The 576,716-nt window shown below is 41.8% G+C and overlaps 2 protein-coding genes and 1 pseudogene across 4 annotated transcripts; all 3 read right to left on the bottom strand.

Annotated features, from left to right (window-relative positions):
* Positions 1-110,222: 110,222 nt before the first annotated feature.
* LOC142840013 (caveolae-associated protein 2-like) lies at positions 110,223-124,858 on the bottom strand. The gene is made up of 2 exons (XM_075956497.1): positions 124,055-124,858; positions 110,223-112,553 (listed from the first exon to the last, which is right to left on the bottom strand). Exons 1-2 carry the CDS (start codon positions 124,535-124,537, stop codon positions 111,813-111,815), a joined length of 1,224 nt encoding a protein of 407 aa, XP_075812612.1. The 5' UTR covers positions 124,538-124,858; the 3' UTR covers positions 110,223-111,812.
* Positions 124,859-200,873: 76,015 nt separating this feature from the next.
* LOC142840012 (tomoregulin-2) lies at positions 200,874-468,976 on the bottom strand. 3 transcript variants are annotated; one of them, XM_075956493.1, is made up of 11 exons: positions 468,790-468,976; positions 466,215-467,194; positions 463,670-463,779; positions 455,863-455,992; positions 450,434-450,460; positions 333,294-333,390; positions 277,021-277,169; positions 276,223-276,282; positions 228,259-228,382; positions 226,698-226,856; positions 221,561-223,077 (listed from the first exon to the last, which is right to left on the bottom strand). In XM_075956493.1, exons 2-11 carry the CDS (start codon positions 466,384-466,386, stop codon positions 222,981-222,983), a joined length of 1,125 nt encoding a protein of 374 aa, XP_075812608.1. In that variant the 5' UTR covers positions 466,387-467,194; positions 468,790-468,976; the 3' UTR covers positions 221,561-222,980. The 3 variants fall into 3 exon arrangements, with proteins under 3 accessions (XP_075812611.1, XP_075812608.1, XP_075812609.1); XM_075956496.1 differs by lacking the exons at positions 221,561-223,077; positions 468,790-468,976 and adding an exon at positions 200,874-202,553 and having other exon boundaries at positions 466,215-468,048; XM_075956494.1 differs by lacking the exon at positions 468,790-468,976 and having other exon boundaries at positions 222,679-224,039; positions 466,215-468,048.
* Positions 468,977-485,541: 16,565 nt separating this feature from the next.
* Positions 485,542-485,639, bottom strand: LOC142840096 (U6 spliceosomal RNA; annotated as a pseudogene).
* Between the last annotated feature and the right edge of the window lie 91,077 nt (positions 485,640-576,716).

Genomic DNA, 576,716 nt, shown 5'->3' with positions numbered 1-576,716 from the left:
TGTTTTTTCGAGACAAGGTTTCTCTGTGGCTTTGGAGCCTGTCCTGGAACTAGCTCTTGTAGACCAGGCTGGTCTTGAACTCACAGAGATCTGCCTGCCTCTGCCTCCCGAGTGCTGGGATTAAAGGCGTGCGCCACCACCGCCCGGCTTCAGAAAAACCTTTTATATTTCCTGCTGTATATGGTTTCTTTGTTTTCCTGCTCCATCTTCCCTCCAGATGCCCAAAGATATCCTGAGCTCCTCATCAATATTTTCAGGGTCAAATCAGTACACGTGTAACAGGTCAGTTTAATGCTGTCTGTGAAATACATACAACAGAAAATTAATCCAGGCCCTAGCAAAGGACTGTGCGCAATAAAAAGGGAGAACAAGAGAGAGGGGATGGTAAAGGAAAGAAATGAAAGATGAGGACTGGAATAAAAAATATATGGAACTCTTGGGGCTGGAGAGATGGCTCAATGGTTAAGAGCATTGCCTGCTCTTCCAAAGGTCCTGAGTTCAATTCCCAGCAACCACATGGTGGCTCACAACCATTTGTAATGAGGTCTGGTGCCCTCTTCTGGTCTGCAGGCATACACGCAAAACAGAATATTGTATACATAATAAATAAATAAATATTTAAAAAAATATACAGAGCTCTAGAAGTACATAAAAATCCGTAATAATTAAAAATAGAGGAATGGGTGGAGATAAGTAATGGTTTGTAGTTTTTATGTGATTTGGATGCTTTTTTTTACAAGAGTATACATTACATAATTCGCATAACCTCTGTTTTAGAAGGGATGAAGAGATGCAAGGCCATTCATTTCCCGTAAGCACAATAGAGCTGGAATACATAACACGGTCTTTAAAGCAATGCTCCAAGGGCAGTATTTAAAACCTAGTATTTAAATACACTCACTTTGTGGTTCCAGAGGTAGAAATGCGGTTTCTTTACTTATTTCAGATAGTTAGTTTGAGCCAAATTCACATCAACCGTTTCTTGCAATCCGTGTGAGAAAATAACCATATAGGAATCGCTTATCCTGATTGTTTTACAAGCTGCAGTTTCAGCGGGAAAGTCAGACTGTAGCAGGCTTTTGGCATCCTTGAGAGGCAGAGCCTCACGCTGAGAGCCGCGGAGGCCCCTGCTGGGAAAATGGCGAGCTGCGCCTTTGCTTGGGTTGCTCCCGCTTGCTGGGCTCTCTGCATTTTGTGGTTCAAGCAATGAGCGGCAGAATACGTGAAATGAGGAACGGTATCTTGTAGCTTTCGGTGGCACGTGTTTAAACTGCGTACAAATAGGTCGTGCCTTCTGTCTTTTGCATGTGTTTAATCAGTTGCGAGGTGTCCTTCTGCTTTGTAAAAGCAATAATAACTCGAAGGTTGATCCTCGTGTTCCAATCCAAAAGGGGGCGGGGCACTCTCATCCACGGTTATAAGGAGCCTAATGCATATGGAACGATGTCTTGTGGGTGGGAAGAAACAGATCGGGAAAGGCTATTTCTTCCCAGCTGAAATCCTACAGTACGTTTAATTGCACGCTCTTAAGCAAAGGCCTCTCTGGTCCAGTTAGGCAGACAGAAGTTCCCTCAGAAAGTGACTGTGAGGGACCGCGGGTCTGCGTTCTCTCTGGGGGGAAAGGCTTCCGTGGTTCCCGTTCTGGGCTTCCCCTTTGAGGAGACTCATCCAGATGAAGTGGAGGAGCGTGAGCGGGAGACAGACAGGGTTCTCCGCCAATGGAAATTGTGCTCAACCTAGAATGCAAAGCTACTGCTAACCGCGTGGCCTCTTTCAGTAGGAATAAAACAACTTCTCGAACTAGCACTAGCGTAGAGAAACAGTATGTGCGCTGGCTCTAAAAGGTGTAATCAGGCAAAGCGGGTGCAACCTGGAAGAGTTTGGATGTTTGGATGGGAATCTGACTCCCTCCTTTATTTGATTATTTTGGGGAATAGCAAGTATTGCTTCTGTTTTCAGGCCCCCCGTAAACACTTACGGGCTTGTACTCTGCCACTGACAACACCCCGACAGAGTGTTTCTTTCCTCTTGGCTCCAAAAACCAATCTCAGGTGGATGTTTGTTCACCCAGACGGACAAACATCCATTCCTACCCTGACACCGACACAATTGCTCTCCTTAACGGAGCATAGGCTGTTACTCTTTCCTTCTCTCTTTCTCTCAACCCTTCTCACCCATGGTCTGAAGACCGCGTGGTGACTCTACGAACTCCAAGGAAACAGAAACAAGACCAGAAAACGGAAGGGAGTTGGAAGATAGTCTTTGTTCTTGGGTATAATGACTCAGTCTTACAGGAAAATAGCATATATTTTAAGAGTAGCCCAGTTCAAATGGCGTTGAATTTTCTCCTAGAGTATGACAAACTTAGTTTGAAGATAATTTCACAAAAAGGAACAAAACCCCCACCCCCAACAAAGAAAGAACAGCGTGGCCCTCAACTTTCCTAATGCTGCGACCCTTTAATACAGTTCCTCAGGTTGTGGGTGACCCCCAACCATAAAATTATTTCAGCACTATTTCATAACTATAATTTTGCTATCATAATGTAAATATCTGATATGCGCGATATCTGATATTTGACCTTAAAGGGGTTGAGACCCACAGGTGGAAAACCACCATGTTAAATGAAGAGCAATGAGAAAAACTGTACTTTATTCTGTTAATGGGTTCTATATTTTATGCATGAATTATAATATAGATATCTTAGTTATATGTATTCCTATAGATTTTTCTCTGGGATATTTCTTTAGGCAGGTGTGTAGATTTAGGATACACACATCTTCTAAACAGTTTCCTCTTATGTGCTTACGTGTGTATGTGTTTGTGTGTGTGTGTGTGTTTCGGCTTTTGTCCTAATCCTGTAGTCCACACTTCCATTTCACTTGTGGCAATTCCACTGCCTCAGTCTCCTATATGCAAAGATTATAGGTCGGAGCCACCCTGCCGGGATTTCTATTTTTTTAAATTTATTTTAAGTATTAAAAATATTTTAATTTTTTAAATATTAAAGGTCTAACATTTTAATTACAGTGTGATTTATTACATTTTTTTTCTGTATCAGTTCTTCCCAGTGCAGATTATCCAATTGTCAGAACCCACTCTGTAGAACTAGAGTCGCCTTTACTCAACAGTTCATGGAAGGCAAGTCTATGGCAAGCTTTGTAATGTTTGGGAATTGGCTGGGGAAGTCTGACGTCTCGTCCAGCTTCTGTCTTGTTAGGTCGTTCATTCTTTGCCCATGCTTTTCATTCTGTTTCTCCCATCTTTTTGGAATTGATAAAGTCCCTCTCTCTATCTCTTAATACTTAAAAAGTTCTCAGACTCTGAGTTTTCTTAAAATGTGCATTTTCTGTTTTAAGCATGTAGCACAGTGCTTGGCAAATAGAAGCCCTTCTGTTCCGCCGGAGTCCTCATCAATTATAGTTTATAGCTTTAACTAGCCCTGACCTTATTTGCATAGCTCCATGCAAAGTTCCATACTGCAGATTCTAATGTATGTTTGGAAATCGTATTGCCAGATGGTTCCCACAGAAATACCAGGATCATTCGAGAAAAAAGATGACCATAAGCCAAAAATACACTCGCCAGGAACAGTAGTTTGCGATGACCATCCATATTATATCTTACAATTCACATTAGATAGTTTTAAATCAAAATTTATTGTTTCAAGAGCATTCTCGTTTCCTTACTGAATACTACATTCAAAAGAGCATGAGCCGGGAGTTAACATCTCCTGAGCTGTGCTAATTGGTTTGTGTATTGATTACGACCGCCACTGACACCATGGAGTTACTTTGCAGTTCATTTTAGGATTCTTTCCCGAGACTTATGGAAGTCAAGACAGGGTTTTACAGCTGAATTTATATTTTCCAGTAAATTTTAATGTTCACCTATTTTTATATGTATGTTATCTACGAAATGAGTTGCTCCCGACTCCCAAGGCTTTAAAGCACAGTTAGCATGCGTTACCTCCCTGGCTGTTCATTTTATGAATCAGGAACGAGGCTTGGCAGCGATTCTGCACCAGGCTTCTCAGGCAGTCACTCGCCCGCCGGACCAGCAGCCACGGGAAGATTTACCCCGCCGGGCCAACCACCTGCAAGGTGACCCACTCACCACGTTCTGGACAATCCAATTAGGCAATTATCATTATCTAATTTGCAGATCAGAAACTGAACAGGAGTTTTCTGAGGTCATTACTCCGAGGGAGCTGAAGTCTGAATTGAAGCAGTTAACACTGGCGTGTATATTTTCTGTTTTTTGTGTTTGGGATGGGGGCTTGCTATGTTACATAGACTGAACTCACTATACTGAACCCACTATACTTCTGGTCTCAAATATCTGCTTAAGTCTGGGATTGCAGGTTAGTTTTAATTTTATTTACTATTTATTCAAATTCAATGCATTTCCCGAGTTTTACTTATATATAAAACACAAAAAGATTCTAGTCGTATGAGGATTTTATTTTAGTATTACTATTTTTAGGGATTAATTTTAGGGATCAGATGAGGTAAGAGGTCATTTTGACCTCGTTTCCCAGGGACTGAGTCAAAACATACGTGTGTGGGTAATTGTTCAGGAACCGAGTCAACATCCTAAAGGTTATCTTGCTCCAATTTCTGGAGAACATACGTGCATGTGTAGCTGTTAGGTCCTTGGTTTTCGGGGGGGGGGGGGGAAGGAGGGGAATTACTGCTGAGACGGAGAGGGCTCAGAATGGTCAGAAATGGCTTCAGAATTGTCTTAAAGTTCTACAGGGGAAGCCCCAGTCACTGTCTTAAAGGCCATGACTGACCCCCTTGGCTGACAAGCACCTCTGGCCATTCTCCAGGAGGGAGACCTCATTTCTCCACTATGGCTTCTCACCTCTCTCTGGTACCCATGTGTCTGTCTCTCAGACCCTCGCGTCCGGGTCCCTCGGGGTCAGCTCTAGCCCCTGCCCTGTGTTTGGCGAATCACTGAGCCACTTGTGCCTTCTCATTCCATCCTTGCTGAATTTCAGGGATGCTAGAAATTCCAAGCCGTTGGATCTTATTTCTCTGCCTCGCTCATGGGTAACTTGCCTAGCAACATGAACCCAATATCTCCTCTGGGATGTCCTTTAGACATAGAAAACCCCAGACCTCTACATTTAATGCCTGATTTAAAGGCTTCTAAACTCATCTGCCTTTGCACTCAGACATGACCCAAATACTTTTTAGATAACCGCTCAAAATGGCTGACTAATGGCAATTTAGACCCCAACATTTTACAGGTTCTTTCTGCTCTTTCAAAAGTATAGAGCTCAATAAAAACACTAACAAAAAAGTAGCATAAATATAAACAGAGCCGCCACCTCAAGCTTGATTTTGCCAGATTCCTGTGTGGTTTCTGTTTGCTTTTGCTTTGTAGTATATTCCGTGTCTTCCTATATTGGATTATCGTAACAGTGCAGACTCATTTTCAAAAATTAAAAGCTTAGATGTCTTTCAGTGGAAAAATGAAGTTGTAAGCCAAAATCGAGAAAGCAGAAAGTGAAGATATAAAAATGAAATAATTCCAAGCTAGTAATATACACACCATTGCTCTTCGTTTTTCATCTCCTCCTGTCTTCCATTCATCGTCTTCTGCTTTTCCTCCCCTCCTCCTCCTCTTCCCCATCCTTTTTAATCTGCAGTGGTACCAATCCATGTCTTCTCTTAAGCATCTCATTGGAGAAAATTACTATCAGGGCTCACAACATAATATTTCAAAACATGGCACTTGACATATTGAACATTTTAAGCTTGAAAGAAACAGAAGAAAAAAATCACAGAAGCAGGGGAGTTGCTCTCTGTTCTTCCTCTTTCTCCTTCTGCAGGAGAGGCCTCTGTGTGATAGGGGTCCTGCCCTGTTCCCAGATTAAATGAGTAAATATATCGAGAGGTGAAGAAGAATCCGAACAAATGAGCCTTGCTGTCTCCCGGTTTATCATCGGTAGGTCATGTCTCTTTCTTCATCTATATGTGGATGGATACTTGTCATTAAATGCCAGCATATGAATAACTGTTTTCTCTGGGTCTGTATCTTCATTTCTGAACTCTCTCATCAACACAAAGGTTACATGCCATGGATCTGTTGCATTCTCTCTCTCTCTCCCTTCTCCCCCCCCCCCCCCCCACATTTTCTTTTGTGTCTTTTTTTTTATTCTTGTTATACAGTGCCAGCTGAGAGCCTGAGGAAAAGGCATTACATTTATGTCTATATTGTTAATGGACAAAATTCCCTGTGGTCCTTAACTCTGTGTGTCTTACTACACAAGCTGTATTATGGCCAAGGACCACTCTCTGAGGGATTTGAGATCATTGATGCCCACGGACCAGAGATGCTTAATTGAAAATTTATACCTGATACAGCACCATATACTTTTTAAAATTTTAATCTGGAGCCAGGAGGCGGTGGCACATGCCTTTGATCCCAGCACTCAGGAGGCAGAGGCAGGCAGATCTCTGTGAGTTCGAGGCCAGCCTGGTCTACAAGAGCTAGTTCCAGGACAGGCGCCAAAGCTACAGAAAAACCCTGTCTTGAAACACCAAATAAGTAAATAAATAAATAAAATTTGCTTTTACTCTATCAAATTCAGTTTTGGACACACACTATGACCTTGAGTACATTAATCAGCCATCCTAAATTCCTTTTCATTCCATGGTTCTTCATTTAAATACTTTTCTTCTCTAAAACATCGTTGGTGGATGCATTCAATTCAGAATTTTCTGAATGAGGCTGAAACGTGGGGCCCATTCATTTCACCATTAATTCAGTGACCATGTCCTTGCTTTATGGAAGAAGTTGTCTAAGTAAAACAGTTCATTTGTAAAATGGACTGTAATGTAAAAGGATCTTAGGAAAGGAAAGGTTTCTCTTTCCAAAGAGACTAGACGCCTTTGAGTGTAATGACTAGAGTTTTTCCTATGGGCATCTCTCAAAGTCAAGAATTTTCTAATTCAGTTCTTTAAAAGTGCAAACCTGGCAGAGATGGCGGTGTGACCTTTCTGGGTCAAGCTGCAACGCTGCCTGTCACGATGTGGTGCTGAAGAGGTTTGAGTTCTTGGGCTCCTGATCTTTGGAAGGTGGTAGAGTGTTTGGGGGTGGGGCTGGGTGGCAGGCGAGAGGAATCGGATATTATAACTACCTCTGGTTCTTGTCTGTGCTTTCTGCTTCTTGACCCACTATGACATGACGGCCTTCATGACACACTTCCTACCATGGAAACTCTCCACAATGACAAGAGGGTCGTTCTTGGTCCATTCCCCACCGTGGAGCCGCTCCACCATGCTTCTCTCTGTTCCAGTGGACTGAAATCCTTTTAGACACCATGGACCAAAATCAACCCTATCTCCCTTTAATTGCACCTGCCAACTTTTTGGTCTAGAACAAAAGAAAAATGGCTAATAAATTGCCTAGTAAACCACCCCAAAATTGCTTCACTTGGGGGGCGGGATATCTTTGTTTAGGACTCTACAGAGTTTTTCCTGGTGGAGACACAAGTAGCTTTTGTTCAGTAGACAATATAACCCTCCAGGCTATGATTTTATTCTAGTAAAAAGCACTAACAGGTTTTGTGTCTAAGCTAACACTTCCCCTAGCATTTTTCCTTCGGTTCCCACAAGTCCTCACGTCTCCAAAGTCTCTGTGGCCTCCTTACCACGCTGCCTCCTCTCTTGATAGTGAGGGATGCAAATTCTCACAAGGGTCCGTTTTTTTCATTCTTCACACGCCAGCACCTGGAAGAGCTGAGGTTTCCCAGAGTCACTTCTTTCGATTGCCCCCTCTTCTGGGTCTTCCCCACCACAAGGTATCTGTTGTACTGATTGGAGTCTAATCACACCACATTATTGGAGTTTGAAGGTTAAACAAACGTTTGCGGTTCTGCCCGTTTCCCAGAGCCTTGATACGTAGCGGTTTGCAGTTTTGATGAGGAGTGGATCTCGTTACCCTCTTTGCCAGACTGGTTGTGCTGGAATTGACTAACAAGCAGGGAGGGGCAGCAGCAGCCTTTGAATGGAAACTTGCCTGTGTTGTTCTGTGCTCATTAGCATGCAAGCTGGCTCTCCCGAAAGTGATAAAAACTTTGCTTTTCTTATGTGTGTGTAAAATAGGCCATAAAAGAAATCGTCTATGAATGTTGCTAATGGTAGTAAAAAGAAAGTAAAAAGGGCTGAGAGGCAATGATTCCCTGCCACAAAGGCAGACGGTTTGGAGGCACAGAACACACCATCAAGTCACAGTTAATTCACCCAAGGAGTGTGGAAAATGTTTCTCTGTGCTAATAATCATTTGTTTAATTAAAATAATATACTGGGCTGGAGAGAGGTCTCAGCCGTTAAAGGCTAGGCTCACCACCAAAATTATAAAATCCTACACTTGGGCTGGAGAGATGGCTCAGTGGTTAAGAGCACTGGCTGCTCTTCCAGAGGTTCTGAGTTCAATTCCCAGCAACCACATGGTGGCTCACAGCCATCTGTAATGAGATCTGGCGCCCTCTTCTGGCCCGCAGGCATACATGGAGGCAGAATGTTGTATACATAATAAATAAATAAAATCTTTAAAAAAAAATCCTAACTTATTTTTAAGTTGAAAGAGTTAAAAGATACCATCCGTGTTTTGTGGATTTGCGGACAGGCTGTACTGTGTGGATGGTGGCTCAGTACAGCGAAACCATCATTGAGTCTGGGTTCCGAATGGAGGCGCTCAGAGGGTAGCTGCCTCTCCCACTGTTGGGCTAGGAAACCTGCGTTACTCCTGAAACGCATAGTTTGTAAAGTCAGGGAGAGAGTTATTAATGATTTATGGAACATGCTCTCTGTATCTGTAGGCTCGACGTAGATCAGTGGATAATAGAAATGTCTCTGCTCTTAAAGAGCTTTTTGTTTTTCTCTACATGAGGGGAAAGTAAAGGGAAGGGGAATACATAAATTATCCAGGAGTTTAGAAGAAGAGTAAGACGATATATAATAGAAAATAGGATGGAATGGAACTAAATAGGGCTTGGTTGTGTGTGTGTGTGTGCGCATGCGTGCACAGCTGTGATATTACAGCAAATGACGTGCTGAAGATTTGTTGGCATCTGAATAAAGTCTGAAAAATGTGAATTGATGAATATGGAAATAACATCCGGAAGAGGGATGCCCAGCGCCAGCTAAAGGGGTTATAGGTCTACTTAAATTGTTCTCCTGGTCTTGATTTAATTTTGGTATCAGTACCTATCCAGAAAAATTTCCATTTTCTTTAAATTGTGTGGTGTATAGGTTTTTGAAGTATGACCTGATGATTCTCTGGGTTTCCTCAGTGTCTGTTGTTACATCCCCTTTTCATTTCTGATTTTGTTAATTTGGATATACTCTCTCTGCTTTTTGGTTAGTTTGAATAAAGGTTTGCCAATCTTGTTGATTTTCTCAAAAAACCAACTCTCTGTATCCTTGATTCTTTGTATTGTTTTCTTTATTTATATTTTATCGATTTCAGCCCTCAATTTGACTATTTCTAGCTGTTTATTGCTTTTGGGTGAGTTTGCTTCTCTTTGTTCTAGAACTTTCAGGTATTCTGTTAATTCACTAGTTTGGGATTTTCCCAGCTCTAAAGGAAAGGTAGGGATTTTGTGCTATGAACTTTCCTCTTAGCATTGCTTTTATTGAGCCCCATAAGCTTGGGTCATTTTCATTAAGTTTTAGGAAGTCTTTAATTTCTTTCTTTATTTCTTGCTTGACACAGTGGTGATTCAGTTGTGTAGTGCACCATGCTGTGTGCGTTCTATGCACCACCATTCAATTCGTGAACCGGGCAAGGGGCTGCAGATTGAAACACACAAAGACTCACAGAGACACAGGTCATCCTTGATGCCAGAATGCCCCAAGAATGTTCCCTTTATTGTGTCCAGGGGCAGCTTATATAGGAATCCTTAACTGATAGCCATGCTCCAGCCAAAACCACCAGAAACCACTCTCCTGCCATCAGGAACTTCTGACGGTTTTGTGCTTAGAGCAGCTGCAAGCATTACAAGTTGTTTACCAGAAATTCAGGCTCTGGGGGGTTCACAGCTCCCAACAAGTTGAGCATTTATTTCCATGTATTAGTGGGATTTCTGAAATTAGTGTTGCTGTTGAATTCTAACTTTAAGCTGTGGTGATCCAATAAGATATATGGGGTTATTCTAATTTTTCTGTATCTGTTGAGGTTTGCTTTGTTAACAAGTATGTGTTCAATTTTTAAGAAGGTTCCTTGAGGTTCTGAGAAAGTACAATCTTTTGTGTTTGGGTGGAATGTTCTATAAGATGTCTGTTAAGTCCATTTGGGTCAAAATATATGCACGTTCCCTTATTTCTCTGTTAAGTTTCTGTCTGGCAGTCCTGTCCAGTGGTGAGAGTGGGGGGTTGAAATCGCCCACTGTTAGTGTATGGGGCTTAATATGTGATTTAAGCTTTAGAATGCTTATTTTATAAATGTGGTTGCCCTTGTACTTTGGGCATAGATGTTCAGAATCATCTTGGTGTATTTGTCCTATGACAAATACAAAATGTCCTTCTTTATCTCTGATGGATTTTAGTTTTAATTCTATTTTTTGTTAGATATTATGATAGCTATACCAGCTTGTTTCTTAGATCCATTTAATTGGAAAAATTCTTCCAACCCTTTACTCTTAGGTAATGTCTGTCTTTGAGGTTAAGGTGTGTTTCTTGTATGCAGCAAGAGGATGAATTCTGTTTTTGTTTTTAATATGTTAGCCTGTGTCTTTTAATAAGTGAATTGAGTTCATTTTTATTAAGGAATATTAAAGATCAGTGATTGCTAGTTCCTGGTGTTTTTTTTTTTTGGTTTTGTTGTTGTTAGTAACGTTATTGCATGTGTTTTTCTCTTCATTGGGATTTGCTGCTGTGAGATCATCTATTGTTATCAGGGAAGAGCAAATTAAAATGACTTTGAGATTCCAACATACCACAGATGACACCTTATGCTTGAGAGGATGTGGAGCAAAGGGAACACTCCTCCATTGCTAGTGAGAGTGCAAACTTGAACAGCTGCTTTGTAAATCAATATGGTGGTTTTTCCAGAAAATTAGGCATCAATCTACCTCAAGACCCAGCTATACCACTCTTGGGCATATACCCAAAGGATGCTCAATCATACCACAAGGACACTTGCTCAGCTATGTTCATAGAAGTTTTATTTGTCATAGCCAGAACCTGGAAACAATCTAGGGGCCCCTCAACCGAAGAATGGATGAAGAAAATGTGGTCCGTTTACACAACGGAGGACTACACATCTATAAGCATGACCTCAGCTAAGACTCTTCATTGCCTGCCTGGTCATCTCCTGTGATCAGACTGGCGACTCCCCCAATTGTCATCAGAGAGCCTTCATCCAGTAACTGATAGAGACAGATACAGAAACCAATGGCCAAACACTAAGGTGAGCTCTGGCAAGCCTGATGAAGAGAGGGAGGATGGATTGTAGAGAAATAGGGGTCAATGACATCATAAGAAAACCCATAGAAATAGCTAAGCTGGCTCATAGCAACTCAGACTCTGAGCTAATGACTGGGGAGCCTCCATGAGACTGACCTAGACGCTCTACATATATCTGACAATTGAGTAGCTTGGTCTGCTTGTGGGACTCCTAGCAACGGGAACAGGGGCTGTCCCTAAAGCTTTAGCTGGTTCTTGGGTGACTGTTCCTCAAGCTGGATTGCTTTGTCCAGACTTTATACAAGGGGAGATGCTTAGTCTTACGGCAACTTGATTTGTCATGTTTTGTTTATACCCATGATAAGCCCGCCCCTTTCTGAACAGAAACAGAGAAGGCATGGCTTGTGTGTGAAATGGGAGGTACATTGTACTTTGTGCAATGAATATATGATTTTTTTAAGGAAAAAAATTGGGAGCAGGAACCAGCTGCCAAGGTGTCGCCCAATGGTATACATGTGCCATTTGAGCTTCCTTCTAGCTCTGTTTACTGAACCACGGCTTGATAGAGAGCTGCAGAAGTGAGGACGTCTACTTTCTGAGAAAAGTTATGAAACGTTTCTGTCGCTTCTGCCTTGCTCTTTTAGGATGCTAGCTTTTGGCGAATCTGCTGCCAGGACAAGAAGACTGCCAGGCTATCCCACGGGGAGCAAGAGAAGCCTCCTCTCAACAGTCAGCTCTGAAGTATAGCCTGGGAGTGAACTGTGGTGGACATGGAGCCTTTATACTTAGTTAAAATGTCAATGCCTGCAACCCTGTTGACAGCTATCACCTCAATGGGGGACTGCTTGCCAATGTTATTCAGTGGAGCCTTATCCGCTTCTCAATTCCTTTCTTTCTTTCTTTCTTTCTTTCTTTCTTTCTTTCTTTCTTTCTTTCTTTCTTTCTTTCTTTCTTTTTTGTTTTTTGAGACAGGGTTTCTCTGTATCTTTGGAGCCTGTCCTGGAACTAGCTCTTATAGACCAGGCTGGTCTCGAACTCACAGAGATCCGCCTGCCTCTGCCCCCCCAAGTGCTGGGATTAAAGGCATGTGCCACCACCTCCCAGCTTCACCCCTCAATTTCTAAGAAAGCAAGGAAGGAAGGAAGAAAAGAAAAAAAGAAAAATGCTCTCTAATACACAAATGACTTTACGACATAGTGGTATTATTTGTTATGCTGCAAATCTGCTAACGACTGAAGAAACTTACTAATAGCTAAAGCCATAGATATTCGCAAATGCTGATGGATTTCAGAAGACACAGGAGCTGGCTTCAGGCCCAGTAGATGGAAAAGGTGGCAGAGTGATGTATGTGGTCCACTGTGGGGGAGGACATCAGGGAGAGATGCTTTGTGCTTGCTGGCCTTAGCAAGAATAAATGATAAAAAGAAACCATTGTCAAGTCAGGCAGTCAAATCGATGAGGAAGAGGAAAGAATTTCGTCACCTTTGATGACAGACGTTGAAGGTCGAGTTACGGTGACTTTGAGTGTTGGTCTACTGGCCAACTTTTGACATTCCTGTTCCTATGCTCATCTCACAATGGAAAACTACAGGCCTGAGTTTTTGGAATTAGTCTGAGGTTGTACCAACAGTACAGCCAAATCAGAATTTCATTCTGGATTCCTTGTCTTAAGATTCTGGTCTCATCCCAAAGTTTGCCTATAGACAGAAACATTTTGAAACCAAAGAATTGCCTTTTCCAGGGTATAGTATCAAAGTTCGTTATCTAAGACACAGATTTGTGCAGCATAGTCATAAATATCCTTTTATAATCCCTGGTAGGACCCCAGAATATAATAACATGGAAAGATCTAATACAGAGCTACTATTATCAGAAGAGAAAAAACAACGGGGAAATATCAGCGCATTAAGGAAAGAGACGGTAATTACAGGTGCAAAACCGACTCTAAATTCACTGCTTCATCCCCCCCCCCCCCCCCCCCCCCCGGTCAGGATGAACTTTGGCTCGTGCTGACACTTCATATGTGCTCCTAGGCATCAGGGTTTGTTCCGTGACTAAGGGAATACGGCTTAGCCGAGGGGAAGAGTTTCAGATGAAAACACCCTATGTTCAGTGTAAGAGAGGGGCTCAGGTCAAGGGCGCAGCGGTGACACTGAAGACATTCATCTTCGTGACACTTACTTCTCTGCTCTGCTTCGCTGACTCACGCTCCGGGGCATCTCCCGTCCAGGGTCATTTCTCTACATTCTCCTGTCTGCTTTCTCCTCTTTAAGGCTCTTTAGAGGCACAGAGAAATTTAGGGCTCTGTAGACAGATTACGTTGTTTGGAAATATCGAAATAAAAATTTAAAAATCTAACATAAATCCAACGGTGTGTGGCTTCCCTTTCCTGTAGACTCTTTTGGCTTGGGATGGGACCCAGGTATAGTTTTTCAGGCAACCTTACTATACAGGATTGAGAAGCTGCTAATACCAGGAAATGTTATTTTTGCTATAGAAACTTGAATGTCGAGAGAGCTTTTCTGCATGGGAGACTAATGCAGTTCTGATCAGCTCAGTTTGGGGCATCTTTGGGGAGGGGTTTCCTTAGAAATCACCCTCTGATTGTGATCATGATTATTGATACATGCATGAGACGTCCCGGTTGGTGCTCAGGAATTCCTGGGCGTGGGTAAGGAAACGAGACGGGTAAGCATGAGAGGAAGAAGAGATGCCCAGCGGAGGAGCAGCCAAGGAGGGGTTAACATGGTACCTGTGACATGAAAACAGAGAGGGTGCTGAAGAGGAGAAGTATGGGGGGGGGATCAGGATAGGGTGGGCGAGGCGGACAAAGGAGAATAATATACACGGGGAAATTCCTTAGTGAAGTCTCTTACGTGGTATGCTAATTTTAAAAGCAAACCGAAAGGAAAAAGGCCAAAGAGAGCTGGGCGTGGAGCCTCACAAGTTTGTGAGACAGGATCCAAATGCTAACCGCACCGGGGAAGCTGGGCTATGGCGACTTCAAGAGGCACCTCACAGGTTTGGGAGACAGGACCTAGATACTAACCTCCATACCTGGGAAGCTGGGCTCTGAAGACTTCTCAGGCAGTGAACTAGTCACCGGAGCCAAATGTTTTAGATCAGTTCTTTTCAACTTGTGAGTTCAGGGATGGAGGAGAAGTGCAGGAAGGATGACTGGGAACCCGTATGGAGACCCTAAGCTAGTATGTCTTGCATATGTTGTTTACTTTTTTAAAAAGTATACAATAATATTCTCATGCATGAAGTTTTCTTTTTAAGCATAGTATTGCAGTCCCGGTATCAAAGCCCAGAGTATTCCATTCTGTGAACGGTTTTGTGTTTTCTCCTTCAACAGAGCCCAAAGTGAGAATGATTGTCTTATGGGAACCTGGGTCCTTTAAAATAATTACAGCGAAGCTAGCCTTTTCTACTTAAAATATGCTGCGCTCTCATGTAACCTGAAGGAAAAAAAGTCCTGGCGACCTGAAGGGATGCGTGAAGATGAACAGGGTTAGTGGAGCTGTGGTCCGCGGGACTGACAATAAATCCAATTCTGTTTCATACGGGGAAAAGCTGGGGTTAATATGAACTCCCAGGGTGCAAGTCTGATGAGAAATAAAGCATCCTCATCCCAGCTTCTCAAAGGGTGGGCTCAACCCAATCTTAATTTAAATTAGCGTCAGAGAAGTTAGACTGAAGGGCTTGTTTGGTATTCCTAGAAGAGAAAGCTCACCAAACAAAACCGTAACCTCTGATTCCTAAAAAGAAGTGACTCTTTGTCATGAGAATTAATCAGAAAAACTGTTCATTTCTTATTGGCCCCGAGAAGAAATTGCAAGGGATAAGTAGCGGCCAGGCCTTAAGTGGATGAGTATAATGGCTAACCGCTTCTCTTTGCCACGATCCGCTGCTTCAAGCCGACCCCTGAACTGAGTCTGCGCGGTTCATACATTCTCCACCAAAGACTTGAGAAGTGACCAACTGCTGTCTTTGATGGCACCGACTACATTGAGAAGAAATTTGAGAGAGGTAAAGACGAGGCAGGCATGAAGCAACTATAAAGACACAAGAAGGAATGAATGTTTCTGCAGTGACATTCAGATGCGCTGTTCACCCCAAAACGGCGAGTGCCCTTTCCTGTGAGACTAATTCGAATGTAGGCCGAAGGAAAAGGCCACCATGAGATAGCCATGCGGTGAGTAGCTGCCTTGAAGTCACGTGCTCTGGTTCTGACATTTAAAATCTGTTGACCCTGGAGCAAGTCACCTACCCTCTCAGAGTCTCGTTTCTCTCACCTGCAAACAGTAAATTATAAGAATTTGTGCCTGGTTGTTTTTGAAAGTTGTGCTGGTTTAAATGAGACAAAGAGCATGAGACGCATTTCATAAACACGAGCCACCTTGTAGTAGTCGATTGCTCAAATTGCCACCATTGTTAATGGGCTCAGTTCCACTCTGAGCCGCTCATGGGAAGCCTGACTCTGAGCGTGAGCTTTCCAGAGCTTCATTAGCAAGACGTATTCTTTCTGTGGCTCTGCGGTTACTGGGTGACTTTGGGTTACTGATAATTGTGAATCCAATTCTATAGATGTCTATAAATATAAACAGATTGGAAAGAAAGAGCCAGACACTTATCCGGGTCTGTTGGTTAAGGTTGTCAACTTTACAGAATTTAGAATTACCCAGGACAGGCCTCTGGCCCTGCCTGGGTAATAGCATCTTGGTTACTTTCGTCAAGGTGGGGAGACCCACCCACTGGGAGTGGCAAAATTCCCTGTGTGGGATCCTGGACATTGGAGAGGAGAGTGGGAGCTTCGCTTCGCACACGTGTTCATGGTTCTCTGCTTTCTGGTTGCAATGTGATGACATCCAGCTGCTTCAAGTTCCTTCCATCTTGACCTTCCCACCATGACTGATCGCCCTTGAACTGTGAGCCAGAACAAACTCTCTCTCACTTGAGGGGCTTTTGTTAGAGTATTTTTACCTTAGCAGCAGGAGAAGAAACTAAAACTCTGGGGTAGAGTCAAGCCTCCTATTAACGTGCAAGTATTTACTTCCTGGTAGATTAATAGCGAAGAGGTCGGGAACATTATGGAGAAACGGAAGATGGTAGAGGCCTTGGAAGTGTCTCCAGGAGAGAAGAGCTGCCTAAGCTGTTGATGAACAGGGCAGCAGGGGCGCAGTGGCTGCAGGGCCACCAGGTACAGCAAGTTGTCAACTGTGGGGAGGGAGATCCTACCGTGCTTCCTGGAAAAGCCCAGCAGAAATGATTAAAAGCCTCAGAAAGGTGTGAAGACTCAGTGTTAGATGGAAGGCGTTTCCACCCTTAACGTCTTTAATTGCTTACAGAACACTCACTCACAGTGGGGGCTGTGACCTCCTGGGTGACTTTTGAGGACTCAAGTGCCTTCTATTTACTACTCACTGTCATTTACGCATGAAGCCTTTTGGTTCCCAGGTGTCAGTATTTGCATTTTGGTTTCCGGTACTCATATCTTAGACTCACATCTTAGACCCACATCCTAGACCAGCTTCCTAGGCTTACATCCTAGACCCAAATCCTAGACCAGCTTCCTAGGCTTACATCCTAGACCCACATCCTAGGCTTACATCCTAGACCCAAATCCTAGACCAGCATCCTAGATTTACAACCTACACCTGGCACAGCTTCCCTGAAGCCATCCCTGGGCTTCCTCACTGTGAAGTTTCAAGAGTCTGAAACTTCAGGTCCCATTCCTCAGCTTAGAACCCCCAGCCAAACAGTTGCTTCAACTGCCCCCCCCCCCCGCCCCATGTCCCGTACATCTGTGGAGAGAGACAATATAGAGAGATATAGGGTCAACAGTAAGTATCTTGTTCTCAGCTTCCCTACAAGCAAACGAAGAGGTAAACAACCTTGCTTTGTCTTGGGACCCCTGTGTGATCTTTGTGTGTGAGCATCTTGTTTGGGTTTGGATGTCTTTGCATCTCCTACAGTCTCCCTACCCCACACAATGTGCCTGGTCTGAGATTGTTCACTGACAAGAATCAAGGTTTGCTTTTTTTTGTTTGTTTACTGCTCTAACCCCAACCTCATAATTTAATTATTTTCTTGATAGAAGAGCCTGGAAAGTAAGTGCATATTCAGGTGAAAATTAAGAAAATTCGGTATTATCATTGTTTCTAAAAGGTTTAACAAGTGAAAGAAAAGGAATAACACAATGATGAGTTTTCTATTTTTTTTTTTAAATCAAAGAAACACACAGTCTGTTTAGCCTCTCCATCTTCTAAGATTGGTAAAGGATTCCAGCCACAGTGAAAGAAAGAAGATTGCTAACAGGGCTTCAGGCAATGGGATAGGAGCAGGTCAGATAACTGGGCAATTTCGCTGAAGTAAAATCTCAGGAAACCCAGAGCGTTTGTGCCTTTCCTTGATTCATCTGTTTAGAAGCGATAAGGCATCCATGGATCTTCCCTAGAGAGTCCCAAAGGGAAGGTCGCCGGGAAGCCATCTTTTCAATGATTTGGAAATCCCGGAGTGGAGCTCCAGAGGGTGCGCGCACACGTCCTGCAAAGGGACCACTAGGCAGGCTGGCGTCCGCGTGAAGTTCTGAGAGTGCTGGATTCAACCAGCTGGAATAGGGTAGTGAATGGGTTTGATGAATCAGACAGCGCGTCACCGGCATGCAGACAGGAAAGGTCACTCTTATGATATTGCAGACGGCAGCTGAGTCAGTGTACAGCGTGACTGATGGAACAAAATGGAGATTAAATAGGACAGAGTTCTATGAAAAATAAGAAAGCCTGAAAGGGTCATTAGTTTTTAAAATCTTTTTTTTTTCTCCCAGGTTTACTTAGAATTTCTACAATTCCTCAATGGGAAAGTGAGCTCAACTCTGATATATTATCTAATATTTGTAATATACAAAGTTAATATTTGGAATTTACATATTTGGCCCACTAACAAATTCCTTCTCTTAAATAGATGTGCAGGTCTGTGAAACAAACCTGATTATCCAGGAATACTCAGCAGACGGTAATTCCCGCTAGCGAAACCCAGTTCCCACTGCCCCTTTGGCCTCTGACACCACTGAGATTTTTTTTTTTTTTTGATCTGTGCACATTTCTGCTTGTTGCATCCTGGGTTTGGGATTTTTTGTGCAGAGTTTTCATGGTTCTCTGGTTCTTTGGTTTTAAAATAGATTAGTGTGTCACAGTGCTTCTTGTAAGTGGGAAAAAATTGGCTGCAAGAAGTGTCTAGCAAAAGTAAGGGCACGTCTCCTAAATAAAGCTTGTTTGTAAGGCTTTGGCGACTTCGGAGCGGTACCCTGCTGGCTCTTGTGGTGCCGTTTGCTGGCTGTGTATCTTGCTCTTCTGCCTGCTCGCCCCTGCCGTACCTGTCACTCTGAGCCGTCACCTGTACTGAAACTTGAATAGATCCATGTCTTCCATTTCTGTCAAACGGAAAAGAAACCCAGGAGCATTATATAATGCCTTAAAAATTCCTCCATACCTTTTCAGGGGTCCTGGAGACAGATGGCAAAGAGGGGTTACTGTGCACGAGACTGGTCCTCTCCTCATCTACACGGCTACAGAATTGCACTTCCTGGCTTTATAGTCTCTTCCCTAGAGAGCTAACACAGCCCCGCTCCACTTCCGGGTTTGTTAGCAACCCCACCCTCCCTCTGACCCCTCTGTTAGGTGGACATTTCTATTCCATTTCCTCGGCTGTAGCTTTATGACCCGTTTGCCAAGGATGCTAGGACAGCATAAGGAAGATTCTGGAAGTGAGCAGCAATGAGCCATCTCTTGAAGTTGGCAGAGGAAGATGGTGAATATGTAAATATTTTTAGCTGTCAAATAGACTCAGACTAAATATAATGCAGATTGAGAATATGGGGCTCACATAGGAAGAACTGGTTGCTACCAGTACCTCCCGGTTCTAACACTTGTTCTTTAATACTTCTTATTTCATATACTTTTCCATGAACAGATTCCTTGGGAGAAAGTACTAGTTCAGGGTTAGAGGTTGGGGGTAGGTATTGGCTAGCTCTCCAAAGGAAGAAGGCTCAGACCCACTCCCGTGGTGTGCAGAAACAGAAGGAATGTGTTCACTGTCATCCTAAGTAGAAGCCTAAGTTTGAAACACAATTCTAAGCCAGGAATTCACAAAGAATGTATGATGGGGTGGTGAATATTTATCTTAGTCACTGTTATATAGCTTTGAAGAGACACCATGACCAAGGTAACTTTTTTTTTTAAAGATTTATTTATTAAGTATACAGCATTCTCAGTATTCTGCCTGTATGTACACCTGCGGCCAGAAGAGGGCACCAGACCTCATTACAGATGGTTGCTGGGAATTGAACTCAGGACCTTTGGAAGGGCAGGCAGTGCTCTTAACCACTGAGTCATCTCTCCAGCCCGACCAAGGTAACTCTTATAGAGAGTATTTAAGGTTTATCCATTATCATCACGGCCAAGAACATGATAACACACACACACACACACACAGAGACAGAGAGAGAGAGAGAGAGAGAGAGAGAGAGAGAGAGAGAGAGAGAGGAGAGAGAGAGAGAGAGGACAGTCTGGGTTTGCAAAGCCCACCCTCACGACACACTTCCTCACACAAGACCACATCTTCTAGCCTTCTAATCCTTTCAAATAGCGTCATTTCCTGATGACTAAGCATTCAAATACAGGAACCTATAGGAACCGTTCACACTCAAACCACCACAGTGTGCATTTTTAGTTGGAAGCAGGAAAGAGGAATTTGTCAATGGGAACGGAGAAATAATGGGATAAAACTAGAAACGGTGTCTGCTGAATGCATTAAGATGCAGGAGGTCGTGAACACATCCATGCAGGGGAGGATGGGATCAAATATGGTAAAAAGGTCTTTAACTTCATAGAACCAGCGTTTTTCCCTTAAAAAAAAAGTCCCATATTGCTTTTATAGTTGTTATTTGTGATCATGGCTTCTTCTTCTTCTTCTTCTTCTTCTTCTTCTTCTTCTTCTTCTTCTTCTTCTTCTCCTCCTCCTCCTCCTCCTCCTCCTCCTCCTCCTCCTCCTCCTCCTCCTCCTCCTCCTCCTCCTCCTCCTCTTCTTCTTCTTCTTCTTCTTCTTCTTCTTCTTCTTCTTCTCCATCTCCTTCTTCTTATTTCTAACTTAATGATACTTAGGTCTGCTTTGTTCTTGTGGGAAATATGATAGGTTTTGGACATTTTCCAATTTCTGCTGAGACTTATACAGCACACACTGCAAATGAGTTAGCTATTTTTGCATGTATAAGAGGAGGCAAAAGCCCCCAGGACGAATGTGGAGAAAGTGAAAGACTTATTCGAGTCAGAAAAATTTTAATGGCGAGTCTAATTTCAGTTTTCCCATTTTCTGTTGACTTAAGAAAAATACATTTAAATGAAATTAACTGTGATAATCTTAACTACGATCATTACCTTTTTACCATACGGTAAAGCCACACGACATGCCATAGTTCACAAAACTGAACAACCATCAAACAAATAAGTACATAACAACTCTAATAGAAAGCTAGTCTTAGCCTGGTAGTGGTGGCGCACGCCTTTCATCCCAGCACTCGGGGAGCAGAGGCAGGTGGATCTCTGTGAGTTTCAAGCCAGCCTGGTCTACAAAGTAAGTTTCAGGGCATCCAAGGCTACACAGAGAAACCTTGTCTTGAAAAACCAAAAAATTAATCAAAAACAAAAAAAAATAAAGGGAAAAAGAAAGCTATTTTTACTGAGAGAAAAGTAGGAAATACAAGGAACAAAAGGATATATTTTTGATAAACCATTATTTAATAGCATGAGCATCTTTACATTAGATTTCAGTGAGGCATCAGCACAGGTGGCCCGAGAGAAAGATATATTTGAGTGATTCTGTATTTTGAGTCATTTATTTCCTAACTGGGAAATCAGGTGTTTGGAGCAAATGCTATCACAAATCCAGAAACGACCAAAACTTCCCCAAGAACGCACATGGTCATGAGACGTTGCAGCTCTTCACCGTAGACCTCAGAATAGGCAGAGTCACTCAGAGCAGGAAAATAGCATGGCTTCTTTGACATCATCTTGCTGTATTGTACCAAAAGTAATGATTTATGAATTAACATAAAGCATTTCATAAAATATTCATTTAAAGACGATATGCTGTGTTGTTCATAAAACTCAGTTTAGGGCATGATTCTGTCTTATGTTTTCAACAAAGGAGAAAAATACCCTTTAGGGTAGAAAATGTCTAATGTTGAGTCTAGTTCTGCTTTTAAGTTATTCTGCTCAAAAAGTAAGATATTCTACAAAGCGATTCGGTGTAAAAGTTACAACAGCTAGTTTATTAATCATAGCATAATTTTATTAAATACATTTTTTCAGCCTCATTATCATTTTTAAACTACTTAGCTCCAGTCAAAATGAAAATGCCCACTTCTTCATCTTTATTCATGCCTTCCTCACTCCAGTGCCCCAGAAAGAAGGCCCCGTTTCTCTGTCTCCAAATGAAAAATTCGGGCCGCTCATTATCTGTGAGAGATGGATGGGGGTCCTGGGAATGATGCTGACAAAGCTTCACCCCGCAGCTCTCGGTTCATAGCATAGGCTGGAGAATCTAGCTCGATTCGGGAAGTAACCAGGCCAGCTTAAAGATAAACAATTATATTTTTAATTGTTATAAGGGGAAACTCACGCCACAAGAATGGGAAGTCTGAGTTCCTCTCTGTCCAGAGGGAATCACCCAGAGAGCATGCACCTGGTCCGTCCAAGGTTTTCTTTCTGGGCTCCATGTAGCCACGCCTTAACTAGGCTCCACTTCTTAAAGGTGATTGGTTAACAGAGCTTCCCCCATCAATGGGGTCTCTAGCTCCTGTTTTGTGGTAGTGTTGGTTACTTTGTCGATGACACTTATGTTCCCAAACTTCCCTGGGGTCTAAGCATGTTGGTCACCTGAGCTTTGGGGACTAAATATTTTCCCTTGTGCATCATCATTAGGTCCCCCCATTAGCACTAAACTTAAAGTGAGGTTATTCCTAAGACAAGATATCAAAGGAATGTTTTCCTTCTAATGATAAGGATGGGAATGCAGTCTGTCTAATACATTCTGAGGAGACCTACGTGTGACTTGAAAATATATTTTCTTCCCAAACCATGCTTCCTGGAACACAGTTTCAAATAATAGAAATCACATCAAAACATGTGAAAGGCTCAGTTCTGTTTCATAGGTCTGTGTTATTAAAAATATTTATGTGGGGGCTGGAGAGATGGCTCAGCAGTTAAGAGCACTGATTACTCTTCTGAAGGTCCGGATTCAATTCCAAGCAGCCAAGTGGTGGCTCACAACCACCCATAATGAGATCTGGTGCCCTCTTCTGGCCTACAGGCAGGATACTGCATAAATAAATTAGTAAATAAATTAAAAAATATTTATGTGTTTCCTGATAAGATGTATTTGCTGTCTTTTCACACAGGTTTTATTTTATTTTCTTACTTGGCACAACAGAGAAGCCAACACCCTATTTTATAGATGCCATCTGTTTTTCGGTTGACCTCAATTTTCTGGATGACAGATTTTCTTCAAATATTTTAAGCCATAGCTAAATTTCATTTGGCAGAAATGTTTAGATTAGGTTATGAACAAGGAATCAGGAGTTCTGAATCCAAACACGGAATTACATTTCAGTAATTTAAATTTACTTAGTATTTTAACAAAATGCCTTGTAATTGTATTGTTGCTCCTAGGATAAATGCCTTTAAAAATTACACACACACACACACACACACACACACACACACACACACACACACACACACACCTTCACAGAGTGCACTTGTGTAGAGTTAAGACTTCAGAGGCTTCTGCCCATGTTTAGTTGGCTAATCACACCAGTGGCATACCAGAATATCATGGTGAAGGGCAGGGCCGAACAATCTACTCCCCTCATGATGGCTGTGAATCTTACTGAAGAATTCTGAGATCAAACCATAACAGCTGAATTTCAGCAACTAGAAACACTCTCAGTCCGTGGTCGAAATTCTTTCACGTGTTAAGAAACATCTGGTGAAACCAGGGTGTTGACTCATTCTAAGGAGACCCAGGTGTTTTGGAGAGGGCTGTCCTCAAGAAGCCAAGAGAGGTGACCATGTGAGCTGGCCGAAATGCCTCTGACTAGCAGCCTAGGCAGTCCTCACCTTGAGGACAATCAGTTTTTACTACCAGGGGTGCACAGGGTAGAGACATTCATTGGGAATAGCATGGATTAGAGGAATCCCCTCCCTTCACGTCATATTTTTCCATTGCTGGTCCTTACTAAAAACACGCCTTGGCTTGAGTTAATCTTGACCCAACTTCTCTTTTCTATATTTACTTCCCCTCCTGGTTATAAGCCACAGTTTAGCATAAATTCACCAATCTGAACCTGTCATTTCATTGTGTAACTATAATAGCATCTAGTATAAAGCCAACTACACTGTTGTGGTCAATTGATGCTTGGGAATAACAGATCCAGACTACGAAGATGATCAGGACATTTTAGCCCTGGATGAGTGGAATGCAAGACACAGAGGAGAGGAATATATGTCTAGGTGGTTTTCATTTGTGCCTTTTATAGAGAGAGTCAACCATGTTGAACATGCAGCTAGAGCAAATCTCAACTGTCAGAAAAGTTGGAAGGACTTGGAAGGACAAGTAGGATGTATAAAGAGGTAATTAAAGAGTTTCTGGAATAATGGTACAGGTATGTCACCCGAGCCAGGAACCTCTGCTGTGGGAAAATCTTCCTGTACACTGTAAAAATTTGCCACTCGTATTATTTTAATAAAACACTAATTGGCCAGTAGCCCAACAGGAAGTATAGGTGGGGCAACCAGACTAAGAGAATCCTGGGAAGAGAAAAGACAGAGTCCATCACCAGCAAGATAAAGAGGAAGCAAGATGAGAACGCTGCACTGAGAAAAGGGACCAAGTCACATGGCTAACCACAGACAAGAATTACGGGTTGATTTAAGCTGTAAGAGCTAGGTAATAATAAGCCTGAGCTAAGAGGCCAACCAGTTTGTAATTAATATAAGCCCCTGTGCGTTTCTTTGGGACTGTAAGGGTGCGGGACCAGTGGGACAGAAACTTCCATCTACCTACCAACATTGTGATGTAGTGGACAGAGGATTATGGAAGTGTTCAGAACACCCAGGCTTTACTCTCAGCTCAGTGTACATACTGAGTGACAGGCAGAGAAGGCTTCTGAGCCTTGCCCTCCAAAGCTGCCAAATGGGCACAGCTTAGCTTGCTCGGTAGGATTATTGTAAAGAACAAATGGACTGAATCACGCAGCACTGTTTGGCTCTGGAATTTGGGAATTGGAAATGTCACCGCACAGCTGCCAATCTTCAGCGCTGAGAAACCGGAAAGGGCATTTTCCTTTCACGGTACTGAGTCATGCTAACTTACAACTGTTCTGCTGGGAGCCATCAGAAGAAATGGTCAATCAATTAATTAGTGACAATTTAAAGAACCAAGAAATTGGGAAGCAATCCATATGGCTTGATGGCAAAGTTGTGCCTTAATGATTTTTTTTACCCCTATAATTGAGGAACAGCCCCCCCCACCCAGAAAAATCACAAGTGAACCCTGTATGACTGTAGCTATCAGTGTAAACTGAGTTGTTCAAAACTCCTAGTGTCATCATTTTTTTGGATAATGTATTTGATTGTCATCTATTAACTGGTAATAAGCTATACTGTATATCCCAGGTTACAGAACGATAATGGGAGAAGCAATCAGCTTAAGGACTTCATAAGAGTTTGATTAACGTATCGGAATTTATTACAAGTTGATTTGAACACACTGTAGACTAAGACGTAGTGGGATGTAAGCTATTTTTATAATCGGTTTCCTACGACAGAGAGAACGAGAGCAGCTGCTGAGTCATTTACAAAATGCCAATGTTTGGTAGAAAAACTTTTCCATATCTGGAGATGATCCACAGACCCAAGGGATGGAGAAGCGGAGTTTTTGCAAAGCCTGCCCACCTAATCCGCAGCAGACCCATGCAAAGAACTTGATAAACATGCAAACCCCTCATTGCAGGCTTCCTGAATTGGAGCTCCCCAACAGAGCTCAGGATGTGAATTTTATCAAATACTGTGGGGATTTTAATATGTGTTGAAGTTTAAACTCTGCAGAGAAGACAGTGTTATTCACTATGCAATAAACATTCCTGTAACTGTGTCTCGAAGAAATGAAGAATATCAATAAGCACATAGAAGAATCTAAATATGAAGACACGGTTAGTGTTATTCTTGTTTCTGCCTTTCTTGTCTGCGGGGTTAGAGAGTGGAGACATTACGCGAGACATACGGCGGTGCGGGGTTAGGAAGGAGACACGAACACGCGGCGGTCCCATGTGGGTGCACTTTAATGGGGGAGGGGTAACAACAAGTAAGGTACGGGTGTGCAGAGACGAAAGGAGAGGGGGGAAGAGAGAGGGGGCTCGTGGCGACCCCTGCTTTTAACGAGAAATGCAAGGGCGTCTGGGAGAAGTGTCCTGCGCGCGCATTATCCGTAGTCCAGGGGAATGTTGGGAGCTGTAGTTTTCATAAGGAACAACAGTTAGTATCTGGGAATGAAAGACACATCATCGATCTTGAAAAAAAGTGAGTGAGAGCAGAATGAATTTCATCGGTGAAGGCAAGGAGACGAAACCCAGTGCTCTCAAACAGTTCTTTCAAGAGCCCCTGACACGTCTCTTTAGGTTATCAGGAATCGATATATTGTTAAGTTCATAGCCTATAGTCTACATTAGACCCTACCAGAAATGTTTTAGAAAAGACACTGATTCCAAGGGATATCTTGAACAAAGATTTCTGCAGCTGGCTTCCAGGCCCTGCTATTAAAATAAATGTTTCTAAGTCATTCTAGGTTGAAGGGCAAGACTGAAACCCACTGTGTAGGTGAATGAAGGTCTGCAGGAGAGGGAAAGGAAAAACAGAGATGATCGCGTGTCCTACCGAATTGCAGTAGGAGGCCACTTGTTTGTTCCTGGTTGCCCAGATGCAAAATAATCACTTAGGAACTATATCGTTTGAATCACTGCTTGGCCAATAGCTTAAGTATATTTTTAGCTAGCTCTTACATATTAATTTACTCCATTTCTAACTCTGTGTATCACCATGTGGCTGTTGCTTACCAGGCAAAGTTCTGTCTCTGGCAGGGCTACGTGGCTTCTCCTGACTCCGCCTTCTTTCTCCCAGCGTTCAGTTCAGTTTTCCCCACCTACCTCTATTCTGCTCTCCTACACAAGGCCGCCTCTGACATTTGCAGGCTTGGGGCAAGGATACAAATGAGCGGCCACTTAGGACATATGTCAGTGTTTTAAAATAACCAAGCATGTTTACAAACCCGTTAAGTACAGTACGTTCCATCCTCCCACCTTGACAAATACATCGTCAAGATGAGCCAGGAGCTGGGCTCAAATTTAGGATTCTTACGATCCTCAGAATTTTGACCTACATAAACTGGTCCTTCGCAGCTTTTCTCCTTCGTGGGCTCTGTCTTCTCTCGCTGTGACAAGGGCTTTGTGTACAAACAGTGGCTTCGCAGCTAGACGCTCTGACCATTGCCCTCACCACACTCCTCCCACAGAACAGTTCATCCTCTTCCCCCCAAGACTGTGCACTGGTTTGGCTAGCACGTAGGAAGATAGAAAGGGGAAGAAGACCATGAAGGCCTCAGGTGTGGCTGAGACCTCTGGGACATGTAGTTCCAAGGTCCGTTACTCCTAGAGTATAGCCAACATGGCTGCTGCGTGCCTTTGGCTCCCGATAAAGGCAGCAGTAGAGGGTGTCAAAGTGAGACCCTTCTTCCATGTTGTAGCCTATAAACTTGGTATCTTTTTTCTTCTTCTTTTCCTGTGTAAGTGTGTGTGGAATGTATGCGTGTGTGTTCTCAGGTGGGTAGGCACAAGAGTGTGGGTTCATGGGTACCCATGTGAGTGTGACGTCAGGGATCATTCATGATCACTCTTCTACTTTGTTCAAGGTCTCTCTATGAGATTCACTGCTCGGTGATAGGGGTTCTCTTCTCAGCTAGCCAGCTGGCTCTGGGATCCTGGACCCACCTCCCAAGGCTGAAATTGCAGGTAGGTTGCCATGCCCACCCACCGTTATGTGGAATGTGGGTATCGGAATCCCAGTCCTCTTGTCTGAACTGCTGAGCCATCTTCCCCACACCCTGGATGCCTACTTAGTTTCATGGCTCTGTTTAGCTTGCTTGCTTTGCTTATTCAACATTACTGAATACCTTTTAAGTGTAAGACATAGCAGATGTGTGTGTTGATGTGGAAAAGGAGGAATTAGGGAAAATAAGACAGAAAGCCTTCCTTTTTCTGTTCTTGCTTGCTTTCTCCTTCTGTTTCCTTGGAGACTGAATACCTTTTAAGTGAACTTCCTTGGAGGTTTCCACTTCCACCCATTGTCATGAGCATGATAAAGGAAACAGGGAATAGCATCTCTTCCTGGCTAAGATTTTCTCACGCTTTAGGGCTTTATTGGCCAGAACCTGCTAACGTCAGACTGAGACCGATTCTGGCTGTGTGTGATTCATTGCTCATATTATTTGCACATAGGAGTTAGTCTGTAAATTTCATATATCTATCCATCTATCTATCTATCTATCTATCTATCTATCTATCTATCTATCTATATTTAATGTGAGTACTCTTTTTTTCCATCCATTTTCAGATTAAGATGAAATAGACAGCAATAAATGTGCTTGTGTCCAAATCCAATTTTATTTTGTTTTTCCTTTATGACAAGCAAAGGGAGTTCAAAGGCATTTAAACTGTGGACTTCCAGGTACAGTAATAAATATGCAAATGTACGCTAAAATAGAAATCCGATTTGAAATAATTCAAGTGAGATATCACGGGGAAGGTTGGCTGTGCTTTCGACTCGCCTGTCCGCATGTGAGGCTGTGCGGAGAGTAGAGAATGACAGGCACAGGATTGTAATTCACACTGCGTTGAAGGCACACAGATGCCTTACAAACAGACTCTTGGGGAGCTGTTGGGAGTCTACTGTGCTTCTTGTAGAAGGGAGTTACCTGACAGGGGACCCCGTAAGTAATGTGAAGTAGGAAAGATAATTCAGGAGAAAATACCAGGGAGTACTCCAGGAACAAGAGTATGTTGAGAACCGGGAGTGGGAGCTGGCCATGAAATCCTGTCTGGGCGAGAGAAAGAGAGAGAGAGAGGGAGAGAGAGAGAGAGAGAGAGGGAGGGAGGGAGGGAGAGAGGGAGGGAGGGAGAGAGAGAGAGAGAGAGAGAGAGAGAGAGAGAGAGAGAGTTACCTGGCAGTGGACCCCGTAAGCAATGTGAAGTAGGAAAGATAATTCAGGAGAAAATACCAGGGAGTACTCCAGGAACAAGAGTATGTTGAGAACCAGGAGTGGGAGCTGGCCATGAAAGCCTGTCTGGGAGAGAGAGAGAGAGAGAGAGAGAGAGAGAGAGAGAGAGAGAAAGAGAAAGAGAGAGAGAGAAGAGCACAAGCAGGAAGGAAGCAGACTTTTAGAAGCCAAGCCGCTCAGGGATTCCTGGGCCTTGATTGTTTAGCCTGGGTGTTTGTGGAGAGGGAAAACACTCCGTCTATCGTCATTGAATAACATAGTTTATCCTGCCGGTTGAGAAATATCTAAGAAAATACCAAATTGCCTCTAAACAGTGTCTATATGAAGGCCAACGAGAACTCTTTCTAAGTTGATTTGGGTTTCCTTTAAGTACATTTCGGCTCTTCTAGAAAATGGCTCATTTGACAATTAACTAAGGTAATTTGATTGAAATAAGTACCATTCCAAAAGAACAGCCAAACCAAACAAAACAACTTCACGGGATCATAAAAACCCTACTTGTACAGTTCAGTCCTTGGAGAGCATTAGCTAATGTTCTGATGATCCAGTAATAAATAATATACATGCTAAAGAAACAAATGTGAGCTCACCTAAACTAAATTTAGTTTAGATAAAAGTCCACACACACACACACACACACACACACACACACACACACACACACACTCACGCACTCACGCGCGCATGCACACATACATAATGTATTTGAATATTAAATTTTAGCAGCATAAACATTTTAGAGGGAAAACAGGAGCTGGAGAGTAAACAATGACTGAATTATAAATTAATTATGAGTTTCTCAGAAGACTCCCTGGGCACCTTCCTCTTTTGTCTTTTCTTGGGGCAGAATATTACATAAAAACAAGGCTTTAATCTTTCTCGTTCACTGTTTCTTTTAACATTTTTTTTTCTGCAACAGATAAAGTTCCTTTCGAATGTTCCCCCTACCTGCTGAGCCCCTTTCCTCCCGGCTCAGGTGGGAATGTTACAGGCAGTGAAGCCGTGAGTAGAAGTTCCATGTTTCTTTTATTCCAGGCTGCAAGGATCCAACTTCTCTAATTTTGTTTTAATTGCAACATATCAAACCTATAGTGAGGTACATCTACATCTGTAATAGAGGGCACATACATCACAGCACCATCAACACAGTATTGGAAAATCAATGTGGAAAGGAGAAGAAAGCCTGTCATTAATGTGGGTCAATGACATTGCAACACTGGTTTTGAAGTATGACATTTAACTATACTTTTCCAATTAGGTGAAGTTATGAACCTGGGCCTGCCTGTATATTTGGTCAAAACCCAGAATACTTTATTTAAAGTCTTTTGAAGGATTGCGTAAGAGAAGGCAACTTTTTGTTTAAAGGCAAGTGAACGAATGGTTTTGTGTTCGTTTTATTCTCACTGCCCACACTCAAATAAGATTGCCTTGTACCCGAAGGACAAGTTCTGTGTTCATTGAAAAGGATGCGGTTGGCCTGTGAGCAGAAATGCTTTTCTTCACCAGGCTCTTTCTATGTAGCTGCAAGACTCAAAATATTCATTTGAGTTAAGTTATCTGATATTAACTAGGTAGTATGGGATTGGTGATTAGAATAAAATACTCCCCAAATTCACGAAGCTCTCAAATCGCTCATGCAAATCAATGCCGTTTCTCAGTCTAGGAACTATGACCAAGTTGGCATTGCTGAATTTTTGTCATTGAAACCCACTGAAAATTGACATTCTGTTTTAAAACTTACACAGTCCCTTTGAGGCTAATAATGCAAGCGTGGCATCCAGTAGTGTTTCGAAAAGGCTCTGTTTTCCCTGGTGCTTCTCTGATCCCCAGACTCATCCCTCCTCATCCCTGAAGGCCACTCACCCCACAGCTAGTCCTGAGTGAGAGCTCTTCCGCATGGGGGCTACTCTGTAAAATGCCCTCCTGACCCGCAGGGATGCTACTCTCCTGGGAGAACATTAAAAGCCTGGGCAATGTTGGCAGCACAAGGACCCATCTGTCTTCAGGACCACTCTGTTCAACAGCAGCCTAATGACATCACTTACATCTCTGGTCTCCTCTCAGAACTTGGTCATTCCCCAGCTCAGGTTTATGAGTAATTCAAAAAAATAAAACTCTAGAAAAACCTCGATTTATCATCTTAATCATTTTTTTTCTTTAACAACAATAGGAGAAAATGATTGGGTTTTTCTATTTCTAGGGCATGCTCCCAGGGAAACAAAGAGGCGCAGAAATAATTTCTGTTCCTAACCTACACAATATAATAGAAAGAATGGATCACATGCACGGAAAGATGAGAAGCTGTTGAAAGGTAACAACGCACAAATGGCAAATCAATGAATTTATAATTTATGTCAACAGCAAACACATTCTAAACGCCCATTCTTGATCAGGCAGCATCATGAGGGAGCTCAAAAGGGGAATAAAATATTGTTAGACATGAACATAAACCAAATGTGTCGGCGTTAGCACAGTACCCACGATGGCAGAGCCTGCCATGGCACAGAGGAAAGCGCTAGGTCCTTAGAACAGTCCTGAGCAGAACAGGGATGGGCGCCTCTCCTGTGCCTGGTACATCTGTTGTGCTTTGGCAACTCCACAGGCCCTCAGTACTTTCTTGAGACCTCGTCCTCTCCTTGGGTCGGTTCCCCAGAGCCTCTGAACTCCGAGGGGTGTGATTTGGAAGCACTCCAAATACATCTTGCAACCACCCGTGTCGCCTAAAGACCTTTCCCCAAGTCTTCTCTCTCTCTCTCTCTCTCTCTCTCTCTCTCTCTCTCTCTCTCTCTCTCTCTCTCTCTCTTTCCTTTTTCCCTCCCCTCCCCTCCCTCCCTCCCTCCCTCCCTCCCTCCCTCCCTCCCTCCCTCCCTCCCTCCCTCTCTCTCTCTCTCTCTCTCTCTCTCAAACTAGTTTTCTCGGCTCAGACTCAGCGCCTCAGTCTTCAGAGAGCTTTTTGCTGAGTAAACTGTGAACCTCCTTCTGAATGCCAAACACGTTCCCACCCACAGTTTTGAAACAGCTGCGCTCGTTTCTTGACAAACTCTTCTCCCAGGTTTCTGAATGATCCCCTTCCTTCTTACGTTGTTGCTTAATTGCCACCTTTGCAGCAAGCCTGATTTGTTTTAAGTCGTTTTTCACCCCCGCCACACAGACTTCCCCATGCCCTGTCGCAAATGAAATTTTCTTTGCATCCTAATTGCTGATAAGCCTTTTCTATCTGCTTTTCTTTGACGGGAAATGAGCGTCGCTAGGGTGGGCGATCTTTGCGTCATTTACCGCTGTAATTTAAAAACTGCAAAGAAGCCTCGAACTTGTGTATTCTCAATACATATTTGTTGGATGAATTTTTGCATTCCTGCCCATTCGCGCATTCTTTTCAGCTAGGTAATAAAGGAGAAGCATTTCTTTCTGCTAACAATGAATTATCTTACCCCTGTTCACATCTACAGCCCATCCCCTCTAGAGTTTCAAAGATCCAGACCTGCCGACTAGCCAATCCCTTTATCTCTCAAACTCTGTTCCATCGAGATGCAACAGATTTTCCAATTTAGCATAAAAAGGAAAGCCAATTAGGTCTCCCCTCTATCTCGATGTTTCTGCCGGCCTCAGAGAGGCTGTTATTTCTTCATTCTTTCGCTTCCCCTTCACGCCCTGGCCCGGTTTAGTCTAACTTTTCCGAATGAGGGTAGGAAGAAGATGTTTCTGTAAGAGTCACTGGTCCAGTCTTTCCTTCCTTCTTTCCTTCTTTCCTTCTTTCTTTCCTTCCTTCCTTCCTTTCTTCCTTCCTTCATCTCTCTCTTTCTTTTTTTCAAAAAAGGGTTTCATGATGTAACCCTGACTGTCCTAGGACTCCCTATGTAGACCAGGATGACCTCATACTCATAGACACTCACCTGCCTCTGCCTCCCCAGTGCTGAGCTTAAAGGCGTGCTCCACCACGCCTGGCTGCAGATGTACTTTTTATGGTACATGTAACTTCTAAGAGGCGCGTACACTAAACCAAAATGTCAAGGAGCAACTCTAAAGTCAGAATTTCGTGGTTATCTTGAAGAAGACTTAGATGGCGCTGTGGTGGTACTTAGGGAATGGTACTCTGTGAGGAGAACTGGAGAAGGGGAGAAAAGGAGGAGTTAGCCACTCAGGGTCAGCACAGGGTCAGCAGGAACCAGAAGACATCTTGAGGTGGACCGGAGGATGGACGGTTTGAGGAGAGAAAGCTGGAGTTCGAGGTGAGGGGGAAACCAGCTGTGGAGACTGACGGCTGGAGTCAGCGGCTGGAAGACACAATGGTTTTAGGTTTAGGATTGCGGTTGTTGGTACGAAAGAATAACTGTATGAATGAAGAAGGTCGTATCTTATAACTTTCCTCCTAGGCCAAAGGGCTGGAACAACCTTTGAATCTTAGTAAATGTTTTTGAAATGAAGAAGAAAAAGAGGTACATTGGCTCTTAAAGATGGAACACTACTGGCCACGGAAAAGAGGTGGGAAGCATTCCTGCTGAGGGATCCGTGTTCAGAGAAACGTGGAGCCCTGTAAAAACAAACAAAACCCACTTTTCTTTGAATATAGAACAAGGAGTTTAATGTCATTGAATGGGTCTGGAAGGAAGAGGTCAGAGGTAACAAAAGAGCACATAGAGGGGCTGCCTGAGAGATTCTACAGGTCAAAGGAAGGAAGGTTAGAACACTGGGGGCAAGGCGTCCAGAAAACCACTGTGGAGCTGCGGCAGTCTGGAGGCCACACCGGCTCTGTGGCTGTTTGGGGACCACGCCGGATCTACATTTTGCCCGCTAGGCCAGTTGGAGTCTAGTGAAGCCGGGAGAGAAGGGACAGCACTCTCGGCATTGACAAGGAGATGAATTCGGACCTGGAGCTCAGACTAAACTGGAACACTTCCTGTGTTACCAAAAGCCATGCCTGCCTTGTCTTAAGCTCTCTGCATCTCTCAACCTTTTTTCCCCCTACTGATCATTTTCTAAAATGAACTATATGAGGAAAAAAACCCACCAGATTTTTTCCTCAATCTTCAATCAATCAATCAATCAATCAATCAATCAATAGAGCTTTTAAAAATCTTTGCTTGATATGTTTCTCGCCCCGCAGTAGCTTGGGGGAAGATGGGAAGATGACCACTTCTGATCCCAGCAGTGGTCCAGCAGCTACATCTAAAGCTGCGTGGTGTTTGTTTATTAAGATCCCTGTCAGCCTCTTTATTGCCAGCTGAAGTACAGTAATAGCGTTTTGTTCCAAATCTCACACGTTGCCAAAGGTCTGTTTCTCAGCTGCGTTTGGGGAACAGCTGTCAGCTTCCAAGCAATCTGATTGCCTTTCCTGAATGATAAATCACTTTCCTGTCCACTGATTTGCTTAGGCACAATAGGAGGAGGCGTCTTTCCGCCTAGCATGCTAACAGAGGAAATGGCAGGGTGGCCGAGAGGGGGAAGTGAGAAAGAGCTGGTGGGTGTTTCCGTGGTACTTAATGTTCAATTAATGTTAATTTTCATTTGAGTGAACACTGGAAAGAAACTCTTCATTAGCGGTTCTCAAAGCAGTCGGAGCAAGCCGTGGTCCCATCTCTAAGAGAAGCCATTATCAATTTACCATTAGATCTTCTGATAGATAAAACACCCATTCCCCGAGTCACACATTCTTCTGCTTAAGAAATTACCCATAAAAGTTGGAAGGGCTGAAATGGCGTTAGAAACGAAGAAGAGAATCTTCAAGTTTCATTAAAGTATCTAATTAGTGAGACTCAACAGCCCATGAAAATATTTTTCATATTCCAGTTAAGCAAAGACCTTATCTGCCCTCATTTTTTTTCCTTGTGTAGGATCACAGAAACCCACACTTCATGTCTCCCACTCTAAAAAATAGAAAAAAGCAAGAGAAAGCAATTCACTCACTAATGCTGTTTGCTACTTGAGTATAGTTTTGCTAAAATGAGGTAAGAACGAGTCTGAATCTCTTACCATTTGAGGCCTGCTTGGTCACGAGGCTGTTGTCCTTATCTCTGATTAGAGACCCTGGCAATTTATCTGCCCATATATCTTCCTTGGCTATGAGAAAAGTAATTTGTACATTACAGATTTTTCACTAAGCACCATAAGTGGCCTACAATGGCTTAATAGGGTGGTTTTGGCCCTCAATTTGTAAAAGCGTCTCCCTTCTGTGTAAGCAGAAATGGCCTCTCCACTCATCCTGTGCCCTCAATTTCTGTGGGTCCCTGGCCTCTGCAGGGGGTACTCAGGGTTGGGTGCCCCTATCTGAGCTGATTCCGTACAACCAGACAGCACCAAAATCCTATTGGCTTTGTTCCCCAGCTCCATGTCATTAGGCCAGACACTTTCTGCAGGATGCTCTTTTATTTTAATAAGTAATTTATTTAATGAGCTGAAAATGGCAACATGTCAGAGGCAGAGACTTCAAGGATGAGCAGCAAGATTACAAGGAACAGGGCATCCCGTGGCCTGGCAGCGCTTAGTGCCTCCGAGAAAGATGTTCCTTCAGCTCATATCCAGCTCAGTTGGCAACATATTTGGAAACGGATCTCCGAGGTCAGTTTTGAGGAAGGTATTGTTGCCCATATTGAGTTTTAGAGCTAGCAATATGAAACCAGCAGGTGTGAGGCACAGGGAATGGGATAGGCATAGGGATGGTTCATATTTTGCGAGAAGCCGCACAGCTGGCTCAATGAGACATGCATCCTTCTGCCAAATCAGTCACCTGGTAGCATCTGGCTCTTGCAGTCAGTGTTATGCTTTGAATTTTGATTTTTTTTTATCCTCCAAGGCCCATATGTTAAAGTCCTGGTCCTCAGTCTGGAACCCTACCCTTGGTGGTGGAACATTTAGTAGGTGGCTGACTAACGGAAGAATATTGAGTCACGTGTATGTGAGGGGTCCAATCTTCAAGGGGATGTTGAGATCGTTCCCGTCTCTTTCTGTTTCTTACTCGCCACGAGGTGAGTTAACTTCCATCATTTCATTAAAGCAGGAGGCCAAAGGGCTGTGAACTAAATCGAAGGAGCAGTGAGTCCAAACAAGGCTTCCCTTTATGTGGTGATTTAGGCTTGCGGTTACGGTAAAGCAAAACTAACACAACACAGGAAGCCTGGGGAGCAGATTCTGCCTTGACCTGGCTGTGACTTTAGCTCTGCTCTTGGTTCTAGATGTGTTCTTAAGCAACTGGATTTAGACTTGAGGATATTATTATTATTATTTTTTACGTTGTAAAGATAAAGTTTTCTGAGACAGTGCTTTCTCTAATGTAATATCTTTTTGAGCGTGAAGTCAAGTTCGTTGCTTCTGTTTACCGGGCTGTAATGGTGATTGAGAAATGCCTGACAGATTCGTCAAGCCCACCTCTGGGTGTGGCGTGACTGTGATGGCTTCTGTGGAGGTAATTAGACCCCAGGGCCCTGATATAATGGATGCATTAATCTCCTGATCATTTAGAACATGATGGAATCATTAAAAGGTGATGAGCGGTGGAACCCTGTTAGAGGAAGTGGGTCACAGGGCTGTGGGCTTAGGGTCATCAAGTTGCCTTGGCCTTCTCCTGTACTGGTTTCTGAGGTTTCTGTTTGCCATTAGAAGAGCATGTGTCCTCTGTCACATGTCTCTGCTGTCACCACACTTTGCCTTATAATGGATCTAAACTGTGGAGCCAAGCAGCCATGGGCCCAAGCTTCTGAAGCTGTGGGTGGAGAAAACCTTTCCCCCTTCAAGTTGCTTCTGCCAGGTCATTGGCTTGGTATCAAGAACATTTATGAAAAGGTGGTTGGGTTTGGCTGTAAGTTCAAGCTCTGAAAAACAGATGAGCCAAGAAGCCCAACGATAAAGGAAAGTGGGGGTGGCTCAGTTGACAGAGCGCTTGCTCTGAAAGAGTAAGGAAGAGAGTTCGGAGCCCCAGAGCCCATGTAAATGCCGGGTGGATGAAGTGACCCACCTGTAATTCCAGTGTTTGGAGGACCAAGACAGGGACTTCCCAGAATAAGCTGGCTAGTGACATTAGCCACATTGACAACATCAGGGCTCAACTGAGGGACCCTGACCTCATAAATACAGGAGAACTGTAGACAGAAGTTTCTGAGCCGCCTGGTCCCTCAGCCATTCAGTACCAAAGAAACCCGCATAGGCTTACATTTAATTATAAACTGGTGGGCCCTTTAGCTCAGGCTTATTATTAACTACCTTTTACAACTTAAATTAACCCATGATTCTTATCTACGTTTAGCCCTGTGGCTTGGTACCTTTTCTCAGTGAGGCAATCTCATCTTGCTTCCTTGTATCTGGCTGACAAACACATCTCTGCTCTTCCCCCTTCTCTGAATTCTCCTAGTCTGGTCGCCCTGCCTACACCTATTGCCTGGCTACTGATCAATGAGCGTTATATTAAACTGATATGAGTAACAAATCTTTACAGTGTACAGGAGCCTTATCCATAGCAGGACCACAGTGAAGAGACTCCTGCTGCCAGTCATAGGCTTCCGCCCACATGTGTGTACACGTCTGCATGTGTTGTTCCTTTGCAAAACTACAGCTCCCAGCGTTCTGCTGGACTACGAATGCCAGTGCAGGCAAGCGCAGGACACATTTCCCAGAAGCCTTTGCATTCCCTGTTAAAAAGCAAAGGCCGCCACGAGTTCCCCCCTTCTTCTCTCTCCCCGCCTTTCCCATCATGTTTGCACACCTTTTACCTGCCTGTTATCCCTTCCCCATTAAAAGTGCACCCACGTGGGACCGCCGCGTGTCTGTGTCTTCTTCCTCACGTAACGTCTTTACCCTCTAACCCGCAGACAAGAAAGCCAGTCTCAGAAATTAAGAACAACAGCATGTACCCACACCCATGTGAACACACATCCATCCATCCATGCACGCCAGATACACACACATGCTAAAAGCAAACCATACAGTAATTCTTTTGACCCAAAGTTATTCCGACAATTGGGTTTCTAGTAGGCACAGGCACTGCTTTAGGAATTACCACGAAGCAATAAAGACAACACAACAAACAACAGCAAACTAACAAAAACTCCATTATCGTAAAATTTTCTATGAATTCATTGAAGCCAAGTTGCCTCGCTGCGAACTGTGCCGTCTGATGTGGCTGTTTGGTACAGTCCCCCCCCCCCCCCCATTCTAATTGATTTCTTCTTCCTGTGGTAGAATTTAATTAAAACTTGTATTGTTCAGTTTTCCCCTCTGACTCTGGGAAGCTCAGTCACATGCTCGCAATCCTTTCCTGCTTTGCCTCTGAATGTGAGTTCTGGGCTCCGTCTTGCTGGGTCCAGCTCCTTCCTTGGCTTCCTGCGTGACTGATGATGTGTGTTGCACAGCACTTGCTAGCTTTGCTTCTGGGAGTGATCGTGCATGGCTAGTCTCCCACGGACATGTGGGAGCTGGGGTGTGGGGGTGTCCAGCGCTCTATTTTCTATGCTGCTTAGAATTCTAAAGCTCAATGGCCAACATCTGTCATCCTCGGCTTTGGAAACATTTTAATTACCCTTTTAAAAAATAATCGCAAGCGTAATAATATTTATTACGAAGATTTTAGAAAATATTAAAGTAGAATGAAGAAAATAAAAGTAACCGGTTCCTCTATGATTCTAAGTTAACCATTGCTGGTTTATTCGACCATATTTTTCTGTGTTTGTTCGTAATCATCCACAGTGTATAGGGAGAATAACCTTTAGTGCTAACAAGGTTGGAAGATCTAATTTTAATGACTGTGTAAGATACAATCATGCGCTTTTGTATAATTTTTTTTAAAATCAAGAATTTTATTGCTGGAAATAGTTTCTAATGTAATAGTCTTGGAAATACTGCTGAAAGGACCCATGCTACATATTCTGAATCTCTTTGTAACTAATTCCTTAAAAATTTTGAGGAATCCCATGCTTTTTCAGACCCAGGCCAGCTGGCCTTGGTGAGTTCCCGATAGAACATCCCCATTGTCTCAGTGTGTGGGTGCATCCCTCGCGGTCCTGAGTTCCTTGCTCGTGCTCTCTCTCCTTCTGCTCCTGGTTTGGACCTTGAGATTTCTGTCCGGTGCTCCAATGTGGGTCTCTGTCTCTGTCTCCTTTCATCGCCTGATGAAGGTTAATATTCAGGAGGATGCCTATATGTTTTTCTTTGGGTTCACCTTCTTATTTAGCTTCTCTAGGATCGCGAATTGTAGGCTCTATGTCCTTTATTTATGGCTACAAACCAAATATGAGTGAGTACATCCCATGTTCCTCTTTTTGGGTCTGAAAAAGCATGGGATAAAACCGGACTAGCTGAACATAGCGGACAATGAGGAATACTGAGAACTCAATGTCAATGGGTTTTTGATCCTACTGCACGGACTGGCTTTGGGGGAGCCTAGGCAGTTTGGATGCTCACCTTACTAGACCTGGATGGAGGTGGGTGGTCCTTGGGCTTCCCACAGGTCAGGGAACCCTGATTGCTCTTCGAGCTGATGAGGGAGGGTGACTTGATCGGGGGAGGGGGAGGGAAATGGGAGGCGGTGGTGGGGAGGAGGCAGAAATCCTTAATAAATAAATAAATAAATAAATAAATAAATAAATAAATATTTGAGGAATCAAGTCACTGGACTAAGTAGTCTAAAGTTCCTAAATCCGATGCTCTGTCATGGCCCTCAGCATGATTGACATGTTCTCTTGCTCAAATCAAGGTTCCCATTCTAGAGAATCTGTAACAACTCCCTAGGCAACACAAACATCTCACTATGGTTTTGTTTTGTGGTTGTTAGACTCCTACTGCCATTGAGTGCATCATTTTCTATAGCTTTGCTAAGACTTGAAAGCTTTGGTCTGGAGTCTTCAAGCGTTCGTTAGTGCAGGAGGTCGTGAAGATAGAGGCGGGGCCAGACTGGAACGGAAGATGCTGCGCTGCTGACTGCAGATCAGCCATGCAGCCAGGACTGCAGATCAGCCATGCAGCGAGGACTGCAGATCAGCCACGCAGCGAGGACTGCAGGTCAGCCACGCAGGAGGACTGCAGGTCAGCCACGCAGGAGGACTGCAGGTCAGCCACGCAGCCAGGACTGCAGATCAGCCACGCAGCGAGGACTGCAGATCAGCCACGCAGCGAGGACTGCAGGTCAGCCACGCAGCGAGGACTGCAGGTCAGCCACGCAGCGAGGACTGCAGGTCATCCACGCAGCGAGGACTGCAGGTCAGCCACGCAGCGAGGACTGCAGGTCAGCCACGCAGCGAGGACTGCAGGTCAGCCACGCAGCGAGGACTGCAGATCAGCCATGCAGCCAGGACTGCAGATCAGCCATGCAGCCAGGACTGCAGGTCAGCCACGCAGCGAGGACTGCAGGTCAGCCACGCAGGAGGACTGCAGGTCAGCCACACAGCCAGGACTGCAGGTCAGCCACGCAGCGAGGACTGCAGGTCAGCCACGCAGCGAGGACTGCAGGTCAGCCACGCAGCGAGGACTGCAGGTCAGCCACGCAGCGAGGACTGCAGGTCAGCCACGCAGCGAGGACTGCAGGTCAGCCACGCAGCGAGGACTGCAGGTCAGCCACGCAGCGAGGACTGCAGGTAGGTAATGCCTAGAAGTTTGGAGAGCTGAGGAGGTCATCTCTTTTAGAGCATCCAGAATTAAGAGAGAGGGGTTGGGTGTAGCACCGTAGTAGAGTAACATGCACAATGGTACCAGCTGTAATCTTCAGTTAGAAAAATGGGATGAGCCACCCTGTGTACATTTTGATTTTAACTCAGTCTTGACTTTCACTCACTGGAATTGATCCTTGAGTTTTGACCTCCAGAAAGGTAAAACAATAGCAAATAGTTTTAAGACGCACTGGACTTGTGGAATTGATAATTACAGACATAGTCTAAAACTAATGCATCATATTTTATGTTTTCATTTTTCTTACCGATATGTAAATAATCTTTTTTGTGGTCCTCACCTTGCCATATAGGTCAAAAATACATTTCCAAGTTCATAGCTTACTTTTAAATGTCATTTTTTTTGAGGGGAAAATGTTTCCTGGCAGAATTCTGTAGTTAGTTTTTGAAATATTATTTATGTTACATTAAAGTTTATTTCGATGACATACAAATTTTATGCAGTCAAATCTATGTCTTTTTTTTGGTGATGTATTTTTTTGCTTTTAAATCAGTTTTATATGCACCAATATTACTTCTGGCATTATTATGGCATGCAGTTTTTCATCTACCATTCTTCATTAAGCTTTTATACTTTTTAGTCCTATTTCAGGGCTATCTAGTTTGTACTATTAATCTGTCAAATTTTGTGCTATTATCGCACCATTAAATTATTATAGTTTCATAAAGGTTTTTATTTGTAGTAGGCCAAGTCCACATTCATTTTTTTTAAAAAGTTTTTCAAAGCTCGTGTTGGCATTTTATTTTGCTACATAAATCTTAGACTCGTTTAGATAAATTGAAAAAAAATTCATTTGTAATGGAATTTGAAATTTTACAGTTAATATGCACATTATTTAGAAAGAATGACGTCTTTCAATATGGACTTTTTTTAAGGGAACTATAATATATTATTATAAGTTTTAGTAGCATATGAAGTAATGAGTTTAATTTTGAATTACTCTTAAATATATGTCTTTATTTGCTCCCTCACTGTTTCCGCCAATTATTCTCCTCTCTTGCTGGCTCTTTTCCTCTCTCCAAGACAGACCTTCCTTCTGCTTTCGTGTTTATGTACTCTCTCGCCTTCTCTTGTTTTTCCATTTTTTTAGACTTCTTACTACCTTCTAATGGCCTCCTCCACTTTAATATCTTTCATTTATATGTGTAAATATAAATACAAATTTAGGTTTAGGGTCAGATGGATTCACTGCTAAATTCTATCAGACATTTAAGGAAGATCTAATGGTCTTTAAACTGTTCCATAAAACAGACCGAGAAGGAGCACTAGAAAGTCATGCTATGAAGACAATGCAACCCCAATACTAGACATGTGCATAACACAAAGAATGGACCAACTTCCACCGTGAACAAAGATGCCCAATAGATGTTGAGAATGAAATAATGGAAAAATCCCATTCAGAATAGATTAAAAAAATCCTCAACTGAGAATATGTCTTGGAAAACTGAACTGTAGGCCACCATGTAGAACATTTTTTCAATTATTTTTTATTATTTTTTAATTACTATAAACTCATTCTATGAATGTATCATTTTCCTGGTAGCAAAACTTCATAAGCACATCATTTATGTGGATGATGCCATTCCTGGGATGGTGGTCCTGCGTTCTATAAGAAAGCAGGCTAAACAAGTCATGGAGAGCAAGCCAGTAAGCAGCACGCCTCCATGGTCCCTGCATCAATTCCTGCCCTATTTGAGTCCCTGCCCTGACTCTGTGAATGATGGACTATGATACGGAAGTATAAGCTAAACAAACCCATTCCTCCCAAGTTGCTTTTGGTCATGGTGTTTCATCACATTAATAGAAACCCTCACTAAATCACTCATGGGCTGACATAATTAATACTTTAGAAATGATGCATTATAGACAGTGATGGACAGAATCAATGCTATACTCTTTATGACTCTAATGATATTATTCAATAGACTAGAAAATAAACCCAAAAATTCATACGAGACTGCAGAAGATCACTAAAGCTTCCTAAACAGAAAGAGCAACACTTTATGCACTGCGATACCCTACCTGAAATTATATTACAAAGCCATAGGAACAAGAGCAGTGTGGTACTAGTACAAAAATCCACACACAGTCCAATTGCATAGAAGAGAAAAAAACCCATATGGCTATAGTCACCTAATCTTTGTTAAAAGTATCAAAAGCATACATTGGAAAAAAGATAGTCTCTTTAACAAATGATGTTGGGAAACTGTGTAATGACATGGAAAAGAAAGAAACTAGAGTCATATCTCTTACCTTCTACAAAAATCACTTGAAAGTGGTTCAACGACCTTACCCTAAGACCTGAATCTTTGGAACTGCTAGGGGGTACAGTGTTTGTTTGCAACATTAAAATATGATACATTCTGAAAACTGGTCATCTCATTTATTCATGTAACTTTAGATGTTATTCAACGAGACTAATTTTAGGGATTTTATATTCTTTACTGTTATAGGATTAATTTTTATGATATTTACTAATTTTGAATGCTACATATCTTGGAAAGTTTTGAGGATTACTAGTCACGATTTTTTAAAACATATTCTCCTTTTCTTTTACTGCACAGTGACACTGCATGCAAATAGGAGATGTTTTATTTAGTGTCTCCTAGGAATTTATCTCTTCCCTTGACTTTGACTTTTTCAGGGTAGCTGTCCAGGACTCTGTTGAATATTAATAGTGATACGGTGCATCATATTCCCACTTTCTTTAGGTGTCATTTCTAAAGCTTTGCTTGTTCAGAGTGCTGCTTTCAGAGCTGTCCCATTTTTCCTGGGAAGGATGATATCACTTTCCAAATGCAAATCACTGATTAAAATATTTGAATTTCCTTTTAATATAGGAATGAATTGCTTTCTGAATATTAAACCAATTAATTTTTCTAGCACAAGCTCTATTTTGGTCATTAGACATGCTTTGCTATGTTATGTCATAGAGTGTTCTCTTTGTTTCAACTGTTTCGTGTTTTTAGGAGTTGTGGATGTACCCTCACAGATAAAACAATGACATGATTTTAGTAATATTCTCCCTTCACTATGGTTTGGCTGGCAGCATTGTTTGGCTTCTTGGTGTGAATATCAGGCAGCTTTATGCCCTTTTTCTATTCCTCAAGCTTCTGTTTCATGAAGACTTGAAAGGACTTCCCCCATAACCATCTGTCCAAAGATCAGCTTTGGAGTTATTCAGTTTCTTTTATGATTTTCTCTAAGCCAGTCTCCTGATTCCGAACCATGTTTAGTCATTTATTTATTTTTTAACAAAATAGTTTTATTGTCATTATGATCTCCAACAAATATTTGTGCAACTATGTTTTTAAGCCATTCCAAAGTGTCGTACAACCACCCTCATTCTGGACACATGGGGATGATGTCACTAATGGATGGCTTACAGGTTAAAGTTGGAGCTGTCTGGAAAGGGCTGATGAAGAGTTAAACATACTTGGATATAACCGCAAACACTTCCTTATCTGCTTTATAGTCTCTCTCCTTGTATTACTAACATGTGGCCTAATTTTTTCATTAGATTTGTCATAATTTTCCCAACTATCCAGTTGTTGGCTTTAATTTATAATTTTAATATGATTTTGTTTACTAATTTGATTATGTTACTTTCTATTTTTATTATTTCCTTCCTTCAGATTTTATTAAGTTTCTTCTGCTGAAGTCTTTCGGATTGCTTGAATACTGGATTTAATCCATTTCAAAGGGAATAATGGGAATGCCTAATATAGCGGATTGGTTCAAGTGAAGAAGGGCGACAGGGATAGTAAAATCAGCTTCAAAGGCTGTGTGGATAGGGTCAGGATAGGCTGGGAGTCCAGTAGCAGAAACTTGATTTACGTAGGAACCTCTGGGTTTTATCATCACCAGAGCCAGAAGTTGTACACAGTGCTGCACTCTGAAGCAATTTTGCATTATAGGGTACCTGAGGTCTAGCACTTTGGGAAAACAGTCAGTGCTAATTAACCCACACTTGGTTACCAAGTATTTGTGGAGGCTCTGTCATGAGTTCCATGAGGGGAACAATGTCCTTGCCTGGCCTAGGACATGGAAGAGGAACAGAAATGCTCTGAGTGTTCGTTTACCGATGATAATTTAGTTGAAGGGTCACAGGATCTGGAGTTAACGAACAACTTTCCTGAAAGGCAGCGTTTGGTTGGGTTCAAGCTGAAAGCAGGAAAACATGCAAGGCTCAGTAGCAATGAGACAGGTGTGGATGGCAATGTAGACAGAGCCTAACAGAGAGTAGGTGCACCCCAGGTGAGTAGACAATGGCTGAACATAGCCCCAGGGTAAGGGAAATCCCTAAAGGCTAGTAGAGCTGGTGCCTAGCACCACCAATGGTGGGAAGTCATTGAAGATTCATGGATATGGAATGGGTCAATGAAACCATTCTTCCCACATGCTGAGACTTGCAATACTATTATTAAGATACGGTACCTGAGCCAAAGGTCAGTTTGTATGTAAAGTGGTAAAGTGTGATCTTAGTGGTTACCCGGATAGAAATGAAATAATAGATCTGGGTGACAGACCAGAGTCTGTTGTAGGATGGCCGCTTGTTTGTTTTCCTGACTGCCCAGACTCCTGAAATAATCACACGGAAAACTATATTGTTTAAGTCACTGTTGGCCGATCACTTAAGTATATTGCTAGCTAGCTCTTACATCTTAATTTAACTCATTTCTATTATTTTATATTTTACCGTGAGGCTTGTGGCCTACACATCTTTCTCCTCTCATGGCTACATGGTGTCTCTCTGACTCTGCCTTCTTTCTCCCAGCATTCAGTTTAGTTTCCCCTGCCTAGCTCTACTCTACCCTATCACAGGCCAAGGCAGCTTCTTTATTCATTAACTAATATAAGCAACACATTTACAGAGGGACTTCCCATACTATTTCCCCTTTTCTGTTTAAATTAAAAGGAAGGTTTTTAACTTCAATACAGTAAAATTACATATAACAAAACAGGCATCAAGCAAAAATTTTAGCTTCTTATTGGCTAGCTCTTACATCTTAATTTAACCCATTTCCATTATTTTATATTTTACCAGGAGGCTTGTGGCCTACCAGCAAGGTTCAGGTGATGGCTTGCATCTTTCTCCTCTGGCAGCTCTGTGGCATCTCACTAAATCCACCTTCTTTCTCCCAGCATTCAGTATAGTTTTCCCCGCCTAGCTCTACTCTACCCTATCACAGGCTAAGACCGATTCTTCATTCATTAATGAATAAAAGCAACACATATACAGAAGGACCTCCCACACCAGCAGTCAGTGAAAGGCAGGGAAAGGTTAAAGCTGTCTTTCAGTGTTGTCTCTTAAATATTTCCAATCAAATGGGTAGAAAGGAATCCTATTTGGTATGACATTTGTTAAATTGTATTTGGGATCTGTTAGTTTGAAGTTGGGGCTGGATTTCCCTTGCAGAGTGTGGGATGAGATGCTAGTATTGGCTTAGGAGTAGAGGCTGGACCAGAAGCCACAGATGGAGAAGAGTTTGCCCAAGGAATAAATGAAAATGGATGGTGAGAGTACAGAGCACAGGAGCTAAAACACGGTTTCGGAGACCATTGGAGGTGGAGGTCGATGCACATAAGCTACCAAGGTGAGAGGAAATGCATGCAGATTGTAGCCAGACAGCATAAAATAGTGTGCTGACTTAATTGTGAAGTTAAAGTGGACATGTTGCCTGAAATAATGAAAGAGATGGGTGAAAAATAGCATTAGAAACAACAGTAACAATGCTAGTAACGTTTTCATAACATATAAGCATTAGCTTGTCACAGCATATAAGCCTATGTCATAGCATATGTAGGGCAAGGCAGGGAGGAGCTCCGTGAAGACTTAGCAGCACAGGTGTAAATTTCAAGCTCTCTGAAATGTGTCATCCTTGCTGAACTAAACCCATTCATCAAACGGAATCAGTTACCTTGCTAGAGGAATGAAGAGGACCTAAGAGAGAAATTTCAGGGTATGCTCGTATTCAATGTAAGTGAGCATTTGGTGCCTGAGAGCAAAGGAGCTGACTGTTAACAGTTAAACAGAATGAAGATCTTCCCAGCAAGCTGTAGGAGAGTTAAGATCCAGGGCTAATCTTTCTTTAAAAATACCTGGAAAGTTTTATCAGCAGTGCTGTCTGGGTGGCCCTCCCATAAGTGGAATTTCTATCCTTGAAGTCCCTAAATCAAAGTGACTTTGATATAAGGTTCTTTAGAATAATTGAAAAACCAGTGGCCCTGTTCATTTTTCTTTTCTCTTGAGTTGTTACTTGGAATTTGCATACATTTCTAGCATAATAAAATTTAATCCAAAGTTCAAGGTAGCTATTTATATTTTATTAAGCCCTTAAGTTTAAGATAATATTTCTTGGACTGGTGATTTATATATGGCCGAAGACAATAGCAGAAGAATCAGCTACATGGACCTTTTCTTTCTTTCTTTCTTTCTTTCTTTCTTTCTTTCTTTCTTTCTTTCTTTCTTTCTTTTTTTTCTTTCAATTAAAAAGTGGGAGGCTGGAAAGCCCTGGGAGAAACAAAGAAAAAAAGCCATGTTTTGTGTCTGATGTGTGGAGAGAGAAATAAGAATGTAGCTGTTGAGGTCTGATTTAAGAAGCCTTGCCCATGTTCTTGCTCAGGATGGGGGTGGGGGCGAGCTGGAGGATTGGAGTTAGAAAGAATGAGAGGATGCTTGGAAATCAGCTCACCCAGTGGGAGACCAGTGCAAAAATTAAAGTGTGTGGGTAGCTAGATGAAAATGAAGAAGAACAGACAGAAGAGAAAGAGCTGGGACCTAGGGAGAGTCTACGGGAGCCTGTGGAGTCGGAACAGTAGTGTTTGGTGCAGAAGAGCCTCTGAGGACCCCTCCACAGGGTGAAAGAGTCGCCACACTGAGTAGACACTGGAAGGTATAACAGAGTTTCCATAGCTGCTACAGAAGCACGCTTTTTTCCAGCACAAACTGTACTTTTCCTTTAAGTTAGCATGCTCTTCTTGTTCTAACATGCTTTCCCATTTCTCCAGTTTGCTGTTCATTTTGGACATAGTCTTTGCAGAAAAGAGTGATTGCATTGCATCTGTCCCGGCTTAGCGGGACACTGCCTGTGCTCCTGGGACTTGTTTAGGATGAGGCTGTAGGGGTATCTGCGGCAGGTGTACTGCTTCCCTGGTTTAGGGATGCTCTCAAGTAAACCACCATCCTGAGGTCCAGTGGAGGTCCTCAGGGTCGTGAATCAGAGGAGGGCTTTCAATCACGAGTGGAAATTTTTAGGGAACTTTCTTCTGTTGAACTAACAAATTCATTCTCCTTACTATGAGGTCAATTTTCTTTTAAAGAATTCTGCCTACCTTCAATAGTTCCCATGTTTTTGTCAAAAATTATCCTTTTTTTTTCATTTAAAATGACAATGATATTTTTCACTTTCCATCTGGATATTATGTTCCATACTTTTGTTCTTGTGCAAAGATAAAAATAAAGATCTTTGACTCACTGCTTCAGTACAGCTCATCCAACTCTGTTCAGCAAGTTCCTTTTGGGCAGTAACTTAACTGTACTGTAAGTTACTGCACAGAAGCAGCCCTATGGCGTTTTTCTTATTCTAATTATAATTCTATTATAATTAAAAAAATATATCAATTTCTAAACAAAGGAATTTAAAACTGGTAAATATGGAACACAAAACTTTCCGATTTATAGGGTATTCAAAATTATAAATAAAATATCTAATTCAGTGATAGAAAAGTCTGAAAGGTAAAAACAAAAAATGTTTAAAAATTGGGGAAAGGGACTTGCTTCCAAACCTACCTACCACCCCGCTCCACTACCTCAGAGGAACTCTGAAGCACAGGCTGTGACCGCACAGAGTGGACCAAGAGATGAGTGATTACCCACTCAGTGGGGCACCCCACTCTCTAAGGTCTCAGTATGGGGCAAAACCCCGGGCCCCTCCCTCACCTGCCACCGCTTCTCTAGCCAGTCAGCAGGAGAGTTTCCTGCAGGTAGGCTGCTCCAACACCCCATCCCATCAACTAGACCCTGTAAGCTACAAGTTCCATTCTATCCCCCAAATCCACGTATCCCCTGTGACCTCAAAGGAACTCTGAAGCACAGTCTGTGACCGCACAGAATGGACCAAGAGAGCAGATCAAGAGAGTGAACCAAGAGAGACCTCAGCAGCTCACTGAGTCACAGACCATAACAGCACAGAGCAGACCAAGAACATCTCCCAAAGACACAGAAAGCAACTGCAGGGATTGAACCAAGACGCAAAGATACTGCTGGCACCAAAATGGAGTTTGAGTTCTAGTGAGTTGAGAAGTTACCAACTGCCTATGACTCCAGCTCTGGGAATTCAACACCTGCTTCTGGTCGCGGAAGCCACCTGAACACAGAGGTGCATGGAGACACAGACACAGAGACAGACACACAGACACATACCTAGCCCCCTCCTCAACAAACAAACAAACGTAAATAAATACCTGAGAAGAGTCGTTTATATTTTTAGTCTTCCATAAAATTTGTGGGGAGTTTACATTTGCTTGAAGAAGACCCCGGAGGTTGCAAGTCTTTTTCATTTTTCACATATGAAATCATAGTAATGGCATTCGTCCCTTCAATTTGTTTTCCCCCAAAGCCTGTGTTGGGTGTCTGCTTGTGTAGGGCATTGAAGATGCAAATGACTGTACTGTGAAACCGCTTATCTGGGGTGGGAATCAGAAAATGTGGGTAGCTGACATTTGTGACATGACTCACTCAATTGTAAGACGTGTCTGCTGCTGCAGGTCCAAAGCACGGGGACATTGCCACTTAAGACCTCGAAATGAGGATGGTTGTGCTTTAACGAGTCTACACCAAAGTCAGCAGCAAAGCCCAAGGCAGTAGACTTATAAGGGTGCTGTGAGATATTGTTTAGAAATCTGGCAACAGTGAGCTACTAATGGTTTCCATATATTAGTCTTATCTTCCAAAATACAAGTAATTTTGAAAGTTGAAGAATTCGGTTGAGTATTCTGATGTCCACTAGACAGTTCAGTGTGGTGTTTTATGCACTGAGGGCATCCTCCAAATAAAAACAACACCGAGCTGAGAAGCAGGAAATCAAAGAAAGCCAAATACGCAGTTGATGTAAATTAAAAAAAAAACAGAAAACAAAACGAAAATTCATTGATTCTCCCTAATAAAGGATCATTGGATTGAGAATAGATTTTTTTCCCTCAAAACTGATGTCTTCAGTCCCTGTGCAGGTATGAGCTCTGTCTCATGGAGCTTTGAAACATCTCCACTGAAGGCCGAAGGTGGCGATAATTTGTAGCTTGGAATTTCACCACACCATTTAATTAGCAAGTATTCCAGAACTTTGCTGGTTTTTCCCCCAGCAGTCTCCTACCCACATGTGGTTATGACATGACCATTTGGACCAAAGACTCTTGGAGAAAGCCAGAAAAATCTTCAGTGACAAAGTACCAAGAAATAGGACATTGACTCCTCCAGTCCACACACTATGTTACTATTTAAAAGAAAACTGCCTTGCAGTTTAGTCAGGGAATATATATACAGAGAGAGAGAGAGAGAGAGAGAGAGAGAGAGAGAGAGAGAGAGGGAGGGAGGGAGGGAGGGAGGGAGGGAGGGAGGGAGAGAGAGAGAGAGAGAGAGAGAGAGAGAGAGAGAGAGAGAGAGAGAGAGAGAATACTGGATTTATTGGGAGCAATGAGACCCCAGATCCTGAATTTCTTGTAATCCCCTGATCTGAGTGCCTACAGCTGCTCTGAGCACAAGACCTTCAGGAGTTTCTGATGGCAGAGAGTGGTTTCTGGTGGGTTTGGCTGGGGTGTGGCTATCTCTATTTAATCTGCCCCTGAACATAAAAAAGGGGGTATTCTTGGGGAATTCAAGGATGACCCGTGTCGCTGTCTCTCTGTCTGTGTGTGTCTGTGTTTTTTAACCTCCAGCCCCCTTGCCCGAAGCTCGCGAACTGGGTGCCAGCGCACAGAGCGCAGACACGGGGGCCCGGTGCGCGGCAAGGATTAAATCTTGTGTCATACGAAACCATGATGGAGAATTTCTATGAAAAGAGGCAGCACACATGTTAGCTGTCGCTTTGCTAAGGTCCTGCGTAATGTCAATCCTATCTTTGGGATTTTCTGTGCATAGTAGTACGGGCACTTTGGGAGAGACAGTTCAGAGGGTAAGGGCTATAGCCATGTAAGCCTGCCAACCGGAGTCCACGTACAAAGCCAGATGTGGTGGTACCGTTTTGTAATACAGGCACTCCTGTGCCAGATGGTAGGCAGGTAAGAGGAGTCTCCGGTTAGCTTATAGTACTCAGTGCCTTAGCAGGCTCAAGAGAGCCTATCTCAGTAAGGATGGCGGAGGAGTTGACACTCAAGTTCTCTGTGACTTCCTAGGGAACTTGGTGGCTACACTTCCCTCTCTTCTCTCTTGCGCCTTCTCTCTCCCTCCCTCTCTCCACCCTGCCACTCGCAAAGTCTTTAGAGACTTCGGGGAAACCCAAAGATAAAATCAAAATGTATCATTTTTCCCCTTAAGGCTTTTGAAATTCAAGTGGATAAATGGTCCCTTAAACAAGTAGTAGTGTTACACATCTGGATAAAAATGCCATAGCATTAAAGTGAGGAAAAGAGGCCGGAGGAACCGGAGAGAATGATATGGAGATGTGGGATATGAGCAGAGTTAGATGGTTGGGGACCACGGGAAGGATGCAGAGACAGCTTCTAGAGAGGGGGTCAGATGAGCGAAGCTGCAGAGTAACAAAGGGGAAGGAGTGTTAAGGGTAGGGGACCGGCTTGAATGACTTCAGGAAAGGGTTTCTAGCTACTGTGCTTGGGAGCCAATGGGTGGCATATATTTGTGAAGTCAGGACCAATAGGATGACTAAACTCCTCTTTATTCTGTTTTCACGGTGCTCTGTGACTTAATGGTGTGGCCTGGCTGACTGGAGGTTGATGTGGGATTCCCCTCTGCATGCTGTGAATACCATTGGTTAATAAAGAAACTGCTTTGAGCCTATAGTGGAGCAGGGCAGAACAGAGCTAGGTGGGGGAAAACTAAACTGAATGCTGGGAGAAAGAAGGCAGAGTCAAGTGAGATGCCATGTAGCCCCGCAGGAGACAGACACCGGAACTTTATCGGGTGAGCCACAGCCTCTTGGTGATACACAGATTAATGGAGATGGGTTAATTTAAGATATGAGTTAGCCAGAAATACGCTTAAGATATTGGCCAAGGAATATCGCAAATAATATGGTTTCTGTGTGATTATTTCAAGGCTGAGTAGCCTGGAACAAACAAGCGGCCTCCTACAACATGAGGCCATGGCCCTCACAAGTCTGCCATCTGGTTTGATGAGTGCTCCTCTTGGGAAGAATTGCAATTCATTATTTTATTCCCTTAGTACCAAGAAATCCTTAGCATGCTTGCTACTTTCTGCAACCTTTGTGAACGCTTAGGAAGGGAAGCCTTTCGCAGATACTGAATGAGAGCAAGAGAGCCAGGGAGGCACAATTAGAAAGCCTGGTGAGGACGTGTGAGCTTGGGTTTGGACCCAAGAAGGGAGCCCTGAAACTCGGAGAAAGGGAATCATGTGATCAAAACTGTGTTTTCTGAAGATAACACAAACAGCTGTATGGAGGGAAAAGAAATTACAGAGAAGAAAAGCCCAAGACAGGAAGACCTGCCAGTGGCTGTCACAAACATCTAGATGAGTGGCCAGAGCGTGGGCTCAGGGCGCAGAGGCTGTGGGAGTGGAAGGGAGGAGTAAACTCAATTGTATCTGGCAACATCCAGATGCAGACAATGAAGAAAGAGCCTGGGGTCAGAGTTGCCTTTCAAACTCCGATTTCTTAAGAATCTTCCAGGTGATTTATCACCTTTAGATGATTAAATAGGGTTTCCTCCTGCTGTTGAGTTCTGATATAAAATGTGAATCTTCGGAAGCAAGAATTGGACAAAGCCAACAGCTTCACGTCACCCTCAAATTATTGCTGCTGTAGGGAAGGTTTCTGAACGTATGAGCCACACGTATGGGAAAAGAGAGGTTCCAGGGGGGAGCGGGAGAGTAGAATTCCTGAGCACAGCGGCTTCTGCCAAGTTGGTCGGAGAAGAAAAAAAGTGTCAGCTGCACCCCAGAGGTTTCTCTCAATGATTTGGAGCTACCTTGCTCGTGACAAGTTCAACAGCAAGATTCAATTGTGTCTTCAAAGCATCTCTGGTTGAGGACCTTGATGACGGACAGGGATGTGCTGTCTATGTTAAGCGCTCCCTGGCTTTTGTCTTGACTCACAAAGTCCTGTAGGAAATCAATACAACGCACTTCACGATAAATTGTTCTTTTTGTGAGGAAATATTTTGGCTGCTGTCATGAGCATTGGCTCTTCTGAGCTGAAACCCCACTCATAGTGAATGTCTATTGTAGCCTGTCAAGTTGAGAATGGTCTCCAAAACAGTGCCTATAAGGGAACCTGTGACTTAACCACGGGTTTTGCCGTTGTTCATGGAATGATAAAACTCTGAGAAAGCACCCTTTGACAGCCTGCGAAGGCTGTGCAGGATTTCACGGCACCCGCCCGTGAGCTTCCGCTGAAAGGAATTGCCCCGTACGCTCCACCTGTCAACACTGCAGCATCCAAACAATTCCAACCCTCACGGAGTGTCAGGATCGAGTGATGTCAGAGAGAAGCATGTCTTTCTCCAGTCCTGAAGTGCTTAAGGTGGGGAGGGGGAAGCTCAATGAAAGCCTGTTTGAGCAGCGTCATGGTGGACCCCAGCCTGACACAGCCTCTAGCAAAGGAGCAGAGAGAAGTCTCTATGTGTGATAGGAGGAGGTGTCTGGCATTGGGAGGGTTAAACCCTGAGGGACTGGGGCTCTCCTTTGCTCTGGCATATTGAGTAGACTGTGGAGAAGGAACTGGAATAAAAATCGTCAGAATAAATATTCATTAGCTAAAATATGTTTTATTATCAGCAAAGCAACAAGAATTAATTCATTCAAATGGCCTCTATTGAACATCTACTTTGTAAAACACAACAACAATACAAAGAGAGAATAAATTACTTTCTAAGAGTCACTGTAATGACTAAATCATTATTTAACCAGCGGCAGAGTTACCCTTTGGTAAAATTGGAATGGGATGGTTTTCAAAGTCCTTGATCTCTTGTCTTTTTTTTTTCCCTTCTGCTTCATTCTCGTCTTGTGGCTTTTAATTGGCATCACGCCTGCTTGTTCTTCTACCTGTTCTGTCTCTGGTGTGCAGAAGAGAAGGCGAAGCCACCCTCTGTGTGTCCTTCCGTCCTTAGTTCCAGCTGCAGGGGAGAGCCCTGTCCTGGCAGGGTGTTTGAGTTTTCCAGAGGCTCAGATTACGTTTCTCCTCCTGGGAGGCAGGCATTCATGGTTTAAATTCCTCAGACTCTCCATCCTCACCACTAACTTAAGATAGGTCCGAAAGATTCTCTTCCAGTTTGCACATTTTAATATTTTAAATTTAGGTATTTAGCCTCCCCCCCTCTGTGTGTATATTAGTGTGTGTGTGTGTGTGTGTGTGTGTGAGTGTGTGTGCATGTACGTGCGTATGAATATTTGTGTGTGCATGTCACAGTGCAAATATGGAGGTCAAAGGACAACTTTCTGGAGCTGGGTCCCTCCTTCCACCATGTAGATTATGAGAGAGGAGTGTTCAGGTCATTAGGCTGCCAGTACCTCCTTCTGGTAACCCTACCTTTCTGGCTCTCATTGCCCATGTTTTTATTTTATTTTATTATTTAAGAATTTCACATATGCATACAATATGTTTGGCTAAAATCTACCCCCATCCCTCTCTCCCAACTCCTCCTCTACCCTCCTTGTCACTACACTTGTCTATCAGATTTCTTGTGGTTCCCCCCCTCCACCCACTGTGTCCCCTTAGTGCTGCCTTCTGTGTATGGGCTACCTACTGGAGCAGGAGTTGCCTCAGGGAGCCACATACCTGAAGAAAACTGACTCTCCTTCTCCCAGCAGCACCTCACGGAGGGGCGGAACTTCCTGTTTCCCTTCCCCACCCGTGCCGGGATTGTGTCTGGCTTGATCTTGTGCAGGTCTTGTGCCTACAGTCATGGATGCTGAGTTCGTGCGTGTATTCTTTTCAACTACGTCGGAAGACCATTGCATTTTATGCGGAGAGCATATTTCAATGCGTGGAGCTGCATGAGAGCATATTGCAATGCGTGGAGCTGCATGAGAGCATATTTCAATGCGTGGAGCTGCATGAGAGCATATTTCAATGCGTGCAGCTGCATTTCAGAGGCTCCACAGCTGTCTCTGCTTGGTGGGTCTTGGACTTGGCAGTTAGGTGGCTGGAAAACTCAACGTAGTGTGTGCTCTAATGCTACGTTGAAGGTAAGCGAATGAGGTAATATATGCTTGTAACTATCGGACTTGGAAGGCAAAGGCAGGATTGTGAGTTCAAGACTAGCCTGGGCTACATGGTGAGAGGACGATCCATCCTCTCTTGAGAAAAAAAGAAAAACCAAACCAAACACATCACCATGCTGCAGAAGTGAAACCGGTTTAGAGGAAGCGATGCAAAATCAGTCATTTGCATTTTGAGCAACAGCCTCCTTGACCCCACCTCACACATTGTGTGAAATCTGGCACGTACCTGACGTTCTAATTAGCTGCTGATTTTTGCAGCGTGGGATCGCTTTTCGGCAAATGTGTCATGATATGGTACTTATCACACTCTTCAATTACAGTTGAAGTAGAATAATCAGGCCTATTTTTCATTAGGACTCTGATTTCTTCCAGCTGTTTATTAGTTGCATGAGCTCCCTCTAATCTGCAAAAATCAGTAATTTCAGACTTGAGGTCTGATTTTTGCTTCCCATCCCCATGACAACTCTTGTTCCCATTCCCATGCCTTTCTCTCTGTTGCTGCTTCCTGTTCACCATTAGGAGTCCCGTTCTATACCAGGCTACAGTGTGTCCGGGTCTAACTAGGCACACACAATCACTAGCCTCATCTGGGCATCGTGAAAGAGTTCTGCTTCCTGGGGACTAGGGCAGGAGCTTTCAAATTTAGCAGGTATCCGAGTCGCCTGGAGGTCCCGTTAAAATTCAGAATCCTGGACTCAGATTTTCTGAGGGAGCCTGGGGGTTTGCGTTTCTGTGAAATCCCAGGAGAGGGAGGAGGAGCTGTTGAGAGCCGCACTCTGAGAACTTTGAGGGTAGAGTGTGCCTTCAGAAGTTGCTTGGTCAATGAGCTCTAAGAGAAGACTTTCTGAGAAGGAACAGTGGATGTTGCTATCTCCCGTTTTGCTCAGTTTCCTTCCTTCCTACTTAGAAGGCTGTCTTGCTGGGTACAGCTACTGTTTCTGCAGGTACCTTGAGGCAATGTGAGGGCACCAAGAAAATCTCCGCTGTGGTTTTCTGACATGGAGCTTCTGTACCACCCAGCGCCATGGATCTTGTTATGTGAAATGATTTGGATTTTACAGTCTGGTCCCCATGTCTGGTTTTCTGCTGTTTGCCACCAAAGCACTCAGCACGCATCCAGTGATCACTCCTTTCAAACTACCTTGCTACATGACTGGTTAGGGACATTATCACAGAACTACGTCTCCCAAGTCATGATGCCGTCTCTTAATAGAATACAGGCTATTTTCTCCGAATAAATGCATCAGAACTTGGGATACATGACAGATCCTGCAGATGTAAGAGAGCCTGGCAGCAGCATTTGCCGTTCTGCTTTAGGACTGCGGACACAACATGAGCGAGCGGCTGCCTTCCCTTCCTGGCGCCACGGCTGCTCTTGCTGCCGTGTCTTCTCTGACAGGATGAGCTGCATCCTCAAACTGTGAGCTAAAAAACAAAAAAAACAAAAAAACCCAACCCTTTCTTTCTCAGGTGTGTTGTCCAACCCGAAGATCGTAGTGGGGAGAGTTGGTGTTCACTGAGCATTTGCCGAACAACCAGGTGCATGCGTATTCGTTGTAAATACTTAAACTAGTCTCTCGGGACAAAATGACGACCTCGTCTTTTAAACACAACCCAAATGGGGGCTTGATATACAGAAGGAAAAGGGAACTTCTACTGATAAGCCACATTTTGATGTCCCCCCACCCCCCCAATGTCTAGAAAAGATTAAAGCTGATGGAGATTTCAAGACACCAGGAGCAAGCGGCCATTGTTCCACTGTTCAGCCTTCACCACCAGCGGCCGTAGGAACAGGGGGACAATTGTGAGAGCTTGCAGGCTGGAAGCAAATTCTAGCTCCTTGGAGTGCCCTGAGGAAGGCAGAGCTATAGATTCAGACTACTTGGCGGCAAAACCCAATAACCAGGAGAAAAATGCATTAAAAGAAAACATAAAAGAAGGCGGAAGGCAGATTAGGTTGGCAACGGGGAGCTAGCTGTGTTATCACAGGTCCTCGGGAAACCAGCCAGCCCGGAAATAAGGCAGGCTGCAGGTGATCACAGACTGTCACTAAAGGCAGAAGTATGACCCCCAGCACTGTTGCTGTATTGCTTTAGGCTATAAAAGTGTCTCTCTGTCATTTGCGACACCGAGCACGGGACGGGACAGTCAGAGTCCTGTGCTATTTCTGTATGTCGTGACAAAAGCAGAACTCCATAAAATTTTGTGTAATTAAAACAGGAAAGCATGGACCGTTTTTCAGAGGAGAAGAAGGGACGCCAGGGGCACGGGATGCAGTTGGAACGTAGTATTCAAATGGCTGCTTCATAATTGCTGGGGGGGGGGAGCGTGTTGAGCGGTAACACAGTCAGCATCAAGAATGACGGTGCCTAACCAGCTCCTGGCATCTCCAAGTCAAGGAGTGCAGACAATAGACACTCTAAGTATTATAGCTGGCGAATTAAATAAAACTAGGAAGGGATTATGGTCAAGTAAACAACACTTCAAGTAGGTATTTAAAGGAAGGTGCTGAAAAACTTGCAACAATGGGAAGCTTTAGATGAGAGAAGATTGAATTCTGAACAAGAGCCCCGGGATTAAGCAAATGTCAAGAGGAGCATGTTGGTATGGATCCGTTCTTTGTGTAACAATTGAACCTCTCACTTCTCAGCGTGTTAGAGGGTAATTTAACTTAAGAGGGCTAAACGTGCTAAATAGAAATGGTTTGGTAAAGAAGAAAGGATTTTTTTTTTAATATCGAGGACAAAGCAACGTGTAATTTGATTTTTTTTTTTTAATCTGCAGACAGTAGGTAGCATCAAGTCATCAAACAGGGCAGAGAGGGGGCTGCTAATTGAAACAGAACGTGGAAACATTCGTGAATTGATTGGAAGTGACAAAGCAGCTGGATTTGTCAGCATTTTCGCAGATGGAATAGCTCTGATTGATGAAATGACAGGGCTTGGAAACAGAACTGGAAATTAAATGTACAGCCAGCTAGTCCTGGCACCGAGACTATACAATTGCATAAAATTGGAGGAACAGGCCAGGAAAGCATCTTGAGAGTGGTCCCGAGTGATGTCAGGGAGTCCAATTGTTCGTCACTTGGCTTGAACCTGCCACTTCTGATGGCGGTAGGAAACACTTGATATCACGGCTGGGGATTAGACGGCAAAAGCACAGAACGCAGGACCAGTTAGAATGATGGTCCCCGGGCGCCCATTTTCCAACCACTGCACCGTGGGCTTTATCATCTTAAACAAATGCGGCCCTTTCCAATCTGTGTTCCTTGAAGCACGCGAGCCCCCGCGAGATGCTAACAGACACTACGGATAGGTCCTTCGGTCAAATTAGTCTGGAGAATACACGTGATTCAGCTTGCTAACAGACAGTTCCAACACACATTACCATGGCAAAGTTCCAACCTAAAGTGAGGATTTCCCAAGCTTTTATATTTACTGAAATGAAATTTTAAAGAAAAGCTCTAATATTTCAGGGGGGTAATGGAGGCAGGTTTGGAACATGTTACCGTGGCCTACCTATCAAAAACTCTCCTGTATCAACTCTGCTCTTGCAAGCCCCTGCTGTCCTCTGGGAGAACGGCTTAATCCTGAGAAGAACCTGCCTCACTATGAAAAATTTTGCTCTATAGATTGGGTCTGTGTGTAAGGCGGTGCTTGCCTGCCCTTTCTGGCTGTAACCCTACGGGCTTACAGGTGCAGCTAGTCTCTCCTGGTGGTCATAGGCCAGTTGGGATTCTGTCATGCTGAGGGTATTTTTCTCATGTCAGGCGGCATTCTGGGTAAGAAAGCTAAGTCACTGGGGACGCGAAGTTGGGTGGGACACAGCTCGCCAAGTTCCTCTTTCTAATTGTCAGTACATCTGATTAGAATAAATATCCTTTCAATTTCTTATTTTCTTTTAAAATCCTCCCCCCCCTTTTTTGTGGTGCTGTAAATTGAACTAAGGACCATCTAGGCAACAGCTCTACCCCAAAATGATAGTCCTAGCCCTTGCTTGTTACGAGACAGAGTCTCACGAAGTAGCTCGTGCTGGTCTTGAAGTCCCCTATAGCCCAGGCAGGCCATCTGCTCTTAATCCTCCTAACTCGGTCTCACAGGTAGCTGGGATTATAAACCTGAGTAGTAAGCCTGGATATATATATATATATATTTTTAATTAAAGCAGTTGTCAGAAAGAGTCCTGTGACTATGTCCCAAAATTCATAGACTAAACTGAATTTTAAATGACTTTAAAAGTTACCAATGTGTGTGCCGTGTGATATTGAGGGCCATAGGCTGGTGATGCACTTAAACAACGATGATTTCCAACACAGTTTAAGACTCGGAATTCACTGAAAACCAGAGTGGTTCCCCAGAGAAGCAGCTCAGAACCGAGATGGGTATTTTATGAGTGAGCTAAGCCACTGCATTCCTTATCTCCTTAACTGTGACGCGTTTACAGAAGCCGATCGCGTGAAATCATCACATCGGGCCTTCTGGAGTACAGGTCTGCGGCTGCAGCTTCCCCAAATACTTCGTGGGCATTTTGGCGGTGACCGTGCAGACCTGTGGCTACCACCCCGCTGAAGACTGCAGCCAGCGTGCCTCCTAGGGGATTTCTCTGCACGGCCCGCCTACTTCAGCCTGATTCCCTGCGTGGGTCTCCAATTCGGTTAACAGAATCTTTCTGCAATGTCCGTCCCTTCCCCAATGCCGATGTGGGTGGAAGAGAGATGTCGGGAGTGGACCCAGGCCAAGACAGTTCCTAGAAAGCTTCGGTGCTGGTCTGGTGTGGGTTCTCATTTGATGCTCTAAAGCCACCGGGAAGATGGGGAGGTTAGCGAGAGCTTCCAGAAGCCCACATGGTCGTTAAGGGCAGCAACCCATTTTCTCAGCTATTCCTCTGGTCATTCTGTTTCAGGCAGTAAGTGAAGTCATGCATGGCAAATTCAGTATAAGCAGTGATTTAAGCAAATCACTAAACAGATCAATAAATCACTATCTAATAATTGCTCTTTTCTACCTTCCTCTACTTCATATTTCTCCGCAAACCCACTGGCCTACTTTCAGACATTTCAATGGCTAGCGAACATCATGTGTTTGAAATGAAAGTTTCTGTTGTCCTGATTTTCCCCAAGGCTTTAATCTTGACAATTAGAGTTGAGATTGGTATTAAAGCAATCAGAAGTTTACTCTCAAGAAGGTACCTCTTCTGAATGGGATGTAGTTAATGAAATTTTTTTTTTTTGTTTGAATTTTCCTATGAGGAGAGCGGTTTTTCTACAATTCCTCTGATCGGGACGAAGCCAGCCTTTCAAACGGGACTAGCTGTAGCCGACAGAACGTCAGGAGCCTTCATCATTGGCAGTTTGATTCATCGATTTACCAGGGAGAGTAGCACACACTGGACCTGTTTGAACCCCTTTTTTTGGAGAACAGTTTAGGGGGTTAGGAACACCAATGCTTAGGATAACAGTCCTAATGGTTGACTAATGCGTGTTTGCTCATTTATACTGTCTTTGAGCCCGAAAGGGAAAACATGGTTTGATCAGGATTAAAAGAAGAGAGTAAGGAGAGGGGAAGGGAGAGGAGAAAAGCAGGACTTTTACCATCAAAACACTTGTTTACATACATTTCCAACAGCTCCATTTCTGAAGCTGAGTTAAGACTAATATAAAAATCAAAGGTCAGAAAACACTGCTCGGCTCCAGCAAACACCCACGGGCACTGACTAATGTTACAGAAAAGAATCTAAGCTAGAATGTTCTCTGGTGGGCTGGCCACAACTGTCTCTCCCTGACGTTTACGCTGCTAGCCACAACCGGCTCTCCCCTGAGGTTTAGCCTGGCATTGTTCACTGAATCAGTGGATGGCGAGGGGTGCCCCCCGCTGGGGCCCAGCAACTGTAGCTTACCAGGCGTGACTGTGATGGTGAATCTTGATTGTCAACTTCATTGGGCTGAGAAGTGTCTGGGGGATTTGGAAAGTACTCTCCTGGGTGAGTTCATGGAGGCATTTCCAGAGAGAACTGAGTTTAACTAAGAGGTAGCCTTACTCTGAGTGTGGATGGTCCGCCATCTGGTCTGGAGAACAGGATAAAGCCTGAGAACGCCTGTTCCGTTTCTCGGCTTCCAGGTTGAACTAGTCTGTGTTTTTGGACCCTCCCTGCTATCATGGACTGAAAGCTTTGAAATCCTGAACGAAGTAAACAATTTATTCATTTGCATCATTTTCTCGGCCCTCTGAGGTAGTGGGGGCGTCCATTTTGATGCCCTACAGAGAAGAATGGTACTTAGCAGGTACTTAGCGTCTCAAAGATTTTGTTTTGGGAAACAGCACAAAACATTACCAGGATCACAATGGAACAGGCCTCTCCTGCAAATACAGTTTTCTAAAACTCCACGCTGATTGACGTGAGTTTCAGAGCGCATTAGGACAAAGTCAGCTTCTGGTGTCCTGAGACTGCCTAGGCGGAGACACTCCTCGCAGGAAGTGACAAGCTGTCACTCGAAGTGAGCCACTCTTCCTTACTGGTTTCTAAGAGTTTGGCCTTTTAGAGAGTTTCCCTATCGAGTTGAGCTCTGGGTGACATATCTTATTCTCTCAGGAACTTTCACAGGACGCGGAGCTCCCCTAACTAGGTCAGCTGGACCTTCTACGCACCGACTCTTACTTAACAAGCACTTCTGTCTTGGGGAGTCGCTGGGCCCTTGGCTCCTGGTTCTGCCTGCTGTGGATTGAGTGAGCGAGCACCTCGTGGGGACCATGGCCGCATCCTGGGACTAGAGTTGCCAGAAATCGTAGCTGAGTGACACGCCAGAGCTTGAGGCATAGTAAGGAACAGAGCTTGTAGAATATTTCTGGAAAGATCATTTTACTTCATTTCCCCACCAATATTTCTCACTTTGTGTAACTATGGAAACTACATCTTTTCAGACCCGAAAAGTCCTTGGATCGGCTTATCCAGTGAAGGCTTACCGTTGCTGAAAATTCCCTTCCCTTTTGCCTCACGCTTCAGCCAAGGGCACATAGGCGCCTGCCTCGATTCCCTTCCCTTCTGACTCTGAGACCATTCATTTTCCTATGTAAATTGTCTTAATTTTTTTTGTTAGAATTTAACTCTTTAAAGAACTGGGATTCTTTTTAGTGTCATGACAAAGAGAGTCCAAACAGTAGACGTGGGTAGGCTTTCATCTTGATGGGTGGATGAACATTGGGACTGGCAAGGAGGGTGAAGAACGAGCGTTTGGGCTTAACCCGGAAGAAAGATGGGGTAGCCAGCTGTACGGGTAGACTGAGAGTCTGTGTTGGGCTGTTTGTGACTGTCACCAAGAAAATCGGTCAAGGGGAGAAGCGTCTATTTTGGGTCACAGATCCAGAGACCTCATTGCATCGTGGTGAAAAGGGCGTGGCCGAGTAGAGTGGCTGTGAGCAAAGAGATGAGGATTCTGTGGGAATCGCCTCTCTCCTTGTCATCCCTTCGAAGTCCCTGACTCATGAGAAAGTGTTACCCGCATTCAGGGTGTGTCTTTCCCCTTGTTTCTCTCAGGAAACATCTTCACAGACACACCCGGAAGAATGCTTTGCTTTGCGTTCTAAGCTAATCAAAACGACAGTCAGGACTAACTGGCATAGAGTCAGATATGGTGTGGGAGGATGGGTTTGGGTCTTGGGGTTCCATTGAGTCAAGGGGAATCTGATAAGGAAGTCAAAAGAGCCTGAATGTAGGGCTTGGGTTTACAAAAACCAATGTGGGAAGTGTATTAGTGCCCTATTGCTTCTGTAAAAAATGATCACAAACTTAATAGCTTCAAACGAGAACATCCTATTCTCTTACCAGACCAGAGTTCATAAATCTGAAACAGGTTTCATGGGGGTCAAATTAAGTTGTCAGAAGGCCTTTTCTGGAACTCCAGGGAAACAGCCTCTTCACTTTTTCCATTTTCAGGGACCACCTGTGTTCCCTGACCTCTGGCTTCTCCTTCCATCTTCAAATTAGCAAAGTATTTTTATAGATTTCCCTCATTGTTATTCCCATGTTCTTCTGTTTATAAGGATCTTTTGGACCATATTGGTCCTACCTAGAGTTTTTCTATGTGCAAAACCCACTTAACCATTTGAGAAAAACTGCTCTTGCTTGGGCTCCAGGAGTGTGGATGCCTTTGGAGTGGGATCAGTCTCTCTATCACAAGAGACAGTTGCATGGAGGCACTGATTGGATTTATCATTTTGTGTACTCCAAGGGAACATGGGTAAGAAGAGCAGAACATTGAAAAATAAGGCCTTGGAACTTGACTTTCTGTTGTAGGGAGGCCACTTGTTTGCTCCCGGCTGCTCAACCCCAAAATAATCACACAGAAACTGTATTAATTAAATCATTGTTTGGCCTATTAGCTCTAACTTCTTATTGGATAGCTTTTACATCTTAATTTAACCCATTTCCACTAATTTATATTTTACCATGAGGCTTGTGGCCTACCAGCAAGCTTCTCCGTGACTCTGCCTCCTTTCTCCCAGCATCCGGTTTAGTTTTTCCCGCCTAGCTCTACTCTACCCTATCACAGGCCTAAGACAGTTTCTTTATTAACCAATGGTATGTATAGCATATAAAGGGGAATGAAATGCCACATCAACTTTCTATTGCCATCCTTTTCTATCACCTTTTCCCCTTCCTGTTAAGTGTCAGTGTTACTTCTCATGGTGTCTCTCCACGTCCCTATTCTCAGGCACGTTACCAACCACGGCTTTGTTAAGGTGGTACTTCCCAATGTAAAGTGACCTCTTCATTTCTTTCACTTCTTTACCTGTAGTCTTGGAACACACAAGAATTTTTTTCTTTCAAAGAAGAGAGAATCTTGTGCTTGTCTAGTCTTAGGCTAGCAACAAACCACGTCTACTTCGGTAGACTATTGTCAAAACCACTTTAGTTATGCAGCTGTTGAGTATGCAGCATCCTCTCCCTCTATTTCAACAACATAAAAAAAGTAATTGTGTTTTCAATACTAGAACTGAACTGCTGTGTTACTGACAAAGTCTTAATTGATTTGAAATATGAGGATGCTCATGCCTTGCTCTAAAATAATTGCCTTGGACCTGTGAGGACTCTCCCTGAACTGAACTATGAAAATGCTTGGTGAATGCTGAGTTTCTTCCAGGTCTCTTTTCAGTGCTTGACCTGAGCAGTGATTTGCTGTATGCCAGATCACAACTTAGCTCACAGAAGTAGGGCTTGCGGGCTTTAGAGTCTATGCCCCTTCGTTTGATCACCGGACGTGCTGTCCAGGGTTTTCTCTGATGTGCTAGGCATTATTAGACCCTGGGGATAGAACACTGACTAGATTAGATATCCTTAGTAACAAAGATAATTGCAGTCAGTTGTTAGAGGTGAGACTCCGAAGAAAGGCTTATGCATCTTAATCTTTGCTCCCCAACTAGCAGGACTGTTGGGGGAGGCTGTAGAACTCCTAGAAGGTACTACTTACAGAAGCGAGTTCCTGAGAGCAAGCCCTGATGTTTTAGAACCTGGCCCCCTCCTGTTCATTCTGTGCTTTCTGACCGCTGATGCCAAATGACCAGCTGCCTTCTACCCCGTTGGCTGTGCCTTCAATATGAAGACAAAGTAGGTCCCTTTGAACTCTAAGCCAAAATAAATCTTTTAAAAATTGTTTCTTGTTGGGTAGTTTACTAAAGAAATAGAAAAAAATAACCAATATAACAAACAACTCCATTACAGCATGTAAAATGTTGAAATGGGGTGGAATGCCTTGGGCGTTATGGTAACAAACTTAAGAGGGACTCGGTATCCGTTCAGGCAGAGGAATCCAGAAAAGGCTTGCTAGTGACAATAATATATAATCGAGGTCTGGAAGACTTGCAAGAACATTTAGGAAAACATAAATAGTCCCCTGATTTATGGTGGACAGACTTAAGATCTGGGGTTCTACATAAATAAAAAAATAATCTTTTTTTTGTAGAAATCTTATTTTGAAGCCTGGGACATGGCTAAGGGGTAGAGTACTTACATACATATATGAACCTAGTGTTGATCTTTGACACTGTAAACCACACACACACACACACACACACACACACACACACACACAGAGAGAGAGAGAGAGAGAGAGAGAGAGAGAGAGAGAGAGAGAGAAGCCATATTTTCCATACTTGCATTTTGGTCTCTTCCAGGGCTGGCTGCTGACCCTGTTATGGTGGACAAGGTACAGGGGTCACAGGGGTCTAGACCTCTTCTCCATACTGGTTTGAGGAATGCGATCAACCAACATAGCACGGGGTCACCAAGCTACGGCATCCACCAATTATTAAATTCATTTCTATTTAGGAGATTTCCTAGTTTGGACATGACCTCAGAGTGGGTCAGACATGTCTGCATAGAGATGGGGAGAGGACTCCGACCTTTTTAGGGAGGAGAGTTCCCGGGGTCAAGAGTTGACCTAAGAGAGAGCAGGGTCAGAATTCCCTGGAGTCTTTCAGGATCCCTGTTCCTTCAGCTGTGAAAGGAACTAACCAACGTCCCAGGGAATCATCCAGGAATTGAGGTAGGCTTTAAAATGCTATCTAGGAATGATAGGGGAAAGTCCATTTTCCTGTTAGGCAGGAATTAATAGGCAACCCTCCCCATTCATGAAAAAAAAACCAACCCCAAGTTAAAGAATGTAAACATGGCGCACAGCCTGCAAGTACTCTAGATAGCTTAGCTTGAATCAGAGTGAGCAGATACACTGGCAGCATGAGTTTAATTTGAATGATTAATGACTAACAATGATTTTCATTTACCAGTTGCAATTCCAATAGTACTTGTAGCAATCCAATTTACATCATTTTTAACTCTCCTTGTATTTTTCTTTGACTTTTTTTCCAAGACATTTTGGCGAATCACATGAGCACATGCCCATTTGATTTAAAATAGACTCTTCATGGTCCTAAAATTATAGCTTGTCTCTTCCCTGTTTTCTTTAATGAGTTTTCTTTTCTTTTCCTTTCTTTTCTTTCTTTCCTTTCCTTTTCTTTCTTTTCTTTTTCTTTCTTTTTTTTTATTGGTCTTCCAAGACAGAGTTTCTCTGTATAACAGACTTGGCTGTCCTGGACCTTGCTTTGTAGACCAGGCTGGCGTCAAACTCACAGAAATCCGCCTGCCTCTGCCTCCCAAGTGCTGGGACTAAAGGTGTGCACCACCATGCCCTACTTTGATGAGTTTTCAGAGGAGGTTTTCTTCTAGAGAGGCAGTAGACTAAGCTGGAGATTCTCCTGATGTGTGTAGCAACTTGGGACAATGGGCATGATGAAAGAAGACGGTAGGAAGCATTACATAGGAAAGAGCGTTTAATGACACTGACTGTGGTTGGGAACAATTGGCTACTTTTGCTCATTCTCATGACTGGGCATTCCACACGCTATAAATATGTTAAGGACACAGGGATGCTGGGTGCCATGCATTTGGGAAGTGCCTACTATTCATTCATTAAGTTAGTATCTCAGATACATAGAAAGTTGAGTGAAAGAGATAGGCAGAGTGAGCCTTGTAGTCTCAACAAGAAATTAAGAATGAGACTCACCTGCTCCTGGCAACACCAATCTACTTCAAGAGGAAGATGGGCGTCGAAGGGGCTCCTTATGGAGTTCATTAGCCATTTGGGCAAGAAACTGCTCTTGCCCAGACTGCTTGATACTGTATGAACTGGACATGCAGGACCCACAGAAAAATGACTGCTGAACTTCCCTAAAGGTGAGACAGTCCCTCAGGGTTCCTGCTTCATGAAAAAACTGCCAGACATTTTGCAGGACATGGGAAAAAAGTATCTGATAAACTTTACAAGATAAAATAGATCTTCAAATTTCCTGATTCATGGAAAAGTCTGCCAGATATTATGGGCCTATAGGTTGAATACTGGATGCCTCAACATTACAGAAGAACTTTGGGTGACTGTCCAGGCAGTGAGATATCTCTGTCAATTCCAGAGTTTTAGAAGTTGCTTACAATGCACTTCCTGTTTACTTAGGTAATATTATATCCTTTTGGAGTCTTTGATGGAGTTGAAGAATAGATAGCTATAATTATAGTTTTTCTTAGTTATGATAAAAGATAAATATTGTAACTGTAATTCTGGCTTGATACCTGTTTTCTTATATGTAATTTTACTACGTTAAAGTTAAAACCTTCCTTTTTATTTAGGCAGAAAAGGGGGGATGATGTGGGAATTCCCTCTGTATGCTATGAATATGTTTTATTACCTTTGGTTATTGAAAAAACTGTTTTGGCCAATGACTTTAGATTAAAGTTAGGCTGAAAATCTGAACAGAGATATAGAGAGAAAGTAGGTGGAGTCATAGAGACACCATGTAGCTGCCGAAGGAGGTAGACGCCATGTGGCTGCCCAAGAAGCAAGAGGTAACTAACCACAAGCCTCGTGGTGATGGGAAAGCTCAGCCAATCACATCTGGCTAGGGTGTGGCCGCCTGGAGCCCAGGTAGAAAAACAGGGGTAGGTAGGTGCGCGCTCTCTCTGTGCGGTGCTCACCTGACCATTTCAGATTTCGGACCTCCCACTCTGGTAGCACGAGTTTCCCCCTTTTTCAACTTTTAAAAATATAATGGTTGTTCTTGAGCTGGTCCGGTTATTTAATGTACCGACTGGATATGCCAACACTACATCGTGGTAAAATATAAAATAATAGAAATGGGTTAATTTAAGATGTAAAAGCTAGCTAGAAATATGCCTAAGTTATTGACCAACAGAAAAAATAAAATAAAAAAAAGAACAAGTCTTTTATGTCAGAGAGACACTGTTTTAATTCAAGCCCTGTTAGACATTAGATTGTTCTGGAAAATCATCATGAACTCTGTGCTTCAGCTTATTGATCTGTAAAATGGGGATATACACAGTATTTTCCTCTCAGGGCATCTCAAAGAATTAGATGAAATAATCCATTGACCATAAATCTGTCTGAAAAAACGCTTCCTGAAAGATCCATATTATTAGGTATCATTATCAAAGTGTTTTTCTGTTCAAGGTTAGTTTGTGTTTCATGATTGAAAGGCCCCTTTGACAGGAAGAGAGAGAGAGAGAGAGAGAGAGAGAGAGAGAGAGAGAGAGAGAGAGAGAGGAATAAATTCATTCCTTCAGTCATCTGGGGTCATGTCCAAACTGAGTGTGCAGTCAGGAGATAGGAATGAGTAGATATCTCAGAGGCCAGCCTTCTGTGAGAGTGAAAGCAGGCTGTGGCCCAGTGGGCAGTGTGAGCAGCCAGGGAGAGCAGGTGTCAATGCTTTCTGCCTGGCTTGGGGTCAGCTCTAATCTGTTTGCTGAATTCTACAGACCACGGCGTGTCAGCCCACCGAGTCGAGGAAGAATCGTGTTGCAGGGATACCATTATGAACGCCAGACCCTAAAGAATCCTCTAAGCTCTTGCCTTTTGAATACGATTGTAGCTTAATAAGCTAATTAAGTCTCGACGTGTGAAAGGGAGTCAGAATGTGTGCGTATCTTTGACTCCTGTCTTATTTCTTCACACCAGCCCAGGGCTTTCCACTTCTCTCTCTGGAGATGCACTTCTTAGCTAGCACACTTCAGAATAGATTGCTCCAGCCGCCTCCATTAACACGCCGTTCCTCCCCGCGCAGGTGCAGCCTGATCTATACACCTCTGGATTAATGGAGAGCCACTGCCAGCCACAGAGGCAACTTGCTAATCTCCCTCTCCCTTCCTCCCTCCCTCCCTTTAAGGACAGCACTGCTCACTCAATACTGGTGAGTGGGAGCATACTTAATTAAAGCGTGCGGCCCTTACTTTTAATAAGGTTCTATTTTTAATTCTGGGATGTCCTTCATTATGAGACAAACCCACTCTTTCGAAGGTCCTAGATAGAAGACTAGAAATGATTCATGGGAATTTATTAGGTGTTATTTAAACCAGCACTAATCTGTTTTTCCAACTCAGAAGCTATTGAACAGTTGCACAGAGGTACCCCGGGCAGGTACCACACCGGGTCTAAACAGATGGCTGCTTGGCTTTGTTTCTTTCCTATGCTTCCTGCTTTCAGGAGTGGGCTTGATTAGGAGATGTGACTTGGATCCACGTGGTGATCTGCTCCGTGGCCCATATCTAAAGCACTCTAGTTTTCCCCGAATAAAGGCTTTGCCATGCGTCATTGCAGCAAATCCTTTAGGGCTTTATAAGCCTAATTAGAAATTCATTAACTTAATCATAAATTACCCCTGGCACAGGTCGGCTTGTTACCTTTTCCCTCTCAGTGTGGATTTTGACCCCTGAGTTTTCTGTGGCAGCTGCTTAGATCTGTTAGGAAGGACGGGCTTGAGAAGCTCTCAGTCAAGAGGCTACCTTCTCCACTGTTTGAAGTGCACCTGGAATCTGTAGGCTTTGTGGGATCATGGGAAGCTCAGATGCTGCCCACACTGCAGTCTAAAGTGTGACGTGGGACCTGCTACAGGAGCACAGAGACACTGCCTCCACGCCTCTTCAAAATGTCAGATCGCATTTCAAAAGACTGTGTGCGGCTTCTTCCTCCTGATCTAAAGTTTTAGATTCACTTAGAGTTTAAGTCAAGAAACAGTCCAAAATCAAAGCTTAGAATGTCACGCTTACACTTCCCAGTTTCTGGAAATGGGACAGTATTGAGTGTGCAGTTGGAGCACTCCCCAGGAGCTGAGAGCCACGCTCTGCTCGGGGGCTTGAGTCCCAGGCCACTAAGACAACCTGAAAGTTCTACGTTTGACAGTTCACAGCACCTTGTATGTGCTCCTGGCCTCTAATACATGAAGGAGAACTGTAAGGGGAAAATCAGTGCAGCTGTTAGTGTCCATGTTGGTTGCCTAGGAGGGCGTGGCCATGCAGGCCGACTGGACCTGCGATGCTAACGGGGTTTCCAATGATAATGTTCTTCTAAATCACAGCATTGATTTGGTTAAAATCACAACTGTAAGCCGTAGTGGAGTTCTTTATTAGTGCTTTTGGATTGTTTTGCACTTCGGTAGGTTCATCATTTGTATTGTTAAGATGTTTCCACCCTGTCTTGTTTGATTTGATCTGGTATTCTTTGCGGGCTGGCAACAATTATTCATATGTAAGTCTTTGGAAGAGCCAGAAGTTTTTTAAAAAGTTATTGAGTTATGTAATTTTTCTTGTTCTTCAAAGAAAACTCCATACAGTGAAGTCCTTCAAAGATTTTTTTTGCTTTATTTTTCAAAGATTCATTTTAAGTGTATCAGTGTTTTGCTGCCCATATGCATGTGTGTATGTATGTATGTATGTATGTATATACACCACTTGCATGTATTCCCTGAGGAAGCCAGAAGGGGGCATCGGATCTCCAAGAACCGGAGTTACAGCAATTTGTGCTCCGCCATGTGGATGATGGGTTTGGAACCCCAGCATCTGCAGGAGCAACAGTGCTCTTAACTGATAAACCCGTGTTCCATCCCCTTAAGGATTTTAAAATTTCCTTTTAGTGTTCCTATGGCTTAATTGCCTTCTCTTTACCCACCTGGACCCGAGCCCAGAGTCTTTTTAAAAAAAGTTCTTACTCTTTATTTATGTGTGTGGAGGGGTGTGCAGAGGTGCCGGTACAGAGGTCAGAGGATGACCCCAGGAACTCTCCTTCCGCAACAAGGATCCTGGGGATCAAACTCAGGGCTTCAGGTTTGGTGCCAAGTGTCTCTACCCGCTGAGTCATCTCGCTAGTCTGCCAAGGCTTCTGAAGCTACTTAAGTGTTCTTGTCTTCAAAGACACTCCACATTCTTACACTGTTTTCTGATGAGATTGAGGGCATTAAATATGGGATTTTGCCTATATGAGGCAAGCAATCTACGTCGGAGAAATATCACCAGCCTTTTTTTTTTGTTTAAAATTTGGGGATCTCATTAAATTATCCAGATAGCCTGAAATTGATCTTGTGGTCCAGGGAGGCCTTGGCTTTGTCATCTGCCTGGGTTAGTTAGCCTTCTGGGAGAACGAAACTGTGCTCTAGAATCAACACATCCAGATAATGGGAAAAAAAGTGACTGCTTTTTAATTGGGGAGATAAGACAAGACACAAATTGGCATGCAAGTCTGAGCTCAGCCAATAAGGATGCTATTATTATATTTCCTTTTTCTTTTCAATTATGGGAGTGTATGAATGAAGGTTATGTGCCCACAGAAGATAAAGGCTTCTGATTCTTCTGGAACTGGAGTTATGGGGGATTCTAAGCCACCTGACACTGGTGCTGGGACTTGAACTCAGAACCTCCCTAGGAGCAGCAAGCCCCTTTAGCGACCGAGCCATCTCTCCAGCCCTCATTATTAGATTTTTCCAATTGGGAGATACGTTAGCCAGTGACTATTCCACTTAGTAGGGCGCTCATCTACTGAAGAGGAGAAAAGCTTTTTTTTAACAAAGGCTGGGGTGACACTATTCTATATGTCAGGAGTCAGGCTGTCTATGTGTCTGTCCCTTCAGCAAAACGACAGTCTAGGTTCCTCCCTAAGGCCTGTGCCCTACCTAGCCATAGGCTTTTGAGCATATCAAACCACAGCTTCTGAAGTATGCATGTTTTATGTTCAGAAACAAGTCTGCAGTGAAGGCGCACAGGGCAAAAGGAATTAATATCAGGGATTCATTCTGCATTAGAGTTTCTTTTGAGACAGGGTCTCAAGTAGCTGAGGCTGACCTTGAACTCCTGACTCCCCTGCTTCCACGTCCCGAGAAGGCTTGGGATGATAGGTATGTATTATCATGCCTGGCTTATGTGGCTTCATATATACTGTACTCTACCAAGTACAAGTCCTTATGAATTTGAGATTTTTGGGGGGGTCATTGTATGCGCAGTAATCTTGCACTTTGCCAAATTTTTTGCTACTCCCACATTTGGGTATGTCATATAGGGCTGTGACCCACAGTTTCAGGAGCTGGGTCTTTGGGCACCCAGCAGAATGGAGTCTTGCTGTCACCTCGATTTTACTTCTGAGGATGCATCTCGTTATTACCCCAGAACCGTGAAATAGTACATTTGCTTTACTCAAGTCAATAAAAAAAAACTATGTACATTATTTTATTGTAATTATGGAAAAGCCTCTTCTTTTTAAAGACTGGTTTTCTTTATGTGCATCTGTATGTCTGCACGTGTGTGTGTGCACATGCGTGTGGGTGCCCGTGGTGGGAGGCTTGAAGGAGGGCATCATATTCGTGGGAGCTAGAGTTGCCGCAAGTGTGTGCTGGGAACTGAAGTCTGGTCTTCCAGAAAAGCATCCATCATTCCTAATCTCCCCATCTTATCTTTAACGCCCAGACTTTTAAATCCACAAAAAGCATCATATATAGTCACATAGGCAAAACCTTGTGCAACTATAATTTGCAGCGGATGCCGGATGCCTAATTGCTTGCCTAATCGTTCTTTTATTGCTGGTTTTTTATAGCGCTTCTATTACATGGTAACCAGAAGGATCTTTGGGCATAAACCTTTTGTATGTTTCCTGCGATGTCCTCGGTACAGGCAGTCAGAGAGAACTACTGTGTGAGGCACGAGGTTTTTAGGGCACAAGAATTTAATGTAGGGCAGAAGAGAGATTAGAGAGAGATTTTTAACACACGGGGATGTGTTTTCAACTTCTACTAAGGTCATTCAAAATGACTGAGGTTTTTTTTTTATTTAAAAAAAAATCCTTCTTCCCTTTTCTCCTCACTCCTTAGGCTGCCTAGTGTGCTAGGATACAAGAAGAAGACAGCAATAAATTCTGAAGATGCAGGGGGAGTCTGTAGGTCCAGGTAGAGAACACTGCAGAATGATCTCATTAACCTCAAGAAGAAGTTCCCTGGCGGAGGCCCAGGATTTAGCAGAGCTCGTTAGAGAAAAACAATCCCTTTCCAATGCAGTTAAAGACATGCTGGACAGCGATTTGCCCAAGCTACTGAACGATTTGGGGTGGGGCCGCAGCACAGTCTTGAGCCTACGAGAGCAATTTCAGAACACGGGCCATGATGCTTCATTTGGTGTCAAGGGTTTGTAAATCCATGAGAGGGAGAATTTCAAATAAATATTGGAACAAAATATATCATTTTAAACATGTTATTTGCAACGAGCTGAGCTGCATTGGAACCAACCTACGAATCTTAACTTTGCAGGTGGTTCCTAATGAATCTTTTTTGCTTTTTTTTTTTCCCACCAAGGGTCATAAAGTGATCCTCTCTAGACTCTCTCCTAGTGAGATGTCTAACAAAGCTGTCACACGACTGTTGCGTGAGAAGGCTCGAGCCCAGCTTGTGCGCACCAGACAGTAAGGCCTGAAGCTTCTCTCGTCCTCATACCTATATGGAGTATTGGCGACAACCACGCACGCTGTTCAACTGTGTGATGTCTTGGATGTTGTGTGTGCAGAAGCCAGACCTTAGGGAGAGGCTAAAATAATACAACTAGTTTCGAGAAAACAAAGAATGTGGGAAGTCTTTCAATTAGCGCGTTCTGGACTCCCCTGGATAATTAGCAGAAGGGAACTTTTAAAATTCAAGCCAGTCCGTGAGATGAAGGAGCCATGACGCTTAGATATGTAGAAAAAGGTAGAACTGGGGAAAAGAAGTGAACTCGAAAGTCCCAGCCTTGTCTTAATTATTGCGTTTTAATTTTTCCACTTTCTTTAAAAAAAAAGTTCTTAGCCGCGAGTTCATTATCTCTTTTGCTTAGTTTCCAGATCATTTCATGTGACATTCCTGGAGACGGCGGATCCGGACAGGCAGCAATGCTTCTTCAGGGACTTTATGGAGTGAGAGGTGACCTCAAGGGAGACGTTCCGGTAGGAATGTTGCTCACCATTAAACAGCAAGACAGTTGCATAGACAATGTGTCATTCTGGGGCAGAGCCTGTCTTTACTCTGCTGTGAACTGGAAGAAAATTAGAAAGAGATGGCGTTAAGTGTTGGCCCAGAAACATCGAAGAAAGGCTATTATTTCATTAGGATGTATTTTCAGCATGGAGTAGGCTTTATATGGTACAATAAGGAGGATGGGACCCATTACCGATATTTATTTAAACTATCGGGGATAATCAGGAAGAATGCAGAATAAAATGGCAACAATTGCTTAGGAGTTAGCCAGCGGTAGCTCTCTTTTATATTCCCTGGGTGAGGACATTTTGCTTAGAGTGAAATGGATTTCTAAATAATCACTTCCATTCTGAATGAGCCTACCTAGGAGGGAAAAAGCTGTTAAACCATCCCTGCAGCCCCTCCCCCTTCCTTACCTGGCTCTTAGCAGAAAGTGTTTACCAATCCAAGACCCCATTTTCCAGGGAGGCCTGTAAATTAATAGCCCTCCTTCTCGAACCTCCATTTGCAAACACATAACTAAATATCTGCCTTCAAAACTAGTCCTTAAAATATCAATTGTTTGCAGATCAGATCTTGAGGGCCAGAGTGCTATGCAACGAAATATATTCTGAGGTTGCTTTGGAGATGGAAATCGGCAAAAACATAACGTCTGAATTTGCAGTTGTCTCAGCATTCCGTGTGTGAATAAATTAAGTGTTCTGAATCCTCATCCTTGCTTTGCATATGTAAATATGGTATTTTGTGCTGCGGAATGTTTAGATAATTAGAGAGCTAGGAGGAGAAAATCAAATCTTTCAAAGGCATACTTGGCTGAGAAAGCAGCAGGGTGTTTCTTTTCTTTCATCTTTGTGGGTCTTTTGGGTTATGAGAAAAGCAAAGTTTCCTCTGGTCAGTTTAAATGATGTGGCTGCCAACCTCGGGGGGGGGTAGGGAGGGGGACATGGCAGTTGGTGTGTGGAAAATAATGAGCCAGGGAGGAAAAATAAATGGTGATTAAGAAAGGAGAGTGGGATTGATGTGGGAAGACGTCAAGAGAGGCAGAGGTGCCAAACATTTCTTCTCCGGGGAAGTTTCAGGACGTTTGTGCTGCAGGGGAGGCTTAGGTAAAAGGTTGATTTATTCAATAAATATCTATTGAGTGCCTAATAGACGGCAGGTGGTTTGTTAGGCTCTGGAGTGAGGCAAACAGATGAAGCTCAGGCCCAGAGGGAAGAAGGGGAGGGGAGCTAAGGGAAGGGTCTGTAAAGCATGGAGGAGCAGCCACAGTGGAGATGGCAAGGGACACATTTGCTCCATTTCTACCTGGCTCCCTGTTACCCAGAGAACTGTTCTAAAAAGTCTTTGGAATCTCATGGACCTCATAGGTTCCCTAGACCTCCAGGGCAGGGCTTGGGGCTGCAGTCTGTGCTCAGAGAATGCTCCTTCTATGGCTGTTTGGGCTTGTGCTCCAGGGCTGGTATTTCACAGGCAGAGTTAGAACGCTCATACTGATAATGAAATCCCCCAGCTTCTGCCGGTTTCATGGAAGGACGCAGCGGGGATGGAAAGCTCTTGGATGGTGCCTGTCATAGGTCATCCACACTCGTGGAAGACACGGACGCCAACCAAATGAAGGGAGCGTGGATCTCACTAAAAACTGTGACCCGCGCAAGGCTTTGCCAGAGCACAGACCCTGTCTTCTCAGTCTGGGCTATTCTCTGTCCAGATGAGTAGGGTTTAATAGGGGAGTGATGGGGGAAGAAATGTTTCAGGAAGAGGCTGGTTTACGGGAAGCCCCGCGGATGGGAAGGAAGAAGGCCACTTATGGCTAGAATCCAGAATAGTGGGTCAAAATGATGAGTAAAGTCAGGAAGGTAGGTACCAAGACATGTCACCCTCTTCGTGCCAGCCGGGCTGCTGGGGACTTTGAAAAAGTGTAGCGATGCTCAGCTTCCCATGTAGAAAAGATGATGGGGTATGAGATTTATTTATTTATTTTGTGCTGTGTTAGATTTATTTATTAGTTTTAGTCAGTCCATTGGGCAAATTTATCCAATGGAAGTTGTTGTCTCAACATCCCATTGCAAACACAGTAAACTACCTATGAGTTCAGCCACGTCTGGTCCTTTGCACTATTTCATGGGCGCGAAGGAGCCATTTGATCCCAAATTTCCTACAGTGCAGCACAGTGCCTGCCCAGAGGATGAACCAAATCTTCTTGCTGGTTGATTAAACTTAATGAAATTACAGTAATTACTGCCCACTAGTCTACAATCTAATGAAAGCTTTTCTATACGTGATGGAAGTCCAAGGATGCTGGCTTAGTTGGGGTTACTATTACTATGATAAAACACCATGACCAAAAGCAAGTTGGGCGGTGGAAAGGGTTGATTTAGCTCACACTTCCACATTGATGAAAGCCAGGGCAGGAGCTCAACAGGGTAGGAACCTGGAGGCAGGAGCTGATGCAGAGGCCATAAAGGGGTGCTGCTTACTGGCTTGCTCCTCATGGCTTGCTCAGCCTGTTTCTTATATATCTTAGGACCACCTGTCCAGGGATAGTATCACCGCAATGGGCTGAGCCCTTCCCGCATCAATCACTAATCAACAAAATGCCCTACGGTCTTGTCTACAGCCCAATCTTATGAGGCATTTTCTCAGCCGAGGCTCCCTCTTCTCCAGTGATTGCAGCTTGTGTCAAGGTGACATTAAACCGGCCAGCACAGATGGGGGTGGAGAAATAGAAAAGGAGGTCATAACTGAATCATTTACATAGATATTTCAAAAAACCTAATTACCTTAATCTGAGAGAATTCATTTTTTAAATCATTGACCTAAGAGATAATTCAGTTATGCCTTGTCATGGAGAAACATTATAATCATAATCATTGCATGATTATGAGAATCTTATCCAGATTATCTGCCTTCAAAAGATGATCTTGTCTGAGAAGATACTTCAAACTCATCCAAAGAATTAACTGACCCTGTCTGTTATCGATAGTTTTGTAGTCTAAGTTTTGCTCTCAAGACTTGTGTGCTGACTTAATCCATTTCTAGCTTTGTTTGGGCAGAATGTTTTTCTTTATCTCGTGGATTTAAAGCAGCAGTGCCATTAATAATCTTATAGGAATTGAGCGCTCCATCCTCAGTGTGCATGCGTGTGGTAGTGGTGGTACATCTCCTTCAGGAAAGGTACCACAGGTGGCCTGGGTTAGGAGCTGATGCCATACCAGGTGATGAGGTCACCGGAGCCTCTCTCATCTGTGAATCCAAGTCTTTATACAAGGCTGGGTAAAACAGTTGGTCAGCTTGTCTTCACATCTTTGGCTCAGCGAGGAGATAGTACTTCTCCCTTCTGGGAGACCCAGCCTCGGTAGATAACCATGCCGTAGCTTTGAATTTGGACCCCCAGCTTCTGGAGACATGATGGCTGTGTTTGAGTCTTAGAAACCGCTTGCCCCTGGTGTTTGGTTGTAGCGACATGAATGGACTCAGACAACATGGGTGCCCTCCGCAAACTATTCTGCCAGAGAGAATGGCTATGGGGCTGTGGCTTCTTCCCTGTCCCCTTTACGACCACTTCTAATTTATGTAAGAAAGTCACACTCAGACTCACCCTCGCCCACTTTCATCTTAGGCTGTGCAGTGGCGGAATCCCAGGGGCAGAGAAAGCCTAGATAGAACTATAGAAGAATAATAAACTCATTATCATATCCTATCAGCAATAAACTCATGTCTCCTCCCACCCTTATCTAACAATGAATTTTGATTTGTAGATCAGGATGTACATGATTATATTTAACACGTTTATTTAAGCTAAACAAAGAGATTCTCCGTGAGAAAATTAGCCTGATTTGGTAATCGGTTTGACAGTGAAGGTAAGCTCTGCCAGTTAGTTCTCTGAGGGACCATTTCTGTAAATTTAATGAATGAGACCCCCCTCTCCCCCAGCTCCGGGTATTTGCCATGTTTGAAGTGTGCCTTAGCTTGGAGGATGTTGACAAACATGTCTTTTACAATAATTTGAGATTATAGTAAAATCTTGAGAAGGAATCCCAGAAGGTCAATTTATTTATTTCATTGTGTTTGAGGAGTTTGACTAAAAGCATGTATGACTGTGCACTGTGTGTATTTGTTACAGAGGTCAGGGAGGGCACTGGAGAGCCTGGAATTGGAGTTTCTGCTGGTACTGAGCCAACATCTGGGTGCTGGGAGCTGAACCCAAGTCCTCTGCAAGAACAAGTGCTCTTAACAACCAAGCCATCCACAGGAGACCACTTCCTCAATACAACCCCAGTAGCTCAGACGCTGAGAGAAGCAATTAATAAATGGGACCTTCTGAAACTGAAAAGCTTCTGTAAAGCAAAGGACATGGTCAACAAGACAAAACAACAGCCTCCACCCCCACAGCAGACAGAGGGCTGATCTCCAAAATGTATAAAGAACTCAAGAAATTGGTCATCAAAAGAATAAATAATCCAATAAAAACATGGGGTACAGACCTAAACAGAGAATTCTCAACAGATAAATCTAAAATGGCTGAAAGACACTTAAGGAAATGCTCAACATCCTTAGCCATCAGAGAAATGCAAATTAAGACAACTCTGAGATTCTATCTTACACCTGTCAGAATGGCCAAGATACAAAACACTGATGACAACTTATTCTGGAGAGGATGTGGGGTAAAGGAAAGGCTCCACCATTGCTGATGGGAATGCAAACTAGTACAGCCCCTTTGGATGTCAGTATAGTGATTTCTCAGAAAATTAGGAAACAACCTACCTCAAGACCAGCAATACTACTTTTGGGTATATACCACAAGGACATATGCTCAACTATGTTCATAGCAGCAATATTTGTCATAGCCAGAACCTCGAAACAACCTAAATGCCCCTCCGTTGAGGAATGGATAAGGAAAATGTGATTCATTTACAAGTGGAGGACTATGTAGCAGAACAAAACAGTGACATCTGGAAATTTGCAGGCAAATGGATGGAGCTGGAAAACATCATATTGAGTGAGGTAACCAAGACCCAGAAAGACAAATATCATATGTATTCACTCATAAGTGGCTTTTAGACACAAAACAAAGAAAAACCAGCCTACAATTCACAACCCCAGAGAACCTAGACAACAAAGAGGACCCTAAGAGAGGCATACATGGATCTAATCTACATGGGAAGGAGAAAAAGACAAGATCTTCTGAGTAAATTGGGAGCACGGGGACCATGGGAGAAGGTAGAGGAGGGGAGATGGGAGGGGAGAAAAATATCTAGCTCAATAAAAACAAATAAAAATAAAATTAAAAAAAAGGAAAACAAAAAACAAACCAACAAAAACAACCAAGCCATCTTTCCAGCTCTTGATCCGATAGTAAATATTTCTTTATTTTTCAGGTCACGGATTGCTAATGCTAGCTGACGGGAATATGAGGGAGCGTGGCATCCCAGGAAGGAAAAGCGTCTCTAACCTCACACTAGAAACATGACAGCAATAACTAAACAGTTTAAACAGTAGGAAACAGGTCTCCTGGAAGTCCTATGCACACGTGTGTATGAACACGCATGTGTTGTAGCTCTCCCACAGTTGTTCTGGGCACACACGATGGTTTCCATCCGTTGCTCTCACTGAATTTCTGTCGTTTTTACGGGTCTGTGTGCTATCTCGTTCTTAAAGGTTGTTTGTCGGAGGTCAGCAAGTAAATTGTTATCCTGAATTTTAAACATGCCCTGGAATCAGCACCAAGAAAGCCAGCATTTCGATCTCATTATTTATTACTCAAAGATCTATTTTTCTCACAATAAGGGAATATTTACCGTAAAAGCTTTTGAAAATGTCAAGAGGCACAAGAAAAAGAAACTCGCGACGCCTTAACATTTGTGTATGTTTCTATTCTTCCTCCATCATTGTTGGTATCCTACTGTAACGGCTTGTATGTTGTTTCAATTTGATCAGCATGTTGCTCTCCTGCCATTCTATTAAATATTTCCTGGGTTATTTCCTTGTGTGTGTGTGTTTCTCTGTGCATGTTTGCATACGTGCACGAGTCGGCATTTGTGCACTGCAGGGGCAGATCACATGAGGACTTTGACCTCTCCCCCGTCACTTTCTGCCAGAAGTTGGCTGTTTGGCTTGGGAGCGCCCCGGGATCTACGAGCACTCAGCTGTGAACACACGCTCGTACACTTGCCTTCAACACCCAGCACTCAGGCTGTGAGCACACGCACCTACACTTGCCTTCAACACCCAGCACTCAGCTGTGAGCACACGCACCTACACTTGCCTTCAACACCCAGTACTGGGGTAGCACATGCACCTACCCTTGCCTTTATATTAGTGCTGGGCCTGTGAACTGAGCTTCTCCTGCTTGCAGGAGAGATGCAACGCTCTCGCCCGTTGAGCCATCTCCCCGGCCTCTGCAACATGGCTTGCCACGATATGCTACTGCATGAGAAATAAGTTCTCAGACTAAATAAGTCCATATATTACAGGCTTGCGCAAATATCCAGCCTCGTTTCGGAGGGGTAAAACAAATTCCTCTGTTCTTTGCAGGGCTCATACAATGTCTTATTATGTTCTTACCTTTTTACCAATGATAGCACTGCTCAGGCTGATGTTGGGACCGCCGAGACCTTCTTTTGACACTACCGCCACCTCACACACAAACCTCCACACGGTGTCACTGAGGCAAGCCGTAGTCCAGAGGATCTGTGACCTCATTGTGTTGACATTTAAGAAACACTGCCATATAAAGAAAAGCATTCATTTCAAAATCTCAACAAAACAAAACAAAACAGCCCTCAGATCTTCAAGTGTAAGCTCTAGGATCCTTTATCACCCTTAAACTGGGGAGACTGATTATCTGGGTCTTGATATGCGGCCTAGCCTGCCCTATTGCTACGCTAATACGTTTTTATGTATTAGTAGCTTAAAAAGACACAAATTTATCTTTCATTCTGGAGGAGAGGAGGCCTAAAGTCAAGGTGTGGGCACGGCCACCATCCCTTGGGAGATACTTTCGGCTAGTCTGTTTCCCTTCCAGCCTTTAGGGCGGTGGTTCTCAACCTTCCTAAGACTGTGGCCCTTGAATACAGTTCCTCATGTTGTGGTGACCCCGGTCATAAAATTATCATCTTTGCTACTTCATACCTGTAACTTTGCTGCTGTTATGAGTTGTAAAGTAGATACTTTTAGGGAGAGAGGTTTGCCAAGGGGTGGCGACGCACAGGTTGAGAAGTGCGTCTAAAGAGGCCAGCGCCTGCATCCCTTGGCCCAGGGGCAATTCCGTTACTTTCCAGGTCTCACTTCACCCTGCTGTCTGGTCCCCTTCTAGGATTTCCAGCTGTCTGCTTTCCTCCTATGTGGACGTTCTGTGATTACTCTGGTCACATCCTGACAGGCATGGTAAAGCCCTCCATCTCAAGACCTTTAGCGAACAAATGCTCATCTGCAAAGACCCTCCTAGCCTACAAGGTCGCTTCCGGGTTCCAGGGTTAAGGCCAAAGGCGCGTTCAGGGAGCGCATGCTTGATTACTAAAGCTTTTGTTATGGTGGACAAGGTCGGATGATGGCATTTATCAGCAATTCCCTTTTTAAGATGAACGTCTAGCATTGGAAGGCACAAACTGAACACTCTTTACAAATTGTTTCTCTGAAAGGGCTGCTCTGAGTTGCCGTTGCGCCCGTGTGAGCAGCACATAGCAAAGCTTCCTTGCCCTAGGACCAAAATGCTATTACTCCCTGCTGAAACCCTTTGCTATTTGGTAAGACCGGTCATTCGTATTTTATTTCAGTGTAACTTCACGTTGGCTCTTCTAATGGCATTGGACGGCAAAGACATGCAGAAAGTGATTGTAAAATGCGTTTAGTACATTAACATAACTGAAATGGAAATTTTATTCGAGACTCTTGTTCGGTTAGTGTTTACTGGTGAGTTTATGAAGTTGTAGCGCAAAAGGGTGGTGCGGGGGTGGGGTGGAGGCAGAGTTCTCTAGACGATTCAGAACGTGAAATGGTGAGCTACCAGTTTAGGTAGCTGCAAGCGTGACCCTTTCCAGAAGGACATCAGTTTAGCCTCCTGGAATCATGACCGCCACGGGTGCGTACAGACCTGCAGCATGCAGCTTGTGGCTGCCATACCAGCCTGTACATCGCTCCCAGAGAAATACCACTACCAAACAAAACCGAGTTATTTTGCTTAACAACAGGTAGCTGTTGTCTCATTATGGGCATGAAGGTAGGAGTGACAGGGAGAGTTTTTAACTAAAAAAAAAAAAATTAAAGTCCTTTGTTAAATGTTCTATTACACAATTGTTACATGCGAATGGAGCAAAAAAAAAAAAAATTAAATTGTAGGCAATTAAAAAAAATCCCGAAGCCATGGTGAAGAAGGAAGGGCACCTTTATTCCCAGCGAGTTCGGCATCCTGAGGCCTGTGTTGATAGTAACTGGGAGCCTAAAATGGTAAGACTGAGCACATGCTATAAAGTGAGGAGGGTTTTATAGTGGCTGGATTTTATTTGCGTATAAAGCCTCTGTCCTTTCTGCCTCTAAGGAACACTTGTTGCCAACTTAGAGTATCCAGACACAAGGCAAGGTAAACCCCGAGGAAATCAGGCAAAACGCTGCCAGGAGGGTTTTGAAAGCCCATGGTTTCTTTTCTCACTTGGTACAACTGGGGTTTTGCTTTCCCTGGACACAGTGTTTGCCTCCCTAAGATCTGAAGGAGGAGGCTGCTTTTAGCTGAGCAATGCTGCTTTGCCTAACACTGAAGTGAGGTTGTAGATTGCCTGGGAGAGAAGGCAGCGGGAGAGGAGGAAGGTAGAAGGGCAATGCTCGGAGGGAGAACTCGGGGCTAACAAGGCAAAGCGCTAAGGATGCACTCGCCCAGCAAGGGCAGCTTGCAGCCAGGCTCATCGGGCTAAGGGGCTTTTGCCAATCTCTCGCCTCTTAGGTTCTTTCGTTTGTTTGATATTCTAGGAGCTATGACTTATTTGTACCATTCTAACGATGTTACGAGGTTAAAAATATGCTCCCGAGTGCCTAGCAATTAACAGCAGGCTCTACCGAGTGGAATATTCCAGGACTTAGCAGAATGCTAGACTTTTTATTGGCTCCGGCCGGCAGATGGCGGTAGTGTACTATAGAAGAGTGCAAGGCGAGCGCTTGGTGAAGCCCCGAGGTTCAGTTTTGTTTTGCTTTGTTTTTTAAGATTGACAATACCCATCTATATATCCTGTGGGCGCACAGTGTTTGAGCCTGGTCTAATCTTAAACTTGTTTTATGATGATATCATTATTTTTTACTGCTACAGATTAACTGTCGGTTTCAATCTACCCTATATTTCAGCTGCCTTGGGGGACCGTCTCGTCACTTGCGCGGCTTTCCAATTTTATGACTGAGATCAAGTCTGATTCCTTAAAGGCACAAGGGAAACAATGAAATGTGGGGCGGTGACAGTGAGCGCCATTCGGTGGCCACTCCCGGAGGTGATCGGGAATGGGAGGGACGAGCAAACCCCCGAAGCCCACAGTGCTTTTGAAAAGTGACTGCCTTTGACATTTACCCAGGTTCAGTCACTCATTCAGGAATGATCCTCGCTATCAATGGAGTGAAGCGGGGCTCCGTGAATCCTAATATTATCTTACAGAGTTATGTTCAAACACAGGAGAAAGTCAAGAGAGATTCTAGGACGCGAGCATCCTTGCGGATTCACAGGAAATTCTTTCTTCTTTCGCAGGGACACAAAGAGCCCGCGACCCGGCCACTATTTACTCTCCCTTGAGGCTGATGCTTTCTGGGCGCCTACTGGGTGCTTGCCCTTGTGTGGAAAGTCCTTGTGAACTCACAGCTCAGACGCTTCTGATTGCTCCCTAATCTTTCCTTGAAGCGTAAGGGCAAAAGAGATTAGGATCCTCTTGATAGAGTTGGCAGAGCACCATTGATTGATGATAAATTTGAAGGAGAAAGGGGTCATATTGCAGCTTGCCCCAGTCAAAGACTTCCGCCAGCAGGCACACTGTTGTGAATCTGTTGCCAGCCAGTGCACTGTCTCTGGATGTGTGGAGAGGCAGGGTCGAAGCCCAGGGGTCCTGAAAGGGCCAGGCTGCTCCCGAAATGCTGGGTGCGCAAGGAAATGTGGGTTCAGGCTTTCACCGAAGGCATCTGTTTTCTGCAGAGCGGCGAGTCTGGCTTCTGCAGCAGTCTGTGACCCGCTCATCGCTTCCCCTCCCGCCTCCTGCACATTCGGTTGCTTATGTAATTGTTAGCTCTGCTTCTCTAACCTAGAATTACTTGGAGGATTTTCTTTAAAATAGAATGCCTGTACCCCAGCTTCTAGAACTAGTTGGTTTTTTATTAGAATAAATAAAAATGGCTACCCCCAGAGCATGGCCTATATGATCAAGGTTCTTCTCAGGTTTTATTTTGCGTGCATGCATGTGTGTGTGCCTGTGTGTGTGTGTGTGTGTGTGTGTGTGTGTTTAGGCCAGACATCAGGTGTCTTTCTCAATTACTTTTCCACCTTAATTTTTGCAACGAGCTCTCACGGCCCCTAGAACTCCCTCTTCTGGTTAAACTAGCAGGCCAGAAAAAAACCCCAGGACTCCTCCTGCTTCTGCCTCCCAGGTGCCACCTCAGCCTCCCAGGTGCCGCCTCTGCCTCCCAGGTGCCGCCTCTGCCTCCCAGGTGCCACCTCAGCCTCTCAGGTGCCACCTCAGCCTCCCAGGTGCCACCTCGGCCTCCCAGGTGCCACCTTGGCCTCCCAGGTGCCGTCTTTGCTTCCCGGGGTCCACCTCAGCCTCCCAGGTGCCGCCTCTGCCTCCCAGGTGCCGCCTCTGCCTCCCTGGTGCTGGGATTCTGGTGGGCACTGCTTCTGCGCCCAGCTGTTTCACACATGCTGGGGAATCTGAACCCAGGCCCTTACATTTGCATGACAAGCATATACTTTTCAGGCTGAGCCATCTTCCCAGCCTCCGATTTTAATTTTATTACCCTCACTCAAGCTGAATATCGTTGTTCGTACTCTTTCTTCTATACCTGAGGTTCGGAGATGGATGAGTTTTCCTACTGAAGGCCAAACTGAAAACGAAAGCCGTAGCTGCCTGTGCTCCTCCCACTATGGTTACCCCCCTCTCTTTAAAAACCTGGCTTGCCGTGACACCACTTCATGGTCCCGGACAGGTGGAACAGACAGGGAAAGGCAGAAAGCCCAAGGTTTGTGCAGAGGAACTGACATCTGCAAGTGTATCAGGCCGAAAATTCACTACACAGAGGCTTCAGGTTTTCCAATGGCTGCATCTGCGGAGGTTTGGGATATGGGGAGACAAAAACCAGGAGACTCTCCCTGGGGATTTAGCCACCAGAGAGGGGCTGGCTTCTATTGAGCTAGTGTTTTTGAGCTCCATTGATTGTGGAATGAAAGGCACGGAGGAGAAGCACACTTAGACCTGCCGTGCCGGGAAAGTCTCTGCCTAGATGCAGGGTAGAAAGGAGGGAGGCTGATGCACTGGTCCTCTGGGCTCTCAGGCAAGGATAACAGCAGGACCAGCAGCAGCATCATATGACGGACGCGGACAGTCACAGGTATTTATACAGATGAGAAAACACACACAGTGAGCTAAGTGCACAGAAACACGCTGAATGCTGAGCACAGTGCAGACGGACCCACTGTTGGACCTTAGTGGATATGTTCGTTTCTGCCTCATGAGCAAACACTACTCCCGAGACCACCCTTAACAAATATCTGGTCCGACCTCTCCAGATCGTATTTACAAGCTCACCCCTCTCCTCTTTATATTTTAGCCTTCTCCCTGGGCAGCAGACTGGGGAGCAATCCCAGACTTCCTAGAAGACTCTCAGACAGTGTCTCTGCAGAGGGATGCTGGGACCGCGGAAGAGTGAGCTACTGTGGGGAGTTAGCCGGAAGGGGCGTGTAGCCCATTAGGTAGTGGCATCAGCTGCAGCGAGACTGTCCAGAAGCGGTGTTGTCAGGCCGCCGGTTGGCCCCCAGTGTAGCTTCCTCTCCATATGGAGATAATTCCGTCTGTTGTGGCTGTGGACACAGCCAAGTGTGGAGAACCACTTAGGGGCAGTTTAAGAATCCATTAGAATCATTAGATCTCCTCGGAGCTAGCCAGAATAATTAAATCTGTGTCCAAGTGGAGACTAGTTTAGCTGCCGATTTTTGATTTTACTTACCTTTCAAAAGGCTTGAGAGGAAATTCTCATGCACGACTCCCTTGCAAATGCCTTCTAATGGTTCTATAAAGACAGCCTGCCCATCTCCGCTCAAAAGGGGCTTCATCTTTATGCGGCTGAAGGCTGTTTGTGAAATGTATTGTGACTTTGTTTTAATAGTTGGTGAACTCAGGGCACTCTTAGGCTGGTTGGGAGTTGAGCGGTCTGGGATTACAATGTAAGTGATACTTCATGGACATCAGGCTACGTACTTATTTGATTGCTCCAAGTTCTCGGTGCATTGTCTAGATAGCCTGTCGATTTTTGTCTGTGTTAGTGTCAGAAGGTCTTCCATCGCAAGTCCCTGCAGGGTAGGGGTGACGTCATCTCCATGCTCACTTTGGAGCATTTCTTGAGTGGCCATTAGGAGACTCGGATTCTCAGCTGGCTGCGCGGGCCCCTTCATTCCAAGGACAGCGGAGATCTCTGTGTGACCATGTACGGGGCATGGAAGCAAGCTAGTTCCTCTCTCCCCAGGCTCTGTCTCTTTCTGTCTCTCTCCTCCCTTCTTTCCAGCTTGCTTTCCCCCACTCCTGACCCCAAGGGAGGAAGAAGAAACAAAGACACGTTGACATTGTTCCCTCTTGAGCGTTCTATTCCAAGCTAACCCTGAGTCAAGTGCAGATGGATCCGATGCTAGGGTACCTGCTGAGGTGTGGCAGACATTTTGGTTGCATTTAATTTTTTTCTTTTATCTCTCTATAGTCAGAGAGAAAAAAAAAACCACATTGCCTTCTTAATGACCACCCTTCTGTTTCTTTCCAGCCTCTTGTTCTCTTACCAAGAGCGCAGTGATATTTTGGTGCCACTAGCTGCCCATAGCCTGTAAACACATGTTTGTGATGTTCCCAATTTATCTGGGAGAGCTGGACTCAGAGGTGTCAATCAATCCCGCCAGCCTCGTGGGTTTATGTTAGAAAGTTGTCTCTGTAGAAATGTATTCCGTAAGGCTCTGTGGACATCTAGAATACTAGCGTGTAGATATCAAATATTTGTATATGTAGAAAAGATACTGGATTATTGGACTGTTTTGTGTGTGTGCACGCAGCGTGTGGGATGCATGTGCAAGAATGGATTATGTGTGCCTATGTGCACATGCACACGGTCCAGAGTGGGCCGCTGGATTTCATATTCTACTGCCCTCCTCCTTATTCTCTCGAGACAAGGTCTCTCACGGAATTGGAAGCTTGGCGTTTCTTCTGCTCTGCTACTGTGCTGGCTAGAGAGCTCTCAGGATCCTGGAGAGGCAAGAACATGAAGCCACGGCACGCTTTTATTGTGAGCACTGAATATTTGAACCCAGGTCTTCATGCACGCAGAGACATGTTCTTAACCACTGGGCCATCGGGATAGCTCCGATATTTTCTAGTCACTTCTTTGGGAAGTGTTACCAAAGGTCGGGGAAGAATTGTGACGCACACCTTGGAGAGCCAGGCTCACGAAGTTGCTTTAAAGTCTTTTAACTGGAGCAAGTCACTTTGTACCAGTCTCAGAATTTGCATCAGTTAAAGTAGGGCTGATCGTCCCATCTATAGGTTCTTTAGTCGTACAGAGTGCAAGACATGTGTAAGTGTTCGCAAACGGAGATTGTGTTAGGAGTGTGGCTAGTACGAGCAGCCATACTCAGAGTGGCCTCTGTGCGCCACAAACAGTGCTAAAGCAATCCTATTGCATGAGTAGGGGGCTTTGCCTAAATATCCATCACACAGGTCTCGCCTAAAATATAGCACCACAGTAAAAACGATAAGCCAATGTTTATTTCTTGGTTAGAACAAGGAATCAAGAAAATACGGGTTAAATTCTCCCTCTGCCATCTTGTTTGGAGAAGTATATGCACGTTCTTAACTAATCGCGCATTTTATACACACCCTGTGTCATTCATCCCATGGTACTGAATTTCCCTGAGCCCTTCCCATGCTTTTGTGAAGCCATCTTGTAACCCTCTCATCTAACTTTTGTAGGTCTTGTTTATAAAAGTTCTTCTTCACAAAAGCATGGGAAGGGCTCAGGGAAATTCAGTACCATGGGATGAATGACACAGGGTGTGTATAAAATGTGCGATTAGTTAAGAGGGGACAGGGGTGGGTGTCATTTGAGAAGCTAGTTTCGGGCAATAGTTTTCCCGGTGTCAAGCCTCCGCACCCAGGACTGGGGTCCTTTCAATACTAACACATGGCGCGGTCAGCTTTGCCGTAACCCGTATTTGTGTCCTTAATCTCGTGCTCAGCCACAAGCTGCTGACCAGGAAGAACTCACTGGCATCTGTTGCTTTGCAGTTCCTGCTATCTGGCCAGCTCTCGTCCAAGTCGTGGGGGCCACCAGGAGTCGGCGCCTCAGGCGTAAGGGTCTGCTGCTTATACCAGTGGGCTTTCAGGATGGACCACCTGAATTCAGATCCCAAATTTGCTCCTTATTCACATTGTGGCCTCAAGACGTTTACTAAACCTTTAGAAATCCATCCATCCTTTTCATCTTCTTCTTTTTTTTTTTTTTTTTGGTTTTTCGAGACAGGGTTTCTCTGTGGCTTTGGAGCCTGTCCTGGAACTAGCTCTGTAGACCAGGCTGGTCTCGAACTCACAGAGATCTGCCTGCCTCTGCCTCCCGAGTGCTGGGATTAAAGGCGTGCGCCACCATCACCCGGCCACCCTTTTCATCTTTAATAAGTAGATAACAGCATCGGTCTGCATCAATCAAGCTCCTTCCATTTGCCACAGTTAGCTTGATGTATTCATTCACATGGCCTCCAAACATCCTGTGAGGTGAGGACTTTTTTCTTTTAAAGTTTTATTTTCCTATCGATGCAGAATATTGGACATGAGATGTACCCTCTTGCTAAACTTCTAACTGTACGGTGCTGTCTTGTTGGCGACAGGCACACTGCTCTGCAGGTCTCAGGAGCTTCTTTAGTAGGGCAGAGTCTGTGCTGGCTGAAGCTTCACACCCCTTCTCGCCTTCCCTCAGCCTGTGACAGTCTTTGCTCGCCCTTCAGTTTCTGTGAGCTCAGAAGAAGGCTATTGAGAAACAACCCTGCGTTTGCCCGCCACGACTAGCTTATTTCGCTTAGCGGGATTTCTTAGCCTCATTCATTTTTATCATAACTAACAGAATTATTTTCTCCCACCTCGGGTGGAATAGTTTTCTTCAGTTTTCCTCCTCTCTACATTTGTATGCGTGTTGCGTTGTGTATGACAAGTACGGCTATAGAGTTCTATCTCTACATGTATGCGGGAACATATGCATGTGTGAGTGTGCCTGGGTGCTTGAGGTTGTTACTGGGGACCATTTTCTCTCACTCTTTTGCTTTGTTCTCTGAGACAGGGGCTCTCAGTCCAATGCCGAACTCACTAATGCTGTCAGCCTTGCCAGCTTGCCTGCGCTGGTCTCCTGTCTCTTGTTGTAAGGAGGGGGCCACTTGTTCGTCCCGGCCACCCGGAACCAAAATAACCACACAGAAACTGTATTATTTAAAATACTGCTTGACCCATTAGCTCTCACTTCTTATTGGCTAACTCTTACATCTTAATTTAACCCATTGCCAGTAATCTGTGTATCGTCATGTGGCTGTGACTTACCGGCAAGATTCCTACAGGCATCGGGCTTTGGGGAGGCTACGTGGCTTCTCCTGACTCCACCTTTTGTTCTCCCAGCATTCCATTTAGTTTCTCCTGCCCAGCTCTGTTCCCCTATAGCATTGTTATAGGCCCAAAGCAGTTCCTTTATTATTAATGGTAATCACAGCATACAGAGGGGAATTCCACATCAGTCTCTGATTTCTGCAGGTCGAATTATGTACAGGCTGCCATGCCTCCCCGTTATTTAAGTGGGGTTCTGAACACTGTTCCTTGTATTTACAAGGCAAATGCTTTAATGACTGAGCCATCTTCCCAGGCCCCAGGTTGAATAATTTCTCTTGATATGTGTGTACCACATACAAATATCTATTTATTTATCAATGACTATTTAAGTTGCTGCTACATTCTTTTTTTTTTTGGCTACTGTGTTTAAGGCTGCATTGAACATCAGACTGCATATATATCTTCTCTGGAATGGAACTGAGTTAGGGACTATGTTTCACACCCATTTGAAATGAGCAAATAAAAACACTGGAGGAGGTTTGAACATATTTAAGAAGTCACACACCAGTAAATATTCCAGCTGGGCTTCAATCCCACCTATGAGTTTGGAGCTCCTGTTCTGGAAGTGATAACTCTTGCATACTTGAAATCTTAACAGCGTCTGGCACCTGTAAAAACAAAACAAATGTCTGCTAATTCTATTAGCAAGGCTGCCATGCCTCTGGCTTTAGCCTCTTGTCTCCTTGCCTTTCATTTTGCTTGGTTTCTGCAGAGCACGAAATTTTCTGTTGTGAGACTGAACTCGGGCTCCCGCAAAGAAGTAAACGTCTATTCGGGTTGATTTTGAAAACTAGTCCTAACATTTTTTTTTGTGAACTCTTGCAATAGCTTAGTAGGAAGCTCCTCTCTCTTCTTCCCTTCCTCTTCTCCCTTATTTGTAGTTCATAAATCCATTCTTCAATCCCCTCCAACCAAATAAAAACAGTAAAAAAAATGAAGTATCATTTTTGTGTATCAATAAGAAAATAAAACAGCTATCGTTCATTTCATTCATGCTTCCAAACCAGAATTTGAACCTCCGGAGATCTTTAGTAATGATTAAGATGGTTGTGACCCTGAGACTCAGTGCTGAATCTTGCAGTGCCATAGTCCTCGGGGAACTCAGGATGTCGGCTGGAGGAGAAAACCAAATTGAGCTCGGTAAGAGCTCAGAGCTGTCCTGTGACCCAAAGTCAATCCAGCACTCTCCTCTCATCCCCCCTCTTCCCCAGTTGGCGATTTTTCACAGCAGCGAGCATGCCGTGCAGCTTCTTCCCTGTCACAGAAAGTGCCGCTTTTCTTATCTTTAAGGTGTCTCAATTTAGTGGAAAGTAGAATTGAACCCACTGCCCACTCCCTGTTCTGGGAATTTTTCTCAAAATAGGAAATATATAATGTGTAGGCTGTGTGGCTACAATTAGGTTGGATCAGTATGAGACAGGGAGATATCTCCCACTGCCTTAGGCTGGCTGCAGAATCCAGGACAAATCTCTGGTCTCTGAGCTGGAGAAATCAAGTTGTCCCCGTGGAAAATGGTGCTGGTGACCCTCTGCATGGACTCCCATGGCCTTTGAACGAAGCCTTTTGTGATCAAGCTGGCATTTCCGGTTAAGATTTAGAAACAGTTATATTTAATGCCTTCTCATTGATTAGGTCGGATGAGAAAGAAACAGACAAAGAAGTAAATCTTTCCTTTCCTTTTCTGTTTTTTTTTGTTTGTTTCTTTTTGTTCTCAATGAATTACACTATAAAATGAACTGCTTGCAAGATGTCCAAGTGAGGAAGAAAATCAGCAATCAGGAGTCTAAGGATTTCTTTTACTATATGTGCACATGTGTGTATGTATGTGTGCATATTGCATGCATGTATGTCATCTGGGTAAAGGGCTACCAAATCTGTTGTTCCCCAGCGTTTTGGGTTCTTCTTTCCTGTCTACCTGTTAGGTAATAAAGGCTCAGATTTGTTTTGATTGCCTCAGAATACCACAGAGCAACCATGAACAAGCAAATTACTCCAAATTTCCAGCACAAAGTCCGAGAGGAGAGAAGGGAAAAATCTCTAGTGTTGTGATTACAAATTCCAGTGCTCCCGGTTGAGAAGCAGGGAGGGTCACAACAGACACTCACATTTCCTGCTGGGTGGGCGATTTCCATAAAACAGAACTCACCAGATGCAAATACATCTTATACTTGAGAAAAGGGTACTTCCTTCTCCACCCCAAATCCCTCAGGGGGAAACTTTATTTTCCCATTGAAATAAAATGCTCTCTATGATTTGTGAAGCCCAATTCCTTGGCTTCAAGTCCAATGCTAGCATGCTGCCTTATGCCTTTAACTTAATGGCTATTCTCAAAACTGGCAGCTTTTTCCTCCATGCGGGAAGAAGGAATAATTCCGAATTAAGAGCACCAAAATAGGTTAAGGATGCATTATGTCATGGGCTGTAGATTGCTAACGAGCAAAGGAAGCACCAGTCGGAGGGCACAATTCGATTAGGGGCAACCGGCTACGGCTGCCAGCCAGCCACTTCATCTCAGTGACTTCACCTGTTGGTTGTCGAGGTGACCTCTTCAGAATGTCTCAGATCTGACTGCATTCTGCAGGGCTTGCTCGTGCGTGAGTGGGTTGTCATCAGCAAGCTGGTGGTACCATCCACCAGATGTAACTGTGCTGGATGCTGTGGGCATCATGAGTGGGTTCTTCAAGGCCCATTCACTCTTCACTGCGGGTATGGACCTTCCAAGGCCCTCGCTTTGTTCACCAGCTATGAATATTGACTTGTTAGTGACCCACAGCTGGCCTTTTCTAGAGACTATCTGACGGAATCTACAGCTTGTGGGAGCTGATCTTCACCCCCAAAGAAAGGCTCCCAATGATTAATGGGTAAGGAGGAACTTACCTCTGGCTCCCTGGATCAAGGGATCTCTTAATAATTTTATGGTGTTAACTCACATGTTAGGGCAAGAGTAGCTTTGGGTGGGGCTACATCCTTGCTCATCTTGTCCTCATTATTCTCCTTATACCTGCGCCTCTAACCTTGGTTGATTTTTCCCTAAAGAGCATCCTTTTAATGTGTTCATGTGCCAGCATTGTCTTAGGCTCTCATTTGTGTGTGCATGTACCTGCATATGTGCTTGTGTGCGTGTGTGTGTGTGCGCACGCGCGCGTGTGCCATGTGAGACCAGAGGTCAATGACAAGTACCTTCCTCAGTCACTTTCCACTTCATTTTTGGAGGCAGGGTCTCTCACCTAACTCCATCAAATCAGCTAGATGGGCCAGCCAGCAAGGCCGAGCGATCGTCCTGCACTGGAGTTTGGATTACACGTGCGCACTGTTGTGCTTGATTGTGTATGTAGCAGTGATCAAGCTCAGGTTCCAACGCCTCTACAGCGAGTATTTAACCAGCAGGAACATCTCCCTAGGGGCTGGAGAGATGGCTCAGCGGTTAAGAGCACTGGCTGCTCTTTCAGAGGTCCTGAGTTCAATTCCCAGCAACCACACGGTGACTCACAACCATCTGTAATGAGATCTGGCGCCGTCTTCTAGCATGTGGGCATACATGGAGGCAGAGTGTTGTATACATAATAAAAAAAATGGTCCTTTGGTCCATACATATGTGCTGTGGTACACACATACCACCCCCATCATTTTGGGGCTGGAGAGATGGCTCAGAGGTTAAGAGCACTGATGGTTCTTCCAGAGGTCCTGAGTTCAAATCCCAGCAACCACGTGGTGGCTCACAACCACCTGCAGTGAAATCTGGTGCCCTCTTCTGGCCTGCAGGCATACACACAGACAGAACACTGTAAACAAAATAAATAAATATTTTATTTTTTTTTAAAAAAGAAACATCTCCCCAACATCACTGGATTCTGATTTTAGGGGACTAAGATGCAAGATAGTGACTTACTTTTAATGAATTCCATTGTCCTAATGAATTCAGTAAGAGAAGATCACTATCAACCGGGGTTCAAGCAGAATACTGCATTCTATCTTTTCCAAATTGTTCAAGCCTATCCCACTGACCCCTAATAAACTCTTGAAAGAGAAAAGTTCCTTCGGTTGTCTGCTATCTCTGGGTGGCCTTTATCCAACAGCTGATGCAGAAAAGGCTGGCAGATAATCAAACTCACAAGGGCTGGGAATTCAAAACCTGATTGATTCCTACCCCTTTCCCCCTGGTTTTGTTAGTTTGCCTAAAACTCGGCTCTATTTATAGTAGTTTTCTTAAAAGCTTGGCTTTTCAAGTTAGAATGCTGCTCGGCGGCTACAATAGGACTAATTATTACGGCCCTGGTACATGGTAGTCATCTGGGCGACACAGTAAAAGACTGTCACTCGGGATCAAACAGTCCATCCGCAGCTGAAATAATATGTATTTTCTGGGCGCTCTGTAATTAGAAACGTGATGGTATCAATGTCTGCAACTCTGTTCTGTTCTAAGGAAACTGGCCTGGAGACTGTGCTACTCAGGACCCCAAATGTGCAGAACGCATGGTTTCCTTGCCTCGCCACCAGCTAGCGGTGTGAGGGTTTTCTGAGTCAGCATCTGGGAGCAGGTGATTGGAGCTGACAGAGGCGATCCTCCAGGAAATGTCAGGCTGAGCCCACTGTTTAGAAAATGCAGCATTATTTTATAATAATGAAAAAGGCATTATTATTTCTCTCCTCTCTCCCCCTCTCCCTCCCTCCCTCTCCCTCTCCCCTCCAGGTCTCTCCCTCTCCCTCTCCCTTTCTCTCCCTCTCCCCATCTCCCTCCCTCCCTCTGTATGGGGCTACATAGATGCATAGTAAAGGACTTGGAACCATTTCCACTGTCTAAAGCCAAGCTCTGCAGCCCGCATGATGTCCATCCATGAGGCGCTCAGTTGGGCATTACTGATTCTCAATACTATTTTTCAGTCTGAAGGAATTGGCTCTTCATTTCCACCATGTTATTGCTTATTTTTAATCAATACCTTCTAATTAATTCTGAAACAGCCTTTTAAAAGGAAGCAGGTGTTTTCTGTTTTCTATTTAGACATCTGATGTTCATCTCAGTTCCGTTTCTTTGCGTTTAGAAATGATTTTTGCTGGATTTGTAGGATGTGAAGACAGCATTTGAGCCTTGAATGAGATGCCTCCATTTGAGGGTCAGTGTTGAAAAGTCAGAAAATTGCTTTTAATTTGATGTAATTTGTGATTTATTTCGTGAGAGTCACAGGATCTCACATTCTAAGACTGTTTTCCCCGGGATTCTGTTTCTAGATGGCCTCCGCCTTTTAAGGGAAGATGAATACATTTTGTTGTTATTGAATTCCATACCAAAAAAAGCTTGAACCTTGTCATTTAGCTCTCCAAAAGCAGAGCTAATTTGTGTCTGTTGCTAACATCTTTGTTCAAAACTCTTCACACGTGGTCACATGATCGTTAGAACATTTCAGTAGGATAGTGTCTTAGCCACATTTCCCGCAGCTGACAGAGACCCAAGAAAAGCACCCAGAAGAGAGAAATTACTTATCTTGGGTCCTAGTTTCCGAGGTGGCAGGCCATCTTCCTTGGTGACATGGCTTCTGATGCAGTGATGTGGTAGAACAACTCAGTGAAAGGGACATTCGTCAGGGGATACTTACTTCTTGGAGGACAGTAAAGAGAGAGAAGGGGGGATATTGGGGGAAGAGCAGGAAATGGAGGAAGGGGGAAGGCGAAGGGAGGCAGGCAGATTAGTTCTAATGACCCATCCCCAACAGTCTCCTTCCTTTAGCTATATATCCCAGCTCCTAAAGAACCTTCTAAAATAATGCTACCAGCTAAGACTAAATCTTCAATGATGTACCCATCGATGGTATGTCATATTCAAACTATAACAGGCCCCTGATATTTGGATCCCTTCTCTCACTGTTTGGTATGAGGAAGGCAATACTTGGAGAACAATGTCTCCTCATCAAAAACACAAGCAACCATTAAGAAGCTCAAATTATTCTCCACTTGCTTTCCCTATGTTATCTCTATCTGAATAAAGACATCTGCTAAAGTTTTAGGAAGCAAGAGACATGACACCGTCAGCATGGTTATCTTTAAGTTTTACCACGATACGCACTTGGCAATATGTATTTTATTCTCAAATATACTATGATGTAATTAAAATATTTTGTTCTCTGCTAGAGAATTTCAAAGGCATTTGAAAGTTTTAAATTCCAGGAGAAGAGTTTTGAGTTTGATTAGCACAAGAATCTTTAAGTGTGTGTGTGTGTGTGTGTGTGTGTGTGTGTGTGGTATGTATGGGGCTGTGTACGCAAGTGGATAATTTTAGGCACTGTTCCTAGGAACCGCCCCCACCCCAAGCTGGCCAATACATTCAAGCAACCCACCTGCCTCTGCCTCTGTAGTGGTCGGGTTAAAAGTGTGCCCATGTACACGGATATTCCTACTTGAGTTCTAGGAATTAAACTTGGGGCCTTGAGGTTTCAAGGCAAACACATTATCAGTTGAGTGAGCTACGCAGTCCTCTAACAGCGTCTTGTAGGGTTAGAACCTGGCCAAATAAAATCAACAAACAAAAAGAAATCACTGGCTGAGACAAATCACAAGGGTATTTGTGTGATTGCACTTCCAGAGTCTTTATGTGGCTTTTTATTAAACTTCTCCGAGTTGGTTTAGAAATTTAATCATTTTCTTTGGCCTCCTTTCTCAATTTTTTGCTAATTTCTAGAGATAAATTATAGTTCTCTGAACAGGAAGTAGTTTTACTAATAACCCTGACTTATCTTAGTTGTTTGACTAAACAACTATACAATTAACCTAATAGTTTAAGTCATTAGGGAGGTTAATCACTTTTGAATAATTAACTACACACACACACTATATATATATGGGTGCTAAACAGAAGGAGCCCATTGGATGGCTGGATGTTTTTGCATACAGTTAAACTCTCACAGACCACCTAACAAAATTGTAGAGACAATCCATGGGTTACTTCAGCATTAACATATGTGTGTTTTTTTTTTTTTTTACCAGACATCTATATTATTTTAGAGAAGATTTTAAGGGTGGTTATCAAGCAAAATTCATTTTAATTCTCTGAGTTTCCAATCAATTGATGACATAGTAAGATAGCCAGAAATGCTCTATTATGTTAGCAATCAGTCTAGAAATATGATGATATTAGTTACTTGTCCTTAATTCAGTGAGTAAATCATACCTGGAGTGTTGTTCCCGTCTCCTCAGCCCTGAAATAATCACACAGATACCATATTATTTGCAATATTGTTTGGCCAATATCTTAAAAGTATTTCTGGATAACTCATATCTTAAATGAATCCATCTCCATTAATCTATGTATCACCATGAGGCTGTGGCTTACCAGGTAAAGTTCTGGTATCTGTCTCCGGTGGGGCTACATGACTTCTTTTGACTCCGCCTTCTTTCTCCCAGCATTCAGTTTGGTTTTACCCACCTAGCTCTGTTGTGCCCTGCTATAGGTCCGAGGCAGTTTCTTTATTAATCAATAGTAATCACAGCATACAGAGGGGAATCCCACATCACCTCTGCTTTTCTGTTTAAATATAAAGGAAAGTTTTAACTTTAAAATAGTAAAATTATATATAAAATAGTTATCAAGCAAGAATTAGTTACAATATTTATATCTTCTTTATCTTTTATTATAACTAAGAAAAACTGTAACTATATATTCTTCAACTCCATCAAAGACTCCAGAAGTAAACAGGAAGTGCATTGTAAGCTACTTTCAAAACTCATTGACGGAGACATCTCGCTGCCTGGACAGTCATCCAAAGTTTTTTTTTTTTTTTTTTTTGTACTGTTGGGGCATCCATCTTCAGCCTACTGGCCCATAGTATCCAGCAGCAGGAAATTTCAAAGACAGTTCTGCCTATATTGGCAGTTTGTCAGTCACTTTTTTCTGTGTCCTGCAGATATGTCTAGCAGAATCTTTCATGTAGCAGGAACCCTGAAGGACCGTCTCACCTTTTTTAGGCAGCTTCAACAGCCATTTTTCTGAGGATTTCAGACTCTTTTTAAAAGAGAAGAAAGTAGTAGATGATTACAACCTCAAAAACTAAGAGAGTCTCCCCAGAAAGTCTTTGCAAACATAGAATAGTAAATGGTTAATGTAAACATAGAGTATTTACTAAGTTAAGTCACAAAGTTTCCCAACGTAAGCAGTATGAGAAAGGCTTCAGCTTCATATACATGGAGAACTTGCTTGCTAACCTGGCTTGGGAGTTTTTCTGGGGCTCATCTCTAGGACACGCACACCCTGTAGGACATCGTTTCTGAGGACATCTAGACAAACAATCGGCTTTAACGCATGCTATAAAGCTTCTATACCTATGTGAGGTGTTGTAATTTTCTGTGTGGTGCTTGATAAAGTGGAGTTGTTCACATATTGGTACGTTTTTTTTATTGCTACAGGTGAGGTAGCTCCTCCTCCAACCTGGGTTCCTGGCTATTGTCGTATCTCCCACCGGTGAGAAAGAGGTGACCGTGCTGTCAGTATTCCAAATGCTGTGCTCCTCAGAGTCTATTTGTATCGAAACACTTTAGAGCTCCTCGCCTTCACCATTCTCTAATGTCGTTTATTTGATGCTGATTGTATCATTACTCATTAAACCGTGCCATTGACCACGCCACCCTAGAAATCCCAGCTGTTTGTGACTGTCTCCAGGGTTGTCCTAATGCTATGCTGACAATGACCACAAAGGCCAACTTTACTCAGCAGTAGCAGGTGTCCTTCATCTAAAGAGGTGTGAACCTCTTCCACAGGCTGCACAGAGTATGTCAGGCTACAACCAGTTACTGCTCCCCTTTGGGGCTCTAGACTTGAGGGGGACACTATAGTCTGGAGAGCTGATATTCTAGCCTGTGCATGCGACTCACGTCCAGGAACCACCAGCGCCCTGAATTTATAGAAATGGCAATCCTTCCAAATCAGCATATGAGCCTCATCCTAGGGACCCTCAGTCATCCAGTCTTTTACAGACTCTTGGAAGGATAGCTATGCTAGCAAGCAGACTTTCTCCCAGGGGGTTCTGTGGGGGGGTGTTTGCCTTACTCTCTGCATGGTGTAGGGGCTTAGAGGATGTTCTACAAAAAAGGGTGATGAAGGAACTGGTCAGGGGTGAGGCGTCCTGTCCAGATGGCATTCCTTGCCAGAGAGGCTACTTCCAGGCACCGAACAAGCACAGAGTTTATGTCTCGGAAGATGAGTCAAGGCACTGGGCCCTGAGGTACTTTTCCTGCTCTGTTCGTCTCCATAGCAATTGCCGCACACAATGCAGAGGCTTCTTGTTAAGCCATAGCTGATGCTGAGTCACTTTTAATGCTCCTTTCTCCATCCGTGTCCTAGCAGGTAACCTTCAGAGGCATGCTTTCAGGATCTCTGTAACACAGCGAGGAGTTCTTCAGTTTTAAGAGTGAGTGACCACATTGTTAAGGTGTTGGTATAATAACTTCATAAGCATTAATACCATGTACGGGAACTCTCACTATTTCCTAACAGCAGACATAGCCCTAAGGAAAAACTCATGGGTTCTACACTGACTAAACCCAGATGGAACTTGAACCCATTGTCATTGCTTACAGTGTTCATCGAAATGGCTGAAAGTGGTGCAGCTTGGCACTTCAGCAGAAAAATCGAATCTGGGAATTTGACCGTGCCATTAGGAACCGTGAGTTATGACTAGAAAGGCGTACCTATTTTTTAAAGTCTAGCCCTATTCAAAGAACAATGAAAATACTGGCTGTCACATTGCGCTTTTGTTCATACAAGAAACAGGTAAGAAACCATTGGTATTCTAAAGCCATAGATCAAAGACTGTAGGCTAAGACTGTTAGAAGGGCAATAATTGGAAAGCCATGCATTTCTTTTTGGAAGAGGTAATACTTATTATTTCTTCCATGTTGCTCTGGAGAGACATGCAATGATCATGGGGGCCGAACTTTGTTCCTGCTCTGAAGCAAAGATGAACTCCAGATTTTATTTCAACTTTAATCTGATTTATTTTGCTTGGATCTGCTCTTCCCCGTCTCTCTTCTTCTCCTTTTTCTCCACTTCCTTCTTTCCCTCCTTCTCTTGCTGGTTCCTTTCCAAATCCCTTTGAATCCTCACTGTGTCTAGATCACTTTTTGCAGGAGCTGCTACTCAAGCTTGCTCTTTGAAAGTGAAATGAACTGACTTTCTCCCAAAGCAGAGGCTCCTGGGGAATCCATCTATCCTAAGAGAAGCAGGTGTCGCAGGTAGAACAATAGATCTGATGCAAACTCTGGCCATGATTTTAAAAAGTCTCTGGAAATAATCATCTTCTTTGTTTCCGGGATGATTCATTGATGATGTCTTTGCAAATTCTTAGGCAGCTATTAAAGAAAATAAGCCTTGAATGTAGCCATCACAGTGCTACAGATTCAAACTGTCACTACAAAAAAGTCCAGGAGACTAAAACAAAAATATGATTTTATGATTGTTCACTTAAGTTCAAAGAGGAAATCTGGAGCTGAATATGCGTTTTTTATGTTTTTTTTTCTTGGACAAATATGTAAGAAAACTGTTAACTGGGGTTATCACTGAGATGCCTAGGTGTGTTGGGGTGGGGGAGATAGCTCAGTGGGTAAGAGCACTTGCTAATTCTGCAAGCAGGAGGACCAGAACACCTGGGTTTGCATCCCTAGCTCTCAGGTAGAAAGCCAGGTGTGGCTGTATGTGCCTATAACCCTAGCACTGGAGGGTGGGACAGAAAGAGCCCAGGAGCGCTCTGTCTATCATCCTAGCCCTTGCTTCAGTGAAAGAGCTTGGACCAGGGCAACAAGGCAAACAGCTACAGAGAAGGGCATCCAATGGCTTGATCAGGCACAGGTATCTGTACCCTCAAATGCCCCACACAACTATACATCACATGCATACGCGTGCACGTGCACACACACACACACACACACACACACACACACACACACACACACGCGGGTTCTACTTTGGCTTATAGTTTCACAAGTGTGAGTCCCTTATGGTGGGGAGGCTTGATAGAGGCATTCATATCATGGTGACTGAGAAACAGGGAAATGAGTGTGAGAGGAAGGGGAAGCTACAATTCCTTAGTGAGCACTTCTAGTTAGGCCACCCCTCCTACTTTTCAGAGCCCCTCAATAATACTGTCACGTTATCACGTTTTTAGGAGATGCTGTCGTACATTTGGTTTTCAGGATCTCTCCTTGGAAGCACCTCCATAGACACATTCAGGTGTGCTGAACTAACGTCCCAGGTGTGTCTCAAGCCAATCAGGTAGGCAGTTAAAGTAACGATAGGGTTGGGAGAGATGGGGGTATACGCAACTTAATCTCCCTCAACACATCCTTGGGTCATTTTATTGGGAACCTTTGTTGTGTTTCTTTATGGATTTGATAAAATTCACAGTTGACTCTCAAATTTCCCTGCATCTTAGAGGACACTCCCTGCATAATCGCTAGTCTGCGTCCATTCCATGCCACATTCTGTTCATTCTATTTTGACATGTAACGGTTTAAGAGAGTTGGTTTATGGGCCTGGCTTAGCCGTAGGAGACTTTCAAAGGCGGGTGCTCCCTCTTCTCCGGTCAATTGACGAAGCCCAGGTTAGCGATTCAAAGCATGGAATGGGCTGGGTGTGCCATTGTTTGCTGGCAGGTGGAGAGGGCTCCCTGGTCAGGAGTTTGGGCCACACTGCACCCAGGAGTAAAGAGTGGCCCTGATGACATTCGGCAAGGAAAGAGAGCAAGCAGCCCGCTCTTCTGGGATCTGAACAATGGCGAGATCTGAAGCTGATACCTTGTGTTCAGGCTCAGATGCGCTGCCTTCTGTCCTATGAAGTTATGAGCTAGTAAACCAGCCATGTAATGTCACTACGTTCATGTGACTTCTTACACAGAAATAGAAAACTAATAGTTTTCTGTAATATTTGTATTTAAGAGAATAAACACTTACAGGAGGACTTATCAGAGTAGTAAAATTATGTTTTTTTCTACTTACTCAATATCATTAAATTGAATTAAAAAACAATAAATATAATTTTAAAAGCTAACAAGGTAACTTACTGTAAGGAGAACTCAAACCCCATCGAAGTTGGATGTGAAGTTATCAAATCTAAATCTAAGGAAGTAGTATTTTCTCATTAATTTCCATTGAATAGTTCCGTGTACTCATTACCGTCATCCTAGCAAAAATATTACACAATATTGTAAACTAGCAGTGCCGTTTTCATGAGGGAAAATTCCAGAAGTTAAACACACACACACACACACACACACACACACACACACACACACACACACACATATTTAAAAACCTTTGGCATGAGAGCAAATGAGCCAAAGTTTATTTCAGGATTTCTGAGACCCAGAGCTGTTTGCTTTGTTCCTATCTGCCTGTGAACCCGGCACCTCCCTTGGGTCTTAGCATGTATAGTTTGTGCTCAATACTTACCTGTTGGCGGAGACAAATGAGTGTGTTTGCTGTCGGTGTTGCCTTTTAAAGGCCTTATATGTTCTTTCTGCTCAGTCCCCTTCTATCAAATGGTTCCACTATATTAGAGTGAACTTCTCATTCCTGTGCAGTTTGGCTTTGAAAGTCCAATCATCTCTATCTCCACAGCCCAGCTTCCTTCCCCTTCTGGCCTCTCTATTTACAGAACCTATTATCTTGCCGGTGTTCATGACCCTGGACCACACAATGTCTGAAGTGCACTAGGAGGTGTAGCTTTTGGGGGTGATTCGACCACGAAGGCTCCAGGCACCCATGTGGGAATAATGTCTTTAGGAAACAAGACTTAGCCACAGTAATGTCCTGGCCCAAGCTGCTGCCAAGAGCTGTGTCTGGGTCCAGGGTTCTGCTGCACTTGGGGTCTGTGATGATGTCTGTGGTCCGTGTTAGCACAGGGGGTCAATGGAACCATGCGATGCTGAGCCAGCCCTGCCTTTCAGTTGTCATGGGATAGCTGGCCTGTCCCTTGCTAGGTACTGCATCAGGAGAGCTGGTCCTACTACCCAGGGAAGAGCTGTCTCCCCTCCACGCACACTCTTGGGAAAGATGGCTCCACCCCTCACCACAAGTGTGCACTGTACCTAAGCAGCACATTAGAGCTGACTCTGTGGTCAAGGACCATAGTGTCCATGGTGAGGTAGGTGAGCCAATCCTGAGGGTATGAGAGAAGGGGATCTGACCCCGCCCCTTTCCTTTTCTGCCGTGTTGTGTTATGGGTGAGAGAAAGATGTCCTCCTCTCTTACCCATTACCACCTGCAACAGGTGAGGGAGCTGGCCCCAGGGTCATAAGAGTCAGGGACCTAGCCCTTCCCCTCACCAGCTACAGCATCTAGGAGAGCAGGTGGCATGGGAGGTCCTTCTGTCTATGTATTGCTTTCATTGGTTAATGAATAAAGAACTGGCTTGGCCTCTAGCATGGGAGGAGGAGGGTGGAGTCAGAGAGACGTCATGGAGCCGCTGGAGACAGATGCTGGGAATTTAAGCTGGTAAACTACATACACAGATTAATAGAAATGGCTTGAATTAATATAAGATTTAGCCATTAAGAAGCTAGAGCTAATGGGCCAAGCAGTGTTTTAATTAATAGAGTTTCCATGTGATTATTTCCGGTCTAAGCTAGTTGGGCACCCTGGAACCAAACAAGCGACTTCTCCAATAAGCAGGCTCTGCACCCCATCTAGATAGCTAACTAGAGATGACCCTGTTGTTGGGAATGCAGTTGAACTAGTCCTGAGGGCCTGAGAGCAGGAGAGCTGACAGCCCTCCCGTCCTCCCATAAGCACCCTAGAGCAATAGGGAGAGAGGGTCCTGCACCTCGCCTGGGCAAAGCAGTAGAGATGGCCTTGGTGGCGTGAATGTGGATGAGGACCTTAGAGCAGGAGAACAGGCTACAATGGGTAAGCCAACCAAGGCAGCACTGGAGAGCACGCCCAGCTAGTGATGGTGAGGCATAGCTGGCAGGCTGACCAACCCAGCTACTTACTACCCAGGCCCACACCTAGGGCTTTGAGTTGGGCCACCCCCCCATCCTCCTCATCTATGAACTGTTGGAGCATGTGAAGGGGACGAGCCTACAGATTCAAGACAGCAGGATCCCCATGACACAGGATGACAATGACAGATTATCCAAGAGGAGCCCCAGTGAGAGCTCATTATTGGAGATGTAGCAGAAGCCAGAGGCCTTGAGCCAGACTGATGACGGGCGGCAGTGAGCTCTTGCAAGTAAGGATGTACGCGCTCAAGGGTAAACTGTGGGACTCAATGGACCACACTACAGCTTCCACACTACTTTATTTCTTTTTTTTGTTTAGTTTGTTCTTTGGTTTTTCTTTCAAATTTTGTTTTGTTTTGGGGGAGGTTGGGAGGGCAGAGGGCACATGTGAGGAGATGGGGAGACAAGTGGGATCAGGATGCATGGCGTGAAATCCACAAAGAATCAGTAAAAGTGAAGAGAATTTCAAAGAAAAGAAAGCAGGCCTTAGATGTCTGTTGCTTCCATTGTAAACCAGAAAGCTAGGCCTTTACAAGATTCTAAATCTGCCGGTAACCCGTCCTTGGGTGTCTTTGCCTTTAATCCCGTGAGAAATACATTTCTGTTGTGTGAACGAACCACCTAGTTTCAGGAAGGTCTGGGACGTGCAGAGATGAGTTCCTGATCCTTCACTGAGTGATCTCGGCTCAGTATATGCACATTGTTTCCGTGAGACTGAGCATCCTCTCTCTCTTAAATTATAGCTTCCCTCTTGCTTTGCTACAGTTAAGTTCACATTCCTTTCCCAGGGACTTCTCGGCTCTTCATCTTCGTCTAGAGACAGGGAGTCTCCCCATGGCAAAAGTATGCTTTTGTTTTATATGCATGCTTAACACGGGGCTTCATACAAATGCCCAATAAATATAAACAATGTTAATAAATAAAATGAAATATGTATTGAGAAAACGCTTGGGGTAGAGAAATATTCTTTGGAGTTATTGTTTAATTCATGCTTAACTAATTTCATTTAATCTTTGCAAAGCCACGCTACAAGGTAGTTGGGAAGAAGACCTTAGGCTCCGAGAACACAGAATGATGGCAGAAGGAACTACACCCATGGATGTGTTAGCTTTCCATTGCTGAACCAAAATCCTTGATCTAGACAAGTAAAGAGTTACTTAGGTTCAGGGTTCCGGTGCCCCATGGTCCTTGGCTTTATTGGTATAAAAGTGCTGGTGAGACAGAACCTAATGGCTGTCTGAGATACCCACTTTATGAACAGTAAGTGAAACCCAATAAGGAACCAGGAACCAGGAACCAGGGAAGACCTCTAAGAGTATTTGTGCCCAGGGCCTCATTTACTCCAGAAAGAGGCCCCTTCCCAAAGTTTCTGCTCCCTCCCTAAATAGCACCACCATGAAGGATTCAGCCCTTCAACAAAGGAGACTTTGAGGTGCACTACATATTCAAACCCTGGCAGTGAGCTAAGCGGAGTACTAAATCATACTCAATAGACTTCATTTGCTTTCCGTGCGGAATTTCAAGGTCAATCCCTTACGTTGTGATACTGCAAATCTACATGCATCCTAGGGCGGGAATTGCTCTTTCTCTCTCGTTCTTTCTTTTCTTCTTCTTCTTCTTCTTCTTCTTCTTCTTCTTCTTCTTCTTCTTCTTCTTCTTCTTCTTCTTCTTCTTCTTCTTCTTCTTCTTCTTCTCCTCCTCCTCCTCCTCCTCCTCCTCCTCCTCCTCCTCCTCCCCCTCCTCCTCCCCCCTCCTCTTCCTCCTCCTCCTCCTCCCCCCTCCCCTTCCTCCTCCTCCCCCCTCCTCTTCCTCCTCCTCCTCCTCCCCCCTCCTCTTCCTCCTCCTCCTCCTCCTCCCCCCTCCTTCTTCTTCCTTTCTATTTAGGAACTTGAAATTATTGATTGAAAGATCCTAGGAAATGTAACTTGCTTATTCACCAGATGCTGCATGTTCCTCTGTGTCCTGAGGGTTGTGGAGATAGTTGCAATGCTAGTAGCCCTTAGAGACTCAGCTAATTCTTGCCCTTCCTCAGAACGACAAGTGGTTGCAAACATGAAAAGCTTCTCTTTAACAGAGGGCACCATGACCCTGTGCTAAATCTGTATCAGTGTCGTTCTCCAACTCTGAGTCCTGGAAGCTCAATTTAGCACCCCAAAACCCTGAGCCGTGTTCTTCCCCTTCTGTATCTCATTATCAACAGCGAGGAGTCGGAGAACAAGTCTTGGCTGGCAGTTTCACCAAGACACATGACAGAGCGGAACACACACTTGCTTTTTGTCATCTGTAAAGACTCTAAGTTATTGACCAAAGCAGATATTTTTTCGGCTCAAATGCAGATGGGAGAGAAAGTTCGCGTGTTTAGTGAACTAAGTCCACTCATCTGATATCTGGGGATGCTGCAGGTAACTCACATGCATAAATGCCGAGGGATGATGTCTTCTTCCTAAGGTGCATGTAGCCACTCCCCTGCAACTGGCTTTGGCTCCCTTATCCCACTAAGCACAGATCACATACAGTGGTCTTCTGAATCTTGTAGCATCAGCAAGAGAGAGGGAATGTTCTTAGAAGCTCCAGCAGGAGAGCTTCCACACTGTATGTCCCCTAGGAGTGTTTCTGTGCTCTTTAGGCAAATTGGATCCTCTTACTAGCATTCTATTCTGGTATTTATAGTCTGCAGAAAGGCAAGAAGAACCCCAGCACCTTCATCTCGAGAGATCAGGAGTTACAACCTGATGGTCTGTGCCTGGACCACATCCAGCCAACAAATATTGGCATTTGGCTTGCACAGTGTACAACTGCTCAAAACCGATCGAACTGCTTGCCAGAAATTAAAAGCCAGGAGGTTTTCACAGTACAAAGAAATCCAGATTTTAGCTCTCTCAACAAGAAGTCTAAATTTTGGCATCCCTGGCCTGGTTTTCCTCATGGTAACTGAAGTCACATAGCCCTTGTGGCTTCTCGAACACTCTCCCTTTGTGGGAGTTAGGAGAACACATGCCTTCAGGCATGTGAGTTGCAAACCTGCTTCACCAGAAAGCCCACAGGAGATAGCCTTGCCACAGCTGCCACCACCTGCTTAGGCTCTTTCACTTTTGTCTGAGCTCTTCCGGCATTTAAGTCAGTAGCCACTGCCAAAGCCTTTGAAGGGAGTTCCTGCCTGCAGCATCCACCTTAGTGCTGACCTAGAGGGCTTTCTTTGATTTCTTGCCCAGAGAGATGGGGGTTCAAGCATTTTTTTTTAAACCTAGCCTCTGTTTTTCCCAAGAAGAAAGTTTCCCAGTAGTATGGAAATTACAGCCACTGGAAGGGTCACATACCATGATGGGCCACGTCACCTCCCAACTCCTCCTTCCTACCTTGTGCTAATTTTTCTCTTGTTCCCAGCCTATGAGGCAAGGCATATCTGAGTAGATCATAGCAATTTCTCAAGAATGATGGAGGAATATGATTCCCGTAACATACAGAGGTTGAGGGGGGCCTCATGAGCCATCTTTGAAAGAGCAACTTGCAGGATCTCTCTGTCGACAGCTTGCTCTTATTAAACCCCATCTGAAAGAGGGGGCCCTGCAGCCCCTGATAATGACACCCAGGACCTAAAGAGCCCCTATTGTGTCTTAAAAAAAACCTGAGAATAGTTCTCCAAAATCCATCAGCTAGGTGTGTGTGTTTAAGGCCCTGAGATGACAATCACGAGGAGCATTTATGAAGTGCAGCTGTCTGTGATGCCGGAGAAATGAGAAAACGAAGTGAATGGGAGACCACCTAGCGCTTATAAAGCAATTCACAATAAACACAGTTATGCCATGGCCAGGAGTCTGTCTAGCAGAATGGATTTCAGATTGGGGTTGCACATTGGAACTCCTTACTAGTTATGCTAACTTGGGCAAGTCATATGCCCTCACACAAAAAGTAGTTGGTCCCTGTATCCATGGTTCTGCATTAGTGGGTTCAACCACAGATCAAAAATAACCAGAAAAAAAAAAGCAAACACGTAAGTGTTAAAATGTAAAGACCTTTTCTCTTGCCTTTACTTTCTAAACAATTTGGTATAAGAATTCTTGGGTGAAATGTGTGTATTATTTGGGCTGGAGAAATGGGCTTAGCAGTTCGGGGTGCTTGCTAATCCTGCAGAGGGTCCAGGTTCAGGTCCCAGCATCCACATCAGGCTTCTCCCAACCACATGTAACTCCAGTTCCAGGGGATGCGCTGCCCTTTGTCCTCCCAGACACTTGCAGACCTGTGGTGCCATCAACCAATACAGGACACACACATACATAAAAATATATAAAGAAATTGAAAAATGTGTGCGTTGTATTAGGGAATAGTAATCGAGAGAGAATTTGAAGCGTAGGAGGATTGCATAGATTATGTTCAGGCACTGTGCCTTCTTGTAACATTTTTGGATTCTGACAGCCACGAAACTGGGCTGTGCCGCACAGATCAGAGAGACACAGTTTCCATTCAAATGAGAATGCACTGAATGTTTAAAAATATCTGGAGTCCCTCCTCTTGACCTTACCACTTAGAGTAAGTTAACCGCAACATTTCAAGTTGTTACTCTATTCCCTAGTAGGATTCTGCATATGTGAGATCATCCTTGTTCTAGGTACATAGAATTGCTGGCCGTTGGGGTGCTCAACCTGAATCAAAGAAACTATAAAAGTTATTGGTTCTTTCCTTTCACTTTCTGTGTATTCTGCCCAAAGCACTTAAGAATTTCAGCAAATGAACTAGAGTAAAGGTTGCTTTGCTCTATAAATATTTAACAAATAGATTTTTACAGTGGAAAGTATATAAATATATGGACATCAAGCTGGATTCTAGAGGTGTGAGTTCTTAATTGGGCAGTTTGCGTGCAGAGTTAAAAATAATTTTAGGCAGCTGGGTGGTGGTGGCGCACGCCTTTAATCCCAGCACTCGGGAGGCAGAGGCAGGCGGATCTCTGTGAGTTCGAGACCAGCCTGGTCTACAAGAGCTAGTTCCAGGACAGTATCCAAAACCACAGAGAAACCCTGTCTCGAAAAACCAAAATAATAATAATAATAATAATAATAATAATAATTTTAGGCTTGCCAATACCGCAAGATAACGCGATGGTTAAAGTGAAGGATAAAGCGCCTTTAATGACATGAGTTTTCTGCCTGGTCCCTTTAGGAATGAGCTGCTGACTGCAGAACTCTTTATCTGGACACCTGGATCAAGCAACCCACAAAGGTCGCAATGCCAATTTCACTGACAGCGTGGTTTGCAGTCCCGGAGTCTTGGGTTGTAGGGAAGGACTTGTGGTTGCTATGGAACTGTTAATAATGATTGCTGCCCGCGCCTCCATTCTTCACACTCCCAATCTCCAATATAAAATCACTTAGATCTGGGCTGGAGGGCAGTAAACAGACTTTTCGAGCAGGAATTAACTGGGCTCAGGCATTAGTGTCTTAATGTAGGAAACGACTTTCATTGTAACCTTTACTTAACACCGGTGGCTTGGCTGTGCAGGAGCTCCAGTTTGCTCCTAGTGGATAGAATCATACAAAACCCAAACTTCGCAGGGGATGGGCGGTGCTAGAGCGGAGGCTGTCGGTGGGAAGCTAGGGCCGAGAAGGTGTGCATTGATGCAGGGCTAATTCTTATCATCAGTCTGGTTTTGCTTTCTCATATTCTAAAAACTGGATTCCTAAGCCAGAGGGAAAGATGCCCACTGAACTACCTGTAAGCTTAAAAGAAATGAATCCTGCAGAAAAATCATGTTTTGTTGCTTGTTTTTTTGTGATTTTTGTGATTCATATAAGAGAAGAATCTTACGGCTGGATTCCACTCCTAAATACAGCTCTCAGTCCTTATTAATGTGAAGCTGGTATTTGGGGGACACTAATTCAGTTCCTGAGTTCCAGGCACATAAAGTTAGGGGTGGTTTATTGGATGGGTGGGAAGAGGACATATCTAATCTGGGGACTTCCCAGCTTCACCAGTATGCAAATAATTCAACCATAATACAAAACCGATAGGTCCCATCGCCACAGAGGCTGCTTGCTCTCCTCCCTATGGTATGCGCTTCCCAACAATTATCTGGCCTAATTTTCTGTTTTATTGCTTAGGGTTTTAAAGCTTCGACTGTGGAACATTGAATACATGTGATTGCCAGTAAAACTTAGGATGTCTGCACGCAGTTTCGGCTGACAAGCGTCTCGTGTATAGGAATAAATAAAGCACTTTTGCAACGGGAGATAGAAGTGTGTCATGGACCCGCGGATTCCCCCAGCTCATCAGGCACATTAAGTGACAGTCACTCTACAGGAGGTGGAACAAGGCTGCTTCGGGTGCTGGGTCAAAGAGTCAGTCTACACAGTCCGCGGCCCCGCAGAAGACAAAAGTGTATCTGGGTGAACAAACTGGATGCGCAGCTCGACAGGTTCCGAAGCGGAGGGCTGCCTGGCGCAATCCTACCAAATGCAGGTGGAACTAGCAAATTCACCAAGCGGCTGCAATCAATTCACCTGCTATAGAGCTGGCAAGGCGGTGTCGAGAAAATCAAACTTGAAGAATGAGTGCTGAATTTCTAAATGTGATAGGGCGGGGAGCGGGGGGAGAAAGCAGAGTTAACAGGGGAACCAAGACACAAGCCATCGCCATCTCCGTTACACCCGGCAAACATTTTGCAATCAGCTCCTTCTGCCTGTAAGACGGTTTTTGTCAAACACACCGACACTGTTAGACACTTCTTATTTTTTGGTTTATTGGATCTTATTTCACACAGGCATTGTTAGTTCAACAAGTCAGTATTTGCGGGTTACATCCACCGCAGCATAGGAGCAGAGCTGAAGAGGTTACACCACCAACCCACGGTTTCTGTCTTGTCCCTTGCAATCAGAGGCAGCTTGTGACTGCTGCTTGGAGTCACCTCTTCCTGCCAGGTCGCCGGGGTCATCTTTAGCTGTCAGCCAGTCAGTCAGGTCAGCTGCACTGCAGACCCAGGGCAGAGAATTGAAGCCCCGGGCCTCCTATCTTTACAGTGTAACTTAGCAAAACGTTGGCATTTTTGTAATGAAAAATAGTTAAGGCAACTCTTTAGTATGTTATGCAGAATGAACAAACACATGACATAAAATACTAGCATGCTTTTAGAAGCTAAAACAACGCATTAGTATCCTGCAAAATTAATGTATAAATAAACTATTACCTGGAATGACATTACCATTATGTATATAAAAAGAAAGACTGGAATTTTCTCTTTCGACACATGCAGGTTTGAATACCTTATCAACCTATATCATATATGGGGTGGAAAGGTCACTTCAGAATGGAAAAAAATATTAAAGGATTAATTATGTGACTGGCCTCCCCGCAAAACAGCACATGTTACTTATTTCAGACTTGCGTTGTTCCGAAGAGACAGCATCCTTTTCAACTTCTTCACGGAGGATGTGCCCTGCCATTCACTTAGCAAGAAGAACCAGGACTTTTATACCAGAATATATGGTTATAGTTATAATACTAGACTATGAAAGGACTGAGAAGCTAAGACATATCCTTGCAAGATAGATGAGCCTCTTTAGTATTGTTATTAAAAGGAAAAATAGATATAAAATGTCAATACTTCATTTTTGAGTACATCCTTTTTTTTCTCTGCAGCATCCTTCCGTTTGGTCTCCTTTGTATTCCGTTTCTCCTGTTCCGACCGCGTCACCCTAGGTTCTTAGCTTACTGGTCCTCATGCCCTTACCTGACCATCACAGCGGTCCAATCCCTCCACGTGTAATGAATGAACAAGGTTCCTATAAGAGAATAATCAGCTGAGCGTTGCGCTCTATCTTTTGTAAATATTTTTTTTAAATACAGAGTTACATTTTCAGTGTACAGACTTACGTGTATTCTAGGTCACATATCTGAAGAATAATCTTTCATAGACCATGCTGAGAAATCACTATGTTACTGCTACTCAATTCAGCAAGCTGATAGAATGACCAAAAAAAAAAATCACATTTCATGACTACTGTCTTAAATCTACTTTAGTTTTCCTGACGAAGCCAAATAGATTGGTGTTTATTAATTGTTCTATCCCTTTCTTATTTCAAACTTGGAGAAATTCTACAGAAACAGAACTTAAAAGCAAATTAAATGTGGAACCCCTGGCGTTTTGCTTGTTGAATCCATGTGTGTCTGAGGGCATGACCAGTGATAACGGCCTGGACAGTCACAGCCGGGAGCAGGAAGAGATGGAGAGGTGCAGAGGGGGTTTGGGGGATGTGGATGCCCCTGAGCCAGCGCTGGGTTCTGCAGCTGGCCCCGTGTGCTGGCTGGGCGTGCACTCAGGCAGTCTGGTCCACCTGCAGCACGGCCGGCTGGACCTGTTTCTCACCGGATCCTTCCATCTCTTCGGAGTCGAGCGTGTAACCATTCTCATCATACCCCGGCTGCCCCTGCTGCAGATCCACCGACTGCTCCTCTTCGTCCTCCGCAATGGTCAGGTCAGCATTGCTGCCCACGCCGGAGCTGTTCCCCTTCAAGGCTGGCTTCTCACCATCTTCCGCGCTGCCACTGGGGAGGGAGGCTTCGGAAACACCCTCTGTGATGGAGCTCTGGTCATCCAACTTGGTCTCGTTTTCTGCAGAGCTTTCTCCCTCTCGGACTTTCTTCCTCCCGAAGGACAGGGGAGAAACTTTGAAAGAGGAGCTTATCCCTGAAGAGGCTTTCTGGTGGGTGGATGCGAGCGATTTCTTAATCTTTTCCCTCCTCTCAACAGATACGATCTTTGTGCCCAGCTTGTTCATCTTTTTCTCGATGTTCTGGCGAGAAAACGCCTTCTTGAGGCTATCCACTTTCTTCAGACCGGATCTCTTTATTTTCTCCGCCCTGCTTTCTTCCAGCTTCTCATCGGCGCTGTCTTCCAGGCCTTCCTCGTCACAGGGCAATTCGTCATCGGAGGAGAGTTCCACGTTGTGCAGCGTCTCCTCCAGGGACTTATTCTCCTCAGCAAGCTCATCCTTGCCTTCCACGGGAGCGGGAACCGGCTCCTTCACAAACACACTGGCAGGGATCTCACTTTCTTCCTGAAAAGAAGGGCAGGGAGGGTTTGGGATAATGGCACATTTTACAAATAGCCCTGAACGACTGTGATTTGGGTGTGATTCTGGGCAATGGAAAGGATAGAAATCAAGCATGGCTTCGTGTTTTAGAAGAGGAAGCACTCTTTCTCGTGTGGGTGCAGTCATTCCCCTCGGGCTGGATAAGGCCAGGCTGGCCCGTGGGGATACCACGAGCGGAGCTGGCAAAGGCTCTATCAGTGACAGGCAGACGGAAATGGCCTGACTCATATAGGCCAGGAAGCTGCCTAGATAAAGAGACTAAAGTAAGTGGCAGCCCTGAGAGCCCAAAGGCCTTCTCTCCTCCCTTCCGTCTGGTCAGGGGCACAGCTTCTGCCACAATTCCAGTACAAACATGGCCAGAGTTCACAGTGGAAAATGCAGACGGAGCCAAAGGGGAGTTAAGGAGTCCTTAAATGAAGAATAGCATAGAAGCCGTGAGCAGGTCCCTCCTCCTCCACTGGGCATTAGAAGAGACGGTTGTACAAATCAATATCAACACATATACACACACACGCACACACACACACAGATGCACATACACACACACGCATGCATCCACACATCACACACACGTACATATACACACATTCATGCACACAATGACACACACGTGTGCACATGCACACACAAACACCCCCCCATGCATCCACGCACACATATGCACACGCACATAATACACATTCATGCACACATTCACACAGGTGTACACACATGTACACACATACTCACACGCGCACATACATAGGCACACATACTTATACACACACACACATTATGGAGCGATGTAAGTGAGGATTCGCCTTCCCAGCTCCTGCTTGTAAAGCCATGTGGATCAGGATGTGTCCTGTGGGAATCAGGCAGGGACCGAGAGGAGGCAAACATGTGACCAGATAGGGTGTCAAGCCTCCAGTGTGCAGTGTGTCTTTGGGCAATGAAGCTCTGGGCTCACCACCAGCTAAGAGTGAGAAGTCGGAGAGCCAGCCCTCTTCAGGCTTCCCAGCATACCCTGCCTCCAGTCTCTGGCAGAGGCAACCGTGGCCTCCCATAGAGTCTCAGGGATTGGCAGAGCCAGAAAATCTTCAGGGTGCAAAGTTGCTCCCTGAGAGATCAGAATACAGACAGATTCAGGCCACATGGTATAAGAGCAACTTTGAGTTTTAAGTGTTTTTTTTTCACTGTTACACAAGAATCCATTCTCATGGTACCCTTGTGGTTTTGTACAAAATAATAGCACAAGGCGGAGAATTATGGCAGGAGGCCTGAGTGTGTCTTCACTGAACTGTTAAATGGCTGTGGAGCGTCAGCAAACAGCTTAATCTCCTTGGGTTCCCGCTCCTTCCAGATAGGAACCAGAGGATTTGACCTAGATTAGCAGCATTCAAAATGCAATCCCAGGACCACTGGGGGTTCTGCGGGAATGTAAGCAGGGCACGCATCCAGACTCCTTTCCACCTGCGCTGCGCCCAGAGCCTCCAGGTGACCTCATTGCATCTCAGCCGGTTCGGCACACTCGGAAGTAGGAAAACAAACTGCCCTCTGTGGACGTGAAGGTCTGCCTTCCCCGTGCACGACCTTCCAGGGTGCTGGCAGGTGTTCGGAAGGCTGCCGCGTGAGAGAAAACCCATCAGCGATCTTACACAGCACCAAACCCTGTGTCCTGTGTTACCAACCTGCCAGACAGGGCGTGGCCACGGGCACAGTAGTGGCATTGTTGTCGTGGGTGACTAACTGCTTTCAGATTGGGTTTGAGGCCTGCTTCACAGGTAATAATGGTACGGCTGTCGTGGGTGACTAACTAACTACTTTCTGATTGGATTTGAGGCCTGCTTCATAGGAAGGGGTTTTAGTTCTGGTACTGTAACCCTGGTTGAAGAACATGGCTGGGGAGATCACAGTCCTTAGGATATGTTCTGCTATTATTTAGACAAATGGTCATGATGTTAACGTAGCTTTTCAGTACCAAATGCTCTCATAGACCAGGCCTGCTCTGGTCCTTGATCAGAGAAGTTTTTCTTTGTAGTAAGTGCACAATTGGTCATGGTGCTGAGAGCAAGAGAGTGACCATTCAGCCCTCGGTGGGTCGCTATATCAGTCCCCTCCCCTCATGAAGGCTCAGGGAACATTGAGCGAGGGAGATGGAAAGAATTTAAGTACTGGGGGGGGGGGAGATAGGGAGAAGTTCCGTGAACGTCTATCTTCTGTACGTGACATAAGAATTACACCCATGAACTCAGAGAAGTTGGGGCTACCTGTACAAGACATGCAAAAGATGGTGTGCATGATGACCCAGGCCTCACCCCTTAACTGAGGAGCTATTGGCAGTGGCTAGTTCCCAGGGGTCCTTTTCAAGGTGGACTTTTGAAGCCAACAGCTTCAACTGAAGTTCAAGCTGAAGTTGCCTCTGCTTCACAGGCCCGTGCTTTCTGGAAGGGTTTTTATCTTTTCTTCCACACTGTGTCTCCCCATGTAAAGTTTAACAACTACTCACTAGGGGAGCACGTCGGGTAAGACGGCTTTCTGAGATGGTTGTGAAGGTGGCTGAGGTGTAGATTGCTCTATTTGGGGGCAGGCTGGAGGGCTGTAGGAACGGGCCCACTCAGCTCTGCCTCTAGAGGGTGGTCGGCTGAATGCTGGTGGCACTGGGGATACTAGAGAGGCCAAGACCTGAGGGGCACCGTGGTCTCCCTCTGAAAAAAGGGTTCTGTTTCCAGTGGAGGGATGAGCGGTACAGAACAGGTAGACTTACAGAAGCAGTCACGGCTCTGAAGTCTTGTCTGGAAGCTACGTTTCTCCCGGGCTTTGATTAAGAGGGCTGAGCGGGGTTGGCAGCTGTTGCTTGCAGGGAAGGATAAAACCAAGTGCTCAGTGAAATGCTATTAAAAGTCCTAAGTGAGGAAAGGCATTCAGGCAGAAAACCGCGGAAACTAAGCCTTAAGGTACACTGTCTATACCATAAGCTCTCGGGCCATCAAAAGTTACAGACCGGGTAACTTTCTGTTCTACAATGTTAACAAAAGGGTAGAATTAAAACGAGTCTCAGTTTTTCCTAAATGTAAAAATTTATCTTTACCAAAGTAGAGTCTGGTGGCTCTTTTGTCCCTCTTGTCGAGGACAGCTTTGAGGAGAGCGTATTAGGAAGTGAATTGTAATATCTGTGTTAGATCTTCCGATGGGGGGGTGGGGGAAGGGTGTCGAGGAAGGCGGAAACCCAGGTGAACTCTTTGGTGAAGTGTGAAAATAATTTACAGGTGAGCTCTTCGATGTCAATTATGGAATTAACTCAGCAGGGGCAGAGATAATCCAGAATGAGCTGGATGTGTCTTTATGCAGCTGGAAACTACGGAGCAACGTCTCCTTGCATCTCTGCTGCCCCTCGAGGTAGGCAGGCAATATTTTACGCTCTGTCTACCGGACAGTGTGTGCATTTTGTGACTTCTTATGACATCATCTTCGAAGGCAACCCTTTTCCCTTTATGTGGAAATTTGCAAGTTCCTAAGCACAGAGATCTCTTTCTTTTTCCAAAAACGTTTGTTTAGAATCCAGAAAAATACCAGTTCCCTTCCTTTGAAGTCACTGCCCTGCACAAAGCATACAGAGTATGGCGTTCCGCTGTTGGAGCAGTGGGAATTCAGCGTGGATAGGATCCATGGAGCTGTTCTCGCATCGGGGCATATGGTGTAGTATGTAGCCCTCTTACACACCTCACAGAAACACATTCTGTGTCACATGCCGACCAGGGAGGTGACACTTCTGTGTTCACGTAGCATGCTTTCTCTTACACATTCCCGGACTTACAGCTCTTTTCAGAGCGGGGCTTGAATGTATTAGCCCTAATTCCTCTGCTCCTTACTGAAGCTAGCTACTGACTTGTCTACCTGGGATTTGTGACTCCCTGAAATGGCACAGGGAACCCCTGTGGGTTATTTCCTGGGACAGGCCTACCTAGGAGAAACCCCTAGGAGCGGGTGGTTATTTGTCCTTCATTTTCACAAAGGTCCTCAGCCCCCACTGATGCAGGTGTCCCGGGCTCTGACCTTTAACAAGGACCCTTAGGAGGTTTTCCAAGGAAGGGAATATTAAGTAGTAAACTTCAAACACATATGACGGATACGCTTGTGGCATACGGGAGAAAGGAATGGAACAAACTCTCCAGAAGTAGCATTTTTCCACACGCCTCGGCTTGTTTGCTATTGTATTGATTCTTGTGAGCCAGAAGCCCCAGTTGTGCGTGTAAATATCAATGCAGAGGAAACTGCCAGCCTGTTGGGCACTGCTTGGTTTGAAGTTGACAATACACATCGTCTCCACACATATACCGACATACAAACTTAAAAACAAAAGATCCTGCGGCCAGCATTAGCCAAGGAAGTCAGTTTGAAGTCATTCAAACCACCCAGAATGGAGAGAGGGGCCAGGTATCTCTCCTCTCTCCCCCTTCTCATTCCTGTTGTTAGATAAAAATAACAGGAACAGGGTGCGATTTTGTCGGGGTGTGAAGAACATAAATGTGGGCCCATGGAATATTTTATCCAAGCATCTCTAAATACTCGCTTTTAAAATGAAGCTATGTCACCTGGCATTCTGATTTATAGGTCTCCTTTACACATCGAGATTTTCTCCAGTTTGTGTTTCTCAGGTATAGATCGCCAAGTGGATAAAGCCATTGATTAGAGCTATACCCCCAGGGTGGCTGTCGGTGGAATCAGCAAGTCATAAGAGTAAAATGCATTAGCTATAATCCCCAGGCAGACCTTCACATTCTGGAGGATTTAAAAGTCTCTCTCTCTCTCTTTTTTAGTGTTATCAAGGGTTCAATTTTATTTTTTAAAGATCACATTAGTTAGGTGTTCTTTGTTACACATGAAAGATACAAAAACAATACAAAACCACACTGAATGATTAAAAGGCTCATAAACATGAACTTGTTTATGTGATAAAAATTACCACGGTGAGATTATAGTTTTATGTTTACCTGCTCTACAATTCTATAGTTTCTTTTATCAATGAAATGAGACCTTGACAGTAATTTTGTTCCTCAGACCCTAAGTTCCTTTCATAGAAAATTGTGTTAAACTAAATGATTATTAAGGGGTTTCTACACCAAATGTATTTGATTATGTGATTTTAATCTACCCGCCACAAAAAGAAGTGACCGTTCACGGGAAAAATACCATGGTGCCCCATTCACACTCAATGTGTGTAGTCCCACACAGGAGTAAAAACTATAGGACCTGAACTGGAGTGAAGAGCATTTCAAAAGTCTAGAGGGGGCTGCATCTGACAGAGTGTGACACACGTGCGCGCGCGCACACACACACACACTGTGAATATATGTATGTATTCATGTGTCTATCTATGTAATCTATCTATCTATCTATCTATCTATCTATCTATCTATCTATCTATCTATCATCTATCTATCTATACATTTTTTTTTGAATTTTCGAGACAGGGTTTCTCCATAGCTTTTTGGTTCCTGTCCTGGAACTAGCTCTTGTAGACCAGGCTGGCCTTGAACTCACAGAGATCCACCTGTCTCTGCCTCCCGAGTGCTGGGATTAAAGGCGTGCGCCACCACCGCATCTATCTATCATCTATCTATCTATCTATCTATCTATCTATCTATCTATCTATCTATCTATCTATCTATTATCTATCTACCTATTATCTATCTATCATCTATTTATCTATCATCTATTTATCTATCATCTATCTATCTATCTATCTATCTACCTATCGTCTATCTATCTATCTATCTATCTATCTATCTATCTATCTATCTATCTATCGTCTATCTATCTATCAATCATCTATCTATCTATCTATCTATCATCTATCTATCTATCTATCTATCTACTATCTATCATCTATCTACTATCTATCATCTATCTACTATCTATCTATCTATCTATCTATTATCTATCTATCTATCTATCTATCTATCTATCTATCTATCTATCTATCTATCTATCGTCTATTTATCTATCTATCATCTATTTATCTATCATCTATTTATCTATCATCTATCTATCTATCTATCTATCTATCTATCTATCTATCTATCTATCTATCTATCGTCTATCTATCTATCTATCTATCTATCTATCTATCGTCTATCTATTATCTATCTATCTATCTTCTATCATCTATCTACTATCTATCATCTATCTATGATCTATCTATCTATCATCTACCTATCATCTATCTATCTATCTATCTATCTATCATCTATCCATCATCTATCTATCTATCTATCTATCTATCTATCTATCTATCTATCTATCTATCATCTATCTATCATCTATCTATCTACCTATCTATCATCTATCTATCTATCTATCCATCATCTATCTATCTATCTATCTATCTATCTATCTATCTATCATCTATCTATCCATCATCTATCTATCTATCTATCTATCTATCTATCTATCTATCTATCTATCTATCTATCATCTACCTATCTATCTGAATGCAATTTTCCCCCAGAGAAATAATAACTACAAGTTATTTACTTCTAGTGCCTGCATTTACTAAGTGTAAAAAATAACACTAAGAAATAATAATTTTTAATCTCATACACTAAAGGGGGACTGGATAAGCAACCTGACAAAGCCAGTATTCTTTATGGGAATCGGCCCGTGAAGCACGCATGGAGAGTTTCCACATAAAGGCATCTTTGGTTACACACATCCCCATTTCTTTCCAGTCTGTCCCAACTGAACAGCTTTTAGAGCAATGTTCTGGGGTAAAGTCCTCTTTTAAACCAATGGAGTTAAAAACCACATGGAGATTGTACTATTAGCACACTTCTAAAATTCTGATATTATTGAAGGAACCCAAAGGATGAATGGTTAAAGCACATTTACAGACTCAACTTTTCAGAAATGTCTCCGCTGAAAGTATGCAACCTTTCTCTTCTTTTTTTCCTCCAGTTTCACAACTCCATGCGAATGGAAGTGCAAGCCGTCCAGGCACACCCTCATTCGTTCCCTGGTTTTGAAATGATTCCCAGACTTCTTTTTCAAACAGTCATCACTAGAACCTTCTGAGGATGCCAGTGGCACCTCCTCTTCAGGGCCAGTTACTGGGCAGTGCCTGAAGCCTCCTCAGCCAGCAGAGAACACTTCTGCTCAACTCTCCACACAACTTCGACTGTGGGGAAAGGATAGGCAGGCTTCCGAGAAAAACGGTAAACTTGCTATTTCCTCGGCATTGATATTCTGATCATCAATGCTTTAAGCTTTATTTTATTTATTGTTTTTTTATGTCTCATTATTTTGAACTCAAATATTATATTAAACTTTTGCAGAGAAAATTAAAGAGAAGAAAATTTCTTTTTTTAACTGGAATTTCCAAATTTATCTTGGTGTTCAAAGGGGCAATGGTTGTTTCTCCAGCTGTCAGATCCTGATGGCTGCAATTGGAAGTATTCACTGACAACTGGATGCCCACGAGCTACAATGCTGTTGTGGAACACAGCAAAAACTTCAACAAATAAATGGCGTGTTTTAAGTAGATGTAAAACAAAGATAGGAATTAAAAGTCCAAATTATAAGTATCTCACAAATCATCCTACACACACACTAACACACACACATACACTCATACATAAACACTCTCAAACCCAGATATACTCACATAAAAATATACAAACACCACACATATATACACATAAACACATCTATACATACAAATACACAACACACACACACTCACACACTCATACCTACATATTCCCAAACACAGATATACTCACCTGTACTCACGTATACAGATACACACCACACAAACACACACACACACACACTCACACATACTCACATGCTCTCAAACACAGATATATTCTCATATAACTCACAAACACAGATACACATAGACACAATCGCATATATACAAACGTATACACACACTCGGAAAAAAGATTTGGGATGTGAAAGCATTTCACAAACTGCAGACCTTCTCAGATCGACATAGATCTATCTTCACAAACATGGATCTTCTCAACATTACAGTACCAAATATGCCCAAGTCAAGGGATAGCTTTTCTTTTTAAGCATCCTCCTATTTTCATTTTTTTTTTTGCCCTAAACCTGGAATGTAATTGTTTAATAAGGAGACTAAGGAGAATTGCACCATAGGCTTCTAGAACACTGCAAAATGACAGATCTTTTTCAAGGCACCAGTGGTCCCAGCACCGTGTTTGCTATCCACATTCTGCATTCTCTGCAGGTCTGGGATGGTCCCTTCCACCACTGTGTTAGAAAGGTCTGTTTAGAGTAGTATTTTGGGTAGCATCCTTTGTTTTCATGGGTTATAATATAATGCTGATTTTGAAAAGATGGCAGGCATGTAACGGGTATGTGTATGTTGTATGCTAGCAAATCTCAACTAAAAAGGGACCAGAAAAGCTATTTCTTTTTTAAAAATTATTTTAAAGAAAATCTTATTTTACGTACCAATCCCAGATCCCTATCCCTTGCATCCTCCAGTTCCTCACACTTCCTCCCCACCCGCACCCCCATTCACTCCTCAGAAAGGGTGAGACCTCCCTTGGAGAGTCAACAAAGTCTGTTACATCACTAAGGCCCTCCAGCCTGTATCTAGGCCAAGCAAGGTGTCCCTCCATAGGGAATGGGCTCCAAAGGGCCTGTTCATGCACTAGCGATAAATACTGGTCCCACTGCCAGTGGTCCCACCAAATGCCCACGCCACACAACTGTCACCCATTGAGAGGGCCTAGTTTGGTCCTATGCAGGTTCCCCAGCTGTCAGTCCAGAATCAGCAAGCTCCCGCTAGCTTGGGTCAGCTGTTTCTGCGGTTTTCCCCATCATGGTCTGCAAGGCTATTTCAGGGTCCTCAGAAGGGTGGGGTCAATTTTGGTCCAAGAGCTGTATCCCCAGTCTAGTAGAAGGGGAGCCTGCTGTCTCAGCCCTGCATTTTGGGCCCAGACAGCAATAGATTCTATGCAGCAAGCCCTTGCTCCATGCCAGTCTGCGTGAGTCATCTTAAATATGTGATCTCCTTTATTCCTCCTTCGTGGGAGAAGTATGCGCCAGGAAGCACTAGCGTTTGGAAGCCCATATTCTGGGATGGACTAAATGTGGCATCGAGTTACACCTTTGCCACCAGTGTGTTACACAACGGTAGACAAACTCGGCATCTTCATCTTTAACTCGGGGATAGACAAGAAGTAGGGAGGACGGTGTTGGGCAGTATATGCTGGGCTTGTTAAGAGCTCAACCATTTCCTGCTTTTATTGATGTCCTCTGTGCTTACAAAGGGGGGGGGGGTGGAAACAGAGGCCCACAGAGGGCACGTGTATCCACCGTCAACACAGTTGGCAAAGGATCAAAGTAGGAGGTGGGCCAGTGTCTGTGTTCCCGCCCCCTCTCCTGGATTCCGCTTTAATAAAAATTACTGTTTCTCTCATTAGCATAATTGGTACCCTACTCAAACCTCTACTTTCGAAAAGACTAAACGCTCCAGACAGCCACAGTTCCATTTGGTTTCTCAGATAACCATCCTGCGCCTTCGGAGCTGGGATTCTAATTCCCGTTAGCTAGTGGAGACCCTCCTATGGGAAGAGAAAGCTCTAGTCACTGGCCTGAAGCTCCCTGCCTTCTAAATGGCTCTCTCTCTGTGTGTGTGTGTGCTTGCTCATGGGTCCAGAATGATCTACACACTTTGCTTTGGATTCCCTTAGCTTCCACTTGGGTCTTGTGTGCTTCCCTTTCAATTCAGGTGCAATGCCACACCTGTTGGTCGAATGCAACACAGCAGGCGGCTTTGTCAGGGCCTCCTCAAGAGCACCTGCCTTTAAGTCACCCACGGCCAGATCCACGGCCAGATCCACGGCTCTCTCTGAATGCCTAGCCATTTCTTTCCTGTCCCTGCTTCTCATGCTGGTAGAACATTCATTATCAAAACAAACGCAAATCCTTAAAAATCCTTCTTTTCCTTTACTGGAGAAACCTTTTCCTCCCCTCCTTAATGGAAGGCAAGAGGTACCTATCTATCTCCAGTTCATGTTGAAGGAAGGGAAGTTTCTTTTGACGGGCCTGCCTGTGTTCCGTTTGGTTAGGAGATTGCTACTTAATTTAGAAATTCCTTGAGAGCTAAGGCCTCTAGGCCAGTAAAGGTAGAATCTCAGATGGTTGACCACATCTCTTTCCCGTTCAGCTGCTGCCTGAAAAGCTATGGCATCTGCATTAAAAGCCTAAAAGTTCCCCAAATGAGGAAGCCTGTGAGGTCCAGGAGCCTCAGCTGCCGGATCCTCCCAACCCTCAAGTGCAATTTGGGGAGGCTGCAAGGACAGCAAGAAGAGACTTTCCTTTTATGGTGACAGGCAAGCCCCGGGTTCTGACTTGGCAGAGAAGACTCATTAGGAAAAAAAAGAAGGCTCCTTCGGTTTCGATCCCAGTTTCTACTGTCTCCGGGGAGATAAAGGCTCTCCCTGTATGCGTTCACAATCTGTTGGTTATGGCCTCTCCCCTCCTTGGCTTTGAAAGTCTCTCCTTTCACATGGTCACAAGGAGCCAGCCCCGAGGCAGGATGGCTCTGCTTCCTGGGGTCGGGGTTGGCTCAGTGCCAGCCACAGAAGGGTTTCCAGCCTTAGGCAGGGCAGCCCGTGGATTAACAGATGCCCACCACTTGGCCGAACAACAGCCCATGCCATCTTCCTGTCCCCAAATAGCCTTTGCTACATTAATTGCATCACTGATGCATTAAAAAAAATATTAAGTGGCCCTTTCATGCTAAGGCAGCCATTTGAAGGAGAAGATATTGAAGGCTGGTCTTTGTGACCACCACCGATGACCCTTCTTTTATTTCACTGTAGAGTTTCATCCTTCTGAGCAATGTGGGCATATCTAATGGGTTTGTAAAGAGTTACCCTTTGCTTCCCACTTTTTCTAGGAAGAACTGGAGACTGTTTTGACAAAAGATGTCTTAAAGAACACGGCTTGTTCCAACCACCCATTCTGTTAGTTTCGAAAACCACCAGGAGCCTTTGGGAAAAAGGCATGGTTTAAAGGTTTTGTGTGGGCAGTCTTGGTTAGAACAAAAGAAAACAAATGCTTCGTGGAGTTGGCTTACTTCTACTAAGAGTTAATAAAAAGCCACCGAATTAACTTGCCCTGTCCAGCTAACAGCTGCAGCCACAGCCCCAACTTCCTAATGAGAAGAGACAAACGGATTTGTCTGCAGCCGGTGCGTGCACCTGCTCAGCTTTCCACCCTATGCCAAGTGTATCTAGGTGTTCCCTGACAAATGTTCCCAGTCCACCAGGCCCACGGGCGTTGCCTGAAGGACAGGGGGATTCCAACCCGTATGGGCACATTTTACAGTTGCCAGTAGCAGGTGGCTGGAGGATAATGTTTTGCGTGTGTGCTTGACTGGCCAGACGGATTGGATCTCAGGACTGAGATCACGCATGTGGTGGGGGTGCCCTGGGGACACTAACCTGGAAGATGAGCACTTTGAAGTGGTTGCGGCGGAGGAGCTGGGCGTGGTTGTTCTCCAATCTCTTCACCTGTACGCACTGCCTCTCCAGGCGCTCCCGGACGGCGCGCGTGTGAGCGCTGACCTTGCGAGACTTCTCCAGCAGCTTGTTCACGGTGTTGCTGGTGGAGGCCTGGTACTTGGAGAGCTTTGTGAGGTCGTTCTGGATGCCCTTCACGGAGCCCTCCAGGTTGATCTGCCGCTGTTCCATGTTGTGCTGGTTCTCCCTCACGGTGTCCAGCATGTTGACGAGCTTGTCCAGGAGTGTGTGCACGGTCACAGCGTTCACCTGCGAGTTGTCCCGGATGGCCTCATCTGTGGAGCCCAGGTTCAGGCTGGGGCTCGGTGTAGAGGAAGGCATTGGGCTGGGGCTGGATGGCTTCTCCTGGCGAGCGTCCACATTTGGGTGCTGGAACTTTTCGGCTTGTACAGCGTCCTCACCCATGGCTGCGCAGATGGGAGCCTACTTCCCCTGCTGCAAAGTGTCTCGCTCAGGCAAGAAGTGGGCTGTGGTGACTGCAGAGCGCGGGAGGTCCGTTGGTTTGAACCGGACGCTGTTCTCCAGGGCTAGCAGAGGTTCAAGCAGGGAATAACCGGCTAAGCTGATCAGGAGCAGTGCATTCCAGCTGCTCTTAAAGGCCCTACTCCACCCAGTGGGAGGCAAAGGTTACTGGACCCACTCCGGGTTCAGCCACAAGCAAACACTTCCTAACCACGTTCCCCACAAGCCAAAGCTCTTGACTGCGTTCGCTTTTCTTTCCTACACGCCTTCCCTTTTTAAAACAGATTCAATGCCATATTTCAATCATGAGTTCATTTAGAGGCGGGGAGAAACATGTTAACTTGGCTGGCCTTCCCAGCCTTTGATTGGCTAAAGCGAGTAAACTTTCCTCTGGCTGCTGTGTTACTGCGGGCTTCTTTTCCCCTCCCCTGGATACAAGTTATTGTAACCGAAAGTATTGTTTACTCTTGCGCCAGAGCTGACTGATAGGTTGCAGAACACCGAGTGCCCTTCTGGGAGGGGTAGGGCTGAAAGGGTCTGCGCAGCCAAGTTTATGGTGTTCCTTTCTTATTTGCAAAGGAATGGGAATTACACTGATAACTGACAAGAAAAACAGCCTGGTGCGTCCTTCTCTTGCAAGTGAGGAAGCAATCCAGCTTGAAAGAGCTTAGACTGCAGGGATGTTCAGACAAGCCGCCATGCCTGCTGTGGGACTGGTACATAAGAGGTGACAATCTTTCAAATGAATGCTGTTTTAGAATCACAAAACTTTAAAAAAATTTTTTTTTCACTTTTTAAAAGATGAAAAGAGGAACCCCTCTCCCCAGAATTTTAAAGAATTCTGAATTCTTTAAAAGGAGAAAGTGTGAATCTGTCTCCTCTCATTCTGAATTCATGCCAAGAATTTCTCTATTCCCATCCGCGCGAGGCCTTTACTGACACAGCCCAGCAGTCTGACTGCCGGGGCCAGGCTGAATTGGAGCGGTTCTAACGCTTGACGTTTCCAGATTCCTGCTCAGTGAAGGGGCACACCTGTTCTCACACGTGGCCCTGCTTAGCGGGGCCTTTGGGATGTGGGGCTTCTCGCCTAACACGACTTTACATGCTTGGGTTGGTCTTAAATGTACCCAGACTGTGAAAGTGCTTTTGGCAGGAAGTCCTGCTTTGAAGGATTTCAAGAACAAATGTCAGCCCACACAGGGTCAGGTACTGATCATGGGACAGCACTTTTCTCAATAGCAATATCTCCATGTAAACCAATGAAACAGTAGCTCTTTCATTAAAAACTGTTTTTAATTGAGCTATATTTTTCTCTCGTCCCCTTCCTTCATTCCCCTCCCCTTCTACCCTCTCGCATGATCCCCATGCTCCCAATTTACTCAAGAGATTTTGTCTTTTTCTACTTCCCATGTAGTTTAGATCCATGTATGCCTCTCTCAGGGTCCTCTTTGTTGTCTAGGTTCTCTGGGATTGTGAATTGTAGGATGTTTTTTCTTTGCTTTATGTCTAAAAGCCACTTATGAGTTACATATTATATTTGTCTTTCTGGGTCTGGGCTACCTCACTCAATATGATGTTTTCTAGATCCATCCATTTGCCCATGAATATCAAGATGTCATTATTTTCTCTGCTGTGTAGTACTCCATTGTGCAAATGTACCACATTTTCAAGCTCTTAGGGTGCTATAGCCATTGGTTCCCTTCTCCTTGGCTCTATGCAGTATGTAGGGAGCATTCGCAGAACGTGGGCCAGGATGCTGCTCCCAACCTGCTCATGAGGGAGATGCATTAAAGACATTCTAGAGGCCCACAGCTTCCTCAGATAATCGACAGCCCCCAGCCCACTTAAAGCGGAGCCTTTAGGAACAGAGAGTTACACATGCCAAAAGAAGATTTGATTGGAATTTTCCCCTTTAAAAATTAAGACATTTTCTTAAAAAAAAAAAACCCAAAAAACCAAAAACCAACCTTACATTTAGGACATTTTAGTTGAACAAAGATGTGTTAAATATTAAAACAAAAAAATGAATCTGGTGTAGATTTTCAAAAGCTAAATTTTCAAACCAGATTATATGGCTTCATGATATCGTGTGTGTCCTCAAACTCAGAAATCCCCTTTCTGCCCCCTGAGTGTGGGGATTAAAGGTGTGTGTCACTAGTGCCTGGCTTTGAGTTACTATTTAGGGGACATGGAAATTACTTCCAAATACTGCCCTCAGAGTTAGATGTATGATCAGAGAAGAACATCCCTAGACTTAGTGCTTTGACAAACAGAGAAGTCTTAGCATCAACCTCAGAATTCAGCTCTTGATGTAGGAGTATCTTTTATCTATCTGTTGCTTTCATTGGTTAATTAATAAAGAAAACTGCTTGGCCTGATAGGTCAGAATATAGGTGGGTGGAGTAGACAGAACAGAATGCTGGGAAGAAGGGAAGTGAGAGAGATGCCATAGCTCTCCTCTCCGAGATGACACAGGTTAGAATCTTCCCGGTAAGCCACCACTTCGTGGTGCTACACAGATTATTAGAAAAGGGTTATACAAGATGTGAGAGTTAGTTAATAAGAGGCTAGAACTAATGGGTCAGGCAGCGTTTAAACTAATACAGTTTCTGTGCAATAATTCTGGGGCTAAGCTAGCCATGTGGGAGCCGGACGGGACGAAAAGCAGGGCCGCTTGCCTCATCACTATAAGCTCTTTCTGACATTGTCTTGTCTTCCACCAGCAAGGACTGTTTCATGGTTGATTTTGTTTGTTTGTTTGTTTTGGCTTGCTTTTTTTTATTTTTCAAAGTTCTCTCAAGAATCTGATAGGATTCTCCTACAGAGAACAAATGTCTTCTGTCTCCTTCAACTCATATCCTCAATTGGAAATGATCAGTATTGAACAGGAAGAAAGACCGAGGTCTGCCAACACACCTGGACACTTTCTTGTCCACACCGTTTCCTTCTAGGGTCTCACAGGGAATCATTTTACAATCTATCATCTGTTTCGATGCCCCGCGGACTTCTTGTCGGGATATTTATTATATGTTTTCCAGGTCCACTGGGTTTTCCAAGAAACCATTTGTTACTTCCCTACACATTGTCTCCATTCTTTCTGTTTTCAGTTTCTGAGCCTTGTCCAGCAAGCCGAGACGCCTGCTCCTATCTTCCCCTTTGCATATTGATGAATCTGCATGCCTTTCCCTATATAATCTCTTTACCCTTGGCTCATTCAGCAAACCCTGAGGATTTTGGATTTTGCCCACACCACTCTCTAAAGCCATTAGGCAAGACTTTCTTTCGTCCATGTTTTTCTCAACAGATGGCAAGAGTTGACCTTGGACCCAGAAATAAAAACGTGTGCAGACTGAAGATGGTAACACTTTTTCCCCCCTACTCCAGTTTTTCCTCTCAGGAAACAGACTAACTAAGGTCGTGAACTCGCAAGCCCCACTTCCCAGGTCACATTCTGACCGGGTTGTATGTGTAACCCTGGACAACGAGTCTTCTTTTTGTGACCCTAGTTTCTCATTACACAATAAAAACAATATTGGTCCTCTTAGTTGTTATGAAGAATAAATTGTTTGTGAAATGTTTGGGCCAGGGCCTGGGGAGCAGCGTTTGAGTTAAACATGAAGATAATAAAAATGATCATACTAATTCAGTTGTCCAGTTCATTCTCTTTGCCTGGAAGAGGTGAATTTTCATATTTTGTAAACATGTGGTGTCTTGTTGCAGATGCAGAGCTAATATTTCTTCTTCTGTTGCTTTCCCCTGTGCTCACTCACACGTGTGTGGTAGATCTTAGGGAAGTACATGAGGGTGACCAGCTAGCTTACAGATAAATTAATCTGCTTTAAATGAGTTATTATACGCTCAGCAAAGCCTTGGACTCTTAGACCACAGGGAAGAAACATAAATCGAGACTATCGTCCCGAAGAAGTTCTGAATCTTTGGCTGGGAAAAACAAGATTTATGTACAAGAAGCAGTTAGAAGACAACACCAGGCCATACCTAAGGAAGGATGGAAGCTGTGCTTTTCAGCTTCAGGAAGCTGTTACCATCCCAATGACCTGGAGCTTTTACTTTCCTCTAGGCAGACCCTTGAAGCAAACAGGAAGTGTGGCAAAGAGCTTTAAATTAAAAGACTATCTTGATAATAAAAGCTTTCCTTATAATACCGTATTTGAATGGATGCTGTCCTGAAATAGTTTAAGACCTTGAAAAAAAAAAACAATACATCCAGGAAGCAGGCAGATATCTCAGTGTTTTCGGGACAGAGCTGATGCTTGCGGAAGTGGAGGGCTCTGGATGCGGATGCGCATGAGATGAGAATTTCCTCCCACCCTCTCAGTTGCTTCCCTCCCCTGCTGCAGTTTTAAGGCTCCAAAAGCTCCCCTGTGAAGGAAGCTTCGGGATTCCTGGGGTCATGCGTCTCAGACTTTAATAAAGCCTTATTTCAAAATCGCAGTTTCTCAAATATGTTTTGTGAAGTACGAGGAGCGGCGAAGAAATAGAATTTTGTACGGTATTTTAAACAAACAAGGAAACAAAACACACAAGCCAAATCCCAGGTTAACAACCCGGACTTCTTACAATGTCCTTAAAGGAAGTCATATTAACTTGAGAACCAGAGAAGGAAATTTCAAAGCCGTTTTGGTATCTGACCCTGGCACTTGTCAGGGAGCTAGCTCCTCTTTATAGATAATTCAAATCCTTATCATAGCGCTATAAAACCATTTCCTCTCATTCTGCTCTGTTTTCGAGTTAATGAACATTCCCATAATGGATTGCCATCAACTACATATAAATCACCCTCCTCGCAGTTTCTACATTTTCGTGTGGGAACTCAGGGCCTCTGGTTGGTTAAAGCAGAGCTACGTCTCTAGAGAAGTCGCAGCTACAAAGGTTCTTTATCAAAAGTATTTCGGGAGTGTACCACGTGCTAGCAACAAAATGCCTTTGGAGGGGTGGCGAGGGCCTCTGCCTGGTGCCTTACCCTTAGAGGTACTTGAAACATCTTAAATTATCTCTGAATGCCAAAAATGTGTGATTTTGAATTCCTCTCCCTGTCGGCTCACACTCTCTGGCTTCAAAGCACTGTTGTCTTAGTGGCAACTGTGGCGTTGTTCCAATAGGAAAAAGGATGTGTTTGGATCACATTTTGGACTGTGCCTAGTGCATGCAACTCATTGTAGCGGCTCCTTCAGAACCACGGTCTGTATGGTGATTAGGCATGTCCGTCTCTCACTGCTAATTCCATTCCTTTGTTACACACACACACACACACACACACACACACCCCATAATATTGAGCAAGTCAGAAACTCAGGCAACATGCACAAGGTGACGAAAATGGGCGTGAGGGGGCTGGTTAACTGTTCTCCAGTACATGACTGCTTTATCTCAATGTATTCTGAGCTCCTCTTTCTAAAATAATTGTGAGCTGTGGCATAGACACTACCACCATACCAGACCTGGCTGGTGACAGTCATGATGAAATGTATTAAGTGCAAAAGAAGCTTAGAGACTTTAGGTCTTCCCCCTTCATTATTTGTGAACCTAGTGAATTGTGTTTGTCAGGCCTTTTCTATTGTGACAAGTTTATAATTCAATGACTGCTTTGACATACTTCTACATAGTAATTATGTTAGTTTTGTCTCAAATTCTTGAAAAACAACTTGGGCAAACAAACAGCGAAGCGTTCATTGATCACGGAGTCTTACCACTTCTCCCTGCCTTGGTGGTTTGACACACTGCCATGTTCCAGAGAGCTTGAGAAATCAAAGGAGCTGGACCTTGGTTTTCCAGCTCAGACTCTATCTGGATGACACTAAGTCCTGGCCGTGAGCAGGCTGGGATTCCTCGTTTGTGACAAGAAGGTTTTTAATCGTATGCTTTAATCCAATTCCATAAACATTCCTGTTTCCTTTGTTTAAGACCTTCCAATAGAACATGAGTATGAAATTGAGAAAAACGCAAAGATACCTTAATGATGAGAAGGAACTCCCCAAGAGATTTAAGTCCAGTGGGGCAGGTGGACAGGATTAAGTACTACAAATAGAAAAGATTTCAAAAGCAAAGCCAAACAAAGCAACAGCGAGCCAGGGTCCTAGCGTTTCCAGAGACAAAGGATGGACGGCTGAGCGTTGGAGCATCCAGGAGGATGCCCACTGGTGTCTGAAGGACTTCTCAAGCAAGGATGTGCATGGACCACATTTTACACTCTGCCTAGTGCGCTGGTAGCAACTCCTTCGGAGATACGCTGCGGTCTGGATGGTGATTAGGCATGTCCATCTCTCCTTGCTAATTTCATTCCTCTGCGGGGAGTAAGGGAAATAAAAACATGGGAAGATGGAGTTTTTCCAGTTCAGGGATTGACCTTTAAAAGAATCAGGGCGGAGAGAGGGTAATAAAGCTAGTGGAAGAAACTAGTGTAAATGGCCCTGACGTAAGATGGAACTAATTTAACTTAAATGGAAGGAAGCCTGATTTAACTTAGAGAAAATATTGTGTCAATTATAAGGTCTTTATTTGAAGAGAAATGTAATTATAGTATTTCCAGGGGTGCATGGTAAGTTGAAATAATTGCCAGAGAAGCATTTCTTGGTTTAAGTGTTATAAAAATCCTCTTTTTAATGAATTGATGAGTTCTGGTTTGTGGGACTTTTTTTGATTATATAGCATATCCATTATGTGTTAACATATTTAAAGTGAGATGACTAATGAAATTTCTTTAATTTTGATCATTTTATTAACCTGTTTAGTGACCCCCCCTTTCTATAGGTAGCTCAGAAGTAAACAAGGTCACTCTGACTCTAGTTTTCAAGATCTACAAATTACTGGGGACCAAGGGATGGCTCACACTCTGGTACTAGACTATAAGATACCATGTGAGAGACCTCTGAGGACAGGGCACGAATCAGTGACCTCTGAGGCAGCAAGCCTAAGCCAGAGATCTCTGCTGGAGCAGACCTGAGGCAGAGACCGCCACAGGAGCAGGTATAAGGGAGCAGACGCAAGCCAGAGACCACTGTGGGACTGGGCCCAAGCTAGGAGCCTCTGCAGGATCAGGCCCAGGATAAGGGCATCTATGGGAACAGGCCTGAGCCAGCAACCTCAGCTGGAGCAGGCCTGAGTCAATGACCCTGCTGGAGCAGGCCCAAAGCAGCAACCTCAGCAGGAGCAGCCCCAAGCAAGCAACCTCCCTGGGAGTAGGCCTGAATGACCCCCAGTATTGCAGAGTGACCCCCAGGAGCACTGAGTGACCTCCAGGAACACCGAGTTATTTCTGGGGTGACTGGAACTGTGTCCCTGACTGCAACATGAGGCGCGGCAATCTGAACCTTGGATCCACTGGCACATGGAAGATTGATCAGCCAAAGACATAGACAGCCCCAACTACACCAATCGGAGGAAAAGATGGGTAGAGAAGGTAAGAACACACTCAACACCACAAAGAGCAATACAACACCAATGAAAACTAGTGCCCTACAACAGCAAGACTTGAACAACCAAATATAGATGAAGCAGAAGAAAAGGACCTAAAAAATAACTTTAGGAGAGTGTTTGAAGCCCTTAAAGAGGAAATGAAAAATTCCCTCGAAGAAATGGAGAAAAAAAATAGGAAGAAATCAACAAATCCCTTAAAGCAAACCAAAAAAAAAAAAAAAAAACCCGCAATCAAACAAAAGAAGCTGTTCGAGACTTGAAAATAGAGAGACAATAAAGAAAACACAAACTGAGGGAATTATAGAAATGGAAATTATGAGAAAATGATCCGGAACTACAAATACCTAGCCACAAACCCAGCCATACACAAAGTACTAGAAAGAAAACTCCAACCCAAGGAAGTTAGCTACATCAACAAAAACACAGGCAATAGATGATCTCACAGCAGCAAATCTCAAAGAAGGAAAAATCACACGATAATGTCTCCAACAACAAAAACTAAAATAACAGAAATTAGCAAACACTAATCATTAAGATCCCTTAATGTAAATGGACTCTACTCACCTATAAAAAGACATAGGTTAACACGTCAGATATGAAAACAGAATCCATCTTTCTGCTGCATACAAGAAACACACCTCAACCTCAAAGACAGACATCACCTCAGAGTAAAGGGTTGGGAAAAAATTTTCCAATCAAATGGACCTAAGAAACAAGCTGGTGTATCTATCCTAATATCTAACAAAATAAACTTTAAACTAAAATAGATCAAAATAAAAAAAGAAGGATGTTTCATATTAGTCACAGGAAAAATCCACCAAGAGGAAAGATGTTCAATACTGAACGTCTATGCCCCAAATACAAGGGCACCTTCCTATGTAAAAGAAACACTACTATAGCTTAAATCACACATTAAACCCTACACACTAGTAGTGGGAGACTTCAACACTCCACTTTCACCACTGGGCTGGTCTGTCAGACAGAAAATTAACAGAGAAATAAGGGAACTAACAGATGTTATGACTCAAATGGACTCGACAGACTTCTATAGAACATTATATCCAAAAAAAAAAAATACCTTCTTCTCAGCACCTCATGGAACCTTCTCAAAAATTGACCACATACTAGGTAATAAAGCAAACCTCAACAGATAAAAAAAAAATGGAATAACCCCATGTATCTTATCAGGTAACCATGGCTTAAAATTAGAATTCAACAACAACACTAATTTTAAAAAGCCCATAAACACATGGAAATTAAACAATGCTCACCTGACTCACCAATGGGTCAAGGAAGAAATAAAGGAAGAAATTAAAGACTTCCTAAAATTCAATGAAAATGATCACACCACACACCCAAATTTATGGGACACAATGAAAGTAGTTAAGAGGAAAGTTCATAGCACTAAATGGCTACAAGAAGAAGCTGGAAACATCCCACACTGGTGAGTTAAGAGATCATTTGAAAACTCTAGAACAAAAAGAAGCAAACTCACCCAGGAGGACTAGATGGCAGGAAATAATCAAATTGAGAGCTGAAATCAACAAAACAGAAACAAAGAAGACAATGCAAAGAACCAATGACACAAAGAGTTGATTCTTTGAGAAAATCAACGAAAAAGCCAAACCCTTATCCAAACTAACCAAAAGGCAGAGAGAGAATATCCAGATTAACAGAATCAGAAATGAAAAGGGGACATAACAACAGACATGGAGGAAATCCAGAGAATCATCAGGTCGTATTTTGAAAACCTGTACTCCACAAAATTGGAAAACGTAAAGGACATGGACAATTTTCTGAATAAATATCACTTACCAAAATGAAATCAACATGAGATAAGCAAATTAAATAGACTTATAATTGCTGAAGAAATAGAAACAGTCATCAAAAAAGTCTCCCAACCAAAAACAACTCAGGACCAAATGGTTTCAGTGCAGAATTCTACAAGATTTTCAAAGATGAACTAATACAATACTTCTGAGAGACTGAGTTTGCAGTTCTGGTGTCAGCGTTGGGAGACAGTCGCGTGGAATAAAAATACCATGAACCCTCATGACCTCCTTGTCAAAATTTCTCAGAATAACAGCCTCTATAATATTCAGTTCTTCAACTTGTGGATCCAGAAATTCCAGAACTATCATCTTATTCCCTCATGCTTTGGTGATGAAATCTCAGGAAAGCTGACCTACATTGTTTGGATTCCTCTGGGATCCATCGATGAGCCTGTGTGTTTCCCATATCAATCCACAGAGTCAGTGCTGCAGGACATCCCCAAGCCCAGGGGTTGTTCCCTCTATTCTAGCTTATGGCAGAGGCTGTATCTCCTCGGGAGCTGAGCTGGTGCCGCCATAGCAAAACACAGACATCCAAAGCAGCGCTTCTTTGAGGTGTCCCTCACTGTACATAGCGCTCATTGATTCGTTGGGCATATTTATGTTTGTTCTCCAATGCCTAGCTAAGGGGGCTTCATGAAAAGCTACAAACGCACCATAAAGCAAAACACGTTCATTTAAAAAAAAAAGTACTTTAGTATGTCATCATATTATTGTTCTTTTAAAAAATCACTTATATATTTTTTAGTTCTTTTTTTTTTTTTGGATTTTCGAGATAGGGTTTCTCTGTAGCTTTTTGGTTCCTGTCCTGGAACTAGCTCTTGTAGACCAGGCTGGCCTCGAACTCCCAGAGATCCGCCTGCCTCTGCCTCCCGAGTGCTGGGATTAAAGGTGTGCGCCACCACCGCCCGGCTTATTTTTTAGTTCTTAAGAGAAAGTCTCTATCCCGGGGTGACTTTGAACCTCTGATTACTGTCTCTCCTTCCTAAGTGTTGGAATCACATGTGAATGTAACCACACAAGTTTACTGTTGTTTTTATGTCAAAAGTTTTGACTTTGGGGGAATAAGAATCCTATGTTTTTCGTGATATTTTTGAGTTTGGCAGAGTAAAACCACTGTTTCTAGCTTTTCCCATTTTGAGGGTAATTTATGATACTCCAAAATACACACTTCTATGAGTTAGGACGCTTAAGATCAGTACATCAATGGCTTTAAAACAGACCCACAAAGGGAAACATTTCAGAAACCCTATGCTCACCAACTAGAACATAAATATATGTTTAGAAGTTGACAACAGAAATAAATATTGTGAAATGGTATTAAAACTTGCCTCATATAACAGACAGATCTGTCCTGTTGAAAATCTCAGCCAGAATCTAAAAGTTACACTTCCTGACCTGCTAATGGGTCATAACCCACAACTTGGAAAGCATTGAGGAAGACCCCAGGCCTCTCCTTCCGGACAGAGCTGAGTAAACACTGACGGGCGTTTCCTTTGGGGGAGTCTCTCCACAGTAGAGAGCACATCCTCTCTGTTTGCAGAGTGTGCCAAGGGTAGTTACACTGAACCCGATTCAGCTAGGAAGCTTCTTTATGTAGCCTAATCATGCCCTTCGGGTATAGTGCCTCCACCTTGCTGAGGCTGAGAAATATAGGCCTGTCTTTAGATGCCCAGGCCCTCCCCTGGTCTCGTTAGACTCACATTTACAAAATCCTGCTTTCAATAGGTTATTTTGCAGGCTAGTGAGCCACGCTGGGCTTTAATTGATTCTATTAACTTCAATTGTGAGGCATGACATTTGAGTTACAAGTCAGAGTTGAAATTCTGAGACAAATAGGAAGGCTCACCTTAACCCAATCCCCACCCCTAACACCAGCCTGAGAGGCGCAGAGCCCATAGGGAGGGGAGAAAGGCAACTCAAACTAATTAAAGAAGTTTATCATTAAGGATGAGTTAAAATTGTCCAAATAGAATTATTTGGCTGGCTCTGCCAACTCACCGCAGTTAAGAAGGAACAGAAAATATGTCAGGGACATTGGCAGCAATTTATGATTTCCTTTTGGGTCAAAGGGCCCAGCAGGGTTTTGTGATGGCTCACAGCGAGGGCCATGGTGCCAGACTGGCTGGGGTCAAATCCATGTACGGGTGTACCATTTTAGGACACAAGAACCGAACCTCCGAGAGGTTAAAAGTGACCTCAGGCAGGTTTCTTAACCTCTCTGAGAGTCTGCAAAAAAAAAAAAAAGAATCGCGAACTGCGAGCCAATAGTCGCTGCTGCACAGGATCACCTGTGGGTAAAATTTGCTCATCACGTGACATGCCCAATACCTGGCACGCTGCAGATACTCTATTCATTTTAGTGATTATTGTATTGTGTTGGAACTACCTGTTGACAGCCTGGGGCTTCAATTCTTTCACTTGGATTGAGTCCCGGCTCCCATCCTTACAACTGGTGTATTTCTGAGAAAATGTTAGCGTCTAAAGCCCGCCTTTCTTTATTGAAATAGTGATAACACTATCCTGTCGTTTCAAGGGCTTAGGGACACCATGCAGTGCGCTTTGCACGGAACCCAGTAAGTGCTGGACGCTAGCCCTCACTTGCCGAGGCTACTCCGGGCTTTCTTTGTTTTTGCTGCAGTTTGGTTCCCTGTCTAACGCAAATGCTAGCACATCCATCAGAGGTCTGGGCATGGCACAGGTGAGCTGTTCTTTATTCTGTCTTCCTCATGGAGAACAGCCTTCCACACCAGAAGAATCAGATGAACACCGGACTTTGAAGCCAGTGGAGACATGCCCAATTCATTAGCTGTCCTTTTGAGTTTGCCTTGTGCTAAGTACTGGGTTCTATAAGGAACATTTCCGCCGGGCAGAGGTTGAAGAAAAGGCGAATTTAAAAGGCTCCTATAATTAGAACTTTGGCTAATGGCACTTAAACTGATTAATGTCCAGTAGTGCCCACTCTACGGAAGCGTATGTTTGAAGCAGTTATACGTTTATATTAAATTAAGCCTTCATTAAATGAATGGACTTGTGGGTAGTGTCTCCATGTAGCTCTCGGAGTTAATTCTGTGATGATGTGGCCACCAGCATGGAAGGTCTTTTCCCTTGCCTTCCTCGTGCCTGGAAGGTTCTTCCCATTTATCTCCTGCGGCTGGCTTTTGAGTTTCAGTCAGTGTAGTCTTCCTTGGCCCCTCTCCCCATCCACCGTCTCTCTACTCTACCCACGGGGGGCAACTTTTCTGTTGCCCATGTCATGAGATGGAATACTGCTTCCATTTTACGAGCAAGTGTCCCTCATGAAGTCAAAGCCTCACAAAAGCAGGTACCTCGTCTATGTTATTCACTCTATTATTTTTTTTTTAATAAAGCATAAGAAATTTCTACAAACTCAGCAGTTTAAAATAACATACTCTTCCAGGCTGGACAGATGGCTCAGCAGATAAGAGCACAGCATCGCTGTCCTAGAGTGTCTGAGGTTGGTTCTCTGTACTCTGCCTGGTGGCTCACAGTTTGTCACTCCAGTTACCCTGGAATTGGACACCGATACCCTTCGCAGGCACTCACATTCCCTCACCACACCCGTCCCCAACACATACTTAAGAACCTTTCTAACAGAGTTTTAGCTCCCTGTCATGGCGAGTTCAGGCTTTCACCAGGCAGAAACCAAGGCGTGGGCCCGACTCCCGTCTCATCCGTGTTGTGGCGTCTTCCTCTAACAGCCTTTAAAGTCTCCTATGGGCGTGGCAGTGGGTTTATGGCTGGCGGTCAGCTAGGTGCTCTAAGCGTCCAGAGACCTCCCATGGTTTTACGCCTGAGTCTTGCTCCGCAACACAGCTGTTTGTGCCTTCTCAGTCGGAAACATCTTTCTTTGATCAAAGCGGTCATCTTTTAGGTCAAGCTCATCCAGCGTAATCTTCTGATGAACTAAAAATTAACGGAGGGGGTGGCCAACCACGGAAAGTCTTTTCGGTGTTGATTCATAATTAGTGGAATCGCAGGAGTCAGTGCCACGAGCTACCCCAGTCACGTGATGACATGCAAGGAGGGGGTTAATATAAAGGGAATGCCTTTGCCTATGAATGTGAGCATCCTGGAGGCTGCATTTAATTTTTCTTCAGGCTGTTAATATCTCTAAGACAACCTGGCACCGAGTGGATAAATGTTAGTGAAATAAGAATTGAAGAATCGGTAGGAAATGAAAATTATTATGATGTTTTGTGATTCTAGGTTCAGATGCCTGTTGGTCATCCTACGTTGAATTCAAAACCGTCCAGTGGTTGGCTTGCCTACTCAAGTCGTTGTCCCCACTGAGGGATCGATGCCTATTCAATGGTGTAAATGGGGATTGGGAAATATTTGTTGTACTAATTAGGCAAAATTTTTGCAGTGTGATCTTGGCGAATTATTCTGTCCCGCAGTCCATCTAGATAACAGCGTTAAGCCCAAGGTTCTTGCAGGGGAGTGTATACGGAAGTCCATCTCATCCTTGGAAAACCGGGACAAAATGAGGTTAGTACTCGAAAGGTTTTCTGCTTTGGAGTGGTTAATATTGCGTCCCCAAAGGCAGGAACGAAGAAGACATTTTGATTTCTAGGAAAGGTGAAGTAATGTCAGCCGGGTTCTGACCGTACCTACAGTTCTATCCGTGGGCTGATCCTCCTCAGAACACACAAGCAGTCCTGTTATTTGACATACAAGACAGTACGTGTTCCAGTGGCTGTCACAAAGCATTACAGACCGGGCGCATTAAACAACGCTTTGTAAGAATCCTGGAAGCTGAGAGCCGCAGTCAGGTGGCAGCAGACTCTGGTTTGGTTTGCTTGATTCTCATGCTTGCCTATAGCAGCCTCCTTCTTTCTCTGACTGCAGGACCCTTTCTTTCCAGGTGGACACACATGGAAAATGCCCCTCCTCTTCCCTGTTCTACGAGCTTGTTGATTCTGTTAGATTAGAGCCTCATTTCAGGGTAAATGACTCGGACCTCATTCTACAGCAATTATCGCTTAGAGGTTCAACCTCCAAATTCAACCACATTGAGTGAGGGTTGTGGGTTTTGAGGGGGACAGGATTTTGCCTGTCGCAGATTGCTCCAAGGAGAGGAGACCATGGGGAGTTTTCAAGAGACTCTCAGAAGGCTTCAGGCTTTGGGTTTAGGGTCCCCTGTGTTTGGATTGCAGCTCCACAAGGTGCCAGTATCAGGCAGACCTGATTTCTGTGGGTCTCAGAACTAAAGAAATTTTTTACAAGCTCTCCTTAAAATAGAAAATACGAAATAAGATATGGAGTCTTGACCGATTTCAAATAGTGACTCTCAAACTTAGCCATCGGTAATTTCACAAAAAGTCCCTCTCTCCTACTAAAGAAAGGCATGGATCTTTCCGGAGCCACAGTCTTCTCAGTTGTAAAATGCAGATGGCAATTTTTATACCTTAGGTCATGGCGGTATTAAAAAGTTAAACAAGATGAACTAATGCACCCTTCAAGCTATTTGTTTCTGCAACCTGTTGATCATGTCTTTCATGCTCATAATCACTTTCCAGATTGGGGAGCAGAGGAAGCTTAGCCCAGGGTGACATACCCCCAAGCCCTGCTCTATCCCCTCCTCGTGGCTCTCTGGAAGCAGCCAGTGCAGTCCTCCCAAGATGCAACTCTCCCTGTAGAGGGTGTTGGCACAAAGCTAACTCTCCATCCCAGCGCTCACTCCACAATATTTTGAAGCGCTACTTCAAAATAAAAGTGGCCTTCGCAGCAGGCATTTACTAGTTGAGTTTCATCTTCTTCTCCATTTTTATAGACATCCCAATGGGGTTCAGGTCTACGAAACAGAAAGCTACAGCTAGCAAAGCCAGAGAGTGCTGATATTGCAGGTATTTCTTATGGGAGGCTTGACTTCCTTCGTCCATCTGGGACAAGATGAGAGAGGGACTCAGAGACAAAGACAATTCAGTGGAATCGCCTTTGGGGCTGATTTCCAAGATCCCATCTGTGCTGATTCTGTTGGGGACTTTCAGCTTCCCTGGGAAAGGTCTGAGGAGTCAGTCCCAGGGCTCCAGCTTGCCCCTTGGAGAGGTTCACTGGGTGAGAGAAGCTGGCTCCGGTCCACTCGTTTTCAGCTGCACATGTGTGGAAACATCTCTCTTATCTTGCTCTGGAAGAACTCTGTGTCTCAGAGCTGATTTCAAACAATCCTTAAAAGAGGACGTTGCCTGCGGTGCACCTGAACTTCTCCCCTCATTGCCGCGCGCATTTCTCTGGAAATTTATTCACTGCGACTCGGTGGTCAAAAGATGGTTGGGACACTACCCCAACCTGTTATCCCTTCCGGTTAAGGCAGTATAAACGATAAAAAGTATTTCACTCAGGCCTCTACGTCTTTGATCTGTGAGCCTGTGTATGATGCCCAAGCTCCTAACAAGTATTTTCTCATTTCTCTAGTTTTTCAAATATGGTACAACGATAGGCTTATTGTGAACCCGTCAAATAAAGCAGTGTAGTAATCGGATCGGATCTCTGCACGTGTTGACTGTGCTCCTCACTTGCTACCCCCCCCATTACTTTACTGGTAGCTTTTAACGTATGAGCAAATAGTAAGGTCAAGCTTGGGATGTCCCTATTAGTGAGAAGAACACAATGCTTATTCGGGAGGGATGGGCACCTTCCAGCTATTGTTTGTATCCTACTATACTGTGATGTTATATATTGGCTGTCAGTTTGTGTGTATGTAGAATCGATGGAGGGACAAGCTGCTGGGTACATCTGGGAGAGGTTTTCTGCAGTAAATGTAAGAACTTCTCCTAGATGGGGGCAGGTCCATTTCCGTCGCACGCATCCCCTTCCCATTGCAGCCCAGATAAAAGATAGAGGAAGGGAGCTTTGCTTTCGCCTGCTTCCCTTCCTGGCCAGCTCATCTACCCCGCTGTTGCTGCTGCTGCATCTGCTGCCTTCCTTCTGTGATATCCGAAGCCAGTTTCTTCAGGCTTCCAGTGTAGACCAATGGCCAATGGCCCCCAAAGAATCCTCTAGACCCTCAACACTAGGTTGGGACTGTGGGTACACCCATTGTTGGACTACCCAGACGCATCTGGGAGACGGGGTGGTAGCAATGAAGAAGCTGCGGGCCTCCTCTGGGCTCTGCGCCTTTCCTCATTGCAGCCCGCGCTCTCTGGTGTTCTCTGCAGCTTGAGTCTCTTCTCCCTGGTTACGCTGGGGCCGCAGCCTTGCAGCTTTCCATCCAGAAAGGCAGATTTGCATCGGAGGCAGGACTCAACTCATTTGTCCCATCCTTTGAACTCCTCACCAACGCTGCTGGTGGTGCAGATAAAAGGCAGGCCACGCTGGACTTGACTCCTCTTCGTCCAAGCTAAGGTTATTAAGGTGTTAAATTCCTAGGGGATACAAAGAAGGATGCCACTGATGAGGAGCACAGCCCGTCTTTCTTCGTGAACTCCTTTGGCATAACGTGAAAAGACATGAAAAGGATTTCTCGGGTGGTAAAATGCCAACACGAGGTTTTGTACCTGCAGGAGTCTAAATATTATCTCCCACCCAGGCTGCTTCCTTGAGACCCGTCACTCCATTATTCTGAGGACTGGTGTCTGTCAGCTTGCTGCTGTTTATGTCCCACCGTTTCAACGCAGAATGGTGTCGGGAGTGTCTAGAATAATGCAGCCACAGAGCTGGGTGCGGCGGGAGCAGAGATTCCTGGCCTCATTATGTATTCAGCAAGTATATATTAAGCACTGTTAGGGAGAACTCAATGAACATGACAGGCAAAACTTAGATTAAAAAAAAATCCTTGCCCTCATGACCTGCAAGGCTCCATTGAGCATGTATCATAAAATGCAGGCAGGTTTACGTACGTCATCCGCACGCCGCTTCGTTCTTCGCCTTTGGTATCAGTTCCTCACGCCATACAGGGAGTAGGTTGCCTCCTGAGAGTGTAAGTTCTGCTGCAGGCTGGCTTGTCAGACAAGAGGAGTTTTGCTAGACCTCTCTTAAAACATGCCTGGGAGAAAGCGTCTACGCGTCGACAGAATCCGAAGGCGACACACCTTTCATCTGTAGCCGGGCTGCGTCGCTCAAGTCCTCCAGCCATCAAAATGCTGGTTCGCCTGAGCGATGTGTACACAGTGCCTGCCAGAGCCACCGTGACACGTGTTTGTTTACTTTTCTTAGGGCTCAAAAACAGCCAAGAAAATAAAGGGCGGCCAACAGATGAGCAGGGAGGAAGCACACTCCGCGGTCCCATTTCCAGGCGCAGCAAGCAGTTTATCACTGTACTCAACATTAAGAGTAAGGAGCTTAGGCATAGTCTTTAGACAAACTGGGGAGAATTGATTGCCATTGCTTAGGAGATCCAAAAGGAAATAATTAGGCTTAGATTTGAACTGACGAGTGTTAACACACACGTGATCTGAGTGTGTGCTACTCCCTGTCCTGCCTGTGTGCCTATCCGTGTCTTAGGAAGAGAAGGCTGCCAGCCATAGGTCGGGAGACTGTGAACTATTCCCTGGCTTCAGTACCTATAATCTCTCAGACACTTTATAAAGTGTTTTTCCAGTAGCCATGGGAGAATGTATTGAATCTGCCAAATGTGTTCTTGATATCCTGTTACCCAAACCTGCCTGGATAACAAGCTCCTGCCCTTTCGTCTTCATTTCTCCATCTCAAGCCCATATTGGAGATTGGTGAAGCCCTCGGGACAGGAGCCTTGGGAGGCGGCTTTCACCGTAGGCTGCAGCAGCTGACCAAGCACATCTGGTCTCTGTTCCTCCTTGCAATCACCATGTACTGAGTCCTGACATCAGAACTGATTTCGGTCAGCTCTGATGTGCCCGAGAACCTTCTTTCAAGGCCGGTTCCTCTTCTAACAGGTCTCCAGGGAAGATCCCCTGGGGGCTGTGAGGCAACAGTAGGCTGGGACTATGATAAGGCATTTCCAGGCTGAAGAGTTTTTTCTAAAGAGCCAAGAGACGCATGTTGCTTCTGCTGTTTTCCTTATTTAGGGTTTACTTCACATGGAATCATGCTGGAACCCGACCCAGGACTCTGTCTTGACTCCCCGCAGTCTCCTGCTTCCTCCTCAATGACAGCGGATCCTGAAACGCTTAGTGACATATGGCGGCCTCTCTCTAAAGTGAGCTGAATGCCATGCGTTTGCTTTCTGGCCCGGGAGTGCTGTCTTTCACTTTGGGCATCAGATTTCTTAAAGGGATATTGACAATGTGGAACTCAGCCTCTGGAAATCCGTTCTGGAAGATTATCTTTATATATAAAGATAATTACCCTGTTCTCTGTGTAGCGAGTACCACCGCAGAAGAGGGTCAAAGTGGTGGGGATGTATCAGTCAAAGTTCCTTAGAAACCATTGAAAGACACTGGAGTTGTTCAACCTAGAAAAGTCAATTATTATTATTGGTGTTGTGCTTTGGAAGAAGGCTGTAGCTATAATTCAAATGCTTGGGAAGTTGCCAAATAAGAATGTAATTCTTTTTTCTTTTTCCATAGAGTTTCTGTCAACAGACCTAAAGTCAATATGTGGGACTTAGAGGTAAAAAGACTTTTATATTATACTAGGAAAATTGTTCTGCTGAATGCAGCTGTGTCTCGACAAAATGTATATACACGAGAAAAGAAAAAGCCATCTCTTGTAGAGTGGAGGATTCCTGTGCCGTGTGTGTGTGTATCCCCTGTCCCGACTCCCCATGTTCAGCCTAGGAACCAACTGAGGCCAGATATGCCTGGTTGTAAATCTACTACTGAGCTACAGTCATGGCCTCTATAATTTTCTGAATTTAAAATGGCTTGCTCAGACAGGCATCGCGGTGCACACCTTTAGTCCCAGGAAGCAGAGGCAGAGGCAGAGGCAGGCAGATCTCTGAGTATGAGGCCGGCTTCCTCTCCGAATGAAGTTCCAGTGCATTGAGAGCTACACTGAAAAACCTGTCTTGAAAAAAAAAATCAAAAAAGAAATTTTTTTGTTCAGTTTTCCTTTTGACACAGAATTGACAAAAATCTTTGGGGACTCTCTTATTTTCTATGGAGACCATTAAGTTATCCTGTGTCCTTAACAGTGGGGGCCTTACTGTCTTTAGGGCCGTAATCTTATATGTAGGAAAGCTCGTTACAGTGTCTAAGTGCCCCGCTCCTCTCTGTAACCCTGAACAACCAGTGAAGGTCTCCCTGAGCTCGGACGTTATGATGCTTACTTGCTTGCTTTCAAGCTAATCTCCCAATTTCCCTTGCCCAGAATGCATTGCTGTTTCCTCTGATAACAGTATCCGGCTGGCTTTCCCGTGGGGACTCCACCCCTCTCCTGCCTGTCCTCTTGTCAAGGATCCTCATCTCTCTGCCAGACACAAAGGAATGAGAAATACGGCCAATTCCCCCAGCCTTGGCATCTGAGTGTTGAGTGTTACCATAGGAGGAAGGAGAAAGAGTCGGGCTGAGGGTTTCTCTGCACCCATGGGAAGCAGATGCTGTTTAGCCCACGTTTCCTGAACTCACATGCAGACGGCGAGCTGATCACATGTGCGCATGTGCCATATGTCTGTCGCGGAGCTGTATTGCTCGATTGTTCCATGTGTTCGTATCAGGATCTAGACTGTGATCTTGTATGACCTGGGTGAGAAGAGAGTATTTTACGCATACACCACGCACCTTTTGGCAAGTGTTTCCCAGGGATTTGTTTTTACTAAGAGGCCCGAGGGTGTGAGAATTCCTGCTTCCTGAAGTGTAGGGAAGTGAAGGTCAAAAGCTGGATGTGTTTCAAGTTTGGAGACAATACCATACAAATTCAAAGCTGGGGTTGGCGTGTGCGTGCAAATGCGTGTGTGCAGAATCCAGAGGAGAGGCAGCCTCCAAACCGGCTTTGAAAGATGCGTGCACACGGAGCTGCAGATTCGCACGAGAACAATCTGAGTGTTGATGAACCTGTGTCTATAAACACAAAGCACAGAGGACCGGCATCCTCGTGACCTGCCGTTGAACTTTTGTTCACGTCAGCAGCTTCCCTCACCTTGACTGCTGAACTGCCCTCTGCAGTGAAACTCACAAGCGAACTGGCAAGAAACCACGGAAAGCAAGGGGGTGTTGGAGCGGACTGCATTTCCCCCCCCAACGCTCTGAAATATCAGGATGTATGGAACATGAGTCATCGTTTTCTGTTGGGAACTGTCATGACCTTTACAGAGTAGGCCAAATTCCTGCCAAGCTGTGCTTCTTCACACCCCAGCGCATGACAGTAAAGGGGCAAATCCGAGGGAGGCAGGAGCAGGAGCAGGTTCCTATTTTTTCTTGCAATCTGTTCCTTGTTATTGTTTCTTCTTCTTCTTCTTCTTCTTCTTCTTCTTCTTCTTCTTCTTCTTCTTCTTCTTCTTCTTCTTCTTCTTCTTCTTCTTCTTCTTCTTCTTCTTCTCCTTCTTCTCCTTCTTCTCCTCCTCCTCTTCTCCTTCTCCTCCTCTTCTTCTCCTTCTCCTCCTCCTTCTCCTCCTCCTCCTCTCCTCCTCCTCCTCCTCTCCTCCTCCTTCTCCTCCTCCTCGTCATTCTCCTCCTCCTCCTTCTCCTCCTCCTCCTCCTCCTCATTCTCCTCCTTCTCCTCCCTCTCCTTCTTCTCCTTCTTCTTTTGAAACACTGTGGTTCACAGGACAGGACAAACAAAAGACGCGTGAGAGGCTGTAGATCCAGCACCTGTTTGAACCCAGAGCCCTGCCAGAATCAGGACAGCAGGGTACAGGACAGGCTTTTGCCTCCAGGGAAGAAGGCCACCTTCAACATTGTATGATCCCTAGGCAATTGTCAAGCTGGGACTTGATGTGTTACCATATACAGCAGTGATCTGGCTGGGGCCACTTTATAGAGGGCCACAGAATCTCTGCAGGCACCATGGTTTTGACCAAAGTCAGAGAAGAGTTTGAACTCATTTTGCATATGCAGTTTTCCTCCTCCTCCTTTTCTTCTCTGTGTTGTTGTTGTGTGTATGTAGATTTAAGGGCAACTTTGTGAGGTCAGTTCTGCCCAGCCATCTTTACACGAGGTTCCATCACAGCCCCAGGCTTGGGATGCTAGTGATCTATGCTCTGAAACACGCCTGGTTTAGGGGACGTGAAGTAAAGGAGAGAGAGCGGAAAGTTTGCTGGGAAATCAATAACTTTGAGTTGAAGCACTCTGCCTTTGGAAACTTTGGATAGCCAGACATGATGATATGAGCTGCTTAACCACAGTCCTCTGGTGGGGGAGGCGGGAGGATTGTGGGCTTGAGGTGAGCATGGGGACATAGGAAGACTCTGCAAACCATGTAAATCGAGCGTTAGGGAGATAGGTGAGTGGTAGAAAGTACAAGGCCCCAGATTCAGTTCTAACACTTGCCTAACATTGTAGGAAGTTTCTGGAGGTGTCTTACCTGGTGAGGTAAGTGCCTACCTGTGTCAGACTCCACTATCTGCTACTGATATACATATACGTATACATATGCCAGTATATGCTGTCTAAGATCATCTAGAATTGAGAAGGTCTACACAGTGAATTTTTCTTGCTTAAAACTTACATAACGAACAACTCTGTTCATTTATTACTTCAATAGATGGTACTAGTATCCTTTCTAGAACAAGCGACCCATTCTTTGCCATTCTAAAAGATTTTGATGAGAAACTACACGGCCCACTTTTCTGTTTACTGTCAGAGGTTTCTCTGTCACCTCCCATGATCGCCGCCCACCTCCCAGCAGAATCTCTCTTGTGGAGTTTGCCAGCTCTAACCCAATGCCTAAATATTCAGTTTGGATAAGATTTGGAATCAGTTTGCATTGAGGAGTTGTGTCTTTGAAGGGGGCAGGAAATAGTCTGTCGACAAGCGCATGGGCAGGTGGCCAGGCATGGCAGGTAACACACAGTTCTGCTTGTTGGAGACCCTTGACAACATTCCTCTGAGGTTTGTTCTTGTCTGTCTTTGGCTCTCTGCGGTGTCCTGGACATTTGAAGCTATGAGGCAAGTGACCCTTAGGTAAGCAAAGAGTCATTGTGGCTGGCTGTTCTTCAAAGGTCAGAAAACAAATCGAATGTATCTATTGCTCAGTTGGGAGTTGTGGTCAGTGGCAGAGGTAGCTGAGGAAGACATTTACAGTCAGCACCTTAAATGCCATTTCAAAACTAAGTTTTTGCATACTGACAAGTCTTTCACAGGGAAGACGACATATCAACATAAGGAGGATCAGCAGATGGTTGCTGAGAGCCATTGCAGAGGCAGTGTTGGATGGAATAGACAAATGGGAGGAGCCATAGAGGGCAATGGGGGAACTCTGCCACCAAAGGTTGGCCCTCTGGAATTTTAACTGGGTTATCTGTAAAGTTCTGAATGAGAAGTTCTTTGTTATATATTTATAGAGGGCTCAAATGCCCTGCAAAACTTAGAACATCTTGGAAGAGGGAGGAGGCGTGCCCTGTCCCAAATACGTTTATTTTTTTAGAGTAAAAAAAATATAAACTGAACGCAAGATTTCATGTTTTTTGGGTGAGTTGGCACAGAAACCAGCCTGACTCTAAAGCTAATGTAGCCAATTCTATTTCTCCCAGACTGTAGTGCTTCTTAGTAAGGCAGAGGACAAGCGAAGATTTTCCGTTGGATGGAAAATCTTGATGTGGTAGATTACTTTCCCATATTTAAATATGGAAGCTGGCAAGTGGTCATCTATGCATAACGATAGTATGATTCAGAAAAGGTTTTTTTAAATATCATTTTTACCTATCAGTAGATGGCAGGAGATATCATCAAATCAAGTAGAAAAAGAGACACAAATGATGGAATTAAGTCATTGTCACCTGTATAAGAGAAATTAATACTCAGGTAGGGGATGTGCTATTATTTCTGTACCTGGGGAGAGAATGTTTTGGCATGTAGACTTCGATTCAATTATTTCTTGCATATTAAACTGGAAAGACTGTAGTTGGTTTAGAGAATGGTCCAAATGTTGGAACTAAATTTCATCCTTTTTAGGAGACACCTGGAGGAATGATTCATCACCCACTTGCTGAGACTAATTGAACATTAGAACTGTGTTAAGTGGATTCACACACCGTGTAGGAATCCAGGAGCTTTTCTTATTTGCTTTTGTTCTTTCTTTTTCTCTACGAGCGGAGAGGAGGAAAGAGCCAATGAACAGCAGTAGTAATTAGGGCAATCCCACATCATAAATGTCATGGCTCAAGACGAACGGGCATATAGCACTACAGTTCAAACAGTCCTAGATAAACTTAAGCGCACTTTCTATATGCCAACTTGGTGCTTACTCCATGAACTGTTATTTCCTTCTCCCAGTAGAGATCATTTTCAAGATGAAATTTGGTTTCCCTCTGGCATTCTGAAGTATAGGAGTCTCTTAGAAGCACTGGCTGCACATTTCCCTAATTCAGAGATTACAGGGAGGGGAAACAGCTGTGGAATTTTCAAGACTGAGTGTTTGGGAATCTTCAAATGTATGGATTCCTTTTGGCCACTGGTCAGCTCTTTTATGGCATGATTGTAATGAAACATGTAAAATAAAAACTTAAAATCAAACTTATCACTTGAATCTCAGGTTTGGAAGAATTTTTCAGGAAGTAATTTAATCAAAATACTGATAAATTTTTTCAGACTTAGACACCAGGCTACTAGAAACCATCCATGAGGTCAGAGGAACAAACGGCAAGTACAACAACAGAGTCCACATCTGATGCTGGTCTTGTTGATTATCAAGGCTCTTACACAGTATGACTGTGTAGCTCAGTGGGTGGAAGCCATGTGCTAGAACACAGGATTAATCCCTCAACGCAGAACACAACTGAAATGGTTTGCAGATCTATCCTCTAACCCTTCCTAAAAATTCTTTGCTGGGGGAGAATGCAACATTGTCTTCTAATTTTATTTTATTTATTTTTATTTATTTTTTATTAAAAAATTTCTGCCTTCTCCCCACCTCCCATTCCCTTCCCCCTCCCCCCATTCTCCTCCCCCTCCCTCTCCATTCCAAAGAGCAGTCAGGGTTCCAAAAATCTCCAAAACTATCATGAAACACCCTTTCAAAGAATATAAAAACAAACACATACACGCACATTTTTGCCAGGGTCTATGACCTGCCACCTGGAATTCCCAGAGCTGACAACCAGTTGGTGTGACCTATCATGTTGTCATGGAATTGCAAATGTTCTCTGGAGTCAGGTGCAGGACTTGCCTGGCCAGTTATAAGGATTTGACCATTTGCTGTATACTGTAGATAATTTTCCATTTATTGTATGATGGAGACAGGGTCTTCTGCAGCCATGGCTGGAAATGGCTATGTAGCCAAGCAAGACATTGCCCTTTTGGTCTTCTTGCTTTAGCCCTTCAAGTGCTGAGGTTACGAATGTATTGCCACCATGCCAAGTGTAGGTGGCAGAACCCTGTGCCTGCCACACAGGCAAGCCATCTGCCAACGAAGCTACATCCTATTCCTACAACGTTATTTGTTCTTGTTTCATGACAGCTTTTCCTACTCCAGGATGCTGACAAATCTCAGGGTGGTCCTATTCTGATTCTCCTGCTTTCCATTCCAGAAGACTCTGCCGTGCTGGCTTGTTTGGAGAGCTGTCTCCTAAGCTCAGCTGCTGAGAATAGAGGTTGGTATTCTTCCCACATCACCTCCCTCACTGTCTCAACTTGTTTATAACCAAGGATCTTATAATTCCATTATATACTAAGTTATAAATAATCGTTAAAGCCTAAGTTCTAGCTCTCCTAAGGGTATTTTTAATAGGAACACGTTTTACAGCCAAAGAGATGTGTCGGCAATCAGATAATTGTGGAGCATGGCAAAGGATTTGAGGCTTATCTTACTTGAAAGCTAGCATGTCACGACTTCATGGGGTTTTGCGGAGGGCAAGACTTCTGAATGAGAGACAAAGGAAGCTTTCCTACTTGATGTATCCACACACTGGTACTAATTCTCACAGGGTGCTGTGGTATATGGTCATGTGATGTTAGTACCCTCAGAGGATTGTGAACTTAGTCCACCCACATCTTCACCACTGGAAGTACCCGCGTCTGCCTGCCTGTTGTGTTGAAGGGAGACACTATTTATCACAAGGCTGTTCATGAGATTCAAACTCAGGTCTTCATGCTTGTAAAGACAACACAGTTTCAACTGACCCATACCCCATATTTCCAGCCTAGGTGATACAATATTTGAGGTCATTTTTCCTCTGTGTCTTCTTTGCAACTGAATGCTTTGGTTGTGAAAGTCCTTCAATAAGATAGTTGGGAAAATATTTCTGAAGTTTTTATTTGATTTTCAGTGAGATGAAGATCCTGATTTTCCTGACTGCATGACAGATCTGATTTCAGGATTCTGTGACGACCCAAATCTACCAGTGCTCACGTGTGGTCTATAGCATGGTGTAGTATTTGCATATGGCCCATGAAGATCTTCCTGTAAACTTTACATAATCTTTAGAGTTCTAATACTGCTAAATGCTATGTAAAAGCTCTTAAAGCCTTGTTATGTTTTGTGCTTTAAGGAATGATGACAAGGAAAAAGTCAGTACATATTGAATGTAAATATGAATTTTCAAAAACGGTATTTGACATACTAGATTTTATGAAATGTATCTCCAATATATTCTTAATTAAATCTATTCCACTTTTTAAATATTTTGAAGTTAAGAATCACCTCTTAAAACAGCAAGTAGCCATTATCCATGTGCCTTCTATTTATTAGAAACTCTTGCCCACAAAGAAAGCTAAATATTATTGCAATTTCCAGGATTTTTAACATTAACATTTTTAAATATTTCTTCACATCCAAGTAACTGAATATATTCTAATATATTCTATATGCGGTCCAGACAAGGACATTCACTTTCTAAGCAGCCAACTCCTTTGCAGTGAGTTGTTATTATTTACTTAGTTATGCTTTTTTGGTCATGTACTATTTTGAGTGTCTAAAATGTTAAGTGCATTATTCTTCACACATTTATTATTGACTGTCAGTCTCACCTTGGATACAGGCTGCAAGTACTGATGCTCATCTTTCAGGGCCTGGCTTAGAGACAGTAGAAATATTAAATTTTATGCATTGATAAGGGGGAGTAAAACAACAGAAGAGTATAATGCTTACTACAGTTCCAACATATGCTCTAGCATTTTGACAAGAAAAATATCCAAAATTTAAGAATACAATTAATGATGAAATATTCCCCGGCTTTTGCCAGTCTCTATCTTTAAAGGCTTTTTAACCTGTTGAATTTATAGGAGATACACACACACACACACACACACACACACACACACACACCACACACACACACACACACACACACACACACACACACACACACACTCTTCTATTGTGACATAATCGGCTTTCCAGAGAGTTGCAATCTTTTTGTGGAAAGCATGGCTCTCTGAGGAGCACATTGATTTTTTGCATGTGGCAGTGGCAAGGGGTTCTAAGGAGACCCTGTGTATCCTTTGGAAGTAGCGTCAGTGGGGAGGACAGACAGATCAGGACTGAAGGTTTTACTCTCGTCTCTCTTTCTGAGTTAATAAAGCCGGAACCTGGCTTCGTGCATCACCAATGGGTGTGGGTTTTTCTGACAGAGATTTACCATCCTTCACTGATTATGCAGTACTGCAGATAATAAATAGTTTAAACCAGAACGTTGCTGGTAATTTATTAGACAACATAAAATAGGGAAAACAATGCTGGGGGCTAGGGTGACGGAGGTCTCAGAAGCTAGCTAGATGGGGGTTTTACCATGGGTTACAGGCTTGAAGAGCCTAGTGCCAGGTGGAGTGCTATGTTCTTGTTTATTTTAACTAATAGTAGGAGACTTATATACCCCACTCTCAACCATCGGACAGGTCTGCCAGATAGAAACTTAACAGAGTAATAAGGGAACTAACAAATGTTACAATTAAAATGGACTTAATGCTCTTAATCCATAGACCATTCCATCCAAATATAAAAGAATATACCTTTTTCACAGCAACTCATGGAACCTTCTCAAAAATTGAACTCATACTAGGTAAGAAAACAAACCTCAACAACAACAGCAAAAAAATTGGAATAACATCATGTATCTTATCAGGTCACCATGGCTTAAAATCAGAATTCAAAGGCAGCACTAATTCCAGAAACCCACAAACACATGGAATTTAAACAATGCTCGCTTGAATCACCAATGGGTCAAGGAAGAAATTAAAAACTTCCTAAAATTCAATGAAAATGGTCACACAGCATACCCAAATTTATGGGACAAAGTGAAAGTAGTGTTAAGAGGAAGGTTCATAGCGCTAATGCCTACATAAAAAAGCTGGAAAAAATCCCAAACTAGTGAGTTAACAGAACACCTGAAAACTCTAGAACAAAATGAAGCAAACTCACCCAGGAGGACTAGACAGCAGAAAGTAATCAATTTAGAGCTGAAATCAACAAAATAAAAACAAAGAAAACAATACAAAGAATTAATGACACAAAAATTTGGTTCTTTGAGAAAATTAACAAAATAGGCAAACCTTTATCAAAACTAGTCAAAAGGCAGAGAGAGAATATCCAAACTAACAAAGTCAGAAATGAAAAGGGGACATAACAACAGTCAAGGAGGAAATTCAGAGGATCATCAGGTCATACTGTGGAAACCTGTACTCTCCAAAACAGGAAAACTTCAAGGAAATGGAGAATTTCTAGAAAATATCACCAAAATTAAATCAAGACGAGATAAGCAAATTAAATAGACCTATAACTGCTAAAGAAGTAGAAACAGTCATCAAAAGTCTCCTAACAAAAAAGAGCCCAGGACCAGATGGTTTCAGCATAGAATTCTGCAAGATTTTCAAATAACTAATACCAATACTCTTCAAATTTTTCCATACAATGGAAATAGAAGGAACATTGCCAAACTCTTTTTACGAGGCTAAAATTACCCTGATACCCAAACCACACAGAAACATTACTAGAAAAGAGAATTAGAGACCAATCTCCCTCATGAGCAAAAAATACTGAATAAAATACTGACAAACTTGAATACATCAGAAACATCATCCACCATGATCAAGTCGACTTCATCCCAGAGATGCAGGGATGGTTCAACATACAAAATTCTGTCAATGTAATCCACCATATAAACAAACTGAAAAAAAAAGCAACCACATGATTATCTCATTAGATGCTGAAAAAAACCTTCGAGAAAATACAGCATTCCTTGATGATAAAGGTCTTGGAGAGAGCAGGGATACAAGGAACATACCTAAACATAATAAAGGCAATATACAGTAAGTCAACAGCCAACATCAAACTAAAGGGAGAGAAAATCCAAGTGACCCCACTGAAATCAGAAACAAGACAAGGTTTTCCATTCTCTCCCAACAAAATTCTTAAAAACCCAACATAGCCAAAACTATCCTGAACATTAAAGGAGCTACTGAAGGCATTATGATCCCTGACTTCAAACTCTACTACAGAGCTACAGTACTGAAAACAGCCTGGTATTTTTGTCATTAAAACAGACAGGAGGACTAATGGGACCAAATCAAAGACCCAGATATCAATCTTCATATCTACAAACACCTGATTTTTGACAAAGAATCAAAAATGAAAAATGGAAAAAAAAGCATATTCAACAAATGATGCTGGCATAACTGGTTAGCAACATGTAAAGAATGAAAACAGACCCGTATCTGTCAGCATGAACAAAAGTCAAATCCAAGTGGATCAAAGACCTCAACATAAAACCAGTGAATGCTGGGAGGAAGAAGGGCGGAGTCAGAGAGAAGCCATGGAGCCACAGAAGACAGATGCTGGGAACTTTAGCTGGTATGCCACAGCCACAGCCATGTGGTGATACACAGATAATAGAAATGGGTTAAATTAATATGTAATAGTTAGCCAATAAGAAGCTAGAGCTAATGGGCCAAGCAGTGATTTAATTAATACAGTTTCTGTGTGAGCTTAGCGGCCGGGAACAAACTAGCGGCCTCCCTCCAACAGCTGACGTGATAACAGGTAGTGGCAGTGAACATTCTAATCTTCAGATACATGAAGCATGTTCACTGAGTGGCAGAGTCTGCCTTGGAACCCGGCATCAGGAATGTAGGGAACGTGCACCCAAGCCAGGAGGGTTTATTAACTCATTCATTTGAGAAACATACAGTACTCACATGTGGGCAGATACCAACATTAGTTACTCACGAGGTGCTGCTAAAACCCCACACCACAGTTACCATTATCCTTTTTCTTTTGCAAAACACACGAAGACACAGGAAGCTGTGTGACCTGTCCGAAGCCACACAGCTAGCAGGTGCACTCACAGTCAGGCAGACTGGCTGGCAGAGCAGGCCTTCCGACTACTGTGTTCTGCTCCATCTTCTCAGTGCTTCGTCACCTTCAGTAATGAGCCACGGTTCAACCAGCCAATTTGAAGTGGTCCTACCTCCTCCTGACAGCCTGGCCCTGGAGCATCTCTATGGCTTCAGGGGAAGCAGGGAGCATCTACACTCAACTGACTCTCCTCTGACCTTCCTCAGAGCGTTTATTCCTGAAGGCAAACTTCGAGATGCCACCGATTCTGTCCTTTGACCCCTAAATTCTTGCCTGTGGTTCTTTGTTCCAGACAGCATTCTTTCCTCGTGAAATACATCCTTTTTCTCATTATATCTCCCCATAAAGCTTGCATCAATTTGAAAATTGTAAAAGGCATTTCTTTTCATGCAGATGTTTAATTTATGTATGGTTAAATGACAATTGGGCCATATATCCTCCTGCGTAGCCAACTACCATTCCCAACTCTGCAATTTGAAAATAAATTGATGGTCTGAAACAGCATCTTTTCAATCTTGAGTTTAGGTGATGTTTATCTGTAAAGTAAACGGGCCTGATCAGTGGACCCTGCTTCAAAGCAATTTGCAGATAGCCCTACCGCCCTTGCCCATCTGAATCCAACTCCCCAGGGACACGATGGCCTGTGTGCTGCTCCCTGTGTGCACAGATAAGACAGAGCCCCCCAACCTCCCGGCGTCTCGCCAGTACACATCCAGAAACCACCGCCGTTTAGAATCTAAAGGTGTTGTTTTTGCTTCACACCCAAATGTCAGCGCAGTTCTGATTTTTTTCTTGATTGGCTCCAGGTGACGCTGAGGGGAATTCAGGAAATTATCAAAATCAATCTATCTTTAGAGGTTTCTCTGAAATGACAGAATCCGAATCAAAGTGCGGGGTATCATTATTTTTACTCGAAGCCTCCTTTCCTGATTTTCTGTAGCTCTCATTCTACCAAGCAGCAGGTAAAATAGCATGTTATTTTTCTTCCGGAAAAAAAAAAGGCGAGCTTTAATACTTTCCACAGAGCTAAGTCATAGCCAAAACAATCTAACTCCTGCTTACTGGGTTGCTTAAGGATTTAATTACTAACCTCCAGAAAGGTTAAGAAGGAAACCCATTTCAATGAGTGAGTCTCACGACTTGTACCTTCGTAAGTGAAGGATGGAACCGCTGTCCTTGGGCCCAGTGACACTTGGGTGTCCATAGACTTCAAAATAACCTTCAGCTGTCAATAGAAAAGCAAGATCTCTGACCAAATCCAAAACACATAGTCGTCTTCTCAGAAGTAAGGAAAAACAAGAGTGGCCACAAGTTTAACACGGGGGATATCATTTAATGTCTGACAATATAAAATGTGAGCAAAACCAGCATTGGCTTTCTCCTGGAAGCATGTTACAAGTGCTGAATTTTGGGGCATACCCTCAACTCTTAAAGCGCAAGTTTTTAAGCTACCTTTCAGCAAGATCACCAGGTATCTCTATGCATATTACAGGAGAAATACAGCTTCCTAACCTGGAAGCTTCAATCTTAGTGGCCAGCTGTCATAGTTCTGGAAGGTGCTAATGAGAATCCCAGAGGAGAAAAGTAAAAATTAGCTCTACTCCAAGGTGACTCTTGCCAGCATAAAGGTGGGCTTGGCAAGACATGCCCACGGGTGCAATAGTGGCACAAACATCATGAACACAACCAACCACTTTCTGATGGGATTTAAGCATCACCCCATGGGTTGAAACCCACGACAGAACAAGAACCCATTGCTAGACAAATCATAAAACCCGAGAAAAAAATCTGCTATTATTCTGTGAAATGGCCACATATTAAACTGACTCCAAATGACTTTTTGTTATACACATAGTTAAAGGCCTCTCTCTGCCTTTCTCCGAGAAACTTATACATGTAGGAGATGGTGATAGACACACAACTGGCCAAGGTTCAAAGAATAAGAGACCATAGATTTCTCAGCCCTAAGGGGAACATAGATGCTGTATCTCCGCATCCCAAGCTCAGAGATCATTGTGGAAGAGAGGCTAAAATGACTGCCAGTCCCAGAAGTTTTTTGAACACCTCAGGGGAAGTGCACATATAAACTCACGATGGTTGTGACTGCATGCACAAGACCTGTAGAAACTCAAGGCAGTCAAAAGAACAGCATGGAGAGGAAGGGTGGGCACGATGTCCCACCCCTAGCTGAGAAGTTGTTGGTAACCATTAGCTTCTGGGCGGGGGGGAGGGGAGTTGGTTTTCTTTAAGAGTGTAGCTCCTGGTAGGTTGGTCATGTTTCAGTGGAAAGTCATATATCCAAGTATATATATATGTGTGTGTGTGTGGGTGTGTGTGTGTGTGTAACATGCATTTATATATAATATATTATATAAAGTTATATATAATATACATTTATATGCGTGTGTGCATATTGGTCAGCACAAATTGGACTTAATACATTAAAGAAAGAGTACACACAATTGGGTAGGGTGGGAAGGGGGGTGAACCTGAGAAGAGTGGAGGGAGGGAGGTGAACATGTTCAATACACATCCCTAAAAGAACTAATAAAAAAGTTTGAGAAACACTACTTTAAAATATTTCTAAAGCGCCCTGTCGTGAATAATGGCTCTTTTCCAAAACCATTGTCACTTACCAAGAGTCACGGTCACTTTCAATTTGCCATGGGCCTGTCATCTCCCAGGGAGAAAAATGCTCCTGGACTGTTGCTCCGGGAAGATGATGGCTGACACGGAGTCATTTTGTCCTGGAGGAGCAGAAGCAGCCATAGAGCAAGGAAGAGCAGCTCGTCATTCTCAACGACAAGAAATGCCAGCTTGGCCTGCGTTGTCCTGTCTGCCACAGCCCCTTGCTTTCTCGTCACATTATGCTGGTGGACTTTTTTCTTACTTTTTTTCCCTTTTTTTTTTTTCAGATTTTATTTTTGGGCCGGACACGGCAGCTGACCTACAGGTAGCTGCAGGCATTTGGAAACATCATCTTCCTTCTTTTTTCCATTGGACACAGCTGTCTGCGGCCGGACAACTTACCCAGATGAGTTTTAAGAGTTTATCAGTCACGTGACTCTTGAGATGCCAGACGCATCAAGCGAGCTTCTCTCTCAGGACATGGTAGCTTGCGTGTCAAGTAAAATGGAGCTGTGATAGCAAATGGGAGGGGCTAGAACCCCGACTGGCACCCTGAAGGAGCGAGGGACAGGGTGAAGGTGAGGCAAGCTGCATCCTCACCCACAAGGACGCCGAGCAGATGCCTTTAGCCAGCACTCGTGTTGGGCAGGACACAAGCGCCAGTCACTCCTCCTCCCTTGAGGAACCCTGAAAACATAGGCAATGTCTGCTGCCACCTACTTCCCTGCAGAGTGTCCCAGAGAAGGTTTATGTTGAGTCTGTTAGGAAAGAACCCACAACATGGCTGTTACATACAAAGCCTTCTTGTCAGTGATTCGTAAGCGAACTAGCGTGCTACAGTTCTAAATTAAGAATTATTAGTCGACTGGAGAGGGAGGGGGAGAAAAGTGGGGGGAAGGGGAGAGGGGTAGGAGGAGGGGGAGAAGAATGGGAGGAGGGGGAGGGAAATGGGAGGCTGGGAGGAGGTGGAAATTTGTTTTTTTTTCTTTCTTTTCTTTATTCTCCTTTTATCAATAAAAAAAAAAATTATTAGTCGGCGAAAGGAGAGGACTGGAGGCCAAGAGCTGATAGAGGCTGTCAGTCAAGTTATTCTGTCTTGCATGGTAAGGTTGGTATTATAGCTAAAACTGCGGCCAGAGAGGATCTGAGGCTGCAGGGACGCAGTGACCATGTTCTCTGTATCTCCAGCAAAGAATGGAGCAAGACGCAGACTAGGCGTGCCAACTTAGAGATTCCTTACCCAGGAGAGTAGAGGCCTTATATACACTCCTTAAGATGGCAGAAGGCACAAGTCTCCCCCACCTTGTTCCATAGTTCTATACCTTCTTTGCAAAAGGGAGGGGAAATGGTGCCTGAAATGCATGGACCTCGGGCTGCCCAGGACACTGGTTCTTTGCTAGGCTGCAGTTGCAATGGTCCGGGCAATCCATGTGAGTCCTGCCATTAGCTGTCTACAGCTCGCAGTTGTGTGTCTGATCCTGCCGCCCTCCTCAGAATTTCTTCCTTTCCTGATTAACGTTATTACTTTCATGGTTTGAATATAATTGACATGGTGGGATCTAATTAACTGAAAACCATACACTCTTTTATTTTTGTAAATAAAGAGGGGGGATATTTGCCCAATTCAGAACAGGAAGAAGCTCCTTATTACAGAGACCTTTCAACTTGTCTTGCTCTCACTGAACAAGCCTCATTGTGTCTTCTCTTTACACTGCAGTGCTCTCTTTTCTGGAATATTCTGAATGTTCTCTTTTCTGGAATGTTCTGCCTGCTCTCTTTTTTTTGGAATGTTCTTCAGTGTTCTCTTCTGGAATGTTCTGCAGTGCTCTCTTTTTGGAATGTTCTTCAGTGTTCTTTTCTGGAATGTTCTTCAGTGCTCTCTTTTCTGGAATGTTCTGCAGTGCTCTCTTTTCTGGAATGTTTGCATTCTGTTTTTTTTTCCTGTAATATTCTGCATGCTCTCTTTTCTGGAATATTCTGCATGCTCTATTTCTGGAATGTTCTACAGTGTTCTCTTCTGGAATGTTCTGCATGCTCTGTTTCTGGAATGTTCTACAGTGTTCTCTCCTGGAATGTTCTGTGTGCTCTCATTTCTGGAGTGTTCTTCATGTCACTGGGATATTCTCCTTGGTCTCTTGCATTCCAGCCTTATCACCTTCTTTCTGTTCTCCATGCAGCAGCCATAGCTCTCATCCCAAAATGTAGTGAGGCCAGGTCTCTCCTGAACCCTCTAAGGTTTTCTCATGTCAAAGTTCTAACTTTAGCAGCCAAGCCCTGAATATGGTGGCTTGTACCCATCCTCCAAGCCCCAGTAACCCTGTATCTATCTCTTGCACCCATTTCTGCCAGGCCAACCTGACATCTTTGCTAAACCACTTTAGACACATCTCACCTCTCAGGTTTCTGCCTGGACTGTATCTCCTTAAGACAATTTAACTTACCCTGCATTTACTTAAATTTCTCCATAAAAGGTGCCCTATCAAACAATTGCCCTTAACTGCTTTCTCACGCTTCTGTGCACGGATACTTACATTCTTTAACACTATCTGACACACTAGTTTTTGTTCTTTTTAGTTAGAGCACAGCTTTGCGTGAGTTGAGGTTTTGTTTGTTTTAACTCCTGCCCCAGTACCTCAGACACTGCCAGAAATGTACTAAGAGTTTTCCTTAGGTGATATTTGTGGATAAATGGTTTTCAATACGTATTTGCATATTTTCCCACTCAGCTTAGCTTGTAAGCACTTTCCTGCCTTCCTGCTTTTGTGTGGCTCCTTTCTCGGACTGGTGTGCCTTTGCTGTTTTATGAGGACTTCATGTTCAAGTCCTTCCTTTTGCTAAGACTCTCATTCTCCAGGAAGCTTTGCATTGTTCTGTTCTCAAAGCTGAATGCGTCTCTTGACTTTCACGGTGCGGCTTGTGTCTTTCACGTTTCTGTCTTCACCACATGAATTATGCCGTGATTCATCTTCATGACTGGTAACCATCCGAGTTGGGATCCTGTCTGATTTATTTCCATCCCCCAGAGACCAAATGATACTCATTGCTTTACGTGGAGGCAGTGAGTGCTACAGGCAGATTTGTCTCACACATACAAAAAAATGACAGTGTTGTTTGGGTGTCAGTGTTGATTGGGTGGGGTGAGAAAGGGCTGCAGAGATCTTTACCATTCTGAAATTTCCCTTTCCAAAAGTTGTTCCTCATAACTCTTGATTTGGTGTTTTGTGCATAGTGGGAGGTGTAGAGAAACGCCCTTGAGTGTGATCATTCTGCTTTAATAATGCTAAAGAGATACAGAGAGAAGATAAGTTACCTAAGAAGAGTACCCATTGTCTTACTGAACTCCTCTTCCACGGTGAGTCGGTGACTGGGAGGAAGTTACATTTATTGAGAATTTGTTCAACACCTTTCACCACTCCGGAAAACACTCTCTCTACCTTTCTGTTGAAATACTCTCCTGTTGTCTAGCAGGAGAATCAAGACTGGGGAAGGACATTCCGAGGACATTCTGAAGGACACCTATTTAATACCGTGATGTTTCTCAGCATGGATTTTTCCAACTCCAGGCTGCTGGGACTCTGCCTGGAAGCTCACAGAATTCACGTGCAGCTGCTGGCCTAATTGGAAAGTTTGGCTCCGGTGACACCAAAGTTCATTAGGCTTCCTCTTATCAGGTGAAGAAGTTGTGAAATTTCCACCCAGCCGAGAGTTTAGATTTTAAATGAGAAATATAGATTAGCCTTTGACATAATAAAATAATGGGCTTCAGGGTTCCCTTCCTAGTGAAAAAAGCAGCAACTTGAGTCCACTGCAGGGTTCCTTGTTTAATCAATAAATAAAGGAGAGACAAGATTTATTTCTTCTGAGGCAACAGACACTATCATTTTTCTTAATTATCTTTATGTTTGCCTTTCTTACTTTTAGATTCTTTCCAAGTAAAAAGCCCTCTACATTAAAAAAACAATACCCCCCACTTTGTGTGTGTGTTTCTGTTTTTTTTCCACACATACAGTTCGACTTTTTTTTTTCTGCAATAGCTACAGTTCGTAATAAAAAATCTATTAAGGTCAAAGATTTTGCAAGGTGGTCCAGGCTACCTTAGGGGCCAGAGGTTCCAGCTGACAAGGAGAAATATCAAGGCAGCTGTAGGAGAGAAAACAAATAGTTTGAACTCTGGATCCACAGATGGTTGTGCCTGCCAACTGTTATGAGCCAATGAATATCTGGCCTATCATTTGTCATATTTATTGCGGTACACAATGCTGTAATTTCTCATGGCATGGCTATTTATCTTGCTGTGTTCTCTGAACAGCTGAAAGCGTCTCCATGTTGGAGCATATGTATAGCTTTTTGGCCTCCTCTTTAAATAGCAGCCCCGTGAATTGGCATGTCAGTCCCCTCCCAGAACTGGGATCCGGGATACTTCCGAAGCAGCTAAGAGGAAGACATTCGGAGGCTCCAACAAGGGAAATGGTGATCCTGGTCTGTTCCTGTGTGCTTAGTGGAGGGGTTTCAAGGCATCCGAGGTTTTCTGAGCAGTTTCTTCCTTTATAGGTGTGGTCAGGTATCTTCCTGGAGTGGTCGCCATTAGAGTGATGCTACCACGCCAAGAAGACCCTCGGGAGCCTGCTGACGTTCCCCCGAAGTGTACAGAAATGAAACTGACTCAGGGAGTGAGGACTTGAGAGTGGGAGGAAGAGGCATACCGCTGAGTTGCTGGTTTCAGACAGCGTTCCTGGGAACACTGGGATACTGGGAGGAGCAGCAGGAACACCTGTCTTTACTGGCACCTCCATGACTGGCGGTGGTGAGTCAGTGAACAGAGGCCACGTGATGCCTGACAACAGAAGGTCTGACTCATGGGTGGGCTGAAGAGAGCGCTTGGGGTACTGTTCATCGCTTGGCATACACATCTCAGAATCCACATCGGCTGAATCACTGGGTCCAATGAGGCTTGGATTTTGGGCAAACCGCAGTGTCCTTTGCAGCTTCCATGAGTGGCAGATGAGAAACTGGGACCTGCCGTTCATTCATCCCGGAGAAACTACACCCAGTTCCTTGGGCGTGAAGACTCACACTTTGTTTAGGTTGATCTACGAATTGCTGGAAAGCGGCTCCCAGCCGCCGAGTCCTGTTGAACACCAGCCCGCGTAAGTCTCCTCATGGAGACAGTGTGTTCAGCAGAAGAAAGAAAAGGCACCAATGCCAGCTGCATTATCACTGTGGTTAAACATCTGGATATTAAGACGGCCACATCAACCTCTGGCCTAGTCAGCCGAAGCTGTGGTAGGGAGACAGCGCGGCTCTCCTCTGGGTGGCCCTGCCTTTCCTTCCCTGCTCCCTCCATCCTAGACTACGCCTAAGGGAGAATGTTGAGAAGGCTCTGACTTGTAATTCCGGCCGGCCGCAGCATTCAGCATTGTTTTCTCTCCTTAGGGGAGAGAAGGATGATGATACCCATGGCGGCTCTGACGCTGAGTGAGACGGAGCACTTAGGCTGTCTGAAGTTGAAAAAGGCTGTATGCAGAGGCACAAAGAGCAGATGACCCGACAGACGTGTGAAATACACATAGAAAGCTGAGTGAGAAAGTCAGAAAGGTTAAGACGCAAAAAAATAAAAAATAAAAAAAAAAGAAGAGACTTTTGAAAAATACCAAAGGAGACATGGACTTTAAAGCTGCTGTCGGTACTTAGGGCTTGGAATGGTTCAAGGTCAGTGAATAGCAATAAAAAATGCCACTATTTTGAGCCCTCTTTTGCATCCATCTCCTCGATTAAGCTTTTAAGAGCTGGAAGCAAGATGTCTGAAATGACCACCAAAGAAGATGCTCAGATTTTCAGACACTGCTGCCCAGTTCTAAGGGACACAGGAACCACATGAGTAGAACGGAATAGGAGGGATTCAAGTGGCTTCAAGCTGCGCAGGCGTCCCCCATTTTCCAGCAGGGGGTTCTGATTCAGCCAATAGTTTGGGCGCATTTAACTGGGGAGAGAATCTGGCAGTAAGCACCCAGACCAAGGCAGAAGGTGGGAGGGCTAAGGAGACTAGTAGGGCGGTGAAGAGAAACTGACCCTAGTCAAGGATGCTGTTGAGAAGAGCAGAAGCTGTAATAGAAGACGCGCAAGCTTCCTCAGAGGCCACCTATGCACAAAGGACAAGGGTCCTCAAAACACAGCAGCGCTTGGGCTGTTGTTTTAAGCCCTGATGACGGATGGGAGGTGACTCCAAGGGAGTGCCCTCCTGTCTCTCAAAACCAGCCGTCTTTAGAAGGGGCTTCCTAGGATACGAGCAATCAGCCCTTTGGCCTTCTTCCCTTCATCGCTCACAGCCTGAGCTTCTGAGCCTGGAGGAAGGGCTGCTTGAGGTGGGATGCGTTTGAGAGGCGTATTCTGATGCCTCGCTGGAGAAAGAGCTGCAAGAAGAAATAAGCATTTGCTTCATGGCGATGCTGGACAAGTGGACGGCTCTAATCCTCCTTTCTCTGGCACTGGAATGAGAAGATTAGCCCTGGGGGAATCCATGATGCTCCCGTCTAGTGCTCCCCCCCTCCCGCCCACTGTTTTGATCTTATTGGTCTTCTTCAAGGCTTTCTGTGAATTTTCTTTTGGACCTATGACATAGCATTTTTTTAAATCAGATCTACAGGCCTTTTTTTTTTGACTACTTTAAATAAATAGCCAACACCCTTTAATCACTGAAATGTGACAAGGAATGAAACTTTCGCAGGGATTCACACAGTGCGTGAGGTTTAATTGTATTCTGTCCCTCCTGGCCTAAATAGCGTGAAGGTGCCCCCCAGCTCGCTGCTCTTCCTCGCAGCAGCCATGGCCCCGTGCAGTTCGGTTGAGACAGTGCCTGCAAAGGGACGCAGCTCGAAGCTTGCCGCTAATTAGCAATGTGACTTTGGACAAATCTCCTTCCATCTTGGCACGGGCTCCGGGTAAGTGGGTTGACCTGTATTATCTCCCAGGCCCTTTCCAACTTCAGCATGTTTTAAAGAGTCCGTGATTTCAAGCCAAAAACAGTATTACGGGATGAGCTGACGGCATGTATAAGTGCGAGCTGATTAGGGAAATGGCATGGAATTTAGTTTTTAAATGGGCTCTCACCATAATGAATCATGGGGCGACGCTAGGGGGAGGGGGGCTGCGTTCGACGCAAGCGTTCGAGAAAGCACGGCCTGATTTGAGCAATGGCTGGAAATAACCTCTCATTCTTTGCCCTTATATTTCTCCTAATGGATGACATGAGATGGGTACTCAGGCTGAGCAGTGGCTTTCCTTCCCTTTTAAGTCACCCAGTCACGTTGTGGACCGCTGCTTTCCGCATTAGCTGGCGTTGCGGGATGCAGCACTCAGCAGAATGAAGAGTCAGAGACACGACGCGGGTGTCAGAAACAATACCTACCGTCTACAGACCAGCTAGCATTTAGATGCTGGCATTTAGAGCATCCTTCGATAATTCGATATCTTGTCTCTAGCAGTGAGGATGTCAATCTGAGTTAATTTTTTTTTGTTTATCAGATATGTCAGGACAAGATGACATCAAAACATTTGAAGGCAGTAATTCTGAATGCATATTTTAAAAAAGTCAAGCAAACCTTTAGGGAGTTTAGGGAGCCCTAGCGTTGATCTCCAATAGCCATGGGACCCAAAGATAAAATGATAGTGGCCAATGGACATTTCACACCACTGTCCAGAATAAACCTAGCTCTCTCCTATCTTATCATTTCTCTTCTGGGGTACCGGTCTCCAGCTTAGATTGGAGAAGAGAACTATTTTATTTCTTCACTGAGTTGGCGTGGGGGAATTAGTATATGGGTGACACCTGCTTTAGATATAACCTATAGCCCAGAAATGAGAATTACAGGGACTCCTGAAAATTGAGAGGTGCCTGTTGGCTTCCCTGTGGCTGCTCTACTCTTCTAGATAGGCTGTGAAAGTTCCAGATGGGCACACAGGGGAGTGGAAAGGCAGTGAGATAAGCCTCTCACTTTGTTCTCTCTCTCTCTCTCTCTCTCTCTCTCTCTCTCTCTCTCTCTCTCTCTCTCTCTCTCTGTGTGTGTGTGTGTGTGTGTGTGCACGCTTGCTTCTGGACACTAATATCAAATATTGAGGGTCTTCTTCTATCTCTCTTACCTTTTGAGACAGGCCCTTTCACTGAACCAACTCCTCACTGATCAACTAGGTTGGTGGTGAACAAGCTACACAGGGAGTCCACCTACATCCCCTGCCTTATATACCCACTTGTCGATGCCTGCTAATGCATGTGCTGATAATCTGAACTCAAGTTCTCAGGCTTGAACGGAAGGTACTTTATGGATCGAGCCACCTGCCCAGCTCTGCACTGGGCTCTTTAGGTTGTATAACCAGTGTTCCAGGTTCTTCCATCCACAAGAAGTTATATGAAATAGTCTTTGGAAGCCCCCTCTTCATCTGGGGCCCCTTTGTCTTCATGGGATCCAGACAGTCATCCAGAGGGAAGGGTTGGAAACAGGTAAATGACAACCTAGGTCCTGTTTGGAAGGGATTTTTATTCTCAGGTTTTTTTTTTTTTAATTTCTTCTTCTCCTGCAAAGTTCTTCATCCCCTGAAGCAAATAAACTTCGGTCAAGTTTTCCTTGCTAGTCTGTCTGACATGTCCAGACCGAGTTTTCGGAAATATAGTGGCAGCAGAGGGTCCAGTTGGGGTCCCTGGAGCTGCTTGTTCAACAAATATTCCCTAAGCATAGCGTGTCTAGAATAGATGTTCCTCTTTATTCGCCCCTTTAAGAATTTCCTTCCCTCCATGGAAAACCGATTTGAATTGGAGGAATGACATTTAGGATTTCTCACCTCGGAGTTCAGAAGACTGTTTTCACATAAAACAATTAGCAGCGAAGAAATGCAGTTTCTTAAGCCCCCGAGACCTCGTTGGAAGTTGACCCATCTTTGTAGAGGAATAGAAGCACCTAGGAAAACCCAGAAACCACAGAAACTCCTTTCCAGAAACAGCCAATGACAGACGGTTGCAGTCCTTCTTCTTGGGGCTTTCCCAGATGGATGCTTCTTGAGGGAACGTATTCTCTGGCTGTGGTAGAATTATCTAGCCCTTTAATATTGATATTTATCTTAGAATCCTTACTATGACTTATTTTTCACATACACTTTGGTACAAACTGACTTTATTGGATTTTGCATGAGTCAGAGTTGGAGATGTGCTATTTATTCCTGTCTGTAGATTTCTACTGAATTTACCAGCACTGAAAAAGAGACTTTTTTTTTTTACTTGTGGTTCTCTCCACGTTGCATATTTATGCGACTGAACTATGAGTCTCATTTAGAAATGACTAAGTCGCCGGAGTGTTTTATGTAATTGTTCGCATAAAATTCTCAATTTCAATAAAATGCCTATTATTTCGTCCTTGTAATATATGGCAGCACTTATGGCAAATAGAAAAAAAATTGTCTCTCGTATCTGGAAAAGATATTCCTGACAAAGATGTGTAGGAATGTAGCTAAGGATCAATGTGTGATCAATAGTTCACTGCACACCAAGTGGGAAATACTATAGTGACTACTGATGGAATCTCACGTTGTCTGCGGATGTGTCTCGAAGTTGAGGATTGCATGTAGAAATCAGCATTTGGATTCAAGCAATCAATTAAGAGGGAGTCTAGTTGATACACGTGAACACACAGCACCTTGTCTTTCATCGGATCAGACCTTTAGGATGTCCTGCATTGACTGCTATGGACATCGTGGTAAACCTGAAGTGTGCTCGGCTCTTCCTCCTGCTCATTGCCTTTGGCGCTTTATCTGCTAAGGTTAACCTGGGGTCTCTCAGCATCTCCAGCTGAGTTAAGTTGTGTTGTCTTTCTAGATCCCTGTTTTCCCCTCTTAGGGTGATATACTGGGGTCAGGTGTTGGCATCATGGTGCACGCGCATCTACAGGGCACTGGGCTGAGGTCAGAAGTGAGGGAGTCTCTTGCCATCAATAAGGTATTCTGTAGAAGGCATCTCCCACATCCTGTAACCGCTGTCCGTGAAGTAATGACAGTTAACAACACAAAACGACTCAGAAAACAACATTTTTTTAGTTTCTCAATCTTTGCAAAAAGTCTATAAGATAGGCACTATTATTAGTTTCATTTTATGGACAAGAATTCTGAAGGCAAGAGAAGCTGGGAAACTCACTTATGTTCAAAGGTTCTTCTAGAACTCAGCTTCAGAGGCTATGTTCATTGCAACCACAACCTTAGCTCTGTTTTTTATTTGGGGGATACATCTCTACCTTAGTGAACATATTCACAACCGGATAATTATCCAAGATCAAGGGAAGGGCCCTTGGCCTAGGCTATAAAACTGAAGCATCTAGGGGAGAATCTTAAATAGAGGCTCCGGCAGGCTGGAAATATCTTGAGGTCATTCCTATGGTACCCTGAGACCCTGTCTAGTTGTTTGGGCTCAACACTGCTTGGTCAGTAGCCTTCTCTTCTATTTTATAAGCAGCCATATTTCTAAGAACTTTCTTTGGGTCATGAAAGCAATAGTTTATTCTGCCTTGTTGTCCATGAACTCTAATAAATGGTTCCAACAGGTGAAATAACATTACCCAGTAGTGAGGTCTCCATCAAAGGCCACACAAAGAGCGGTGACTATTTGGCTGTTAGAACAACGCCATTTAAAAGGGTTCTAGTAGGTTCAAGTTTACCGTCTCACCATATTTGGATCTATTATTTTTAAGTTTTTTTTTTTTTTTTTTAGGTTGGCTGTTAAATTTTTTTTTTGGCTCTCAGGAGGGAGATGGAAGAATATGATAAAGTCCCTTAGCAGCAAAGGCTTTATTTTTGTAATCTCTGTTTGGATTCAGGTATCTCAAATCGTTCCTGCTTTAGAGAAGAAAAAAAAGACACAAATTCTGAAGTGTTCAGTTCACTGACGACAGAACTGATCCTATCAATTACCCTTCCTTCTGACCTTATCCAACCTTGCTCCCTTTATCTTGACTGCACACGTATTTCAATGAGTGTCAAACTGCAAGTGTGAAATGTTAAGTTAAAAGTTATCTTTGTTTGCTTGGAAGCCAAGGAAGAATGGTAGGAGTTACCCTCTCTGTCAAGTCTAGGAATGCTTAGCTCTGATTTAGTTCAATAAAGAATGCCGAATTCTTTTTGCGTGAGAAAGCAACAAACTGAGAGGTGACTTCCTGAGCCCTCATCCGAAGAGTATTTACCAATGGCCTTAAATCCATCTCTGGATTATCACTAAAGCCTTATTGAATAATATTAATTAATCCCTCATATATGCATCAACCATCCACTAAAGACAGCGAACACCTGCCGTACACCAGCTGCCATCTTCATCGGGGCGTTATTGTAACTAACAGAGAACTCACTGTTCTTTAGGGAATTAGAGATGGGCGGGGTTTCCAGGAAATCCGTTGTCCGGACGGACTCAGCCGGAGGAGATGAGGGCCACTTGGGATGTAGCTCCGTCCGTGGAATGCTTACTCATACCTGGGTCAGGACCACAGCACTGTGTAAGCTCCATCGGCAGGGAACCCCGGTACTCAGGAGGCAGGAGAATTAGGGTTCAAGGTCATTCTCAGCTACGCGGGGAGTTCAGGGGCAGCCTGGGATAGGAACTCAAGGGGAGCAGCGAGGGAAGAAGGAAGGAAGAAATGGAGGTTAAGGATGAGGAGGTGGGAATCCATGAGACAGCAATGATCAGTCTGTGACCAACCGCAGTCCATGAGAGCAGCGCTGGGATTGCATGGGGCTAGTCTCACACATGTCTTATATGTTGTGGAATGCGAGGGGAGAATGGGAGGAGGAAGAATTTGGGACGCTAGGACAGCTGGACTAAATCTCAGAGGTGTTTTATAATGGCTAAGCTTACCTAATGCTCCAGCCGATTAGCTACCGGCTCTCAGCAACCCTGGGCTTGTGTGGTTTTGAAGCGAACGTGGTGGATCCAGGAGCTGGAAGCTGCCAGCTAACTGCACATTCATTTTCCTGATGGACAATCTAAACTTCATGCTGCCAGGGTTGTCCCAGTAAGGGGGGCAGTGATGACCAAGCTACGGTAGTAATGGACGCCATGGGGCCTTTCGGTGCTAGAATGCGGAAGGTGATCTGCATTCCCCGCTCCCGGGCGAAGTCTCAGCTCCAGGGCCCAAATAACACGGGAGGAGAAAATCAGCTCCACAGAATTGTCCTTTGACCACCGCACGCTTGCCGTGGCATGTCCACGCACACACACGCACGTCATGCACTTTCTCAATAGTAAATAAGTAAAATAGAAATCAATTATTCCCCAGTCTTTGGGGGGCAGATAGACGACATCTCAGATGCACTGTTGGTTGGTATAGAGCGTGTGCGATCGCCATTTATTGTGGATTATTGGTTCACCTTCAAAACAAACTGATCCTAAAATTACAGATGCTGGAGCCACAGGGTTGAGTTCAGGTCTTAATGTCTGTCATGTTTGCCGTCGGATCTCAGGCAGGATATGGAGTGGCTTGTGCTTCCACGTCGGCCCTTTCCTGAAGCAGGCATCAGGCTAGCTCTGTCCTCTACAGCGGTGAGGAGGGGTTGTCATGCACACGTGTGTGTGTGTGTGTGTGTCCTGTTACTCTATTTCATGCCTGCCAGCAGACTCTGCAGAAGCCTACCGTGCTAGGCGCTCCCGGGCCTTCAGGAGCATGGTGTTCCACATAGTCCATGATGCATTGTTGATGGAGGAAGGTCATTGGCTAATAAAGGAACTGCCTTGGCCCATTTTATTGATTAGAACAAAGGTAGGTGGAGTAAACGGAACAGAACGCTGGGAAGAAGAGGAAGTGAGCTCAGACTCTACAGCTCTCCTCTTGGGAGCAGATGCCTCAGAGAGATGCCATGCCCCAGCTCCCGGGAAGATGCACGCGATGAAGCAAGCCGCCAGGTCAGACATGCTGAATCTTTCCCGGTAAGACCGGTGCTCACAGTTTATTAGAGATGGGTTGATGGGGATATCAGAATTAGCCAGTAAGGGCTAGAGCTAAAGGGCCAAGCAGTGTTTAAATGAACACAGTTTGTGTGTAATTATTTCGGGGCATAAGCTAGCAGGCAGCTGGGGTGCTGGGGACGCAGCCCCGCCGCTCCATATTACCACACATTGTTCTCCTCCTAAATCTTCTGTAGGAAGGGAGAGAACTCAGAGCCACCTGCTGTCTTGGTTGCTTCTTCTAGGTCATTTTTCCTGCCCGGGCCCTTGTGGATTCCCTTTTCATGGGAGGAATTCAATATTTTATTAGGATCTAATTCAGGAGATTGGCCATTTTTGGTGTGTTTTGGTGTCTTAATTGATTTTCAATTTCGCTTATTTCTTCCTATTAAGAGGGTTTTTTTCTCTTCTATTAAATCACTGGCGGGTTTTTCCATCTCATTGTATGTCTAAGAAGGTCAGAACGTTTTCCCCAATCACCAGTTGACTTGATGCGTTCACTTGAGTTTTTTTGTGAAAAGCAGCAGGCCTAGCACTGCTTGGATTCAGGGTTTACTGTTTAAGAAATGCTAGGCTTTCTTCAGTAATTAAGACAGTCCAGACTATGGCCAACAACAGCTCACAGATTTGTGTACATTGCTGAAATGATAAAATCAGCTGCTCCAAGAGATTCCAGGTAGCCCCAAAGCCACCACCTCGGAATACTTGCTGTGGGTGAGCATTGCCATTCGGAGTTCTGTGCTCTTTCTGGGGACTTTGGGACTCCCTGCCACACGAAGATGACGGGAGAGGGGGAGTGTTAAAATTACGAATTCTGGAGAAAGATAAACCAGGCTGGAGTCTCCGTTCTCTGAATGGCCCGGGTCTTCCTTACTGGCGAGTGTACTGAGGACGATCCTCATGCCTCCTTAGAGGGTGGCTAGTGGTAGTTAAATTAGCTCATCTTCTGCACAGTTCCTGGGGCATAGAACATAGTATACACCTAGGTTGTTATTAGCCTTGCCGGTCAATCCCTATATCTGTTCTATAGATATTACATCCCTCTCCCCCATCTCTCTCTCTCTCTCTCTCTCTCTCTCTCTCTCTCTCTCTCTTTCTCTCTCTCTCTCTCTCTCTGACCTCTGCCCAATAAATATGCTTTTTCATTTTTGAAGATAAGGAATTCGAGTGGCTGCCCTCATATTTGGCTTCTGAGGAAAACAGCGCACCCTCTGGACGGCGAATCAATGAGTTGGATCTTTGAAGAGCCTCTCAGGTTTTCGCAAAAGTAAAGCGGAGAATGTGTTAAGTGTAAAAGCCCATTTCTTAACCGGCTTGGATGGGGCAATTCCATTTTCTCCTCCCGGAAGATCAATTATCCAGATGTCAGATTTCTGCCACTTGCTCTTCTTCTCGACCCCTCTCCTCCGACTTTTTCATTTCTTTTTCCTTTACTGCGGGGTTTGAAAGAGTGTGTCAAACTGTGTTCTATGTACCAGGCTTAACCCTCTACAAGGTCAATCAAGCTGGATCTTGCTTTGGGGGATATGTGAAATGCCATGACGATATTATTAGTTATTTAATATACTTAGTGGCCTCTTCCATTATATTATCCCCCTTTCAGAAATGCGTCTTATCTGCCCCCCCCTTTTTAAGTTACGAAAGCGGTCTTCTAAAATATTTGTCTTTTGGCACAAGACTTTGTAAAAAGATATTCGTCCAGCTTTTATCTTGCTATCTTGATTTCCTTGCCAGACTTTTTTCCAAAGGACTTTGCATGGTTTATTTTGTGTATTTCTCTTTGATGGAAGGCGGGTCTGTTTTGATCTTGAATAAAATTAATAAGGTGCATTCTCTTCGGGTCCATTTACTGTTTAACTTGCAATTTCTTCTCCTTTTTTGTTTTATGACAACGGTAGATGTTGTAGATTAATGTTGATACGTTCATTGCTTGGCAGACAGAAAGGGATGGAGGGAAAATTGTGACCCTGTGACTTGAGCTGTTCCAGAATGTTCAGCGCATCCTGGGAGGTTTGGCTGCTTTACCCAGGCTGGGCCCGGAGCCCTCTCCCAGAGAGATGGAAGTTTGCCATTGACTGCGCATGCCCAGGACATCCTGAGATGAGCGGCTGAGAAAGGCCTTAGGCAGTTCGCTCTTTGTAGTAGGTTTCTGGCCAAGCCTCGATACGCTTGCCTTATTTTTATAAAGATATAAGGGAGGTGTTTTGACCTTGCTTTCTTCCCTCGCCTTCTTGAGAAGTACCTCCTTTAATTTTTAAAAAAGTGTTGAGTAATAAAACCTAGAGGGAAGACAGACAGGAGGAAGGAAATAGTGCAACGTCTTTGTTCTATCTGTGTCTGCCGGTTTCTGCTCCACCTACTGAGACAGTAACCACTGTTTCCAGTGTGCTGTGCTTGCTTCTGTTATTCAGTTACTGTGCAGAACTGTACACACATCCTCTTATGTTGTTCCATATTTCCCTGTTATCCCTTAAGCGGAAGGACGCGTCAAAGAGCTCACTTTGAATTTTTGTTTTCACTCCTTGATATCTACAAGATATTTTCACATTTGGAGAACTCTTTGGTTGTTCTTTAATGCAGCTGCACGGATACCACCTCCGACCAGTCTACTTAAGGAAAATATCAGCCATGTTCTAGTCAGGGATTCTCCCAGAGAGCGCTGCAATGGGGAACCTTCTTCATTATTTTGTACGTAGGTAAATAGTCCCATGGGATAAATTCCTACAAGTACAAGAATGATATCAACTCATATTTGATTTTGTGGTAGTGTGAGATATTGGCAAATGCCATCCAAAAGCTGTCACTACCTTACTTTAACATCAATAAAGTTTGAAGATTTTTCCCATTTAACAACTTGTTAGAGTAGCATCTTGTGAGGGCTTAAGTTTCCCCTGTGGTCATTGGATCATACAGTGTCATGCTGATCTTTGTTCTCTTGCCATAAATGAGATTATTGCTGCTTTATAAGACTAGGAACTATTCACATTTCAATTCCATGAAGTCCACTTTGGTCCCTTGCTCGTTTCTTTGAATTAGTTGTCTTGAATTATTTAAATGAATTTAAAGACACCGTCTAGAATAGTATGCTTTTCTATGTCAAGTGGGATGTAACTACATTTTCGAGTATATTTGCCTTCTTTGTTTTATTTTATTTGGCTATGCAGAGATCTTTCTGATTATATTTTTTTCAATATAATAAAAAATAACCAGCCTCTGCTTTTAGAACCAGGTAATATTTTGAAAAAACTTGAAACCGTTTATCAAGAAATCCTCTCATTTCTTGTGATCTAACCATTTTGTTTATAAACACTGACTGATTTAAAATTTGTCTCAATATAACATAAAAATTATGAATAAAATTATAACGTTCAGTTGGCAACCCCTAGAAGCAAGAATATGGTGCATGGTCCTTTGATTGAGTCATTCAATTGAATTCAGGCTAGAGGATAGCCCAGGAAAAGAAAAAAAATAGAAGCATACCAATTTTAAATATGGCAAAATTTGTTATTTTTGATAATATGATTAAATATCTAGAAAACCTAAGAGGATGAACCAAAATCAATGAATGACCACAGAAAGGAAAGCTTTGAATGCTATTGAAAGACTCTAATAAAAGTAAAAGCATTAAAAGACTTGCTTTTACTAGGAACAGTCAATATGCTATCCTTGTCTCTAAGATAATGTTTAAACTGGCATCCCAATTTTAGAAATCAATATTATTTTTGGAATATCAATATTGATACAGAGGAATGCACGGGATAATAAAAAAAATCATAACTAGCAAAATTCTAAAATTCAGTATTAAAAGGAACTAAGATGACAGGTCCCACACTTATTTTTTATTGCTTTTATTGAGCTATACATTTTCTCCGCTCCCCTCCCTTCCTCCCCTCCCCTTGTGCTTCTCCCGTGACCCCCACACTCCCAATTTTCTCGGGAGATCTTTAATGCAGAATGGGACCAGAATATGAATAGATCAAAGGGATAGATGGGAAATTTGCAAATAGACTTGAAGCAATGGAATCTTGTGCACAATAAGGGCACAGTCTCTACCTAGTTCGGGAAAGGGCGATTTGGGAACAATGTGCTGATTTCAAGCTATCACCGTATAGACACAATGAAATTACTAGAACACATCCCATTGGCCCAGAATCTTAGAACCACTGGTCAGGGTAAAAGTACACAAGGCACTCTGACTGAATCCACATTTTCTGCAGAATATAGCTTGTCCTATGGCAATGGAGAAAGGGACTAAACTCCATCTGAACTGACCAGGTCAGAATTCATATCCCCATGCCCCCTTTCCATTTCACAGTGGATGGGAGCTATGGGAAGGGAGGAGAATTAACTCTTTGTGGAAAGTAAGCAAGATATGAACCCCTAGAAGCCACCCAATCATCTCCTGTGAGTATCAAGGGGACAGGTTGTCACAGAATGGCTGGCAAACACTACTTCACCGAGAGAACTCTAGGACCATAGGAAGGTTGCCTTACAGCCTTACAAATTGTCTGGCTTTACTCTAACAGCTCCGGGAAGAAGTGATGCTGGCCATTCTGAGTCCACCCGCATGGAGGATGTGGATGCAGGCTGAGCGAGCGCTAATTGCTTTCATTAGCACTCGGCAATGCTTAGGGAAAGAGCTTGACTTGCAGCCACTGCTCCACGTTTTCCATCTGCAGGTGTTTCTCTTCCGTGCTTGTTGTTTTTACTGCCTCCCTCCCTCATTCCGCTTTCGCCCATTTGCTAGGTTAAATAAAATCTCTTCAGAGCTTCCTGCAATTTGGGGGCAACAGAGCTGTGTTGTGTAGATGAACTAATTTGGGGGGTGTCCTAAAGTCGTTTGATTCAGGGTGCAGTATAAATGCAAAGCAGGGTGCCTCGGAAAGCAAAATGCTAATTATTGCAGGCAATGCAGATGTTCCTGCTAAAGGTCCCAGCTGTGCATCTCCTCTCACTATCGCGGGTTTGCTCCTGGAAAGGAATTGGGGACGTTGAGTGGTCTGAACTGAAGCAAACAAATAGCTCAGAGAATAAAAGCTACTGAGAAAATAGAGCTGTAATTATCATAAAAGCGTACAATTTTGAGGCTGGAGAGATGACTCAATGGGGAGAGTGCTTATAGGAAAAGCATTGGAATTTGAGTCGGATTCCCAACACCTACCTAAGAGTCAGGTTGAGGGGATATGGCCTTAATTGTAGTGCTGGGAGAACAGGCAGATCCCAGGACCTCACTGGCGTATCTAGCTGTGTTGCTGAGTTTCAGGTTCACTTAGAGTCTGTCGCATACAAACATAAGGTAACCAGTGATGGAGGAAGATGCTTAGTCTGTGGTCACCACCTGAGCATGCAGGGGTAACCACACAGGCCCACGAATATGCACACACCGCTCATAGGCACACAACAAACAGCAAAGGAGATCAAAGGGGGAGTCAATTGAGAATACCACTTTATTGAGGACCAGCCGAATCAGCAACAAAAGATGCGGCAGACACAGCGAGGTCTCCCCACTTCCCACAGGCCCAATGAATCACGCTCATGTTTATTTTCTTTACACAAGGATTTCAGGTGTAGTAAGAGTTTGGAATGACACAGTAGATTTAGAGATAATTCAGTCTGAATCATGAAGGCTTGTCAAGACTTTTTTTTTAATGTCAATTCAAGATTTTAAAGCGAAGTAGTATTTAATGCATACAGATTTATTACTCAATGTGAGAGCCGGGGAAATGCATTCATGGAGAAAGACAATTGTACTCAACTATCCATGAGGTCAAGCTGGACGTTTATTTAAATAATTTGTATCATATGTGCTCTAGTTACTATTCTATCACTGTGCAGCGATAGACACCATGACCAAGGTAACTCTTAGAAAAGAAAGCATTTAGTTGAGGACTCGCTTACAGTTTTAGATGGTTAGTCCATAGTCATGGCGGGAAGCATGGTGGCGCACACAGGTGGGAGTTTGCTGGAAAAGTAGCCAAAAAGCTTTATATCCTGATCCACAGACAGCAGGGAGAGAGAGAGAGAGAGAGAGAGAGAGAGAGAGAGAGAGAGAGAGAGAGAGAGAGAGAGAGAGAGAGAGAGAGACTGGGTCTAGTGTTGGCTTTTCAAACCTTAAAGTCCATTCCAGTGACACACCTCCTCCAACAAGGGCATACCTTCTTCAATAAGGCCACACCTCCAAACCCTTTCCAAACAGTTCTGCTGAGGACTAAGAACATAAAAATCTATGGGGAAGCCGGGCAGTGGTGGCGCACGTCTTTAATCCCAGCACTCGGGAGGCAGAGGCAGGCGGATCTCTGGGAGTTCGAGGCCAGCCTGGTCTACAAGAGCGAGTTCTGGGACAGGCACCAAAAGCTACAGAGAAACCCTGTCTCAAAAAAACAAAAATCGATGGAGAAGGTGTTCTCATTTAAACCATCACAATATACCTCAGAACGATCTAAGTAGAGGGTCTTGCTGATTTGAACTAATGGAGTAGGAGACTTACGTAGGATATACATACTTCCCGCAAAGCACATGAACTCGGTAGTTCCACTAAGGTGTAATATTCTCTCTGCAGTAGCACTGAAAGGAAGGGGAGGGCTAATAGGATGAATAGTAATCAGTATGAAGACATGTCAGTTCTTCAGATGAAACCATTTTGGATTTCATTCTGATTGAGATGTAATGTGTGAGATTTAATAAAGATTTAATAAAGAGATCATCGAGCAACACGATGCATTGTTTTCTATGGTGGTCTTCAACAAAAGAAGAAGATTTTAAAGAAAATAAGTCCATTCTGAAACTGAGAATATGCGAGATGAAAATGAATCTTCAATAGCATACATATTTGGGTCTAGATTTTCTTACTTTTTTGAAAGACTTCTCTGTTTATGTCACAGAGACTTTAAAGTCCAATGTGAATGCAAGCATAAACAATAGCAAATATTCCAGAAGATTCTAAAATCCATCTTATAGGCAAATGTACTATCATTTCAATGAAATGAATTTGATGTCAGAATATAGGTTGAAATTTCTCCGATGAGTCCCTACTTTTGTAACTCTGTTTTGTATGGCTTAATTAGATCCACGGCATTTAAGGTTTAACTAATTATTCCTTCTACAAACAAAATTAGGACATTCATGGAAAGATTCTATTAGCAACTTAGAAATTTCAGACACTAAGCTTAGTCTCGAGAAAGGTCTTCGTATAAAATAAAGGAGGTCACATCATGTTTATACTTAAACACCTTCACAGGCTGCCAGTTCTCTCGAAGAGATTCCAACTCCTGGATACGGTCCATCGGACCCTGAAAGGTCTCGTTTTCACTTGGCCTTTTTAGCCCCATTTTAAAAAGCAGACGCCAACCCCCAGCATCTTACTTCACTTCTTCAACATACGGGACAACGCGCATAGTTCGGGACAAAACATTTGTTTTATGTTACAGAGGTCCAAACCCTGGCTTTGTCGTGTGAGAACACTGAGAACGACTTAAGCTCAGCTTTTCCATGTGGGGGAACAATGGAATCGTTTTCAGAATTCACTGTATCCTCGACTGTAAAACCTTACAGAACATTGCTTGGGAATATCAGATAGCATCATTCGTGGGGCACACCAGTGGATCGCCATTGGCCCCACACTCTGGAAAGATAGTGAGACCCTCATGTTTCTGTCTCAAATCAAGACAATTCAGAACTACACAGTGAATTTTAAAAATAGGTCTAAGAAAGATGTGACCCTCCCAGTGATTGCTACGTTGATTTCTTTTTAAAAATAACACTTACGCAACAACAACAAGGAAATCTGCTCCTCCTGCTTTGTTGAATCTCCCCTTATGTACTATGAGTTTTTTTTTTTAATCCAGTAAATGGTTCTCTTCTTTCTTTTCCTCCCTCTCTCTTCTCCTTCCATTCCTCCCTTCCTCCTTGCTTCCCTCCCTGCTTTCCTTCCTTTCTTTATTTTCTCAAACATTCTTGCAATTATCACCATTGCTTTTTTGGCAAACTCTGCTCTTCACTTGGGTCTGGAGTTTCTGGAGTATTAGCACCTTACCTGAGCATGGTTTGCTACACTGTGTCCCCATCTCTCACCCCCATCCACAGCCTATTTCCTCTTTATCCATAGCCTGCCAGTTGCATGAAGGAAGAGACAGCTGCCGCCTTGTCCACGGCTTCTATTGTACCTTCTATACTTGGCCTAGTCTTCCCTCGATAAATTTCTGACTGACCCAGAGTAGGGACTTCATATTCTTATCTCAGGCACCATCTTCACAAAGGTAGCAACAGTAAAATTATACATCTTTAACATACCATGGATTTAAGGATGCCCCCGGAAAGGGAAGTAGATAAGAACTCCTGAGTTAATTTAATTGGAAGGGGATAGGAGGGAAGGGTGAATAAGAAGGGGGAGGAGAACATGAGGGATTGAGATGGTTGAGTTGGGTGAGGGACAGAGGGAGACCAAGGAAAGAGATATCTTGATAGATGGAGCTATTATGGGGTTAGGGAGAAACCTGGCACTAGGGAAACTCCCAGGCATCCACAAGGATGACCCCAGTTAAGACTCCTAGCGATAGTGGAGAGGGTGCCTGAACTGGCCTTCCCCTGTAATCAGATGGATGACCATTGCAATTTTCATTATAGAACCTTCATCTAGTAACAGATGGAAGCAGATACAGGGATCCACAGCTAAGTACTGGGCAGAACTCCCAGAGTCCAGAGAGAGGGAGGAGGGATTGATTATATGAGCAAAAGGGTCAAGATCATGATGGGGAAACCCACAGAGACAGCTGACCCGAGCTAGTGGGAGCTCGCTGACTCTGGACTGACAGCTGAGGAACTGCATAGGACCAGACTAGGGCCTCTCAATGGGAGTGACAGTTCTGTGGTTTGGGCAGCCTGTGGGGCCCCCGGCAGTGGGACCAGAATTTATCCCCAGTGCATGGACTGATTTTTTTTGAAGCCCATTTCCTATGGAGGGATACCTTGATCAGCCTAGATACAGGGGGAAGGATTTGGTACTGCCTCAACTTGATATGGCAGACTTTGTTGACTCCCCATGGGAGATCTTACCCTTTCTGAGCCGGGAGAGGGGATGGAGAGTGAGGTTAGGGGAAAGTAGGTTGAGGCTGGAGCTAGAGGAGGTGAGGGAGGAGAAACCGTGGCTGGCATCCAATATGAAAAAAAAAATAAGCCGGGCGGTGGTGGCGCACACCTTTAATCCCAGCACTCGGGAGGCAGAGGCAGGCGGATCTCTGTGAGTTCGAGGCCAGCCTGGTCTACAAGAGCTAGTTCCAGGACAGGCACCAAAGCTACAGAGAAACCCTGTCTCGAAAAACCAAAAAAAAAAAAAATAATAATAAAATAAAATAAATAAACTTTTAAATAAAAAATGAAAAAACAAACAAACAAACAACAGACCGTGGATCCATTTCTGCTTCTTCTTTTGACATTGTGATTAGTCTCTAAGTCTGTGACTCAAAACCAGAAGGATTCCTAGTGTGGTTTTGCTGTTCTCAAACTCAAAGACTAGAAATGAGGTGCAAAGTTAACCAATATTTCAAACCTTTCCACAGTGGGATGGAGTTCTCCCAGTGCTAGGGTCTGGATCAACCTTACGATGCCTACGGGTAGGGATCTCCACTTGGGGGGTATCTGGTGAAGAAGGAAGTTTTGATGGCAACCCTCCCCCCCAAACAAATCCTGGTCTTAGAGAAGTCACTCCATCCCTGTAAAGAGCAGGTTCCTATACTGCAGACTCAGAGGCCCCTGGGAGATGTCTGCTTTCATTCCACAGGCCTCAAGATTTCATCTCGCCATGTTAAATTATTTAGCAGATATTTATAAGTTCTTCCTGGGAGGCTGATATTGGCATCTGCAGAGGCATGGTGTGATACACAGAGGAAGAGAAGGGCCGCCCCCACAGAAGTGTGATCCAGATGTCCCTTGTTGCTCCCGAGAACGTTGCTCCTGTCTTCCTGGAAATGCCGGTCTTGTCCCAGGAGAGTTGCACGGGCAGGGGCTTGTGCTTCAGCTACTGATCTTTTGGGGCTTTCCCTGTGCTGGACTTTCCAGTTTTATTACTGTGTCACGTGACGGCTCAGGCTTTGACCCCAGCACAGGACACCATTATTTCTGTATGATTCTTTCCCTCATTCTCCCCAGACAGCATCCTTGGAATCAGCATTGTATAGCCGCATTTTACTGAGTAAAATGGGGACCAGCAAGGTAGGTTCCATGGCTTTCCAAAGTCAGATAGTCTCAGAAATGGAACCCTGGGCTCTTGAACATCCTCCTCGACATCTCTCCTATGGTAGATCCAGAAAGCTTGCCTTGATTTTTGCCCCCTCTGCTCCATCTCTCTGTGCTTCCTTTTAGCCATTTCATAATTAAAAGTAATATGTCCCATTATATATAGTGAACAATCACGTTTCCCCAGTCCCTGCTGCTAAACTCTGCTTGGATTGCACGGCACGCCTGTTATTCACTAATGGACTCTGCTAAATAATCGGCCACCTGCTCCATCTAGCCCCTTCCTGTTTCACGTTCCCTTCTCTCTCATGGGATTTGGATCGCTAACCACCATCACCATACCCTCATCCAAAGCCCAACATAGAGACAGCCACACGCCATTTAAATAATACTTTATCCACATCCCTTACAGAAATCTGAGACCACCCCTTGCCTCTTATTGAAGGTCTGCAATCCTAGCTACTCAGGAAACTGAGGCGGTCTGAGGATCACACGTTCTTAGGTGAGCCTAGAAAACTTAGCAAGACAAGGTCTCAAAAGAAAAGGGGTAAAAACAGCTGAGGACATTGCTCGGGGACAGAATTTCTGCCTAGCATTCAACAGACCCCAGTTTTGCCGTCAAGAATTTGGAGGTAGGGAAAGGAGGAAGGAGAAGGTTGTATTGATTGAGTTCTTTAGTTCAGCACTTGAAGAGCAGAGGCCAAGGCTTGTTCACCATTATATTTTTATCACCTCCACAGAGTACACACACTTCACAAATATTTATCATGCAAATGAGCTCGCAGCTTCCAGGAGAGCTCACCGAAGCTGAATGTGTCGATCTTCTCTTTAAATAGCCCAGCGCATCTAATGCTCTCGCTAGCCAGAGTATGCTGTGCGCGCTAGCTGTAACCTGAAAGCGGGCACAGCTCGCCCGGCCCGGCTGCCATTCTGCTGGCTGCTCTCTCTTCGGCATCTAAGCCAGAACAGCGAGAATCTGGCAAAGCGCTACAACTTTGTAGACTGTGGCGCTGTTCTCTTCGCTCGACTTGGCTGCTAATGTCACCAAGATGGAGTGAACTTTTGACTCTGGGCACTGCGCAAGGCCTCAAGCTGTTCCCCAGCGGAGCCAAGAGCTTGGAAGGCATTGAGGACCTTAGCGGCTGTTATTCGAGCTCTCAGGCAGCCTTACCTGTATTTGCATCTTTGAAAAGTCTGTAGCGCACAGAACAGCTAAAGATCATTGCTGGTTTTGAATAGGCCACCCAGATGCCCGGGAGTCCTGGTATGGAAACGTTGTCTGACAACTGCTCCCGCTCCTTCCTTTAAATAAGCCCCAGAAGTTTGGCCGCCCCCAGTTGTCTCCCGTGTGTGACAACACTGTGCCCTTGAAATGAAGGCCCCATCTCTGTACATGCCCTGTTTCTGTTCTAAGGTAGAATAATTTCATCTAAATGTTTAACTTAATGAAATTACCAGCCTGGAACAAAAAGCTTTGTCTTTGAATAGGCTGTGTCTTTTCTTCCCCAGTATCTTTTTGGTGAGAAAACTGATGGAGATGTGACCTGAAAAGATGGAACGTCTGCCTCTGCATGCTGTGTATTTTCTCGGGAGAAGGTTGTGCCCTTTTTCTGGTCCTACTGATAGATCCGATGGCCCCTGGCATGCGTCGAAATGCTTTGGGCTTTAGATCAACAATGCCACAGTTCTCTTTGCTCTCCTCTCCCGTCGCCTGCATTTTATTTGGGAGCGAGAACATAAGAGGTGGTGGCGCTGTGGGAGCAGATTTCTTTGTTGTGTTCTCTTCTCATTTTGAAAACTGCAAGAATTGCTACTCAATAAAAAAAAAAAAAACTAACAGTGGAGTTTCATTTTAGCGTAGGTATCGTAGCGCCAGCCGTGTGCTCTGCAGCGTGCTCCAGAGGGGCTTTTTGGAGCCGCCATAATTTCTTCCCGACCCCAGATGTTGATCAGTTTATGTCCTGATGCTCTCGGATGAATAGCCCTTATGATTCCCACCTTAGGGTGATGCATTCTGGCTTGCCATGATCGGAAAAGAAAACCTACAATGTGACAGTGTTTTGAAATGTTTCTCCCAGCGAGCAGGGCAGAGCAGCCCTCGCTCGGCTCAGTAACCTCTTGCTTACTGAGAGAGCGGGCACCCTGCCTATGGCATCCGGAGGCGAGCAACATTTCGCACCTATTTTAAAGTTTACTGTCTGTGTATGATTTTGTCCTCTCTCCTTTCTTTAAAATTTATTTTATTCAATCACTTAACGATCCTATCATCCTCGTATTTTTATTCATATATTCTTTTATTCAACACACACATAACATTAAGCATCTTTTATGCGCAAGATATTGTGTGTGATAATTGCTCCTGCGGTCCTAAGAAAAAGTTTTGATTTGTTTTTGACATCCGTGGTTTACAAGCTGATAGGGTAGATAATAACTGAATGCAGCCGTGTACAATACAGGATGATTAAAAAGACTTTCCTGTCTCAAACTTTAAAGAACCAATTTCCAAATTATTTCTCCCTCGGCTCTCTGATTAAAGGCACGCTCACACCGCTTGCATGGCTGGGATGAGAATTTGCATCATTTCGCTTCTTCCTCCCATGGCCGCAGCCACCCTGTCATCCATGTGCAAATCGTATTTCGTTAGCGCTAAAATCGCAGGATCCTTCGGCTTTGGAGCATGCGCAAACACATTCTCTTCCAAGGCTTACTCCCTCCGTCTTCAGCATCGGTCCCTGTGGGACCATTCTCTGCGGACCAGTTGGAAAGCGGGCGCATTGTAATTAGAACATTCTCTGGGAAGGGTTGAGGCCAGACTTGATTTCCGGTCAGGTATGGGCAGCAAGAGATACACAAAATATCTTAAAAGGTATCGGTAACTATCGTAAACAGTACGTTCAAGGGGAAATAATCCCTTTCTCTAAGAGTTGTGGTTAATTTCCTCTAATGACGGGACAGAGCAATCTGGAGCAGATTGCCTCGGCCGTTTAATCCACCAAAGGGGAAAATAAAGTTATATCTCTCAAATAAACTTTATTCTCAATTATGATCTCTGTGGTCTCCTCCTGCTCTAAAATTTGATGATGCTAATTATGGCTTTTTTTTTTCCCTTTCGCTGTGATTGCGTTTCAGTCTCTGTGAAATTCAAGTTGAAGGGGAGATCCCGAAGTTATGAGTTACGTTGACAAAGAGAGAGGGTGAAGCCGAAGGTTATTTGTTCTGCTGTCTACTGGAATCTGTCACTTTACACCGCCACATATGTGACTCCATGGTGACAGCTACAGAATGCCAGGCCATTACCAACAGATTAATCCCACGGGGGTTGGTACACACACTAGGCTACCTGAAGTTACCATCGTTACGAGAAGTTTTCCTTTTAAAGTATTTTGATGTGTGATACCCTCTTCATAAGACCTCTGTATGGAGGTGATGCGGCTATTAGCGGGACTACCACCGGAAGCTCCAGAAATATATGGCTTTTTATCCTCGTCGTAACATCTGAGTGTTCAGGATGGCCGTAGTTCTTCACAAGAGGGTTTCCCATCTCTCTGGGAAAGTCAGCTCCACTCTCAAACAAGAAGCATGCGCTCTCCAAACTCTTCCGGATGTAAGTGATTTCTATCGGATCTCGTTGAACAGCTGGGAGTTTAGAAGCGTTTGTCGAAGGAATTCAAGGGTCAGATTCTCTTCACAGCCTGAGTAGAGATGTCGGAGGTGGAAACACCAGGGCAATGTCACTCTGCAGCTGACGTGAGGGGTGACAGAGACGCCATGTGAGGGCACCAGGGAAGGAGAGCTGGAGAGTTCGGTGCCTCCTTTCTCCTGAAGAAACCGAATGTGTTTACTCGTCAGGAAAGGCTCGTGATGGCACGTGAATCCGCAGGGTGGTACATCTACAAGTTATCTTAACACACGCAAGCTGTGTCTCCTGGCTGTTGTGGTTATCGTCAACTTGACACAAATAAGCCTCATTTGGGGAAAGGGCTCGGCAGTTGAGAAAACGCTTCCCTAAGGCTAGCCCTCAGGCAAGCCTGTGGACCGTTTTCTTGACTAATGAATGATGTGGGAGTCCCAGCCCACTGTGAGCGGTGCCTACCCCCCAGTCCCGGGATGTACAAAACAGGAATCGGAGGCATCCATGGTGGGTGGGCGAGTCAACAAACAGTGCTCCTTCGCAATCTCTGCTTCAGTTCCTGCCTCCAGGTTCCTGCCTTGAGTTCCTTCCCTGATTTCCCTCAGTGATGGTGTGTGAGGCAAGAGTTGTAAGTGGAAGCAACCCTTTCCTCCCCAAGTTGCTTTTGTTCGTGGTGTTTCATCACAACGTCAGAACCCTAATTAGGACACTACGTTGTCTTACTTTTGAGATAAGAAATGCTGGAAAAACGTGAGGAATGTTAACTAAAGTTGACCTTGTAATAGTAATCTTTTCTTTAAAACATGTTTTATTTTTATTTATTTATTAGTGTGTATGTTTGTGCATGTATGCACGCCATGACATGCATGCAGAAGACAGAGGATAACTTGTGGGAATGGATTCTCCCACTCTACCGTGTGAATCTCAGAGATCTACTCAGGGCCACAGGCTTGGTGCCTGTTACCCTGAGTCCCCTCTCACAGGCTCACAATGATAGCTTCTCTTCAGATCGAAGAGTGCCTCTTGAAGAATAGAAAAGTCGAGTCATCATGAGGAATCTAAAAAGAAGAAATTTATAACTGAGACATTAGTTCATCCTAAGCTAAGAGAAGAGAGGGGTGAAAGGTAAAAGATTAAGGTAAGTGTGAGAGAAAAGAAACCACGCCTTTGCCACGTCACCGGTGGCGGTTGGTGCAAATCAATCCCGGTTTCCATGGAAACATGATGGTATGTTAGAGCAGGGTATGCTGAATCAACATTCATGATTTCCAAAGCTAATCTTAAACAATGTAAATAGCAATGTCGGATTAGGAGGATCTTTCAATCCTCTAGAAAAGTCCTAAGGGCAGAGGTGAGGCAGGCAGACTTTATCTGGAAGCGGCAATATGGAGGCACAGTAACTGGTTGTCTGTAAATTCAACCCAGACTGAAGAGAGTCGGGGATGAACTAAAGTAGCCAGTTGTGAGTATATACAATGTATTTTTCTGTTTAGTATTTGTGTTCTGTGCACAAAAACTGTTGAATTCATAATTTACTTTCTTAGTTAGAAAAATATGATAGTAACGATTAGAACAGAGATACACTGATTAGTGGTTTAGGACCAGGACCTTAAAAACAAGTCTATTTTTTCCTTTAAACAGAAGACAGTAATAGTTTTGGTTCTCCCCCAGCTCTGGCCATAAATTCCGGAAGTGTTTAAGGCGAGGCCGTAGTTTTCCAGTCTGGTTTTATCTATTATAATCTCAGTAGTGACAAAACTCATCCTTGGACCGTGTGTGCTCATTGCTGTCTTTATTTTGCCTCCTTCTATGTAAAGGTGACCCATGTTCATTTGGTCCTGCTGCAATCTAGCCCCAACTATCTGGGTCCCTTGAACGTCTTTTGAGTTCTGAAAGACAGCAAATTGTAGAGACTATAAATTCTTCAAATCCTCAGTCTCAGCCTAATTCTGAAATGATGCCAAGCTCTCAACTCTGTCTCTTTGTGTGTGTGTGTGCGTGTGTGTGTGTGCATGTGTGTGTGTGTGTGTGTGTGTGTGTGTGAATTTTACAAGCAGGCTGTCAAGGATGGATAAAGCCCTTCCCCACGGTAGGCTGTGAATCCAGCCTCCCATTTCCCTGGTAACTTTCACAATTTCTCCTTCTTAGGATTTAAATCATCACATGAGAAGTGGAGATTCACCTTTGCTTTGCTGAAGCTCTTTGAAGAAAAGCAGCTTCCTCTTGGCTGAAAGATTGACCTCTGCGTTATACCTCTGACCCTAGTGGAGACACGGTATCCTGGTCTCCTCCAAATTTCCACAGATCACAGATTATTGTCTTACCCTTTAAGAGTGAACCCACCTGGACACAGACTTGGGGAAAGAAATGGAACTAGACCTGACCTGGAAGCCTCTTCCCTGGGAATGAGCTCTCACTGTACCTGAAGGTGTTATACAAGCTGCCAAGGAAGAGAAACCGTCAATAGTTCTGAGCCAGGATAAAGCCCAAGAATCGCAGCATCGGGCAGCATGGTTAGACAACTTCAAGCGTGGACTTGGATCTTGAGGACAACCAGCAGCTGTCCAGCTGGACTTAAGGCTCTCTTAGTAGGTGGGAATTTGTGCCTGGGACTACAAGCCTAGCCAACTCCTTGTGCTGGTAAAGTCATGGACCTCACAGAGAACATACTGTTACGCTCCCAAATCAGTGTAATTCCAAATTGTACTCTAAATACTTATCCTTATTCCCACAAATAAGTAGCTCTCAACCATCATCAAAGAAGTGTATATATATATATACATAAGATGGAGACCATTTCAGAAATCTACGGCTGATCAAAATTCAGAGAACAACTGACCAGGGAGGGGCCGCCTAGCCCCAACTCATGTATCTACGACACAATTCATACACCTAAGGCTCAGGGAACAGCGAGCATATAAGAGTGGCAGAGCTCTTATAAGAACCAGAGGACCAGGATGTCTGCTATGAGTTGGTGCCTTCTATATAGTACACAAAATCTGTGCCCACAAAATCTCAAAGATATGGTTGCCTACACAAGACCTCCACAGTGACATCCTCATGACATCCCACTGTTGATGGGAGTACTATCAGAAGGGAATATGGGCAATTAATGCCTTCCGAGAGAAGGGCAATCAGACCTCTGGTCTGCAGGGACAAAACCCCAATCGGTAATCCAGTCCTAAGCGGGCATCCCTGCACAAATACTTGTAAGCGTGACACCAAATGAACTCAGCAGGCTGTATTTATGTATACACATGTGTGTGAATATATTTTTAACAATAGTTAAAGAAGACATTGGGAGAAATGGGAGGCACCAAATGGGGAAAAGTGTGGGCGATATAAATATAGTACTCATGTGTGAAATTCTTAACACCAATTAAAAAAAAAAAGTCAGAGTCAATCTACCTGGGTCTGTCAATTCCTTTTCCAGAAGACTATTCCTCAGACATGTTGAAGGGATGGGAAGAATAATTGCACTCTTTATGAGATAATGCATTTACACTTTGAGGAATCATATGTGCTGACCCTCTTCTGATACAGCTGTTACAGACTATCCACTCACCACTCAGCCCCGCTAAACCTGCCTCCTGGTCTTTGTTCTAGCTGGAAAAAAGTCCAACTTTTTCTCAATGTCTTCTTATCTCTTTTCCTTGACTTGCTGGCTAAAAGGCTGAGCTTGCGTTACTCCATACTTTGGACTTAGTCTCTTCCTCTGAAGCCCCCGACCTTCTGCATTTGCAGCAGCTGCTAACCTGCATGGATGGACATGTCGTGCTCCCTAGTTCGAAATGTGTGATCTTCTTTCTTCCTTTTCCTCATCTTCCCTCTCTTGTGGCTACTGAGATTTACAGCCTGTCTGTGTTGTTGCTTTTCTCTCAAACTCTGATAAAATGGTCCTCAAACTTCAGACTCTACTTCTGAAGTCACGTATTAAGGGATCTAAGATAGTCCGAGAGAGTCCAGGTTTCTCCTGGGCTCAGTGTAAGAGGCAGGAAAGACTTCGTATGCAAACTTTCCACCCCATGATGCCAGAAAAGGGGTGATTTCCAGGTTTTTTTTTCTAGATAAGTACCGAGATAATGACATAGTTCATGGGAACAGCGTCCCAGGAGGAGGAGTTCTGGACAAGTGGAATCTAAATCGGTGGCTGTGTGTCCATGTATATAGCTTGCCAGTTCAGGGTCCATCCTTAATGCTCTCCAACAGGCCCGTGAAAATGTGGGCCTGGAGCTGATAGCGAACAAATTCTACAGCAAAAATAGTTGAAATTAATAGTGGAACTAAATAAGCGACATTGCTAGGGAGTATAAATGGTGGCAGCCGTGGAGACGCAGTTTTCCATTAGGAGAGCAAGAAAAGATGTGGTGACTTTGAAAAAAAACCATGGGCTATATGTAGCTGATAATTGTATTGGATAATATTATCTGCACAAATAAAAATACACCACTGAAATATACAGCATCTCTGGAATCCTATGTGCATGTATGTGCATGCCTATGTAGGTGTATTTATGTGTGAGCATAAGTCTGTGTGTGTGCACATGCGTGTGTGTGTGTGTGTGTTGGGAGAAGACTATGGTCTAATATTGTCTTAAGGCCCACTTCTTAAGCCACACAGGACAAAGGCGACATCATTCGTGCATGTTCTCATTGTCAGTGGTCGTTCTCAGCAGAGGAAACTTCTCTTGGGAAGAAGAAGAGCAGACAACACAGGGTAAGCTCCAGGGTGGTAAGCAAGAAGAAACTCCACTGGCCTGTGACAGCCACACCCACGGTTTGTTTAGCCAGTGACCTCCAACTTGATTCAGAAGTATTTACCACCAAATGAGAAATGGCCCATTTCTGGTTCAACTTGAGGTCTGGCTCTGTTCTTCTTAAAGGATTGCTGGTGAGCTTGATTATATCCAGACACTTAAAGTCTCACCCTTCCAGAAAATGCCGCCTTAATCATTCTGTGTATGGCCGCAACTGGACTGAGCCAAGAGCCCCAGAGGGCTTCTCTGTTTTGTCAATGTCTTAAGGGATTTTACCGCTCCTTGGACATCTGTAGCTCTGTGGTGTCCTCCCCCCGCCCAGCTCTGTCATTTCCCTTATAGTATAAAAATTATGAAGAATACAGAGATTGACGGCTGCGAAGCAAGTGACTGAGCACGGCTCCCATCAGAGATTCTGGAAGACCCCCCTCCTGATGGCTGCTCTCTTGCAGGCTTCCTGCAGCCATGCCTAGCTCTGTCCCTACAGCTTCATTTCCTCCACAAACCTTCCCGGTGTCCCCTCCCTTCTGACAGCCTATTTAGTACTCTGCTTTCCCAAGTGGAGAGAGTTGCTCAGCCGAGTGTCATGCTGTAATGGAAACGGGGTCCCATGGGTGTCCCCTGCCTGTCCCTGAAAGCTTCTTCATCTTATCCCTTGCTACCCCCAGAGAATAATTACTTCAAAGGCCATTCCTAGTGCCTGGTCTTCTCACTCTATCTCATTACCTCCGTTTTTCTTTGCCAGGCCGACTGGTGATGCCAGAAATCAAATCAGGGTGGCTGGCAGCATTGCCTGCCTAGCGTGTTCAGCCTCTCCACCGCCCTAAACTCTAATGTTCCCTGATTGCAAACCCTGTCATCATCTTCTTTGAATTAGCTGCGCCTCCTGAAATGGCAATAATGGCTTTGCAGCGCGGGAGTGCCATGGCGGAGTCCTGTTTTAACTGTCTGTCAGAGCCCGGGCTAATGAATTTTATTAGCATATTAGCTTGCCAGCTTTGGGAGCCCAGAAGGAGCTGGGCAGCCAAACACAGTTGGCAGGCTACAGCCGCACTGCTTCAGAGGGCTCTCTGGCTGTCATGGCACCAGGGACTCCAACAGCGGGAATGTGCAGCCGTGGTGCTTACAGAATTAAAACGGTTATTTGTTATAACGCACTACAGCGGTGGGAGACGGGATGAGAGGTGACACTCTTGTGACTGCGGGGCCCACCTGAGGCATTTTAAAGAATAGGATAGTTTGGGGATGGCCCCCAAGGCACTCATAAGTTAATCTTATATTCTGTTGAAAATTATAATCTGTAGAGGCAAGCTAGACTTTGCCCGTGGCATTTTTACAGCTTGAGCTAGTTACCTGACATTAACATAACATGTGCCGTGATGGGCAGTGATTGGCATCATTGCTCTGATAACCAGGCATCCGTCTGAAGACTGCTTGTCAAAGTACTCACGGTTTAATGACCATGATGTCACCTTCCCGATTCGTTCCCTGAAATTTATCTCCTTTGAATAGCGAAATCGGAGTCATTAATACCAGAAAAAGTACAACCTGTCTTGTAAATAAGGCTTCCAAGTGGATAGTTATTCATCACCGGTCTTACAGGAGTGTGTAGGACAAACTTACTGTAAGTGCAGATACCCTGGTTGCTAGGCAACCACTGGTAATTGTTATGCCCAATATTTGGTCCTTAAAGGGAATGCTTAATGGGCCTAAGTTCCATCTAGTCTGAGATTAATTTGAAAGTGTATAGTTTGGCATGGTTCGCATTAATAAACTTTTAGAGTCTGCTGGTTGCGGCTGGAGAGATGGTTCAGTGGTCACAAAAACATAACTGCTCTTGCAGGTATCTGAGATTGGTTTAAGGCCGCCATGCCTGGCAGTTCACAATGCCTGAAACCATAGCTCCAGAAGAATTGAGGAGCGTGAGGGCACTTTTGCTCGTATACATATATTGTGCACCCAACATGATTAAAAGTAATAAAATTGCTATTATTATTATTTATTTATTGGCTTTTCGAGACAGGGTTTCTCTTTAGCTTTGGATCCTGTCCTGGAACTAGCTCTTGTAGACCAGGCTGGCCTCAAACTCACAGAGATCCGCCTGTCTCTGCTTCCCAAGTGCTGGGATTAAAGGTTTGCACCACCACTACATGGCAAAAGTAGTAAAATTATTTTTAAAAATAAATTTCCAACAAGTTATTAATGAGAAATACATGACAGATCTTGAATTCTAGAAATATTTCTCAAAAACTGCATTAACATTTAGAGCTATGTTATTCTGCCCATGAAAATAATCTTTGAATAAATTACCAAATTAGCCAGGCTTACCCTCGACGTCTTGGTGGAAGCCTGCATGTCTCTGTTGAAGGACAGTGCAAACACAGTAACTATAGTTACGAGGCCAGTAGCTGATGCTCAGTCTCGGGCTGTTTGCATTGGAATCTGTACTAAACAATGGCTCAGCTGAAAAAATGCTTGTCCAGAAAATAAGAGGACCTGAGTTCAGGTCCACAGCATCCGTGTAAAAAAGCTTATGTCACAGCCTATAATCCCCCAAATCAAGGAGAGCACAGTAGAGAAAGACCCCTGACATCAGCGTCTGCCTTCACACACACACACACACACACACACACACACACACACACACACACACACACACACAGAGAGAGAGAGAGAGAGAGAGAGAGAGAGAGAGAGAGAGGAAATACATAAGCAACATAGACATACTGCATTTGATGCAGCAGAGAAATTCCAATAACTATTTTGGAAAGACTCCATAATAATGGAATATTCTATTTTTCACTAAGAAATCACTGTTTTAATGTGATTTATGACATTATTATGTTAAGTTTTTTCCTTCTGTTTATTTATTTATTTTTTTTTTTATTTTTGGTGTCTTTATTTTTAATAGAGAATTTCTCTGGATAGCCGTGGTTGTTCTAGAACTCACTCTATACACCAGGCTGTCCTCGACCTCGGAGAGATCTGCCTGCCTCGGCCTCCTGAGTGCTATGATTAAAGGTGTGTACCACCGCTGCCTGGTTTTGTTTATTTTTTTATTCAAGTATTATCTGTTTTTTTTTTTTTTTAGTTTCTTAAAAATAGCTATTGGTGTGCTGTTCTTTGTATATTTGAACCAGGGAGATGAAAATAAACTGGTCCTTGACCATTGTAAACGTTGCCCTCACTCATTTCATGGCAGATCTTGCTGGGCCTCTGAACCACGAGTCTCCTGCTTCAGATCCCTTGCTTCAGTCAGGCTCCCGGGAAAGGCTCAAACCCTCAGTATCCGCACCCTAAGATGGGTCTTGATCAGCTTACAGCCGCACCACTTATATTAATTCCGACCCCACTGACTTAGGCCTAGTCATGTGATCCAGCGATGGCCAAAGAGATAGAAGAAAACAGGACGAAAGTATGAGCTACACTCTCCAGTGCAGCCTGGGAGTGTGACTTGATTATGTGAAACAGGTGAAAACCGCGCTGACAGCCCAGTCGTTGCTGAAGGACTGAATTATTCCACTCTGAAACTTTAAGCTTCTTAGGTGAGAAAATATATTTTCATATCACTTAGGCAATGAGCTGCAGTTTTGAAATTCGCATCACCTTGTCACTCTTGATTTTGTTAGATGTATGCAAAGAAGGATGTTTACGGATTCTTGTACGTTTCCGTCTCCTAGATCCTCAACATTGCAGATGGTGTACAATGTTTTCCTTTGCTTCAACTGGCTAGGTGTACAGCCCAGGCTTCCCTCTGCTTTCAAGGACACAATCAGATGAGCTGATTGATTGATTGTTCTGCTCATCAATCATCGGCAGGCAAGCCTTTCTGCCAGCTACCTAGGAACAGGGAGGATGACAACACAATCCCTATAATCAGAGGGTATTCAAACAGACCGAGCTGCGCAGTTGGGTACAAACCGAAAGCTGCCTTTCAGACAGAGGATGACAGATGGCAATGAGGGAACAAAGGAAGAACTTAGTTGATGTTTGCAGCATACGGCGTTTTAGTAATGGCATTTCCAAAAACTTGCATTAGCTTTCTCAGTGTCGGTTTTTCTTCAAGGGTTTGCAAGTAAGACGAGAAGATGGATTAGTGCCTAGAATGACCTGTGCACCTTATGTGTTAATGACCAAGAATGACAGCTATCCCATGAAAATTGGATAATAATTAGACCTTACATTTGCCCCATCACTTGGATTTGTATAAAGATCCCACCTGCTGCAAGTGGATAGACAGGATGTGCTCTCGGGGTGTGGGGATCTTAGCATGGCTCCCTTTCCACTACAGCCACGCCAAAAGGATTATAGCTTCCAACACAATATGTAGGCCATTCTCCTTTGCCTTCATATGTGCTACAGCCATTAGTGGACTTCCTGCCTCAATTTGGTATATTCTTCAAAAGCATTCAGCCACGGATACCTAGCTTCTAACCTCCGACGAGTCTCCTTTAGCTTCTTCACCCCCAAATCTTAATAATCTTTTGATGCACGTGTCTTCTGTTATACTGCACTTTCGTGCTACATGGCCATGACTGTGTTCTCCTTTCCACCAGTTGGCAGGGAGGGAGGCACAGTTTACAATACGTTCACCTCTGTTTCCAATGCTTAAACCAGCGGCAGGCATATCGCGGGCAGCCTTTACACGGTGACGTCATGGTATGATGCAATCGTGGTGCTGATGCTGAAGGAACTTGCTTTACTGTTGCTTAGCTACCCACACGTTCCTTCGGCACACTATTGGCCATTTACTTAAATCTATAGACGCAACGGACCCACCCCAGTGTATTTTATTGAGCTTATAGTTACTTATTTATGTATTTAGTTTCTATTCTTCCTGAGAATTATCTGGAAGCTTTAAGCACTAGTAAGGATAACTTTGGAATGGGACCAAAAGGGAAACTAAACAAAACAAAACAAAGACAAGGATGAAGCTAAGACACAGGCAAGTAGCGGTTGCTCCAAGTGCTGTGAGGGCAAAGGCGAAGTGAAATTTAGCAGTCAATTTGAGAGGTTTTGCTTTTCTCTGGGGCTGTGAGTCAAATCTCCATCTGGCCTTCTTAATTGTTATAATACACAAATGGGATTTAGGTCCACACTTGTAAATATTGGGCCCAAGGAATTTTGTTTTATTTTGTGGTTAGGCCACTCTCCTTCCCTAACACCCCCTCCCCCCCCCCCCCCCCGCGCCACATTTATTCTTATGATGACCCCAGAGTCTGCAGAGTCCGTTGCTAGCAATCACTTTGGAGATATCTGCTAACCGGAGCTGTGAGGGCTGAATGAGCTGAGAAATGAATAAGGGAATATTGATGTCCCGCTATTTAATTGCCTCCTAAATCCATGGTAAAATTTTCAGTGATTTTTGAACTCCGAAAGAATAGCAGACTCATTGATTTCTGTAATTCATTTATTTAGGGATTTCTATTATCAAGTGAGTTTGATTGATGGCTTCACGATGAGTAGTTGTGTGCTCAGCACACACCAGCTCTCTGGGAGCGCACTCAGCCATAAACAACGTGTGATAGAATTCCTGAGTCCGGCTGCTGACTCTGGACCTGCTATTTAGGGACCCACTGATTGCAGTTCCTTAAATGAATAAAGCGAAATGAAATTTCTACTTAGGTCCTTGAGGTTCACATCTGGATATACAAATAACTATACATCTATAGCCACTGTATTTGTATGTGGGCTCTGAGAAGTCTCGGAGTTCTCTTCTGAAATTCTGTGCTATTTTACTCGAAAATATAAATCCCTTTAGTGACTCAGACTACATAAGTCACTTGGATCCTGGAATAATGGTATTTCATGTGTGGTAAGAGCCTGTCTGCTTCTTTCAGACATAGGAGGTGGTAGGTAGTGCTGACATCCTCAACAAAGGTTAAGATGGAGCCCCGGGGATCTTTGTAGTCTGCTTTTCTTATAAAGGATTTTCATTCAAAAATTCCGTGTAAATTGAAATTAACTGCGTTTTCTATTTTCGAGAAAATCAGAAGTCGTTATACAAAACACAAAACTGAAAAAGGTTTTTTTTTTCTTCCTGATGAAATAGTGTCTTTGTTAAATTTTCCTTCCAGATTGTATTAATGGGAATTTGGGGTGTAAATTTAAAGTAATTTTGATGCTTTTGCTGGCTCTAAATAAATTAATCTACATTAAAGAAATAAGTGAAATCAGCAATAAAATCATTCAGCACGATTCACCTCTATTAGCATTGTAGCTAATTAAGCATTTTAATGGAATAGTTTCTTCCGGAAACACCCCACACGGAAACAATTGTAGACAAGGGTTAACGTTGGTCATAACCCCGAGGCTTTTGTGTTTTTGCTGTTACCTAAGATCCATCATGCAGTATAGAGACTGAGCCTGGAGCACAAGCGGGTCCACTGTGGCAAGTTGGCCATGTTGTGAGAGACTGCGCTGTCTAAGAGACGCCCCCCACAGACTGTGACCGGAAGGCAAACCGGCATCCTCATGTGCTCCAGAGAAACAAGGATTTCACACTCATCTCCCTTGCGAGTTCATAGTTCACCAGTTTAAAGTCCAAAGTTGCAGGGGTCTAAGATGTAACGCCCTGATGAGCAAGTGCCAAAGATGAGAACAAGACACAGTCTGTTCAGATGTTGGGGGTGGGTATTCATCTTCAGTGTGAAGACCTGGTTGTTGGGGGTGGGTATTCATCTTCAGTGTGAAGACCTGGCTGTTTGTTGAAGGTGGGAATTCAACTTCAGTGTGAAGACCTGGCTGTTGGGGGTGGGTATTCAACTTCAGTGTGAAGACCTGGCTATTTGTTGAAGGTGGGAATTCAACTTCAGTGTGAAGACCTGGCTGTTGGGGGTGGGAATTCAACTTCAGTGTGAAGACCTGGCTGTTGGGGGTGGGTATTCAGCTTCAGTGTGAAGACCTGGCTGTTGGGGGTGGGAATTCAACTTCAGTGTGAAGACCTGGCTGTTGGGGGTGGGTATTCAGCTTCAGTGTGAAGACCTGGCTGTTGAGGGTGGGTATTCAACTTCAGTGCGAAGACCTGGCTGTTGGAGGTGGGTATTCAGCTTCAGTGTGAAGACCTGGCTGTTGGAGGTGGGTATTCAACAATGAGAAGACTTGGCTATTGTGGGGAACAATCAATTTCAGTGTGAACCAGCACGGAGTCGAGCAGTACAGTGCTCATTTTCTGGGAGGTCAGAGAGGCAGGCACCTTGATAGACAACCTTCTTGCCGCTATCTCAACTCAATTACAGGTGAGTGTCCTTGACTGTAATGTACCCGCTCTTGGTTATTTGATGAAATCGACTGAGCTATCTGCGATTTAGCTTTCTTGGGATTTAGAAGAAAATACTCCCAACACATAGAAGTAAAATTTTTTTTATAGAAATATAATGTATGTTTCAGAATGAATAAAGGGTTCAGTCAAATAACATTTATGAAATTACCGAAGCTCTTCTGCAAAAAAGAAGAAAAGCAATCCACAAATGCTAATTTTCTAATCATTGCTGAATTAGACTTTACATGGAGATAATACAGCAAACCATAATGTAAATGTTTGCAGTTTTTGATGGGCAATGTTTTTGCATACGAGCTCTAGTCTCCCGTCTCCTCATAGTTAGGCTACGGGTCGTGATATTGAATTATGCAACTGAACGATTGGTCTCATTACAGTTAATGTTAAATTATAAGGAAGAAGGAGAGTGGCATCAACGCATTAAAGATAAAATTAATCCAATAAAACCCGTGTGGTTCTCCATGCGGTCTACTGCTTAGCCCAGAGACGGCACCAAAAGAGGCCGTAGCCATTTTTATTCTGTGTACTTCTTAACTCGTTTACAAGAGCCCCGGATGTGCTTCCTAAGAACCCATCAGTGAGCACCAGTAACTTGGAGTATATCTTGCTAATTGTATTTGTTGGATAGCAGAAACTGACCCATTCAAGTAACAGACCTTAGCTCTAGGAAACGGTGAATAAAGCCATCCATCCACTTAAATGCTTTTGTCCACTGGGCATTTACTATACTATGCCTCTCCAGTTTGATGTTTTTAAGTGGAGAAGTTTTAATGATTTGAGCTGAGCTGTTTTTCACAATGTAGTCAACCACTTAATGATAGTATGTGTTGTTGACTCGTTTCCATCCTTCCTGGTTAAGGGGGTCATTCAGTTGTGGTAGCCAGAAAGCTCTCTATTTTGCTGCACTGGAATGATCTGGAAACATGGTAGTTGTAGAAACCTTTCTCTAGTGGTGTGAGCCCTGGCTTTCTCTTTAGCCACAGCAGTGAGGCACACCGGTTCTCAGGATGAATGGCTTGCAGTTCTTCTTAAACTTTTTATAGAATCAGGTTATTGAAAAAGTTTTCTTTCTTGTATGTATCTTTCCATACTGAGTAATTGTTCTACTCTGCAACACATTAAAGATCATATATCATTGTTCTTCCCACCCGAGTAGGATTGGGAAGGGCTTTGGGGCATTTTTTTTTTACCCTGTAAGTTTGGCCAGTTCACTAGAGAAATAAGTTTCAATCACTTACACTTGATTTTTCTATTTGGTCGTTTTTCAAAAGATTATAGATAATTCTGTCTCATCAGGGACCGCTATTGGTACTTTGCCATCCAAGAAATCCTAACTCCTCCTTTGCTGAGTTCACAGGACGATTTTCTGTCTGTGAGGAAACCTCTTCATCACTGAAAATCTACTCTTCGTGTGAGTGAGTGTGTGGCGTGTACGTGGTGTAAACTGTTCGTGTGGCTTTTGTGACGATGTTTTTATTTTACGGCTTTTACACTGCTATACATTTTCCTTGATGAATATTTACTCTTATTATGTCAATGTTCAAATACATAAAAGCTGAAGTGAATAGCAAATGGTGCTCCCATTTTATGAAAAATTGTTTTCTCTTTTGTCACATCTTTCGCCGTTCCTCGTTTTTTTTCTTCTTGAGTATTTTAAATCAAATACAGCATGTCATGTAATTCTTAAGTATTTGTTCAACAATAGAAACTCTTAAAAAAACGCTTAAGAAAATCTTGACAAATTTTCAGTGTTTCTTAGTATTTTGCTCACGTTTCCCAAGCCACTGGGAAGTGACCCAACTTAGCCAAGACTGCAAAATCCTAACGTCCTAGATATTTCATCTTTAACCTTGACGCAGATGCCCGATCCAAGGTTAGATATCATGTTGGTGGAATAGTATTCCATAGGGCATAGCCAACATATTTTCTTTTCTTTTCTTTTTTTTCAGTTTTTCGAGACAGGGTTTCTCTGTAGCTTTGGTGCCTGTCCCGGAATTAGCTCTTGTAGACCAGGCTGGCCTCAAACTCCCAGAGATCCGCCTGCCTCTGCCTCCCTAGTGCTGGGATTAAAGGCGTGCGCCACCACCGCCCAGCTTGGCAACATCTTTTCTTTATCCATTCGTCAGTTGCTAGGTACTTAGCTTTGTCGCTTCTGTGCTACTATGTGTGCTACGGTCCTATAGCGCCTGTACTACGATTCTATGCCTGTAGCATACTGTCTGCACGACAGGACCTTTAGCGAGCCGGCAAGGGCCAAGAGATTGACGCACACAATCACACAGAGACAGAGACATGGGTCATTCTTGAGTTTCCCAAGAATGTCTCCTTTATTGTGTTCAGGGGCAGCGTACATAGTGCCCTGGCCACACCCCAGCTCTCAGAAATTTTCAGCTGCAGACTCATGAGAAACCATTCCCCTGCCATCAGGGTCTTGTGCTCAGAGCAGCTGCAGGCTGCTCAGAGCAGAGGAAAACAAGTTGTTTACTAGAAATTCAGGGTCTGGTGGTGCTCTGTCCCCAACCTAGTCTGTTTCCATTTTTTCAAATATGCAAAGAGTGCAGAATAAACATGGGGAGTAGAGGTTTCTTTTTGGAGGGTTTGATTTCATCTCTTGCACACACACATTCTTTTGCTTGTGACTGTTTAATTTCCCAGTATCATTCTCTGAAAATATTCTTTCTCCAGTGTATCTCTTTAGCATCTATTTGGAAATCAGTTTTCTGTTCTACTGGCCCCCGTGTCTCATTTTTGGCAGTGTAGTACTACCGATGTGTAGTATATTTGGAAGCCAGATGATATAATGCCTCCTGATCTGCTCTTTTGTGTTTATTTTTTAATGATTTAGTTCCATAAACATTTCAGGATTCTTTTTTCTATTTCTATAAACGATAGTACCAGTATTTTGGTGGATTTCTCATCAAACCTGTGTGTCACTGTTGGAAGTGTGGACATTTTAACAATATTGTTTTTCTGTACCTGTGAAGACAGCATGCCATTCCATTTCCTGTGTCCTCTTTTATTCTGTAATCAAGTTCATCCTTCGTTAAATTTATTTATACTTCTTTGTATAGCTAGTATAGGCATAGTGTTTTGAATTCTGTCTCAGATAACTCAGTGTTGGCATAGAACTTAAGTTTTGCATATTGATTCCGTTCCTTGAAACTTCACTGAATTTACTTATTGATTCCAACGGGTTTTCTGTAGAGTCTTTGAGGTTTTTAATTATTCTAGCAATGATAATGATCATAATAATATTTTGTGTGATTCTCATATGCAGGGTCGCATGTGTCACCGCTTCTGTGTAGAGGTCAGAAAACAGCTCCTGAGTGTCATTCTCTTTCCACCATGGGAGCCAGGGCTCCAGTCTTGGTCCTCAGGTTGCAAGGTAAGCACTGATACTTGCCAAGCCGTCCCTCCAGCCCGAGGGGTTCTGGTTATAAGAGCCTACCCTTTGTATGTGGTGACAATTTGGTTTGTTTTCTAATATCGATGTTCTTTATTTGTTTTTCTTGTCTAATTGCTTTGGTGAGAACTTCCAGTGCTCTGTTTAATAAAGAGTGAGAGTTGGTAGCTGTATATCTTTCAAGATTTTAGAGAGAAAGCTTTTAGTTTTTCTCCATGTGTTATTATGTTGGCTGTGGCCTTGTATAGGGCTTAGTTCTGTTATATCTTGTATCTAACTTGTCCAATGTATTTCTGTCGAAGGGATGTTGGAGTTCCTCAAACGCCTTTACCTGCACCTACCCCGGCAATCAGGCCTTTATTTATTTACCTTTTGTTGGGAATTGAACTCAGGACCTTTGGTAAAGCAGGCAGTGCTCTTAACCTCTGAGCCATCTCTCCGGCCCTTTATTTACCTTTTGTATCTCATTCTCTCGATCTGTCGCATCACGTTCCCTAGCTTTGCGAACTCATCCTTCCTTACATCCCTGGCATGAGTCCCACTTTATCACCGTGACTAGTTGTCATTTGCAGCACCATGACTAGGAACCGGCATTATTGTGTTAAGTCAGACACACCAGATACAAACAGACGGATCCTGTAGGACGTCATTCATGTGCAGAATTTAAAAATACTAATCTCACAGAAGCTGAGCGCAGAATCATGGTTATCAGAGGTTGAAAGTATGCACGTTGGATTAGGGATAGAAGTTGATCAATGGGTGTTCAGTTCTAGTTAGATATGAATAAGAAGTTTTGATGTACTATTGCATAGTAAACTGGCTAGAATAATGATGATAATAATTATATTGTATATTTCAAAATACTAGAAGATTTTTGCATGCTTCTAACACAGAGAAATGCTGAGGTTCATACATTGAACCCAATGTGAATGCCACACAATGTACACATGCATTTCAACATCACATGGACTCCCATGCTACGCACATTTTCTGTTATCTATCCTCAAAAATAAAATTTATTTAGTCAGGTATGGGGTTGCATGCCTGTAATCTTAGCGCTCAAAATTCTGAGCCCGCAGAAGAAGACTGTGGGTTTAAACTAGCCTAGGCTACACGGAAAGTTTGAAGCTAATCTGTGTAATATACTGAGACTAAAAATAATTTACATAGAAATAGAAAAGCAGAGTTTAAATTTAGAAAAAGTCAGACTGAGGACAACTTCTTTCTACCATCCTGAGCTGAATCCCCTGGCAGACTGCTCTTGAGGTGGTTAATAAGAGGGACATGTTTTGTTAATTCCCTATCTCACCATCTATCTTCCTAAGAAGTCTTTTTTCTTATTGAACTCTACATTTTTCTCTGCTCCCCTTCCTGCCTCTCCCCTCCTCCCTTCAACCCTCCCCAAGGTCACCATGCTCCCCCTCATTAGAAGTCTTGTTTGGAAATCATCTGTTCTGGGAATTTTTATTTACATTTGGTCTGTTGGTTAGACCCTGGGACCTCGGGTATTTTCTTCTGTTTGTTCTAACGCCTATGACCTGTGTCTTTTAACAAAAGATGGAAGCAGAAGTCTTCTCACATCTTCCGTAGAGACGGAAGCCCAGAATCCATGGATTCCCCCTTCATCTCCTTCGCATCCCTTTGCATAGCCTTTGCATTTTCTAGTTGGGTTTCTGGCTTTGCTGTAGGTAAAGGGGTTTGTGTCTTCTGCCTTGGCGTCCCTTCAAGGAATGTTACTGATTTCTTCATGGGCTATTTGTTTTCAGTTTGATTCTGTCCTGCTCTACATTTTTTTTTCTTTGACAATAACAAATTTCACCTTAAAAAAAAACAAAAAAACTTTGTGTGGTCTCATTACGTTATCAGTTTGGCGTTTCTGTATCTCATTTACGTGCTCTTTGTTGTGATTGGGGTACACACTTTTCCTGGCTCCCAAGCATTATGACCGTCTCTAGAGATGCTTGTTTATTTAAAAAATCAACTTCTACTTATCCATGGATGTACCTTCTCATTAACATTTCTTTTTCTCTTTTAAGATTGCAAATGCACAAGATGAAACTTCCACCTCATGGATGTCTAGATAGATCATGAGCATAGTTGATATTAAAGATTGATTCTCCAACTGAATCCTTCTGACTTCATTTCTCAGCCTGCACATGGGATGCCCACGATCCATGTTTTCTTTCGGGAGTCCGTGAACCGTTCTTTTCCGTGGCTACAGACCGGCCTCCTGGGCTGCAGCTTAGAAAGGCTTTTTCATTCTCTCATTTACTGATGGATCCCTGGGGGGAAAGCTTAGTTGGATTTGGGGAAACCCAGAAGGAGCTCACTTGTGATTTGTAATTTACATTTGCTACTAACCCATCAAATGTGATCAAAGGCTGATCTTATGTGCTGGATAAATGACATAGAGCATCATTCAGTGTCTCATAGAAATGCCATGTACTTTATACACCAAGTTTAAAGATATCCTGACTGCCATATTTAGAAATAAGCAAAAAGCAACTGGTGAGGGTGGCTTTAATAGTGTGTTTTATTCAACCCAAATAACTGATGTGAAATATTTCATTCCAAACTAGACACAACAAGAATGCTCAGTCATTGTATTTGACAGTGGATATTGTGCAGGGCACTGCCGCTCTTGCTAGAGATTATGTATAGTTATAGAGGGGCTCCTTAGAAAACAACAACCTCATCATCTTAGCCTCTCTGGAAGTCATTTTGAATGTCTATGCAGAATTCTGCTCACACCTGTGATAGCACATCGCCATAGCCAAGTCTGAAGGAGGCCTTTTAACTGACAAGAAGTTGATGAATATATTTAACTGTATTACTCTAATATACTTGCCCCATCTCTTCTAATTAAAATAAGATTATCTTACAACTTCTGAAATGAAGATCTGTCATAATAGACTTAGAACTGTGATAGAAATGTTTTCATTAAATGCAAAGATACCCTGCGAGGCATACCATTTGCTCTCAAAGTTTTAATACCGTTAATATACCCTTTTAATCTCCGAGGCATTTAGAATTTAATCGGGACTCCTTAAAGAATAACAGGATTATAAGGCTCGCAAAGTTGCTTGAAGTTGGAAGTACTCACAGTCCACGGCTCGGGTAAGTGCAAAATTCTTCACTTGGCTGAATGCACATGTTTTTGGTGACTCCTCCACAGGCGTCAGAAGCCACGTTTGTTGGGGGTAAAGTGCGGCTGTCCCAAAGAGCATGGAAGTGGAGGTTCATCACGTTTTCCAGTACTTGTTCTTGGTTGTAGTGCAAGCCCGTGACTTGACTGAGCGTCCTTCAAGAGCCTGTCTTCACAGACACAGGGACGTGGTGCCCGGGGCCTGAAAATCTGATCTCTGCTTCATAGAATCACTAGTGAGGGTATTGTAGTTACAGATTCATCAGCTTCTTTCACCTCGTACTTCACACAGAGGGTTCTGATTTATTGGGTTCCTCTATCAGATGAGCTTCCTGTAGACAGTAAATATTATTTTGTTACCTGTGTTGTTTCAAGTCTCATTTTCTAATCAAATTACAGTCAGTAATAATAGGGTGTCCCCTGAGGGTTTTTATCTCATTTTTTTTTATGCTTGAGTTTTAATAGATAGAGCAATTGTCTACTAAGGGTTAGAAGAACACGATTCTGTTCCTCCCTCTTTTAGGGGTAGCTTGAAGTTGGTTTTCTCTTGTCTTAACGCTTATAGCCACTCCACTGGTATAACTCAGAGATGGTTAGGGAAAAATTCAGAGATGAATATGATAAGATGTTGCTGCTCTAGTCAGAAAGTTACAGTTCTTGGTATTTTCTCCAATAAGCGCTTTCTTCCCAAACAGGATGCCACCCACCACCGGGGTATAGAAATATTTCCTGTAACTCGGGTCTGTAAGAGACATGCAGTAATCAGCATATGGTCTCCTCGGAACCACGATTCTGCTAGATCCAAGAAAGGCTTTTCAAAGAAAATAGACGAGAGTCCCGAGATACTAACACTAAGACTCAGTTGGATACTATAAGCAGGGAAGACCCGCAGGGGGTTTGAGTGACAGCCCAGAGAGCCACTTGCACAGCGGGCATCCAGCTTCCGTTGATAACCCCGGAAACTGCCGCAAAGGTTCAGTCCGTCCTTAGAAAGCTTCACTCAGTACTTCCCCGTAGTATTAAATGAATCTGCCTTCGAACCCAGTGCTCTGGATTCTAGGTAGCCAGCAATGCGCAGGCATCACCTGGGGGAAAGGTTGCCAGGACAACAGAGAGCCCATGTGATTCTCCTACGTCCAATTTTTGGACCAGTATAGATGTGTTTTTTTTTTTTTTTTTGTCTTGTTATCTCTTTTCGAATTCCTCCTAATTTTAGTTTCTAACTAAACCCCTCCTCCTTGTCGTCATCCTTCACCTTCCTCCCCTTTCTGCTCCTTCTAAAAACTTTGTTCCAATAGTCTGTTTCCTCAAGGTTAAGTAAGCCCTTGGCCCTTCGCTAGCCCGATCATCTCCAAGGCTTATCTGTACTTTTCCGTCTGTTTCCTTTAACCGTCCCTTTCCATTGGCCAGCAGCCCCGGGCAGCTGAACCCACATCAACCATTCGTTATAACAAGAAACATTTTAGTATTCTCTGCCATCCAGCTCTGAAACCGGCCTAGCCGCGGAAAGCCCCTCATTTCTAGGGTGCTTGTGAGTAAAATAGGTTAGTTGAGCTAACTGCAGGGTTTTACGGTTTTCATGTTAAGCACCTGTATTTGTAGCTGTGGAAGAACGGCTTGTATTCAACGCTTGACATCCACAACGTCTCAGAGGCATGCCTCCATCAAGACCATGGTGAAAGTTCAATTGTGCCTGACACACAGGGCTGGTAACAGGGCTATAGGTTCGGGGTGGGGGCCGTGGGGGGGTTGTTTGATCGTCCTCAAAGCTACCAAATTTGTAGCATTGGAACCAATTTGCTATTATCGGCTGCTTTTGAAGGCATCTTAAATGGTAACTGTTTGTTCAAACAAAATGTTTTAGCACTTCAGTTACCAGCATTTAGAACATTTTTCCTTCTTGGCTGCTTCTGACCTTTCTAGTCTGTATTTTAAAGATCCCTAGACACCCCCGGCTGAGGGGTGCCCATGCTGAAACTGACCTTTCAGCCTCCCAGAGTGCCCATTGCTCGTTTGAACTTTTGCTTGACCCACCTTTCTCCTTCCCTTTAAGCCACGGGTCAGAAGTGATTCCTTCCCGGTGGCACAATGACTTGGTGATGCGATTGGCTTCGTGTGAATTAGGAGGGCTTGCGTTTATTCAGTTAGAACTGGCTGGTTTAGAGCCTCAGCTGACTTCTGCTTTTTTTTTTAACAATGATATTGTACCGGTGGATAGACAAATGTCCTTTATCAGAATCACCTGGGGTGCTAATTAAATCTTTAAATTCCCAAGCCCGCTGTATCTGAAGACAGGAAACTAGGGTACAGGATTTTGTTCAGAACAGCTTTCTCAGATGATTTTCATGCATTCAAAAACTGTCATATGCTTCCCTCCTTCCCTCCCTCCCTCCCTCCTTCCCTCCCTCCTTCCCTCCTTCCCTTCCTCCCTTCCTCCTTCCCTCCCTCCTTCCCTCTCTCCTTCCCTCCTTCCCTCCCTCCTTCCCTCCTTCCCTTCCTCCCTTCCTCCTTCCCTCCCTCCCTCCCTCCCTCCTTCCCTCCTTCCCTTCATCCCTTCCTCCTTCCCTCCCTCCTTCCCTCTCTCCTTCCCTCCCTCCTTCCCTCCTTCCCTTCATCCCTTCCTCCTTCCCTCCCTCCTTCCCTCTCTCCTTCCCTCCTTCCCTCCCTCCTTCCCTCCCTCCTTCCCTCCTTCCCTCCTTCCCTTCCTCCCTTCCTCCTTCCCTCCCTCCCTCCCTCCCTCCTTCCCTCCCTCCTTCCCTCCTTCCCTCCCTCCTTCCCTCCTTCCCTTCCTCCCTTCCCTCCCTTCCTCCCTTCCTCCTTCCCTCCCTCCCTTCCTCCTTTCCTCCCTTTCTCCCTCCTTCCCTCCCTCCCTTCCTCCCTTCCTCCTTCCCTCCCTCCTTCCCTCTCTCCTTCCCTCCTTCCCTCCCTCCTTCCCTCCCTCTCTCCCTCCTTTCCTCCCTTTCTCCCTCCTTCCCTTCCTCCCTCCCTCCCTCCCTCCTTCCCTTCCTCCCTCCCTCCCTTTCTTTTGTTCTTTCTTTCTAGTGCCCAGGAGTGAACTCAAAGTCTCACGCCTCCGTGCTCTGCCCACTGAGCTATAGACCCAGACTTCCTTATTTGAGAGTTTAAAATGCTCCGATGGAGGTGGGGTTCCTTGGTCTTTCCACAGGGCAGGGAACCCTGATTGCTCTTCCGGCTGAGGAGGGAGGGGGACTTGGTTGGGGGACGGGGAGGGAAATGGGAGGCGGTGGCAGGGAAGAGACAGAAATCTTTAATAAATAAATAAATTTAAAAAAATGCTCCTGAGGTTTTTATCAAACGTGGCGCAGAGGACAACAACAGAGCACCCTCTTTTAGCACAGCTTCAGGAGGTCCTTGCACACGTTTGAAGAAATGCGGCTCTCCCTTTTGGGTCTCATAATCCCCAAATGAAAAAAGCATCGAGTCCCCGCCAAGGCACGGTTAAGGCCTCTCCACTACTATAGCTGGCTCTTCCTTTTGTTCTTTGGTATGAATGGTCCTAGCATGTCACAACTTCTTATCTGGTAGCTGTGCACTATGTGCAAAACACTGGTTACAAAAAGACGAGACTCCTCTTAAAGGGAAAGCTGAATTCTCTCCTTGGTGTCGGAAAACACCCCCAGGTGGCCTTACTCATGAGTGGGAAGGCTGTGAACCATGAATGTTCCATGAGCAGAGCGTGGTAACAGGAAATATTCTCAAGTAACAGCAAGAGACCTAAGTGACGGATCTGAGAGCTGAGCTCAATTTGGAGGGTCATAGGTGATCATCGTAATAAAGGGAAAGTCCAGACTAAGTCAGTCTCAAATGTGACTTTGTAGGGCTGTAAACTGACCCACTAGGTCTGCAGCGTGGACACATTGGTGAGGTATCAGAAGCAGGTACTTTTGACTAAATAATAAGCCCTCACCATTAGGAAATATCAGAGGCAACAATAAAGAGGCAAGGCAGTCCTTTAAGGAAACCACAGTGACTGGGCTGGCAGCCTCACTGCTCCTTTGGAAACTGTGCCCACCTATTTTTTAGTACATGATACTACTCTCTGCCACCCATCCCTCCAGCTGATTGTTCAAAGAGAGGAGCGCTTGCTCAAGCTTACTCTTTTGGATTTCTTTGAAGAAAGTGTGACTGAAGAACAAGAGATCATAGAAAGGAAAGCTTTCTCTGGTGACCTTCGTTAGATTTCTGGCAGCGTTAGACATTCATCTACTTTCTGCTGTTGACCACTCTGGCTCTCTTCCTTTTTTTAAGCTTTCCATCAAACCCTTTCCAGAATTTTTCAAATGGAAGGAATTTAGCCTTATACAGCAACAGAGTCTGCTTAGAATATTTCTTTCTATAGTTTATGCAGACTGAACATATACCGGCATAGAAGTCAGATAGCTGGACAGCGAGGTCCAGGGAAAAGCGGGCCTTTTGCGGGCTCAGCTGCTGCTTGACTAGTGGCTAGGCTGCAGATGAGCAGCTGTGCATGTCTGCAACAAAGCAGGTGCTGATTATTGCCACATGCCAACTTTGCGCATGTCTGCAACAAAGTGGTGTTGGTCATTTCATTACCACATCCCAACTTTCTTTTTTACATGCTTAAGAGTAAAGCATGTTTTTTTTACATACCAACCACAGTTTCTCCTCCCACTCTCCCAGTTCCCTCTATTCCCTCATCCACTCCTCCATCTCCACTTAGATGGGGAAAGGCCTCCCATGGGAATCAACAAAGCATGGAACGGCAAACTGAGGCAGGCCTAAGCTCCTCACCCATGCATCAGGGATGAACAAGGCATCCCACCATAGGGAATAGGTTTCAAAGAACCAACTCATTCATTAGGAGCAGGTCCTGGCCCCACTGCTAGGGGCCCCACAAAAGACCAAGTTGCACAATTATCACCCAGATGCAAAGGACCTAGGTCCGTCCCATGCTGGCTCCCTAGTGGTCCATCTAGAGTCTTGATAAGACCCATAGAGCTCAGAATTCATGCAGAAAAATAACCATTAAGGTTCTATTCCTCTGGGATGAATGTCAGAGCTCAATTCTATATATGTTCCCTGTTGAGGTCTACTATATTATTCTAAAATCTAGTAGATAAAAGCAGCAAATATTAGCTCGTAATTCCTATGGGTCAAGAATGTTCACACTGCTTCTTCATGAGGTTCTAGATTAATGTATCTCACAGGGACTGCCAGCATATAGGTTGGAGGTGCATTTGTCTGAAGGGCCAGTGGACAAAGGAGCTGTATCCAGGCTAACTTGTGTGGGTATTGAGATGCCTCAGTTCTTGCTTCGTGAACTATTTCATAGCATTGGTTTGTCCTTTTGCTCAGAGAAATTGATGCATGGCTACCATTTTAAAACTCAACCTTGACATGTTCTTTTCATTAGAGACCACTATGTGTAAACCATCAGTTAAGGACAGGCTGACATTGGGCATTCCTAGCAGGAAGAAGGGTTGTGAGGTTTCTTATGCTGCCCACCACAGCCTTAGATTTTTTTTTGTATTTTTGTTGTATGTGAAACCTAAATTATTTTATCTAAAGCTATGCAAATATCTTAATGAGACAGAACTGCAATAATCTAAGGAAGAGTTTGGGTTTCACAGTAGTAAGGACAAGTGAGAGGCCATAATACTTACTAGGAAGTTATACTTGACCAACCTGGGCATGTGGGAGAGTAATAGCGAGTTAGAAAAATGATTTTCTACTTTGGCCATGTGTTTACTCAATCCGTAACTTGGGGTAAATTCTAAACCATAATTAGTTACCACACCTGCTAGATGGTAACTATCTGCCGGGGTAGACTGCACATAGGGTGGAGTTCTCCGGCAGGATTGGTAAAGGGATTCATCAGAGGTAAAGGGGATAGGCAAGGGATATGGTTGAGGACACATACCCTGTCTAGGCACAAGGGGGATCAATTATGTATCTGCTACTCGTTAGCCGTGTTGACAGGACACATCCAACCTGCTGTGGCAGGGCAGAGCTAGAGTTTGACTCTGCGTTAGGACCCTCGGGCAGAGCGGAGCTTATCGAAGTGCCTCACGCCATTTCCCTCAGTCAAGCTAAGAGAAAGATCTCATTCAGTACAATACACCGTCCACTGACCCGTTAACAGGATATTCCTCTTCACGTTCTCACGGGTGCAGCATGGTAGAAAAGCTTCCTGCGTCTTGTGTTCTAACAACTCTCCAGATCAGATGTCAGCGCCCCGCAGAGCGCCAGCCTTGCTAGGCATGGCATGTGGCTGCAGTAAGGCTCTCCATCCAGCTTTCCTCCCACCCAGCTGCCTGCCTTCATCAGCTCCAAGAGCCATGACGGTGCCACTCCCACGCAATTCAGCAAACAGCGTTCCGGGGGTTCCTAAGCATTGGGTTGGAACCAAGCAACAGACGGAGAGGTTCTGTTGCCGAGAGGCTGGAAGGAGAGGTGGACAGTGAGGCAGGGAGCCAAATGGGCCTTCTGGAAGACGCAGGTCCCGAAAGCAAGGTGGTTCAGCTGTGGAGATTCCTAGGAAGCTGTGGTTTTCACACCCTCCCTTTCTTGTCTTTCCTTTCTTTCCTGTGACCGATGCTCACATGGAGGAAGCCTCCGCTGCTCATTTCCTGGCAATAGCCCTGTGTCTTCTTGGCCCCACAGGTAGGAGCTTCTCTCGAAGGCTGAGCCCCGACAACTCCATTATTCTCGAAGGAAGCAGCCAACGTGGTGCAGATGGTATTTGAAATGTATTTGTTTCTGTGTCAACTGCTCTGTTCTGAACATAAACATCAATTCAGTGACTTCACTGTTGTAAGTGATAAGTTGCCGCAGCATCGCTTGTGTCTGAGTTAAACGACAGCAGCAAAATGGAAAATCACCATTAAAAGGCTATATTTGCATATTTTATGCTGTCAAAGAACTCGGCACTAATGTAGCATAAGGAGAATTCTTAAACAGAAACATCGCAGCTTTCAAAATCGAAGGAAGACTTTTTAAAGTGCCGAAATTTCATTTATAAAAAGAAACAGCGAACGTTTATTTCCCTGGCAAAATAATAAGAGCACTTTCTGGTGACATTTTTAATAGCATATTAATTTGAAATGGTAATTTTGAGAAGTAATTTCATTTACATAAACACCAAATGCATCCTAAATGCTCGGCATTATCATAATGACTGGAAATTAAATTAATAATGATAGGGATTTAAAATCTGACATAACCTCCTTGAATTTTTGTATTTACTCCTATTGAACTTGCCTGCTCAACTTCATTTGTTTTGCAGAGCTGAACGATTCTTCTTCAGCTTCGGGAGTTTGGAATTGACTCTCAAGAGGTAGTCACAAGAAAGTGAGCCAGCCAGGCACTTTAGCAGCTGCTAGGCCTAACTGGTCAAAGGCACAGAGGCAGGCATGCAAACAGACATGCAGACCAACACACACACACACACGCACGCACGCACACACACACACACACACACACACTCATGCACACGCGCGCGCACACAGACACCATAATGTTTATATTTTGGCTGCTATGTTGCTGTGTTTTGCTGAGATGGGTGAACTAAATGGCTGTTCTTTTAATAATAAGGGCGGGGAGGTGGTCTTTTCAAAGTTATAGCTAAGTTATTGTATCAGATCAAGATAGGGAGGTATAAAGCCCACAAGGAGGGGAGAAAACGTTTCTCTTCCTACCCTGAAGAAGCATACAAGCGCTATAAACAGTTTTGATGGTGGGATTCCTTAGGGTGGCCTCTTGGTTTCTTTCCTTCTCTTTCAAGTGCAGGCCATGATGGTCAGCGAACCTCATCCTGCTGACTGCAGGATCTTCCGTGAGACACAAGACAGGGGGCGATCTTGCTTTCAGAAGGCTTGAGCAGTTTGGGGATTCAAAGGTTGAGAAAAGAACATGGAATTTGTCTGTTAGATGAGAGATTCCTAGGGCGGACAGTTCTCTCGGGAAATGTCAACACAACCCAGCACTTTCAGTCACGTGCTCCGCTCCATGCGTTTGCTGGTTGGCAAGGCTTTGCCGCTGTGGTTCAAGTCCTTGATCTCTTTGCTTCCTAGACTAGCTTATGACAAGAAAGTCGTGAGGATAGGCCACTGATTCTGAATTACAGGGCAGAACAGGCACGTTATGCCACCATCCACGCCTCTCTTCTGCTCCTAGAAGGCTTTGCAGGCACAATTTCCTCACGCTTTGGCCATAATACCTCAGGGTATCACGGTTCTCAGAGGAGACTTCTGAAACGGCGCATGCGCCACAGCTGCTTTACCAAGACAGTGTTTGTCCTGTCGATCCCAGGAGGCTCTTCATCATTTTCTTAAGTTTTCATCTGCCCGAGAGTTTCAAAACATTAACTAAAATGGAACGAGAGGATGAATTTCCTCAATTTACTCCAAATTCTTTATTCTGAGATTTTCATTGAGCTCGAAGAACACGGCAACAGAATGAACCAATCACCGGTGGACTGAACGGCCTGGCTTCAGAGAGCTGACAGTCTGTGTAGCAAGCCAGTCTCCACTCGGAAATTAGAAGTTCAGGGCAAGTGCTCTGGGTGGGTCCCATGCACTCAGTGCGGCAGGTCTTACAGTTGGAAAACCCCGTTATAGTTAGCCACGGCTGTCATTGCACTGAATCCGCCGTTCCTAATATTCTTCTGTTCTCACAGCCCTTTTTCTGGAGCAGTTCATTGGGCCCCAGACAGATATGAATGGGCTCAATGGAGACAACAAACACAGCACAATTAAATATCGCCGGAGCATCTGATTGGCTATTTTTAAGCCAAGGAGGGGGCTGACGATGAAATTTTAGCAATAGATCCATAAACACATAGCAGTAACATCTGCGGTTAAAATTAGTTTAATATCCTCTAGTATCATTTTATGGCTCCCCTCCCTCCGTAGAGTTTGGTCTGACAGATTTAAGGTTGATGTGGGAGTGTCATATATCAATCTGTTGATTTCATTGGTTAAGTAATAAACAAACTGCTTGGGCTCATAGCTTAGAACATAGGTGGGTGGAGTAAACAGAACAGAATGCTGGGAGGAAGAGGAAGTGAGCTCAGACTCCACAGCTCTGCTCTCTGGAGCAGAGACACCATGCCCTGCTCCTGGGCGGTCGCATGCGATGAAGCTCCGACCCAGGATGGACGTAGGCTAGAATCTTCCTGGTAAGCGCACCTAGCCATGCTACATAGAATATTAGAAATGGGCTAGTCCAGGTGCGAGAGTTAGCCTAGAAGAGGCTAGATAGAAATGGGCCAAGCAGTGTTTAAAAGAATACAGTTTCCGTGTAATTATTTCGGGTAAAGCTAGCAGTGGGGGCGGCCGGGTGCCGGGGACCCAGCCCGCCGCTCCAACTTCAACAGATGGTGCCCAATGTGGGGTTCGAACCCACGACCCTGAGATTAAGAGTCTCATGCTCTACAAGGTCTTTTACCTGCTAATCGATTCTATGAATCTTTAACGGAGTAGGTTCTTCTTGCCTGAAATTCTAAAGCAACGTAGTATATTAGGAGAAAGATGCCTTGATAAATCGCCTGTGCTAACCTCTCCTCTCAACTCCTCCACCCGCCATAAAATGCTTGGAGAGTAAAATCCAAGGCTGTTTCCTGTTCTTCAGTGGCCTCTCTGTTTGTCATTTTGGAGGGGAGTTTATTCAGAATACAGTTATTTCATTTTATAACTGACCTCATGGAAAGATTCATTTCACGGTTCTTTCCTTGGTGGCTTTGGAAGCACTGTCTTAGGTGGCTAAGGTTTTTCTTTTGTGTCCATTCAAATGAATGGGTAAGAATAGAATTGGGACCTGGGATGTAAACAAGAGATCAGGTTGTAGGCTACTCCTGAGGCCGTCATCCCTGCCTATCTTTATGTGTTCTTGAGTTTCATCCCATGCCTGGTTTGCCTTCCGGCAATTCTGACCTCTGATACATAGAGCCACTTCAAATCTGCTCTTTCCTTTTACAAAAGAAAGACTCAGAGATAAGTAATCGTAGAAATAAAACGGGGCATATTTATTTCCATCTTAGCTTTTCAAATGTCTGTGTCTGACATGTAGAGACTCCCATAATGCCCCTGCCTCACTGCTTTCTACATGATCCCTGTGGTGTCCCTGTCTCTTTCTTTGGCAATTGGTGTCACAAAGCCCTGTCTCCTCTTGCTGCCTAGGATGGGTGTGGAAAGATAGAATGAGAGACAAAGAAAGACCGTGGTTTCGTATGTGCGTCTTGGAGTTCAAGTGCCTTTCAGAAACAACAGATCATTTTAATATGACATCCCCTAATTAAATTGATCGGGAGATAAAACGCATCCAACAAGTGTCAGAATTATGGAAGTTAAAAAGCTCAGAGAGTTGCTAAAGCCATTTCGTGCTCCTGAACCTTCAGGAAAGGGAATGTCCTTGAAAGGTCTCCTAGCAGGGAGTTAGAGACCTCAGCTGGGGGCCGCTGTCAGGTTGTAATCACGATAATTTATAGCACAGCAGCTCATTCCTTTGCCTCACCAGGGGGCCACCTGGAAGTTAGTCAGCTTGAGGCAAGACCAGAATAAAGGAAGGGGAAAGGAAAATGAATGGTAAACTCCCTCCAAGGAGTCTGTGCTATACTGCACACTTCAGGGCATCTTTCCCGGGGAGTCTAACTTTCAAATGGAAACACATCTTCAGTTTCTATGTATATGTGCTATTAGAGAGATGACTAGCAAGACCAAGTCAGTACTCTGCCAGCATGTCCCATCCTAAGACCAACAGGGTAGAGTGGTAATGGGGGAATTATGCAGGTCTAGTTGGACTGTTCCAGTGTCTGTGGGGAGAGCTTTGGCTGGAGCCAGGACATCCCTACTGAACGCGGAAAGCGCCGCTTCGTGGATTGAACCCTGAACTGTGGAAGAATGAGAAAAGCTAGCTGAGAATACTCTGCCTCACAACCAAGCAAGGAAGGACTTGCTCTCTGATCCTGCCTATGGATGCGATACAACCAGCTGTTTGAGCTGCCTCGACATCATGGAGATGATGGGCTGGAACCTGGAAATGAGCTAAAAGCGAAATCCTTCCTATCCCCAGTTGTTCTCTGTCGGGATAATTTATCACAGCCACAGAAATGAAACCAGGACAGGGCGGGTCATTGCATTGCTCCCAAACTCAGCGAAGGGTCCTGACTGACATCGAGGTATGGGTTTTAATTCATCTGTTTAGCCCCAAACCCAACAATGTTCCTTTGAGTCTGCCCACTCTTTAGGTCTGAGCTTGTGAGGCATCTGGTATTGTGAAGACTCAACAACAACAAGTCAAAGAATGGAAAATTCAAGGCCAATGCCAGCGTTTGAAAAGAAAGGGTGTTATAACACTGGGCAGAAGAGGAAACGGCTTAGGGAGAGCAAGTCAAGGGAACAGAGACGGCTTGGCTTAAAGGAAGCAAAGCCAGACAACGGGAATCAAACATTAGATCTCTGTAATGGGGCTGGAGCGCTGACAGAGACATTTGTGCTGGTGGGAAGAAGGGAGTAAAACACAGAAGAATGGATCTTTTCCTGAATTCCCAGTGGCTCCATGCTCTCTCGAGACCTCCTCAAGAAATCCTGGGAAATCTTCCTCACAGAAGATGATAGCAACTTAGACCTGAACATGCCTCTCCACACGGTGTTCTGTTACAGAACGAATGGCAAGAATTATGAAGGATAGGCTGGAAGGTGGTGGCACACGCCTTTAATCCCAGCACTTAGGAGGCAGAGACAGGTGAATCCCTGTGAGTTTGAGGCCAACCTGGTCTACAAGAGCTAGTTCCAGGATAGCTAGGACTGTTACACAGGGAAACCCTGTCTCGAAAACAAACAAACAAACAAAAGAATTATGAAGGAAAATAGTTTTTTTTTTCCTAGAACATGCTTCTACACATAAATGCAAATCTTGGTTAATAGTCTTCAGTTAATGGTCCTTCCAGAACAGTGCTTGGCAGGTTGTAGGACCAGAATCTAGAAGTAGAACTTCAAAGGGGAAGCACTGAGCTTAGAAATGAGAAGTTCTCTGTTCATGCACCAACTATAAGATCCCATTTCTGATTTTGATCTGTGGTCGCTTTTGCAAGCGCCATCTGCTCAGAGTAGCTCTCTCTCTTCCACACTTTCCTTAGGAGCGCGCTGGATAGCTTGTTTTTCTCTTCCCCCTACAAAGCCTTTCTTTTCGTTAGCCAGCTCTTCTGTGTACTGGGTGAAAACGGGGTTGAGGAGGTGGAAACATGAAATTGTCATCTTTTGTGGTCAGCCGGCACAGGGAGCATTTGATCTCCTTGAAGTCTTTTTGTGCAGTTTTCTGAGAAGCATTGACTCGTCCCCACTGAACTGATAATGATGGAGCCTTCAATCATTTTCTTATTCTGCCAGCTCAATGAATTTCTTCAACTCCACTTCTTCCAGCAGGTCTGGCAGAGGTGGAAGGGAGGTTAAAAAAAAAAAAAGGAACACAACAGAACAGAAAACAAAACAAACAGAAAAGAAACTGCCTTTTGGCGAGGGCTGTAGAAAGCTTCGCTTTTAGTTCTCTCTTAATGTGTAAACTGTGTGTTTCTCAGACAAAAACTGTATTCATGTTCATGGCAACGGAAATGCAGAAGAAACGGCAGAAGTAAGATGAGAGAAGCAGCAGCTATAGTTACACCGCTGTCAAAGCAGCGCCAGATGGATGCCCTTTGGGAAGAGCCTTTCCTCCTAGCCGCCCTAGTGAGCCAGAGGCTCCTTCTTTGTCTAGGCTAGATTCTTCATCCAGGGGCCTCATCTCCACCCTGAGCAGAAAACTTCCGAACTCTAGATCCGCCCTTGCTACAAAGCAACCGAGCTCATTTGAGCTCATTGCAGAATGGGACAACTTCCCCCTACCCTGGGTTCTAGACAGAGTCACTCCGTGTACACATCACGCTGGAACTAGCAAGGAACACTTCAGTGGCGATCCAGCACCTCCAGAATTCCCTTCTACTGATTGGACCCACTGGCTGTCACGGGGAGGCTGAATGCTAAGGCATGGACTGTCTCCACCGGCAAGCCTCTCTCCTGGAATCCCTGTATGACTGTAATTAGGCAGGAGACTTAATTTTATGTAAATCATGCGCTACTGTAATTGGGCGCAAGTGCACAGTCATGTACATCTTATTTAAAAGTGAAATATAATGTCGTTCTGCGGATGCTGGGGCAGCAGACTCTCAGCCCTCTGGGGGCACGTCGGGAGCAAACGCTGGCTGTTTACAAGACTCACTCTTTGGTCGGCGAGTTTAATTACAAATCATGCCGCTCTGCTTGGCACTGCCCTGTGAAGGATTGAGCCACCTGCCTCCCGAAAGGCTGAAGGTACAGACCGGGGCTTCCCTCCCCATTTCTCTCTTCACCCCGACTTAGAGAACAGCCATTTTTCTCTTTCTATTCATCTTTTCAAACCCAAACAGTGTTTTCCAGTGGCTTGCTCTGCTTGGCAGTCCCAACCCATATATCCCCAGGCAGACTGCAGAGGGATTTGTCTTCTGGAAGCCAGGACTAGTCGCTTTCCTTTTTTAGCTTGTCTTTTCTAATGCGACGCGGGATTGCTTTATGATCCCAGGATTTTGTTTTCCAAGTGCGGGCGGATTAGATACCATCCAGAAGTCTGTGTTTGTGATTGCTACTCCTCCTTCTGCACAGCCCCGAGAGGGAGGCTGGCCCTGGATGCAGGGGGATGCAGAGCTTTCACTGGTCCTCTCTTCTTTATCTACATGGCTCATCTTGGACTTTGGGACAGGGTTGCCCAGCAGAATATAAAACATCTAAAGCATCTAATTTACATATCTCAAGGTCAAGATTTGTGAGGAAGAAAATATGCAGGGCATTGAATGTTTATTTTAAACACAGTCTGTCCTCACCCAGAGGCCTGAAAACTCATCTGGGGGGAGTTGTACTGCGGCTTCATTCTTGCCCAGCTTGCCAGGCCAGCTATTCTGCCAGCAAACTTGAGGTACAGTGGGCTAGCCACCCCAGACTTCAGGGCAGGAGGCCTCTGGATACCCCATTTTGTGCTCCTTGCATTCTGGCCGTCATTCCACACCCCAAAAACCCTGCTCAAATGCTTCTGATTCATTTCCTCTAGAAGGGGTATTTGAAAAACATGACTCTTATTCCTCTTTTCGAGCTGTCCACTTCCTGCCCACCAGGTATTTGATATGCCCGTCTCTCTCACCATCCCATAACCTTTCATTTTCTACCCAGGTCTTGTCTGTCCTTCGTGTTGTCATTGTTTAGTTGGAGGTTCTTTGATGTGGGAGGTCCTTCTGTCTGTGTGTTGCTTGTATTGGTTAATGAATAAAGAAACTGCCTTGGCCTGTTGATAGGGCAGAATTTAGGTAGGCGGGGGAAACTAAACTGAATGCTGGGAGGAAGAAGGGCGGGGTCAGGGAGGGAAGCCATGGAGCTGCAAAAGACAGACTCTGGGAACTTTAGCTGGTAAGCCACATGGTAATACACAGATTAATAGAAATGGGTTAAATTAATATGTATGAGTTAGCCAATAAGAAGCAAGAGCTAATGGGCCATGCAGTGATTTAATTAATATGGTTTCTGTGTGATTATTTTGGGGCTAAACTAGCTGGATGGCAGGAAATGAACAAGCAACCCTTCCCCCAACAGTTCTTTTATGATATACCATCAGTATAGAGGACGTATATGGATGTGAACAATTGAAGGGACTTCTAAGATATGCCAACATGTTCCCTGTTGGCCAAAGTGCTTTACCTTCATTTTTGTTCTTATAAACAGACTCCTTAGAATAACTGTGGCAAAGCATAGTAGAATAAAATGTCTCTGTTGGACCAGTTTGTTCAGGGAATTCAGTGTCTCTTTCTACTAGGCAATTTCAGCTTGGGCAGTGAGGGGCAGTTCTCTGCACATTTATTTAAGCAATATATATTTTTGCATACATATAATGTATGTGCATGTATGTGTGCAAGTATGTTCTTGTATGTGTGCATGCATATGCATGCCCATGAATGAGGTCATTCTTGGGCATCATGGTACTGTACCTCAATCACTATTCACCTTTTTATTTTTAATGTATTACCTATCTATTGTCTTCCTATCTGTCTATCATCTATCTATATCTATCTATCTATCTATCTATCTATCTATCTATCTATCTATCTATCTATCTATCTATCTATCTTCTATCATTTTTAGCAAGTAGGATAGGCTGGGTGACCAGTATACCCCAGGGATCTGCCTGTCTTTATGTCCTCAGCACAGGGATTAGTACATGCCACAATGCCTGCCTTTTTTATACATATTCTCTAGGAACTGAAATTGGGCCATAAAACCTGCTATTAAATTTTGTATTGTGTTCATGTTTGAACATATATAGAAATTATCAGAAATGATATCCAATGATATCCACAAATACAATGATGTTTTCTCTTGGCTTTTATATGATTATGTTTTGTTTGTGTTTAGCTACATATTCTAATCTCAAGCATCATTTGAGCATTCTTTCTTAATATATTTATTAAATTACCTGTTATACAGTGATGACAATCTGGGGCATTGCTCTGTGCTTTGTGTTCATGAAGAGCTGGACTCCTGTAAAAGACTCCTATTCTCTATGTCTAAGCTCAGGGAGGACTATGCTGGAGACTGTGCCTCCCAGGGCTGCAACAAAGATGGATGCTTCCTGCCGTGCATAAAAGAGGCGGTTACCATTCTGAGAATGAGAGGAAGTTCACTGAGAGGAGACATCCATGGGGTGGAAGGGCATGCTGTCATCTCAAAATACACCTCAAAGAATGGGTTTGATTGTGGGGGTCCTGGGAATTGTTTTCTCAGGATGATTATGGTGCCCACGCCTCGTGTGGAGCCAGTGCCTTTACTGGATCAGGAAGGCTCAGCACAGGACCTGGTCTACTGCGACATGTCCTTTTGTCTGTCCCCCCCGACAGTAACTGATTTTGTTCTGTTAGCTCATGTAAGCTTTTGCCTTTTCTGGACTGAGAACACAAAGGCAAATGCTATTTCTTTCACTTCTTACCTCATGGGAGGTTAGTAATGACAACCTAGTGAAAATCTGAAAGTAAACAGGATATTCAAGTTAGCCTATATACCATTCATGAAGCTCAACCTAGCTTGTATCCCAAGAATAGCTGGACCAGTAAAGCAGATTTCCAACCACGGTGAGACTGGATATCAGCACATCTTATATATGTTCTGATGTTGCCTTCAGAGGGCCATGTTCAGTCATAGATTTATGTTCTGGTTATAAAACTAATCCCATTACTTCATATAACCCTTCATCCTTCCTCTGTCTTTTATGGGTGCTTCCTGTGGATGCTCATATAGAGATATCAATTAATTCAATGAAGAAGCTTTCATTATTGATATCCAGATGATTAATTATGTAAGTGAAATGTCTCCTGTAATTGAGGAAGAGCAGTCTATACAGGTGCGGCCCGACTTGGCAAATGGAAACAGCATCCCGAGGACAAACATTAGCAGGGTCTAATGTGACTTTGAGATAAACCTTGTCATAGTTCAATTCTCTGCAGTGGTTTCTCTGCGAGGATCAGCCAGAGCGGTACTGACTCATCCCGGTCCTAAAACACAACGGGCTTGATGCTACAAACATTATCAGGATCTTAAGGAAAAGAATGATGCCTCCCCCGCCCCCGCCACCAGACTTTTCAGACATGATACTAATGGATGAATTTGGGGGAAATTGAGTTGTATTCTTTTTGATCTTTGATCTCTATATCGCCCTCATTTTCCAGAACTAAAATCAGCTAAGACATAAGAAGCACTCCTTTGAGTGACTGTGACGGCTGGACTCTGTCTAACTCGGACCGTGTGATTCCCATCATGTATAACTCTGCTGATAAAATATGCTTTATCAGAACTGTTTACTGTTACCATAAATATTTATCATGGCTCTACAAAAGGATTTCCATATATTTCCATTTTACTCTGTGGATGCCAGTGTTCCGAGCTCCCAAACATCGATTGATGCGATTTCTCTTAGTCGTCACATTGTGTGCGGGAAGATGCTGCTTTCTCCATTTTAAACAGGAGGCATAGGGAACTTGGGCAAATTGCCCAAGGCTAAGTAGGTAATAAAGTAGGCCTTAAGCTGGGGCCCACATCTGCCTCATCTCAGAAGCCGAATTCTCGACATTAAACTCAGTTTGAAGCCACATCCTGAAATAGCTCACTCTTTTTTAATTCTCTAAGCAGAACATAAAGGTTATTTTATTTTATTTAGTGGCTTGATAAATCCTTGTCTGTCACTCACCTTCACCTCCTCTGAAAGGAGAGATCTGTTCCTACCCCATGCTGTTCAATAGGCCAACAATAGTATCAGGCATTGGATAGAGACCGAGTAAATGCTTGTAGAATAAGTGAAAAACTTTAGCGAGCCTTGGATCTTTAGATTCACGTCACTGTTAGGCTAAGAGAAAGACTGACTTGCATGGATAAATGTCACCCAGCATGGAAAGTCCCCCAACATGATCAGGAGATGGGCCTGTGTTTGTGGGGGCTTCTGTGAGAATCTTATTTTCCCAGAGTGTTGTAAAGACAGGGCTGTGAGGATGGTGTGGAGGGTACAAAACGGCAGAAGACCCTAGAATGGTGACGGGAGTGAAGCCATTCTGTGTAGGTCATTGTGGAAAGGTCTGGAGGACATCCTGGAGGGCAGGATTCCCAACCACTAGGCAATGACCGGAAGGACAGTCTTTGTTACCTCCCGTGTTATCCTTCTTTTACCTCAGACTCCACCTTGGGTCTCTGAGAACTGGAAGTCAAGGAACCAAGATGGCTTGGTAGTGAGTTCTTTTCAGGTAAGGATTTCTTTGGAGATTTTCACAGCATAGAAGGGGGGGTTGTCATTTCTGACCCTCAGTAAATCCAGAATGTGTTGTAAATGTATACTGAAGGGGATCTTTAGGTATGCATTTAAAAACCATTTGAATTGATGGTTATAGTAAGCAACCGTAATAGTTAATGTGTCTTTGATAGCAGTAGTAAAAATAAAGTCCCTTTTTCTGAACACGCACACACTTAGGATTAAGGTGATGGGTTGACAAATATATGGAAGAATTCAGTTCAAAGATGTGAAGTGTTTGGCTCAGGGCTCCCTAGTAGCACTGGGGGCCCAGGAGGAATTTAACAAAGTAGGGGAAGTGACGCCTGCATTTACTTTCTGCAAGCTGTTGGACAGATGAGAATGCATTTCTTTATTAGACTGGGCCATGTAAGCTCCATGCTTCAGCGGGCCTTCTGACAAAGTAGCATGCAGGTTCAGTCAAGAGCAAACGAAGTGGATTCCGGGAGAAAGTGGGATGGTGTTGCGGAAAGAGCGGAAGAGGAAATTCCGAGTGTTTGCTTGGAGAAGAACGTAAGTGTAGAGTTCTGGAGTGAATAAGAAAACTTGTTTCTGTCTTTATAGTTTAAGGACACAGCATTGTTCCTTCGCCCTAGAGAGGAGCAGCAAGAATCACGGTGAGAGAAACTGCAGACAGCTGAGCTCTAACTTGGTGTGAGGAAGAATGGTCTAGAAAACTAGAATGACGCAAGAATCAAATGGCAAAGAATGAGAGATGAGTTAGGAGAGGCCAGCAGATTCTGCTGGTACTGGACTGTGTGTTCCCATGGATCGGGACCACATTTTAGTTGTATTGCCCTAGGAACCAAAATAGCACATGTAGGATTCATTTTGTAGGTTAGCACGGATGTGGGAAGAAAGGTATAAGGGACTTCTCCCAATACTTAGGTTTATGATTGCTGATAAAATTTACATGTAATGATGCATTTATGATTGTTGACAAAAATTTACATGTAATGATGCATAAACTTACTACAAAATCAGTAATTTCATATACTTGTAACCAAAAGTCAGTGGAAGAGTTTCATTGAACAGATATGCCGCCATGGGTGGTACATTCTTGTTCTCTTCTGTAGGGAGAACAAAGGGTTTATTTGCCACAGCTACTGACATGCAAAGGAAAGTAGGGCTACTTCCCCCTCTGTGTATCCCGAACAAATGAACCTCTCCAGGCAGCTTGCCAGGGATATATCGTCTGCAGGTGTCAAGAGAGCGATTTCATAGAGACACTTGAGTGACAGCTATGTCAACAAAGTCAAATTTTTCAAACTTATGACAATCTAGAAAACCACATTTTTCAAAGCCCCAAGTCTTACATAGATTGTCACCTTTATTATATGTTAACAAATGCCTTACGTTTCACTTGAAACTCTTATTTTTTTTAATAGAATGTTTTATATCCAGTCCATTTTGATTTGATGTGTCTTTTGTTTTCTAACAAAGGGGATGCCATCTCCTCTAGTTCATGAAGAAGTCATTTGAAGAAGACAAAAAAAAAGCTTTATTTAAATCATCCGTAGGTGCTACAAGAACTACCCAAAGGTAAATGATAATAAAGAAATTATTTAATTTGGTATTTCATCTTATTCGTTGAGAATTTTCACAGTTGACTTCCCCCAAACAATGATTACTCATAAGTGTCTGCTCATATCTGACAGAGGTTGGCAACAGCCTCCACCAAGCTCCTTAGATTCTCAGGGATTTTCTTACGTAAATATGCCCAAAACGTATTTCTCCATTGTCATGAAACATTGTCTTTTGGTTTTCAGTTTCAAACAACAGTGCTCTTTGGGCCCTAAGAGCATAAATGCTCAAGAGAGCATTTGTCTTTTGTGAGTCTACGTTCTTTTCATAGAAGATATAAACACAGCAAAAGTTTTTTTTCTTCTATGAGACGTGTGTGTGTGTATGTGTATGCATGCGTGCATGTGTGAAATCTCAACTGTCCTAGAACTAGCTCTGTAGTCTAGTCTGGCCTCGAACTCACATGGGGTTTGCCTGCCCTTGCCTCCCAAGTGCTGAGATTAAAGCGTTCGGCAAGGCTCATCTAGGAAACTGAGATTTGGGTTCATACCTACTGAGGCAGTTACAATTTCTTCCTAGTTGCTACTTCTGCTCACAGAAGCAGAACAGGTTTGGCCACTGTTTATATACCTAAGGTATCCCTTACTCAGATCCCCGAGGGCAGATGTATTTGACGGAGAGAGCTGGCTGCCTCCCAATAAAGACAAGTATCTTCTTTGCATTCTATTTTGAGTCATAAAACACTTTCCCTCCCTTCTCCACTTATTTAATTTATATGCCAGAGATTTTTCTTTTCTGAGAATGAAAGCGAAAGACAGGGAAGAAAGTAGATGAAGCAGAAAGGATCCCAGTATCTGACATATTTTATGCTTCCTTGATACAGCAAATAATTTTTTCTCTTTCCAATAACCATCATTTCCCTTGGTCTTGGAATCACTCAAAACCTAGCTCCAGAGTCCCGTGCACATGAATGTGCTGTCTGAAGCTGCACAGAGGATGCAAGCCTGCTGTCTGCACAGCCTGTGCCGGCTGGACAGGGGTCACAGCTACAAATTACTGCAAATTTAAGAATGCCTTTTTTTTCTCATCACTGAGTATTTATTATATATAACAAATACATGGGAAAGAAAAAACTATATTGTGTGATTGATATAAATAGTTTATTTACATTACAGAAAAAACATCAAGACAATGTATACTATTTCAAATATATCCATACATAATCAAATATAGCTGTAGTACATGTTTTCATTGGTGTAGATTACCACAAACGCAAGGCAACATGTGTAGATCTCGTCTTATTCTTTTGTCTCTAATACTGTATTGTGTAGTCCAAGCTGTCAGTTGTCCGGCCACTGGGAAACATGCTCCCTCTAGATTAACCTTGTGGATGCTCTTGTTGTGTTGTCTGAACTGTAGTGCCCTGTATTTTGCTTCTGTCTGTGAATTCTGTTGCTTCGGGGGCATTTCCTAGAAGGTTGGAAAGTTTACAGATCTTAGTCTAATGCGATTACCTAAAGTTCGGTCCTACAGTCAAAGAGCGAGGCTGTAGAGGCAAAATAGTAAAGTATCTCAGCGTAAAAATATACTGATTACTAGAAGAACCTTGGAATACTTGTAAAAGTTATTATTATTGCATTCGTTTTACTATTATTTGCTTCTCCTTGCCGTTGTCTTCAGGCTTCTGTTGAAAATTGAAGAACAGAAGAAGAGAAATACCCCACCCTTCTCTGTTCATTCCTTCAGTATGTTCGTTATATTGTGCAATGGCCAGACTCAGCACAAGGCCAACAAGCAAGTGCCAAGCTTATCACATCTCTCTTTAAATGTCTTCAACAACTTTCTATCTAAATGTCTTAACGATGAGTGTTATATTGACATTTCAGCGCTATAAGGTAAGATGCTATCACATTGGAACAAAACAGCTGATAACACCCGATATGTAAATGCAAAGGAATATTGCTTTGGTTTAGCCTAATATCATTGTACTGCATTAATGCTATAAAACTCGAGACAAAAATTGGTACCAATTATGGTGCTTCTACAAAAAGCTAATATTCAGTAACATCTGAAACTCGCTGATCTAGTATTTTTTTTATTATAATAAGAGACTTCTTTGATCATGCAAGCAAGAACAATATGAGACTAACAAAATTCTATTACAACTACAGGTGGTACAGTGGAAAATATGTATATAGACATACATACACGTGCACACACATACATAGTAGGTGTGGGCCCATTTTTGTGCAGTTGCTGGGACCATATATCTGTCAAAAACAAACATGGATCTGAGCAGTCACATTTTCGACAAGTGGGAGATGACAGTAAAAAAGATGACAGTCCACCTTCTCAACGGGACAAGTCTTTTCACTTGGGATCAGGTCTCTAGATATTCATATTTTTATGAGATATTGCTCAGGAGGCAAGTTCTTGAGTAGACAGAAAAAAAAAGAGAAACAGATTTGGGTGGAAGTGGGTAGGACAGGAGAGAAAGGAAAGGAAGTCAGAACAAAGAACAGACCGGATGAGATCAACATTAAGAGAAAATTGAGGACAATGGGGGCATCTAGGCTAGGGGTAATGCTGTAAACTCTCCAGCATCTGGGCACTTTGGTATAGGTCTTGACAAGCAAAGCTTGCCAGGTCAGCAGGCAAACAGGGTTTCTTGGGGTCAGTGGTGGGTCCACTTAGGGAGTCTGGTTTGTAAGCACACTGCCTTTTAATGAATGGGATGAGTCTACCCTGGACAGTGGTGTGACATATGGATTCAAACTTTTCCTGGAGTGTGTTTCAAAGGTTTGATTGTACGAGGGGGAGGGTTAGATAATGTATGATAACAATGAAGGCGTGGCTGATGTGCTATTTTTCTTCCCCTAAATCAGATAGTGATGGGGAACTTCAGCCAATCACATTCTGTTTAGGGTGTGCCCCCTGGGGCCACAGAAAAACAGATAAACCGTCCAGGTGTGCTTGCCTCTGCCCTTTTGTTCCCTGCGCTCCTGGATGGCTGGAACCCTGGGTTTGGTAAGTTCTCTTTCTTCCATTTATTAAAAGCTGAATCTATTATATTAAACTGGTCTGGTTAATTCTAAATACCGATCGACCATGCCCCTTTCAGTTGGCGCCCAACGTGGGGCTTTTTGAGTATGGGGTTTTTTTTGTTATTGCTTAGTTTTGCATGGCAAATAAGAGAAAAAAAAGACATATTCATTGAAAATATAGCAGACATAGCTTACTCAAACTGGGAGCTTAGTCCATGACAGAAGCACACACAAAACTATGAGCAGCTAGGAGCAGAGAGGCAACATTAAGTGAAAAGTTAAAGCAGTGGACAGGCTGGACAGCATTTTGAGTTCGTGACTCAGCTGCGTAATCTCAGATTGTGATAACATCTCACGTCTCAGGGTCTCTGCCGTGAAAGTGAGGATAACTGTTGTTTTGTTTTGTTTGTAATGTTGTAAAGTGTGTATACATGGGCATTTGTGCAATCAGACATATGAATATATAAACATATGACAAAATTATAGCATCTCAATACAAAATCCTGGCAAAATAGTCTATATATTCCATTAAACGTAGGAATGAAAACTGTGATTAATAGCTTATTTTGAAGACATTTGAAGTATTGAAATTCTGAGTTTCTCCACTCTACGAGACAGCAATCAAGTTGTTATTGTGTGAATATTTATACAAGTTTTGTTTTTCTATGTGCCCTTAGGGATGTCTGATACAGTTTTTGGTGTCTCAGATTCTTCTTTGTCTTTTCATTTTGTGCTCAGGACTTTTGGTTTTCAAGTTGTTTTTAAATCAGCTGCACATATTTTCGTACAACCCACTGGCTTGCTTGGCATCTAAACCTGAGAGTCAAGATGCTGGACTCAACTTGGCTTAGGGTTGCCCCAAGCTCCAGTGATGATCTCCCCTTATGCCTGTAGGCTGGGTGAGGATTTGTGAGCTACACTTTCTCTTTTTAAAGAGCAGATCCCACACTTGTCTTCAAAGAATGTAGCATCATACAGATGCCAAGGTACATTACAGTCTTTATGTTTAATTTCATAATGCTTCTTATTTTCCTATTTTTGGGGAAAGTCTCTGATTTACTATAGAACTGAAGAAATGGATGAAAGTTTTCATGTCTTATAGATGTGATAAAAAAAACCCCAAAGAGTTACTTTGGACGTTTTAAAAAAGAGAGTAAATTCAGTTTTTTATTTATTTTTTTAACAGATCTACACTGGCCTTTTGGCTGCCACAAGACATAAATGATGCATTGGGTTTAGAGTCTAGTTCTTGCCGACCACACGTTTACACACTCAAGAGGTCAAACAAATCCCCAACTTGGCTCTTTGTCTCAAACTGAACCTCAGCCATCACCCGGGAATCATGGCTCAATTTCCGGTTGAAACTGGATGAAATCTCTATTCTCTTGTGATCTCATCCCTGTTCAAATAAAAATTACCTTTTTTTTTTCTGTGCTTGGAATTTGCTATTAAGTTATGATATTTGCCGCTCTTTTGAAAATATTTCGAAGGTTTTCATTTAGTAGAACACAATCTTTCCCATTGCGTTGAAATCACTGCGATTAGCACTTACCATGTTAAAATGAAAAGGTGTTTGTTGTTGACACCAGGTGTGTTAACACTGATGGTGTCCAAATGTTCTACTTGGAAATAAAATGTTATTAATGAGGGCTAGAATTGAAGCATTTCTACACCTTATATAACAGCTATTATCACTTTGGGCAGAGCGATTCTGGTAGGTGAAGTTAGTGCCTCATAATTTGAATGAAAAGTGGCCTTTTACAGAGAAAAGAGTGTTTAAAAAGATGTTGTTATTCTCTGTTAGAGAGGAAAATAGTCTTAGGACAAAAACAATACTCATCTTAATATAAAAATGAGTGAAATAAGTTGTGCCTGTCCTGTAGGAAAACCCATGCCTTTCCATGTGGCTATTGAAATATTCTCACCGGGAGGAGCTAGGACTCACGGAGAATGGATGGCTACAGTCAGTTCACCAAAAGACTCGGAGTCAAAGGGAGGGACAAGCGCTGCCCTCAGCTTGGGTGATGCCCAAGCACGGTTACTGACCTTGTGATACAGAGGACCACCACGCAGATGACAGCGATCTGAACCGTTCCAATCACCGCTGCAATCAAGACGTACTGAAATCGGACCGGGCCGGGCACGACGTAGAGAACGCTGTAGTCCTTTTTCTCACAGTGCTGACCAGTGTAGCCAGCATCACATCTGGAAGGAAGGACAGCATCTGGTCACCTGTGGCCCGGAACTCTGTACTCTTAATTTGTTCCGTTAACCTCGGTTAACATGGATATGGATTGCTTAATGACACAGTGCAAAAACTATACAGCCGTTTCTTTTAGACCTGTTCTACGCCAGAAAAATGCTGAAAAAAATCTTGAGTCAGAGATACAGCAGGAGTAATTTCTTAAACTGATGGCCATAAAGTCATAAAGGTCTTTGCTTTGAAAAGAGGAATGTTCTTGAAATTCTCTTCAAATGTTCTGAAGAGAAAAATCTTGGTGCAGGCAATACAGGTATACAAACAGGCAGTGTGAGCATCCTATTAGACTGTGATCTTGCTTCTCACTCACCCAGCCTCCCAACCAGAAGTTCAGATAGGCAATTTTCATGTTGAAATAAGCATTTGATCAAAATATACTAATTTGGATCAATACGTCGTTGCTCTGTGGAAAGCCTTTCACACTTGACTCTGAATTTCTTGCAACTACATCCTGAGGACTTTTCCACGGGTCTCTGGAGGGTGTAATTTAATAACTGCTAACAGAGAGAGGGACTGCAGAGCTCTCTGTGTGTCATGTTCACTCTGTCTGTTGAAGAACAGGCATGTCCCAGGGTATTCTGGGAAAGGAAACAGGTATGGAAGGCAGCTGTGGGTGAAAGACAGGCAGACGGACAAAGAGAAGCAGAGACAGAGGGGCAGGTAGAGAAAGAGACCCAAACAGTGTCGTTTCTTTATTTCATCATACTCCAGTGTATATTAATGTAAATATAAATATGTTTTTATTTGAATTTTCATCTCAGAAAGAATCTCTGTATGTTCTAGACACGAGTAGATATTTATAAACTGTATTTATAAACTAAGCCCAGACAAGCAATTTCTTTCCGTCTCTTCTGAATTTGAACTGGAGCCATGGCGGCCAATCATCTCATGATCCTAGGCTCAGTAGAAAAGAGAGTGAGTGTCCGCAAAATCATATAGTTCATAGATGATTTGGAGCGTTTTGGAAATAACCTCCCCAAAAATACTAAGGGAGGAGCGCCAATCTCAGCTCTACATTCAGAGGGAAAGACAGTAAAAAGAAAGTGATCCATGTCTATAAAATTATACTGTAAGAACAGAGTGGTGTGCTGTACACTGAGTGGATAAGGTTTACACACATCTTTTCATATCCCTCCCTCCCTCCCTCCCTCCCTCCCTCCCTCCCTCCCTCCCTCCCTCCCTCTCTCTCTCCCCCTCTCCCTCTCTCTCTGTGTGTGGAAGAGACAGAAACTTGAATGTTGTTCCCCTGCTTAGGCAGAATGTAAAGCAATCTTCCGCTAACACTTAAAAGCGAGTTTCTACATTTCAACTTTATGCCTTTTAAAAGTTTAACCAAGGAAATGTTACCTGCAAGATGGCTCCTGCATGTTGATGGAATGTTCACACTTCCCGTGCATGCAGAAACCATTGTAATGTTCCGGGCAAGGTATGTGGTGTTCTCTGGCACTTTCTTCTAACTTGTTAGCGTTCTCTGCGAATACAGATAAAAGCAAGCGCCCCTGTAAATAGCGTTTGTGCTGGGTAAGATCAACTCGTACATTAACAAGAAAAGCTACAGTCGGAAATGCAGTTGAAAAGAGCAAGGACTAAAAGGTCATGCTTCAGAGGAAAGAGGGAGAGAGCATTGAAAGACAGACGTCTTCACAATTGTGTTTAGAGATGAAACTGCAAAATTACCCAGAGCTTTTTCAGGCTTTTATGCAATTTCCTACATCTTTAACAGCCACTGATGTGGCCACGAGTTGTCAGACAGCTTTAATTCTCTTTGCATAGAGCCTGTACGTTGATCATAAAAACAATCCAAGAAGAAATTCTCGATTTATTTTTCAATTTCAAAGCATAACTTCTCTAAGAGCAGATTTCTCAAATGCCTCGATACTTCTCAACATGAGGACTAAGTTAAAAGATGGCTGTGTTCAATTGTTAAATATTTTCTAGACCAAATGCAGATTTCAACAAACACATACTGTCAGGCATTTTTATAATATATTGTGAGTGCAAGGGTTTTTTTTTTTCCATTTTGCACCACACATTTTTATTGCCACAATAATAAAATTGGAGATTGTTTTAGAATCACTTGTATAGATAGTCACATCTATTTATTTCGATCCATATGGTCCTACACCTCGTTTGGGCAAAACAGTAGTGCTGGCACTGGGGGTGTGAGTGCAGGGAAGCAGGACCCAGGGTTGTGTGAGCAGACCTGGCCCCGTTCTCTACTGTCTGTGCTGGAAAGCTCACCCAGGTGTGGAGGGAAAGCTAGCGGGGTGACCAATCCAGGCTCAGAACCAGGGCTATGAGCTAGCCCAGCCCAACATCCACCGTATTTGGAACAGCTGGAGTGTGCGAAGGGACCAGACCTGCAGAACCAAAGCTGCATGATCTCCATGACACACGGCAACAGTAGGCTATCCAAGAGGAGCCCCAGTGAGGGCCCAATATCAATAGTACGGCAAAAGTCAGAGACCTGGAACCAGGTGAGACTCATCTCAATGAACTTCCAGGGAAAGATGTATGAATTAAAGAGATACCGTGTGACTCTCTGGACCACACAGCAGCTTCCACACCAAGACTTTTGTTTGTTTGGTTTGGATTGTTTTTTTTTCTATGATTTTACTTTTAAATTTTATTTTGCGGGGAGTGGGATATTACAAGGGCAGAAGGCAGAAGCTAGGGTAAGGGGAGATGAATGGGATTGGCATGAAATCGACAAAAAGAATCGATAAAAAGTCAAAAAAAAAGGAAAGAATGATTTGTGAAATTTAAACTTAAGGACAATGAAACACCGTATATTCTAAAAGAAAACACTTCCGCTGTCATTAACAGTTCTGTTTCCTAATGTTTTTTATGATAACACGTGGATGCTTTCGGGCTCCTGTTTGCTCAGATATGTTGACTACACATTCGCCACAGCATCTCCAAGCGAGTGTCTGCTCAATTTCTTCTGTGTTTCTTGTACAGTGATAGAAGGTCTGGGCTGGAGAGATGGCTCAGTGGGCAAGGATGCTTCCTGTGCAAGCGTGAGGACCTGGCTTTGGCTTACATCATTAATGTGAAAAGCTAAGTGTCGACACATGCATGCCCGCAACTCCAATGCTGTGGGAGTGGCTAGCAACAGAGGATTGGCTAGGTAGGGCTCATGGTTTCCCGTTTTGGTCCGTGTTCAGTGAGAGACTCTGGCTTAAAGGAAAGGAGTAAGGCAGACAGGGATAGATGAGGACACATGATATTTTCTTGTGATGCGTGCGCACACACACACACACACCACACATACAGGCACACACATAGACACAGGCACACACATACACACACATCACACATACAGGCACACACATAGTCACAGGCACCCACAAAGGCACACACATAGACACAGGCATACACAAAGGCACACACACACACACACACAGGCACACACATGCATGCACACACAGACACACACACATACCGACACACACACACACTCACGCAACGCAGTTTTGCCTTCATTGTCTCTTCTGAAATACAGTATTCTTGAAAATTCCTTTCTGGATCAATGAGAAATATAACTTTATCGATCTCAATCTACAGGTATTTTTCAATCTATAAGTATTCCTAAGCACCATAGTAACAGGGGCAGCAGTGAGAGACTGCAAGCTAATGGTTGCTTTTCATGGAACGGATTACTTCCCATTATCCGTAGACGGGGCGCCATGTTTTATTATAGCATATCCTTATAACTTTCACTTGCAGTCATGGGTGTTAAGTGTATTCATCAGGAACAGGACGAGCCTTTGCCACTCGCGAATTAGATGGATGCCTTATTTATATTTAGGAGGAGCTGAAAAACATCTTTCCATACATTTTAGGATCTAGATGCCATGTGCAGAGCATTAAAGTTTGAAGCAAACTGTTAAAATGTTTAGTGTTTTCTTTTGTAGGGGTATTTATAAATACATCGTCGGTGGGTGATAATTCAACGTGTATCCTAGATTTATAAGGTATATATCGTAGCCACGGGGGAGAGAGAGCGCAGGTGACATTTCAGCACTTCATTTGTTTTGTCTGTGATATTTCAGCCATGGTGTAGTTGGTGATCTTTCGCACTGAGATGTTTCGGCACTGAAAATCGTCGCGAAAGTTCGTGAACTACTTCCACAGAAAAAACCGTGAGGCTGTGGGAATCGTTTTGGCATCTCCCATTCGCTTAAGGATTGTATACGTTTTGACTAAATTTTTTGGCAGGACACACAAGAAAATCAAAGTGTGTAGTACTGAGTGCCATCTGACCAAAATGGAATCAGGGTAACCTTGGTGTTTAGATGTACCAGTGTGACGAACTGGTTATTCAAGAATCCGTCGAGAAGCCGGGCAGTGGTGGCACACGCCTTTAGAGGCCGGCGGATCTCTGTGAATTCGAGGCCAGCCTGGTCTATAAGAGCTGGTTCCAGGACAGGAACCAAGCTAGGGAGAAACCCTGTCTCGAACATCCAAAAAACAAACAAAAACAAACAAACAAACAAACAAAAAAAAAAAACAAAAAAGAATCCACGGAGAAGAGCAGGCTTTTTTTCCTGCTGGGTCCAGACGGCCACAACCGGAGTAGGCAAGCCAGGCCTGCGCTCTTGACAGAGGATTTCTCAGCAGTGGGGGTTGTCAGGTCCACTGCTCATGAAATGAGCCAGCACTGATTTCCATTCTTATTTCTGAATCTTCTCGGCATAGCCAACGATTCAACACTTCTATTTAGTGTTCGTTAGGAACACCCCAGTGCTTCTGGCAGTCCCGCCTGTGGGGAACTTCCCCGATTGCCTCCGTTCCAGTTAATCACAGCTTTTTCTGTCAGAAGGTCTCTCGTCTTATTAAAGGGCTGGGTTTCTTTCTGCTAACTATAAAAGAAGATCAAGAGTTGTCTTAACTCGAAACCCATCCTTGAGGGTGTTTTTAAATTGAACCTTACCCCCAAACTGACAGTTTCTGATTCCGAACAGTGTCCTATGTGAGCTGATGTCTAGGCGCTACATGTTTTTTTTTTTTTTTTTTTTGAATGAAGGTATTGCCTCAGCGTGCTTTTTCCTGTTTCCTGTCTAAGCTGTGGAACATTGGGGGGGGGGGACTAGTCTCCATCATAAAGTCGGCTGATTAGTTTATTCTAGCTCTTGTGAGCTTAGAGGGCTCTGTTTTCTGCTCATGTGATACTGTCAAATAAGAAAGTAGAGAAATTGAAAATAAATGAGTAGAAGAAGTGATCCCTGGGCAAGAAAATGAGGAGTCGTCATCAATATATGTCAACAGATTTATAGTCAATCCAACCAAGGAAACCAGTTGATTGAAAACCCGAATATACGACCAGTTCCCTGGAAGCAATAGACATACTTTAGAAATGAGATTTTAGTATATTAAGGCAAGCAGAAACACAGAAATCTAATATCTCAACAAATATATGTATGAGTCATGGTAAATATTTGTGAACCTGGAGTTTATGTACAGTGGTATTTAAGCAACAATAAAGCATTCAGAGATTTAAAATTATATAAAAATGACACTTTGGAAGTGTATATATTTCTTTGAGTGCCTGACAGCTCAGACATTGATTTCTCTGTTTTCCATTTCAATGAGGTTTAATGTAAGGGTTATACTCTCCCTTCTGAGAAAGGTTGTAGCTAGCGTAAAAACTCTTCATGTCTCTGCTAAACTCTGCACCAAGTGTCCCGTTAAATATTTACATATGTAAATATTCATTCAGGAAGAGTACCTGAGTCTTCGCAGAGGTGTTCTCTGGCATACCTTGGAGTTATTTGAGGGCAGAGCTAATACAACCACATGCCCATTGCTAGTCAACAGTTGTCAAGAGATGCTGAGGAGTCATGTTCTTTCGTATAGTTAGTTAGTTACACAGACTGCCCTTTGTAAGGAAGACAGACATGAAAAACCAGAGACAGAGAGAACGGCACAAGATTCAGCCTTACCTTATGTCAAGTCACCTAGGTGTGGATAGAAAGGAAACAGAGACAAATCGAGGGGCTCAGACTTGAGTCAGTGCTGCTCACAGTGAGGAGTGTTTATGTGTCTACCTGTTATTCTACAGTCTTGATATGGCACAGAACAAAAATCAAAATTAAGGGATTGTTCTATTTCCACTAATCTCATAATCCTTTTATGAGGTTTTATTTTGGCTCTAAAATTTTTCTTAAGATATAAATATTATCTTAAATTTTTTAATATTTATATGTATAAAACTTTCTTTTATGATACTATTGGTTATATACAGTATTAACTAATTCTAGAAAAAGACTTCATGTAGCTCCCTGTCCATGATTCTGGGTTTGAGTCTCTATCAGGTAAGTAGGAATTAGGTTTGTGTATTCTGGATGTACTCCACAAATTGTGGTATTTTAACTTCCCCGAGATCGGCAGCATAGGACATATAAAAATACCTAAGCTTTCTGTAGTCAACTGTGACCATTCCTAACAGTGACCTTTGGTGTCTCCGAAAGGATGGTGAGTCCCCACAACAATGATACCACCAGGATTGTGGTAATGCCACTAAGCTGACAAACACCACCCAAATGTCAGCTTTGGACTACCAACTGCTCAGAACGAGTTCAAGGTAGCTAGCTGAGATGGTCCAACCTCATGCACTATTCTAGCCAGGGCTTCAGATAAGACCTTCACTTTTCCATTACACAGAAACTGTGAACAAATGATATAAATAGCTCTCCCAGCACTTGCCCATTGTCTTAAATTTCTCAAGGTCCTGTAGAGCCGTTGTTTCCTCTCAGACAGCAGGAAGCAATCCAGAGAACACGATGCCCACATTCCCAAGAGGGTGAGTGTGTGTGTGAATGGATTTTGGTCATTCAGTGGGTTATGACCATTTTTCATTGTCTAGAGGAATTGGTTGTAAGTTGTTATTGGTAATGGTCAGGGAAAAAGTAGAACAAAGAAGATTAAATTCAAGGATCTTATTTTGGAAAGAAAAAAGGGGATATAGAAATTATGGGATAAAAGCAGACTACTGAATCTATTTTTAAACCAAAAAATCAACTACTAGTCTTAAATATTTTAGGTTGGTGTGGATTTTTTGTATATTGATACAAATTTTATGTTATATTATATATATGTTTTTTCTCTTATTTAAAATATTTTTGTATATTGATACAAATTTAAGGTTATTTTTGTTAAAGCATACTGTATATACATTTCTACTGTTGTTTAAGGTATTGTACCTTTGCTGCTCATTTAACAACATAATGTAAATTTCTAGTCCTTGAAAGTTTTTATTTCAAACTATTTAGGGTAATCAAGAAATGCAGGTTAGTAGTTAGTTACCTATTGCAATCAAACTTGTAGTCATGTTAGGTATGTTTTCAAGGTCAAACATAGATGTATTTTAGATAGACAGGTGGTTTTAAAACACTTCAGAGATCTACAGAATAGGGTATTTGGAATGTTTTAACAATATAAGACTATTTATGACAAGGAGGCATGTGCGCTCCTGGCAGCATCAGTCTGTTTCAGAGATGATGATGTGCATCAAAGAAACTCCACATGGAGTTTGCTTTCTTTGTGGCAAGGTTAGCCACTGGGCAAGAAACTGCCCTTGCCTTGATTGCTGACGGTATGCTGTCCAAATTGGACAACCAGGACATGAAAGAAATGGACTGCTGAACCTTGCCAAGACAAGGTGGGACAGTCCTTCACAATTCCTGCTTCACAGAAGTCTGTCAGATATTCTAGGCCTGTATGTGGAAGATGGATACTCCAGTGTTACAGAAGAACTTTGGGTAACTGTCTAGGCAGCCTGCTGTTTCTGTCATTTCTATAGTTTTGAAGTTGTTTGCTCTTCACTTCCTGTTTACTCTGATAATATTATATCCTTTATGGGTCTCTGATAGTGTTGAAGGCAATTTATAATTAGAGTTCTCCTTGTTCAGAAAAGGAAATCACAAAAGAGGTGCAATGTGTATAAGGTTGAGAGACATAAAAAGATACAAAGTGAATTAGGTACAAAACATTGAACTTCTCAAGATAGTACAGATAATGAGTATTTTTTCTCTAACTTGCCAAATGCAAATTGTAACTGTAGTTCTTACTTGATAAACATTTCAGTCGTATATAATCTTACTACATTAAAGTTAAAAGCATCCATTTAATTAGACAAAAGGGGGAAATGCTGTGGAATTATCTTTTTGTACACTGTTAATAAATACTACTCTCATTTGTTAATAAAGAGTTGAGTGACCAATAGCTAGGTAGGATTTGGGGGTCAGAGAGAATGTTGGTAAGGAGGGCAGAGTTTAAGGAGTCTTGAGTTGACCCAGAAAAAGCAACTAGGGAAGTTCAGAGGTGAGGAAAACAAGTCTTGGGGCAGCACATAGATTAACAGAAATGGGTTCAATTAAATTGTAAGAGCTGACTGAAGACAAACCTAAGTAACTGACTTAGTATTTATAATTAATAATAATCTCTGTGTGGCTATTTGGGGAACTGACTGATGGGAAAGAAAAGTTCACCTACACATCCTTCCCCAGCACAAATTTGAAATACAGTATTTGGAGAACTCATCTGTTAAAGCAAGGCATTATGTTTCAAAGCAGAGACACTACTGTGTGAAACTGGACTAAAGCCAGCAATGATTCTGAAGAGAGAATGCCTTTCTTCTGGTAATGGCTATAGACTGTCCAAGGAAGTGTTGAAAATCCAGTCATGCCATCTGTTCACACGCCTTCCAGTGGGTGTGTGTCCAGAAAAGGAAATTCGGAAGAGAAAACTGAGAGCCCCAGTTATAGAGACAGGCGTGGAATACTATTCATGTATGATGATGTTAATTAAATATTTTCATAGCCAACCTGTTTCTCTTGTTCTGATGCTCTGCTCTCTTTTCTTGACGTCTGTACAGCCTACAAAGAGTGAGTAGCTCTGAGATTACGACGTGAGAATCTAATCCATTGGGTAGTGACATATTTTATCATGTTTTATTTGAATTAAATGATTTGGCATTTCTGGTTATTTTCCTTTGTGACAGTGCAAATCATCTTTTTTTGCTTTGTAAGATCAAAGATGAATAGATTAAATATCTTAAATGATGGAAGATCAGCTGTGTTATACAGGTAGGGATCCCTCTGGAAGGTGGCATGTATAAATAATCAGATGACGTTTTAAAGTAATATTTCATGCATTGGCTAATTTTATGTACTCTTGACACAAGCTAGAGTCATCTGAGAGCATGGAAACTCAATTGAGAAAATGCCTCCTTAAGAATCAGCTGTAGGGAATTTTCTTAATGATCCATTGATGGTGGAGGACCGGACCCATTGTAGGTGGTGCCGCCTCTGGGCAAGTGGTCCTGATTTCTATGAGAAACAGTCCGAGAAAGACACAGGGAGCAAGCCAATAAGCAGCAGTCCTCCATGGCCTCTGTATCAGCTCCTGTCTCCGGGATCCTGCCTGTCGGAGCCCGTGTGGGTCCAACACAGATTCCCTAACTGGACTGGAATGGAGTCACGAGGAATAAACAGACACAGCTTACACGGCCATCATGGAAGGGCAAGATCTCTCTCCAAAGATCTCTCGTTTATTCTCCAAACAGCTAATATATCCTCACATCAATAGAGCGGAAACACATTAGGCCATCTCCTAGGCAACCAGGTGCCTGAACTCAAGTCATGTCCACATCTAGCAGTCAGGTAGGCCATGAATTAGCATCTCTAAGACATCCTCCAAATTACAAAGGAAGGAAGCACCAAACATCCTCACCAGTTTCTGTCAACACCTCTCCTCAGGAGATCTACATCCTTGCTATTATTAGGCAGAGACATCTTGTCTGCAGAGCTACATGATCAGCTCAGACTGGGCCTATGGCTTTTGTGCCATACAGAAATATAGGCCTACAATCCACTCTCTCTTATTAATTTTAATAACCCCTGTGCTTCTGCAACAGGACAGATGAGTCGCGCCTGGTTTGGGCAAAGTCCTCTTTATTTACCCATTTTTTTTCGTCATTGGAACAGGCATCATTTATGCAAGCCCCTGTCTTAGGCATCTGGGGAGAAGAAGCTTTAAACCCGTCATTGACTGCCGACCTCTGTAAAGAGAAGAGATTAGTGGAGAGGAATATACTTTTTAGGCCCTGTGTATTAGCCATATCTTGTCAGGATGTATCATAATGCTTTATGAATAATTGCCCTGTAAGAGTTCCTGTCCTGACTTCCTTCAGTGATTGCCTATTACCTGAAATGTAAGTAAATAAACCCTTTGCTCCCCAAGTTGTTCTGGCCAGGGTACCCCATCAAAGCAGCAGCAAGCACAACTAGGAAAACCACCTTGCTTTAATCAGGCTTTTGTTTAAGATAAACCAAATCCATGGGTCAGTGATCTCAAGGAAATGATTCTCTGTAGGTAATTTAGGGTGAGTTGGGATGGTCCTAAAGATGAAAGCATCAAGAATTCAATGCCCAGTAAAGCATCAGAAAGGAAGGCAGACTCCTGCTCACCATAGGACAACTAGAGCTGCTTCTTAGATAAATGTGAGTAGATGTGAACACTAAGTCTCTGGAGGTATAAAGAGGCAACGGGGCTACCCCTTCCTGAGGCTAAAGTCTAGAGCTACTGTATGCTAGACTAGATTACTTCATACATCTGGATTCCTTAAGCTCTGAAAATAATAATTCTTTTGCTAATATGCAGTTATAGTATATCACTAGCAAGTGGTTACTTTTATTGGGAATATTATTATTTTATATCCTAAGAGAAAGACTGAATAGGGATATTAAGTGGAATATATTAAACAAAAGAAATCATTTTTGCTTTAGTTACAGGAACATCATAGTTTTGAAAAAGTATAAAATGTCTTAAATTTTGACTAGGCCATAATTCAGATATGTCACAGAGTGATCTCACCTCTGCATTGTCTTCTTTGTGGAGGAAATAGATTTTGTGGGTTTGAATTCATCTTGTGGCATCATTATTTAATATTGCATATTATCTTGAAAAGCACATACATGAGTTACTAAGCGTGGATTATTATCTTTAACTTATCTGTTCCTATATGCACACAAAGTATATTTTGTTTTTCTAGAAGATTAAATATTTTAATGTTGAATATATATAATATGGAGCTTTTTATTTAATTTTCCTTTTATATTATTATTTTTTATATTTATTGTACATGCCAACCACAGTTCCCCCTCCCTCCCCTCCTCCTACTTTCCACCACCTTTCCCCCAACCCATCTCCCACTAGCAATGGAGGAGTGTTTCTTTTACTCCACATTTCCTCCAGCATAAGCTGTCATTTGTGGTTTTGATCTTGGCCATTCTGACAGGTGTAAGATGGGATCTCAGACTCGGCTTGATTTATTTTCCCTGATGTACAGAATCCCACCAGACTTTCCAAGAAGAGTTATACCGGTACTCCTCAAATTGTTCCAAACAATTGAAACAGAAGGAACACTACCAAACTCCTTTGACGAAGCTAACATAACCCTGGTATCCAAACCACACAAAGATACAACAAACGAAGAGAATTACAGGCCAGTCTCCCTCAATAACATTGATGCAAAAATACTCAATAAAATACTGGCAAAACGAATCTGAGAACACATCAAGTAAAAAAACCATCCACCACGATCTAGTTGGCTTTATCCCAGAGATGCAGGGATGGTTCAACATATGAAAATCTGTCAATGTAATCCACCATATAAACAAACTGAAAGAAAAAAAATGAACATGATCATCTCAGTAGACAATGAAAAAAGCCTTCAACAAAACCCAACACCCCTTCGTGATAAAAGTCTTCGAAATATTAGAGATACAAGGAACATATCTAAACATAATAGAGACAATTTGCAGCAAGCCGACAACCAACATCAAATTAAATGGAGAGAAACGCAAAGCGATTCCACTAATATCAAGAATAAAACAAGACTGTCCACTTTCTCCATATCTATTTCAAAATAGTACTCAAAGCTCTAGCTAGAGCAATAAGACAACAAAAGGAGACAAGGGATACAAATTGGAAAGGAAGAAGTCAAACTTCGCTATTTACAGATGATATGATGGTTTACAGAAATGACCCCAAAAACTCTACCAGGCACCTTTTTTATTTAGTGACAGGATGGAGAAACTCTTACACAGACTGGCCTCTCTCAGGAAACTCAATTTTAGTCTTTTCCTACTTACTGTCTTATCTCCAAAGTAATTTTGAAATAATTTTATTTAACACACTAGAAAAAAATGCCTAACTACTTTCCCGTGTATTTGCATTATGTCTGAGACAGAAGTAAGTCATGGATCTGAAGCTATCCCGTGATTGTTCCTATTGTTTGATGAGAGTTGGTCTTGGAGAAGATAGTCGGTTTCTGTGATTCCCTCTTTTATTAGGATAAAAACATGAGGTGGTGGGAAACCTCATATAGTTTGAATTGTAATTTAAGGATTTTTTTTTTTTACCAGAAAGGTGTTCCAGGACTGCTGAATGAATTCTGAATACATGAAATATGATGCGAGTTCTTGCAATAGAACGGATTCCACAATGGGCTCACTTGCTGCCATCATTTTCTTAGGCATAGATGAATGGATGAGAACAGTCTCTCCTTCTCTAAGGCTCTGGGACCGAGACTCCAGAATGCTAGCTCGAAGTCATAGCTGGGCACACAATACAGAGGCCAGGACACAATCATCACTCAGTGTGAGAATCATTTGGGAAACTAGGGGAGAGTGACCCATTCTGTAAAGTGCTACAATTCAACATTTTCCCCTTCAACTTAAGCATACCCCCCCCCCTACCCCTTGCAAGCATTAAGTGAAATTGCTTGTGAGAAATCTGTACTAGAGGGTGACATGTTGCTGGGGAAATAGAGGTCTCCTCCCAGGACCGTGAGTCTTATTTATGAAAGAATTTAAGAACTGATTCAGAAGGAGCCCTCAGGACAATTAGTAGTGTTTAAACGAGAAACCCCAGGGAGGGCAAGCTGAAAATCTCAGCAGCTGCTCAGAGAAGGGAGACGGTGAAGGAGAAAGGCTTTTGAATTAGTCATGGAGGTTTACAAGTAGCCACATCTAAGAGGGAGGTAGCCTCAGAGAAATCGTGGAAAAGTCCAAAGAGGCAAACAGAGCAAACTTGGGATCTGGCCAGCCGTCAAACCAAAGAGACAGAAGAAAAAAGTGAGGTCTTCTTGAGATAGTAGTCTCGGAAAAGCAGGCAGACTTACAGGGCCTCGAGGCGGGTCCATAGTGACTGTACACGGAGCACCGTTTGTGAGAAGGAAAATTATATCTTCTCCTAATAAGAATAATTATTCCTCACACCTTTTTTTATTTTTAGCATGATTTGAGGCAAATTAAGCTTCTTCTTGGCCAGGGAACTGACAGGCTTGGTGATATTAAACCTAAAGTTTGGATAGCTTGGAACGTTAGGTCTCTCATCGAGGCCAGAGGTAGAGTCTACTCTTTAGACCAGAAGAAAATAACTTTCTCTTAATTGGCCTCCACAGGATCGTTTCAAGACCACAGTTACACTGCGATGTGAAAGTTTGCCAGCTAGGCTGTGAGGAGAGCTATGGGCTGAGCGAGTTAGAATGTAAAGATGGGGTTTCTTGTTCCACATCAGGCCTGACATAAACCGTGAGCAGATATCACCTCCTGGACACGCTCTTGCTAGACATATAATTAAAGACAGCCGCAGAATCTGCTTTTCATGTTACCGTATTTCCAAGCCAAGCCTTGGTGGTGTTTTCAGGATTTCCTGCATGTGAATTGGACTCTGAAATCTGTATAGTAATCTATGGACTGGGTAACTGAAATGCAAAACTATGTTGCTATTCTCCTGGACTCTTACCAGTTATGTTTCAAACTATAACGTGTTTACAGAGACGGACACTGAAGAACCTGTGAAACATTGGGAGGGCCATTTATATGTAATATTTTAGCTATGGCATCTAGACCCAGTTATTACAATTCAAGGGTTTGTTATGATGAGGCTTTTTGGGAGTTAGCCTAAAATCCTAGATTTCCAAGGGAAAAAATGGTGTTCCGTCTATTATTAAGAGCAAACTATGCAAATTTTTGACGGTTTGCTTTCTTTGACTCAGACTTGACAGAGTTCCCCATGGTGAAGAGAGTAGCAGTCGGAGAGAAGATCTGTTGTGTCTCCAACGTTCTTTTCCTGGCTTTTCTCTTCAGTCAAGAGCCCATCTTTCAGCAAGTGGGCTACTCGTAGGTTTAGAGGCTTTAGCTTGACGACCTTTAAAAACCACCATGACTTCATAGAACTTCACATGGCTTTAACAACCCTTCGGTCAATATCAGGTCTTGGAAAGAGGCATGTAGTAATAAGGAGTGTCGGGACTGTGTCCCCAGCACCCCGGCCGCCTGGCTAGCTTATGCCCTGAAATAACAACACACAAATTGTATTCTTTTAAACACTGCCTGGCCCATTAGTTTCAACCTCTTAACCCATTTCTAATAGTCTATGTAGCACCACGAGGAGTGTTTACCAGGAAGATTCTAGCCTACATCCATCCTGGGTCGGAGCTTCATTGCGTGTGCCTCAGAGAGCAGAGCTATCACATCTACCCGGGAGAGGGGAGCATGGCGTCTCTCTGAGCTCACTTCCTCTTCCTCCCAGCATTCTGTTCTGTTTACTCCTCCCACCTATGTTTTAACCTATGAGGGCCAGCCAAGCAGTTTCTTTATTTTTTAACCAATGACCTTCCTTCCTCCATCATGATTCATTAGGCTCCGGGGCATCTAGAGCTAGAGTTGCTTTGCTATTATGGGGTGGTTTGCTCAGCTCCACCCCCTAGGCTACCGTGACATTTATTTCTGCTGCAATTCTTCTCTTCAAAAGCTGAAGTTTACTAGGAACTTTAGAGAAGGAAAAACCCAAGGGAGGGAATTTTTATTATAAGGACATTTCCGTTTCTTTTGTCTTCAAGTAAATCTATGCCTTTCTGGCCAAATTTATATGCATAGAGGCTGTTCAAGGGAGCCTCTCTCAGTGAGACTGAGACTTTGGTGACAATTTTGAAAACTACTCTAAGTGAAAACAGAAAGAAGTGATGGGTCAAAGCCGTATCTATTTTAGCTGCCTGAGCTGAGTGTCCAGCTGCTTCCTTCTCCTTAGGTAGTGTATGAAGAAGTGGTTAAACAGTCCAGATAAGCATTATCAGGTAATATATTTGTTCTTACTTGTAACATGAAATTAAGGACCCACAGAGAGTGCTAGGACCGAAACTAGACACAGCGACAACAAAGACTTTAATAATAGAGGGACCACAGGGCCCCCTGAAACCAAGTGCAAAATCCAAATCACAGAAGCCAAACAGCAAGAGTCCCTCTGTAATATGTTATACGAATATTATTAAAGTAGTTGCAGTGTCTAGCACTGCTACATGCTATATGTAATATGTTATACATAATTTGAATATTTATGGTCTCTTAGCGAGTTGAGCTTGTTGTCTTCGAAACAGGAATAATTAAGACAAGATGGAAGTAGATCTACAATTATTCAAGGACCCACAATAAGACTATCACTGTTTGAATATACAATGCGGTAAAAATACTTCACTTGTAAGAGCCTCTCAAGGAAGATTTATAAACTGTTTTGTGTAGATCAAGACACCAATGGCCAAGTAGATTTGGTGATATTTTTGGGAGTCTGCATAGCAGACAATTGAAACGAGGTGTCAGCTTATTCCAGCATCCCACGCAGACTGGCTTTGGTTGAGAACTGGGTAACGCAAAACAGCATCCAACCTCGCATCTTGTTTCGTGTTTCCTGCTTCAAACCTTAGCTTCTTCGTTTCACTCTGACAAGGGCTTCTCTCCTGCTTTCTTCCCCTTACTTAGTTCAGGGGAGGCCCTCATTGTGACTCCCACCCTCTACCTTCCTTCAAGGTCTCTCTACCTCAGTCTTGTTCCCCTGTGCCTTCCACTCTCTGCTCTATCCGCAGCTAAGCATAAAGCAAGACATTGGGAAAATAAAACGGGAAGTCTTCCTCAATCCCGGTCTCTCCCCAGCATCATCTACACCCCCTTTTCACTCCTTACCTTGACTTCTACTTTGTCTTTCCCATCTAGTTTTCAGAGACCCTGCCGTGGGCAGGCAGAGCTGCCATAGCAGGTGGAGCAGATGCGACTTTGTTCCTAAACTCTGTGTCCCCGCTTCTCACAAGCAGCTATTCAAACCCTCTGGAGTATTTGATACAGTTCACGACTTCCTTCTTCCTGAAGCCCTGACTATGCCTGGTCTTCATGAGTGCATCTTCTTCTTTGCATGGTGTGTGTGTGCATGTGCACATGCGTGCATGCATGTGTGTGTGTGTGTGTGTGTGTCTGTGTGCATTGTCGCTCCTTCACAATCAGTTTCTCAGGCCCCTGCTTTCCAACAAATTTTTGTACGTCTTTATCCCTTGCTCAGACTCTTCTCTTCCTAATCTTGGCAAATTATGAGACAGACACGCACACACACGCACACACACACACATACACACACGCATGCTCTCTCTATCTCTGTCTTTCTTTCTCCACAAAGCCTTTATCCAAGGCTTTTCCCATCACCTACATCCGCTGTCTATCACCTAAGCATGGACAGCGGCTCTAAAATGAAAGATTTATAACCACCGTTGTTTAGTGATTGAGAAATACGGGAAAGGAAAGTATGACGTTCCCGCTAATGTAATTTTAATCTTGCCTGATTGGTGGCTTTCTTTGGTCTGTAAAGCTATAGAAAACTTCATAAAACTGACTCCGTATGGAAGCATGGAAATTGGGGTAACCCAGATCTGTGTTCTTGGGTCACTCAAATCGGTCTAGAATAAACTTCTTCCCTTTAGACTGAGAGCTGGGTTTTGTGTCACGGTATTGCCCAGCAAGAGGCGGAACTTTTGATTGACAAGAAGGAAAGACATTTCTATTAACAAAATAAAACAGAAACAAGGCATGGATTTTCTAAATAGAAGCTACGATTCTAAAGTAATGAAGCTCTGCTTTCCTTTCTGTTCCGGCACATAGCCATTCATTTATTCTCATTCCTCGCCGCGCCAAAACTGTCACTGCTGACACCCTTGGTGGTAATGGCAGTGACCGAGACTGGTAATCAGCCTGCTTTTCTACAAGACGGCTTCATGAACTGGAGAGCTTTTGTTATTTCTTCAGCTAAGGAACAAAGGTATAGCTTTTACTCTTCAATAAGCTTTCACGAGTTGAGCTGCTAAAGCACTTTGAGAGAAGAGATACTGGGATAACATGTATCTATGGGAACTGTTTTAAAGCTCAACTTTGGCACGGTGGGGCAGGGGGGACAAAAGGAACGAACTAAAAAGCTTGTAACTTTAGTGATAAAATAACTTCTAATGGTTATGGTCCTGGATTATTCAAGTTAATGCTCATTTCTAAATATGAATAAACTATTTAGACTAGAAATTGTAAACAGCTATGATATGATTATAGGCACTATGTAATGTAGATAATGATATATATATATATATATATACATACATACATACAATATGGCTGCCATTAGAAGATGTTTTGTTGCTCAAATACCTCTCAAACTGTGTGTGTGTATGCATGTTTGTGTCTCTGTCATCTTGTGCACTTTGTATGGACGCATTATAAATTATCTTTTGTGTATACAAAATTTAATGAAGTAAATGCTGAAGTGTAACCCTCTGTTAAGGCAATGCTGCCTAGGGTGAGCTCACTCTATTGCTCCCACGAATGAATTCCCCGGCTTCATCTGATGGTGAATCACCATCAAAGGGACTGATCTTTTAAAAAGTCCATTCTATGGAGCAAGAGGGGAGTTTCTAAGACTGTGGGATCCAAAAGGTCACAAGAAACAAGGTCCCAAGAAGGCCTCAGAGTCCTTAAGAGTCTTTAGTTTTAAACTGAATGTGAAAACTCACTCAGTTTTTTCAGAAAGGAAAGAAAAGACAGCTTCTTATGGCATACAGAGTAGGAAACCATTGCTTTCAGGCTTTGTTAGTGGCATTCTATGTTACTAAAGTATTTGAGAATCTAATACTATCAAAATATAAACCGTAATGAAGTGTTTACTTATTATGGACATTATTTCCAAAAGATAAGTATGATATAAATCTGTACCATACCTTTCTGCAATATATAAATATTACCAAAAAAAGTCCATTCTAGGTGACTCTGGCATTCCATCTGAGGATCAAGACAGCTGACCTCATCCAGCTGTGTCCTTCCTTCTGTCTTTGTTCTGTACGATCAGCTAGTTTCTTTAGCACTCTAGACTGTCATTGTTGTAGGGAGACTGTACCATGCTTGGCACCTTCTTGGACCCAAATCTATGTTGGCTCTCAAAATCCTGAGCTATCAAGAGTCACAGTCAGCCACGGACGGTGAGCATGCAAGCTGTGGATTGTCATCTGCTTCTTTCCCTGTGTTCACCGTTCCTTGTCACAAGGAGCCCTTAGGGGCCTTCAGCTGGCCAGCCCCTTTTCACTACAGGTGGTCATCCTGAACTATTCAATTAAAAACCATCTTTGGAAGCCAATACTCAAAAGAATATGTTGTGTGCCCCTCCCACCGTGTGGATGTTTGTGAAGTCTCCCAAGAAAGCCCAATTCAACCTGGGCTTCTTTAATGACTCTTAGTAACTACCAAAAGACCAACAAGACCTCCCTGCGTGAAAGCTAATGGAGCATCGTTTTGGACATGGAATGAGTGAGACAGCTGAGGAGAGGTACATTGGTACATCTCGTACCAATGCTTATGATGGCTTCCGTTTCTACGTGGCAGGGAAGGAATGTTGGCTCTGGGCTCATAACTACTTAAGTTCAGCTAGTCTGCGGAAAAGATAACGTCACACATGGCAAGAAGGACAGGAAAGGCAAAAGGAAATGTCCCGGAGCAAGATTACCATGTGTGGCCATGTGATAGCTGGGGGCGGTCAGACTGAGACAAACAGCTACTTTACACTGGGAAATGCTAATAAATGGACATGCCTTATGTAATCAGAATTCCTACTTATTTGCTTATACAGCCTCTCCCTTCCCTTTCCCTTCAGCCCCCCTCCCTTTTCCCCCTTCTCTCCACCCCAATCCTACTAGGGATGGAATTTAGGACCTCTCTGGATATTACCTCTGAGCTATATCCCCATCCCTCTTTCTACGTTTTATCTTGAAACAGGTTCTCATTAAGTTGATCAAGCTGAGCTTGAACTCGCTCTGCTGTCCACACAGGCCTGGAACTTGCAATTCTCCTGCCTCAGCCTCCCAAATAGCTTGATCATTGGCCCGAGCTACCAGGTCTGGCATTCCCTCTGATTTGAGGAGCACCTGGTCCATCCATCAGACGGCACTCTGGGGACACTAGCCAGGACATCTCCAAATGTTTCTTGCCCAATGACACACAGTAAACATGACATTTAGTTATTAGTACAGGATCCAATAACCAACATGGGGGCTGTAGTCACTCGAGCTATCCTGGGGGCCAATGACATTTCTGTCAGGTATTTGGGATACATGAGAACGCTTGGCATTAGGTGACACCCCGTTTTCTGTTAGACTGTGTAGTATGATGGCCAGTCTCAGTTGTTTGGGACATGGACTGACACAAAGTGGGTACTCAATATTTACTGTAATAAGTAATTACATATAATAAGTAATAAGTAAGTCATATAGGCATAAAAGACATAGGTGGCAGCCAACCATCTGCGCCCTGGTGGAGGGAAAGAGGCTTTGAAAACATGCGTTCGCATATTTGTCTCTAAGGACCAGCTGCACATTTTCATGATGCGATTATCTCATGACTCCAATATCTCTCTTACTGAAAAAGTAAAGTACAATATGGCGGAGAAGGATGTTGCTCAACGAAGGGTCAGTAGTCGTCATGGCAGGAGTAGGTGTGAACAGGTTAGTGCTATATTTGCTCTCCACTCCAGCCTTCCTCAGTGAAATAAGAAGGGCAAAAATGTTCTGCCAATTACCGACGACAAAGAAGGACATCTATAAATGAATGGAGGAGCCAGTGTAAGCAAATGATGGCTTTGCATATTTCTTCCCAATGATGTCATGGCCCAGAAAGGGCAGTTGGAGAATTTATAGCATGGGTTTAGTTTCATTTACAAATCTGGAGTACTGCCATGTGATGGTAGCTGACTAAATTAATGTAAGTGTTCCTCATGGGAAGGACAAGAAGGCAATACTCTCTTATGCAGTCAAGGATAAGGCAAGACAGTTCCCAGAACCATACATAGTTGACTGTGCAATGCACATTTTTGAGGATGAGTTTGCCATTTCAAACTAGGATTCTAGATAAAATTGATTTTTTAAAAAAAAATACGCAAATTTTCTAAGACAGAATAGGGAAATTTTGTTGATAGTTAACTTTTTGGAACAGTTTAATGTCTAGAAAGCTATTTGTTTTTGCTGCGCCCCCGCCATGTCTGCACTCTGTGCGCTGGCACCCAGTTCACGAGCTTCGGGCAAGGGGGTTGGAGGTTAAAATACACAGACACACACAGACAGAGAGACAGCGACACGGGTCATCCTTGAATTCCCCAAGAATGCCCCCTTTATTGTGTTCAGGGGCAGATTATATAGAGATAGCCACGCCCCAGCCAAACCCACCAGAAACCACTCTCCTGCCATCAGGAACTCCTGAAGGTCTCGTGCTCAGAGCAGCTGCAGGCACTCAGATCAGGGGATTACAAGAAATTCAGGATTTGGGTTTCACTGTTTCCAGCAGTTTTGATGGCAGTTTTCTTAATACATATCATTTAATCAAATATATTTGTGTTTGAGCAGAATAAGAACGTTGTTGAGGGTGTTATTACTTTCTAAAGCAAAAGTTTCAATACTGTGAGAATCTGCCCTAGATTTCCATGTCCCTACCTCCCCCAACTTTAACCTGCTATAGAAACATTCTGTCAATAAAAGCATTCTTTCAAAAACTTATCAGGGAAATCTTATCTGTCTACTGATTAACAGAATTAAAAAAAACATTTTTTTTAATTTCTATAGTAGATCACACCATGTTCCCTCAAAGCAGTAGGTCATATGATGATGGAGGCAGAAATTGGGGCTATGGACCAATACATGAGGAAGTATCAACTAGCGAGAGACAACTTGGTCCTCACCCCTTCTTGACTTTCAGGCATCTGGGATTCTGACAAACAAATTTCTGTTAGGTCCCCTGTGTGCAGCAGCAGGTCATAGCAGAGCCTTAGCAAATGTAGTTACTAATTACAGTCTCTTACATTGATGAAGTCACTTTTCAATACACACACGGAGTGATGGAATGGGCTGAAGACTTGTTGCAGTTGCCACGTGACCTGGAGAGTGTGAGTTTAGGTCTGCTTCCCCAGCATAACTCAGCAGAGTCCCAGTCTTCCTCAGATAATTTCTATGTGTCTGATAGTCTTAGCCTAAACTTATATGAAAGTACTTGTCCATTTCATTTGCATTACAAAAATATGTCTTGAAGATGTCAATTCTAGTAGCTCCAGTAAAGATGTTTTAAGACCTCGAGCTAACTTTTCCAAAGGGTTGTTCTTTATCTATTCAGTTACTTCTCATCATTTTTTTTTTAAAAAAAAAATACCATTGTTCATTATTCACTTTGCCATAGAACAAATGGTTCTGCATTTTACCATTATTGCCTCAAAGTAAATGATGAAAAAGCTAACTGACATCAATGACCCTTTTGATAGGCAGATTCTGGGTCACTTCTAGATGATGCTCCTGCAGTTCAGTTCTGTCTACATGTCCTGGATTCTCAAAAGCTGGCATTTCATATGAAATCCAGTCTAATTAAGAAAATGCAAGACTTTTTGGCATATCTTGTACAAGAAGGACTTTTAAGTCTTCCATTAAGAAAATTTGAAATCTTCTCTATTTCATTAAGGAAAGATGAAACTGTAATGTTCTGCTATTTAATTAAGATAATTTGAAAATGAAATGACTAATTTTCCATTTGATAGAGAGAATTTCAAATCGAGATATTCTTGTATTTGAAATATCACCAAGCTATATGTGTGTATGCACAAATATACATAGACACACAGTAAATTGCAGACAATCACCAAGCATTTTAAACATCTAAAGATTCCTTTTTAAATTTCTAGCTTGAAACAACTGGTTTATTTCTGGTGCTTTTATAGCCAGAGATGACTTTAAATAGTTAACTCCAGATGGGTGATTCTAGAAATAGTTAAGGATGTTGTGTAACTCTACACAATTTCTTTCTACCTAGACACTATTTAGAGCTTGAAATAAATTATCACCAAAAGCTACTTTGTGGTCTCAAGGCTTGTTTACCTTTTCACGGGTCTAACCCACACCCAGGATATAATTTACACTCTTGAAGTACATGGTAAGCCACTCAAGCAATCAATAGAGGTTATAAAACATGTACATTTTCGAATTTGGAGAATCAAACATCTATTTGGTGTATTGAAATAGAACAGCTGACAGTACAGTTGCAGCTTCCAGACGACCGTTTGTTTAGAAATAGAAACAAAAACGAATATATTCTGAAACAGGAGTGGAAGGTGATAGATAATTGAGAAACCTTCACTTCTGCTTGAAGTGGTGATGTTAATACCAACCTATGATTTTAGGCTCTTGGTATTTGACCATGTAACTTTTTGGATCCTGAAAATGTGAAAAAAAATTATTTCCTCTCATGAGGTGTCTAAATTTGCTATGGCTTCACTCTTACACATCTACTTTATTTAACAACGGATTCACTTAAAACTTTGACTTATTTCCTCCTATGTAGTTAATGCTGCAAACCTAAGGTATAAGTGAAACGTTACAAAGGGTTTCTTACCTAAAGTGTGTACATTAGACAATGAGATAGACAACAGACAAAAGCAAACAACAACAACTCAACATGTCATCTTGAAATATTCCAAGAATCACCCAGGATGCTCAGGTGCTGCACAGTGGGACAGGAGAGCTATTGCAGACAGGGGTGTGAAGATGTTTAGTAAGAAAAAGCGGTGAAGGAGCCGGCCAGCTGAAGAGCCCAGGGAGTGGCCCACACAAAGAAGCTTCTGCCAGCAGCAGGGAAAGCCAGGGAAAGCCAGGGAAAGCCAGGGAAAGCCAGGTAAAGGAGGAGGAGAGGCAGAGACAGGCAAGGGAGGTCAAAATGAAAGGAAGATGAAGAGGTCAACCAAGACCCTATATGATCAGAACTATACGTACCAGGAGGAGTTTTGAATTTCAAGGGCAATGGGAAGCCATTTGGAAAGTCTCTGGCATAGCTCACTGGTACAGAAAATGAATCAATGAAGGGACTCAGAGGGAGCAACAGACACACAGGAAATCAGTACAGACTGCACATGGGTAGGCAGGGAGAAGAAGATACGTCAATGCCAAATCTGTCTTTAGAGGAGGATTGTGTGTGCCCCATTTGTTTGCTGTAAACAGAAGAACAGCAAAATTACCAGCAGGTGCTGGTAACCTTTGGATTCCAGCACTTTGGATACTGAGGAGAGAGAGAGAGAGAGAGAGAGAGAGAGAGAGAGAGAGAGAGAGAGAGTGAGTCATGAGTCTGAGGCCAGAACTTGCTAGAGGTGAATGTCCTATTGCTGTAACAAAACCCCATGACCAAGGCATATAAAAGAACGCATTTAACTGGGGGTTCCTGGCTCTTGAGGATCAGAGCCCATGGCTGTCATGGAGAGGAGAGTGACAGTGGGCAGACAGGCATGGCCCTGCCGCAGTGGCTGTGAGCTTACGTCTGATCCACAGGCAGGCGGCAGAGGGACTAACTGGAGTGACACAGCTTTGAAACCTCAAAGGCCACCCCAATGACACACCTCCTCTAACAAGGCTTCACCTCCCAATCCTGCCCAAACAGTTCCACCGAATGAGGACCAGACATCTGAATATATGAGCCTCTGAGGACTGTTCTCATTCAAAACACGACAGAGACCCTATCTCCAAAGAGAAAAGTAGGGGGACACCCCCAAAAGACTAAACTGTGCCTTAAGTAGCTCAGTAATGCCACTTTGGATCATGGAGAGTTTGAGGAGAAATGGTTTAGCTTCCATGCAAATATGTCAATGTCTCAGAAATCATTAGATTTCTGAGAACACAGAAATATGTTTATGGTTCAGTGTGTATAAAATAGAATTGAATAGTCTGGAAAGAATTTACTGTTTAGCAGAAACTACCAGGGGCTGAACTATCTAATACTAAGCAATATTAGGAAGATTACCTAGAGGCATAAGATATACCAGACAGGAGGAAGGCCATTTATGACAGTCTGCAGGACATTGCAGAGGCGAGCTTAAAGGCCCAGGAGGACACATTATGGAACGATATGAATTGAAAACTCTGAAGAAACATCCCCGAAGAACGCTTTTAAGCAAAGCGTCTCTGCCTTTGAAAAATGTATCACAAGGGAAGAAGGTTTTTTAAAGAGAGTAAATTTGTAGAATTGCTTTCTTTAGCTTGTATCATAGAACATGGGCCATGTACTGGTCAAAGGACTATTAAATGATATGGTTATTTTATGATAACTTTAATGCTTTCAAAATGTCACTCTTACATGGTGACTGCAACACTCCACAGGATAGTTAATGCGTGTGTGTTTGTGTGTGTGCGTGCGTGTGCACACACAAGCATATAAATGTTTATTTGCACATTTATAAATACACAGATAAACAGATACATGTTATAGCTATAACCCCCCCCACACACACACAGACACACACACACACACACACACACACACACACACAGAGAGAGAGAGAGAGAGAGAGAGAGAGAGAGAGAGAGAGAGAGAGAGCACACTCTTTTTTCTGCGCACATCTTTGATAAGTTAGGAGGGAGAAAACAGACATACTCAATTAATTCCTACTACCATACATGTTTAACGCAGTAAGTGGCTCCAGACACCACATGTGTCTAACTCTAAAGTCTACATCGAAAGAGATGCAGATGCACAGAGGTTATTAAAAGTGAAGAGAGAGATTCTGGAGTCCTCACATCCACCTTTCCAGGTCTCAGTTTCACGGGCTTCTCAGTGTCTCCACCGTGACTGGTTTCAGGGCTGGACATGCAGAGAGAGAGGGAACAGCAAAGAGACGGTCGTCTGGATAATTTCAGGCTGGAAAACGATTTGGTCTGAAGGTACAGATAATGAGACAGAAATGTTTTTTTTTTGCCTGGAGAGATTCCCGAGATTGCCTTACTCCTCCACTTGAGTCTGCAGGTGGAGTCGTAACCATTGGTGTTTCACGGACTAATAGAAACTGCGCCATTCAACGTGAAGAATGGGGCTTTCTGTGGATAGCTCAATTGCTTAGTTCTATGCTTTTTCATAAAGATGAAGTATATTGGATATTTTTCATTACAAAAGCAATTCACATTGAATTGACAACAGTAAAAAAATATAGATAGTAAGAGAACAAAAGAAAGAACTCAGATTGTGCCGCCTAAAGAAAGTGCCACCACCATATTTTATATATATATGTATATATATATATATATGAATATATTTTACTACATATACTTTTAGGATTTGGTTATTTTAAACTATGTATAAATCTCTCTCTCTCTCTCTCTCTCTCTCTCTCTCTCTCTCTTCCTCTCCACCTCTCTCATTTTTCAAAGACTAGTGAACGGAAGTGGTAGACTCACGGTGATCATTTTTTACGATGTCAGAGAAGAACTATGGCCATTCGAAAGTCACAAAAGACTTCAGCCGGACAGTTGTTCACAGAGAAGACTCAAGACCGTCAGATGTCATTGTTAGGACAGACTATGCTTTACTAACGCTTTAATGAATATGCTTCAGTATCTCCACTAAATTTCAAAATCTGTGAATTCAAAGCCTCAAAATAGACAGAGTTATTACTAAGATTAAGCAACATCATCATCTAAAATCAGGAAAAGTGGGAATTATCTGACATTTTAGCAACAATGTAATAGTTAAATTACAGTGCAGCAAGGGGAAATATTATTCTACTAAAAAAAATAGAAATTTTGATGGTGCATCAAATGAATAGGATTCCAACTCCAGTACACACACACACACACACACACACACACACACACACACACACACACACACACTATGATTGCACAGGGATATGCATGCACATACACACATACTTATATACACATATTGTACACTCAAGTATATACACACACAAATAAGCATGTATACATACTTCCACACAGACACCTGCATACATACAAACATATATGCATAGACATACAAATACATATACAAATCCACATATACCCTACATGAATATGTGCACAGACAGTATGTGAAAAAAATAAAACAAAAACTAGAAAAAAGATCATCAAAGGTTGACAGTGATTACATCTATGAGATGTCTTACAACAAGTAAGTCTTTATCATGAAAATTATTCGCTAACTGTAAGTTTTGAGTAATTTCTTTTGACCTGAAAGTAATGGGGAAGTCTTTAAATTTAAGTGTTCTTACTCTTATTTCTCTTATTTGTAAGATTTAGTAGACCCAGAGATTTTTGTTATGTATTCAGAAACTCTTACAATAAAGAAATTCAACATCGTCCTTCAACATTTTTAAACTCAAATCTCCAACCTTTGCCCTTACAGCCTTGTACAGAATATAGTTTCTTCAGTGTGTCTAGACAGAGAGAGAGAGAGAGAGAGAGAGAGAGAGAGAGAGAATGACAGAGGGATCATGAGAGAGAAGACATAGATGTTCTATTTGGCAAGGCCAAGAGCAGCTAGTGGCATTGCAAGGTTAGAATTTCTCCTGTGTTTTTAACTTCTGCTATCTTGCAAACACCAGAGGCAACTGTTTCAGAGTTCTGACACTGCCAGAGTTGGCCGGCCTGCCATTCCAGTGCGCTGTCAGGTGAGCAAGCTCAACGCCGGGCTTATGGTCTGTGTTTGGAACAGTGGACCATCCACTGGAGAGTGATGATTAGTTTAATACGGAGAAGATGAGGGATAGCTGTGTGCGGTCTCCTTCCTGTACCGCACGGACCCACAAGAGCCCTTCATCATCTTTTAGGCGGTAGTATGCCAAAGAAATCAAGAGCAAAGCACACGCTGGAAGAACCTGAGGTGCAATCTTTTCTTTCGTGGCATGATCTAAGAAATGCCACACATAAGGAAATTTCCCGATGGTTTCTCAATATGCAATCAATATGTTCTGGGAGTCAGATGGTATGTTAAAAGACAGCGAATTTCTGCAGCCCTGAGAGTAATCTCATTTTCATGTGAATGGGGTCACCATGCCATTGTCTGAGTCTGGAAGCCAGCGTCCCTGCTTACTAGTAGGGCACGAGGAAATTCATAAATGCTTCTGCAGCTGCTTCGTCATCTCTAGAATGGAGACAGGAAGCCCATGTTGGTCACAGATGGACTCTTGCTGAGACTCAGAGGCAGAGGTGAAGAGAAAAGAGTTCATTGAAGGATGGTAAGAAGTAGAACCAAGTGGGAGATTCTCAATATCAGTCCAGATGTCTCTTCTTTAATGAAGCGGTAGACAGACACAATGGAATTTCGTGCAATCATGACGACAACCGGCATGCTCATGAACATGAATGAACCTAGAAGCTATCGTCGGATATGTCATAAACCAATTTAATAAACATGATTTCTCTCATCCATGGAACCCAGATTTAAATCTTCATTAATCTGTATGTTTGTATATATATGAGTTTATGATGGGGGACTCGGGAAGAAACAAGAAATGAGAATCATGAGAAGGGAGGAAGAGATTTTAGTCAGGGGGTGGGGGGTCAGCATGTGTAATATGAAAACAGAAAGGGAGGAACCAGACAGAAAGAGCAGAAGGCATGGGGGAAGACAGTTGATGAAGAGAATGTATGAAAAAAAATTATGGTACACATATACGAAACGCTGAAGTGAAACACTTAATCCTAACTTGGAAATACAACTACCTTCATGGAAAGTAAGGACCTTAAGGTTTGGAATTTAGTCTTTGTTTCTTCTTCACTCCCCTGTTCACACAGCTTTGTGACACCAGGCAAGTGATCACCTTGATTCATGTTGGTAAAATTTGTAGCCTTGTCTGGCACTCAGCACCTTACTGCCGTTTTTAAATGAATGAGATTTTCAAAGTAAGGCATCTTAATGGAACACGCAGATCATAAGGAACTCAGCAAGTTGGTCTGCTCTAAACGCTGTCATTCCCAGAGCAGAGACGTTTCAGCTGACACAGGAACCAGGAACAAGAATTTGGCAAACGAGGAAATCGACCAAAAGCCAGATTCAGCGTGGTGTCCGGTGACTAATGATACATAGAAAACACACAGTGAAGGTGACCAGGGCAGGGTGTGTGGGCAGGAGTACCAGACAGTAAGTGACATCACAATGCCCTGCTACAGAGCGGGACACAGTGTAGCAATTACTATGGACAGCCTGCAGTTTACTGCCCCACATGTCCGAGTCTTAGCCACTTTGGGACTGTGTGTCGTTGTTGGCTCCTGCCCTGGATGGAGGAGACGCAGCTATGCTCAGTAGTGGTGTTTGGAGCAGCCACAAGCAGCTGAGGCCATCCTTAATAGGACCTGAAGGTCAAGCCAAGTTTACAGTCAGTAGAGACAGCTTTAATTTGACAGGCTACCAAGGAGCCAAAAGTCATGGTGCCCCTCTTCCTAATAAAATAATCTCTTGCCCATAAAGTCTTATTAAAGAAATGGAATTCCATCTTGGCGAAGCAAGCATATATCAAGCTTAGGTTGTGCTTCAAGCTTAAGCCACTATTAAAAGTATAATGTAGATCACTGTTAATAATGACAAATCATGACTTGAAACGTGGTCTAGGTTCTCAGAGGCAAGTGTTGCTCACTCGTGTGGTCTAGTCTGACGGAAAGATGTTTGTTATAATAAGATGATATCTAGATTCCTCTACTTAGAGATAACAGTTTTGTGTTTGAGGGGACGCTGAGATCCCATGCAGGGGGGAAAAAGACATGCGTGACATCCATTTATTGTGGCGGTGTGCCCTAATTATCCCGCTTTCCTCTTTCAGTAATAATAGAGGCGTGTGAATAAAAACACAGTAATACGCACCAGATGTTCGGAAAAACATAAATATCCCCACATGTCAGCACATTTTAGCAAAAAAAACCCAAAATTTTCCCTACTTCTCGTTCCTTTTTTAGTTTTTTGAAACATGTTCTTTGATATGATATTTTTAATCCTCATTATGGACTTGCTTTGGTTCCTTTAATATCTGCCACAAGGGACTGAGTATTTTCAGATGGATCCAATGAGCATCTCTCCCTTTCCTCTTCTTTTTGTCCAGGGGCGGGCAGGAGGCCTAGCAGCCGACCAGACCGCTCTCTGGCTGGAGAGCATACTGTTCACACGTATTCTCTGTTTCTTCCACAGTAGATGGTGGTCGTGGATAAGGTTCTTCCACTTCCTGGTTCTAAGTTTTAAATATTTTCCATGGTAATCGTAAGTCTTTGAAATGAAAGGGCATTTCAAAGAGCAACGCTCACGAGTTGCCAAGCATTCTCCCGTAGTCCCTAAAAAGGTAGCAATTATACTCGTCCATCCCTGAGACAATCTTCATTGGCTGGTTTTCTTTGACAACTGGATGTTTTAATTTCTTCCCTATGTCTGTCTTAAGCTTACTGAAGAAGTAGAGTTCTTTCTTAAAATTCAAGCATTTTCCTTCAGCTGTCATTCTGAAGCTTATTCTCCCAGCACCTGGAGCTAGGGCAGGTTTTGTTATATTTACCTTAGTAACCTAGATTCAAACTGTGGTACCGGCACTGTCTGAGTTTTTGCTGCTAAGGAAATGCAAGTCCCACGGGGATTCCGCAAAACGGCCAGTTCAACGTATACAAATTAATTTATTAATTCCCCCCCCCCCTTGTGTCTCCTCCGTAATCTGGGAGCACCATATTCTCGTAAGGAAATGGAACAAATAAGAAATTGGAGAGAGGTTAAAAACTATGTCATTGGTTTGGCTGGCCCAACCTTTAGAATTTCACACAAGGGGAAAAAAAAATACCGGCCTAGAGATTATGTAAAACTCTCAGAGGACTTGGTTTCCATGTCAGTATTTAGAAGGAAGCAAGGGCCAGAGAGGGAGTTCTCAAAATCTGATCCAGGAGTCCCTTTTCTTCTAGCTGGCTTATCTCCATTATCCTTCAAGCACTGCCGGATTTGATTTCACTCTGCCTTGGATTTTGGCCAGTTGTTCTTTGACCTGGAGCGCGCAGCTCTTAGGAGGCAGCAGAGACTCACCCTTCCCTGTGACTCTCTGTTCCTTCACTTCACTTTGATATAGAAATTGGCTTATGCTATACAAAGTCTCCTTCCCCTGGAATTCAGAGAGCAGCTTATTTATATGTAGATGTAGCTATATGACATTTCCAAATGCCAGCCATTTGCATATGAAGGTCTCTTTCTTCCCCTTTCGGTAAACAGTCTTTCCTATTACTTCCAAAGCAATGTTTGGAATGAAATTCCCTATAAAAGCTCGGCCTTAAAGTGTTCTTTAAATGTCCGGTAGAGGTGAAATATTAAACTCCCAGACTGGAACCCATCAGGACTATGAAAATGTATCTATAATCTATGATACACACACCTATAAGCCTCTGCTTGTGTAGTTTTGCACAAAAAGTCACCGAGCACTGGCCTTGATCACATCATATCTGTAGCGTGTTGACCACGTGCCGGGCACTGTTCTAGGCACTGCATTGATAATAAGAGTGGAGCGCCTACTCTGCTCACAGATAACAGCCAGGAGAACAGGAAGCTATAGTCATAACTTCAGAAAAGTGAGACTGGGATCAAAAGGGGCATGTTTAGTCACAACTCTTAGAATGAAATGATTCTGTATTTGACCCTAGGGACAGAAGCATGAAGCAGGACATGGGGGAAGCCAAGGGCAGGGACTTCTGAGGGTCTTATTGCTATCATTTTCCAGGACCCCTTTGGACTGCTCGTCTGCCCCTAGTTTTTGATTCTTGGCCACCTTGGCTTTTTCTTCTCTCTCAACCCCAGGGCCCCTCCAGTGTTAGCATCCCCTTGTGCGTCATTATTTTCATTTTGCCCTCCTGGAAGACCCTCAGGTTGATCCCTATGTTGGGGGTGTCCACGGAAAGCCATCAAAAGCGTTCCTTATTTTGCCCACACACGGTCTCTTCCTCATGTGGTTTGCTCTGTGTTAATCACTCAGGCAACCAAACCAGAGTCACGTGTTTCTCTTGACTTCTCTTGGCATTCATAACCAGGCAGCGAAACTGGTAAGCCTATACTTCCTATGCCCCCTAAGACATATTTCTTCCTCTCTGCCACAAATAATACCCATTCTTCATCATTCCTACAGGGCTTTCCTAATCTGTTTTGCTGTCTATTCTTTTCTTTGCTCTTCTGTTCTTCCCTCTTCCCTATGCTGTCGGGGTTGTTTAATCCTTTTTGTTTCTATGATATTACTTTAAAAAAAAAACCTTTATCCTCCTGCCAAAGGATACATTTACACATTTATTACAAAGAACGAAGGAAGCCCGGCTGGTCCATAAACCATCATTCCCCTCAACTCCACTTCTCCCTCTTCTCCATGCCCTGTTTTGGCAGCAACAAGCCTAGTGCCAGCCCGAGAACCTTCCAGTTCATGGAAAGTTCCTTACCCAGGCCCTGAGCCCACCTTTACCCTGTCCTCACCTTACAGGGCTCCTTTTTTCTTCTCTGCCAGGTAAATCTGATACTGAAAAAAACCCAAACTGGCAACCTTTTGGCTTTTCTTATCGTCAGCCACACTATTCCACAGGTACTCCCTGCTCAGCTGTGTCTGTCTGTGCTGCCTTCCCTTATTCCTAATGGTTTATGAACTCTCAAGACAGATTCAGAAGGGGCAAGGCAGCATGCCCTGTCTATGCATCTTGATGCAAAGTAAATGCCAGGTAAATATGAATTCCTGTTATTCTATTTCTTTCACGATTAATTTTCTATTTGTCATAGAAGCCGTCAAAATCATCGTGAATTAGTATACGAATGTTTCATAGAGTTACAGGTGATTCTGATTGAAAAATAACAAGAGGCTTGCGTATCACTTGCCATTGGGTGTTCTTATTTATATAAAACCAAAGTAAACACTATTAGCCTCAATGACAAACTGATCAATCCTTAGTAATCTTGAGGGGCCAGAAGTGTGGCTAAGCCATACTCGCATATGGGCCTGGGTTCAATTGCTGATACTGGCTTAAAACATTCTCTAAGGTTTTCATTAACACAAATAGCTATCAAAAATCTCAATTCCTTTAAGGGATTAATTCTCCCTATGAGGAAATTTGTGGGTTTTTTTTTTTGTTGTTGTTCTAGCTGTTGCTTTGCAGTCCTAGACATTAACAGCTACAAAGCAGGCAGCTTACTTCAGGGGCATCATGATTAAACTCACATTGCTCAGTAATGGTGGAAAATAACTGATACTCTTCTAGCTCAAAACTTAACATTTTGGTGAACTCAGGACAGCAACAGGGCCTTTCTGGTCATCTTCAGGATTCTACTGTCTTCACGCGCATCCTAGAGAAGGTCACAGTTAGCAAAGATTTCATTCTGGGGCTTTCTCTGCCACTAATACACAGAAAACTAGGGAGACGGGCTCTCCAGAAACAAGCACTGGAACTCATCTGACAGCTACATTCTGAACGTCAGAAAACGAAGATGCCCGGAGCTAAACACCCCAGGCAAGACCTACCAGGGTCTCTCTGAGCACAGCTGAAGGGCAACATATAGGGATGGGTGAAGTCCTGGTTCTGGAATTTTCCCACCCGTGGTGGCATGCCTTCACTGCTCAGCGACTGTGGGTATCAGACTCAGGCTGAGCCGCTTCAGGGGTCGTGGCTGTGGGCTGGGTGACAGCCCAGACAAACCTCAGAGCTCCTGGCGCTGCGTTCGATTCCTCCACAGCCTTTCTGCTTCATTTCTAATTTATGTATAGCGTGTTTCTGGTGTTTAGAACGGACAGCTCTGATTGCAACAGCTTCCTTTGACCTCTTGATTTCTGAAGGGTTGTTTCATTTTTAAGGTGTGAGTTTAACCTCCCAGAATCATTTGCAAGATCAAAAATGCTTTGAGTTTTTATAATAAAACCCATTAAAAATACAATCCATTGACTAGAAAACAGACACACGTCGATGGGACCAAACACAGGGACCTCTAGTGTCTGTTATTTCTTCTCAAAGGTGAGTAGCCATAGCATCCTCTTGGTGGGAACTCTGGCCTGTAGTTGGGACCTACTGTCTTGCACGCCTCTGACAATTTCTGAACCTCTTCTGCTCTGCACACCCCCATGCAGAGGGGAGGTGGCCAGGGACAGACACTGGTGGCTCCGCCACAACATGACAAATTGGAGGAGCTGACAGCGAGGTGATGAATATTGCTAACATGACCCTAAAAATAGTGGAGGGATGTTTGCGCATTGACACTTCTCCAAAGGCAGATGGATATGCATGACCTGCCTTAGCAGACAGGTGTCGGGAATATTGATGGGCGGTCCGAGGATAATCATTTTCTTGGCAGCATCGCAGCAGACAGTCTGCATGATTAATGATGCGTCTCAGTCTTTTATGTTTGCCACCTCGGGCAAAAAGGGATGGGAACCTTTGTCATTCCAAGGAACGTAAGAATCCCGCCTGAAGGGTAAAACAGGAGGGCTTTATTCATCTAAAGTACCATGTTTGTTTGCTGGGTGTAGAAACAGCAGTTAAAAAAAAATCATGCCTGACCTCGACCCATGAAACAGCGGTGCCTATTAGGCTGGTTAGAGCAGGCTTCACAATAACGGGGTTCCACCCCAGGGCTCAAGGGTTGCACAGTCTGAGATATGGAGTACAGCCTGCTTGGGCTCTGACAAAAGCCAGAGTGCACTGTGGTTTTGAGATGCCTCTGCACACAAGCTTTGGATGAATATTAAGAACCACTCATAAGAAACGAAGCAGGACTCGGGCAGGAAGGAAGAGGTGAGATCATCTGCTTAATGTTTATATTCATTTCAGGTTTCAGAGACAATCTTCTGATTCAAATCAATTCAATATTGTTTCTAAATGCTGAATCTAGTGAGAAGGAGCTTTTCTTCCCCAAGAATAATACTGTTTGCTCAGGTTTTTAAAATGTCACACGCAGCAGAGAACGAACTATGCTATTTCAGGGCTCAAAATTAAATCCAGAGTCTAATAATAGTCTGTAGATGTATTTTGCTAAACCCTGGGTAGCCAGCCCATCTACTGAGAATATGGTAGGTAAAGCTATGGAAGGAAGCTACCAATGTGTATGTGTGTGTGTGTGTGTGTGTGTTCAACTTCTAAATGAACAAAGGTACCTTTAGATATAAGTTGTCCATGGACAATAAATAAAAATATATTCATTTTATAGTCATGGATTATTAACTATGGGTTCGGTGATCAAGAAAACTTAGGAGATTGATTTCTCTAAAGAAATTTAAAAATAAGATAATGTCTTATTTATATGATGGGAAAGGGGAAGAGTAATGTTTGAAAACATTAGTGATGAGGCAGAATTGCTTGATTATCAAGAGTGGTAGCTTCGATTGGAATGACCCCCAGAGGTTCATGTATTTAAATGCTTGCTCCCCAGTTGGCATAGGAGGTATGGCTTTCTTGGAGCAGGTGTTATCACCGGGGGCATGCTTCGAGGTTTCAAAAGCCCTTGCCAGTCATGGACACTCCTTTCTGTCTTGTTGTATCTGAAGATGTAAGCTCTTAGCTACTGCCACACTGCCATGCCGGCCTTCCAGCTGCCGCACTTCCCACCATGATGCTTATGAACTTACCCTGTGAACTATAAGTTCCAAATAAACCGTTTCTTCTATGAATCCCTGTGGTCCTGGCGCCTTAACACAGCAATAGAAGAGGAAGACACTAAGAGACGGGAACAAGCTTTGAACTTAATCCCTCTGTTATGAAAGGGTTTATGTGTTTGGCTTAATTGTGAACAATCTTCCAATAAAACCTAGCATTTTGAAATGTGAGAATGAAGAGTTCTGTCTTATCTGGAATATGCCCTTAAAATACATCTTTAGTTTAGAGCTTGAATTGGCATGCTATCATACTAAGAGTCTAGTCTACAATATATTTTGTCATTGGTTATATAATATTGATTTCTGCTCATAAAATTTTATTTAACTTGCGAAACAGTCCATGCACATGGACTATAGTGATCTCTTCTTCCATGTCTTCACCACAAGACAAATATTTTGCCCCAAACAACTCTCATGCTCTTGGAAGATGAAGTTTAAATGAGCTTAGGCCAATGAGTAGGAAGTAGAATTATCTCCCGGAGTATAAATTCAGACATAACATTCAACAAAGAAACACTGATAACTAACAGATTTAACAACACCAAATTTTTATATTACCCAAATATTATCCTACTACACAGAAATGGCAATCAATAATCTAAAAATCTTCAGGAGGAATATTTTTAGAACTATATCAAATCATCCAGATCATTACCTCGATCAGGAAACTAATCTAAATTCTATGCCGGTCTAGCGTCAGCAGCATGCACGTCCAAACTGCACATCCAAACGTCAGTTATGCCCACAGAGACATTCTCATTGCACAAATGCCTCGTGTGTAAACCATATGAGAGGGCAGAGATACACAATGCGCATTTCTGATACTTTCCAAAGGCTTCCCTAGATTTTGTGCCATTTTAAACTGAAAACACGAGTCTCAAATTTAGGTCTTTTGATAACTTGTATTGAGTTTAATGCTAAGGAAAAAAAAAGTCTCGGCAGATACCAGCAAGTTACATAGAGAATACTATTCACAGGATAACCTCAAACTCATGATCCCCTGCCTCCACTTTCCTCAGCAAATCCTACTTGTATATACCACCACAGCTGGCAGAGAAAAACCATTCAATGAATAGATTTCATTTATTTATTTATCTTGGTTTTATGAGACAGTGTTTCTCTGTGTAACAGCCTTGGTTGTCCTGACTGTAGATCAGGCTAGCCTCGAACTCAGAGAGATTCTCCTGCCTCTGCCTTCGGAATACTTGAATTAAAGGTACGTGCCACCATGTTGGGATCAGTTTTTATTTACCAGTCTGTGCCAGAAAGATTTGCTTCAGTTTTCTTTTAAACGACTTAATCGTTTTTGGAAAAGGGTCTCATATAATCTAGGCTAGCTTCAAACAGTCTGTGAAGCTGAGATGACCTTGAATGTCCTCCATCTGCTTCTAGATACTGGGACAACAGGTGGGAACTGCTGTTACTGGTTTCTGTGGTGCTGGACGTCGAATTCAGGGCTTCACGCTAGCTAGGGGTAACCTTAGTTTAATTGCCAATTGAGCAGGATTTAGAGTTATCTGGGAACTGGGCGACTTTTGAGTGGTTCTGGCTTAACTCCTATTGGAGAATCCATTGAATTGTGAATGAGACCATTCTGTGAAGGGATCCTGTACTGTGTAGCAGGGGGAAAAAACTGGGCAACGTTCATTCTTTCTGGTTTCCCGTGGAGGCAGACCATTGCCTTAGGCTCCTGCTGCCCTGGCTTCCCATCTTGACAGGCTGTTTGAACTGTGAGGTCAAGTAAAGCCTTCCTCCCTGAAGTTGCTTTGGTCAGAGTACTGTCTCTTAGCAACAGGAAGGGAAACAGGCTAGCCCTCTACCGACTGGGTTCCAGGCCCACTCAGTGGACGCCTTCTGGGTTACAAAGAACTCTTAATTTAAGGGCAGCAAAAGCGAGATGACAAAACTCCAAATTTCAGAAGATAATCTGTTCTAGCAAAGAACAGTGTTAAACATTTCAGAAAGCAAATTTCTCAGGCAACTTATTTACCAGCTCTTCCTTCTTAAGCGATTTTCCTCCAGTAACGAGCGCCACGGAGCACACGCTGAAGAGCAGGCAGAGGTATATTCTCTGACAGAAAATATCGTTCCTGAGAAACTTACTCATTTGTTGCTCTGCTAAAGTAATTACTGCAGCAGGGACTTGCTCATTTATCATTTCCTGTTGCCTTTGCTAGTTTTTCCCGTTGTCTTTTTAAACAAATACCTTCATTGTCCTTGCCGCAAAACCGATAACTTTATTTCACTAGGTACGACAAGATACAGATGCAGTAGGGTTTGCTCCTAATTCCCAGGAGGATCTGCACCTGGGAACCACCGAGGAGAATTGCGTATTCCTGTTCTTACTTGAGGAATCAGCATAGCATAGTTGAGCAGTAACCAGCCCCAGCCATGTCTGAGAGATCTTTTAGGTCTCCCCTTTTGAGGCTCAGGAGTTTTCATGAAAGTTTGTGTTCTAAGATAGTCAGACACTCTGATCCATGAGCAACACAAACATTTCCAGGTTTTTAAGGATTTCTGTGGAATGCCGCAATAGGATTCAGGTAGCAGGTTTTAAATCTCTTTCTGTGAACCAACTGTTAGAAAAACTCAGGCCCAGAAAATAAAAGGAGGCTTTGAAAGAAGCAGCTACTGCCTCCTCAAGGAATATCATTTAAAAAATAAACAAAACCAAAAACCTTTCAAACAGGCAGTATTTGGTTCAGCAATTTAGTATAAGTTTGTAGAAAACATCTAATATGAGCAGAAATATAGTATAGCTTCGAACAGGAGCAAAACAGAGCCCTGAGTTATGAGAACACTTGTTGGAACCGCCGAAGAGATAAGAGATCCAATTAGACAGAGGAGGTCTCTCAGTAGCGCCATGGCCCGAAGCCCAACTTTCCCTCTAAGAAGACTAAACTTTTTCATTCTTATAATCAAAGGCACAGGTCCGTTCCCCCAAGCCCCCTTGAAACTTTAACATTTCTAGTACCTCTTGACTATTATTTTAAAAACATGTATATGCATTTGAAGTAAGATGCGAGAAGTAACCTTGATAAACCAATGGCCCTTGCTGGCTGATTGTGTCTCCTGGTAAACAAGAGTACCTGGCGTGGACTACTCAATAGCGTTTGATTTCCAGGCCCCATAGAATGTGAATATTCTCATAATTCCTAACCCCACAAGGCAGTTTTGAAGGCTCAGTGCTACCGGCATTTTTGAAACTAAGTCAAAGGTTTCTATATTGCTCTGCCAAGCTCTTCCCCTTATAAGATGTGATCTGCAACTAATTTGCTCTAAAATTCAAATGAAATTAAGGAATAAATATGATTATCCACATCACTGGAGAGTCGTCTCTTGGAGAGTCCTGAACAACAGACAGCACATAGTAGCTTGCTTCGGAATGAGTTAAGTGAGTTGGTTTCAGTGGTATCTTTACTGATGAGTATAACGATGATGATAGCTATGATTGAGACGGAGATAATAGTTTCTTAGGATAATGTTATAATTAGCGGTTTCCCTGGCATTTATCAATTCATGGAGAGACAGTGAGTAGCTGAGGGGCAGGCAAAGATGGAGAAAACACAGTTTCAAAAGAGCAGAATACTGTCTTGCGTATGCGTAGGTGAGAGTTAGTGGTTTTCTACCTTTGTTGACAGGTTGCCTTGGTAACTATGGGAAACTCTCTCTATACAAGATAAGCACCTCGTGAATAAGTTTCTGTAGTCCACCTGTTGGTTGTTCTCATTTCTCCATTGGCATATTTCACTAAAAAGGAGAAACCAATAACAAAGGAACATGCACACCGATGTGGAGCGTGCACTCTGGCTCACTGAGGAGACCAGTGTGGAGCGTGCACACTGATGACCTTCCCATCATCCAAATAATTATTTAGCTCAGAGAAGTCCTCTGGGTGACTGCAAACCAGTGTTCAGATGCTAAGTTTGGCTAGTGTAAATTCTCCAGAAAAGGGAAGTTTTCAGGGTTTAGAATTCTGAGTCTGCCAGTCTGAGAGCCCCGCCCACCTCTCATACATGTGAGCATTCTCCTGCCCCAGTTACCAATCTCCCAGAGACTCAACGTGCATCTTAGCGTCTTAGTTCTGTTTTTCCTGAGACTGCGATTCTGGTCCCAACATCTACATCCCCAAACTCATCCAGAGCTGTGCTCTGCATCTGTCCAGCCCTGCTCTGCAGGATTCGGAGATGTTCTAGCCTCCTTAGCCCTCGCTACAGGCAGAGGTCACCATGGCATCCCTTTCCTCAGTTCAGTGCTGATTTCCCCGCACTTGCTATGCCTGACGTCTGGCTCCTAAACTGGACCCCTCTTGACCATATTTGAGTCCAAACGAAGTGTGGTTTTGGTTGTTCGTTTTGTTTTGGTTTATGTGAACAAGAAGTGGGAACAAAGTACCCTCATGAAACAGTAATTGGAAATGCGATTTCCATGCAAGATTTAGTTTTGCATGTATTTAAAAATGCTTCGAGGTGATTATGTTTGCATATGGTTGAATCACCAAGATACAAAAAATGTATTTCTAGTGTACTGGTTAGGGTGGATGCCCACGTTGGGGGCCTTTTCAACTCACTGGGGGCACTCTCAGCATTTTTATGGAAAAAAAATTTTTTCCAAGATATTAGGATATGCTTACTGTTCCAGGTTCATGCATTTGATACATAATGGTACTGTTCTTCATAGCAATATAAATGACATGGCAGGGGTGGAGATGATAAGGGTAAATTTGGGTGGAGCCCTGTGGCATTTTCACTAACAGTGTGAGGGCATTTGAGTTCAAAGGTGTCTTTCTGCTTTGTTGCCAGTGCTAATGAGACCTATCTTTTCTCTATGATCTTGTTGAAAGCATTTGTTTCTGCTTCTTAGGGTGTGTGTGCATGTGTTCATCATCACTTGAGGGCTCTGACATATCTTTGTGAACATACCTTTTGCATCAGCAGAAATATGTTCCTCTTTTCTAAGCTTTTGTTGTTTTTGCTTGGTTACCCATTCCTTGTGATTTTTAAAAATAATTAATGTGTGGATCTTTTAAACACATACCTTGTGTTATAAATGACTAATTTTCATGGTCAGATGGATATCACCATTTTCAATTCTGTCATATGAGTATACAATTGTACAAAATTGTTATTAATCTTAGGTCATAATGGTCATGTGATCATATTAAGTTATTAAAGTATATTATCTGTAAAATTATGTTGGTTTTAGGAAAACCAGAAAAATTGACTTATGAAAATTTAGATAAATTATTATGCTAACAGCAGAGAAATAAGTGATTGATAAACATGACTTTAATAGTTGTTAGTTGAAAAGTTGTCCAAAGACTTTTGCAATAGCTATCGAATGACTTGCAAAGGAATGGTTATGCTTACTGGGCTTGAGTTCATTAACAGTGAAATTGCATTAAAATTTCATATTTTAATGAGCACATATAACACCAGTCATACTCTGATGTGGGATTTCCCTCTGTATGCCGTGAATAGCATTGGTTAATAAAGAAACTGGCTGGGCCTGATAGGGTAGAACAGAGGTAGGCAGGGGGCGGGGAAACTAAACTGAATACTGGGAGAAAGAAGGCCGAGATAGGGGAGAAGCCATGGAGCTGCCGCAGGAGATAGATGTGTTAAATCCTTGCCGATAGGCCACGACCTCGTGGTAAAATATAAAATAATGGAGATGGGTTAATTATAGATGTCAGAGCTAGCTAGTTTAAGTGATTGGCCAAGCAGTGATTTAATTAATACAGTTTCTGTGTGCTTATTTCGGGGCTGAGCAGCCAGGAACCAACAAGAAGCCTCCTTGCAACAATACTCCATAGAATGGGCCTCAAACACTACTCCATAGAATAAGTCTCTTCCCACCAAAATAAATCCATCTTCATATTTATATCGAAACAAAATCCTAAGGCCAGCTATCTCAGTAGATTCTCGTTAGTAGCTTGCATGATGGCTTCTAATACAAAAATTCAAGGGTTTGGAGTGAGGTTACCATTTCTGTTGCACAGACTGAGAAACAGGTTCAGAAAGTCACAGGACCAGCTCCAGGTTAAACACCCGAACACAGCAATGACCCATGCGCAAACTCGATGCTCCCTGATGCTGCAGTGAACACCAGCAAAGCGGCTGTCCCACATATATGGACGAAAGAGGCAGATGGATAAGTAACACCTCCAGGTGGAAAGCTGTCTCAGAAAGGCGGCATTTCAACCAGGAGAAAGTGCACATAAATGATGCACAATGCATTTACGAACTGGGGCATAAACATAGTTTCTCAGAGTGTCTCCTAGGGCCCAAGGCAACTTTTCGCCTGTGCCTTCATCTGTATTGCAAATACCACTTCGGTGTTTATCTATAACAGAAGAACGTAACAGAAGAGTACAGGTGAGTGGCTCGAGAATTTTAGGGAGAAAGCAATGGATGCACAGAGACTCGAGGAAGCGGGGCATTGTGCGTTAGAGTTCACAGAAGTCTTGAATTTCGAAGGACTCCTAATTTAAATCCCAGGCTGGGGGGATACATGAAAAGAGACATTCTTTTCCCCCTCAGAGATCTTGATTTCTACCTTTCCTGGGCTTAAATATTCTAAGATAGTCTAGTGGTACTATTATAGCCTGGGCAAACATTTTCATTTCTTTCACCGCTGATATCAATATTTGCGCTACAAGCTGCTGTCTGCATTTTCTGCTATTTATTTCTTATAGACCAAATTATTGGCCCAGACAGAACATGTTTTTCCAGCGAAGTGCTCCTTGTGTTCATGAGCCAATGCAGAAAGCTTCCATTTTAAATGTGGATTTTTGCCACATGACTGAATTAATTCGTGATAAATATATATGATAGGAAACCATTTCATATTCATGCCTGTGTACCTGGAGTAGAGGAGCCATCAAGGCAAACACTCAGCAAATCAAGCAAGGGCCCCCCATTTGCGCAGGCAGGTGGGCAAAATGAAAGCATTTGTGGCCAGTTCCAGGCCAGCCATTCAGCTTTCCTGAGCCCCGTATTTGTAACCTTGTTTTATTGGGTTGACCTTAAAACAGAGTAACGTGAATGAATCTTTGTAAACTACAAAAAGCGTCACAGAGAAGCTGGATTTTTCTTTTTAATAATGAATGTGAGGCTTATTGGTAGCAAGTACTACTCTGGGTTCTCTACTGTATGAAGAAACAGGAAACAACAGGAGGTGTGTGTGTGTGTGTGTGGTGTGTATGTGTGTGCATGTATATGCATATTTGCATGTGCATGCACATTCCACATCTGTGTGTGTAGGCATGCAGAGATCTCAGATGCTGCCCACTTTGGGATAGTTTTTGGAGAGGGTCTCTCTCTAGGCTCACCAAGGATGCTAGGCTGATTGGTTGGTCAGCGAGCCCCAGGGATCCTTCTGTTTATGCTCACCCAGAACCGGGATTACTTCTACACATCTTCTTTGGTCTACATGGTTTCCGAGGCTCAAATGCTGGTCCCCATACTTGCCAAGCGAACACTCTACTGACTGAGTTATCACCTCGGCTTCCAGAGCAGTTTACAAAATCAAACAAAAGAGCACTTGAGAGGAGAATAAGACAGATTACAGAGCAGCCAGAGTTTTTCACAGCAGCAGAGACACCAGCACAAGACAGCTTTGAGTCTGAAACCCACAAAAGGTTAAGTTCAGGGTGTGGTGTCCACTCTAAAGCACCCGAGCATTAGACAGTTAAACTTCTCGGGGATCCCTCACTGTTCACGCTTGCTGACTTCCTCAATTAGCAGTGCTGTCTTGAACCTCAGCTCTGCCACGCAATCTTCGCACTTATTCTCTCTGAACTTTCATTTCTCGCCTGTCAGAAGCCTCCAATGTCGGATCACAGTTCTGCCGTGAAGGCAGAGGGAGGCGGTTTGTGGGGAAGGGCTTTGTAAACTGCCACGGCTTCCACAGAGAACCAGTTATTTTGACAGTTCACTTAGGCTATGTTGATACTCTTTCAGGATGTCAGTTTCTCCTTTGTGTGGAAAATGGGTTGATAGGATATTAATAGGATGGAGTGGATCTGGTTTGTAAGTCTAGATTCTTCCACATTTCAGGCATGTGTGTAATATCTCAATTATTGTTTAAGGATAAGTACATTTCAAGTGAGTGTTTCTAAAACTCAGGACTCTCCCAAAACAAGAGATGGTGAACTGCCCCAAAGCAATACTCAGGGAAGATAGGTAAACCCTCCTTGGTGCTAGTCCCAGAGGGAGGGAGGTCTTGGTTCTTCTGAAGGTACAGGGAGTGTAGGACTTTTTTCCCCCTCATTGACCAGCATTAAAACCAACGACCTCTGTATACCACATGTATGCTGTCACTGAAAATGTTCTTTATCTGCACGGGTTCTGCCTGCTCTTTTATAGAAGTATTGTATATACTGCACACACAATAAATAAGCTAGATCCGGGCGGTGGTAGTGCACGCCTTTAATCCCAGCACTCGGGAGGCAGAGGCAGGCGGATCTCTGTGTGTTCGAGGCCAGCCTGGTCTACAAGAGCTAGTTCCAGGACAGGAACCAAAAACTATGGAGAAACACTGTCTCGAAAAATCCAAAAATAAATAAATAAATAAATAACTAAATAAATAAGCAAGCTAGACATGTTTCCTTATAGCCCCCCGCCCATTATTTTCTTATGATATTCGCCCTTCCTGATTTGGAAATCTACATAAATGGACCTCATTGCTTTGGTCAGCCTCAGACACATCTGACTGAGATATACATTGCTTGCTTTTGGTGCCCGTGGCGGTTTAAAAGAAAATGGCCCCCAGAGGGACTGGCACTATTCAGAGGAGTAGTTTTGTTGGAATAGGCATGGCCTTGTTGAAGGATGTTGTCATTGTGGAGGTGGACTTTGAGGTTTTGTATATGCTCAAGATACCTCCCAGTGTCTCAGTCTACTTCCTGTGGCCTCATTCTCAAGATGTAGCAGCTCCTTCTCTGGTAGCAGCTCCTTCTCTGGTAGCAGCTCCTTCTCTGGTATCAGGTTTGCCTGCATACTGCCATGCTCCCCACCATGGTGGTAATGGACCGAACCTCCGAAATGTAAGCTGTCAGCTCAAAATGCTTCTCCTTATAAGAGTTGCCACGGTCATGGCAATAGAGACCTTAACTAAGACTATGCCCTAAAATTTTATTACAAGTCATTTTAAAACCCTCAGCCATGCAGAAAGTCTCTTGGGATATTTTATAAATATCGCTGTTGAGGACTCTATGCATTTTTATTTTCTAGTCATGGTTTCTAAAAAGGTCTGTGCTAAATACTTCCTATATAATTTAGCAAAGTACAGTTTCTCTTTGGCCTCTGGAATTACTTTCCATCCATTTCCATCCCAGGTTCTTCTTATCAGAAGAGTTGCCTTTGTGGAGCCTTGGACAGCATTGCTACAGAGAGGGACTTCGGGACCATTTCTGGATAAACAGTCTCAATCATAATTCCTTTCTCGTATAGGATGCAAGGAAGCTCAGGGCCAAGTGTTGTGACTACAGTAACCATGCTTTGAGTATACTTCTTTTCCCTAACAGTTCTGTTCTTTATGTTTTCAATCTCTGTTTAAACACTCTCATTGACTGTAGTTTAATTATGAAAACACTACAAATCCTTTTTGGAAACTGGCATAGGATGCCATAAAAGAAAATACGTTTTATTTTCTCGATTATAAAAAGTAAAGTAGTTGAAATTTATGTCTCTTTGAAGATCTAACAAGCTATAAAATTAAGTACACTGGGAAAAATGTATAGCCATGTTTTCGGATGCTTTCCCAGACTCTTAGCAGGAGAGGAATCCACGAGGAGACACAGATATTGATATACATCAGACATGGAGGAGCACAGTTTTCAAAATTCACTTCCCTTTCAGAGCACAACTCGGTGAGGATAAATATATCCATACACACATACGCGCAGTACACCATCTTAAAAGTTCACGAGGGAAGTTTAATATCAGCATCTGGGAAGGCCAGAAAGCCCTAGGCTTGTGATATAGAAAATGTGTGTCTCTGCCTCTGCAGAGAAAAGTCAGACCTGAATCTAAGATTAAGATGTGGGCTGATGGGGAAGAATGATATGATATCTAGGTATCTATCTATCTATCTATCTATCTATCTATCTATCTATCTATCTATCATCCATCCATCATCTATCTATCTATCTATCTATCTATCTATCTATCTATCTATCTATGCATCTATGTATCTATGTATCTATCTATTATCTATCTATCTATCTATCTATCTATCTATCTATCTATCTATCTATCTATCTATTCATCCACCTATCTATGTATCATACCTAGGTATGAATGATATCTAGGGCAGGGACTTGCCACTTGGCCTGGAAGACAGAGATACAAAGCCTTAGATTAAAGACTCAGAAATGCATGTGTTCTCATTAAAGAGAGAAGAAAGGAAGGTGACCACAGACAACCCAAACAAAGAGAGATTCTGCCTGGAATACACTGGAACTGTGGCCAGCTTTCTGGTGCTGACTACGCTTTTGTGCCTCTGAGGAGCATGGATTCATGTCTCTGTGCACAGTAGACACGTTATAGCCTCCTGCACATGCTAGCTTAGCTTTAGATAATATTCTTTTCATTCCTTTTTTTTGTTTGTTTTAAATCCAAAATGGTAATTCAGTTTCCGTTGGTCTTGGCAGAAGTCTTTCTTTTGGATGCTATTACAGAGGAGGTTTAACAAATTTATTTTGAGCGTTAGGCTTTCTTTTAAGAAAATAGCCACTTCTGTAGTTAACAGAAGTGCATTAACAGCTCTTAAATTGGGCTCAGAATGAGAGGGGTACAGCACTAATGTCACATCTGGAAAAATGAGTGGATGACAATTGCTGCTTCCTTCTGGTGGGAGAGCCCGTGGACATTTGTTTAACAAGGGAAGTTGCTGTGACATCAAATGAATTGGGAGCAGAGAGCAGACTTCTAGGCATGTGAGTCACTCAGTTCCTGTTTTCCCTCTCTGGAGAGTTTAGAACATGTGGAATAGAAATCACCAGGACAATAACACACTGATTCTCCACTGGACTCTTTCACGTTTTCCAAACTCTGTGTGCCAAAACTTGGGAAAACAAAAACCCTACCGGAAGTTTGGGAAAGTTGAGAAACACATTCATTGAAATAATTTCGAACGCACTATATCTCAAGAAGACCATGCATGAATATCACATGTAGCTGAAGTACGTTCTAGAAGGGTTTAGAGTATTAGGTTTGCAGTTCACTATGGGTTACTAGCTACCATTAACATTTGTGTTGCTATCTTTTATTTGGATTTGAAAAAGCATGTATGTTGAATCATAACCTTTAACATGTTTGCATTTTTCTTTATTTTGTGTGCACATCTGTATTTCTGCATCTGCATATGTGTGTGCAGTTTGGAGTTAGAGGGGAATGTGCAGGATTATGTTCACTCCTCCCCCTGACGGGTCCTGGTGATCACACTCATTAGATTAAGCAGCAAAGGCCTTTGCCCGATCAGACACCTCGCTGCCCCTCAAACATTACACGATTTAGTAGGTTGATCTGTTGTCAAACTAGAAAAATCTGGAGCACGCTGTCCGACCTGATCATTTCCGCTTGGAAATGTTCTCTTTCCTTCCCGTGTCCATTGAAGAGATGACATTAAGATGGAAAAAATTTGTGCAACCCACATGCACTGAGGTGTGGGGCCATTGTCGGGGCATGGGAAACCCAGGTCTTATCCCCAAGGAGAGCTCCTCTTCCTTCCTCAACCACCATCAACAGCTGGACTCAAGGGTTATTAAGAAGAAGAACAAATGGAGGATGTGAACTCAGGAGGATGCTGGGGCAGAGGTTACTGGGAGAGATGGGGGGAGGGCAGGTAATGGTGAATGGTAGGTTCAAAACATAGTGTTTAAATGCACAAACACTTCCAGAGCAGAGAAAGGATAAAATATATTATTGAAAATAAAAAAAAATGAACTAAAATAGTGGTAACAACATAGGTTCACTGAAGTCAAATATACATATATTTGGGGTAGAAATCCAACCCTCTGCCCTTCCTTGAAGTTGAATTGTTATGTGCAATCTAAGAGATGGCGAGGCTGGCGAGCTCTATGCTGGTATTTGCTGGGACAGCCATGGACAGTCATAGACATTGCACAGGATGCTGGCAAACCTCAAGGGTCCCTTGCTGAGGATGAGAATCCTCAGGGAAAGACTTGATTTCTCATCCGTCCAATGGTGGACGATTCATGGAAGAAGACAGTCATAGGAGACATCATTTTTGAAGAGTTTTTTTTCAAATGAATGAGTTTTCCCAGGTGGTATAAAGTTATTACAAGGGCAAGTCGCTGATAATATCATAAGATAGCTGTTTTCAATACGTAGAATATTCATTTTTGGATCTATTTCAATCTTAGAGCATATATACTCTCAGATACTAATTTCCACTATCATATTTTATTACTTTTGATAAGTGTCTATAGATCAGCATATCTGGATGGTGTACTTTTGGGAACACTTGTCCTGATAAATGTTTTACAAAATGTACTATTTTTCAAGACTTCTGATGAATGCTGTATACTATAAGAGATCATACGTATTTAAAAAGATGACTGTAGTACTGTGATTTTTTTTAAAAAGAAATTTTACATGTGTGATAAATTATGAATTAAGTTGTGATTTCTGGCATTTTCTTGCATCTATTATGGAAGAAGGGAATGAGAACTGGGATGTACTCAGGACTTGATGTTACAGGTGGGTAAAGGCAATTACACAAGGATTTGTGGTATCATATTACCTGCATGTCTGTGAAATTTCACACATTAGAAATCACAACTAAAAAGGAAAATAAAATGGCCCTCCACATCCATGAACTCTATTTTCACAGATTCAACTAACTGTGGAACCAAAAATATATGTAAGGTAGTTGTGTCTTCTAGAATATGTACAGAGAATTTAAAAAGAAACATCATTCCTTAAGCAATGCAATATCACCACTGTTTTCATAGACTTTACATTGTATTAAGTATTATAAATTATCTAGAGATTATTTTAAGACATAGGAAAGATGGGCATAGGTAATATGAAAATTTCACTTTATATAAGCTACTACAGTATCCTCAGGTTCTGATATTTGTAAAGCGCTGGAACGAATCCCAGAACCTATTCTCTGAGAGATGATTTTACATAAAACATGTATATTTATAAAGATTGTATAACGGAAGCAAGAGCAGAGAGGAGTGCCGGGAGAAGGTCAATTGTTTATCATAACACTCCCTAAGCATACTGAATACTAGTATCTTCTTTTTAAGGAGCATCTATTAATATCTCTAGTCGTGCTTTGGGGATGGTTATGATGTACATATATAATCCATTGCACAACTGATTGTCTCAGGCTTTTAGAATATGCAGTCTTCTCTAGATGTTGAAAACATTAAGGTAAAATATGCAAAAGTTAAAAAATTCTTGTGCTTACATTCTGATATGAGCAAGTAATTAAACTATCACCAGGTATTTGTTTATGTTATAATGCTATTTATCACAAAATGAAATGGAAAAAAAAAATAGAAGGGTGAACGCTGGTACATATTTTGAAGGACAAGAAGCAATAGTTTGAGTCTGAATCTTAGTTATAACATCGATTACAAATGTTCAGTAGCTAAACAAAAACTTCTGTATAAAAATCCCTTGAAGCTGGGCACGGTGGTGCCCACCTTTAATCCCAGCACTTGGGTGGCAGAAGCAGGGAGTTCTCTGTGAGTTCCAGAACAGCAAGAACCACATAGAGAGATTCTGCCTCAAATCAGCACAAACAAACAAACAAGTAAGTAAGTATTCCTTGAATACTTTTACCAAGCTCAAAACTTTTATTCTCATTATTTTACCTTAAATTCCCATAAATTACAGGCATCTGCTAAAATGCCAATTATATATCTCCAACAGTCATTTCTCACTGTAGGAGAAGTAAATTAGGTAGCATTTTTTATTACTCAAAATAAATTCCATAGTTACTGAATGAGATTTATGTTTTCACATAAAGTTGATCATGACTTTGCAGGTCTGAGAAACTGCATTCTGGAATCTAAATAAACGAAACATGCTAGTTACTTTAAAAAAAATCAATTATGCACCCATTTTAGTTCTGCGTGTAGACAGAAGTGACTTGTGTCAGGGCTTGTAGGTGTCTTTCTTCTTAGAGACCAGCAAGCTTTCGACGGTTGACTTTTAAGAGAATTCAAACAAGAGTCTTTGCCTCTGTTACAATATACTGCCAAAGCTCGCATTAATTTCCAGGGATGCCCATTAATTTGATCAATGTTTTGTCATTTGTACCATTTGCACCTGTCAAAACAATTTAACGCTATCTCACTGACATCTTTGACAGTTGCTTTAACTCTGGCAAGAGAAAAGTGCGTCTTATTTGCGTCAAAGAAAGTGTTCCTGCCCATTTAAAGCCTGCACTAAGACGATAGGGGGATACGGCGCTCGGGTTAAGACAAACGGTAGACAGTGGAAGACTGTCACACAAAGGGCTCACATTTTACTAGGAGGAAAGTTTACGAACCTGCATAGTCTGTTCTTGCATAATGCCCATCTTCAGATTTAGTGGTTGCAGTTGTGTTATCTAGTAAGAAATTAACAACAAGAGCCGGTTAACCATTTCCCACGTATCTATCAAATTTACGTTTCCCACAGTATCTTCATCGCTTCATTGCGGGTGAGCTCTGTTGTTTCCCTCACCACCACCAGCAATAACGGAACCTCAGTTATGTTCTAGAGCACTCTGAATGGAGGCAGACTTTCAATGCGCACGCATGTTTGTGAGAATAACAGAACAGAGTCGGCTTTCTGAAGTTTGGGACAGAACTGTAACTGAGATAGATACATTCAATAAAAGAAAAACAAGTCCAAGCTCCCTAAGCCATTTCCTCTGAATAACAAAACAGAAAATTTGACTATATTCCGCTTTTAAGGAGGTACTTAATATATTTCTACTGAATCCATCTATAAAAGGAGAGATTCAATTTAACTCCAATGTTCCTAATCAATTCTTAAATTCCTGACCAGACTTTCTCATTAGCTTTTGCCAGGAGAATGACTGTGATCTTCTGAATATTGACTCCTGTTCATGGCATTGTGACAGTACTGTCCCATTATACTGAAAAAGACATGCACTCTTTCTTATGGGCCCTCAAACACCTATGATCAACACAAATTTTACAGCTGACTACGCGATCCATCGTGAATCAGAACTGTCTTTCGGATAGGAAATAGCTCCCTAATAAGGAGCTATCTTCACTTTTTCATTTCTGCACAGAGACTAAAAACATTCTTTGAGATGAAATTTTGCTCCGAACAGTACCTTGACATCGACCCAGAGACATGACTTCAATTTTCTCCTGTTTCTGACATGATGCTTCTTTGATTTGACATGCATTATCATAAGACTTCCCGTCAGAAGCACAGAGGGGGTTGAAGTTGGTTTGAGAACAGTCAATGTTGCATACACACCTAAAGGAAGAGAGAAATAAGATGTAGGACGTCAATAGTGGTATTACCACGATACAAATGGGAGAAGGGCTAGCTTGGACTAAATGCAAGAGAATCAAATCGTCCTCTTGCAGAGAAGTTCTGGCAGTTTTCTGAGATGAAAATGTTAACACCGACCTAATAATAAATAATCCAGAGGACCTAGCAGTGAATCAGAAATAAACGTGCATAAATCTCGCCAGATTGCTTAAAGAATTCAGACAAGGATACTGCATCAGAACTGCTTTGGAAGTTGCAGGAACACCCTGCGGTACTTCTTCATGGACTGGCTAAATGGTGGGAGTGCGGGGGAAAAATGTCCCAAGGGCCAGTAAAACAGAAAGTAACCAAGCACATTATGTGGAATGCCATCAGTAGAGGTATTTCTCCGTCTAAGGGAGAATAGGCATGAAATGTAGCAAATGAGAACCTTTAGTGGCCCTCAACCCTTTGAGAGTGCCACGAAAACCCTTTGAGATGGAAGAGGCAGGTGTAGATAGCCTCTCAGAAAGCCCCACACCCTATAAACAGTATTTACACGGAATTGCATGGGATTCTCAGGATTCACTCAACACATCCCAAGATCCCTTCCCAAGGTATACACCTTCTATTTTTAGCTCTTATTTTACATAATAAAGTGACACTTTCAAATTGGTCGCTGCTCATGGCTTTCACTTATTTTTTTTCCCCTCAGAGGCTAAAGAAACATCTGGTGAATTAAAGAAAATTTAGGTCCCCTAAAATGCAATCAAATATTGTAAAACAAACTTTATAAAATCATTTTCGCTGTTCTCTTAATTCTGTTTTATGATCTACTTTGTTTTGGGGGGGGGATATTGCAGTTTGGTTAAGAGCACTTGCTGCTCTGGTGGAGGACCCAGTGCCTACACACTACACAGTGATATTCTCTCTCTCTCTCTCTCTCTCCCTCCCTCCTTCTTAGAGAGTCCAGGCTGGCCTAGATATCACTGGATAGCCATGTCCCCAAATTTCTGATTCTCCTGTCTCTTCTTTTCAAGTGTGAAATTAGAGGCGTGTACCACCATTTCCCATTTTATGTGGTGTCATAATGAAATCAAGGGCTTGATTGCATGGGAGGAAAGAGCTTTACCAAATGAGCTGCTTTCCTAGTCATTTATCCTTGGTTTTGTGGGAGCTGCCACCAAGACGTGTTAAAGTGGCCCGGGGCCTGTGGAGTACGAGGAGAAAGAAAACTGAGAGGATCTAATGTCATTGTTTCCATTAGATTAGTAATCTCTGATTCTATAATCATTGCTTACTGTATGTTGTCTATCTAAACCTGTGAGTTTCAGAAATGACCACAACAAGCAGGGTTCTAAGACCTTTCTCTGAATTTCTATTACGTTCTCCTTCTATAATGACCGAATTATCTTCATTTTTTGCTAAATTTTTAGGCATATCGGCTTTCAATAACTACATGTTGGTAAACAAATGTAATGAATGAGGTAAGTCCTTTATGCTTTCAAAGAAAGGTAGCCACTGTTACTATCTCCATCGAATAGGTAAGAAAATTGAGTCTTGAGGAAGCCACGTGGATTATAAGCAGAAGGATATGATTTTTCCATCTGGGCAGCCTGACGCCAGAGGCTGCACCATTCTGCAAATTGAAGTTCAAGGGGAACGAAGACAGATGCGCATTCATGTCATTACTGATAGAAGAGAGGCTTTGCATGTGCCGGGTTTAAAGCACAATGCTGCGTCTACCCCTGGGCTACTTATCACAATGTGTTGAGTTTATATTGACTTTTAATCTTTGTCTGACCAAGCAAGATCCAAACTCTTTGGAATATTGGCACCGATTGTTGACGGATGCTTTTGAGACATTGGGAGCCAATGCTAGGTGTCAGGATAAATAATAACAAATCTAATGCGGGTTGAATTAATCTTAAAACTTAAAGCACCGGTTATTCAGCATGTCATATATTTAAAACGCAGTGAATAAATTTGGCTAAATCTAAACATAAGCATTAATATAGTCACGTAACCCTGTGAAAACATAGAGGTCACTGGAATCAACTGAGCTCTCTCTCTCTCTCTCTCTCTCTCTCTCTCTCTCTCTCTCTCTCTCTCTCTCTCTCTCTCTCTGTGTGTGTGTGTGTGTGTGTGTAAAAGTTGGAGTGCTTTAGCGTCTTTCCCGAGTTTCTTCTTCAAAAATTTTAGAGGAGAAGCTTGCAAATTTATATTCACGGCATAGTATGGCTTTGAGTCTTAACAAAAACGAACCCGACTGTGGGAGGCTCAGATCCACCTCATGGCAGCATATCCAGGGGCTCGCTGTGGTTCTATAGTTTTATTTTGTATTTATATTCTTCTTTAGCCTTTTTGGGATCAAGGTATCCTACTTAGCTTTGAATTTCCAGTATACAGCACAGTGTGTTAGAGCAAATCTTCAAAAAACAAAACAAAACAAAACCTGTTGAATGAATTACAGAGGGAATGGCTAGCTGGACCTGGGAGGAGTTCAAGACTACGATCATCGTGTTTGGATGCTAACACTGATGAGAAAAAATACAGAGACGTGCTAAATTAAAAGGGCTGGAAACCGGAGAGGAAATGAGACCAGCGAGGGGGACCAGTAAAGGAAGGTAGAAATGGTGGTAAGTTCATACAGACCCAGCTTGCCGTGTGTAACATACCACTGCAACGAGCTTAGAAGAGCCTGCTAGCAATTCATGTAAGTAACCCCAAAGCACCATGTTCTTCCATTTAATGGACTGTCCGTTATTCTAGCTGACCCAACCTGAGGTCATCCCGCTTTTTCATCGATAAATGATACAATTCCAATGTGAAGAAATTGTTCCTTCCTCCTCCATTTTCCTAGCTCAAGATTCCCGCTTGTAGGGATGTGTGGTCCCAGTGCGTCTTCAGTTTTACCACCAATCATAGCAAAACTGTCCCTGGACCTGGTTTTTGCTGTTCTGTCCCTAATACCTCGGTTTTGAGAGTTTTTATTGGCCAGAACTAGAGATAAACTAACGGAGCTGGACCGAACCATGCTGTGGGACCCACATGAAGCCACCGAGAAGGGTCCAGAAGAACTCAGGATCCCACCCTCATTTGTCTTTCCACAAACGAAGACAAAAGCGTATGAGTCTTCAGGGTCTCAGAGGCATAAGTGTCCACTTGAGATAGGAGGGGCTTTAACCAGCCTAACGCTGTTTATATCTTGTGATATTTGGGGATAGCTTGGTATTTGACTATCGAGAGAATGTGAACACGGTAGCAGTTTGGCGGTTTATTGCTAGCTCCAAACCTGGAAAACAGATAAGGCTCTGGTAAGGTGGGAATTGTATAGGCTAACAGTGAAGTCGCAGGTCCCTGGCTTTAGCAGCTTATGCAAATAAATCTCGTTTTTTAAATTCTTTATACAAAAGTGGAAGACACTCATTTTCAAAAAACAGAGACTCTCCCTCTTCACTGCTTTTAGCAAACAATTGCATTATTATTCATTCTGAGAGGAGTAACTAGCTAATTACAGCGTGTCACCAGCACTGTATGCAAGCCAGGGATTTGTAAGGCTGAGTCCTGCCTGCCTTTAAGGGCTTTTTGTTTTGTTTTGTTTTCTCTTCTTTCCTTTTCTTCCCTTTTTTCCCCTCAGTACATCTCAGTCTCTTGACATTTTGACACTGCGATTACAGAGATCTCTTTTCGTCCAAGCTACAAAGAAAGGGGATCAGCTTTTACTGGAAAACAATCATTTCAGGGGGTCTTTCAGTACAACTACCCTCCTCAAACAATGAACAGGGATGGAAAACCTCGCTCCCTGAGTCACAGGGAAGAGGCAAAAGCCCACGCGATGCTCCAAGCCCAAAGCATAAGAAATGAAAGGTGGTACCTAAGATGACTGGCATACATTTATCATCGACTCATGAATATTTGGGAGGTTCGACATTAATTTAGTCCGCTGCCTTACGAAAATGACCATTGTAAGGATGATCCACAGTGAGTTAAATGGTCGTTCCCGTGTCTTTAGGAACGCCTGTCATCCGCCTAAGTGTGAGGAAGTAAACCCTGCCAAGGCGCAGATTACTTATTCATGCGTCTGGTTTGTGGCTGCCTTCTAATTTCACTAGATTCGGTTTCATCTATTAAACATGGCTGACACATTGCTTTCTCAAGGTCCTTGGCTCCGTGACCGTCTAACATTCCCAGTCCACTTTTAAAGGACCCAGTCGTAGAGCAGGTAGTGGGGCCTTGTGGTTTGTTTCCCCCAAGCCGCTCTGTCTCCAGGGTTATGAAACAGATGCTCTCAGGCCTGGCCTGTAAAAGAGGCCAGCGCCTCTGTCTGTGCTCGCTGTAATGGATGGGCGCATTACGTTAATAACAGTAAAACAGCATGTACCTCTCGTTGGAGACTCCTGTGATCCTTTAAATCCATTTACCCATTAACTCTCACTTTTCCTTTTGATGGAACTTGATTATAAGTATTTTATCTGTGAAGAAACTTCCGTGTAGGAATGGACTCTGAACGGCGGAGGGGGAAAAACGAGGAAAGAAATGTGAAAATGTTCTAGAAGAGTAAACCGTCTAAATGAAGGGCAGGAAAAATGTCAACTGAGATCAAACCCGGTAGGCCTGGCACAGTGCCACTTATGTGATGCTTTCCTCTTGTGGTCATGGCAACCCTTTAGTTTAAAACCTACAGAAAGGAGCAACATCCGTGTCCATAATCATTACCCAGGATGCACTGGAATTTTAAAAGGTGGTAAGGTATATTTTACATTCCAATCACAGTTCCCTCTCCCTTCCCTCCTCCCCATCCTGCACCTCCCATTGACCTACCCCCAGCTACTTCCTAGAAAGTGTAAGGCCAACCACAGGGAGTCAACAAAGCCAGGCAGATTCAGCTGAAGCATCAAGGCTGAGCAAGGCATCCCACCACAAGGAAGGGAGTTTCAAAACGTCAGCTCTTTCACTAGGGATAGGTCCCACTGCCAGGGGTCCCACAAACAGATTGGGCTACAAAACTGTGGCCCACAGGCAGAGGGCCTGATTCTGTCCCTTGCAGGGTCCCCAGCTGTCGTTCTAGAGTCTGTGAGCTCTCACAAGTTAGAGTCAACTGTCTCTGTGGGTTGCCTGCCATGACGTTGACACTCCTTGCTCATGTAAACCTTCCTCCCTCTCTTCATCCAGACTCCCAGAGCTCAGCCTGGTGCTGTGATGTGGCTCTCTCATCTGTTTTATGTACATGGGTATTTTGCCTTGAATGTACGCCTGCGCCCCACATGCGTGCTTCACATGGCTGAGAGGAGAGAAAAGGGTGTTGACTCCCCTAAGACTAGATTGACAGACAGTTGCGAGCTGCCATGTGGGTGCTGGGAACTGAAACTGGGACCTCTGGAAGAGCAGCCAGTGCTCTTAACTGCTGAGCCATCTCTCCAACACACACACACACACACACACACACACACACACACACACACACACACACACATTTATGTATGTATACAATATGGAAAAGGCTTATTTACATAATTTTGTACGGAGATCAAGAGCCATAGAAGTTGAGATCCTACAGGGAAGTTCTTAGTATATTGTGACTCACTGATGAGACCAGGAAAATAGTCTGGATACTGAGCTGAAGAATCCCTCTCAGAGGAGCTGCCAGAGCTTTCCCAAACAGAATCTCATGTTCAATATAAGGAATTATTGCCTAGAAAGAGATAGACGGCCACACATAGTCTGCTCAATGGAATGAAGTTCGGTAGAGCCTGTGATGAAAGCTTGGGATTTGGCATCAGGCCTGTCTCGTACGTAGGCTTGATTATCTGTTAGCACCGTGGGATTAAACAAGTTGTTTAACTTCTTCAAGCACCTGGGACAACCGAGTGAATGCAGCATTGTAGAGATTAAATAGAGTAATAATGCATACATTCCTTACTAAAGGTTCTGAGAAATTATAATTTCACAACACACAGTTACCATCGTTGACTTTGCCTTCCTAAGCAGGACTTCTAAACCTGCATGTAGATCACTGTGGTGTAGAATAGTTCAGAGGCCTGGGTAACTGGGCTGCAGCCCACAGGTTCTGACAGTTCTGGTATGAGATCCAGGAAACCAGATACGAGGCTACGGGCAGTTCCGGTGGGTGGCCTTGCAGTTCTAATTGGATGAGATATCCTCATCTGTTTTTCAAGGCTACCCAGGCATCTCCCAAAGCCAATGTGTATAAGATTCAATGTGAGCTAGGGGCTCCCCAAGCAGCATTTGGAGCCAGAGACTCAGTCATTCCAGTCCAAGACAGTGTGAGATCACCCACCGAGTAATCTTAGCAACAGCAGCTTCCACATAGCCTTTTCTTTCTTCTTCATCCTATCATAAAGGGTTTCGTCTTGTTTGGTGTATACTACACAGCGAGAGACTTTGAACACATTTTCTCCATATGACAGCCACATTATCCAGATACTCAGGCACAGAGATGGGTGGTTAAATAATCTGATTCAAAAAAAAAAAAAAACAATCATGGAGCATCCAGCAGAACCGGTTCTCCAAGTAAACCAAGATCAATCTCTGAGAAAGGAGAGAAAAGTGCCAGGAAGGGGCTAGGGCATTTCCCTGTGCCTGGCTCCTTGTTTTAACCTCATCCTCATCCTCAGCCTTCACACGACCGAGAGGAAGAGGCAGAAGGTGAAATGCCTAAGAAGATAGAGGTAGCAGTTAGATGGGGAAAGGGTGTGGGCAGAACGACTCAAGGAAGCAGGTACAAGGTGGCTGCCTTGTGTGCCGGAAGACTACGAGTCCATCTGTCTGATGGGAGTGAACTCTCTCCACCGAAAGGCGATGACAACAATCTAGACAGATTGAAAGGGAACTTCATTCGGTCCCAAGGAGTGGCCTTCATCTTCTGGGCCAGGGTGAGCCCTGAAAGCTTTTCGAGCCCAGGGTGAGGAGAAGGTCATTGTGATCGAAGCTGTGCTTCCAAAGGATAATGATTACCAGACCACAATAGATTACAAGGCAGAGGCACTAACAAGAAGGCACTGTGATGTAGAGGGACAAGGACAGAAAGCCGGGCAGTGATGCATTTGTTATATAGAAGAAAGGGGACAATCGATAGGCTGAGAGGGTCGCTACTTAAGGCACAGCAGAGTGCCGTATTAAGGAACAAATATGACCACAATGTCCTTCCTGATCTGTTCTCCCTGCTTTCTTTACCGTCCCAGATTGTTATCAAAATTGGAAACTCAGAGGGACAGGCAGGTACAGAGAAGATCTTGACCTGTGTGACAAGATGGCTTTGTCCCCCCATGTCTTTGTCATGGTGGCAAAGAAAAAAAACCAAGTTCTACTATAATAGTAACATCAGAAAAACAATCGTAACTATGTAAGATTCATTTATTCTACACTCAGCATGACTCTTGGAAAAAGGCTGAAACAAAACCCGGTGTCAACTGGCACTTAATCAATGAGAATGCTTTAGGGTCAAAGGTGGGTCTCGTCGTAGGAAGCCTTCCCACACCCCTCCTCCACGGGTAAGATCGAGCTAGAGCAGAAGTTAGCTCTCCGTCTGTTGTCATGGTTTACAGTCACACCCCTCTTCTAGATTATTATTTTTCCACTCTGAAGCAGCTGCATTTACATCTTAAAATAATCAAAGTAAACAATTCCTCTTCCTCATGTACATTTTTAAAAATATCTTGGAGCAAAATGCTTCATTAGCATCAGGTGCGTGCTCTTACCCATTAAGCTAGAAAACATTTCAAAACCAGAGGTGACTTTGGTCACCGGAAGTGTGGCTGCTCTACCTGGATGGGTCATGACCAGAGATGAATGTGGTCACTGGAAGTATGGCTGCTCTGCTTGGATGGTCATAATATACACAGAGGAAGAATGCATGAATAGCCCAGAAATTTGGACTACCAAAAGTTGCATTACATTTTAATAATGTGCTAGACTAAAATCTCCACTTGCTCCTTCATGTTAAATATCATGTTGAGTGACAGAGTTCAGACGGAGTTCTGGGATACCCCACCCACTTCAGCCAGTACTGTATTTCCGGTTTGTATTGGTAAGCCCACTCTCTGGCATGTTTTCACCCCAGTAAAAAAGATCTCAGGAGCATGTGCATCTGGACTTGTGCACAGCATGCATCTCCATGCATCTGGACTTCTGCACAGCACAGATCTCCATGCCACTGAATTTCAGCACAGCATAGATTTCCATGCATCTGGACTCGTGCACAGCATGGATCTCCATGCATCTGGCCTTCTGCACAGCACAGATCTCCATGCAACTGGACTTCTGCACAGCATGGATTTCCATGCATCTGGACTTCAGCAAAGCATAGATCTCCAAGGAAACCACATGTTCATGTCTTGCCCTTAGACTTCACTCATGAGAGATAAGAAACAGGACATGAATTACGATTCTACAGTTTGCAAAGGTTGTTAGTTTGAAAATATTGTCCATCCACTATACTGTTTCAAGTGCTGGCCACCTCTCTGCTTAATTGCTTTATCTTGCCTCCTAAGAAGAGCCACAATCATTTTCCTCCAGAACAATGTGGTCTCATCTGATGACACAGCTGCTTTTTTCTTTTTAGATTTATTTTGTTTGTATAAGTATATTTTTTGCACATATGTCTGTGTGCTATGTATGTGACCGATGCCTGTGGGGCCAGAAGAGGGCATCAAATCTTCTGGAACTGGATTGAAAGACAGTTGTCAGCTGCCCTGTAGGTTCTGGGAATCAAATCCTGGTCCTCTGGAAGAACAAGGGCTTTGACATACCACTGTTTTTTTTTTTTATTTATTTATTTATTTATTTATTTATTTATTTATTATGTATACAACATTCTGTCTGTGTGTATGCCTGCAGGCCAGAAGAGGGCACCAGACCTCATTACAGATGGTTGTGAGCCACCATGTGGTTGCTGGGAATTGAACTCAGGACCTTTGGAAGAGCAGGCAATGCTCTTAACCGCTGAGCCATCTCTCCAGCCCCGACATACCACTGTTTTAAGATCGTAAACTTAGTCATTAGGCCTGCTGAGAGTTGACTCACAATCCTGGTGATGCAAGCTATTAGCTAAGGTGCAGGAGACTGAAGTATGAAAATCATGAGTTCAAGACCTGTCTGATCTATAGAGAGGGTCCAAGTAACTTTTTGAGACCCTGCCTCAAATAAAAGTAAAAGAGGGCTGGGGTGTGGTTCGGTGGCAAAATGCTTGCTTTGCGAGCGTGCGGTCAAGGGTTCTATCCCCAGCGTTTAAATAAAAGCAGACACAAAACTACAAGAAGCCTATTTAGCTTGGCTTTATTCCTCAGCAATGAGCAGAAGCAGGGGTAAGAAGTGTGCACAGGTGTGCTATCACACATATTTGTGCAAAATGAATGATTCAGTATGAATAGCTACTGATAAAGTGTCGAGACAGGAATGTCAGATAGTATTGGGATCTCCTTGTCATCTATCTTCATGGAATCGATCCTTAGTGGTTTTGGACCTGTTATTTTCTGACAGTCACCACGCTTACGCTTATGTAATGGAGCATTGATTAAATTATGCTGGCATTAACTAATTGCACAATCAGTGCTCATATCAAGTGGTTTTCCTTTATGATTACCTCATTCTTCAACTTTTGCTTATGAATTTGGAGGTCAGTTGTATGCAAGTTCCTTTAAAAATAATATTTAGGGAGTCTAGAGGTGGCTTAGAGGCTGAGACCGCTGGATGTTCCTCTAGAGTTCCTGAGTTTGATTCCCATACCCCACATGGCTACTCACAACCATCTTTAACTCCAATCCCTGGTAAATTGACCCCTTTTCTGGTCTCCTTGGGCTCCAGGTATGCACATGGTACACAGATATATATGGAGGGAAAACACTTACAAATATAAAGGTAAGTAAATAAAACTTAAGTAACATTCAATATATAACACATGATCATAAAATTTATAAGATGAATAACAAAAAATTATTAAAATACCATAGTGTCCTGCATTCTTAACCTTGAATGTGAAGACAGGAAACATGATCAAGGCTGTATTTTTATTTGGAATGTGATACTCTTAAGAGAAAATTAAAGTGGTCATGACGGCACATACTTTTAATCCCAGGGTGGGCCGACACAGGTGGATCTCTGTGAATTCCAGGTTGTCCTGGTCTACTCAACAGTCTCCAGCACAGCCAGAGTTGCACAGTGATATTCCGTCTCAACAAGAGCAAAACAAACAACAGCAACAAAAACAGTCAAAAGATAATATTCTGGAGGTTTAGATCCAGTTGTGAGTGCACAGTGGTGGATTACTTCTGAAATTCTCCAAATATTTAACAATTCACAAGAAAAAGTGTTGGTTTTCATGTTTTGTTTCCTGATAATTCAATTACCAATCTTGGTACAATTTTTTTTTGCACTGACTTTGAACTAGGTGTATTTTCAAGTTTAAACCAAGTGTGTGGAAGTGTGTGCATGGTGAGATTCCAGCGGAATAAGGTGATGTCTCTGTAAAGAACTGTTTCAGGTTGAAATTATGGCTCCACCAAATGACTTGCAAGCAGTGTTGATCGCCTGAAAGACCCACATCTGTCTCTCCCCGCGTCTTCTTTCGGGGTTCGCCCACTGAAGTGTTGTGCTCAGGAACACATGGTGGCATTTCCGTTTGCCAGCTCAACCCAGCCATCCATCATTAACTCCCCGCTGTCTCACTGGTGAGCTCTGATTGCCCTGAATTGAGTCTGCAAGCAGGATGCAGTGATGCTTTCAGGCAGGCAGCCTTGTGAGCTGATCCCAAGTCCCTGAGATGAAGACCTTCAAGTAGAAATGCTCGAACATTTTGCTTGAGTACTTTCACCCCAATTACTAGACTTTAAGTGGTAAGAAAAGGATGGATAGGATTTGGGTATTGCTCAGTGAGTAAGGCAGACTTGAGTTTGGCGCCCCAGAGCCATCTGAAGGTGGACGCTGTAGCATCATCTAATCATCTTGCAGATCCAATGGCCATTTGGGAGGCAGAGAAGGGGAAATCCCTGGAAGCTCATGGACCGGCTAGCCTGGCATATGCAATGTGTAAATCATAAGGGGACCCTGTCTCAAACCAGGTGAAGGGTAAGTAAGGATCAACACATACACTTGCACATCTGCATATGCACACAGGCACATAAATACATATACATAAGGTACACACATAAGCGGAGCAGAGACTCTGCAGATGCCTCCCTTCTGGACCCTGATGCAAGGCCTCTTGTTGGAGGTCTTTGGGCATCTGCGACCTCTACTGCCATTCTTTTCGATCAGGGACATACATTTTCATTTAGTTTAGGGCAGATCAGCTAAGTGATTTCGAACATTTATTTGATATCAGCTACGGTCTTGATCTAAATGTGAGAAGGACAGAGACGGCTTTTGTGATCCCAGCCGGCAGCAGAGATCACAACACGGTAAGTTGGTATCCAGGAAACGGCGTTATCAGAGCTGGGCCTTGTAGGTGGAAAGACTATATTGTGAGATCCCTGAGGGGTCATGGTGGCATCTGGAGGAGAGTGAAGGCTTCACAGAGGATTTGACCCTAGGACTAGAATAGCAATGGTGTAACCATTTCCATAGATTCCCCGAGGACTTGGGACAAGAGGCTTCTAAATCCCTTTGTCCAACTGGAGGTTCAATCAGCAGTGCCTCTCGCTCTCCTCCGCCTGCTGATCTCTGTGTGTTCACAGATTCTCCAATAATCCAGAGCATAGTTCTCTTCTGAAAGTCTTACTTGGTGTTGCCTCTTGAAAATGACATGGTCAATATTCCAGGGGTCTGGAGACATTGGGTCCTATCCTTAAGCAACCTTGCAAATCTGAAGCTTCACTTCCTAGCTGGGGATGCCGTAAGGTGTAGCCATGGTGATCTTTAAGACACTTGGCCTCCTTTCTTCACAGACACAACACCACCTATCTCTAGTAGTCAGTCCACCCTGGTTGTCTGAGGCCCTCACTGCCCTTGCTGCTCTTTCTGTGCTGAAGCCTCTGTTAAAGGAATTGAGCGTTCCTCATTCCTCTCCCTTCTCCCGTGCCCGGCACAGTGCCCAGCATGTAGTAACCATCCCACAGACAGAGAAATCACAGGGGACTCTCTGTGTGGTTTCGTAACACCTTCCTGATGCCCACTAGTCTGTGGGCGGCAGAGGATTCCTAAGTTGCCAAGCCCAGTGATTCTCTGTCTTCTGCACTGATCCCTTCCCCTATGCTACTGTTCTAGGCTGCTCCCTCCTTCGCCATCTTTGGGAATCTAATTACCACTGGGCATGTTAACCCATCTTTACAATTTAGTGAAAAACACAAGACTGTGTATATCTTATAATTAGGACCTCAGCCCATTGTTGGCACCTAAAATATGCTTAATCATTGTCTAGACTGAGTTAAAATTCCAATCTACACGCCACAGAATTCATCAAGAAATTAGTACCTAGCTTACCACCAATGCCCAAAGAAGCTGTGCTCAGGGTTCAAGAGGAGGGAAAATAAACCTCAGATGATGTTCTGTGAACAGTGGGGATTGGTCGCTCTCCTTGTGCCGGGAAAGCTCATTCTTCATCCTCCATTCAATTACTCTAATTCTGCCCAGTTTAGACATCAAGCTACCTTTCCCTCCTGCTCACCGGCCAGCAGCAAATACTCTTTCGCCCAGCTCTGATGAAAGAACTATTCACTGTGTGCATTGACTTCAAATCTATAAATTTAGGGTTGCTTTGCCATGACTGGGCATGCATGTAAGCAGATGACTCTTTTAATTATGCATGTTCTGAAATGTTGACAGCATCCCAACATACTTGATTTTAAACACGTGATAACTGATATGCTCCTCTATATTTTATTTTTCTATTTTTTTCTTTAAAATGTGAATGCCAGTGGCTTATTTATCCAAGGCTTTAGAAATATTGGCATGTCACAGGGAGCAATGGGAACAGTGTTAGTTGAGCTTGTATTTGATTGGAGCCACTATTTGCTTCTCTGTCTTTTTCCTTTCTCTTCTTTTACTTTCGGTCCAACTATTCAATACTATGCGTACGCAACCTAAGGCCTCAGGGACCAATTTTCTCGTCGTTCATGGGCCTCAGCCTTTAGAAGGGAAACATCCTGAAAAGGTTCAGTGTTGCTGGTGACAATCCAGGAGAACGATTCTCCATCTTGTCTATAAGGACAGTGAAAATAGACTAGATGTCTACATTCGGTTAAATAAAACGAGTGAGGTGAATCGAACTTGGACTCAGGAGGAACAAGCTCGATTCATAGATTTTTAGACAAATCTATGTTTAAGTAAACTTATAGATAAAAAGTCCACGGCAACCTGCGTAAAGCAGCAGCGGATTCCTCTCTTCTCGTTTATTTTTTTTTCTTTCATGCTAGAGTTATTTGCTAATGGCGCTATTCTTTTTATTCTAATTAAAATGTCTGCATCTCTGCTCTTAAGCACGGCGGCACAAAATGTTCCCACTCTTGGCTTTATCTCAGTAGACTTTAAAAAAGATTTCTATTAATTCTTTGACTTTCAAACAGCATACTTTGATCGTATTCACCCCCTTCAACTCTTAAGTCCTTTGAGATCCCCTCAATTTTCCTATACTCCCCATTTCAAATACATTTTTAGAGTTCAATTCCTGCTGCCCATATGTCCCTAAGTGTGGGGCCCATCCACTGGTTGACCCATTAAGGGCCACATCCATAGAGAAATGTAGTTTTCCTTCCTATTAGTTATCTATGGCTCCGCGGTTCGGGGTGGGAACTTGCGAACACCTCCCTGCATGCTAGAATGGCGACCGGCTGGATCTTGTGGAGGTTTTGTGCATCCTCAGCTGCTGTGAGGTCATGGGCTCAGCAGCCCTGTCTCATTCACTGTGCAGCTCCTGGCCTTCCATGCCTTCCACGCTTGCAGTCTTTCTGCCTCCATTTCTGCAACGGTAGCATAGGAGCTTTGAAGCCCGTGTGACACAGACGGGCTCTGTAGCTGAGCCCTGACCCTCTGGACAGGGACCAGTTGTGAGCTCCTTCACTAACTTGCTGCACAGAGACACTTGATGGCTTTCTGCCCACAGATAAGTACAGCTCTCAGACCCCAGAAGGCTTCTCAAGTTGCAGTATCACTTGGGAAAATTTGTTTTGTTTTGTTATAGTAAGTGGCCGCTAGTGAAGACAATTTTTTTAAAGGGTAGTTTGAAATACTTCTTGGAGGAAGTAGAAAAGCTAATTTTAACAACATTTACAAACCAACGACTTATCTGTTAACAAATTCAGAGTTAGTGCCAGCTGTGGTCAAAAAAACTGGGCCACACACTCACTCTGTGAAGACTTTGGTCAGGACTGCGCAGACGGCTCAGTGGTAAGAGCACTTCTGTAGGAGATGAGAACCAGCCCCCATTTTTTTCTTCTGTAAGTTGCTTTAGTCATGATGTTTTAATTCCAGCAACAGCAAGAGGAAAGAAGAGGTTTAGCTAGAGGAAGCAGATTCTGTGCACAAGTCCTTGGAGGCTGTGTCTTGCCCTGGCTTCCTCCCATCTGCTTCTCTCTTTCCTGGTCACTGTGAGGTGAGCAGACCTGAGCCACCATACCCTTCTGCTGTGCCGTTCTTCCAGCCAACCAGGACCTGAAACGCCAATGCGTAAACTAAAACAGGCCTTTCCTGCATTACTTAAAAAAACAAAAACAAACCAAAGGACAGAATCCAAACCCACTGTTTCTCACTGCTCCATATTCTCTTTTATCTTCCTATTCAAATGAGTGATGGAAGAGAGTCTTCTGGCTTGTGTTAATTTCATTGGTTAAATAAAGAGACTGCGTTGGCCCTTTAATAGGACATAAAATTAGGTAGGCGGAGTAAACAGAACAGAATGCTGGGAGAAAGAAGCTGAGTCAAGGAGTTGCCATGATTCTCCCACTCCAGACAGACGCAGGTTAAGATCTTTCCTGATAAGCCAGCTCGTGGGCTACACAGATTATTAGAAATGGGTTAGTTCAATATATAAGAGCTAGCCAATAAGAGGCTGGAATTAATGGGCCAGGCAATGTTTAAAAGAATACAGTTTTCGTGTAATTATTTCGGGTAAAGCTAGCCGTGCGGGAGGCCGGGTGCCGGGACGCAGCCCACCGCTCCTATTACAACAAATGAGTCCATTTGCATCGGACTACAGTTTAAAATGTAAAAGCAGGTGATAACTTTTGTTTGCGTCTTTGGGCAGCTCCCGCTCAACACCCACAATTTTGAAAGTAGGGAAACTGTTTTGTCCTCGCACGCCGGGGAAAGTGACTTCTTAAATATGAAACTGGGATGAAAAGTCGTGTAACTTAAAACACGTATGCTATTTATACAGAACTGCGGTGCCTTTGGTCTGTGGAGCTGGCTCAGTTGGTAGAGGGCTGGCCACGCATGTAGGAGAAGCTGAGTGTAGCTCTCCACATAAAACATGAGCAAGGTGTGGCCAGTCTGTAACACTAGTGCAAGGCAGGCCGAGAACTGAGGGCCGGGAGCTTGTCGGTTGGGAGTTCCAGGTTTGGTGAGTGGGCTCTTTTTCCTATTGCTGTGATAAATTACCCTGTCCAAAGCAAGAAAAAAATACATTTTATTCAGGCTCCAATTCCAGGCATTGTCCGTCACGGGGGGGATGTCATGGACGCATGAGCTTGGGACAGCTGCTCACACAGTCCACAGTCGCGAATCAGAGAGTGATAATGGGCCACCCGTGTTGAGTTGGCTTGCCTTTACAACATCCAGTCCAGGACCCAAGCTCAGGCAATGGTGTTGTCCATGGTAACATGTCTTTACAACTCCGTTAAGCTAATAGAGATGACCCCTCCCAGGAGTGGACTGGAGACTCGTTTCCTAGGAGACCCTAGGGCCTGCCAAGGCGACAGTTACTACAGCCACTGATGAGAGAGGCTGTATCAAATGATGCGGAGTGACAGAGAAAGACACTGAAGCTTGATCCCTGACCTCCATACGCGTGCTTACACGTGCACCGCCACACACGTGCGCATACGCAAGAACAGGTATGCACACACGTATGCATGCACATGCTTACAGGTGCACCATCGCGCATGTGTGCCCTTGCAAGAATATGCACACACACATACACACGAAAGAGACGTGCCAGCTTTAGCTCTGTGTTCATATTTACTTAGACCATAGCCATTTGACGCATACGATTAAAGATTACACGCTACCAGGAGTTATTATTACTATATACACTGGAATCCCAGGCATAGAGAAATTGCCAAAAATATACAGTGACTTTTAAAACCATTCTCCGGTTATTGAAAAACTTCACGACTCTTATCAGAATTCGAATAGTGAGATACTCAGGAGCTGAAGTCAGAGGAAGGTGAAACCGTTTGTGAATAACCAGGGTGGGGCGGACCTCTAGGCTGCTCTCCTTGGCCTCTCTGCCTTCCCCACCCAGCGTCAGGTCACGCTGCAGCCCAGCTGGTACTCTTCAAACACAGAGAGCTTGAAGTACTCCCTCTCAAAACCCACCAAAGGTACCGTTGCCACAAGAGTAACACTTATACATGTTTTCATGGGTTATGCGGCCAGCGGGTTTGGCTGTTGATAATCTACAAGTCACCTCTTACCAGTGTTGGAGGCCCTGTCCCCGTTTTGCCTGCAGTGGGCTTTCCAGCGCTCCTGTCATCTTTGAGTCCACGGGAAGGCTTTCCGCTCCCAGGCAGCTCCTGCCGGCAGAGGTCTGCCTTGCAATCCTTAGAAGATAGCGGTGCTGTTTTCTCAGGCAGCTTCCCTGAGCTACCCAGAGTCTAGGCCTTCTGACAGTACCTGGAGTACTTGATTTTTCATTTGTTTCTTTTTTCTCATAGGATAGATAATGTGTGTAGAGAGTTACTATCGCACTTTGCCCGCCAAGAACAATGTCTATTCACACAATAGAGACTCAAACACTTGCCAGATCCACGAGTAAACACAGAACACATTTTCAGCTTAAAAATCTGCTTAGATGTCACTGATAGAGACATAAAATTTTAATTTGAATTATATAGTTAATTAGATCAGTGCATGTTTCTTTGCTTCAGTTATCAAGAAAAGCATTTCTTCACATGGGCAATACATATTCATTAATTTTTGTTAAATACTTAGCTCACAATGGATGTGTGGTGACTATTTTTTTAAAAGAGGGCCTGCATGTATAAGCTATTACATCTTTTCATGTGCAACCATCAAACTAGATCCAACTCTCTCTCGGCAGTGAAACGGGTTGTTTTAAATATAATGAGAAATTTTGCATCCCAAGGATCCATTTTCATTAATGAATAAGAATGGGGGGGATTTTCCAGAGTCTGAGAGCCCTAGCCTAGAAAAAGTGTGTATAATTAGCATTTTACTTTATTTTCAATTCCATTTCTGTATGTGTGTTGTCTGTGTAATGGACTCTGAGCCTGTGTGCCTTGCTCTTGAGTGCAGGTGCCTGTGGATGCCAGCAGGGGGCGCCAGATCAACTGACCCTAAGGTTACAGGCAGTTAAGGAACCTAAACACTGGGGGCCGGTGTAGTGATATCTCATTTGTATTTTAATAAATAAAGCTTGCCTGAAGACCAGAGAGTAAAACAGCCCCACTGGTCAGCCTTACAGACCAGGCAGTGGTGGCACACACCTTTAATCCCAGTAGCCACACTAGTTAGCTATAGAGGCTGGGTGGTGGTGGTGTACGCCTTTAATCCCTGCATTAGAGAGGAATATAAGATGGGAGGAGACAGCTCTCAGTCTCATTCTGAGGATTCATTGAGCCACGATCACTCTTCCAGTCTGAGGATTTCTTACAGGTAACAGCTCTCTAGTGGCTTGGCTGCTTTGCTTTTCTGATCTTCAAGTTGAACCACAGTATCTGTCTCTGGGTTTTTATTAATCATGCTACATGCTGGAAAGAGCACTTAGGCCTTCTGGCAAGCCCTGTCTCTACTCCTCGCTGCTGAGCCCGTGCCTCTCTGGGTATCTCACACTGATAATTGTACTTACCATATAGTTCTGGTTTTGCTGTGGCTGTCGCTTTACGGCGATACTCAGGATGGTTAAGGCTCCTTGTTCGAGCCTGCTTATTCTAAACCCAAATGCAAGAGGCCTTGTTTCCTTCAACAGCTATGTAGTTTGTGCTAATGTTGTTACTCTCCGGAGAACCGCTCTTCTGCAAAGTGTGTTATGTTAGCGGGGAAGCACCGAGGGGCTGAACGGCTGTCTGCTCTAACCCTTGCTTGGCCAATCAGTGGTTTCTGCATCTCCAGGCCATTTAGCGTGTGTCTGATTTCAGTAATTGGATTCAGTTGATTACATTTATACCGATATCAACAGATCTATTTCATTTCAGAGATTTACGAATAGCTGCTGAAACCTGAACACACTTGGACTTGAGTTGGCTGGCAGGGCTTTGTGCAGGTTCAAATATTTAGGCAAAACAAGAAGAGATGTTTATCGATTTATTGCTTATATTCTATGTGACTATTCACAAATAATAAACACCAGTCAAAGGCTTGTTAAATATTGTAAAAAACAATACTTTTCGAAATGAAGTGAAAAAAATCTGCATTTCGCAGGCATTGTGTTCGGTTGGACTGTCGTGTTTGGAACCTGTGAAGAGGAAGTACGCTCTGCCGTGAACTTGGTCAATAATGCAGTGATAACCAGGCACTGAAGGGCATCTCTCCACTCAGGAAGAGCTTCTAGCAACAGCTCTCCTGTCTTCCTCACGCACACATCAGACTGTAGCACACAGCATCCTGCGAAGGCTGTGTAGAGTCGAAACTACGCACTGGGCTAGGCTTTAAACCTTTATCCACTAAAACATTTATAAACATAGGATCTAAAATGAGTAGCTGTGATCTGTCCAGTGGTCTGTTTCTATTGCAGAAACATTAAATGGGTCAATGGCATTCTAGACGCTGTCTCTGAAGATGTTTTGTTTGGCTGATTAGGACTTACATGCTTATAAGGAATTTCAATGCTCACTCCAACGTGGTCCATTTGGCTACAGATTCCAGAGTATACATGTATGTGTGTGTGTGTGTGTGTGTGTGTGTGTGTGTGTGCATGCGTGCGTGTGTGGCTTTAAAATAATTTGTGATTAAAATCGAAAAATGAGGCTTAAAATGTACAGATTATACCTCACCTTTTTTTTTAAAGTCTGAAGACTGAGCACACTTGTGATAATGGCTTTAAATAGCTACACACTCAAGCCTGTTAAATATAACACAGTTGGAAAGACTCCTATTTAAATAATACCTACTAATACAAACACAGCAATGTTGTTTTACAGAATAACAATACAGAACAAAGAAACAACGATGTCCAGCATTTAAATATCTTAAACCACTTCAGTAGCAAGAGTGCCATTTAGAGGAAGGCTCCCAGCTAGCAGAAGGCACACACTATAGTAGTTGGTATATTCAAGGGGGTGGAGTCCGAGCTATGAGGTCTCTTAGTCAAAACTGGGCCATCTGCTATCCCCTGGCAGACAGTGCCAGCATCATAAACGTTGGTGACGTCTCACTGTGTTGTAAGACAGAGTTGGAATTCAAGCAATCGCAGTGCCAGCCTAGGCTAACAGAAGTGTGGGTTCACAGTCGTAGTTAGCAGACTGTTTCTCAGGAGACATCTAGCGTGAATGAGCGTGCACAGGGATGAATTGGTGAATGTATACGCAAGTCTTATGGAAAGGTACTCACTTCATATTTCATGAGTCCTAATGACTCCTTTAAACGAGGATGACAAAAGCATCAGTTTTTGAAGGGCAGACACATTACCACAAGAAAGAAATTGCTTTTGGCTAGGGAGGTCCCCAAGCCCCTAAGACAATATCACCAGTGGCCAGTGTGGCTTCTTGCCTGAAGACATAACAAGCTCTGGTTAGAAAACACAGAAAAATCAAGGTGGACTGGGAAGCTTCCTCCGTGTGGTCCAACCCTCACAGCAGAATGTGCTATGCAGCCGCTGGGGGAGACTTATCATCAACAGTTGTCAGGGATGTGAACCCTGCGAACTGCATCACTGTAGGGCAGGGAAGATGTGCCCAGGAATGCAACAGTAGCAAGTCTTAGGGGAGAAACCAGTCACTGTCTGGTCGGAATGAACGCTCCCTCTTTCCACACTCGGAAGTATATGCTTTTAGTAAGGACTTACTAGAAGGCCAGAGAAAATCAGCTTTTCCCTATATCAGATAGGGACCAGAGTCCAAAGATGCTCACTTCAACTACAGTGAGAAATAGAGAGGAAATTGGGTTTTCTTAAATGTTACCCAATTCTGTATTTTCCAATTAGGTAATGAAGTAGCATGGTAGAAAGATATCAAAGGAAAGTTTCAAAGATAAAATTTTTATGATTCATTTCACTCCAATGTTCGCTTAAGATCTAATACATGGAATCACTTCTTTGTTATAAAGGCAAGTAAGACACTATCCTGCGATTAGTAGGAAGAGAGAAAAATACAGTGTTCTGACCCAGAGGCAAGTCCACGGCTTTGTTTGACGGGCTATCAAGGCTCCCTATAGGCGGGATTTAGAACTTCACCCAGGAGGTGCATAAGGTTTTGAAAAATAAATCAGAAGGCAGTAGGCAGAGACCTGGGTCTGTGTCGGAAATGCCCTCTGTCGGGAGCAGTGGTGTGGACAGCAAGGACATCTGAGACCAGAAGAAGGCTAGAGACTCAGTAGCCACCTAGTCCTTCCACTCCCCAGCTTAAGCCCAGCTCCCCCATCCACTCTTGCTTTCTCTGCACCCAGCTGATTACAGACAGGCCTCAGGCTTATTTACTCAAAGCAAGGCACAGGTGAAAGTGGGAATTGCCCCCTTTGATTCCAGGAGGGTAGGCGCTTTCAAAGTCTGTAAAAGTGCAAGCCTTGTTAAATTAGTTTCAGTTTCCCTAAGACTCGGCTTTTTATTCGTAGACAAATAAAGACAAATTCTTTCTAATTGGCAAAATCATCCAAGCTAGCCAACGGGGAATATTTTACATAACCACGGCGGAATTTTCACTCAGCAAAATGTTGAAGTGGATCAACATTTTCCCTTTGCCTCGAGTTTCTCCCTATTATACTGTTGCTTTTTTATCTTTACAGATTAAGACACCATAAATAGCTGTTTCCTGACTCCTTCCTCTTGGGCTTGTCTTTCTTTATCCACTGTCATCTGTGAGCTTTTAATCTGGTGCGTTTGTCTTTCTCCCTCCTGTTCTATTCCCCTCAATTATTGCTTAAAGGGGGACTGATTGTCTTCTTAAGCTGGCAGCTGAAAGTCAGCTAGAAATGGGGCTAGACTTGGTTCTCCCTTGTTTCCTTCTCCAGTAGAGCTCCCCCAAACCTGTCAAGAACATGTAAGTAAAGCCGTGAGCCAGCACACTCATGGGTAGGAAACGGTATTTAAACATTTCAAAGAGAAGCAGGTAAAACTTGGGCGTGGCCTGGCAGAAGCGGGGTTGTCCATGAGTTTTTGTGTCCGTTTGAGGCATGTTTTCTAGGTAGCCTTGTAGCGTCTATGAAGTAGCCAGGGTTTGAGCTTCTAATTATTTCACTGTATGTTGGTTTATTCTAACTACAATGTTACCAGGGTTATATTATCGTCATTTTTAGAAGGTGAAGCAAAACCTTCTGTGAAATGATTTTGTATCTCTTCAGTTTATGATATAAACAAGGCGGGTGAAAACAAAGTAGGTGAATTTTCACTGGCTTTTGGGTCACTTTTCATTAGCTGATCATAGCTCATACTGTCCTAGAATATTTGAATGTGTTCTTTTTCCAGGAACCATTGACCGGCAAGTGTTTGGCTTTAGAGCAAGGGAAACTTTCAAGGTATGTAATGTCGCTTCTGAGCGTTTACTTTTGGAACCGATAAACATGAAGCTGTTAATAAATTGCTCACTCGTGTCTAGTAGATCACTGTTTGATTCTATCAGGCCTAGCACCACTTAAACTATAGAGAGAGTGTGTTTCCCAGGCCACAGTGCCCTCCCACCCAAATAAATAGGCATTCTCACTTGGCTCTGGCTAACCAATTTAACTAACACAAAAGTCCGCTGCATAGCAGGAAATTAACTTTGATTTACTTCTGAGTTTAAGGAAGGAAAAGCGATCTCTACTACCATAATGGGTGCACATTTAGAAAAAAAATAATTAACGTTGATATAAAAATAGCTTTGAAAATTTGTTTTCTGAATTGCTTCCTTCCTCTGCAGTGATGATCATAACATGCACCAGACATCACATTTGAAAATGCTGGCTTTGTTTGTGCCTGCCTCAGGGTCTTTGCGCCTCGTCTTGTTTCTTCATGATGGCGCATCTATATTAAGGCGTGTGTGTTTTTCTTACTGAGGAGATATGGCACCATGAGGTTGCTGGGTGGTGAGTCAACAAGGCAGAGAGGTAAATTAAGGAATAGACGACGATGTCAACTCCTCTCGGAGGATTAGAACGCAACACGGGGAGCTGGTTTTGCATAATGAGAAGTCTATGAAAAGCCTCTGCCTTCTAGACCATGAAGAAGATTTATGGTGCTGTACTGTTTTGCATTGCTCTCGCAGAGAAAGTGTGTCTTTGGAAGTGTGTCTGTGCAGTTACACACTGAAATAGTAGGCTCCACAGTATGCTTCTAGGAAAGTGTGCTGACAGGAGCCTAACCAAGATGTTCTGTGGCTAAAAATAAAATAATAACAGATTTGTCTAAACGCTGATTAAAAATAAGTTAGGGAAAATACAGTTTTCCCAGAATTTTAAGCTTTCCTCTCTGTCATTTTTCTGTCATTTCTTCAGTTTGTCTACTGACAGGCACGAAGGAAAAAAAAAGACAAAATAAATGAAGCAAAAGCACATAGCCTGTGAGACAAACCGTGTGCATGCCAGTTCCTAGATGGGTGCCCTGAGTCTTTTTACACGTGAACAGTTTGGTTTCCGCAGCCATATTTCCTCCCAGTTCTCTTCATTTCATTTCTTTCCCATGCATTTTTAATAGTGATTATAGTTTTCAGGTGTTTAAGTACTTATACACAACTGAAAAACACCAAGATAAACATGGCTATCTGCTAGTTTATATTTCTGAATATAAATTGCAAGATATTTATTTTGAAGGAGCGGGGAAATGGTGATGTTGGCCAGACTTCTACTCCTCAAGTTTTGGAAACTAAATAAAGAACGTGAAGAAATGAGAAAAATGCCTCAGCCCCTGTCTGTGTTGGGAGAGTCATTGTCAGCAAGCTAGTGGTACTATTAATGGCTGCATACCTAATTTAACTGGAGACCTTGTAGATGGCCTCTGGTTGGCATTCCATTAAGAGTTTTTAATAAGATTTCACCAAAAAAATAATAATAAAAGCATCCCACTTCACCTTTGCTTCTCCTTAACAATTCAAAGTATCAATTATAATATAACCTTCATTTGACTTGCAGACACCCCTGTCTCAACAGCATATTAAATTGCATGCCCATGCTTTCAGGGCAAAATAAATGTCTTGCTTTATCTTGTAACTTTAGTTTCATCTTGGAGCGACCTCTCAAATGTATAACACTCAGCTACACTTCATGGAGAAAGCAATTTTTCTAAACATTAGGCGTTTTTTAAAAAGCTTAAGGATGCATTTTGGTCACAGTCTTAAAGAGGGACGGTCTCTTCTGGCATGCTCTCTCTTAATGGGCTCACATGGATGCGATTCTGAGGACAGAACAACGGCTCTCTGTCCACCCGCCGTATTCTAGGGAGGCCTGACCTCAGGGCTCATAGAAAAAAAAGCAGGCTGAAGCCTAGTATCAAAGAAAGACAAGCATTACAGACGCTTCCAGAATTCTCGACTCCTTTATAGAAGGGCGCTGATTAATATAGGAAGTAATAGAATTTGAGAAGTACAACTGAAAACATGGAGGGAGAGCTAAGGTGAAAACAGGGAACCGACTGGCATCTCAGAGCAGACTCCACAGTTGCTAGACAAGGTCGCCCACACCCTTGTTTCCTCGGTTATCTGAGCAAATAACGCTAAAATCTCTTTCTCCCCAGCAGCATTTTCCAGTGTTCTTTCTGCAAAGGATTAAATCCCGGTCCCTTTCTGAGGAGTGGATGGGGGTGGGTTGGGGGAGATGGGGGAAGGGGGAACTGTGGTTGGTATGTAGAATGAATTTAAAATATAAAATAAAATAACATAAAATAAATGGTGCCTGATTTTTTTTTTTGGTCCCAAAGAGGGCTGTTTATTGAGGAAGTGCCTCTCTTCTCCCCCCCCCCCTTCGAGCTCATAACTCCTGGAGAACAAAATCATGGGGGTGTAGGGCCTCAGGAGGCCCAGGTGAGGCAGTTTGTCTGGAGGTTTATAAATGTTTCAGTATAATATGTTTTTAATTTAACTTGACATGTAGGAAATGATGCGGGATTTGTAGTGCGTTTGCCATCAGTAAATAACCATCACTGTTTGTACCTTGGAGATGACCACGTCGCCACAGCAACCTTTGACACCCAAAGGAAAAATGAGCCAGAATATGATACAGATAAGTGGCCACCGCGCAAATAGCACCCATCTAAAAGGATTTAGGCACTAATTTATTTAATTATTTTTTTAAACAAGCTACATCTTGACTGTGTATGACGTATATCAAAATAAATGGGATTAACGTCTTGAATTTCCTTTCTAAAAAAACTTATTTAACTTTTAAATCAGGTTAATAAATTGGGGAATATGGCAAATAAAAGCCAAAGATGCATATACATATACTCTATACTCATATACATGTACATACATGTATGTGTATATATGTGTGTGTGTGTACGTACATATGTATATAAAGTAGATGGCTCAGTGATTAAGAGTACTGCCTGCTCTTTCAAAGGTCCTTAGTTCAATTCCTAGCAACCCCATCACCATCATCTGTAATGAGATCTGGCGCCCTCTTGAGGAAGAGACCTGCTCAGTTATCCTCCATCAGCTTAGACCATGAAACCCAAAAGTTCAACCGAATTGCCAACTGTAGGCTGCCCTTGCAGGCTTCAGCCTTGCCAGGGCAGCAGGTTCATTCATTTCATTCATATAAAGTACCTACACCTTGGGGCATGAGTAAGTCAATTGATGCTGAGTAAAAAAAATGCTTAGAACCAGATTACATAATAACAAACACAATTTAAGATCTAAGTGTTAAAGGGCGGCTGCTTGTTCTTCCTGGATGCAGGGCTAGCTTAGACCCAAAATAATCACATAGAAACTGTATTCATTAAAACACTGCTTGGCCCATTAGCTCTAACTTCTTATTGTCTAACTCTTACATATTAATTTAACCCATTTCTATTAATCTGTATATCACGATGTGGCTGTGGCTTACTGGGTAAAATTCCCAGCATGTCTCCAGCGGCTTCATGGAGTCTCTCCCCGACTCCGCCTTCTTCCTCCCAGCATTCAGTCCAGTTTTCCCCGCCTACCTAAGTTCTGCCCTATCAACAGTTTCTTTATTCATTAACTAATAAAAGCAACCCATAGACAGAAGGACCTCCCACACCATCTAAGAGGGATTTAGCCAAGAACTAGCAGCTTGGAGGATTTGAAGACCATCCCTTTAGGAACAGAATTTGTGGTATTCCTGTGCCCCAGATTGAAAGAATCATGGCATATTGAAGACCATTATTGAAAATGACTACGGCTAGAGCTGAAGTGTACAGGAGACAGAAAGATGAAGTTCCTGGAGTTTGAGATGCGTGACAGCAGGTGCCACATCCTCTGAGTGTTGAGGTGCCAGCATGTGTGTGACTTGTTCTTCCCCAGTGGGCTGGGGAGAGGGATTTCAAATACAGAGACAGTGCTGTCAGGTGGAGACAGACAAACCTCAGGGATATGAAACTTACATGAAGAGGTCAGGTGTCTTCAGAAAACTGAAAAGTCACCAACAAAGAAATCTCATCCTTCATATAAAACCTTGATTCTTTCAAAAAATTTTTGTTAGTATTTTATTACCATCATAATGTAGATTGTAGAATAAGAAAATATAACCTGGTCATTTTCATTTTGTTCATTTTTAGACTGGATTATCACTGCTGTGCATCCCCCCACCCTCATGAATCTGGACCAGTGCTGGCTACTCAAGAACTATCTGGAAGGAAAGCAACAGCCCTTCTATCGGCAAGTTCATGGAGGGTTCCACAGGAAGCCCCAGGTCCTGTGGTAATTGTTAATCTGTTGTTGCCTCTCTGCAGACACAGAGAGGTAGGTTGGCTCAGGCATCTCAAGCTCCCAGTAGCCCTCCTCTATCAGCTCCTCTGAACCAGTATTGGGTGGGCATGCAGTCCCACTGAAATGGAATTTACAGTGTGGGCTATGTTCCTCATTGAGGCAGGGGGTGATGAGAGACAGATGTGTACTCCATTTTATTTTTGTGTGGTTTAGTTTGCCTTTGAGAGCTCCATCTTTTCCTTGTGTCTTATTTGTTTCATATGCAGGCCCAATTCCTGACTGCTCACTGTGATGGCCTAGAACAGCACCAGGTACAGAGGCACCATCCTTTTCTATCCCGTTTCATCAGTTCCCAGCTATGTTATTAAAAAAAAGTTCTGAGTTGGTAACCTTATAGTGGTTCTGTTAGGATGGGGCCCTTAGAAGAGTAGTTGGGATGTTAGTGTTTTTTCCTGCTCTATGTCTTAGATAAAAAATGTCTTCTGAGATTTATGTCCTGGACCAGACATGTTTATGTATATCTTGTATGGAAGTTCTTCTTTCTCCTCTTCTTCCTCTTCCTCCTCCTCCTCCTCCTCTTCCTCCTCCTCTTCTTTTTCTCCTTCACCTTTTCTTTCTTCTTCTATACTTATTCATAAGGTCGTGGTTTTTAAAACATCCCTTTAATGTTCATTAGTTAGCAATAATAATCTTCATTATTGATATCTACTCTTTTCCAGTACTTAATGCTGTTTATCACATTAGAGAAATACTATGAAATAAGTCACCCAAAGTCATCTGTTGACTCTACACATGTTATTAAGTTTGGATAATAGAAAAGAAGCAAGACTTCCACAGTGGTTGCACAAGATTGCATTCCCACCAGCAATGGATGAGGGTACCCCATCCTCCACAGCCTCTCCAGCAAAGGCTATCCTTGGTGTTTTTGACTTTAGCCATTCTGACAGGTGTAAGATGGTATCTCAAAGTTGTTTTGATTTGCATTTCCCTGATTGCTAAGGAAGTTGAGCACGACCTTAAGTATCTTTTGGCCATTTGAATTCTTCTGTTGAGAATTCTCTGTTCAGTTCAGTGCCCCATTTTTTAATTGGGTTAATTAGCATTTTAAAGTCTAGTTTCTTGAGTTCTCTATATATTTTGGAGATCAGACCTTTGTCTGTTGTGGGGTTGGTGAAGATCTTCTCCCAGTCAGTAGGTTGCCTTTGTGTCTTAGTGACAGTGTCCTTTGCTTTACAGAAGCTTCTCAGTTTTAGTAGGTCCCATTTATTCAATGTTGCCCTTAATGCCTGTGCTTCTGGGGTTATACTTAAGAAGCGATCACCTGTGCCCATCTGATGTAGGGTATTTCCCACTTTCTCTTCTATCAGGTTCAGTGTTTTCGGGCTGATAATGAGGTCTTTAATCCATTTGGACTTGAGTTTTGTGCACGGTGATAGATATGGGTCTATTTTCATTCTTCTACAGGTTGACATCCAGTTGTGCCAGCACCATTTGTTGAAGATGCTTTCTTTCTTCCATTGTATACTTTTAGCTCCTTTATCGAAAATGAGGTGTTCATAGGTTTGTGGGGTAAAATCCGGGTCTTCTATACGATTCTATTGGTCGACTTCTCTGTTTTTATGCCAGGACCACCCTGTTTTCATTACTGTAGCTCTGTAATAGAGTTTGAAGTCAGGGATGGTAATGCCTCCAGAAGATCCTTTATTGTATAGGATTGTTTTGGCTATCCTGGGTTTTTTGTTTTTCCATATAAAGTTGATTATTGTCCTCTCCAGATCTGTGAAGAATTTTGATGGGATCTTGATGGGGATTGCATTGAATCTATAAATTGCCTTTGGTTTCGGTTTCTCAGGAAATTCGGGATCAACCTACCCCTGGACCCAGCAATACCACTCTTGGGAATTTACCCAAGAGATGCTCTATCACATGTCAAAAGCATTTGTTCAACTATGTTCATAGCAGTATTATGTGTAATAGCCAGAACCTGGAAACAACCTAGATGCCCTTCAATGGAAGAATGGATGAAGAAAGTATGGAATATATACACACTAGAGTACTACGCTGCGGTAAAAAACAATGACTTCTCGAATTTTGCATGCAAATGGATGGAAATAGAAAACACTATCCTGAGTGAGGTATCCCAGACCCAAAAAGAAGAACATGGGATGTACTCACTCATAATTGGTTTCTAGCCATAAATAGGGGTCACGGAGTCTACAATTGGCGAACCTAAAGAAGCTAAGTAAGAAGGTGAACACAAGGAAAAACATATAGTTATCCTCTTGGATAAGGGAAGTAGACAAAATTGCCGGGGAGAAAAGTGGGATCTTGGGGGTGGGGTGGGATGGGGGTAAGGGGAGATGGGGAGAGAAAAGGTAGAAGGGAAGGAGGGGGGACTTGGGGAAACAGGAGGATCGGGATAAAGGAAGGTTGGATAGGGGAGCACGGAACCACAATTCTTAGTTAAGGGACCCACTTTAGGGTGGGCAGGAGAATTGACCCTAGAGGGGCTCCCAGGTGCCCAAGCTGAGGTCCCCAGTTAGTTCCTTGGGCAGCTGAGGATAGGGAACCTGAAATGACCCTATCCTAGCGCAATACTGACGAATATCTTGCATATCATCCTAGAACTTTCATCTGGCGATGGATGGAGATAGAGACAGAGACCCACACTGGAGCAATGGTCTGAGCTCCCAAGGTCCCAATGAGGAGCAGAAGGAGGGAGAACATGAGCAAAGAAGTCGGGACCACGAGGGGTGCACCCACCCACTGAGACAGTGGAGCTGATCTACTGGGAGCTCACCAAGGCCAACTGGACTATTGCCAAAAAAGCATGGGATAAAACTGGACTCTCTGAACATGACGAACAATGAGGGCTGATGAGATGCCAAGGACAATGGCACGCAGTTTTGATCCTATGCAATCTGCTGGCTTGGTGGGAGCCTAGCCAGTTTGGATGTTCACCTTCCTAGATATGGACGGATGGGGGAGGACCTAGGACTTACCACAGGGCAGGGAACCCTGACTGCTCTTTGGACTGGAGAGAGAGGGGGAGAGGAGTGGGGGGAAGGGGAGAGGGGTGGGAGGAGGGGGAGAAGAGTGGGAGGAGGGGGAGAAGAGTGGGAGGAGGGGGAGGGAAAGGGGAGGCTGGGAGGAGGTGGAAATTTGTTTTTTTTTCTTTATTCTTCTTTTATCAATAAAAAAAAGAATGGGAAAAAAATTTAAAAAAAAAGAAAAGAAAAGAAGCAAGAAAGTGCTTGGTTTGGTCTGTTCAGGTGCTTCCTCCCTTTTGAGCAAGTTCTGTTTCACCTGGTCTTAATTAGCATATATATTTTGATTTATATGGCTTCCTCATTACTGGAATATAGTCTAACTGCCATTCTCATGTCTATAGGAGAGATAGGTACAAGGACAAATTATTCCTTTAACAGCAGTGCCGAAGCTTTGATCTCACATAGCCAGCCTTCCCGCTTGAATAGACCAAAGCCCACTACCATGAAGATGTCTGAATCCAGGGCTGTATATTTCATGTCTCTCTGTCTGGCCATCGACTTTTTCCCCCTTTCTTATTCTAACTAAATCAACACCAGGTACTTCGCACCTCTTGCCTAGAAGTATTTTCAGAAATGCTCTGTCTCTCTTTGGAGAGAGATGAGGTGATAATGGGAAGGCCAAGAGGACGAAAGTCCAGCTTCCTCTGAAGCAGAACTGACCTTCCAGTAAGAGATGCACAACTTCCTGATTAGGTTTGTCTTTATGTTTTTCAAAAATGGTTGGCTCTAAGAGTGGGAAGAAAGACATTGTTTCTGTCAAAAATTAGAGGGTTTTGGCTACATTTTAAAATCTGGTTTCATTGGCCAGTAAAATATTTACAGGTCTTGGTAGTTTCTTATCTATCTATCTATCTATCTATCTATCTATCTATCTATCCATCTAGCATCTATCTATATCTCTATCTATCTATCTATCTATCTATCTATCTATCTATCTATCTATCCACCATCTATATCTATCTATCTATCTATCTATCTATCTATCTATCTATCTATCTATCTATCTATCTATCTATCTATCTATCTATCCATATCTACCTTTCTATCATCTATCCATCCATTTATTATCAATCTATCATCTATATATTACCCATCTATCTCTTTTCTATCTACTACCTATCTATCATCTATCTGTCATATACCCGTATGTATTTTTGTTATTATAATAATTCTATTAGCTATAGTAACTAGTAATTATGTTTGCCTGGGAGATGCTCCTTCTAAGTACTTTGTACCCCTTTTCCATGATGCCTTAGAGTATCTGAATTTTGGACTGCTACATCTGTAGACTCTAGGAGAATGAATGACTCCCACTGATTAAGCATAATCACAAGATTCAAAGTGAATAAAGGCATATTAAAAAAGATTAACACTCAATAAAGTCTTTCCTTTGAAATTCTGTGGAGGAACAAAGAACGCTGCATGGAGGAGGATTGGGGTGAACACATGATTAGCTCAGATGCACTTGTGACAGTTGCAAATCTCCTGTGCACTTACTCATTATTACTAAAGTAAATATTGCCATATTTTTTTCTTCGTGGAAGGATTTCAAATGCATTTCCCATACATAGGGCTTTCCATAATTTATTTATCATAAATACTGAGTGGATTATATTTTATGACTACTTCCTGCTCTTCATTTTTACCACAAGCCGCATTAAGTCAACAGGGGCAGTATTAAGCCTGCACATCACTTCAGCTTAAATACAGCATGTGTAACATTCAGGAGGGTTCATCACTACTGTGTTTCCTTTGTTTTGTCTTTTACATGGCAGGCTCTTGCCTTTTTCACAAACAACTTCAGAGTTAAGCTGGGAAATTTATCAAATTAAATGGGAGGTTTTCCAGTCCATGTTAGGCACCACGGAGCTGGGGTAGAGAACACAGGTAATTACAGAATGAAATTTTAAGATAGATACTGGAAAATGAAGTTCAAATTTTGAGTTAGAATTTACCTAATTAAAAAAAAAAGAATTTACCTAGTTTATATATTTACTCATCGTTATCTATTTTTTTTTAGCGGAATTCACCCATTTTAGACTTGTAGATCAGACACGTATTCCAACATTAAATTAGTTAAATTAAAAATAGCCATTGTAATCTCAGCACATCTCGTTGAGGCTGCATGCCTGTGTTCTTTGAGCTAAGGAAGATGAATAAAAGTGTTGCCTGTTGAATCAGTTAATTTTGAGTTCTCTGCTTTCCTTATTTCTTGTCCAATAGTTCAGCAACAGCATTTTCTAGTCTGCGCCTCTTTCTCCAGCAGTGAGCGTCAGTGGAGGAGGACTCGGCCACTTCTTTATGCAGCAGAGTTTTCTAAATTAAGTTCCCTGCATGGATAATTTCTTATATCCACGGGGCCCTGAGCTGGCTGTGTGGCTGGGAGAAGATTAATGAAAAGCAGGGGCCTGGACCAAGAGGAAGTGGATGAGGATACCACCGCCTTGCCTGTGAGAAGCGGACAGATGCCCAGATGAAGGGAGACAATCCAAAGTTAACGCACTCCGGACTAAATCATTGGTATGGAGGCTATGCCTCGCTAGTCAGTGAGAAATTCAGATTTCAAGCTATCCTGGCCACTGTGTTGGTGACCGTGGAGCGCTGATGGCTGTTTTGAATGAATGATGCCCACCTTCCGGGGACTCTTAACGATATGTTCAATTTCAGTGGAAGGCTCTTCTATTGAGCTTTTGAATTATTGATCAGAAGAGAGTGAGGAATGTTCCGACAACCACGTGTGAAGTTTCTGGCCAAGTTCGCGCTGGATAAGGGCTTACCAGAGGGAAAAGTTCAGCACAGAGATGAGCACGTTTGACGGTACGGTTCTTTGTAAACAAGCTCAAAGCGAAACATGGGAAGCAGTCCATTTAACTCCAAGGATGGTGGAAACCTTTATTCGCATTAACCATGAAGGTCAGGGGCCGTTTTTCTGTGTCACAAAAAGAAAACCTTCACCGTCTCATCACAAGGTATAAAATTCAGAACCTGCATTTTAGTTTTTCCGACGGGGAAGCGATTTGTCCCACAGTGAGAGGAGAGTCTAGCTGGAAGCAAGGCGCTGGATTTTGGCACGTATACTTTCTTGAACTGGAAGATTTGCAAGTATGTAAACAGATCTTCGAGCTTCCTTCCTCTAGGTGTGGCGGCCTGAAATGGGACAGGATGTGGGATGGGTCCTGGCTTCAATGGCCATGACAAGCCACAGGGAGGTCCAGCGTCTGATGCAGGGCCCAGGCAAGGCACAATTGCTTTTGTAGCAGAGCACAAAGAGAAAAAATCCACTCCCAGCTGAACTATTTAACCAACCCATTTGTTTTTAAACTGCAGTTGAACTGTCTTTTGGCCAGTCATACATCCTTCCATAAAGCACGGACAAAACATAATGGTTTTATGGTTGAAATGCTGGCAAGCAATTGGTAAAGAAATAAATACAAACACGGCTTGGGAACTTCTAGCTCCCTCTTACACCAAGGCCTTGGCTGGCTCTCTTGTTGCTCAGCTCCCAGGGTCATAAACTCAAATGATAAACGTTATCCCTCTCTTGAATACATATTATCCCAATAGATACTTTATTGTAACTAAATGGACCGCCTTGAGGACACCAGTGAGTCTGCTTCTGGACTTGGGGGGGGGGGGGGGGGCAGAGAGTTTTGCTTTGCTTGGGAGGAAGAAGCAAAAGCTGAAGAAAAAAGACAAGGGTGGAGGCGGGTGCAGCCCTCCGGTGGCTCAGCGTGGGGACTCTGCGGCTATAATAGATGGCTATGTGTCAGTGTGCATTAATATTTGATGAACATTGCCGTATTATCTTTTATGTGCACTTCCACACTATGGCGAGGCAGCGAGGTTGCTTTAGACCAGGATTTATACGGGCAAGCGCAGTGGCTTTTACTTGGCAAAATTAGCACACACCCTGCTCTTAACGACGTCAAAAGGGGACGCTTCTGTTTATATTGAATAAACAGGCAGAGGCTGGGTCCAGCCTTCCTTAAAACACTATTACCGCGCGAGCGCATAAACAAGGCGGACACAATAGTTTCTCTTAAATGGCACACTGATGCGTTCTGTGCTCTGCTCCCTGGAAACAAAGATTCCATTTCTGTCATTATGAAAGACCCCTGAAACTGATACAGAAGTGAAAGCTTTGGCATTGTGGAGAGACCAGGGAAGAAAACGGAAGAAAAATGCTTAGATCTACAAAGGCTCCAGGTTGTTTTTTTTCATTTCTTTTTCTGAAAACTGAACGCAAGGACTGGGAAGCATTATTTGTCCAGACAAAGCCTGATCACATGGGCAAGCCGTTAAAAGGGTGCAGCCCCCACCCACCCACCATAGCAAAACAGACCAGAAAAAAAGACCAAACCCAAACCAAAAATACCTGAAATTAAAACAAATCTCAAAGTACAAATGGAGCTCGTTCTCCAGATACCCCTCAGCTGTACTGTCTAATTTTCTTCACAAGCCCAGTAGTTCACCCATGAAAATTACCTAAATGAGATTTTTTGAAGAAATCAGAAAGAAACCAAGCTTATCAGGATGGCAGTCCATGACAAGGCAGAAATTAAAAAAAAGAGAGAGAAATTAGTAATTGTGGCCTGAGAAACCATAGAAAGCACAGGCTTTGGAGAGGTAAAGACAGTCTTAATCTCACAACATTTGATGAGAATACTAAGGACCATACCAGATACATTTTGTTTCTAAGCACTCATGACTGACATTCAAGGTACACTGAATAATTCATTCATTTACTTATCTAAAAGTATACATTTAGTCCTAATTATAGGTGGCATATTATGTGCAAAACCCAGAATGTCAGGCAATACATCAGGGGAACACTATCCTTGGGGAGATTGAGTCTACAAGACAATGTGAATATATGCCACTGTGACGGGTAATCTTGGTTGCCAACTAAACTCGAGAAGAAGGAACCTCCAATCGTAACTTTGCCTCCATCAGCTTGGCCTGTGAGCACATCTGGAGAGCATCTTCCTGATTGCTAGCTGAGATAGGAGAGTCTAGTCCATTCACTGTGAGCGCCTAACATCCCTAGGCAGTGGGCCTAGGGTGTAATAAGACAGGCAACAGAACAAGACAATGGAGTTACGCCTCCGGATCCTGCCTTTAGGTGCCTGCCCCGTGTCACCGCCCTGGCTTCCTTTAGGGTAGACTGTCTCTCAGAAATGTAAGGTGAAACAAATGCTTTCCTGCTCAAGTTGTTTTGGACAGAGTATTTTCTCACTGTAAAACAATCAAAAAGAGCCTAGCACAGCAATTATATAGCACACAGGGAAAAGGAGCGAGTTCAAAACGTAAGCCTGTGGTGAGCAGAATCAGTGAGCTTGGCTCTTGGTATTGCTTCTCTTCAGTAACTCCATCACCCTCCAGGGTGGAGCTGGTCCTAGTGAAAAGTGATGGGCAGGGCAAGCTTCAAGGACACATGGGACCTGTTCACGAAAGGCCTGCATATACGGCCATCAATTTGGAATTCTTAATGACTATCTTCAAGTTTTGTAAGTAAATTGGAGTGAAACAGTGGATCATGAGTAGGAACGAGACAGACATCTGTAGGCACTTGCCACACTTTATAATGTGTGATACGATACGGTCAGGGCTCCAAGCACACAGAATTCCAGCAGTTCCCCCAGCCACGGGAGTTTATATAACTCAAAACGAGGATGAGGTAGGTGGATTACTCCTATAGCCAATGATGTGGGAATGCTGTCAGCCTCAAGACGCCCTTCTGTTCAAACCAGAGGTTGCTAAAGAACACATAAAGTTATGCCCCAAAGACATGCAAATGGCAAAGGAAACTTACCATAGTTTGGATGTATTGCTGCTTCCCTAAACTGACCAACAACTTAGGCTGCAAATTTGATAAAGACAAAAGGAAAGGTTGGGCAGAATTTGTTCCTCATGGTCGAAAGATAGTTTATTACTTATGAGTTTTTTCAGGTCAGGACTGTGGGCATGGCTAATGGCTTCCTTGCCTTAGAGGGGGATGAGAAACTCATGGAGAGAGAGAGAGAGAGAGAGAGAGAGCGAGAGAGAGAGAGAACATAGAGAAGGCTTTCCTAACATCATATTGGTAACCACAAAGTATTGTTGGCTTATTATTTCTGGGTCTACTGGGAAAGGGATGTGTGGCATCTCTAGTTCAACAAGTAGAAAGGAGATATTGTGAAAGATTTTTCTCATTTCTTTTGCTAATCTTGCACCCTTGAATTATTGTGGTGATTGTTATTTGCTAGTTGTCTTGAATAGAAAAAATATTTTTAGTAACTAGCTTGAATTTTCATACTCTTTTTGTATCGTGCTTTGCTGTGTCTAGTGCTAAATATTTGATTTGTAATCAGAACTACTAAAATTCTTCTTCTACCACTAAGGTGCAAACTACTATCGAAAACCCTTGGGTGTTTTTATTTCTTTTCTTGGTATTCACACTCTACGAACCTACCAACCTTCTGACCTTTAAGCTGCTCAATTGTTGGATAATTTGTTATGCAACCATGGAAACCTAGCACAGTGGTATTCAATGCATTGAGGAAGATTTGCCCAACCTAGGTCTTTATTGTCAGTATTTAGGAAGTGTCATCAATGGTGAAGACACTAGGTAAAGATGAGGCAGCACTTCTCCAAGTGTTTGCTTACAGGACCCTTTTAGGATGGGAAAACTGTTGAACACCCCAAGGATCTTCTATTTAAGTAACGTCACATGTTTCAGCATTTACCAAATGTAAAACTAAAACAGGCATTGGAATTCTTAAATATTTAAATTCATTTGGACACAGTAATATTTCACTATGTGTTGACATACGATATTTTAATGAAAATGAATACGGCTTCTAAGAATAACGTAGATGAAAAGAATGGCAATGTGTGCATTTTTGAAATCCCTTTAATATTTGCCTTAATAGAAGATAACTGGACTCTAATACCATCTTTCGCATTGAATCTGCTGAATAATACATATCAAGTAGCCTTTGGAAAACGCCACTGTGCATTTGTGTGAGAAGAAAAATGAAAACGCCACATAATACCTTGGTCCCCGGACTGCACACTGAGATCAACCGATCTAGGGCACGAAGAAGAAAGAGTTTGGAACTCAAGTGAGTGAGCAACACCCTATTGAAAGAAACAATAAGTTTCTCTTAAATGCTTTCTTATACAAGCAACTGTTTATTTGGTAGAGGATTAAATAGGAATTATCTGATGTTCATTCAAAAGCCATTTTTCTCCTTATCTTCCTTGCTCTAGCAAGAATACTGAATTCTGCTCGGGTACTGGGGGGCTCTTGTGTCGAGGAGGAGCAAGCCAGTGGTCTGTCTCTCCATCATGGTTATGAGCAATAGACATAATGCAACCTTATAGGCATAGAAAGAGATTGTATGTGTTCAGTGAGGAGAATCATCAGTAGCCTTTTTTGTTTGTTTTGCTTTTTGAGAAAGAGGTGAGTCCATCCCTGTGCTGTTAATATGGTCTTTCTGCTCCAGTGGAGAAGGCCCTCTACTCCAGCGTGTCAGAGATAGAGACTGGGTATTGTCGCTTCACCGAATTAAGACGATCTTAAACTGTCCAACCTCTCCCTCCTTCAGTGAAAATATTAGTGAAGATATTGAGACTATGAGCTCATAGACCATTGATGCCTATGGAGCTGGGCTGAGACCTCAAACAAGCCACCAGCTGAGGGATTCAAATAGACATGCTAATCATAGATGCATCTTAGCTACAGTGGTATCAACAGGAAAACAAAGACCGAAGGGAAGGGATTCTGGATGTCAAAGTCACAGGAAATGGATTCAGTAGAAGGATGCAGGCACGTACGTTTGACAGGAACAGAAAGCAAGCTCTAACTATGTCATAGTTAATTGCTTGCCTGAGTGACAGGAGGGTAGCATCGACAACATCACATATGGAGTAGGTTTGGAGGGTGGTCGATATGAAGTAACTTTGGGCACATAGAATAAAGAAAGCACAAAGCACACGTGGTACATGGTTTGTGCTTATCAAAGGATTCCCAGCATAGGACAGAGCTGATTGCCATAGTCTTTGCTTTTCAATCCTGCACATTTTAACTAAAAAATTTTGTCTTTTTAGGAAATCTTTCTTGTGTCATCTTATCTAAAACTGTCTATTCATGACCTACTTCTTTAAAACTGTTGTATGTTAAGTCCAAATACACTACATTATATCTTACTTAAGCACTGATTTTTATTGAACTACAGGTCTGCTTATTATTGTATTTTCCCATAGGAAGTAAGCTCAGTTACATAACTTCAATCTGTTTCATCCTCTTGCCTGGAGTAATGGCTACCTCTTAGATTCTCAGTGAGTATGTGTTACATGAATGGATCAATGCTTAGCATATTGAGAGTTAGGCTGCAAAATCATCTGTCCCTCATCTGTGTACAGGTGGAAACACAAGCCTTAAGGAGAGATAAATACATGAGAATTAGATGCCAAGTTTACATATGTGGCATCAGAAACGTACTGGGCACCAAAGACTGCCCTGAATATTTTTTTATATGCATTTTAAAATCCAGCTCCTAAAAGTCCTCTGGGTAAGTTCTGTCACGTCTCTTATTTTACAGGTAGTGATGCTAGTTCAGAGATGCTAAAAAGTCAACTAAGAACACAAAGCCAGTCCGGGTGTAGGAACAGCAGTTTGTAGTTCCAGCGAGGGAGTCTTTATCTAATAGATGCAATTAATAACTATGCTGAGGCATTTATGTGATTTCAAGGAGAGAGATTCAGATATTTTCTTGGGGTTTTTATGTTTTGGTTTTATAAAAGGGCTACAAAGTTAATAATTGTCTCAAGGAAAACAACTTCTGGCTTTGAAATTGGGTCATTCTGATAATATATGTCCTTTACACTAGAAAGGTGGAGCAGTGAAAACTTTGACAGTTAAAAATAAAATTAAAACTGTTCTGTTGGAATGACATGGTATTGTCAGTCCCACCTGGACCTACAGTGCAGTGACCTGGAAGATTTTATAGGACACATGGCACCAGCTGGGGGGGGACCACACTTCTCTTGAAGTTATATATTGGATGGAAGTTCAAGTTCAACGGGTTAGCTCAGTCATGCCATCTCTTTCCCCTCAAAGACGCTTTTCATAAGGTAAATGACCATGGTCTATTTAAAACGGTTCCAGCCTAAGGGATGGTTTCCTTCTTTCATGAAAAAGCAGTCTTGGTAAAGGGCTCTTTTGGCTCACACCATTTTTTTTTACCTTTCACTCCTGGACATAAAGATAAAAATTCAAGATCAAAATGATTCTTTTATCTGGCCTTCAATTAAAAGATGTCATGACTTCCTCATTACTCTGTATAAATCCTAGATATGAATTTCAACTAGAGTGGGTTATTATGTTGAGAAAAATATGGACATGCATAACCTTGGGCAGGTTATTCAACTTTTCTTTCCTTTAGATTTATAAGAAGAAATACAAAATGGTCAGATTGTAAAATCCCCAAAGTCTCAAGAAGCCAGCCTTGTGATACTATGGCAATTTGGGAAGCAATTCAGTGGGATGGTGAGGAGCCTGGGTTCTGGGGACAAATGGTTTCTAAAACCCCCCTGGTCCCAATTCCCTTCAGCCATACAAGAGGGTAAATGCTGTGTGGTATTTGGGAGTCCTTTCCACCCTGGTTTACTCAGGAACATGGTAGGATGCGTGAGAGCCCCATCTGAGTAGTAAACAGATCACATCTTTAATATTGGAGGCTGTCCATATTAACGGCCCTTTCTACAGTAAATAATTTCCCCTATATTTCAGAGGAGCGTGATTTTTTCCCTTTGGTTTGAATAGTCTATACAATACTGTCACCATCATTTGAAATATAAAAAAACAAATCAAAATCGTCGTCATCTTTTTACAATCCCAATCAATAGGTTTGAATGTTTTCATTCCTTTCAACCCTTGTCCCATGTGACTGGAGTAAGTGCTGCGATTCGAGACCTACTTAAATTGTGGCACTGGAGATGTTGGAAGCGTTTCTGTGATGAGCTAAGACGCCATCCTGCAGCTCCAGAAATGGAAAAAGAAACAACACTAATCGAGAACCATTCATCGAGTCTGAATGGTGAAGGTTCACTCCCACGGGTCAGAGATGCAGCTCAGCAGCAGGGTGTTATTCTTGCTTGGTTTCTGTTGTTGCAATAAACACTGTGACCCAAAGCAACTCGGTGAGTAAGGGGTTACAGTCCATCATCTGGAGAAACCAGGCCAAGAACTCAAGTCCTGTCCTGGAGACAGGAACTGAAGGAGAGGCCACGGGGGAAGTTGCTTCCTGGCTTCCTCCTGGAAGTGTGTTCAGCTTGCTATTTTTTATAGACCCCAGGACCAAGTACCTGCCCAGGTATGGCACTACCAACAGTGGTATTGATCTTCCCACAGCAATAATTAATCAAGAAAACTCGCTGTAGGCAGGCCTATAGGCCAATCTGATGGATGTGATTCTGAAATTTAAGCTCCCGGGTATCTTGATGAGTCAGGTTGATAAAAACAAGTCAGCATGGGTGCTTGCTTAGCTTGTGTAAGACTCTCTCTTCAACTACATGCACCACAAGGAAAAAGAGAAAAGACCTAAGCAAGAAAGGAGCATGTTGAAGAATTTTCAATACGATTTTAAAAAGAAGAGATTCAAAGGAAATTGGGTTAATGCTAATGGTTTGTACCTAGGCTCCCAATAACCTTTGAAAACCTCTCCAAATTCTCTTCCTATGGATGAAAATCTTTGAGATGTGAGGATGAGTTCACATCCACACAACTGGCAACACCAAAATCTACGGCCAGACAAGCAACCTGTATCTCAGCTCTTAACTAAGCTGTTGTTAAGAACACAGGAGCCTTTGTTGAGGGATGATGAGGCAAAGCCGGTGCTCTCAAGACACCAGGATGCTAAGCAAGCAAGCACCTGTGTGACCCCCGCCCATCCATTTCCCTTTCCAAGCACGTCTTTCTCTAGTAAATACAGCCAGCAGGAGCTCTGGAATCGTGGCCAGGGAATAAAGCAAGGCAGATTTGGCAGATTTAAACCCTGACTCAGTGTGGTCATTGCAGGCCGGTGATTTAGGTGCAAGGCAGCCTAAACTTGAGTGACTACCCTGGTAAAACCTTTTTTTCTGAGGCAGTAAAGACTTCTTTTCTTGTGACAGAAAATTCTTAAGAGAATTTATTTTTACTGATTTTTGTCTCTTCCTTCAAAAATGAAGAACAACGAGAAGAACATAATTCTTGGTTTCAGGTATAAGCACTGGCGGGAACATTTTCTGTTTAAACTCCACAGTGAGACATGAAGGTAGAGGGCAGTTTGGATTCTATGTTCATTTAGCAAAATCATAGCAACTTCACTGTGTGCTCCCAACCATGGTTTTCTGGTAAGACTTGACTTTAATCAGAAAGCAGCTGGTTACCACATAACTTTTGTGCCACTGTGGTATCCACGGGCATGTATTGCCACGATGGTCATTACTGCAATTTATAGGGTTCTCTGCTAGTTAAGACTTCCCCTCTACCCAGAGCAGCCTACATAGCATCTTCTCATACTATGAAATCTAGCTAGCAGAAAGGAAACTGCTTGGTCATTACCAACTTGAATTCTCTGTTTCTCATGACTAATGAATATGGTACCTCCAGGAATGTGGCCAAAATATACAGTATGAAATTCCCCAAAGCAGCATAAAATACTTTTGAAGATTCACAAAGAAACTTACAATTTTGCGTCAACTACTGAAATAATTATCTCAAGCATCATTTTAAGGAATACACCTAAAATATTTTTTATTTTTGAGATAAGGTCTTATGATGGAGTCCTCGTTGGCCCAAAACTACCTACATAGACTCAGAGATTTGCCTGCCTCTGTCCCCCCAGTCCTAGGATTAAAGATGTGTGCCAATACACCTGGCCCCAAACATAAGCAATTTAAAATTAGGTTTCTATAAATTTGCAGCGAGCCTGAAAAGACACCCTTTTGCTTTGCATTTCTCACGGCTCCCTTCTCAGAACTTCCCACAGGGAGTGAGCCATGCACGTAGGCAGATTGTTGGAGCAAAAATGGACGCGTTGCCTTTTCTGTCCTCTTGTCGTGTTACTAATCTCCACAGTGGTAGGCCCCATATGGAAAATCAATTCCTGCTTCATTCTTGTAAGCCAGGTTTTATCTTTGTAAATACCTCCTTCTTGTCAGAGCCCAATCAAGCGCTTGTTCTTTCACAGGGGGCAAACTGTTGTCCTACTTTTGCCTCGGGATCTGATCCCTTGTTTCTATTTTCTACTGCGTCTCAGGCATTGCGTCATTGGGGGTCCGGAGGGGCCATTCTCTGTCCAAATCTGACCCTCAGACAAATCAGAGAAGAGAGGAAGAAGAAGGCAGTAGTCTATTTTGAGGCCTACCAGCTGTCTCAGTAGAGGAGAAAGCAGCAGTGGTCTCTCTGAGGCCCCCTAGGCTTCTCAGATGAGGAGGAAGCAGGAGTCTCTCTGAGGCCCCCTAGCCTTCTCAGATGAGGAGGAAGCAGGAGTCTCTCTGAGGCCCCCTAACCTTCTCAGGTGAGGAGGAAGCAGGAGTCTCTCTGAGGCCCCCTAGCCTTCTTAGATGAGAAGGAAGCAGTGGTCTCTCTGAGGCCCCCTAGGCTTCTCAGATGAGGAGGAAGCAGGAGTCTCTCTGAGGCCCCCTAGCCTTCTCAGATGAGGAGGAAGCAGGAGTCTCTCTGAGGCCCCCTAGGCTTCTCAGATGAGGAGGAAGCAGGAGTCTCTCTGAGGCCCCCTAGCCTTCTCAGATGAGGAGGAAGCAGGAGTCTCTCTGAGGCCCCCTAGGCTTCTCAGATGAGGAGGAAGCAGGAGTCTCTCTGAGCCCCCCTAGCTTGCCCTGCTCTGCAGCAAGCAAAGGCCACACCTCTGCAGTGATGTCTCCAGGCTCCACCCACTGTGCAGCCTGTGTGACTGACTGGGCTGTAAATCGCTCATTATGCCTTGCTAACATCAGGTCTTCTTCGTCCTTGAAGATCTTCAGATTTTCCATTTTCTCCTAATGCAGGCGTGAGTCTCGTCTTCCACCCATCCTTCCTTCCTCCCCGTGATGTTCAGGTATCCGCTAAGGGAAGGTGTTATCATAGCCACAAACAATCCTAACGGCACAGCGGGTTAATATAGCCAAGGTCTAGCTATGGTTCCAGGATGATAGAGCAGCTCCCTATTGAAGCAGAATGGTATCTCTTCTAGGATGAGGGAAATAAAAGCCTGAGGAGTTCTGTGTTGACAATTCAGTCACAGGTCTGCCTTGAACTAGACAATTGAATGGCCCCACCCACAGTGACCAAGCAGTAGAATTCTCTCTCCTGCTCTGCGTGTGAGGAAGCAGAGAGGTTCAGAAGCAAAAGCAGTCGTTTTCTATTTTAATTAAGTACATGGGGGATGACAGCGCTCAGGGCTTCCCCTTGTTGGCTTATTTCTAGTATTTTCATCTCAGTCTGTCCAGGTACTACTGGTGAAATTTACTTGTCCGTGCTTTTTATTATCTCATTATTTTTAGTAAATATTTCATGTCATTTTACCCATATGTCTACTTTTTCTCTCACTACCTTAATGCGTGAAACAATCCCACACCAGTTAGGATTTAAAGGGGTATTTATTTTGGGGGGTAAAACTCACAAAACACCAACCGTCAGGAAAGGAGCCTAGTTGCTGGAGCAGGAGCTGGAACCAAGCACAGGAAGCAAGAGAGCGAGCAGAGGCTTGCTGCTCTTTTTAAAAGATAAACAGACCACGCCCCAGTGGGCTGGTATTTTAGCAGCTATTGGCTGAAGGAGTGGAAGGCGTTCCCCCAGCACAGTGGGCTCATACTTCAGCGGCTATTGGCTGAAGGAGCCGAGGTTCCTCCTGTAGCACCTCCCCCTTTTGTTTAAGTAAGAGCATTCTAAACCTACTACAAAATTATATTCAATAAGAACAAATATCCTATTCTAACTAGCCCAAGTCTTGTATAATAAATAACTTGGACAAGTCATGAGAGGAAAGTTGCTACATTTATCTAGTCTTCATCCCCATAGAAGATCTGAGAAGGGAAATAATGTTACCTGAGTAATTAGGAAGTACAATCAAACAATTTCCAAAATATGCAACAAATCACAGAGACAACTGGGTACCTGGGCAATCACCCAAACTCATGTTTTCAGCGTTGAAGCAACCAACTTTGACTAAGGCCTAGAATAACTGACAGACTATTTTTAACAGGCAAGAGATTTTTCAAAACCATCTTACCCTGTCTTGGCAAGATTTGACAGTTCTGCTTATCCGTTTCCGGATACTGTGTATTTTGTCAGTAGTTGAGGTATGGGCAATTCCTTGCCCAGAGGCCGGTTTTGTCAAGAAGAAGACAAGCTCCAAGTGGAGTATCTTTGGTGCTCAACAATCTCTTGGGAATAGGTCGGTGTTGCCAGGAGTGATTGTGTCTCACTACCCAGAACTCTAGGATTAAATTAAATGCCATTTTTTACAGCTCTTCGAAGAGGTTGAAGACTGCAAAATATAATCTCTATGTATCTAAAGAACCTGATTAACTATAAATATGACAGACATAGATGACTATTAATCTACAATTCTTAATACCTATCTAACTTAAAGACAGAGCTGTGAGCTCTGTGACTCACATTGCAAGGGGGAACTTAAAAGCCGGCTCAGTATAGATCAAATTGGACTGGCAGAGACTGTCCATACCTGTGGATCCCCAGAGGCGTGGAGGTTCCGGCTGAGGGAGAGCTCGTGCCAAGCCAAGCTGGCCAAGCCGCCTAGCAGGTGACAGGTAGCCAAGCCAGAGGCAGGCAGCCGAGCTGGGGGATGGGGGGGGGTTGGTTTGGCGCCAGATAATGCGTGAAACAATCCCACACCAGTTAGGATGTAAAAGGGTATTCATTTTGGGGGGTAAAACTCACAAAACACCAACCATCAGGAAAGGTGCCTAGGAGCCAGAACGAAGTGCTGGAAGCAAGTGAGCGCCCTGAGGCTCTCCGCTCTTCCTTTTAAAGATAAATAGACCACGCCCCAGTGGGCTGGTATTTCAGCAGCTATTGGCTGAAAAAGCAGAAGGTCCTCCTGCAGCACCACCTCAGTGTCTGTTCTGACTTCTCGCCTCAAACCTCGTTGTTTTATTAGGCTTCTCTGAACTCCTGTGGTACTTTCTGGCTGCATCACACAACTTCGCCTGTAATGAGTTGCCTACTGAGCGTTCCACTTGCTTCTGCTTTTTCGTCAGTTGGCTCAGGACGGAACTTGGTCTCACCAGCTCCCTTCTTGATTCCAAATTGACTCTCCCGCCCCAGCCCTGATTTGACAGGTTGTCCCATTAGCCTCCCCAGTGCTCAGCAATGGCGTTTTCATCTCCCTTTGATCCGTTCTCTAGTCCCTTGATGCTTGCAGAGTGGTTGATTCCACGCTCTTCCCATGAATCCCATACGCCATGGGGATCAGATGGCAGAGATGGGAAGGCGGGATGGAGAGGGCAGAAATACAAGGGCACACTGCTCGCTGTTCCTTTGACTTGTTTTCATTTTCTCGCTTCTTCATCAACACCCGTTTACTCGTGTGCATGCTCAGGAGCTAAGTGTTGTCTTGGAATTGTGCTTACTACCAAAGAAGCCACAAATTAGATGTCTCTGCTCTCCTGGATATTATGCACCAGGTAAGGGTGAATCAGCACGGAGGTAACTGAATCAAGAAAAGCCATTCCCTGGTATTTGAGAAAAGGGGGTATTGGTGGTATTCAGGGGTCGATTGGAAGGTGTCAGAAAGAGATGAGTCTAGAAATTGCCAAACCCCCATATCACTTTGAGAACAGAGCATCTGGGGTGTCCTCACTGTCCTTCAAAGGAACCTCTTTATGAAGACTCACTTGGACCTTCACGCATCCCTCCCTTACCTTCATCTTAGACCCTTTCACATCTTATGTGGGCAGAGGACACCCTGAACGCTGGCTGGTTTCATATTTTTTTTTTCCTAATATTGGACTCATCCTCACTCTTATGCCTTTGAACCAGGGGGGTTCTCCTCACTGAAAATACTGTTCTCACAGACCTTCCCATAACTGACTCTCACATTCCATTTGAGATAATTAGTGTTAACTGTCCTGTCAACTTGACAGCATCTAAGTGGGAGGCGGGCCTCCAGGAGCATCTATGAGGGATTGCTTGTCCTAGAGGCAAGCCAGTCAGGGATTGTGTTGGTTCTTCGAGGCCTGAAGGCACATCGTAAATGTGGACGGCACGAGTCCATGGGCTTTGACCCTACACTGCATTTGACATTGCCTGCTTCCTGAGAGAACGGCCTTAGCTCCTGTTCCAGTCAGTCATGGTGGACTTTACCCTTGAGCTGTGAACTAAAAGACAAAACAAAACAAAAATCCACTTTCACCGTTAATTTACCTTTTTTTAGGAGTACTTTATAGCGGCAACAGGACAAGTAATCATGACACCCCTCCAGTGATAGTTCTCAGAGAAGACACCTTTCGCTAGCACAATCCGAAATACCCATTACTGAGAGCATATTGCTTTTTTTATTTCTTTATTGCTCATTTGCCGTCCCTTTCTCGCTCAGGATGCGAGTTCCTTAAAGGAAATAGTGTTGTCTATGTTTTGTATACCTCTCCACTCATCACAAGTGCTAAGATGAATCCCCCCCTGATAGGCCAGAACGCTCCAGAATCTAATACTTCTTTCGGGCACCATTGCCGAAACTCATGATGAAGTTCTTTCTTTTTAATGACACTTTTACTATATGGCGAATATTACAGCCGGTGGAATGTGAGTGAAAATGGAGAATGTCACTTCAAAGACTGCCTGATAAAAGTCCCATCTAGGACCACTTCTTCTCTCTCTCTCTCTCTCTCTCTCTCTCTCTCTCTCTCTCTCTCTCTCTCTCTCTCATCTTCTCTCTATTAAAGGAAAGAATAGGCTGCCAGGGCTTCAAGAAAAGGCAAGCTCATGTTAAGTCAGCATAGCTGTCCTGAAATGTGAGCAAACACTGTGTGTGTTTGTGTGTGTGTGTGTGTGTGTGTGTGGTGTGTTGTTGCAGCTCAATGGTCTCATGCCTCCGAGTCAGTAGGTAAGGACTGAATTGCTATGCTACCACAGCAATGACTCTGGCTATTTAGGGTTAGAGTGGGTTAGTACTATAAACTGGAGTAACCAATGAGGCCATCTCTTGGTACTACCATACTCTGTGATCAAAGTCGGTGAATCAGCACCACCTCAATCTAGGCAGAAGGATAAATGGTTAGTAGCCTCCGGAAAGGTTTAGTCATCACGGCAGGCAAAGAGTGATGAGCAGCTAGGATCTGCTGAAGATAAAGAAACTCCAGTGGACAAAAATGGCGATAAGCATCAATTAGGACGGCATGACTACTCACCGGAATAAGGAATGCAACTCTCATTATTATTTCCTCATTTTGTTTTTCAAAATAGAATAATGCCATACTAGCTTCACAATCTCTGGCTTGTCAACTGCTTGGTCTTAAAGCCAGTTTTATTTATTTATTTATTTACAATTAACCCCTTTAACTACCTACTAATCAACCCACTTACCTATATGGGGATTAATTACTCAACTATTTGTCCCATTGAACTATCAACCTATCTAATAATTATATTTCTCTGAAGAATCATGAGTAATCTGTTGCTTTGTTAAATAGTGCAGGGCTTTTCTTCTTCCTTTTTAATCTTCAAATGTGAGCAGCCAAGGCAAATAAATTCTTTTGTATTTTTCCCCCCAAGTCAGCTTGCTTTCTAATGAAAGTAAGTCATATTCAATCAGACTTAAATGCCAAAGTGAGCTACAGCGTCCTATCCTTATTTTTCATTAGAACTGATGCTTGGATGTTGTATCTGAATGTCCGAACATTCCACATGTAGGAGGCGATCTATAGTTTTAATAGAAATGTGTCGATATTTTCTCATGTAAATCTATATTTTTCGTTTTAACTTTCTATGCATTGTTGTATATTTCTCCCAGACATACCTACTTGAATATTAGTTGACTATGAGTCAGCCTTTATGGCTTATTTTGGACCTCGTATTTCCTTTATGACTTCATTCAAAGCAATTTTGGTTGATGAAATGAGCTTAGAGAACAGTATGAGCTGTTAAAGGCACTGAAAAGGCTGCAGTGACCAAGAAAAGACAACACGGTAAATAATCCACAGATGATCGTCCATCCCAAGGACATTGTTCTCATTTCCTCCATTTCATTCATAGCATAGTGAAAAAGGATGAATCAGGTCATCTCTGAGTAATTTTGTTTTTTCATTGAGGGGCTAGAGAAATTCATTCTGTCTTACTTCTTCCTTTCAATCCTTCTTGCCGTCTTCCCCCTTCCATCCATCCTTCTTTATCGTTCCTTCCTGCATCTACTATTTAGACCTCTAGCAATGTTGATTTTTGTGCGTGCATGCATGCATATGTGTGTGTGTGCTGTGTGTGCGTGCATTCATGCATGTGTGTGCACACGTGTGCGTGTACTGTGTGTGCGTGCGCGTGTGTGTGCACGTGTGCGTGTGTGTTGTGTCTGCATGCATGCGTGTGTGTGCATGCATGCATATGTGTGTGTGCGTGTGCTGTTTGTGCATGTGTGCAGAGACCATAAGTCGATCCTGGATGTCCTCTTCTTTTGCTCTCCACATTATTTTCTGAGATAGGGTCTCTTACGGCAAAATTGGACATTTATAATATAATCTATAATATAATATATGGTAATGTATCTTCTTCTGCCTCTTGAGAGTGGATAGATAGCCCATGAACTTTTTCCCAGGTAGCGAGCAACAAAATTAAACGTTGTCCCTGGATTTTTCCTTACTCTGTTCTTTGCACAGTCCTATGAAAAACACTGTTGAGTGTGGCACTCCAATGACTGTCACCGAAATACAGCCCAGCTGCAGGTAGACTGTGATAAAGAAATGTCTCTTTGAGCCCTCCAATTAGTAACCGCATTTAACCACACACAAACATAGCTATAGTAAAAATATTCACCAGCCGTAAGAATTTAATATCCTTACCCAAACCCAAAGAGATGAAAATTACACAATGCGGAGGGAAAATGAGAAGAAACCCTCAACGTTCCGTGTAGCGTGGTCATTTTGGGTGTGCTAACTGCTGGGTTTTACTGTTCCAGATGCATGAACTTTATTTTTACATTTTGTTATGAGGCATGAGACCCTACACTAAAGACATGATGCACCAGAGGCAAGTGTCATATCTATTTGTGTATATGCACATGGACATGCTCATTGGCGTCACTGACTCCCATACTGAGAAACATTGAGCAGAAGGAGACATCGAGATCTCTCAAATCTCGAGGCTTTCCCTCCTGTTCGGGGGCTTTGGAGACTTTTATTTTCCTTTCTGTGTGAGCGACAGTTTCCTCTTCTTAAAAACATAAAGTATGAATTATTGGTGCATTGAAATTCATCGTGTACAAGTTAAAAGTCTCCATAAATCTAAATATTTAGGAGAGTGTCTTAACACCCAGGAGACACATTTGTGAAACTTCTGTCTCCTCAGAGGAATATAATGAGATGCCTATTTTTATCTCCAAGACTGAGAAATCAGCAAAATTCCCCAAACTCTGAAAGATATCAAATGTGGGAATTTGTTCACCGTACACCAAAAGTTAGGCAATATTTCGTTAATAATGTTTCACTATTATGACAATTAATGTCAGGCTATCAGGATCAGTCTACAGTGAGTCTTTGTAAAACTGGTGAGAAAAAATGGAAGAGTTAAATTCATAGAAGAATCTCAATCTGTGTTGAGAATTTTGCCTACTCTGTTTCGTTGCTATTTACAATAACTTTGTTTTGACTTACAATAAAAGCTGTATGATTGATACTACGTAGCCGAAATATATAACGTTAACACATATAAAACAGAGGTGAAATTTAGAATTCGTTACTCCTGTAGTTTTCAGTGCTCCATAGTAGATCCGGTTTCTAGCTGTCATGCTGTAATTAAGTCTAGTCACTGCGTGGAACCTGGAAAAATATCAAGAAAACTCCATAACGTAAGGGCCCAATTCCCTTTGAACTAGGCTAGGTAGGTATCAGAAATTGGCTCATTTAAAAAGTTTTAGGGAACTTCATAAATCACAATCCCCTGTTTTGAGAGGATGGGACAGCAATTGGCTTTTAAGTAGCCATTTTGTATTTGAAGTGTCCGTGTGCTCAGCCTGACAGTGTTATGTACGGGATACCTCCCCTCAAGTTCTTGGTCAGGAGTATCCTGGAGACCCCCCACCCCCACCCCAGAACAATACTGGCTATTACCTCTGCTCGATGGTGAAGCACTATTGTTGAATATACTACACTTTGGGTCACAGGGCAGAGAGGAATCAAGTTGGCAGCGGCCAGGAAGTTTTCTCCATTCTGCTAGCTTTTTCAATACCAGAAGGGGCTTTGCAGGCTGCTGGGGTGGAAGCGTCATCAGCAGCCTTATCTACTTGGGAAACTTGAGTGTGGCAGGATGCACTCATAGGCCAAATAGTGGTATCCATGTTATGGGGATGGAGTGGGTGAAAGAGTGGATGGATTCAATGGGGATAACCAACTACTTTGTGCTTAGAGTGAAGGTTTGTTTCACGGGAGAAAGCGTATGACTGTTACAATAAATCCGACCACGAAATAAGTTTCTTAAAAAGCCATTTATACACACAACAAACAAGGGATTTCTAAACTGGACCTTTGGTTTTTTGTTTTTTTTTCCTCTTTGACTTTTCTCATTGTCATCATGAGTAAATTCATGTTGGAAGGCAGTCCTAATTTGGTTTTTACCACCTTTACACTTCTGAGGCTAGATAACAAAGGAAAGAACAAAAAGGAAACCCTTTAAGGAAAGGCTGGATAAAGTCAGTTTACAACAAAATTCTGGTTAGAAAGCATGATTTTCTTGATTCCATGTATAGCCCTATCTGACCCTTCCACCCAGAAATATTCTGATTTCAGCAGTGGGTCTGTTCCACTGAAACCAGGAGCAGTTTCTGAAGAAGGCATTTGCTGTGTTCACTCAGAGGGGTCTTGATTTACCGGCTCAGACTCACACCCCAAAAGCACCCAAGTCAGCAGGAGCTAACGTCTAATTTACTTATGTGTATGGCGAACTTCAGTGCCAAGGATCATCCCCGGCCATTGCCCTGTTTCAAATATTCATGAGTCTCCATCGTCCAAAATGCATTAAGGTTGGACGTGATGCCAGAAACACATGGTCTCGCAGTCTTTCTAGTGGCAAGGAGTCTGCTCAGATCCGAGGATCAGGATGCTAAGGACTTCAGATTAAACTGTGGAAGACCCACAGGAAAGGATATCCAATTGTCCACCCTCCTCCAATTACAGGACAGAAAACTAACAACGCTAGGTGCTCAGTCTTGTGAACAGGAGGTCGGGGCTGCTCTGCTCCCAGTTCTTACCCTGCGGTCAGTTGCCGGCATTGTATATACATGCAGCGTGGTGTTTCAATACTGGAAGCTTTGTGGCTGCTTTCAGAGACAGAAATGCGTGGGTGCTGAAAATTAACAGCATTTAAGCCAGCATAATATCGCTAATGGAGGCCGCGTGGCCGGTGGTAAACATTACAAGCGCAGAGTCAGAACGGTGAGGGGCTATCAAGCAAGCTCATATAATAATTGAGGCTCTCCCCTTACACTGTCTATCCGTGGCCACACCCGCTCCTACACCTGTGCTCCTTCTCCTGCTCTCGGCTGACACTCTGGAAATATTCGGCACTCAGCCAGCTTCGTTCCCAGCCATTCCTGTGATCAGGCCCAGCTATCAATGTGCTCCTTAAAAAAAAAATACTTTCAATCAGCTATCAACCCCAGGGCTCTGAACTACTTTTGACTGACAGGGACCCACAAATGTTCCAGGCTTATTACTTCTAAGAACGAGTTCCCGGGGCCTGGAGTTCCCACTGACCTACTTTGGACTCGCTGAGATAATTTATCAGGTAAGATAATTAAAGGAATATAAAGTGGTGTCTAAAATGAACCAAGTATCAGAAATATTTGCTGAACTCGTAAGTTCTTATTCCCACTGCTATCAGCCGGTGCTTTATTACTTTGCAATGAGCCAATTTCCTCTTATTTAGAAGCCGTTCTTTTCCTGTATAAACTATATTTGCACTATATATTTGAGATTCGCTTTGATATTTAAATATATAAGTTTTGATTTTTTTCAGGATAGTGGTTAAAGAGAATAACTAACCTTTTAATTCCTTCTGTTTTTTTTCTTTCTTTAACCCCTCCCATGCAGGAACACAAGAGTTTTTCTTCATATCAGTGATACCAATGTTTCTACTGTTCTTGTCTGTCTTTTAAAAAAATTCTTCCATATTTTTTCACTCCCTCCCCTCCCCCAGTCTTTCCTCCCCACCTCCCCTCTCACCCAGATCCACCATCAATGTCCTCTCAGATAAGAGCAGACCCTCCTGGGGACATCAACCAAACACCAGACAGAAGGAAACGTTACAATAAGGCAACCACATATTATCGCGTAAAGGCTGAACAAGCAACCCACCAGGAGGAAAAGGATCCCATGAGTAGGCAAAAGAGTCAGAGACAGTCCTAGTGAACACTGTTAGGAATCGCACGCACAAGAACACTAGGCTGCACAGCCACAACACACAATGCAGAGGACCTAGGTCAGACCCCTGCAGACTTCCTGATCTCTGGGTGCTCCCACAATTCTCAGTTGATTCTGTAGGCCATGCTCTAATGGTGTCCATTATCCCTCTGATTCTTCCAGTCCTTTCTCACACTCCTCCTCAGCACTCCTAGAACTGAAGTCCGTCTTCAATAAAGGACGCCTCTTTTCCAGCCGTCGGCCCTCCACAATGTAGACGGTTTATCCGGCTTGAGTTTTCTCTCTTTCTCTTCAAGCCAAGTCCTCTCTTACACAGAGGTAAGCACCCAGAGCGGAAGACATTTTTGTAGCAAGAGTCTGGCTTTCTTATTGAGAAAACTAACCGTTTCCTAATTTTTCCAGTCTTGATAATTTCATAAAAAAAGAAAGAGACAGGAAAAGGCCCTCAAATGAAACCACAGCACATAGCGCCTTTTTAAAACAAACCATCCATTCCTGCAGCGTTATAGCCTTTCGATACCGTCTTCAAACTGTCATTTCTGACCTCTGATTCTGCTGCCTTCCTCCTTTTTCTTTTTTCTTTTGTAAGTCCTCATTTGCAGTGTGTCTTGCTTCTTAACTCTGAACCTCCTCTGACTGTGGAGAGGAGATTAACGGACTGTGTACTGACTTATGAATGCTAACAAAATATTTATCTTCCTCATGGGAGATCTTCGAGGAACTTGACTCAACCCCATGGCGGAATAAAAATGTTCATGTCTTAGGCCAGGTTTAAAGAAAGATCAGGATTAATTGTGTACTTTTGTGTGTCTATTCCAGGGATAATAATGATAGCATTTGTCATTACTATTTATTTGTCCCTACTTATTATTGCACATTAAGCCACGAAAAAAGAAATTTGTATGCATAAAGCTGTATAAAGTTGACATCAAAGGAGGCCGTATCACAAACTATTATGCTGTATTCTTTATTGCTCCATAGCCCGTGAGGAATTTGATGTTTGCAAAAGGACCCGGCCATAGTTTCCTCCCAAATCAATAGTGTCAAAAATCCCTTCTTGTCGCGAGCATTCTGCAGAGCAGTAGGTCAGATCACTCCCGGAGTGCTAACTACCTTATTTTATATAGTCTCTCTCATTCTATGCCTATTTAACTTCATTTATTGCTCTGGTCTCATGTCCTTCAGCTGTTTCCAATCTACTTCATGAGCCAAGCAAACACAATATGTTAACATACAAAGGTATTTAGGTAAATGAAAATCAATGCGCTGGTGTCAGCGTAATTCTTTCTTGCTTACCTCGGACATTTAAACTACACTCTCTTCGAGCATCAGCGAGCCTCACTCTGTCTGGGAAATATAATGATGCTCTTGGCTCACTGCCCCTGCAGTCTCTAATCTTCACAGCCACGGCCACTTAGTCCCCATCTGGAGGTTCAGGCTTACTCTGAATTTGGAACTGATCTTGTCTCCAGGCTGGGTCGTACAAGATATCTTAGCCAAAAGCTAACTGATCCAGCAGCCAGCCAGCCTTGGCGTTGATTTCATTTTGACCTTGAAATTGATTACTCCAGTTTAGGCTACGTTTCTTCTACCTCTTGGTCATCTAAGGCAGGCCCACTAAGTAGACCTGGTTAAGTCACTAATTCATTATCCTGTGTGATACCCAGTTCCTGGAGGTTCTGTCTTGCCCTCCTCTCATTTTCATAACAAAGCTACTTCTGAACCCATGTGTCATGCTGGGCTCTCATGGACAACTGCTGATTCTTTCTGAGGCCATGAGCCCGGCACAAAAATCCTTGAACTCCATTTACACCGCGAATCTCAAGTTTTGCAATATTACTAGAATTAGCACTCTGCTGGCTTGGATGTTTTCCCACTGCCCACTGTAAGTATTTTCTGAGTCATCAGCTCTAACCCACAGTCCTGAGGAGTCACTGCACATACATCGCCTCTAAGCTGGCAATTTCGTTCTTCTAGGCAGGGTTGCAAAGATGTATTTTAATTACATCTTTGCTGGAATTGTCATGCCAACACCTTACACCTACTTCCTCCTCATATTCAAACTCTTAAAAATTCATTTTTTCTTAGTAAAATAAAATAATCTGTATGGCCATTTTGGACAAGCATGTACAAATGATAGAACACACAGTAGGCAACCCAACATTTTTAGGTAATGCTATAATGTCATGTCTTAAATTCTGTATGTGGATAGTGTGAACTGTTAGTTAAAACTGATCATTATATGATAATCATAGAAATGGAGGAAAGGAAGTTATTTTAAATTCTTCTGCAAGAGCAGCACATGCTCTTAGGGGTTGAGGCATCCCTTCAGCCCCCCTCTATGTACATATTTTTTTAAAAGGAAAACAAATGTCTGCATGAAAACTGACGGGAAGCTAGAAATGAGATCAGTAATTCTTTCAGTCAGCCATTTCTCTCAAAGTAGCATTTCCATAACCACTTAAGGAGTTTCAGATAACTAAAAAATATCTAAATCCCAATTCATTGAAAATTTTGATTCAGTTTGGGGTTAAACTCACAAGTTGAGATGCTTAAAGAATCTCAGAAGACATTCTGCGATGTCCCACATTAGGGCCCATAAATTTATCAGCATCAGGCTGTCCAGGATGCTCTTAAGAAAATACACATGCTTTCTCCTCCAGATGCTTCAGCTAGTCTGTGCACCACAGATGCACTCCTAGCTCTCCGGTCACTGATGGTGTTTGATACCTGGAAAGCCTACTGATGTCTGCTTTTATGAATAGATGGTTATTCTGTCTGGCTGGGTACTGATAGCGCTCACAGCTAAATGTCCCAGTGTACTCAGGTGGTGTCTTTGGCTTATTCAGCATTAAGATGTATTATAAGTCCCTAATGGTTTGCTCCTGCCAATGTATCCATTTTGTTCTTATTTAAAAAGTGTTCATTTTTCTTTAGAGAAATTCTTTCTACCCATAGAAGTTTTATCAAAATGAGTGTTAATAGCTTTCAGTAAACAGTTTTCATATTGAAGCAAATAAAAGGTTTTCTGTTTTTATAAAAGATACGAAGTATACGTAAAAGAGAAAGAAAGGAGGGAGAAAGGGAGATGAAGAAAGGGAAGGAGAAAGAAAGAAAGGGGGATGGCTACAGAGACCAGAGAAGGGAGATGGAGGAGAGCAAAGAAAAAAGAAGAGAAGGGAGAAGGAGATGGAGAGAGACAGGGAGAAGAATGGAGGGAGGAGAAGGGGAGGAAGAAAGGGTGAGGAGAGGAAGGAAGGGAAGAGGTGGAATACCAGATTCTCTGTGACCTTTGTTTTATGCATTTTGCCAAATGACCAGACCAGGACTAATACACGCAGACCATTCAGGAGGCTAAGTATTCGACACCCATTCAAAGTAATGCGGATTGTCATTGTTCGGCATAGGAAAGGAAACCCTAATGCTAGAAGGCAGCCGTGTGTGTGTGTGTGTGTGTGTGTGTGTGTGTGTGTGTGTGTGCGCGTGCGTGTGTGTGTGTGTGTATGTGTGTGTGTGTGTGCGTGTGCGTGTGTGTGTGTGTGTGTGTGCGCGCGCGCACGCCCGCGAACACGTGAGAGTGTATTTGGTTTAAGTGTCTTGTCAGCTTGGCTGTGGGAATTCGCTTGTGTCCTCTCCTAAATCTCAGCTGTTACTTAGACCCACAAATCAGAAATCATGATAGCAATTGCTGTGGCTAGAGCTCTCTGTCAATACGTATGTTCAAACTCTTGACGCCAAACTGCATGAGAAGAGATGGTTTGGGAACGGTGATTGTGTCATGTATACTGAATCCTCTTTAAATAATTGATTAATTGCTTCTATAAAGGAAGACTAGGGAGGTCTCTTGCTCCTTATATTTTAGGCTACAGAGAGGCCATGCTATCTATAGGAAGTAGACACTAAGTCTTCTCCAGGATGGATGTTGAACTTCCTAAGCTCAAGAAGGGGTAAAAATATGTTTCAGTTGTTTTCAGATATCCATTGTCTGGTGTGTTTGTTATTACAATCTAAAGAAACTTAGAAGTCATCTGTTGTTCCTAGATGACATTTATTTTATAGAGATGTTCTAGTAAATATGATTCCCCTTTCTGTCTGGTGAGAGTGACGTAGGTCATCAGTGATGGTTCTGTTTCCCGTGAAGACATCTGCTCATCTGACCCACCTCACAAGTGAGCTCCAGAAACTCACAGCCCTTTCTGCTTACCGCCTTTGGAAGTCAGAAGAAAATAAAAAATACCGATGATGTGTTTCTTGAAAGAATAGCTAATAAACACAATAACAACTAATCTCAGATATCATCTTAAGAAACGGAAACGGCGTCTTACCAGACGTCCTCAGCATCCTCGTCACACTCCGCACCAAACTGGCAAATGTCACAGGTAGATGTCTCCTTCTGACTGCTTTCTCCAGAGCCTTCGTGGACTGTGGGACAGAAAGCACACATGAAGGGCATGCAGACAGGTGTGTGCAGGGTTGAAAATGCTGGGGGAATTCTCAGACAGCCCTGGGGTCCCTTGCTACTGGACATGGCATCTCTCTCTTGTTGCTTCCCCAGCTTTAAGGCTGACTGAGCAATACTGTGGCACTCACCGGTATGGAGTGGATGCTTCTGACTGTTTCCATGAGGAACAGAACAAACAAGAAGGCATATAGGGTTTTGAAAATTGCTTAGCTAGTCATGAGATTATATAAAAGCTGCTTCTTTACAAATGATTTAGCGTGGAGGAAAAGTCCAGTGAATATGAAAAGTGTTTTGAGTCTCCTTATTCCTAACTTATATTCTTTTTTATTCAAAATATTACAATCTTAGAAATATTGGATGAGTAGTCTAATTAGACACTTCCATTTCAGCCTTTGCCTGTTACATAAAAGAAAACATGTTGGTGGATTATAAATATTTAGGAAATAATTTTAAAGCTTAAAGTCTTATTTTATCTGTGTATATGTGTGTGTGTGTGTGTGTGTGTGGATGTGTGCTTGTATGTTGCGGTGCCAATAGCAGGCAGAAGAGGGTATCAGATGACCTGGAACTACAGTTCTAGTTGAGTCCTCTGATGAAGGAGCCGGAAATTGGATTCTGTTCCGGAAGAACAAAAAGGACTCTTAACTAATGATCCATCTCTTTAACCACAAACTCGATTTTTTTTTGCAGGTTGTCTCGAGTTATGAACATAAATTGTGTTTAAAATATTAATGCAGCTACTGGTTATTATTGATATTGGTCTTTTGCCCTATGTATACATATGGAATTGGCAAGATGTAGGCAAATCACAAATTAGCATCTCAAAATAAGTACGAAATGACGTAAGAGAGAAAGAAAACATTCCAGTGATTTGATTGCAAAGACTGAGCAACACCTCTGAGCTAATAGACTACTGTGTGCTCAGCGAAAACAGGTAAGTTGAAAGAGAAAGGAACTTATTGAAAAATGAAAATAAAATTAATAGCCTAATTAGAGCAGAGACAATCAGCTTCCAGGGACAGAATGTACTCTCTTCAGCAGTGTTCAGTCACCAAAACATCCTAAAAGAACCCATCATCTAGAGATGCCATGATTTCTGCGGAGAGGGGGTTTAACTCCTTCATGGGCCACACGAGCATTCTATAAAACATAACTGGGCAGCGCACTCTTGGCCTGTTACATCCAAACCTGTCTGAGTAGCGTTTCCCATTTCCTCATCAGAGATTCTTGGTCTATTCATGATTTTTTCGCATTTACGAAAGTAATTATCTTTCTTGATTTCGACTGAGAAGAAAAAATGATTTGGTGGACAAAGACCCAGAGCACCTGCAGGAGAGTTCTGATCCCTAGCTCTGACAGCGAGTCTGAGAAAGGACTTTTTCTCAGATCTTCAAGTTTTTCTTGCATGTGATTATATATCCTGATGCTTTCTTTCCATTTTCCTTATGCCTAGTAGTTTTAACTTGTGTTTATGTTATGAATCAAGTGGGTCATTTTACAGGGCAAAGTATTGATAATATTGCTCTCAACCTAGATGTTTTAGTGAAAAGAAAAATCCCTGGGAGCTTCTGAGGGAGAAGGAATTTAGCTCTGATGAAAGAGGCAATACTTACATCAGTCTACCTTACTGCCCTAGTAGAGCAAGACCATTAGAGTGGACCATGGGGATGGGAGGGAAGCTGGGCCCTTACCTCGGGGAGACTGATGGTTGAGGCTGCTCTCTTTATTACTTTCTTATTATTAATGCAACACAGAAGTTGCTGATGGGAGTGAACCTTTTAGGGTTAGCAGGATTAGCAGCTTTCAGGCTACAGTTTCCCATCCCTCAGGAACATAGCCCAGCCAGGGGAAGGTGACTAATGGTGGGTGATAGCCCCCAAGGGCAGGCCCATCTTCTCCAGCAGCTGAGATCTTGGCTGAGGAATCTAACCAAGAATGGGAGATGGGGGGTTGCTAACTCAGCAAGACTGACCATAGCATTCTTACCCACACTAAGCCATGCCGTACCCCAGGAGAGGGAGTGTTTGGAACCTTTCTCACAAGGAGAAGTATGTCAGAGTAAGATAAAGCACTGCCTACATGGGGAATATAATGCTTTGCATGAAGTCATCCACAAGAAAGCGAAAAGAAAATATTTCCTTTGTACCCAAAATATCTGTTTCCCCTTTATAACAGATAAGCAATTAAATCAGCTCACTTCTGTTTAACCCCAAAGGCCAAGGGTTCTTAAGTATGATTGGCCTCACAAATTGTGATAGATTCTGTTTGTTCATTTATATATTTGTTTATCTTGGAGATGCTGAATTAATCGCATGATTTGAGGCGGAAGTATGCGCGTTATAGTAGCAAACAACAAAAATAAAGCCCTAAAAATCAGACCATTGGGTAAGACTCCGTCTAAGGGATGCCCAGAAGCCATCAGCAGTTCCACGTTCTGGCACAAGGTTTCTAACACTGGAAACATACAAGGGGCATCAGGAGGTGCTGTAAAATTCAGATTCCTACGCGACAGGGATGAAGAGTGGCTTTAGATTCGGCATTTCTTACCGCCCCTGATGCTGGGGACACTGTTTCACTTTTGGGGAGAAAGAACAGCACCGTGCATCATTTCCAACCACAATGCACAAGCTATTAGTGGTCAGTGGAACTAAATGGGCCAGAACCAAGCTTGTTGTAGCTATGTAGCCATCTCCACTAGACTAGAAAGCATCAGCGTGTCTTGCTTAGCAAGAATAAGCTTGATTACATAGCAGCGATCTAGTCATACACACGTACTTGCATAGAGGCTGAAATATGAACTGTAATTCTAATAAAGGTCACAGTCACACAAGCTTGTAGATCCCTGACTTAGCTCCCGCTACAATCTCAGTAAATGTGCACTACATGGAGCTGGTTCCTCTTTGCCTTCTTTCCTCATCACCAGAAGGAGGACGGAAAGGATACGGTGCTTAAATATGTGTATTCGTAGAATGAGTCTATGGGTACAAACCTATTTATCCCAGAGTCTTATCTTAACCATGCATTTACACTTTAACTTCTTCATTTTAAGCTGCCACGAAGAATAGTGATTTCATTTTATTTAATAGAAATAGGTTTTAACAAGAGGTTGAAAGAAATTGGTGGGGGGGGGGCTAAAGAGGTGTGACATCCGAAAACACCAACGATTTGATATCCTTTTCTAGACTGGAAACCTACGTACTCCATTTTAAAAAGGTTCAAAGTGGAGCACTATTATGAAGTGATGGGATCTACCCCTTGTAATCTCCCTGTCCTGGTGACTTCTTCTGAAGGGTAGCAATGTTCCTTCATCCCCACTTGGTTCTGGGTCAAAACAGATGCTTACACTGGTGCTATCCATTGACGTGATGATGCTGGCACCTACTTCTCTGCCTACCTCACTTGTCACACCTGCACTTACAATGTCTCTAACGTGGGGGATGGAATGCTCAAGCAGTTTTTAAATGGTCATTTTGCCGAGAACCTAGCAGAAACAGACATTTAACGACATACTCAGATCTTAAGGCAATGATTCGACATTGAAGAATGTATAGAATAGATTCCAGGGGTGGAATAGGGGCAGGTGGGGATGGGAATGGAAAGGATCAGGAAGAGGAATGACAGACGGAAGGAGAGATTCCTGGGGGGGGGCAACTAGAACTTAGGGGGCAACTTGGGGGGCAATGTGGAAACCTAGTAAAGTGGAAACTCCCTGGAATCCATGAGGGGGATTCTAGTGAAGACTTTCCGTAATGGGGGAAGTGGAGCCGGAATTGGCCATCTTCTGTAACCAGACAAGTCATCCAGTGGTAGGACTGGGACATCATCAACTCAGTCACAAAACCTTAGACCTACAATTTGTCATGACTGCAAAATGTGTTCTGGTAAAGGTATCTCAGAACTTGTGGGAGTGGCCAAGCAACGTCTGGTTCAACTTGAGGGCCATGCTAATTGACAAAGAGCCTTACCCTGACTGCCTGGAGGCCAGTAACCAGAGGCTGGATAGCCTAAAGGCCTAGGATAAAACCAACTGGTGAAAAAAGTCAATGGAATGATTCCTAATGGTATTTTGCTATACCCTAGCCTGGAGCTGAACTCCACTGTCATCAGAGAGGCTTCATCCAGCAACTGATGGGAGCTGATGCAGAGACCCACAGCCAAACAGCAGGTGGTGCTCGGGGAACCATGAGGTAGATGAGGAGGATGGATTGTAGCAACCAGAAGGGTTGAGAACACCATGAGAACGCAGCCAACAAAACCAACTAAGCGGGGCTCATAGGGGCTCACAGAGACTGAAGTGGCATTCATGGGGCCTGCGAGGTTCTGAGCTACATTTTCAGGATATATGTTATGGTTGTGTAGCTTTACATTCCTGTGGGACTCCTAACAGCCAGAGTTGGGCTTGTCTCTGACTCTTTTGCCCGACCTTGGGATCCTTTTAATCCTAACGGGTTGCTTTGTCCAGCCTTGATATGAGGGTTTGTGCTTAGTCTTACTGTATCTCTTCGTGCTTGCCATGTTCAGTTGATGTCCCTCTGAGGGCTGCTCTTTTCTGAAGAGAAACTGAGGATGAGTGGTCCAGGGGAGAAGAGAGGCAGGAGGAGTGGAGGGAGGGAAAGCTATGGTCAGGATGGAATATATAAAAGTAGAATTTTAAAAAGCCTGCATATGGAGACATAGAAAGGCATCTACCATCTCAGTAAGTTCTTTCTCTTAGGCCCCTTCCCTTGTGCCCACATTTCCTGCCACCACCCTGTCTGCAGTTGGGCAAGTGAGGCATCTGCTCCCTGTCACCACAATCTACACATTCTAGAATGTCATATTCATGAAATCAGACAACATGCCATCTTTTGTTGATCTTTCAGTCATAATTTTGAGAGTCAGGTAGTTGGAGTGTGTCAGGAGTACTGATTCAGCATCCTTGGATTCTCAATAGTCCTTTAAAGACTTTGCCACAGTTTGTCTGTCCATCCTCATGCTAAAGGAGAGTTGGGCATTTGGAGTGATCAGTTGGAAACTTATTGGGCAGGAGTTCAGCTCCGGAGCTCAGGGATAACGACATGATAAGCATTCATGTGGGTATGAATTTTATGTACACATACACACACTGTGGGGCGTTGGGAAGAAGGCAGAACAAGAGAGAGGAAAAAGATAAAAAATAATTAAATTTTAATATGTATTGAATAAAGGCCTGAGAATAGTTTTAGCTGTCATGTGTGCTTATGTGTCTGCATGCTTATGTGTGGGAATGCAGGCGTGCATGTACAATGGCTGCCTATGCGCATGGTCAAAGAACCTGAGGTGTTGGCTCCTTGCCTTCTGCCTAAATTTAGCCAGGGCTCCCTTTGTTATGGTTTTTCTACTGTTTGGTCCAGACTTTCCGGGCTGTGAGCACCCAGGCCTCCTCTCTCTCATCTCCCACAGGAGCCCCGTGATGACAGAGGATTGTGATTTTACTTGGGTTCTCGGTAATCAAACTCAGGTCTTCATTCTTGCCCAGAAAGCAGGTTTTATTTACTGAGCATCTCCCTGGCCAGACAAACATTCCTATAAATTTTTTTTGCATGTATGTGTTTTTGCATACATATGTTTCTAATCAAACTGCTTCACAATACCAGGTTTACTGACACAGGGTAAAATCTACTGTGGCTGATGGTATTCAATTTTATTCTCAAATTTTCAGATGTCCTCCTATATTTTGGATATGAACTTTTGCTCGGTTACCAATCTTGTGATTTTTTTTTCTCAGACTACCTCCTGAGAGGTGTTTTCTTCTGGAGAGCACACATGTTTATTTAGATGAATGTTTTCCTTTTATGACTTTTATTTTTCTGTCATGGCTAGAAAGTCCTCTACTCAAAGCTTATACCAGTCTGTGCTTTTACAAGCTTTTAAATTTACCACAGGTGTGTGATCTACCTCCAATCGGGTTTGGTGTGTGTTGCGAAGACTGAGAATCCTTTTACCCCAAGCGTGATATTTTTTTTTCTCTTGATCCGTAAATGTGACAGAATGCATTCATTTTCACATGTTAAACCAACCTCATAATCTTGGGGAGGAAAATCAAGGTGCTTTGGTATGTTAACTTTTAACGTTACTGGGCTTCATTTTCTATCACATTCGGCAACTTTTGTACCTTTTGGCTTGGCTGTAGCTCTAATTTCCTTTTCTCACTATTGCAAACTTGCTTTTGGGAGCACTCATAGTGGACAACATGAGAGGATGGGTGTGCGGAGAGAGGACACCCAGGCGTCTTCATTCTCCAGGACCGATGTTCCAGGGTGACTTCTTCAGTGTAAGTTTGACCCTTTTGTACACGCTGGTACTGAATTTTCCTGTTTGACTGGGCTCTACTCTTACTTTTATTATTCCCTTGGTGCCACATTCTTTGGCTAGAATTCATTATTTTTCAAGCGTGTTAACACCTTACCTTCTAATAAAGGTACTTCAAGCTAATGACTTGCCTTAACTGCACCACAAACATCTTTATGTGTTTGTAGCTCCCTAGAAAATATACAATTATGTATCCATTGAAGTTTCTTCTCTAACCCATGGATTACTTAGTATTTTCTTTCTTAACTTCTAAATATTTAAGCACTTTGAAAGATTTATGGCTTTTATTTTCTATTTGTTAATTCAGTAATTTATTTTGTCGTGGGGAGAGACATAGTTTAATCTTTTGAAATTCATTAAGTACTGTTTTATGCCTCAAGATGCAGTTTATGCAGAATCTTAGAAATTACAAGTCGTTTCTTAGAAAACACGTTACTTTTGTGAAGACTAATTTTTTATTGATGCTCATGACTGACAGCGCTGTTCAGTGGCTGGAAATGTCATGATTTTGGTTTCTATTCTATCTGCTCCTGAGAAAAGAGCTCTGAAACCTATACTGGTGATGGTAAGGTTGCTTCTGGGTCTTTGGCTTTGTTGGCGCTGTCTCACGGTAGAAATGGTCTTACTAGTCTTCTGCACTGTCTTTGGGATGTGGCAAGAGTCTCCAATCATGAGTGACTTGGTTCTCATATTACGAACACTAGATTCCTTTTGCTTTGTTTCAATTGTTTTACATCCAATATCTTTGTTTCCATTTGTCTAAAGGTGTTTCTTAAAAGTCATTGCTTCCAACATTCTATAAAGTTTATTAAAAGGTATTTCTTGTAACCAACATGTATTTGGGTCATTTCATCAAATGAAAAGTTTGAATAATTTTGTAGACATCTGAATGTGCTGCCATTTATTCCAACCTAATGACTCATCCATTTGGCTAGGTAACCAAGCTGATGTGTGGTTCATATTTTCCATCACAGTGTTATGTCTCTTTTTATTTTATGCTTTGTATTTTTTTTCATTTATTTATTGATTAATTGAAAATTTTATAATATTTATTTTATTTTATCTTATTTAATTATTCTTGGATATTAAAGAGGCTGAATTTCCTTATGTTATTAAGTTGGTGGTTACTCTGAGATGACAATATGCATCTTTAAATAATCATGATATATTCCTTTATTTTAGCAATCAGAAAAAATGTATTTCTGACAATTTTCTCCTGATCTTTTACATTGTTTTCATCATATATTTTATTATGACATCATGATAAAATTACGAATGTGCGGAAATTTCATGTCCATCTTACTCTTTGTTAATTTGACAAGCAGAAAAGGATTTCAGTACTAAAGCTCTGTGGATTATGGTTAATCGTTTGACTTCTGACCTAGACCTGCCCGAACTTTTGAAGATTTGCTACAGTACACATTCTGTACGGAAAACACGCCTGGAAAATCACGCCTAGAGCAGCCCGCATCGTTTGTCCCCATTATTGCTTTCTCATTTCATAATGAAAGGATTATATGCTTCATGCCACAGCTGTCTGACCTGTAGCTCTATGATGCCACGCTTCGTCTTCTGACATGACCTGGCATTGAAATGGGAGCGTAACTGTGAGACCATGGCATAAAGCTGTGAAAAAGCCATCATTTGTATTTGTATTTTCTAGATCTTTCTGTTGATATAAAAGATACATTGTACGATATGCGCTGTTCGTTCAGCCAGTCTCAGAATGAGGGCACTTAGGGAGCAGAGACACAGCTGACCATAACTCTAGAAGGAAGAAGTATACCACAGGCACCGTACACTTCCTAGATTCTGAAGTCATTTGTTATTGTAGCTTTACCTATGCAGGACAGACTAATCAATCACAGACCAGTGTTATTAATACATTCCAAAGGAGCAAGCTTTTCCACATCTCAGATTTGGTTTGTTTTCCTTATCTGTACAGCTCTAGACCTTCTTTATTTTCCTCCAAATCTGCCTTTGTGCCTTTTATCATTTCTCTTCATTGCCAGCATGTGCTCTCCAAGGGTTAGAAGGCGTCTCCTCTGTTGCATTTTGATTTTCTTCCAAAGATAATGATAACTTTGCCAGTCGAAGTGTGGCTTCCATTTTTTTTATTCATGCAGTTTTAGGTCATCATTTTGACCCACATATATGGTGTGTCATTTACATTAAAAATAACACCAGCACTAAAAATAGCATAAATATATCCAAATTGCAACCTTCTGTGTACTGACTCTGAAATAAAGAAAACAACCCTTTAGCTATCGGGCAGTATCAAGAAAATAGAGGAGAAAAGATTTCCAGATTGAATATGTGGGCCATAGTTACCAGGATAAGCACACTCAAACTATTATGAAGATGAGAAAAAGATAGAACTTTAGATACATTATGTGCAAACCCTAATATTATTTTTCAAAACTTACAACTGTTTTTTTCTGCTTCCATTTAGAGTCAAAAGGAACTTGATACTTAAATAATTCTTGGTAGACTTTGAAGGCTTTCTCTTTTCTTTTATGTATATAAAGAGTTCATGAAAGATCATCCCATTGAGTATATCTGTAATAACTAACATTAATTTGCTTCTAAAATTATGAAGAATAATTTTTAATTTGGGATAAATTTTACAAAATATATATGTCCTCATCTAAAATAGCTGAACTGAGTTTCACCTCCAGCAGAAGACAGACTCCATTTACAGATCAGGAAAATAGTTATAAAAAGCTTCCATTCAGATCTCAAGTAAGGGGAACACTCCCCCATTGCTGGCGGGAGTGCAAACTTGTACAGCAGCTTTGGAAATCAGTATGGCAATTTCTTAGAAATTTAGGAATCAATCTACCTCAGCAATACCACTCTTACGCATATACCCAAAGGATGCTCAGTCATACCACAAGAACATTTGCTGAACCATGATTGTAGTAGCACTATTCATAATAGCCAGCACCTGGAAACAACCTAGATGCCCCTCAGTTGGAGAATGAATAAGGAAAACGTGGTACATTTACATGATGGGAGTACTACTCAATGGTAAAAAATAATGACATCTTGAAATCTGCAGGCAAATGGACGGAACTAGAGAAAACCATCCTGAGTGAGGTAACCCAGACCCAGAAAGACAAATACAATTTGTACTCATTCACAAGTGACTTTTAGACATAAAGCAAAGGATAATAAGCCTATAGTCCATAACCCCAGAGAACCTAGACAACAAAGAAGATCCTAAGAGAGACATACATGGATCTACATAGGAAGAAGAAATTCACAAATGAGTAAATTGGGAGCGTGGGGGGTAGGGGAAAGTGTGGGAGGGGAGAGGTGAGGAATGAAGGGCAGTGAGGAAAAATGTAAAGCTCCATTAAAAATAATAAAGTATAAGAAAGGAAAAAACATTAAAAAATTAAAGGCGTCCACTCATTATTAAATTTATACAACTAGTTTATTTTGTATTCCACGGCCAGTTGACCTCTCAGACATTTCTCCCACATGTGAGTGTCTTGCAAGTAGCAGCTAACATGGTACATGAGAACTTCTGGCAGTTCCTAGAGGCCGAGAAAATTCCAAGCTGTTTTTGAGCCATAAGCGACTTTCTTTCATCTTTTCAGAGATTTCTCTGGAAATCTCAAAGTGAATTTTAAAAACTAAGAAAAAAATACCTTGCTTAACTTAAACCATGTGAAGCCCTTCGTCACTTGGGTAAGAGACTGCTGTGTAGTTTGGAGTATTGGATTGACAGGAGGGGCGCTCTGGCCTGAGCTATACAGTGCAATGCTTTGTACGGATCCACGTCTTAATTCGGCATGAGCTTATATTTTAGGAAGAAAACCTATTATCTTTATTTTCATTGACTTCAAAGACATACAACTATACCCCGTTTTAATTGATTTAAATACCCCACTAAAGATGGCTAGAATTTTGCTTGTACAAAATGACTTAAATTTCTAAAGCAACTTGAGAAGTCCAAGAACAAAGTAAAAGACTTTTTAAAAAAGACATCATTACAGAAATTTTGGTTTTTCATACTTAAGCTAGTCCTTGAGAACTAGAAAAAAGTTTTTTTTTAAAAAAAATAATTACGGCCGGGCGGTGGTGGTGCACGCCTTTAATCCCAGCACTCGGTAGGCAGAGGCAGGCGGATCTCTGTGGGTCTGAGACCAGCCTGGTCTACAAGAGCTAGTTCCAGGACAGGCTCCAAAGCCACAGAGAAACCCTGTCTCAAAAAACAACAAAAAACAAAAAAATAATTACATATATTCTATCTTCTTCACAGCAATGAAAAATAATTTAAGAGATTAATACAGGGTTACTATGTTGAGATATATTTTTCCTGCCATTATTTAAGTCTGACTGACTTAACTTTTCCTGTCTGCATTGGCACTAAGAACAGTTACTCAAACAAAGCGAGAGGAGACAAATGAAATCAAGGAAAGAAGGGAAGAAAAGGAACCAGGCAGGCAAGCAAACAGTCTTACAATGCAGAGCAAATTTCACTTAGAGCTACTTGCTATGCCAAACTTCATGAAATGATATCATATCAATTATATGGTAATTATAAGCAAAAAATAGTCATATTATTCAATGCATAATTAATACAAACCATCTTATGAATATTCATACGAACGAATTTGAATTTTTCCTTAATGAATGTTGGAAAGATGAGAAATTCAGTTTTTTAAAAATAATCTATGAGAATAGGTCTGGGGCTACTGAAGGATATGCTGGTCACCAAATTGAGATTGGAAGAGGTTGTGAAACGCTCAGAAGTTACTTGGTGGACGTAGGCGAGACTGCCATACGGAGTGCACAGGTATGTAGTTAGAGAACGAAGCATGAACTAGATTATCTCAGACCAAGACAGGGATCTCTGCGGCAGGGTCCTAAAGCATCGATTCATACTGAGAGGAAAGATGGAACTGAGAAGTTCAAATATTGACCATGAAGGTGAGGTGGTGTGATTACAGAATATCCTGGAGTTTGCATAATTACATAAGGTCCTGGGAAAGAGATTGGATTAGGGCAAAGTTGGAGTGTTGGTCACAGAAGCAGGAACATGTTTTCTGCTGAAAGAGAGAATGCCAAGTATGTGGAACTACCACTGGAAATCGTCAAGGAAACGGGTCTTGTTGGGTAGAATTTTATCTGCGCTGTCTCTGTCTAGGATGGTAACCAGTTAACATGATCTACACAGAGCAAAGATGGAACGATGGTGGCTACAAAGAGATGAATGTAGGGTTAAGACAGCCCCTTTAGGGGGGGGGGTTTGCCTCAGGCGAATGCTTACCGATAAATGGGCGCACGGGAGGCAGCTCCGCCCTTTCCTTCCTACCTCCTGTACTAAGCTGAAACTTTGGTTCTGTAAGTTTATCATTAAAGTGGTAAATATTCTTTAATATCTGCATTGCATTTATTTACGCCGATACAGATGAAAGTTTGCCTATGTCTTTCCTACAACTCTGCCTTATCAATGAATTTTCCTAATTAGCAAATATAATGAATAAAGACACATATGTTTATTACATTACACCGCTGTGTGTCTTTAGTCTAGTGTTTTGCGTTGGCAGTGTAAATGTATTTTGTAACGCAGAGAAGTTTCTGTCATTCATGAAGGAAAGACTAATTGCCAGTTGCATTAGCATTTAGTGTTCATTTTAGTAGAGACCTCATAATCTAGCAGAAAGCTTTATGTCACATTTATGCCCCCCCCCTTTTCCCAATACCATTGCCACCACATGGCTAAAAAAATCTCATCATTTTACCTAAGTTTTAAAGTAACTTCCTGCGGAGCAGACCTCCATATTCCTGAACTCATCACTCTGGATGGATAACCTACGCAACCCACGGAAATGAAAACTCTGATTGTGGCACTCAGAAACAACTCACAGCGATTCATCTGTTTGACTCCACTCAGGCCTGGAACTAGAAGTGTTAGGAGCCTCTGGACAGAGTATTTCTCCAGTCCCAGATTTTTTTTTTTTTTTGTAATAAAGCCACATGCCTCTTTGTTTAGCTCACAGGCTGGGGTGGAGATTCACAAGAGAAAAGCATAAATGCTTCCCACCCTCTAACTTGCTCTGACATCCAAGGTGTTATCATTAAGAAAGTGTCGAAGGTGATGCTGAGTCATTCCCTCATTCCAAGTGAGGACTTTGGAGGAAGTCCAGATGGTTCAGCACCTCAAAAGTACATTCCTGGACCAGCTCCTGAACTCTTTTGGTACTGGACTAAAAGTTTCTGGGTGGGCCCAAAAATTCAATTATAAAGCAATATGTCAAACAAAAAGAGAAATGGAAAAACTAATTCTATAAAGGAAGTCTTTTTTTTCTTCTTTTATCATTTATTTATTTATTAAAGATTTCTGTCTCCTCCCCGCCACCACCTCCCATTCTCCCCCCCTTCCCAAGTCTTACAACTAATCATCCAAGTTATGTTCCTTGGTTAAAGAAACAAGGACAGAGGAAGGGGTAGGGAGGTGGAAGAGGAGACACTGGTAGATTTCCTCCAAGTCCAAGCTCTTTATAGTAGAGTGGACCTGGGAACACAGATTATACTAAAGAGATTGTTTTTGCTACATTTACAGACAAGAATAGAATCAAGAACGGTCACTGTTTCTTTGGGAACTTGTCTCTTTCAGGTGCTCGCTGTTCACGGTTAGCCTGAGAATGCCATCATCTAGTTCCTGAATCTAGAAGAAAGTTGGGGGTAAAATTGATAAAAATAAAGGCTTCCTTAATCATATAACTTATTGAGCATAAAGAGGCCAGTGAAATGAAAGACTAACAGTAAAAAGAAAAAGCCCATTTTGAGAGTTCAGAGCGTTTTATCAAACTACCAGCGGCTGCAACAATTACTTTAAATTGCCTCTAATATTTTCCAGCCTACTTCTGTGATAATGGCGGAGCTCTTGGTTTTTGAAAGCACAATGACCCCCACACTAAGAACATTAAGAGGCAGAATGTAGTGTTTATGAGGAGGTTAAATATTTCCCAGATCCAGGACCTCTGTTTATTCCGAGAAACCTTGCTTTTTCCTACCATTTCCCCTCGGCTACCAGCGCTAGGCTTTTGAGTCCATCAGTTCCTCTTGTCAGTCTCTCTTCTATGTTACACCTGACTCAGAAGCACTGGTCTATAGTTTGTGACTACTGGTCTACCTCTGAGAATTATTAAGAGCCTCTTTGGTACTGTTCTTTCCTGGAAAGGCAGTCAGTACCCAGGACAAAAGATAAACGCTCTAATATTCATTCGTTCAGATAAACTTACAAGTAAAGGCAAAGAAGAAGAAAAATTCATTTTCGTATGAAATAAAACATGACACCCGAACACCACCTGGGGAGAAAATGCAAGATGAAACGAAGGCTACCCAATGGTCTGTGAAAGTCAAAGAGCTAGAATAAGTTAGACATTGACAGAGATGGTTGATTTTTGAGCCATTGAGAGAATCCTCAGCTCACTGTAAAGCCGTTAAGGGGCAAGAACATTGAGAGGCCATGGCTATTACAGGGAGCTTTGTCCCCATGAGGTGGCCACGTCATCCAAAAGGAAATTATAGAGTTGACAAAATGCACAGCGTTTCCTTTAGAATCCTGGGAGGCCGGTTTTGTAAACATGGTATGATTTTCGCTCAAGTTGGTCTCATTCATTTCTGCATCAAAATGTATAGAAGATTTACGCGGACTTTGACTGTAAGATGACAAATTGGGTCATTTCGCATATGACTTTTTGCTGGATTTGGAAAAGTCATGTCTTCATGTCTGGGGGAAATTTTAGCCGCTGCAGCCACAGGTCTCACGGGCACTGCAATTAGTTCTTAGGTCCCACAGTTGTTTCAAAATTACAGAGTTTAAGGACACATTTTAAAACTTTTTCAGGTATAAAATACGACTTATATTTGTGTGTGAATAAAAGCACATTGATGTATATATTAAATCCAAGAAGCAAACCTTTGAAAGGTCAAAACATTTGTCTTATGATAACATGTGCTCTATACTGACAGAATAAATAACAAAACAATGCCACGTTTTTATAGAATTCAACCCCTGCTCCGATTTAAGACGATAGTCACTGTTTAAAAGGTAAAAAGCATTTTTTTTAGCAAAAACAATATATTAGTTGATAAACATGTGAATGACATTTAGAAAATACTAGTGGAGTTAAGATAGAAATCATCTGAGTTCAAAATCTCTGTTGCTTAAAAAGTTAACTTTTTGACTGATTCTTGGTGAGTTTCACATCGTGCGCCCCAATCTCACTCATTGCCCAGCCCTCTGCCCCTGCAACCTCTCCCACAAAAGAAAATCAAAAAACAAACTAAAACAAACTCAGTTCATTACTGTGAGCATCAGCTTATATAGCTTACCGTGACATGGTGTGATGTCTCTATCTAATGAGAGGCAGCCAAACCCATCCTCCTTGGAGGCTGGAGGTCATCTTTCTCATTTTTACGATCTCATCCTCACTGAAAGAAGGTACTGATGTCTTGTGCCACTCCACTAAAGATTCATTAGTATTTTGAAAGCTACATTTACATGCACACTTAAGGTGCTATTGAAGACTTCACGTAAAGATCAGATTTTGGCTAACTCCAGGCGTCCCCGAACGGAAAAACATTTAGTGTCCCTATTTGGAAACCCACCCTTGCTTTCTCGCCCAATTGATAACCAGACAACACTCTTTCTGTCTCTTTCGTTTTCCTTTCTAGTGCTGCCTGAATGTCTTAATGCACATCCCTATTTTTAGATCAGAGAAAATGAGTAAGAGGTTCTTTCCCTGAAAAATATGGAGTGTGACTCAAGGAAGGATGTTGATGAAATATACTTAAATCTTGGGGAAGTCCTGATAAGGGCAACTTTGTGTCTGTGCTCGAGGCCCTACCCTTGTGTCTCAGAAGCAATGTTCTGATGAAACCGTGTACCACGCATGTGGGCAGCAGGTTTTAGAAGGAAGGGGCGGAGGATGGAATGCTTGAAGCACACAGAGACCATCCCTGGTTTTCCAGCTTTGTACCCATCTTCCGGGATAACCACCTCCACTGAAAAAACACCTCCCACCAGCCAAGTCAGTCGCTCGCTCACAAGCAAGAGGTTCCTGCCCATCGCTCTCTTCCAGGTCAGAGGCTTGGCCTAGGCTTTCTGAGGGGTTTCATCTCTCTGCTACTCCCACACTGCATGCCCACCAGTCCAGAAAGGAAGGTTGTGAACCATAAATCCAGATAAAGCCCTCTCCCTTTACTGTGATGGGGTCATATGGCTGAGGCACTAACTGGTTTGCGTATTGATGGACCAGTGCAAAAACCAATGGCAGAGGATTCTGGGGAGGTTTTACTTAGCAGATAAGATTCTTTAAAGATGGCTCCCTATCAGCTATCAGCTGTGAGGAGGCCCCCAGCAAGGTGAGTGAGAAGCAAACACTTTGTATCCTAAGTACAAATGGCTGGAGACTGTAAGAATTGTGAGCGTGAGGAACAAAGGCCAAGAGCATCACTTGAATAGAACATTTTTTTGCTTGGGTTTTTTTATTTGTTGGTTTGTTTTTCCAGTATTTTGAGAACAGAATTTCTTTATGTAGCCCTGGCTATCCTGGGACTTGCTCTGTGGACTCTTAGCGGTCCACCTGCCTCTTCCTTCCAAGTGCTGGGGTTAAAGGCATGTGCCACCACTGCCTGGTTGGATAGTATGTTTTTAAAAGCAGATTTGACATGAGGTTAAATGCAGCTATCAAGGATATCAAAATTTTTACTTTTTTTTTAAAGAAAAATTGCTTTGATTTTAACTTCTCTTTAAAAACCTAAGATGGCATGTGATCAGGAGATTCCATCTAGATGAGAAATGAAATTCAGCCTTCAAGACTGAGCACAGTCAGGAAGCCAGCTGCGTTCTTGGCTCATAGAAATGTACATTAAAGATGTTATTCATTTGTTCTGCACATCTGTTCAAAATGATACAAAATCCATACCTATGATTACTCCAGAGATCAAATTAAGAACGTTCCTCATTTGTTGGATTATCTCTGAGGAAAACACAAGAAAACAAATGCTAATCAAAAAATTAATGGGCTTCTCAATGTACCATACATTAGCCACGGCTCAAACTTGGGGAACAAACAAAATGCAATCCCAAGCAAGGTGTTTCTAATACACCCCCGGCACACACTGCACGGGTTTCTAGATTCTTGTTCCTGTGAATCCTCTCTCAACACTCTTACAGACTATCTAGATAGAAGTGTCATATGTGAAAATGTCCTTTATTCCAAGACAGATGAAACACCCAGTGGGAGAACAAGATCTCTGTATTTGTGAAGATTTCTTAGCACTCAGGAAAGTGACTCTCAAGCAGGTCAGTACCTGAGAGGGTTGTAAGAGATCAGTCATCCAATACAACAACGAGTAAGTGGCTACAAGGGTTGGTGCCTATAGTAACCTCACGCCTTTGCCTCCAGACATCAGGCGAACATCAGCTCGCTCTACATTGCTCCTACTAATCCTAGGGAGGTTTGCAAACACCTTAGGCGTGACCATGCGTATCTTAACACTTTAGGATCCCACTTCTAAAACAGACACACTGATCAAGAAGGCATGGCGAAGACTGGACATCAGGTAGATTTTATGTGTAAATTTCTTGTAAGAATATTATTGGAGCAGAGAAAACAACTTTGGTGGAAAAGGACCTCAAGGATATTCCATAAATACCAAGTGATGATTCCAGTATATCTAGCTGTATATATACTCCAGTATATTTAGAATTATTGGTTAATATTTGACTAAAAGCAACTTTTTAGTTTTCTATCATAATACATGTCTCTTTAACACTAGATGTAAATTTCTTCATCTGGTCATTGCTGTTCACTATGCTCATCAGTAGCTACGCAGTGGTTACAGTTGACAATAACTAAGAGAAATAAAACTAGCAGCATAGTTTTTGACTTGCACTGGCCAACCCTGACATGGATACTGGATCAGATATGATGGACACCCCACCTTTGCATCAGCAGAGTTAATCCCCCTTGTCTCCTTAGATGCCTTGTGAGTTAAACACATATAACGGTATTCACAGTTGAGTCGACCCAGTTCTGCATGTTCACTTTAGAGTCCCTCAGTCTATGAGAAGCAAGAGAAGGCAGGATTGGCAGTTTTGCCTTCCCACAAAATGGACAGAATATTTAATATATTTAATTATGATCATTTATATGTGCTATAAACGTGTATTGATTATATATATGTGTGTGTGTGTGTATGTGTGTATATAACCCTTGATTAATAAACTGGCAAAACAAGGATTCTCAATAAAACACACATTCAAACCCTATTTCAAGGGCTTGACCATAGCTCTCCCTGTTTATCTCTGTAAATATCTTGATAATGAGCATCAACATTCCTGTGGCTTGGAGCACAGCAGACTAGAAGAAAAGCATTAGGCAGAGAAGAAGGACCATGCCTGCATTGGACACTTTTCATTCCTTTGTCCAAGGCTATGGAAACTCCCCCAGCAGTTATATTCACAGCCTGGATCAGCATGCATCCCTCATCAAGCCAAGGTTAATTACTGTGCCTAGACTACAATACTATTAACATACAAACTGTGCACATCCTTGCAAGATGCTTCCTTTGCTCAGGAGCCTCATTCTTCCACATATAAGCTGAGCTGTGTGAGTCTAAAGGAAGTCAGCACCGGAGTCCAGGCAGTGCGTTGTTATAATAAGACACATTTCATTTTGAGCAGCTAAAAACTTCTTCCAGAAAAAAAAATGCCTTCTAAAGTTATACCCAAGACCCTCTCATTACTTGCAGTTATAGGAGAGATTAAAGCAAAATGTAGGCACATGGAGATTTAATTATGTATGCACATGTAGAAGAAGGGATAAGCTGGGGGATCTGCCATTACTTGATATTTGCGAGATCAATGGATATCTGAATAAATAAAAGCCTTCAGCCTCTGCAGCTGTCACTAACATATTTCACCCTAATTGCAAAATATTTATTTTGAACACTAGAACACACAGCGAGGAAGTGCACATCAGCTGGAGAAAGACTCCCAGTTGCTGACTTTTGCAAATTAACTAGAGTCATTTGAGAAAGAGAGTAAGGGTGGCATGTAGGCTTTCTACAGGAAAGAGGAAGGAAAGAAGAAATAAAAGAAAGGAGGAAAGAAAGCCAAAGGGAATATAAGAACAAACAGAGGAAAGACGTTGATAAAAAGCATCCTTCGCGGTTTCTTTATGGACAAGAACTATTGCATCTTTCTGCGTGCCTTAACATTCACATACTACACAGCACACAGACCTTAGAGACTATTTGTTGACTAAAAAGAAGGAATAAGATCATCCAAAAATAGTTACTGAGTTTATTTCTTTATGAAATATTGTGTTGTTATATGTGAGAAGCCCCTGGACCCCCGGCTCTTCCAAATGAGCCAAAGGTCTGTCAGTATGCACCTAGGTGGGCCATGAAGGGGGAAGCAACAACCAGGCAAGAAGCTTTCCTCTTCCGACCACACATCCCCCACTGTAATTCTTCAAATAAGGCAATCTGAGACTCCGTTTGACCCTCTTCCTGCTCTCTGTGTTTCCTTCTCTTTTTAAGAAGATTCTGGCAGCAGAAGATGATAACTAAATGGTAATGTGTCATTGTTCTGATGAGGAGGGTGACAACGCTTGAGACGGAGAGAAACAAGTGAGAGGCAGCTGCGTGGCCGATCAAAGGCATCTCCTGACCAGTCGGGAGAAAATAGCAGTTGAGAGTTTTCGGCAAAATGCACTTACGAAACCGGAGCAGCTTCTTAGGCATTTATTAGAAGCCAATTCAAACCCTGAGGGTTATTGAAGATTTTGTGAAAAGCACCTCTTAACTGACCAACTGTCAATTAGCAAAGGAGAGAATGCCTCAAGTACTCCATTATGATGATGATCAAATAAGCGGGCTTTGATTACTATAATAGCAGTGCTACAATGTATGAAAATCTTCAGTTTTAGCTATGAAAAGATTTCCCAACTAGTGATCATCTGTAAAATCTACCATGGAAGACAATGAATACAATGGCTCAGGGATGCCAATTTACGCTTCTTCCTCCAGCCTTTCAGGTGATGTGCTATAATGAGTAACCATAACCATTACAGTGTGAGCACGCGAATCTGATTTTTTTGGATGACTTATCAAACTTCCAGGGATGTCTTTCTTCTAATTTCTGATCGTTACATCAGGCAGATTATATGACCCTGGCTGAGAAGCTATTGGACTTGCAGTGGGTGCTTAGCATTGTGTTCTACTGTTTGATGACATTCATGTGTGTCTGTGTACACACATGAATATATGTACGCATTTCACACAAATTATACATATACACTTACATTCATGTACGTAAATGTGACTTTCTGATTTCTCATGTGATTTAATAATATACAAACTTGGAAACATTATTTAACTATTTTTGTACTAAATCAGCCTCTCAACACTCCAAAATGAATGAGTTAAGAGTCAGAATGTCTATCTAAAATAGATTGTCTTTTGTGCCAGACCCGAGCCCTTGGGAAAGACCATTTCAAAACCTTGTTCATGCATCAGTGGTCCTGATACTTAGCTGAATAAGCGCTATTCTTTATTTTTCCTAATGTGTCTTTGAGTAGCCATCACGTTCATTTAGTATTACTTGTAACAGGTACAAAATCAGCACAATATCTGTTGGGAGGAAGATGCAAGAGTAGACGCCACCTATGAAATGATGATATCTTTAACATAGTAGGGCACTCACTGGAAGAGATAATGGATTTTTACCTTCTAGGGAATGGGTGTGACTCAGTCTCTCTCATTTTTGTTCTCTCTCTCCTTCTGGGGAGCAAACCCAGACACTCTACCAAAGAGCTGTACTCTAGTTCCTGATTTCTTTATACATGAACCCCATTTTGTACTATTTTATTAAAATTAGTCCTAGGCATTGGATTTCAGTAGCACTAGATAGAGGGTAAGAAGTTAAACAGGACAGTAGGGATTCACTGCTGATGCGCAGCTGACACAGATCAGGAGAATATCACGATTTAGCCCTGCGGAGTTCTCTGCATTACCAAGAATTTGTGTAGACTTAGGGAAAGGTCTTCATTTGATCTTTCTCAATGTTTTGCTGAAATTTTATGTAATACACTTGCGTAAACTACATTTGGAGCAGTGCCAGTTTATAAATAAAACAATGAATAATTATTTTACATATAAATTAGACCCAGTTCAGGTCATAGAAATGGTATCTTGGTACTTTCAAACCAAAAATAAGTGTCATGCTCACCTCTTGATTTTCCTCTTTGTTAGTCTGGCAGGATTCAGCCAGTGTCTGAATCAACTCTCCTCCACATTCTTTTTCTATCAACCTTGTCTCTCAAGTAGTCATTAACTCCAATAACATATATCCATTCTTAAAATGACCTCTCTTTATTGCATGGCAAGGCAGAGCTTCAGGTATCCATATCCGATCTTCCTTTCCGCAGTAAATTAGTCTTTTGGTTGCCCAATGGGCAGTTATTGGAGAGCTTTACCTGCCAGTCCTTCGGGGTCACATCAGCATTAGAGTACAAGCCACGCTCTTCTCCAGTAGCACCATCAAAAGCTGAGCATAGCATGGGGGTCTACGGGGCCCAGCCATGCCTGCCCAATGAGGTCTTTCTAGAAGGCCCTTGCTTTGGAGATACTTGATCACCGACTCTTTGCTAGATTTGTGTTTCCGTCTCAGATTGCTGCTCTCTCCCGCATCCTTTCTTCATTCTTTTCACACGTATCAACTAAGCATTGTATTTGGAAGGCTAGGGGTTCCCTCGCCCATGTCTACTTTCTTACCGTCTCATCTTCCACTCCTCAAATATACCTTTGTTCTTGTGCATTTTGATCAATGTCTAGGCACCAGAGTATTCCACTCACACATATGGCAATAGAAGACCAAATGAAAAAAATATAAAGATCTGATCTGATCCTGTCGTGGGCAAAGCAGCGTGTCTGCCCTTCACACCTCGGCTGACAACTGATAGAGAAATGAACTTCATCTCCTAAGCCTTTTATCTTTCTGCTGAAGGATCAGCCATTCTTAAATGCTGCAAATGCATAAAAGATTGCAGATGAAAAGTTGACCTGCCACAGTTGTATCTTTAAATGCTAAGCACCTTTCCAAAAATAAATTCCTCGCATGTTTATTAGCTTTATAAATATCTAACACATTCCTTGATTCTTTATCAGCTTCCAAATGAGATCATTTTTGATAGTTGAACATCATGTATAGAGCCTGCCTAGGGTGATACATAGATGTTTAAAATCGATTATCAGGATGTATATAAAGGGTGTTAATTTCTCCTATCAGGGAGTTTAATATTAGTCTCAGATCTCATTTCTGTCTTAGGCGAACAAATGGTAATAGAAGTGGTGGACTTGAGACTGGAGAAATAGGATTTTACAAATGGCTAAAGAACGGACTCTCCTCATGTTGCTTCTTATGAATGTGAATTAGAACATATTAACTCCCATTGATTAGATCACATTATGACGAACTGATTATTCTCTTGTGCTAGTGTTACACACTCAGGAGCTGATGCAGCCCATATTTCCCAGTCACTTTGTAAATCATATATCTCTGCAACAGAACCAAAATAATGTGGAATTTCTGGGTTCATTTTAGCCGCACAGATTTAAAATCTAGCAGTCAAAATGGCAAGCTTTGATGTACTATGACTCTCTTGTTTCCCTCCAACAAGAACTTGAACCCTATCATCTCTCTGACAAATTCTAAGTGTACTACTCATTGGGGCTACGTTTTTTCTTATATATCAGGGGGGTATTTTCCAAATTCTTCTCTTCTGCATTTGATTGCACAAAACGTTTTGGAAAACATTTAAGTTCATGACATATCTTTTAAACATCTTGAAAAAGAGGTACCTTTCATAATTTGTGTTGGTTGAATAAAGGTATTTTTAAATTCTCATTCATTGAACACGTAGTTAGGGAGATTAAATGCGAGTATTACAGGAACGGAAATTTGGTAAGATTGTGAAGAAGGACAGATCATCTTCCAGCTGGTATTCTAAGATGGAAGGACAGGGTCTAACCAAAATGCAGATAAATAACGGAAAAGGCAAAGCGATACTTCAGTTATTTCTATCAGCAGTTTGGTGTACAGTCTATCAACTTACTGTAGATTTGCAGGAGAAACACAATGCTTTGTCATTCAGCCTAAAAATCTGCTCGGAAAGCAGGCACGCTTGCCTACTTGAGTATCAAGCCTGAAACACAGGGCATAATACACATTTCATTCTAAAGCAGTCTGAGGTTGATTTCCTAGTGAATTTTCCTCTAAACAGGCAAAAAAGGGGTGCCACTTGTCTCCAGTCATGCCAATCATCATATAAGAAAGATAAAGCAATCAAAGAAGGTGGAAATTTATTACATTCACACCCCAGAAATTTAATTTCTACTGAGTTAACTGTGATAGAGAATATCAGTCTTTTCCAAGAGTCAGGGAGTTATAACTGTTGCAAAAAAAAAATGCCAAGGGCATTGGGTGCTGCTAAATTTACTTCAGTGAAGGGAAGCCTCGGGGCCTCTCAGTCAATTCAGCTGCTTTCCATTTGTATACTTGGGCATGTTATAAGGAAAAACACAACAGAGAAAATACCGAGTCCCCTGCCTGAGCTTTAAGATAGACGTTTGAAAATACAAAAACCAAGGGTGCGTCCCTGAAGTTTTAACCCATAGTATTTGGTTTTGAAGTTGCCTCTTTTCTACGAAATTCTACAAGAAACAACTCTAGAAGATATTCTATTTTCTTATTTTTTTTTCCCAATAAAACATTTAGAATTGGAGTTTCCTTCATGGAAAAACTTGAAAAACCAGAGACTGAGGCATTATGTACAGGACCTACTCAGCGCTCTCTCTCTCTCTCTCTCTCTCTCTCTCTCTCTCTCTCTCTCTCTCTCTCTCTCTGTGTGTGTGTGTGTGTGTGTGTGTCTGTGTATGACTTCCAGTTCAGTGTTTTTATGGGGTTCCTTAGTGTGTGAACAAGCATGTCTCTCTTTTTTGTGACTTCTCTTGGGGATCTTTTCCTTTTGCTTCTTTGTTTTGTTGAATTCTGATGTCTTAGTTTTTGCTTTATCTTATTATATGACATTATATTTACCATTATCCCTCAAAAGCCTATTTTATTTCTAGTGAGAGAAAGAAAGGGGGGTGGATCTGGATGGGAGGAGCGACGGGAAAGAATTGGGAGCAGAAAGGGAGAAGAAACATGATCAGTACGTATTACATGGGAAAAAATGTATTTCCAATAAAAAGAAAAATGGTTTGTTTTATCCTTAATTGTGTGTGTAGAAGTGTATCTGTGTAGGGGTCTGCATACATGATGGTAATGCCTGCAGAGTTTAGAAGAGCACATTGAGACCCTTGGAGCTGGGTTATGAGTGGTTGTGTGCAGCCTAGAAGGGTGTTGGGTCCCTTGGAGCCAGGTTACGGGTGCTCTTTAAGGGTGTTGGGAACTGACCTCAGGTCCTTTGGAAGAGCAGCAAGCCTGCTTAACCACTGAGCTGTCTCTTCACCCCCAGCCTTTGAAATTCTCCATTCTCCCTGCATACGCTCTTTCCCTCACCTTTGCCAGACACTTCTATTCCAGTCCAGACTTCCATTCTGCGAAGAACACAGGTGGCTTTGGCGTTCTTAGCAGCACGGTGCTCCAGTCGTCACAGCCGAACAGGAAGAATTAGTATACTATGTATAACCTGTCTCCTCTCACCTAGCATGTTCTAAAACAATCACCCGATGTTCCGTGTCACCAAAACAAAATGCAGAGGGAGCAAGCCTGCACGCTAACACTTGTTAGATTATTTTAACTTTCGGCTCCTTCGGCGTAAGGCTCTGGTGCATGGGTGTAGAATCTGCTAGGAGAAGCACTGTCCTAAACACGGGATTTTTAGTAACATGTAACATGGAATGAACATTGATCAGACCTATGCTGCTAGGTTACTAACTGGGATTTTATACTGGAGCAGCCTTGCGGAGAAACAAATTTGGTTGTCATTTACTCCTTTAGATATTTGTACTGGCACACCACTCCAGAGATCCTGAATGCCCCACTTTTATCCAATTGATCAGTAACATAGCTTATTTTCAAGCATGGCCGACCGCAAACTCAGAGATCCACCTGCCTCTGCCTCCCAAGCCCTGGGATTAAATCGTGGGCCACCACTGCCCCAACACTAAAATAATTTTTGATATAGTGATTTTTATCTCTCCGTATGAAATCTTAGATAGCACCTCTGCCTGCTTCTCTGATTTTGGAAATGTTCTGGACACCTAAATTTTCTAGAGTTTTATTTTTTATTCTTATTGTTTGGTGACTTTTTATCAATTACTTCGTGTGTATGTGTGTGTGTGTGTGTGTGTATGTATGTATGTATGTGACAATACATACATACTAGGACAAGTATATGGAGATCACTGGGCAACTTATGGAATTGGTTTTCTATTTTCACAATGTGGGGTCTGGGACTAACACTCAGGTCATCCGGACTGACAGTAAGCACCTTTCCCACTGGCTGCTAGAATGGTTTCTTTAAGGACACACAATACGTCAATAGATACATTCTATTCTATGCTGAATTACACATTTATGTGCAAATGAATCCACCTCAGAGATATGAAAGAAGGCAAATTACTAACCATTGGTTATGATTAGTGTTGCTTTTTCATTCAGTGGTTAATTAACATGACTGCCTCCTTCCCAGCATGCTGCAACTTCATTTCCCATGGTGACCCACAGTCTGGGATCAGGAGAGCAATTCAGTGTATGTGGTATTATAAGAAAGGCTAGGGTACAGATCTCCAAACAGGTGGAACTAAACCTCCAAAGATGTCCATTTATGTAGAAGCAGCAAGGTAGACAGTAACAGTATTCTCTTCTGGAAGGGGAATGCAGATGTTGATAAGGAAAAAAAAAAGTCCATTTCTGGCGTTTAGCAATTGCAAATGCCTGATGAAGTGAACTGAGTTGAACTTCCCTGCTATATTAACTTGGCGCACATATGGAGAAAAGTTATTTCAAAGTCAAGTGCTAGAGGAGCTACACAGCGGTTCACCGTGTGCGGAACCACCATGTGCAGAGATCCGTTTCCCAAGCGCGAGACGTCATCGTGTGATCATGACTCCATTCACTGCAGAAAACACACCGCTTCATGAGAGCCTTGATGGCATGTCTAAGCTTGGCTTATATACCGAAATGTGAGCATTCATATCTAGAATATCTACCCTGCTTTTATAAACTTATAGGACTTAATTTTCACGAAGCTTCAACTCATGAATTAAGAGTGTGGGGGTCGAAAAATGGCTCAGAGCGTAATGGTCCTTACTCCCAAGCCTGAAGACTTGAGCCAATCACTGGTGGGAAAAATGAGCCAATCCCTGCTGGTTGTCTTCTGGCCTCCGTTCATGCTGTTCTGTGGAATGTGTGCCCAGGCACATATATTCAAGCACACAGCACACACACACATGTACACACGTGTGTGCACGCTCAAACACATGCACACACACTATATAAATAAATAAAAGGGAGAAGATAGATAAAGGGAGGCTTAGTAAAAGGAACTCATTCATTCCTTTGAGGCTTTCTTTATGCCAGGTACCGGCCTAAGTAGAACATTTAGGAATGTTCTCTCTATTACCCCTGTCTGCCCGTTGCCCTTCTGAATGGTACTGTCTGTGCAATCGTGGGTCGATGAGTGAGATTTGTACTTACTAACAGCACCAAGTGTGGTAGCTCTTCTCATCTCACTAGCATGCACAGAACAAATCATATACAAGGCTGTGTTGGTGACAGCTAGGATTTGCACAGCGGTCCACTGTCATCTCAGCCCATACCACTGCTCTGATCCAGAAGATTCCATGCTTTAATACGTATTTCTTATTGACTGAGAGTAAACTATGTTGTGGTGTCTCTTAATTGGCCGTTACTTTCTTTTCTTGCTGGCACATACTTTAGCCTAGCTTCATCCTTATTTCAGTACGTGGGCTATTCCATAGTCAGATGATAACATTTATTACATGAAATGCCAACGCTGACGCTCCTCACTCGGTAGATGCCTACACAGCAATTTCCCTGAAGACATTTTGAGGCAAACACCCAAAAGTTAAGTTCCATAATTGCAAAAGTAGAAGCCACAGCAGGAGAACTTTTGTTGAAAAAGAAGAAAGAGATCAAGGAGCAGTTTATAATTTCTTCATTTTTTCCCCCTATTTATATCTTGACTATCATCATACATACAACTTCATATTGATTTATATGTGTGTGTTTGTTGTATTATCATTTCAATATGCCACTTAATTGAAAAATGAGATAGAATCTGTAAAGGGAATTGATATGTTCCGGAGTGACAAAGGTATGCTTGAAAGTGAGTGTGCCCCTAACATACCTTGATTGTTAATTTAGTTCTAGCCGACCTCTTTATCTGGAGGGATTTATCAGGTTTCCGTCGCTGTATCCTGGCATTTTGGAGCTCTATTGCTTCATAGCATGCTAAAAATGCAAGTGCAGCGATTCTCAACCTTAATCCTGCTCGGGTCTCCTTTAAATATTTTCAAGTGGAAACAGAAGCAGAAGCTCTTTTGGGCTGCACCCTCTTCCAAGACAAGTAAAGGTTTAACTGCTTTTCTTATCTCCTTTGGAGGAACGAAATCTGTATTCAGGATGTGACGCTGCTTCTGAAGTACTCGGAGAATCAGAGAAAATGGCCCATTTTCATTTTAATGACTCATGCTGGAGAATAAATTTCCATGATGTTAATACTGAGACCTGGAGGATGGTATGTCATGAGGCTCATAATAAAGGATTTAGGAAGCATGAAAGTTCTGGGCTATGAATTCTGGTAAGCCACTCATGTGTGACTCTGGATGAGTTGCCCGAGCTCAAGGCTTCTTGGTAAATTGAGATGGAAGGAGAGAGAGAGGCAGCACGTGCTGAAAACTAGCTCTGTGGGGCCTAAAGAAGATAAACCCAGCGCCAGCCAGCTTGGATTTGCGTTAATGCTTCTTGGAACTTCCTGCCCAGAAGCCTGCAGTATGTTCTGGGGTCATTCCTCGTGGGTTGCACAGCTTAAGCGCAGCTCACGTAGGTGAAAGGTTTTTCTCTCAGAGGTGGTGGTCGGGCTGGGGTCAACCTCGCTGCAGCGGGCCCACTGGGAGTTAAATGGTAAAGTTTGCAACAGGGCAGTTGGCTTCCTTTCTCCCTTCTTTCAACTGTGGAATCTATAACAGTTTATATCGAACAACCATGCTAAAGAGGAATGTGAAGGGGAAATCTGCATCTGCGCAGACAGGAAAGGTGAACTTGCATAAGTAGAAAGATGGAGCCGGGGAAATTCCGGGAGCCATAGACCAAGCTGGATTAGGGAAGTGCAGGATGCACGCCCATGCAGGTACCCACAGGCTCTTCAGAGAAGACTTCCTTCCGCCATCATTGCAAGCTCGGGCTCATTAAAGTCCTCAGTGCTCCAGGCAACTCCATACTTCCATTTTTCCAAGCATGATAGATTCAGAGACACCGGAAACGGCTGTTGTGCCTAGTAGATTGTCTTATCTTACTGTGCATTTATTTCTTCATGAGAGAAATGGAAAGCTGTCCAACACTACAGACCATTGTAAAGACCAGAGGATGGATATATATATATATATATATATATATATATATATATATATATATATATATATATATATATAGTTATTTTTATTAAATGTGCATCTTTGACCATTTAAAATCACATCAGAAAAACAGAACAGCTTAGAGGGTATAGGAACCACTGATCACTATCTACCACTCCCTGGGGGACCAGCCTCCAACAGCACAGAGCCTTGACAGGACTCCACCGAGTCCGTGAGGCTAAGCTTTTCTATCTGCGTCGGGTTAGGGAAAAAGGCTCTCACAAACTCTCTGGATGTTTTCCTTCTTTACTCCTATTTTTATTTTTTTTCTTTATTCTCTCTCTCTCTCTCTCTCTCATGTGGTGTTACAGTTTTTAGACCCCAACAGAATTATCCAGGCAGTTTAAGAGTCAAAGCAGTAGCATTCCATGTCTTAAGTGAATGATTACAGGGAAAAATATGTTTTTCATCTCCCGCACCTGATTGGACATTTATGTGTTACAGGTGAAAAATAAATTCTCCCAAGAACCCATGTACATTCATACCCAAGCAACTTGTTGCAGATCAACCATGTGGCAAGCAAGGTGTTCTTGTCAGGTTTTGCAGTTACAAATAAAGGGTCAATTACTTTATTACTTATCTTGAAAGGTAATCTTATAAGGAATCTTAAAAAAAATCATAAACCTAATGATATATATATAAATATATATGAATCAATCAGTTCTACTTTAAATCTTTAAGGTATGTATCCATTCATTAATAGTCTTTTACATCAGAAGATTAAGAACATAAGTGGGTATAAGGAATTAATCATCACCATTGGTCATTAACCAAACCTAGCAAGGTGAGTATGTCAGCCAATAATATTTGGGCTGCTTTGTTCTTGTTCTCTGACCTTAAAGAGTTCTGCAGTTATCAGTGCGCCTTTCTAAAACTTTAGATTGTCTATTTTGGGATTTTCACCTCAAAGTTATTTAACAAAAATATCTTCGTCTACCTTGGTTATTTTCAAAGCTTATTTTTTTTTCAGCTGTGACGTGCTACGAGTCCTGTGAACATATCTCCCAACATTAAGGTTAAAAGAATTTAAACTAGCTAGGCTATTGGGATTCAATTGTTAATCATTGGCTTGAGCTGCAATCCATTACCTCCATAGGTGAGGCTCACAGACCTTGGCTATGAAATAGGCTTGTATTGATGCATATTCATTACAACTCTTTATAAGCCGTCATTATTATTACCGAATTAGACAGCACAGCTTAGGGAATGATCATCTTCTTGACAATCCGCAGGTAGAAATGCCTGGTGGAATGGGGTGTTTCCAAGAAATAAACCCATTATGTTTCAGGCAGTGGAGATCTCCCCATGTCCACTCACACCATGCTAGAGGCCAGAGAAGAAGAGCCTCAGCAAACACGCAAAAACACAGCAGAAAAAAAGGCCTTGCCTAAACGAGATGGACCCATCAGAGGATTCCCTTCTGCTGGGCTGACACCCGGATCTTCAAGGGCAATGCGTTGCTCCTCTAGCATGGGCCACGGTAGCTATCCACAACTAGAAGGCATTTAAAGATCCAACATACGAATTCAGTTGTTTGTTCAATGTGTTTTTAGCCTTCATAATCCCTGTGCGTTATAGTGAGATGTCTCAAAAAATCATATATGACATACTATCAGGAGATATTTTAAGTCTATTTTAGAATAAAAATCCTCCGTCTAGGTTTTTGTTCTGAGTCAAAGCTTATGCAGGCTTATTTCAAATCGGTTACTATCAAAATTGCTTGCAACAAGCTGCACGCACAGTAAGTACTGGTGCAATTGTCATGTCTTTCGTTTTACATGTCTTATACTGTGCACCCCCTTCATCATTCTCCAAGTAAAGGCAAGGCCATTAACTAGCTGAGCAATGAGATGATCTTCATGGGTTTTAATGTATGCTCACTGTAATAATCGAGTGTTGTGTTGCAGCTACACCATAGCAGGGGTCCTGAGGTTAGAGAATTAACACATACTTCACTGGAGGGATATACAGCCTCAAGCTCTGCTGTTCCTTATTCCTCAGACTGCCTCAGACTGCCTTTGACCCATGGGAATTTTTAAAGACGTGAGCCTTGAGATACTTTATTTTATTTGCATATAAGATTGTAAGCTAGCTATAGTAGTAAGATTGATCAAAAGACAATTTTCTCCTTTAATATAAAATGTTTAATAAAATTAAGCATTATCTGTTAGACTGGACCTTGGAAGAAAACAATGTTAAAAGTCTAACATTTTAACATTAAAGATTCTATGTTAGAAATGAAATGAAAATTTCAGTACAGAAGTTCAAAACTTTGCATTTGAAATATGTTTTATTGTAAATACTGACTTATTTAAGTTATATTTAATATATATTTATTTGTACCCCACTCTGGGCAAGAATTCTAGAAGACAAATCTGAATAACTCCTTAAATAAGAGAACTTTGTCTGTTTATTTGGAAAAATATAAAGCAATCCATTCATTTCCTAACTTTGCAAAGGTTTCAATCCCAGTCATGATGGCTGCAAGGAAGAATATGTAAAAACCCAGACAGGAAATGTTTTAAATCCTGCCCAATCCCCCCTGTTAAGTCTGTGCAGGTTGCAAGGTGGGAAGAAATCCAACACATGTCAAAATGTTTAGTGAAATCTGCGGAGCAAAAACTGGTCCCATGTGGTAGGTGGACCAGGTAGAATCAGGAAGACAAATTCCAGAGAGTTCTCACATGCAGAATCCAGGCACTGAGAACAAAGAGAGGAGGAGGGACACTATACGGGGCAAGGGTTAGAAGAGAAGATCATGTAAGTGGGGGAGGAGGGATGCTCATGATCATAGTATATGCATACACACATGAACAATCATAAGAAGTCCATAGTACAATTCACACACATGGGTAATATATCAAAGTGTGTGGGCTTTTTTCACCTAGTGTGCTAAGTCCTACCAGCAGCTGAGTGAGAAATCACCTTAGGGACAGTATTTACAGCTGCAGAATTATCTGTGCGGCTCAAGTTTAGAGACAGCCCATCAAATCTTTGTTTGTTTAATAAACCTAAGGCGTAGTGCCAAATTGGTTAAATGTACCGTGTCTGCGTTCACTCGAGCGTGTTACTGCAGTGAAATTAAAGAGGAAGCAGAAAGGGAACTGATCCATTAGAACTAGCTACAATAAAGATTATATTAGAAACTCTTCTGTATTTGATGTACAATATGTCTCAAGCTCACAAATCCAATTTTTGAGAAGCTCTATATGTCTTCCTGACTGACTCAGATCCCTGTATTGCGTCTGCTGACTTCCCATGTTAATATCTTTATCAATAAAACCATATTTTAAATTATTCATTACTTCCACACTGTATGCTTTATCTATATGCTTGAATACAATGAAGAAATTCTTGTTTGCTAAGCCACGGGCAAATTTATTTATAAGGAATTAAAGCTGGGAGGTAATGTTTACCCCAATTTGTTCCTGTCCCCCCGCCCCCTCCCGAGCCAAGCCTGATTTAGAAAAGACAAATTCCTTCTAGTGTGTTTCTTTTCCTCTGGTGGCCTGATTCACTAAGAAACTGAAGCAATTCAGCATCAGATTTCCTGTCTAGAGTTCAGCAGCGAGAAAACTCTTCCCTGTGGGGGAATCTGGAAGGCAGTGGAGTGGTAAGGACACCGTTTCTATCACTCTAAGAAATTTACCATTGCTCAAAAACAATAGGACATCTTCCCCCGTAGACTTCAAAGAGGCTAAATCCTGCTTGTGATTAAGAGAAGACTGAATCCGTGGGGCAAGCTCCAAGAGCCTTTCAAGATAGAACCGCAAGCCTTGATGAACACAGCCCATGTCTCTCACAGCCTTGAAAACATGAGGTCGGTTGAATTAATTGTTGGACTCCCTGGGTATTTCTAGATCCTGGATGGCTGAGTTGATGAAAAAAGAGAGGTTCCTCTCAGTATGGCTGGGGAATTGACCTGGATACCCTCTAGGCTTCCCTAGAACTTCTGAGATCTACACCAGCTGCTTTACATGCAGACAGAGTACAATGCAGAACTACACCGATCTCCACTGTGTGAGGAAAGAGTTGTATGTCTCTACTCTCTAGGCAGGCCCATGGAATCAAGCCTGTTCCCTGTCTACACGGCACGTTTAGTCTTTGCCCCCTTTAGTCTAATGTCCACCGCTTTCTTACCCCGCCCCCTGGATATGCAATGCTGGTCACACACATTTCAAGGGTTATTTGGGAAATATTTGGTTCTTAGTCTTTCCCCTTCACTTGCCTTTTCTTCCCAGAGTCTTTCTCTTCTGGAGTTGGAAACACCTTATCAGTCCCTAACCCACATCTGCCTGGCTATAGAATTAACTAGGGTTTGAGATCTCCTGATGTTCAATTAACCCAGTCTATTTCATGGTCGTACTTGTAATCCACTTGCGGTACCAAGCACCTAGTAGATATTTGTTTAATAAGTAAATGTATTGGAAATTGAGATGAATATGACACCTGGGAGCTGAAGCAGCCTTCTGCTCCAATTTTTCACCAAATGTAGGGTATCAAGACACAGTCCCGTCTCCCTGGATTCCAGGACCATGCCTCCTAACCTCCTTCCCTCCTCCATTTAAACCCCCATTGGCTCAGGTTATCTGTCTTCCCAGCCCCACCCAAGCATCTCCTACTTGACCTAGTTACTTTGGAAGAAGAATTAGGTAAGCAGCTTAGGGACCAGCAATCTTCGTCTTTTGTTCTCCCAAAGGTAAGCTTGACTGAATATTTCCCTAGGCATAGAGGAGAATTCTGAACTTGAAATCTTTTGACAACTCTAAAGAGCACAAGGTATGAGAAGACAGATTCTCCTCTCTTGACAAGCCCCCAGTTCCAGGGCACTAACTTAAGACTCACCCTTACAGTTGTCTTTGCCATCCCCTCGCCTGTACCCTTACATGGATGTTGAGAACTATCTTTCCTAAGAATAGCCTCCTCAACTTGCAACTACCAATGGTCTCCAGAAGTGTCGCAGATGGAGCACATGTATACCCTCAAACCCTACTCCCCAGGGTTACTGAGAGGACTGAATAATATGGGCAATAAATCAAAACCAACTGCTTAAGGCACGAGTACAAGAAAGCTTAAGAAATTGCGCCCCCAACCCCGTGCCCTGTAAAGTTAAATTCTTCTCTTCCTCTGTGAGCTGATAGCCTAATAAAATGTGTATTCATTTCTCCCCTCCTTAAAGAAGCTTTAAGTCCATTGATTGCCAGTGAAATTGTCTTAGATAATTCTACCTACAACTGATCTGCTGCTTTCCCTGTAACAGCACAGGAGTTAGAAATGCTATGTGATACTCTGTATTCTCTCCCATCGTCTCTGTGTGGTCTACTTGAGTGTCAGGACTTAGTGGACAAGGTCATCGTCCACCCTAAAGTGCTCACTGAGGATTTAGTACTAACATCCAAAAATTAGACAATAAGGGCTTATTGGCTCAACAATCGAAGGAAATACTGAAAGATAAAAACTGTAATTCCTTACTGGACTGACTCTAGGCTTTCCCAGAATTGTTTATTACTGTTCCTGAGTACTAATTTGAATGGTGGAAAAAAAAAGGTAAGAGAGACCATTCATAAAGTTGCTGGCATTGTGATGTATCTTTAATCTTTGGCTGTGAAACAGCATCACAGCCAAACCCAGTGGTATAATAGAATATCATCTATTATCATAGCAAGTTGCTGGGGCTCAAATCACTCAACATGGCAGATTCTTGTCATCTTGCCATGCTCAGGTTCCCCTCTACTGTGTGTGACACAAGCTAATTTACATGTTTTCTTTACAAAGGAAAATCAAAGAAGTCTGATCATTGTTGTAGGAATAACAGGAGTAGCTGCAAATGGATGTATCATGTTTGCCTGTTGCATTCATATGCAAAGGAGACGGAGGAATTTGCATATTAATCTATTGCAGTTTTAATCATTCCTGAAAGTGCCCATTTCCAAAGCTGAGGTGCCACAGGTAGTTAAACAGCTAAATTAGAAATTGCCTAGAACAGGTATGATGGCCCAGGAGTCTCGTTAGTTCTACACGGAATTTTCATGGGCGAAGAAAGACTTCTCTGCCCTGACAAGAGGTTATTCATCCACATTGAACACTGGCAAGGCACTGCTACTTTCGTGGTCTATTCCTGTCACTCAACACACCATGAGCTCCAGAGCTCTGTGAATGTGCTGGAAATATTACATCTGGGAGACCGGGCTGGCAGCATCTGTCCTTCACACTCAAGTGCCTTGCTCCTTCTGCTCCAGTCCTTTGGACGCTGTTGTCAACCCCCTGCTCCCAAGACTCACTCTAAGTAGTATCGCACCTGCTGTAAGGCTTAAGGGCTCTCGGCAGCCAATTCATGGCGGCGCTAGTGGTAGACTCCCTCATGAGTAGCTGCTTAATGCCTTGATGGCTCTTTAATGGCTTCCATCAAACACCTCTTCCGGAATGACAGCTACAAAGCCAGCCATGCAGAAGCCACATGGCAGTGGAGACCATAGAGATTATTAACACAGTGCAACAGCTACCCAAACCGTTAAGGTTTTCCCAGCCCAAATTCAAACCTAACTTACTAAATTTGTAGCTTCATGATGGGGGGAAAATACAGTAAAGCATTGGCTCTCTAAAGTGGGGGAGGGTGGAGAAGGAGAGGGATGGAGAAGAAGATGGAGGGGAGCGGAAGAGGAAGGGAGAGGGAAATTTACTTTCTTTGCTTATTTACAACCAAGCACAGCGTATTCCCACAATTTAAATTAAACTCTTAATAGCTGAGCACAAAGGACAAACGCCCGGCAAGTGGACTGGGTACAGCAGTTCCTGGGGGGCTTTTACAGATTTCTGCTTTTCTCTGTCACTTTATGAGCAAGAAGATTAGGGTTTTTTTTTTTCGAAATGCAATTTATCTGCATGAAAATATTAATTTGGAGGTTATTATTACAGTACTGGATTTCAGAGTAATTCTCTGGCTTGTTAAAACCCATGAAATGCTATGTGCCTTCCATGCCAAAGCATCTACAGTCTGGGAGGGAGAAGGCCAGGACTATCTGCAGGCTCACAGTCTACCTCGTCCAGGAGACACGCGTGGCTACCACTCTCCACAATTTATTTCTGCGTGCTCGCGTAATTCCTCCTAAATGTTTCAAAAAGAGGTAGTTTGGGGTTTTTTTTCAGTCAGAGATTCAAATAACCCAGAACTTGAACTGAACTTTCAGATTTTTCCGTGATGGCGAAGTTGAATTACAAGAAACGGCATTTCAGAAGGTTGACTCACTATTTACCACGCATGGCAATTCCCGCGGTGATAGCCTATCATATTTCCAACTGAGTAGGTGTGAACAAAGTAGAAGCAGATCACACTTGACTATGTTGCTCAGAAACTCAGCATTTTCCATTTCTATGCAGGCTTCTTTCCTATTACCAAATGGCACTTTATATTTACTGAGTGGTAGTGAGGTGTAAGTGACATTATTTGAAACATAAAGAAGAAATCTAGGGTGATGTAAATGATGAACATATTTTTGTTTCTTTGCTTCTCTAAGGGTTGCCGTGTTTGTTTTCATTGATTAGAAGTTGGTATTCTAGTTTGCTGGCTTTGGTCACTGTGACCAAAGCAAATTTTGGGAATAGAGGGTTTATTGAATTTTACATGTTCTAATTCACCAGTGAGGGAAGCCAAGGAACTACGAAGCAGGGAATGAAGCAAAGACCAGGAGGAATATTGCTTACTGGATTGCTCAACCCTTTGTCTTACAGAGTTTAGATACCTCACCTAGGGATGGCACCATCTACAATGGGTTGGTCCCTTTTACATCAATTAATAACCAAGAAGAGACCTCAAGACATGCCCAGGAGCCAATTTGATGGAGGCAATTTCCGAGCCATGGTTCCCTCTTCCAAGGCAACTCATGCCTGCGGCGTATCATCAGATGAAGATAACTCTAGTGGTGGCCTTGGAGTGAGGTGCTAATGGAAGCCTATAGTAAAAAGACTCACGCCCTTCCAGGATGTCCATCTTCTTCTAATCCTCAGAACGTTAATTAGATTATCTTACATAGCAAGGGGCATTTTCATATATGGATAAATATGTTGTGATGGAAAGATTATATTTGAATATTTATTTGGACCCTCACACAAGGGGGGGGGAGAAGATGAACTTAGTAGAAGGTATCATAGCAATGGAGAAAGAGAGGAATAAGGCACTATGAAAAACAGCCACAAAGGAAAGAATACGAGCTGCCTTTTGAGCTGGAAGTCTCAAGGGGGAAAGGTTCTTCCTCAGAATACCAGGAAGGAAGCAGCTCTTAGCATACCTTCAGGAAGCCCTGAAGGATTTCCTTGGGATCTCTGACATCTGGAGGTGCCAAATCTGTTGTTAGTTAGCCACAGGCCTTCTGGCGTCACGCTACAGGAGCAGCAGAAACCCAGCATAAACTTCTCAGCTGAGACTTCCTTACGGAAGCTTCTCTCATTTTTCTGTCTACCAAAGGGGTGGTAGACAGAAACCTCTGCTCTGCTCTGGTCTGAAGCCTTACTCCTTGACTAAGGGTCTGTGAGACAGGTGTTCTCTCAGCCATGCTCGTTCCACTCTCCTGTGCTCACACTTTTCTGAGAAGAAATAGATGGTATACAAGGGTGCGTTTGGTAGAAGATAGACTAGGTGGTAAGGAAAATCAAAGCGCAAAGGTGGAGACCAGTGGGTAGTGTTGGTTAAGTGGGGATGCCATTTGAGCTGATTTAAGAGCTTTAAAACTACATCTTTCTACTGTTTATAGCAATGCCAGCGATGGTTGACTATGTTATTATTATGACTTCTTCACGACCAGAAAGATTCAGTTGGTACTCTCAAATAAATTTTCCTGTTTCTTTTTTTTTCTAAAGAAAATTTAGAATTATATGTTTCTATATAACATCATACCTTCCATCAGGTCTTAGAAGGCTTGAGTTCCTCATTTTCCAGAAGTAGCTGTCTCTTTACAAGCAACTGTTAAAAACATACCACAGGAAGTTGGGCGGTGGGGGCACATGCCTTTAATCCCAGCACTTGGGAGCAGAGGCAGGTGGATCCCTGTGAGTTCAAGGCCTGCCTGTACTACAGAGCAAGTACCAGAACAGGTTCCAAAGCTACAGAGACAGCCGTCTCGAAAAGCAATAATAATAATAATAATAATAATAATAATAATAATAATAATAATAATCAAGCAGAAAATCAAACAAAACTCCACAGGAAATCATTTAGATACATTTTGAAAGATCTCAACACATAAGCATTACTACTTCCTTAGCTAAGGCTTCAAAGGAACCCACAGAAGACCAAACCAGAACTTTTCTAAAAAACTGTATTACTCAATGATACATAGACCACACTCCATTAGATCTCTGCCACTTCTGGATAAACCGCCATTCTTGAATCCCACGGTGAAACCTATGGTTTTGCATCTTTTCATTCCTTCTAATCTCCTGGGTTGTTTTCACATTAATTCTATTAACAGGGAGTCACAGCAATTCTCTCTGCTTCTATAGTTAAATATCATGAACTTTGGTCGTGTCTGGTTACTTTCTAAAATACTTGTGTGCATTGGTGGGAAGCACACGAGCCACGGCACACAAAAGCAGGTCAGGGAATAACTTGCTGGATTAAGTTCTCTTTTCTACCCTGTGAATTCTGAGCTCAGGCCATCCAGCTCGGTGGAAGTGCCTTTACTTACCTATCATACCAACCTACTATTCCGCCAGACCACAGGTGTTTCCTTTTGAATGTTCTTACTAGCTGGAAGAGAGTTTGCTCGCTCCATTTTTTTTCCCCAAATGCATGGGAAGGAGATGCAGTGAGAGATTTGAATTGGGGTGATGTTTAGGAGGGCATCTTCTTGGAATAAAGGCTCAGGTATCATTGGAACTTAGGACAGATGCAAAGCTCATGAGAGACAGATTTATCACACGGCTCTTCACGCACCTTCATTTGAACTCCTGTTTTAGTGTGTGGCACAGACTTCTGACCTATCTGTATACAGTGTGATACCACTAAGTACCAAAGCAAATTCTTCTCAACTGGCATTTCGGCTCACTGAAAATAAAGAATTTATCACATAATCCAGGAGGAAAGAAAATTCTCATTTACAATCTCTGTCTCTGTCCCTCCCCTTACCCTTACATGCTTGTACGCATGGCATACTTGGTAAGCCAATCTTAGTTTTTACTTTGTCTTTAAGCTATTTGTGGCTAAAGGACGACCTCAGAGTGGAGAGAGAATGAAATACAATTTTCAAATCTGAGTTGCTTCTCCTTAAAGCAGAGAATACCCTATCAAAGGTCACATGTGAAAGTTTACTCAGATTTCATCTGTATTCATTTAAACCTCTTCAAAAAGAACCTTGCGATTTTAATATTTTATTAAGAAAATAGTCCGAAGCATCCTCTCCCCTCCCTCTAGCAACTATTGGACTCATCCTCAGAAATGATTATACATTCTATTTCTGTCTTGATTTGCAAAGGCCAAGGCAATCAATAATAACTGTAAAATAATGCGGAACAATTAGTTTTTCTTGCATGCCATAATTTGTGTTGACATCAGTTGGCATTAGGTGATGCGTACATCACAGACAGGCAAATTAGTCTGCTGATGATTAAGTTTCAGATTCGCTGCTATCATTTCAGGAGCTTTTGCCTCTAGTAAAGGATGTTTGAAAATATTCCATTCCATTATTCTACTACCTGAGGAAAGAAATGTATTCTTTCTAGAATCCTGTGACTTTTCAAATATCAATTCCTTAAAAAAATAAAATGAGTATATTTGAGGTTTATTGCAACCCTGCTCTTGTATGTATCTAAAGTGAGGCTGTGATTATCTTCACAGCTTCACATGGCCTTGATGAAAACGCTTGTATAAGACCGAGTTCTCATATATATGCAAGTACAATATTTGATTTTAAAAAACTGAATTTAGGGGGCTGGACAGATGGCTCAGCGGTTAAGAGTACTGACTGCCCTTCCAGCAGACCCACATGGCAGCTCACAACTGTCTGAAAATCCATTTCCAAGAGATCTGACATCTTCACACCAATGCACATAAAATAAAGTTAAAAAAAACCAAACAAACCTGAATTTAGATGCCAGGGTTGTAGTTAACTCAAATGCACACAGTTCTTTCTGGCTATTGATGACCAGACATGTTCAAGCTTTTTCTTCATCCTGCATTTCTCTACATTGGTTTGCTATTTTGGTCCTTGCTCTCCTTTCCACGGTCCTTTTGCTGTAGGATTCCAAGTCCACAGCCAGCTCCTCCTGCTTGGGCACAGGAGAGTACTGTTTTGGTTAATTTCCCTTGATTCGACACCAGTGTGAGTTGCACGGCACTTTAGAGGAGAGGAAATAGTGGGGAACAGAGGGAAGCGCATGCTTTTGAAGTGTGGCTTGGGTTCTGTCAAAGTTAACATCAAACTCTTAGATAAAGAAGATTGATTTTATGCATCTGTTCTTTCGGTTTGGAACTTGATGCTCATTTTAGTAGGAAACCCAAAATTGTGAAGATCTTTTATGTTTTCAGCCACATTTTAGGGAGGGATGGAATTCAGGTCCTTCCACGGCCATATTTATTCTCAGAGACAGTGCAGGATTTTGAACTCGTGTCCCAGTCATGTTTCTGTGAAATCCATGGAGGAAAGCAACTTGCAGAAGGAAGGGTTTATTTGAGCCTGTAGTTCCAGAGGTCTCCATCCATCACGGCAGTGCAGCATGGGAGGAGGCCGGCATGAACACTGGACCAGCTAGCTGAGAACTCACATTTCAAACCACAGATTTAGAGCGCTGAGAACAAACTGGGCATGGTCCAAATTTCTGAACCCCAAAGCTCTTCCCCAGTGGCCTATCCCTCCTAAACATACCCAGACAGTCCCCTCAACTGGAAATCAATGATGGAACATTGCAGTTGGTTTCCTTTTTTTTAAACTTTGCGTGGGGGGGGGGGTCCTGCCACCCAGTTCTCAAATAAATATATTGAGACTTATTCTTTCTTATAAATGTCTGGCCTCTACTTGCTTCTAGCCAGATTTTCTTAAATTATCCCGTCTATTTTTTGCCTCTGGGCTTTTACCTTTCCCTATTTCTATATATCTTGTCTTTCCTTCTTATTCCATATGTGGCTGGCTGGACCCCAGTATCTTTCTCTCTTCCTTTTCTCACTCCTCCCCTTTTCTCTTTTTCTCCTTCTATTTATTCTTTCTGCTTAGCAGTCCTGCCTACCCTTTTCCTCCTGCATTGCTATTGGCTCTTCAGCTAATAAATTTGTCCAATCATGTGCTTTAGGCATGCAAAGTAATACAACTTCACAGAGTTAAAAAATGCAATATAAAAGAATGCTATCTTTGCATAATTATGCAAATGTTCTATAGCAGAAATACGACCTTTGCATCCTTAAACAAGTGTCCCACAGCATAAAGAAATGTAACACATCTTCAACTAATACTCCACAATAGAACATCTCATTCAAACCATCAAAACGTGAAAAAAAAAGAAAAGAAAACCAAAGCTATTCACACTAGAACCCATCTGCCCACCAGCTGCTTTCCTTTGGAAGCTCCTCAGTGAGCTTGTATACAAGGCACAGCAGGGACGACTTATTTTCTGAAATAAATGTCATGCAATTTGAGGGATAGTGTGGTTTTCTTTCCTGTAAACAAATTCTAAATATATGCTTTTAAATGATAAATAAGACCGCATACGATGCGAATTTAATTTTTAAGAGTGTTTATTGGGGAATTGAAGACAGTGCAGTTGAGAACCGGGTAGATGAGCAAGCATGAGGACTTATGTCCTGTCTCTCCAGAGAGCATATGAGAAAGCCAGTAATGACAGTGGGCTTTGGCTCATGTGTGTAATGCCATTACTAGGAATGCAGAACACACAAAACTTTCATTGAGATATTAGCTCATTACGTTGTAGGGAAACATAAGAAACATAGAATTTCCCAGCAGTAAATAAATGTAGAAAAAATTGATTAAAACAACAAAAAGATAAGAAAATATGATATAAAAAGTTCTGCCACTACTTTACTTTGGAGTCAAAGAACAATTAGCTTCCCCCAGTGGTGCTCAGTGTAAACTAGTGGGTGGCAAACACACAAACTGTTGGACTTCTTCAGAACCACTGGCTCTTTCTTGAAAACCTTTAGCAGCTTACTTTGAATGTAACACACAAGAGAAAGAAGAAAATAATGTTTAGAAGCCACAGTGAACACAAAAAGAAATATACACATCTTCAACTAATACTCCACAACAGAATATCTCATTCAAACCATCAAAACGTGAAAAAAAAAAAAGAAAAGAAAACCAAAGCTACTCACGCTAGAATCCATCTGCCCACCAGCCATACAGTGCACATACGATAAACATTCTTCACTGTTTGGAGATAAGCTAGCATTTGAGATGAGGCTATGAAGAAGTCAGGTGACTAACTTAGAATGCTCTCAGAACATTTGTGGCGGACTTGTCTCCTGTCGGAATGCTGCAAGATGTGAGAGGTTTTCCCAATGAGAAGTGATGCCTGTGGGGGCTGGAGCTGCTGCCCAACGGAATGTGTGGCGGCAATGAGATGGAATTAGGGCTTCTCTTCCACATCTTGGAAAGGAGTAGTGTCTACTAATCTTCGCTCCTCTCTAGAATGGGTCTGGGTCTCCTATTCATAACACAATGGCTTCACTAAATACTAATTCACTATGCATCATGCCAAAGGACAGCCGAAAGCTTTCATTGAAGGTTTTCAACTGAAGTTAATGTTGTTTTCTACATAGAGCTGATGAATTAATAGCAAACAAGACAAATTTGACTGTTTCTATTAGGTGAAATATTAATGGTTTAAGGAGCACAATTAAGATAAATAAATAAATAAATTTATTTTTTAAAAAAATAATTCATTGGAGGTGGTGCCAACAATTTAGAAATGGGCACCCAGATAAGAGAACACTCCTTGCAAGGCTGAATCTTTACAAATTAACCTTGCACATTTATAAACTAAATTCCATTTTTTTTCGAAATGAACTTGATTCTTTCAAACTCTTAGGAGGAAAAACAATTTTTAATTTATATGTCTACTTAGACTGGGTTCTTATGCAGGCATTCTTAAAGATAAATGTTCTTCTGTGTTCACTTTTAGTGTTATGGCAGCTAGAATATTTGATAAGGAGTGGGGTTAACAGATTGTGTGTACACAGGATTTTGCAAATACATTGGTAGCACCAAGAAATCCATTTTTAGGAAGAACTTAAGGGAATCATGTTGGACTTATCTACAGGTATTTATTAAGATGGTTTTTAGAAATACATCTGGGAATTTCTTGCCCAAGAAGTCCACTCATTTGTTCATTCCAAGCACCACACTGTGCACAGCATACTGTGCAATGGTTTGTGAGTGCAGAGATCTTACAATGGAATTAGGTAGATTTCCTTGTAATTCCAGCTTATTTGTTTCCTAACTCATGTATCATCTCATCCTTTCTGCTCAGTGCAAACTTAGGAAAAGCCCGTCTTCTCTAATAATGTCTCTTTTTCAGAACTGCTAGCAAGGAACCCCCAGATAGTCGATGCAATGATTGACCCAAACATTTCAAATAAATTTTAAGGTACAACAGATTTCTCCTATTGGCCTAGTATAGAATTTCCTTTCAGAGAGATCATCATTCAATGGCTCATTTTTAATCTCCTAAAGGAGTCAATCTTAATCACAATTTTAAGTACTAGCTTTGTGGTTTGTAATTGACAGATTAATAAACTTGTGATTCCCAAAGATATTCTAACTGGAGAAATGGTATTTCTGAGAAGGACAGAAAAATCTACTGTGGATTTTCTGCCAGATAACCATCAGAATTCAGTATGTTTTTGAGTGTATAGTATATACTTTTGTTTAATATATCAAGAAAGAAATTATTGAGTTCTACTCAGTGTAATTTTTTTTAAATCCCCAAATTTTCAAGCCTTTCAGTTATAAAAAATAAGAATAAACATAAATTCGTTTAAAACTTGTGTGGAAAGAATATTTGTTATTATTGTTGTTGGTTTGGTTTAGGGGTTTTGTTTAAACAGGAGGGTGTTTTACTTTTTTAAAAAGTTCCCAATAATGCCAAATTTTAAATACTGTCTTAGCAGAGAGTATTCTAAAAAGACAATCAGGTACCCATCATCTGGCATTGACAATGATCCCAGAGGAATCACCACAAATAAGTACCTTTCTTTGTATTCTGATTCTTATTTTCCAATTTTTACTATTGCAATCTTTCCAGTGAACAAAATGTATCTGTTCTTCTTGCTACGAATAAGAACCAATGCCTTGAATAAGATTCAAATGCAATTCAGTAGCCAACAAATACATGTTTATGCGTTTTTCTGTTTGCTTTGACATCAGTCACATACTGCCAGATTTCCCTTCTTAGGAGTAAGTCTATGAACTATAAATTAATCCGTTGAGAAGCTTAGGGGCTGGAACTGTAGGCATGTGTCAGAACTAGTAGGGCGCTGGGTATATGGATATAGTTCTAGCAACACACGTGCGGAGAGAGAGAAAGAGACAGAGAGAGAGACAGAAAGAGAGACAGAGAGAGAGACACAGAGAGAGAGAACACACAGGGCTTGGGGCATCGGCACCTTTGTCAGCTTTCAGACTTACTTCATACTCCAACCACACATTTCTTGTAAGTTTCTTGTTACTGTTGTGTTTCTTGTTTTTTTTTTTTTAATTACTCAACGGCTTGTTTTTCTAAACTTCTATACACAGACCAAAATGAAATCCCTTATTCACAACTGTGCAGGAATAACTTAAATTATCTGTTATCTGGTCGATCCAGATGGCCCATCCACAAAACTACAGTTGGCTTCAGTAATTTGAAAAACTCCACCGAATGAGTTGTCAGCAGCTTCTTAGGCTGTTCTCCTGCCCACTTCTCAGCATGGTACGTGGCTCTGCACTCTCCTCCTCCTCCTCCTATGCCGCTACTCAATCCACATAGACCCTAAAAGCACATGGGTATGAATGCTCACTTTAAGTTCAACTGTTACTAACTTCTGTAGGGAGATCTGACTCGTAATTATTCAGCCCTAAGACTTTGTGTCCCCCCAAATGCTCAATGACTTGATCAAGATAGCATCACAGAGCAATCTTGGTTAAGAATGGAGGATCTTACCTCCATTTTTATGTGGCCTTGGGACGTGAAAATGAATGCTCTTTACCAAAAGAGTAGTGACAGGAAATTTGGATTCAAGAGTGTTTCTGAATCATCACAGATGACAAATTCAATGGAAAAAAGTGGACAGCTTTTAGTGTTTCAAGCTGCTTTTACATGCTTTACTTAGGCGTATTGCAAATGCATACTTTAATCTGTTTCATGGCCAAAAAAATTATTAAAAATGCACATGATAAGAAGAAATGTTAGGGGCTGGAGAGATGGCTCAGAGGATAAGAGCACTGACTGCTCTTCAGGAGGTCCTGAGTTCAATTCCCGGCAACCACATAGTGGCTCACAACCATCTGTAATGAGATCAGGTGCCCTCTTCTGGCCTGCAGGCACACATGGAAGCAATGTTGTATATATAATAAATAAATAAATCTTAAAAAAGAAGAAATGTTAGCCTAATAATGCATTGTGATCTTGTCCGTGTTTTATTATTAAATTTAGTAATTACCTTAAAATAGCCATAAATGTAAGTTGAAAACTCAGCATGTCTCTCTGCATTTTGTATCAGGAAAGCAACTTTATCCAACTTCACTCAAAATTAATTAAATTAAGCAAACATACATGTACCTACAGAGAAACGTTATCATTAAAGTGCACACTGTATTTCAAAGACTTCCTTGATTGGTTTGGAGGCTTGCAGACTGGTCTTACACGTGCCGCTGATTCTGAACTGTGCCCTTCTGGAAACTTTGTGCAGAGAGACTTGACTTGTTCACAGCTTCCAGAGGCATAGTTTCATTTGTGTAAATGCGGTGCATGGACAGGTGAGTGTGTCTGGTGAGAGCTGTGCTCGTTTGTGTAAAAGGTTGTAGTGACGAGAGATTAATCAGAATGTACTCCTCAGCTCTTCTCTGCATGAGCTGTTTGGAAGAGGGTCTCCTACAGCACCCAGAACATGCTCTTCCAACTGGACTGACTCTCCCCAAGCTCCCAGGACTCACCTGTCTCTATCCCCTCGTGCTGTCAAACACACGTGGCACACATCAGACTGTTTACACAGAAGCCATAACTGATAGAGCTACGATCTCTCCGATTCAAAGTACGAGTCACTACATGCTCTCCTGAGTTTATAACCCATCGGCAGAAGCTTATTTATGTTCCTTCGTTAGCAGTGGAAACAGTTGCTTGTGGATGGAAGAGGAATTTTACCAGCTTTGTCTTTATCCTTTCCTTAATATAGAACAAATTCAGAATAATATCATGTTGTTTCTTATGAAGCACAGTGCTTTGCAAATGGATTTCTATGTTATAGTGTAATCCATAGAATAACAGTGCACCATGAAAGAAAGGCTGCGTGATAATTTCTGAAGATTTTCCTTCCTTAACATTAGCAGCTTAGTTTCTATAGCAGTCAATTTAGACAGGTTTATTTAGTTCCTTGGTTTGCACGCTAAACCTCACAAAGGGCACCATGGCCAGTATTGCCCTAATTTATTTTACTGTTTGCTCAGTTGTATGCACGACGTTGCCAAACAGAAATCATGTAAAAGGGAGATTAAAGAATGTGTAATTGAAAATGAAGGAGAAGCCAATAAACATGAACACCTCTTGGGTGGGAAAACTGGGCTGACCAGATCAACCTAGATTTTAACACAATAAGGTCCTGTTAAGTCCTACACAGTATTCCCTGATAGCCATCCAGGCTTAGGACCTCCTCCTGCTCTGAGTGACTGAACTTCTCTTCTGAGTTATATTCTCCAGGGAAGCTTCTCTCAAAACTCACCCCTCCAATGCCTGGGAAATTCACTCTTTGTGTTCTCAAGACAAAGGGCCTGGAAGTCACTGGCCTGACAGGGGACCTTGGTGACTGCTGATTGTCTTTTCATGGTAGCTTCCTGAGTTATTGATCTGCTGAGTTGAGAAAGCCTCCACTGTACCCAAAGACCCAAGCTTTAAACCCTATCCAGTAGTACATTGTTGAGCACATATACCAGCAAAGTAAATGTGATTTAGTTTAGTTTCAGGAAGATTGATTACAAATTTTAGAAGGATTTGGAGGATTAAGCAATGATAAGAATGTATGAAGGTTTATAAAGACTAATATGAACAAATTATTGAAGTTGATATACTGTTACCATGTCCCATGTGTTGTGGGAAGAAAGTAAGTTAAAGCCTTTGCTTGACTCCCTTGCAGCTTTTAGCTAACCACACTGGAGTGGAGCAAGTTCAGGAGTGGAGGTCATGCTTACAGACCTGCACACCAGTCCTGCATTTATCTACATCACATTTTCCTCAAAATGAAAGTTAAATATCCTCACCACAGTTATAGGATATATCCAACTAAAAGCCCGTTTTCCACACATTTCTTCATTTTCAGATTTCATGGTACAACCACAGCTAAACTAGCCTCATAATTTCTTGAACAGGACCCTTATCCTCCACATACTTAGCATGTCCTGCTTGCAGGCACTTCTATAATTCCCTGTCCCTTTCTCCCTTACCACACATAGCTCACATAGCTTCTTTTATGCAAAGCCCTTTTCTATAAAGCCTTTATTGATTATCCTATTGATAACTGCAGCTTCTCATTTAGTCTCAGAAGAAGTACATACACTCATACATGCATACATGCATACATACATGCTATGGTGAAATACTGAAGCTGTATTGAGCTGCACTTTCCTCTTAACCTTCAGTAGCTTCTTGGCCTTAAGAATGGACTTAATGGCCTTTTACTAATTTTGAGTCAGAGCCTAGTGGAAATACTCAGAAATGGAATTTTACTCTCTCATTAATGGTTCTTACTACACTGTAATTCAGGTTCTTATTGAATGTATTTTCTCTTGACCTAATTTAATTTCCTAAAATTTCTAGTGGCTGTCCCTAGACATGAGGGAGATCATCTGTTCTTAGCATCCTAATGTGCTAGAGTTGTGTTTTCTTCACTCTGCCTTCACTCATGCGACACCGATATGTCCCTCCACCAGGGACAAGGTATTAGATTCCTCCCATATATTTCACACTTCTGCTTAGATCTTAGCCTGCACATGAATTTTCACATTTACATTCACCTTCAGACATCTGCCTCCATTTGGTTTTCTTCAGAATAATAGTTGTTTGTCTTGGTTCCAGGAGGTCGCAGATCTAACCTTTCTATATTGTCTGGTACTTTGAACAATTACATATGAACAAAACTCAGTATATAATTCTTTTCTAATTTTATTTCCTCTTTCTTTCACTCTTTTGTTTTATCCTCTTTTTTCATTCTTTTGTTTTGTTTTTGAGACACAGTTTCTCTGTGTAGACTTGGATGTTTTTGAACTCTCTTTGTAGACCAGGCTGGCCTCAAACTCAGAGACTATAATATAATTGCATCATTTTCCTTCCCCTCTCTCCCTGCTACACCTTCTGTACACTTCTTGTTCTCTTTCAAATTTATGACTTCTTTTTTCATTAATTGCTGTTACATATATGTATACATATACATATATATTTATACACATAAATATGAAACACACACATATATTCCTTGATACATACATACATACATACATACATATATATATATATGTGTGTGTGTGTGTGTGTGTTGCTCACTGCATACACTATTTCTTATATGTGCATGCAGGCACAAAAACTTAGAGGCACAAAAACTTTTATGAAGATCATTCTCCCTTTCATCTCTATAGTTAAAACCTAGCAGAATAGTATATGAATCATAAAACTTTTAGATATTCAGTCAAGGAGCCAAGCTAATAGCATTTAGAGTTTGATGCCAGAGAATCAAAGTAGTGGTGAAGCCTTCGTAGAATGTGAAGAAATTTCTGTTGTAGCCTTGAAGTAAGAACATGCTTAGTGTGTTGTAAGAGACAACAGAAGGAAAACAAAAAAGAAAAAAAAAGAGAGGAAGATAAAATAGGAGAAATAGTAGGAGTCTAGATCATTATGCATTTAGGTCGCGTATGATAAAACGTTTGGCTCTTACTCCAAGTGAGATGGACAGCCATTGGCTGTCTTAAAAGCCTGCTATGTTCTAGCTTCCGTTCGCACAGTCGTGTTCTGACAGCTGCTTTGGGGAAAGACAATGGAAAACAATGGCAGAAGCTCGGTGAAATACCAGAAGACAGCTTTCATGTGGGAGAAGAGGCAAAAGAGACAGAGCTATACAGTGACTGGCCAATTTGGTAGGAATGCACTGGCTATAATTTAGAGGTACCTTCTGAAAGAATTTCCTGATGGATCTGAGAGAACGAAGTTAATAATGATTCTGAAGTCTTCTGCATGAACAACTAAAAAATGCTTTTAGACCCAGAAATGGGAACGTAAGGTGGGCCAGGTTGGAAGAAAAACAGTAATTGCCAATTAGGTTGTGTTTTCTTTGAGTGAATGTAGAACATACCTTTGTGAGATTTTCATTTAACGTCGAAAGATGTAGGTCAAATATTTATAGCCTTGAAAACTCATTACAATATGTACCCTGGCTTAGTCATCTAGCTTCTATCTCAATCTACAAAACCATTAAAATAGTAATTAAAAAACAGAACGTGTTTATTGGCAAACATTTTAATGCAAAAACTTGACAATTTAAAACCTCATCTCATCTTGCAGTCATCTTGGATAATTTAAGTGGATGAATTAAATATAACATAAATTATTCAACTGTAAATGATTTAAAAGCAAGCAGCACATCCATTTCGTCGCTGTTCCCCTTAGAGTATTTTGTTAGAATTCAGCAATTCTACAATTAGTTGTCAGAATTTTCTGGCCAGTACATTCAGCTCCTGTCATATTAAAATATCTGAATTCAAAATCTCCTCTACATGTAGTGTATTGGACCTTTCAAGTCTTGATGGTTTAATTCTGTATTTATATTATGAAAGGTGGTACTTTTCTTTGTGCCTGCCTCATTTCTTTAAGTTAGGTAGAGGTAAAAATGTAACCCTGGTTATTCTTTCATGTTAACTGAAGACAAGAAAATATGTATGGATATTGTGGAGCAATTGGATGTCGAAACCTTGCACTTAGGTTTCAATAAGGCTCCTTTGGGATTTCACAGCGTGCGTCCTTACTTTAATACTTTAAATATTAAATCGCAATCTAATTGATATGCTGATCTCAAGCAATATACTGCTTAACTGACCTGTTACCAAGGACATACTGCCTTTTATATTATCTCACTGTTTATATATATGTTAGTTATATACATACATGCAACCATATGACAAATATGTCATGAAGTATTCCAGAAGTATATCATAATTTTTGCATAATCCATCTTATATACTATGTCTTATTTTAAAATGAATATACCACTTTTTGAATATATTTATCATAAAATAAGTCTGCATTTTACTACATTTCACAAAAATTGTAGGCAAATTTAAAAGTAGCCACTATTTTGTTGAAATCTCTTCTTGACAGTTACTGGGAAACTGTATGTGTATTATTGAATAAAAATTTCTTCCATTTTTGGATAGGAGTTAAGGAGATTTTGGCATATATGAGGGAGTTTATTTGGTAGTAAGAGTAAAAGTAATTTATCCTTGTGAATTTATTAGTTTTGCATTGCTTCATACAATAGTCATAACATGATAATAAAACAAATATTGACCACAATTCATACATTTCCTGTCCTGAGACATTAATGCTAAGTAGCACTTGGCATTTTCAATATATGTCCATGGTTTATACATTTTGTTTTCAACTTTTACTTAATGAAGAGCATATTTTACTGTCTCTAAAATCATCTTCTATAGATTATGTATGGAAATGTGAATGTCAACTCAACTCAAAATGATGGTTTTATTTCACCATTCCCTGTCTACATGATAATATATGGGTACTCCGTGACATTTCAGGATGAAAAATATATGACCCCAGAATCCAAGAAGCTCAAACATACAAGAAATACAGCTCATAAAGACTAATGATAATTCCAGAATAATGTAGCAAGTACATCAATGAAGGTGGAAGAGCTCACTGTAGCAAGGTGGTGGGGAAAGTTTGCATTTGCAGAATTAGGTAAAGTGTCATGAGGATGCTGTGTTTGACTCTGAAATAGGGATGTACAAATGGATGAACCTATTACAGGTGATGGGGACTCAGGTATTTCCAGTGGGCTGGCATCAGATGTAGACCAGTGAATGAAGTAGAGATAACTAAGCTTATTACCATTGTTCTGGAAGTGAGGGAAGAAAAGAAACAGGTGGGTGATCTGCCATTCATTATGTGTGACCTACCATGTTCCTAGTTCCAATAGGCCCATTTTAAGACCTGACCGTTCTCGCAGACACTTAACTCCACTCATTGCCACAGACAGATTGTTAACGCATTAAACAGGCTCAAGATAAACATAGTTAGTTGTATCAAAACACACACAAACAAGTGGGAACCAGGGATAATTTATTGATAGATTAAGGATAAATAAATGGAAATACATGTTATACCCCCGTCGCTGTTACTGCAACACAAAGCTAAAAAGGACAGAACTGTATTTAAATGTTAATGTGTAGTCATAAAAGCGAATGTGATATTCTCCCATGCCTTCTATAGACTGTTCTAGTCATTTGTAGTCTCTTATAACTTTGACTCTTAAATTATTTAATAAATTCAATCACTACAGTACACCCACGTCTACCTAGAAATTCTAAACTACCAAGCACCAAATCAAAACTATTTATACCTTGAAAGAGTATCAATGAAGGCAACCCTTGCACATTATAATCAGGATGTACAATTGTAAAGACATCTTAAAAAGTGGCTGTTCTTGGTTAAACAGAATTATCATGATTCAGAATCCCCCCCCCACTTGTGTGCTTTGAAAGTGCTCAAAAGTATTGCACGATGATTCGAATAATTTTTACAATGTTGTCAAGAGCCCAAAGTTAGAAACAGCCCAATTGTCCATATGCTTATGTTTGAATAAATGAATATGATGTATATATATAAAAGGGGTATCATTAACTGTAAGTGTGGTCAAATTCTGACACATGATAAAACCAAGATAAAGGATTATGCTAAGCAAACATAAATCAGCCACCAATGAACAAATACTAGATGATTTTTTTTTCTGGATGAGTGTCTTAGAATGGGCTCCAGCCTAGACAGAGAGTAGATTGGAGATAACCAACGAGGAGCCATTGCTTCTAATGTCTGGTTTGTGTTTAGTATGTTGACAGGTTCTTAGAAGAGCAGAGGTGGTACTGTGTACTATTGTGAGTCTAATTAAAAGTATCACATCCTTCACTTGATGTAGTTAACGTGGCTGATGTTACGTTGCATATTTATGTTAATAAAAGGGATTAAAACTATGAGAGTCTGTAGTAATAGGAGCAGTGGGGCTGCGTCCCCAACACCCCAGCCGCCTGCTCGGCTAGCTTTTGCCCCGAAATAATTACACACAAACTGTATTCATTTAATCACTGCTTGGCCCATTTCTATCTAGCCTCTTCTAGGCTAATTCTCACATATTAATTTAGCCCATTTCTAATCATCTGTGTAGCGCCCCTAAGTGTGCTTACCGGGAAGATTCTAGCCTATGTCCATCCTGGGTCAGAGCTTCATCGCATGCATCTGCCTGGGAGCTGGGAGCATGGCGTCTCTCTGAGGCGTCTGCTCCAGAGAGGAGAGCTGTGGAGTCTGAGCTCACTTCCTCTTCCTCCCAGCGTTCTGTTCTGTTTACTCCTCCCACCTATCTTCTAACCAATGAGGGCCAAGCAGTTTCTTTTTATTTAACCAATGACCTTCCTCCATCAAGAGTCAGGATTTGTGATATATTTTTACTAATGGAAAGAAAACCAGCATAATTGTACTGTTGATCTACATTCACCACACTGTAAGCAAAAATCATTGCAAATTTCTTTTTGCTACAGTGTTCTATTGCTGGTGTCACATATCGGGGCCTTTCTACTCCTTCAAGATGATTTTCTTTTTAGCACACTGATTCTTGGTGGCTTTATTTATAACTACTTGCAACTGTCCTGTGAATGGCTACATTTTTAATCAACAAATGTTTCATGTCTGATGTAGCCAGTCTAAGTGAACACTTTCCGTCTCAGATCTCTATTATCAAGGGAGAGGAGGAAAAGCAGACAGTTTCCAGACAGATTAGAGTGCAAGTAAGCCCTATCTGCTGACTCAAGGCAAGTGATGGAAGAATACATTAACAGAAAACCTATTAGGATGGGTGATACAGAAAAGGAAAAACCTTACAAAAACTGAGTAGAGAAAATTAGAAGAGCAAACGTGTGTTTCCTGAAAACCTCTAATATTGCTTGATAGAGGTCTGATAGAGGAAATCAGACCAAGCATGCCATGGAAGCTGAAGAAGATGGAGCAGAACCTGTCTACTCTATTCTACACTCTTTTCACTTTAAACTACCTTGTTGCACACATGACACAGGGATTTTTATTTTTGCACATCTGTTCATGTCACTGGTTTCTCGTTCATCCACGCCTACCACCTCTTAAGGTAGATGAATCCCGAAGGAGAAGGACTAAGCTGACAGCTTACTTCATTGATCAGCAAATTTTTATTTTTGGAAAACTGAAACTTTTATGAAATTATTTATTTTATAACCAGCCCTAGTTTTCCCCTCCCTCCTCTCATCCCATTCCCATCCCCGCTCCTTTTTCCCTCTGCCTCCACTTAAAAGACTAAGCTTACGGAACCTAGTTTTTGGTAGACACTGTTTCCAGCATGCCATGGGTCTCTCAGGACAAAACTCATCTGATGCTGATGAGTCTGTCTAATAACATAACTCAGATTGTGGCATTAATATATCAAAAGCGTTTTACTACAAAAGAGTTGTACTATATTATGTGGAAGTAAGTTCCAGATAGTATGAGTCTTAACAGATGATTTTATACTATTAACTATCTACTTTATCACTATACTATTTATTTTTCAATTATGAAAATGTATTTAAAGTAAGTAAAACTGAGACAAAAACATTATGATACAAAGATGATAAGAGGGGAAGAGACAAGTTTGTTGCATGTTGGGAGCAGTGAGACCCCAGATCCTGAATTTCTTGTAATCCCCTGATCTGAGTGCCTACAGCTGCTCTGAGCATGAGACCTTCAGGAGTTCCTGATGGCAGGAGAGTGGTTTCTGGTGGGTTTGGCTGGGGCGTGGCTATCTCTATGTAATCTGCTCCTGAACACCATAAAGGGGCATTCTTGGGGAGTTCAAGGATGACCCGTGTCGCTGTCTCTCTGTCTGTGTGTGTCTGTGTATTTTAACCTCCAGCCCCCTTGCCTGAAGCTCGCCAACTGGGTGCCAGCGCACAGAGCACAGACACAGGGGCGTGGTGCGTGGCAGTTGCAAGTTGCTGCTTTTATTCTAAGTTGCTCTGGAAGTCTTAGCCTGAGAAACTGGAGAAGGAAAAAAAAAACCTCATCTAAATCAGAAAGTAAAATCACTTTTGTTTGTGACTGACGCAAATTTATGTATCGTTCGAAAGATAACACTAAAACATCTTATAGCTAATAAATAAATTTAGTGAAACAGTATCGTTAACAGAAAGATCAACAAAAATAGAATTATTTTCTTATTGTACATTTAGATTTTTACATACGAAAAATTATGGCTGTGAATAGTGGCATATGCCTTTAATTCCAGCACTCAGAAGGCAGACACAGACAGATCTCTGAGATCTGGCCAGCCTTATCTATATTGAAAGTTCTGGGTCATACGAAAGTATACAGTGAGACCTTAAAAAGAAACATAGAAATTAGCCCAACAATCCTATTTGTAATGAATTAAGGAAAACATTGAGAATGAAATTAAGGTGCTGGAAGATTTGTGCATTAAAAACTCTAAGATCATCTGAACTAAAAGAGAAATCAATAAATAATGTACCATGATCATGGTTTGGAAAAAAATATTTTTGAAGTGCTCATACAAGTTTAAAATTATCAGACGAACAAGCTTGTGGCTCTCGTGCATAAATGACGGCAAAAGATGTGATGATAGAAATTTGATCACCAGCATACAATATATACACATAGGAAATCGTCTCATTATATATGTTGAATATAGTAATTTCACTTGTCAAATGAAAATTTCATATTATCTAAAATTATCTTGGGATTAAAAATCCCTATCAAACTTCAAATACAATCTTTTACAAAAATAGAAAAACAACTTTAAAATTCATACAGTACCATGAAAGAAAAAAAAACCAACTGAATTTCTAAGTCACTCTTAAGAAGAGCAAACTGGAAGTGTCATATTTCATAATTCCAAATTTTATTTCAAAGCTACAGTCATCAAGATAATGATGAAGATAATGATCTTCCCACAAACCAAATAATGAATCAATAGAAATAGAACAGAAAGCCAATGGATAAACATTTAATATACCATCAGTTGGTCTCTGACACAGGTGTCAAGAATGCAGATCCTTATCTTAAACATGAAAATAAACTCAACATGGATTAAAGACTTATAGAAAGTCTGAAATCATAAAACTGCCAGAAAAATCTTATGTGATTTTGTTGGCTTGAAGTGTAAGATGAAAAAAAAAAGAAGGCTACATAGTCTGAAACATGTCTGCAAGCAAAACGAAGAACCATCAAGTTGAAAGGCAACCTATAGAGTAACAGAAAATGCTTGTGAAGTGTATGCTCTAAAGGGCGAATACACAAATTACAAAATACAATTTACTACAAGAACAATAAAAGAATAACCCATTTCTAATGGACACAGGGTCTCATTTCCATGACAAATGCATAACGGAGTCTTGAAAGCATGTTTGACACGTGACTCACAGAGCAGTGCAAATCAAAACTTCCACAAGTCAGCCCTGCTTTTATGGATGGCTACTATTAAGACATGAAAAGAAAATAAGTATTCGTGAGAAGACAGGGAAAAGAAAATCCTTGTATATTGTTGAAGGGGGGTGTAAACCGCTGCAGCTCGTACAGAAATCAGCATGAGTGCTTCCAAAGAAATTAAATCCAGAACTAGTGTGTATTACATAATCCCTTTTTTGGGCATTTAATCACCCTGCATCACCTGATATAGTATCTTCCATGGCCATATTTTCTGCAGTATTTAAAAAAAAGTCAAGATGTGAAGACAGTCCGAGTGACTGCCCAACAGATATATGGATAAAGAAATTGTGTAGGGGTCAGTAATATTTCTCAAGACGTTTTCTGGGATACATATTCCTCACACATATACAAATCAATGTTGACTATGTGAGGAAATGCATTTTGGACAATGTGGATTGCGCTGTTCATTGCCTGTCATGTGTATGAGCTTTTCAAAATATTTTATACCTGAAATACAAAATGTTTTACTTGTGAATAAGGGTTAGTAAGCCTAGAGAAAGTAAAAAGTCCCCTCTAAGAGGAAATTTATATAAGAGGAAGCTTCTAAATATTAGTAACAATGACACATGAAGGCACACCAGGTTGACACATCATAACCTTAGAAGGAACGACTTTGGATCTCCTTGTTAACTGTCTAAAAAGATGGTGGGGTTTTGTTAATCAAGTAACTACAGATATTTTCCAAGGCAGTAGATTTCAATGTCTATAAAATATCTTTTAGAAACATTTTGATATAAGAGGACTGTCTTTATTCCATAATGATTTCAATTCCCAAAGCTCCTGAACATCTATCAGGGTCTGCATGGGCTCCTTCCTGAAAACCAGGTTGGAAAGAAGGCTTTCAAATAGAAGGCATGAAGATTTTTAGCGACGAGAGTTCTGTGCGTGTGATCAAGCTACATCAGTTGTGTTTGCTGCTCTTCAGGTGACTACTTCAGGCAGCTGCTGGGCTCTCTAATTCTCTGGAGACTGTGGTTCTAGCAGACACACAACCACTTCGCGGCGAGCAGTTCAGAAATGACATAACTACTCCACAGCGAAAGCTTTTAAGAGAAACAAAATTTTGACACAGAAAATTGCCTCGTGTTTAAGGGATATATTCAAGTCACAGGGAAATAGAACGCCTTCCCGTCTCTATTCTGAAGAGCCCTGGGTATGTGTTCAGAAGCACTGTTACGCCTGGAACACAGTCAGTAAACATCCAAGAGCTACTTGCTGAGTTTAATTATGTAAGCTGCTGCAGGAAGAGGAAGCCCATTCAATCCTCCTACACCTGAAAGCAATCTTCTGCTTTTAAAAAATTATAACAATTCACTACCTAAAGGAAAATTTCCTGAATGCTCAATGGCTGCTTTCTTATGTGTGTGGATGGATGGATGTGTGTATTATATATGTATATATATACTTTATGTATGTATACACACAAACATATACACATATACACTCATATACACATACATTAGCTTTGAATAAATCTGATCTGAACCAGAGCTGACCAGATGGGAAATTTTAAAGGTTGTTTTGCATTTTCCTTTCTAAATAACTTTCTACAATCTTGTGTCCTGGTGACTAATTCTAGAAAATAGCTAAAATGCAGATTTAAAAAACACACTGGATTTTTTGTTATTTTTTTATAAAAGTTCTTTATAAATTATTGAAGCCTATTTTATGCTATCATAACTTCTAAATGGCTGACTATGCCTCTCTGTAACCCAGATGTAATAAATACATTGCCCCATTCTGAATGTCTTATCTCTTTTTGCTGGTAGAGCAGAGATCAACAATTTTTTTCTCTTAGGTACAAAACCAAGAAGTAAAAGCAGCAAAATTATGTTATTATGTGATAAGATGAAAGAAATTTCCTGCAATGATTTTACTGAAAACCAAATAAATACAGCTGGCCAGGAGCACGTGTTCCAGTGAACCAACAAGTTCCCCACTCAATTTAAACAATGAGACCCACTGTCACAAAAGGAAACAAAGGCCAGTGGAGATTGGAGGTTAAAAGGTTTGCTAAGGTGATTGAAAGGAGGAGGAGGGGACAAGAGAGGCCAATAGGGAATAGTGCCATTGATTGACATGCACTCTTCTGTGTGCATGAAAAGTCATGATGAGACTCATTGCTATGCGTAATTGGTGCCTGTTAGTAAATGCATCTCAAAACATTGCAATCCCCCAAACAAATAAACAAAAGTCAAGAAACAATGGTAAAAGGACAGCAAAATTTTGTATAACCCACTGTCAGTACAGAAATAGAATTTTCTTAATTGAGACTCAAATTCACTGTCCTTGCAATCAAAATTTATTTGTAAGAAGATCTTACATATTATACCTTGATATATCTCTTTTCATCAAGATAGGCATGAAAATATTTTAGAGTAGAATCTCTCAGGAATTGTTTCCCTCCCTCACACATGGAGGTTTCAAGGATGAAACTTGAGTCCTCGGTGTTAGTGGCAAGTGTCCTTACCTGCTAAGTCATCTCTCTAACCCAAGATGTTTATTCTTGGCTATGATGGATGCATAGGATATTCTTAGGAGAGTATAGAAAGGGAATTGGGGCAAAAACATAACTTTGTATATGGATAATTAGAGTTAAAAAAAGAGATCATTCTGAGTCAAGACCGGAGCTCTCATCTGACAGTGAGTTGGATGCAGTTGGCATGTTCCACTGAGTGGTAACACATTCAACTTTTGGATCTGAGTAGATAAAACTCTTCCTCCAACAACTGTGGACCTCATAGGAAAAGGCGAGCATGGGGAATATTCCTTGAAAGACTCCTGTCCAGAGACAAACACTGAGGACTACATGGGGCTCAGGGATGTTGCTGACAAAAAACATTAATGAGAATTCTGCAGATAAATGTTCAAATAATGGCAGCTGGTAGATAACGGGATTAAAGTACACACACACACACACACACACACACACGCACACACGCACACACATCCTCTTCCATCCTGACCTTTGGGTTCTCCAAAGAAAAACAAAAACGAAGTTTCATATTCTTTCTGCAAAATCAAAAGTACTTGTCATCAGGACTCATTCCAACAAGAAATAGAGAAGAAAAATATTTTGGCATCAATAGCTAACCTTCAGTCATTTAAAACTGATGTCAGAGGATTTGGATTCTGCCAACTCAGAAGCCTTATCGTAAGATTCTGAAATAGTCAGGTGATAAGTTATAGGAATCTACTCTTTGAAGAGCGTGATAGGCACTTGTGAGCTGGGAGTAGCTTAGTTTCCCCAAAGAGCTGTGGTTTTCTTTGAAGGTCCTTTTAAATGCAGGCATGGTGTTCCATTCTATAGCTTCTGCGTGATCAGCAGGCAGTGAAATAGACGGTGTCACCCGTGTCCCATTTGTTTATAAAGTGTGTACAATTGATAAACCAGAAGATAACCTTTATAGAAGAACTATGCACATAAACACTGCATAGAAATAACTTTATTATTAAATTTTATGAAAATACCATTATATACTAGTAGATTGATAGAGCTATGCTTTAGCGTTAGCCAATAAACATAGAGAAACATCATGATAACAAAATTGACGAGTGATAATTTAAGACTCATGTTGCACAAAAAAAAAAAAAAAACAAGGTGTACGTACACTTGAGAGGTGTCGACCAGAACAGGACAGGAAGTCTGGGGTCTGAGCTTGACAGTGGCCATGGAATAAAGTTGCTTATCTCTTTTCTGTGACTATTAAGGCAAATGGATAGGCTACCATATCACGACTTTAAGTTCACACTCAAGAAAAGAGTACGCGTCAGCCTCTGTGCAGTTACATGGAGTTCACTCGTGACCCACTGCTGGCTGCGGGCTGTTAGTTTCTCTGAAGGGAGGGCCTGCTGTTTGCTGCATTGGCTGAGCATCATCTGGGACGTTCTGACAGCATCTGCCTTTCATACTGAGTTATCTCACACTTAACTTCTGATGAGATGTGCTAATTTAATCTCCTTTTATTTGTTTTAGTAATACATTTAAGATTCTAAAGTTAAAAATTGAGGTAATTGTGCCAGATTACACAAACAATTAAAATTAGTGAATCACGGGAGTCAACACACTTATTCATTTTTGTTTTGTTTTGTTTGGGGGTTTTTGAGACAGGGTTTCTCCGTGTTGCTTTGGAGCCTGTCCTGGAACTAGCTCTTATGGACCAGGCTGGCCTCGAACTCACAGAGATCCGCCTACCTCTGCCTCCCAAGTGCTGGGATTAAAGCCGTACGCCACCACCGCCCAGTCCACATTTGTTCATTTTTGAGATTAAAATCATGACTTCCAAAGTGTATAGAGAATTGATTTATTTATAGTTCTTTTTCTGCAGTGTTTAGAAATGACTATATAATAAGTCCAGATGATCAGTATTAGAAAGATATTTATGGAATGTATCATATCTGATGTTAGCAAACTAACAGCTTAAAATTGACCTGGCTGTGCCATTTCTAATGACCCTTATTGTGTCTGAATGAGTTGCAATTTTCCACTAGAAATTATGTTCTTCAAATCAATATGGTTGTTTAGAAACTAGTTTGCTGAGTTATTAGGAATCACGAAGACATTTGACCAAGCGGATGGTCAGAAGAACGCAATTCAGCTTTCCTCGGTGGAGAAAGGTGTGCGCTGCTACCTGCTTTATTAATATGGAGATGCTTCATTTGTAGACGGATTTCATTTCGATTCCGCCGAATTCTAAGGAATAAGAAAATGCTTGAATTGTCAAATGACTCCTTGCTGTTGTGACATTTTGTTCTTTTATTCCATCATCTCCATTAGTTTGCCAACTGGCGCTGACAGGGGTGCAGAACCACAGCAAACTGTGACTTCAGCAGCACTGCGCCTGCCAGGATCGGATCTGCTGCTCCTGGAGACACCCCTTTCCCTCTCTCCTAGCCGAGGGAGGCCGCGCTGCCGGACCATAAATCTCATCTGGATTTATTCACCTGGCTTTCATCACTTTGACATCAGCATGCTTGAACGCAAGCGTCAGGAATCCAAACGTGTAGCCTGCAAACCGGAGGGGATTTGAGGGTCAGGGCCAACGGAGCGGGACCCAACGGAGCGGTGTGCGCGCTTTTTGCTACCTATGGCTTCATTTGAGCTGATGTATCTGTCTTTCTCTCATGTCTTTTGCCTCAGCAGTTATAAACACCATCACCTTTGCTTAACCTGAGCACCGAGCCAAGCTGCTCCCTCCCGGGGATGGTGTAACGAGGCCCCGGAGCACACCCGACAGAGGGCAGGCTGCAAGGATCCATGCACACAATTCTTATGTGATTCCGGATGCTTGCACATGCTCCCAGACCAATGAAAACTCCCGAGAGCTCTACCTGGATCCCCAAATGGTGGGGAAACTGCCAGGATCTTCAAGATGGATAAGATCAGCTGTCTGGAATTTATGCAGACAACCAGAGAAAAATAGACTATACACAAATGTTTTCAGAGACAGCGTCCTCAGATAAACAGTCAGAAAATGGGCTTCTCCGGTAATATCTGGCAAGTGGAGTTTAAGCATTATAAGGACAGGCAAGTAATTCATACTGATCATAAAATGAAGGAAAAACAGAGACATGGTCTAAGCTGTAAACTGGCCACAATTCCAGGGTGCCTGGTTCTCCAATCTCTGTCCTCACTGCTCCCCCAGCATGTCCCCTTCTGGGAGATACCAGCTACTACACAGAACTATTTACCTTTGCATCGGGCTTCCCTGACTAACATCCAAAAGGAGGTGTTCTCCACTGGGAGCCCGTACTCTCTAATCTCTGAAAATCTGTAATGACCAAACATCTCATCATTTATGGGGGACAATCTCCTGTCACCTATCCTGGCTCAAATGACATCCATCAGTCATCACTTCTAGGAAATTACTAGTTTATTGAGATTTCTTATAGGGAGAATGGTGGGAGACTCAAGCGCAGCTACATCACCAGGAGCCCCATCCTAGAAGGAGGGACAACCCAGTAACAGACCCATCACGAAGCCCCGGACCCTAACTGCAGGCAGCTTGGCCAACTAGACACTCTCCTCATGCCAGCAATTTGAGTGGTTATGTAACCTGGGTGGACCCTCTTGAGACTGCAGCTTCTGAGTTCCCGAGCCTTCCAGGCTAGAGGGCTTCCATTGCAAAGAAACGTCTGCAGAGCAACTGCATAGGCTGCCCACCCCATCTACGACTCTAGAAGGCTTTTGTAGGATGCACCTGCCGCTTATTTGCCTTGTATTCTCAGACTAGGAGTAAGGACCTGTGCATCTGCCTTCACTAGTTCCCCCCTGCTTCTTAGTGTTTGGAGCATAGACTGTACTGTTGACACTTTTTCTTCTCAGCCTTTTCCCCTTTCTCAGACTGATTCCAGGATATTCCTTTCCAAACACACTTTCTTCTCTGTGTGATGCTCCTGTCCCGCCTAGAATCACGTGTGTTTTAGCAATTCCCCTTCTTCCGTGGCGATGCTTTCGTGGCGTGAAGATAATGTTAGCGTTGGCTGAGCTGGCCCATCATGTACCCTCCTCATTTCTCTGATGATGGCATCTTGAAAAAAATCATTATTTGTTTCTCAAAGTGTTTACAGATTTTTACATTTAATTGGCCCAAGTTAAAATACTGAACATCATTGAAAAATTATTATTGGTACCTTTAGTACCCAATTGCATCTTTAGAAGTGACAGAAAGGTGACCTCAGTGTTTGCTATTTAATAGCGACCCAAAGGAACGGTTCAGAAAAACTAAAGTTTCTTCTTGCTTTCAAATCCAGAATAAGATTAGATACACAAATTGCTATGTCTTTTAGGTAATGGTGTCTTTCTCCTAATCTTAGAACTAAGAGAATACGATTTTAAACACGAGTCGAGTCTTAAAATGCAGCCTGCGGAGGGATGTTCTGCCAACAGATGACATGGGAAGACAGTTTTAAAGTACTGCATGAAGCTAAACTAACGGAGCCAAAATCATGGACCTCAACTTTCATAAATTGTTACTAGCCCTTTAGTTTATATATCATAGCGATAGAAACCCCTTTGTATTATAACCAAATATATGACTACTTATTAATAAATATGTTCACATAATCGTTTCTTAAATGTCACCAAAACAGTTTTTTTGAGCCAGGGTTTCCCTGTGTAGCCCCGCCTGCCAGTCTGTAGTTTAGGCTTGCCTCAAACTAAGACCTGACTGCCTCTGTTTACAAAGCATTGGGATTAAAGGCGTACACCACCACCCAGCAACCTCATTCTCAAAGTGAGGCTAACTATTCCTTTCCCTTAAGATCTGGCAAAAAAATTATAACAGAAACAACAGAGAAAGTAAGTTTAATAAACATTGTTTTTAAACGGGATTCCAATACTTTGTGCCAATAGTGCATACCAAGAATATTTCTAGATGAAAATTTTAAAATTCAGTTAATTGTGTCGAAATTTAAAAAAGGAGAATTCGCAAGCAGTCCTCTCCAATCAAGCGAAAGGTGAGCTGTGCGTCATCCGACTGTTAACATCCGTGTTGAATCCTAAGACATTTCCATCTTCATTCGTGGCATACAGTCGCATATTATGTCACACAAAACAAGTCCTTAATATGCTGTGCTAATTAATGAGGTGATGGGGAGAAGGACAATCTGAATAATTTACCATCTCTTTTCTGTAAAAGTGTCCTCAATTGTCAGTCCATTTGCCAAGTGCATGCAATGCCAGGTTGGATCCGAGAAAAACCTTGTGAATTCTTCAGTTCTCTCAAACACACCGAAGTGTTTTGTGGAGACGTTTTGTGGCGTGGCTCAAGAAAACTGGATCAGAACCTATATGTAGGTTGTAAAACGAGATGACGGGAAATGCCAGTCCCAAGGGCAAAGTGGATTCCTCGGGTGTCTTGTCAAACCCGATTCACTGTAGGTTTTCCACCGAACTCTGACTTGGAGTAAAGGGGTGAAGATTTATGTACACTTAGAGAGATGGGGTGAGGACCAAACCAATCCTTTTTAAGTAGCTTGAGGTTTAATGGTTAACATTCGTGTTCGTCTCTCCACCGACCCCAGTTGGAGAAACTGAGGCTCGGAGAGACAACATGACTTCATACAACTTAGTATAACATACCCAGTTTAACTCCAAAACATATATTATGTGTATGCGTGCATGTGCACACATGTGTGTGATAGACATGTACTTCTATCTATCCACATGTGGAAGCCAGAGGACATTGCCAAATGTCCTCTCTCTCCCTGCCCATCTTTTTCTCTTGAGGACAGAACATCTCAGTGAGTGTGGGGACAGGGTGGGAACCAGCACGCCACAGAGAATCTCTTGCCTATGTCCCCATCTCCGTGCCAACACTGGGGTTACAGGCACCCCAGATCTTATGAATGCTGGGGATCAGAACTCAGACCCTTGCTTTTGAATGGCAGGTACTGTTGCCCACTGAGCCATCTCCCCAGTGCCCCCAAACCTATTTTAATTTATTAGCAGCAAAGAACACACAATCTGACTGCACTGATTAGGTTCCTTCTGTTCCCCTTAGGCAGTTCTCTCATTTATTTCTGGGCAGGTCTTCACATACGGACCATGCGGAACACTGCTATTGTGCTATCATGTTGAATTGTACGTAAGTATGAAACTACAAGCCATGCTTTCTGATAGTTGTGACGCTATGTGCGTGTGTGAAGTCATTAGTGTTAAGGGAGTGGTCCTGTCCCCAACCAGGATTCTAACAGAGAAACCTCTGAGGCTCCTTCCTCTTGATGGCACCCCGATTGCCTCTGACTATTCCCAACTATCTACTAACAAGGACCACGAGATATTCACCTGTATCCTTGTTAAATTAGGTAAAACTTTATGGTGTTTATAGAAAGCAGAGTATCAAGTAGTGATGCTGGGAACTGTGTTGTAGCATCTAACCCAAGCTGCCACCTGGATGACGTCTTCATAGTTCCAGGATGGCTCCTTCATATCTACCAGGGCTGCTTTTTTACCTTCTCCCTGCAGCCTGGTTCCCTAACTCTACAATGGTAAATTCGTTACACATGAAATCAATCGAGAAATCATCGCTGTCGTTATTCCTGGCGCAGTCTGGATTAGAAATCTTTCTAGCCTTTGACTTGCTCACGTGGCACAACTAAATGTTTGGGGGTCATAGCTGAAGCGCTGGGGTAAAGCATGGCAGGAACAGAGTGGACTGTGTCAAAAGTGACGGCGTCTAACGCCAAAACTTGGCCAACAGTAAGACGTTGCAATTTTATTTCGCAGTCATTGAAAAGTCGTGCCCTTCTTAAGAGCTAAAGAGGGCAGCTGAAAACTCCGTGGGCGTTTTCAGCAAGGCTGCTCCTTTCTTCATTGGGCACTTCTTCCGACCAGAGGCTCTGAGCTTAGAAGGAGTCCTTCCAGCTTTTAGACAACTTTTCTACTTCATGAAACTTCTGCTTTTACAGTCTCTTTGTCTAGAATTTATTTTTCTCTTTGCCTTCTTTTTGATTATTTTTTTCATTTATTTTACACACTGACCACAGTTTCCCTTCCGTGTTCTCCTTCCATTCCCTGCCCCTGCTCCCCTTCCATGACCCCCCCCACTTCACTCCTCCCTTTCCATTCAGAAAGGGGCAGGCCTCCCAGGAGAATCCACAAGGCATGGCACATGGAGATGAAGAAAGACCTAGCCCCCTCCCCTGCACCAAGGCTGGCTGCGGCAACCCAGTATGAGGAATGGGTTCCCCAAAGCCAGTTCCAGCGCCAGGAACTTTTAATATGGTATTTGGAAACCTATTAATTGAAGGTTTGGAAATCTGCCTTTCTGGGCTGTTTGCAGTATTTCTTAATTGAAAGTTGTTGGGTCTTGCTTTGCTAGTCTCTTGGATTGCCATTGCATCTTCTGGGTTCAGATCACAAATATGCCAGTCTTTTGTCTTTTGCTGATGAAAATTAAGTACAACTAAACTGGATCTGATTATATGTATATAATATATATTACATATATTATATGCCATTATAGATGAAATCTGCTTTTTAAAATGTTTAAGCTATTCCTTTTTTTGGGGGGGGGGGTGTTTTCGAGACAGGGTTTTTCTGTAGCTTTGGTGTCGGTCCCGGAACTAGCTCTTGTAGACCAGGCTGGCCTTGAACTCCCAGAGATCTGCCTGCCTCTGCCTCCTGAGTGCTGGGATTAAAGGCATGTGCCACCACCGCCTGGCTATGTTTAAGCTATTCTTGCTCAAATGTCTATATACATTTATTTTCTACAAATCCCTCAACCTTAGTGATATTTGTGATTAAAATATATTACAAAAACAACATTAGAACATCCTGGTATTTAAAATGCTCTAATAAATCATTAGCCCTGAATTGCTTTATTCCTTCCAGCTTCCTGTCTTTGTGACCCATGATAAGCAAGCCTCAAGTGATTTTCCTTCACGAATCCTGGCACAATCAGATTCAAACTATAACGCTGAAATGATTGAGTTGGCTGAAAGAAAATTAACATCGGAACAAGTACACTGTTGACTTTTTCATCTCACGAAGGAAGCAGAAAAGGGGCGCGTATTGTAAGTGTGAGTAACTTACTCAGAATAGGAGAAAAGTGCTGGTACAGTCAGTGTGAGTGGGGACTGGAAGGTTTCCCACTGCGGTAGGAGCTTATCGGGTACAGTTTGTTCATTTCTTTCTAATAGTATAATGAAGTCTGAAGCTCTCAGAGAGATGCAGCTCTGATAACGGGCCTGTTTAAGACAACGTGAAGAAAGGCTTGATTACGTGCCCCTCAGCAGCTTCCAAATGCTGAGGGAGAAAGCAATTGCTTCGGAGGAGGCTCTGGAAAAAAAATGCACTGGGATTTCAAGGGCAGCTGCAGAGAATTTGGACATCCGCAGGAGAAAGTGGATGTCTCCAGCCTGCGGCAAACGGGGTCCCTCCTGAAGCTGCTACATACCGCCACAGTGTATCTACCGGGAGGCAAACATTCTCAGGACTTTGCTGAGTGCGCAGTATCTGAGTGCTGGACACCATCATAACCTGGCTTGGCCTGAACACCTACTTTAGACATTGGAGCTCATGAGCCAGTTTATATTGTGGATATCTACATGGCCACTGCAGGAATTTATGGAGAATCATTAGACATCCACAGAATATTTTGTTGCCTTTTTGAGAATTCTCCAATATTCTGGATTTGTATGCTTTTTCTTTAAATGCTTATTATTTCACTCATTTTGGAGAGTACCAGTTACCCTTTTGGTTTTTAAATATTGTTCTCTCTGTGTGTCTCTCTGTCTCTCTCTCTTTCCTCAAGTTGTCAGGCCTGGCAGCAAGTATATTTACTTGCTAAACCATTTCCCCACCTTGCAGTGTTATCTTAAAAGTATAAGCCACTGGGTACTTTATAGGAGACCATATCAAGAAACCTTGCCACTTTCTTTCAGCCTCTGAAACCATATTAAGGGGCAGCATACAAGAAATGCTTCTGGTCATGATGCGCGTGGCTCAAGGACAAAGCCAACTTTCGAGGAAAACATTTGAATGCCAGCCAGGACAATTCCCCCAGCCGTCAGATGATGGCTTGAAAACCTTGTCTGTATGCTTACGTCCCGGTAATGTTGAATGTGAGAACTGTGCAGGGTCGAGTTAAGGAAACCTGACATTTAGTGTGAGAGTTAAGGTTAATGTCACCCCAAGAGCCAGGTGGAGATCTTGACTTGAGTGCACACATTATGGGAGAACACGCCCTTGTGCACATTTGAGGGAAGGGCTGGAAAGACTGAGGCCCCACTGGGTGATACCCTGATACCATCCTTCAACTTCTGGTGGGTAACTGTTTTCCTGTTCAAGCCATGTCTTCAAATAAATCTATTCCTGCTTGTTTCCCCAACTTGTCAAATACAGAAAAAGGGAACCAAACAGTAATGTTAAAATGTATCCATTGATGCTGACACTGGTCACTTGTTCTACCTGAACTACAGCTGCGTCTTCTCCTAAAGGTTCGACTCCTAAAGTACATGTGTCTGCGTCTGTGAATGATTTACACAGTACAAGATGATGATTTGTGCTTCTAGAAAGTAAAAGTCTCTTTTAATTCTACTAATAGCACTAGAGTATAAATATTAGCAATGATTTTAATTTTTCTAGAAAAAAACTATTAAAGCAATCTTTCTTTTAAAGTTGTGAATGGAAAATAATAGAGGTTGATTATTGAAAGCAAGCTTCGCCCCTCATCTTCTCCTCTTTCCTGCTCTGTCCCTCTTCCTTGAACGGTTCTGCTCTGGTCACCTCCCCCCTTTTCATCCTTTCACTTATGAATCATAACTTATACAATTTTAAGTTCGAAATAATTTTTTCAATGACATAATATTTTAAAAGAGTGTTTTTTCCCAAAATAAATACACTCATAATTAAACTCGGTGTTTCATGACCTATTAATTCAGCAGTTATTATAATCCATCTTTAATTGGATTAGCTATAATTACAATTACATGGCTTTCTGAATCATAAAGGTTAAATACAAGTCATTTTCCATTTAAAGACTTAAGTGTGAGTTGATCACGGTGAGAAAGAGGAGCTACTTCATCTTAAGGTTAATTGCTAAGCATTTCCCACATTTTCAGAGGCAGCTTCCTCATCCTGAGCCATTTATGATCCATAAAACCTCTCAACTCTGCAATGTGATGTCCAAATGCATGATGCCCTCTATTTTGTGTAATTCTGAAATTAAGCTGGCACTCACCTGTATCGAAGAATGGACTGTGATAATATCTCATATTATTACGGGATGCTTTCTCTTAAACCGCATGGTGGGGTTAGTGGCAGGAGGCAGAAGGGCCTCAGACCTGAGCGTGCGAGGCCACTCAGCTTGATGCGCAACCTATCTCTGAATCCTTGGCAGAGCTGGCAAGTCAACATCGGAAATTACCTTGTAATTAGTAATTGGCACAATATGTGGTAGAAACTAGCTCAGTGGTATGGGATACTCCAGAAAAAGCCTCGACGGAAAAGGCATTTTTCTTATACACTAAGGTGTGTATCTGTATAGAAAATTGCCATTAGCCGGGCGGTGGTGGCGCACGCCTTTAATCCCAGCACTGGGGAGGCAGAGGCAGGCAGATCTCTGTGAGTTTGAGGCCAGCCTGGTCTACAAGAGCTAGTTCCAGGACAGGAACCAAAAAAGCTACGGAGAAACCCTGTCTCGAAAATTCAAAAAAATAAATTGCCATTAATGGAAACTCTCTGAGCCAAGGTAAGTGACTGGGGGCCGATGTCCCTTGTCAGTCTGCAGGGATGAAAGATGTTTCACAGTACCAGACCTCAGGCTCTAGGGGGCAGACAAAATGCCTCAACTCTACCTGCAAACACTTAAGACTCTGGACGACATGATCCTGATCTCAAGTTCTGAGTTCACGTTTCTAAGAAGTGCACAAGCAAAGCTAACACCACGTTGTAAAACACACAAGAAAAAGGCGACCCATGGGAACCTCCACCTACCTATGTTGGTTTTGATTTTTAAGAGTGAACATACAGAAATTCTGTGCTATTCTGAAGCAAAATTTCCAAGGACGAAGAGAAAATAATGAAGTAGGTTTCTACTTCTGAGGTAATCTTTACCAGCAATGAGAAAGTTGTCCCTGAATGTGAAATAATAAAAATGTACGGAGAAGGAAAACAGTCCGTGCTACTTTAGGAACTGTGCAAAGACTACAAGAGTGTACATTGAATTTTAGGATGTTATATTGAAATTGCATTACAAAACAGCTTAAGAAACAGCTATTATAATCACCAGCAAGGTCACGACCAGTAAAATAAAAAGGAGACGCGGAGCAAAAAATTGAATATCAGTTAATATAATCAGAAATAATACTGATGAGGAAAACAAAGAATTGGTATCCAGGGAAACCAGCATGGTTTCTTAGGACACTCTTTCTAATGAGTTTTGATGTAAACGAACCAGCTACAAGATATGAAGGGAAGAACATATAGCCCAGGAAGCATACACAAGAGAGGAAGCCGTTTGGAAGAGCAGGTCTAAGAGAATAGAAATATGCTTTTTTTTTATCTTCAATGAGGACTAAATTTTTAATTTAGAAAGAATTTTAAATGTGTAGCAGAATACATGTATACATGATACAACTACTAAACCAGAGTAAAAGGCTCTTTAAAATAATGGATATAATCGAGAAAAGTGGCATACAGCTCCTTGTGTAACACAGCAGTTTGTGTCTATGTCTTTCCATGAAGAACATTATCTTCATGTCCTTGATGAAGGATAACACCATCAAGGAGTAATTTGAAGTACAAAATAAAAGCAGAGTATGAGAACATCGAATCTATGATTGAATACCACAGGCAAGACACAGATGACTTACAAGGTAAAGGGGAATCAAATAATTTTAGAAAATCACTAGGAAATAAGGTGAGCAGGAACAATTCTATATAATTAAGGAAAAGTTAAAGCATAATTAAAAATGGATACAAACCAAAATATGGAGTTCTATGCCACAAAGTCAGTTATTAAACCCTGCAACAGCTCAGAAAGTCTCATCTGATGGTTAGTTAAAAGTCTCTCATAATGGATGAAGATGCTAACTAAGTAACTCCTTATGGAAATAAAAATACCAAAGTCTCTAAGATCAAAGCCAAGCCAAACTTTCTAACATCATGGAGCCCATGTTTCTAAATAAAACACTTAAAGAAACTTCATGGCGCCTCTCTAGCTGCAAGGGAGGCTGTGGGGTTCATTATGGGGCACCCAGGTGACTCTAGCTGTGGATGAATGTAGGGTTAAGCCAGCCCCTTAGGGGGCGGGCTTGCCTCGGGCGAATGTTTACTTATAAATTGGGAGCCAGGGAGCCCGCATGCTCCTTCTGCTTCCTGTGCTCCTTGGGAACCTTGGTCCTGTAAGTTTATTTCTTCATTAAAGCTGTATATATTCTTTACAATCTGCCTGCATTTATTTACGCCACTACAGATGAATGGTATTCTGATTTTGAATCAGTAGGAAGGCATCATGGGAGGTAGCTTCCATCTTTAATTTGTGCTCCACTCAGTTTTAACAAGTTTTTAGCAATGTCTTAGCTGAAAAAAAGAAAAAACAATGTAAATGACATTTTTACAAACTATGTTGTTGATACAAAGCCAGAAAATGTGAGTACTATCTTTAACACCAGGCACAGACTTTAAAAGAACCCTGACACTAAGAAGATTAAAGAGAAATTTAACTAGGGGAAAGGTAGCCCAGCACCAACACAATGAGGTTTAGCTAGGGTAACTGAAAACCCCTTTGGTGTCAGGATAACAATTGAGAAGAGAAGATCTTTTCTTGGCAATATATTTGAGACCAAGGCTTTGATCAACCACAGACCTTCAAGAGATTACCAGCATGAGGATGAACCATGTAGGGACAGGCAGATAGGAGGTATTCACGAACGAGGGAGTTGAGTGTTGAAGCTCACTGTGAGCCAAGCACAGGATTTGGCTGCTTGTGTGGGAGCTAATCACTGGAATGTGGCAATCGCTCCAAAGGAGATAATCTCTCCACTGAGTCTGGGCTGGGAAAGAGCAATCAGAGGGCGCTGCCCAGTTCTGAATTCCTCATTGGCATATAGAAACTGACACTTCTCAGGCAAGCGGCCAAAGCGTTGTTCTAATTAAACAATAACAAACATACAAGCAATAACAAACAAACAAATCAGGACACGGCAATGAAGGGCTAGCATGTTTGATCTTGAGAAGGAAACGGCAAGGGAGGTCCTGTGACCATTTATCAAGGGCTGTCATGTGGAAGATGGAACAGATCATGATATTTAAATCCCATAGATAGAGGTAAACATAGGATAGAAGTAAAAGAGCATTTCAGTACAGTAAAAAAAAATTGTAAAATTTTTCAAAAAGAAAAACATGATGTCATGAGGTAAGAAGATTCCATATGTTTTGGCAAAAATAGATAGTATTCTTTCTCTTTCTCTGTCTCTGCACCCTGCCCTCTCTCATCGGTTTCCCTGTGCAGCGTACAGTGGCCCTGGACCTACAACCTTGGGACACAAAGGGGGAACGTGGCAAGGCAGCTGGTACAGGGAATGTCTTCCTCTTTTTTCCTGGCTGCCAAACACAAGTTTTGTTCTGACATACAACACCATCAAAAATGGACTGAAATCTCACAGCCTACGGGCCAAAAAGAAAACTATCTTTTCTTTAGTACTCTTTTCTCAGTTACTTTGTCAAAGTGATGATAAATGGACAGACCAGCCTATTTTTTTTAAAAAAAAAAACTTTGTGTCTATAAGAGCTATCAGATTGTGCCATAAAAATGGTGACAAATCCATGAATGAGTTCTCTGGAGTCAAATGCAGTGCCTGAAGGTTTGAAAAGAAGCTAGGTACTATAGCTTTGAGGATACCACATGATTTTATTTTATTCTAAACTCACAGAGAGATGTGTGTCTATGAATTTATAGCACAAAATATATACACCCCCCTCTGTGCGTTTAGAATGAAAAAAGATCTTAAGAGAGTAAGAAAATAGGCACAAATGTCTATGATTACGGCTAATATTTTGCCTGATGACTGTTATTATGGCTAAAATTGTGTCTCTTATTGGAAACCACATACGCTTGTATAGTGAATCATAATCAATTATTTTTTTAAATCCATGGTACAAATGCAAAAATTGATCCTGGGATTTAGTAGCTCCTGAAGGGCAGACACACAGACTGAAGAGGAGATCGTTTATTAAATGTCACACTGCTGATTCAATGCAGTGGACGGCTTCATGCTTGCGTGTGACATGGGACAACTTGTGACACAGGCGACGTAATAACCAACAAATTCCAACCAGCAGCTCTCCAGCGACCATGCCTTGGTGTACTTCTAAGGGGCACAAGACGTAAAGACGCACAGAATATCCCAAATGCATACCAGCTCCTGTATCACACTTGACTCACATCTGGAAGGTAAGACTAAAGGGGATTCACATAAAATATAGACATACAGTTTCTTGTGAAAGAACAGAAGATCCTTTGTATATAGATTTTCATCCACCTAGAAATTCAAATGGAGGTGCTCATCTAGGCAGAGGATGGGTTATTTATTTGACCATAGGCGGCTCCTATTTTTTCCTGAATTTTTAAAAACATCCCATATTTTTCGTGTTCATTTGCTTGACTGATTGCCCAAATATAATCTTGGGCCTTTATTTCTTTGATTCAGAATCAGGAACATGGGTAAAATATTAAAATCCATTCAGTCTATCCTGAGGTCATGAGTCACTGCTTAGAGCTGTAGGGTTTGTACACACTAGCTACCTTCTGGGCTTGGTGGATCGTCATGGGTTCTGCTACACTTTTTAGCTAATAAAAGTTACAAAAGGCGGCCTTCTATTTTTGCAAATGCATGTGTATTTATTTATTTATTTGTGAGAAACCATATGAGAAAATTAAATTCATCAGTGAGTAACTACATTTTTGTGTTTGTTGTGAACATCAATAACAAAATTTGCCTAATTTCCATATATTGCAAATTTGGTATTCATTTTTTTAATATCATGGATCACTAGACACTCACATAATAAATATGCTTTTACCTTGCATCAGTTGAACTTCAAGAAAAATTAATTACATTCATCATTTCCTGATTTATTTCTTTCTGTAATTTAAGTATTCCCATGGCAACCCGGCATTTTTTTTTTTTTGCTTAATTTATGAGTTGAGGAAGCACCTTGCTTTGGCATTCTCTGAATTCATCAAGCACTTTTGCTGAAAGACATAAGACCTATAGTCTCTTCTTACTTTTTTGCAGCTATTTCTAATTTAGGATAAATATCAAATGCACACAGCTATGCTTGATTTGGTTCTCTGTAACCTTCTGCTCCCAGTTATTTTAAGACATTTATTAGCTGTGAGTTTACACAGCAATTATGATAAAAAACAATACTGCAGCTATTATTAGGCTATTTAAAATCTCAGTTGCTGTAATCACACCTCCAAATTCATAAATCTAGAGGTATTATTAAAATATATTCCTGCTTTTTAAATTTTTCTGTGTAATTACATCAAGGAGAACTCTCTTTAGGGCTCGTCACCTTTTCCAAACTGTCATCATACCCACCAATCTCGCATTTTCAGACTTCATTTATTAAATGTCCCTCTGTAAATTTCTTCTTCCTTTTGTTCCATTTGCAGGAGTTAGTATGAGACTCGGTTCCCCCTGTATTTAAAGGTGATGTGTTGAACATTACATAAGCAGGGTAAGCATTAACCATTTGAATTCATCGCTCTTTTCTCATCCCTAGTTCATGTTTGTGCACATAGATGCACTGGTAGATGTGAGTATGGGAGCTAGAAGTCAGCAATCATTTCCTCTATTACGCTACATTCTCCACTTTGGCTTTTGAGACATGGTCGCACTGAATCTGAAGCTCTCTGGCTAGGCTTCCTGGTCAGCAAGCTCCTGGAGAACCCCTGTCTCCATTCTCCAGTGATGCTGACACTACCAGATTTTTTCCCCCATGGGTAAAAATTCCCCAAAATGTTCCTTTTAGTATGAACTTGGAAAAGGTTTTTCTTTCTTTCTTCCTTCCTTTCTTTCTTCCTTCCTTCCTTCCTTCCTTCCTTCCTTCCTTCCTTCCTTCCTTCCTTCCTTCCTTCCTTCCTTTCTTTTTCCTTTCTTTCTCTATCTCTCTCTCTCCCTCCCTCCCTCCCTCCCTCCCTCCCTCCCTCCCTCCCTCCCTCCTTCCTTCCTTCCTTCCTTCCTTCTTTCTTTCATTTGTTTTTGTTTGTTTGTTTTGTGAGTCAGGGTTTCTCTGTAGCTTTGGTTCCTGTCCTGGAACTAGCTCTTGTAGACAAGGATGACCTCGAACTCACGAAGATCCGCCTGCCTCTACCTCCTGAGTGTTAGGCTTAAAGGAGTGTGCCACCACTGCCTGGCGAGGAGGTATTTCTTAAAGACAAAGCTGTAACTACAATAAGTTAAGTTTTAATTTTTTTGTTTTGTTTTTTAGCTGTTTGAAATCAAAAACAGAATTACAATATATGGCATATCCCCCTACCCCCAGGCCTTGTGAAGAGACAAGTATTCCCAACAGATAGGGCACAAATGAGAGACTAAAGGAAAAATTCCACCCAAGCCTAGCTTGCTGACCTCATGAATTTACTGTAGCTACTTTTTTAAAAAATGTTTTCATTGAGCTATATTTTTCTCTGCTTTCCTTCCTTCATTCTCCTCTCCTTCAACTCTCTCCCATGGTCCCAATGCTCTCAATTTGCTCATGAGATTTTGTCTTTTTCTACTTTCCATGTAGATTAGATCCATGTATGTCTCTCTTAGAGTCCTCTTTGTTGTCTAGGTTCTCTGGGATTGTGAATTATAGGTTGGTTTCCTTTGCTTTATGTCTAAAAGCCACTTATGAGTGAGTACATGTGATAATTGTCTTTTTGGGTCCGGGTCACCTCACTTAATATGAGGTTTTCTAGATCTATCCATTTGCCTGCAAATTTCAAGATGTCATAATTTTTTTCTGCCGTGTAGTACTCCATTGTGTAAATGTACCACATTTCCTTATCCGTTCTTTGGTCGAGGGGCATTTTGGTTGTTTCCAGGTTTGGGCTATGACAAATAATGTTGCTAAGAACATAATTGAGCACATGCCCTTGTGGTATGATTGAGCATCCTTTGGATATATACCCAAAAGTGGTATTGTTGGGTCCTGAGGTAGGTTGTTTCCTAATTTTCTGAGAAATCACCATACTGATATCCAGAGAGGCTATGCCAGTTTGCACTCCCACCAGCAATGCAGGAGTGTTCCCTTTACCCCACATCCTCTCTGGCATAAGTTGTCATCAATGTTTTTGATCTTGTCCATTCTTACAGGTGTAAGATGAAATCTCAGAGTTATTTTGATTTGCATTTCTCTGATGGCTAAGGATGTTGATCATTTCCTTAAGTGTCTTTCAGCTATTTTAGATTCATCTGTTCAGATTTCTCTGTTTAGATCTGTACCCCATTTTAAAAATTGGATTATACAGTAAGATACATCGTAACCACCAGAAAACATCAACATTTTGATGCCGATTTTCAGGACATCATATGTACTTTTGTGTTTGACCCAAGTAATGTATGAAGAGGCATCATTGAACTTCTGTGTGGTCTTAAAGAAGCTATGCTGTGACTCTAATTCAGTTTGCTTCCCTCAGGGTTCACCTCTTACCTTTAAAATATCTTGGATGACTTTCTTTTTTTGAATTCTTTGCCTCAGTTTACATGACAACAAATCCTAATGCTTATTGAAATAGTACTAATAGGGACTAGTATCTAATAGTTAAGGCAAGGGCTAAATCTCAGTGGGTATGCGTATGTTCTGGTAGGCTAGAGGGAGAACGCAGCGGTTTAACAAGCTTAGCTTTTATTTTCAGCCAGTGTTTAAAAATCCTTTATGGGTTCACTAAGTCAATTTTAAGTAACCGTTTACTTTTTTTTATAACCAATCATAATTACTTTCCTATGGTCAAAGAGAGGTCTGTCCCTGAGTTCCAACATCAACAGCTAGCCATGGGCAGTTATGATTTTTTCAAGCTGTAAGCAGTTTGCTTTCTTGCCTCCATCCCCAGGGTACAAATAAATAGATACAACGGCGTATTAATGCATGGTTTACAAAACTCCTCCAGTTGTGATATACATTTTTAATATAATAACCTGACCGCACTATGATGAAATGTTCTAGAATGAATGAACTCATAAAAATTCATTGGGAATGCCTGCTCCTCAATTAAGAACAGTCTGTCTACGAAGCTTAGGAGAATTGCTTGTAATGAGTAGAAAGCTCAATCATGTTTCCCACAATTTCTGCAGCTAATACTTGCGTTTGGGTTGCACAGAGTGTCAATTTAAGTTATCTTCCACAGACAGGCTCCACTAACCTTCTGTGCATTGGTTCCCTCAAAAAGAAAAAAAAAAGGCTGATTTTTAAGATTCCGTTACTGTTCCATTTGGAAAACTAGCAAAGCTGGTTGTCCAAATAAAACAAGTTTTCTGAAGAATGTTCTGGATCTGGAATGGTTTCAGCCTCCACTCCAACATGAATATCATGTAAACGCAAGAGAAGGTTATCAGAATTGTAACTGTCTACTTAATGGACAGCCCATGGACCAACTTGAGGTGTCTGTTCCCCTAGGCTTGCCCTTACTTTGCCTTCTTATGCTTTACGCACATTAAGGAATTATGACAACTGAAGAGCCATCTCTGGAGTACTTACTACACTGCCTGTGATCTCCCTGCCTCGGCAGAGCTGTGGGCTGAGCAGTGGATAACCAGAAGGACTTTTCACGAGGCAGTTTACTCTTTGTTAATACAGAAGAAGGCTTCGGCAAGTGATCTGAGAGCCTCTAAATGACCAAAGGACACATTTAGAATTCCTTTGGCTCCAAGACACTACAGAGTGAAAGCCAGGGACAAACGAATCTGGACTGCAAGAGAGTGCGGGTTACACAAAGCATCTGCTAGCTGCTGCTGGAGCAAAACAGTTGCATTTGTCCAGACTTTATTTATGATTCATTTTTGGCATAAGTTGTTACTGCTAGAAGCCAAGATATCGGTCGCATCTAGCAGATTACCTCCAAGGAAGATTCTAAAACACGCAGGGCTTTTTAAAAATTTAAACAAATATATTTTTAGAATGTCTTCTGTGTCTAGGAGGTCCCTAAGACCCATGGCATCTCTATTATTATTATTATTACTATTACTATAAAACCAGAAAAAGAGCAAATAAGAAACTGGAGACCGGCATATTCTTTTTTATCTCTGCATCACAAGCAATCGATCTTTCAGAGGCTATGTATCTTCTAAGCCTTTAATTTTGCTTCAAATCCTACTCATTGTCTCATGGATTTCGCTGGGTTGGGAGGTTTCGGGTTCACGCAAAGGGCCCTGGGAGGAAGAGAGCTGTGTCTCCCAGAGTGGCCCCTCGAAGAAGCTCTCCCAGAAGCTCTTGCCAGTCTGCTAAGTATATTTCGGTTTCACGTCAGCATTATTTTTCCCTTTGGCAATTTAATGTCTTCAAAAGCAAGCAGTACTCTTCTGCCTCCAAAAATATGGCCGAGTGGGTGTGGACACAAGGAGAGACGAGCACAGGGCGTGGCCAGGGGGGGACGCCTTAAGGAAAGCTCTGCTCTGGCTGCCCTAGCTTCCAAACTTCTTGTGTGTCTTTTCTGCACGAGCGCCATGGCCACAGAGCTCTTCTGTTTACGGGGTGGGGGTTATGTCCTACACAACCGAGCTCTGAATCTATGAGATGGCGACAAGGAAACGGTAGAAGCAGCTCACTTAGTGTAAACGTTGCCTTCAGAGCTAAGTTCATAGTGTGGGTTTCGTTTGGGTTTCTGTGCTACACCGGTCAATTCTACTCTTCATGGAAGCTAACAGTTCAGACGGCAGTGGGTGCACACATTATTGTCGCCTGCCTGGCAGTACATCACTAGGGCTGGGGTACCCTGGAACCTCAACTTCCACCAAGAAAAGCGTGGAGCATCAATTCTGTTTTGCACTTACCACTAGGGACTTTCACATAATTATATTCATTTATTATTAAGTATATGATGAAAGCAAAGCAAAATGCCATGTAGTCTCATAGCGGAAGCTTTTGTTCACCATGTAATCTATGCTGAACTCCTTGATCCAGAAGGCTCATCACAGAACAATTTCTTGTAAGGCTCTAAAGCAAATATTTTGTTGCCGTTCCCTGTCTGTGCTGATGCTAATAAGCTCTACTTGTGAGTCTATCTCAAATAAATAAAATATGTCATATTTTAAAATTTATTAAGTGCGTAAAGTCTCCTTCAAATGGAAATTCAGTTCACCCATTGTATATTGTGAAAAAAAGTCATAGACAGAATAGTGAGACATAGAAACTGTAATTAACTATAAAATGCGAGCTAACAATAACCCAAAAAAAATGAACATAAACTCTTCAAGTAGCCAAGAGCCAGCCATGACCCTGACAATACAGATCAGTATTGGAATCATCAAAATTCATTTGTTTTAAGCCTTTATCTTGCATCTTGGGCAGCACATCCATCTACCCATTCCAACCCTCCCCTGAACAAGAATATTGACAAATTTTGAGACCCAAACCATGAGGTGGAAACTACTGTGTGTTATGGTGTATCCCATCGTGAACAATCATTCTCCAGCAGCCCACACTACAGCAGGGTTCTACCCTCATACTCCATACCCAGTTCTCTGCTCTACTCTGTTCCCTTCCGGTGTGCGTTGCATTCCCCCAAACGTCTTGCAGTCAAGGAACTGGTATTGCTCCTTTCCACACAGTCCAACATCTAAACAGAATACTTTGTAGTTTATTTTTTTCTATCAGTTCCTAGGACAAATCCTTGGGGAGGAAGCAGATGGCGGTGGCAAGAATCTTGTCTCTACCATGTTTCCCTTGGCTGCCTCTCCTTTGTCCTGAGTTCCAGATCCTCATTATTCCAGACCCTTGGAGGCAGGGCTGAGTCCAGTATGTCAGGTTTACGTTTTCATTCTTTTTCAGAGAACTGAGCATGAAACAGGCACTGAATATTACTCCCCATGAGTTTTTCTTTTCTGAAGATGATACGGTAGATTGTTTAATTACAGCATCACTTTTCTGACCCTCTCTCAGTGATCCCAATCAATGTCCAGTCGCATCCAAGGAAAACCATTGATTTGTAACATTTTCAAGATCATTATAACTGTTAAATAGAAGTTTGTTTAGGAAAGAAATCAGTGTGTGTGTGTGTGTGTGTGTGTGAACTTTGCTATATCTAGACTCAAATCTAGAATCAAATATGATGCAGAAAAAAATACGCAAAAATTGGGGAACCCGAGCTATTTCTTTCTTGACTTCTTTTGTTTATGTGACTAACAAAATCTAGGAACTGGTGGCCATGGGATCTATTTCCAGGTCTACAAACTCAGTTCCTAAGAAATTGAAAGAGTACAGACTGTAGGTCACGGGCTTGACCTGAGTGGGGAACGAAGAAGTGAGAGACACGAAGACGCGAAGCCTACAGAAGCCTACAGTGCACCCTCCTGCGAAGTTGCACCAAGCAGGAAACAATACCTGGGAACCTCAACAGGTTTATTTTGTGCGGCACAGGGGCAGTGGTTAGTTTGTCTCAGTGGGAGAGCAGTCTCAGGGTTGTTAACATCCAGGAGGAGGGAACTGTGATTGAGAGCTTTTGCAAGACTGTCAACAACCACACTCAGACCAGAGGGAGGCTTTGCCCATTGTTCCCTGATTCATCACAGGGGGAAAATATTTACCGTCCTCAAGCATTGGGTCCTTGACACTCACTTAGGACTTTTTCACTCTTTATATCTTCTATCAAGGTTTCTTCTGCTCCCTACTAAAGAAATCTTTTTTTCCCCCATAGACTTTTCTCTTACACACGCAGCTGTCATCCTTGGGTACTGTCCTGGGAAGTTACGTATCGGAAAGAAGGTCTGAGTCTTATTCCTATGGAGCACTTTGGAAACATGGGCTCTAATAAGACTGATCTGGGCTTTGAATTAATAGGCGGGAGCAGAATGGATGCAGGTAGGCATCTGGCTTCTCTAACAATACAGTCAAAGGGAGCCTGGAAGAAACAAAGATAGGTGCTCCCTGCTGACTGAAGGCCATTGTTCAAGGCCTTTGTAAACCCTGTTTTAAAGGCTCAAAACTGGTCCAGAAAGAGATATCCGGGGAGAAAAGAGTTGGAAGCCCTATAAAAGCAATGAAGAGGTGCCAATCTGGCAACAGATGAGTTACCCACCAGAGAATGCATTCCTGCATAATCAGAAACAGAGCACACTGGGACTCTGCCAATTTTTATCCAAATACATTGCTCAGTGTTCTATATTCTCTAACTCAGAGTGGTATAAGGGTGACAGAAAATTATGGCAAAGAGCTCATTTTTTAAAAAACATCTTTTATTTAAGTTTTTGTTTCATTTTATATACCAGTCACAATTTCCCCTCCCCCACCTCCTCCTGCTTTCCCCATCTTCTTCCTCACCCAACCCACCATCCAGTCTCAAAAAAAGTAAGGCCTCCCATGGGGAGTTCACAAAGTCTGGGATATCAAGTTGAGGCAGGACCAAAGCCCTCCCACCTGTACTAAGGCTGAGCAAGGTATTCCCTATGTGGAGGCCCAAAAATGTGAATCTATTGCCACCTTGTCTGTTAGTCAGAGACTTTGGAGTTTGGTCAAAATGGTTGGCAAGTGTAGTTGCATATCCTGACCCAGGAGGGGGTTACTCGGTTCTTTTGACATTAAGATGGCTCATACAAGTAGATCCATTCCATCCTGACAGATGGTCAGGATGTGCAAACATACTTCTGCTCCTTCTTCTATAATGTGAGGTTACCTGGGGAATGGCTGCCGTCAGGATCCTTGGTCTAGGGTAGCCTCACTACCTAAGCAACAGAATGCTAATGAGTTGATGCCTCAAAATATTAAAGCAATTAACTGTTCAAGCTGTCTTTTGTATCATGTTAAAGAAGTCTTCTGTTACCTTCGTCCCCCTTTCATGTTGGGGTCTAAAAGTGTATGGAAAAATTAACATGGGCAATTTCAGTATTCACTGGAGTGACCTCCTGGTCCTATTCTATGGTTTCTGTTTCATTATTTTTCACGCATTTTAATATTTTTTACTTATATTTCTAAATCCCCACACCTCTACCCTGGCAAGAGATGTTTTTGTCAAGGCTGGTCCCCAACATCCTTCCACAGGGAATGGGCTCCAAAAGCCAGTTCATGTTCTAGCGATAAATTCTGGTCCCACTATCAGTGGCCCCACAGACTGCCTGAGCCACACAAATGTCACCCACATTCAGAGGGTCTAGTTCAGTCCTATGCGGGTTCCCCAGCTACAGCTCAGAATCAGTGAGCTCCCAATAGCATGGTTCAGCTGTCTCTGCGGATTACCCCATCAAGATCTTGAACCCTTTGTTCATATTATCGTTCCTTTCTCTCTTTGATGGGAGTCGGCCCAGTTTGTAGCTGTGGATTGCTGCATCTTCTTCCATCAGTTACTGGGTTAAGGTTCTATGATGACAACTGGATTGGTCATCAATCTGATTACAGGGGAAAGCCAGTTCAGGTCTTAGCTGGGGTCATCCCTGTAGATTCCTGGGAGTTTCCCTAGCACCATGTTTCTCCCTAACTCTCTAATGGCTCTCTGTATGGAGATATCTCATTCCTTGAGCAAAGAGTTTATTTGGATATTGTCTCATCTACAGACACCCACAGGTTCTCTTTGCTTCCATGATTGCACCATTTTTAACTGACGAAAGCCAGCACTAAATCAAAGATTTTACTGTAGATTGTTTTTTATAGATGGTACGCAATCTGAGATAATTGGTATTCAATTCATCTTTAACTTCACGGCCTGTAGTTAAGTAAGAGGAAACCCAAGATTCAGCTAAACAAGAGTATCTTGCAGGAGAGATTTGATGTTACTGTCAAAGTAAAGAGTGGTCAGAAGGGAGCAGAATTACACTTACCAATTAATTGATTAACTTATCTACTATCATGCAAACAGAGTATCTGTGAACAAATTAGGCTGATGTCTGCACATGGCTGATAGCTGCCTGCTTTGTGTTAGATGCCCTATATTATATAGATAGCCATCTATTTTAGCAAAGATTATAGATTGGGCAACTGGAAATTATTTAATCAGCTGAGCAATTTGATCCATTAATGATATCTGGATTATGTCAACTAGTAATTGTTATTTGCTTAATACGTACACACAAGAACAATTGTAATAACTTCTAGGCCACTAGATTAAAAGGATGAGAAATGCTGAAATGGTTTTATACTCTAACAAACAGAGATGACTACACTTAGAATATTGTTAATCAGACCTTATTTCAGGGCCATAAAGATAAACTATTTACATGTAATTGTCCACTAGAAGGCTAATATTGAGGATTTATGTGTGAAGACAGTAGCCAACTTGCTGTGTAATGTCTAGTTAAATAAACAATTGTTTAGTTTAAGAAAATTCTTCAAGAGCACACAATTTGCAGTTAAATATTTGAACTATTATTCTCAATAATACCAGTAAGTCCAATAATACATTTCAGTGCTTAAGAGAAATATTAGCCTCTCATTAAAGAAACAGCCTCTTATTTACACATGGGAAAAGGATGTAGCTCAAAAGAAATTATATGTTCATGTGTTTCTGTATGGTACCAAAGCCTCATTCATGGAGGCAAGCATTCTACACTTACACTACATGAATGACCAGTCTTTCTGATCTAATTAGCTTAAAATTTAATGTTACGTGCAATTTACCAGTGTCTTTATATCCAAAAATTATATTTTCTGTGAAAATAAAGAAGTTCTCATGGGGGCTGGAGAGATGGCTCAGTGGTTAAGAGCATTGCCTGCTCTTCCAAAGGTCCTGAGTTCAATTCCCAGCAACCACAGGGTGGCTCACAACCATCTGTAAAGAGGTTTGGCGCCCTCATCTGGCCTTCAGGCATACAGACAGAATATTGTATACATAATAAATAAATAAATAAATATTTAAAAAAAAGAAGTTCTCATGGACTTGAGTCAAAATTCTCTGAGAGTAACTAAAGCAGAATTATCACAAACATCTACAACACATTTTACACATTCTGCTGTAATACTAGGCTGAGTAAAATGCAGTCCTCCTAGAATTTAAAAAAAGGAGCTATTTTCATGAAAGATGGCAGTAATAGAATCCTTCCTGGTTGTCTGTTTTATCGTTTAAGAATTTCATGCATTTATCTAATGCTTTGATCAAAGACATGCATCCCCATTTCTTCCCACTGAATTCTTCCTCTATCTGTATCCCCACCCATTTCCCCTTCAAGGTCATGTGCTCTCTGTCTTTTTGAAAAGTCTATTGAGTCTTCCTGGTATTGCCTCTGTGTAGTGGGTGTATGACTGTCCACTAAAAAATGGCTTGCTTTCCAGGGGACACATTCCTGGAATCCCTCAACTGCCAATAGCTCCTTCACTACGGAGGGACTTTGTGCCCTCTTGTCTTCATGTGGGTGTTTTAATTGGCTTGATATTATTCACATCCTGTGGAAGCAGTCACAGCCACTGTGAGTTCATGTGTTCAATAGCTCTGTCATATCTGTCAAATACTCTTTCTGGGCACATATCCACAACCTCCGACTCTTACAGTTTTTTTTTTCCCCAACCCCCTTCCATAATTATCCTTGAGCCTTGAGGTAAAAGGTTGTTTTTATAGATATTCTATTTAAAACTGATCATTCCACTGTCTCTTATTCTCTGCATGTTGACTAGTTATGGTTTAGTGTATTAAATGGCTTCTTGGTGTGGGAAGTCCTTCTGTAAATGTAGCGTTTATTGGTTAATAAATAAAGAAGCTGCCTTGGCTTGTGATAGGGCAGAGTAGAGCTAGGCATGGAAAACTAAACTAAATGCTGGGAGAAAGAAAGCAGAGTCACGAGAAGCCATTTAGCCCCCACTGATGACAGATGACTGTTGTTGGACAGAACTTTACCCAGTAAGCTACAGCCATGTGGCAATACACAGTGATGGCATTAATTAAATCCTGCCTTTCAGCTGCTCTTCCCTGTCTAGAAGCTTCTAATTGAAGTGACTAAAAGCTACGCTTTGCCTAGAGGATGAGAGGATGAGATTTTTTTACCTGTTGGCCATTGACTGCAGGGTATTTAAGCCTCCATGGTGCTAATAAAGAGGGGCTTTTGGTACGAGTGATTAAGGGTCTGTGTGTTGGTCTGTCTCTGCGTGTGTATTCTCAACCTCCAGCCCCTTGCCTGAAGCTCGCGAACTGGGTTCTAGCGCGTAGAGCACAGACAGGGGCCGCGGTGTGCAGCAACACAGATTAATGGAGATGGGTTAGTTTAGGTTGTAAGAGCTAGCCAATAAGAAGCTAGAGCTAATAGGCCAAGTGGCGATTTAAATAATACAGTTTCTGTGTGGTTATTTTGAGTCTGAGTATCTGGGGATGAACAAGTGGCCTCCTACAGTAGCATATACTATAAAAAGCAGTTTCTCTGATGAAGGTGAAGAAGAGATGCATTTGTGGGTATAAAACAAAGAACTGGGAAAATAGTATATTACTAGGTCCATTTAGCAGAATAGTCATATTGGGTTCCCATCTAGGATCTATGACCTAGCCAGTCGTGAATTCTCTACCCAGTTAATGATACCAAGTATGGATTCTGCCATTTGAAGAGAGCCGTAAACCCCATCATAAAATGGTTGGTTATTCTCTGCATAATTGCGCCACCAGCGGAAGAGTGAGCTCATCTTGCCAAGCCAGTTGTTATTGTAGCTTACCGGGTTCACGGTTTGATAAGGCTTTTAGTTAGTTTTCTACCCCAATAGCATCCGTAGACCCTTCGAGTATTATGAACACCAGAAGTTTCCAGGTTGATACCTGTGATTTCTCCATGTTTTATGACTCAAATATGTAGTACCTTCAGCAATAACATCTTATTACCAGGTTCTAGAGGGTAACCGAGAACAATTGCAATCACAATAATGTTGAGGGTGTCTATGTAAACACACTTACCGGAAACTCAGAACCCATATCTGGCATAGGGCTTTTGATTGGATACTCTGTTATTTCGGGAGGCATTGTCTCTGTGGTAGGGCAGCTTCATTATAATTATTATATATGTTTAAAAATCTCACTAACTTGTCTAGGTCAGCCTAGAACTTGCTCTTTGGACCAACCGGGTCTTAAACTTGTTACCTTCCTAATTTGGCCTCCCAACAGCTAGGATTACGGACATGAACTGCCAAGCTGAGTTTTGTGTACTTTCAAATGTTAACCCTTGTTAATAATTTAATTTCATTTTTTAATGAAGCACTACATAGGTGAGTCATGGTACTTTTTTTAAAATAACAAACAAGATGTCCACAGTTGATTTTGTGCTTCCCTTTTCTGTGCATTTTCCCTAGCGTCTGTTCTCTTTCTCATCAGCCAGTCTACTGATGAATGCATATTCACCGATGCATCCCCGTTCTGTTCACAGTTTCCAATGTGGGCAACATTCAGGTGCCAGGGTTGATTCTAAACTGTCCACGACAGACCAACAGTTACCAAGTAGGTGGACTATCAAATATTTTTCCAACCATGTGACACTGTAAATAGACTTTTTAAGATGAGCGCTTGAATGCAACTCATCAGAGTTAATATCTGTTGATTTGCCCTCCTTATATCTCCTGGGGGAGAAATTAACACTTGTGTTATAAAAAAAATGTCTAGAGTTTGTGCTCGGTTTGAAAGATGCTGATATGCCGCAGATGCCCACATACATTCTCATACCCGCAGTTCACATTCTGAAACAGGGCGAAAGAGCTGATGCTACTCAAATATGCATGAGATAGCTGATACCTGCTCAGAATGCCCCAGAAACACTGGCACAGATTCAACCAGTAAATAAACATAAAACAGAGTTTATTTTCAATATAGAATTTCATCAAAACCAGATTATCTTCTTACATGGTTGTGGAAGGTGAATGCAAGACAGTATTTTTATCTTTCATTGGAGAGCCAAGGAAATTAAATGCAATGGCAAAACCCATTAAGCAAGTTTGGGTCAGGCACATGGTTGCTTTTGAAAATCAGGAATTATTAACTGTCCTCACAGTGGGTCGAATGCAATTCCATGATTGGAAGAATCAAAGGCAAATTGAAAGGGTCACAACTTGACAGTGCTCTACTTCAGTATTGGGAAATGGGACAAGTGTCTTTCTTCACCACAGAAGGACAGATTGAGGTTGGGAAACAAATGACATGCAGTCCCAGGAACAGTTGTCTCTGATTAAGTGTTGGTTCCATGAAAGGTTGTCTCTGATGGAATGTTGGTTCCAGAAACAGCTGTCTCTGATAGAGTGTTGGTTCCATGAACAGTTGTCTCTGATGGAGTGTTGTTTCTAGGAACAATTGTCTCTGATGGGGTGTTGGTTCCAGGGATGGTTGTCTCTGATGGAGTGTTCATTCCATGAACAGTTGTCTCTGGTGTGGTGTTGTTTCCAGGAACAGTTGTCTCTGATGGAGTGTTGGTTCTATGAACAGTTGTCCCTGGTGCAGTGTTGGTTCCAAAAACAGTTGTCTCTGATAGACGGTTAGTTCCAGAGCTTTGAGTGATCTTGGGATCACTGTGACTGAGAACGGGGTGTGTGAGAGGACTTAATGATGGCACCGGCACTGAGCTGTCTACATCAGTGCGGAAGGTATAATCACATGGATTTCTTTCTTAGATACGAGTAGGATACCATTGTCAAATTCGTAGAAGAATAGCAGTAGTTATTTTCTATTTAGAAACTCTTTTGGTGCTTGTATCTCCTAGGAGGACCATGAACAGGACTTTGTGTCACCCTTCATGAATGTTGGCAGTTATTTCACTTGTTTGGGAGTTATAGATAAAGTAGCATTGCCCCCCCCGCCCTCCATTAAAACCCATCTAAACTTTAAAAGCTCCCACAGTTAGCAGCAGTAGGCTCTCTTCTCTGCTTGCTCTTTTGTCTTTCTATCTGCAGGCTGTCTAGGTGCTCTCCAGGTGGTGATTGACTTCTTCTATACCACCTCCAGAGTGGCAATGGAACACATAGACACCCTCCAAAGGCCAGGGACACTGCAGCCACAACTGGCATTTGGCAACCTTCACAGCTTTTTGCCCGATATTTGGAAATCACCTTTCTCTACCAAACAGGTTTCAGTAACTTGCTATGGGACAATGGTCTTACCCTGTAAAGATTTGTTTCTTGTACTTGCTTAATAAAAGGCTGATTGGCCAGTAGCCAGGCAGAAAGTAGAGGTGGGGTAATGAGAACAGGAGAATTCTGAGAAGAGAAAAGCTCAATCTGGAGTCGTCACCCAGACACAGAGCAAGCAATAAATGACTGCCTTGACAAAAAAGGTACCAAGCCACATGGCTAGCACAGACAAGAATAATGGGCTAATACAAGTTATGAGAATTAATAAGAAGTCTGAGCTAATGAGCCGATCTGTTTATAGCGAATGTAGACCTCTGTGTGGTTTCTTTGGGACTAAACGACCTCGGGGCCTGGTGGGACAGAAACCTCTGTCAACAGTAATGTTCCATGGTTAGAACAGGTTTACATGGCTTCTCTCCATTTTTCATTCTAGAAAAAACTGGAAGACCTTTATTCAGGATTTCTAAAAACTGTTTGGGGAATTTTAAACTAAACATTAATAGTTCTTTATGAAAAATAACCAAACAAAACCTTGATTATATCATCATCATCATCATTATTGCCAATGCACTCTCAAGGCAACAACTATTATTAGGATTTGGTATTTTGTTATAGAACATACCTTTGTACACCCAATAAAATCACTGAAACAACAATAACTCGCTTAAGTCAGTATGAAGCTGGAGGCTGGAAATTTATGTTCATGTTTTTGTTATTTGGTACTTATTGGGAGGAATGATTTAATTTCATTAGATGAAGTAATATCCTTGTCACTCTGGCAAGTCAATGGGGATTTGCACAGAATGTCTGTGAGAAGAAGAAAAGGGAGGAGAAGCTTCAGGTTCAGTAAAGGAAGATAAGCAATGTAGAAAGCCTTGGAAACACTCTGCTCATATGACTGTGATGCCAAGCACTGTCAGGAATACAAGGCTGAACAGGAGGTATTTTCCCCACTAAAGCTATTTGAGATCTGAGTTAACGCATCCCCAGAGGACAGGATGGCTGAATTTGGAAGCCAAGGTTCTAGGCCCCAGCCTTCCATTGGACAATGTTGAAGGGAGGCCTGTAAGAATTTATGGCATCCATGGACCGGGTTTTCGCTCTGATATCAGTTTAAAACCATCTGAGGCACTTGGCAAGGGGACCCAGCAGCTGCCCAAGTAGCAACTGCAGCAGCTGGATCAATACAGCTGCTACGAAACAAAGGGAACTGCCAAGACCCATGAAATGTCCAAATAAATAGAGGTCTGATGTTGTTATCCTAAAAATAATGCGATCTGACATCTGTGTCTATAAGAAATTGTCCAAAACGTTGAAATATCTCTGTTTAATATAGCAAAGGAAAGATGGACTAGGAGGAAGATGCTATTTTTGTTCATGGTGCGCATATGGCTAAATGATCTTGAACTTAGGAAAGAACCAAACACAGTACAATGTGTTGTGGAAAAATCAAAATAATATCAACTTCAACTTCATCAAATCTTGACCTGGTCATTAGTCCGTTTCTACTGGGCACCTAATCCGTTCTCTGTGCTTCAGGAATACTACAGACACGGTGCTGAAAACAAACCTCAAAAACCTCTTGTTTGCTCAGTGTTTTTCCCCAGACTTATTTATTTACCCATTAATTCTGTAACTCAGGTCGTTGCAAATGTCTCCTGGACCTACAAGATGGTTTGGCTGACTAAGACATTCCCCACCATGTTGGAAGACATGAGCTCCATCCCCAGGGCCCATGGGGTAGAAAGGAGAATCAGATTCTGTAAGTTATCCTCTGGTCTCTAAGCATGCGCTGTGGCATGCAGGTGCCCACAGATGCATACACACACCATGCCTATGCAATAACTAAATAAGCATGCTTAGAAATGTCTTGATTAACAGGCTAATGGCATTTCATGTCACATATTGTTCTAGGTATACCTTATATGACTTAGCAAATTTATTCCTCAAAAATGCCTATGAAATAGTGGTGGGGTTTTTTGTGTGTGTGTGAAAATTAAGGCTTTCATAACTGAACTCACCTGTGAAAAGCTCTACCATATGGAAGCCAGAGCCCAGAATTCAGGCTCCCAGCCTGCACTTTGCTCCCTGCAGGGTTCTGCCTCTGTACCTAACAAAGCAGCCCAGCATGGAGCTGACAGATAGTCTTAATCATTTTACTCCTATTTATCTAAAAATTAAACACACTGCTACCTTGTTTTTTAAATAACAGTCTCTGTTTATAGCTGGATATGTTTCACCGGCTACAGTTCCTTGAGATTCTAGGAATATGCAGGCCATGAGGCTTCTTAAAAATAAACACAAACACTGCAGTTCTCAAATTTGATATTTGAAGTTGGCAGTTAGAAGCTAATCACACTTAGAGTGTTCTCTCACCTCAAAGCCAGCATATAGCGCGTGTATATATGGAACTAGACCTTCTTTCTTTCTAAGCGAGCACAGGCTGTGCAGAGAGCCCTCTAGGATTATGAGTTCGAACTGTTCACTTCTGAGATAAGGAATTAGGAGATGCTAGCCAGGAGATGCTAGCGTTTGCAGCAAACATCTATTTGTCTCCCACTTGATAGTTCTGCCTCACTTAGAGATTTCTAAATAGTCCCGCTTGTCTTTTGACCTAATCTGGGGATGAGCAAACTGGGATGCAGTGTGTGTAGGGACCTGTAGACCAGAGACTTAGAAAACATTTTCTTGTCATTTCCAGAACATCTAGAATGACTAGTGTAATATGGAGGAATCAATACCCTTCCTGAGCCATTACTAGGGCTGATTTAATTAAAGAAAAAATTACTTTAGAATAGAGATTATTCAGTCATTAATATGGTATACATAATACCCTTCCAGGAGAAAATGAAAAAGCATGACAGTATAAAATATTTGCTTTGGAATTAGCATATTCATGTACAAATCTGGATTTCTATTTTCCAGTAGATTGCAGATATAGGACAAATATATTTGTCTTCTATCTCCAATGTTCCAGGTATAAAATAGGGACAAAAATATGCCTATTACTTAGATTGCTGTATACACTAAACAAGCCAGAGAACTGGAACTATCTTTCTTTAAGCCACTTAAAGATTGTGTGTGCTGATGCATGCCTGCAATCCCGGGATGCCAGAGGCTGAGGCGGGAAACAGGCTGGGCTATGTAGTAAGAAGTCTTTTCAAAGACTCCCTGTTTTCCTCATTATTGTGTCTAAGAAGAAGGCGTTGCTAACTCAAAAAAGGGAAAGGTCATGTTGACACCTGTTTTGCGCTCCTAAACTTACTTAGCTCACTTGTTCCTCCTGATCCCGTTATCCAAGTTTTAGTAAAAGTACCCCCAGAAGAATGACTGGGATTTGATTGCTGACTATGCTCAACAAACAAACAAACAAACAAACAAACAAACAAACGCAACATAATCTTTTAAATAACAAGAGGAATTTCTAAGTATGAGAAAAATGATCCCTTGTCTGGCTTAAGTAACTCATCTGTAGTGTGTTCTTCCTCTTCCTCCTCTTGTGTTTCACACCGTACCGTAGCCAAGTGAAGCTATCTGCCCTTCCCTGAAACTGTCACGCTGCTCCAGTTGTCCTTCGAGTCTATTGGGGTCGCATCCTCTACCTCCCCTGGCCTTTCTAAACTCTGAACTGACTCGCTATACCAGGCTCAGTTCCTTAGAGGTGAGGTCCTGCCCCAGTGAGCACACCTCCAAGGCACTATGAGGGTGGATTGGCCATCCAATTGTGTGTCTTATGAGGGTGTACATGCCGTAACAGTGTGCGTCATATGAAGGTGTGCATATTATCATAGTGTGTGTCATATGAAGGTGTGCATATTGTCATAGTGTGTGTCATATGAAGGTTTTCATGCCATAATAGTGTGTGCCATATGAAGGGGGAAAGCAATCACCTAACCAGGTAATCCTATTGTTCACATGCTAACTTCACAACAAAGAAACTCTGACTAGCTGGAAACTGGCTTTACGGAAGGATGGACACCGACTTTCAAAAGATCTATCAGCTGATGGTGTTACTATTGAAGAGAAATTTTCATACAATATATTCTGATCATGCTCCTTCCTCTAACTTCTCCCAGTTCCTCCTCACTTCCTCCCTCACTCACCAAATCCATGCCTTCTTTCTGTCTTTAGAAAACAAACGAGGAAAAACAGAATAAAAATAAAAAGGAAAAGCACAGGACACACACACATACACACCCCAAAAAATACCCCACATTGAAATGCAAAATCAGAAACCATAATGTATAAGCAAAAGGCTAGTAAGACGAAATATTCCCAAACGAAATGATATAAGACGAAAAATGAATACGCTCTGCTACCACTGGCGACATTACTGTGAAATTGTAGCTGTGCTCCTAGGAAGGACCTGTTTGAAAGGATAACACATCTGTAAATGTTGTTTGAGACTGTAGCTTCATTATATTAAGAAGTTAGTGACCCCCAGATTTATTAGTCAACCTTTAATTCGTCAACCACATTATTGGACTAAACGGACACATGGCTGTCCATTTTCTCTCTCCTCCCTCTACTCCCTCTCTTTTAGGCAACTCAGTTTGTTGATATAGACTTGTTCTGCTTTTATTTCTGTTACTGTGATTAAACACCTTGGCGAAAAAAGTAACTCAGAGGAGGAAGGGCTGATCTGGTTTACAGTTCGCAGCTGCAGTTTATCACCGCTGAGGAGATGTCAAGGCAAGAATTGGAAGAACGCATCAGATCACATTCCCAGGAAAGAACAAGGAGAAAGCAAGGCACCTGTGGCTGCAGTTTGCTCCCTTTACTGCCCTGGGCTTTCTAACTACAGAGTTCAGGGCCCTCTGCCTAGGGGATAGTGCTGCCCACAACAGGCTGTGTCTCTCTACGTTAGCTGACATAATTAAGAGTCTTCCACAGACATGCCCACAGGACAGCTTAATCTCGACAGACCTCAGTTGAGCTCTCCTCTTGGGTGCTTATACTACAGCAAGTTTAAATGTACAAGTTGTCATCACAACGTAGGATGATTTTGAACTTCTGAGCCTTCTGCTTCCACCTCTTAAAGAACTAGGTTGAGAAAGGTATACTTTGCCACCTGGGTTCCACAAGCTGCTGGGTATCCCCAGAGCAAGCAAATAAGCTACATTCCCAGCCTTCCTAGTTATTTAGTAATGTAATTTAAAAGTAGTATTACATGCTGTTCAGCAGAAAATAATATATTCAAATCTCCTTTAAAGCATTTGCATAAGAATATTGCAAACCATAACAGCTAACCATGGTTAAATAACAATTTTATTTAGTCTCTACCATCTTTCACTGACACTAACATTTATATCTTGATATTTTATTATTTCTAGAACTCAAAACCAAACTCAAAGGAAATTCAATACCAATGCTTCAACATGGAAATATTTTCTTTGACATAGAAAATTAAGCAAAACTATTCATAAAGTGACCTGTTGAAATGAGAAGTAAAAAAAATAATGATGCATTATTCATTTCTCATTAAGAAATTTTTGCCTTGTGAGTTTTAAAGGGTAGAAGATTCACAAATGCTAAAATCTGTCTAATTATTCAAAATGAAAATGGCCATTTAAGGTTTCCTCCTGCTCCACCTCCTTTCGGAAGTTCTCCCGACTGGCTGCAAGCCTGTGTTGGACTGTTCTTCCCAGTAGGCATGCCGTGCTTAGGGAATGGAGAGTTCACTTGTATTTCTCTTTGGGGCTGAAGAGTCCACGCATGCGTGTTTTCATCTTCCCCAAAGAGCATAGTCATCCTCGTTATTTTACATGCTGGCTTCTGTCGCCACTGTGCTGGGAACTGTAGATACAGAACGTTCATTTGGAGATGCTCATTTGTTAACAAATGCCACATGGGGATTCCGCCCAGAAGAATGGAAAATGTGCTGAGTCTTTCGTTTGTAGTTAAGGGAAAGCCCAAGGAAAGAGTGGGTATAAGATTTGGTCCTGCTGCAACGCGGTATGCCAGACTTTGTTGATCCCCCAAAGGAGACTTTACACCCTCTGAGGATTGGATGGGGAGACAATAAAGAGAGGTCAGGGAGCTGGGGAAGGGAAGAGGGAAATGGGACTGGTTGTAAAAGGAAAAAAATAAATAAATAAAATTAAATAAAAAAAAGTGTAGGAAAATAGTGTGCGCAGGATGCTGAGAAGAAAATCAGGACAAAGGACAGTGACAGGGGCCAGTTTTTCATTAGAAACATTGTCTCCCGTTCCCCAGGCTGTCTGCTTAGAAGCGTGGATGAGCAACTAGGTCCAGAATGGTTCATTAAAATGTAGCCCCTTTAGTTCAACCTGACTCATCTTCATGATGAAGCCATGATTCTGGGAACCACACGGGCTAGTTTTTTCTATGCTTGTGAAACCTATATGAGAAGCCTAGTATTTGATCTTAAACCATTTCCCATTCAGTTTAACACTATCCTCTACATGGACCCTCCTATTCGATAAAATCTGGTAATGAAGAGAGCTGTCATAGGTGTCCCTTTGAGCAACAGCATCTCCTAAGTGCTCTGTACCAAAAATCTGTGCATCTATGTGGAGAAAAGAAAGTAAATAGTTTAATGGTCTTTGTCCCTCTTCCAATGTCTTTACCTCATTGCCCTGCTCCACGAAATTCTCCTAACATGCTATCAGAATTCTTAGCTTTCTTCCCTTCTGCATTCCCAGAACTTGAACAAAGGCTTGGCAGACCAAACGCAGAATTAATGAACGAAAATCATGAGCTAAATTAATTTGGGGGAGATATATAAGTCAGAACCAAGGACTTGAAGTTTTGCTGTTTAGAAAGCAGGCTTAATGGCCTGCAATCGGGCCGATAAGAATTGCTAAATTTGCATTGCCCTCTCTGCAGTGCACAGGTTTCATGGCTGCCAGCAGTTCAGCCTTCAGAAAGCCTTTTCTGTTGTAATGACTCCCTAGAAGAAGATGTTTTTGTTTGCTTGTTATTATATAAATATATATATACAATTCTATATATTATAATATTATTATATTTACAGTGAGGCAGGTTCTTACTATCCGGGTGAGGTTGGTCTCAAGATTGCCATGCTCCAGTCCACTGCGACTCAGTATTTGGGAAACCGTGCTGGGCTACAGTTCTGAGACACCGCACCCAGGTCAAATCGAGCCCCTGTGTTTGAACTACTTGTTAAAACACTGCGATCCTTACACTTCCCACATCAAACAAGTGTATGTGTCTGAGAACTGGCCGTTTCAGAGAGCTTAGCATCCATTCACAGCTGAGCCTAAGATAGGAGCTGCTGGACAAATATGATTAAGGGTTTGCAACACCATTTTGTTTGTTTCAAATGCTGTTCGCTTTCTTAAGTATTTTCTTGTGCTATCTATATTATAATTTCTACGCTAGTGAAACAGGCTTGAGATGCCACATCTTGTAAGAATTATTGACAAAGCCATTAAAGCCGTTCAGACAGCCTGACTTCTGGTACAAGGCAAGACTAAACTATGTTGAACTTACCTATTAACAGAAGGAACAGGAGGGCACCTACTTAGCCTGCGGAACCACAGAGCCACGGCCACAAGACCAGCAGTAGGGCAATGGAAAATGAGGGAAATACCTGGACACCAAACTTAAAAGACAGATCTAGATTCTTATGGAACCCAAACACATACAATGAATAAGATTCTCTTCAAAAAAATAAATAAATACGTTCTGTTACAAATACCAAATCATGTATAGGGTACTAGATGTGGGCCTAGCACAAGGCCGGGGACATTGAAATCAAGCATACTGTGATCCCACAGACTCTGCCCTGTTATTTATGTTCATTTTAGGTAACACTGTGCACAGAACCACTCAAAGAAGACACATGAAGAAATAAATGTGTGATACAGAAAGAGGCATTGTAGCAGTGATGATGTCACAGCAATCCGACACCGAGGAAGGAGCAGCAGGCAGGAGGATCACTGGCAGAGGAGAAAGTTTATGTTGAAGAAAGCAAAGAGAAAAGAGCTTCTCCCGGTGGGAACTACAAAGCTATTAAAATTCGAGAATCCAGTCTAAGCGTCATCACTCTGTCATGATAAAGGCTCACCAACCACAGGACAGCTATTTTCTTGCTAGGAAATTGCGAGACAATCGTGGCATTCACCCTGAGGAAGCTGTAAATGCCTGAGAACCCTTCACCATCATTTGGTACCCTCTTCCACCCTCCCTCTCGTTCTCCTCCCCATCATCCCTTCTTCTTCCATGCCAGGGCTCTAACAACAGGTGACCTGTGAAGCAGCACAGTAATTTAGATGAAGAGTCTGTGACATGAGTGATTTCATAATTAATGTCCATCCAGAGGCAGGCATCACACACTTTCCAGTTCAGACTTGCGCATTTGTTAGCCATAATGTAAGCAATTAGTCAGCTGTCTTGACTCAGCGATGATTTGAAAGTCAAGTATGTGGGCCAGTCTGGAGACAAGTGTGTTCTTTGATGCTGATGAGAAAACACACGCAGGAGCTAGCTGTCCTTCTCCCAGTCCACTGAGTAGCGGACTCCCTAGATCACGAGTTTGCTGTGGGGCAGAGCAGAGCCTTGGGCATCCTTGTGTTTCACATTAGACGGATGCTCAAAAGTGGGCAAAAGGAACAAAGAGAAGAGGCAGGATGAAGAGGAGCTTGGTGCTCACCACTTTCGAGATGCTGCCATTGCAGCTGGTGCTTGGAAAATTTCAGCGTTTCAAATGAGAATCATAAATATCAACCTGGAAGAAGAAAAGTTTGCAGAACCACCCTCTGCTCTGAGTCCCGACTGCTTTGGGTGAGCCAGAGCTAACCGAGATCGGTGTGCCTTTTGCTCTCGACTTTGTAAAAAAATACAAATGGCCCCAAGAATAAGTCACCCCAAAGGTATTTCTGGGAAAGCCAAGCTCGCTTTATGTGCATAGCTGTACGTCAGCACCTGCCTTGCCTATAGTCGTCAGCACAAAAGCCTTTTGGACTGAGTCCTGCGGCCACTCTTCGTTCAGGGAAGCTATTTGATGACACATCCAAGGGGAGAAACCTTTTCAGATACTTTAAACGCCCACATTTCGTCTCTCTGAAAACTTCAGCCACAGTAAGGCGATTCATCAGCTAAAGACTTAAACGGTTCATGCCCTTGAGATCTACAGCTTCAAAGTATTTTAATTTTTCAACCAGAAGGAATAACTTTCATTCCAAACCCTCCTGACTGTTGGCTTAAAAGTAAGAAAAAAACGGCTCCACCCTTAAGTATACAAAGCCACAAACAGGTTCAAGGCAACCCATAAAATAGGCATGGTATGAGCTCCCCCTACTGGTGGAACAGTGTTCCCACTCAGGAATCAAAGGGTCTAGCTTCTGGGAACAGATGGATAAAAAAGAATTGCAATTCAGAATCCAAGAGAGAGAAAAGCTAAGGGAGTTTGTGAAAAACCACACAAAAGATGCAAGAAAAACATAAAAACAATCTTCTCACTTTAAAGCAACCTCCATGATAGGAAGCGAAAGGCATGTGTATAAATATTTGAGTCAACCAGTAAGCCCCACCCAAGATTAGACCTTCAAGAGTGAAATAAACAACTGTCACACTCAGGGCGGCGGTGTTCGCATTCACATTCAGACAGAGCAAGCATCAGAGTTTAATTGAAGTGGTGCCTGCACCCTGACAATAGGTCTCCTCCCTTAACACTGCATGAGAAACTCTGCAGGCTTTGGAGAAATAAAATAAATTATGTAGCATTATGGAGGCTGAACAACGTCTGGGGGCCTTGGGGTTTTCTGCACTGGGAAATGACTTCTCTATTGTTATGTGAACTGGGGCACTGAAGGTGAAAGCCATACGTTTTATGTTTCGAGACGCTCAAATTAGTCGTCTGCGGAGCAGAAAATCCAATGTGCAAGAATCAATGATAAATATAGGGAAAGTGTTACTGTGGGGAGAGTCACAGTAACATCACTGGAGAAAGGCAGCGAAGGTGTTGAGGCCGGTGTGCTGTCACGGAGAAAATGCTGGGAAGGAGATGGCGCTCCGCATCTCCATCGGCAGAAGGAAGCTGTTTCGTGGTATCTGCTATATTTGTGAGGCTGCGATTTGATGATAACTGATTCTGTTATCACAATCTGTTACATAGCCTACATAGAATATAAATACACAAAGCCATTTAAAAGCCAAATTACCAAGCTCTCTGCGTCTGTATTTTACCTTTTACTGCCGTACCGGTGGATGCTACTTAAATTGTATAAATTTCAAGCAGGAATTGAGAAAACAAAAAACATCAGTATACATAGGCTTTATTGAAAAGCAACCAACTGAAAACTCCCAAGCACGTCAATCTGCCTGCCTCTGAAGCCTGAGAAAATTGCCTTCAATGGATAAAATGGGCTGAGCACGTGGCTGTGGTTCTTAAAGGATGCTCTTTATGAAGCATGTTTGTGTTTTAAAACGAAACCTGCGTGTTGGTTTGTGTTGGGCGCGTGCGGAGGATTTGGGGTGTGCAAAATGAGATGAGATTATTATCTTTCTTCCTACACTTTTCCAAATACTATCTTTTTATCTTCCATCCTTTCTTCCTTTTTTCCTTCCTTCCCTCCCTCCTTCCCTCCTTCCTTCCTTCCTTCCTTCCTTCCCTCCCTCCCTCCCTCCCTCCCTCCCTCCCTCCCTCCCTCCCTCCTTCCTTCCTTCCTTCCTTCCTTCCTTCCTTCCTTCCTTTTTTCCTTCCTTCCTTCTTGTCTTTCTTTCCTTTTTTTTGAGATGAAGACTCACATATCCAGGCTGGCCTGAATTCACTACTCAGTCATAAATGATGCCTTGAACTTGATTCTTCTGTTTCTACTTCCCAGTCACCCATACACTTCATTACTCCATAAATTACTTCATAACACCTGTTCACCCACATACTTTCATCAAAATGAATAGAGAGTTGTTTCTCTGTTACCTCCTCATCAACCCTTTAACCAGTTCTCCAGTTGGCCAGGGTCACCCTGCCCTGTTCGGCTGTGATCATCTTTCCACGAGTGTCTTGTTTCTAATATTGTCTCAAATAGAATTCACTCTCCACGTGGAGGCTGGAACAATCCCTTTACACATAGAAAAGAGACTGCCCTTCAAACTTTTTCTATGACCCTGATCAAAGTACAAATTTCTCACAATGTCTCTGCTCGGCTGAATATTTTTTGCTCGATTGCTGCGCAGGTATTGTATTCGCCTATCTCTGTGTTTCACTGGTGTCTCGTGTATTGTCTTATTTTTCTGTTACGACCAAGGCAATGTTCAGAAGGGGGTGTATTTGGACTTATACTTCCAGAAGGAGGAGTTCCTGAGAGCAGAGTGGCAACATGGGAGCTGGAGCTTGGAGCCAAGAGCTTACGTCTTGAAAGGCAAGCAAGCAAAACAGAAAGCAGACCCAAACGGGCACTGGCCTGTAAACTCTCAAAGTCCAACACTGCAGCTGCCCAGGCCCAGATCCAGGGTTATGACTTGACTCATCCCCACATCCATCCCATCTCTGACCTGCTGGAACACGTGAAGGGACCTGACCCACAGACTCAAAGCTGCAGGATTTGCACAACACAGGGCAAGAACAGGATACCTAGGAAGAGACGTGGAGAGAACCCAGCATCGATGGTGCAGTAGAAACCCAGGGACTTGAACTAGACCAATGGCTCTGCAATGAACATTTGTAAGTAAAGTGGGCACCAGATGAAGTGGGACACTAAAAAAGAATTCCACACTGGCTCAGAATTGAGTATAATAAAAGGTTATATATTTAGGGGTAAACTCACAGATCACAGTCCTTTGTTGGAATGGAGAACAGCAACCAAATCCAGCAGCCTGAAGAGAGGCCTGGTGACGCTTTACATTGGCATATATAGTATAAGAGGCCACGCCCAAGTGGGCGGGTAACTTAAAGGCTACCAGCGATAGGAATTCCTACAACACCTCTCCCTTTTGTTTAAATAAGAAAGTTCTAAGCCTAATACAAAGCTATACACAATAAGAACAAATATCAGGTATAAAAATTAGAATCACAACCAGCATAAACAGTATCAAGTAAGAAACACATGATAAATGTTTTAATAATTATCCTATCCTAATGAGTTTAAGTCTTGTATTACAGACAAAGGGATCTACAGTGTGATGTACTGTATCACACTGCATCTCCTATGACAAGATTTTTAATTTTTTTCCTTTGCTATATTTGTTTCCTCTCAAATTTTGTTTTTTTTTTTGGGGGTGGGGCAGAGGAATGGAGAATGAATGTGAAGGGGATAAAATGGATGGGATCAAGATATGTGATGTAAAAGATAGATAGAAAAACAAAACAGAAACTCTCAAAGACCTCTTCCAGTGACTCCCCTCTTCCAACAAGGACACACCTCTTCAGTCTCCCCAACCAGCACCACCAGCTAGGAACTAAGCCCTCAAATGCCCAAGACTCCAGGAGATGGCGCATTAAGCTAGCATGACTACACATAGGTACTAGAGATCTGGCATTTGTCCTGAGCATCCTGTCTCCGTACCTTTACCTGCCTTGTTGCCTTCTCATAATGAAGTAGCGATTTCATTCCTTTCTCATGACAGAGGCTTTGTCTTCTAGTACCTGCTGTACTATCTGAGAAGCAATTATTACTCTCTGAAGTATTCCGACTTATTGTTTGTCTCTTCAACTTGGGTGACATGAAATATGATACAGCCAATGTTACCATTTGTATAAAGAATAATAGATAATAAGTATTATACAAATCAACACTACCAGAGACGTGTGTGTGTGTGTGTGTGTGTGTGTGTGTGTGTGTGTGTGTGGTGTGTCTGTGTGTGTGCACGCACGCACTCCTATGGAGTCTTGCACCGAAGTTATATCACACAAATTTGATGATATATAGAAATCTTATGCCTAGCAGTAATAACTTACTCTCAATCACATTAACACAGCTTAATATGAAATATGAAAGATTAAAGCCTCTTATTTTAAGTCCCTAGTGTTAAACTTATGAAAATTTACACACATATCAATGAAGAGCTGGGAAATTCTGGAGCCCAAGGAGGCTGGGTGAATACTTGCTAGCCTTGCCCCTAATATACATGATTGGACAAGTAATATTTGTTCTCCTTTTTTCCCCCACAATTGACAATGGAGATGATGTATGTTCCCTGGAGTTATGGCGATGACTTAATCCATGACTATGAACAATCAGACCATGGTAGGCACCCAGTGGGTTTGTTTGTTCAATCTGAAGGAAACATGCCTAATACTACTTGGAGTTTTTCTCCATTTATTTGTTTGTTTGTTTGTCTTGTCATTGCAATAACTTCAGGAAGTATTAAGCAACCATTGTATTTTTCTTCTGTAGGTTATTGTCCCAGAGGGACATACAATTGAAAGTTTTGTCAAAAGACATTTTCTCATCATTATCTATATATTCCATATGCTAAGATCTGTTGGATAGATCACTTTTTAATCCTGAGATATTTAGAGATAAACACTACTCAGAAAATATCAGGAAGATATATTCAAGTTTGGATGGAGGGTCTTGGACAGGGAGATATGGTTCCGTTGCTAAGGGATTGGGTCTCTGAGCTCAATCTCAAGGACCCAGATCTAGAGAGGCAGCAACAGGAGGACTTCTGGGGCTCTGTGCACAGGGCACTCTAGCTGAATTGGTAAGCTCCAAGTTCAATGAGAGACTGGCCGAAGAATTGAAATAGGGAACAATTGAAGACGATGCTTAACACTGACCTCAGACTACCTCATGTGCAATGGCACACACATGCATGCACATGATAGGCAGACAGACAGACATACAGATAGATAGATAGACAGATAGATGATAGATAGATGATAGACAGATGATGGACAGATGATAGATAGATAAATAGATAGATAATAGATAGATAGATAGATGGATAGATAGACAGACAGACAGATAGGTAGATAGACAGATAGATGATAGATAGATAGATAGATAGATGATAGACAGATGATAGATAATAGATAGATAGATAATAGATATAGACAGATGATAGATAGATAGATAGATAGATAGATAGATAGATAGATAGATAGATAGATAGATAGATAGACGGACGGACGGACGGACGGACGGACGGACGGACGGACAGACAGGTAAAAGTAAGTTCTGTTATAAACAAATCCATGTTGAACACTGTAACATAGCAGAAACTCTTCCACATGTCCTGTTGTTCAGTCCTTTGGTTCCCCCTGTCCTGGGTCTCACTGTAACTGCTTTGTTAGTGAAGACGCTGGCCTCCTTTTTAACGATGCACTGGGGAGTGTTTTTAGTGTGTTTAGTCAGGAGGAGTTTTTGATTGCTGGCTAGAAAGTTAAAAATAAACATTACTAATAGGTTGCTTGCAACTTCATGGCTCTGGATATGAATTTTTGCAATGATGTAAAATCTTTGTCTCCGACTCTGTGCCTCCTACCTGCTCATATTACTTTCCCCTTGCCTTTCAGATCTTATATCTACAAAACCATCAGAAGAGAATTGCTCCACAAATCTGACAAAGACCACTCAATATTTGTTAAGATCTCGAGAAAGAATTACGTCCCTTGCGAAAATATTTCTGTGTAGAAATTAAATTTCAAGGTCGTCACTTAAATACGTCTAGTCTGAAACTTAGTTGGCACTCTAAGAAGCTGGAGTTGGTTTTTCACGTCTCATGCTCTGCAACCTGGGGTGGCAGGGAGTGCTCTACTCAGCACACAGCAACCGGAAAACAAGTGGTTGGGATGGGGATAGTGTCTTCCAAAGTGTGCATTGTAGATCACTAATCCCTTTTACTTATTGTTTATTTGAATAGAGTCTGTATCTCTGCATTGCTCTCAGAAGTGAGGCCCTCCAGTCTCATTTCCCAGAATCCTGGGATTTCAGGCCTATGCTGTCATGCCAAGCTTAAACATCTGAACTCACAGAGACAGAATGCACAGGTTCAAGCCATATTGGGGACCAGTGCTCTGAGAGGGATGTGGACAAGTGCTCTCATCCCTTACCAAGAAGCTATCATCTCCAATTGATACTTGCTTGCAAAAGAAAAATTCGTTTTCTTCAATGGAGTCTCCCTGGGCATCTCAGCCACATTATGCTAGGTTCCATGCCCAGCAGTGGATAGACAACAAATACAAAATGTATTCAGTGGTATTTGTGGGAACTCTTACATCATTCACCTTGTTCGAGTTTTTTTGGTTTCTTTGTTTTTGTTTTGGGTTTTTTTTTGCCATAATATACTTTTGCTTGTATATTATGGTTTGCAATTTCATGTTTTCATGGTTTTGCTTGTGTGTGTATATTTTATGCTCTCACTTTATCACTTTCTTTCTTATTCTGGTTTCTTGGCTTTGTATTTGCTTCTTTGTTTTCCAAAGAGAGAGAGAGAGAGAAAGAAGGCATGGAGTTGGATGTGGAGAAGATCTGGGAGGAGTTGGAGGAGGGAAAATCATAATGAGAAATACTATATGAAAAAATAATTTTCAGCTAGAAAAGAAGTTTATTGGAAAACTAGGTAGGGGAAAAGAAAAATATCTCCAAGTACATATGCGGAGCATAGATTAGTGTGAAGTTAGCCCCTGGCTGCTCCTCTTCCCAATGGTCCTTGGAATATAGAGTCTTTTTCTACCATTTATTCTCAAGAGAATTGTCAAACATGAGAGCTGCCAACATCTGCATTTCTTTTGTTCTCATATAGTGTCTAAAGCATTCAAAAGAGCCCATTCAGAATCCCAAACTACCTCAAGTCCTTCTTGGTACTGCTTCCCAGGGAAACACCTCAGGGGAAAACAGTTTGCTTACTCTCCCTTTCACGGAGGTATTCCTGGTTGTCCAGGAGAAAAAGTTTGCAAATAAATTCCCTGACCATCTTTTGAAAAAGAATAGATTTTGTTTTTCTTTGTTTGTTTTTTATTTTGACTATTTTGAGCCATAGAGAGAAAGAACATGAAGCTGGGTGGAGGAGTAGGGACGTAATGAGTATCTGAGAGGTGTTGGGGAAGGGGAAAGAATAGAATCAAAATAATGTTGTTTTTTTAAAGCTAAAAGTAACATGTTAACATCTTCTTAATACACACTCACATAATACATATACATGCACACATACACACATACGGGGGAAGTGGGTGTTAACACAAAATACTTTCTGTGAGTCTTCTCAGCCTTATCTATAGGAGTAAGACATAAAATGATCAGTTATGTTTCCCCCTTGCAGCAGAATTCTCAGTGCTAAAAGCGTAAATATTCCAGGCAAACTGCAAGCAGTTAGCCACCTATATGTGACTTCTCAGAAGGAGTTACGACATCAACATCCTTCACCCTCACTTACGTAGACAGCCTCTGGCAGAATTACACCCAGAGGTTTTCATGGTCCTCAGAAAACACTTTGAATTGCCTGGTTAGGGGAAGCTGTTTAGCTAGACTCACTTCCCACACTAGATCATTGATTTTGCCCATTCTGTCTGGTAATAGCAAAACCTACGCTTCCTAAAGAACTATATACTGGCCAATAGCAAATGCTATCCTTATGGGAGGCAAAGTGTGTGTGTGTGGTAGAAAAATCAGAATGCAAATCTATATTTAGAGTACATTGCTGCTCTTAAAAACTTAGGTGTTGCAAGCAGAGTAACAATCAAATGGAGAAATGCATTAAGTAAGTAAGTATTGTGTTGTTAATATAGAAAGAAACATCAGGAGTTACAATGTATAAAACCAACATAGTGTTCTCAACTCGGAAACCACCTACAAGTGACCTTTTGAATACTGGAACCCTTCTACAAAATATTGAGCACACTGCTTTCTTTTGGTGGCATTTTGTGTTGGAAAGTCCTCTATTGTTGTAATTCTTTCTCTAAACTTTCCTTTTTTTTTATCCTTCACAGGTATCTTTTATAATTGATCATAACTTTTCAACCTTCCTCCACTGATTTATGTCATGGAGGGAGACAGAGAGGGAGAAAGGCCTATGGACGCAGAGGGTGCTTTGATTGGAGTTAGTGGACAAAGCAGCAGCCTGACTGAGCATCGAGGAGTGGTGCCTGCCCTGGGTGGCTGCCCATCTGCCCGGGGAGCCTTCTATTAACGTGTGGGGTGCAGAGCAGGGACCCTCTATATTTACATATGGATGGATTAACTACAGCAATTCTGTCCTGCCAGTACAGCCACCGTCCCTTACATTCATCAAACACCTACCTAGGGGCACACACTGTTCTCTCAGGCTCTGCTGAGAGAGTCTTTACCTCCACATTGATGATGATAACAAGGCTTATGCGAAAATAATTTGTACTAGAATCTCACTGGCGTCCTGTAGGGGCTCCGTTCTCCCTCTGCTTACATCCTTGCCTACTTCATGACTTAAAGCAGAATCGCACAGAATGCTACACTGTATTTCATTAAATGGAGACACTGTCTGGATATAAGTAATATCCAATGCCTCGTTTGCTACGTAGTGTTATTTGGTTGCCAAAATACCTCCATGTAAGGTAGTCACGGTAGTTCTTTAGAAACTCAGAAGGCAGCCCACTTGCCACCAATTTAGTGCCAAAGTAAATGAAAGCATCAAGTGGATTTTGAAGTGATGCTACTTTTTTGGCCAAAGCCATTTGGTACCTTAATAAGTAATTTGGCTATGGAAGAAAGTATCTGCATAGGGTGAAATCATCTCAATTACCTCCAAAATAACAACCTCGAGTCCTAGCATAATCTCTACTATTTTTTCTCCACACTCCACTGATACCACATTCTGGGTTCAGTTTGAGGCTCCGAGGCTCCCGTGAACTTCAAAATAAAGGAAATGGAAATATATATATATATATATATATATATATATATATATATATGAAGCCACCACTCTGAAACCTATTCCTTTTTGTGCTACTTAAAAACAACAAGTAAAAATATACATTATGGAACATAAGTAAATAAAGTTGCAAAGAAGCCACATTCTGTTTCTGCAAGGTTCCCATGGGAATTTCTGGACACTGCTTAGGTCCTGGGTATATGGTATTTATTTCTGAGTTTGGTTTAATTTGTACCATTCTCTGTAACAATATTTCATTTGTATTTTAATAAATAAAGTTTGCCTGAAGATCACAGAAGATCACTGGCCTTACAGACCAGGCAGTGGTGACACACACCTTTAATCCCAGTAGCCACACTAGTTTGGCATAGAAACCAGGCAACAGTAATGCACACTTTTAATCTCAGCCCTAGAGAGGAATATAAAATAGGAGGAAACAGCTCTCAGACACAGTCTCATACTGAGATTCCTGGAGTCAGGATTGCTATTTTGGACTGAAGTAGAGATCAGAGCCAGTGGCTGGCTGCTTTGCTTTTCTGACCTGCAGGTTGAACCCCAACTTCTGCCTCTGTATTTATTAATCATGCTAAAATGCTCATACCTAATTCCTCAGGTTGTTTTCTGCTATCTTTCTACTCCATAACTGAAACTGAAGCATGGCTTCAATGTTGTGCTCATATGAAGGGTCCTTTGGAGGATAATAAAGAGATTGTGGAGGCAAATGTACAATAATGTTTGTTGCTGTTTTTCAATCTATGTAGTTACAACCAATCTATAGTTGTTTTATTATAAAAAGCTCTTCATGTTTAGCTCCTTTAAAAAAGAATTTAAAGGGAAGCAGAGGCAGGCAGATGCTGAGGGTTCAAGGCCAGCTTGGTCTACAGAGTGAGTTCTAGGACAACCAAGGCTACACAGCAAAACCCTGTCTCAAAAAAAAAAACAGTTAAAATAATGATGATGATGATGATTATAATGAAAATATGGAGAAGATGAAGGAGAAGGAGAATGAGGAGGAGGAAATGGAGGAGGAGAACGAGAAGAAGAAGAAGAAGAAGAAGAAGAAGAAGAAGAAGAAGAAGAAGAAGAAGAAGAAGAAGAAGAAGAAGAAGAAGAAGAAGAGAAGGAGGAGGAGGAAGAAGAGGAAGAGGAGGAGGAGGAGGAAGAAGAGGAAGAGGAGGAGGAGGAGGAAGAAGAGGAAGAGGAGGAGGAGGAAAATAAAACAGAAAAAAAATAATTTAAATTAACTGTAGCAATCAGTGTCAAAGGCAGAAACATTCAGGTACTTGGTCACTTTTTGTTGTTAGTACCAAGGGCGTGGTTATCTTCACAAACCCTCAGAGAGAATCCACAGGTCTGGGTTTTGAATGAGGTGAACGAATAACCAGCAGCACACTGACCTACACAGAGATTTCCATGAGTGTGACTGTGGACGCAACACAGAGCTGACAAGAGGTGATTATTTGAACAAAGAGATGTAAGAGAGTCTTAGCAAAAATAAGATTTATGTTAATTTTTACTTATAGACTTTGCATAAATGGTTACACTCAAAAGTTAAAACCCGGATTCGTGATTTTCTTTTCAAGACTGGTGCTGCTGTTCTTGTAGATGCTCTAAAGCCACAGCTTAGGGGACTGAACTAAAACAGAGAAAGGGAATAAGAAGGGCAGCTAAGCAGTGGGCAAGACAGTTCAGTGGTCAGAGACTGCACCACCAACAAGAAGGCCTAATGTTAGTCTCTTGATTCCTCATAACAAGAAGAAAGGAAGCATCTCCTGTAGGTTTTCCTCAGACTCCACAGGTGCACTGTGGTATGCACACACACACACACACTCGAATACAGTGTAATATATGTACATGTATATTTTATATATAATATGTGTATGTATATATACACATTTATATATACATACATATAATGAATATATTATGTGTATAGATGTACGTGTATATATGTATATATATTTATACATACACATAATAAATATAAAGAACAGTCAGTATTTTGGCCTTTGTTCTCCAAGGTCAAAAAGACCTCTCAAGAAGACCCCTGAAAGTCTGGTAACTTACCCATTGCTTGATAAGAGTACATAGAGATCCCAGATAGCCTCATAACCCACACTTTATTTGTAATGTCAGGGGTATTTAGTTGAATACTTGAGAAGGATTTACTGAAAAGAAAGGAAAATCAATGAGATGCAGAATGAAGCCAACTAACACTGTTTCCCCGTCAGTGAAGAAGAGTGCCGATGAGCCAAGTCTAGGGTGAAAAAAGGTGAGTGTTGAGACCGAAGGGGCAAAAATGGGACTGATGTTGAGATCTTTGTATCCCCTAAGCAGACGACTGAGTTTTTGTCTAAAGAGGGGGACAGCCATCTCTGAGTTTTGTGCAAGAGAATACTATAGCTAGGTGATTATTTACCATGCTTATTCTGAGTGTGCTGGAAAAAAAATGTTTTAGGATGAGATTCTTAAAAGCTCTTTCCAATGTTGCAGACAAGAGATGCCTGCCAAGGGGCCTATAACTGGGCAATGATGGAGGGTCTGGAGGCATAGACTTGAAAACTCATGGTAGAAAATTCACACTGTGCTATATTAACACTGAACTTGCTGTCCACTCCGCCATATTCTCTTTCAAAGCAGATCCTGGCATACGGGAGCTCTCTTAGTGAAAGGCTGGAGGGGGGAGACTCAGGAATTGATGCCTGGTCATGGCTGGGCAGCCTAGACCTCAAAGGAGTGTGGACATGAGCTTCCAGCATGTAGGTATTTAATGTCTTCCATCTCCATATTGACGATGCAGTGAAATAGCTCTTCTAGTGATTCTTTATCTTTAATAGACAGCTGTTTCTGTTTAATTATATTTAAAAAATAACACCTACTCTCAACGATAACCACATTCAAACGGTGATGATAGCTGTCTTTTGAGTAGCTGAACATATTGCTGAGCGTTGTGAAACTCCACAGCTCTTGAGGATTCAACCGTACACTAGATTGTGAGTAGCCAGAACTGGCAGTAATCTATAGTCAAATGAGTCCTTCATTAAATGGGTGCCAATAGCATTTAAATCAATATGTCAGAAGTCCCACTTGCTATAAGACTCACTTTGCTTTGTGTTTCACAGTCCTTGGCGAGGACAGATGCTGTCTAGAAGGATGCTCACTCTATCTCCCTCTTCACAGGACCACATAAAATTTCTCAACAAAGCCAGAACCAATTAAGTCTACAGACCCCCCTTTCGTGTAGATATAGAATTGATTGACCCTTCTAACTGATACTGCCGACAAGGTATTTTGTCTGCTGCCTTCACCAAGAGAAAAAAAAAAGATAAACCAGCATCCCAATTAGTCATGCTCTAAAGTAAAAAAAGTAAAAATACAATGGGAAAATGAAATAAAAGTTTACGTTATGAGTGATATAATTTAGCCAGGCAGGAATGGACCCGGTTGAAATGATCGAGCTACAGAACATAGAGCCCACATTATGTGAGTACACAGCTAATTTTTCTTTTACTCTTCTCTGAGAGAGGCGAGCGGCTCATCCACAATGACAAGTTTGGGGTTTTTACTTGTATGTTTTCAGACTCTGCCCAATAACCGAGGAAGAATTCTTTAGGCTTCGCTTGTTGAAACAGGATGCTCACATCATTTAAGTATATTGTTTTCTGTTTAAACCTGGATTTCTGTTAGACTCCCTCAGCTATAACCAGTGTGGAATTTGCCAGGGAAAACAGAACTGTTCTGTGTTAAGTACACATTGGTACATATGATACATACATATGATACAATATGGGTATGTACATCTAGTATATTGAAAAAAAGCTGTATTTTCAAATCCAAATTTCAAACCAAGTCAATGCAATTGGGCACGCATTGCAGCATGCAGGTCTGTGCCTTTGCTTAAATGGCATCTGGTAATAAGAGAATTTTCTTAATTCTTGCTTAAAACTACCAAATCTGGAAATTCGAATCTTCAATTAAACTTCCAATAGAAAAGAACATTGTATTTGATGACAGGAAAAATCCAGAATTTTAGTCACTAAAGACAATATTCCTCAGAAGAGTAGCAGAAGGGGTCCTCCAGGGTCTGAAGACAGCCTCGTCAAAATCAACCACAACCAGACAACAGGAATGTTACCTATTGTTTATTTGTGTGTGTGTGCACACGCGTGTGTGCACGCATGTGCACATGTGCAGATGACCAGAGAGCCAGCAAGGCCAGACAGCAATGGCAGTGTCAGAGAGCTGGGAGCAATATCGTCCTGGTAACCAGACTTCTGGGTCCTTTTCAAGAGCATCAAGCACTCTTAATTGCTGAGCCATCTCTCCCGACCTTATATTTATCATTTAATTGCACACATCTTCCAACCTCCTTGCCAACGTCGACGCTGGATGCATGCCTGGAGGATGGAGCTAATTGCATTTTTCAATCATCAGCCCATTCTAGACCCTCAGCTCCTGTAGAGATGAACTTCTTTAGGACCGTATGTGACGTCATTGCTCCACCTCCCTCACTGTTAACCAAATACCTTCTCATGTCGGTCTGCAACATTCTAGGCATTAACTGTCCTTGTATGTCCTTCCCTTGCTTATCCACAAACTTGGTTCCTCCTCCAGTATCTTGTGGCACCTCAGGTCCTTTTAATTATCCCCCCAAAACCTAGCAATGTCCTCACTTCCATTACCACTGTTCCCCACCCCCGCGTAGAACTCACGGGCTGTTGTTTTCTTCCTTATATATTTTCTTACAATATGTTTGTCTCTTCTCATTCAATAAGTTCTAAAAGGATAGGAATTTTGTTTTTTATTTTCTCTAGATCAGATTAGTAATGGATATTGTGCTACACTGCCCACATCTTTCCTTCTTTCTCCCTGAGAATGTTATTATATTCAGACAGCTCATCTGAGTCTCCCCCCCCCACACTTCTGCTAGATATGTCCTCAAAGAAAACCAACTGCCTTAACTTACTCTACCTTTGGTGAGTCCCATGTAAGAGGTGATCAATAGCAGAGTATCACGGCTCACTCGCATCATCCCTACTGAGCGGAATTGGCAGAGGGCTCTCATCTCAGGAACGAGACTGGGCTTGGCTCTGACTTTCATCTCCTGCATCAATTCAAAGCCTTTCTGTCCCTATCCCGCTTCTTTACTCTTATAAATGCTATTGTTCTAAGGCAGGATTCATGTATAGAAAGGTTAATCTCACGGCACCTCTCACTAAAAACCCGCCTATCGCAGATGCAGAGACAGGTCTAAGCAACTTGCTCAGAGTGGGCTAGCTGGAAAGCAGAAGGTCATGCTCCAGTCCACGGAACCTTGAGGTCTGGATGCTGTGCTGTGAACTGATGTGGGAGTCCCCTCTGTGTGCTGTGATTACCATTAATGAATCAAGAAACTGCTTTGGAGCTATAGCAGGGCAGAACTTAGGTAGGCAGGGAAGATGGAACTGAATGCTGGGAGGAAGAAGGCAGAGTGAGAGAGAGAAGCCATGGAGCCACTGGAGACAGACACTAGGAACTTTACCTAACAAGCCACAGTCATGTGGCGATATACAGATTAATAGAAATGGGTTAAATTAATGTAAGAGTTAGCCAATAAGAAGCTAGAGCTAATGGGCCAAGCAGTGATTTAAATAATACGGTTTCTGTGTGATTATTCCCGGTCTAAGCTAGCCGGGTGGCAGGGAACCAACAAGCAGCCTCTCTCCAACAATGAACTGTTGCCTTGGTGTTATTCTCACCTTCATAATATGTATTTCACTAAAAATGTAAAGGCCACAAAATACCATAGAGAGAACAATTGTAGAAGACTGACATGGTGAACAAAGGGGGAAAGAACAGAAGAGAATGGATACCAATCATAAGCCTTGAAGTGCGAGTCCAATGTGGGTAACAGACAGCAACAGAAACGCACGTTTTGTGTTATGATTGAAAAGAGCGTGGGATTTAAGAGGGAAATAAAAGCAGGAATGGGAGAGGATAAAAAGGCGGGTTAGTAAATTTCCTAAGAGTTTTGGTAAAATTGATAATTTATGTAAAGCATAGAAAATGAGGTCTGGTGTAGTTATTGCAAGCAGCTGCTTTGAGAGGTAGACTAACCCCGAAGTCTATAGGTTTCTTTCCTTCTTCAAGGTTGAGAATTGGGTTGGCTGCCATGGTTACTGTAACTGGGGTATGATTAGGACGGGCCATCCTTTTTAACTTGCACCTACACATTTGAAAATTCTTGTTGTGTTTAAATAAATTAATGTTACAATGGTGAGTTTTAAAACCATGATGCATTTACAAGTAATTACATGAGCATGCTCACGGACTTAGCTAACTCATATTTGGACCTTTGCAAGAACGGGAAGACAATTTCCTACCCATTTTTAAATCCATTGTTTCTAAAAATCCCACAGCCTCTTAGAAAACAGCAATGCTTATAGCCCTGATGGGAATGCTTTTTTTGTAAAAATATTGATTAGCCCATATTGACATACCTTCCACGTTTTCATTTGAGCAATTAGTTTTGAGAATTTTTTATTATTTCTTTTATCTCACATAATCATAGTTTCTCTGGGTGTTTCCTACCCATCCTTTGTTTCAGCCCTTTGATTTCTGCTGTCTTCTACCAGCAGAGCCTACTGTCTTGCTAAACAGAAGAAACTCTATTGAAGTCATAATTATTGTCATTGTTTTTTATTTTGAAATGGAGTCTTGCTGTGTAGATCAAGTTGACTTAGAACTTGCTGTGTGTGTGTGTAGTCCAGTTGATCCTCTTTGTCAGCTTCTCAGAGCGCTAGGATTACAAGTTTGAACTGTCATGCCTAGGCCAGCATCAACGTTTTTAAGCCATGGACCTAAAGCTACCAATTGAGTGACTCAAGTTATTCTTATGAAACTCTTCATAGAAATTACGCTCTCAGAGAAAATAGGAGTTGGAGCCAAAGGTAATGGGGATTCCTGTAATTCCATTTCTGATCTCACAGGGTTCAAAGTTCTCTGCTCTTGTTTATTAGGATTGTCTTCCCTTAAGTGGTGTGAGCCTGTTTAAGCAATAAGATGAATGACTCTCCAAGGAGACTGAAAATCCAAAAAAAAAAAAAAGAATTTAATAGGTATCATTCAAGCCAATTAAAAAGCTAAAACTGCAAATCTCTGGATACTGAATTCAAAACCACGTCTACTATTCTGCACAGGATTATTAGCATTCCTTCCCTGCAGTTTTTATAAACCCAACTGCATCACCTGGAAAAGCCTGCTGCCTTCATTCCACTCTCCCAGACCTTCAGAAATGACCGCTGCTCTCGTTAAAGGGAAATCATTTTGATTTGTCTAATGGTTTTCAATGTGAAAACAAATTGCTCCGCAGCTCTTCTCGTAGCCAAGGCTTCATCCTCCTTCACCTGCTTCTCCATCTCTCTCATTGTTTCTCTTTCTGTCCGCTTTTTATGTTTTCCCAGAGTTGCCATCCATGACATCTTCCTCACTAATACTGTTCCTCTTCCCTTAGTCCATCTCCCTCTTGTTTGTTTTTGAGATAAAGAGAAAGAAAGACGGATCCTGAGCCATGGAAGTCAAGATTCCAATTGGGGTTTAGATGGCTCCATGCCCATTACTAGGCAGAAGAGCAGCTCTTGGGTGTGGGAGATGAAAAAAAAAAAGGACTGTTCTTGTTTGCTTCCCTCTTTGTGCCTTGGAAGACCTCAGTTCTTTTGCGATTGCTGGGATTCTTTATCCAATCGCTCTTCTGGCTGGGGCTGCTCACCCCTGTTGTCTGTCAGACTTTGGCTGCAATGTGAACCCAATGGGGGAAAAAATCATTGTGGAGTAGATTGTGTTTGCCAGACTCGGCTGTGACCGTAACTGAAGACGGCACGAAAATGCTGTTGAGGCCAGGGAGGAGTACAGCAACATGGAAGAGAAAATTACTAACCTCTAACATCAAAGCATTTTATGAAATGAATATTCATTATTCATTTTTTTATCTCCAGTGTATTTAATGCTTTATTTCTGTGGGGGATTATTCTCTTTTATAATCAGCATCATAAGTTTTCCCATTGTGTGGAGAGAGGAGAATTAATATGTAATCTCTCTGAGGATAATAAACGGTCATGATTGACATCACAGATGCCAGAAATCTTGCCCCAGTGCCTAGGCAACACATGACTTCAAATCAACCGATTTACCTGAGGTAGAAAAAGACTGTTTAAACACAACTTTTGAGTTCTCAACTTCTTAGGGTGGTGCACCAGCTTGTATCAGGCCCCTAAGCCGTAATGACTGAGATTTCATTGATGTGTTATCATCCTTCCTTGTTTGTGCCAAATTGTATACGAAGTAAATATTTTAATTACTGAAATCCTGAGTAATATTATATGAAGGCAACTGGAAAGGGGAACTTTGCACTGAGTAACAACAAAAATCTAAATCGGCTTTCTGCTTTAGAGTGATCATAATATTAATTACTTTGAAATTCATGTGAAGTTTACAAATACCAGATACGAATTCTCCTTGCTACTGTGTGTCTCTAACATTTATCCATTTAAAAGTTCTCTTAGAGGCTGTTGTAATGTGTGTCTGTAAAATCAGAAAATGAGGCTGAGGTGGGAGGATCACAAGTTTGGGGACAGCTTGACTATAAAGAAAACTTCCTCTCAAGAAACAGAACAGTGAGAATTTCCTAGAAATGTAGAACTCTAAAGTGTGTATGTTGGCTATGTTCTTACAAAATAGCAATATACTGTTGAATCTATAGCATGTATCTCAGATAAACATTTAATTCCACAAATACTTCAGACCTCTGAGAAGATGTCATAAAAAGTTGATTATGGATACTGCCTCAAGTACAGCAGGACAGCGCATCTGCAAATATTTTAGCTGTTAAAGTATAGGTTTCAGCCCGGCAGTGGTGGCGCACACCTTCAATCCCAGCACTCGGGAAACAGAGGCAGGTAGAGGGTGATCTCTATGAGTCCCAGGACAGCCTGGTCTACAGAGTGAGTCGCAGGACTGCCAGAGCAACATGAGAAACGCTGTCTCAAAAAGACAAAACCAAAAACCTAACCCAAACCAACCAACCAACCACCAACAACAACAACAAAGATATGGGTTTCATTTTGGACCTTTTCTCTTTAGGAACTCGGTGAGAATGTAAGCAATCCAAAACTACTGTAAAAGGAAATGAAGAAAACTATTCAAAGCCTCGTGTTTCTAAGATAGCTTAAAGACGCAGAAAAGCAGCGGCTAGAGGATCCTTCCAGCACCCACACAGTCCTAGATCTTGAGCGGAGGATGCTTTAATACTTTCCCTTCCTCGGTATTTGTTGCCTAAGGAAGTCTGTGGGTAGATAGGAGGTGATTAAGCCTCCTACACACCACTTTCTTATTTACAACACTAAATCTCCATACCCATACATATAAGCACCAACATTGCTAACCATATTCAGTTGCTTTCTCAAGTTCTTGGGCGTGTGGTCCACGCTTTATCTCCTAGCACACAAAACATGAAGTTACGGCTTGTCACAAATGTTCTCCAAGTGCAAATCAATTCAGAAGGAGTACTGACACCGCAAGATGAGGATATAGACCCTGAAGTGGGCTCCCACTCATCACCATGTGGGGTAATACTTTCCTAGCTCCTCTGCAGACACCTTTACAGAGGGACACAAAGTGAAGCTCATGTTGGAGACACTGTAAACACAGTTTTGTAACAAAGTGAACAGTTTCGAGAGTTTGATCTGGACAGTAAAATAGTTAAAACCGTCTATAAAATGTATCCAAATAACATCATAAAACCTTTGCATCCATTATACTTAGGATAAAAATTTCCCTCAATCATGATAAACAAGTTATGCCCTGTGCATATCAGTAGAGGTTAAATTATTCTTAAAATAATCATGTCTAATATAGTTTCTAATTTCTTTGCTAATATGAGACTCAACCATTTCAAAAAACATCGGCCAATCTAAAACAGGTAAAACTGATACTTTTTTTTTTTTAAAAATGAGTTTAGCCTTGGGGGTCCTAGCCATTTCATTACTGTCCCTACTCCTAGCAAGTGTTTGTAGGTGCATTTGCTTCTTTTACTAGTCCTATCAATGCTCTGCATCGGAGACTCACAGGAACTTTTGTCAGAGAAGACATGATAAGCACAGCTATCAAGCTTCCACGGCCCTTGCAAAGATGACCCAGTTCCTACAATTCACGTTAGAACAGGCACAGCATGTTTGACCACCTGCAATCCATTCCAAGGATGACCCCGGGTCAACAGAAAGCTTCAGCCCCAGGTCTTTAGCGGATCCCTTAGTACAAAGACAGTCCATCCTAAGGATGTGAGCATCGGTAAGCCAAACCCAGTTTTGACAACTCCAGGGCTATACGATATGCACTTGAGTTCATCTTTGTCATTGCAATTACTAAGCTATTTGGCATCTTAGAATAAACAGTTTAAATAAAATTCAAAACTGCTAGTACCATAGGCTATAATAACATACAAGCTGGGGAAAAACAATCTGGCCAACATCCCAGTTTTGTCTCTAATTTAAAACTTTTATTCATATTGCTAATTTTTTTCAGAACATTTATTATTTCAAAGATTAGACCTCAGAATTCAAAGAAGTGGTTTTCAACCCGTGGGTCTCTATTCCTTTAACAAACCTCCATCTCCAAAACTACTTACATTATGATTCAAAACAGTAGCCAAATTACAGTTATGAAGCGACAATGAAAATAATTTTATGGTTGGCAGTCACCACAACAGGAGGAACTGTATTAAAGGGTCACAGCATTCAGAAAATTGAGACCGACTGGTTCAAAGGGTTATATGCCCCATTTCTTAAAAGTAAGTATATTTATGAAGCAATTGGGTCAGGTATGGTAGTTCCTGTATGTAGACTTAAGATTTGGTGATCAGAAACAGGAGAAATGCTCTGAGTTCAAGACCAGCCTGGCCTGATTAGTGAGTCTGTCAGGGCCAGACTGGTTACAAAGCAAGACTCTCTCTCAACAACCACAATAATGTTTTTGTTTGTTTGTTTTAAGGAAGCTCTAGTTGAAAGGAATCGTGAAGAAGAGAGAGTGGGCCAGAGAGGAGAAAGCACAACAAACCGGGGACAGAAAGGTGTTCCCAAATGTGTGTGCCACTGCTTAGGAACCATAAAGCCAATGTCAGGCTCTTTTCTCGTCTTTATATTAAGATTTAATTTGTTTCCCAGGTTCTCCTGTTCAAAGCCTCCAGGAATCTCTCTTCAGAGTACTGATTCCATCACCTAGGAAGGGTGAGCAACTTGATTCCTTGGGTGTAAAGAAAGCCTGTTGAAGCATGAATGGCGGTCCATGACCATGTAATGTCAAACACGATCTGTATTTGAGTCGTAACTGCTGCTTAGATTTAGCCCATCTGCAATAATGTTGAACGCCAATGTGCAACTCTGCGCTTTCCAGGGGTAGCTCATTTGAATTGTTAAGGCTTTCTCTTTAAGACTCAAATCTCCTAGACTAGATAAAGCTTCCAGCATTGTGTAGCGATCTTCCTGAACACAAAGCACAACTTTATTGTTTCAACACATTCTAGATTTGCTAAGAGTTAGGACATAATTATTTTTACAAAGCCTAATAAATCGTTGAGGTGATATTTATATTTCAAATCAGTTTTCATGTTATCAATCTTATAATTATATTTTGGGATTTGTTTTTTTACTTATTTAGTGTCTATAAACATTTGGGAAAGGCTTTAGGGTATTTACAAGGAAAGTTTACACTGAGAATAAAGTATCTTTGCTTGCAAGCATATAAGATGTAAAGTTTCTACTTTTCTCTTTCATATTTTAAGTTAAGTAATCAAAACATACATCTTAATTGGCTGGGCCCAATAGAATACAACACATATATCTTTAATTCCAGTGCTCAGGATGCAGAGTCAGGTGGATCTCTGTGAGTTCAAGGTCAGACTGGTCTCCATAAAGAGTTCCAAGTCTGCCAGAACTACACAGTGGACTCTGTCTCAAGCAAAGCAAAGCAAAGCAAAACAAACAAAAAATATATCTCATTTTATTAAAATTATTTTATATTAATTTCACCTTGGAAGAAAAGATAGAATTGTGTTATCTTTAACTTAACGTTTATTTTTTCATTTTGATGAGCTAATATGCCTTGACTTAAACTTATATTTTGAAATAGGAAATCATTTATGTGTTAATGTTAGTACTCAATGGTTGAGGGCAATATTATGTTATTTAAGAACCAAATATTTGAACATTTTCTCCATGAACTTCTTCTCTCTTGCTAACCACGTCTACAGTTTTGCATTTTGAGGTTTCGGCAGTGTTTGTACGTGTTTCAAATTTATCCACTCTTACTCCAGTACTTGAAGGAGGAAGATGAACTGAGATGGGCATGATTCATGAATAGACCAAAAAGCAAGCATGGAATATATAGCACCTAAACTCGGAAGACAAGTTTTTATATAGCTTTCCCTTCTTAAAAAATTCAAAACTTAGGTTTCTTTAGATTTCTGCTTGAAAGTAGCATTAATAAGCATCCACAGTAACTCACCAAAATCTCCAAAAATACAGAAAAAGAGCAACCCCTACCTCCATCTCCAGATCCCGATCCCGCATCTGGAAAGGAAAAAAAAAAATGACAGGTCATAATCACCTGAAAAACGTATGAAACAATGGGTTTTGTTGGGGTTGTTTTGCATTTAAGACGGGGGTCTTCTGTAACCAGGACTGATTTACAGTTTGCTCTGTTGGGGGGTGTGTCCCGAATTTCAGGCCCTCCTCCCGCCTTCACCTGCCAAGTGTGGGGATCACAAAACTGCATCATTAGCTTGCTTACTATCTCACAGCTAAAATATCATTGGTGTGAAAATTAGTAGTATTTAATATGTTAATATTTAATCCCTCAACTTAATCTAATTCCTATTGACATAATATGTAAATAAGATACAGTTTTTAATTCTTAACTTTTATAAAACCTGTTAGGAAACTGCTTTGGAAAAATCCTATACTTGACCATTCTCCCTGTTTTAATTTTGATCAGGCTGAATTTAGAGACTTTGACATAAAGAAAGAGAAAAAAAAAAAGGAGACACTTCCGTAAACATATTTTGAAAATTAAACAGTATACGTGGCAAATAAATACATATCGAAGACTTATATGCTTGCAAATTGCTCATAAAAAAAGATGAAAAGAGATAAAGAGAGTATTTTGTGTGACAAGATGCTTCTCCAGACCACACATACTGAGGAGTCTGTCTGTAGCTAAATAGCTGTGTCATAAATGGGTAGAAGTGAGCGAACTTTGCCTCTGTGCTTACAATGGAACAGACACTAAGAGAAACTGACAGGAAAATAGTCCTATGTAGGGTTTCTTACTCTGCTTCCTCCTGCCCTCCCTTCCAAGTCTTGCCAGTACTTAAAGTTGGGTTCTATCTCTCTCTCTCTCTCTCTCTCTCTCTCTCTCTCTCTCTCTCTCTCTCTCTCTCTTTCTCTCTCTCCCTCCCTCCCTCCCTCCATCTATCTATCATCTATCTATCTATCTATCTATCTATCTATCTATCTATCTATCTATCTATCTATCTATATCTATCTATCATCATCAATCTATTATTTATTTATCATCTATCTATCTATCTATCTATCTATCTATCTATCTATCTAACTATCTATTATCTATCTATCTATCTATCTATCTATCTATCTATCTATCTATGAACTCAGATTCCAGAAATACCCAATTCCTGGTTTGATTCAAGACTATTGAGTAACTACCTATTCCTAAATGTAGACATCATCTTCTCTTTACTTATTTGTTTGCATTGAAAATATGCTTCCTTGTGGATTTCTCATGTTAAAGCCAGGTAATATAATATTGGTAGTCTCAGATATATTATTGCTGCTCTACATTTGAATCTCAGACAGGATTCTAGACATACATCAGAAACCACCTCTATAAATTTGTGTTTGTTGTTCAGTTTCATGAATATAAAACATTTCTTCTTCTTGCTAGTCTCTTTGAAACGTTGCTGAGAAACACTACATAGAGTGGCCAGAGGCATGAAAATGCATACAACCAACACTCATGGGAAAGTGGCTGCATCCACCATACAACATGTCTACCTGTGTGACATTAACATTGCCATGGAGGTACGGCAGTTGAACAGTGAGTCTTTGGGGCAACTCATGTTAATTCATTAACTGTCATCATGACTGGACATATGCTTAAATACAAGCTAATTGATAGAAATAGTTTACAGCAATATATATGTGTATATATGCTAAGAACAATATTGGTTAGGAATAAATATGTATTTGTTAAAATATATATTAAATATACACATAATTTTCTTAATATATATCTACTCTTAATATATTTATATATTTTATTTGTTTTATATTTATTTTATATATATATATTTACTCTTAATATATTTATATATTTTATTTGTTTTATATTTAATATATATATATATATATATATATATATATATATATATATATCTTTTTTTCTTTTTTTTCCAAACAGAGTTTCTCTATGTTGACTTGGTTCTCCAAGAACTCCCCTTGTAGAGCAGGCTGAACTTGAACTCACAGAGATTTGTCTGCCTCTGTCTTCTGAGCACAGGGATTAAAAGCATGTGCAGCCATATATGTGTGTGTGTGTGTGTGTGTGTGTGTGTGTATCTTAAAATATAGAACTAACTTAGAACTGTAGTCCTATGACATTATAAAGATAAAGTATTAAGAAAGGCTTATGCATTTCTCTCTGTTATAGGGACATATTCCTCCAGTTAGAACAATACTCATCAGGGATAATACTATTTCTTTTGGACAGACTAAGTGCTCAAATGGTCAATGTTTGCTAAGTTTCCCCTGAGCACACCTTCACAGGTATTTTAGCTCATTTCTCTACTATTTTTATTCACAAGCTGTGAAGCAGCAGGGTTAACACATCTTGCCCATGTATTCTCAGTATATGAAGTTCATTTCTCATTTCCTAATGTAACTGGTAACTCCCTTCAGGCAGGCCAATGGGATGTTTGTCTCCCACCTCTCGAATATGACACATATAAGGAGAAAGATACCCATGTTCACAGGCCCCAGGGTGCTAAATGGCAAGAGCAATCTTAAGCCACCTTCCTAAACTTACTCCTTCTGTTGAATGACTGTAGTCAACAAGAACTTACGCTAAATGTATGAGCACTGTCTGGAAGACGATAATCAAAATGTTGAGAAAACAACTTGCCTATTGATTCTTCGGCTTTTGGGAAATTACAGATGACTGGGGGAAAGTCAGGAAAAAAATAGTGACAGCATTTTGACTTTTATCTCCCACACATGTTTCTAAAATTTCAAGAGATTTAGTCCGCATGAGTAGTGTTTGATTTGATCCAATTTGAATAGCTAGGGAATAACGGGACTAGATGGGCAAACGGTCCCTGTCGTCAACAGTCTCATTACGAAATACTTTAATGCGTTCTCAATTGCAGGATGAGTCATCTTGACAAGCCAGAAATAAGTAGTCCAAGAAAGTTGCATGGAGGCAGAAACACCCCGGCAGAGAAGGGATACCATTGGACCTCAGTCTGCTTCTGCATCAGCCAGTTCTTACAAGATGAGACATGAAGCTGACCGTGAGCCTGGCTACGAGGAAGTCACACTCTGGATCAAAAAGCAGCCTCGCATCTCTAGCGGCACAAAACAGATAAAAACCGTATGCGCTTCAGACTTTTGTCCCCAGAGAATACACCTTGCCACTTCCACTCCGTGTCCGAGAACATTAAAAATAAGTAGGAACATTATGAAGAAAAGCTAATTTATTTGCCGTCAGGCCTGGTTTCTCCATCACTCCTCAGACCAAAACCCTTCTTCTAGATCCGCTAGTCGACAGAAGACGCATTCAGCTAAACTGGCTGACTAATTAAATCCCATAGAAATTTCAGCATGCAAATGAGGTAAGGACAGCTCCTTCGATTGTGATTAAATTTTCTACTTGGCTAAGTATTTATTTTCATAGTAAAAGCAGCACACTGGGGACGAGCAGGAATAGACTTGAATGAATCAAGAGGGTGGCTGTGCACTGAGAGGAACTTCGAGGGCGGGAGAAAGGATACCGGTTTTAGGACCAGCTGTTATTTCATAACCGTAGCTCCTGCTCTATCTCGTGTAACTCCGCCTACCTACGGGCCTTCACCCGGTGATGCCCAAGTTGGTCAGCTGCCCTCCTCGATCACAGACAAAGCTTTTCCTACTCCTCGCCAGTCCAGTGTTAGCTACAGCCTTCCCGAGGTCCAGTGATTCTATTTATTTCTGTCCCATTAGTTCCAAAATTGTTTTTCTTTATTGCTTTGTCTTTTGGTGTGGCTGAGTACTTTATTTTCATAGTTTGTTTCTGAGTGTTCTTCATAGGCTCAAGGCTAGCCTTCTGGTCCTCTTCTGCAGGGACTCCTGCCCTCTTGACTGGGACACTTGCTGGTCACCTTTACACCCTGTTCACTCCAGGCCAAGCGGCAATGACCTGCTCTGCCAAACCTGTAGTGAGCAGAGGCCAAACTGGCTCGCCATCCAGATAGGTCACTCATATTCTGAGGCAAAGAATCGCTGAGGAGAAGAGACCCCTTAGCAACCAACACAAAATTGAATGACTGTATCTCTGTAGCAGAGAAACATCCGTGATTGACTGTCCTTTTTCATGGTGGAGGCCGTGGGAGTCAGCAGGGCATCCCTAACTACCATCCACCCTTAATAATAAGTAGACAGCCCTTGCTCATTTTATACCCTACCCCAACACACTAACACAAGCTTCTCCTGGAACACCATGACAAAGACCTGTTATCCCCGAGGGACTTCTATAGCAAAGATTCCCTAATCCTAGTTCTTGAAAGAAGATTTTCTATCGCATCACTATTTATCCTGAACCTGCAAAGGTCTTTCTTGGAAACTGTGACTCTCCCAAAAGTTTCTGCGGGTAAATGTAGCTATCAAGGTGTGCTCCTGTTGAGTTGGGAGGCGCTTGCGGTGTCTAGAGCCTGACCTGCACTGGGCTCCGCTCCGCTTTAGAGCTCTCTGCTTTCCTCAGCAAGTTCTACCTAATTGCTTTTTTGTTTTGTGTGTTCTTGTTGTTGCTTTATTTCTCTGCCTGTAAATTGCTGGCCTATAGCAACCATGGCACAAAACAAGAAAGAGAGAGAGAGAGGGAGAGGGGGGGAGGGAGGGAGGGAGGGAGGAGAGAAGAGAGAGAGATGGAAAAAGAAAAAGAAGCAGGAGAACAAAAGGAAAACAATTAAACTAAAACACATAACCTTGAAAAGCTAAGAAGCTCACGGACTGATTTCCTTCCTTCCTTCCTCCCTCCCTCCCTCACTCCTTCCCTCCCTCCCTCCCTCCTTCCCTCCCTCCCTCCCTCCCTCCCTCTCTCCCTTCCTTTCTTCCTTTTTTTCCAGCATTCTTAGAGCAACATAACTAAGGAGCTCCGAAGAATCTGAGTTTAACTGTGTCAGAAAGACAGATGTTAGTGTAAATTATTCACACTGGCAATGCATTCCTGAGTATGATCTGCTAAACAGTATCCAGTACATTTTAAAGTTAAAATCTAACATGAGTGCCTCCACAAAAAAAAAAAAAAAAAAAAACTTGCTAACTTCAGAATTCAAATCTGCACAGATGCACTCTAGGAGATAACCCCCCTTCTCAAAGAGACCATCAATTGAACAAACAAACACTTTTTCTATAAACTTGATATGTAGGATCTCAAGGCGGCATTCTATTTGATTCAACTGTCTGTACATTGGTAACCAATATATATGTATTTAAAGATACCAGTTGTCATACAATACATTTCCTATTTTTATACAGATGTATTTAATTTTTTTAAAAAAAGAAAGCAAGGCTTTAAAAAAACAGAAGAACAAATGGAAGCCACAGTCAGTATATAGTGAGGTTGATGTTAGGAGCTAAGAGGAAACAAGAAGGGATTGGACCCGCAATCCATGTGGTTTTCAGGGACACTTGGCGCATACCTGTGGCACAGGATCCTTCTGAGACCACAAGTATCTCGCTCTGCTGCTTGCAGGCAGCCTGTCTCAGGTAGCACTCATTCTGGTAGCTCTCTCCATTGGAGCCACACACAGGCACGTAGTCACTGTTGCACTGAGGAACAAAGATAAAAGAAAACACTATGGTCGTTATTGGATTCTGCATCCCTCAGACAGCCCCAATACATATAACCACTTCCAAAACACACCACTCCTTTTGGTTGCTGGTGATCCCTGTCACATCCTACAAGGGTTTGCTTTGTAAGGGCATCACCGAGCGATACACAAAGGGTCATGTCATGTTGTCCAATTTGTCATTTGATTTAGGCAGAGGCACTGCAAAGTATTCAAATTGATTAGGTGATTCCAAGAAAGTGACTGAGCCATTAGCCCACAAAAGATGTAACAACAGGCACGCCCCGATTATTTAATTTTTCCTGATAGGTATCCTTGCTGACTTGCTATGGTGAAAACAAACAGCTCAGCCAGGTCAAGCTATTAAAATCAAAGCTGACTGCTATCTGTATTGGGAGCAGAACTATTTGGCTGAAATTTCAAAACTAAAATAACAAAATAAAATCCTTAGTTACTCCTTGGTTGTTATTTTTTCTATTTAATTTTAATCTTGATACATTAAGAAATATTCAGATAAGATATTGATCTGTTAATTACTGCTTATCATTAAAACTTTGAATATTGATAAAGACGAAGGATAGAAGCAAGACTTCAGAATATAAAAGGAAAACTTTCACAAGTAGTGAACTGCATATCCAATTTGTTGAAAATCCCAAATGATCACTCTTCGTGTTTGTTTCAGAAAGAGAAATGCTCATTTTTTTTAAAATAAGCTCATTATAAAAACTACATATTTCTACAATGGAAATTAGGCAACCTACTGGGTACAACCGTCATATTATAATCACACTTTAAGACATTAGAGATACTTGGCTGTGTCCTATACCTGCTAATTACACCAGGATGTGATTATCTGCTGATTGCTACTACTGATGCACTTCATTGTTTAATTATAACAAATGAAATGATCAAGATGATTATTCATCAAAGCTTGCCTATGCCAGAAACACGGGAAGGAATACCATGCGTGCAGATCCACGTGGAACTGCTTCTCTGTTGTCTACTTTTCATTAAAATGTTTGAACTTTGGATGTGCTATAACTGTACAGTACCCACAAAAATAAATCAACAACCTATCCAGGTTTCAAGGAAATTTTAATATGCATGTTTATATGCTTAAAAGTTGATCGCATGTAAATTTGAACTCAAGGACTTATGCCAAAAGGAAAAGAATAAAACAAGTATGAGATGAGAATTAATTTGACAACAACTTGAGGCATATTTGATTCCATAATTTCATACAGCACTTGTATCCTTTTATTCACAATAATCTATTTAATCCTTTCTTACCTTTACATAGCAAAAGTTTTATCATCCTGACAAGTTTATTTATTTATGCACTCATTTTGTGTATGTGCCTGTGAGTTCATGTATATGCGCATGCCTGTGTGGGGAGGTTGACATCAAATATCTTTCTCACATCTTCCGCTTCATTTGTGAGTAAGGGTCTCCCCCTGAATTTGAACCCCCAGACTCAGCTAAGCTGATCCCGGGGATCATTCTCCCCATGATGTGGCCATGGTTGTGCACTGCCACACCCAGATTCTTACATCAAAAGTGTGGATTGAACTCAGGTCTGTATTCTTGCACAATAAACACATTAGTTTCTGAGCATTTCCCAGTCTTCCACACAGACAAATTACCTGTGATGTAAATCAGTGTTTTTTGAATGAAAGGCACATGCTATGCCTTTCATACACCACTGAATAAATTAAATATTAAATTTTGCTAATTGGTATTTTTCCAAAGAGCAAATCCAAATCTTAAGGCATTTATGATAGTCATGATTGCTAATAGCATGATTTCCTAGATATTTTAGAAATCTTTAAATTTATTTCCATAGTTAATAACTAGGCATTCTGGATGCCTTATATGCATTGAGTAATTCCATTCCACAGTTATACTGTTGGTTCATAAGTTGAGTATGTTTACATAGCTACATATGAAATTGATTTGATTATGATTTTTGGTAATCTGTCATTACTATTCAACTCAATAAGGAGTTCACTTCTGATTTGTGAAACCTGTGGACTGTATGTCTTCATAAGCTTTCTGTACACATACACACACACATGAAAACACATACACAGACAGATAGATAGATAGATAGATAGATAGATAGATAGATAGATAGATTAAATTACATTTGATTTCTGACTACTGTAAGTATATCTCCAGTGTTACTCAAGGCAAAGACAAGAGCCAAATTACAGTGAGATTTCAATTTTCCGATAATAACAATTAAACAGTAAAAGAAAAGTTAAGGCTGGTGCTAATTTCATATTTATGGCCAGAAGACAAATATGGCCAAGTACTGGGTAAATGTGCAGTGTTCAGGACCTGGGACAGCAGAATATAGGTGGACTTTGGCAGGTCTTTAAGCTACCCTGCTGTCTGAGAACTTGGAGGAGAGAAGAAGGTCAAGGAAAGAGATGGCAACAATAGGGACAAGAGGCTAGCTTCCTCTTCCTTAAACACACAAGAGTCAAAATTTATGTGGATGGCTGGTTTATAAATTTCTTATGCTTGGGTCTGGCATTCTTGCCCCTGGTCATCTTTTCATTAGCAATGTTGGGTGTGCAGATTATTTGAATTCACAATTTCTTCTATCTAACTCTGACTTTTTTTTTCTTCTTCTGTCTTCTCATGTGCTTCAGAAGGTGAGTCAACTACCAGGCCACCGGACTGAATGGAGGATGGGAAGCTCTTATTATCTTTGTCACGGGCGATGACACAATGCTGATACGCATCTTAAAATAGAGAATAAACTGATAGAGAGCTCGTATGTCACTTCTGTGGGATGCACTGAGCCAAATGTGAGCAGTGTTTAAAGCGGAGCTGCCAAGTTCCATGCAGAAGCCAAAAGGGGGATTTGTGTGGAGCTGCGAAGAGCTTAACTGTAGATTATCACCATGATGCTTTTGGCCCTTGGTACCATGACTTGCACGAAAGGAAACGGATGCTCTCAGGCACCAAAACTCAAGTGTGGATGCCTAGTCCTGGCTTGTCTTCTCTTTCTCTCCATCTTTCTGTAGGGATTGGTTATGTTACTCCATGGCTAAAACCTTGTACATCCATAGTTTAGTTTCTTCATCTGAACCGGTGAATGGGGACATGTGGAGAACTAAGAAATTTATGCTTTAAAAACATAGAATTTGTTATAAGTAACACCTATTACATGGAAATTATTTGGCATTCATGTCACACTTTTTGCTAGCAGAGTCATCAACTATCTCTCATGTTGAAGTACTGTTTGTAGAATTAGAAAACAAAGATATACACTCCAAAGCTCTAGGTGAGAATAGGCTAACTTCTGCACTGAAATATGCCAGATTCATGAAAAATGGTTGATGAAGGTAGTCCTGGCATTGTTTACGGTCTGAATAAGGGAAACTTGATGTCTAGTAACTTACTAAAAGTCTGCATGGTTGTTTGGTGAAGAAAAAAGAAAAATAGAACTCAGATTATAGTTAAATCTATAAATGTATGTGTTACATAAACTTCTAAGAGGTATAAGTGATTCTGTTTTTCTTTATGTCTTTAAAAATCTCAAATTTATTTTCCAAATACATGTTTTCAGTAGGATGACTTTGTTCCCTAGTTTTCATATTGCTTAAGACAGCCACACACTACATTAATGGAGCCAACAGCTTGAATCTCTGAGATCTATGGAATTCATCTTTGCTACCAGGGAATAAAAAGACCATACAAGTTTTCACGTGATTTGATGCTTGTTTGGTTAATATGGATTTTCAGGCTGAGATTTCAGCCTCTAGAAGCTAAATGTGACTTAAGTTGCGTCTATTGCCAGCACCTTCCACAGCGTCTGGCATGGAGATGGTTCTCAACAGATGTTAAGTGAATTCTGTTATATTCCCAGTTGTCAAAGACTGAGGAAGAATAGCTTAAGATAATATAATACTCTTTTGGAGGAGAAAATGTTTAAAAATCCATATGTGCTGACCATTCCACCAGTAACTTTTACTTCTCTGGGACTACATCTCCCTGCATGTATACTGTTTATGGTTTTTAAAATGGGTAGGTCTTTGACTGTGGTGGGTGTGGCTGTCATTCTCCATGTCAAGTCACTGAAGAAAATGGGCTTTACTTTGCTCCTCCTCTATCTCTGGATGCTTGCCCTTGAAACTTACCCACCATGCTATGTCAAAGCCCAAAGTAGCCCATGCAGAGAGTCAGGGGCAGAGATCAGCCGTGCTCTGCAACTGGTGGTCAGGCATGAATTAGAGCCCTGAACTGAGCATGCCTTGAATGACCAGTCCTTATCAGCGAGAACAGAGAGTGCAGATAAGCTGCTTCTAATAACCTCATCAAAACTACAGATCTATGAATAAGATAAACTTTCGTTTACAGTGTCTAACTTCTGGGCAAAACTTAAAGCAACCCCAGACATTTTAGATATAAGACCTGGTTTATTAAGAGCAAATATTTAACACCCAAATTGGAATATTCTTGAGAAAATATAAAGCTACCTCATAATTTAAACTCATAAAATTGTCATTGATCACTCTGTGGCCAGAACTAAGAACAACTGTGTCTTTCTCTCTTCATCCCCTCCTACCTTTCTTCTGTCTTTTGATCTTCCTTCCTTTCATCCATCCACTCATCTGCTTACTGCCTCTCAGTCTTTTCTTCACAATTGATTTACCAGATTGACTAGTGTATCTTTTGGTACTGTGATAGGAAGGTAAGATGCACAGGATTGCACGGCATTTTAATTTTTTATTTCATTATCTAAGAATTACTGGTAGATGTTTAGGAAGATAACATTTGAAATTTTGCCATTTGTCAGATGTCAGCGTAGACTTTGCCCTTTGAGCATCCTTATTAAAAAAAACAAATCTAAAATGCTTTAAAAAAAGTCAAAACATCTTAAATATAATGATGGATTTGAGAGTATTTTAGAATTTTGGTTTTATGGATTATAGATGTTCAACTTATATTGCTTTGGTTATTAATTATCATCTATAATAATCTGGCACTGTTGTGTTATTGGAATTCTTCTTTGCATGCGTAATAATATTGAAAAGTTAGAATTTGGGTGCTTTATAAATATATCAGTTGGTTTCATACTCTAGGAAAATGACTTAATGGTAAAATATTTATATTAACAAAAATAACTTTCCATATCTCATAAATGATGTAAAGGAATGTATGTCATTGGTAGAGCATTTCCCTCTCACATGTGAGGCCCTGGGTTAAATCACCAGCACTGTAGAAGAAAGAGGGGAGAAGGGAAGAAAGAAATGATAGAGGAAAGACAAAAATGAAAAGTGAGCCAGTTAACCAAAATTACCGAGTTTAGTTGTAATCATTGAGTGAGTTTTGAAGGGTGCGAATTAATGTCTGTTAAGGCATCTAAGGGAAATCAGGGTCATATATGTTCATTCTAGTGCTGAGTAATAACACATAATGCAAGACATTATAAGTTATGCACAGTATGCATATTTATGATTGAAATTTATCTCACATCCAGAAAGACTAATGGCACATCCCATTTTAAATAGAATAACTCGTGCTTATATATGAAACTGCACAAGAAACAAAAGTTTATGATACTATCTTGAAGAGATTTTCAGATCTCATCCTTTTCGCCAGATAAAAGTGAGAAGACATAAAAGAAAAACAAACAAGTTCACAAAACAACAACAACAATCCCTAAAGACTGAGAGGAAACAAAAGGCCTCCCAGCTCAGCGTAGTTTCTCATTTTCATGTGATTTGTACAATTTTATTTAGACATCACTATGATTTAGATGTTCAATATTTCTGATAACACATAAAGTATAAATTTACTACTAGAGAGATCTTTTTTTTCTCTTGAAAGACTGACTATTGTAAAACACATATTAATAGCAATATAATCCAGTAAGTAAATTAAAAAATATAAACTTGGAGCATATATTTTCATTTATTATTTGAAAGCTACTCCATAATTACTTAAGTTAATATATATTGGCTGACCGATGTATGAAAAGCATAAATCACTTGGTTGACAACCCCCCCCCCCGTGACAGCTAAAAATCAAACACGGTTCCTTTAATAAGAAAATGACATATTTCAATCTCCTGCATTTGCCCAGTTAGAAGTCTACCAGTTTCGCTTATTCTAGGTGAAGGATCAGAAAGACAAGCTCCCATTTGAGGAATGGTCTTCATGAACCATTCTGTGATACTGACAAACTTACTTTCTGCATCCACCCTAGGTTACAAAAGTAAGAGAAAGTCACGGGGATCAAACAATTTTCAAAAATCTGTAAAATTCCACGGGCCTCTAGTCATTTATCCGACTTGCTTTTTCCCACTTGGTTTATAATTCCTAAACTGATCACGCTCCACCACCCTCACGGAGCTCATCAGGAGAACGTGATTTGCCACTGGCTGTGGTAGAGACTTTGAAAGTTGATGCCTCGTGCGTGTGATCGTCACAGACACATTTATGATGCGAGGGCAATATCTTCAAGAATTGCAAACTACCAATTGGCTCACTCTGTTTCTCGTAAAGGAGAAAATAATACCCAAGGAACTTTAGTCTTACCTAGAAGTAACTTGAGTCCTATTTAAATGTGAATTGTCTTATCTTCACCAAGACAAATTCCCAATATTTAATATTAAATCATTCCTCAGTGTTGTATGTTAAATCACGTATGTAGATATGCCTTATGTTTTTTATTTGTTCTGTAACTTTCTTTTTTTCATAGAATTTTGGAAGCATTCTTAATCTCGAGTGTAGTATATATTAGATATAATATGTATAGTATATTATATACCGTATAGTAATATAGCATAGTATAATATATATAATATATACTGACTCAGTATATATTGGATATTAGTGTGTGCTTTTAAATCAATTCAATAACCTAATAACAACAATGGTAGTATCAAATAAATTCAATTTTGGAAACTAGTTTTGATGATACTTCCCTTTGTAAAAAATATGCTTATCTTTCCAACTGTTGCAAACTTCCATGACGCATGGCAAAATGCACCTTTCTTCTGCTTAGGACTCAATTTGAGGCTCTAAGTGCTCATTTGGGTTCCTAGGAGACTCCGTTGTCATCTAATGTGCTATTCTGAAAACCCTTAACGTATATTAACAAGGTTCATCATTTCCAAATTGGCACTGCAGTTTTGGAGTGACCTTAATAGAAGTCAACTTAAAATTGTCTCATATTGACAGGATAATAAAATGGAAGACCACTAAAACAAAGAATGATAGAGTTTAAGGAGAGAGAGAGAGAGAGAGAGAGAGAGAGAGAGAGAGAGAGAGAGAGAGAGAGAGAGAGAGAGAGATGACAACTCAGGAGAAGAAGAACAAAAGCACAAACTCACACTTTGTATCCACTGACCTTTGACAAGTACCCTCAGTCAATTGACCTATAAAAGCATGTGTTCCACATCTCAAAAGTAGCACCCAAAGCTGCCTGGCTCCAGTGGCTTTTCTAACTATGGCACACACCAGTCTCTAAAAGGCATGTCTTCTTGACACCAGCTTGCTCCCTTGGCAGTACCTTTGCGTGATGCCAGCCTCCCTTTGAATCTGCATAGTTATAAAATGCCAAGTGATGGGTTGCAGAAGCAACTCTCTGCCTTGCAGTCTTTGTAAGGGATCGAAGGTGCAGATAGCAGGTGTCTTACCTTGAACTGACAGACGCAAGTCACAGTGTCTCCAATCCTTAAACATTCCCCGTCAAATTTACAGGTGTTGGTGTCGCACAGGAAGAGATCATTTTCTCTGTCATCATAACCTCAAGTTCAAAGAGAATGCTCCAGTCATTTGAAGATGCTATGAATCCTTTTAAGAGAATGCTATTTTGTGGCACTAACAGAATTTTCTTAAAATTTAACTTCAGCAGCCACCGATGTTCCACAAGGTTGCTTTCTACTAACAATCCCAAAATCTAGAGAAGGGATCAATAATATTTTATACTTCTATACCAGTTTCCTAGTACATTCCCTTTCAATATCATCTTCTGAATTTTAGCTTGGATTAATGCTGACTTTGAATGGAAGTTTGATACTTGCTTCTCAGCTTCCTCACCCCCCCTCACTAAATAGACTATTATCAGAGACCCAAACTCAACATTTTATGGAAACTCTGGTGATGGCGTGTGGATGCTATTTCTAGTATTTCTTTATCTTTAATTATTCTTTGCTATAAGGTCTAAAATGACTCTTAGTTGATATTTTTTTCCAGACAAAGAGGAAGCAAAACCTCAATAATAAAGATAAACAGGCTTGATGTTTTCTATGAAGGTCTCTCAGGCTCAAAGGAAGATTGATCACCTTTCAGTTAACAGGGGTGGGAAGGGGCTGCCAAGTTCTCAACAACCTTGCTAGAAGTGCAGGTCATTCTTTTTAGTTAGTGCACCCACCTTTGAGATATATAGCTCAGAATGCATTTCTTCATTGCCAATGTCACACTCAAGTTATTTCTTTCCTGTACTAATACCAGGTAAGAATGAAGCAAACTGGTCCTATTCAACATTAGCTACAATCAAGTTTAAGGATGTTTTGTTCCCAGGTGGAACTTATTCTCTACAAAAAAAAAATAGCCTACAGGAATGCAGGCGCCAAGAATAAGCTAGATCCATGTTGAGTTTCATAAAATGCCACATTTAGAAATTACCCAAAGCAGAACAGTCAATCTACTGACCCAGATATCATGGAACTGTAAATTTCAACTTGTCTTAAGAAAGCCCGAACTGGGCTTTCTTAAGACATGTATTAATTGCTTCTTGGGGTTTGTCGTAGCCATTCCTTAGGACTGTGCATGCCTCCAGCTATAAGTTACACTTAATAATCACACCCTCTCGACAGTTACAGACCCTTCCTTTCACCTATATTTCTACAAAACTTCACCTCATTCTATTGTACCAGGATTTTATTGACAGAAAATAAAAGGCTATAAACACACTTGCTAAAACGAGACAGCATCAAACCATGAGGACAAATGCCCAGGCATGTTTATGAAGTTTAAAATGCCAAAGCTATCATACCGCAGTTCTTCAAGGTAGGCTAGAGGCTCTCCCAAGGAAACGTAGAACAAGCCAGGAAGATTGCAATAGCTTCAATCTTTGGGCCCTTTTCAATTAGTGCTTCAGTAGGGTGCAGCCTGTGAGGCTTGAATATTCTGACAGGGGATGAATGAGCAAAAGGACTGCCTGTCACTCCAGGAAGCCCAGTGCAGAAGTGAAGGGGTTGGAACCCACTGGGGTAGGGGCACTATGTTTTCAGAAGCACCCAGGCTTGGGGCATCCCATCCTGGCTGGGGGAGAATCTGTGATCGCTTCTTTTCTCAACTTCTGTGCTCTACATAGGAGCTGAGAAAGCCTGGGTGGACATCCTTTGGCTACAAAATCAACCTCTTTCAAAATCAATGGCGTTTGCAGCCAAAGAAAGAGAGAAAGGAGGGAGGGTGACAGGAGAGAGGGAGGGAGAGATAGAGAGGGCGCACCAGAGAGAGCAAGAGAGAGTTAAAGAGCTATAGACGGGGTGGGGGGGTGGGGGGGGCTATAGCTAGAGGAGGAAAGAGGAAGAGGGAGAGAGGGGAGGGAGGGAACAGGGAGGCAGAGAAATATGAGAGAGAGAGAGAGAGAGAGAGAGAGAGAGAGAGAGAGAGAGAGAGAGAGAGAGAGAGAGAGAGAGAGTCAGTTCTTGGAAACTTGCCTCCTTCAGAAATATCTGTGACCCAGTGCCCAGTGCTAAGTAGGAAAGCCCTGCATTCAGAAGCATTTATTTTCCCATGCAGGAATTAACGGTTCCCCCTGCAGTCATCAGTTGATTTATTGCTTTCTCGATTGTTCTTTCTCATAAAGTTATTTCTCGCACAGCTAGGCTAGACTTTTATTTTTGAAACGACAGGAAATAGTCTCTGTTAGGTGTTTCCCTAGATTCGAGAATCCAGAAAACTCCCTCCCTAGTATGTCTCTAAATCCTCTCAGCTCCAATTTGAGGGCAGACATCCAAGGTTCCCCCACACCTCCACTTTGTTCCTATCCCAGCACGCCCAGCCCTGACTGAAGCAGTTCCCAATGTTTCTCAGGATGGAGGTGGGAAGTCCTGGCTTCCAGGCAGTGGAAGGCGAGGGGCTGGGCAGACGCACGAGGGTGGGCTGGCAGGTCTGTACAGGTTCCGCGCTTCTGAGGGGTGAAGGGGTGGAGGGCTGAGGGTCTGGACTTACCGGAGCAGTTCCAGCCGGTGGGCGTTTGGCAGTCACTTAAGGAGGTAGGGAAAGCAGCGAGTTTCACCGGGCGGGCTATGATAAGCAGCGTCACCGGCAGCAGCAGCAGCCAGCAGAAACCCTCGCAAAGTGTCCAGCTGCTGCACTGCCGCGGGGACTCCCACGGCACCATGACTACTTCGCGCAACTCTGCAGCAACCAACGGCTTCTGAAGAACACGGGATCGCGGGGGCCACGCAGCGGGCTACTGAGCATCCCGCGGACCACGGCAGCAGAGGAGGAGGCGGCGGCAGGGAGAGCCGGCTCTGGGGCTGCGGCCAAAGGAGCGCATGATCTCAGGAGTTTCAGCAACATCCAGTAACCCGGTTCAGCCCCGGGAGCGAGAGGATAGTCCGCTGAGAAGCTTCGCCCCAGATGCGGGGAGCTGCTGCCATAAGGAACAGGGTTGGGGCAAAGGAGGAACAGGAGACAGAAACCAGGAGGCAGAGAGGAGGCAGCCAGCGGGCAGGAGAGAGGCGCGCGACTAGACTGGGTGGAGGGACAGTCACAGCGCCCCGCAACCCAGCCGCCGCCTCTCGCGCTCTGCCGCCCGCATCCCTCTGGCGTTTGGGAAGCAGCAGGTCCTTAGCCCGCCCGGGGTCACGTGGGAAGCGGCAGTCGGACTCTGATTGGCGGAGCGGGATGCAGGTCCCGGGAGGGAGGGGTCGGCGAGGAGGTGCAAGGAGGAGGCGGCCACCAATGCCACAGATGGGCTAGCTCTCTAGGCTCTTGCCCTAGTCGGGCTGGGGCGGAGGGGGGGGGTGGCTCCTGGGAGAAGCTCAGGCTTCAGGGCGGCTACTCCCACGCTCTTTCATTCCACTTGCCTCTCTGCTCTGCTCCAGGACGCCCCCTACCCTGCGTGGGGTCCGAGCTTGCACCTCTCTTCTGTGCGTGACCCAGGCTGCCAGCACCCGCTGCGGCTGGGTGGCCTTGTCTTCCAGCTGGAGATGGTGGGGGCGGAGGAGGTGGAGAATCAGCAGCCGCAGGGCACCGAGGGGGAAGCGGGCAGGGAGCAGAGGGTGTCCCGCTGGCGCCGGTGGGCCAGAAAAGGGATCCAGGCTAGGCATGTCGTGGTAGCATAAGAAGCATAAGGATGCTTCTCTAGGCGGTGGCCGAGAAAAGCGGGTGAGAGGTGGCCCTGTGAAGGCTAGAAAGCTCTGTAAGGCTTAAAGCAGCAGCAGCGGCTCCCTGAGGAGCTGCAAACCCGACGGTGCTCTCCAGGCGGGTGCAGCCAGTCAGTCTCCCTGGCTCTCCCTGGTCTCCTCGCCCCTCCCTTTCCCTTTCCAGGCTCTCTGCAGTTCAGACCCGCTAGGGCAGCTGAGGTTTGGGTCCCTTTCCCCTGCGCGATCTGGTAAAGCCTGGAACCTATTTGTGTGGCTGTCTAAAAGGCGCAGCCAAATGTGCTTGGAAGGTCAGTTTTGGTTGGGACAGGTGGCCGTGAGGAGCAGCAAGAGGTTTCCCTGCATCTATGCTGAGGATGAGTTACAGGGCGAATCCACAGCCAAGTGGCGCCTTGGAGGAGAGGATCCGCTTAAGCTGCATGGGCAGTAGCCCCTGGGCACTTTACTCCGCGGCTGCCGGATCACCAGTGACCTGGGAGAGGCAAGGGTGTCTAACTGGGCTCCAGTCACTAGCTTGCTCCTCTCGGTTCTCTTTCGCCCCAGAACTCGGGAAACAGCAGAACGCTACCGCTTTCCTTCTGTTGCCTTCCAGGCAGTTAGAAACACTCTATAGCTTAATGGCATGTTAGCTTGTAGGGCCCAGAGCTATCTGGGACGAGGATGGAGAGGAGTGTCTGTCTCCCGCGACTCTAGTCACTACTGCAGTCACAGGGTTTCTTGCGGCAGAGTTTCTCTCTCTCTCTCTCTCTCTCTCTCTCTCTCTCTCTCTCTCTCTCTCTCTCTCTCTCTCTCTCTCTCGTGTGTGTGTGTGTGTGTGTGTGTGATTGTTCAGTTATTCAGGATTTCTTTTTTTCCATCCGCACCATGCATGTATATTCCCTGGTTTCTCTCTCCCTCCTCTTTCTTCTTTCCCACTCCCTCCTTCTCCCCTTCTTTCAAGAGCTCGCATATCCTTCCCCCTTTCTTAAATTTCCTTGTATCCCCTTCCAGCATCTTGACTGAGAGCATTGTCTGAAGGCATCTAACAAGCAATTAGCGTACCTTACCTAAATCACTTAAAAGAGGCTCTAACAAGCTTTGAAAAGGGTACTCTCTACCCTCCGCAGACGCCACCAGGAAACAAACCATGCCAGAGCAATCCCTTTAAGTACTGTGACCTCCAACCTCCTCCCACCCGGATGCCTTTTAACTTCGCCTTAGAGAGATGTGACCCCACAGCACCTCTGAGCCTCAAAGCCACCTCTCTTTCTTCCTCAGTGTGGAACCTTTTCCTTTATCTCAGGGATCGGGCCCCCTCCCAAGACGAGCTTTCCCCTCCTCTGCCCACCCTTAAAGATATCTGAATCTTGGTGTCTCTTGCCCCAGGCAAATAAGCGGCCACAGATCTCAGCTTTCCACTCAATGGCATCTCTCACCAGCGAAGACTCCATTAACACAGATCAATTTGACCAGACGTTGGAGGCATCAGAAAAATCGGCTTTTAGATGAAGCAAGTGAGTTGTTGAAGGTAAAGGAATGCCCAGAAGATGGAGCTGCCAAAGATATCGCAAAAACAAAGAAACGGAGCTGCTTTTCATCCGAGACTGCAACAGACCTTCAAGCTTAGCGCAGACTCAGCCGCACCAACCCCACAGTACAGAGTGAGAACCTGGGATTTTCCATACCAAGGCTCGACAGGAGATCAGAAACTAATTAGGCATGTGAAAACAAGCTCCATTTAAACTAAAGACAAAGTCCTTCAGACACTGCTTTTGCGGCGATTAGTATCAGAAACCAGAGCTAGGGATGCAGGGCTTGACTATAACACAGAATTTTACAGAACCTCTTCGCGAGGAAAATTGCTATTGCGTTCTCTGCTAAAATTTTGGCTCGTGTTGTAAGAATGTGTATTCTTCAGACCCTTTGCCCACAGTAACTTAAAACGTCCGCGGAGTCAATTGCTGCTTGTGAGTGGTTAACACAGTCCCCTCTACGGGGGTTCTTTACACTATTAAGCCAAGCCCTTGGAAGCAAAGCCTTTCATTGGGAATTCTGTGCCGCTGCGTCCCTTACTAAGCATTTGGTGGTACAGTGCCACCAAGAAGCGGATTCTGCAACTGGCAGGCACCACCAAGTGGCAGAAGAACATCATTCACTGAACAGAGCGCTGCATTGTCCAATATGTAAATAAAACATGCATATTATTTAGTCTTCATTTAGGTACTGAGGAGCTAGACGGGTACGTTTTATTATTGTAGGATTGTCCAAGCGCTTCATATCTTTTCCCTTAGGTTCAAATCAATTTCCTCATGACCATAAACTTTCAAAGTATGCTTACGAATTCTACCTTGCACCATCTATTATATGATTATTAGTAATTAAAGTGAACGCATACCTTGGGTTTTCAAAGTTCCTATTTAAAACAGTGCATGCTGTCTTCAATATTCCTGAGTTAGAATACTTTAGTTGTGGGACACATTATCTGCAATTGATACAAGGACCCAGAGAGGTTGACCCAGAGAGGCGTTCAAAAAATTGCAGGTAGGTGTTTTGTTTTTTTGTAGAAAACTATTTTAAATTTAGCTTTTGTTGTTTCCAGCTTTGTGAACTTAAATAAATTTGCGTTTAATTTGAATGATTTGTATGAGTCTGAAATTAAAAAGTCATAATTGGCCCTTCCCCTTTCCTCCTTCCCTCTAACCCTTCCCATGTTTTCCTCATAAATCCATTTCCCTTTTTTCTTTAGTTATTGATACACACGTGCATACATACAAAAAATAACTTACAATAAATCATTTGGGAAGAGACTGGGGGATAGCTCAGTTGTAGAGGATTTACCTCCTATGCGGGGGGGCTTTGGGTTTGATCCCCAGCACAACAACAACCACAGACTATTTTTCAAGCGGAGTGGACATCATCAAGACCTGTGAGATTGCTCAGGGCTTCTGAGAACTGCGAAGAGAAATAGGGATTGTTCTAGAAAAGCAATGTTGACAATAAATGAGGTTCGAAAAGTAAGACACAGGGGATTTGTTCTTCTCTCTCTAAAGCTTTCTGATTGTTCAGTAGAGGGAGGGTACAGATTGTGCTTTGTCGTATGTCAGACAGTTTAGTAAAAAGAAAGAAACATGTCATTGGGTCCCTACAACACCCCTTTGGAGACAAAAGTGATAACTAGTCTTGTTTTTTTTTCTTTTTGGATTTTTGAGACAGGGTCCTGGAACTAGCTCTTGTAGACCAGGCTGGCCTCGAACTCACAGAGATCCGCCTGCCTCTGCCTCCCGAGTGCTGGGATTAAAGGCGTGCGCCGCCACCCAGCAACTAGTCTTGTTTAATGAACAAGTTGCATCAAGCATTTTGGAACTTGGCAGACTTCTATCTAACATCAGAACACGAGACCTGCTACCGTGTTTATTTTATTACTGTTCCGTTGAGATGGACTATATGAGCTCTTCCCATGAAGAGGTTTTGTCTGCTCTTTTATTGGTGCGCACAATCACCCACGTTCATTAATTCTCAAGCAGGAGCAATGAGGTCCAGTGGTTTTTTATATCTGTTTGTTCATATGGTTAATTGAGATTAATTGCTTTTACCTTTTAAATTTATTTCTGTGGGCATGCTTGTGTGTGCCGCAGCACACATATGGAGATCAAAAGACACTGGTGAGAACAGGTTTTCTCTTTCCATCTACCACTAGGGTTCAAGAGAACAAACTTGGGTCATCAAACTCGGTGATAAGCGCTCTACCCTCTAAGCTATCACCTGACCCAGGAGAGTTTTAAAACTATCTGTCATTTATTTGTTGAGACTACAATCACACCATTTTCTCCTTCCTTTTCTTCCTTCCAAACCTTGCCATATACCCTTCTTACTCTCTTTCAAATTCATGGCCTCTTCTTTAATCAGTTGTTATTACACACGTAAGACGATGATTATCTTGTACTCTGTCTGATATCAGACTGAATTTTGCTGAATTCCAACAAACTTGATACAGTTTGTCCACAAAGCAAGAATAGTTGTCACCTTTGTTGTAGGAAATAAATGACAATGTGTTTCTTTCTGTGTGGTAAAATGCTTGACACACTAAGAAGATATATATATTCATATAATATGAATCATATATGTGCATGTAATGCATATAATGTTACTCGTGTATGTTTTAGGGCTGACCATTTGGTGTGCTCTTCCCTGGAGAAGATTCTTTCTCCCTCTCTTGGTATTCCTTGGTTTCCTGTGGTTCTTTGTGTAGGGTTGAGGCCTCTCTGCTTTTCCCTTATCCACTTGGACACGTGTTGGCTTGTTCAGCTCATGCTTAGGCAGTCATGATGGTGAGACTTAATGGGTGTACCTTCTGATGTTGCTAGGAAACGCGTTCTTACAGCAAGCTCACTGCTCCTCTGGGTCTTATAGTCTTTCCTCCCGCTCTACTGCACTGTTCCCTGAGCCTTGGGTAAGGGGTTGCTTCAGAGATGAATCCATTAGGACTGGGCTCCACAACTCGGCAGTTTGATTGCTTGTGGGTTTCTGCAATGGTCTTCTTCTGTTACAAAGAGAAGTTTCCTTCATAAAGGGGGAGGATGCTACACCTCTCTCTGAAAGTGTGTAAGTCCATATTTCACTAGGAGGATTTTTTCAATTAAAGAAATGGAGTTGGATTCTGTAATCTGTATTTAGAAATTCATATTTGTTTGAGAACGAAGGTACTAGATGAAAGATTTCTGAACTCTGACTCAGGTTTCATGTTATTTTGGTAGAGAAGTTAACAGAGTTGAGACTTAAACTCTGTGTGTAGAGATGCCGTTGTATCTGCTTTATGCATGTTCATCACAAAATATATAATGTTGCTAAATAGGTCTGACTTAGTGACTATATGGCTATAAATAGTCTACTTATTTGCAAAATGTTGGTGTTAACACCTCCTAAGACTGTTCTGAAGTTTAAAAGAGGAACAATTCATGATTTGGTGACATTTCTGTAGAAATAGGTGAACAGTTGAATCAAGAATAAATAAACAAATATAGCATGTTCTGTACACAAGCAAAGGTGACTATGGATGATTGATACAGAGGTACACTGTATTAGTATGTTAGTTACTAATAATTTAAATAGAAATACAGTATTACTTCAGCACCTTAACATTTTATAATTTAATTTTTAATCTACTTCAGATACGTAAGTCAATGCAACATTCCAAATCATATTCCTTTAATGCTAATATGAAAAGTTACATATTAAGATGTAGTATTTTCATAATTTTAAATGGCCAGGTGGTAGTGGCACACGCCTTTAAGCCCAGCTCTTAGGAGGCAGAGGCAGGCAGATCTCTGTGAGTTTGAGGCCAACTTGGTCTACAAGAGCTAGTTTCAGGACAGCCAAGAACAGTTACTGTTACAAAGAGAAGCCTTGTCTTGAAAAACCAAAAAAAAAAAAAAAAATCATCACATGATAAATATACAGGAGCTGTGTTTCTAGATCAAATTCTATTAACAATGTTATCCAGAAGCTGTACTTAATCCTTATTGACTTTTATCATAAGACAAAGAGTAGTTGTGTTTGCTATTGTCTCCGTTTCATACAGCTGGTTAACAATGCGTAAGTGACAATAATGTGATTCATAAACAATTTCACAAAGTGGAATTTTCCCTCTACTTTGCAATTCTTGTGTTTTCAGTTGTTTTGGGTATTTAAGGTTTGGCTTTGTAATTTCAGTACTCTAGAAACAGTTTAGTTTTAGTGCAATGGGCCTCAGTCAGATTTTTATGACTTTCTATCCGACCCATCCAGGGAATTGAAATACACTGATTAAGAGTTCCACCCAACTCTTGGAAACTCTGAATCAATATTGGCATGCGTCTACGAATTCTTCTGGTGTCTCAGTATCATGGTTTGGCTGAACCCTGTTGTCGGGAGAGTGAACCTCCTCTCAGCGCACACATATCCAAGTTGGAGAAGAAGAAGAGTGAGTTTTTTTTCCCATCAAAGTTTTTAAACATATCTCACAAAAATGCTTTGGGATAACAATATCTAATGAAAGCAATATAAACCAGATGATGTTTGAAACCAGCTTGCCAATAGTTTACAGAACAAGAAGAAAACCGCTATCGACTTTCAAGGGATTGGAAAGCAACAATCACCTCAACTTGATTTGGTGTCTGTATTTACAAATTCAAATTGGTTTCAGCGTCTGTTGTTCTAAACCCAGCCTTAATTTGGGTCTTCCTGTAATACTTTTGCTTTCAAATGCCTTGTGCAATCTTTTCATTGAAGGAAAAAGCTGTTTTTCATATCTCTCCTCTCTTGCCTCTTGTGGCTATGACTGAACTGTGCTCGATACATTTCTGGGTTTGTGAAAAGAACCAGTAAAGGCAATTATTCCCAGTATATATTCTTAGCACCTGTGGTAGCTTGAAAGAAAATGGCCCCCAAAGGGAGTTGCTCATTTCACTATTTCTTATTATCAATCTTATTTTATAATTAACACTAATGCATTAATGATATTTGATTTTTTTGTAATGATAAGGTTTATCTTATTTCCCACCAAAAGAACTCAAGACTGCAAGTAAGAGAATAGTTCCATTGGAGGGGGTAATATTGAGTTGTATGGCAAAACAAAGATTTACATTTTGATCTTAGCTACTCTTAATGAAGAACATATTTAAGCTGAGCCTAATAATAAAAATATTAGAAGCATTTTTGCTAACTTAATTCTCATATATTTGCACACAATCATGATAGCGAAAACATAATTTCTTACAAGTTCTATGACTCTTCATGACTTAACAATAATGCCAAAGTATAATGCAATATTAGTTGCTGGAATGCAAAGAGTATTGATCTTTAAAATCTTCCAAAAGGTTTTAATTACCATGCCGGGATAGTCAACTTGTATTATTCATGCAAACTGTGTTAATTGCAACACTGGTATAGACCTAGAAAATAAGCTTCTTGCTTTGCAATGTTTCATATTCCCATATCTACTATAGACAGTTTAAATATACCAGTTAAAATGATCACTTTTTCTTGTGATGAGAAAGAAGTACGAATTGCCAATTTCAATCAAACCAACATCAGAGTAGTGTTCAGGACATCGACTTTGAGTTGGAAAATCTAGTTCCACGTTCTGGCTCTGAGCTTGAAACCGTGTGAAACTATCTTTACTCAGCCCCATTTTCTTACAAGCTGTGAATCTCCACACATCTGTGGTTTACCATTTTCCATGTGTGCAAGGCAATGGGACAGCCTATTATTTGGTCCTTGCTGCTAAATTCAAATCAGGAACCACGATAGCCATTCCCGATGCCTTTTTGAGCGATTTCCCAAGCCCCACACACTTGGTAATGAGAATATAATCTGAATCCAATATCTGAAGGTATTTTAAGAATGGAAATAATTGTAGTAGCTCTGTTACTGTTAAGCCCACTGTGGATTATCCCCTCTCCCCCCACTGAAAGACACCATTTCACTCTGCATCACAGACTGGCTTGAAACTTACTACAAAGGAACGAGCAGGGGCCAACCTTGAGCTTTAAGATCCTCCTGGTGGAGCTGACAGGAACTTGAGTTGTAAGTGTGGCCACTGTCACATCTGAAATATCATTTTTTTCAAATGCGAACTCAGGACGTTCAGAAAAGCAGACAAACCCACAGACTACAAAGACTAAGTTCCTTGGTTTATTGTGGAAGATTGTGATATTTTTTCATAATCCGTTGTCTTATTTAGGGTTACTGTTGCCGTGATGAAACACATGATTAGACCACACTAAGGAGGAAAGGGTGTGTTTGGCTTACACTTCCATATCGTTGTTCATCACTGTAGGGAGTTGGGATAGGAATTCAAAACAGAGCAGGAACCTGGTGGCAGGAGCTGATGCAGAAGCCATGGAGGGGGTGCTGCTTTCTGACTTGCTCCTTATTGTTTGCTTGGCTTCATAAACAAAACTTAAGGCCACAAGTCCAGAAGTGGGTTAGTTCACAGTGGGCTGGGCCCTCCTACATTTATCACTAATTTAAAAAATACCCTTCAGGCTTCCATATAGTTAGATCTTATGTAGGTGTTTTTTTTTTTTAACCTCATATCAGGTGAAATTTGTGTCACATAGACATAAGACATAGCTGGCAAATGCATTATTTTTTGTTGTTGTTGAAATATTGAACAATGATTCATTTAATGAAGTTATAAAGAGTATAATTTAGAAAGTTGAAATATTTTATGTGTTTTCTAATTAATTTAAGCATCTTTATGATATTTATATTTTACAATTCACTGAAAAAGCGAGGAAGGAAGCAAGATGTCATTGATCAATGTGCCAAAAATGTAAATTTTATGGTCTTTTCTTCCTTTGGCAGGCTCATTGTTTGATTATGCATTTATAACAATGTTAGTAGTATTTACACAGCACTTGTTTTCATACAAAACTCTTTAAGTAATTCTCGTGCCCATTACTAGACACATACATTTATTTTTATTTTAGAGGTCCAAAATATAATACTTACAGAAATAACCAGTGCTTTCCAGCTGAAGTGCCAGTACTCTGTGGGAATAAGCTTCCTTTTGGAGTTGTCGCTGTAAGTACTGAGAGCTGAAAGGTCCCCTATGAATATTATAAATATTGGGTTCTTAAGCTGTATGTATAAGTGAGCAATATTTTTTTTGTTGCGTGCATCTCCCCACTCACAAAATTGTCCTTGAAATGGATGACAATACACTGCATTTGGCCTATGTTTTAATCCAGCAGGATAACCTTGCTGTGGGAATGAGGCTCCAGCAGCTCAGGAACTGACGGGGAGCAAACTGAGTTGGCAAACTAATCACACAGTTTGACTTTCTATCTGAGGGAGTAAAACTTATTTCTGGGACTAATGATAAAGGAACATACAGACATGGGACACACATACATACCTTTAAGGTCTCTCATCTCTCTCTCGTCTCCTTATTTCTTTTCTTCACCTCTGTTCAGATGTATCCCTTCTTTGTGTTCTTAATTTTTTTTACAGTTTATATACCCCAGCAGAATCTGTCAAGCAATACAAAAATTAAAATGTGGTTACATTCTATTGTTAAGTGAAGGATTACAATGTTACAGTTTTAAAACGTCATGTTCTTCATATCTCTTACATGATTAAACATTTTACATATTACAGGTGAGAAAGAAATTATCTCCAAGTGTAGCATGAAAAATAAAAGCCCAGAGACAGATATTGGGCTTCAACATGAAGATCAGAAAAGCGAAACAGTCAACCAAAGATAGACCCTTTACCTCTATCAAATACAATACCAAGATCCTGTCTCCATGAATCCTCAGACTCCACACTCAATTAGTTCCTGTCTTTTCCCCTTTGCATTCCTCTCTCTACCCAGTCATATCGCACTTATCTCTACCTCCCTAGTGCTGGGATTAAAGGTATGCATCCCCAAATGCTGGGATCACCTTTGTATGAGCTCTGTTTCTCTTTTTGACAGATTCAGTCTTATGTAGCTCAGAGTGGCCTTGAACTCACAAAGTTCTGTCTGCCTCTGTCGCCTGAGTCCTGGATTAGAGGTGTGTGCTACCACTCCCTGGTCTGTATGGTTGATTAATATGGCTGATTTTCCCTCTGGTCTTCAGGCAAGCTTTATTTATAAAAGCATAATATATATACATATGCCAGGTCCAAGCAACTTGTTATAGATTAACAGAGTATAAGCAAGCAAGGTATTTTTCTGCTCTTTTATTGGCAGGCTGTATTTTGTGGTTACAAAAGAAGGACCTTATGGCTTTGCCTCTCCAAGACTCCCTCAGACGTGGCTTTGCCAATTACTCATCCATGTTCCATGAGTTCCAGTGCTGCTTGTTGGTCCTCTTGCATGGCTCCCAACAGGATAGCATATTTCTTAATTGTGTATCACTGAAAGCGGTCTACCATTTAGATGAAAGAGCTATGTTCGTTGCACACGACTGGGAGGATATTGTGGTAAACGATATCAACAGTGGCCCATTACTGCTGAGCTTATACCCTCATCTAATGGCTGATAATGCATCCTCCATGACACACGTGAAGATAAATTTACAGCATTAATAGGCTTACAGTCCATGCGAATAGGCTATTTCTCCAACAAGTTCCCCTTCTCCAGTGAAGCGTGATCTTCCCAGCAGCATCTGATTGATGGGTAACGATTGGAAGATGCATGTTTCTTTTATTGACAACACATCAAAAATGCCCTCGTCTTTGTGTACAATACATATTTCTATTATAGGATTGTACCTAAACGTATTGAAAGCAAGACAGTTACATTTCATGAAAACTCACATTTAAGGGACATTATTTGTTGAGAAATATAGGTTACCTTAATATAACATTTAATATGGAAGCTCACTTTTCAGTGACATTTCTTTTTACTCCACTTTCAAAGAAAACTTTAGGCAAATTTAAACAAGGGGAGTAGTCATTTCAATATCCAAAACTGTACTCATGAGGTGGCAGTCAGCTCAGTCATTTTAAAATATAATTAATGTACCTAGAGTTATTAAAAACTTACCTGTATATTTTTTATAAAGAATGATTTTTGTCTACATATTTGTGTGTGTACTGTATGAATAAGCACCATACGCACACAGGAGTGCACAGAATCTGAAGAGGTTGTTGGAGTCCCTTGATCTATAGTTACAGGCAGTTGAGAAACTCTAGATGTGTGAACTGGGACTTGAACCTGAGTCCTCTGTAAGGCAGCGAGTATTGTTAAGCACTGATCCATCTCTCAGACAAAGCTGTACATGAAATGCAAAAATGGCTTCCTTAGGTTTTGATCACAAGGAAATAAAGTGATGTTAATTAAAGTAAAATAAATATTAAACCTTAATTTTCTTCACTTCAGATTTATGATGTCAGCTTTTTATGATAAGTTGAATTTGAAGTCTCATTAACTTCATTGCCTATTTAAGTATAGACTTATAAGCATTTTACTTATATTTCCATATCTATATATTTATAAGTTAGGATATGATGTTGTTGAGAAGTGGATATTATTTATGGCTATTCAAAGAAAAGTGCTAATAATCTGCCAGTATAATATGTTTGCTTATAGTCTCAGAAAGTTCAAAGATAACTCTAGAAACCATCTTTGATTCTTAGCATAAATGTTATATTTTTTGAGTATACATTTGTTCTTCATAAGGAAAATAATGTCACCACATAGCCACATTATGTCAGTCATCTATGAAAAAGGGAAGGATTGGGGACCTGGAAGATGGTCAGGGGGTGCTTGTTGAGCATGAAGGAGGAGCTGTGTTCAGATACTCAAGAACTGTGTAAATTGTTGTTTATAGCAGCATGAGTCTGTCATTCCAACAAAGATAGGAGAATTCCTGGAGCTCAGAGGACAGATTAGTTAACGAATAAACTTAAGTTAGAGACCTTGTCTTCAAAGATAAGGTTTATAAAGGAAGACATAAGGGAAGAATTTGGTATTGGGAGCATAAGAGTTTATCCCATCATTGACTTGGCTTTGTTAATATTTTTAATAAAGGCTGACCTTATGATAAAAAGAGATTTATTACTAAATTGCATAGGCTTTCATTGAGGGATGAGTAAAAGAATATAAAAATGTTGACTGCATATCTTATTATGAAGAAACATGCTGGTATACTATTTCCATTTAGTATCTTTGTCTCTTAATTTAAACGTGAGAAGAAAAGCATATTTCACTCATACACAAATCTAAACCAAAGCATACATATTAACTTTCATACACCAGTTCTCATGTTATTCAGTTCCATATTTAGATGTAAAACAATAAATTAAAAACACAAAGCAATGTGAAAAAATTATTTTTAGCTACCATTTTAAGCTTATTATAGCCTTTGAAGCATTTTGATTAATAATTTGGAGCTAAGTATATCTCAGAATTTATCAACAATGACTATCACCGACAGGAGGCAGTCAGAATAAGATCTGCTTGGTTTGTGACTCGGCATATTTGTCTTGATTTTCATGACTTGTTAAAGAAGATTTAATGCTCCTTAAAGTAAATTAAAGAAACACTTTTCATGACCAAGGGAAATGAGAAAAGAAGTTTGATCTCCATGTGAGCCGTGAATACTTCAACCTTCAATCTCACTTCTACTTACTGAGTTATGTATGAGCTTAAAAAAAACACTATATAAGTACTTTAATTTTCTGGTTAAACTAGAGTATAATGAAGAAATGATCATTAGACCAATAAAGTAACATAATTATGTAACTCTCAAATAAGTCCTTGTCCATGCAGCATATATAGGAAAGACTACGCTGCTATGTGGTTAAGCACAATTAATAACTATTTTCTATTTTTAGTATATTTACATATTGTTAGTAACCTAGGGTCCTGAGCCAGTCCTTCTCACTATTATCATGTCATATATTTCATAACATGGTCACATAGTGTGAGATTGTGTGTGTGTGTATGTATGTATGTTATTTTGGGGTGTGTATGTGTATCTTAGGATCGTAATTGTATTTTATCTCACAGTGAAGAATTAGGTCTGCTCCATCCACCTTTGCAATACATCTAGGAACAAGAGCGTCCTCTGCCAATGAAAGCGGAATAAAGAAGGAAGTGATTCCACTTTTCCCAGAACTAGAAACGTGTCTACTACATGCCGCACTCAGAAACATTTGCATAAACACAGAAGCTCGGTGGCTGGGTGTTACAAAAATGGAAGGGTAAACAGAATCAGATATGACTGATCACACAGGGGACTGTAAACCAGGACACAGTTTCTGACTTCGTGTTCTCTGCAGAAGTCTTACTGAGAATCTTCTGAGACCAGACTCACATTTCTTTGTGCATGCAGGTATGCGTATGTGCAGATGGAGTCATTCTTATTCCTCAGAAGCTGGAGAAAGCCCCTCACTGGGACTGATTCAGCTAGGTAGGCTGTCCAGCAAGCCCCCAAGATCCATCTATTTTGATATACCCAGAGCTGGGATCACAAGTGTGAGCCACTAATCCACCAGGCTTTGCTTTTTATACAACCACTAGAACCAAGCTTAGTCCTCCTGCTCACCTGGGCGGTGCTTTACAGACTGAGATATCTTCCCCAGTCTCAGACTCACCTCTCAAAGCGATCTTTGATGCAATTGAGCTAAAAGGACCATGAGGGAGCAGACGGGCAAGTTTTGGGGCTCCTGAAAATTTTCCAATAGGAAAACAATGAAGTCCTAGATCATGTCACCTAGACTAAATGATCAGAGAAGGGTGGACAGAGAGTGCAACACTTGCATCCATTGTGAGTAAGGACTAGATTAATGAAATTCTTTTTTATATGCTAGGAGATAGAAGGTGACAACTATGTTTAGGTCACTGATACCTACTAGTAACATAATTAATGTTTTTTTTTATCATTTAAGGGAGTTGACTTCTTTGTGGGTGATGAATGAGGCTGTCATAGTTTATCTTTGAACCTGTAGGGAGTATTTTAGACCTTTCCTAGAATTTGAAACTGTTCATCATTCATACAAAGCAGTCATTCAGTGGTTCTTCTTTTTTATCTATCACTTTCCTGGCACTAAGCTAAAAACTGGTGATGCAATAAAAAAACAAAACAAAACAAACAAACAAAAAAAACAAGATACATGAGTTCTTCTCTTTGATGGCTCAGAGGGAAGAAAAGGAGAACTTCATACCAAGAATGAGAAACATTTTTAAAGTGCGAGAAACAAAAAAATTGGGAGAAATAACATAAAACTAAAGTTAGTTAAGCTTCTGTTATTTTAACTAACTATTTCTTATCTCAGAGGTGGAGAAGTCAGACCTGGAGCTGGGGTGAAGTTCTGTGAGATTTCTTGTCTGGTGTACCTGTAGCCTTGGGTTACATAACAGAATTTTAGAAGCCAGGCATGGTGGCAAGCCAAAGAAATTCCAGCACGCAGGATGTGGAGGCAGGAGGAAGGGGCATTGGAAGGTCAAGGTCATCTTCAGCTCTCTAAAGATGTCAAAGTCAACCCAGGGTGCAGGAGACTATTCCCCAACCCACCACCTACAGAAAAAAAAAAGCACCACTGGAAAAATAAAATTTAGGATTATTTTCCATGTTCATGTGGAATGAGGAAAGTTTAGCATTTATGACTAAATCCAAACCCAGACCATACCAAAACAAAATCCAACAAGTTTCAAGAAGTTACCAGGAGAAGTTTTATGTGGAGGCTAATTAATTAAAAGGGGCTCAATGCCCAGCAAAAGATGATGCTGTTTGGAGCACAGGATCTAAGCCACACCCCTGCTTGTATTTCACAGTAAAGATTTGGGTGTTAGAAAAGGAAAAAAAGAGACATGAAGAGCCTCCAGCTGAAGACAGATGGAACCATCACAGGTTAGGATGGTAAGACAGATGTCACGCAGGGCTTTCTAGTTTTGTCTTGACTGGAGTTCTAACTTCTGCAATAGACTTCAAAGCTTTCCACATAGTTTTGGTCAATGTCAAGATCTTTCTCCATGCTATAGAGAGCTTCCAGGTAGTGTCCGATTTCTTTGGGACACCAGGATTTATAGCTCAGCTTCTTTATGCTTCTTAGCAATTCTACACATTCAACATTTTATAATTTCAGTGGCTGCTTTGGATGGGCACAGGGGAGAGCCTAATCTCCAGTTAAGTGCTCCTTTGCCCTTTCCCTCATCCTTTCTCATTTTCATGTCTTCCATGTTTGGGGGAACTGTGATACTTTCCCTTTTTATATTTAGAACTGTCTCACTTGTACGTACCACTTAGTTCTTATATCGTCAAACTCTTAGCAAAACAATTTTGACCAAGACAATCCATTCTCTAAGATCACACACACACACACACACACACACACACACACACACACACACACACACACTATTTTAGGAACCCGAAGAGCAGCTGGACTCCATTGGATCCCCAATTTTCTTCCCACCCATTATCCATCGAATGAGGACCTATCTTCAGTGGCTGTGAGGGATTCTGTGGCCCCGAGTTCCTAGCTTGTTCCCCTTCTCAAGGTCGGCAGCTGTGCAAGAGATAGAAGGTGGTGGCTATGGGACATTCCAGAGCTGATCAGCCAGATGCATGGCCCAGAGAACAAAGTCACACATCGGTCAAGGCACCTGAGGTGCTACTTCATGGCTGCCATGATTTTGAGGTATTTTGGTGCCCTGCAAACAGCCTTGGCTTGGGCTGCCTCTCTAATGGCTGCAGAATCATTTCACTAGGCAATGACAGAGCACAGTTAGACTTAGGGTTCAGTAGTGGACACCAAAAGCATAAAATACTCAGAGAGCTCACTGAATGTTGCAGCAGGCAGAGCCCAAAGTACCTGGAAAGGTTAGCAGTGAGAAAATAGGTCAGAGATAAAGTACTTGCCTAGGATGTGGGTTGACTGTTAAATACTGCAAAGGAAAATAAAAGCAAACAAATATCAAATCATTTGCATTAAAAAAGAAGGAATAAAATAGATAGATAGACGATAGGTAGATAGATAGACGATAGGTAGATAGATAGATAGATAGATAGATAGATAGATAACAGTCAAGTTACATGTCATGTTGTTAAAGGCAGAATCTGGACAAAAATTTCCATAGCTTCACTAATGTTACAGTATCAATATGGACTTCGTCTTTCTTGGGTCTCGCGGAATTCTAATCTCTTTTACCTTTTCTGTGGTTTTATCGTTGCCACCAATTTCAACTTGGCACATAACTTTGCCAAAAATCTGCATCCAAGGAAAGACATTACACTGGTCTATCCTGATGCTGTCACCAAATACCATAGACCAGGTAGCTTTCAAAGAAAACAAATCTGCTTTTCGTTGATTTGGAGGTTGACGAGTTTAAGGCAAAGCCCAGGACAACCTAATGTCTTGTGAGTACTATACGTCAGTTCACATGGGAGGACTGTACCCCCAATTCCCAGAATGCCATCTTGCTGTGTCCTCACAAAGAGAAGGGCCAGGCATCTGTCTGTTCTTCTTCTATGATGGCATTAATACTGCTAATGAGGGCTCTGGTCCAATGATTTAATCTCAGAGGTCCTAACTTTATGTACCATCATCACTTTCCGGTTGATAATGCCAGCATATGCAAATCTTAGGGTGACGTAAACACTCGGAACATGGCACTTAGTCAGAGGAGCCCAAGAGTCAGACCATGATGAGAACAAAGTGCTTCTTTCTTTTAAGCAAAGAAAACAATGTGGTTGTTTCTACTGAAGTATAAACAGCATACTCATTAACAATAATTGTGGGTGTTTTATTTTTTCAAATTCAAACAAATTTTAGGGCATGATCTTTACTGGAACATTTTTGCTCTTTGTGTTAGAAAGAAAATAATAGCTCAAAATTTTTAAAAAAAGGGTGAAAAAGGTTGACCATATAATGCCTTTGCTTATTAATATGGATCTTTACTTGCTGTAAATTATTTGACATGTATGACAACATTTATTAAGCTCCGAGCTTATCAACGATGTGAAAAATATCCTGAAATTTGTGACTCATAGTGCCTCATTTTCCCGGCCCTGCCTTGGACTACTTCTCCTGGCTTTTCATTTGCTTTCCTCTTTTTTTTTTTAAAATTTTTATCATTTATCTTATTTTTTGAGGATCGAAGGATTTATTTTGGCTTGCACTCTGAGGTTGCTGTCATTCATGGTGAAGTCCTGGCAGCAGGGAAGGAAGCAGTTTGTGCTGTGGCCTCCACCTTCGGGAAACGAAAAGAAGACCACTGGTGCTCAGTTGGCTGAATCCACGCGGTACAGCTGGAGCATGCGTGCATTGTTAAGATTGGTGGCTGATGTGTCCAATCTAGCCCCGTAAACCCAGCAAACTACTTACGGCTGGTGAGGTCATGGATCTCAGAGGACAACTCACTACTGTCATCTTCCTAAACCGGTCCAGTGCCCAAGGGCATCCATCCTCCACACACAGTTCTCATACCTACAGGTAAGTGCAGCTCTCGTCCCTCATCAAAGCAACGGCTTCTTTTTTCTTTTCTGCAGATGTTGTCTATTACAGAAATGTACAACTCGTGAAAAACGCAGAGAACAGCTGACAGTGGTGTGCTCAGCCCCAATGTAAGAGCTCAACACAACCTCTACAGCCCAGGCTCGGGGACCCTAAGGAAGAGGGAGCAGGAAGAGGGTAAGGACCAGTGCTCCAGGTCATTGCTGCCGAGTCGCTTGTCTGCTTCTAATGAGCCTGTTTTCTAAAGTTCCACCCCTAACTGCCCCCATCCTCCTTTTCCCCCTTTATTTCCCCTACTTTCAAGTTAAAGATTATCAAGTTTATATTGATGAACTCGTTCTTTACTTTTTTCTAGGCAACAGTTTGTATTTTTAGCAACCTTTTGTAGATTTTAATACAAATGCACAGTTACCAAAGTTACCAAATGTTTTAAACTGTCACTCATATTTGAAAGACTTTTCTTACTTCATTTCTGCTACACCTAGTCTGCTATTATCCTATTAACTTAAAAAGAATTCTATTTGGGATGTTTTGACCGTAGAAATGTGTTGTACCATTTACCTCTAGCTAACGTAAAAGATAGCAAAGTATTTCTTAACAGCAATTATTGAAAATTTCATTGGCTTCTTATTTTTGTGATCATAGGGGAGCTTTGGTCACTTTATATAATATCATGAATGCAAAAGCCATCTCTCATAGTAGGAAATAGAATCAAATATAATAAATTGTAATCATTAAGCATTTTGAAAATACTTATATTGCCACCCAATGAAGCAGTGGTATTGCAAATGAAACACCTCAAAGGTCAATAATTGCTTTTCTTAAACTATTTTTATGGATAATGTATATGGCAATTGGCAAAGTTGCTTTCTCCTATTCATGGCTGTGCTAAATTATTTATTTTTAACCTTTTAGAATCTCATGTTTTATTTTATAGATTACAAAGCACAACCTAGCCAGGAAGCGGTGGCACACGCCTTTAAACCTGGCATCTGGAAGTCAGAGGCAGACAGATCTCTGAGTTCAAGGCCAGCCAGGTCCACATTAATGAGTTCTAGGACAGCCAGGACTACACAGAGAAACCCCGTCTCAAACAAACAGAAAATAATTATAAAACATGACTTAAATACACACCATTTCTCCCTGATTGCATATATTACATATTAAGTTGCTTAGAGGAAAAAGTAAATATTGAGTAAGTAGCAAATTTAATGGGTTCACCCCCAAACAGAAGGTTGCCATGGGAGTCATCTTACAAGTCAATCTTTGACTTCTCAGTGATTTTTTTTTAGGGGCCATGCTAATCTACTCTGAATCATTCCAATTTTAGTATATATACTACCAAAGCGAACACTCTCACTGATTTTTTTTTTTTACAACTGAAGAAAATCAGTCCATTAAAAACTCCAGAGTAAGTTGTGATTCAATTGGAAAATTGTCAAGACTGTGGACTTTAATCTATCTGTGATCTTAATACCAGTTAAATAGGAAATTTTGTAAAATCATTGACCACGCTACTATCCTTGGATACTAATCAGGACTAATTTAAATAACGGTTCCACTATCTAACAGTTGTATGAATTTGAACAAGCAGCTTAACCTCACTGTATTTTGGATTTACCATATATAGAAACTTTGAATAATGAAATTATAAAGAGCATTGCAGTGGGTAATTAATAATATATAAAACCAAAGAATCTTTCACTCTTTGCAGCATAAAATAACAGCTAATTAAATGTCATCTCCATTATAATTCATTAACAGAATGCCATTGCCCAAGGATTAAAGGATTCTGAAGATCCTAAAGCAAGTTTATGACATATTACATTAAAACCAGAAGGGAGGAACTCAGTGTTCCGACACTGAGATGAAGAAAAGAAGTGTAAATTATCCTGTGTTGATCAACACATGTCACAAACGTGTTGAAATACCTCACTTGGGCTTCTAAACATGCGTCACTACTGTGTCAATCCAAAATAAAACAACATCCTCTAATTGTATGCCTATTACAGAGTGATATAATTTTTCTATTTATGAGAACGAAGAGTAGAGAATTGTTGTCATTCAGAACTAAATGTTTCTGCATAGACTTCTTTACCAATTCCAGGATTTTTGATTCTTTAATTAATGTATTCCTGGCATTCAATAGGAGGTTTTAGGCTTTTAGTCTACTTATATTTTTCATGTATGAAGGAAATATAAATTATGATAATTGAAATTGTAAGCAACATATCCATGCACCAATACTTAAAAATAATATTAATTTTACTTAATAGAGCATAAAATCATTGCGTTAGTCAGAATTCTCTATAGGAACAGAACTTAAGAAATCAATATATGTTCTTCATATATATTTTTTATATATGTGTATACATACATACACACACATATGAAAACAGAGGGAAGGTTTATTAGAAAGGCTTATAGGCTGTGTCCTGGCTAGCCTCATAATCTCATAATGGCTGTGTGCCAATGGAAGGTGCAAGAATCCGGTAGTTGATTAGTCCACGGTATTGGCTGTCTCATCTCGGCTGGTGTTCAGAATACACGAGAATCCCCAAGAAGTAGACTCTAAAGGCAGCGAAGGTGTGGAGTCTTTAGGGAGAGTGACAGCAAGCAAAGAGAGAGAGCACACTCCCTTCTGCCATCTTCTACAAGCTGAGAGCAGAAGGAGCAGCCTAGATGAAAGGTGAGTCCTCCCACCTCAGAGATCTGGATTCGAAGTGGGTCTTCTCACTTCCAATGATTTAATTAAGGAAAAATCCCTCACAGGTGGGCCCTCTCACTTCCCTGGGTTTTAGTTAACTCCAGCCGTAGGCCAGGTGAGAACTAAGAATAGCATCACAATTTCACTTCTCGCCAGCTTAGCACACAATCCCATGTCCTCACGCCACGATTAGTTTCCAAGTGGAAACAGTAACCAGGCCATAATTAACCCTAACATGATTTAACCATCCCATGTACACAGACGATATATTTAACTAGGTGAATTTGACAACCAAGGCTAGCCATCACAACAATTAATTATCATCTATTTGGAAGACTTATTGGAATATAAATATTATAAAGATCATGTAAATTTGTAAAAAGGAAAAGGCATAGAATTTAAAGCTATTTTTCCTAAATTTGAGCAATGTTTCCTCTGCTGAGTTTTAAAACGTGGCAGAATACTCACGGACACCATAAATCCCAAGGAAGTGTAATACTGACTGTGCCCAGGAAGCCAATACAAACACGGACGGAACAAAACTTAATCAAGCCTATAATTAAGCTATTTTAAGTCAATTAGCTGCTCTGTAGTAAGCATTTCATTAGGTAATGGCATTTTGTGTTTATATCAAATTTCTCTCCTGCGAAGAAAACAAGGGAGAGGCAGTAAAAATTCTGATAGACATTTATTTACCCTCTTAAATGTCATTCGATAATTAAAAAAGAAGGAAATGCATCAGATGCCTATACATTATAGCCCAAAGCGCTTCCTTTAAAAAAGATCATGAAATTCAGAGTTCCTAGCTAGAGCCCTTAGATGGCATAAAGCATCTCTCAGATTGTGCTAGGATAAAATAGTGACGTCCCCATAAACCTAAGCCATTGCTTTGTTCATGGACTCTGGTGGCAGTGCTGGCTGCCCCGCCAGGATGGTTCAAAGCAGTGGTGTTCCCACAATCTGAGTCAATTTTATATCGTTGACAATTCTGAGAATTTTATATCGTTTCCCACTGAATGTTTTAATAATATTAGAATTAAGTAGTTTTTTTGGGGGGCGGGGGAAAAGTTGACTTCTTTTTCTCTTCTTGAAGTATGAAATCTGAGCAGATGGCATCTCAGACTCCATTTAGTTTGCTGCATACAGTTATTGTTTGTCTTTAGCAACAAAAGCCAACTGCATGCATTCGCCTTGGGTTTGTACAGTACCAGCATTGTCCCTCACAGCTTAGTGACTGTGTGTCCCCTGCAGCTGCAGACTCGTGGTCACAGCCTTTGTTCGGGTCGTTGTTTTTGAAGCGATGAATGAATCTCTTTTATATTTATTTATTTTTTTAAATGTTGGGCCATCCCTTCTTTTTTTTAATTCACCTAAGTTCTTTCTACAAAAATACTTCATTGGTTAAAATCAGGCCTAGTTAAATAAAGTATTACGGAATCAAGGTTGACTTGATTCTGTTATCACCGATTTCCATAAGAAAGAAGAATGAAAAGCCACGTTGTTAAAGTTATGCTCATATTTACTGGAAGTTATTTATAAACTTGTCATGCTATTGACTAGTGGGTTGTAAAAGATTTAGTTATTTCCCTGCATTCTGGGTAAATCATCACAATCAAGCATCCGAATGCCTCCTGCATTGTGATATAACTCGGATTCTCTTGAGTTCTAATTGCCAACAACACATTTTATGTCTTTACACCAAGAAAGTGTCTCTCAATCTATCTTAAGATATCTGGGGCACTAATTAGATATAAAAAATGTTCAGTGCTATCTGGCACAGCAGTTTTATGAGCTAAGATCATATATTTACTTAGAAGGCAATAAAAATGATTGCACATAAAATTATAGAACCCAGTGGCAATCTAGATCTAAGGTGCTGGGAGGGTTGGGGAGCGCCATTGTTTCCAGATGCTGCAATACATTTCATGCATGTTAGGTGATGCATTTCCTGTCGTATACGCATGGCAAAGACAATGCCAGAATGGGTCTCCAGAATACCAGAACAGCCTGCTTCTGACATGTCGTAACCTAGGTACAGATCTCTTTGCTTCTTTCTTTACAGTGTTAACACACTGAGTTTGACATTCTAGCTGTGTTGGTTATATAAACTGTAATCCGAGAATTACAAGTCAGTAGACTAAAGCCATGGATACATGCCAAGTTTTTAGCACCCTTCAGTTTTGGCACTCTTGAGACAATAAATTTTGTTTTGTGAATAAAGATACTAGAGTCTCCATCTTCCACAAGCAAGCGCTCATACGGCCATCCTTCTCAACACGAGAATGAGATCTACAGGGTCTGAATGAACTACGGTGCTTGAAAATGCCCTTGTCTTATGGCATTGTTATGCATTTGCCTCGCTAACAGAACAGTCTTTGCTTTGCAGTTCATCCTCAATCCTTAGGCAAATCCTTATTTCCTTTATATGGTTCAGTCAAGAAATCAGGCCTCTCGTGAGACTGAGTGACTGCGGAAGCTGTTTCTGATGTTGTCTTTGGCTAAAGTATTTTTGGCAAAAATGTTTTTATTTATAATTCACACCTCTAGGAAAGTAAGTTGTCTCATTACGGTGATAAAAATATCATGAATAGCTGAGAATCCCAAGACATAATTTACATATTGTAGTAGGAGGAGCGGCGGGGCTGCGTCCCCAGCACCCTGGCCACCTGCTAACTTATGCCCCGAAATAATTACACGGACACTGTATTCTTTTAAACACTGCTTGGCCCATTAACTCTAGCCTTTACAGGCTAATTCTCATATCCCAATCAACCCATCTCTAATAATCTGTGTAGCATCAGTCTTACTGGGAAAGATTCTAGTCTACGTCCATCCTGGGTCTGCGCTTCATGTGTCTTCCTCAGAGAGCAGAGCTATCGCATCTGCCAGGGAGAGGGGAGCATGGCCTCTCTGAGCTCACTTCCTCTTCCTCCCAGCATTCTGTTCTGTTTACTCCACCCACCTATGTTCTAACCTATCAGGGCAAGCAGTTTCTTTATTTTTTAACCAATGACCTTCCTCCATCAACATATGTTTCCTTTCTGTTTACCCTTCCTTGTCATTCTGCCTTACAAGTTCCTTTTGTTGCTTTGTTCACTGTATATTCAAAGTAAAGGGCTCTGCAATAACTTCTCATAACCTTTTCTGTTTCTTTGTTGGTGCCCACTTTAATATTCTTAGTGTTTTCTATTTGTATTATAACATGGAAGCTACTTAATATCTTTTGCTGAACTAATGTCTCGATTATTATTTAAATAAATTTAAAAGTCAGTATTTTAGTCCCAACACTATTATAACAACCTTTAGGAAACCTAAGCAGAAAGAGGAAAATATCATCTATATTCAGATGATAGTATTATAAAATCTGAACACACAGGTTTATAAAACCATCAATTGTCCAATTCTACTTTAAATTCTAAAGCAATTTTTAATTACGAGAGAGAGAGAGAGAGAGAGAGAGAGAGAGAGAGAGAGAGAGAGAGAGAGAGAAAGAGAGGAAGGAAGGAAGGAAGGAAGAAAGGGAGGAAGAAAGGGAGGAAGGGAGAAAGGGAGGAAGGGAGGAAGGGAGGGAGGAAGGAAGGAAGGAAGGAAGGAAGGAAGGAAGGAAGGAAGGAAGGAAGGAAGATTAGGTAGCATAAAACAAGGCCTACACTACAGGTAAGCTAGCAAAGTCAACATGGGCCATAAAATGGTCTCCACTCTCATTTCAAATAAACCAACAGGAGACCATGCACAATCCATGATTCTTCTGCAGGTCAAATTGTAATTCCGAGAAGGAAAAGTTAAATTTAAATGAGACACATTCTCCTGGTGACAACTGGAAGTTACCTGTGAAGAAACGTAGCCAAGGGTGCTTGAAATCCAGGTGGGGGAATACAGAACAGAACTGACAATTATCCACCAAGTAGCTGGAGTGTTTTGTTGATTTTCTCACTTTTAAGTTGGCAGGAAACTTATGAAATTTCTTTCTTTCTGTATTCCTATCACCTGCGGAAGGAAGAATATCAGATTATCAAAATCACTTCCAAATTCTGCTATTCCTGAACTCATACTGTACAATGTTTTTTTCTTTCCTTTTTTAAATCAAGGAAACAAATGAAAAATATCCTTTTCATATGTAAATCTGGATCTGAAGCTGTCAGTTTTGTATTCTCTTCAGATAATCTCAAATGCCATGCCAGGTAGGATTTATACCAAAAAAGGCCAGGTGTGCCATCCACCCCAGGAGGAGTAATCGATATATTATTAGTTTGATTTGATCCACGTGAGCTTGGGGACATGCTTCCAATGGCGAAGGAGTCTCAAAGGAAAAGCAGAAAGACCAGACTGAGAGCTGTTGCCATTTAAAGTTTTCAAGGTTTCTTTACCAAGTGTGCAGCCTCAGTCTATCTGGAGGCTCTCCATTTGTTCTGACTCGGGAGCCCAGCTTCCTTCCTACTTTTCCTTTTTTAAATTTCAGAATGCTAGTTGTTTAGATTTAAACTCTATTGATTAAATAATAAAACTAAAAGTGTTCTCACACAGAAAAAGCATCCCAACTCACCCACCAACCTACCAAGCAGACAAAGAAACTGAACTCCTTTTCTTGAAGAGGTTATATTTGTTGTAACAAGTGAAGAGCGATCAAACTAAATACAATGATAGAGTTGGGGGTGGGGGTAGGGGCTAAGGAAGCAAGAACACCCAACCCAGCTTGTGTGGGAGAGAAGGCAGCTTAAACTGTTCTGGAAAGGACATGGAAATCAGACTGTTAACTCAAGTATACCACAGGACTGTGACCCTGATAAACAGAATCATTCACACCCATTGGGGGGGATATCGTTTCCCAGAAAATAATTATTTTTCTCCCTAGATGGGGCAAACATGTTAGATAAAAGTTTGCACACTCTTTTTAATTCAAAATACTTTTTTTTCTTTTTTCTTTTTCTTTTTTTGGAGATATGGCTTCTTTGTGTAACAGCCCTGTCTATCCTGGCACTCACTTTACAGACCAAGCTGGCCTCAATGTCACAGAGATCCCCCTGCCTCTGCCTCCTGAGTGCTGGAATTAAAGGCATGTGCCACCACTGTCTGGCCCTAAATACACTTTTTAAAATTGTAAAATATTGCTGGTTAGCTTAGATTAGCCTTGATTTAGCAATGTCTCCAAGTCTTGATGCTGAACTTTTGATTCACCTCTTTTGGTCTCTGAAGTCCTTAGATTGTCTGTGTATTACAGTATCTGATTTAAAATATACATTTAAAGCATGATATTATTGTTGTTATTATATTTTTACTTCAGTTAACACAAAGGAGAAAGTTGAATTATTTCCTATATGAAGCATACATGTACATTTGTATTTTTAAATAAAATATTAATCTGTAAAATGAATATATAAAACATGTGCTACTGAGCTAAGTTTAGAACACAAGTAGAAATAATTCCCCAATTTGATTATGTTAAGTGTAAACTGTCTCTTGGAATAGAACTGTTTTCTTAATCCAAAATATTAAGATTTCTGCTATTGTATTATATGAAGCTTATGTCCTTCATTTTATTCTGAAGGAGTCAGGCTTTTCTGCTTGTCTTTCTTCTTGAACTATTTTTCTTTTAACTAGAACACACAGGAGGCACTTTTCATGCCAGAAGTTTCTTTTGATTAGAAGGATCTGTGGGCTCTTTTGTCGTGGGGCGTGCAAGAAAGAATCTATAAGAAAAATAATATCAAAGCTAAAAATAACAATTTCTAAAGCCAAGAACCATGGCTAATGATTAAACCTGATATTGTAGCAGTGATAAGATCGTGGACCTTATAGTACCTTCTGCCTTTATAGTAATGCTGAAATTCTCTAATATTTATGAGCTTAGGTCTGGAAATGTCAGAATATTCCACCTGAAATGTTATTATGTTCTCATAGCTTTCATATTCAGATAAAAACTTATTGTTTTTTCTATCTAGCAAATGATATTTTTATTAAAAGTAAAAACAAGTAAAATTACTTATAGAGAAATGATTCTAATGTATTATTATGAAGCAAGAAGATGATTAGAGAATACAGATATAGAGGGTTGGATCCTGTATTCTAAACCATTTTAAACTGGCACGAATAAGATCATACCAAATATATTTCAGTTTATTTAAATGCTATTAAAATTTTGTAGACTTTGCATCTATGACCACTAGGGACTTAGCCCTAACTGCCCCTGAAGGGGTGAGTGTCTGGGTCTCAGGCTGGAGGACCCTGCTCTCTAAGCTCTAGCATATCCTGGAGACACACCCCACACCCCATCACCACCCAGTGAAGCCCTAGAGACCTGAGAGCAGCCCTCCAGCCCCACCCCCTACCACATCTCTGACCACCTGAGCCTTGACCCAGACTACCTTTGGAGAGTTGAGTGTCTGAGTTTCTAGCTGGAGGGCCCAGCTCTCTAGCCCCTATTATCCTGGAGGCACATCCCATTCCCCATGTCCACCCAGTTAAGTCCCAGAGATCTGGGAGCAGCCTCCCTGTGCCCAAAACCCCTAACCCACCAAATCTCTGACCATCAGAGCACTCACTTGTCCTGATTGCCCCTAGAGAGGTAGTGTCTGGGTCCCTAGCTGGAGGGCTCTGCTTTCCAGGCCCTAAGCCACAGAGGAACATCCCATGCCCTACCGCCAACCACCAAATCCAGAAACCCTAAAAAAGCCTCCCCACACATGCAACCATCCTCCACTGCACCTGTGACCACCAGAACCTTGACCCAGACTGCACCTGGAGAGTAGCCTCCAGAGCTGCATCAGCAACTGCCAAAGACATGGTCCTGCATGTACCAGGTCATCTGTACCAATTGGAGGAAGAGAGACCCCCCTGAATCAGAGGCCCCACCTGCACTCCTTGAAGGAAGGCATGGGTAGGGACCCATGTTGAATGCAAGAATACATCCAACAACCTAAAGAACAATATGGTAACACCTGAACCTTGTGGTCCTACAGAATGAAGACCTGAACATCCTAACCCAGAAGAAGCAGAAGAAAACGTCCTTAATTATAACTTTATGAAGACGATAGAGACCAATAAAGAGAAAATGAAAAACAAAACCCAAAAATCCCTTAAAGAAATGGAGGAAAAGACAAACAAGAACTTGGAAGAAATCAACAAATCTCTTAAAGAAAGCCAAGAAAACCAAGACAAAAGCAGTCAAACAGATGAAGAAAACAGTTCTAATAGTTAAAGATGTAAAAATTAAAATAGAGACAATAAAGAAAATACAAACTGAGGGAATTCTGGAAATGAAAAATCTGGGTAAATAATCAGGGATTATTGACACAAACACAACCATCAGATGGTGAGAGATGGAAGAGAGAGAATCCCAGGAGTTGACGACATGATAGAGGAAATAGATTCAATTGTCAAAGAAAATGTTAAATCTAACAAATCCTTAACACAAAACATCTAGGAAATCTGGGACACCATGAAAAACCAAACCTAAGATTAATAGGGATAGAGGAAGGAGAAGAACTCCAGACCAAAGGCACAGAAATCAATAGAATCACAGAAGAAAATCTTCTCAACTTTAAGAAGGATATGCCTATGGAGGTAAAAGAAGCTTACTGAACACCAAAAAAAAAAAAAAATCAAACAAAATCCCTCACCATATAATAATGAAAACACTAAACAAAAAGAAAGAAAGGATATTAAGAGCTTCAAAGTAAATAAAAAAAACAACAACAAAAAACCCAAGTAACATATAAAGGCAGACCTATCAGAATTACATATGACTTCTCAATGGAAATTCTAAAATCCAGAAGGGCCTGGACCGATGTGCTGGAGACACTAAGAGATCATGGATGCAAGCCCAGAAAAGCTTTCAATCACCATAAATGGCCGGGCGGTGGTGGCGCACGCCTTTAATCCCAGCACTCGGGAGGCAGAGGCAGGCGGATCTCTGTGAGTTCGAGACCAGCCTGGTCTACAAGAGCTAGTTCCAGGACAGGCTCCAAAACCACAGAGAAACCCTGTCTCGAAAAACCAAAAAAAAAAAAAAAAAGAAAACTGGGAATCAGTCTACTTCAAGACCCAGCAATACCATTCTTGAACATACACCCAAAGGATGCACAATGATACCGCAAGGACATTTGTTTAGTTGTGTTTATAGCTGCATTATTTGTAATAGCCAGAATATGGGAACAGCCTAGATGCCCCTCAACTGAAGAATGAATGAAAAAAAAGTGGTACATTTACACAATGGAATACTACTCGGTAAAAAAACAAAACAAAACAAAAACAAAAAAAACCAGTGACATCTTAAAATTTCCATGTAAATGGATGGACCTAGAAAAACCTTCCTGAGTGGGGTAACCCAGACTCAGAAAGACAAACTCGGTATGTGTTCACCCATAAGTGGATATTAGACTAAAGCAAAGAATGACCAGCCTATAGTAACAAGGAGAACCCTAAGGAGAGACATACATGGATTCCCCTGGGAAGAGGAAATAGACAAGATTTCCTGAGAAAATTGGGACCGTAGAGGGGGAGGGCAGGAGGAGGGGGGGGAGAAAGGGAGTGAGGAAGCAAATATAAGGGAACAGGATGATCGAGATGGGGAGGGACAGAGAGGGAATGCAAGGAAAGGGATATCTTGATTCTGGGAGTCATTAGGGGACCAGCTTAAAACCTGGCACGAGGGAAATTCCCAGGAATCTACAAGGAATACCCCAGCTAAGACCCTAGGCAATCATAGAGAGGGTGCCTGAACTGGCCTTTCCCTGTAATCAGATTGATGACTACCTTAATTGTCATCATAGTACCTCCTTCCAGCAGCTGAAGAAAGCAGATGCAGAGATCCATAGGTAAGCACTGGGTCGAGCTTCTGGAGACCAGTTCAAAGGCGGGAGGAATGATAATATGAGCAAAGGGTTCATGACCAGAATGGGGATACCCACAGGAACAGCTTACCTGAGCTAGTGAGAGTTCACGGACTCTGGACTGATAGCTGGGTGTTGTAAGAAGGAACGGAGGGCTGCATCCCACCAGCTGGCTACCTTACACCCTAAATAATTACACAGAAACTGTATTTATATAAACACTGCCTGGTCCATTAGTTCTAGCCTCTTATTGGCTAACTCTCACATATTGCTTTAACCCATATCTAGTAATCTGTGTATCACCACAGGGTCATGGCTTACTGGGAAGATTCTAACCTACTTCTATCTCAGGCCGGAGAATCATGGTATCTGCCACACTGACTTTTTCCTCCCAGAATTCTGTTCTGTCTACCATGCCCATCTAAGGGCTGCCCTATCAAAAGGCCAAGGCAGTTTTCTTTATTTAACCAATGAAAGCAACACATAGAAAGAAGACCCTCCTACACTAGCTGGGCACCTTCATAGGACCAAACTAGGCCCTCTGAATGTGGTTGACAGAGGTGTGGCTTGGGCAGTCCGTGGAGCCACTGGCAATGGGACCAGAATTTATTTTTAGTGCATGAACTGGCGTTTTGGAGCCCATTCTTTTTGGATGGATACCTTGCTTAGCCTGAATATTGGGGGGAGGACCTTGGTCCTGATTCAAACTGATGGATGTGTCAGACTTTGTTGACTACTCATGGGAAGCCTTACCTTCTCTAAGGAGTGGATGGTGGGTAGGGCATGGGAAGGTGGGGCGAGCAGAGAAAGAGAAGGAGTGGGAACTGGGATAAGTATGTCAACTGAGAAAAGATGGTTTTCAAAAGCAAATAAAGTAATTTTTAAAAAGTTAAAAGAGAAAAAAATTTATAAACTTTAAAGTTAATAACACTATTTTACAAAATGGCAGTACTTAAAATGTTCATCTCCCAGTAATCTGTATTACATATATATTGATTCAAATTCATGCTTAAATTCTCTCATCTTCATCTAAATAGTTAGTAAGCCTGAGATTTTAACCCAACACTGAACACCTACATCTGCATCCAAAGAGTCTCTCTTCTCCTAAGGTGTGTAAGCACTGAGATTTTAACAGTAAGTTAGAACAGGAATTTTAATTTTATGAACTCATTTGTTACCTCTGAATACAGCCCAATATATTGCACCTTAATTAGAGGGAAGAATAGAACATTGATATTTCCTGAAAACTCCAAAGTGGCATAGCCAGTATTACAGAAGATGATAATCGGCCAACAGAGATGGAAAGGTGGTATGGTCGAGATTTTCTCTAACAAATACTGAAAGTTTCAGAAGTGAGGAGCCCATTAAGATTGACAGGCAGCTTTTGACGCCAAAGATAGTTGCCACATCAACAAGAAAATGCCACATTCTTTGGGATGTCTTCAGAAATAAAGCATCATTCTATGGCCGATGTATTTAGTTCAGCAGGAAGGTTTTCAGGATAGTAAAAAGAATAGTCATTATTTGAACACATAGACTTGGTAGTCTCTCGGTGCAAGGCTCATGTGGAAATGTTGCAAGGATGGTTTTCACTGGAGTGAAGTGCTGCTTTAAATTGTGAAAATTAAAGTTTCAATAATGAGAGCAAAAGGAAGGGCAGGAAATTATAAAAGGCAAGAACGAAGCTGCAAGGTGGAGCTGAAATTTTGTATACCTGGGTACGAACTCATTTAGCAAAAGAATTAGGAAGGGAGAAGTAACAGAATCTCAAACGTTCCCACGTGTTTTTTTTTTCTAAAAGCAGTAGCTTCAGGTGGTCAAAGAGATTTCAGGTGGGTGGGAAGTTCAAGATAAAACCAAACCAAGATTTCCTGACCATGATAGATAAGAAAGTAGCAATAAAAACTACTTAGTAGGTGTATCCTCATTAAATGACGACAGCGATCTTTTAAGCGATATGTACATCTTGTCATTTGTATGGGAATAAACGCAAATCTACAGATTAGCTTTCCCAGACTTGGTCATCAATCCAGGATGCTTGGAGAAGCTTAGTTCTGACCGAAGGCATTGGATTCCAAATCCCCACTCTCTCTAGTATCTATATCCTCCTAAGCAGCCTTCTTCAGAACATTGCTCTCAATGTGTATTCTGTAATAAAAAGATGTTTAATAAGAAAAATTAACTTGAGAATTCTTTTGCAACATAGCTTCTCCCAAGCTATTTTAAAAATATTTAATTATTCTAATAGTGAAACTGCTTGAGCCTATGCCTTGTGTGTGTAGTTCCCAGAATGGCCAGAAGAGGGCATTGTGAGCAATCTGAAGCAGGGGTTCGGAATCAAACTCAGGTCCTCTCAAGGGCAGCTCTTATTCTTTCCCACTGACCTATATCTCCAAGCCACATGTTCTCAGGCCATTTTAAATTTATAGTGACATTCTAAAGTTCCCAAGGACTGCAGAGGAGGAGCAGGATTAACTCTGATCATCACAGAACTTCCCATATGAATTAGATTTTGGAGACTCTTTGTGTGATTAAAATACAACACTCATTATGATCCAGAAATTCAGTTTTATTGGAGCCTTGACGTCCAGAACGCTGACTTAATGCAAACAAGCTTAAGAGTGCATGAGGGTGTGGATAGATGTGAAAAGATGACGTCAGTGGTGGGTACCACATCACAGAATGCTCAGATGGAAAGCTGAAAATGAATCTAATCTTCTACACAAGTTGGAAAGAAATCTTGAAGGATTTGGAGCAAAGAAATGATGTGGTTCGCACCATTCCCATATGCAGAGAGTATTTAATAACAGCTGCAGACATTTTAGTAATAATTTCTCAGACATCACTACCTCTGCTAATATTTAGTGCCTCTATCTTCATAAAAGAACACTCACATCTCAAGTAGAATAAACGCCAAACTTCACTAGAATAATGGTTTTACGATTTTGGTCTGTCCTCATCCATCTGTTAAAGTCGTTGTTTTAATGGATTTATCTTTTACCATGATTGAAAAACTGTGGAATAATAAGACCCAGGACAACCTTAACTGCAGAAACTCTGTGCGATTAATAGCTCAAATGTTTTCACATTCGACGTGTCAGTTGAAGTTTTTTTTCTTTTAAGTTGTGTGAATTGTTTTTCATCAATAAGTAATGTTTTTTAATGGAAATCTGTATCACTTCTGTACAGATGTTTGAGGCACATACATTTAAGCCCTTAAAAGAAACAGATTGCTTATACCATGTGCTCTAAAACACGAATATCCCAGAATTCCTTGTGGGCTCGTCATCATCAGTTGTTGATAACATTCAATTCTTAAAAACATGACTTTCTGGAGCACCCTCCCTTTTCAGTTTGGTAGACTGGAATTAGGAGTTTTCCTTATAGACAACCCACAATGATTTCTTGTCTTGAGATCATAAGCAATGCAAAGTTCCAAGAACAAAGATATCCACAAAACTCTGAAAAGGATGACCTCTTAGATCAGAAAAAAAGGAACTAAGGCCCCACTCAGATTCTAAAGTAATTGTACCAGTGCAGCAGTGTTCAGTTAGGCAAAATTTATTAGAGAATCATATGTTTGGGAGAATCATGAGAACTCACTGATGCCCCTATAAGACGGGAAACCTGGCAATCATAAGAGAATAAACAATAGATAAAATCTGACGAATGCCCACAGGACACATGCAAATCTACATGTATATGTTATATATATATATATATATATATATATACTCTTCAGATGTTTGTAAAGAGTAAGAAATTGTTGAAACAGCAAACCTTATAGACAGGAAGACCAAGACCTTAATGGCTGATCCATCTCTCCTGATCCTGGCAATTTAACATTAAATTTTTTGCAATATTTTAATTTCACAACCTTCCAAGTAATTTTTGCTTGATTCTCTGGAATGATGTTAATTTTCACATATTTTAGTAAAATTAGTGTAATTTGTTATTTTTATTTTAAAGAATTTGTTAGATTAAGATTTACCTGTTTTCTTCCTATTTTTCAACCAGAGGTAGTTTATTGTTAGATCAGGATTAATGAACTGTAAATAGGTGAAATCACTTTTCTTCTTTTTCTATTTTCTAAGATTTATATATTGATTATGTGTATAGTGTTCTGCCTGCATATATGCCTGCACACCAGAAGAGGGCACCAGATCTCATTATAGATGGTTGTGAACAACCATGTGGTTGTGGGGACTTGAACTCAGGACCTCTGAAAGAGCATAGTGCTCTTAACCTCTGAGTCATCTCCCAGCACTCAGGAGGCAGAGGCAGGTGAATCTCTCTGAGTTTGAGGCCAACCTGATCTACAGAGTGAGTCACCCCAAAACTACACAGAAACCCTGTCTTGAAAAAAAAACCAGGAAAAAATCCTACTAGAGACAGAAATGACTTTTCTTAGCTAAGGTTTCTATTTCTGTGAAAAGACACCATAATCATGACAACTCCTACAAAGGAAAGCATTTAATTAGGGCTGACTTTCCAGTTTCAGAGATTTAGTCCATTATCTTCTTGGTGACCTGCAGGCAGACATTGGGCTGGAGAAGGAGCTAAGAGTTCTATGTTTTGATCAATGGCAGGCAGCAGAAGCAATTGTGTGTCACAAGGCATAGCTTGAACATAGGAGACCTTAAAACCCGACAGTGATACCCTTCTTCCAACAAGGCCATGCCTCCTAACAGTACCAGTCCCAATAGGTCAAGCTTTCAAATGCACGAGTCTATAAGGTCATACCTATTCAAACTACTGTATCACTTAAAACTGATTCTCAAGCAGGATTCATGCTGCTTCCAACTCTTGGCAGCAGTAGGGTATGAGGTGAGAATCACATGAACTCTGAAAAGTATTAGAACTCAAAGCTTCTGTACCTACTGGGTGCCCATGGAAAGCCCCTGGAGAGTAAGTCCTGGGTCAGAAGTTCCGCTCACCCAGAGAAATATTGGAGGTGGGAGCCATAGAGAGTCTTGAAGGATGGTTCCAGGGAGCTCCCTGGACAGAAACTTAGGGTCAGCATAAGCAGGCACGTGGCTCCCAGGTGCCCATCATTTTATTAAGGCCTTCTGAGAGAGGAGGCCCAGCTACACCCAGCATTTATGTCTCTTTTCAGCATGAGGAAGTTGACACAGTTGTTACCTAATACAGTGAGGGTAGATACTTCAGGGAGTTGATGGAATAAGAAGAGCAAAAGCCACAAGGGCTTAGCTTCCTACCAACTGCTGGGCGATAAGATAGGTGGGAAGCTAGAGTTTCCACAGCAATGGAGCCTGAGACCGGGGAACAGGGATGGAGGGATAAAATCCTATGCTCTACAAGGGATTCAGTTTTGGGAGCCATAACCCCTGGTTTTAATAAGCCAAACAAAAACAAAGCAATAACTACAAAAAACAAATAAACAAAGAGTAGACCTGAGGTCATTATAGACTGATAGTAGCTTTAAAATAAAAAAGTTGTAGATAGCTATTTTTAATTTTTTATACATTTAGAATTAAAATAGGGTTATGACATTTTCCACTTTCCGTTTCCTCACTCCCACTTTAACTGATATCCTTCTTTTCTTTGATTAGGATTGTTATATACATATCTACTTAATGGTAACTGTTGTCAGCTCTTCCCTGATTGGCTGGATATTATTAAAGATCTGGTCAGTCTATGCCCAGTTGGTTTCTCAATAAATTCAGCTTCACTGGAGGTTTCTCAAACATTTTCCAGGGGATGCAGGATGAAGGAGGAAGGTAGGACCTCAAAGACTGCCACTGGTTTCCAGTCACCCTGCCTCCCTTGTACAGTTCACACAGAGTTGAGAGATGGACTTGGTTGTTAATAGCAGCAAAATACCTAAATAAGAATGAAGAAGAAAATAAAATATACAATAAAAATAAAAAATAAAAATGTAAGGAAGAACACAGGCCTTCTTCCTGAAAAAGTATATTGCATTGTAATTGGTAATATGAACTTTAAAAAATTATGCCTGTACAAATGTTTTATGAAAAAACAGAAGGGTAATCATTAGTTTTATTTATTTAATTTATTATCAATCATTTTTACTTAAGTAATAACAATCATTAAAAGACAGATCAACTGTGGTATTGTGTATACCACTGCCATACCAATTGCTTTTGTTCAATAATTAACCTATTTTGTACATATTATCTTCTCGTTTGTTTGCTTCTCAGAGATAGAGGTTCTCTGCCTAACAGTACTGGATGCCCTGGAACTAGCTCTTGTAGACCAGGCTGGCCTTGAATTCACAGAGATCCACCTGCCTCTGCCTCCTGAATGCTGGGATCAAAGGCGTGCACCACCACTACCAAGCTTGTACATGACATTTTACACAGAGTTTATAAGGATAAAACTTCTGCTTATTTCTACTGGATGAAATACCATGTTCACTCAGATTCACACAACTTATTTTCACAAGTGTGACATTTTGTCTTTCTAAATAAGGAAGAGTCTGTATTTAGGAAACTGGTGCTTCCCATGAAGACCATGCCCAACAATTTTCAAAATTACTGGAGAGAATATTAGAAAATGCTCAACATCCGAGAATCCTCATTTGACTACCAAGATTGTAGTTTCTTAACAACAGGAATGGTGAGGGAGGGAAAATATTTGAATTACAACAATGTATCTGTAACTAAGTAACCAAGAATGAACATCCCACAGGCATTCTCCTTGAATAAATGGCAACACTACCACATTATACAATTAAATAAGACTAGTAAAAATCTTGGCAAATAAATCTTCCCCCTTTCTCTTTCTGTGTGTGTACACGCATGTATATGAGTGTAAGCGTGTAGGCACACTTGTGTGTTGTGGGTATGTTTTAATGATCTTCTTTGAGTCGAGGTATGGTACTTAGGGAACAGCCATGGTTCTTGCCCTATGCTTCCTATCAACTGAAAAGAAATATATTAACAGGGAATTCTATTATCCTGTAGCTGTAACAAAAACTATTAAGGAAGGGCAAATGGATGGAGAACAGCACTGGTTTCTAGCATCTAATCAGCATGATGTCATAAGTAAATGAAGCCATATTCTATGAAGCTGAATTTAAATTTGGATCTAAAAGCTGGGCGGTGGTGGCGCACGCCTTTAATCCCAACACTCGGGAGGCAGAGGCAGGCGGATCTCTGTGAGCTTGAGACCAGCCTGGTCTACAAAAGCTAGTTCCAGGACAGGCTCCGAAACCACAGAGAAACCCTGTCTCGAAAAACCACAAAAAAAAAAAATAAAAATAAAAATAAATTTGGATCTAAGACACGAAGAGCATTAACCTAAGAAAGCTAGACAAGAGTCTTCCTGTCATCAGAAGAGAAAGACTATGGAACCCAAGGTCACATGATGATGGCAGGGATGATGAAGTTCAGTGCGGCCAGGAGATATTCTTAAGCTTCTCTTTTCAATATACCAGCAGTTTGGAGGCCTCCAAATCATTATTTATTAACTAGTCATTTATGTGTATGGGAAAAATCAAAATCATTGCTGGACTGGAATATTGTTTCAGGTAGCTAGGTCTTCTCTTCGCACATCAAAACTGCTCATATTTTTAATTCAATACAAATGCCTGCATGTCACATGACAATAATTCATTGGCCGATGCACTCCACCCCTGAGGAATCACAGAAATCTGGAATGTCTATCTACATTATAAAACGTATTGTTTGTAGCTAGAAGTAGAAAAATGTTCATTTGTTTCCTCTGCTCCATTTGTTGGCGGATTGGTTGAGTTAACTCCAGTGTGAAAGAGGTTTTAAAACATTATTTATGAAGCCTACAGATTATGCTTCTTTTCTTTCCGGCCTCTAAAGAATATCTAATTTAAATTCATCAAATTCTTTATATAGAAGCCTCCTTAATTTACTGTTTCTTTCAGGAAAGAAAAAGAAGCTGGCTGAGCTGTCTTGCAGAGACCTTATCACTAAACAATGTACTCATTATTTTTAGTTTAAACATGAGCAGATGTGGATTTTTTTTCTTTATTTATTTAAACTAAGAAGCACCACCATGAGATGTAATTTAACAGCCATCCTGATTTAGGATAAAGGTCTTGACCAGTGTTTGCTGCAGTAGTTACATATTGAAGTTTGTGTCCTGAGCTGCCAACTCTAAATTTACTTTTTACAGCTATATTACAGCTATCAAAAAACCAAGTTTATTCTCTCTTTAGGCTTCATTTGTAGATTGCAATTACTATTTACATATTCTATATGTTTTGTGATAACAAACACCACTGAATGTTTCCTTGATCAGTTAGTTTAACAGCGTTATTGCTAAACTGGAAAAGGATGCAGCTGAAAATACATCAAGCCAGCCATGATTGAAATGAACAAGGAAGCCATGATTGAAATGAACAGGAAAGAGTATGAAACACATATACTAAAACTGCTTTTTTGAAATCAGTATGATCAGTACAAAGAGAAGTAAATTCTAATTGAAATGCATTGTCAATGTATCCAATTTATTCCATTGCCTTGTTAGATAAGAATGTGCATATGTGCAAACACAATACTTGCATTTACATTTAAAAATTTCGGATATTATTGACACATGCGGATTGATTAATTGCTTAAGCTATGTAGCTATTTAGATTTTGGGGGAGAGGGTAACTGTAAATCTGTGAGTTTTGTTATTACTTTCCTTTTCTTCATTTTTTTTTTTTGGTAGAATGTCATGTTTCCTCTTCTTTAGAACAGTTTCTTATATGCTGCTATTTCATTTTCCTTGGCTCTCTTTTAACAATCTGGATCCCAGGATTTTTTAGTAATTTAAAAACTTCCTCAACCCAACAAAAAATTTTGGTCTCCCTTTTCTCTCTTTTTTTTTTATTTTTTGCCTTTCCATTGTTCACAACTCTTCTCAGCTTTACTTAATCCTGAACTCTGTAAAGCTACATATTTGCTTCTATTATCTTAAGATTTAATCTAACAACCAAGAAATAAAAATGTATGTTCTTTCCTCAGTTGTAACCAAAGCGATTTTCTATTGTTCTGAGCATCTTAATCATAAATTTGTAACTTTACATTCTATTCTGCTCCAATTTTATAAGTATTCAATCACTGTGCTGTTGTAATGAAGGGCGTTAGTTTGTTTCCTGGCCATAGAGACTCCTGAAATAATCACACAGAAATTGTATTATTTAAATTACTGCTTGGCCCATTAGCTCTAGCTTCTTATTGGCTAACTCTACATCTTAATTTAACCCATTTCTAGTAATCTATGCATCCCCACATGGTAGTAGCTTACCAGGTACAATTCTGTCTGACTACATGGCTTCTCTTTTATTCCACCTTCTTCCTCCCAACATTCAGATTAGTTTCTCTGCCTACCTCTGTTCTACCATATTAGGCCAAGCCAGTTTCTTTATTCATTTATGATAATCATAGCATACAGAGGGGAATCCCACGTCACCTCCCTTTTCTGTTTAAATAAAAAGGAAGGTTTTAATTTTAACATAGTAAAATTACATATAACAAAGCAAGTATCAAGGAAGAATTAAGTTACAATATTTATATCTACTTTATCTTTTATCATAACAAAGGAAAACTATAACTTTAAATTCTTCAACTTCATCAAAGACTCTAGAAGGATATAATATTATCTAAGTAAACAGGAAGTGCATTGTAAGCAACTTCCAAAACTCTAGAATTGACAAAGACATCTCACTGCCTTGACAGTCACCCAAAATTCTTCTGTACGGTTAGTGCATCCATCTTCAGCCTACAGGTCCATAGTATCTAGTATTAGTCACTATTTTGTCCTTGGGTATCATGCTTTTTTATAGAGATGTCCCTCTTGACTATTGCTAGTATTTTTATGTATAGAATAATAAAATTAATATGCATTTCTCACATTGATAATGAGTTTCCACAGATAATAGTTTATAGAGATTTGGCCTTGATTTTCATCGTTATGGGTTTTCTTTTCAGCTGAGAATTTCATCCATGTCTATAATGAAACAGATGCATATCAATCCCCTGTTTTCCTCCTTCGACTCCCTCTGTATAACCCCCACTATGTTCCCTCCCATCGTCCTTCCTTCTTCTTCTGGATAAGCCATTACTGCCCATCTGTGCTGCCTGTTCACACATGGCTATGACGCCAGCAGCTAGAGCATGGGAGACCTACCAGGCTCAGGCTGGTTTTCCCTCCCCACCAGCTGTCACCAGACAAATGCTCATTGAAATTTTTCATATTGAGGATTGAAGAGAATGACGAGTAAAATACTGCTATAATATTGCTGCCCCTTTCTTCTGTTCCTTAAAGGACAATGTTATACACTGCATTTTATACCTCAAATGTTTGCTTTTTTGACAGCAACACTGGATCAAGTCACTTGTATGCACTTTTCATTGGAACAGTCTGTGTTTTCCACCATGGCAACAGAAAAGTAAGGCACTTGGAAGCAGTATATTTGCTGATAATTAAACACGCAGAGTATTATTATATCTGATTATAATTGCACAAAAACTCTGAAAATATGCTAATAAAAATTATTCCTTAGAATAAGGGTTTAGAGGCTGAGCTTGTAGGGGATTTGTCATTTTATTCTTTTCATTGTTTGATATTATAACAAAGCAAGTAGCAGGTTTGCACTTTAAAATAATAAGTGGGAAAGACAATTGAACGACCCCTATTACGAGAAATACAATTTTGTATTTTGATCAATGGTAAAACCACAAAAATGTAATATCAAGCATATTTCCTTGCTTTACAAACCACTTGCATTCTAGATTGCATTTTCCCTACACAAATACACATAGTTGCAGCTCAATTTAAAGTAGTTGCCAATAAAGATCATCATTTTTAAAGAACTGTGATTTTGTGTACCTTACTATTTACCTAATGTCTAAATCTTGCTCGAGTGTTATCAATATTTAGGAAGTGATGCTGGTCTTGCTGATTGCATAGATGTGAATCTAATATTGATTATATTTCTGAGTGGTTATTGCATTTGCTCTTGAGAGCAAACCCGTTGCTTGATTCCCCATGGAGGAGGTTCATTCGGGAAATGCTGTCAGACACCATACATGCAAATGGAAGCTGACAGCTTTTGGTTGCCCCAAAGGATAATCTTGTTTCCTACCCTCTTAAAGGCGGTAAGCAGGGGCCCTCTGAGCACCCAGAGACAGCACAGCATAGGCCTTGGTGTGAGCTTGTCTGCTTTGTCAGACAAACCTACCAAGACTTGTTGAGAAATAAAGAGTTTCATTTTCAAACCCCTTACAACTTTCATACCCATTGGGGAAAATTCTTGCCTGAGAATCCAAATAAACTAGCCACATTTCAACCACAAAGAATTCAAAAATAGTTTACGTTGGGAATAAAATGGGGTTCTCCAGAAGTATGCTCAGAATGGTAATTTGATGGCATGTTGGTCTCCTTACAGCCAGCTGTCCTCTTTGCTGTCGGGTGCAGAGAGAAATTAAGATTCCATGCATTTCTCTGATGGCTCTCTCGCCATGAAAGCCTCGGTGTGTTTCTCCCAGGCGCACTCAAAGACGAACACTGCACGTCTGTGAGTAAAGCCATTGCTAGCGACAGAGATTGAGTGAGGACAGCTTCACTAGTTCCGTGAGAGCTCAGCATGAGGACGGCAATTACGCTCTCTTCCTGAAAGTGTCAGCTGTCCGTAGTGAGGGAGATTCTAAACTTAACATCGGCGTTTTCTCAGAGGACAGAAAATGCAGCCACCTAGAGAGAAACCAGTGCTTTTGAGCAACTATCTAGTCACTAGTTGCTCCAATATTTCATACTGAGAAACTCAGTTTTAAAAGTCAGAAAGATGTACGTTAGATACAATTTTAGCTATTGGCCATAGGAAAATAATGCCAAATAGAATGATCTTGGCCCTATAAAAGTGGTACTAAAATTCAGAAAAATATTATGTGTGTATGTGTGTGTGTGTACACAACTACATATATAAATTTTGAATTCGAACTAAATATTTAAAATTCGGCAAATATCATATATAGCCAGCAGTTTCTCTAATACCCTAACCAGGTAAAGGAACAACCAATAAAACTCCAGCGAAATACTTCTGAGAAGATGATTTTAAGAAAAACGGAAAAATATAGACTATATGCAACTGAACTGTGAAACCAAGATGACAAGAAAAATAATATCATAGGATACATAATAAAAATAACTTATTTAGGCTGGAAAACATTTTCCTTTATTTCAGGATTTTCAAAGTCCCTTCCATTAGGTAATTCAAAATTAGCACTAGGTGTTATTTGCCATATGGATGTGTTATGGTATGGAACCACTGTCTCCATGTCCCTCTATGTCCTAATGAACCATTTTCTCTCTATGAACTTGCTAGCCCATGCTCACACTCCTTTCAGCTTCTAGAACACTCACAGACGTGCAGTGTTCGTCTTTGAGTGCGCCTGGGAGAAACACACCGAGGCTTTCATGGCGAGAGAGCCATCAGAGAAATGCACTACTCTGTTCTATAAATCTCCTTATGGTACGGCTCTGTGAGGGAGAGCATGAGAATTCTTTCTCTCTTAAAAAAAGGGTCTATACTGCCCTTTCTTGATTTCAGACATTTTTAGCTTGACTCTACATGTATGTAAAACGTTTACCATAAAAGTGTAAAGAGACGCAATGTTCTTGTAAATGAATGACAGAACCCATCAATTTCTCCCTTCCCAAATATTCAATCTTGCCTCACAATTTTCAATTTTAATGCTGTCCCTTTTTATCTTTGGAACAAAACATTGCAACATGCAGGATAAAAATACCTTCCATCTTTAGAAATCGTAGGGAAGCTCCTGTTGGCTGGTAGATAGCACTGGAACTATGAGACCCCCAGCCCTTCCCTTTTCAGTGAGTCCTGCACTCATATGCCATGCACCTGCTTTTGATGTCATGCACCTGCCCTGGAACTCGTCCTATTTTGATATACACACTTCCATCTCTGAATATTTTCCTTTTTTCTTATGCCACTTTGGAACACACTTTTGCTTAATTTTTAGGTACTGGGCAAAAATTCTTTGGGATATTTTAATAGTTCTAATACTTGATAGTCTCTTCTTGGCTTTTACTAATTCTTTGGGATATTTTAATAGTTCTAATACTTGATAGTCTCTTCTTGGCTTTTACTAATTCTTTGGGATATTTTAATAGTTCTAATACTTGATAGTCTCTTCTTGGCTATTACTAATCTGATTCTATCATGTCACACACTGTCCCATCATTTGGTTTCTTGATGTTGGTCCATTTCTCCAAGGAGAGCGTGATTTCTTGCGGACCTAAGTTACCTTCATTTAAATATTGAAGCAATAACGTTATTAAGAACATAGTTGAGGCTAAATCAATTTCTACATTTTTAAGTTTAGAAAGTCTAAGTGTTTTTAGAGGAAGTAGCTGTTGGTTTTCCACATCCCTGACTATGAGCCCATGACCCTGATCTGGAGTCCTCAAATAGTGCCAGCAAAATTGTTTACTACAAAGGAATGATTTCAGAAACAACAACTCCCCCATGCACAACAAAAAAAACTAATACAAAATTCCACTCTGATAATACCCAGGGAAGAACCTGTACCAGGAAAATTATTATAGTCAACAGTTTTCTTGGAGTAATCCATTTTGAAGAAACACCAGACTAGGAATTTTTGTATCCTCTTGCTTCCCGTCTCTTGCAAAATGAATAATATTGAGAAATAACAGATAATCAAATGAGACACACAATGCAAGTATATGTTCAGCAGTCATGACTAGTTGGTGCAGCCAACATGAGAGTTGGAAAAACTTGAAGCATCTTTCCTATCTCTGAATGGCATTGCATTTTAAACTCTACTAGCAGACATTATTAATTAGAAGAAATAAACCCGAGTAAAGAAGTAAAAGAATACTTTGTACAAAATTTATGGAGTGAAATAATATTTAATATATCCTAAAACAATTAAAAAGAGATTTAGAAGTCCATGTCTACTAGAAGCATATTATTTTTTTGTTTAAATTATAATTGGACGAGACATGTTAAGATAATTAGGGCATGAATATAGCATTAGGAGAATTGCATAAGAGTAATTTATATATGTGATATTTAGATAAATCTTTAAATTTGATTTCATTCTAGAATAGTGTATTTATATGGCTAAATGCATAACCTCCTGGTTCTCTGCCAACCTGTGCTTTTTCTCTGCCTTTCTAGATAGTCATGTGAACCTCAAGTATTAAAAATGACAAGAAAATTATTTCAAAGTGTTTCATCTCAACTTAGTTCTTGATGGGGTTAGGCAGCCTCTGTGTGGTGCGTGTTTGAGAATGTGACCCCACGTTTTTATGAGAGTCTACGGATTCGATTTCTACTGTGGACAATCTTTGTTTTTCTCTACAGAAGCACACGGGAACGGATGCACGGAGGGAGGAGGACAGCAGTCTCAACTCTTGAATTAGCTCTTGAGAACGCTCCCCAGATGTGTGTTGCCCCTGCCCCCTGCTATCTTGAGGACCAGTCTGCTTTTGTTGCCAGTGAGTCATCAGCTGTCTTTAAATTTGGAGGAAACACCAAGCTTCTGCTGTGCAGAACATGAGTCACAGGCTGACAATGGAAAGTCCCAAGATGATGTACATAGAGTTTCTATGGATTTTCAAAAGAGAAAAGGCCATCGTTCAAACACCCAAGTTTTATCACATTAGCCAAGAGCTCAGACATCAAAATGGGCTAATAATTCAAAGGGACAAGCACACCTTTTGCCTCCTTTTTTGTGAGTTAGATGTTTTCACATGTTTATGCACTTGTGCATATAGATGAAGACCAGAATTTGACACTAGATGTCTTCCTCAATAGCTTATATTTGTAGTAATAAGGGCGGCGGCAGGGCTGTGTTCCCCAACACCCCAAGCCACCTGCCCGGCTAGCTTATGCCCCAAATAATTACACGGACACTGTATTCTTTTAAACACTGCTCTGGCCCATTTCTAATCATCTGTGTAGCGCCCCTAGGTGCGCTTACCGGGAAGATTCTAGCCTAAGTCCATCCTGGGTCGGAGCTGGGGCACGGCGTGCGTCTTCCCTGGAGCAGGTAGCATGGCGTCTCTCCTGCGTCTGCTCCGGAGAGCGGAGCTGTGGAGTCTGACCTCACTTCCTCTTCCTCCCGGCATTCTGTTCTGTTTACTCCACCCACCTAAGGGTGGGCCTATCCAATGGGCCTAGCAGTTTCTTTATTGCTTAACCAAGGAAATCAACAGATTGATATATGACACTCCCACATCACTTCCCCTTTTTCTGTTTAAACAAACAAAAAAAAAAAAACGAAGGCTTTAACCTTAACATAGCAAAATTACATATAACAAAACAGTTATCAAGTAAAAGTTACATCAGAAACATTTATACATATAACAAAATTGACCGTAAATCTCTATCAATAAAGCAAAATCTATACTAATGCAAATTATTCATGTCTATATCATATCCCCCTTTAAATGTAAAAGAACATTTATAAACTATATTTGGGAACATGGGCGCAGTTTTTTCTCTCCAAACTGCTTCCTGCTGAATGGGGGCGTCGTTAATGATTTTAGGGTGTAACCTGTGTGCCAGGTTTATCTCAGTTGGCAGTTGAGCAAGGCAATTTTCTGAAGATGTTCACAGCAACCCTTCAGGAGGACGTGGTCCATCATACCAAATCGGAATAGAAGAAATCCATAGAGTCTCATCCTCTGTGAAGACAAAAGAAGACTCTCTCCAAAGCATCATATCCTTAGACCCAAATTCTGAAATCATACCCTCATGATATCCGTTCTGGTTTAGCTTGGCAGCCCATGTAATGAAATGTCTCTCTGTACTTAGCTCCTTCACAGTCAAAAATTTTAAAGAAAACACAATAATACAAAGAATCCAGACTCTCTGTGAATTTTTCATCTTTACGCGGCTTATATTTCTTTATTTCTTTTAATCTCTTAACTATCTGTACTCTGTCTCTTTAAAGACTTTACCTTTTTTTTTTTTAACATTAACTTTATTCTCTATATTCTTTTTCTTCTCTCTCCCAAGCCTACGTACATTCATCCAACAGTGTGACTCGTTTAGTGGTCTGAATCTGTCCTATTGTGAATCTGCAATTTTTTACTATCCAGGAGCACTTTTGATTTGCGCCTTTAAATCACTAGGCGCTTAAGAATCTAAGCTGTGACATTTCTAGGTTAACTTTTTGCTTTTTGAGCGTATATCTTTGACCTGGAATAACCCTGTAGACCAGGCTGTCTTTGAACTCTCAGAGATCCGCCTGTCTCTGCCTCCCAGGCATTGGGATTAAAGGTGTTTGCTACAACACCTTGAACTCACAGAGATCTGTCTCCCTCTGCCTCCAAAGTGTTGGGATTAAAGGTGTGTACTAAGACACACAACAACTCTCTTCCTTTTTTTTTTTTTTTAAGAACTTCAACTTTTAGCTTGCATATATTTTTAACACACAGTAAACCATTCAGAAATTTTCTTTGTCTTTGAATCTCTCTTTTTACTGTATCTCTCTCTCTTTTTCTGACCACACGAGGCTTTAATTTACCAAGCAATATCAGTAGGACTAAAGGCGTGGCTTTGCCAGCTAGATCCAGTCCATTCCTTAGCTTTCCAGCCTCATGGCTGATGTACAGGCTGCAAGGTCCCTGCCAGCCAGCGAGCTACAACAGACAACACTCAAATCCTCTCTCGGTAGCCGGCCCTCCTGCCTCAAACAGTCAGAGTTTGCCCTGGCAGGATGGCCCAGAAAGCCGGCATTTTAAAACGGCACAGCTTTTTTCCTGCTACGGCTGAAAACCAAAAAGCATGCATTCAGCTTTTCGTCAACACCGTTTAAATGTTTCGTGGCAGGACCTCTTAATGAGCTGCAGGGTTTTGCAGCTGAAGCTGAGTCAGGAAGCCTCTTGGGGCTACCAGGTAGGAGCGGCACTCAGCACTTTAATTCTGAGACTGAGCGTGCAGCACAGAAATTCTTTTTATCCAAGTTACATCCAAATCTGACATGCAGAGCACTGTGCAGTCTGAAAACACGTCTCTGTATGGCGGCAGGAATCCGCCATGCTCTTCCGCCTGCCTAAGCCTGATTCTGCCTTCTGCCCAGAAGCAGGCAGGGAGCTCTGAGTCATCGTCAAGGTCTCAGAGCACTCTCCTTCCGATCCCAAGCGGGAACACAAACATAAAGCCAGAGTTTGCACTGGCGGCACAGCCCCGGGAAGCCACACTTTAAAATAACGCAGCTTTTTTTCTGCTGCTGTTGCTGAATCAGGAAATCTCTCTACAGCACGCCACCAACAAACAGCAAAAATCTGTGTTAAATGCTCTCTCCCTTATTTTTAAGCCTTCTCAGGTTTTGTAAGTGGGTTTAGTTAGCCCCACGTTGGGCGCCATTTGTAGTAATAAGGGCGGCGGCAGGGCTGTGTTCCCCAACACCCCAAGCCACCTGCCCGGCTAGCTTATGCCCCAAATAATTACACGGACACTGTATTCTTTTAAACACTGCTCTGGCCCATTTCTAATCATCTGTGTAGCGCCCCTAGGTGCGCTTACCGGGAAGATTCTAGCCTAAGTCCATCCTGGGTCGGAGCTGGGGCACGGCGTGCGTCTTCCCTGGAGCAGGTAGCATGGCGTCTCTCCTGCGTCTGCTCCGGAGAGCGGAGCTGTGGAGTCTGACCTCACTTCCTCTTCCTCCCGGCATTCTGTTCTGTTTACTCCACCCACCTAAGGGTGGGCCTATCCAATGGGCCTAGCAGTTTCTTTATTGCTTAACCAAGGAAATCAACAGATTGATATATGACACTCCCACATCATATATTCTTTACTTTTTACTATTTATCTAATTTTTGAGATTATAATATCATTATACCATTTACCATCACCTTTCTCCCTTCAAACCCCTCCATGTACTAATCTTTCTTTCAAGTTACAGATATGGATGTAACAACAATTATTGAAAAGGGGACATGAATCTGCTTTATTTTATGTGCACATGGATTTCTTTCATTGAACCCAGAGCCCAAAGATTGGCTTAACTACTTGGCAAATGATCTTCAGACATACTCCTGTGTCTGCCTTCACAGTCCTGGGATTCCAGATGTACAATTTTGTCTGCTTTTTACATGGGTACTGTGGTTCTAAGTGCAGCCTCATGATTGTGTGGCAAGCACTTTCCTGACTAAGAAATTCCCCCAGTCCATGTCTTTTAAATACAAACATCATTGTTATTAACTGATCACTAGGACTAATTTATATTTTTATTCTGAAGGCTGAGTCTGAGTACCTTTGCCTGCCCTCAGGACATCAATGAATCACATTTGATTAGACAGGATTTAATTTTTAAGTCATTCTACATAGGCAATGAATTTCTCCCACGATGTTGGGTCATCTTTACTAGATACCTAAACAGATCTGTTGCCAGCAGATCTGGCAACGTCCAACGTCCACCAAAGCAAAGCAAAGACGGAACCTTTATGGAGGCAGGGAGCACATTAAAATGCAGACACTTTAGAAATTCCATTTCACCAGAATAAAACATTTAGAAGCAGATGCTATATGTATAGCCCGGGCCACATTAATGTACATGAGGGGAGCGACTAAATAATGCAGATGCCGTGATATACTTGAACTTACCTTAAAGCCAAGCTGTGAGGAAAACGTACTCAACTTAAAGCAAACACTATTCTTTAAACTGAAAATATTTGGATTTTTCAAAAACACCTATAAAATTAACAGTAATGTCGACTGTGAGTCTCATGCCTATCTGAAGGGCGGCCAAAATGCAAAGGGGAAAATGCAATGTGTCCTTTGAAGGAAAAGCTGACACTGTGAATGTCAGTCACAGAAAGAGACTCAAGCAAGGTGCATTTTACCCCATGACACAGCACAACACCGTATGATTTAACAACCGGCTTGAAATTAGGCGCTGGCCATGGTTCCCACCTGTCCTAATAACTTGACGAAATTACCGGGGTATCGGCTTTTTGAAGACAAGGATATCTTCAGTTGATTAATTTATTTTGCCTTATTGCTGTCTCCCTTTCGTGCCGGGCACTTTGTTTGCCGTGCAATAAAGCAAAGGCATTAAAGACTCCAAACATCTAGACAACATAGCGTCATTCACACTGAGAGAGCTTCTTTATATGAAGTCTCTATCTGTAAGGCGTACTAGAACAGAACAGAACAAGAATATCAAAACTAAGAAGTTTTAAGATACTGAAAATAGATTTTTAAGGTAGTCACTACAAATGCACAAAAGATTCCTTAAAGTCATATTCAATATTTTCTCTGATTTTCCATTCTATTTTTGTTAATATTCCAAATTATAGCTAATCTTAAATCAAACTCAAGATAGAGGAACTGACCACTGTGGCTGTCACTGATTTTACTCTTCCATTTGATGTGTTCTGTGAAAATTATATTCAAACCTAGGTGGTTGCTTTACGATAAAATTGTCCAGTAAGATATAGACTTTTGACGTGGTTCTAGTTATCTGTTTATATCTGAGAACTGGGAAACATATATAAAAAGATTTCTGAGGGTCAGAATCCATGAGCAGCATAGAGGGGTATTCCTGTCTACTGGGGCTAAAGTCAGTTGAAAAAACACGGTTGGTCAGAAACTTGAATCTAATTCTGAGAGGATGGAGGGAGGGGTGGGGGAATCATCTGGGAAGGCAGAGTCTAATTCCATATAATGTATGCTATTAGTCATAAAAGGCCATCCCTATTATAGTTTTTGAATGGGCGACAAGTATGTGGATAGTTGGAGTCTGAGATCATTGGCGAACATGGAAATAAACATAAGGATGAGAATTTATAAACTTTGCCAACCACAGAAAGCCAAAATGAGACCTAAGTCTATCAAACCCTGAAGCTCACATTTAGATCATTCTCTCCTATTCTGTTTTAGATAAAGATGAGTTATACATTTTATAAAATGGATATAAAATGGTTATTTTTATAATGTATTCTGTTATTCCATTATCTGAAGGAGATGAAACTTGAAACAATTGCTCCTTAAATGGTGAAACCTGTGTATAGAAATCACCTTTCAAAACAGTACTCACAATGGCTATATCTTGACTCCTTGTCTGGATTCTACGTAGCTAAAGTTAACAGATGGTTTTTCCTGGAGCTTTTCCCCCATAATGAATGTGTGAGTGTTGAAATATCCCTCTCGTGATTAGCAGTATCATCAGGTTAAAAGATTTGTTCTTCTAGCTACGGGTCAGAAGCAAGGTTTTCTGCAGTTTTTATTCACGTAGCAATTCACTGGGAGGGTTTCTAGAAATACATATTCTTCTCAAGTGTAATATCCTTGAGAATAATAGCCACAGAACAAAATTCTGGGTTTGTAAAACATTTTGAGCTCTGTGGGAAACAACAGTTCCATGGAAAGTACAAGATATTATTAGCAATGGATTCACAATTCATCCCAGTTCCCTCTTAGAATCCTGTCTCCTACCCTGGAGGACAAAAATGCCAACAAAGAGGCCCCAGCTGCTAGGTCTCAACTGGGGATGAGATATTTTCTGGTTCCAAGGAGCGTGGGGGATTCTTTACTTGCCAGGATTCTTAGCTTTCAACAACAGAAATTGTCTCTGAAATTTTTAAGTAGAAAAGGCATTTTGTAAAAGAAAATCAGACAGCTCAAACTCTAAAAGGACAAGAGAGATGGATTTGAAAGTAGTGCTAGCAATAAATTCCAGTTTAGGAAGAGAGACATAGAAAGCAGAAATGCTAACAGTGATATCATTTTCCACACTAGTCTTGTATATCATAACAAAAGATCACAGTCCAAGCTTGTAAGTGGGGACAATTTGTTATGTGTTTGCTACTCAACTTGTACTCATTGATTAAATATTAATTTTTGGATATAAATTTAAGCATTGAAAATAGCCGTATTCTCAGAAGTTATATCCACATAAAGTTTGTAAGGTCTTCAATCTTCTAAACAATTGAAAGCTCATGCCTGCGATCTTTGCACTTAGGAAGGAGAAACAAGTTAAGCCCGATGAGCTCAAGGCCAGGGTGGTCTACACAGCAAGATGCAGGCCAGCCAAAGTTATATCAGGAGACTGTTGGCAAAAAAGGAAACAGGTTAAGTACTAATAGATTTCATCACTTAAAATGCTATTTATACTGCCTTTTATCAGTTTAGTTATCCACCAAGTTCACCCCAGTGCAACATAATATGATTTTGATTTCAGCTTATTCCTTGGAATTACAGAGGACTGAAGATTTCATCAATATGGCCTATAGCACAAAACATAGACTAAGAATGACATATTCGAAAACATTTCTGTAAGTATTTGCTGCATGACACTAAACTTGGGGGGATGCTAACCAATGTTTGCTCACTGAAATAAGTAACCAGGGACAGACCAAAGTAAAATACCATCAAAGTCCAATGAGTTTATTGGAGATATTTGTTGGAATATAGGGAAGGGACTGATTACTTATAGAAGCAGAATGACTCAGAGATAGTTGTATCACCTAAGCCAGACTGCATCATGGCTTATGGCTCACAAAAGCTAGAAGGACACAGCTTACACAGTTTGAAGACAGTTCATCAGATAGCGGGTGTCTTTTTCAGGTGGCTCAGGTGGTCTGAACCTCATCCAGGTAGCTCAGCTTGTCCAACGGGATTTCTCAGTAGTTCATGCTACTTGTATGAACTTGTGTATAAACCAGTATGTTACTTGTATGAACTTGTGTATAAACCAGTATGTTAGATGGGTTTGAAGGACCTCCTAAAGAGCCTAAGTTGCTTATTTACTGAGTTTTAAACATATGACCTGAAGGATGGAACGTTTCACCTCCCTTTGGTTTCTAAACTTGGAACGTTCTCTGTCTTAATGCACTTCCTTACAAGATAGGATAGTTGCTATCAGAGGAAATTGCTACACATTGTCTTCCAAGATTCACTTACAATGAAACAAAAAACAGACCTTTAGTTGTAGGATTGCTGAAAGTTCTACGATATAAAATGTAGTTAATACAAATTACAGTTTTAGATTTTACAAAAAAACCCTGTAATTGAAAATCTATGAATATATACACTTAACCAATGGTTCAATTGTTTCTACTGTTCTATGAACTAATAAAAGTGTTCTCTCCCAGGAAGAACAGAGGAAACTTGGAAATTTTAGGAGCTCTTTCAGTGATTATGTAAGCAGTCTCACACATGTTAAAGATGAAGATTTTATTCTCCTCAGTAATCCTGTATTTACTTCTACTTTCACTGAAGTTAGTTGGAATGAGTAGATTAAATCTCTCTTGGGAAGTTAGGGCCTGAGGAACAGAATGTGTGAGGATTTGAGGGTTAGGAAAGAAAATCCATCACATTTGACTCATGGTTATAGTAAACTTAAATTGTATATAATTCCCTGCAATGTTGCATCTGTTCTTGGGGGAGAATTGTTTAGCAAAGCACGATATTCTGAAACATATGGGTGGCTTAGAGAGTGTAGAAAGAGATAAGTTTCTTTAACATAAGAAAAGCAAGATGTCACAATTCAAAAATATATCCCTATAACCTAGAAAAATTAGAAACCTATTTTGCAAACAAGAGATTTTCCAACTAAAGAGCTGTGCTCTACCAGAAAGAAATTTAGACTACCTCTAATTTTAGTAGCAATAAATGATATGTAGTCCCACCATAATAATCAAGTCTCTTATTTATCCATTCCTTCTTATTTTGTGAGAAATTGTGGGTGCTCTGAAAGAAATCCTCTGTGTATAAAATCTTATCCCCTTGCTTTTGAGCATATCTTCTGCATTTGTTAGATCTTGAAATATGAGTGAATGTGCTGTAACCTATGATATACACTATACTTTCTTGATAACCTTTATCTTTTATTAAGAGCATCTAATTCTTTCACAACACATTATAAAATTATTTACAGAAATAGATACAGTGGCAGAAGCCTATAATCAGAAGTTGAGGCAGGGTATCCTGACTTGAAAGCCAACCCTGGGTCATAATGTTATCCTCTCTTGATAAAGCAAAGGTTAAGAATGTAGCTTATGGGTAGAGTACACGGACAACATGTTGAAGAAACCGTGGGCTAAATCTCAAACTAACAACAAAACATTTCAAATATTAAAACGTTGCTTTTAGTTTCATGGTTGTTTTTCTCTTGAAAGCAATTGTTTCTGTTTATTCACATGACTCCATTAAAACAATTCTTATCATGACCATCAACAGTCTAGAATTTCTCATATATAAAACCTTCTTATATAAAATATAACAGTCTAGAACTTTTCAGAGTTTCGCACTTAGATGGCCACTGGTGCAATAATGTCTCACTCATGTTATAGAAGTCACAAACCACTTCCTGCTTGGAAATAAGGCCTGCCACACAAGATGAAACAGGCACCTGATATGATTGCGAAGGCCAAGAACCTACGGCTAAACAAGTCATAGCCTCTAGATAAGAACCTACTATTATTATTCTTCAAACTGGACATGTCACTAAACATATCTAATTATCATTATACTCATAGATTAGTGGACTTTTAAACTTTTATCAGAGAAAGTTCTTTATGCCATAGTTAGGGACTAACACAGATACTTATAGATGCATAACCATTAAGGTGAAGAGAATAAGAGAGAGGGGAATTCTTGGCTCTAAATGGAACATCTATATGACTTTGCCTCTCTTAAAGCTCAAAGATCATCCATGAAGTGGAGGCAAAAATACTGTGAAATCTAGAGAAGGCAATAGACGGCCGACGTGTTTTCCAGTCACAAAAGAGCAGTTGCACATGGGAACCACCCACAGTTATAATAATAGTCACAAGACTCATACAAGCTCAAGTCAGCATGGAGAGGGGAGGTCCGCATGATGTCCCTCCCCTCCGTGTGCAATAATTGTCAGCTGCCAGCAACTGGGAGAAGATCGCTTTCATTGACGGTGTGGTCCCTGGGAGGTTGGCCACCTTCCTATGGATTTCAACAGACCCAAGAGTATATGAACAGCACAAATTAGAATTGAGATTTTTTTTTAAAAAAATAAGGGCACTGTATAGTTCAATCAAAACAATGACTAAATAAATAAATAAATAAATAAATAAGGTTACAAAGTAAGTAGAAGGGTGGATCTTGCAGGATATAGAAGAGGATGCTGTGAATATGATCAAAATATATTGTATGAAATTCTCAAAGAATTAATAAAAAGCTTTTAATCTTACAATCCCATTCTTCCAAAAAATTTTATGCAGCCAGGACTATATATTATATAAAATAGATAAGGAAATCAAATAATTACTGTTAATAAATTGTAAAAGAATTAATTATAAAATTCTTATATATATACATACATAAAACTATGTATTAAAGAGGAAGCCAAATATGCAAACTAATAAGATGTATTTATTTTTACATTAAATATTATAACTTGGTTGAATAGTTGATACCAAAGGTAATAGCACATTTTCAATGGTTTTTTTGAGTTGATTGATACTTTGATTACCATTAATATTGAGACTTTAACTTTGTGTAACTGAATAGCATGAAATGATAAAAGTAGGTTTGGGGCCATTTTAGAAAATGGTTAGATACTGTGTCCTGTTCAAATTCAGCCAAATTCACTGAATGAATTTTTAGAAAAACCTCAAGTTAATACCTCAAATAACAGTGTTTAAAAACCTATAGTTGTAACATAATGAACACAAAGATACACTAGTCTGATGCTTATATTTTTTAAATTGACTATAGGAAAATATTAAGGCGTTGTGTTTCTGTAATAGCGGAAAACTTTGCAAGATCAGTAAAGATAGCAGAACCATCATCTCAAATTGGAGCAGAGGAGTTCAGGCAGCAGTTTTTGGTGTTGGGCAGTGTGACAGGAATGTATCCTGAAAATATATTTCCTGTATATTCAGCATCAAAGTGACACTAAAGATTCGCGATGCCATATTTACAAATTCTTCAGAAACACATTGGACTTATCGTCATGTACTTTAACAAGGCAAAGATGTATTACATTTGTTTATGTTGCATATGTTTAACTATGTAACGATGTGTTGCTTTGCCTACCTAAGGTAGATGATTAGTCCAATTAAAAGCCGAATGGCCAACAGCTGCACAGGTAGAGGATAGCGGAACTGCCTAGCAGAGAGAATAAATAGGAGGAGGAAGCTAGGGTCAAGAGAGGGAAAGCAGAGAAAGGGAAAGAGAGGGACATGCCTGGGGCCAGCCAGGCAGCTAGCTGTCAGTCAGCCAGACACACAGGGGGACATACAGAATGAAAGCGAGGTAAAAAGTCCCCAGACAAAACACAGATAGAGAAACAGGTTAAATTAAGTTACAAGAGCTAGAGAGGCAAGGATAAGAAAAGGTCGAGCATTCGTAACTAATCAGAAGTCTCCATGTCATGATTTGCGAGCTAGTTTGATGACCCCAAAGAGAGCCTGCTACAATTTCTCATGCTTTAATGTTTGACTTTGAGTTAATTTTGGACTGTCACATGCTTAGACACGTTTCTTCAAACCCTACCTTCACTTGCACCTTATGATTCCAGGTTGTGACCTACAGTATGAGAAGTTTGGCGATAGAAAATACCCAGTCCTTATCTTACGGCAGAGCAGCAGAATAGAAAGTTGATTTCTGTGAGCCTCCCTTTCAGCCAGGTTCCCCCTGCTAATCTCTTTCATTCTGCTACTCAGTAGAATCTACGGGCTGCTTGCTTTGTTGTTCCCCCAGGAGGCAGGGTTTGGACATTTCTCCTCCCTTTCACGGACTCCCTAGGTGCTCCCCCATCGTCAGATGACTTTCAGGCCATCTGTTGGCTCATTATTTTCAAGTCTCTATCTCCAAAGCTCTCCTAAGTTTCAGGGTTTTAGTTGCATTTTCTTTATTTCACATTTTTGAGGGTTTTACTCTGCCCCATTTCTCAATCATAAAATATTCACCACTTCGAAAGTAGCTGTCAACCTTCTCATTCATTCATGGCCCCGCATCTTTTCTTCCTCAGCCCCGAAATCTCCATTCTTTTCATGTGTAGAGCTTGCACTGTCATGGAATGTCTACTGTATACTTGAAACACGGTCTGTTGATGCTACATCGCACTTGAAACATGTCTGTTGGTGCTGCATTGCAAACACCTCCAGAATCTGATCACTTACCGCCTTCACGGCTGCAGCCTTCTGTAACGTGAAATGTTGCTGGACATTAGAATGTACTTCCTTCTAGTCTCCTGGCAATGCTACCCACAGTGTCATGTTTCCCACGCACTCATCAGACTTATCATTTTAAACTGTAAACATGGGGTAAAATGACTGTTCTACACTAGTCTTTTTTTTACTCACAGTAGAAGACTATAGCCACATATCAGTTCTGCATAGGCTGCATTCTATAATCTTTTGAGGAATTTCTAAAATTCACTCCTAATAGGGTCACATCCGAAGAGGTATTATTCTAACAGCCTTATAAAGGGGTTTTGTCTTTGGTGTTTAAAATTTGGTGGGCTGTGTCCTGAAGATGTGTAGCCCAGTGACAGAGTATGTAATTCATATACACAAGGCTCTGAGTGAATTACTAATTACTAGCAAACAAAATCAGAAAGGTATCTCTAAATGGTCGACTAGATTTAAGATATCTTTGTTTTGTTACTCATTCTTTTTTCTTTTCTTTTCTTTTTTTTTTTGAACTGATTTTCTGCTTTTACTCTTAGCTTGTTCTGCTTCAATTCCATTTGGCTTCTTTGCTATTTGTAAAATACATCAGACATCTGTCTCTGCCTCCAAGTCTTCTCATTTGTTAAGGTTTCCCCTATGGCCTTGTTGTGTTTTAACATGGTATGGACTTGAGTTGCTTAATTGTCACAATTCAGTAGAATATAAACTCCACGGTGGTTGCGAGAGAACCACTGTACTATCCCTTACCTTGAGGATACTTTCTTGTCCATAAGAGACTTTAAGTGAATAATTGTTGAAAACAAAGTCTGTTGGAGGAGTGGCCGCTTGTTAATCCTGGCCACCCAGAACCGAAATAACCACACAGAAACTGTATTAATTTAATCACCGCTAGGCTCATTAGCTCTAGCTTCTTATTGGCTAACTCTCCCATCTTAATTTAACCCATCTCCATAATCTATGTATCGCCACATGGCAGTGGCTTTCTGGCAAAGATTTGGCATGTCTGACTCTAGCAGTGGCCTCATGGCGTCCCTCGGACTGTGACTTCTTCCTCCCACAATCCAGTTCTGTCTTCTCCACCTACCTAAGTTCTGCCCTATGAACAGACAAAGGCAGTCTTTTTATTCATTAATGGTAATTACAGCACAGAGAGGGGACTCCCTCATGAGAAGTCTAGCTTAATATATTTAGCTTAGTTCAAATATTAAAAAAAATCAATTTTTTTGAAAGATGGGCTTAGGGAGCTGAATAAACCAAGAGCTATGCTATAGTTTTGATGTACTCATTTGAGTTACCGGTTAAACAAATACAGAAATTTTCATTAAGAAAATGAAACCAGGGCTCTGTGGTTCATGAGAGAAACCGGGGTATAGAATTCTCTTAGCTTCCAGTTATTTGATTAGAGACGTCGTGGGGAGTGGGAGAGAAGCCCAACGGTGCATATCAAGAGAGGAAAAGATTACTTTCAAGAAGGCACATTTAGAAAATACTACAGCATTCCTAAGAAGTGAAAGGGGAGCCATGAAAGGAACGAAGGAACCATACAGGGGTACGCCAAACTGCGCTACAAAGAGAACAGCCCTCACCATGACCTGAATTATTTTCTTTTGTTCTTTGTTCAACCTCCAGTTTCTGGTGATCCCTTAGGCCAGATGCTTAAAGACTCCGTTCCTGTCCCGTTCCTCACTATTTTGTTGGTGTACCCTTGGCTCACTGAGGTTATGAGAAGCTCAAGCGGATGCCTCGACATCTCTAATAACGGGCTGCTAAGTCTTCTGCTTTATATGAGGCTGGTGAGATCTGGGATCACATCATGCGAATTTAGACCGGCTTTAAGTTCCTGTGAAGCAATAATAGCACTCTGTATTCAAAATGGAGTTGAGCTGATAGGCAGCTGCGGGGACTTCGCAGTAGCCCCAGCAGCAAGGAAATGTGGACTAGAAGGTGCTAAAACTGTAATTAGAACAAGGCATCTGTCTCCCAGCTCCTACCAAACAGCTACTAATCAATGTGATCCCTCACTCTGAGCAGGGAAGTGCTCACCCATAGCTCTGTTGGATGCTTTCCCAGGCCACTAGCAGACTGGGCACTGGTGGAGAGCACCCTGGCTCTAGAGGAGCGAAGGAAGCATCACTGCTCAGGAAATACATCAGTTTTAAAAGATGCCTGTGAGGGCTTGTGCTGATGTACTCCTATTTCTTGTCAATGACGTATTTCCGGAGCAATCCGGAGACGCATGGCTACTAAAAGGAAAGCTTGCTCGGGAATCTTCTCATGCTGATTACCTGGAGGTTTTGGGTTTTTTTCTCTTAATTTCTCATCTCATATGTTTGCTTGCACTTACAGGCATTTTGTTCAGTTTGATAGGCTTATGAAGGAAGATAAAATAGATTTAATGCCATCCTATCAAATTACCATTTCCTACCAGTTCTGACTTGCAGCATCGTTTTCCAGCATGGGATCTATAGCTTGCATCTCTAAGAACCTTCCATATGAAGCGCTCTTTAATCCTGGACACTGAAGAGTGCTGTACCTTGTACCTCCTGCAGAAAGATTGGCAGCGCAGGCTGGACACTAAAGGCTTGCAGCTCTCTTCCAGAAAAGAAACTGGCTTAAATTCTTTTGGATCTAATATTTCCCCCAAACTTCGCTCTTTAGAGAGTTTTCCTTTTCCTTCTTCTCAAAGATATAAAACAGAATTAATGTTCCAAAGAAAAGAATTTAGTTAAAGCTATATTAAATATTTCTTATCACTGACATTTAAATAATGCCTAAAATGAAGTCCCAGAGATTTCCCGAGAATTTCCTAATCTCTATTCTCTATTACCACAGATAACTATATGTTATGCAATCATTTGGGATAAGTTGGCTAGGATTCCAGCTCATTCGTCTTCTCAAAAAATAAAAGTCAATCCTTTTATCATAATGATCAGTCAATTTAAAAGTTGACTCTGTTCTCATCCAATTTAGCTCCAGCCGACAGAGACCTAGGGCACAGTCGATGTCCTGTGTAGACTTTGATGCCCCGTGTCTCTGAATACTTCACAGGTGGGGATAAGCTGGCAATTCACTTTCTTTCCTTACAGAGGAGGATGCTCAGAGATTGATGACATTTAGCATGGTTTTGCAAGATGCTGAAAAAGAAATCTGTGCCCACAGGTACTTTAGGTAGCATACTTCTGTAGAATTAAAAAAAAAAACTAAAATGAGTGATTTTATATATTATGCTTCTCTGTAATGAATAAGTGTATGAATAACTGTGATATTAAAAATAAAGATGAATAACATGTCTGAAAATCAAATCAAGAAAATTGTGAGCAATTATTATTGTGATGGATTGAACGAGAAAGGGCTCTGTCGGCGAGTATATTTGAGTACTAGTTCCCCAGTTGTTGAAACTGATGGGGATGGAATCGGCAGTGGGGTCTTGTTGGAAGTGGTGTGTAAAGGGGTGAGCTTTTAGCTAGGCTGTTAGTGTTCACGCTCTGCCTCCTACTTGCTGATGAAGATCTAAGCTCCAGCTCCATGCCTGCCTGCCCGTTGTTATTATCTCCATCACATTGGTCATGGATGCACCCTCAGAAACCGTAAGCACCCCCTCCAACCTCTTTCTTCTATAAGTTACCTTGGTCATGATGTCTTGTCACAACTATAGAAAAATAACTAAGAAAAATCACCATTCTGATACTTAAGTCTTTTCTAAAGTACAAAATCATATGGCTCAAGGAAGTGTTTAAGACTTCACGATATAAGAAATCATGGCTAGCATAAAAATACAGATTAGTTCTTGAGAGGGACAGAAAGATTAAAGAAAGTCACCAAGTGATTAGAAAATTTTATTTCAAAAATAATGAAGTTTTTCAGAAATGCATATTTTTAAACATTTTTTTTTCACTAGAAAGACTATAGCCTATAACACATCCTTAAAAGGAAAAGAGGAAGCAGGAGAGGAGTCAGGTGACTTGAAAAAGGATGACTGATATTTCTATAGGACTTGGAGGAATAAAATGTTCTAGAGAGAGTGTGATGTGCACACACAGTCAGGGGTGAGGTGAAATAAGGGAAAGAAAAAAATTGAGAGAAATTGAGAAGTTTATATGTGATCAGACTATATGTTTGTAGGTATGGACAGAAAGTATTTTTCTTTAGATTAGCTCTTCAAAATCTTCAAAGATGTTTCAGAAAATAGGGACTTTTTTTTTCCTGAATTCTAAAGTCTGATGAGTGTTTCTTAGCAATGGATGGTATGTGACGGGTGAATGAAGGTCCAGAGATATCTGATTTCTAGTTAAGTGTGAAGGATGAATAATTGGATCGAAGAAGCTTTATCTTTACTAGACTTAATGGACAGTGGGAAGGATTAATGCATTCATGAGTGAGATAATGTAATCGGTATTTCACCTTTGAAAATGAAGATAAAGACATCACAAACAATGTGCTTTAATTCATCTTGACATATTCTTACCGAGAAAAGGTTTTGCTTTTAATTATTTATTTTATTTTTGAGATTATAATAAAATCATATAATTTCCCTGTTCCATTTCATCCCACATAATCATCCAGTAATATCCCTGATTTCAAATTTATGGTCTCTATGTTTTCATTAACTGTTGAAGTTTACACAAATGTGTTTTTTTTCTTTTTCTTTGTTTTTTTGTAGTACTGGTATATGTTTGAAGGTGAAGATTTGAGAAATGAGGCAATTGTTTATATTACTCATGCAATCAACTACATTTAAAGACATTCTTGGCTTGCATGATTATCTTTGCTGATCATTTATTCATATTCACAATCAATTTGGTATGCAGATAATAGTGATTGTGTTTGTATTTTCCAGAAAAATAAAACCAGTAGATTATATACATATCTATAAGAAATATGTATTTTAAGGCATTGACTCAATTATATGAAATGTCAAGCCCTAAATATATAGGGCAGGCTTGAAGGCTGAGACCTAAAGAGAAGATCCAATGCTTCAGTTGAATATTGAAGGGTATGCTTTGAGCAAAAAGACAGCCAAACTTGGGCAGAGATGATAGTTCAGTTGGTAAAGTATTTTTGCCTTGGAAGCACAGGGACAAGTGTTTGGTCTCCAGAACTCACATTAAATGGTCTGGGCATGGTGGTGGGTTTGCCTGCAATTCTAGAGTTGGTGATGCAATGACAAGAGACTCCCTTTCAATTTCAGGCTACCCAGCCTAGCCTGTTTGGCAAATGAGAGGACATGGTTCAAAAATTAAAAAGTGCAGGCACTCTCTCCACTCTTGCTAGGGGTCTTATGTGATGCCATCTTGTGGATTTCTAGGAGATTCCTTAGCATCAGATTTCTCCCTAATCCTATAAGGGCTCCCTCTATCAAGATATCTTTCCTTGTTCTCCCTCTCCCTCCCTCCCCCAACTCAACCATCCTGTTCCCTTTTGTCGTTTCTCCTCCTCTTCTTCAACCCTCTCATTCCCCCTCTCAATTTACGCAGAAGATCTTATCTATTTCCCCATCCTAGGGGCATTCGTTCCTATCTTTTTTAGTGGTCTTTCCCTGTAATAAGATTGATGGCCACCAAATTGTCATCATAGAACCTTCATCCAGTAACTGACGGAAGAAGATGCAGAGATCCACAGCTAAGCACTGGGCCAAGTTCCACAGTACAGTCAAAAAGAGGGAGGAGGGATTGATTATATGAGGAAAGGGGTCAAGATCATGAGGGGGAAACCCATAGAGACAGCTGACCCAAGCTAGTGGGAGCTCACTGACTCTGGACCGGGAAACTAGGCCCTCTGAATGTGGGTGATGGTTCTGTGACTTGGCCAGTCTGTGGGGCCACTGGCAGTGGGACCAGGATTTATGCCCAAAATGAACTGGCATTTTGGTGCCCATTTCCTGTGGAGGGATACCTTGCTTAGCCTTGATACAGGGGGGAAGGAGGGGTGTTTGGTCCTGCTTCAACTTGATATGCCAGATTTCCTAGACTTCCCATAGGATGTCCTATACTTTCTGAGGAGTGGTTGGGGGCTTGAGTGGGGATAAGGTGGGGGAGGTAGTGACAGGAGGTGAGGAAGGGAGAGCTGTGGTTAGTATGTAAAATGGAAAAAACTTTTGAATAATAAAATTTAAAATAAAGAAATAAAAAGTCCCTGTTATCTGAGGGATGGCACCCAAATATCCTCTGGTCTGCTCTCTCTCTCTCTCTCTCTCTCTCTCTCTCTCTCTCTCTCTCTCTCTCTCTCACACACACACACACACACACACACACACACACACTAATATACACACATACACACACATATAGAAAGAGAGGAAATCAATTCAAGCCAGTAATGGAAACTATAGAGCATGATACTGTTTTTACTATATTTAATATTACATATGCTAAAACTGGCAATGAGGTTTTTAAACATATATAAAGGTATGCATAAACAAACACTGCCATTTTTAAAACAATGATGAATAAAGTGTAGAACATGGCTATTCATAGGCAGGAAGTATCCATAGACGTGGGGAGGCTGCTGACTTGCTCTCTTGGCTTAAAAAAACACATCATATATTTATTTTCTAAACAACCACTTAGGAGGAACAATTTTACCATATTCCTTCTGGCTAATAAAATCCCAAGATGAATCCTACTACTTACTAAATATGATCTAAGCGTTACCTTGCCAAGAAAAAGTGGGATTGTGTGAATTTCCCCACTATTTGAATAAGTGCTCTCAAAAACATCCTCTTTTGATATTCCCCAGTGTCAAAGATTTAAATTCATTTAGTGCTTTTGAAGAGACTGTTGCCTCTAGGGAACATCCTCTGTCCTTTCCCTTCACAGTCCTGTGCTCTGTGGGATGTCTATATTAGTCTCAATTTCCAATCGCTTTCTTCCATTTTCTTAAGCTTTCCAATAGCCGTGGTGTCCACAGTAGGACCCAGTAGGTGCTTCTTCTGAATCTGTTCACAATCCCTTTGTCATACCTGCCGACACAGTTAGATCTGGTGTCCATCAGACACTACATTGTTCTTGGCACCTCTTACGGCTCCTCATCAAAAGCACAGCTGTGACATCGACCTTTAACGATATTCAGAGAATTGGCTACGTTTTCTGAATCAGGTGCGCCATCCTTCAAAATTCCCAACACCTTCTATTGGCTTTGGAATTGAGCCAATTTATTAAACTGCTAATAAAAAATTAATCAGCAATTATATAGTATACTAGCACAAATTTTCTCGGAATTTTTTTTTCTTTACCGTGGCAGCTAATCTATTGGGGACTCCAGTGAACTCTCAGCAGTATAAGACTCAAGAAAAAGTAAAACAGAAAAGGCATAAGTGATTGGAGACGTTCCTATTTTGCCATGTCAGAATTACTCGGGAAATGAATGATTCTTATTAGGGATTCTAATTGAACTTCCTGTGTTGGACTGGAGAGACAGCTCACTAATTCAGAGTGAGGACTGCTTATACAGAGGGTGTGTGTTTACTTCCTAACACCTGTAGTTGGTTTGTTCTTTGGATAGCCAACCAGCTCCCAAATAAAGACACACAGAGACTTATTATTAATTATAAATGCTCGGCCTTAGCTCAGGCTTGTCCCATTAGCTCTTTTAACTTAATTTTACCTAATTGTATTCATCTACGTTTTCCATTGTGGCTTTTTTCCTTTCTTTCATTCGGTGTGCCCTATTTTCCTGCTTCCTCCATGTCTAGATGGCTGGACCCTGGCATCTCCTTTTCTTTCTCTAGCCTAAATTCTCCTCCTACTTATTCTCCCTGTCCTCAAGTTCTGCCTATACTTCCTTTCTCACTAAGTTCTGCTGAGACATATCATCCATGTTAGGTTTTTGGCAACAGGCGATAAAAGTTTCAGGTAGCAAAAGAGAAAAACAATCTTGTTATTTTAATAACTTAAATATGTCAGGGGAGCCAGCACAATGAAAGTAAATTTTGGATGAACTTGAACTCAAAACAGGGAGACTTTGCTTTGTTTCTCATTACTCTTCTTGCAGAGTCTTTGAAGTGGAACTTAAAACCCCCAGGAAAGACACCGCCAACTGACAGTCAGTGGCTGAGTCAAGCACACTCAGTATGCAAAATCATGTTGTAGGAACAGACTGCCAAGCATTCCCTTTATGACCAAGAGAATAGCTCATGAAGGGGTAGCTTTCAGAAAAAGAAAGGGCTGAACAATAAATATGTGAAGATCCAATATGCTATTAGCTTCCAGAAACAGAAAATAATGCACATATGCTAAGCAATGAAATGTTAAAAATCACACTGTGGGTTTAGGTCTGATGTTTCCCGGGGAATCTGCCCAGATTTCTTTTGCCTTTGATGTTATTATTTCTGTTGGTGGAAGATTCTGGCAGAGAGTTACGCTGTAGAGATGAGTGAAGGATTAAGGGTCATTTGAAGTAATTCTGGAAACAAAGAGGAAATACGCAATTCCTTCTGCAGGAAGTTACTTCCAGAGATAGAATGACTCTATTTAAAATAGGAAGACAGATGTCGTCATCCTAACCAGTCTAAAGTTATTGATGGATACCTTCAACTTTACCCTGACTCCTTCTTTTAAAGAAATGGAAGGATGGAAAGTAGCCAATGCATTTCCCCCCTCATTCCTTAAAATTATACCATGAGTGTCCCAAGTCTTTCTGACAACTTCACCTTGCCCTATTTTCTTTCTTTTCTTGAATTCAGTTATATTTAGAATTAGTACTATAATGTATTACTTGATTATACTTTTTAAATATTTATTTATATATTTATTTATTTATTAAGTATACAGTATTCTGTCTGCGTGTATGCCTGCAGGCCAGAAGAGGGCACCAGATCTCATTACAGATGGTTGTGAGCCACCATGTGGTTGCTGGGAATTGGACTCAGGACCTTTGGAAGAGTAGGCAGTGCTCTTAACCTCTGAGCCATCTCTCAGCCCCTTGATTATACTTTTATGTGTTGTAAGAGCATATTTTATACAAGAGAAGCACTGTACATTTAACTAACACTATATCTAACATCTTTTTTCTTTCCACTCTTGGTTATACTACTTTGATTACTATCTTATTTCCTGTTTTCTCCCAGACTCTCCTCTCCTCTCCAAAGATGGAACACCACCAAGGTACTTGCCCATGCCCTGGAGGATGTGACAGTGATTCATAGTGAACACTTGTATCTTCTCCCACAGTACCTAGGTTCGTGTGTGGATGGCCTAATCTACAATTTGACAGTACTAGGAAGAGGCACCTTCAAAAGATGATTCTATCACAAGAGTGGAGATGCTGTGAATGGGATTAATATTCATAAAAAGGCTCCAGCAACCTCTTTTTCTCTTCTCACACAAGAAGATTCCATGGGAAAAACTGCCTGCTCAAGCTAAACCACAATGGAATTTGGTCTCAAGAGCTGTAAGGAATAACTTTAGGTTCCTCATAAGCAGCACAATCTGTGGTACTTTGTTAGAGCATCCTAAACTGGCTAAGGCCAGTAGACACCAAGAATAATCAAGAATGAACTTTCTGAGTAGCTACAAGACATTGGACAGGTTTCTATGCAAATAAAGACTTTTTAACTTGCCCGCAGCAAAAGAGGTAGCACATACCTGTCATGCAAGCCCTCAGGAAGTGTAAGTAAGCAGGACTCATGTCATCATCCATGACAGGGTGGGACGTTGTGGTCATGCAGCTGTTATGGAGACGCACATCTGTAAGTTGTACCTTACCCACTGACTGTAAGTCTGATAAATATGTCAGCTTACCTAGTTGAACATTAGATAAGATAAGTTGCTATCTTGAGGGAGTGGGTGTTCATTCATATTACTCCAGAAAAATTTAATGCAACAGAGACAGAGATATAACTGGGCTTCAATGACCTTTTTCTTGGGGGCATACATTCTGAGGATGTAGGGATAAGTCCCGCCCCTTGGGGGGCATGTTCGTTTACGCCGCTGCATGAGAGAGGGTCCCACATAGCCCAGGCTGGCCTTAAACTCGCTGCATAATTGAGTGGTCATAACTTTTTGGCTCTTTTGCCCTTTCTTCCCAAGTGTTGAGACTGCAGCCATGCACCACTGCGCCCACCTCAATCAAAGCTTTTATTGATCAATATTTCAAAACTGAGGAATTATTACAAGTAAATTGCACATGCATGTAATTTTTTTCATCTGACCCTCTACCTCAGAAATTCTGCTTATGTGAAGCACTTAGGTCCTTCTTTCATCTGAATTGGGATGATGTACTGTCACTTTGCCAATATCTGACTAATTCTCTATATAGAGATCAAATAAAAATTACTCATTTCCTGAACAAGACACATATACAGGAATACATCTTAGCCTAACTGGGTCATGGAATATAAATGTGCAAAAAACACAAGACATATTCTCCTCTGAGAGAGAAACTCTCATTTCCCAATTTCCCAGTAAAGGCAACAAATGATTAATTGGAAGATCAAGCTAATATAAAATGTTTACATTAGACATAACTTTATCTAAAATCACATTTTTCAAGTACACCTACAAACACACATTCTATATGAGACTTGGAAAATCAAGACATCATCTTGCCTAAAGGAACTATAAAAATAGAAATAAGAAAAGGTACATTTTTCTGAGATTTTATTTCTTTGTATATTACATCTATTTATCTGTAGGTAATATCTTTGGCTTATTTAAAATTATATTAAGAAAATCTTAATATAATTTAACTTCATGGATTTGTGAAGTTTATATAAATTGCCCGATTTAGGCAGAGGGAGGCTTATATTAAGCCTTTGATGGAATTTGTCAACAAAAAGTAAACGAATCAGCAAGATACACAAATTCAATTAAACAAATTAAAATGATGTCCATTTAGTATGAAATAATCAGTTCCTAAAGTGATCTTGCACCTGTGATTTTCTATGATATTTAATATTAACTGTTAACATGAGATAATACAGCACCATCTGTAAGACAAGTTTCTGGGCACATTTATAAGGTTAGCTTCCTGGCTTCACTATGAGGGATTTTCTTGAGCAGACTAAATGGGGACATCACATTTTGAAGTAGGCCAGATACAAAAAGGCAGAAGGAATTGATTTTGCCTTTTGCTTGCTTGCCCTCATCTCTCTCTGACTATTGAACCTATGTTGCTGCTGCTTCTATTGATACCACTGCTTCTATCATTCTTTGGTGGCATAAGGACCCATCTTTAGCTTTAAATGGACTTCAGATCAGTGGCTCTCCAGAACTCTCGGATTTCTAGAGCTGGACTAGGACTGCTCATGAGTTTGCAGCCAGCCTTGTGAACTAAAGGGTATCAAACCATCAGTTCCCTAAGGCATAAACAGCTGTTGTTGGATTACCCACCTGTATTGTGTGAGTGATATTTTCTTATATTATATTATATTTATTATATTATATTATATTTATTATATTATATTATAGTTGTAGCCTTCTTTTTTATTTTAGACATAAAAGGAAAATACAGTTATATTTTATTTATGTTTTCATAAATAACGCTTGTGTGAAGATCAGAGGGTAAAATTAAGTCACCAGAGGCCAGGTCATGGTGTCACACACCTTTAATCCCAGTACTAGGGAATCAATCACAAGCCTTTAATCCCAGCACTCAAGGGGAATATAAAATGGGATGAGACAGAGGCTCTGGGCTCAGTCTGCATCGCCCAGCCTTAGTAGAGGTGATACTTCTTTAGTGGCTTAGCTGTTTTTGCTTTTCTGATCTTCATCTTGAACCCCAATATATGTCTCTGCATTTTTATTACTCGTGCTACAGTAATAAAATAAGTCAAATTTAAAATATGTATCCTTTTTATTGGTTCTTTTCCTCTAGAAAATCCTAATATATAATGAATCAATAAAATGTATTAATAATTATTATGTGTTTTTATCAGTGATCAACATTTGAGTGTAGAATGTTTTATCCTAAAGGATAATGGAAAACGATTCATTTGGCAGACAACCATAGATAGAAAGTGTCCTTTGGACCCTCAGACTAGCCAAAGATCCTCATACTCAGCATGTTGGGTCCACATACACATGACAAGCTGGTGCAGGCTGACTTAACCTGAAGAAAGAGAAAATGGTTGTATTTACCATATGTAGGTTGTATTTACCATATGTAGGTTGCAGGGCGATCATTGAGAACAAGGTTGCATACAGAACTTTGTGAAGGCCTGGCGTTCTATAAATCTTTTTTTTTTTTTTTGGCATAAAGAATTCTATTAAAAGGGGAGGACTGGATAAGCAGCAAAAACCAATTTTTGGAGGCAAATAGCAAACCACCTCATTAGTGGGGAACTGAGATCTAGAAAATGAACAACATGTACTAGTCACTTAATTCACAGGTTTCTCCTTGAGTTCTGGGGCTTTCGTCTGCCATGTCTGTGGTTTGCATTAGCACGTCTAACATCATTAGCAGGCTGGAACTGCCTTCTTTTGCTCACCTTCAGTTTTCTTCAGCTTAAATAAATATATTTTTTAAATCTCTCGGAATCTGTCACATAAGTCACTAAACACTGGAGAGCTGGAAAGATGGCTCAGTTGCTGATCTTCCAGAGGACTAGAATTCATTTCCCAGCACCACGTTGAGCAGCTCACAGTGATTCGTAACCCCTAAATCCAGGTGATTTGACAATGTCTTCAGACTTTTATGGGTATGCGTGTTTATACATACATATACATAAATGAGTAAAGTAAACCTTTATAAAACAAAAGGGCAAGTTACTATTTTGGCTATGCTAGATATGATAATTTATTATTTTTTAAATGTGTTGGTATGGCTTAGGGATTAAAAACACTCACTGTGCTTGCAGAGAGGCCCAAGGTTCTGTTCCCAACAACCACAGGGAAGTTTACAACTCCAGTTCCAGAGAATCTGATGCCCTCTTCTGGCCGTTGGAGGGTACCAGGCACACAAAGTCCACATACATAAATACAGGCAAAACATTCATCCATATACAATAAAAAACTTAAAAGTATATGCTTTTAAATTAAGAAATGGAGTCTCACTATGTCATCCTGTATGTTCTGTTCTTTGCTATTTAGCCCAGAGTGGCATTTTAATAGTAGCAATTCTCCTGCTGGGAATTCATAGCTCTGTACTACTACTGAATTATAAATTATTATTATATTCTAGAGTTTTCTTTGAGAGTTGCTGGGTAACTAAGATAAAATAATAATTTATCTATCTAATAACCTGTTCCATTGAAACTCTTCTTACCCAAAAGACTAGCACCTACTTTCATGTCTTGTTTGTGTGTGTGTGTGTGTGTGTGTGTGTCCACCCCACTAACTTTAATTAGAATTGCTTTCTTATTCAAACATTATTCAGGTAACATATTTGATCACATTTTTCACATCTCCTAATTCCTCCCAGATCCTCCAAGTCCCTACCCCCTCAACTTTATGTTTTTAGATTTGCTTGCATGAGCATGGGTAGATATTATTGACTGGACATTAACTGCTGGATATTATTGACAGCCTGGAATATACCCAAGAGATGCTCTATCACACTACAAGAGCATTTGTTCAACTATGTTCATAGCAGTATTATTTGTAATAGCCAGAACCTGGAAACAACCTAGATGCCCCTCAATGGAAGAGTGGATGAAGAAAGTGTAGAATATGTACACATTAGAGTACTACTCAGCGGTAAAAAACCATGACATCTTGAATTTTGCATGCAAATGGATGGAAATAGAATGACTTCTTTTGAGTTTCTCAAGTAGTCTCTAATTTATGAGAGCTTTCATGGTTACACATTAATATATCAGTTCCTTAGTGGTGCAATTACAATTCACGTGCCCTTGAATCTCTGCATCTGGTCAGCATGTAGAAATAGGTGTGGGTTAATTTTCAATTGATTGAAATTAATTGAACAAAGGTCTGCCCTAGAATATACCTCACATTCCCCATTCCATGTGCTTTTGTTACTATGCTGTAAGTGAAAAAAGAATAGCTTCATATCTTTCCACTTGATTCGATGCTATTCTGTGCTGTTTCTAATGTGTCATGCTAAACCTAAAGGTATTTCTTTCCACACAGAATGACTCAGAGATGAACACATAGATATTCCAAGCACCAGGTGTGCATCCTATGCGTATCATATGTGTGCGTGTGAATGTGTACAGAAGCGGGAGTTACCTCTCTGGCACTGTAATATCTGCAGCTATGTTGATCTCTGCCCACACAGACCGGGAGACTTCCTGTTATTCCCCCTGCCAGTTTCTGATATGTGATGGCTTTGCAATCACGAGACGCGGTTATAATTTTGTTTGCTGTCAATGTCCTTATGGAATCTGAAGAATGTGTCAAACAGTAGGATGCAGGGTGGTAGAAATAGAGCATTTGTTTCATGATATAAATGTTGACATGCTTTGTGATTGTGTGAGGGAGCTCCCGGAACACTTCAGAAAGTGAATGAAGCCTGCTGAACGTTCCTTTTTCTGGTCCTTTACTCCTTGAGAAAGTCAGAGCAGGCCAGATTTCTAAATCTTCTACACCCCAAAGGGCTGGAATTATTAAAAGAACAGACTGTCACATGTTCAAATGAATTTGAATTTTTATTTGAAATTTAACTTAGAATGCCTATCAAGGAAGACCAAGTTTAACCCAATTTGTTCTTGCTTCTCTAAATCACAGACCTTGTAATTATAGAAATAAAGGTTTAAATCTGTATTGATACTCCCAGACACTGAATGAGCCACAGGTATTCTGTGGGCTATTTTATCAGATTTACATCTTCACGATCTACCAATTACAGCAGCATGCTAAAGCACTTTGAGAGTTGTTATGGGGACCTTCAGAGGGCTTCCTGTCAAAATGGAGTGTTACTTGAGAACATCCTCACACCACAGTGTGTCAGTATTAAAAGAAGCACAATAGATAGCAACGTGGGTGGAGAGTTAGCAGTTGCTTTGTTCCACTTGCTTCTAATTGACTCCCTGGGCTCATTGTAGAGGAGTGTCGGGACTGTCCCTGCAGCTTAGTGTGGGACAGAATGGTAGATGACAGAATTGTGAAGAAAGGACATCTGTAAAAGCAACTGACATATTCTCTGGAATATATATCAGAGCAGGGGTGAGGGAAAAAAGAGAGGAGCAGAAGGGGTGGAGTTGAAAATCTTATATGCATAAAACACGGAAGTGAGCTCCTTTATAGAACAGAATAAATAAAAGTATCAGGAACCTATATGTAGAGTCAAAATATGTATTTAATTATTGGTGGTTTCGTTGTGCTGAATGATCCAGGAAATATGTCTGGTATGTCATGAAAATAAGTCACCTTTTAAACTGTAAATAAATGGAAATGGAAATGAAAATATTTGAAAAATTAAAATGATGAACAGGAACTACAGTGACTGCAATTTGCCACCTGCAGCAAAGAAGAAGGTCAGAGTCGGGACCTCCATTAGGAAAATATCACAGCCACTATTTGATCGACTGAGTGTTGCGGTTATTATCCACTCTCAATGGGAGGGTCAAAGAATTTTAGTCAGATGGGAATGACTCTGGTTAAAAATAAGGAAATCCTGATTATTTTATGCATATCTACTCTGAAGAATGATGGTGAACAAAAGTTAACAATGAAAATGATTAGACTCATATTGAATTATGATTGGAAGAATAATGAATGCACTTATACCCGTGGCTTCCCCAAATTTGTCAAAGATAACACAGTTCTGAAAAGCATGATTTCTTGAATGAGATAGTAAGATATGACACCAACACAAGTCAACATGAGAAAGAAAAAGTTAAAAATTGAAGTAGTTACGTTTTGCATACCAAAGCACCATAGCCTCCAGACTTGATAATAAGTAATATAAGAGTAACTCTGCAGGTAGTCTCCGAGGCATGGAAGTGCATACGTAAGACTTGGCGTATGTTGTAAACAAACACATGGAAATCTAGAGACACTGATCCTTAATTGAGGTACACAACCGATGAGAGCTCTAGAAATACAAAATGGAAGGTGTGGCCAGAACGTTATAGTTGAAGAAATAGTAGGAGAAAAGAATTCAGAAATGATGAAAGACTTCAGATATAGGAGTATGGTCATAACTCAGCTATGAAATTAAATGAATCCACTCCTGTTAGATTGGAGGAAACCCATGCATGCCAAACCTGACTGGCAGCCAGAGTCTAAGAAAGGACAGCAAGGAAAACCAGTTCTACTGTGATAATCTAATAAAATAATGGAGTCCAGACCTAGACAGAGAACTCTCAACAGAGGAATCTAGAATGGCTGAAAGACGCTTAAGGAAATGACCAACATCCTTAGTCATCAGAGAAATGCAAATCAAAACAACTCTGAGATTCCATCTCATACCTGTAAGAATGGCCAAGATCAAAAACACTGGTGACAACTTATGCTGGAGATGTTCTGGGGAAAAGAAAACGCTCCTGCATGGCTGGTGGGCGTGCAAGCTGGTACAGCCCCTTTGGATGTCAGTGTGGCGATTTCTCAGCAAATTAGGAAACAACCTTCCTCAAGACCCAGTAATACCACTTTTGGGTATATATCCAAAGGATGTTCAATCGTGCCACAAGGTCATGTGCTCAACTATGTTCATAGCTGCTTTGTTTGTCATAACCAGAACCTGGAAACAACCTAAATGCCCCTTGACTGAAGAATCGATAAGGAAAATGTGGTACATTTACATAATGGAGTACTACACAGCAGAGAAAAAAAATGACATCTTGAATTTTGCAGGAAAATGGATGCAGGAAAATTATTTTGAGTGAGATAACCCAGACACAGAAAGATAATTATCACATGTACTCACTCATAGGTGGGTTTTAAACATAAAGCAAAGAAAACCAGTCCTCAAATCACAATCCCAGAGAACTTAGACAACAATGAGGACACTAAGAGAGTCTTACATAGATCTAATCTACATAGGAAGTAGAAAAAGACAAGATCTCCTGAGTAAATTGGGAGCATGGGGACCTTGGGGGAGGATTGAAGGGGAGAGGAGAGGGAGGGAGGGGAACAGAGAAAAATGTAGAGCTCAATAAAAATTAATAAAAAAAATCTGCGAATTTGGCACAGAAGGAACATGTTCTGGAGAGTTAAAAAGACAAAATAGTGCTGAAAACACAGAAATTTTGTACCCAAGTGCAATTAGAATGTAATAGAACAAAATATCTAAAAATACCTTACCAGTTTCAAATCTTCAAATATCGTTCCACCCACTGACTATCCCAAGACAAGTATTAGCAGAAGTCTTTTCACGAAGTCATAACAAACCAGGAGAGGAGGCACAGCGTTAAAAAAAAAAATGAAGAAAGAAACTTGCACAGTATGAGCAATATGGTGATTTCATAGACCTTATCATAAAACAGTTACATGATTTATGTTTGAAATCAGTAAAATCACACCTAGACAAAAACAAAAAAATGAGAAGTTGGAAGTTCTAAAATAATTTAAATTTTCTAAGGACATTTGAAGAAAGGCACTGTGTTGGAGTAAAGCCAGTGAGTAAAAGTCTTTGTCGGACAAGCATAGCACGTATGTTAGATTCCAGCCCCGTGAGAAGGCCAGGCATGATGATGGGTACCTATAACCGTGGAGCTGGGGGAGCAGAGGTAGAAGGACCCACAGGGATCCCTGGCCAATTATGCTAACCGATTGGTGAACGCTTATGTTTGCTTGTTTGTTTGTTTGATTTTTCCTTTTTTCGAGACAGGGTTTTTCTGTAGCATTGGCGCCTGTCCTGGAACTACTAGACCAGGCTGTCCTTGAACTCACAGAGATCTGCCTGCCTCTGCCTCCTGAAGACTTGTGTGGCCACCGCCTGGCTTGGTGAGCTCTAATGTTAACAAGAAACTGGCCTCAAAAAGTAAGGTAAATAGTGACTGAGGAAGACACTGGTTCTGGCCTCCGGGTGCATATACACAAATGAATACAAACACACACACACACACACACACACAAATGGGAAGAAAGTCTGAAACCAAATATTAGTAATCACAGATAAAATAAACGAACTAAATAGACTCGATTATAAATATACTCAAAATTAGAAAATTATGTTATATGATGATTTATTCATTGGCATTTTTAACTTTCAAAATTTCTTTGGTTGCAAATAGATTTCTCCCCCCAAATAATAGATCATAATTGTAGTTTTTCTCTCTTTTGCTCCTCCTAGTTCCTCCCCACTCCCCTCCTATCTGGCTCCATCCCTTTCTGCCTCTCAAGAGACAAAACAGGAGTCCTCATAGCCCAGGCAGGTGGAAGATGGCCAGAGGCCACCCAGCATGTGAGCGCCATCATGATGAGCAAATGTACAGTAGAGAAACGGGAGAGAGAGAGAGAGAGAAGCAGAGCCGTTCATTTGCTGTGGAAAGAAGCCGAACTGAAGACGTAAAGTGCAGTGAGGAGCAAGCCTTCTGGGACCATGGTGGTCTGGACCGCTGCTGAGGGTCATGTCTGGGCCCTTGGTTCTACAGCGGATGGGAGTTATGTTGTCACCAAAGGTCACATGGACGCCTGGGGTCTGGGCTGTCACCTGTGGCCATGTCAGTGTCCAAGGGTTGTGCTGTTAGTGGGGCCATGATGATCTGAGTGTCCTATTCTGTTACCAGGAGCCATGGTGACATTCAGGCCTGAGTTGTTGCTGAGGGCCTTTTCTGGTTCATGGCTTTACAGCAGCCAGGGTCGGAATTGATGTCCATGGTTCCTGTTATCCCTGAGGGCCTGGGGATACCTGGGTGGTTCGAGTCAGTCGCCAGAGACCATGTGAGTGTTCTAGGGTCTGTGTTGGTACGTGGGCCATGGTGATATCTGGGCCCAAGCTACTTGCATAGGTCCTTGTCTGCGTCTGTGGTTCTGGTGCAACTGGATTCTTCTTTTATAGCCATAGGAATCATGGGTGTTGAAATCAGAGAGCCATGTTGAGGGGGCATCACCCTTTGCCAGCCCAGTGGCTGGGTGGCTCTTTATTTTCTCCTTTGGTATGGTAGAAATCTTAGGGTCACTTATGTATACTGTCAGAATACCTGCAAATAGAGATCCTTTGATTTCTTTCCCTTCAATTTGTATCCCATCGATTCCCTTCAATTTTCTTATTGTTCTAGTACAATTTCAAGTAATATATTGAATAGGTATGGAGGAAGTGGGCAGCCTCATCTTCTTCTTGATTTTAGTGGAAATACTATGAGTTTTGTGGCTCCAACGTTGATGTTAGTGATAAACCGCCCTTATTATGTTGAGGAATTTTATCGTGAAGGGGTGTTCCATGATGTCAAAGTTTTTTTCTGCACCTTATGAGATGACCATGTGTTTTTCATATTTCAATTTGCTTATATGGTGGATTTTATGGGTTTATATAGTTGGAACATCCCTAAGTCTGTGGAATGAACCCTACTTGCTCATGGTGGATGATTTGCAAGTATTTTATTGAGAATTTTTGCATCTATGTTCATACGGGAGATTGCTCTGTGAGTCTCTTTCTTTGTGGGGTCTGTATGTGGTTTGGGTGTCAGAGTGACTGGTCTCATAAATCAAATTGAGCACTGTTCTTTCTATTTCTATTTTGTGGAATAATTTGAGGAGTATTGGCAGTAATTCTTCTTCGAAAATCTGGAAGAATTTTATGCTAAAGCCATCTGGCCTTGGTCTTTTCTTTGTAGGGAAATTTAATGACTGCTTCTATTCCCCTAAGGCATACAGCTCTGTTTGAATTGCTTATTTGATCTTAATATAAATTTGGTAAGTGCTGTGTATTGAAAAAGATTTCTTTCAGATTTTCCACTTTGGTGGAGAGCAGGTTTTTAAATTATGTCCTTCTGATTTTCCGGATTTCATCTGTCTCTGTTGTTATATCCCTCTTTCCATTTCTACTTTTGTAAACTTGGAGAGTCTTTCTCTGTTCATTAGTTAGTTTGGCTAAGAATTTGTCAATTTTATTGGTTTTGCTGAAAGAGTCAACATTTTATTTAATTGATTCTTTGTATTATTTTTGCTGTTGTTTTTATTTTATTGATATTAGCCCTGAGTTTGATTACTTCTTACCTTCAGCTCCTTTAGGGTGTATTTTCTTTTTTATTGTTCTGGAGTTTTTAGGTATGCTCTAAAGTTGTCAGTATGAAATTGCTCAATTTTTTTTTAAATGTCGGCACTTAGTGCTCCTAACTTCTCTCTTAGAACCATTCTTGATGTTTCCAATGAGTTCCTGTATGTGGTGTATTCACTCATCCCATTATAGAAAGGATTCAATTTCCCTCTTAATTTGTTTGATCCATTTGTTCATTTAGCACTAAGTTGTTCAGTTTCCATGAGTTTGCAGAAAGCGCGAGGGAGTACATACCATGCTCATCTTCCAGTGTCTGGATTGCCTCACTCAGGATGGTTTTTCTAGTTCCGTCCACTTGCATGCAAATTTCAAGTCGTCATTGATTTTGTTTGTTTTCCCTCCAAGTAGTACTCATTGTGTAAATGGACCACATTTTCTCTAAGCATCCTTCGCTTGAGGGGCATCTAGGTTGTTTCCAGGTTCCGGTTATGACAAATAATGCGTCTAGAAACACAGCTGAACAACTGTCCTTGCACTGTGATTGAGCCTCCCTTGGGTTTACACCCAAGAGTGGTATTGCTGGGTTTACTTTACCTGGATGTCAGTTCTACAAAGAACTAGCCTAATCACGCTCATTCATGGGAGTGGTTAGAAGATTCAGTCACTGAAAAGAAGTAGCTGAGGTTTTATTTTCATGCTGGCAAATAGTTCATGTTATCATAAAGATTTTTCTTTGATTTATATTCCTGGCTTAAAATGATAGAATATCTTTAAAATTTTGAGAGAACTGTACTTAGTAGAAGTGACAGTAATTTCTTTTAATCGTAGTGGTTTTTATATTCGATAACTCTATGGTCCACAGACATATACATAGCAAAATGTCAGCCTAATCGCTTTGTCTACCTAACTGATTGCCCAACTCACCATTGATTCAAGCCTGAGCTAATTAGTATGCAACACAGGCAACATGAATAGAATGATCAAATCATGCGTCATATTATTGGTTTTCTCAGATGAATGTATATATCGGCATCATTTATCTATGAACAGGTAACACACGCATAAAACACACACACACACACAGTGGTGACAAACAGTAGCAGAAAATTATGAGTACCTATTTTCTTTATGAGAGATAAACATCATTTATATCTCAGGATAAAGGATGATGTTTTACTTGAATATTTTATTTGTTACTTACGTGCATTTATGTGGACCGGTGTGAATTTATGTGTTCTACATCCCTGCATATGCGGGTAGAAGTCAGAAGGTTGTCAGATCCTCTAGTACTGGAGTTATAGGTGCCTGTGAGACATCTGATATGGATGCTGGGAACCAATCTTGAGTCCTACGCAAAGCAGAAAATGCTTTCATGAGAGATCAAAAAGAAATGCTTTTAACAGCTGAGGCATCTCTCCAGTAGCAAGGTTTAAGTGTTACATGTCATAGTACAATTTCATGGCATATTTTAGCAAGAATGAATATAAGGAATTGGTTTAAAAAGTGTTTATTTCATTGCTTGAACAGATTCTCTGTAAAAGCACTTGCTTATGAATTTTCAGATAGTGTGTATCTGAGGTAGAGAGATCCCCAAATGATATATAAGTGTTTTATCTCTGTCATGACAAAATTCATGTTAATATATACCGTGTGCAGACTATGGAAAAATACTCCGGTTTCTGTCTTCAAGCGCTTCATCTTTGTATCTGGGTGAAACTAACAGTGATCAACTTTGTTGGATTCTGGGGAGAAAGGCTAAAATTTATTGTTTCAGGTTTCTGTTTCAATAAATCAGAAGGTTGATATGCTATTGAATTATGAAAATCTTTATGTCATTATTAACAAAAATCCTTCTCATAGACACTCAGATCCTGTCTGTTAGTGAACAGCCCTCAGGCATGCTTGTCCTCGTCTTCTGCTTAGGCTAGGAACTGAAGAAAGATCCTGCTTCAGGCTAGACAATGTACCTTCCAGGGACAACCAGAGTCCTTGGCTGTCCAAATGCAGCCCTCCTGTCTCCACTCACCCCACTGCTCGGAGTAGATGTGGATCACTGCAGTCCTGTTCTCTTCTTTTTATTGATGTATAAGATGTTTTTATCTACACTTTAACTTTGTGTTCTATGTTTACTATTAATTTCAGATAGGCGAGCTTCTAAAGATACAGTTGCAAGGACTTCTGATTTCATACAGAAAATTGGGCTAGTCTTGAAATCAGGTCATGAAGTATGCTTTATAATGACATAACCTATCAGATTGAGACCCAGAAGTCTTCTTAAGAAGAACCAGCATAAAGTCCACCACCCCAGAGAAGACAGGTAACAAAGAGAACCCTAAGAAAGACATACATGGATCACCCCCACCCCAAGAAGAGACAAGATCTCCCTAGTAAATTAGCAGCTTGGGGGGAGGGGGGAGGATGGTAGAAGAGTTGAAGGGAAGAAGGGGAGAAGGGAAGTGGGGAAAAGAACATGAAGGATTTAGAAGGTTAAGTTAGATGAAGGACAAAGAGGGAGAACAAGGAAAGAGATACCTTGAAAGAGGGAGCCATTGTAGGGTTAGCCCGAAACCAGGCACTAGAGAAATTCCCAAGAATCCACAAGGATGACCCCAAGTAAGTGGAAATGGTGCCTAAACTACCCTTCCCCTGTAATCAGATTGTTGAGTACCTTAATTGTCATTATAGAACCTCTATCCAGCAGCTGATGGAAGCAGATGCAGAGACCCACAGCTAAGCACTGGGCAGAATTCCTGGCGTCCAATCTTAGAGAGGGGAGTCATATTATAAACAAAGAGGTAAAGATCATGATGGGGAAACCCACAAAAACACCTGCCCAGAGCTAGTGGGAGCTCAGCGACTTTGGGCTGACAGCTAGGGAACCTGCATAGGACCAAACTAGGCCCTCTGAATACTGGTGACAGCAGTGTGTCTTGGGCAGTTTGTGGGGCCGCTAGCAGTGGGAGCAGTATTTATCCCTAGTGCATGAAATGGTTCTTTTGAGGCCATTCCCTCTGGAGGGATACCTTGCTCAGCCTAGATACGGGCTTGGACTTGCCTCAATGTCACATGGCAGATTTTGTTGACTCCTCCATGGGAGGCCTCACCCTCTCTGAGGAGTGGATGGGGGAGTGGGGAGAAATTGGGAGAAGTCGGTAATGGGAGGGAGAGAGAACTGGTATGTAAAATAAGATCGTTTAAAAAAGAACCAACATTACTTCCAGATCCCTCACTCCTGTACTGTCTGAAATATTGTTTTACTTGGGCCTTTATGAAATATAACTGGCCAATACCGCTACAGCTGAAAGTAGTTTGTCTAAGGCAAGCATGATGGTTTGTTATCTCAGTCATGAAAATTACTTGCAGAGCGGATTGCACATCTGCACAGGCTCGGAATACAAATGACCCAAATGTCACTTCTTAACTGATGCCACCATTTTATGAGCTTTCCAGCAAACCATTCATAACATCCATTTTTGTGGTTCATCTCAGTCACTGGATTTCCTGAACGTTTTTCTTAGAAAAAAAAAAAAGAGAGTTTTCTTCATTTTTTTTATTGCATATGTATAGGGGAATAAACTTAAGTTTAAACAAATTAAAGAACTTACTGCCACATGATCAGCTGCATGTAAAAACATAGGTCGAAAAGTCAATCAAATGCCAGGCAGAACACGGGCAACTTTCCAAGTCCCCAATGTTCTTCTCTGTTAAAAGGAAAACTTCTGAGCAAAAGGAGGCCAGAGGTCACTATATACTCTAATGTGTGAATTCCAAGAAACCTAGTGAAGTTCATTCTTCTAGAATTATCAATAGAGTAAATGTTATACTGAGTTGAAAACAGTTTTCTTTGTGGATCTCTTGTCTACTCGTGGTGACATGTCAAGATCATTAAGATTGCCTTTGTTTTCTTTCTACTGTGGCGATAAAACAGAGGCCACGACAGATGACTGCGGTGGCTCAGGATCCAGGTATCTTTAGTGCCTGTTCTGACTTTTCTTCCCGATGGAAAGAAAGCTGGAAGGTGAACTCAATAAACCCCTTCCTCCTGAAGTCTATTTTGGTCGGTGATTTATCATAGCAATAGAAAACAATCATAATAACAGAGAGCAAACCGAGATAGAAATGGTTCCCAGAGTGGGGATCCTGGTATGACAGACACGACTATGTTGTATTGCGGACGATTGTGGAAGTGCTTGGAAATTTGGGTTTCAAAAGTCCCTGAATGCTCAAAGCTTAATGGGTTGTTCTGGGAGAGCTTGGGAGAAAAGTGTGCCAAGAGAAAGAAGTGCAGACAGTGGAAGCCTGGATTGTGAAGGGATGCTAAGAATTGTGATATATTTGATCTAAAAATCTGTGGTTTCTTGTCAGTTAGGGCTGAAGGATCCTCTGAGATTAACAAGAGACCAGCACCACTGAAGGGAAATCTTTGCTTTACTGGGACCATTGATGCTGGTTAGCTGGGACAGAAGAGTCAGTCCTGCTTAATAACAAAAGCTAGAGAGATGGCTCAGAGGTTAAGAGTATTGCCTGCTCTTCCAAAGGTCCTGAGTTCAATTCTCAGCAACCACATAATGGCTCACAACCATGTGTAATGAGGTCTAGTGCCCTCTTCTGGCCAGCAGGTATACACACAGACAGAATATTGTATACATAATATATATATATATATATATATACACACACACACACATTTTAAAGTCTTCTGGAAAGTCTTCAGGTCCGCACACAGAAACTCTGGTCCAGAGATGGGCAAGACCGCATCTCAAGCTGGCAGGCAAACTTGGTAATGTGTAAGAGTCTCCCGGGTGGCAGTGATGTTGGTGACATGAAAAGTGCAGGGTTCAAAGGGTCGTGGAGGAAGCTGGACTTGGTATCACGAGAGGTCATTGGTTAAGGTTCAGCCTGGGGGCAATGGAAACTCCAGAACTGAAGGGAATGTGGAGAGACACTGAGGTTTGATATCGTGTAGCAAGACTGGAATCCCTAAGGTATAATGGAAAGCCAAGAAGCCATTCATAAAAATACAGTCTGAGCTATAGTCATTCATAAAAATACAGGGTGAGCTATAGTGAAGACGCCAGCATATTGGCGATGCTGGGACAGTAATGGAACCTAAGCTAGGAGAGAGGCAAAAGGAAGAACATCGCAGAGCATGGCTCGCAGTGATGGAGAGCTTGAGGAATCAGACCCGAGGCTCACTGGGTTTCTATCTTTTTCTTTACTTTTTCATTACTTCATTTTGTAGCCATAGACATTTGCATCTCACTTTGTAGCCCAGGATGACTTCCGCTTTTTAGTTTTCCTTCTGCCTTAATTTTCATAGTGCTGAGATTATGGGTGTTAAGTTATCACACTTGGAGTGATAAAATTGTTTAACATTCATTGTAGTGATGCAATTCTCTGCCGCGTCCCCCGCGCCCCCGTGTCTGCGCTCTGTGCACTGGCACCCAGTTCGCGAGCTTCGGGCAAGGGGGCTGGAGGTTAAAATACACAGACACACACAGACAGAGAGACAGCGACACGGGTCATCCTTGAATTCCCCAAGAACGCCCCCTTTATTGTGTTCAGTGGCAGATTATATAGAGAGAGCCACGCCCCAGCTAAACCCACCAGAAACCACTCTCCTGCCATCAGGAACTCCTGAAGGTCTCGTGCTCAGAGCAGCTGCAGGCACTCAGATCAGAGGATTACAAGAAATTCAGGATCCGGGGTCTCACTGCTCCCAACAATTCTCCAACTACTAAAGCTTATAAAAATGTGCACATTAAATTAATAAATTATATGTTGTACGAATAGGCAAGTTATGTAAAGTAGACACAACCATTTTTCTAGTTATGTTACCTAAAAATATTTTACCGATTAAGAATTGTTTTAAGTACGTGTTGATACCTTAATAGTTTTAGTCCCTTAATTGTTTCCCTGGATACAAAAACTTCATTTAATCTTTCCAGAGAAAACGGCCACAAATGTAAAGAGGGACACAGGAAAACCCGTGTCCATAGAGTGACCCTGAACTCTCAAATTTATTTCTGACTATCACAAATTCTATCCATTTGCTTCTAACTTTCAAACTCAATTTTATTCACCGAAGGAACAATATGTCAGATTCATACCAGAGATAAATATGTCAGCTCACTGACATTTGGTTTCTGGGCTGGTCACTCGGCTTTGAATAACCAAAAAAAAGCCAAAGGTAACATTTCAAGATATATTTTTTCTTTCTTTTTTCATTCTACATAAAAAAGACAGCATGGTTAGAATGGTTTGTAAGACTTAGTTTTGTACATTTAAAAGCCAATGGTTGTAGCCCAACTAATAAAAACTCGGAGACCTGGAAGTCAGAAAAGCAAAATATCCAGCCACTGGCTCTTACCTCTACCTCAGTCTGAAATGACGATCCTGCCTACCAGGAATCCTCAGAATGATATTGACCAAAATCTGTCTCCTCCCATCTTATATTCCTCTCTAGTGCTGGGATTAAAGGCCTTCACCACCACCACCCGGTTTCTATGGTAAACTAGTGTGGCTACTGGGATTAAAGGTGTGTACCACCACTGCCCCGTCTTTAAGGCTGACCATGGTTGCTGTTTTACTCTCTGATCTTTAGGCAAGCTTTATTTATTAAAATACAGGTTAAATATCACGTCAAATGGTGCTGGTACTGCCAGGGTCTGATGGGAGGCCACATTCTGATTACTCTTAGTGTCTATGTGTCTCTTGATGGAGATAGTGAATGAACTCACTGGCTTTTCTTTTATAAGATGACAAGTCCCATTAACAAAGGATGCTGATTCCTTTCACGAGTTAATCAGATCTCCAAAGATCCACTTAATGTGATCACCTTGCAAAGTTAGGATTTTGACGTACAATTTTAGGGGTGGATGCACTAAATTATGATGATAGAATATAGGATATTGTCTTTGGGTTTTATTGCTGTGAAGAGATACAGTGACCATGGCATCTCTTATAAAGGAAAGGCTTCAGTTTGGAGCTGTCTCACAGTTCAGAAATTTTGTCTGTTGTCATCATGCCCGAAGGAGAAGTGGTCCTGGAGAAGGAGCAGAGAGCTCTATATCCAGGTTGGCAAGCAGCGGGAAGAGAGACACACCCTAGGTCTGGCTTGAGCATTTGAACTTAAACGCCTACTTCAGTGACACACTTCCTCCAACAAGCCCACACCTTCTGAAAGTGCCTCTTCCTACAAGCCTATGGGTACCATTTTCATTCAAACCACCATAGGTATATCTGAAGGAAGGATTTAGCATTTTCTGATGTGGACTGTTTTAGGTAACATTCTCTTGCTGTGAAGAGACCTCGTGACTATGACAACCCCTATAAAGGGAAACATTTAGTTGGGGTTTGCTTTCAGTTTCATAGGTCTAGTTCATTGTCATCATGGTGGAGGATATGGTAGCATGCAGACAGACAGGATGGTGGAGTGGCAGTTGAGAGTTCTGCATCCAGATCCACAGGCAGCAAGAAGAGGCAGAGTGAGCCACTGGGCCTGGTTCAGGGTTTTGAAACTTTAAAGGCCACCCCTCAGTGTCACACTTCCTTCAATAAGGTCACAACTCCTAATACTCTCAAATAGTGCTACTCCCTATGAGTGTATGGGGGCCATTTTCATTAAACCCTTCCCAGTCCAATCCCCAGCCTCCCTAGCCTTGTAGCCATATGATAATATAAAATGTATTCAATCCAACATCAAAAGTCTGACTAGTCTACCACAGTTTCAATACTGTTTAAAAGTCCAAACTTCAAAATCTCTCCTGAAACTTAACAGCAATGTCTTCATTTTAACCCCCTGTGACGTCAAAATGAAAGAGCAGGCTACATACATCATACGTTGATGACACTGAACATACATTATCTTTCCAAAGGGGAGGAAAAAGGAGCATGGTGAGGAAATGCTGGACCAAAGCAAAACTGAAAACCAGGAGGGCAAACTCCAAACTCTGCAACTCCATGTCTGATGTCTAAGTGCTCTCCGGATCTCCACCTCCTTCCAGCTTTATTAGCTGTAACACACGTCTTTCTCTTAAGTTGTTTCTACTGCCTGTTAGCAGCTCTCCTCAGCAGGAGGCCTACGACTCTGATGTGTCTGACATCTTAAGGTCTCTAACAACATCCAGGCTATCCCTGACAGAAGCCTGGCCTCAGTGACTTTTTTTTTTTAAATTTTCGAGACAGGGTTTCTCCATAGCTTTTTGTTTCCTGTCCTGGAACTAGCTCTGTAGACCAGGCTGGCCTCGAACTCACAGAGATCCGCCTGCCTCTGCCTCCCGAGTGCTGGGATTAAAGGTGTGCACCACCACCGCCCGGCCTCAGTGACTTTTCTTAGCCTTGGAGGGAATCTTTATATGCCATTTTTCATATCTTTGACTCTAAAGCCAGAACCACATGGCTGGAGCTGCTAAGTTCTGCCACTTGGTGGGATTGGAATTTGTTCCCCTTGTTCAAATAAATTTTGATCAACTTTCTGTTTTTGATGATTTCCTTCACTGATTTTTTCTTTAATTCCTTTTCTTATGTTGGAAGCTTAGTTGGGTTGGGTTTTGCTCTGAGGTCTCCACTCCCATTGCTACATTTAGTATTGGACTTTAACTTTTTATCTCCTTGAACACTGTGCCTAGCTCTGCTGAACTTCCTGCTGATCTTTTTCTCCTCACATTGTGCGTTTTGTATTTTCTTGCTCAGTTTGCTGCTTTTCATCATAGATCTCTCTCAGAGTGACCATATAGCAGAATCAAATCTTAACCTGTCTTTTGTCAGTGTCATTAATCTCAAACTCTTCTATTGAGCACCAAGACAATTTTTTGAACAAGAACAGAAAGCAGCCACATTCTTCACCAGAATATCACAATAGTCTTTTGGCTACACACGAATGTCCTTCTCTGAAACAGCTTGAGCCAGGTTTGCACAGTTCAAAGCATTCTTAGTACCACTGTCTTCTACACTCTAACCCGTTAAGTCTAAGATTAAAATATTCAACCCATATTCCAATCCAAAGCATCAAAAATCCACACTCTATCAACAAACAGCATGGTAGGCCTGTCACAGTATGGAAACTCGTGTCCCCTAAAGGAGTTGGGAATCTAGCAGCACTATTTAGAAGGATTAGAAAGTGTAAACTTGTTGGAGTAGGTGTGGCTTTTTGGAGGAAGTGTGTTACTAGGGATTGGACTTTTAGGTTTCAAAAGCCCAAGCCAGGCCCAGTGACTCTCTCTTCCTGCTGACTGCATAGCCAGAAGTAGAAGCTCAGTTCCTTCTCCAGTACCATGTGTGCCTGTATGCTGTCATGTTTCCTGCACTGAGGTAAATGGACTGAACCTCTGATACTGTAAGCAAGCCCAAATTAAATACTTTTCTTTATAAGAGTTGCTATGGTCACAGTGTCTCTTCACAGTGACAGAGTGGTGACTAAGACATGGACTATTACCAAATGCTAATTCTGATACAAAGTTTGATGATAGATTTCTAATTTATTTAAAGGGAATCGTTTTAAATTTTTTTTTGAAAAGTCAAAAGGGAAAAATTTTAACATTACTAGTCAATTTTGTTTTGTACATTAAAATAAATTATCACAATACATGCTTTATAGCACAATGACTATAATTTCCTGTGATTTTCATCAGTTTTCCTGCAAGAGAGAACAAGATATAGATCAAGTTTTGAAAGGTAAGATAAATTATAAAACATCTCACATAGAACCAGATTATAATATCAACCTTTGGGCATTAACAAGAATATTATATTGTGTTAATTTTTTTCTTTAAAGACTGGACACTTATTCCTCCAAGCACAGAGTAGTTGTATTCAAAGTAATTTAATTTGCCTTTATATTTGATGAAGACTATTATGTGGGTGAAAATTAAAATGTCAGAAAAAGTTCTTTCCAATATTAAAAAAATGTGACATTAGCTATAGCCTCATTGGCACAAATTTATATTCTGCAAATGAAATATTTAACTTCCATCATAGATCTACTCCAATCATATCTTGTGTGACCATAATATTGGAAGGGGTGACATTCATTGAAGAGAGCACATGGAGAAAAAAATAACTTCTCTTAAAGTACATACAGCTTTTCAGAATGAGAACTTACGAGGCTACAGAGAAAGGGCTAATAAGGAAATGGTTTGAAATGGTGATTACCACACTCTGCATTTGTGTTTTTTGTATCAGTGGATGTGCAAACTGTTGTTTGTATCTGTTCTCCATACCTAGGCAGGAGTTAGGGAAAGCACAAAACTAACAGTATTGTTATCTGTGCCGTAGTCCAGTAGAATATTACATGTGAACCCAGGTAATATTATAAAAGGTAGGTGAGTTGTTTGTTTTATCTTAGTGTAGGGAAGTTTTAGAACATTTTAGCAATTGCCACGTGTAAGTGAATGACATACAGTCCACTTCTGTGTGTAGCCTACAATGACTCAACTAATTTATGTAAAAATAACTGAGCCTAATTAGCATGTATTCCTTATAGATTGGATGGCTCTATATAATTCCACGTAATTTGTTTATGCTTGGTTATTGTCCATTTTGGTGTTTAAACGCTCGACACGAATGCAGAGCTGTTTGAATACGTCACTAATGTGCCAGCGTTCCTTAAGGAGGAAATGAAAAGTTATGGCGTGCTGGCATAAACCGCTCATTCATTCCCTGGCTGATTGGAACCTTGCTTATCTTGGTATTTACACATGAATTTCATCACACACACAAACACACAAAAATCTACATTCATGGCTATATGTGCACAAATATAGTCCATGTTAGAACATCGCAAAATATTGTTATATTTCAAATTATAATGCTGTATATTTTGGCATTTTTCTCTTAGTCTTATGCGCATAAGGTCGTATGCACACAAAGTTGTATGCACATAAAGTCGTATGCATATAAAGGGTTTATGTCTGTGTTGCTATATCATTAACTGTCACTGCTATATGATGTTTTACTTTCATATATGTTTGAATTTCATTTTCTTGTAGATCAATTACACAATTAGACTTCCATACATTTGAAATTTATTATCATGTGCATGCTATACATATCTGTATAGATGTTTGTTGTTCCATATATATGTGTGTGTATATATAAATGTCCCATATATATATATATATATATATATATATATATATATATATATATGGAGGAGACACACACACAAACATATAACATGTATGTGTTCTCTAGGTTACATGTGTGAGTATTTGTATATTGAGGATACAATTATACATACATATATAGCAGCACATATATATGCTATACATTTATGTGGGTAAGGGAGGCACATAATATATACATACATATGCATGAGGTAGAAGTCAGAAGACAGGTTTGTGTAGCGGGTTCCCCCTTTCAGCTTTATGTGGCATCTAGGAGTTAAGCTCTACTCATGAGTCTTGTGTAGCAAGAACCTTTTCCAGCTGTGCCATCTCAATGACCCTAGATATCCATCTATTTATATGAAGTTAAGAACAATTACATCTATATTTGATATGTTTGTAACCAATTTTATTTTCAGATAGGTCTTTAAGTCAATTAAAATCACTGTGTTATTAAAGTTTCCATAAGTCATTTTTATTTGTGTATCATGCTTAAGAAACTCTTGAATATTAGAATTTGATTTCCCTTCTGCTTTCCCCCAGTAAGCATAACACCATGAATATGTTCCACCAGTTTTCATTTGCCCTATTTTAAAAATCATTTTCTAAGGATAGATTTCCAGAAATGGAATTACTAAATAGAAGAAAACAAGTGTCTTGAGGATTTCTATTTCTCAATATAAATTGCTGTCAGAAAAGATCAAGCTAAAATTTATTTTTCAAGAATTTCACATGAAGACATCATTGCAAGCACCTTGCCTATCCTCTGATGACTATGTTTGAAGTCAAGTATAATGCAAATGGAAATGCTGACAATTGTTAGTCAAAACATATTTATTGATATTTTCTTTGCATTAGTAATGTAAGTGATGGTTTATTATGCATCTTCCCCCATTTGCAACATGCGTGTTTATATAATTTTCCAATTTAATCCCACCACATTTTCTGTTTTTAAAGAGGCAGGGCTCTCCACTCTTCTGTGACTCATCCGATCATGCAGATGGTGCCAACCATGAAATGATTTGTTTTCCTGAGTTGAATTGATGATTTTTCAGTGGAAAAAAAACTCAGGGAAATGAATTCTAAGTGATGTGACTTGTCCAATTCCCAGAAGCATAATGATTTCAGAAGGAAGAGTTATTTTGGGTTATAGATTATTTTCAAAAGCAAAATATTTATATAACTCAAAAAGTCAGTTTTCACACAAATTTACTCTTCTCTTTTAGAGAAAGAGTCCAGTTGTGAAATTGCCTCATCTTTTCTTCACCATTGACGTTTCAATATCCTTTTATTTCTTTTGAATCTCTTTTTCTGTTCTCTTTAGCACATGCAAACCAACAAACACTGGGTTCAGACCAAATTCCTAAAGATATTTACTTAGTGATTTTCCCCCCTCTTCTCCAAGCTGAATAACAACAGCTTAGAAAAGCCCACACATGTGGGCTGCTTCTCCACATTCTGACTTGGCATTAAGCCTTCTTCGTTCCTGAGGCTCTTGTCTTCCTCCCCGTCTCAAAGAGGCCCATGTCTACAGAGTACAGTCTCTCCTTAGTCACACCCACTGTTTCTGTAGGTGTGGAACTACATTTTATGAGTATATTGATGTTAAATTTGAGGGGTGTTAGACCTAGTTATTGACTAACATAGCATCTTTTAATTTTGTTTAGCCATCAAATCTATTGTATAACCTTAGGACCTTCTCTGAGTTCAGCATTATGAGGATTGCGTGGTATAATTAAAGAAGAAAGTTAGAACATTGCACAAACAGGCAGGTAGCATCCTCTAAGTAGTTGGGATCAAACATCATTGAAACCTTGCCAGTAATTTGCTTGAGAATCTGTTTTAGAGGGGAAATAGCAAAAATATATTTTAGAAAGTGGAATAAAATTGACAGGTAGCTTGTTTAATGAAATATGGTCAAATTATGGTTGCTAGGCTAACAGAATAATTGCTTGCTTCATAGTTATTTTTCTATATACATTAATAGTCCCAGGACACTGGTTCTATACAGTGGTAGGCTGATTCTGAAGAGCTACAGACATGACCTGAAGGCTAACAGCTAAGAACACCTGAAGAATGACTATAGAACATGAAGCCAAGTAGGAGACCCTTTCCTAGCCAAGGCCTGCACAGCTCTGATTCCAGCTTTGAGAATTAGCTAGGAAGAGGTTTGACTATGGTGTTCATAAGCGTTTCTAAGTCCTACTTAACCTTTGGTTGTTCCTATGTATCCCAGGTCTTACCTTCCTTTTGGGTGTTCCTGTGTATCCCAGGTCCCACATCCCTTTGGTTGGGTATATGTCTCCCAGGTCCCATCTCCCTTTGGGTGGTGTTCATATTCCTCCCAGGTTCCACTTCCCTAAGAGCCATCTTGGTAAATAGCAGATACGCATCCCCCTTCCTCTTGGAGCATCTCTGAGTGTGCTCTGTGAATGTGACCTGGCCGTTCCTATAAGTGTGTTCTCTCTGCCCAGTTCTCTATTTTTTCCTTTATGTGTGGCCGAGAATCCCAACAGCATAGGCAGCTGGAGAGCTTTGGTGACCTATTACAGACTGAAACACCAGCCCTCATCTAGAAAACGGAAATGGGCAAACATCATTAAGGGAACTTCATCTCAAAGCTTTCTGCATTTCCTTCACAGCCTTTTCTAAACATTTCATATGTGTTCTCATATTTGCTAGAAAATGGGGTGAAGATTAATTAGAAATTTGCAGTGTGAGGGTGATTTTACCCTTAATCCTTGTATTGTACAATGGTAATTTTCAATGCAATATGAAAATATTTTACTCATATTTAAAAATCACTGAAGTTGCCTAAAACATTTTTTTCTAAGCTGAGTATTTGTGTGCCTCTTAAATATATCTTCTGAAGCCAATCCCTGATGCACTAGAGTTAGGAAGTTGAGCTTTTGGGGAGCTTTAAGTCATAGCATGCATCTCTCAACCATTGCGTTAGTAACTTTAGGGTGACAGCCATGTGTGGTGTCTCCTACTTGTCGAAAGGTTGAAGTAGAGTTGGGAAATGAGTTAAAAAGCCATCATTGGGTCAATAATAACACTCTGTAAAATGAGAAAAGGAAAGAATGACAAAAGGCAGAGTTGGGGATATACTTACTCCCTGCAAAAGGAACTCTGTGTACGCAGTGAAGGACCCTCGCCTCACAGGGAAGAACTGGTCACACAGTGGAGGACCCTTAGTTCACAGGAAGGTCTTGGTCACACAGTGGAGGACCTCGGCTTACAAGACTTACCAGTCCCTTTACCTTGTACTCCCTAGACATATGAAATGTGAAAAATGGGCTATGTTATTTATAAATGACTTAGTGTACAGTATTTTATTGGCTGGTTCGAGCAGGTTAGGACCACTTCTCAGCTATATCCATTCATCCATTTTGCTATCCCTTCAAACCTTCATATACTCATGCACAAGAAGTTTGTCCCAGCATCACAGGAGAATAAGGAGGTCATTTTTACAGTCATGGTTTAGGAAGCATTGAGAACTTACTGTCATTGCTCAGGAAAAACTTTAATAACTGTGATTCTAAATAAGGCAGTTTCATCGGAGAACATCAAGCCTAGTTTTTTTTTTTTTTAATTCTATGCTAACACATGTTAGTAGCCATTTCAGATACCCAACTCATTTTTGATTGGGCATATTTAGGTATTATGAGCCATCACAGAAACAGTATTTTTTGTCAAAGAAATCCAGTTTATGAATAGAAATTTTAATTATTTATGGGTTAGATAAACAGAACTTAAACCTATTCTATGAGGTAGTATGTTTGTGAAGTATCTTTAAAAGTCCCCAAAAATAATGAGCTCTGTAGGGGATAATTTGTCACTAACGGTATGAATCAGAAAGCAATGGGTTTGCAGCTTTTAAACTGCATCCTTTATTTTCAGGTATGTTCCTCTTCTATATTACCTGCGCTGTAGTTCATTAACTGTAAATACAAAGATATTTATCAAAAGCATTACCATAACAGCTTTACCAGAGCAAAAACCCAAGAATAGAGTTTCTTGGGAAATACCCCAGGTTCCATTATTTTGGAGAAAATGTTGGTACTCTCTTAATTATATTGAAGGGGTCAATAAAACACAAGGGTCCCGAGGTTATACATCCACGGTGTTTGTTATTGAATGAATTAATTAATTCATACTTGCACACTTTTATTACTGCTAGGTTGAGTAGAGCCACTAAAATTATAAACTATGCCTCCTGCAGGCTACTGTGAGAAATGGGTTTTAGGAAACATTTTGCAGCAAACTCGCTTCCTATTAGATGATGCTGAGCACACCGAACCCTCTGGTGCTTCCTTCTCCATGTGCTTGAACGTTCATGATGGCTTTTGCCATCCACATAATGACTTACTTCCCAAGGCACTCATCTCTCAGTGGAACCAGTTCTAACTGGTGATTTTGTTTCCTATTTATTGAATCAACACAGTACAGGAACGTTTCCAAGAGATGATTATTTGGTTCTTATATACTTCTTTGTTCAGCAGGCATGTTGGTTTTATTTAGACTTCCTTAGCTTGGAATCCTCGCTTCTTGCCGAGAATTACTCTGCTCGGTGCTACTTTTTGGTCTCTGAACATTCAAGCTGCTTCCATAAGTCATACCAATTTATATTAGACGACCTTGTGGCAAAAGGTTATTACCAGCGAATAGAAAGATGAAATCTGCTTAAAATACGCACTTTTCTATTTTTGATGAATCTTGGTTCTTAGCTATGTATAATTATACAAATGGACATATTCATGGTTGGGGAAATGGAACCAAATTCAAGCTATTAAGGTGGACTTATAAGAAAGTATCTTTTAAAGCTCCGTTTATGGCAGGTCCGAATTGAATGAAATGACTTATTTAAGATACACTGAACAGGCCATAAAAGTTTTGATTCAGTGACATAGAAAAGGTCACATTGACTGTTAGGAAGGAACAAGTAAATGGAGAGCAACATTACTGAGTTTGAGTCGGGCCGAGAGCCAAGATCCAGTGTGCTTCTTCATCTGCATTGTGATCTATAGACAAAAACCATGCTATAGAACAATGGATGTGATATGAGAAGTTGTTAGGCTGTGTGCAAATATAGTGCCAGTTCAAAATACAGACTATATATGCAACTGACTTATAAACTGTGCTCTGAGTAGTCCAGCAGTGGCTGTCTCTTGACAGAAAAGCTGAGTTCCTAACAGTCCTTGAACCCAGGAGACTGGATGTCTCAGCAGGCCAATCTAGTGCTGGAGTGTTGGAAGATTCCAAGAAAGCTTCTGACCTTCAATGTATTTGGCAATGCTGAAGAAGTATGTTCTAATACCAGGGAATGAACAATGCCCCAGCAACAGAGGAGATGAACTTGACTGTGAGAGTCAGGACAAGCAGGCAAAAGGCAAAATCTCTTTTTCCTGTGTACTTTCATCTGGGATGTCACCAGAAGATGTGGCCCAAATATAGAGTGTATATGCTTTGAAGATTATGATTAAGAAACCCCTCAGTACAGTGCATGGTTTGTGTTTCTGTTGATTCCAGATGCAGGTAATTGACAACCTAGATAGTCATCACTTTGGGGAAGAACATCTTTCCCTTCACCACACTCTGTTTCTTTGTGAACTGCTCTGTTCTGGTATGATCTCCCATGATGTACTGACATTTCTGGACCCATAAATCTGAAAAATGTCTCTCCTTCCGTACATTTTCCTTTCATGTATTAGTCATATAATCACAGTGAAAAAATCCATCAGCATAATTTTAAGGTCATATATTTGTGTCCAGTAGTTTCTGCATGAAAACAAGACTGTTGTGTTATGCCATAAAGAGACATAACAAGACATAGTTAACTAGGGTGGCACAAACCTGTAATTACAGGTTCTTGAGAGGCAAAGACCACAAGTTTAGTGTGTGCCTGTACTCACAAGGCTTGCCTCAGTGACTTAAGGAAATCCTATCTCAAAAAAAAAAAATCAGGCCATATAGCTTAGTGTTACAGCACTTACTTAGAATATATGATGCTATAAACTCTATCAGTACCACCCTCAGTAAATTATAGAAATAGGTGCTTATTTTTGTACATATGGCTAAAATGATATTGGGCATTATATTGGACACCAGACCTCTGAATTTAATGTCATTATGTATCTTAACTAATAGCTAAAATAAGATTTCTAGGAAAGTTTTCAGTATATGAGTCATATATTAGTGGGACCATGTTTCTTCATCATATTATTGTAACATTCAAATTTTAAAACTTGAAAGTCTTAAAATTCAGATATGTCCAACCTGTTGTTTGTGGGCTGCTTGAAGCCAAGAGTAGCTCTGAATACAAACAAACAAACAAACAAACACAATACCAAAGACTAGCTTAAAATTATGGTTTTTTGCAATCTTTTAGATTAACTGTGTGATTTTAAGAACTTAAATTTCTTTCCTATCCTGCACACTTTGTTATGTTATTTCTTCTCCCTAATACTTCTTTATCCACCCAACCTCTGTACTCAGCCCAAATCATCCTTTCTTTCTTTCTCTCTCTGCCTCTTTTCTCAGAAAAACCATGAAAAACAAAGTACATAAAAAACTAAAACTGAAAATCAAAACAAACATAAAAGAAGAAGAAACAAGAATGAAAAAATACTTACCAAACCAAACAAAAGGCACACAAAAACATTAAGTGTGTTTTGTGTTGAGCCACCACTTCTGGGCATGGGGCTTACCCTGGAGTGTGGTTGGTAGGCCCACCATATGGGTGTTGGGAACTGAATCTGAGACCTTTGCCAGACCAGTGAGTGCTCTTAACTGCTCAGCCATCTCCCTAACTTTAATTTTTAAATATTGGCATCTTCCTTTGAAACACTCCTCTTCATTATCACCCAAGTCATTTTTGTTAGATGTGTCTTTGTTTTATGTTTGGAAAAGTTGATTTAATTCAGAAATCAATGTCATTATTTCTAAATTTGGGTATTGCATGACAGGAGATTTAGCCACAGTTGTCTAAAAGAGAAAATATAATAACCTCAATGACGTTTTCTTCTTTCACAAATAGGTTTAGAGACTTCAATTTATGATCTCTTTTCTACTTGGTCAAATACCACTAACAGTATATTATAAAATAATGATATAATTCTATATTTTATATTAAATTGTGTGTGTGGAGTTATATCAAAGAGAGGAAACTTAGGAAAGAGTGATCCTTTATTTACAAATTTGAATTTAATATTTTATAGGGTCTTTTCTTCAGTTTTAGCATATAAAAGAATATAAAATGTTTTCTCAATTTTATAATTTTAATTTGTATACATTTAAATAAGTTCTGTGATGTAGAAAGTAAATGAAAAATACAACTACAATATCTTTATGGGCATATATCTCCTTGGGAATTATTTTTTATTTTGCTGCATGTGTAAGTATGTCCATGTATGTGTACATGTATGTGTGAGCATGCACACGCATTTATGTTACAGTATCTCACACTGTAGAGCAGGATGGCCTGGAAATCACTTTGTAGATAGGCTCAATAACAAACTCATGATTTTTCTCATGCAGGTACAGGATTATACAAAATTAGTTTTTGTTATTTTTATTATCTGCAGCAATTCTTGGTTTTCAAAAAAAAAAGAAAAATCTCAATGATTTTATTCTTGGAAGTCTTTACCATCCTTCTCTTACTTAATATTGGGGATAAAGAAGTAGTATTAAACTCATCTAGTTTGCTACTTTCCTGTATTCACACTGGCGTTAGTTAGGCGACCCAATTAGAAATAACTAGCAATGATGTCCATCCGCAAAGAGAATATAATTTTATGGGTGGATCACAGAATTTGAGATTAGGTCAAGAGAAGAAAAAAAGAAAAGGCATATTAATGAAATTATTAAATTATAGAAACTAAACAACTCTATCTGCTTCATCCACTTATCTTCTTGTTAGTTTTATTTTTCATAAGTAAGTGAGTTTTTTTAAAAAATTATATTTAGAATCAAAAGGATTTCTTCTTGAATACTTAACATCTCAAAATGTAATTAGCCTTTTATTTCCTTTCTTTGTTATGGATGAATGTTTGTATTTATTATAGTACCTTGCCATAACACACAGTAATGACAATAAATAAACCAATTATAAGAACTTATTTCTTTTACTTAAACTTAAGCAACACAGGCATATTGCCAAGGTGAAAAATAGTCAAAATTTTAAAAGAAACTTCAGTTTCAAGAAAACTAAAAATACCAATCCCTCTATCAATTTAGTGAAAGGAGACAGCAAAAGACAGAACATGGAACAATAGGTATAACAAACCCCAGAGATGATTTTACCGTAAACAGTCCATCAAGAAGACAGAAGAGTCCAAACATTTCATTGGAAGAATACAAATGTCTTGCATGTCGTTAATAGAGACGTTATCCCATTTTATAATTTTCAAACATTAAAATATATCAGCGCTTTTAGAAATGAATTAAGGTTTCTTATGCGCCTATGCTAGTGAAGGAAGTTAAAGCAATGTAGAGAGTTAATACCCTACTTTACACCATATATTTATTTTTAACTAATTCGGAGATAGTGTCTCATGGTTGTAATCTACAGTGAAGACTTAATATTGATCATCATAACTTTTAATCCTTATGAACATTTCTGAAACCCCAAATTGAGGAAAGAATATATAGTTCAAATTATGTTCAAAAATGCTAGGAAAATATCCTCAATAGTGAATTTCAAATCGACTTAATTTTGATGCTGATTTAATCACACCTATGCACACACACACGCACATACACACACACATGCACATTTTCAAAATAAGGTTATGTGAAACAGAGGCCATTACTGTGGCCCAGAACCTGTGGCTTGATGAGTCATTGACTCTGTAGACTCTAAGAGCTGACTAAAGTGGACACAATGATGAGATGCCCCTGACTGATTGCGACAGACTAGTACATCTCTCAACCCTTATCAGATAAGCTGTGCCTTGCCATAGAAGGCACCCAAGACTCAAAATTCTATAATCTTGTACAAAATTTGTTTTCTCAAAATGTAAAATTTGTGGAATAAATGTTTCCATTCAATGTCCTATATCTACCAAGCATTTATTTCGTCTGGATGTATGAAAACTATTTCTATTGTGACAGATAGCATAGACAAAGCTATGTTAACCTAGAAGATAAAAATCCAATTGCAAAGGGTGTACGTGGGTGAAAGGGCTGTTGCTTTGCTCTATTCCATCATGCTATATAACCCATATCAAGGTTTGTGTTGAGAATGCCGGCCTTCCTAAACCTCTCAGGAATCAGAACGACTGCTGTAGCAGGCGAAAACTGACTCAAAAGGTCTGAAGGCAAATGAAGTAAATTAGCTCACATGAGTCTTTTCATCACGTTCTGTTTATTCTTCCTGTGCTGTCTCCAATGCTCTCCTGATGGTCCCCTCAATGTTTTGTTTTTTGTTTTCTTTTTGCCGTTTCCTTTTGCTGTTCCCTTTCAATGTTCCTCCCACTTCCACAAGGTTTTCAGTTTGTATACCCACACAGACATAGTCAACAATTCTCTGGTGAATAACAATGATGCCAAGCATGCATTTCTGAGGGATAACAAGATGGATAAAGTAGGTACCAGTTGTCTTATGACTGTTTCAGAGGGGGCGTGGCTGTGAAGCTCCCCTGCAGGTACGGGAAGCATTAAATCAGTACAGAATTCTAGTAAGGGATAAGGGAGGTTTTGTGTGCTAACTCCATTTCTTAAGTGTGACTAGTTAAACTAGAAGTTTGTGATTAATAATTGTATTGAAAAAGGAAAGAAAATGCAGCAGTACTGTTGTGTTCTCTGAAAGCTTCTGCTTCCTTCCTACTGACTGGGAGCACAGCTTCCCAGTTACCATGACAGCCATAATAAGCAGCCTAAGGAAAACAGGTGATGCTTGTATTCTCCCCATTCCCACCTGGGTTAAGCAACCAGGATGCTGTGGGGGTGTTGTATCCGCTGGCATCCTAGTGAGAAGGAATTCCTCTCTCTGGGGCTGGTTTAGCAATCTAAGCTTTTCTTCCTGTACTTCTATGAGTAAAAGCACAAACAGTTAATTTTCTGACTAAGATCTTGTGTTAATGAAGCCGAGGTGAAGGTAAGTAGAGAATATTAATGGCTTGTTAGGGTAGAGCAAAAAGTCAGTAGGTTATACTCCCCAGAGCTGGCTGTTGGAAATGTTAGGGCTGCCTGGCCCTGCTTATCCATAAGGGTAGACATGCTGTCTCCCTTTCTCAATGCCCGTCCCTTTGAGGCACTCTGCTCCTTCTGTGTCAGAAGTCTGGTCAATAAGGCAAAGCAGAGTAAATGCTTTCACACCAGGGCCCCACAGTGTGGGGAAAGGTCATTCAGTTGCCAGGCAGGAAAAGTCGTGTTTAAAGAATGGTTTATACACTATTGGGATGTTTTGGGGTGAATCCCACTATGGAAAGGAGGAAGGCTATGGCTTGATAAGATTTTTGCAGAATTGACAGCAACAACTCAAATGACAGGTATTCCCAAAGTTCTGCAAATCAGAATTCTCACTACTATTAGAGTATGCAGACTATTGGAGTATATATCCTCCAATGTAGAGAGTTTGTATAGTGATCTGTAGGCTGTACTTTTCCTGTATAATGCTTGCAGCTCACAGCACATCCAAGTACTCTTTCTCTCAGGCAGATCCCAGACAGAATTATTGTTATTATTAAAAATGTTCTGGGGCTGGGCAGTGATGGCACACACCTTTAATCCCAGCACTCGGGAGGCAGAGGCAGGCAGATTTCTGTGAGTTTGAGGCCAGCCTGGTCTACAGAGCTAGTTTCAGGACAGGCTCTAAAGCTATAGAGAAACCCTGTCTCAAAAAACAAAAATAAATAAAACGTTCTGTTTTACACATTTCCTCTTGTTTGTGACATTGCTAAACTAAATAGCTAATTCTTTAATAATTTGTATTACTTGTAAACTGATTGAACTATGTAAAAATTCTGTAATAATTTACAGGTACGTTATATTCTTTTCAAACCTTCTTGCAGTAAAGTAATTGATTGCTAAAATTTCAGATAGTTAGCTACAGAGAAAATGGGAGAGTGACGTCTGTCATTCACTGATAGCACATCCTGCATGAGCCAGTGAGAAGCTCCGAGGGGAAGGAGGGCCCATCTGTTGCATCCCTGCACAGAGCGATCATTCCTGCGACATTCACAGATTTCCCAATATGAAGAACTTAAACAGATTTTACACAAAGTTCCTAAGATGAGTTCCATAGAGAATTAAAATGTAATCATTCAGCACTGTAGAATGTGACTGGAAAATGATAAGGAAAAATTAAGAACAGCTATTAATACCTACATATTTAGAACAGCTTAATATTTTTCAATTGATTGTGAATAAATATCATACCAGGCAAATGGAGGTTTCTGCACAACAGTGGTTTTCCAACTAACATTTTTTGGCTCTGTAGTGAAATAAAATATAAAATATTTATGAAACTATTTCAATATAATACATTTAATGAAATATATTCTTTAAATTAATTTCATATACTGTTTTGCCTTTTCAAAATGTCTATGAAAACTATAAAATAGCTTTTATAGCTTATATTTACTGATTTTTAAATGGAACTATGCTATAATAGCTGAAATAATTCTGATTTCTTTTTTCTATTACTGCCAATGGATAGACTGGTTGGAAGCGTCAACCCAGCCCCCTGGCATCCATATATACAAAGAGTCTGGAATGTTTGGTGGAAAGTTCCAATCCAAGGCCCCTCCCCTGGGAGTTTCCGCAGTCCAGAGGCCTCCTCCAAAAAAGCCCAGCAAATGGTGACCCCTCCCCAGGGAAGGACTAGAACACTCCCATAGGCTCTTTACATTGCCTCCCAGAGAACGAACACGTGGTCTTTCTGGTCTCCTTTTCTCCTCTCTGTTTGAGCGCTGGCATCCTTTAAATCTGGGCTTCTTCTAATTCCGTGTGATTTGCATTATTGCTATTGTGTTGGCAGAGAGGCAATGGCCGAAAAAACTTAACATAGCGTCCCCCCCCCCCCCCCGCTCTTTAAAGACATTTTATTGGAAAAATCTGGCAAGATATTGCATATTGTTTTCTAATCACTCTTTTGGACTGTTTGTCAAACAGAAGAGTTGTAACATTAACTGCAGGTCAGTCTCGGATAGACATTCTCAGCCTCTGAGGTTTTGCAGAATAAACCCACAGAAACTCCACAAACTGCCTACTATGACCTATTTTGTTCCTAAAAACACATATGTCTACTTATCTGTAAAATTTACCATAACAACCTAAAATATTCTTTGCTAAGTTTTTTATTCGCGTGCAGATGATTTTTTTTAACGTTTTAAGTCCTTGCAAACCTCTTACTAATTCCTTTGCATCTGTGTCTGCAATGGATTTTCTTGTCGACTCTATCTTCTCTTTATTTCAAAGCCCTCATGGTTTCAAAATGTGAATTAAATGTACTTGTGTTGTGGTCAGACAGACAGCACAAGGACATTTTGTAACCGTCCTAAGAGCTGCCTGCTGTCTGAACTGTCAAGTGGAGAAATGCCTGAACTTCTCCCTTTGTGCAGCTCACGGAACCTCTCAGGCTGCTCACTGAGACCTATTTTCCTCTTCCCTTTTGCTCTTGTTCAGGGCTTCTGAAGCCCTAAGCAAGCTGGCTTCCTTTGTATGTGCAAAGCTGCTTTTCTTCCTTACATTGAGGGGATGCATGGGGAAACTGCTTTACCGGTCTGTGATTTACTTAGCTACAGAGAAAATCATTTCTTTTCATTCTTTTCAAATCTAAAAAGACACAATATTTTTTAAATTAATTAATATTTAAAAAATATTTCATTTTACATACCAATACCAGTTCCCACTCCCCCCCTTCCCTCCCATCCACTCTTCAGAGAGGGTAAGGCTTCCCATGGGGAGTCAACAAGTCTAGTACGTTGCTTTGAGGCAGGACCAAGGCCCTCCTCCCCACTATATCTAGACTGAGCAAGGTATTCCTCAAAAGAGAATGGGTTCCACAAAGCCAGTACAAGCAGTAGGGATAAATCCTGGTCTCACTGCCAGTGGTCCCACAGTCTTCCCCAGCCATATAACTGTCACCCACATTCAGAGGGACCTAGTTTGGTCCTATGCTTGTTCCCTCGATGTCAGGCTGGAGTTAGTGGGCTCCCATTAGCTCAAGTAAGTTGTTTTAGTGTGTGTCCCCACCATGAAAACACCATATTTATCTTTTTCTTTTCTACTTTTCTTTTCTTGTTTTTCTTCTTCCTGCTCTTCCTCATCTTCTTTTTCTTCTTCCTCCTCTTCCTCTTCTTCATTTTTAAATTCACCCCCTTTACTGGTCTACCTCACCAATATGGCCCTTTAGGGTGCGGCTGCAAGCATTTTTCTCCTATATAAAAATTTCTAATTTTAAACTACCTTAAGAGACTAATTTCTCAGCATTGTAGTCACATTGTAGACTACTTATTGGCCCCTGGTTGTTACTCACTCTTGAACAGATGCTGTACTGCACAGGATTGCAATTGGCCCTGAGTGTTTGGAGATGTAGACATGAAAGAACACTGATTTTACTTTCCTTTGATTTCTGCTCATCAGAAGCTCCCTTGGTCTCTCTATATACATACACACATACACACACATATGTGTATGTGTATGTATGTATATAATACATATATATTATACATATATGTTACATATAGTGTGTATGTGTATATATATGTATATATAGTATATATACATATATATTATATATAGTGTGTATGTGTATAAATATATTTAATTCACCCCTACACTCCTGATAATTTACACAACTTAGATCCTCTTCAATTCTCTTGCATTGAGCACTAGGTTCACTGATTTCTAACTATTGATACTTACTATTGTTAAAGTATGCTTCAAAAAACCCAACTGACATGTGAGAATTTTAGACAAAGCATCCACAGGAAGTGCCTTGACGTTTTCTTTAGCACTTTGAGGATTCATAATGTAATATTCAAGGATTATTTTTTGAAAAATACTATTTCTGAAAAAAAAAAGTCGTCCTATTTTGGGAGGCACCATATGCATAGCCCCCAAACAGTTTTATTAAATAAACTATACAAATTTTATTTTCAGATGTTCAAGTAGGTTTCTAGAGCTCTGAAAAAAAGACTTCCAGAGCTCAATTTGCATGTTCATAAGTATTTGCTTATGGAGTGTAAGGTGTTTCAGTACTCCCCGGGTTCAGCTAGTTCCAGCAAGGAGTCTTCTGGGCAGCCTTGCCAGAGAATCCAGGTTTGTCTATTTAAGCCCTTATTTCCTCAGGGCATTCTTTGCCTGCTGTTCTTCAATGTTGAGCTATTTGGGCTACCTGACAGGAAGAAATGATGGCTTGGGAGATGACTCAGTGTTACAGGCAAGGATGGCTCTCCCTGAAGACCCCATTTGGTTCCCAGCACTAAGTCAGGTAGCTCAGAATCCCTTCTGACTGCACTTCTGGGTTCTGACACATTCTTCTGGACTCCTTAGGTACCTGTATTCACAATCTCATATACCTTACCTCTCACACATAGACAAAATTCAAAATAAAAAGTGAAAGGTTTAAAATGATGGAAAAAGAAGTAAATGTATGCATCAGATACTATAAAAATGATAGGGAAAAAAAAGCCTTGCTGTCAATATCTTGACACTTAAAAACCATGCCACCTTTACCTGCCCCTGTATCTGCAAAGGTCACTCACTCCACCTGTCCAGCTTGCAGGCAGGCCAAATTGTATGTCGAAGGTTATGTAGCTGGTTTGGGGTTCCAGTCCCTCACCTGGAAACCTTGTCTCGTTATAAAAAAGTGGTCCTTTCAGGTTCTGTATTCCCCACTACTAGAAGACTAGGCTAGGGTCACCCTCAGATTCCTATGCAGTTTCCATTGCACTGAGTTTCTACCTTGACTCCCAAACGCCCCCAATTCTAGTTTTCTCTTCCAGTACTCTTTCCCTCCACCCCCTTCCCTGCTCTTCCCATCCTCACCGACCCCCAGTTCACCCACGAGATAGATTCAATGTCTCCTTCCTGGGGAGATCCATGCATGATCCTTGACCCTTCCTCATGACTTAGACTCTCTGGTATTGTGGATTGGAAATCCATGCATCCCCCTCAAGCCCTTTTTATTACTTAGACTCTCTGATTCTGTGGATCGTAGCATGGTTATCCTTTACTTTACAGCTAACATCTACTTATAACTGTGTATATACCATGTTGTTTGAGTATCAATGATTTGTATTTTTAGTATACAATTGAATTAATCAGTTGTTTAAACCATTTCCTTATGCTAGTGAGATACTAAATTAGTGTTATCATAGATATCCTATTACTAGTTTTTAATTGTCTATACAAAGAAGTTAGGTTAAATGATTATCAATGAATTACTTAAGAAAAGGACATATAGAGCAAAATAATTCTAATGCTATATATGATTATATGTGAGTTTCATCAAAATTTAAGGATAAGTACTCTGAAGTTGTCTATGAGAACTCTATTGATCATTTCCATTTTGAATTGAACAATTCAGGTGGAATATATTTGTAAGGAACCTCTGGCACTTTCCACTGCTAGTTATTTCAAAAGCATTGGCAATGCTGCCAGTTTTTCCAAGACTAATGACATAAATCCAGATATTACTTTTTTAAATTTAGAAATAGAATGCGTGTAGGCTAATTTGTGAGCCCACTAATGGGAAATAATAAACTAAATAATCAGGAAAAGATACGTGCAGAAATAATGTACATTATAACTTCATAGGATGATTCTCTGAGTTATTTTTATAGCTAATACCTATCAGGCATTTTATTTTTTTTATTACACATGACTATTATTAAACTGATAACAATTTCATTCCAACATTTTGCTTTTATCACTGTGTGCGGAAAATGTCCTTTTATGAATTCAAGACAATTACCACAGTGTTAAAGTTAATGCAAAATATAAGATAAAGTTATATTTAGAACATTTTCACTTCCAGTTACACTATACTTTCCATGGGTATATACAATTTTTCTGATAACGATAAAAATTAATGCTGTGTTTTTCATCAAGAAACACGAGATGAATCTTAGATACCTATGCAAGATGAAGTGGGAAACTGTCATAGTAATAATTCAATAACATGGCAAGTGACAAAGAAGCTAAAATGATTATTTTTAGTTTCCATATAATGACAAAATAAAAAAACTAAGAATATAATATAAATATTCTTGATTTATATCATTGATTCAATTCTAAATTAATAAGGATGAAAAATAAAAATATGTTATTTATTTTATGTGTATGAGTGTTTTGCCCGGATGTAAGTATGTGTGAGATATGTCTGCCTGGTGCCTGTGGGGGTCAGAAAGAGCCACTGGATTCCCTGGAACTGTGGTTAAGGACAGTCGTGAGCCACAGTGTGGATGCTGGGACTGAATGCTGGTCCTCCGCAGGAGCGTCAGATGCTCTAACCACCGAGCAATCTGACCAGCCCCATGAGTAAGAGTTTGCCATTGTTGAAGAATAAAAAACTTAATATACTGACCTTTTATTGTAGCACTTTTTCTGCAAGCTCTCAATTTAAAGTTGTTTCGGATCATTTAATCATTCAGAGCTTTCTTCTTTCCCAGAGTCCGATCTTAAATTAAACTATTAAGAAATATTTCCATATTTTTGAAGTATATACCCTATGGAGAAATGTTTTTAGTTAATTTCTTTGGAGAATTTGTGCAAATTTAAAAACATGTGAGAAACTGATATAAATGGCTGGAAAATTAATGACTTTGAACAGTGAGCGGTAAATGGAGTCTTGAGATCATTAATATTTTGCTTAGAAATACAGATAATAAAGTCATATTTTGACTGTATGTATATTATTGTGATTTTGGGTTGGTAGATTAGGCAAGATTGAACATTTGCCACAAAATATGCAAATACTAAAACATACATTGTTATATTACAGCAGTACATAATTTACTTTTTTCTATAACTATTGATGTGGTTGATGATTTATAAAAATTATACTTTCAACATAGACTTTCTACATAATGATTGAATACTTGGTTCCCATTTCATGGACTGTTTGTGAAGGGTTACGAGGTATGGCCTTGTTGGAGGAGATGTGTCTGTGAGGGTGGTATTTGAAGTTTCAAAATTCTATGTCATTTCAAAGTAGGTCTCTGTCTCCGTCTCTCTCTCTGTCTCTCTCTCTCCCTCTCTCTCTCTCTCTCTCTCTCTGCCTTTTGCATGTGAGTTAGAATGTAAGGTAGGTATTCCAGCACCATGGGTGTCTGCCTGGTGACTCGCTCCCCACCATGATGGTCATGAACTCAGCATCTGTGAAGCCCTTAATGAGTTGACTTCTACAAGTAGCCTTGGCTTTGTTTGGTGTCTTACTATAGCAATTGAAGCGTAACTCTGAGAAGCTATACCCATACCCATTCATAATGTAACACAGTTAGTGAGGGATGCACGGAAGCGGAATAAGCACTCGGGAAGTTCGACAAAATCCGTTTTCCCTATTGTACCAACTGGAATCTCATATAAAATTTGTTCTGTACCAGGGACTGTGCAATGTGATTGGTATGTATCGCCTCATCTTGTCACAGCAACAATCTGGTGTGACATATTTTATATTCTTCAATTTGAGGAATTTCTAAGATTCCGGTCTTTGCAATTCACATTTGTTCGGCTTCATCTCCAAGGCCCAGTTTTTTTTCTCCATTTTTTAATACAGTCTAGGAATAAAGAGTAAAAACAATGAATTAATTGTTCTCTAAAATCCCATAATAAAGTTGTTGATCCATGTCAGCCAACAGATGTATAAGAGCTTAATATATTGTAGCCTACTAATTAATAACTAAGAGAAAAGAAATGCCTGCTGATAAGGACTGATGAGACACAACTGAGTCAGATCTCATCAGAAAATTGGAAACTTTTTCGTGGAAGATCTCTTGGTGCCATTCTGAGAGATGTGTCCATATTTTCCATTTTTAATGCAGAAGGAATATATTCTAGGAATAAAGGCTAAAAGGGATGAATTAATGTCTTCTAAGATCCCATAATAAAGTTGTTTATCCCAATAAGTCTGTGTATCTGTGTGTTATGTAATAGTTGTAAAAAGGCAGTAATGTAAAGCAGACTGAATGAATATTGCGTAAGGATGACAAAGTCGAGAACACAATCTCATGACTATTCAAGGTGGCATAATTGAGGGTGAAGTGGGTCATGGTTGGAACACTTTGTTGTGTAGACCCTGTCAGAAAAATAAAAATACATATCCAAGTGTGCTTGGGAACCTTAGCTTTCAGAAGGAACACAACATCCTCTGATGATCCCTGAGAAACGGTTCCTCTTCAGCTCTGGATCATATGATGGGAGGTTCCGAGGCTGTCATGGGAAAGGGTATTGCTCACAGACTCTGACACGAAAGTCATCCTCTTTGGGGTTCAATATGGCCAACTACTCTATGTCAGGGCTCAGCCCCACTTGGCAAAGATCAGTGCACTTAATTCATGCTGTCTGAGGACTGGATAGAGATAATTAAGAATTAATTAAATAGGAAACGGCTAGCAAGACGTTTAGATTATTAGCTCCTCTTTTGACAGTATTTAAAATCATACTCCTCTCTCAGCCTTTCCTTATTTTGTTTCTACTACATATCAGACGACCTCCTAAGCCCTGACACAGGTAACCTTAAGCTCTTCTCATCATAAGTAAATGTAGGTTGCTTTCTAGGCCCCTGACCTCTTTCTTTACCCCTAAAATCATTTGCTTTAGAACCCTTGTAAGACTTTCCTTGCCCCCTTTGAAAAGTATGCATGTTTTCTTAAGCTCTGCTGTTTTAGAGCCTCCAAAATATAGTTCTCAAAAACCTGACAACTGCAGTCTGCAGAGATGACTCAGCAGTTAAGAGCACTGGCTGCTCTTCCAGAGAACCTGGGTTCAATTCCCAATACTCAGGTGATAGCTAACGACTGTCTGTAACTCTAGTTCCCCCCAAACAAACATGCAGGCAAGCAAAATGTCAATACATGTAAAATAAAAATAAATCCTTAAAAAAACAACCTAGGAACCACTTCGGAAAGACGGAATTGCTGATGAAGATAGTGCTTCAGTATTCCTGAGTTGGTAGGAGTCTAAGATTAAGTGCTTTCTTCTAATTATCAATTATTTCTTTGACAGTTTGTTACATGTATATTACATAGCCTGCTCACACTCATCCAGCCCATCTTCTCTTATCCCCATCCTTATTCGACTAACCACCCTAATTACGACAAGGAGTTCTCAAAAGAAGAGATCCAAATAGTTAATTGAATTAGCCAGCAAGGAAATGTTAATTAAGAATACTTGAAGACCCATTTCACTCTAGTCAGTATAGCTATCATCAAAGAAAAAAAAAAACAAGAAGAGAAATTTTGGCTAGAGTGTTTGAGAAAAAGAAGAATCCCTGCGACATGTTGGTGGAAGCGTAAATTGGCAACACTGCTGTGGAATGAGTCAGGAGGTTTCTGAGAGGCTAAAAAGAGAATTGCCATAATCAAGCTCCTTGGGCATCTCCTCAGATACAACTTGCAATATAGATTCTTGCAATCCATAGTCGGGGCTTTTATGGTCCCAGTAGCTGAGGAGAGGGATAAGCTCGGATCTCCCATCAACGGAGGGGTGGAAGATGAAGACGTGGCACTTACTTACACACATACCTGAAAAACCCATCCAGCTGGAACAAAAGCAGTAATTTTCAGGACATTGAATGAACCTGGAAAATTAACCTGGGTGAGGCAGCCCAAACCCAGAAAACCAAACGCCACTTCTTCTCTCATGTGTGACTCACAGCTTCTGAGTTTTATACTTGTTCATTTAACGGGGGGGGGGGGGGTGCCTGTGAAAGCCTGGACACCTGAAAATGGAGTGTTACTGGGAGCACAAATTGGTACTGAGGATCGTGAAGAGGCAGGATGTGACCTGAAAATCCAGGGATAGAAATACTGTGGACTGTGAGGAAGCAGAGATGCGACTGGGGACCGAGAAGGAAGACAGAACCAATGGGAAGGTCAAACAAACTCAAGGATGTATGGAGTAACACCGCCTTGATTAAAGCTAAAAAAAATATTCCAACTGTGAATTTGGGAGTAAGTTTATCCTTCACCTAAAACCAATTTGCATAGAGGGGATTCAAAGGGTTGAGTGTATATAGAGAGAACAAACTAAGTATCAGTAATCTACTTGAATTTCAGCATTAAAGAGAGCTTAAGAGATAGGACAATATTTTTTAGATTATGTAGATGTTGTCAGTTCATGGATTTTAATTCCAAATAAGAGTATCATTGGTAAGTTAGGTGGTGTATATAGCAGACAATCCTAAAAAATAGCTGATGAATTTGTAAGTATAAAAACATTGGACTTGTTGTTGATATGCTATCTTCTAAGGAAATCTTAGAAGATGTAGGAAAGCTAATGGGCACAGCTAAAGTGCAGTAATGTAGACAAGATGTTTAATCCAGTGTTCCCTGACTTAATTCAGAACTCTGAGGAATAAATACAGTCAAGGGAGAGAGTATGCTAAAAGGTGATTGCCAGAATTCTTGAGATCAAGCTTTGCCCTGTTTTATGTTACCCTATGGTATGTTTCTCAGGCAGTGTCTTGCCTCCAGACACTTGATTTCACAAACAACCTTTGACTCAATTTTGTAGAGAGGATGACCGTCCCTGGTTGTACAAATCAATGGCATTGTCTGTCAAGCAGCCAGCCATACAGGAGGAACTGATAAATAATTTATGTCTGAGAATAGTAAGGATGGTACTCTACAAATTTATTGTGATAAATTGAGATTACTAGGGCGCAAGGAATTAAAGTCGTATCCTTAAAACCTGCCCAAATAGTTTATCAGACACACCAGGCCAGGGAAAGAGTATAACTCCCTTTCACGGACCCTTAAGAAGTTGGACCCTTACGATTGATATCGTGATAGTCTTACCAAACTGTCCTTTGACAACCCTTACAAGGGCACACAGATGTGAGCCTATTCCACCTTGATTGGTGGTCAGAGAGTTTGAATTTATTTTTGCTCTCTCAAAGATGTTGACAACAGGGGGCTACGAACAAGAGATTCTGATCTAGAGTGTGGTGTGGTTAATTAGTATTTTGGGTGTAGAGGTGGATCCACTCCACCTGGATCAAAGGTTGGAGAATTCAAGTCTATTCCTTATATCATATTAATGTAGTCTGTTCCTTCCCCCTTCCCCTTTTAGAGTGGAGTACATAAGCATGTGGAAATAAATAAGGGTGGATTCAGGATTCAGTATTCACTGAATTTTCTTCCCAGTGCTGTTCTGTGTTTCTGCCTCTTATTTCTCTCATATTTATGTACCTTTTGCTTAATAATTCTAATCCTCATGCTCCTACCGTAGAGCATGCGAATTTCATCGAGGCTGCACTGCAACACATCCTGCTTGTGAATCAATGACCAATAGGCAAAGAACTCCTGATTATCCCAGGGCCTCAGCCTGATTCCACTGTTGCTACAAGTACAAGTACTCAACAATTGTCTGCCTGGCACCCTGTTTTCCAGTCTGCACCTGCCGTCTGTCATTCCACCCATTCATCTTGAACAAGACTTCCTTTTCCACTAGGTAGCTGGTCTCAATACTCAGCTTCCCTCCTAAATCTTGGACCAGCAGTGCCTTGACTTAAAGGTTCTACAGCCTCTCCGTATCTTGGTTTGATTCTTTTATCAGTACAGACACTAGTTACTTTTCTGTCCGCTTCTCTGCTTTTCAGCACTTCTAAACACCATTGATCTCTACCCTTCTTAACCCTTTATAATCATCTCATAACCTGGAAGTGAAATGGTCATACCTTGTAAATTTGTATAGTTTAATGAATTCTGGCATGTAGAAAGACAAAAGTTCATCTGTGTTTCTGACAAAGTACACTCATGATAGGGACATCATTGGAATTTCAATGATTTCTATCAATATTTTGCCAACAGATAACTGGAAAAAGATGTGATGAGCCTCATATTTCATCTTATATTAATTTAACCCATTTCTATTAATCTGTATATCGCCCCATGGCCATGGCTAAGCAGTTACAGTTCACAGCGTCTATCTCCAGTGGCTCCATGGCTTCTCTCCCTGATTCCGCCTTCCTCCTCCCATGCTAGAAGGGCCAAGCCAGTTTTCTTTATTCATTAACCAAAAAAAAGCAACACATAGATAGAAAGACCTACCACACCATGCCTTCAAATAAAGAGTTGTTCCATTTGTCTTAATTGGTGTGGGAAGACCCGCCCTGAATGCGTGCTGTACCTTCCGGTACAGCTCAGGGGAAAGACAGGTGGCAGCGGGAACAGTTTTCTACTCTACCCCTAGACCTGTCTCTGGCCTCACCGGATTCACACCACTGCTGGTCCTGCCCCCTTTGCTGAGGTCAGGACCAGACTGTGAGTTTTCATTGTTGCTCTAGGACCAGACTCCAGAAACCTTTGTGACACCAGATTGGGACTGTGGATGCACCCGGCCTTGTGAACTGAACAACGGCTAGGGAGTCTACCTCTCCAGTATGGGACACACACTTTGGGACCCCTCTGACTTCTTGAGACGTCCACCCCCTATCACAGATCAATCAGAAGTTTCTCAGTCTCTGGGGTGAAACAACCCTTTGCTATTTTAACAAGAGTTAAATTCTTCAGTTCTTTTAATATATGAATTCAGCTAGTTGGTTCTGTTCCTCTGGAGAACCCAGATAGATACACCTACATATACAGTCTCTCCACAAAAAATCTTAGTGAGAAAGTATCAGACAGAAATGCATACTTGTGTGCCTCCCATCGGTGTAGTTGCTTCAGACTGATGGTCCACTCTGTGGGCTTAGCATTTTAATCTTAACTATGTGTCTTGACTCTTCTTAATCAGAGTCCATAGGAAATCCATGTATGAAGCTTGTCTGAGAGAGGCTGAGCTTGCAATTTTGCTTCAAACTCTTTTAAGACCTGTGAGGATGTCTCAGTCAGTAAAGGGCTTGTTACACAAGGGTGAAGATCCCAGTTCTGATCCCTGACACTTCCCTGGTCAGGGAAGTTTTTGTCTCTATATCTGAGGGAGGGGCAAGAGCTGGGGAGCATCTGGTGGAGCATGAGAGTTCAGTGGCCTGCCACCTTTAGCTGGTCATTGATTTCTAGTTCTCGTGAGAAATCCTGTCTTAAAAAATCCAATTGATGCCGAGCGGTGGTGGCGCACGCTTTTAATCCCAGCACTCGGGAGGCAGAGGCAGGCAGATCCCTGTGAGTTTGAGGCCAGCCTGGTCTACAAGAGCTAGTTCCAGGACAGGAACCAAAAAGTTACTGAGAAACCCTGTCTTGAAAATCAAAAAAAAAAAAAATCCAATTGATGACAGCAGAGGAAGCCATCAGACATTGATCCCTGGCATGCATTTGCACTGGTACACACTGGCACACAAACACACAGGTCCATGAAGAAGTACACATACACTTACACACACACAAAGAAAGTATTTTAAAGATATTGCTATCAATAAAATACAGAATCTCATAGAGAAGAGTAGATCCAACACAACCATGCAGGGTTTTGCATGGCGCCTGTGATTCTGCATTAATGAGTAAATTCTCCACTTGTTGTGGTAGGGACAATGAGAATGAAATTTTGATTTTTATTGAACATCT

This window comes from Microtus pennsylvanicus, chromosome 22, assembly GCF_037038515.1.
Source record: "Microtus pennsylvanicus isolate mMicPen1 chromosome 22, mMicPen1.hap1, whole genome shotgun sequence".
Classification (NCBI taxonomy): Eukaryota; Metazoa; Chordata; class Mammalia; order Rodentia; family Cricetidae; genus Microtus; species Microtus pennsylvanicus.
The sequence above is the reverse complement of the archived record's forward strand: the minus strand, read 5'-3'. Positions and strand labels throughout refer to the sequence as shown.

Excerpts from the sequence above, each read along its gene's own strand:
- LOC142840012 (XM_075956493.1), bottom strand. The coding sequence starts at position 466,386 with ATGGTGCCGTGGGAGTCCCCGCGGCAGTGCAGCAGCTGGACACTTTGC. Across the intron at positions 228,383-276,222 it reads TGCAAGAACAGACTATGCAG|AGAACGCTAACAAGTTAGAA; the intron begins GTTCGTAAACTT and ends CTGTATTCGCAG. Across the intron at positions 223,078-226,697 it reads GTGGTCCTCTGTATCACAAG|GAAATGCCCCCGAAGCAACA; the intron begins GTCAGTAACCGT and ends CCAACCTTCTAG.
- LOC142840013 (XM_075956497.1), bottom strand. The coding sequence starts at position 124,537 with ATGGGTGAGGACGCTGTACAAGCCGAAAAGTTCCAGCACCCAAATGTG. Across the intron at positions 112,554-124,054 it reads TCAAAGTGCTCATCTTCCAG|GAAGAAAGTGAGATCCCTGC; the intron begins GTTAGTGTCCCC and ends CCTTCTTTTCAG.